This window comes from Natrix helvetica, assembly GCF_964273705.1.
Source record: "Natrix helvetica genome assembly, chromosome: 3".
Taxonomy (NCBI): Eukaryota; Metazoa; Chordata; class Lepidosauria; order Squamata; family Natricidae; genus Natrix; species Natrix helvetica.
Window position 1 is genome coordinate 37,355,209 of NC_138549.1, and position 576,716 is coordinate 37,931,924.

Here is a 576,716-nt window from a genome sequence, read left to right on the forward strand (position 1 = left end):
CTAATATATCTTTTACCCAATCTTTGTATCCAATGCTAGTTGTTCAAATGGCAATTCGCCCCTCTACCCCGTTTAGCACCCTGAATGAAAAGGGTCAAACCTTTTGCAGAAACTGACTTGGCCAGCTGGTTCACTCACCCCTGGAAGCTTCAGCTCTGCCCTCCGGGAAGTGGCCACAAAGAGACCTGAGGCTGAGCAAGGGGGCAGAGTTGTGCTGTTTGAATGTGGGAGATTTTGCTGAGCTCTCGGCTATGAGCATATCCGCTGGACTCCTGCAACAGTCGGAGGAAGAGGAAGGAAGGAGGGCTTAAAGAACCGGAGAGCGATAAGAGAGGGAAGGAAGGCTCTGCGATTCCCCCCTTGTTCCGCCTTGCGCTTCCGTTGGATGCTGTCCGTGGCCACTGGTGCTGAACCGCTTCGGAGCCGAGCCCCCAAACTGGAACAAGAGACCGGCCGTTTGCTCCCTTTTGCTGCTAAAAGATAGCAGGGAGGAGCGAGTTTCCAGAACAGCAAATTGAAGCTTTGCTCTTAAAAGGAATTGCCTGAAAGGGGAGAGGAGCAGGAGTGGAAGATTGTGAGTCTGGAAAGATTCGCCTCGGGATAGATCCAGGATTGCGCTCCTTTAGGGCGAGTCTGAAGGCTGCCCTCGGATTATCGCTGGCTTTTTCCTGCTTTTTCTTTTGCTTCGTTTTCCGTCTTACCTCCATTGTTGCGAGAGGCTAAGCCATGCTGTGCCTGCTGTTAGCATCCATTGGATCAGAGCAGGTAGGAAACTTGCTGACAACTCCAGCAAAGTATTTACATTTACGAAGGAGAATCTAAGAAATGGGACATACCCACCAACCTACAAGGCCTTAAAAAAAAATCAAAACAAGGTCTCTCAGCTGCCTTGCACACATACAGCTACAAAGAAGTATCCGCACACTGTTCAGTTACAAAGGGAAATATGACCCAGGTAGTAATTATTATTAGTGGAAAGTTCTCACTATTTGGGCTGAGATCTGGGATGTCTGGAATGAGGGAAAATATTCCTCTAAGCATGTGCCAACTGTTCTTGAGTTCATTGATAAATGGATACATTGAGATAGGTTTATAGGAATAATGTGGAAGGGCTTCTGTGGCATGATTCCCATGGGGTCTGATATTCTCTCTAAAATATACACACAGAGAGGCAACCTCCCTACAGAGAAAACTCATATACAAGCCTCTCAAATCACACCAAAATTTCTTCAGGCATTTAAACCTATTGTTTTGAGGTAGCTAGAAATGCACTCAGAGCTCATGGCTTGACTGTTTGATCCTTGCAAAGTCCTTAATGAGATAGTCAAAGCCAAAAGCTGCTTTTCCTTTTAGCTGGTTTTAACCCATCTCTTTCTCTCTCTTCCTCTTCCTCTTCCTCTCTCTCTCTCTCTCTCTCTCTCTCTCTCTCCCTCTCCCTCCCTCTCCCCTTTTTCTCTTTCTTTCTTTTTCTCTCTCCATAATGGGAGAATCAGAGAGGTTCTTCTGCAGAATTCAGAGCTCCCTGACTTCCACACCCTCTCCAGGTAAGGGAGCTCCATTGGAATCTCCTCTATTTTCTCACTTGTCAGCTGCAATGTTTTGATTTGCCTTTTCCTTCTGAACCCAGTTCTGACAATCCCCCCAATATCTATGCCCCAAATGAAAAAATTAATTGCATGTGTGATCTTGTCTGAAAAGTGGTACATGATTCTGAGCCATGTTTAATTTTTCATAGGTGGGAACAGGGTAACAACTAAAACTGGTAGATGCTTCAAACTTTCTTTTTTAAAAATCTGGCACATAAAACCATATGACCAAGACCAATGACAGTGTATCAGGTAGTTATTCTGCGATTGACAGCTTTCCCTCTCCCCTCAGTAATGGTTTCTTCATACTTATTTAGGATCACTTTTAGATGCATGGTCAAAATCCTAATTTGAGAAGAGTCTCTGACTTCTGCTTTATTTTACATAATGTAAAGAAATGGAACCCAAACTGAGATTATTCCAACAAAGGGATGGAGTTGTACTAAGTACTGACCTTATTCAAAATAATCTATTCTTAATTATAAAGAACTGTGAATTCTTTGGCACATCCATCCAGAGTGAGAACATTTCACAGGAACTTAAATAAAGGCCAGGTGCATCAGAGTAGGACCAGTCTCGCTATAAATGAACAGGTTGCATCTAAGGAGTGGAATTAGCTATTCCATACTCAATTTAACAAAGTTTCTGGCAATATGTAAATCAGTGATCTCTGCTTATGACACATTGATCAGTTTTCTATCCTCATTAGCATGTTTCCTTTAGGATGCTACACACTATAATAATAATAATAATAATAATAATAATAATAATAATAATAATAATAATAATAATAATAATAATAATTTTATTTGATTAGCCGCAACCCTCTCCCGCCGAAGGACTCGCGGCATACAATCAAAACGGATAAAAATACACATAAGACAAACATATATACAAAAAGAACAGAGATATATACATATGTGCATGGAGGAGAGTTGACTTATAAGTGAAAGACAATTAAAAACACAATTTAAAATCCCCTTAAATAAAATTACTAAATTAAAAAACCCATCAGGAGCGATACGAAGTTATGGTTGAGCCAGGCCAGCTATTTGGAAAAGGTGGGTCTTGAGCTTGACACGGAAGGAACTATGTTGTAATGACAGTAAAAGCCCTACTATTGCCTTCTCCTGTCAGGATCTAAAACTACAAATGGGCCAGTTTTTCTCACAGAAGTGTTTCTGCTCAGAGATCCAATCACCTAAACATGCCCTTTTCAAGGATACACCATTTCATTTCTCTCTAATGCCTCTTAATAAATATTTAAAGGATATGCCTGATTTTCATTTAGTTCTTCAGATTTTGCCCTCTTATCTCTCTCTCTTTTTTTTTTCCTCACTCTCTATAGTTCTGGTGTCCTAATAGATCCTCTCCTACCAAAATCAAATAAACACTGAGTGAGAGAAAAGGAAGAAAAGCTCCTGGACAAAGGAACATCAAACATAATATCAAATGAAGCACATGGAGGTTAGTCAGTGTATAAGAGTAAAATTCATCTCCCTTATTTGTTTTTTAATCATGAGAAAGTGGCAGTTTCAAAAACCACTACCAAATTCCTATGAAGCATTCCTGGATTAGGACAGAGTAGAAGATGGCTATAAAAGTTGAGTAAGTGGGACTCATATGCAGTTGGGACCCTGCATGGATTGCCAACTTATATTAAAGAAATGTCTATATGTTAATGGGATTTTCAAAGATTTGTGTACACCTTGAAGACAATAAGAGAGACAGTGATGCACAGAAAGTTCTTTGAGATCATTTTTCACTGATGCATGGAGGGCTTATTATTGGTCTTTTCAATATTATAATGTGAACTTTTACTTCGAAAGGGGATACTGTAAAAGGTACTGTTTCCACTTCCACTTTTATTTGATAAATTTGGGGTCCTTGTACTAATTAATATTGCCTTAAATTTGCTTCACTTTGCTTGCAAACTCATAAAGCTGCTGAGTCTATATTGGCCCTGCAAAATGTATTTAGGTTGTAAAATTGACTCCTTTGGTAAGTTGCAATTACTTTGTTAAAAGAAACAACTGGTTTGGCCTATCCAAAGAGTTGCTTCAAAGTAAAGATATCCCACCCACCCACCCCCGCCTACAACAAGAATAATCTACTTCTTCAAATCTGGAATGGTTCAAATAATAAGTGGTTTGATTTACATTTCTTATTTAGGGAGAACAAAAATTTCTTTTTCACCCAGACTGGATGATAATTTCCAGATCCTGCTACAGATTTCATACTTACTCGTCAATTCTGATTGGTCCACAGAGCTGTCAAAACTCTTTGAATAGGGTTGTCATAAAAATAGATCAGATCTTCTATTTGGCTGCTCAGTGGCAACGTTTAACTCCTGACACTGAATGTATTGATAAAAGTAACCGTCTCTTTGACTCATCTCTTACAAATTTCCATAGCTCATATTCTCCATTCCCCCATCCATTCTTCCATATGGCTCAGATCCAACTAAAGCTTTTCTTTTTTCTGTTGTTTCTCTTATTCTATTCTAAAGTTCATGCTTTTCATGCTACTACCTTTATTGCTCTATTGCTGTGATGGCAAACCTATGGCATGCGTGCCAGAGGTGGTACACCATGCCCTTTCTGATGGCATGCGAGCCGTTGCCCCAGTTCATCTCTGCTGAGCATGTGTGCACACCTCCCGCCAGCCTACTAGCCTTCAGATTTCTGCCATGCATGCACGGGAGGTGAAGCACATGCGGGGGGTTGTACGCACCTGCATGCAGGAGCCAGGTGTACATGTGAGGATGATGCACACATGCATGAGAGTGGGGAGCATGCAGGGGTCATGCATACATGCACAGGGGGTGGGGGAGGTCATTCATGCAGGGGGGAGGTCATGCCTGCATGCACAGGGGCGCATTGCAATTTGGGGATTTGGGTGTGCGCGCATTCATGTGAGGGTATGCATGCACTTTGGGCACTCAGTGCAGAAAAGGTTAGCCATCACTGCTCTATTCTATTCATTTATCTCGTGTCTTTGTAGTAGTCTTCTCTCTAATCTGTCAGAATGTTATATTAACTCCTCCTGATCTTCAGCCATATAGGTAAAAGGGATCCCTGCAGATTTTACTCTGCTAGTGGTTGCTGAAAAGCCAGGGGGAGTTTGCTCATCTTCATTTCAAGGCCATTGAGCCACCGTTGTCTGAAGCCATTTCCATGGACATGTGGCCAGCATGATGTCATGGGGGGCTGTTACCTTCCTACCTATTATCTGATCGCATTTGCATACTGTTGAACTGCTAGTGGGCAGGAGCCAGGGTGAGGACAGGAGCTTATATCATCGTGTGGAGCTCAGGTCTTGAACCTGGGCTGCTGACCTTCCAGCTGACAAGCCCAGCTTGTCAAGTAAGCCATGTCTTATTTCAGTTTTCTTCCTCTGTCCCTTTTCTCAAGCTTCATTAGCCCTTTTCTCTTCCTTCAAATTTCCTCATCTCATTCTCTATTCATGGATGCGTAGATGGAAATGCATCCATTTCATTTTCTATTTCGTGTGAGTAAGATAAGATTTGAAAGGATTTTTAAAAAGGGAATAATTCATAAAAGTGTCTTCTTTTTATTTAATTACATGTGCTTCTCGAGATAAAATCTCCGATAAACCTCGGATTATATTCTTTATTACAGTCAGTAAAAATTATATCCAGATTATAGTAACTCACTTCTCCCCAATCCAATACCTTTTGGAAATTGTGGATGTTATATGTCGATGCATTTGGAAGACAGGAGATTATGAAGGTAGCACTCTATTCTTGACAATGTCTCTTTAAACTGACTCCCAATTTTTAAAAGATTGCAATGAAAATCCATCAAGCCCCTGGAGTCCACCACCAGGACCATTTCTGATCAGGGATGAAAGAATATCATAACCATTTGAGACATGTTAATCTGTTTCTCATTCCATAGCTTTAGATTGACTCAGTCATGCGAAAACCAGCATTTCTGATACATGCTGAGCTAAACACCTTTGTGCACACCATTGCTGTGGTGGGATGTTGTCCAGAGTTGCAGGAGGGAGGGGCTCTTTTCCAGAGAGCAAAGAGACATTGTAGCTTGGAATATCTGGTGGGCAGGAATAGGTCAAGGAGGACCCTTCTCAACAATTCACAGAGCATATCTGTAGTTATTGCAGGTGAGAGCTGTGATGGCGCAGTGATTAGAATCAGTGGTGGGATCCTGACAGTTTAACAATTGGTTCGGTGATTGTGTGCTTCATGGGCATGCACGCTCTGCTTGCGTGCAGTTTTAACAAAACTTACCTTCCGCGTTACTTCTGAGGAGTAACACAGCTGAGGTGCAGCAATCTGCTCTGCCAAAGTGCAGGGGAGGATGGGTGGGACCACCTGATCATTGGACTGAACCAGCTTGTTACCCAGCTGATCATCGGAGCTACCGGTTAGCCCGGACCGGTCAAAACTGGCTGAATCCCACCCCTGGTTAAAATGCAGTATTGCAGGCTGACTCTGGTCACTGCCAGCAGGTTGATCCTGACGGGCTCAAGTTTGGCTCAGCCTTCCATCCTTCTGAGGTTGGTAAAGTGAGGACCCAGATTGTTGGGGGCAATATGCTAACTCTGTAAACCACTTAGAGAGGCACTGTGAAGTGGTATATAAGTCTAAGTGCCATTGCTAAAGCTATTGCTAGCTCTAATTGCTTTATTCTGGCAAGATTTCTATTTGTAGATGAACAGTAATAAAAGAACTATTCAGAAGTAACTCCATGTATCATTTTTCTTAGTTCTTTCGGCCTGACAATTGCAGACATTTTATGAAAGCCTGAATGTAAGTGGCTGCAGTTGAGATGTTTGAACAAGACATAGGAAAGAACAGAAGTTATCTAAGGTGATTCCAGGTTCTATTGAGAAGGCCTGAACATTTTTGGTGCCACGTCTGCTTTTTTTGGGGTGGAATTAAGAGTTCCAGCCAAGAATTTTAAAAACATGAAGTTGTTGTAAAAAAGGATTGACTATGTAAGGCTCAAGTGACAAGGTATGAAAAACTTTGAAGAGATTTAATGGGCCAGGACTAAGCTAGGAACCAGATTATTGTGGAAGGATTTGGCTCCTGTTACTGACATTTTCAAGTTGTCCTCTTCATCTCTCTTCATAGAACATAATCCTTTCATGGATTCTGTGCCTTACCTCTGTCTTCATAACAGATCAGCTTTAATAGTTACTCCTCATGTGGTCCAAAGGCAAGTGCAAACTGCTTACTTTTGTGCCATTGTTAATCCTAGGAGTGACTGTGCTGAATAGAACTGAGATTTCTGCTCAGCTCGTCATTTAAGCATATTCATTACCTCGTGACCAGCTCTTTGAAGGATAACATTGTTATGCAAAGGGATTTGCACCCATCCTCCACAGTTTTCACTAAGCTAAACACCCATTGGCTTTAAAGCAAAGAATGGACGGTTATGGGCTGCCTCCATTCAGTCAGTGATTATTTCTGACTGTTTCTAAGTATAGTCTTTGCAGCTTGCTTTCATTTTTCTCCACAGTGGGAAGCATTACAAGTGTTTTCTGGCTAAATGGACATTGTTTTAGAATCATAGATTTGGTAAAGACCCTGAAAGGCATCTAAGTTCAATTCCTTTCTCTGCTACACAGGGGGCAATTGAAATGACTCTGGCAGATGGTCAAAGCAGTCTCTGCTAAATGCCTTCAGTGAATCACTGGGGGGGGGAGGGATATTTCAGTGTGAAACATCCCCCCCCACACACACAACACTCCCTCCCCCAGGTCCTGCAGTTTGAGCTTGGCTTAAGTGACAGCATTTTTGAGCTGGAAAAAGAACAACTGATTTTATATTTCTAAAAAGCCTTCCAATTCTTTCTCAAACTAATCACTATTTATCACTTCGATGCACATCACATATGCATCTCAACATAGGCTCAACAATATTTCCATACCTCAAACTACCACTCCTCAAATTATCAAGATTTGGTGAATTTCAGCCTAACTTTAAAAATTGTGCGTGTGTGAATGTGTGTGTGTGTGTGTGTGTGTGTGTGTGTGTGTGCGTGGTCTATTCACAGATGAAATTGTGAGAGATGAAATATGTGTAGGAAGTTCCAGGTGCAAATATCAGGGATATTTGCACCTGGAACTTCCTACACATATTTCATCTCTCACAATTTCATACTTGTGCACAGGTTAAAGGTTTGCTAAGCACACTTTGGTTTAATGCATGTAGGGAATGCTTTTTATGGAAAGAAAAACAAAATGAATATTAAGAAGCATACTTATGTGTTTTTAACATACTTGTTAGGAATGTGATTATTTTATGCATTTGCCCTCTTTCCACTTAATATTTTGTAGCACTGGGTAGTACTAGGTAGCCTTGATGATATTACCTAGTTTGATAATGAAACGTCCGCAAGAAAACAGACAAGCTCAGAGAGTACTTGCAAACAACCACATAATATCTTATAGCATGTGATTTGCAAGTACAGACTAGGACAGCGATGACAAACCTTTTTTGGCTCGCGTGCCACAAGGGGGGGGAGCTCAGGGGGGTCATGTGCAGGCGTGCCGCACCCATAATGCAACGCGTGACCCCCCCAGTGTGCATGTGCGCACAACGCGTGACCCCCCCCATTTTTACATGCTTTTTTCGCCCTCCCCAGGCTCCAGAGGCTTTATAGGAGCCTGGGGAGGGCGAAAAGAGCCTCCCCCGCCCCCCAGAGGCCCTCCGGAGGCTTCAGGGACCATCCGGAGGCTTCCCTGAAGCCTTCGGAATGCTTACAACCACCCTCCAAGCAAACCGGAAGTGACTTCCGGGTTGTTCGGAGGGTCGTTTTAAGCATTCCGAAGGCTTCAGGGACCGTCCAGAGGCTTCCCTGACGCATTCGGAGCGCTTAAAATGACCCTCTGAGCAAACCGGAAGTCACTGCCGGTTTGCTCGGAGGGTGGTTTTAAGCGTTCCGAAGGCTTCAGGGAAGCCTCCGGACAGTCCCTGAAGCCTCCGGAGGGGGAGGGGGAGGCTCTTTTCACCCTCCCCAGGTTCCTATAAAGCCTCTGGAGCCTGGGGAAGGCGAAAAATAGCTTTTAAAAAGGTGAACTCAGCTGGCCAGCGCGCGCATGCGTGCTGGCCAGCTGACAGGGCAGCGCCTCGCGTGCCGTGACAAATGGCTCCGCGTGCCACTTGTGACACGCGTGCCATATGTTTGCCATCACTGGACTAGGACATGGAAGTACAGTGACCCACTTATTCTATATTTGTGTTTATGTTTGTGTTTTTGCAATGTCAAATTCTTATAGGCAATCTCCCCACCACTATAATTTTTAATCTATGTCTTGACAAAGGAAATCTGTTAGTCAAAGATGAATGCAGCCATATTTTCAGTATTGATCCAGCCTATTATTTTCTTCTCTTGCTCCTGTTTAATTTGTGTATGTCACAGTGGGAACATAAAATGCTATAGTGGATAATTGGCTAAGCCTTAGGTAATAAAATGTTCATACACTTCTAACACTTTTGTTCCAATAAATATATTATTCTATATTTCATAAGTAAACGAAAACTGAAAATAAAAAAAAATAATTGCAATCCTACAACATAATCATTATGTGCCACTCCTGCTTTATCTATAGACTGTGAAATGTTGAATATTTATTTGGCCTATAAACAATTCCTGGCAAACTAAAATATACTGCAGATTGAGAGAAACAGTGTTGACTAGGTATATTTAAGAACATTAAGTGTAGTTATAAATGATAGTCTTTTCCTCCATGAAATTGGAATAATCTTTTAAGCCATTCAAGTTGGAGATTCTTGCAGAAGCAAATGTTACAGACTGGATGCACTGTGTTTGAAATTCTTCGTTGTCTTTATTCAGTTCACTGGATAGTCAAAGTTCTAATACTGTGAAAACAGAAACAATTTATTTATTTCCTACTACGCATAATTCTATCTACCTTATTTATGGAGTTCCCATCCAAGATGATCAGAAATCAAAGCTGTGAGATTTGCAACCCAACAATACTTAAGGTAAGGGTGTCCAATCTTGGCAACTTTAAGATCTGTTGATGTCAAGTGTTAGAATTGCTGGGTGGGGAATTCTGGGAGTCCACAAGCTTTAAAGGTGCCAAGGTTGGACACACCTGTCTTAAAGGATCTGTTTCTGCCTGTTGCCATCTCAAGCACTTGCACTTACCCAGAAGAAAGTTTCACTGAATTCAATAAAATTTACTTTTGAGAAAACTTCTAAAGAATTGAACAGTAAATATCTTTGAATTAAATACAATGGATTTCTAAGAAAACATTCTTGGGAAGTTTCTTTTCCTCTTTTTTTTTTTAAAAAAAGTCATTTTATCCTACATAGTTTCTAATATTTTCTCCTTGTATCACAGGTATAATTTGGTGGCTGATACATTAAGCAAAATGGCTAAAGTTAACACTTATCATTCCCACCCTGCTGCCCATAGATCTTCTGGGAAGACTTTTAGTGATGACCCTGGTAGACTTGAAAATGGAATTAAGAGGTAATGGATTCAACCCATCACCATCACCACCATCATAAGAAAAGTTTCATTATTGTTCACCGCCCAACTGTCACTTGTTCGAGATGGGTGGCTATAGCAATTAAATAGATGAATAAATCAGTAAATAAATATTTTTTCTTTAAGAAGAGGAGAGGAATTTTATGGAAACGGGAAGGCAAAGAATGCAAAAAAAGAAATTCGGTTCTTAAAACACATATCCATAAGTACAGTTTGCCGGCTACTGAAATTTAAATGTGCAATCTTATTATTTACTTTCTCAGAAGCAACCTCATAAAGTTTAACAGCAAATTCCTATCTTGCAAAGGGATTTATCATTTGGAGTTTCCTTTCCTCAGGTCTCGGCTGTCTTGTTGCCTTCTGTCTTTCTTCTACATTTGTAGGCAACAGATAATTTCCCTTTTTATTATCAACAGGAATTAAAGGAGGCTAACTTTGAGAGGACCGCTCCCATTTACTTCTATATCTCTCTCCTTTATTTAGAAGACCAGAGATTGTGCTTTCAAATAGGGTGACCTTTTCAAGTAGTCACTTGATGGAACTGTTCTATTGTAAAGAATTAGAAACATTAGCGGGGCTTTCCTTATGCAGAGAAGCAGTTAGATAGCTTCCCTACCAAATTATAAAGCTATCCATTCATCTGTGAACTTGCACAAAATCATACCAGCGTAACATTTGCCATCATCATTGTCACTAACCCTACATTGTCTCTGTTCTGTTCTTGTTAATCACCTGATCTCCTTCCAAGGTAATGAAAAGGTTATGTTTGACAGATTCGGCACATCTTGAAACTGCCCTTGGACAATATCAGGAAAAAATGGGGGAAAACATTGATTTCATTAAGCTTGTCTCATTCATGGACTGGGCATGAGGTAAAAGCAATGTCATGGAGGTAAATGCAGAGAGAAGTTATTTCATGCACGTGAAAATGGAAGGTAATGGTAATGGCCATTAGACTTGACTCTTTTCGTGCCCCCTCTGGCTGCCATGATGAGAGCTATTAAAGCTATCATTTGGAAGTGACGACAGTGAGAATTTAAAGAATATTTATTGAATGTCAGAATAAATATGATCAATCTCACTTCTCTTGAACAAATCCTAATTTTGTTACATTTTTTCAATTATATAGTATTTGCTACTTAAACATGCATCTGTATTGCTATCAAGCTATTGTGCTAGGCGGTTCCCTTTGTCTTCTGGGGATAGTTCTAATCAGTTTTTATGGGGGTAGACACATCTAGGGTTACCCAAGTATGTAGAAATGGGCCTTAGGGTTCAAAATTCTGGTGACTCTTATTTGACATCTATATCAGGGGTGTCCAAACTTGGGAACTTTAAGACTTGTGGACTTCAACCCCTGATCTATATGAAGCTACTGGATGAGGTTACATGCGAACGTGGGATTAAGTATTATCAATAGTATGCTATTGGTATCCATGTAGTTCTCAACTTACAACCATTCATTTGGTGACTGGCTGAAGTTACAATGGCACTAAAAGAAGTGACTTATGACAAGTCCTTGTGCTTATGGCTGTCACACTATCCGCATGGTCAAGTAATCAAAATTTGGGAGCTTGGCAACTGGCCAAATACATGTATTTATGATTGTTGCAGCATCTCAAATGTGATCTCTATCTGTGACCTTTCCATATGGCTTCCAACAAACAAAGTCAATGGGAAAAGCTGGATTTGCTTAATGGCAACACGAGTCACTTCATAACTTCCGTGATTTGCTTACCAACGATGGCACAAAAGTCACTCAACAACTGCCTTGTTAGCCACAAAAATTCTGCTCCCATTTGTGATCATAAGGTGAAGGCCACCTGTATTTGTATGTGGGCTGACCAAGTGATAGTGATAAGGTTTACTCTCAGTGTCTGGAAGCTGTGAGAGTTTGGAACAAGACAAAAAATCCCCGGGAAGCTTCAAACACCCCCGGAAAAACAAAGTGGCTATGGATTTGTAGGCCACCTGGCCCTAGATATTTTTCATTGTTAGTTCAGGATGGGCTTGAACTACCACAGACAGGACTGGTATCCAATTTGGGATTGCGAATGGTTCATGGCTCCTGCTTGTCTAGCAAATAGTAGCTACTGTATGCCTAGGATGGTATGTGCACATATTCTTCTTGTGTATCAATTGTGTCAGTTCCTGGATTGCTAGGGAGGCAATCGCTTACAGTTGATCCAGAATGCAGAGGCATAAGTCGATATAGGTACATAACCTCTTTCCCAAATTAGTTAGATCCTATCCTCTTCCCTCTTTAAAAAGTGGCTGAAGGCTGGTTCTTAGCCCAGGTACTGGACAGGAGCTGGTTGGATCCACATAGGAATGTTTTCTGGAGCTACACAATATATGAAGTGTATTTTATTTTACTATTAATTATTTTAATGATTAACATGTTCCTGATGATTTTTAATGCTGGCTAGCCATCCAGAGAGAGAGTCAGTTTGGTATAGGGGTTAAGGCATCAGACTAGAAACCAAAACACCATGAGTTCTAGTCTTGCCTTAAGCACAAAGACAAGTGAGTGACCTTAGCCAGTTACTCTCTCTCAGCCCTGGCAAGGAGGCAATGGCAAACCATTTTTGAAATCTTGCAAAGAAACTGGAGGGACTTGTCCAGGCAGTTGCCAGGAATCAATGCTGATTCAAAGGCACAAATAAATAAAAAATAACCATCCCAAGTTACTCAGTAAGTGTTCAATAATAGATAAATAAATGCTATGCCTCGTTCAGAAATAGGCTTTTATTTATTTTGTTATTTTCTTGTAATGTTCACCCCTTCCAATGGATATATTTAGAGTTGTTAAGTAAGACATAAAACCTGTTTGTTAAGGAATCCAGTACAATACAACAGCAGAGTTGGAAGGGACCTTGGAGGTCTTCAAGTCCAACCCCCTGCCTAGGCAGGAAACTGTTTCAGACAAATGGCTATCCAACATCTTCTTAAAGACTTCCAGTGTTGGGGCATTCACAACTTCTGGAGGCAAGCTCTTCCACTGATTAATTGTTCTAACTGTCAGGAAATTTCTCCTCAGTTCTAAGTTGCTTCTCTCCTTGATTAGTTTCCACCCATTGCTTCTTGTTCTACCCTCAGGTGCTTTGGGGAATAATTTGACTCCCTCTTCTTTGTGGCAACCCCTGAGATATTGGAACACTGCTATCACGTCTCCCCTAGTCCTTCTTTCCATTAAACTAGACATACCCAGTTCCTGCAACCGTTCTTCATATGTTTTAGTCTCCAGTCCCCTAATCATCTTTGTTGCCTTACTTTGTTATACTTTGTCTTACTTTGTTATCAAGAAAGAAAAAAACCCAATGGATTTTCAGTTTTTAGAACAGGGGCTTTGCATGAACACTGTTGGAACTACATACATTTCTATGCACCATTAGCTTTGTCCACATACAAAGCAATTCACATTTAAGAATATGATGTATTAACTCTAATGTTTTTATATAATAAATTCATCCTCTATTTAAAGTGGGATCTATTTGCATGCATGTGCACTTTTAGGAATAAATGTAGCAAAGTTGTTTTTTTGTTGAAGATACCAAAATAATAATGGCTAACATTTATCTAGATAAGCTTTTCTTTTTCCTAGGCATATAACCTAGTCAAAAACTTTTTCTAGACTCATAATCTGCCACAATTCTGAAATGTCAGCAAGTTAATGTCTATTCCAGAAAAGAGATAATCTGAGTAGATATACTCTTCAAGCTTCTTTTTCATTTCACATACGTATTCATTCACCCACCCTATTTCAACAAAAAGGGTGTAAAACAAGTATAGTCCTAAAGATGTTACCAGTATGATACAGGGGGTTGTAAAAGTCCCATATAACAGCAGGTTTCAATTCACTGAATGACTTTTCAATCACTGAAATGAAATTTAATTGTTTGGACTGAGGAATGCAAAAGAGGAAACCAGAATATAACAATAAGTAGGCAGGAAAAAATAATATGGGAAAGCTAGAAAGTATTTGACACTTTAAATTAAGCCATTCCATTTTGCCACATTACTTTGCTCTCACAGCAAATTACAAAGAGAGACACCTACCATCACTCTGTTATAGATGAACCTGATCTAATGAAGAAGATAAAACTGAAACAACTGAAAATATGGTAAAAGAAATGTCTGTTTCAATTTATATTTGAAACTTATATTTAACTTATATAAACGTCTGACATAAATGTCACTTGGAAGTGCAACATTTCCTTCCCTCATCTTAGAGTGAATGATAGCCATCTGTTGAGTTTTTGATTCCTCTCAGAATTTCTTTCCTTGTGGCTTTTTTCTACTGTGATCACCTGAAATGGGACAAATGGGGAAAAAATCAGACAAATACAAAGATTGTAATGTTTTTCTGGAAAGGCTTTAGGCCCGGAGAAATATTGAACTAGGGTAAAATGATTAATATATTGTCTATTCTCCCTCACACTCACTTATGACAGTAATATATTGGTGATTGATCAAGGAATGCACATTCTTTCACTGGTGGCTGACTGGAAAGGCTTGAAGCAAGCACACCGTGACTAAATGTCTTTCTGCTTGATTTTGAAGGACCCCCTCCCCGGGTGAGGATAGATCTTCAAAATTAGAGAGTGTCATTTCCATGGCGGAAGCAGGAGGGGACACATCCGCAGAAGGAGCAACGAACAGGTAAGCTTCACTTATCCTATGTCTGGATAGTGGCCTTGTAAAAGGCTATCAGGACCTTGTTTGGAAGCAAAGGAATGAAATAAAGGTAGATATCAGTATTGTTAATGAAATGAATTTTGTCTTCACAAAGCCGGAAATGGAAGGGATGAACAGAAGAATAAGTTGATCTTGGTTTAAGCTATTAAGTCAGTCTGGACCAATGTTTCTCAGCTTCAGGTATTTTGTAATTTATAAGTTACTGGGAAAACTTTCTTTAGCTTTTCATCAGAACCAGACTATCACATGTGACATTAAGGATGATCAAACTCCCATTTCCCAATCTTTCTAGGAAGTGATGAGTCATGATCATGAGAATGATCAAAGTTTAATGAATGTCTCATTGCTGAATAAAGTGTGGCTGGGTGAAGCTTCACTAACTTTTTATAGAGCATAAAATTCTCAACACTTTGTGTATTTTGGTGAAAGTACTCTATATCTGGGTACAGTTTTGTTATCTGAAATGTGCAAAGTTTCTGATACATGCACATTCAATGCATCAAATGACTATATCAGGGGGAAATCGCTCCACGTGCATCATCAGTCCAGTTTACAGATTTGTTCCAACTTCCATCATCCACATCTGCTCTTGGCTGGGGTGATTTGACACATTTGGAGGCCCCCAGGCTGGGAAAGCCATTCTAGTTATCAATGCTAGTTAGCAAATGTTAGATTGCAAATGGCAAAGATGAAGTTGTTAATCTTGGCCCTTTGCACTGCTGGCCTGTCCCCTTTTTCCTTTCAGTTCCTCGGGGTTTTTCTCATCGGTGAGAGCCTGGTTCAGAAAGCGCTTCCGTCGAGATGGCCAAACATCTGATTCTTCAGTTGAGGCTCCAGGGGGAGAAAACAAAGACAACAAAGATGAGCCAAAGAAGGATGGGAAAGACGATCCGAAAAAGTAAGAGGATGCTGCTTCAGTGAAAATAAATACACTTTTAACGGGGCTAACCTGCAGAAAAAGGAATAGATTTGTTTCTAGAAGAATTAGATTTCGTGCAGAAATCCAATATATAAACCATTTATTTACATGCACATATATACACGTAGATTTGAATACTAGGTGATTGACTTATTCTGTTAGAATAAGAGCAACATTCTATTGTCCTAAATCAGCCAAGTAACCAGTCCCTGTTCTCCTGGTTTTTATGCTAAATGCATTATTAACAAATGTTAATAATTGTTTATCTGTTCAGAAGATTTCTGATTGATTAATTACATAAATCAGTTTTCTTAAGTTAATTTATACCTAACATGGAAATAATGAATGTTAGTCTGGATGAAAGTTCCTACTTCAAGTTATACAAGTTCTCATTTCATATTTTCCATGGACCCCCCCCCCTTCCCCCCCTATTTTGAACATATATATATATATATATATATATATATATATATATATATATATATATATATATATATATATATATATATATATATATATATATATATATATATATATATATATATATATATATATAGTGTTTGAGTACGTGATGTTTTCTCCCCCTCACCCCCGGAGTTAAATATTTTTATTGGTGTTAGATATTATGAGAGTTAGATATATGCTTCTTATCTCCAATGGGTTTGCAGAAGGAGTGGATATTTCTGCTGCTGTCCAGCAGAATTCATAATTCAACTGTGACGATGAGACTTCTTGAGTGTCCCCAGCCAAATGCTTTCTATAAATAGCCAGATCTTCAACACAAAAATGTTTGGCAACATGTGACTAAGGTGATGTCCTGGATAATTCTGTAATGGGGCTTAACCTTGTTATTAGAGTTGTCTTCTTTATTTTTCAACATTATGAGGCATGTGTATGTGTGTGTGTGTGTGTGTGTGTGTGTGTGTGTGTGTGTGAGAGAGAGAGAGAGAGAGAGGGAGGGAGAGGGAGAGGGAGAGATGCATGCTTATACATACAGTGGCCAGGAGGATTTACTGGTTTTGCTCATTTTTTTTTCACGTGTATGTGTATTTATTGATATACTCATCCATTTGGCCAGATTTAATATCAACTGCTTCAACACCAGCAGAGAGCAGATACAACATGGACAATTTTGTCTAGACTTGCCTAGTTTTCACTGTGTAAATACAATTGTAAGGCAGTTCCTTTGTTCCTTACTTCTGAAAACCCTGATTCAGATAAAATTATCATAATGGACAAGTGGCCCTTGTAGTAACAAACTAGCCTTTTCCTTCTTAGAGGTTGCTAATAATGCAAATTTGAAAGTTGTCACAGATTTGATTAAAAAATCCTTCTCTTCATTAATGCTTGTTTTAAGACTTGGGCTTCCTATGCTAAGTAGATTTTGTGAAGGTTTGCCCAGATGTCTGTTCATGTTTAAATATAATGAATATTATCATATATAATGCATTCACTTTAAAGTTGTTTGCTCCTACTCTCTCTCCTCACATTATTCATCTCATTTCTATATAATTTGCACTGTCATTTCCCCCCCTGAAGCATAAAGCAACAACAAAAGCACACCATACATCTGGGCAATGTTTTGGGGGAGACTGTAGAACATATTCAGCCTTGTGGAATAGGTGAGGGCCATCTATTCAAAAAATGGATATAGTCAGGAAAAAAAGTCAGTGGCACATTAAGAGGGGTTGCAATAGGTTAGATTAATGCTTCCTAGGGGACCTTTAGACCTGTGAGCATCTGGTTGACACAGACCATGTATTTTTGATCTTGCATAACAATATAAAGTTAGATGGGTGATGTCAGGATAAGATTCTGAAACTCTGGCAGGTGAAGATCAGAAGAGACATCTGGAGTAACTGGAAAAAAAGATAAGATGGGAGTCTGACCAAGTGTAGTTGTGAATTCATGTTTGATCCTATACTATGACAATAAGAATAATAAATGATTATAATATTCCTCTGACTGCATTGGGAGGGCGGGGTTACCAGTTAGTGACCTTATTTAGGCTGGCCAACTTCCTTTTTTGGCGGAGGCCGTAAGTTTTTGTTCCTGCCTGGCCTCTGTGATCAGTTGGCGCACAGCTTTGTGGATCTGACTGCTCAAGTTCTTGACTGTGATGTGGTGACTGGGGAAATGCTTTGTCATGTCATCCTGGCCCACCTGGCCCTGTGTCTTTGAAGAAGAGGATAAGATGGTCTTTGAGAGAATCTCAGCCACTTATGGCCTGGATCCATGCTTCTCCTGGCTCCTTTGTGGTGCCAGGAAAGAGGTGGGTTCCTACCGGTTCGGACCAGGTCGTCCAAGCAGGTAGTAACTTGGCCGGCCAAGCCCCCAAACTGGTTCTATTGGCGGTGCCGTAGGCGCCACCATCTTGTTTTTTTTCTTCTGCGCATGCGCAGGAGCAATTATTTTACGACTGTGCACCAGGGGTGGGTTCCTCCCAGTTCTAACCTTTTCTATAGAATAAGTTCCACAAATCTACTGTGCCTTTTAGAACATGTTCCAGCTAACTCCTGCCACCCGTCCGCACCACGCTTGCCCCGTCCACTGCTCACTGATTGGCTGGCTCACCAATCGCCCTGCCCGCCTCTAAGAGTCCTATCTAAATCTTAAAGTCTTAAAGCTGTCAAGTTTGAACAACCCTGGGGTTTTTTTTCTAAAGGGTTAGGGGTGCAAGGGTCTTGTAACTTGACAGCTTTAAGACTTGCGTGCTTCAATGCCAGAGTTCCTGAGCCAACATGACTGGAGGAGGAATTCTGTGAGTTGAAGTCCACAAGTCTTAAAGTTGTCAAGTTTGAACATCCCTGGGTTTTTTTTCTAAAGGGTTAGGGGTGCAAGGGTCTTGTAACTTGACAGCTTTAAGACTTACGTGCTTCAAATGCCAGAGTTTCTGAGCCAACATCTTGGTTGCTAAGCAAGAGCGTTGTGAAGTGAGTTTCACCACATTTTACAAGTTGGCCATGCCCACCCAGTCACATGGCTGGCAAGCCACTCCCACCTGGTCACATGGCTGGCAAGCCACTCCCACAAAGCAGGCCACACCTACAGAAGAGGTTCTAAAAATTTTTGAAACCCCCCACTGCTGCGCATGCACACATAGTGCGCATCCAGAGCGTGTGCGAAGCGTGCATGCAAAGCGTGCCTCTGAGCGAACCGGCAGGAAGAGAAGCCGGAACCCACCCCTGGGCAAGGATGTATCTCTAGTTTGAGAGATAGAGCCTCATAGGGTAGAAGTACTGGCTGCCTTGAAAGAAGCTTTAATGCTCTGTCTGTTTATACAATAATAATACAACAGCAGAGTTGGAAGGGACCTTGGAGGTCTTCTAGTCCAACCCCCTGCCTAGGCAGGAAACCCTATACCGTTTCAGACAAATGGCTATCCAACATCTTCTTAAAGACTTCCAGTGTTGGGGCATTCACAACTTCTGGAGGCAAGCTGTTCCACTGATTAATTGTTCTAACTGTCAGGAAGTTTCTCCTCAGTTCTAAGTTGCTTCTCTACTTGATGGAGAGGCCTGTTTAGCAGGCCTTTCCTGGATCCAGTGGTTCTTGTTCACTAACATTCGATCTCTAAGCTACTCTTGTGAGGGAATGTTTTTGAACTTTCAGTCAGTGGACAATTCAGAAGCATCCAAAGATGAAATGGATTATCAAGTGCCTCTTACTGAGTTTTGGGATAAAGCCAGCACTTGTTATGCTTAAAATAACTGTATTAAATTAAACCCCTCTGGTTTCAGTTGTATATTAATCTTTAAAATCTTCTGAATTAATGGATGCATATGAATCCAAACCGTTTTGGCTTTTTTACATATCCACCAACCATGGTACAAAGTCCACTTTTCCTTTATACCTTTTAGACATTTTTTTTTTCTGATGACAAATACATCATTTTATTTAAAATTCTCTGTAATGTTATAACAATGTAAATTAAAAACCTTTCACCCAAATCTTTCACTGTTTAATTTTTAGTAAAAGTTTACAAATTTCATCAATAACACACACACACACACACACACACACACACACACACACACACAAACACACACACGTATGTATGTAAAATTACTGGGTGTGTATGTATATGTGTGTGTTTGTGTGTATGTGTATGTGTATGCGTGGGTATGATTAATTAACATTTGTCTTGTTGGAACTTGGCTGATTCTCCACCTCTCTGCAATTGCTTCTGGCTCTGAAATTTAATCTGTCTGTCTCTCTCTCACAAAACATTTATTTTCCATCAGCTCCTTTTTAGGCAATCACGTAATGAAACAATACTATAGCAAGTGAGGTTGTGTATGCTTTAAAAATAGTTTGAAAGCGATACTGTGGGCTTTCTGAGAACACAACATTTCTCACTAAAACCTGCCTAATGTAGGATTGAAACAAGGGGATGTGAGTGAGTTGCACTAAAGATAGGCTACTTTAATGATTATTCTCTTATATAAAATTACTGGACAGATTTAAAATAGAGGAATTTTGATTCTGAACATTGTAAGACAGAAATTTGAAGCAGAATTATGTACGTATGCATGCATGTATGTATGTATGTATGTATGTATGTATGTATGTATGTATTTATTTATTTATTTGTGTTACAACGCCTGGTATGCCCAAATATGGTAGGGAGCTCATTACTCCCCCTTTCTGTCATTCGGCTCATCACAGAGGACCATCCAGGCAGAAAACCACATTTTTATTTTTAATGTTGCCTTTTTATATTTGGGTTGTATTTGTGCTGATAATTAAATAAAGGGAGACTAGTATAGATCTATTTCAAGCTATTTACCTCTCATCAGCTAGCCATGAGATTGTCTTGGCAACGTTTCAGCGAGGTCTCACTCGCCCATCTTCAGGCTGGGTTTTAGGTTTAAAGCATGGTCGGAACTGCCATCTTTCTATAAATATTGGTGTGTGTGTGTGGAGTGCTGGCTTTGTTTCAGTAAGTGGAATGATTGATTGTGTGGTTGTATCATGATTGGTAGATTGGTTTTGGATTTGGATTTGTCCCAGAGTGCTGGGTGGATTTTGTTGCTGAGGTGAAGAGTGAGTAACCAGCCCTAGTCAACAAATGAGCCCCACCCACCACCTAGGCTGTTACAACACGAAACAACAACGGACACACAGCGAGCACCAATCAGCACCAATCTACCAATCATGTACATATATATATATATATGTTTTCGTAGATTTTCACGGGTGTAGGTATGCTGGTTTTGTTGTATTCGGGTCTTTTCCCATGTAAGGTTGAGATTGTCTTTGCAACGTTTCGGCAGGATCACACCTGCCATCTTCAAGATGGCAGATGTGATCCTGCCGAAACGTTGCAAAGACAATCTCAACCTTACACGGGAAAAGACCCGAATACAACAAAACCAGCATATATATATATATATATATATATATATATATATATATATATATATATATATATATATATATATATATATATATATATATATATATATATATATATATATATATATATATATATACATACATAGTAATGTATATATAGTATATATGTATATATAGTACACACACACATATATGCACGTACACAGTGTGTGTGTGTGTGTGTGTATGTGTGTGTGTGTGATTGACATTTCTCTTGTTGGAACTTGGCTGGAGATAGCCTGAACCATTTTTGTTGGCTTTTGATAGCACTGATCATAATACGTTTTTGAACCTCTGGTGAAGGTTGAATATTGGAGGTACATCCTAAGGGAGTGGTTCCAGTAAGTAGAGGCATGTAGAGTGATTAAGCAAGCAGTTGAATGAAGGATTCACTATTTTCCCTCTTGCCTTTTAATAACTGCAATGAAACTGCAGGGACAAGCCATCATTCATTGGTTTGGGGTGGACAGTGTCATGTATGCTGATGATACTCAGTTGTTCATCATCATCACAGGCTGAATAGGAGGTCTTATCAACACCTTGTCCTGTTGGGTAGAGACTGTTAGGGTATGAATAAGAAAAAATGGCTGAGAATGACTCCCTGCATGATAGAGTTGCAATTTGTCCACTCAGGTGTCTTAATGTTGACTGTCAAAAAGCAGGTCTAAGATTCGGAGGGCTTTAATGGCCAAGTAGAGACCAATGTCTTTGCTCACTCAATTCACCTTTGGTTTGAGGCCTGTAATGACTTCATTTTAGCTTTCAGATGCAATTCAAAGTGCTGGTCATTATAGGTAATCTTCTACTTACAACAGCTTGTTTAGTGACCATTTGAAGTTACAATGTCACTGAAAAATGCAGCTTATGACCATTTTTCACACTTATGACCATTGCAGCATCCCCATGGTCATATCATCAAAATTCAGATGCTTGGCAACCGGTCCATATTTGTGATGGTTGCAGTGTCCCAGGGTCATGTGAAGCCAGATTCACTTAACAGCCATGTTACTAAATTAACAACTGCAGTGATTCACCTAACAATAGTGACCAGGAAGATCATAAAATGGACCAAAGCTCACTTAACAACTGTCTTGCTTAGCAACAGAAATTTGGGGGTGAATTGTAATTATAAGTCGAGGACTACCTGTATCTAGAAAACCTTACCTGGCTTGGCACTGAGACACTTGCAGGAGTCCTTCCACCCATTGGAATTGACCTGCTGTCAGCGTTTCAAATACCATGCAGGAATAAATCAGAGTCCAAGGCAGAATCATCCTTAAAGTTCCAATTTAATAATACAGGTATGTTGGCACATCTGTGGAATTCCAACTCTGATTTACATCCTGGAATTTCACCCAGTTGAAAGTTCATGATCTATCCCCACGCCCATAAATCAATCACATGGCCCAATCTTCTTCTTCCACGCTGACATCTCCACCCAGCCTCTTCCGGTCAAGTGTCGAGGTGCGGAGACAAAAGATGACCTTGGCTTCTAGAAAGGAATGACAACACACATTCCACAATTCTACTCCTTTCTATTCCCCCCTCCCAATTACTACACTAATCAAACAGCATAGGAAATTATAAGAAAGTGTGGCAGGCCAAAGATTCTTAAAGGAACCTCTGCAGGCCTGCCTGCATTCTGTATCCTGAGAGAAGCTGCTACAGATTTTCTTTCTGTGATACTGATAGTGCTGACATCTGTAATTGCTGCTTTATGGTGACACTGTCTTATGATACTTGTTGTGGCTCACCAGTGGCCAGCAGAGCTGGCAGGAGAATCAGACAATGAGGAGGTTTGGGAGGAACATGGGCCAATCCTGGGGGCTGAGGAAAGTTCAGATGAGGGCTCTATGTCAGAGGCAGAGAGGGAGCTAGACAGCAGTGAGGCAGAGGAACAGCTAGAGCCTGTTCCCAGTGTGCACATGCACAGAGTTGCCAGAAGACAACTAAGAAAGCAGGGTCGACTTAGGAGTAAAGCCACACCTTGGAGGTGATTGGCCCCTCCTATAGGAAACAAAAGAGGAGCAAATGGGGAGTGGGCTTTTGCGGGAAATAATTAGTTCATTTGGTCATTTCAAGAGTGGAAAGTTCTGTTTGTGACTATAAGAGATTCTGTGCCACGTTTTGTCTTGCCCTGTATTTGGAAACTAGTTATCTGGCAGCTCTCCAAATGAGATAAGGTTCATGTTGATAAACATTCCTCAGAAAGACTGTTTGCCAAGCCTTGCTGACTGTGAATGAAAGGAATTTACAGTTGTGTAAATAAAAGTTTTGCCAGGACCAAGACTCTGCTTCTTGCTTTTTAAGGAAGAACACTACTATGAGGTCACCCCCTCAGTGAAAATCAGGCTGGTGAAAATGATTTTCTCTTCCCAGGAATTGTTGAAGGCTTATAATGAGTCATAGGATTCTTAAGATTTTATCTTGACAGTTTTGTCTTTTAATGCTTTTTTTACATTTCATTTTCTTATTGGGGATGGCCTGATTTTTCACTATGTCGTCCTTTGTTTACTCTTAATTACTATGAGCTGTCAAGAGTCTGAGAGATTTCAGTGGGTGAAAATATGATTCATAAGTGAGTGAATGAACAAATGGATGCTGCAATGAAACTAGCATCAAAAAAAGAATGTATTTATTACAGTTTGTCTCTTGTTTGTATAAAGCATTTTTGCAGGGAACATGCTAGAATATTAGATGAAAAGTTTGAGAGGACTGTCCTCAAGTCAGAGTGATCCCTCAGACCATCAGTATTTGTCCTAATAACTGCTTTTTAGATGGGATAGCAAAATCATGGAAGCAGGGCATTTGGGTCTATGCTGGGCCAAGAAGGGCAGGAGACCAACCAAGGTAGTTCTATCATGGATGAGGAAGGACTCAGTCAACTGGAATTCAAGGCTGTTACATACATTATTGAAGCCCTTGTTCTACTGATTGAAAAGATAAACTTGCCACTTTCAATTGAAGAATGTTTATTGATTGAATGGTCAATATCAGCTATAAAGGATTTCTCTCCTAGCTGCAGACATCTGCCTTTGGTGCTCTCCTAGCTTGATTGTTTTCTTGTCTCTATTTCATTATCCAGACTAAGTAACTAACACCAGCACTAGTGACAGTGTTACCTACTGTAGCTTGAGTAATGAAATGTAATGAAACCGCCCCCCAACCATAAAGGCTGGCATCTGTGGTTAGTGTTAGACGAAGCGGCTCCTATGTCTCAGACCCCAGTCTTAGGGCTGGAGACAATCATCATCACAGGGACAGAATAACTTGTGGAGAAACATGCACCAATGCCGCCGATGTGCTGGTACCCTGTTTCTGGAATGGAATCAGGGCCCATTACAAGGTTCTGGAATGTAAGTGGGCCCAAGGCACGATGCCTATGCAAGAAATCATTTTTCCTAGGAGGCTGGACAGTGCGAATACAGACACTGACTGGGCCCGACGTACCTGGCGTATTAGTTGGACAAGGCTGTCCCATCGATCCAGTGACAGAAATACCTGTCCCTGCACAGTGTCTGCTAAAATCAATTTCAATGATGACATCTTGAATCAAGAAAACAACCAAAGTCAGAGAGTACCCAGATCCTCTCATTTTAATCCTGAGCTACAAATATTCTCCTTTATTGGTAAAATATACTTCTTTGATGAAAGTTCTTCATGAGCTCATAAACCTCCTTTTTTTTCCATTTCCAGGGAAAAGAAAGAAATCTTTGTGATAGATCCTTCAAGCAACTTGTATTATAGGTGGTTGACAATCATTGCAGCACCAGTATTCTATAACTTCTGTCTATTGGTATGTAGGTAAGGATGATTTTTAATGCATCCCTGTGCTGTTACTGGTATTTTTGTCACTGGCATCTGGGGTGATGGTGGTGATTAAAAACAAAATCAAGATTGTGGCTAGAAATCAAAGCTTTGCAGTTATTTACACGTGTTACATATATGATTCACATGAAAAGAGAAGGAGCTTGTACAGTCCCCGCCAGCATCCTGATTCTCCACCTCTCTGCAATTGCTTCTGGTTCTGAAACTTAATCTGTCTGTCTGTCCCTCACAAAACGTTTATTTGCACCAGTTCCTTTTTAGGCAATCACAATACTACAGCAAGTGTATGCTTTAAAAATAGCTTGAAAGAGATACTGTGGACTTTCTGAGAACACAACATTTCTCACTAAAACCTGCATAATATAGAATTGAAAGAAGGGGATGTGAGTGAGTTGCACTGAAGATAGGCTGCTTTAATGATTATTTAATGCTTCAGTAATCAGTTAAAGACAATCTTTGATTAGACTCACACAAACAGCTCTGTGGTTTGTTTTCACTGTGTTTAGCTGAATAAGCCCCAATTGACTCAATTCTCACAAACTAAAGCAAGAAATTAAGAACTGCAAAAACACAACAGTCAGATTCACACAGCACACTTAGCAAACCAACCAAATAATATACAAATCTCTGTCTAGCTAACTATTCATTCTGAGCACAAGAAGACAATGGCTTGGATTCCTTGTTCTATTATGTGGATGTATCAGGCTGTTTTGATCCATACACAGGGAATCAAAAAATGCCATGTTTGAAGCAGCCTGTGGGCGCCACCTGGTGGAGTCATTTGTCAACCAGGAACAGCTACATTCCTTATATGGGCTAACATTCTGCCTTGGTCTTTTCATTCAGTAACAGGACTGCAGTGTTTGTTCACTGCCCGGAGTCTCTGGGTTGAGGGGCAGCCATACAAATGCAAATAAATAAATAAATAAGTGTCACCCGGAGTCATTTAGAAGCAAATCAGCAAATACATCCATAAAGATAGAGAGAAATAGCAGCTTGCTTTTTTTAAAAAAATGGCCATCTTGTTGGCAATGCCAAACATTTGTAAACTGATGTCTATTCAGATTCTCAGCCATCCAGGCCATAGTTGTCCCCCAAGGTGCTTTTCAAAGGGTAACTGGACTTCACAGCTGCCTGAAGATGTTTTGCTTTTCATCCAAGAAGCTTCTTCAGTTCTGAAGCTTCTTGGATGAGGAGTGAAATATCTTCGAGCAAAAACAAACAAAGTCCAGTGACTTTTTGAAAAAGCACCTTTGGGATTTGCAAACGGATATTTTCAATAAAAATATTAACATTGTCAGCTGAAGGCATGGAAGCCAATGATTCTGTGGTTACAGGACTTGGTGCTTACTTAAGTTTTCAATCCTGCTAGGCTTTATTGTTTTTTAAAAGAGTGTTTTATTTATAAATACTGTAAGCAAATGAGAGGGTGTTCTGCTGCAAAATCAGCTACTGGCTTGGAGGCCTGTTATTAAGAACCATTAATTGTGGGGAGATGCATTCCAGTAAATTGTTTAAAAGTGTGCACCAGCAGAGAAAATAGAGTGATAGGGAATATATTTGAGGCGGCTAAATGGAGAGATAGGAAACTATCTCATCAGTTGTTCTTTGCTAAACAAACATTTTGTGATTGGCCACATCTATCACAAAAGTTATTTTCTAATTAGGCAAATCCTATTGTGAGAATACCCAATCACATCATGTTCTAAAAATTCTAACTGTGCTCCAGTCCTCCAAATTTGCCTATTACTTGCAAGACACATGTGATTATTGTATCGTATTTCTTTCTTTCTATTCTAACTCTAACCAACTAACTCATGTGGTTTATCTAGGGCCTGCTTTGATGAGCTTCAGATGAACCATCTTGTACTTTGGCTGTTCTTGGATTATTCCTCTGATGTTATCTACCTCATGGACACATTTGTCAAGTTCAGGACAGGTGCGCAATTGCCTACCAGGGGGGGGGTACACCCATTAATTAACTTCTTAAGAACATTGACCATATGGCGTGAAGTGACCAGGTTGATAAGAAACCCTCCTCTCCATTAGTTTGACTTGAGAATCTCTCACCTCCAAAATTGCAATACTGCATGGTAGATTTTGGAGAAATGGTTACTACAAGGCAAAGCCTATGAGTAATTCTCTTTTCCTTACTCCCCCCCTTGCAAATGTAGCCTTTAGTCCAGGTTTAGTATCAATAATGCCAATAGGGATAACAGGATCAAATCTCTGTTGTAGGGAGGTAGACCAAATAGTTGAATATATTGTATACAGTACATTGAAAGGCTGCTTAAATCAGGGGTGTGCTTCAAAATGTTAGCAAGGGGTTCTCTGCTCAGATGCTGGGAGGGTGTGGCCATGATAGGCATGACTAGACAGCATCCTGCATGATGGGGGGGAGTTTTTGCCCTCCCTGGGCTCTGGAGGCTTTCCTTGAGCCTCCGGGAGGGTGAAAATGGCCTCCCCAGGCTCTGGAGGCCCCCTGGAGGCCAGAAATGGGCCCATTCCCGTCCTTCCCAAACTTCCGTTAGGCCCGTTTTTCATCCTCCCTGCACTTACCTGCATCCAAAACGGGCCGTGTGGGGGTTCCTGGGAGGGGTGGGCGGGGCAAGCCAGGAGTGGGATTTGGGAGTTCTCCAAACTGCACAGAATCTTAGCTAGAGTTTCTCCCGAATCCCTGCAAACCCCCAGCAGCCCACCCCTGGCTTCAATGATTAACATTTAATCAATGCTATCACCTTCACTGTAAGAGGAAGATGATGGTACACTTTAGAAACATTTGTGAACTTGCTTCTGAGAGGGGAATCACTCTAAAGTCCCTCTAACAACCCATATTGGGTGGCACAGCTTAAAGCTTTGGTTTTCAGGCAGATCAGAAAGAGGGGAAATTAATTTTGCAGTCTTCCCCGTTTTCCATGAAGTCCTGGAAGCATTATCGATCCCTTCTCCTCAATGAATGAAAGCACAGACAAGCCCTTCTTTCTCTGATCCATTATCACGTCTTATCTATTATTAAGCCTTTCTTCGATTCCCTACCAGATCTCTCTATTACCTATAGGCTGGCTTTTCAACCCCCCCTTTTTTTCCTTTTCTCTCCTCCCACTTAATTTCTGCCTCCCTATGATTTTGTTCCCTAAGTCTATTTTATGGAACGGGGAATTCAAAGGGCAAAATGGGTAATTTTAGGTGTTGTATTAATTTAAGACTTTTCACCCCTTAAAACACTTGAACCCCATTCTTCACAAAGTTTCTGTCTCCAATTTAAACAGCAGCCTTGGCACACTAGATTATTGCCTGGTGTCACCCTCCAGATAACAAAATGTGTGTATTTGGGGGTTAGAGCAAACAAATCTATTATTAGGAAACTATTTTTTAAAAGGGGAGAGATTTTAGATTGATTGGTAGATTGCAGTCTGTTTCTCCTGAGAGCCACAACTCATAAAATAAAGATTAAACTAATAATGTAATAAAAAGAGAAAAGTAGCAGCTTCTATGTCTGTAGAGATTCTCAGTCGTCCAGATCATGGTTATCCTAAAAGTGCTTTTTTCAGGAGGCAACTGGACTTCTGTTTTTTTTTCTTTTTTTTCCTTTGAACATAGAACTTTTTTTTCCCTTTTGAACATTGAACTTTGAATTTTTTTTCTTTGAACCACCTGAAAGGTGACTTTGAGGACACAGATAAACCTCCAAGTGCTTCAAGGACCTTCCAAAAAGATGCAGATTACCAGCTGTCTGCAAGGAATATAAATTCTTCCATTCCCCACTATCCTGTCAGAGCTGAAGAAGCTTCTTGGATGAGAAGTGAAATGTCTTTTTAAAAAAACCCCACAAGGTACAGTTGCCTCCTGAAAAAAGCATCTTTAGGATAGCAGCTTTTACACAAATTGAAAACTGTTCAACATAGAGGTACAACAGACAGCAAAAGCCGACAACAGCACAGGTCATAAACAGGGCGAAAGTATGTATGAATTTGAAAAAAAAAGAGTTTGCTTTCTTTGATGATATCCTTTGGAAGGCAAAGCCCTTTATGCTCTTTTCAGCATATAAATGTGTAAAAGAAGGAGGGTATCTAAGAGGAGATGAAGTGATTGGTCACTGCAACATATTTTGCACTTGCAAATTAGTATGGGAATCTTTATGATTTAGGCATTTCTGCTCAAGACATTTTTTGTCCTTTTGTCTTTATTCTACTTTAAGGTTTCCTTGAACAAGGACTACTAGTTCAGGATGAAAAGAAATTAAAAGAATTTTATAAATCAACTTTTCAGTTCAAGCTGGACTTGTTGTCTCTTTTCCCAACTGATTTGGGGTTTTTGCACTTTGGACTGAACTATCCTGAGCTGCGATTTAACAGGTTGCTGAGACTTCCCCGGCTCTTTGAATTTTTTGATCGTACAGAAACAAGAACCAATTATCCAAATATATTCCGTATTGGAAACCTTGTCTTGTACATCCTCATTATTATTCACTGGAATGCATGTATATATTTTGCCATTTCCAAACTGATTGGATTTGGAACTGACACCTGGGTTTATCCCAATATCTCCCATCCAGAACACGGACGACTGTCCAGAAAGTATATTTACTGTTTGTACTGGTCAACTTTGACATTAACAACCATCGGGGAAACTCCACCTCCAGTCAAAGATGAAGAGTATCTGTTTGTGGTCATGGACTTTTTAGTGGGTGTGCTTATCTTTGCTACCATCGTGGGTAATGTAGGCTCTATGATTTCTAACATGAATGCCTCTAGGACAGAGTTTCAGGCCAAGGTTGATTCCATTAAGCAATACCTGCAGTTTCGAAAGGTCACTAAAGATTTGGAAGCAAGAGTCATTAAATGGTTTGATTACCTGTGGACCAATAAGAAGACAGTAGAAGAAACCAAAGTCCTGAGATACCTCCCTGATAAGCTGAAGGCTGAGATTGCCATCAATGTCCATATGGATACACTAAGGAAAGTACGCATCTTCCAAGATTGTGAAGCTGGACTCCTGATTGAATTGGTGCTGAAATTAAAACCTACCGTTTTCAGTCCTGGAGACTATATATGCAAAAAAGGGGATATTGGAAGAGAGATGTATATTATTAAAGAAGGGAAACTGGCTGTCGTGGCAGATGATGGGGTGACGCAGTTTGTGGTGCTAAGCGATGGCAGTTACTTTGGGGAAATCAGTATCTTGAACATCAAAGGCAGCAAAGCTGGCAACAGGAGAACTGCAAATATCAGAAGCATAGGTTACTCTGATCTATTCTGCTTGTCTAAGGATGACCTGATGGAAGCTCTCACTGAATATCCTGACGCCAAAAAGGCACTGGAAGAAAAAGGAAGGCAAATTTTGCTGAAAGATAACTTGATCGACGAGGAGGCAGCTAAAGCAGGAGCTGACTCGAAAGACCTGGAAGAGAAAGTAATTAAACTTGAAGCAGCTATGGATATTCTTCAGACAAGGTTTGCTAGACTTTTAGCAGAGTACACTGCCTCACAGTCTAAACTCAAGCAGAGACTTGCAGAAGTTGAGACCAACGTGAAGACGTCTGGAAAGGATGCTTTGTTAGATGTACCAGCCGAAGCTGGAAAACCAGAAGAACAGAAAAAGAATTAAGTATGTATGGTCATCTTCATATAGCACAGAACTAACTACTGCACCCTAATATTGCAAATATGTGAACCACATTGGAACTGAAACCAGCAAGTTTGTATAGTTTTTAATTGAAGCAATTGTCTTCTAAATAGTAAATGCGGAACTTTTTTGATCTTTTTAGGAATAGATTTCCACATTTCTTTTATTTATTTTGTATCGGGGGAAGATTTTTTCTATGAGTGATGATGATCACATCTTATTATTAGGTGTTTGTATGGACTTCATCACATTTATCATTATATAACTTTGCAACAAACACCTGCGGCAAAGAGACACTTCTCTGAATGGAACAGACTGTATTATATGGATGCATAAATGTAACAACATGACTTGTCCATTTCCTGTCTTGAAATAGCACTTTTTCCATTAATACAATGCATCCATTTCACATTACGTCTTTTTTCTTTGTTCATTAAAAAAAACCCTTAATGTATAGGAGAATATGTTGTCTAGAATGTGTGTGGTGGAAAACAGAGAGTGGATTTGTCCAAATGCAAACATGTGCAACAGCAAACTATCTACATTTCTCTGTCGTATTGCATCAGCAGAAAAATTCATCCAGCAACCCTATTTGTGGCTCACATCGTGATGGGTTTCACGCTCAACATTTTCCTGACAGAGGCATTCATGTTTGCTCAGAGCTGGATGCCACTCTGACAAATACAAAAGAACCAAGTAGGTTAACATGAGTTATGCTACCTGTGGGCTATGAGGGAGTGAGTTCAAGTGTCAGCGTTCCAAATAACATCCAAAATTAAATCAGAGTCCAAAGCAAAGTATTGCTCAAAGATATCAAGAGGTGATTAATGCCTCTTTGAGGGAGGAAATGGCACCTTCTGCCCCAACCTGATAGAGTAGACACATCTTGAAAGGACCCACTCTCAACCCTACATTTTCACCCTCCCCAAGCTCTGGAGGCTTTCCTTGAACCTCTGGGAGGAGGACAATGGCCTCCCCTGGGCTCTGGAGACCCTGCAGAGGCTGGAAACGCAGCCATTTCTGGACTTCCGGTACTTCCAGTAGACCCATCTTTCTCCTTCCCAGAGCCTCCATGCGGGCCCTGCACTTACCTGGCATCCAAAACGGGCCGCCTGGAGACTCCTGGGAGGGGAAAGGTGGGGTGGGTAAGATCAGCCAGTCAATTCAACTACCAGTTTGGCAAACCAGATTAAAATTATCATCTGGTTCGCCTGAACTGGTCCGAACCAGCTGAATCTCACCCCTGCTTATAATCATGGTTCAGTTCTGAGCATGGACAGCAGGGTCATGAAAGAACCCCCTAAGACAGTGATGGCAAACCTTTTTCGTGTGCCAAAAGCGGGGGGAGTACAGGGCAGTTGTGCACGGCCATGCCACACCCATAATGCTACGTGCACGACCCCAACATGCATGCTCACATGACCAGCGTTCCCACCATTTTTGGCATGCTTTTTTTCACCCTCCCCAAGCTCCAGAGGCTTTATAGGAGCCTGGGGAGGATGAAAACAGGCTCTCCCACTGACCCGGAGGCCCTCCGTAGGCTCCAGGAGCTTTCCTGAAGCCTCCTGAGCGTGAAAAACCAGCCCCACGGGCAAACCAGAAGTTCAGGAATGGACTTCCAGTTTGATTGTAGGGCCATTTTTAGCCCTCTGGAGACTTCAGGAGGCTTCCCTGAAGGCTCCAGAGGGCAAAAAACGACCCTACTAGCAAACCGGAAGTGACTTCAGGGAAGCCTCCTGAAGGCCCCTGAATGCTCTGGAGGAAGAAAACTGGCCCTACGGACAAACCGAAAGTCACTTCTGGTTTGCTCGTAGGGTCGTTTTTTGCCCTCCAGAGCCTTCAGGGAAGCCTCCTGAAGGCTCCAGATGGCTAAAACTGGTCCTACAAGCAAACTAGAAGTCCATTCCCAAACTTCCAGTTTGCCTGTAGGGTCTGTTTTTCGCGCTCCAGAGACTTCAGGGAAGCATCCGGAGGGGAAAAAATGGCCTTAAAAGAATGCTGAAGTCAGATGGCCAACGTGCACATGCTAATAGGGCAACACCTCGTGTGTCCTGACAAATGGCTCTGTGTGCCACCTGTGGCACGCGTGCCATAGGTTTGACATCAAGGCCCTAAGAGGTCCCCTTGGCAATGGTGATGTCACCAGATAATCCTTTCAAACCAGAAGTGCCGTGGTAGGTACTTCCAACACAAATGCTCTCATGGATGACCTCTATTGGAATCTGGATAATGTAAGGGCAGCTCTTCAGTGTTTCTGATGGCATGAATTATTTTATCTTTCCAGACCAGGGGTGTCAAACTCATATTGTCAAGGTAGTGTCACATGATGTATTGGGACTCCCACCCCTTCATTAAACTGGGTGTGGAACAGGGGTGAAATTCAGCAGGTTCTGACAGGTTCTGGAGAACCAGTAGCGGAAATTTTGAGTAGTTCGGAGAATCAGCAAACACCACCTCTGGCTGACCCCAGAGTGGGGTGGGAATGGGAATTTGCAGCATCCTTCCCTTGGAGTGGGGTGGGAATGGAGATATGAAAATTGGCTTCTTACAATAGCAGAGTTGGAAGGGACCTTGGAGGTCTTCTAGTCCAACCCCCTGCCTAAGCAGGAAACCCTATACCGTTTCAGACAAATGGCTATCCAACATCTTAAAGCTCCCAGTGTTGGGGCACTCACAACTTCTGGAGGCAAGCTGTTCCACTGATTAATTGTTCTAAGTGTCAGGAAATTTCTCCTCAGTTCCAAGTTGCTTCTCTCCTTGATTAGTTTCCACCCATTGCTTCTTGTTCTACCCTCAGGTGCCTTGGAAAATAGTTTGACTCCCTCTTGTGGAAACCCCTGAGATATTGGAACACTGCTATCATGTCTCCCCTAGTCCTTCTTTCTCTTAAGCTAAACATACCCAGTTCCTGCAACTGTTCTTCATATGTTTTGGTCTCCAGTCCCCTAATCATCTTTGTTGCTCTTCTCTGCACTCTTGCTAGAGACTTCACATCTTTTCTACATTGTGGCTTTCCTTACTTCATCTTTACAGGCTCGGGCTATTTGCTAATATTCTGCCTTAGTTATGTCCCCATCTTTCAACTTTTTATACTTAACTTTTTTGTTTTTCAATTTGTCAGAGAGTTCTTTATGCAGCCATGCTGGTTTCTTTTGGGAGCTGTTATTTTTCTTCTTCATTGGTATTGTGCTAGACTGAGCTTTTGTAATCTCATTTTTCAAAATTTCATAAGCTTCTTTAGTTTCCCCCTTGAGGATTCTCATCCAGGGAATTCTTCCCAAGCTCTCTCTAAGTTTATTGAAATTAGCTGTCTTAAAATCCAAGACTCTAGTTGGACTTTGTTCTACTACTTGTGTTTGCATAATGTTGAATTCCAATATTGCATGGTCACTTGCCCCCAGGGTTTCTGTGGCTTCAACACCTTCTATCATTTCCTCTCAGTGAGAATTAAGTCTAATATGGCCGATCTCCTTGTTCCCTTCTCTACTTTTTGGGAAACAAAGTTGTCTGCTAGGTTCGTTAGGAACCTGTTGGATCTTCCACTTGGTGCAGAGTTTGTTTCCCAGTTGATGTCAGGGTAGTTAAAATCCCCCATTACTATTGTGGTGTGCTTCCTATACCTTAGTTAGCTGACTAGCAAAAAGTTCATCTACTTCCTCTGCTTGGTTGGGTGGCCTGTAGTATAGACCCATGGCAGTCATTTCCCCCACAACCTTTAATATTGACCCAAATGCATTCAAGATAGTTCTCATCATTGTGGTGCTCTATTTCTGTAGAGATGTAGTTATTTCTTATATATAGTGCAACTCCACCTCCTCTTTTATTTGGTCTATTTCTTTTAAATAATTTAAATCCTTCTAGCTATATGTTCCATTTGTGGGTTTCATCTCATCAAGTTTCTGTAATGGCAACAATATCGTATCTGTCCTCATTTACGTGAATTTCTAATTCACTCTGTTTATTCCTCATACTCTGTGCATTGGTATATAGACATTTGAGTCCATTTTGATTGACCCTGTGTTTACTGTCTACATTAACCTGTGTTATGCCTGACTGCCCCTATTTTCTTGCCACTTGTATGAGTCATGCACATGGTATGGCACTCACTATTAAATGCTTGGTTTTGCTTGACAGCAGGAGTGATAACCTTACCTGCACAAACATCTATGCTACATGCACTAATAACCCTATGGGTTTTAGATTGCTGGGGACAGAAATGTTCTGTATCAATTAATTCTCTGTCCCCGCTGTTCAATTTAAATGTTTACCCAGAAAATCTGTGAATTTCATGCCAAGTAACTCAGTCCCTTTCTTGGATGGGTGCAAACCATCACTTTTGTACAGTTTTTCATTGGACCAGCTGCAGGCATCATGACTAATAAAACCAAAACCTTCCCTTTTACACCACTCCTTTAGCCACACATTAAACTCTGCTACACACTGGCCCTTCTCTTTTTGTTCCTTATATACTGGTAAAACCTCTGAAAAGATAAGCCTACAACCTACACTACTAAATTCATACCCCAAGCTCTGGAAATCATTCTTCACAGAAAGTACATCTTTTTGGAACAGATCATTTGTGCCAAGATGTATAATAGCATTAACGTCACAGTCCTTACTTGCATTCTTGACTATCTTAAGAATACGCCTCTTGTCTCTGCTGGCAGTAGCACCTGGCAGACACCTGACCTCTTTTAAAATCTCCATATCCTTTCCTAAATTTACATCCCTTACAATTGAATCACCAACCAAAAGGTGTCTTATCTTTTTACATACCTTGATCTTCTTGTGCGACTGATGTGTAATACCTGGGTCCCCATTTCGCCTTACCAAAGAAAGGTCTTCATTTTGGACCACCATCCCCTGCTTATTTGAGTCATCGTTATCACAACTACCTTGACCTGTCTCTTTAGTGTCCCCATTAAGGTCAGCAAGGGTGCTATATCTGTTATGCTGGGTCACAGCAAAAGCTTTGTGTTTATGGTTCACAGCTCTCACCCTGCCAGATCTCACATTTGTCCAGACTGCTCTTCTCCTGCAGGATCTTTGCAGTAGAAGGGGCTGATAGCGTGACATCTCCATAATGTGGAATGGCCAAATTGGGCACCTAATTTCTGCTTGGAGAGCACAGATTAGATATTCTAGATAGGTAATCTGTCTATGTAAACTAGTAATTTGTTTACAAATGGGACAGTATCGAAATTTGAAAAGAGTACTGCGAAAGATAGATGCAAAACAGCTATTACATTGAACTAAGCCGTTCATTTTGAAATAAAATAAAATCACACTCTCAAACTCACTAATCCAGAATGTATTATTGCTATTTTGGTTTATAGATATATGATTTGCGGGCTACTATCTAGTCCTCTTTGTCTCTCTGACTCCCCCCCCCCTTGTAGCCAGCAGCTCCAATACCAGCCTCAGGAAAGTTCAAATGAAATGGAGTTAAAGGGCCCCTACCTTTGTCTCTCTGACTCCCCCCTTGTAGAAAACAACTCCAATCACCAGCCTCAGGGAAGTTCAAATCAATCTATCAGATTTTGCAGTATCCTTCCCTTGCTGTGCCTACCAAGTCACGCCCACCAAGCCAAGCCTACAGAACGGATAGTAAAAAAATTTGAATTTCACCAATGGTGTGGACGTGACCAGTTACTGCCCTAGGTCATGAAGCTGGATTTGTGTTTAAGGCAGGATTAGAGAACACAAGTATCCTGGCTTTTAGCCTGGTGCCTTAATCACTATCCCAGATGGCTATTTTATGACTGCCTGATCCCTAATATTCTAGACAGTCTGTCCACTCTACCTAGGAAAAATCTTACAGAACATTTCAATTTGGGAGGCAAGGGAACCTGGAAATCATGTTTTACTACTTCTGCCCTGACCCTCTGGAATTTCTATTCACCCAAGATCTACACGAGACCCAACCTTGCTATCTTCATGAGAGTGTTAAATCTGGCTTTTCAGACAATTTTTTTTGGAGATAAGCATCCAGGATGTGTATTCCTTATTTATTAAATTAGCAATATTTATGGTGTACCTCAATCTCTCTAAAGACTGAGTAGTCCACTACAATCCCATAATAAAAATATTAAAAATACTATGAAACAACAATGTTCATAAATACCAGATAAGTATTATTATAAGAAAAGAGGCAAAAAAATTAAGGGACAAAACTGGCTGCAGGGTTGAGCTATCTGTGCAGCTCTGTGGGGAGAGTATTCGGGGGGGGGGGGGGGGGAATTCTATTGCGTGAACTTCCTACAGAAAAGGTGTGGCCTGATGTAACCTATACCATAAAAGGCTTTCAAAGCGATGACCAGACCACTGAATTGGATTTGGAAGCCTATTGGAGGCAGCGCAGGGACTTCAGGATAAGGGTTATTCTTTACCTTTTAGGGTTGTTCCAGGAGGAATCTAACACAATGGCTTGCACAGCTGTACCTTCTAGATCAGGGGTGTCCAAACTTGGGAACTTTAAGACTTGTGGACTTCAACTCCCAGAATATGGCTGGCTGGGGAATTCTGGGAGTTGAAGTCCACAAGTCTTAAAGTTCCCAAGTTTGGACATCCCTGTTCTAGATTATCTGGGTAGGCTCAAACTTGAGCTTTTTCCAATGCTCAATGGTGCTCCACCTTTGACTTTTCATGATCTTTGACATCACTGCATGAGATCAGTGAATGGACAAAGGAATTGCTAGAGTGATCTTATCCAGTGCTTTGGCTTTTTCCTCATTTTCCCCATTCAAACAGGCCAAAGATGGAGCGGCCCGCAAGTTGTAGGGACATTACATATACAAATTGTAGAGTCGTTCCCCCAGTGTCTTTGGGAAACCTTCTGACTTGATTAGGTGCGTAGGGATGTTGTGATCCAAGCTGACAAGGAAATGATCTTGAAGGACAGATATTAAAATTCTCCATTTTTGGACCAAGTCTCATCTGTGCTGAAATAAAGACCAGACAGAGCACGGGCCCAACATATCAGATTGGGCCTGTGCTTGCATGAGAGAACGTCTAGGGCAGGGGTGTCCAAACTTGGGAACTTTAAGACTTGTGGACTTCAACTCCCAGAATTCCCCAGCCAGCATAGCTGATCTCATGCATAGCTGGCTGGGGAATTCTGGGAGTTGAAGTCCACAAGTCTTAAAGTTCCCAAGTTTGGACACCCCTGTTCTAGGGCATGAAGGTCAAAATCATTCAAGATTTAAAGCCTTGGGAACTCAACTGCAAACTTCTGAGATTCGGGAAATCATGGAAGGTCATGTTTTATTTTAGGAATGTGTAGTATTTTATATACTTTGGTATGTCTGAATGTGGTTTTATTATGTTCTTATTAGTATGTTTTGAAAACTACTTACTTTTTTTTATAGTTCAGCATTATATAATAATTGCAATAAACAAACAAACAAACAAATAAATATCACACAGAGGCCTGAACAATGAATATGTGTGTGTTTATCTCAAAAATGAACTTTTTCCCTGTTGATACTCTCATCCCAGTGAAAAGGCCTGATGAAATGCCAAGTTTTTGTTTGTTTTTTGTAGAATGTAGATCTATAAATATACATGAGTTGAGCAGTGGTGAGTAGCTGTGGAAGTGTTTTTGCTGATTTTTGGGAGGACATTTATTCTGTTCCCACTCACCAGATATCAGGCTCAAAGGCAACTGGAGCTGATTTTAATGCTTTGGGGAGGGGTACTTCTGTGTGCTTTGCACAACCCTAAGATTACTAAGGACAGCTGGAACTGTCGGCTCTTTACAGCAGCATCTCTAATTTGTTCTGGCCTTCAATTCCCAAATTCCCAGCTAACAAGACCATGAATTATGCTGGCTGGGAGTTGAATTCTGGCACATTTGGAAGTTGCCAGTGGCTGGAGCGTTGGCTTTAATTGATATCTCTTGGTGCTCGTGGTGTGCAAACTAAAATTAATACAATTCTTCCAGTTAAACAATGCAAAATAAAATTGCAGACAGAAGTGAAGATGATCTAGAATGGTTTAAAAAGGAAGAAAGGGAGTGAGTGAGCAATCATAAATCACCCTTTAGAAAGAAATCAGTTTACCCCATCACCAAGAATTCTGTTTCTGACCAAACTCACCTCATCCTCATTCAGTATTTTTTCCCCCATTTTTGAAAAAAATGTTGGTAAAGGTTCGTTTAAAACTGGCTACATCTCAAAAATAAACCACTTTCTGTACTGGCTAAAAAGAGTTAGAAATCAGAATATCTGTTTGAATCTTACTTCTGACTCAACTCAGAAGCTGGGCTTAACTAAACCTCTGTTATTCTCAACCAGTCTCAATCCATCCTCCAGTTGTAACATAAGAAATAAATAAGATAACTATTTTATTCATTTAATTTATATATATCCTCCGCTGCTTCTGGCGACTCCATGAAGCTAATACTACGTTATTAGCTTAGTTGATTTTTGTAAAATTGAAATTCAATAATTCAGGATCTGAATCTAGCACTTTAAGTATGTATTAAAATTATTGTCTAAACTATGTGAAAATATGTATCCATAAACAGTCTGCTTTTTGAAAACAAAATGTGTTTTTAACAGTCTATTCTAATGCTTGTGTTAAAATGCCTGTTGTTTTTGTATATATGTTTCCTCTATATGCATACTATCATTTAAACAGAAGTGACATAGGAAATCTATGGCTGTTTACAACTGATGGTAGAAAAATAAAGCATAGGATTTGATTATATTTTCCATATACTTGCAGAAGGGTGAAAGAATTTGCATCTTTCTCATTGAAGTGAACTGGAATTGCTTTAATAAACAGTACCCAGCTGGATCAGTCCACCTAGTCCAGGGAGGATCTGTTCTCAGACTGAATGACCAACTACACAAGGAGGTCACTAGTGTCACACCCAATGGCTTTAGAGGCAGTCAAACCATCACCTAGAACAATAGATTAACACTGGCTAGATTATGTTAATTTGTTCAACACCCTGATTTTTTTCTTTCCATTAAACCCTGTACAGAGAATAGTTTTCATGCAAGGAAAGGTGAAAAAAACCTTATGATCAAGTAGTTTTCTTAGTAACAGAGACATTTGCAGGGGTGGGGTGGGTAGTAAAAAAAATCAAGATGGTAGCTACAATTATGTGACCAAGATTACATACTTATTCCCCTTTTTCCATACCCCTGCCCCATGGACACCTCTGATGGAAGTTTGCTTTTTCCTTCTTTCAGGATTTTTTTGAAGCTTCCCCCCCCCCCCCCAAATATACAATAATGTGTACATTGAGTTCCAAAAGATCAGGAACAGAAAACATTGTGAAGAATCTCTGAATGGAATTGAATTGTTACACATTTTTATTTTAGGTGGTTCTAATTATGGCATCTTTCATCCATTTTTATTTTAGAAAAAGCCATTTCTCTTGATTTTGGTGCTTGAAGCTGATTTTCATATTCCTTTCTTTAGATTGTATAAGAGTAACAAATATAATATCCATTCAGAATCAAGAGCTTCTCCTATTGATTCTGATGAGTGAAGGGGTTGCATGAGATAGATAATCTGATCCTTATGGACCTCTACGCATAAGTAAGCCTCATAGAACTCAACAATGAGAAGGCTCTGTTAAGTGGAAGCTTAAAGTTTCCAAGGTTTGATAAAATACTCTTTTTAGTCTAGTTTTAGTTCTGTAAAGTTTACCAAACCCACAGTGACTGGTCTTATGGATGACCTGTGAGGTATTCAAGGTAATCACTTGTATTTCCTGCTAGAACACTTCATGGCTTTGGATATTTTTGATCAAAGTATCCTAATGGACCATTATGTTCTGACTGAGGTTCCCCCAGAGCATGAGCAGACTCCTTGTCCTGACAAAAAACCCTTTTATTAATTTACTGTGAATTCTGCTCATTCACAGTCAGCAAAGTCTTTCAAGGGAGTATTTACAGTCACAGACCTTATCTGGCTTGAAGAGCTGACAGGCCGATATCTGCAAAACTTGGCAAGGAGTCTCAGCGAATGATGAACCAATTAAGCAAACTAATAGTCTCTGGCAAACTCCACATCCCTTTTGCTCTTCTTTTATTTCCTCTGGGAGGTGCCATTCATCATCTACCTGTGGCTTTTCTCCCAAGTCAATCCCTGTTCTTTAGCTGCTCCTTTCATCTGGCAACTCTGTGCATGCGCACACTGGGAACAGGCTCCAGCTGTTCATCTACCTCACTGAAGTCTGACTTTGAAGGCAGCTGATAACTGGCATATGGCTCTGGCTCCCCTCTCTGCCTCTGACAAAGAGCCCACATCAGAGCCTTACCCCGACTCCAGGACTGGCCCATGTTCTTCCACAACCTCCTCACTGTCTGAATCTGCTGCCAGTTCCACTGGCGGGCACCAACACATTCTTCTTCTTTTCCCTAAAAGTTCCAATCAATGGAGACAGTGGTGGGAAAACATTATATCCTCCAGCCCTCTCTTAGAGGCACCATCAAGGGCCAATGCTAGCATCCTTACTATTTAACATACAGTATATATGAAATAGTTGGGTGAGCTTATCTGTTGACAAGGCAGTCAGGTTTTAAAAGCATACTGATGATACCCAGATATTTAAGCAGAGGCTGTGATAGTACCCTATTCTGATGTCTGAAGATTGTTGAGTCTGGATGAGGAAGAACAAGCTCAGTTTGAATTCAGCAAAATAGATTTGCTGTGGATACAGAGGTCCTCTGACTCCAGAGACCCAACATCTTTGGTTCTGAACTCAAAGGTCCTACATGAAGAACAAGTGGCAGCAGTGGCCAAATTTAGCACTCATAGTATTACATTTAGTCAGAACCTTTTGCCTCCATATGGTACACTAGAAGGAGAGAAAACGGAAAAGTGGTAATCAGCCATACAGAATGGAGGATTGTTCCATTTAGAAGGAAGTAAGACTTTCAAAGGTTTACATTTATGTTTAAAGAAAAGCTGATAAATGGCCCATAATAGACATAATTGGCTTCAGGTTTGAGAAGCCTAGAGCAAGATCTGCTTAATGAGTCCTCTTTTCATTATTACAATCACTGCTTGCCTATCTTGCCCATTACACAAGGCAGATGGTGCAAGGCAAGCAGCTTTTCCATGTTTTTGCCATTATTTGCATGCTAAAGGAAGACAGATGAACCACTAGACTGGGAAACCCTTCAGTACCATGTGCCAGGAATTGGCAGTGTCTTGGCAAGTAACCACATGTCTTTAACAATAGCCCTGCTAAAGTATTGTTGGAACAGGTGTTGGCATGAAAGAAAATAAACTAAGCTTTGTTTAGGAAACTTCATTAGCAATTTCAGCCCATCTATACCTATCTGTAATCTATTCTTCTCTATAACAAAGACAGAGCAAGTCATCTGAAAACCTGAACTGCACAGAAGCAGATAGGAAAGAACTGAATTTAGAGACACAAAAGATGATAAAATCCCAGAGTGTATTAGTCCATATCAGTGTTGCTCAATCTCAGTAACTTTAAGATATGTGGATTTCAACTCCTAGAATTCCATAGCTGTATGGTTGTGAAAGCTAGAAATTGTCAGAATGCGGGGGGGGGGGGGGAGATATGCTTGTTCTGTACATTTCTTCAAAAAGTCCCTGATCAATGCAAAAGTTACAAAGGTGAAAGGCCTATTTTAATGCACACAAAGTTCTGGCAAGTAACATAATTCATAAGCAGTGCAAATTTAATTTACTTAATTTCCCATTGAAATCACCCAGAAAGTACTCTAAAAAGAAAACAAAAGGAAATTTGCAGGAAGATTATAAGTTCCTGGAACAGGAAAGAATGGGGGCCTTTTGTAGAAATAAATTAACTGAAGGGAGGTGCAAAGATAAAAGAAAGTGACTCTAAGGCTGACTTTTGTTACTATTTATTTTTCTGAAGTGAGATTAATCTACAAAATCTGTCCTAGGCAGAGCATATGAGCTGTTTTGTTTTTTTGTTTTTTTTTACAATTCTACTTAAGTCTTCAAAGTGGCGCAGTGATGGTAATTTCCTATCATATTCTCCCCAAAAAGCTTCCATGAAGGTTAATTTCTGTTTCCCTAATACCTGCTGATCAGTGGTGTGTTTCAATTTATTTTACTACCAGTTCGCTCGTGTGTATTCACCTCTTGCCGCTGCCACTACAGGTTCGCCCGATCCTGGGCGAACCAGCAGGAACCCACCTCTGCTACTGATGGACAAAAAAATATCACTTTACTGCTATTGTCATTTTTTAAATTACAAATGAATCTTCCACTTCTCTTGAAAGGTGAATTTGAATATATTGAGTCTACAAAACTTAAATTATTTCCCCTTCCCCAGATTTCTGATTTTTCAAGGGCTGAAAATTAGAATGAGTTTCAAAACAGCTTTAACATTTCTAGTTAGTCTTTTCAAAATACATTTTAGAACCTAATGCCACCCTCTTCTATTTTTTCAGTGTGGTCTTAAAGATGTCCAAAAAATACCTCTTAATAGAGTTGTTCCCAACCGTGCCATGATTTTACCTGGATCTAAAATAAAAATGGCCCTTTGGATGGGCAGAGAGAAGGGCAATTTCATGTCTTCAATGACTTTTAGTTTTCTGATTATAACTTATCATTGAAATGTTTCTAGTTGTAATTAAAGTTGAAGCATGAGCCAAATTTCAGCCCTTCTTCACCTCTGTCTTAGCCACAGATTATTCCCCTCCCCCAACAATGTACGGAAATGCAAATTATATACGTACACAGGAGCGCTCACAAAAAATCATGTTATCCTTACTTTCATATAAGCATGAAACAAATCATAGCATTGCAGACTTATTAATTTGCTCTCATTGTCAATGACCCAGGGGGACACATTTTTATGCCTTTGATTAAAATTCCCAGAGGAGGGGGAGAGATGAATATGCCCCCCATCCCATTTACTAGGTGTAAGATATTCAAGGTGATTAGTGAGTTTGTCATATCAAACTTATAAGAATCCAGGCAACCAGAGACAGTGGTGGGTTTCAAATTTTTTTAGAACCTCTTCTGTAGGTGTGGCCTGCTTTCTGGGAGTGGCTTGCTGGCCATGTGACTGGGTGGGAGTAGCTTGCCAGCCATGTGACTGGGTGGGCGTGGCCAACCTGTAAAATGTGGTGAAACTCACTTAACAACACTCTTGCTTAGCAACCAAAATGTTGGCTCAGAAACTCTGGCATTTGAAGTACGCAAGTCTTAAAGCTGTCAAGTTACAAGACCCTTGCACCCCTAACCCTTTAGAAAAAAAAACCTCAGGGGTGTTCAAACATGATAGCTTTAAGGCTTGTGGACTTCAACTCCCAGAATTCCTTCTCTCGCTCTTCATCTTGATGATGTGCGGACGGGCAGGGGGGGGGGGAGCTGGAACCGGTTCTAAATGGCACTGTAGATTTGTGAAACCTTTTCTGTAGAAGAGGTTAGAACTGGCAGGAACCCACCCCTGACCATAGATGACATTAAAAAGATACAAAAAGCTCAAAAGATATTTGCTAATGACTTACCTCCCATAAATAGGGAATTGGCTGTAACAAATATTCTTCTGATGTAAGAGAAAAATGTAGTAAACAAAGTAGTACTTTAAGAAAGTTAAGAAACAGGATTTTCCAAGCCTGCTATTCTATTGCTTAGTCTCCTGTCATACAGAGTTTCCATCTCAAGAAACTGTCTATCTGAGACAGGGGTGTCAAACTTAATTTCATTGAGGGCTGCATCAGGGTTGTGGTTGACCTCAGGGGGGGCGTGTCTGACTGGGGGTGAGTGTGGCCAACTGGGTGGGCATAGCCAGCTTGATGCCACTTCCCAAACTGCTGGCATGTTCCCTCTTCGCATTGAGGAGACTGGGCGGAAGCGATGCAGACTGGCCCTTTACATTTTCCAGGATGGCCCCGTGGGCCAGATCCGACCACATCACTGGCCGGATTTGGTCCTTGGGCCTTGAGTTTGACACTCCTGATCTGGGAAAGTAAGGATTTCAGGATTTAATACTAGTTTTTTTTCTCTGAAACTAGTGAAACAGCAGACAAACCACCTGATTGTCCTTTCAGCTAATATTTGTACGCACTCTAAGTCTGGCACATTTTTTCTCTCAAATTTCATAGGTTTCAAGAAAACAGCGGGAAAGGAAATAAATTATCTTTAAGCTACATGCACCAGATTTATAGCCTGGGTTAACAAAACAGAATATTTATGGTGTTTTTAGAAAAAAGGTCTTCTAATACCCTTCATACTTTTGTGGTAATTTTCTGAACAATCTTAATAGCTTCCCTTATACACACAGTAAGCCCAAGGCAATACATTCCCAAAACAAAAATACCACTTAATAGCTTGAAATATAGTTTCACCACCAGTATCACCACTCTCACTCCTTGTTTAGGAGAACGAAAGAATAAGATGATGCAGATAGAAGGAATTTATGCTACGAAACTTGCAAACTTAAATATGAAAGCTAAATGTTAAAAGTACATCTCACTCACAAGGCACATATAAACAAACATGGTGATCTATAGCAGCAGCCTCAAACCTTTTGGGTGTCAGGGATCGGTTCTGTGGAGGTAAGTTTTTTCCACAGACCGGAGGGGTGTGTGGCTTCGCGTGCTGCCTGCATTTCGCGGATGGGGCTTCAGTTGTTTGCACCGACCAGTTTCTGGGGTGCCGCAGACCGGTATCGATCCATGGACCAGGGGTTGGGGATCCCTGATCTATAGAACCACTCTTGCCTTGGCATGAAACAATCAGCACATCATAAAGAAATGGCTCTGAGCAAGTTGACAAAAGAACAACATGAGAAAATTCTCAATTCATTTTCTATGTCCCCCTTAATCTACAGTCCCACTTTCCTTCGCTACACCTCCCTTGCCTTCATAGGCACACAGTCAATTTTGTTCAGGACTGCTAGGCAATGGAGTGTAGCCTAACTGGCTTCCCTCACCCCTTCCAGCAATTTTATATTAAAAGGGCCGGTTTCCTATTGTGTGCAATTTGATCTGCAAGCAGGGTGCTAAGGTAGAAAGGGAATCAACGCGTAAAACTTATTTACTGAACAGTGGGGGAGAATGTCAGAGAAAGGGGACGAAATAATTTATTGCATGATGCTTATATGGCATCCTTCGCTCAATTTCTTTAAAGGGAGGTGAATAACAGAATGGGAAGTCATCTATTATATTGACTTCAAGCACATAATCCCTCAATGGAAGGACTGTTAGGTTTGTGGGTGAAGGTTTACCACTCCCTTTTTAACCACTCAGTTTTAAAATCGCAGGTTTTTGATTACGGAAACTCAGAGATCTCCAAGCAGTTTGTTTGTAGTGGGTGTGGGGAAACATTTTTAGTCAATATATTTGTTAGAAGTTGTGCTTGTTATAATCCTTTGAGTCAATATTGGCACCTGGCGATTACTTAGACAGGTGCACAGTTTTATTGGCAATCTTTTGATGTTTTTTTCCCTAAGGCAGGGGTGTCCAAACTTGGGAACTTTAAGACTTGTGGACTTCAACTCCCAGAATTCCCCAGCCTGGCTGGGGAATTCTGGGAGTTGAAGTCCACAAGTCTTAAAGTTCCCAAGTTTGGACACCCCTGCCCTAGGGCTAAGAAAGAAACTGTCCCAAGGTTATATGTAGGTTTCTGAGTCTGAAGACTATAATTCAGGCTTCCTTATTCCTAGTCCAGCACTTTAAAATACCGTACCAAAGTAGCGCTCTTCATTTTTTAAGGTCTTTGCCTTCTTCTGAATGTTTCCCACTACTTCCCCATCTAGCCTATATAATCTTGATGTTCTTTCTCTGATCTTGTTTTACTTTTCAAGTGCTGCCGAAGTCAGCCAGCAGGTCTAGGAACTACTATAACTTAAAACAAGTCTAATAGTCATTTGTTTGATTCCTACTGATGCCATGTACTATTGTTTTTTTGTTTTTTTAAAAAAAATCTCCACAAAGTCATCAGGAATGAAATAAATAGGAACTGACTTAGAATTAGAGCCAAAGGTATGGCTTCTTTACATTCCTATACTGTACATACATACATAGGTTAGTTCTTAAGTTTAGTTCTTAGTTTACAAGACTTGATCTTTGAAATTGGAGCAATTTCTTTAAAAAATGAAATCTAACGTATACCATTTAATCTAATGTTATAGAAAATGGTAGTATGCTCCTGCAAAATTTAAGTTTGTTAGCTACAGGATGTCTTTCGTGCCAGGAATCAAATACTGGTAAATCCACCACCCCAGGTATTACTTTCAAGAGGAAACTTTCATTTATGCTTCCTTAACAACAAATATAAGGAACTTGATCCGATCAACAAACCCTTGACTGTTGATGTAGCTGGTCAGGGTTTCTTGCGATTCATAATAAGTTTTGGGGGAAGTCCAAAAACATGTTGCTCACTCCAGTAACAGATATTGTTGAAATGTGATTTGCTGTGAAAAGAAGAATGAGCAGCCGTAAGATTATAAAACCTAAGGACGGGTTGTGGCTTCAGATTTAAATTTCCAGCTCCCACGATGGATGACAAAGCTAAATTCAAAGATGGAGTCAAATCCCAGCTGGCTTCCTCTTACAATGAAAAAGAAGAGATCCTGTTAAATAAGCAGCTTAGGATTCTAAACTCCCTGAAGAAACAGGCTGAAAATGCCATAATTCTTGACCAAAGGATCTTGTACAACAGATTCACCAGGAAGCTCAGGAAATCTGAAGTGGCTCATGCCAAGCTATTCGGGGATCGAGAGCTTGTCAAACAGCTCTCTCGGAGTCTCTTTCCCAATCTGCATTCTGTTGTGACTGATGATAGTAAGAAAGCGATTGGAGTTCTACTGCAGAATACAGAAGCCCTCAGAGCTATTTCAGCTCCATGTAGAATTCAGAAGCAGCAAGCTGCCGTCTCTGTCACTAACAGTCACAGCAGCTACAAAATCTGGCAAGGTAAGGAAGCTGAGATTAAAGAGCGACAGAATTCCGTTCCAGCTTCAGGGGAATTGAATGCTCAACCGCAATGTCGGAAGAGAGTCACCTCAGGTGCTAAAGGAGTTTCTGAAGGTCAGCTTGTTTTTATTCAACCTGCCAGCTCTGCTAGATGCAAAAGACCCCATACTTCCTGTCATCAAGAAAGTGGCAGATTGTCCAGTGTGAAGTATGGCTTTGCAAAAATCTACCCCCAGCCATTGCATTCGGCACATCAGGCTACAGAACCTAGTATGTCTTCATCCCCGAGATGTCCAGAAGGGGATTTCTTGATAGAAAAATGCCCAAATGCTAAGAGCAGAAGTCGTAAACAGAGACCAAATTCAAGGAGTCTTTTCTTGAATTTGGACTACATACCTTTAGAAATATGCAACAAGAAGAGTAAAAAATTTAAAGTACACAATTATGACTTTTTGAATGATAAGATCAAGCTCTTTCTTGAGAAAGTTGCCACTTTAAAACAAGAGCGACACTCCCATTTACAGGACTATTACTCTGACAGACTGCAGGAACAGATAGGGCAGAAATGTCAGATAAATCGGGATTTTGTATGGGATAACACTCAGGAGCACAGAAAATGGAATCCAGTAGGTAGAGAGATCAACCATCGAAGCATTACAATAAAGAAACTGGACATGGATTTCACCAAAAAAGACAGGCCATTAGATATTTTAATATGGGAATATTACAATAAGTTACTTACTGAAGAGAATCTCATTGAAAGACATTGGCTGAATAATAGCCCTAATCAACTGATTACAAAATAAGACTTGGACAATTTTCTTTCCAAGATTAAGAGCTCTTCCGGGATTAATATTGACTAAAACAGACTATCCTTCTTTTAGTTTTCTTAAGTGGTGCTTCATCATTGACTAGAATCTAAGTATATATTGGAAATATGTTCTGCAAATGTTTTCTATTCCTGCCCTGTGAAAAACAGGCAGGGAAAGTTAGTGATCTTAACTGTTGTATCTTAAGAGTGATCCTTACCAATCTTCTATAAATTTGATTAATAAATATGAAAAATGTGTGTAAATCATGTACTTTTAAAGTTTAAGCTTGTGGAAACAGACATTTCCTATCTTTTCTGCACCATATTCCTATTAGTTGGTTTAAATGCATGTTGATCTTCAGTGTAAGTAATCAACTTTTATTCTACACTTTGTCACCATTCAGATGGTATTGATTTGGGTAACCTGAATCATGAAAAAGTGTAGAATAATAGTTCATTACTTATACTGAAGATCAACATTCATTTAAATGCCATGATTGTAAAAAAATAATAATTGCTTCTTAAAATATGAGAGCTTAATTTGCAGCAAAAATTAAACTGGGACATTAATTATAGATTACAAAAGTATTCTTTTAATATTAAAAAAATCATATATTTAAATCAGATCCAACCATTTAGCAAAAATAACAATAATGCTAGGATCCTCTTGGTATCCTTTTCATCAAGTTGCTTTTTCTTATCATTTTTAAGAATTTGATGCTGTTAAATTCTAAAATGATTGAACATTATAGTTCAGTTTTTTGATTTTATGCAAAATTAAACTTGTGAAGCAAGGGGTTGGATGTAGTAATCAGCTCTCAGTCTCTCCATTTCTTGGAACAAGAAATTTACAATTTACCATAATTATTTTTCTGTCTCTGTTAATACGCAAGTATGTTATTTATGTAAATAAAAACAGGTTAAGAATTAATTCTTATAATAATTGAAATGGCTTTGCCTGTGAATTTTTATTTATTACATCAAATGTACTAGAACGGGGATCACTAAGAATGCAACACCATTTTTTGAATCTCAAAATTATCCTGTACTTTTGTCATTTTATTTTTGAACAGTTATAGGCCTGTGATGAAATGAAAACTGAAAACTAAGGGCACTCAGAAAATGGTACACTTTTCCTCCCTCTTAATATGAAAAGAAGACCAGGGCAGGCTGTCCCCAGAAGAAATGTCTATGGGCACATAATCCATGTATGCCATGTTGGTCCTCTATTAAAATGAAAATGGCTTTCCTAACTTGATTCCTAAGATATATTCTCTCTTTGAGTTTATCCCAGGATGAAATTTCTGGTATTGGGACTAAAATGGAAGGCTTATATTTTTAATATCCAAGATTTCATGAGCCTAGTAAGGAAAATCAATAGTTCTAGTGCATCCCAAAATAACTTCTTGGTTGTTACTGTTTAAATCAGAATTACACACAATTCATGTAATTTTAACCTATTATAATTCTTTGCCATACAATTGTCATACATGGAATCTAACATGGGTCTTATAGCTCAAGTGGAGGTCTTGGAACTTGGGAAAATTCCCAGCAATTTAAGGCAGCTGCTGGTATGATCTCTACAAGGTAGGCCAGCTCAGAAACTATCCCCACAGGAAGACTTTAGCCCAAACAATCTAGTATAATCCTAGCCTTCCTTTGGAATCAGTTTTCTAAACTGGTCTATCTCCAATAGCTGAGATCAATCTTGGAAGTCTGCTAATGTTTTACTTTTCCACGCTCATATGCCACCAATGTATCAGGCCTTAAGGCAGCGCCCCTCCGCCTCCAACCATTTGGGCACCAGGGACCAGTTCCATGGAGAGAGGTTTTTCCATGGACTGGAGGGTGTGTGGTTTTGTGTGCTGCCTTGCATTCTGCGTATGGGGCTTTGCTTGTTTCGACAGCCTGGTTTCTGGCATGCCACGGCCCAGTCTATGGAATGGGGGTTGGGACCCCTCCTTAAGGAATACTTCTGCTTGTTTTTATGCAAATTATTTCCACGGTTTTCTAAACTGAGGAGTATGACATTTAGCAATATCTAGAGATCAGCTTCCTGTAGTCGGTTTTATATTCTGATTGAATAATTATTTTTTTTATTCTGAGGATCTTTTCCTTGTTGTTCTTCTCTGCACACTTTTTAGTATCTCAACATCTTTTTTACATTGTGGTGACCAAAACTGGATGCAGTATTCCAAGTGCGCCTTTATCAAGGATTTATAAAGTGCTATTAACACTTCACATGATCTTGATTCTATCCCTGTCTTTCTATTCTATGATTTTATTCTTCTTCACCAAGAAATTCCAATGATTTTCAGACCGAATATGATACTAAGAACATGACTTTTTTTTCTTTGTCACTGGACCAGCATTGTTATTTTTATTTGACATTGTAGTAACAGAATTATCTGTTTCTATTACTATTGTTTTAAAAAATAAAGCAATCCTGAAAGACATTTTCCCCTTCCAAAGATTTCAGAGTTTAGTCTTTTTTCACTAATTCCAATTCTGCCCCAATTGCAGGAATAGCTATCACCAAGGCACAAGCTCACTTCTGCACATCAGCTGACATTTACAGTGAGAGGAACACCACCTGTATTGTCTTGATAAAGCATGTATGATCCTTTTATTCATACTGTAATAGCAGCCATGAGCAGTGTGTAGGGTTGCTCTGAAGAAAGGTAAAAGTTTTACATTCTGAGCTTATGATATGCCATGTAAAAGAGAGAAGTGAATTTAGGATTTACTTTCTATACATTGAAGGAATAACTTGGAGTATTACAATGCAAATGTGTCCTTTAAAAAATCATTTCCCCCTGTTGCTAGATGAGGAGAGAAAAAAAGCATCTCCTTGCTGCAGCACTGTTCATATGCTTTGATAAAGGAACAGCAGTACATTGTTTAAAAAAGCTTGCAGGGAAGACTGAATTGTCTATTTAAAATGTCAACGTAAGAGAAATCAATAGCTTCTTTTTAAGTGCACTTCACATGCATTTGTTTATAGACCCAACATTCTGATTTCTCCCACATTTTCCTATATTCTAAAGTTGTTTGGCTGAAATGCACTTTTCCCAGTAAATATTTTCCTGAAAAAGAAAAAAAGGTGAAATTAACTGCGCTCACATTTCTATCTGGCCAGAAATCTTGCTAGTTAAAAACCCGGTATGCTACGAGACAAGACATGTGAAAGACAACGTATATAATGAAATGACTTTTAGTTTTTGTTTAATTGTTGTGCTGTGGCTAAAAGTAAAGGTCTGAAGGCTGTAATTTAACATTCCAAGTTCTCCCTTCCATCTTTATTGATTCTAATGCTTTTCCACAAATGTCTTTGGGGGCTAGAACAGCAGTCATTGCATCACACCATTTTGTTTTCCAAGACTTCAAGTTTCAAAAGCAAAACTGTTCAAAAAGTACAGTTCCCGATTTTGATTTGATAACTGGGACAAAAATGTAGCACATACTTAAAGGTTACACAATCTACAAATGATGGCAATATTTTCCTTGGGAGAGTACAGTTTTGTTTTCTTGTAAATACTCAAAAAGGCTCAACTTCAAGCAGTAATAAAACACAAGCAAAAGTGATTTAACCCTTTAAAATAAATATTCAGGAAAACCTCTCTGTACATACAAGTGAAAGAATATGTAACACTTTCACGCTAAAAGAAAATAATTTGTTCATAGAAGCAGCTGAAATCTGCTGTTCCAGCCCAGAGTCCCCAAGTGAAGAAGGGAGGCCCAAATACAGGTGACTACGGTAGCTTGCTTGCTATAGCTTATGGCCTTTTGTGGGTTTTCTCTTATTGATTTTTGGACAGGGACACCATTGCCACCAATCGTTTTATCCCTTTTATTTAATTCATTACAGCATGCCAAATCCTTTGGCATATGTGATGGCCTTCAACAATCTCTCCTTAAGTTTCTCTTTGCTGGAGTATTCCGGAAGCAAGAGGACATTAAAGCATGTATGAGATGTAGGTAACCTGGAGAAGAAAGAAAAGAACCGAGTCTCAGAATTGTCTTGAAATACAAACAGTTCAATTAGCTTAGCATAAGAAATACTGATATTTTATCCGTGTTTTATTTTTCACTTTTTAAAGAATCGGGTTATTCAAATGCATGGGTGAATTTATGGAACCCTCATTTGGGATGAAGTTGAAAACCTATTGCTTAACTACATTTTCTACCTATTTCTGAATTTTAAAGACTTTACCTTTCAGTGTCAGGGCCATTTTTGGCTATAATCATCTTTAGTTTCCCAAGTCCTCCTACTGGTGCTCTGTCTGTCCCTGTTGTAAACTGGAGGAAGAGTCTTTTTTGCTCATCTGTAAATGAATGGACTATTTCCCAAAATTCCCTGCAGAAGTGAAAATGAAACAGAAAAAGAATCTATGCAGTACAAATAACACAAATGACTGCTTAGGGATAATCTGCATAAAACTTGCCTTTTGACATTTGTTTCAGAAGTAGCCAATACAAGATTATAATCATCCCAAAGGTGCTTTTTCAAGAGGCAATTGGATTTTCTGGTTTTTCTTTGAAGACATTTTTGTTTCTCATCTAAGAAGCTTCTTCAGCTGTGACTGGATGGTGGGGAATGGAAGGGTTTAGACTCTTTGCAGACAATCTAACGTGCTCATACTCATTTGACCAGATGTCTGCAAGGAGTATAAATCCATTCCTCAACATCCAGCTAGAGCTGAAGAAGCTTCTTGGATAAGAAATGAAACGTCTTCAAAAAAAACCCAGAAACTCCAGTTGCCTCTTGAGAAAGCACCTTGGGGACAACCATGAACTGGATGACTGAGAATCTCCATAGGCACAAGATTATAATATAATTTTTTGGTCTCGTTAAAGACATAATCTCTAAAATAACTTATACAGAAGGAAATCTGGTTACATCAGTCCAGCTAAAATATGTGGATTGCAGAAAACTTAGCATAGATTTATTTTCTTTTTAGGAATAATTGATTGGGGTATTTCAAAATTATATGAAAGTGACTTGTCAAAATTAAAATCCCCCAATGTATGGAGACTACAACAGGTCAATTATGATGCCTGCATAAGCAGAGTATCTCATATATTCCCATGGATTTTACTATGACCAGATTCCATCTTTAATAGTGGTGACTTTCTTATTACCCACTTTTGAGGGATGCAAATAGCTTGCTTACACCAATGCAGTGAAACATCTCTCAAGTTACTCAGTTGAGAGTAAGAAAGCTTTATTCACTCGTTAGAAATGAGATGTCTAATGTCTCCTTAATACAGTCCAAGAGTGTTGAAATGCTAATAAGCACATACCGCTAGCTGGTAGAAAATACAGGAATGGTGAGACAACTTGGTCTTGCCCTCTTTTTTGGAAAAGCCCAAGAGGTCTCTATGCCGACACAACAAAGTTGTATCAACCACTCAAGGCAGTTATGAAATATAAGTTATTGATACATGATACTTAAAAAATAAATTTTAAGGCGTAAAGAGACTGTGATTCCAATATATGCCTACAGAGAGTTAACTGATGCTTTATAGGATCTGGCAGTTTGAAAAACAGGAAATGGAGATCACTCCAATTTTTACTACTTTTATTTTAGCAACCATGCCCATCACCTGAAATTTCTTGTTTGAAAGTCTAGCTAAAGATCGAAGGCTTTCAAGTTTCCCCCTTTCTTTTAGAATTGTGAGACCTGTATCATATTTGGCTAATCTCGTTTGGAGATATAAGTACCACTTTCTGTAACTGTACATAGAAAAGCTTAGTCCCCATACCTAATTATAAGAGAATCTCTGGTGTAGCCACCATCATATTCTGTGGTTTCTTCTAGGGCTTGGAAGTCTAGATTCTGTAAATAGAATATACTGTATCACCATTATACAATTTAGCACCAACAGCAAAACCAATATTTTTTCCCCCCATTCAATTAAAATGCCTTACCCTACTTCCGCAAATCAGCAATTCAATCTCCTCAGGTCTAAATAAATATTTTAGGGGAGATTCGTTGGTTACCATGTGGAATCCTCTTCGAAAGGCCTTAAATTGTTTTTCCACTGATTTGTTCAGAATGTAGTCAGAATACAGATTAACAAATTCCTGTTTAATAAAAAAAGCCGACAACATCAAGCTTCTTTACTAGGTCAGGTATGAGCCTTTGTCCCAAATAAAGAGAACTAGGCTTTCCCCACCATCCTCTCAAAAACTAGATATGAACTTCCTCTCGTTTAGTAGCTCTAAGACTTACACATCTATAAGATTTTACGAATTCTACAAACTTCAAATTATTTCAAAAACAAGAACTATATGTTTTCTTTATTTACCATTCACCTCTTCAAGGCTGAAATATAATGAAGTTATTAAGTTGCTAATGAACAGTGGCTTTCGATTTCTTAACAAAGGAGTCCCTATCTAACACAAGATACATTTTTATTCATTTAGTCAATGTTACTGATGTGCTTTCCTGACTTGCTTTTACATTATTTGTCATTCTCTTATTTTAAAAATATTAGCTTTAAAAAAATCCTTATTTTACATCAAAGCACAGGCTGCACTCATGGTTCTTTTCCTTATATACTATTCTTCGATGATAAAGAATATATGTAGCTGAGGGCTGAAGGTTTGGGTGACGGATTCTCTGGGCTTAGTTTTTCATTGGCAGAGGTTTAATTACCCCCCCCCCCCCTTTCCCATAACATCTTCAGGACTAAAGATGGATTTAAGTAGGTAATGAAATATCTATAAATGAAAATCCAAGCTTAGAGAACATATCCATTACCATCTTTCCTCAACTTAGTGCATTCTAGGTAATGACTAGGAATTCTGAAAGCTGTAATCTCAATGCCTGTAAAGGAAGCCAAATAGATGTATATCATGATTACCAAGGTGCATCAGAAACGCAGCTAGAAACATCAGAGAAATTCAGCTCCTAGTCAGGCACAAACTTCACTTATCTGAAGCAAAATTCTAGCTCTTATGAAGCTCTAGTTGAAAGTTTATGGCAATACTTTGAATGGTTAAAGAAAGGTTGGGAGCAGACTTTAGTGCTCTATATACTTTTTATCCCTACTGTGGCATGGGTCATTATAGTATTCAAAAATGCAAATCATACAAGCAAAGATCCTGAAAAAAATAATTTGCATAATATAAACAGGTTGCAGAATATATTTACTCAATATGCTATCTTTGCAGTTTTAGAATACCACTTACTTAGATAATCACTGTATAATTGGTGGCAGCCATATTATATTACCTTTCTGTTTTCATTTGTAATAGGGATTGTATCTCCATTTTCCTTTAAATCATGCATCATTGGATTACCAAAGAGATCTGTATGAGATATCTGGAAGGTTATCATCATATCGTCTTCCACACTTCCCTCATACTGCAACAAGTCTCTTAAGCTCTGGTAGAGAACCTAAAACAGTAAATATATTTCATGTAGCCTTAAAAAGCACTACAAGAAGCCTGACACATAGAATGTGTACAAACATTAGGAACCAAGCTAGATGTAGGCATCTCTTGTAACAGTTATTTGAATATTAAAAGCAACTGTTGGAGATTGAGAATTGGATGAGAAAAAGAAGGAAGTGCCTTAATTTGTTTCTTTCCCCCAAGGAAGCCTTGTTTTAACGAACTACACTTTAAAAGCTGTTTTTCATATCCTGGAAAAATATTGCTTCCAGTAGCTGGAAAAAAGATAGCAAATTTGGCTGAAAAAGTCACAAAATTTAAATCACTCATCACCATTCCTCTAATCAGATACACAGTTTTTCCACATTTAAAAACCTATGCAATATTGGGAGCATACTGATAACTTGATTACAAGTAATTATGCTTCAGAAGCTAATGAACCTGGGAGCTGTTCTTTCCTCAAAATGTGGCTTTGCTATGTCATCCTCTGCTAACGTCTATCACCTGGAACAAGCTAGTATGCAATGTTAAGATTTCACAGCTATTTAAAAAGAAATAACAAAGAACCTTCGTCAGTTAAGGCATCCACATTATACATTTCATAGTCACATCACTGCAGGTCATGGCAGTGTTTTTATAAATTAAGTCTGTAGATACTGAATTCTGTTTCAGACAAATAATGGTGTGTGGCCATCTTTTTCAAGATTAGCAGAGAGTTCTAGAGTATATTTATTAGATGTGTACAAATCTTATTTTATACTAACATTCTTAAAATCCACATTAGCAGTTATATGATTGATAGCTTGTATAAATGCAGTGTCAGATACAATCTCAGCAAATTATTATTACTTCTTTATGGAATTCTGAGACAATATTGATCCTCATTTCCCAAGTTTTCTAAATTAAAAATAAGAGATGTACACACCCATACAAAGGTGAATAATCAGAATATACTATAGTGTCACCAGGTTTAAAATATAACAACACTGAAGTGCGGACTTCCAAACAGTAGGACATCTTTAAAGGACTTACAGGATGAGAGTCTGCCAGATCACGGAAAGTTCCTTTTTTGCCCATTAATTTCCTGTAGACAACCATTGGAAAATGGACATCCAGAATACAATTATTGTAAATAGCCAGGCCCAATACAATCCCAATCAGTGTAAACTGTCCCTCAGTTTCAAAAGAGGATGGATTAAACCAAAACAATTTTGTGGATTCATCGTAAGTGAACATTCCTATATAAAAAAAGTTACAGGATTTCAGATTTAATGAGGTTAGGTTCAGTAACTAGACATTTTCTGATTATGAATTTTTTACTTTTAAATTCCATGTGGTATGTAGTCATTTTAATTCACAATATACTACTGTTCAGCACATTAAATAGACATCTGCACTTTATATGAAGGGCTCAAAATGATAAAGCCACCATTGTTTCCTAATATTCATTTCAAATGAACAGAACTTTAAAAGCTCAGCAGTGAGAGAAAACAACCAAGAGTTCAGGCTTTTATCAAGAATAATAAATGACTTTTGTGTGTATCTTTAACACTTTATCGATTCAGAAAAAAGATATAGTAGAAATGTTCCAAACTTTTGCATACATATGCAAAGCACAATGGAAGAGAGCATGAAATAAAATTCCTTATTAAATACCTATGTCAAAAACAACTTGCCCACTTTTTCTAACATTTCAGGGAAATATTAAACTGTAACCACCTTTGAATGTGCAAGATATTTCTGCTAAAGGAGACGTTTTATGTGCATTTTTACAGGCAAAAATCGTATGTATCTTTTTAAGAAGGATATTAGGCAATTTTACTGAAGTAGATTTTTAAAAAAAACCTGAACAAAACCCAATCATCACTGATGATTGACTTTTCTGAGATGAGACAATGAATAATTTCCATCTTCTGTATTAAATAGATTCAAAGCAAAAGCATTCAATCACAGCAGGAATCAACGATCAGTTTAGGTAGTAATCAGGACCATGTGATTTCACAGTAGGTGTGTTTGTATTAATATAAATATTTAAACGTCTAAACAAATAGTGGTGCCAAACTCATAAAATAATATAAAAACTTAAAGGTATTTCAATAATTTGAGTATTGCATGAAACTATGTCAATTTCATTTTTATTTTAGGTCAGCAGATTCCACCCAATGATGTCCTGGATAAATGCTTTATTTACTTGGTAGATTTTTATCTCATTTCCTTGCCCCAAATCAGCTCAAAGTAGCTTACAAGGAGATCTTCATTCACTTTTTCCTCAGAACAGCAAGGTTGGGCTGGTGAGCGTAGCCCTCATCCAGCAAATTTCCATGAGAGGGGATGAACTTGAGGTTGGGCATCCTCAGTCTTGGCACAATACTTTAATCACAGAACATGCAGTGAAAAAATAGTGAGGAGTGCAATTAACCACACACTAACCATGAAAATTACTTACTTACCAATATCGGGGTTGAAGATTTCTTCTACAACTAGTTGAAAAAATTCTTTGGAAACTCCTCCTTCATCAACCCCTTGTTCTCCTTCGAATTCTACATACAACTGCTTTTTCAAATCAGCTGGATTTTCCATTGCAATCATTTCTAACTACAGGGTGAGAAATAATCTTTCAGTAAGTGCATATCATTGAACATGCATGTAATTTTAAAATCATCAAAAGATACAATGCCAAAGCTTAAAAACATCTTTTTAAAGTCCATACTGAGAACATTGTGACTTCATTTTGGGGGAATAGCTACAAGGGGTTTTTATAATATACTTTTACTCTGCCACAGAGAATAGGGTCATAATGAATTTACAAGGGAAGGGATATGCAAGGAACCTGTTTTTGGCTTACCTTGTTGAGAAGCATGCAATTAAATTAACTGGGTTGAAACCTAAGGGTTAGAAGCATGGTAGAAATACACCACATGGGTGACCTTTCAGTGAGGTTGGTGTGGAACAAGGACATATAAAATAGTAAGTTGCTTTGTAAATTGTTTTTCAGATAACTGCCAAAGAGTAAGAATCGAATTGTGGTATCACTATTTGCACTAATCTTCACTCTGGGGTTAGCTTTCAAGAGTCTGCATCTTCTGTCAGCTGCAACTAACTTCCCTTAAAGAGAGTCCTAGCATTGCAGTCTTCTGTACTTTTCCACTGTGCCCTCTCAGAGGGAGAGAGAGAGGGGGGGAGGGAGGGAGGGAGGGAGAGGGATTGATTGATTTCTGCATTCATTACCACCATGAAAGTCTCCAATGTACAGAATGACCTTTTCCCCCTCATCCCCCTACTCAATGATTCACTCTGGGCTGAGGAGTAGTTCAGGAAAGTACGTGTAATCCTTTCCTGAACTTTTTATGCCCCATTTTATTACTTTTCTTGCCACGATTGGTAAGTGAATTGCTGTGCTTGGTAAGTTAGTAACCCAGTTGTTAAGTGAATCTGGTTTCCCCATTGACTTTGATTGTCATAAGGTTGCAAAAGATGATCAGATGACATTGGGGCACAGCACTGGTCATAAATATGAACCAGTTGCCAATCATCTGAATTTTGGTCACATGATCATGGGGATGCTGTAAAAGTTGTAACTGTGAAAAAGAGTCATAAGTCACATTTTGCTGTTGTAATTTGAACCATCACTAAATGAAGTGTTGTAAATCGAGGATTACCTATAAGCTGCAAGAAACACAATGAATTTCAGGATATACCCAATTAGTCTGAAGCATCTGGGACCAATCATGTATTAAAATACCAATAAGCAAATACTTCTTTTGTTTTGCATATTCTACTATTGGTGTCTTTCTCCTTTTCCACGAATGCACCATTTGAAAGGAATGTAAAGTTTTCCCTGGGAAAAGGAATTCTCTTGAGAATCTTGATTTCAACATATTCTAATGACTAATAGCTAGATATGACTTAGATGTGGATCAACATAATATGTGACCCTAAACAATTTAGCCTAAGTTAAGGTTAAACAAGCAATTGCTTAACACAGTATCAGCAATTTATGTTTTAACCTATTAAATCCATATTTTCAGAGAATTAACTGTATTACTGCATTGCAAAATGGAAAAAAATGTTTTTTAAACATATAGGAATTAATTAACAAAGGAAAATCAGCTAAGTCAAATATCATGTACTTAAACAATTAAAATTTAAGGACTCCATCAGAGCTATTAACTGGAAATATTCATGACTTAACAAAACTATAGCACTTACTCAATATAAAAAAGGCAATAGCTGGGGAAAAAAACACTGAAAAAAAGGACAATAACTTCCTGAACTAAAAAATACATTTTCCAAAAAATCTGCTTTTCAGATCCATATTAAAACAAAGATAGTAGTGTTTTCTTCTTCTTCTTTTTACTCTTTGTATCGTTGTCCATGGATACATCAATATGATGGGGTTATCATGATATGTTAATCCATAGCTACTATTGTATATATTCCAAACTTATCTTTCAAAAAAAATGCATGTAGTGCAATTATTTCATCCTTGTAAAGTTAACTTCAAAATGTTTAAATTTTGTTTGAATAATTATATTTGGAATGAAAACTGAAACAAAATACTCTAGAAACGTTCATAGCTAATTGCTTTGGTCTTCATCAAAGAAAAGCTATCAACATTTTTTTCCAGTTAAATTTGAATACTGTTTTATACTTAAAGAAACCAAGCAGATTATGGAATGGTTTTTATTCTACCGCACCAAAACTTTTGTTCTTTGGTCAGATCTAGTGTGTAAATAATTTTTAAGGTACATTTTGAATATGTCCAGAAGACCCCAAAGAATATTAACAAAACATTAAGGCTCCTATTTTTTTTAAACAGCAATAGATGTTTTATATATCAAGTCACTCACCCGAACAAGCGCATCATCTATGATGTGATCACGTCTGACTTTGAGTCGCAAATATGGGTTTAACTGCTGGCCTTGAACTAAACTGTAAAGGACAGTTATACGACGTTCACTGTACATACGGATTCTGTTGTCATAATACAATCCCAGGTTCTTGGTAACGGCATTCAGTATAAAGGGGCATGTCATAAAGGAGAATTTATTTTCTGTTTCTACCTTGAAAAATGTATAATCTTTGTCCATTTCTAGAACATCATTCAGTGGTTCATTGATAAACTCTTCGAAGAGGATAAGTGGCTTTCGGCAATCTATAGTTTTTACGCCAAGTTCAGTTTCCAGAGGGTCTACCCGAGGTCCTTTTTTATTTCTTCTTTCCTCACCCAGGAGTTCTTGTAGAGTTAATTCACTAGATTCTGGGATAGGCTCTTCATCCTCCTCTTCATTGTGATCTGTGTCTATATCTCCTCCGACTACATTTGCATAGTAAACCATTTTTAAGCACTTTGAAGCAGCAACAATTGCATCATCATCATTCACTAAGTTACGACTATTGAATTCATTGCTTATGACTTTGTAGGTTATAAGCTGCTGAAAAGTTTCCATCATTCGTCGAATCTGGTCTGCGCTGTACTTTGACCACAGTCTGACCAATTTTGCTTGAGCTGCAAGGGGTAGCTTACTCATTGCTTTGCAAAACAACGGTAGTGCCATTTCCAGGTACTCAGGACTATGAAGATTACCATTTTCCATAACAATAATAAACAAGTTGAGATAGTTAGGATCTCGAGAGTACACATTATGGTAAGTCAAGTCACATTCAACATTGGGTGACAAGTACACAAGTGCATTTAAAAAGGCAGTTTCTATCTTTTCATTAGAAAGTAATCTATTGTAGACCCGTCTGATTGCATCGATATCTACAGATACTTCATCTGGGCCTAATTTTTGCAGGTTGTTATCCCCCTGTGCACTGTCACCCATTCTTGATGACGACGAGGATGATGATGATGGTGCAACTAAATCTTCTTCCATGGCAGAAGAACATGCAGCCTTTTCTTTTTCATCTTCATCTTTATCTTCATCTTTTCCTTGTAAAGACTTCAATTCTTCCTTAGTATGCTGCTTGGCTTTTCGAAAACTCTGTACCAAGGCCTCAGCACTAGAAAATACTCTCCCAACGACACGGATTAAGGGAGAATAGTCTTCTTTTTCTCTACATAGTTCAAGAATTTCATATACTTTTTCTTCTGTTAAAAAAGTCACATCTAGATATTTAAAAACAGAACCAAAAGTATTATTGAAGTCAAGTTAAATACATTTACATAAAAGGCATAAAAAGAATGGCTATTTACAACTTTCAGCAGCAATTAACAGTTTCTGCAATCAGAACACACAACTTATATTCCTACTTACAAAAACTCTATACCTTACATCTGTTAATTAAGTTCACCCTTTACAAACTATTATGCCAGAGTGAGAGGTGGGGTTTTTTTTTGTTAACATAAAAAACATAATCAACATCTCTAATGGTTAGTTTCCAGTTACATGTAATTTTTGATTTATGATTATAATTGAGCCGGAAATTATGGTAATTAATTGTGGTGATTGTAGAGTGCGTTGGCATGTGATCTGACCCAACTTTAGAACTGCATCCTGACTTTCTTCGTAATACTATCTTCTTCAACCTAGCGCTACAGTTCTTCTGCCCGCTGGCCAGACTTCATCCTATACAGCAGTGTTTCTCAAACTTGGCGACTTTAAGTCCTGTGGACTTCAACTCCCAGAATCCCCCAGCCAGCAGCTGGCTGGGGAATTCTGGGAGTTGAAGTCCACAGGACTTAAAGTCGCCAAGTTTGAGAAACACTGCTATACAGGATGAAATCAATCCGTTAGGCTGTGCTTTTGCTCTCAAAGAAGCTGGGTAAAAAACCCTCCATTCTTATTCAGCCTCCTTGACAGCAAAAATGCTATTTGCCAGAAACATTCTACCCTGTTTGGGGCGAAGTTTCTCCAGAGGACAGTATTTTTGTTCTCAAAAAAGGCTGGATGAAAATGGAATTTCTCCCCCAAGCTACTTTTAAGAGCAAAAATGCTAATGAAGGGACCCGAGTCTGTCAAGCAATGCTTTTGCTCTCAAAGAGGCAGCAAAACCAATATTTGCTGGAGACTGGAGTCTGTTAAGTAGCCTTTTTGGACTTAAAGAGGCTGGCTGAAAAAGGTTTATCCAGAAAGCCAATCTTGGATTTCCGGACAGTTTTTTTTCAGCAAGCCTATAAATGGCAGTATGCTGTGACCAGGGGTGGCATTCACTTACTTTCCCTACTGGTTTTCAAATGTGACTGCACGCTCGCTCGCTGCACTTGCACCCCGCCCGCACATGCACTTTGATTCTGCGTGTAGCTAGCACGCATGCGCATGGCTTGAAAACAAGGCATAGGACATTTTGGAGCCGGAGCAGGCCCACCCATGATTTCCACTACTGGTTCAGGCAAGCCAGTCTGAACCGGCTGAATACCATCTCTGGTTGTGATCTTCCCTGTTGACTTTCTGGGAAAGCCGCAAGAAAGATTACAAATGGTGATCACATGATCACAGGATACCTGGTGACCTGTCATAAGTGCAAACACATCCATCGCCAAGCATCCAGATCATAATCATGTGACTGCAGAATCCACAGATTTGAATGGAGGTTGTGAGTTCCTTTGTTCAGCGCCATTGCAATGTCGAACAGTTGCTGAATGAATGATCATCGAGTGAGGACTATCTGTATTACGATATATACTCGGGATAATAAGTTGCTCTGTTGTCTGATACAATGCAGACTGTACAAAGTCGTATCCAATGTTGCATCCTTGCTGAACATTCTGTAATGCTTACCTTTAAAGTCATCTCTTGGACCTTGCATTTCCTTCTTGTTCATTTTTCTGTCAGAGCAGGCGTTGTTGTGGGCACCTTTGGAATTATTTTCTAAGTAAACCGAGCTTGTTCCTTTCTTGGAGGGATGAGGATCACAGAGTTTCGCATTAATCTTATAAAGGTCGAGGGCTTTAATGGCTGCTGCATTGTTATCCATACGCAGAAAAGTTGGACAGGAAGCACAAAATTCATTCGTGCAGGCTTCATTTCCACAACCCTCAGTTAACTGATGGTAATAGCGTTCTATTAGATGCTTTGCAGCTGCTCGCTTCCTGTACCAAACATTCAAACAGTAAGTACACGGATTAGTATGGCTTGCATATACAACCTCATTCAATTGGTCAGCAAAGCAGATTAGTAAAGCTCTCAAGTAATCTCTCTCAGTTTAAGAGATCTAGACTTATAAGATGCATCTATTAAATAAAATAAAATGAAATTTTATGTTTTATTTTGTATAACTTGATCTAATTTTTTTTTAAAAATGAAGTGTTTAAGAAAGCAGTATTTCTTAGCCAAAGCTTAATTAAACATTAACTTTCAATTCATTTCAACAACAAAAATCCAAGAAAGAAATCCTTAAACTAAGGCCTAAGCACCATGACAGGAAAGTTAACGGTCTTCATCGTATGGAATTTTAGTTAAAACCATGTAAAAATGAAATGAAATATTTCTTTTTGGAATCAGTTCATAGCAGTTTATTTCTGCAAGCTGCCTTGACTATTGAAAAACAGATAGGCTGGACAGAAATTCGATCCATCAATCAGTGCAAGTTAAGTGCAACCTCTAGGCAGAGAACAACACATATCCTTGGTACAATTGAGCCCAAAATTAATGTTGCAAAGTGAGATAATTGTTAAGTTAATTCTGTCTGATTTTATGACCGTTCTTGCCACAATTAAGTGAATCACTGCAGCTGTTAAATTAGTAACACGGTTGTTAAATGAATCTGGGTTTCCCCATTGACTTTGCTTGTCAGAAGGTCACACAAGGGAATCAGGCAACCCTGCAACCATCATAAATATGAGTCAGTTGCCAATTTTGATCACCTGACCATGGGGTTGCTTTAATGGTCGTTAAGCGTGAAAAATGGTCATAAGGCATTTTACAGTGAGGTTGTAACTTCGGACAGTCATTAAATGAACTATTGCAAGTCGAGGATTACCTGTATAAGGTATATATATATAAAAAAGTAACAGGCATAGTCAATTCCTTTTCTGGAGTTATGATCAAGCTCAGGATAAAACTGACATATTTTGTTCTATATGTTGTTTCTCCAATGTTCCATTTCCCCATAATTGGTTTACAAAAATATTCTAAGCCAGACCTAGGCATTTTACCAGCTCCAGGTCACAATCCAGTCCTTTGGTTGTCCCCGTCCGGTTGACGTTACATCAATTGGAAATTAAAAATAGAATATAAATAATGTGCACAATACAACTGCGTTGCTTTTACTTTGAAGGCAATTACTATTCCTTCCCCAATTTATCTAGGTGCATGCGTACCTTACATGTGTGCCTATTCACCTTCACAGCCCTATTGGTTAAACCGCCCACAACTGTTTCAGTTTCTCATGCGACCCCTTCCAATTGATCTTAGTTATGTGCCCACTCCTGGTTTCAATCCATGGAAATTTGAAGAATGCATTTACCACTAAAACAGCAGGCACAAGTTTGATTTCTGCTGTCTGTGGATGAAGCCTCTTACTCTGGCATAAATTGGAAATCGCAGCCGGACCTGAACATTTAGATTCATTGTTAACTATTTCCTACCAAGGCAATAGTTCTTCTACCTTAATATTTGTAATTATTATTCTTGGCCACTCATTAAAGTAATGTAGAGTGCAGCCTGGGGTCAGGTAAAAAGAATTTGAAGTAATCTAAAATTGCATAAAAGATAACTCTTGCTCACCATTTACCGTATGTGTGCATTGTACATAAGCTTGCTATGGTGCTGAGCTGTCATGTTGTTAAATACAAGTGCACACTACACATTTACATTATAAAGAAGCCTCAAGCCCGTATGCATAATTTTACTATTGTAATGGGCTATGCCGAGGTGACTCAATTATTGCTGCTTCATTACTGTAATGCAGTGTTTCTCAATCTTGGCAACTTGAAGATGTCTGGACTTCAACTCCCAGAATTCCCCAGCCAGCATTCGCTGGCTGGGGAATTCTGGGAGTTGAAGTCCAGACATCTTCAAGTTGCCAAGATTGAGAAACATTGCTGTAATGGAATGTAGTAAAGAGGTGGATTCCCAGAAGGGAAGGAGTGCATTCCAGAGAAGTAAGAGACAACTCAGTGCGAATATTGTGTATGAGAGAAAGAGGATAGACAGTCCCTCCCTAATAGTTCATAGGGTATATTGTAGATGTGGACAGTAGAATCTTGAGTCTGGCAAGATTTTGTCTATTGGTGTAAAAACAATAAAGAACTCAGCTGGCAAAAAAACCCACGTCATTCTTGGTTTTGGGCCTGACAAAGTAGTGGACTCAAACTTGTGGACTTTTTGTGCAGGTCTGCATACCAAAAAAAATAAAAACAAAACTCAACCTACCCACCCCACTTAGCATTTACTGTCACTGCTTGCTATGAGGATATTAATTTTGCATAAACATACATTGTCTTGGACAAATGTCTGTAGGTTGGGTGAGAGTTAGCAGTCAGGAATTTACTTTAGTGGTCTAGGATGAACAATAAAGAAGTGTGTTTTCCATCCCCATTATTCTCCATGTCAGAACACTGGAAAGATTTTTAACATTTGTTCTAGCAGTCTTTGTTCTAACAAAACACTTAAAAGATTGCAGTAGAAAGTTCCAAGTATCTCTTCTGTTCTAAGTTCAGAATAAAACTTAAAAAAGAAGCCCTGTTCAAACATTGTCTGAGATACAAGAAATTAGATCCATAGTAGCACAAGGAAAAAAAAATCTGCAAACTGCTGCAGGCAGAAAAGGGATCCCTTCTTTCCACAGCAACCCTTTTAGGCTTTCAAAAATCTGCTGGAACAACATGGAGGTAACTGGGAGCTGCAAGCAGAGAGGGGGAACGAACTAAAAGTGCTCTCTTTTTAGCAACTAATTATCTGAACGACAGATTCTACTGAACTAAATTCATTTCCATAAGCAGAAGGAATCTCCCATTTGTGCAATACCTGGACTTAATCCATTATAAAGAGATGCACAGTATGTATGATAAATAAACAAACAAACATATTAGTACATGGTTGTGATTTAAAATCTACTGATTCAACTATGCAAGACTCTGTAAAAGCAGTACATTAATTTTAATTTTATAATAATTTGCATATTTGGCAAAGAACAAGAGAGGGCGTGCAGCCCTCATGGGCTTCGTTTTAGGCTGCGACAGCTTCCTGCAATCCTTTGCTAGTGAAAATGGAGTTCGGTGGGGGGGGGGGGGGGCGTGCAGCGCTCCTGAGCTCTGTTTTCACTGGCAGAGGGCTGCAGGAGGCTGTTGGAGCCCAAAATGGAGCCTTGATGAGTGATATCAAGCTGGCCATGCCCTCCCCCCGAGGTCAAACACAAACCTGATGCAGCCCTCAATGGAACTGAGTTTGACACCCCTGCATTAGACCAATCTGACTGTCAATTAACAAATGTAATCACAGTAAACTAACCTTATACCTTGTAAATGACCATCAAAACATGGTTTTGATACTGCTTTGTAATTGTGGCTTCTTAAAACCTCTAAACTACTCATTTTGAATTTAAATTTAATTTTAAATTAAAGTAGACAAGAAGCAGACTTACGCCTTTAAAAGCAATTTAAATATTCCCCAGTCATATACAATATTAACTAAGGAACATTTGATTTTAAGAGTATAAGTAATTGTTGGATATAAGGACTAATCCTCTCGTGATATACGTGATCACTTGGTACTCCCCCAAATGCATTAATGCAGCTGCTTGTCCCAGGATAAAGATACTGGCAGGAGATTGGGGGGGGGGGGATGAAGCTAGGGACAGTAGGAGTATGTAAAGACAACTGTCTGATGTATATTCAGATTTTTAGTACTGTATTTTACTTAAAATGACAGAGAGGTTAGTATGTAGCAAGATTGGTATTGAGGGACTGGGATACAAGAATAATTAAAATGCTTTGTTTTAAGTAGCTTTTTTACCTTAATCAAATAACTATAGAAGATTCTGGTGGGCTTTTCTTAGCTAGTATGTTACTACCTCAGCTTAATAGGATACTATGCAGGGGAGAAAGTTTTAAATTTTGCCTATAATTAGACACATTTCTTAAATAAAACAAAAATACTATTTAGATCAGGGGTAGTCAACCTTTTTATACCTACCGCCCACTTTTGTATCTCTTTTAGTAGTAAAATTTTCTAACCGCCCACTGGTTCCACAGTAATGGTGATTTATAAAGTAGGGAAGTAACTTTACGTTATAAAATTTATAAAGCAGAGTTACAGCAAACCCCTACTGCCCCCCCATGAAAGCTGGAACGCCCACTAGTGAGCGGTAGGGACCAGGTTGACTACCACTGATTTAGATTGATCCAATTCAACTTTCAAGAAGAAAAGAATTGTAAATCCCTTAAACAGGAGAGGTTCAAATATTTATAAAAAATAATTTCTCAATATGCAAAATATATTACCCTGTTTCCCCCCAAATAAGACCTCCCTGGATAATAAGCCCAATCGGGCTTTTGAGCGCATGCGCTAAAGTAAGCCCTCCCCAGAAAATATTGCAACAGCAGCAGCCAAGAGGTGACCACGCTCACTGCCTCCGGCACCTCAAAAACAATAAGACCTCCTCAAAAATAAGGCCAAGCACTTTTTCAGGGGTCAAAAGAAAATAAGACCTTGTCTTATTTTCGGGGAAACACGGTAATACTTTCAAATCAGTTTCATTGACTAAAGAAATATTTCAGAACAACTTCATGCAGAGCTTTATACAATGAGATTTTACATGCGAGGAAATACTAAAGAAGAATATTAGGTAATTTATAGCATGCCGTAAGTTGATATGGTAAATAAAAAAGAGAATCATCAATCTTTAAGACTGGCAAGACCTTTCACAATTTTTTGTGGCATTGAGACTATAGATTTCCCCCAAAAAACAAAGAATTAAATTGGATTTAGATCAGTTACAGTTCTTGGATAGATTTATTTATTTATACTATTTTTATGCTTTCTGCCTCAATCATGACAGTTTACATAAAGTATAAAAATATTGAAATAGCAGAATAACATAGAACGAAAACAAAAAATGAAAACAAAATAACATAAGCAAGGAAACAATCTAAGTCACAGAGAATTTGGTTAGCTTTGTTTATTTTATATTAATTTTTGCTATTATGGTTGCAGCTCTAAGGGCAAACAGGTATCATTTTACAATAACAATATTACAGTTAAGTTTGTTTCCAGACAGAATTCAAAGGCAAAGCTGGAATTTGGAATTCATTCAGGTAAAGAATTTAGACTTTCTGCAAAAATCTGGATCAAATCTGAGGTCTTCTGTTCAGGTTTTACTAGGGGTGATTTCTCTTTTACGTATATATGAGATACACCTACATGTTTTTCTTTTTTCTACTATGGCCTAGTCACACTTATGAAATGTGTTTGTATGTGTGCACACCCCTTCAAGTCACTGACTCCTAGCAACTTCCTGGACCCTGCACTTTTCTTGGAAAGATTTCAGAGATCTGACACAGGGTCTTTCCTAGGGCTATAAGTAACTGGCCCAAGGTCATAGAGCTGGCTTTGTGCCTAAGTAGGGGGTAGGAACTACGGTAGAACTCAATCTCCCAGTTTGTAACCCAGTACTTTATCCACTACATTAAACTGGGTTTTGTAAAGCTTGATCATATTTGTAGACCACCTTCTTTGTTCACCTTCAGATGCCATAAACAAACAAACTAACAAATATCTTTAATGAACTTTATTTTTGGTGATATTGAAGCAGTATTTATTTCTTGGTTTCCTTTCTTGATTTCTAAACTTGGATTCATTTTAAGGATTTACTGGGATATGTCATTTTATGTTAGGATGTAAGAAGTACAGTGGTTCGCATAGTTAGGATGCTGGATTGACAAGTAGCCTTTGAGATCCAAGTCCTTCCAAGGAACGGGATGGGCTCCTGTCCTTTACTCCAGCTCCTGCAAGGGACATTAAAGGAGCCCTCCAATGGGTGTTCCCTGGGCAAAGATGAAGTCTCTGCAACCTGGAAGCACCTCGGTGCTTCTGACACAAGTTGATGTGATGCTACGATGTATAAAACATTTTGTGAATGAGCCATTTCATGCACAGAATAGCTGTTTTTAGGTGATTCATGCCTGCATTCATGGCATATGCTCCTGTGATGCTGTGATGTGTTCCTATGGTGATATAAGGCAGGAAATGGGGAAAAGACAAAGCCAAGGAATAGCCCGTGAAGACATCAGCAATGGTAGTGACAATAGGGAAATAAGGCCTGGAGGGGTCTAGGAAGAATGAGGAGGCAAAAGAACTGATGCACAGACCATGCCGACGAGGAAGGGTCAGCTGTGGTTAGGAAGCATATGCCTATTTTGCCCTACTTGTCATGAAAATTCACTATCATTCCTTCATATTTTGTTTGGCTAAAACCTGGAATGATCAGAATATTTGGGGTTTCATTTCTGTCAAATCACAACCAACTCAAAAGGAACAGCACACAATGGTTTGTATCAGGTTTGAACCAAAGCTCATTTTTCATTTCATACAGGCTCCTACGTTTCAGCCACCTTGGAAATCTTTACTGGATTCTAAATTCCTCTCAAAGTGGCATTCTTTAGCATCGAGTCTAAGTCCCAAAATGCCTCTGGGTCCTGGGTTCTGAGGGAAAAAAATCACAGAGTTTCTAAAATCTAAGCAGGCCAGTAACAGAAACCAAATGAACTCGTGATGGTAGAGAGTAATCTAAAGACAGAAAATGAAAGCAATTTTACCAGCATGTGATCTAAAAGATGTTTAATGACTAGTAGTCATTAATATTCCAAATGGGTAAATTAGCACAAAACATTGCCCTCGTCTTCTTTGTACTATGAACAACTAAAATATTTATTTTGTTTCAAGAGAAATTATGATAGAGGCAATACAAGATGAGATAAAATTATGAGACTGAAAATCAATTTAACATTATAGTTTGAAATAACTAATGAAGTAAATCTTGCTTATCTGAATATCAGAAAGAAAAAAAGCAATAAAGTAACTGACAATCTAGTGTTGAAAACAAACATTTTAATACAGTAATTTGGGGTTATGTTTGCTTCTCATTCAAGAAGCTGAAATCAGAACTGAACTGAAGAAACTTTTTGGATGAGAAACAAAATGTTTTCCTAGAAAAAAAAACCAAGAAGTCCACTTGCCTTTTGAAAATGTACCTTGGGTATATGAAGTGTCTTCTTTATGTAGTTTTAGGATGGAACAACAAAGCGATGCAGTCCCTTTCTAAACATTGGCAAATGTTTACCTAAGTTTAACAAAGCTTGTAGAAAGCTTGGTTTGGAAAGATGTATGTAAATGAAATAACATGCAACACATTTTACAATACATGATGCTACCACAAGTGAAAAACCTAATAAAGAAAATACCCTAAAATTTTGGAAGACCTTGTGGAAAAAGAACAAAAAGCACAATGGGAATGCAAAAATGGTCAAGCAGGTTGAAAGCACTGTAAAAGCGACTAGAATGGGAGATGTTCATATAACAACAGAAATGGTGCAAAATCAAGCAAAGAAGGTCAAGAACTGATGTGCCCATGGTTTAGATGAGCTGCATGGTTTCTGGTTGAAATTATTAACAGGTTTGCATGCAAGATTAGCAAACCAGATGAATCAGATTCTGGAAACACCAGAAAGCTAACAATTGGAAGAACTTTTTGATTCAAAAGTATAAAGAAAAGGGAAATAAACCTGAAAATTACAGGCCAATAACTTGCCTGCCAACAACATACACATTATTTACAGGCATTATTGCAAATCAAATGTATGGATTTTGGAAAAAATAAATTGGAAAACAAGATTTGCTGCCTGTAGAACAGAAAGGGTGCTGCAAAAATTCAAGAGGAACCAAAGACGAACTGATAATTGATAAACTGGTTTTGAAGAATTCAAAGAAAAGGCAAACAAATTTATTCGTGGCTTGGATTGGTTATGAGAAAGCATTCTGATTCTGTTCCACACAGCTGGATTGAGAAATGCTTAGACATTTTTGGAATTAGCGGCAACATCCAGAAATTCCTGAAGACTTGCATGAAGCTATGGCAAACTAAGTTGATGGCCTGTGGAGAAGAACTTGGTGAAGTTGAAATCAAACAAGGAATCTTCCAAGTTGCCTCATTGTCACCTCTGTTATTTGTACCTTCAATGGAGCCACTAACAAGCATTTTGAACAAGACAAACTGTGGCTATGAATTGGCTAAACAGGGTTTGAAAATTTCCCACTTGCTCTACATGGATGATTTAAAATTCACTGGAAAAACAAAAGCTGAATTGAACTCACTGCTCAAAAGCACGGAGGAGTTTAGCAGAGACACTGAAATACAATGGCATTGACAAATGTGCAACGATACATGGAAATTTATCAGATCCAACTTACTAGATCTGAATATTCTGACTTTGCAACAAAAAAAAATATCTTACTGGAACTGCCTATCTACTCAGATGTTACCTTAACAGCTCTTAAAGGGTACTTAGCTAGGACTTGAACTGTAAAGTTTTGAACCTATAAAGGACTTGAACTGTAAAGTCAGAATCAAATTTAAGATTAAATCATCAACAACAGGTACCATACCCAAAAAATCTTGAATGGCACTTGGAAAATATGTGCATTGACAAAATTTCCTTCTGACAATTACAAAATGCCACATTGCTTGGGTCTGCACATACAGTAAATTACGGTGATATATTGCAACATCCCAAGTTCTTGAGAAGAACAGGATGTGCAGAAAGGCCAACAAAAGCTAAAGAACTGGCAGCTATAATTTCACATTTTGTGCATATAACAATAAAGACAAAATCACCACCAGTCAATTGCAAAAGACATCTTTACTTGGAAGAGCTTATATTCTTTAACACCATCAAACAACATCTACCTATCCCAGGTGCTTGGAAACAATAAAAATGCCAAATGCCAAGATTAATGAAAAGAAGGACTAGGGGAGACATGATAGCAATGTTCCAATATCTCAGGGGTTACCACAAAGAAGAGGGAGTCAAACTATTCTCCAGGGCACCTGAGTGTAGAACAAGAAGCAATGGGTGGAAACTAATCAAGGACAGAAGGAACTTAGAACTGAGGAGAAATTTCCTGACAGTTAGAACAATTAATCAGTGGAAGAGCTTCCCTCTTGTGAAGTTGTGAATGTCCCAACACTGGAAGTCTTTAAGAAGATGTTGGATAGCCATTTGTCTGAAACTGACCATTGGCTTACCTGAAGGGTCGTTCTTGGTGCACTGCAGGAGTGTCCAAGCAAGGGTTAAATTCTGTCCCACTGCCCAAGGACTGGATTGAAAATCTTTGGCCACACCCTCTGGCTCCTTCCATGCTCAGTTTTTCAATGAAGGCATGGTCCATCTGAGACGGATGTCCGTCAGGCAAAGCATCCTCACATGGAAAAGCAGGACATCCTGGAAATAATACCCCCGTGTGGGGTTGGACACTCCTGCAGTGTACCGAGAATGACCCTTCAGGTAAGCCAATGGTCATTCTCCGGTGCACTGCTTGGAGTGTCCAAGCAAGGGAGATGCCCAAACAAAATGTCACTAGGGCGGGTGCCTCCAATGAGGTCCACAATCCACATCAAGATTCGGCAGAAACCACGATCTGCAAGACACGTCTCCTGAAGGCAGCATCCGCAGAGGCATATTTGTCCAGTTTGTAGTGCCTAACAAATAAGGATGGCATCGCCCAGGTCGCGGCTTTGCAGATCTCCTCAATCGAGGCCTGGGTAGCCCAGGCCATGGTAGTCGCTGCACTTTGGGTCAAGTGCGCTGTCAGTCTGGGAGGTGTAGACCTACCCTGGTATTCGTAGGCGAGGGAAATACAAGCCTTGAGCCAGCGACTGATGGTGGAAGATGAAACCTTCCGGCCCATGGCCGCTGGTTGAAATGATACAAATAAGACCTCCGAGCATCGGAAAGAGGATGTACGCTTGATGTACCGCTTCAATGCTCTCCGCACGTCGAGGATATGCCAGTGGTGTTCTCTAGGATGCGAGGGCCTCAGGCAAAAGCTCAGCACGAGCTCCTGGGCCCTGTGAAAGTAGGAATTGATCTTCGGGATAAACGATGGGTCCAGCTAGAGAATGATCCTGTCTCTGTGGATGAGGCACAAATCCTCCCTGATTGACAGGGCTGCCAGTTCAGACACTCTCCTCGCCAAGATAATGGTGATGAGGAAGGCTGTCTTGAAGGAAAGGTGCCTGATGGAAGAGCGGAGAGGGTCAAAGGGTGGTTCTGATAGAGCCTTGAGGACAACAGCAAGGTCCCAGGACAGATATCGATGGATCACCTGCGGCTGCAGGTTCAATGCGCCCTTAAGGAAGGCCCGTACGCTGGGGTGACGGCTGAGCGGTTGGGAAGAGTCAACAGATATTACAGTGGCTAGTGCAATGACTTGGTGTCATAAAATGTTTGGAGCTAGTCCTTTATCAAATTCCTCTTGGAGGAAGTCCAGTATTTGAGGGAGAGATGCAGACAGTGGCTCTAGGTGATGTGAGCCACACCAGGTGGAGAAGGCAGACCACGTGGCCCCATAGATTTTGGTGGTGGAAGGGCGCCCGGCCGCCTGGATGGTATGAATGACCTTCCTCAAGAAGTTGGCTTGAGCTAGGAGATCCCCCTCAAGTGCCAGGCAGTTAGATTGAGCCATTGGTGCTCTGGGTGTTGTATGACCTCCTGACTGAGGGAGACCAATTCTTGGGGAATTCTCCAAGGCTGGCTTACCGAGAGGTTGGTGAGATCGGCAACCCAAATTCTTCGTGGCCAGTAAGGGGCCACCAGCAGCAGTTCCGCTTGTTCCAGCAGAATCTTCCTCATGACTTGAGGAAGCAGAGGTAATCGTGGGAAGGCGTAAAGCAGGCCCTTGGGCCAAGGGCAGTTGAGCGCGTCTACCCCTTCCACCTGAGGCGAGCTGTACCTGGTGTAAAAGCGGGGAAGTTGGGCGTTCTCCGGGGTGGCGAAGAGGTCGACTAGAGGAGTGCTGAACCTGAGACACAGTTGACGAAACAGGTTTGGGTGTAGGCGCTACTCCGGCTGGTCCAGAGTGGACCTGCTTAACCAATCCGGCCAAACATTGTTTATTCGGCTGCTGCCATTATTTTGTTAATATCTTGGTGGAACTTGGTATTCCCTTGGGGAATACGGGTTAGCAGTTGGCGTAACCAGGCAATGGAAGCCCTGCTAAAGAAGGAGGCTGAGGTGGAAGCCCTAATGGCCCACGCCACAGCCTGGTGGGTCTTAGGACAGGCCCTTTCTGTTCTCTTATCTTCCACCTTGAGCCCTGACAAGAGATCTGGGGGAAGAATAGAATTAGAAGTCAGGGCCGCCACCGGAGCATCAACCTCTGGCAATTTGAGAAGATCTTCATGCCAGACTCTACGGCATAAAGCCGCTTGTCATTACCCCCCGGGGTCACCCAGGTCCCTGGCTGAACCCACTGACGTTGCACAACGTCCTTGAATAACTTGGGCGCAGGCATCAGGTCCTGAGTTTGAATGGTCTCATCAAACAACCCGCCACTGGGGTCAGCAGGGTTTGTAGACTCCTGAGTAACGGTGGGGATCACCTCCTGGTGAGTAATGACCTTTGCCTTATATAATATAGACTTAAATAAGAAAGGTTTGAACAGGCCAGTAAAGGCGGGCTTATCAGTTACTAGACCCTTATCAGTTACTAGATCTCGTTCAGCTAGATCCTCCCCCCCGAGACTGATTCAGCACTAACCACAGAGGGTGGAGGTGAGGAAGGTCTGGGAGTCTTAGACTTGCTCTTGTGACCCTGGCCTGATTTTTCAGCACATTCCTTAAGGCCCTGGGCAATGCCCTGGAATATCGCAGAAGCAATCACTTCCCTCATTTCGGCTGAGATGGTCCCTGGTCTTCCATTGGGTGGGTCCCTGCCCTGGAAGTAGAACTTGAGGCGGCCTACAGGGCACAGAAGGAGGGGGAGGGGGAGAATCCTCCTCCTCATCCCCTACCCCACAGTCAAACAGATCTGCACCCCACCAATAGAAGGGGAAGGGGACCTGGACCCTCCATATGATTGATCTGAGGAGAACTCCCGTGGTTTCCCCCTGCAGGAGGATGGGGAAGGGGCAGGTTAGGAAAGGCCCTGGCTCCCCAGAGACTGAGGTGGATCCGCATGATGGACTTGAGCCACCATGGTGGTTTGCCTCTGCATCCTCTCAAATTGCCTCTCTGGCTTTTTGGCGCCTGGCATCCACTTTATCCTGTCCAGCCGACTCTTTCCTGGAGTAAGGACGCCTGCCAAGCCCCCTTATAGCTTCCCTGGCCGCCCTGCCTGCCCTTCTATTATAGGGTCTATCTACCCCGGTGCAGGGCCCTTGTTCAGGAGCTTCAACAATGGAATCTGTGTCCATGCTGTCCAAGCTGCCGACAGCCGAGCCTGAGGAGATCTTGGGCCTGGAGGCAGATGCTGATTCCACCCACACACTCGCAGAGGCTGAGGCGTTGTGGTCAGGAGAAGGGGCAGAGTTCTGTTCGGCCGCAGATAGAACTTGCTACTGGCAGGGGAAAAGGGCCGTGGAGATGGCAGCTGCCAAGGCCTCTGAACACCCAAGCACTTGCCCGAAACTGCTGCAGGGAGGAGTGGATCCGCTGGGTCCTGGAGCTCCGGCAGCAATGGGCAGCAATTTGGCTTTTTGGTGGAAAAAAAACCACATCCAAAATGGCCACCGCTTTCCAAGATGGCCACGCCCAGTGAGAACACATGGCGCGGTTCCGGCAGAGAAATGCCGCTTCTGGTCAATCCTTTGTTGCGTGGCCTCTGGAAATACCTCCCGAATGCTGGACGGGCCACCGAAGCTTCGGACAGTCCCACTGGTGAAGATCAGCTGCAGCACCGTGGAGGTGACGGGCCGCCCAGGAGGCTGAGAAGTGCGCCGCTCCGTCCAGAGCGAATCCGGCTTCTCAGGGCAAGGCAAACAAAGCTACAGTAAGGAAGGCTAGCTAACTGGGAAAAAAGGAAGGTAAAACAATAAAAATCTAAGCTAAGGAAAATGGTGATTGAACTTTTGTCAACTAAGGCTGTTAAATACATCCGATGGGCTTTGGACTGAATTGAAAAACTGGGGATGGAAGGAGCCAGAGGGCATGGCCAAAGATTTTCAATCCAGTCCTTGGGCAGTGGGACAGAATTTAACCCCTGCTTGGACACTCCAAGCAGTGCACCGGAGAAGGTATAGGTTTCCTGCCTAGGCAGGGGGTTGGACTAGAAGAGCTCCAAGGTCCCTTCCAACTCTGCTATTGTATTATTATTGCAGTGCTTCTCAATTATTTTCTGTCATGCCCCCCCTAGGAAGAAGAAAACATTTCGCGCCCCCCCGCGCGACTGTAAATAGTATCATTTGTCTATAAAATTGTTATAAGTACACCTCTGCATAACACTGTATCCTTATTAACGTATAAGAGAATAAAAAAAGAAAGAAATGTGGATCAATTTACAACAAAGAATAGCTTTATTAACTGTAGCAGAAAAGATTTAAAGGAGCACAGGATTTAAAGGAACACAATATTAAAAAAAACTTTAACCTGCAAAACAAAAATATATAAAATAATTTGAGCTGAGCCCCCTTTACGGAGCCTCGCGCCCCCCCTGGGGGGCCCGCCCCACTATTTGAGAAGCACTGTATTATTGTAAGTAGGCCTCTGTTAATTATGGTAACTGGAATCAGAATTTCTATCATTAAGTGATGCAGTGATGCCATTTTACCACACTGCTTAGCGATTGCTGTCATTAACCTAAATAAGGTAAGAGATTGCATCCTCCTCAACATCTCCCACCATCTATCTTCCCCCATTTCTGCCTTTTTGGTTGCCCTACCCTCTGCCACCTACTGCCTCTGGCTCTTCTTGCCTTGCCATCCTAACGGACTTTCACCATTTTCTTCCTCCAGTTGCTGCCAAGGCATGCCTAGTTTGGCCCTGCCACACTTGTCCAAATGGCAGGCTGCCTTCTTGCAAGACTTTGGAAGGTTTTGAAGCCCTGTAAGAAGGCCAGATGTCTTGGACAAGGCTACCCAGGGCTCTGGGAAGATTTGGCACAGCCAGCAGGATCTTGTGAAGGGCCAGGCTAGGTGTGCCTGATCAGCAGCAGGAAAAAGAAAATAAAGTGTAGTCCTCAATGGAACTGCATCTACATGGAGGGAAGTATGCAGTGGAGTACCCCAAGGCTCTGTTTTAGGCCCAGTACTCTTCAACATCTTCATCAATGATTTGGATGAGGGAATAAATGGAGAACTCATCAAATTTGCAGATGACACCAAGCTGGCAGGAATAGCCAACACTCCAGAAGATAGGCTTAAGATACAGAAGGATCTTGACAAACTTGAACATTGGGCACTATCTAATAAAATGAAATTCAATGGTGAAAAGAGTAAGGTTCTACATTTAGGCAACAAAAACGGAATGCACAGGTACAGTATAGATGATACCTTGCTCAGTAGTAGTAACTGTGAAAGGGATCTTGGAGTCCTAGTGGACAACCATTTAAATATGAGTGTGCAGCACCTGCCAAAAAAGCCAACACAGTTCTAGGCTGCATAAACAGAGGGATAGAATCAAGATCACGTGAAGTGTTAATACCACTTTATAATGCCTTGGTAAGGCCACACTTGGAATACTGCATTCAGTTCTGGTCGCCACAATGTAAAAAAGATATTGAGACTCTAGAAAGAGTGCAGAGAAGAGCAACAAAGACGATTAGGGGACTGGAGACTAAAACATATGAAGAACGGTTGCAGGAACTGGGTATGTTTAGCTTAAGAGAAAGAAGGATTAGGGGAGACATGATAGCAGTGTTCCAATATCTCAGGGGTTGCCACAAAGAAGAGGGAGTCAAACTATTCTCCAAGGCACCTGAGGGTAGAACAAGAAGCAATGGGTGGAAACTAATCAAGGAGAGAAGCAACTTAGAACTGAGGAGAAATTTCCTGACAGTTAGAACAATTAATCAGTGGAACAGCTTGCCTCCAGAAGTTGTGAATGCCCCAACACTGGAAGTCCTTAAGAAGATGTTGGATAGCCATCTGTCTGAAACGGTATAGAGTTTCCTGTCTGGGCAGGGGGTTGGACTAGAAGACCAAGATCCCTTCCAACTCTACTATTGTATTGTATTGTATTGTATTGTATTGTATGGTATTGTATTGTATTCCCAAGTCAGTGGTTTTATTAAAACTATGGTAGAAGAGTTCTGAATCAAATTCGTCCAGACCCGAGTCAAATTATATTCTATGATTTGAAATATTATGTGATTTTTAGTGTTCTAACAGTCATTCCCACTATGAATTAGCTTTCTTTTATTCTATGGAGGAAATATATTTTTCCTGGAATTTCATTTTTTAGTATATAAAGTGTGACACATTAAAATTAAAACATGCTATTGTTTCTAACCATGTATCAATGAAACTGATTTTATTTGATAGCTATTTAGAATATAAATAGATTATAACTGAATCTCAGTTAAACAATAAACCATTTATTAAGCTAATGAAATAGGAGATAGTCCATTATTTTGTACTAACAGAAAACTGCTTTTGGCACGAGACAGCCAAAGGATTTATTCATTGGCATATTATTTATGCTTCTTAAAGAAGAAACTTTTAAAGTTAAATCTCTGGATGAGAAAATTAAAGTACTGGCAATGTTTTAGGCATGCTCCTGAAGGATACTGATCTTTAATTTCTGCTAATTATAACTTAGGAAGTTCAATGGCTCTGAAATAGAATTTTTATTGCATTTTATCATGCAACAATATTTAGAAAAGGAAGAGAAGTTCAGTAATTTTTAGACAATTAAGCTATGTAGTTCTCTATTAGATTCACTTTAGCAAATAAAACAGGTATTAGATCAACTGAAATACATTCTAAATTATGTAGTTATACATTTTTAAGGGCAGATGATGAAAAAGATGCTTTTGTACAACAGCTGAGATGTTCTGTCTCAGGAACTATGATTGTAATTAAGGTTATAAAATTTGGTAGTGTATTGATGATACACAAAACAAGCTTGGTTTATCCTTTTCAAAGACAGTCCCATGCTTTACCTTCAATGAGGGTACTATTAGAGCTTACCTTAAGCTTGACAAGAATCCAACCATGTAGTGCAATTATATAATTTTTTTCTAGTCTATGTGAATGCTATAATTTTAATAGCAACCTTAATTGTTGGTTACAGCTTGTTTTTCTGACAAATCTGTATAAACTGGATTTGTTAAGCCATGAAGCTTCTGATAATATTAGGTTCATAATTAAGTTATTTTAAACTACAAATAGTGAAAATCCAGCAGCCATTATTTTATTGGATATTGAGAAGCTTTTGATGGAAGACAAAATATCAATTGTATCATTTACATACACATGAATTAAAGAGGCACTGGCATTTAATGGACCCCTTTCTCCCAAAACAGTCAGTTAAATCAAGGTTAAATTGTACAACACCTTAAATTTAACTTTATACTTTTAAGACTAAACCTATATTGCTGCTAAATGTGCAGCAATGGATGTCTGAAATATGTTCTATTTCAGTTACTCTTTTTTGGATAAAAAAATTTCAGTCATTTTTTAAAAAACTATTTTCTTTATGATGCAGTTTACCATGATCTTTTCTTCATTTAATTTTAAGGGCGCGTTGTTAATAGTTTTATGTATGACATTACTAAAATGTTCCTCAAGCTTCAAAAGTTTAGAAATATCCAGGTTATGGTTTAAAAACCAGAACATGGCTCAATTGTAGTTGCACATAATGAGTAGTAGGAAACTATGGCTGTTTAGAAACAGCTTCCCTTTACTGGTTTGAAGGTGGAAAATTAACAGTACCAAAACTACCATAGGCTTCATCTGGAGCTATCCCTGTTGTATTCCAAAGATTGCAGCAGCAGCTGCTACAAAATGCAGTGGTTAGGCTTCCAAGTGGGTGCCTGACTATCAATATCTTATTCCACTTATGAAGTAACTGTAATGGCCGCCTATTTAACTACATGTACATCATTTTGAAACAATCTGATGTAGGAAACTGTACACAAATATTTCAAATATGTATAAATTGTAGGACTGTGCAGAACCTTTAAAAGGAGATCTGCGCCTGTTTAGAAGGACTTGTATAAGCCCTAATAAGTTATATACTTTAATTTTACTTAATAGGGTTCAATGGGACATTGAATATTACTCAAGCACTAAACTATGGTGTTGTATTTGAAAATATAACTTTCTGAAAGCTGGATATCCTTATTATCCATACTAATCCTTAATTATTATGGGCATTATTTCTGTTCTTCTGCTGGGAGAAACAAGCTTTCCAATTAGAAGAAGAGGGTGAATTTATACCCACTCCTCCATTTATCAAATCTTGTCCAGCATCATGGGGACTCTCTGGAATAAATTTTGGAGCACAGACAGAGAAGACAGTGGGAGGAAATTCAAGGAAAGTTCTGTTGCATAAACAGCACCCCATTAGATAAAGTTGAATATAGTCCTATAAGGTTTCAGTGTTGAATTAATTTCTCTGAAGTACAATTTAAAGGTAGCTGCTACAAAACTGCCATAATACAACCCTGATGTTGCATCTGGCTTAAACACACAATATACCAAATGCATTCTTTAATAATGCTACTTATACTTACATTCGGCTAGTTTCAATGTTTTCAGAGTGAGGTTCTCCTGGTGATCTGAAATGTTTAAATAAAAACTTAAGCAACTTTGCATGTAGGTAAGAAGAACGTGATATGGCTCTTTATTATGTGATGTTAATGCTTCACTAATACCTAGTTTTCAAAGGAAAGATCCTTACAAATAAGGATGCCTATAGCCAGGAGAAGCATAAATACAAACTCTGGTCATATTGCTTACAATTAACTGCTTTAAATATCATTTTATAAGGCAAATAAAACTTGTAAAAAAAAGAGCTAGTGAAAACCTCTAAATATGGAGATTAAATTTCAGAATATATCAATTATCCTCTTCTCAACTGCAAAGCTTGATCCATGAACGTTAGTTGATTATACAAATATTATGTCATTATTTGAGGCAAAGTTCAGCCGAACTGTTTATTTGAATAGTACTACAGCTGACGCAATGACATTTGTTACATAGGAATATACAAAATGTTTTGAATGTGGGACAGCTGTTTCAAGTGCAAATCAAGATAAAAACAGCCAATTTCACATGCGAGGTGTTTCACATTTAAAACATTTTGTTTATTGCTCTTGTTGTCTATTTGGGTTCCTCTTTTTGCCTTGCCTTTAATGTTTTTAGGGGCTAGAACTAGAAATAACATATTCTTTAGCAAAGAGAATCATGTTAAATAACTTCTTTGAATATACTTTTGCCTACGGTTTTATTCAATGGTAGATAGCTCCAGCTTGCCAAAAGTATTGCGTATCACACGATAAAAATTGTTAATATCTATATAATGGAAACTAGGATCTATTTGGTTAACTGTAGTAAAACTTTGAAACGTTTGTTAAATTTAACACTAAAAATGAGAACGAAAAGTCATCCAGAAGCATTCTGAACAGAATAAAAAAATGTTGAGATTTCTGAAATAATATGATGATGTATATGTGACTGGTATTTTTTTTGGATAAAATGAGCTCCAAAATTCCAACAATTTGATTTGATGTTTAAAATTAATTTTTAATAGTTATAAAAACTAACCTTTCATTCTCATTGATCTGGTTAGTGTCTCCTAAATAACAATTTCGGTCCAGCTGTAAACAACAAACAATGGTTTGCCATAAACCAGGGCTCAATTTCAATGCTGAAGGGAAGATGAAATGTAAAACCCTTGAGGTCCTTCCTAGATAACTCACTAGGCATTAAATGTGACTTTGGGTCATGTTTGAGTAAATGACTTAGCATACCAATATGATTTTATTTTACTGGACATTCCAAATTCAAAACTGGGGTGGATTTGGATGACCTATAAAATTAATAAATAAATCTTAATTTCTAGCTTTTTAAACATCACCAGCAGATTCTTATTTAAGTATTCAGTCTTCCAAACTTAAGTCAAATATGGTTTATTGTCCGGAATGTTTCCTTTTTCCTGCTTTAACACTTAGTTTGATGAAGAGTCCTGGAGAACACAAAAGTTTAGCAACTATTTTGTGTTATTTATGTTGGCCTAATAAGGGTATTGTAAAAAAAAAAAAAGATTACATGACATTTTATGTTTATATCCAAAATGCTTTTTCAAAACCACTTTCCACGGAGCATCAAATATACCCTTGATTCAAAAATGTATTTATTTTTCTTGTTAGTCCGTATCAACTGAGATGAAAAATAATTTCCATGGTTCAAAACAAGTGTTTTGTTTTGTTTGTCTTTTTACATTTTTCAGAAACAACAGCGGACCTGGTTTTCATAAAATTATTGATTTTATAAAAAACTGTTTAAATTAATGCTGATCAGCTTCAATGTGTCCTTCAGTATGTTCAATGTGTAGGCCATTTGTATGAAAGTTTTGAAATTCTAAAAATTTCGTTATATTAAGTCAGGGGTGTCCAAACTTGGCAACTTTAAGACTTGTGGACTTCAACTCCCAGAATTCCCCAGCCAGCTGCTGGCTGGGGAATTCTGCGAGTTGAAGTCCACAAGTCTTAAAGTTGCCAAGTTTGGACACCCCTGTATTAAGTAATCCAGAAAGAACTACAGAGTAATCAAATGCTCAGCATAAAGCACTTGCAAACCTTTTTAGTTATTATGTACTTCATATAATTTTATCACAAATGCTTTAAATTTTCAGCCCTGAATTAGACTGCAGAAAATGTGATCACAACACCCACCCACTAATCTGAACACTGCAGCATGAACTAGCAATTTGAAATGGTGGCTCACTTCCAAAAACCCTCGGAGCAACTTCTCCATTCTGCAAGCCACTCCTTTTACCTCCACTGTAACTCCCTAGGAAAGAAAAAGCAAAGGTATGCAAGTTTGCTGCATTTAGCAAGATTACCAAGTTTCCTAACAAAACAAAAATTTAAACCAAAAGATAAAATGTGTTTGTTATATGAAGGATTTTTCTCTTTAAATAAGTTCAAACAGATTTAGACAGTGGTGGGTTCCACCAACTATATGGTGGACCAAGGTAAGTATCTTCCAATGGTAATTCTGAAATGATAATATTTTAAATATTATCACAAACATTCAAAATTATACAAAAAGGGATTGTCATCTCTAATTTACTTGCCTTGATAGTGTCCTCCTGAAGTTTAATAATTAAATAGTTATGAATGCAGTTGATTTGTATTTAAAATATTTGTTTTATAAAAGTTTTGCTTTCTCTTGACATTTACCTTTTACAAGCTGTGGCCATTCGGTGACATTGGGGTGATCACAATTTTGTGTCGTTGATTAAAAATACGTTCTCGCCAGTCCTCTTGTACTGAGCCAAGCATAGGCTTAACAGTGCTAAATAAATAAACATATGGTAATTAATTTATATACTCTACATCCATGTTTTCCACAATAGTTCAGCTTTTAAGAGCTATTTTGACTTCTACAATCAACTCTGAAATTGTTCAAGAATATTTGTCAGGTCAGTAAAAAGCCAGAAGTCATTTTGAAAACATGATTAATTCAACATTTCACATCTGTAAAATTCGATAAAGATCTGAAGCCGGCTCCTTTTTGGTACACAAATATGTAAAAGAGACCCAGTCGTTGCTATAATCCAGTACGCCCTCTAAATCATTTGTAAGTTGACACCATATAAGGAGGTCCAAATACATGACAATTAACTTTTGCTTTCCCTGAAAGCTTTTCCTGCATAACCCCCTTTGTACAGCAATATAACTGCGGAAATCAGTTTGCTTCCAGTTTGTACCAAAGATTAAGATGAGTTTAGTCATCAACTGATTTGTGATTTTCTGGCTAGAGATGAACATTTTCCTTGACTATGCAATAAAGCTTAAAGAGGCTAGCTTCGTGTTCTATAAAACAGAATAGTACTCAGAAGATGAAGGATTAAGAGAGTTTGCCTATCAACATCTGAATAGTAAACTCAAATGACTTATTTCAATGCAAACTCCTTGAGAAGAATTCTGGAAACACACTAAAACCCAGAACCTTCTGCAACTAACTGATTTAGCTAAAATGAATGAACTGATCCCTTGTGGAAATCACTGAGTGCGAATTATCTCATTTTTTTTTCTTTATTTCTCAGCGCAAGAAATTCCTCCTTATATCTAAAGAATTAGCTTCTTAGCTTCATTGGTGTAATAAGACTATCTATATCTATATCTAATCTATATCTATATCTATCTATCTATCTATCTATCATCTATCTATCTATCTATCTATCTATCTATCTATCTATCATCTATCTATCTATCATCTATCTATCTATCTATCTATCTATCTATCTATCTATCTATCTATCTATCTATCTATCTATCTATCTATCTATCTATCTATCTATCATCTATTTGTGTTACAACCCCTGGTATAGCTTCTTAGCTTCATTGGTGTAATAAGACCATCTATATCTATATCTAATCTATATCTATATCTATCTATCTATCATCTATCTATCATCTATCTATCTATCATCTATCTATCTATCATCTATCTATCTATCTATCATCTATCTATCTATCTATCTATCTATCTATCTATCTATCTATCTATCTATCATCTATCTATCTATCTATCATCTATCTATCTATCTATCTATCTATCTATCTATCTATCTATCTATATCTATCTATCTATCTATCTATCTATCTATCTATCTATCATCTATCTATCTATCTATCATCTATCTATCTATCTATCTATCTATCTATCTATCTATCTATCTATCTATCTATCTATCATCTATTTGTGTTACAACCCCTGGTATGCCCAAATATGGGAGGAAGCTCACTACTCCCTCTTTCTGTCCTTCGGCTCATTACAGAAACCATCCAGGCAGAAAACCATATTTTTATTTTTAATGTTGCCTTTTTATATTTGTGTTGTATTTGTTATGATGAAAAAGAGTAATAGTTAAAGAGCTGTCTTTAGAGTTTCAGGATAGGCACTTTCTTAAGTTTTGTATATTTTGGCTTTGGGCAGGAGGATCAAAAAAGCATCTTTTTATTTTGTTAGAATTGAGCTGAACCCTATTTTTACTGGAGAAGTTATCATAATGTCCACAATTTGGGCACTGGCAACTGGTTTGCAATTATGATTGCAGCATGCTGTGATCACATGATTGCCATTTGCAACCTTTGCTTCTGGCTTTCCACCAGCAAAGTCAATCAGGAAACTGGCAGGAGGTTGCAAATAATGATCATATGACATCACACCTAAAGACCAAGTAGGATTTGCTTAATGACAGCAACCAGAACTGTTGCAACTACTATTGTATGTCAATATGGTGACATGACATTGTGCGTTAATGATCACGTCACTGAGCGACAGTGTTACCGGCCCTAATGACTTGTTAAGCAAGGAACATCTGTATAAGTCAACCTAGAAGGGCAGCAGAGCACAAGATTGTTCTTCATGCTACAATGGAATATTTTTTAGCCTCAAAATCACTATAAGTGAGTGAAAGATGGATTTTGATGGGTAAAATCAGACTGACATAAAGTATTTATCTGCAAAGGCTGTTTTCAATATTTATCCTAAGCTTAATAGATGAATAAATTACAAATAACACACATATATTTTCAAATTTTGATCATCATTTGTGAATATTCCATCAACCCAACTGGGATGATTAAAGATTACAGATAATAGTAGTTGTAGTCAGGCTTCTAGAGATTATCTGCCTCTAATCTAGAATCACAGTTTTTCTAATAACACGAGACAGAGCTTAAGGCCCAATCATGGGATTGGCATGAATTTTCTATCCTTTTTCAGACTTGTCTTTTAAAATATTGAATTGATTTACATGGCAACCCATCTCACAAATGTGAGCTGGCTAACAAGGATTAAATTTTATGAGTGCACTAGCAGATAAAATGCAAACCCATTAATCATAATGACATTAATTGTCAATGAACTGCATCCCCACTGATATAAAATGTTACATTGAAGGAATATATAAAAATTAGGTACATAATAAAAATCATAAGCATATGAATTCAGCAACTGCATACTTGGCAATATGTAGTTCAATGCAACGCTGAGTCTTCATTCACAAGATATGCAGCATTCTTATTACCCTACGGTAAAGTTTGATAACCATTGTTTCATATTGTTCTATTACTTACAAAAAATATTAAAAGAGGGCAATACAGTTTGACATGCTTTGACTCTTCCCACATATTTGCAGTAGTTTCAAGCTTACTTGTCAATTGTTTCCTGCAGTTTGGCTTCACTGATATCAAACGTAAGGCTGATCTTCTACTCTGTCATGTCGCTATCAGCCAGTGATTATTCAGCAATACTCGTACCCACAGTACCCTGAGGCCTCCCATTGGCTTTCTTCTCTCCAACTGAAGACATCCATTGCTGAAACAGAACCAGACGATGTCTTATACGTTTCTATTACCTTACCTTATTGCTTTTAATATATAATTGCTAATGGTTGGTTTTAAATTGTTTTAACAATTTAAAACATTTTCTAAGCTAGAATACTATAAACTAGCTAAAAAGTGGGATTATCAAAAAGCAGAGATAAAAAAATTGTGAAGTATTGCCTGTTCAGGCTATCAAACTCTACACAGTTACAGAATAAAACAGCTCAATTGTGACAACATTGTAAAATGGAGTAAAGTGGCCTGATCTGTCCTTTGATAATACTATTTAATTTTTCTTAAATTAAAAATTAAGTTGGCTCGAATCCCAAGAATTTTCTTAAGGCATTCACAAATTATGGCTGTACAATAAAAGAGATGCATCACAATACACTGAAGTGCAAACAAAGCAACGATCTTCAGGATTTTGCATGGATGAAGGAAAGTGACTATGCATTTGAAGTCATGAGGAGACAGTTGGGTTTGAGTTGGGAGCAATTTCTGAACAGTTGTGTAAGCCTTGTAAGACATTGCTGCTTTAATCATTTAAATGGAGAAGCTTTGTTTTTATACTGTAGATTATGGAGAATGTTATAAATACATATGCTCCTGGTTGGGTACCTATATAGATAGAATGCCAGGTTCTTGCATTTTGCTATACATATGGGAATCCAATTGGAAAGACTACAACTTTACTTATTTGCATTCGGTTGGAAACAGCAGTTGCATGCACAGACTTTTTCAATATACAGGCTGCATTTAGAATCCAAACTTTTGGTCAGAGAAGAGAGTTATAATTGAATTAGTTGTATTATATCTTTTGCCTCAGGTATAATAAGTCTTTAGTGAAAAATAAATTGCTAGCAATATAGAAATATTAGTAGAAAATATGATACTCATAAGAACCATATGCTCTTATGTAGAAAAATAGACTAAATGATTCTTTAAAACTGTGTATTAAAAACTTCCCTTCAGCAAACATCGTGTTTCAGTTTCAGCATACATTTTTTTCAGATATAACAAATTGAACTACAAAGAAGCTTGATGGCTTTTTATTGTTGTAAAAGTAGACCAAAACTCATTTAATTAGAGCTAATAGCCATAAAATTAGTTTTAGCATTATTCTAAGGAAACAACCAGGAATATTTTAGTATACAAATAAATTATTGTAACAAAAAGCATAACAGATGGATGACCATACATTTTAGACATGCAAAATATATGAAATCCACTTTTTGTTTTATGAAAGTTCATTGAACAGTTAAACTAAAATAAAAGTGGCTCAATTTGTATTCTATCCACAAACAATTGGCCTAACAGCCAAGTAGAGCTGCTATCAAACAATATCATTCCCTTCTTACAATTATTACAGGCAAATATTTACATTCTATAGACACTTGAATATTACATGATAATTGATATTTAGCAACTGAAGATCATAAATACCTGTGTAAATATTTCTATAAATTAGATTTAGTAAGTGCAGTTATTTTTGCTACTAGGAATACAATAATCAAGATATAACTATTCTACTTACCATGTTTTTCAACCACTTTAGCAGAATGTTCTTGCAGAGTTGCCAAATAGCCTTTGGTGAGTTGCAGACCTAGAATATATTATCTTATTTAATTTTTGAAATAGTGATATATAATTTAAAATACATAAACTCAATGCTAGCCTCTTAATAAACTCACTTTGGAAATACTGATCCTTCACTCAAAATATATTTTTTAAAGCTGTGAATTACAAGTTATATTCCAATCTTTTTTAAAAAAAAAGTTTCTCACAGTAGTATGTAAAATAAATAGATTTCATTTTACAAAAATAAAAATGTACAGCTTATAATAAAATTTAAATCCAATATCCCATAATCACATTGTTATTATCTCAAAAGCTAAATAATCCTTGTATAAAAGTACACAAAACCTTGGGTTTCCGGACTGAAATTACAGCAGCAATTGGGGTAACAACTTGAAAAAAATGTATCTTTTGTAGTAGATTTTTTAAAATATACAACTAACATTTGTATGCATTTAAGCATTAAGTTAGCATTCAGCATGATTTAGGAAATATTTGAATCACCAATGAGAAACCATTGATTAATGCAACTGTATGTACTGTAGCAATACTTAATTGGGTAGTATTTCCTTTGAATAAACTGATTCACAGTTTGGGTGAATTAATCCTTAATCTGCCTGCCCAAATTTTGGTGATAGCCAACAATCTGCTTCCACAGCTAAGCCTAATGCCTAAATATAAGTCTCTTTTTTTCTTAAATATATGTTCCTTTGTTCTTTGAGAAGCTATATCAACCTACGTTTCACTTAAAGTATTTGAAAGGAAGCAAATTAATATTTAAAAGGTTTGAAAACTTTTAGTTAATCCAGAATATGCTAATCATTTAGTGATCGGTTTCAATTTCCTTGCTACAACAAATTCATCAGTTGCTGATCACTTCTAAGAATGACTATAAATATTGATTATAAACAATAAAATCAAGAGTAGCAATCCTGTGCCATTCTTATCAATTTCAGTCAGCATGACCAATGGTGATTGTTGCTGATAGCTTTAGTTTGGAACTCCGCATATTGCCCATGCTTGTCTTATGAAGCTTTTAAAAGATCACACATTTTCATGAATATTTAGGCATTGGATTCTTTGGAATGAGTCTTCTTACTGTTTACTATTATCAGAGGCATAATTAATAGCAATATGAAAGGAGAATTTATCCTTAAAATTGTTAAGGGGTGTTAAGAAACAACCTATTACAGCATCCTTTATTCAAACTTGTGTTTGCTATCCAAGCACAAAAAAGTTTTAATCCAGGATTTGCTTTTTCTCTCGTGATGTGATTTTATTAGATGGCCTTATAAAAGTTTGAAATAAACACACCGGAAGCTCTCATTTATTGTTGGCTGTGTGAAACCTTACATTTAATGAAAATGCACATATTTTGAGAAGCAATAAAATATAGGGATTGGAAGCCTGGCCTTTTAAAAATAATAATTCCTTGAATGCTGATCCTATGGGGTCTGATAACCTGTATTTTAAAAATATGGCTACCATGCCCCTCAAAGTGTTTCCTTACAATTTTAAAAACTGTATGGAAAACTATTGTACTGTTTGAAAACTGTTCCCAATTGCTGGTTGCTTTTAAATTCATTTAATTCGTGGGGTAGTAATATGTATCTCCTTTTATGTAAAATAAAGCTAGAACGTCTTATTTTTAATTATTATAAGTCGAAATTCTCTATTCAAAATTCAACAAGCAACAACAATAAAACTTTCCATAGCATTCAAGGCTTTATAATTCATTCACTACATTAAGGAAAATATAACAAAAATACTTCTACTATGATAGACTAGAGTTGTTGTTTTTTCTGTTTTCAGAGGCTAAAGAATGTAAGGCAACCATCAGCAATAACTGTAGCCCTTTAAAGTATTAAATATATGTTTACAGTAAAAAAGTATCCCATGCTCACAAGGGATTCAAAGACCTTTTATCTAATTATTTTCCAAGTGTGCCCAGCCATTATATATAACTAATCACACACCAATGTGTCATACACAAATCTAAACAGTTCTTCACAATCAGATATATTTAATATGGAAAAACAAATATAACTCATCCTAAAACTTGTAATGATAAACAATTACATGGTATCATTCTATTATTTAATAATCATATTCGCTCAAAATGTTAAGGTCATCAATTTATACGGTTTAGCTTTCCACTCTCATCTATGTATCTTTTTCCATTAAAAAAAACAGCATTAACTATAGTTTGATATCACAAACCACCTTTCTCGGAAAGTGATGGGGGGAAGTAATTTTTCCTAAATTTTTGAGCATTTGAACTAAGCCATAATGAGCCTAAGTAAACCTCCAAATCTGAAAGTCCGTTTCACCAATATCATGATATTATAACACCAATCACTGCAGTTGTTGCAAGTTTAGTAGTGAATCTGACTTGGTTCTCCTAATGGATGACTGTTGTTGGACAGTCTAAAATTTCTGCTAGTTCAAGCCAACATACTAATAGTGACAAGATTATGAAGGTTTTGGATAGAAGCATCTGGAGAGCAAGAGTGAACAAAAATACTACTGTCCTCCAGAGAAACCTTAGCCATTTTGAGTTGAACTAGGGATTTCACTGACTTCAAACCAATCAAATAAGTTAAGATGTCATACACTTAAGCTTGCTTCTCTCTGTTACAAAGTTTTATAGTTGTCCTGCTTTCTTTATCCTAGCAGCAAAATCTTCAAACATACTGTCTGGTGGAAGCTTCTGTAAAAACCACTGAAGTATATATGCACTACATGTATTCTATTCAATTTTTGTAAACTACATAGAGTAAACTATGTAGATGTAAACTAGAGTAACGCAAAAACAATTTTTGCAAATTTATTTATTTAGAAAATATATATTGCCACTGCCGACTCTCTTTCAATAGGTCACATTACAGTTATCTTCTGAAGACTTTCTGTACGTAAAAAAGTCAGCAGCGTTTATAGAATTAAGATTTTCATGGCATAGAAATAATTTTATAAGGGAACATAGAAATGAAAGAATTATCTAAAATGTGCACCAAACCTTTCTGCATATAAAAGACAATTTTACTTTTCTCTCCAGGTTACATATTTATCATACTGCAGTTTACTACAGTTTCTGATGAAGTCAGAATAAAATAGGGATGGATGTAGGTCAATATTTCTCATTCCCCACTGACATGTCCATTTCTTAGATATGTTCCCCACTTCAGTGACTAATTGGGTACTCCAGTCAACTTGGTTACTTGAGAACACTTTCCCACTGCCTAAGAATAATTCAGTTCCACATATATGCTGTCTTAAACCTATAGATGGTTGTGAGAACAGAATGGCTTCTGGCTGTTTAAAGACACAGATATAACAATAAAAATATCATACACTGAAAGATATCTAATTATATTGACAATGTAGTCCTAATCTGCTTTATATATTGATCAAATCTATTTCATTGCTCATCTCACAGGAAGTGACTCTGGGCAGCACACAATTTAAAAAAATAACAAATATATGAGAACAATTATTATACAATTTAAAAAAACATTATTAAAGATTAAATATTGTAAAGATTAAAAACATACAAACAAATATGCAAACTGCAAGGCATGGACACAGTAAATAAAATGTGTCTGATTTCCTGAGGCCCCTGGGCATGGTGTCATAATCAGTCTTGAGGGACTTCTGAAACATTTACAGAGATGTAGCCTAATCTGACTTAGGGTGGGGAGGGAAGAATGTTTCATAAAATGGGTGTCACAGCTGAGAAAGCTAGCCTCTTGGGTCTCACCAAATTTAAGTCTAAATGTGATGGATTATAGTAACCAGCAGGTTCCCAGGAAGAAGGGAGCATATTTGAAGGATGGGGATGATCTGCACTATCTGGAGCTGGATCATGCGAAGAGGTAGAAATTTAGGATAGACTCTCTAGAACTCCCAGAGAATATCTATTAGATTATGGTAGTATAGTTTACATTGGCAAGATTCAGTCTATATGATGTAAGCAAATAAAGAACTGAATTTTGGCAGCATTATGTCATGTCATTGTTGGGTTAGGCCTGACAGTAGCAGATGGTATCTGCAACATGCCTTCTCTGTCAGATCTAATGGGGCAAGATGATGTAATTGGGAGAGGCAATCTTCTACATAACCCAGTCCCATGCCATGAGCTACTGTTTCTCTCTGATTACAATTTTCAAAGTAAATCTAAGCTTTACAAAACACAAGAGGTCTATTATAAAAATTAAAAGATGTGGAGGGACTCTGTCGCAAATAATTCTTGTGATATCATTATGCAATATACCTTATATATTTGCATTGGACATTGGAACACAAATATGTAATGGTAGGTTTCCTGTGTCATCCTGGTTTGTTGAAATTGTCAAACTGAAAAATGTGTGAGATGCTGGGAAGAGTCTGTTTTTAGTTTAATCTAGAGTTATGCAATCTGGGCTACAAAAATCCAGACCACCAATAGAAGATATGAGCAGAGAGATATAGTCAACTTTAAATATCTACTGACTGTCAAGGTCCCAACTGACGAACCCAACCAAGCAAGCATTGTTGAGAGCACACTTTGAAGTTGACACTGATAGCTAGTGGATTTTTGTAGTTCAGATCCAGGAACCACAAGTAATGTCTGCTCAATAACCACCTTAATATCCTTCAACAGCCAATGCAGTGGACTGTAGCAACTTTTGTCCAAACCATTTGGAGAATAAGATATCCAAAACCTTTTAATCATAGATCTATAATGTCTTGTTGCAAGAATTCCTAGCTTTGAATAAATTCCCGTGATTGGCTTTGGATTTTAAAATGTTTCCAACATAGCCAGTTATATACAGAAACCAGAGTAGTTCCATCCCCATTTCTCAGAGAAAAGGGGATGAGAACCAGTAGCCATTTATTTAAGCATATGCTTAGAAGACTATATTGCTGATGGGCTCCAGTCACTCACTCACCTGGATCAGACAGGATGTTGTATCTGCATTCACTAGAGATTTAAGTTAACTAATCCAAATGTAGGAACTGATGAAAATTACTCTTGGTTGCACATCTGCCAGCTAACTAAGTTAACTACTGTTTTCAATAAAGTCATTGCTTTATTGCTAGGCAAGACGGGGAGCATACAAGTTGAATGAATGCCTGAATGTATGCATATATGTACCTGGTTTTGAGAGGTCACCTTTTGAAGTCAGCCATTATACAGAATGGTACATGTATTTATATATATTATATAAACTTAGTTAATACTACTGAGGTTTTCAGTTATGAATGGAAATACTACATTGCTATCTGCCAAACTTTGGTGTGTATAGGGAGAACATTATGTGGATATTCTTGCTGGTTAGAGCTTTTAGAGCATTCTAAAAAAATATATATACAAGATTTAAATGAGATGCTTGTCTATTTTATGCAGATATCTACTGGAGGATAATGTGTCACTACCATCCAAACAAACCATATACTTTTTTGTTGATGTTTACTTCTAGCTATGTTAGTGAAGCAATGGTTAGGTTGACAAATACTGTAGTTTGGGTTTAGTATAAGTTTGAATAATATGACACAGGCTTTGGTGAATCAAGAATTGAAGCTAATATTCTGAACTTTTTTTACTGCAAATAAAGGGAAGGAGAGAATCAGACTTAGTTATGCTTACTGTGTAATGCTTTAATATTACATTTAAATCAGCACATAAACCATTTGATGGTGGTATGTAGCAGATTCTGACTGAACTCAAAAAGCTAATCAAGGATGGACCTGGTTAATACTTAGAGTAGGAAACTACGTATCTGGAAATATCAGCTAAGTTGATAAGTAAATATAGGGTTTTTGTATGAAAATACGTTTGTATTGTTACTTATAAAACTACATGGATCTGAATATGAAGTCATCAACAATCAAGCTCAGCTCAAAGGAGACTACTTCTTACCATTTGACATCAGAGCTTGTCAGGTTAGTATACTCACTACATGTCAATAACTATCCAAATTGGCATCCCATTAACCAAACAAAACAAGATATGCATCTCATTCATAATTTTACTAAATTCAGGACAATCGCCTTCATTAAGCTCACAGATCACCTTTTCTGGCTCAAACTACTCACCCTCTAGAAAACATTTTACATATTATTTTAGAACTGTAGCGACAATGGTATTGCACAATTAAATCACATCTCAAAATTTGTCAGTGCTTTAAGCAAAGACTACCTAGGAACTCCAAAGAAGTTATTTTGAATACTTGAGGATAGAGAGGTCAATAGGACAAAAATTAAATATTTCTGCAATAAACAATTACTCCAAATTTGCACATTAAAATTTGAAGAAGAAATTGCCTGAGGTCCATTCTCATTCTGCAAATTCTTGAAATTGTCAATATTTAAAATCAGAACTTGAATCACCATATTGAACAATCTATTTTTTAAAAAATTTCTGCTCTTTGGTATCTCCTGATGATGAAAAGATGTATTCCCCCCAAAAAGAATACAGCATTAATTATTGTTCAGTTGCTAAGGTGTGTTCAACTCTTTGCAATCTGTGGACCACAAAATACCAGGCTCCCCTGTCCCCCACATTTTCTGGAGTTTGCCCATTCATGTTCATTGCTTTGATGACACTATTTAATCTCATCCTCTGCCATCCCCTTTCCCTTTTGCCTTCAAACTTTTCCAAACATCAGGGTCTTTTCCAGTAAGTACTCTCTTTTCATTAAGTGGTCAAAGTATTGGATCTTTGTACAATGTTGATATTTTCTATCCTTAACAAATTTTTCTCTTAAGCCAGCTGATTTTGCTAGTAAAAGAATGCATGTTCCTTTTTAATCTAGTTATGAAAAATAATGTGGTATAAACTAAACTTGCAGGAAAACTGGCTTTTCTACTTTCACTTTTATTTCGCTGAACTAAAGGATCTGGATTCTGTTTGGTGGTTGTAGTAACTTAATTTAAATAAAATTAATATTTTTATGGCATTCATCAAGCAACTTCACAGGTGTCCAAATTATAAAAAAAACTAAACAGGAATGTTTTTCTGCTTGGAATCCTAATTTACATAGTTTTTTTTAAACTTCACAAAGATACCTCAAGTTCAGTTTTATTCTTTTTGCTCAGACAAACATTTGGAGTGTTGACCTGAGGTAAGGAAAAGAAATAATACATTTCATAGAGTCCTCATATTACGGCTCAATCTTGCTACAACCCCACCCCCCCACATTGTTTTTGTGTGGAAACAGCTCAACCTACAGAGACCTGTAATTCAGGAATCGCTACATACAAGTTTCTAATTTCACAAAAGACACTTATATGCATATATAGAATAGGTTCCATTTCTTCAACAATTCAACCCCAAGTTGTAGTGGGTGGCAGAGCCTAACCACTGGGACCACAATGGGGCAGCAGAGGATACAAGCATATTCCTTTTCCCCCTACACTTAAAACAGCCACTTAAGTCTAGTGATTAAAGGCCCATGATACAACGCTGGGTGACTGTGGGCCAATTGCTCTTTTAGCTGAATCCACCTCACAGTGTTGTTGTTGTAGAGAAAAGGAAGGAAGGAAGGAGCACAGGTAGTCCTCGACCACAATAGAGCTTCAAATTTCTGTTGCTAAGTGAGACGGTTAAGTGTGTTTGCCCCATTATATGACCTTTTTGTCACATATATTAAATGAGTCACTGCAGTTGTTAAGTTAGAAACATGGCTGTCAAACGAATCTGGCTTTCCCATCGACTTTGCTTGTCAGAAGGTCATAAAAGAGGATCACACGATGCCGGAATTCTGCAACTGTCATAAATATGTGTCAGTTACCAGGCATCTGAATTGTGATTACCTGGGGATGATGGGGATGCATGACCATGGGGATGCAACAACGTAAGTAATTCTTTTCAGCACTGTTGTAACTTTGAATGAACGGTAGTAAGTCGAGGACTACCAGTATTAGGTACTGTTTGTTGCTTAGAGCTACTTACAAAAATAATAAAGGAAAGATAAAAAATAAGTGCAGTTGAAGTTTGTTAGAACTTGAGTATTGACTTTAAACTTTAAAAACCACAAGATTAACTAGGACTAATGAACTGTTGATATTATGTTGTCTGAAAGTAAAGACTGGTATGTCCCCTGAGGTGAAGAATTAAATGTAGTTTACATGTCAGTTACCTGAATATTGGTGATTTCGGTTTGGCAAAAATCAACAAACAAGGAAGGCAAAACAAAACATACTGAATTCAGAGAAAGGTAAAAATAACATCAACACTGACCATCTAAATAGTTCAGAATAAGGATTACCCAGTTATCTTACTTGTTCTATGGGAGAAAAATCAAGCATAATAAAAATTCCATGAATATTTCTCTTAAGCAGTTGTTACATTACAAGACACAAGAATCTGGTAGATTGACTCTAAACACAGTCTTCCTTTTACGTTTATGTTTTAAGCTATGCTTCTTTTGGCATTACTTATCACAGTGCCAGCTGCACTGATTTATGTTATTTTATATTGGATGTCAAATAAAGCCTAGGATAACTTTTTTAAAAATGACAAAAAAGCACAAGCGTACAGGATCTACACCACACAGTGAAAAATTTAAAGTTGATTTCTCTGCTTTATACTATAATGAACCATCTTAACCCTCGTGTGATGCAGGCATTTATATACTTCAGCCCAATTTCAGGACTGCACTGGAGCCGAGTCCAGGGGCAAATTGTTTCTAATTCTCAGATACAGTAACTCCCCACAGAGTTCTCACTACAGTGTGCGGATGGTGGCTGGCAGCGAGTGAGTTGGAGGCCATGGAGGAAAAAGGAGGCCTGAACTGACAAGCAAAATACCCAGATTTTCAACGCAGACTCCAAATCGGCATCGGGAGTCTGCGTTTTGATGGGGTTGCAACAGTCCTTTAATCCGATTCAAGAAGGCCATTTCCTCGCTTTTTTACAGCATCACCCTACCCTTCGCGAGGCGAAGTTGCATTGTGTCCAGTCGCGCTAATACTCTCCAAGAACGGGTGTGCGGGACAGCGGCCTAACGTTGCCCAAACGTTACCATCTCGACGTTTTATTTCTCGGCACCTGGCGGGCACTGCGCCGCCGAGAAAAGGAGCTGGCCCCGAAGGAACTTCCAGCGGCTCAGCCCCGGATGGCAGCGCCTCCCCAGGGAGAAGAGCGACCTCCCCTTCCTCGCTTGCCGGGGACAGGCGCCGCCGTCTACCCTTTAAAAGCACGAGCAGGTCCGAGGGGCTCTGACGGGCAGGGAGGCCTGACGAGGCCGGCGGAGGTCCATCTCGAGCGGGAAGGGCAGCGTGCACAACGAGCATGGAGCGCGACTTTGCCTTACCTGTCGTTTTTTCCGCTGTAAGCCGGCAGGCTCTGGCGAAACCGGCCAGCTCCGGACGCTGGGCAGGCGGATGGTTGCTCCTTCAAGCCGACGCCTAGGCTAGGCCGTGCGGCCAATGGCAAAGGACGTGAAGCGCGCGGGGAGCCGCCGAAAGCGAAGGCGGGGACGGAGCTAGGCCGGGCCAGGCGAGGCCTGGGAATGGGGAAGACCGTCGGCGCTCTAGGCGTGCGCGTGGCTGTCGAGATGGTGGCGGCTGAATAAGGGCCGCGCTGCGCCTCCGCCTTTTCCTCTTGGATCAACCAGAACGCTGCACCACCATCTTGGAGGAGGAGGAGAGGGGAGGGGGGGGTTGCTGAAGAAGGGAAAAGAAAAAAAAAGGCAGCAGAGACGGATGTCAGCGCGACGCAGCCTCGGAGGACTGACGAGAAGGGAAGCTGCGGCCCGGCGTGCATTGCGCGCGGGCAGCCGCGTGGGGTGAACAGAGCGGCGCGCGCTTTGGTATGCCCTCGCCGCTCTAGGAGCATCATAGAGTCTTAGAAGAGAAAGAGGCTTGGAGTTGACATGTGCTTCTTTCGCGCTCCTGGGGCGCTCGGGCAGCTGAGTGGGTGGTCATTCCCCGGCCGTGTCAGACGCTTGGATGGCGGAAGCAATTAACCGGAGGAGGGTGGTGGTGGGGAGTGTCAATTCTCTAGAACAGGGGTCTCCAACTTTGGCAACTTTAAACCTGGAGGACTTCAATTCCCAGAATTCCCCAGCCAGCTTTACTTTGCGTTGCTGGCTGGGGAATTCTGGGAATTGAAGTCCTCCAGGCTTAAAAGTTGCCAAGGTTAGAGACCCCTGCTCTAGATAGCCAACTATCCGAGACCAGTTTAAGAGGATTCCCGCGTTGAACAGGAGACACAGCCATCCCAGCCTTTCGATGGTATCCCCCCCCCCCCCCGGCCCTTGAACTTGGGAGCACGAGAGCACAGTTCCTCCCTTCGAAGTCGGCTGGGCCAGGAGAGCCAGCGACGCGAAGAACGAGGGAGATGGTGTTGCAAGAGGAGAATCCAAGGATCGATTGGGGGGGGGGGGGGGGGAGCCCGAGGGTTAACTAAGTGCAAATCCAGGAGAGGAACAGGAGTAAGCACGTGAAACACTGACTAACAGCAGAATAACAGAGTTGGAAGGGGCTTTGGAGGTTTTCTAGTCCAACCCCCTGCTCAGGAAGGAAACCTTACACCCCTTAGACAAATGGTTATCCAATCTCTTCTTAAAAACTTCCAGTGTTGGAGCATTCACAACTTCTGGGGGAGAATAGTTCCACTGATTAATTGTTCCAATTGTCAGGAAAGTTCTCCTTAGTTCTAAGTTTCTTCTCTTGTTGATTCATTTCCATCCATTGCTGCTGCTTCTACCGTCAGGTGCTTTAAAGAATAGCTTGACTCCCTCTTCTTTGTGGCAGCCCCTTAGATATTGGAACATTGCTATCATGTCACTCCTGGTCCTTTTTTTCATCAAACTAGACATATCCCATTCCCAGCACTATCAAATTCCAGTTGATAATGCAGAACTCCAAACTGTCCCAAGAACTCCTTACAGGAAGAAAAATCAATCTGAAGCCCCCAGTCCTCATGCTACACCATCATGAAAGATCTGCCATTGCCTTTGTTGCAGGAAAAAAATATCAATGTGCCAGTTGTCAAGAGTTACTCTTCTTTTGTGGTAAGAGAAACATGGGTGTTGGAATAGAGCTGGAAGAGACTAGCGGTTCCCAACCTTTTCTATACACTGCACCCCTAGAACGGTTCTGATATATTGCACCCCTTACAAAAGTAATACCTGATTTGAATTATGCATATACACTATCATTCTGAAACTTCTAAACCCAAATTTTTACACACCTGGAATATTGTCTCGCACCCCCGGTTGGGAATCTAGTCCAACCCCCTGCTCAAGCGGGAGACCATGTACCATTTCAGACAAGTGATTGTCCAGTCTTCTTTAAAAAACTGCAGCGATGAAGCACATACAACTTCTGAAGGCAAGCTGTTCCACTGGCTAGTTGTCCTCACTATTACGAAGTTTCTCCTTAATTCCAGGTAGCTTCTCTCCTTGATTAGTTTCCATCCATAAAGCACGTGTCTGATGGATAAGTCTAGCTGCAAGAATGCGATTTTTAGATTACTTACTATGATGTAGAAACAAGAGCAGTCAAGTGCCTTGCAATATTAATTGAAAGCCTTGCTGAACTAGGATGTGAATTTTCATGGGCTACAGGCCAGTGCTTTAGGATGAATTATACTTAGGAGAAAGGAGCACGAATTGAACAGTTATATAGATACGGGTTATCCTTATTAACTATCCCAAATTTTGGATATAGATTAGAATAAATATAACATTAACCAAGAAGGTCAGTAACTGGTTGTCTAGTGCAGTGGTCGGCAAGCCGCGGCTCGCGAGCCACATGTGGCTCTTTACACATTTTAATGTGGCTCTTCTGTGTGCCGGGCGCCCGCTCCCCTCCCTCCTCTCAGGAACTTCAAAACAAGCGCCTCTTTCCCTTTTTTCTTTTCGACCCACAATGATTAGGGAGGATCCTGAAGTTGGGCGGGGACGAGAAGCGAGGAGGCAGAAAAAGAAACGGAGGCTAAGGAGCTTCCCCCCCCGCCTCCTCCCAGCAAAAATCTAACCGGGGAGCCAGGCGGGCAGTAGCAAATTAGCCGATCACGCCGCGTGATCAGCTAATTTGCTACTGCCCGCCGGCTCCCTGATAAGATTTTTGCGGGGGGGGGGAGAAGCTCCTTGCCTCCGTCTCTTTTTCTCCCTCCTCGCTTCTTGGGGCTCCACCAATGGGGGAGCAAGGCCCGCCCAGCGCCAGGCTTTGGGCTAACACAGAGGTCTGCAAAGGTGGCTGTTTTAAGACTGGTGAACTTCAATTCTCAGAATTCTGGGAGTTGAAATCCACCAGTCTTAAGAGCCAATTTTGCAGATCCCTGCCTGGGCTAATATGATTGATGCCCTTGGTGGACTTCAATTCTCAGAATTCTGGGAGTTGAAGTCCACAAGTCTTCAAGCTGTCAGGTTTGAAGACCCTGGTTTTTTTTCTAAAGGGTTAGGGGTGCAAGGGTCTTGCAACTTGACAGCTTTAAGGCTTGCATGCTTCAATGCCAGAGTTTCTGAGCCAACATGACTGGAGGAGGAATTCTGGGAGTTGAAGTCCACAAGTCTTCAAGCTGTCAGACCCTTGGGGTTTTTTTCCTAAAGGGTTAGGGATGCAAGGATCTTGTAACTTGACAGCTTTAAGACTTGCGTGCTTCAAATGCCAGAGTTTATTGAAACTAAAAACAGTGTATCATCCTATGTATTTTCGGTTTTAAAAGTGTGGCTCTCAAAATAAATTTCAATTGTGGTTTTGGCGAGATTTGGCTCAGTTGAAAAAAAAGGTTGCCCACCACTGGTCTAGTGTATAAAGTTATAAATTTTCTGTACAGGGTGGGATATCCGTGGGAGACAGGATGCAGTACTTAATTTGTGTTTCCTGATTTGGTGGTGTGGGAAAGGACTGTATTGAGATCATAACTAAACTTCCCTCAAGATATTGTCTATTGTAATGATAGAATTATCTAGCCTAGTGATAGTGAATTTTTGGGGTTTGGTGTGTCGAAAATTTGGAAAATGCCTAACTTTACTCTGCTGGCATGTCACTCTCTCTCTCTCACCCACCCACACGCACATATTGAACAAAAGAAAAACAAATTCTCTACCTCCCCCCAGACATAAGCCACTCTGAAATAGAGACCTGGGTTTTGACTTCAGACCTAATGCTGCTGCTTCCTCTCAAAAAGGCCACCTTGCGCTGTTCCCAAGGTGTGTGAGCCTTGGGGAATGGCACAATTATTCCTGCAACTCAATGCTCTCTAGGATCTGCGTTTAGGCAGTGTTCTCTTTCTGTCGACAAGCCCCTGCACCCTATCCAAGGTTACTCCCGTTCGCACAAGGCATTTGTTTTCGAAGTGGCTTCGGAGAATGCTCCTTTGCCGCCTCTGAAAACCTTGCAAAAGCAAGCCCCATTCTCAAAACGATTTTTAGAGGCACCAGAGGCTGCACGAGTCAATATATAATCTATTGCACCAAGAAATATTCTATACATATTCTCCTTGTTTTCCTTGGGCTTCTTGCATGGCCTCCACAGCTTCAGAAAATCACATAGAATAGGGCCGTGATGGCGAACCTATGGCACGTGTGCCACAAGTGGCACGTGGAGCCATTTGTCAGGGCACGCAAAGCGCTGCCCTGTCAGCTGGCCAGCGTGCATGCGCGCGCTGGCCAGCTGAGTTCACCTTTTTAAAAGCTATTTTTCACCTTCCCCAGGCTCCAGAGCCTTTATAGGAGCCTGGGGCGGGCGAAAAGAGCCCCCCCCGCCCCCTCCGGAGGCTTCAGGGACCGTCCCTGAAGCCTTCGGAATGCTTAAAACGACCCTCTGACTTCTGGTTTGCTCGGAGGGTGGTTTTAAGGGCTCCGAAGGCTTCAGGGACCGTCCGAGGCTTCCCTGATGCCTTCGGAGCGCTTAAAACGACCCTCCGAGCAACCTGGAAGTCACTTCCGGTTTGCTCGGAGGGTGGTTTTAAGCGCTCCGAAGGCTTCAGGGAAGCCTCCGGACAGTCCCTGAAGCCTCCGGAGGGCCTCCGGGGGGTTGGGGGAGGCTCTTTTCGCCCTCCCCAGGCTCCTATAAAGCCCCTGGACCCTGGGGAGGGCGAAAAAAATGTAAAAATGGGGGGGGTCACGCGTTGTGTGCGCATGCGCACTGGGGGGGGTCGCGCGTTGCATTATGGGTGCGGCATGCCCGCACTCTACCCCCCTGTGCTCCCCCCCACTTGTGGCACGCGAGCCAAAAAAGGTTCGCCATCACTGGAATAGGGCATGCTTTGGAGAATAGTTGTTGCTAACACTGATGTGTCACCCAAAATGTTATGGTGCATCACCTTTGACACATGTGTCATAGTTTTGCTATCACTGATTTAGGTAGTATGTAATGGTTGGGAAAATTTGCTTCAGTTTTTTTTAATATTGTTGATAAAAAAAATTATATCAGACATCTAATAAAACATTATGGAAATAAAATATGACTCGTGTGAAAAAGATCTGCCATTATAGTTAATTGCAAACTGAGCATGAGCTGGTGATATAATGTGTTAAAGTCACAGAAGTAATTGTTCCACTTCTTATTGCTTGGGCAAAGTTCACCTCACTTACTGAGTCCACTTTTAGGTATTATACTTGAAGGATTTACAGAAACTGCATTAGTTTCTGAAAAAAGAACAATCAGATTAGAAATGAAATCCTACAAAAAGAGATTGAAGGAGACGGATATGTTTAACCTTGAGAAAAGACTGAAAAGGGTTGTGATAACAATCTTGGGTTATCTTCTGAAAGAAAGACTTGCTGCTTAGATTGGAGGATGTGGAAGAATAGATTCTAGTTATAGAAAGATAGACTTTGATTGCATTTTGAAAAATGTCCTAACATAAGAGAGTGAATATAGATAGAAGAGCTAATTAAAAATACTGAACTCCCTTCAGTGGTTGTGTTTAAGCAGAATCTGGGCAGCTGTATGGAATGGCTTAATTTGACTTTCTGTGCTTAGCAGGGGATTTGACGGCTCAAATGGCCAATAGTATTTCCAAGATTTTATATCCTTAGATTCTCAAGTACTGAAAGTGTAATTATGATAGTCTTTACATATCTTCCATATTGCATTCCTGCGGTAAAATTTAATAAAATTGCAATGGAATAATCATCATTATAAACAAAACTTAATCAAGAGGCATTTTTTCCATAGTCACCCTAATCACTCCATTATTGTTGCACAGTCAACGTTCATGTCATTTCTTTCAAATAATCCAAAATAAAATTGTACCCAAGAAATGTTTGCATTTGATATTCCATGTACACATAGCCCTCGGCTAACAGCAGGTTATTTAGTGACTGGTCAAAGTTACAACAGCCCTGAAAATAGTGACTTATGACTGTTTTTCATAGTTACGACTGTTGAAGCAGCCCCAGGGTCACATGATCAGAATTCAGATGCTTGGCAACTGACTCATATTTACGACGAATGCAGTATCCTGCATGTGATCCCCTTTTGCGACCTTCTGACAAGCAAAGTCAATGGGGAAGCCAGATTCATTGAATAACCGTGTTACTAACTTAACAACTGCAGTGATTCACTTAAGAACTGTAGCGAGAAAGATCGTAAACTCACAAATGTCTCCCTTAACAACAACAATTTGGGGCTCAATTGTGATTGTAAGTTGTGGACTACCTGTACTCTGTAGAAAGAGAAGAGAAGAGTTAAAGAAACAAGAAGAAATGTGGAAGTCAGGATAAAACAAACAAGAACCAATTCAGTTATGTGTCCTTGGACCTTGTTTAATTGGGAACGAAAACCATTGATTTCCTAACCCTATGCCCTTGTAATACATTGAAATTCAACTACTCAGAGGTGCAGGTAGCATTATGTAACCTCAGCATTTTAAAATAGCAAATACAATACAAAGGCATGGCAAGGTGTTCGTATTTATTTCATGGACTTATAATAGGGCCATCTAACTCAAACCAAGTGATTCTTAGGTAGTGTGCAGCTAACAAAAATATAACGCTAAAAAAGAACAACCCAATATATAAAATATAATATGGCAGCCAAATAGGATAATTAGATAACCAAAAGGGGACTCACTCAACTTGATTCATTCCTCTCCATGCCTTCCTAGTGTTTTCTCACAAGCGCAGGGTTAGATTATTTTTCAGATCAACTGAATATTGATCCTCTGGCAACAGGGACTGATTGCCAGCTTGTTGCTTAAACTTGACATTGTGGGCTCAGTGAAAATGATTGGTCCAAGGTCACCCAGCTGGCCTTGATGCTTAAGGTGGGACTAGAACTCCCAGTCTCCTGATTTCTAGCCTGGTGTTTTAAAAACTCATAGACCAATCTGATTCTGCACTTAACTGGATCCAAATATCTGGGGAAAATGCCAGGAGTTAACAGCTTTTCTATATGCAAATAGAATTGGGCACTGGTTTCATATTGGGCGGAGATTCCAGAAATCAGGCAAGCACAAAACAGCATACTTCCTAGGTCCCATATGATGGCAATGTTTAAAAGAGAGAGAAAAGGAGGATGCTACTGTGTGGGGTGGGGCAGATGTTCTTGGGAGAAAGTGGCCCTATTCTATCCCATGTACGACTTTAAGGGTGACAACCAACACCTTGAACTGCACCCAGAAGCCTGTTAGGAGGCAGTGCCGCTTACACAATCGAGGTTTCATATGGGCATAAGGAGGTGAACATATAACTAACTACCCATGCAATAACTGCCTACTGCATTCTGCACTGACTGAAGCTTCTGAGTGGTCTTCAAGGGCAGCCCTGTGTAGAGGGTGTTGCAATGCCATATCAATTGTGAAGTAAATAAAAGTGTGAATGACTGTGAGGAACACCTTCCAGTTCAGTAATGGATGCAACTGGCGCTTGTTATACAAAGGACCCCATGATCACAGCTGCTGTTGCTCTCACATCACACACTGAGTCTAAAAGGGAAAGTGCCACTCTGTGCAGATTTAAAGATGGAACTGCTTCAGTTCCTGGATATGTGGGACCCAGGATTCACAGCCATTTAATCTTGCTGTGTTTGCCCATCCAAACCTTCAAAGCCTTCAGACATTGGGAAAGAATCTTGATGGCTTCCTATATGACTGGGGGCAGAGATGTATCACTGGGTATTATTTACATTTGTGCAGTACTCCACCTTGTTCAATATAGCCCAGGCTTGGTGTACATGTTAAAAGGTAGGGAAGATAGCGTACTGTCCATAGACACAAAGCAAGCTTTTCCAACAAACACTGACTTGAAACAGTCACAGAGGTGTTCCTCTTTCCTAGCCCCCAAAGTAGGTGCAGAAGGGTACCATGGTTGATGGCATCTGGAGCCATCAAGAGATCAAAGAGCTACGATGGATGTACATCCCCATCCCATGCAAACCACAGGTAATTGACAAGCAGGACCAAACCCATCTCATTTGGATCTGAATCCTGACTGAAAAGTGTCCAGGTAACGCACTAAAATCAGGGTCTTCTGAATTTGGAGGCCAACCTCTTTACAACCACCTTCCCTAAAAAGGGAATGCTGGAGACTGGATAAAAATTGTCTAGATCAGCTCTTGGTGTGTGTGTGCGCGCATGCGCGCGCATGCGCACATCACCTCCTCTTTCAGAGCCATAGCAAAAACAAGTAAAAGCATTAAAAGTAATTAAAAAACATGAAAAACAAAATCTATGGGAGAGCGTAATCAGCTCCCCTAGCAAGAAAGCTATTTTTCCTGCCCCATGGCCACATTACCTGATCCCCAGGTCAGATGACAAAGCCACATCTTCAGGCCCTTCTGGGGAGTCCAATAAGGCTATGGCCAATCTGATTAACAAATATAGCTCAGGAAAAGAGTACTTCTCAGTTAAACACTTCATATTCAGAACACTGAAATGACAGGGTATATTCTGATGCTGTTCCAATCATTTTGGAATAATTTTAGAAGACTTAGTTAGATTAGAGCCATCTGTTTTGAGTTTACATTGTTTTATTTTGAATTATTTTTGCTCATTCTTAATTTACTCTCACACCCCATCTCTCCATTACTATTTCATATGCACGCATGCATTCGTTTATTCATTTATATTGGCTTTTTGAGACTGATTTTGATGTGTTTTGTTCATCCCAGATTTACTTTCTCATCTGTTTTCATATTCCACCTGTACATTATTGCTTCAGCTCACTCACTCTTTCATTGGGACATTCTTTTGGGAGACATTTGCTCCCACATTTCTAGTTATGTGAAGGTTTATAGTCCTAGCCAGATTCACATGAACCTGGTATCAGTGGTGAAAGGAGCAGGGAGGCCCTACATTTAGCCTTACCTTGAAAGTTATATTCTGCTTCTCATTTCCTCTGTGCTCTTATAACTGCTGAAAAAAGGAGAGAGATTTTCCATATTTGCATATTCTCCACAAAAGGTGGCTCTAAATTGTGTGAGGACTCTCCGCAGTAGAGGAGACTCCTTGCTGAGAAACAATGTTGAAACATAATGACAGCAGGAGCTGGAAAAAATGCTCCATTTTGCTTTTTGTGCAATTTGTTCATCTGTCTTTGAGGCTTATTATGAATATTGAAATATTAATGTGGAATAGAAGAAGCCGTGCCCATTCTTTCCTTTTCTTTTTCCTATTACCTAAATTTATTTGCTGGCGATGTGACATAATTCTGGCTAACAGTTATGTTCTAATTTCAATGTTTGGGAATCCCATTCTTTGGCCTTCAATGACTTTTCCTCCCAGGTAAATGGAAATAGAATTGATGCTTTAGATCAGTGGGCTATCATTGTTTGTTACACTCCAGACAGCAAAATACACACTTCTGATACCAGCAAGAATGCGTAGCAGAATGAATGGCCTATTTAAAGTGGCTTTGAAAGTAATCCAAAGGAAAATCCATAGGCTTCTATCCTGCTATAACCAGCAAGATAACTTGCAGGAACTGAAGTTTACAAGGTGTTTGCAAAATGTTATTTATTGTATGAAAAAAAGGAACAGCACATAAGGAAATCATTCATCTGAATTATTACTAAGGTACTAAAAAAATCCTCAAAAATCATGTTGTTGAGTGAATATAAGTATCGTATTTTTCAGAGTATAAGATGCACCTTTTTCCCTCAAAAAAGAAGTTGAAAATATGGGTGCGTCTTATACACTGAATAACCCCGCCCCTTTCACCAAAATGGCCATGCATAGTGTTTAGGAGGCTTTCAGACTGCTCCTGGGGGCTGGGGAGGGCAGAAATGAGCGAAAATGGGCCGTTTTTTGCACTGTTTTGACCTCCCCCAGAGTACTCTACAAGCCTCCTAAAGGCTATTCATGCCTTTTTAAAAAAACAGGCCAGTTTTCACAAAAAACGGGCTGTTTTGGGGAGGTTTGCAGAGTGTAAAAACTTTTTTTTTCAATTTGCCTCTTCCAACCCTTGGTGCGTCTTATACTCCGGTGCGTCTTATACTCTGAAAAATATGGTATATTGTAAGAGATGACCAGGCTAAGCCCAAGGGAAAAGTCGGGTGCTTCATCAGTCTCAAGTCCCTTTCTGACCATAAGAGATCTAAGTCCAGCTTACGTTGAATTCTGTTGACTCTTATCTACCACCAATTTGCTTTGGCCATTGGTAGTTCAAATACGTGTAGGGAGTGTTAGCAAGCTGTTGGAAGAAAATTATTTCCTGAGTTTGTTCCCAGGTTGTAGCTTTGCTACTACAATATTAATTATAATATAGCCAGGGTAACTTAAATGGATCTTTATTTCTTGAGAAAGTTGTCAAGTAATTCTGCTAACATATAGATAGTCCTCGACATTTCCATTCATTTAGTGACTGTTTGAAGCTACAATGAGACTAAAAAAAAGTGACTTGTGACCATTTTTCACACTTCGTCCGTTGCAGCATCCCCATGCCAGAGGATCAAAATCCAGATGCTTGGCACCTGGCCTGTATTTATGATGGTTGCAGTTTCTCAGGTGATTCCCTTTTGCGACCTTCGGACAAGCACAATCAATGAGGAAGCCAGATTCAGCTGTGTTACTAAATTAACAACTGCAAGCGATTCACTTAACAACTGTGGCAAGAAAGGTCGTAAACTGGGGCAAAACTCACTCAACAACTGCCTTACTTATTAACAGAAATTTGGGGCTCAGTTGTGTTCGTAAGTTGAAGGACTACCTAGAGGGGTGGGCTGCTGGGGGGTTCAAATGGGTTTGGGTGATCCTCTCGCTAGGATTCTGCCCAGTTCGGCAAACCCCCAAATGCCATCCTTGGCTGGCCACAATTGCCCTGCCCCTGCTCCTCCCCTCCCCTCCCCTCCCTGGAGTCTCCATGCAGCCCATTCATCATGCTAGGGATCAAGGCACGGGGAGGGTGGAAAATGGAGGTTCTGAAAGTCCAGAAATTCACCCTCCCAGAGGCTCAAGGAAAGCCTCCGGAGCCTGGGGAGGGCAAAACCCCCTCGCTGTGATTCAGGAGACCGACTAGGCCACGCCCACCATGGCCACACCAGGCCAGCAACAGGGCAGCCAATCCATTGCTGCAATTTTTGAAGCCCTCCCCTGACTATAAATATAATAGACACAGAATGTGTGGGCTTTATTTTTTAATCCCGCTTATTTATTTTCAGTTCAGTTTGTTGAAGAACAGGTAAGGGATAAGCTATCTGTCCCCTGAGTTGCAATGTGTCTTTGATATTGAATGCCTTGTCCCCATTTCAAAGCCTAGCAGTTTTCATAACGCCACTTTACGCGGCTTCCTTCTCCCATGCCGTGAGGGGGCAACGAGAGCCCAGCTGGTAGAAGAGTAACAGGAGTGGGCTTGCTCTGGCAGCAGCTCTAAAAATGATCTTAATGTGTGGCTGTTCTGATAGCATGAATTACACCATTTGAACACAAATTAGCAAGGTAATTAAAATGGGAGTTCAGAAGCATGAGCTCATGTTTTCCAGTGCGTCTACATGAGTCAGTATTCTTATTTCTTCTTATTCTATAAATACAGCAAAATACAACAAGGGTGTCTTTTTAAATGCAAGTAATGCTTGTAACTCCATATTCAAATACAACAGCTTGACTGAATCACTTCAGGCAAGGCAAAATGTTACATTCTGGACAGAAGCCAGAATTCATGATAGATTAAACATTTGCTGAGGTAAGGTTTTCTAGTGCGGAATTTTAAAAATCAGAGTGGAAACAAGGAAACTTTATTGGTTTATGTACTTCTGTCTGCCATATGCAGTATTGAGACTTTTACTTGTCAAGAATGCAATCTTCCGTATTGATTGGCTTCATTAATGGAGAGCATGATTTAAAATGAATTTTATTCCTCTTATTATTATGTTTTTCAAAGTGCATAAAATATGCCCTTAAGAAGCTGAGATAACACTTTTTTTTTAAAAAAGAAAGAAATTAGATAATGTAAAAATTATTGAATGTTTCAATCAATACAAGTGACAGTAAAAGTATAGTGAACAATAATAATTGTTCACAAAGTTAATGCATTTCCTTTCATTTAAATTTTATTAAGAAACCTACCTACCTCAAAAGTAAAGTATAACATAAAAACTAAAACAGAAAATAAAAAAGTAACAGGAAAAATTGGAATAGCAAAGAAAATATCTAAAAAATTTAAAATTACAAGAAAAAAATTCTGCAATACGGTAAAATATTGTCGCTTTGAGTTTTGTTTAATATTTGACTAGTTTTGTGTGATATCAAAGTAATGTATAGGTCACCTAGAAATAATGTTTTTAAATAAGTTACACATATACTATCAGGACTCATTGTTAAAAAATAAATCCTACATTGTAAATACAGTATATAGAGTTTTCTCCCTGCAATCTCTAGGCAACCACCATGTGGCAACAAGGGGATTAATTTCTATAATTCTTTGCTGCCATCTTGTGGTCTTCTGCATTTCTGCAATCCAGATGTAATAGCTGCTTAATGACCAACAGAGAAATGTTTCCTTGTTCTTGTTGTTTGAATTATGAATACAATAAAAGAGTTCTGACTCCTAACTAATTTAGCCAAATGAGTCCCTTCTTCATAACCTCCTAAAGTAGTAGAAGGGAGGAAAAAACAAAAGTTAAGGCAGCTGGATCTGCTATAGTCCTCTATAATTTGAGTACCATTCATGAATCAAATAATACCATATGTTCCTGATATTTCTTTCAATTACTTTGCATGCCTCCCATTGATCATGTTTTCTCCTGTGCTGAACCCATTAAATTTATTTTCACCGAAAATGAGATAAAATATAAATATACAACATGGAAAATAAAACATAGAATCATAATAAACTCATCCTTGTACAATATAATTTATTACTCTTATTAACAATATATGGTGCCTATTAGGCCTATATTACTTTGTCTTTCCCATATTACTTTAACAGCAGACTGGAGTAATAAATCATTCTATATTAGAATTAATATAGACTATAAAATAAGACTAATGTATTGATAATTATTTTTACTTAGTACGGTGTTTTTCAAACTTGGCAATTTAAAGATGTGTGGACTTCAACTCACAAAATTTCCCAGCTAGCATGCACATGATACAGTATGTGTTACTGGCAGCAAGATAAACAATTGCAACAACTTGAATCAAAACAACTGACAGAGAAAATTATGTTAACAAAAAGTAACATGAACAAAATTAATTATAAACATACAATTAATGACACCTTAGAACAGTTTCTGTATTTTTCTGTTTTCATTTCCCCCCTGTTTTTCTCTGTCATTATTCCAGAGGTGGGTTCCTGCCAGTTCTAACCTCTTCTATAGAAGAGGTTCCACAAATCTACAGTGCCATTTAGAACCGGTTCCAGCTCCCACCCTTCACCCATCCGCACATCATCAAGATGAAGAGCGAGAGGAGGAATTCTGGGAGTTGAAGTCCACAAGTCGTAAAGCTGTCAAGTTTGAACACCCCTGTTTTTTTTTCCTAAAGTGTTAGGGGTGCAAGGGTCTTGTAACTTGACAGCTTTAAGACTTGCGTGCTTCAAATGCCAGAGTTTCTGAGCCAACATTTTGGTTGTTAAGCAAGAGCGTTGTTAAGTGAGTTTCACCACATTTTATAAGTTGGCCACGCCCACCCAGTCATATGACTGCCAGGCCACTCCCACTTGGTCACATGGCTGGCAAGCCACTCCCACAAAGCAGGGCACACCTACAGAAGAGGTTCTAAAAAAATTTGAAACCCACCACTGCATTATTCCCTCATAAGAAGCAAGAAAAAAGGGTTATAATCTAGTTATTCTTTATTTTTCTCTTCCAAGACCAAGCAGGAGAAGAAGATGAAAGCAAGGTTTTTTAGGCATTTCGGCATTTGCATCCTTTGCCATGTTCATTATTTTCCCATACAAGTGAGAATTCCAATTTGAGCAGGTTTGTGTCTCTACTACTTCCATAAACAGAAGCCTCAAATAATGGGATCTTGTGGGAATTTAAAGCCTTTTTGATCTCTCATTCAGCGCTCTTTTTGCCCAACCAAAACTTACTATTCAGAGCCAATCTAGGGAACAAACACCTTTCTTACTCTATCTTTACTCTTACCTAAACAGTCTTCAGCTTTTAATATGTGTGAGGGCAGTATATATTTAGTATGGATCAATTTCTTTTAAAGAAAAAGAAATGTTGTCTTCGCTATTCAAAATCAGAGAATATTCATATAGATATTATGTAGTGTTAGAAAGGTGGATCATAAATGACAGGTGCTAATTTGAAGCTAGAATTGTGCAGCTTACCCACCCAATATCTGACCTTCATGGAGGGTCAAGAAAACCTTTCTGACTTGAGATCACTTCTGGTTCCTGTAGGTAACGGACATGTTGTCCGCTGCTCGTCTCCCTGGTGGGCTCTGTTCAGGAGGGGTCTTCTGCTGCAGGGCGCCTTGCTGGAATCCCCCAGACTTGGAGGCAGCCGGCGGGGGTGTTTCCAGCCTCGCCCCAGGTGCCAGGGAGCGGAGGGGGGCATGAGACAGCTGCGGGCTGTCTGTCCTTTCACTGAATGGGCTCTGGGAGGAAAGAGCTAAGCGAAAGAAGACCGGCTGAAAGGCCGGTGGGGAGAGATCCACCCTAATCTCCTTAATCATCGTTAACAGATAAGCAGCAGACTATTGTAAGTTTTTGTTCACTCTATTTGAAACTGGAGGATTAGAGGGGGGTGTTTCTTTCTCTTTACCCCCCCCCCTCGGACAAAGCGGCATTTGAACTATCTCTCTATATATTGGAAGGGAGAGAGAATAAAGGCTGACTTGCCACTTGTACTAACCATCTGAGAATGATTGATATCAGAGCTGCAAGAGGTGATCGATGAGCTGTTTTCTTAAAAGGAAAAAACTTTATGGAACTCCTTGTTCTTCTCCCTGCGAAAGGAGGAGCCAAGATGGTGCCCCTCCATCTTTGTTTTTATACCTATAAATGAAGCCTGCCTTTTGAAATTACCTTTGGAAAAAAAAACTCTAGTAATTGTCTTAATCCCCCCTCTGAAGGTGCTCTGGACCGCTCCTGTTACGTGGTCTTCGTGATTAATTCTGACTATTTGACTTTTCCTCTTTCTGGTGTACCTTCGTGCCTTGGAACTGTGAAGGAGAACTAACTTTTTACTTTTGGATTTGCCTGCTGCCTGTGACCGACACAGCTGTGTGCTCCACTGACGCCATTCTCTTTGTAAAAGACTTATAATCTCTGAATGCAGATAAATGGGGCCCAAAAAACCTCCAACGGGCAAGTCATTCTCGGCTCCTCCCTCTGCCACCTCCAGTCCAAGCATGCAGCAGACGAAGATTACTTCATTGTTACAAGAAGGGACTGGAGAGAGCTCAAAAGAACTATCTGTTAACCAAATGTTTCAGGAAATTATGAGGGGTCAAAATGAGTTGAAAAAAGAGGTGGCAGATCTTAAAGATGAACTCAGAGGTGTACAACAACATTTAACAGAAAACAAACAAAGAATTGGGGTTTTGGAGGAGGGGGCAGCTGGATTGGGGGAGGAGGTTAAGGCAGTCTGGAAGGGAAATTTAGAATTGGAAAATTTTATGACAAAAATAGAACTTGAAAGAATGTCCTTTTTTCTCAGATTCCAGAACCTACCAGAGACAGAAAATGAAGATCTTAAGGATATTATGAGTACAATTTTAGCAGAATATATTAAGAGAAATAAAGAACAGTTCTGGTGGGATATGGATCTGGATTACAGGATTAATTCAACATATGCTAGAACACATAATGTTCCAAGGGAGGTACATGTTAAGTTTATTAGGAGGACCATGAGGGATGAGGTGCTAGGGGCCCAAAGGGAGGGACCATTAAAATATAAAGATAAAGAAATCACCATTCTAAAGCAAATTCTGAAAAAAATAAGGGAAAAAGGAGGAAATATTCCTCCTTATCAAAGAAATTATACAATAACGGAGTTTGGTTTAGATGGTTATTGCCAGAGGGAATGTTGATTTTTTTGGGAGGGAAACAGAATCAGAATTAATACAGTGGAGGAGGCTGAAGCCTTCATTAAAAAACATAGTTCCCTCCTAGAGGACAAAAATAGGGGAGGTGGTGAAAAAGGTAGTAATGTGAAAGATATGAAGGAGGGGGGGGCTGTGGCTCCACCTGGGAACAGGGAGGAGGGAGCAATATCGAAAAGGCTCAGGTCACAAAAATAAATGTATTTGAAATACTATGATAATTGTTGATATACTAGAAAGTGACAAAGAAAGAGATGATTGAACACATGGATGATATAATGTAAAACAAGATTCTGTTTATGCTTATCTTTTATACGTTGTTTTTAACATTGTAAAAATTGTGAGATTTGGGGGGATTTCTACCACTAGCACTGGAGCTGCCAAAATTTTCTTTGTACCCTTTTTACCTTTCCCTATAAATGTTCAAAAACCAATAAAATTCTTTAAAAAAGAAAAGAAAACCTTTCTGACTTGAAACAGCAAACTTTTAATGCAGATCTAGAGGAAAAAGTAAGCTATAGTTATGTCCATTTAAAATTGGATTTGTTCAGAAGACACTTGGTATCATTTTGTGTTCTACTCACTAGACTAGAGAGTCTTTCTTTTAGCTAATATTTTACCAACATCACAATTGGAAGATTTAATAATATTCCTGTTCAATATTCCAGTATTGTAGTGCTGCTTGATGGAGAAAGTAGAATCCATTATCTGTGTCTTTCCTCCCTGCCAAGTTTATATATATTTGTACAAGGATTTAAACATGCTCTTATTAATTAATTCCATGAGGATTCAGAAAAGGAAATTATTGTTTTCCTCTTATTTGACAGTTCGATGATGACAAATTCTGTTAAATTAACCACTACCCTCTGTCATATAATATTAGAGCTCTTATTGCTCATTATTTTTTTTTACCTACTTTCAATCTACGTAATACAAAAGTACATGGTCCATCTGCCATGCAGGCAGATTTTATAGAAAATGTTGTTGTAGAATTGAACGTATTGTCTATTGTTACATATTAATTATTGATGATTACAAATGAATACAATAGTTTACTGTTCCATTTATATTATATTGTTCTTTAGAAAGATCAACATCATTGTTTCTTTTTCTCCATTTTTCCTCCTTGAAGATGTGAGGCTGAAAAATAGTCATTGACTCAAGATTTCCAAGTGAAGTTAAGTAGGGATTTAATTTAGAACTGCTGAATAGTGTATTTCTGTTGTTAGATGTAAAGTCATTTGTTGTTAGATACATAACCAGACTGTCCTTGTACAATAATTGAAACAGAACAGTAAATATCTAACCAAGGAATGAAAACAAATCATTTCCTAGATTAAAGGAATGTCCCTAATCTGCTGGATATTTATTTTTTATTTCCCATGGTTTAATTATGGAGCACAATTGGGAAAGTGAAAAGAGATACAATATTTTGTCTGGATAAGTCAAGAGAGACAAGATCATTGGAAATAAATTGGAGTAAATCTGGCAGACAAACAAAGAAATAAGGACCATGGAGGGGAGAGATGATGTTAATCCAATTGTTTGATTGAACAATGCAGTTGTGATAGTCATATATAATTCTTCCATGTGAGTACAAACAGCAGTAAAATCACATTAAAACATGGCACTGATTAGATGTTTAGAGTGTGTTGGGTTGAATTTCAAAATTTAAAAAAAGTCCTCTTGAATAAGACCAAAAAATTATCTAGTTTAGGTTTCTTTTTTATACTCTCCAGACAAAAGTGACCTATCTGGGCGGAAATTATTCAGGGAACAGACTGGAACAGTAAATTGGCCTGAGTAAGTTGTGTCCTAATGTATTATGTTATAGTATTCCTATATTATTATACAATTGTACTCTGCTTAGTTTATTGTGATTAAAGCACTATTTAATAAACAAATCTATATTGATATTACAAAGAAAACATTCTTATTAAGGACAAAAATATAATTTACAGTTTTTAGGATTGCATTTCACTAGGGATAACATTTGAACTTGGGGAATGGGAGGAATTCAAAACAGATGTTTACTTAGCAAGGCTAAATGAACAGCTCTAAGAAGTCCTGTTCCAGTTCAACATTTCTTTAAATATCTACCCTTTATTTGTTGTTCTAACCCATTGCTTTGTTGGAAAATAATAGTGCAAGGCAGTCATATGATCCTGCGTTTTACAATTGCATTACTTAGCATGGAATTCTGGTCCCAATTTCCATGTAAATCAAGGACTACCTGTAGACCAGAGGTGTCAAACTCGATTTAATTGAGGGCTGCATCAGGGTTGTGTTTGACCTCAGGGGGGCCGAATGGGCCTGTCTGGATGGGGGTGGCCAGGGTGGGCATGGCCGGCTCAATGTCACTCAAGTTGCGGGCACCTGTGGCGGCCTGGGTATGGCTGGGGGCATCCCTTGTCTCTAGTGGAGGAAGGCGAGACCAGGGAGAGCACCAAACCCTTGTCCTCCAGAGAAGCCTTGCTGTCCCTCTCAGGCCATGTAGACAGCGGTGCAGACTGTCCAGAGCCCTAGGCAGTGGAGGGCAAGCACCCAGTCCGCTTCCCTGATGGAGTGCCCGGCTGCAGTTACCTCCTCCTCTTGTTTTTTTGCTGGGGATGATCAAGCCTGAGGACCATCGGTTGAGCTGCTGTGAGTAATATTCAAGGCAATTGGTAGATAAAGATGCTTGGATTAGTTGGATTTGGAATCTGACTGGGCTAGTCCGTTTGAGGTGTTGGAGGTACAGCCTTGTTTGGTTGTCTGGGAAGAATTCAGCCCATGACTCCTAAAGAAACAGATAGGATTCTTGTGTTGTTAACTTGATCACCTGAGTATTTAACTCATATCCTTCCTTGAAGGGATCCCTGAATAATGGTTTCTGCCTGTGGCTGTAAGATCAGATAGAATTGGCTTTCTTTTTGTTTTGTCAATTAAGTAATGCCATCTAGGACAACCCAGAAGGTAGATCTTCTCTGTTATAGCACTTAATCTCTGACTAGCATGTCCCTGGAGATTTGCATAGCCCCCACATTAAAAAAAACCCTTTTTACAACCCTGTAATCCCTTAATTTGGGATAGAATTGGGGCAACTGGACGGAGCTGAGCATTTACTGGCTGGATGCGCTTCCTGATTTCATATGGAATTCACAACAGATATTTTTTCTTTGCACCCTAGGAGAGAAACATCTACCACTACCTAGGATTGAACCCTCAACCTTCGGAGTGGGAGATGAGCATCTTCACCACTAGGCCACCACACTTCTTGCACAACCCTCACATTATTAGCCTTTAAAACAGCATTAAAAACATAGGTATTTTCCCAAGTCTTAGATTAGAGTGATGGAAGCGTTATATCTGTTTTTAGCACTGTGGGCCCCTCCAAATGTTTTTAGGCTTTGTTACATTTTTGTTTTACTCTTTTCATACTCTATGTTAACTGCTCAGGTTGGGGATGGGTGGCCTAGAAATTTGAAATATAAAACAAATAAACAAATCCTGGTGTCCAGAGGAACCATATTAGATCTCTGGCCTAACAGCTATTGTGCTGCTGCTTCATAAATATACTGAAATTGCTAGTGTTAGAGAACTGAAAACCAACTCTGTGTGACAGATAAAAGTTGCTAGGATAAAATTTTACAAAACTGTACATCAGAAATGAAATCCAAAGTCTATTATTGATTTATGCTTTTTCGAACTCTTAAAAATGAGAAAATAAGAGGAAGGCATATTAGGCATGTTGCCTACTTGAGTTATTTATAAAAATCATAACGGTGAGATAAAAATAAACAAATAAAATGAATTTAATTCTTTGATCATTTGGTTTTGGCAGCTTAAATAATGCTGTATCAAAATTGAGGCCATGTTGTTTGAGGTAAGAAAATAATGTTGCACACTTTATGATCAAACAGATAGCAATAACATTATAAACCAGGCTGTTATGTTGCAGAAAAGAGACTAAACCAGTTATATCCTGTGAAATGATTGCAGTTTCTGAAAAAAGATCGCCTTCTGGGCATAACAGCGTTTACAGCAATTGGATTGCAAGCTTGAGATGGGTTGTAGGCTAAATGTGTCATATTAATGTGTTTTCACATTTTCAGTTGAAGCTCGGAGAAATGCATACAATATTTCATATTTCTTCGAGGCTCTTATGTATCTTTGGAATTTTGTTTTAAGGTACATTGTGGAAGGGAAATGGGCGGAAAGTTGGGTACCTGAAATTTTTTGCTTGTGTTCTCATTGAAAATCAGTACACCAGGTAAGTAGTCAAACAAGGGTCATCGAGGGTCAGAGGAACATCTTGAATAAGATGCCTCCAGTGGTGGGATGCAAATAATTTAACAACCGGTTCTCTGCCCCAATGATTTCTTCCAACAGCCAGTTCACCAAACTGCTCAGAAACTTAAAAACCTCTTCTCCCAAAGTAGTGCAAACTGGCTAAATCCAGAGGTGAAATTCAGCATGTTCTGACAGGTTCTGGAGAACCAGTAGTGGAAATTTTGAGTAGTTCAGAGAACTGGCAAATACCACCTCTGGCTGGCCCCAGAGTAGGGTGGGAATGGAGATTTTGCAATATCATTCCCCTGCTACTCCCACCAAGCCATGCTCACAGAACCAGTGGTAAAAAAAAATTGTATTTCACCACTGGCTAAATCCCACCACTGGCCTCTCAATAACATAGATATTATGTCCTCAGTCTTGTTATAAAAAGCTTTCTTGTTCCAATGTGGATAGAAATTAAGAATATCAGTGCCAGGAAACAAAAACTGGTGCTCATTAGGAAAGTTAGAGAGCAGGGCAATCCGTGGTAGGAAGAAAAAGGCAATATTTGAAGTCCCATTTTACAGTGGAAGGTTAGGACTGTCTATGCAGCGAGGTTAGATTAAAGCTGTGACCCTTATCTGCATTATTAAAAATGAATAAGATTGTGTGTATTGGTATGTGTGCATGTGCCCAGAGAAAGAACATAAGTCTTGCTCATCTAAGATTATTTAAGTGCTAAATTTCACATTTGTACTACTGCAATTCATTTCATTTAATTGAGTTTATTAGCAGTAGTACTCCTGCAATTCATTTCATTTAATAGAGTTTATTAGCAGTAGTACTGTTTTTTTTAAAATAAACTAACTCTTACAATAGTATAAAAAAGACACACTTTCAGAATTTATCAACTGTGGTGAAGCAACAGAATTTTTCTTTCTAGCAGAAATAAATTAATCAATAAGTAGAAATAAGTTAATCAAGAAGACCAAGTGCTGTGATGTAGACCATCTATTCTGGATCTGCACAAGCTTGCTACAGCCTTTTATGGGTAAAAGGAAATGTCAAGCTGCCCTCCCCATCACTTGTGCTGCAGCCTGCCACAATCCTGAGAGGGAGCGGGATGGGAGGGGATAAGAGTACTTGTTGAAAAAGGGGAAACTGAGGGAGGGGGGGAGGGAGACCAGGACAAACAGGAAGCAGAGGTGGGAGCCCATGTCACCTGGTCACTTCAAGCACTTTGGGGCACCCAGGACCTGGGAATGAAATCTTAACTGCTTCTCAAAGTGTCCTGTTCTCATAACAGCCAGCTACCATCCTACCATGATGGACTGGTAAAGGGGGGAGCACTAAGGGTTTGAAACAGGGTTTGAGGTAATAGTTTCCGTGGATTTTCTTCAGATCTGGCTTTGCTTTTGCTGTATCCAGTTGTTTCTAGTAAAAAGATCCTTGTAACCTTCAGGTGGGGTCAAGCGTGTTTCTTTCCTAGAGAGCCAGCTGGGACAAGGCTGACATTATGCCTAATGTCTACAAAACTGGTCAACCTGGAGCCACTAAGCTACCACATCACAGATATTATCTCATGAGAGTGACAAAGAGGAGGCTGATGCCTGGAGAGAGGAGGCTCCCAGACTCCAAGGCCAGGCAGAGCCCCTGGAGCAAGGGTGGGCTCTGAAGGCCTTTGGGGGGGGGCGTTTCCCCCCTTCCCGAGCCTCCTTATGGGCCCTGCACTTACCTTGCACCCAAAATGGACTGTGTGGAGACTCCTGGGAGGGGCAGGGTGGGTGTGGCCAGCCAGGGGTGGTTTTTGGAGGTTCCAAACCGGCCATAATGTTATCTACAAGTTCTCCCAAACACAGGCAAATCCGTAGCAGACCACCCCTGCCCTGGAGTAGGCAGGAGAGGTGGAGGTTATCAATTGAGACCTAGGTGGTAGATGGGCATCAGCTGGAAAGAAGAATGGAATGAAAGGATTCTCTGGAGTAACCCTCATCCTTTCTTTACTAGAGAGCCAGCTTGGATAGGGCTGACAGGAAAACAGTCTGCACACACTGAGAAGAATATGTTTTCTTGTCTTTCATAAGACAAGTACTTAAAGAGAAGGATTGGTTGGTACTTTGCTCTCCAGCTGCAAGTGAAGAGCTTCCAAGTGAAGGGTTAATTCAAAAGCTACATTTGAAGGCTAGAAATGTGGTCGATTCCATCTCTCCCTGCCCAGCCTTCCCTAAATGGTCCCCCTACAGTTTTAATTGGGAACAGTGAGGTTCCCAGTCTTATCCACACAAGAGGAACCAGGTTAGTAAGTGTGTATTATACAGCCTAAGCAGGACTTCACTTATCCAGCGGAATAAAATCGTACTACTTGTGAGTCACATTCCTATTTTTTGAATTCATTCCCATCCAGGCCAACTCACTCAATGCATCAGGTGGGAAGGCTAAGCCCCAAACATGTGCTGGCTTGGCTTGAACTATGCTTATCTTCATTAGCTACAATATTCAAGCACAGTAAAACATGTGCAATGCTGCGTAAATCCTTTCTTATGTAAAGGCAAACACACGTTTGCACAATAGGATCTTCCAGGCAGTAATTTTCAAATTTCTTTGGAGAAGCATTTCTGGTTTGGCTTGGTTACCGTACTGAATCCCCACAAGCCTAGCAGGAAACTATGTGAATTCAGGACAAAGAAAGGATAATATATTATAGGGCATCTCTCTCTTCCCAATTTCCTGTGAAAAAAACTGAGCAGAATGACTTAAATATTCTGTGGCTAGAACATCCTCCTCCATTGTTTTGGAATGCAAAAAAGCTTACCTAGAACACGAGGCCTATGCTCCCCTGAACCTGCTCGTCTGAAGCAGCTGCTTCAAGCTGTAACCATTTTGTGGACACCGGTTGACTGGTAGGCCAGTATGACATATATGGGCAGATCGAGTATCTGCAGCCACTTGTTGTTTTAACAAAATAACAAAAGCACTATTGTGGCTTCACACCATAAGCTCTCCCCCGTTTGTCTCCGTGTGAAATGTCATAAAGTAGCTACAAAAGAGGCAGATTTTTTATTCCCCCCCTCCCCATTTGCAGACATCACTGTGGGTGGGGCTTGTTTTGCAGCAAATTTTGAGATCTGTTTTCAGTTTCCAACCCGAGCTGCCTGTCCTCATATTTCAGCCTCAGGGAAGACATTCTCATAAAAGAAGGAAAAGTTCAAGTGTCAGTTCATTTCGTTTACAGCTGAAGTCACTCAAGTGGAGAGCGACAGAGTCCTCAGCTTTATTTATCACTTGACAGCTTTTGGCTTATCTCAAAGAGAAAACTTTTGAACCCCCTCTGAAGCCAAACACTCTGCTCCCCCAAACTGGACTGGAGCCCAGCCACTGTGATCTTAAGCAGGCAGAAGCCCATCAAGGTCCTCTATTAAATTAAAACTTGCGATTCAGCTCCTAGGAAGTTGCTGTCCTTACAAGAGTTAAACCAAACCAAAGTTGCCTATTTACTGGGCCCCTCAAATGGTCTTGTTGGGATAGGTTTCTGTTGTGGCCCAGCAGGATCCGGTTGAGCTGCTGATGGACTCGGATAGCGAGGAACCATATGAGTCTGCCCTGGATGATGTGGAGGACCCTGTGCAGAGTTCACACTCAGAGTAGGGACCAGAGAGGATGGTTGGCCACCAGGAGGCGCCTGAGGCATGGAGCAGTGGGGAGGATCAAAGGCAGTTTGTCCCTGATGCTAGATTGAGAAGGGCTGAGAAACGGAAGCAGCAACTCTGTAGGCAGACTCACAGAAAATGATTAAGCACAGGTGGTTGTGGATTGGCTCCTCCCAAGAGAGATTATAGGTGAGGCGTTGGGAGGGGACATTTGCAGGAAACAACCGTTCAAATTAGTAGTTAATAAAAACTATCTGTGTATTCTAGCCGTGTCTGTTTGTTTGGACTATCTGCGTTGTTTCATTTGAATTATCTGGGTTGCTCTATTGAACGTGAGTTGTCTGGGCCCTCAGCCAAAGGATTTGTTATCTCAGTAATTAAACAGTGGCAAACAGCCAAGCATGTGTTCTGGTATATTCACAGGCGTGGGGTGGTGGTGGTGTCAGAACAGGTTTCCTAACCTGGAAGAGACAGGTGGGTTCACTTGCACAACTGGCTCTTGGATCAGTCCTTTGAACCGGTCTTAGACCACAGCTCCAGAAGTACCATGGTTTCGGGAGATCAGGAAATGAATAAAAACCAGAAAATAATCCAGATCAATAACTCATTTGTGACAGCTGTCTATGAAAATCTTGTGGCTGCAATTCTATATTTGTTTAATAGAATTGATTGGCTATGTGTCATCAAATCATTTTCAGCTCCTAGAAATCATAGATAAACATTCCCTATGATGGTCTGTCCTTAACCTGGGTCTTCCAATGTTGCATTCATCACTACTGTAACCAACCAAGTCCATCTACCTTGTTGCTGGTTTTTCTTTCCATCTTTCACCAAATTGCAGCATTTTCCATAGAGCTAAGTCTCTACATAATATAATTCGTTTAATAAAGCATGATATATTTCCAAACAAATACAGTATATGCATTTCTCTCTCTCTCTTCCCTCTGTCCCTCTCTCTCCAGCAATACAGCCTTGTCATTTTTGTAAAATTAATCCATTACATTAACTTCAGTAGGGCGACTGAATCTGGGCTAGAAAAATCCACATGACAACTGGATGTCAACAAAGTTACATAGAAAACTAGAGTAGTTCTTTTCTGCCATCTAATAGTTATTAGGATTTTTCCAGCCTAGATCGTCTAATAATCAGCTAAATGACATTATTATCCTAAACTGCATTTTATTATTTTATATTCACAAACACTAGATAGGAAGATCTAGAAAGAACTGCAGATCTTTGACCAAATTATGGATTTAATGCTTCATTTCCATAATCAGATACCACACCTAGAAAGCATTTTGTTTTGTTGTTCATTAATATTGGGCTCTTTGTATAGATAACTACAGAAAAAGAGTTGGTTTTTTTACTCAGAAAAATGTTGATAGGCAAACTGATGTATTTTTCCTCTCTTTTCTGTCTTGGGTACAGCAAAATAATTAGCAGACGGTAACTTCAAGTTACCCAACTGAGGTTCAAGTTGCTGCTTGAGTTACTGGCCATAGGCAATTCAAAGATAACTCACATAACCAGTTTTGTGAAATTCCCAGCCAATTTGAATTCTGCTTGTGTCTCTTAATGCATAAATGTAAGACTTTTCCTCCTTGTCTTCCTTGTTACATTCTATTCTCAAATAACAAAAAAAGAATAGAATGAAAATATGGGTTTTATCTTCCTTTTCCAACTCTTACAATTTCCTAACTGACTTAAATATCACTTAAAGATGCCAATGCAAAGAATCCGTTTCCCAAATAAAGATATCACAGATGGCCCCCAGATGAGGTACAATTCTCCTTGACTCATTTAGATAACCCAATCAGACTCCAAGCATTGTCATGTAACATTTATAACCTAGCTAAGTTTCCAAAAGATGACCTAATTAATTTACGAGACTCGAGACAAAGTTCAAAAGAAATCCAGTCATTTATTAGGATCAACATTTTGGCATGTTCTTCTGTGGAGCCGAAACTGATTTCTGGTTAATGGTCTTTGCACTTTACCCCTAACTCTCCCCTCCCTTAGTCTGTGTCATAAATCATATCCACTAACGAGGTTGTAGAAATATGAGATCCGACTCTGGCTGAAGGTATGCATGGAAAACTTGATAATAGTCATGGTAACACTTTACAAGTTGACAGCTATGTTTTCTATTTTCCACCTTCCTTCCTTTTCTTACCATTAAAAGAAAAACCCCTTCCATGCTGTGTTGGTTTGGCAGAGGTAGGGATGGTCTGTTTGAAAGCATTCTTGGCAATTGAGAATCAGCAGACCTAAACTGAATGAGCATTCAGATGATATTTTTGAGCGGAGATTGTTTAAAAATTGGTGGTGCTGCATTGTGTGAAGAGATTCTTTAAATACTCCAGTGTTTCTTAACCTGGAAAAAGGCTGGTTGGGGAATTCTGGTTGTTGAAGTTCACACTTCATAAAGTTACTGAGGTTGAGAAACACTGAGATATTCCCTTAGGCTGCAGGAGAAGATACCTACTCTGAAGTCAGTTGCTGCAATGGTTATTTGAAAAGAGCAATTTCTTTTAAATTCACCACCCGTTTGCCACCTGGAAATACTGAAAATATTCATGGTGGAAGGCAAGGTATTTTCTTTTACATGACACTGGATAAACTCCTTTAAGGAGATGACATGTGATAGTCTCTACTGCAGGAATTCTTGGCATGGTAATAGGATTTGGAGGATCCTATGTCAGCCATGTGAATACTATAAAATAGCTGCAAGAGAAACGGATGTCACTTTTGTAGGCAAAAGGTGGGAGAGTTCCATAGCCCATAATTATGTAGGAAGTTAGCACCCACCCCTCTCCTAGAACATTGAAATATCCTAGGAAATATTGAAAAGGCAGAATATTATATTTCCCTGGATAAGAAATGGAGAAACATGTTTTAGGCAGGAAACAGACTCATTCTTAATAGCCCCAACCTTTGTCAATGGGCCATTAAAATGTCTGAACCAGTCTATTCTATATAACACAGATCTCCTCCTTCAGCTCCAGGGTGATGGGATTAAGGCATGATAGTATTAGTCCTTTACCCATCTCACCACAGGGCACCTGGGAAGAAGCAATGCTCAATCAAGCTTGGGACTCAAAAGACACACAACCTACAAAGTTAGCTAAGCCCCTGGGAGTCTGACAACCAATCAGGATACATTTCTTACACAGGAACAGGATACAGAGAGGTGGGACTGAACAGAGAGTATAAAAAACTCAGGAACTCTCAGCAAGCCCCTTTTTCTCTCCTTTCTTCTTCGCCCAACATTTGGAAGCACGTGGTTCCCCATTTTCTGTTCAGGAGCTCAAGCCATGTGATCCTGTCCACCATTAAACCATCTTTCCAATCAGCCTCCATGTCTCCAGTGTCTTTTTCCACACTTGGAACTGAACCCAGAAGGACATTTTTTCCCAAAATTACAAATAGGTTTACACCAGCAGCTCCATGCGTCTCCTGCACCAATGCTGGTCCTTTATGCTTCACAGTGGAGAACTGCAAAGAGAGTATCTACAGATAGGCTGCTGTCAGGGGTGGGTTCCGGATCCTGTTCCAACAGGTACGATTGGAATAGGCCTGGCATCGCCCACATGGACGCGCGTGGTGCGCGCATGCATCGTACCTTCCTGCGACGCCCCCGCAAGCCTCCACGACGCTCCAACTGCTCAGCGGAGCATCGCGCAGGTGCTGTATGCGCCATGCGTGTGCATCTAAGCGCCAAAGGCTTAAAGGACAGGTAAGGAGCTCGGACGAGTGGGCAGGCCCTCCGGAGCACTGTACCGGAACGGTACGCGGTGCTCCCAGCAGGCTCCGGTATGCACGTACCGGGGTGCACTGCCTGCAACCCACCACTGGCTGCTATTTATGTAGACAATTTTATACCAATAGATATGGCTATTCAAGGAATGTCTGATATTCCGGGGGGGGAGGGGGGTCAGGCATATGTGAAGAGAATATACGTATATGTTGTGGCCCAGCAGGAGCCGTTGGAGCTGCCACCAGACTCCGACAGCGAGGGTCCCTATGCGTCGGCTCTGGAGGATGTGGAGGACCCTGGACAGGGTTCCAACTCTGAGCAGGGATCAGAGAGGCCAGTTGGCCACCAGGAGGCGCCTGAGGCATGGAGCAGTGGTGAAAGCCAAAGGGAGTGTGCTCCTGATGTCATGCCTTGGAGCAGTGGGGAGGAGACAAGGGAGTGGTGGTTTCTGGATGCCAGGCAAGGGAGAGCTGATAGACGGAGAGAACAGCTACGCATTTACAAGAGATGAGTGGATGCAGGTGCTCGTAATCAGGCTCCTCTCAAGGCTATTTAAGGAGGGACTTTCCAACAGTTGTTTTGCAGGAATCAACTGATCATTAGAGTTGGAGACGCTCTCAGATCTGTGTCGTACCTCGGCAGGCAGGATTGCTGTTAAGGTGGTATCTAGATCTCGGCAGACTGGATTGCTGCCAATGTGCTATCTGGACCTCGGCAGGCTGGATTGCTGCCAAGGTTTTAACTGTCTGTAATAAAACATATTGCAGAGACCTTGTTTCGGAGTGATTTGGTATATGAGAAGGGGGAAGTCAGAACATGTATATATATAAAAAAGTCAAGATGACAGCCATCACTCTACAGGTGGTCCTTGACTAACAGCCATTCATTTAGTGACTGTTCAAAGTTACAACATCATTTTAAAAAGTGACTGGTGACTCTTTCTCATACCTATGACAGTTGTAGCATTCCCATAGTCATGTGATAAAAATTCAGATGCTTGGCCACTGGCATGTATTTTGGGGTTGCAGTGTCCTGGGGGTCATTTGATCACCTTTTGTGACCTTCTGACAAGCAAAGTCACTGGGGAAGCCCGATTCACGTAACCACATTACTAACTCAACCACAGCAGTGATTCACTTAACAACTGTGGCAAGAAGGGTCACAAAATGGAACAAAACACACCTAACAACTTAGCAATGGAAATTCTGAGCTCAATTGTGGTCATAAGCGATGGACTAATTCAGTGGGGGTTTCCTACTGGTTCGGACTGGTTCAGCCGAACCGGTAGTAGCTTGGTGGCCTGGGTCGCTGCAACCGGAAGCAACCCAGGTCTGCAATGCCCCAAACTGGTTCTCCTGGTGGCGCCGTAGGCACCGCCATCTTGGTTTTTTGCTTCTGCGCATGCGCAGAGCAATTTTAGTTGTACTGCGCATGCGCGCATGGCGTGCCCCTGAGCAAACCGGCAGAATCCACCACTAGACTAACTGAGCAATTAAAGCCCAATTCCATTTTTGCATTTTAAAAAAGGGTGGGACTTCGATCACGTGGTTGTAGTCAGTATGTTGACTTTACTTACTCTCCCATCACACATGCTACTTCTTAAACCATAAGCATCCCAGCCCTCCCCAGCATATGAGACTCATTTAATATCACTAAGGCTTGAGGGAACACAAGCAGCTTCTTCTTATGTGGCCTTAGATTTAGGTAAGTAACTTGTGCCTCACTTTCATTTTTTCCTCCCAATATCACATGCTCCTCTGCCTTTCTAATGAAATGATCATTTAAGGCAGTTGGCAGAATTAAAAACATAATCCTAAAGATTAAAAAAAAACCTGAATGCTAGTATAAGTTAACCATTGAATATCTGGCAAACCGATGTTCCTTTGTAGATTTTGAGCAAGTAGGTCTTAAAGGTATTCGTGAATATATTTGAGCTAAAAGTATGTGTGATTCCACAGCTTTGGAGCAATGAACTAGGTTTCCCTTGTGCTTTTTCCAGCTTAAGAGAAAAAAAAAGTTAATTACTTGATGCTTGCACTTTCTTTGATTATTAAGGGCACTATTTTTATCTGTATAATACAGTAATTGCTACCTTGGGCATAAGAGGAACTTTTCCACTGTGAAGAGAAGCATTTACATATGTATCAATTGACTTTGACAGTTGACTACACTATTTTTGTATGTTGTGCTACACGCAAAGTACACTTTTTATGCCTAAGTAAAAAACCCCAAACATCCAAATCTTGACTAAAGCAACTCCATTTTAATTTTTCCTGAACTGTGGGAATCAGCAGATGGGCATCAGTGAAAATTAAACTAATAGGCAAGTGAAAAAAGGAACAACAGCAATAACGTTATCACCGTATGAGAATGGGGTCCAGAATAGGGTTCATACGAGGTCATGCCTTGATTCATAGAACTGAGAAGTCGTTCATCAAGATCAGTCAGGGACCAGAGAACAGCAATCAGAGATTTTAAAAAGTTAATAGCAAACTGCTATGCAATAAGTCACATTTGACCAGGAACATAGCAGATCAATAATAGGCTGAGGTGATGTGGAAAGTTATTCGTGAGGGATACAAGAATCATTTCTACAGATCTCTGCTGTAAGATTCCATTAGCTGGACTCTCCACTGTGCTATGTAGCTAGCTTTCCCAACAACATGCTTAGAGCTTCCCCAAATTCAGTTGTAAGGCAGGTATACAAGCTGCTGGAAGAGAGTAAATATATGCATGAGAGTCTTTTTATGTAACCAGCATTAGACTTGATGAAGACTTATTGTTGCTGAACCTCAATGTCTTGTTTTGCTCCCTGTATAAGATTAGGCTACCTTTCCAGAGATTGGCAGCTACCTCCGCTGCAAGGTGCAAGCCATTCACCTGTTTGTATGAGAAAGCAAGGGACATATCCTTGGAGCTAATTTTCCAAGTATGAAGCACTGCTTTCTGAATCATTAATGCAGCTGCATCTGTTTTTAGGTTTAAGTGGTTGAAAGATGCTCTTGGCCTGTCTCCGAATGCATGCGCAATCACAGTTATTTGGCTGAAGATATTTCTTGGCAGAAATTCAGATTACAAGGGATTTTGAAATGAAGCATGCATCCCAAGAACTGGACGGCTAAGACAAGCACAGTTGTTTTATCTGATGACAAACTTAGAATTTTTTTCGGCATTTTTGTACTAACTTGTCATTCATGATAGACTTACCCAGACATAAAGAGGAGCAATTATCTCCTAAGACAAATATTTATTTTGGAAACTCAAATATACAGTATACGATTTTGAACATTCTGGCTGAAAAGTGGAATACCCATGTAATGAATTGGCATTTGCAACATTTCGGTAATCAGGTCATACTAATGATAATGACAAATGCCTGATGTCAAATGATATGCTGTATCCAAGGGGAAGATTAGCTGAGCTGCATTATTTGGTGAGACACTAGATTGGATAAAAATTAGATCCATAGATTGAATCCATTTTTATTGGTAGAAGAAAAATTCCTGCAATTGTGGCTCCAATTTGCTTGGGAATATTTTAAATATTTTAAAGTGTGGTTTTACTATTGCAGTATAAAGCAGTAGTATCACTTTACATGATTTTGGTACAGTCCCTCTGTTGATGCAGCCTAGGACTGCATTCGACTGTTTCAAAGTCAAATTCATTCATTCAAATACATTCATCTTGCGCATGTTCCACTTTGAAGCACTTCACAAAGTGTTGATTTTTTTACAACCTCACTCCTACATACGCATGTGAGGAAGTTGCTATGGTGCTAAAGGAAGATGCAGAGAAAGATTAATTCTTCATAGAATGTTATGTTGCTAACATAACAGGCATTTCTGAATAGGGACAAGAAAGAAATACTATTGAAAATTACTATAGTGTCATTTTCAAATGTCAGCCGGCAGATGTCGCTGTATACATAATAAATAAAAATCCAATGCTGTTTCCTAGTAAATTCATCTTAATGGCTATTATTCCTAAACCGGTTCTCCAAATTCAGTGAGTGTTTCTTTCCTATAACTAGTGATACGTAACCATTCTAAATTATGGAAATATATCTTAAATGAATTAGATGTAGATTTGGGATGAATGCACCTTTAAAATGGAATTGTAACTGCTTATATTCAGATGTTCCCCATTTCAGTATGTCAATACTTGTAGGATTGAAATTTGGCTGAGTTATTCCATTGCGATATAAGTAGGAGAATAATGCAGTTTTTCAGCATCCACTTCTGTGGTCCAGCTTCTTTGAGAGCCAGCAACAGAAGAGCAACAAAAACAGACTGACCAGTGCCTGGAGGGGAGGGAATGCAATCACCTCAGACTGAAATGACCAATAAGACCTTCTCTGAACCCACCAAGTGTTGTTCCTTTGTTGTTAGCACTAACAAAATGGATGGCAAAATGTCACGAATTGTTCTTATCTATGGCTGCTATTCTGGGTGTACCCATTACACTAATACTTTATGGAGTGCCTGCTTGGCAGTAATGGGTTTCAAATTTTTTAAGAACCTCTTCTATAGGTGTTTTGTCCTGCTTTGTGGGAGTGGCTTGCTGGCCATGTGACTGGGTGGGCATGGCCAACTTGTAAAATGTGGTGAAACTCACTTCACAACACTCTTGTTTAGCAACCAAAATGTTGGCTCAGAAACTCTGGCATTTGAAGCACGCAAGTCTTAAAGCTGTCAAGTTACAAGACCCTTGCACCCTAACACTTTAGAAATAAAATCCCAGGGGTGTTGAACAGCTTTAAAACTTGTGGACTTCAACTCCCAGAATTCCTCTTCCAGTCATGTTGGCTCAGGAACTCTGGCATTGAAGTGTGCAAGTCTTAAAGCTGTCAAGTTACAAGATCCTTGCACCCCTAACTCTTTAGAAATAAAACCCCAGGAGTGTTCAAACTTGACAGCTTTAAGACTTGTGGACTTCAACTCCCAGAATTCCTCCTTTCGCTCTTCATCTTGATGATGTGCAGACGGGCAGGGGGAGGGAGCTGGAACCGGTTCTAAATGGCACTGTAGATTTGTGGAACCTCTTCTATAGAAGAGGTTAGAACTGGCAGGAACCCACCCCTGCTGCTTGGACACAAACAGATGTGGCAAATTGGCCTATCTGGCTTTTCCAAGCAGCAGTTCCTAATCCCTTCCATCATGACTGAGTTGTCAAACTTCTGGCTCATGGGCCAGATGCATCACACACTGGCCACATCCATGCCTGGTTTAGCGAACGGGAAAAAAGTCCCGATAAATCATGTAACGCCACCATGACGCCATGAGTTTGACACCCTGCATCACAACCTTGATTGTTATAAAAAGGTAAAGGTACCTCTCACACATAGGTGCTAGTCATTGCCCAACTCTGGGGGCAGTGCTCATCTCCATTTCAAAGGGGAAGAGCCAGCGTTGTCCAAAGACGTCTCCGTGGTCATGTCGCCGGCATGACTAAACACTAAAGGCGCACACAGCGTTGTTACCTTCCCACCAAAGGTGGTTCCTATTTTTCTACTTGCATTTTTACATGCTTTCAAACTGTTAGGATGGCAGAAGCTGGGACAAGTAACAGAAGCTCACTCAGTTACATTGTGCTAGGGATTCGAACCGCCGAACTGCCGACCTTTCAGATCGACAAGCTCAGCGACTTAGCCACTGAGACACCGCATCCCTTTTTATATTTTATATTGTTATACCTTTCCAAAAATCTGAAGAACTGCCTATATAATTGCTTCTATCTTTTACTGTTTTCTTTTTTTTGCTAGTAATAATAATAATAATAATAATAATAATAATAATAATAATAATAATAATAATAATAATAATAATAATAATCCTTGCAACTTTATTCAGGAGAGAGAATGGGGGGAAAAACCTCTTTTTCTCAGCTTTGCTTGGTGTGTGTGTATGTGTGTGTGTGTGTGTGTGTGTGTGTGTGTATGTAACTGGATGAATAGCCAGCATTCATAGATTAAATTCCCAGAATGAGACTACAAATTTCAGAAGAAATGACAAATTATTAAGTAGATTAAGGATAGTGACTGAACTGAAGACAATACAGGATAGAGGAAAAGAAATATCTTGAATGTTTCAGGTTTTAACTCAGAATTAATGTTCCATGGAGAAATCAACATCCGGGCTTGTACTAAGTGCAGGTAGACTAAAGAGGCATAAAAATACAAAGAAAACAGCTCAGATGGAATTAAATTTAAATAACCTAAAAAAATCCCAGTTTGCCGCTAGTTCCATGTTTAATTAGATGGCTGCTTCCTTATGATTCTCCAATGTACTTTTGTTTTGGGGCATTTTTTTCCCCTTAGCCTGGTATGGATCAATCTTTCTGAGGAGAGAGGCCCACTTATGTAAGGTTGGGAAACTAAGATGGTTCCTTCTCCTTCCCCCCTTCCTCTCTGCGTAGAATAGACTGCAGTTTTCTTGGCAGGATTTTGGGTTTACCATTATCTGCTTCTTAGGGTGGAGAGAGATTGACTATGCCTTGGTAGGATTAGAATTCCTGGTCTGTAGCCAAGTGCCTAAACTAGCAATAGCAACAGCAATAACACAGTATATAGACTTATATACCGCTTCAGAGTGCTTTTACAGCCCTCTCTAAGTGGTTTACAGAGTCAGCATATTTATCCCCCAACAATCTGGGTTTTACCCACCTTGGAAGGATGGAAGGCTGAGTCAACCTTGAGCCTGGTGAGATCTGAGCTGCCGAACTGCAGCTAGCAGTCAGCTGAAGTAGCCTGCAGTACTGCAGTCTAACCATTTTCCCACCTCGGCTCTATGACATCAATCTGGTTCTTTTCTTTCAATAGAGCTCTTCAAGCTGATCGGATGATCAACTGTCAGAGATGCTGCAGTGACCTTAAAATCCCTTTATACTCTAGGACAGGGGTGTCAAACTCAAGGCCCGTGGGCTGAATCCAGCCCGCGGGGTGCTTAGATCTGGCCCGCAGGGCTGCCCTGGAAACACAGCCCTCCTGAGCTCCATTTTCACTGGCTGAGGATTGCAGAAGGCTGTTGCAGCAGAAAATATTTTCGCTGGCAGAGGGTTGCAGGAGGCGGTCGCAGCTGAAAATGGAGCTCGGGAGTCCATTTTCACTGGCAGAACACTCGGGCCACCACAGGTGCCCCCGACACAAGTGATGTCGAGCTGGCCATGCCCATCCTGGACACCTGAGGTCAAACACAACCCTGATGCGGCCCTCAACGAAATTGAGTTTGACACCTCTGCTCTAGGGCTCTGATTTTAAAAGACACATTGAATGAGTACTGCTATGATGAATCACAACTGGGCTATTGTAACATGTTGGTATGAAACTACTCTCATGGAAGGGGATCTTAGGGTACAGAATGAGTCATGCTCCAAGTGTGCAATTGGATGGATCATTTATGGTAGAATGATAATGGGTGAGAGATTGCTCAATATACTAGGGAAAATGAGGAGAAAGGTAATATAGACGTTAAAACAAGAATTTCAGATGGTGGTCCCCCCCCCCCCCCATATGTTCATGTCCTTTCGAGTCAGTGTTGACTTCTGGTTAGCTGCTTGGACAAACTTTATCCAGACAGCTTTGGAAGACAGTTTTTGCATAAAAAAACATTTGTATGGATTCTCCTGAAAAGTCCTGAAAAACCATTGCAGATAGATTTGTTACTTTAATTTTATTATTATTCATTGGGTGTCTCACACTTTAATTTATGAATGGACAACCCTGAAATATTATGTTTGAGATACAAGCAATCTAAATGTACTCTTGAATCTGTGGCAAGGTACCAGGTCACCGATAGCAGTCACGTAGGCATCAAATGATAAATTGCATACATAGAAAAATATGTTCTTAGACTTCAGATGAAAGCAAAAAGAAGAAAACAAATGGAAAAGGTTCTTAAGGGATACGATGGTTTTGGAACTGTCGACATTTTTTAAAACTGATATGATTAATACACATATAAATGCTGTTTTATAAAAGATACGCTGCAGATTTTTGTTCATTTCTGCAATGTGCTTACAATCCATTATGAAGGTTATAGGAATACTGCACAGGTATTCAAAAAGCTGTAATTGTTTTTGGGGTGGGGGGAGAAATGCTGCTACTTTGAGAAATCTTTTTTTTTAAATGCACTGTAATGAGTTTTGCGAATAAATTAATGAACAAGTCAACATACCATCAGTATCGTGCATCATTTTCATTGCTTCAAAGAATCACTCATCTAATAATGTAGGTGGCTTGCCATCTCTTGACTAAGGCTCACTCTTTGATATATGCCCAGTGTTCTCAACCGCGCTGAAGGTTAATATATAGTGCCATTTGTGCTTTGCAAAAAGCTTGTCGACATACTCAAAGGGAATACTTTTGATCCGAGGGTTTCACTGTAATTATAATATTACCGCAGTGAATAAATTTAACTTGAGGAAGACAGTGGTTTGAAGGATGTATTTATGTTTGGATCAGATACAGAAGTCAAGCCTACCGTAATTTTTCATTTTCTTTGGATTGCATACATTTCTATGAACACATTTTGGAATTCAGTCCTACACTCAATCATAAAAGTTAAGGTGTTTGACTTTAGTAGATCTAAGCCCAAGATTATTAACTCAACTTCTCAATTATTAACATTAGAATTTCTTTTTCTTTTCTTTTTAGGAGCTGTGAAGCTTGAGAGCTGTACCTGCAGCTAGAAACGGTCACATCCCAATTTACTGGCTCTTTTAAGTGGATCTTGCATTTTGGAACTGAATTTATTTGTACCTATTAGAAAAGGAGAAAAAAAACATTGGTACCATTCTTCCGATTCAGCTCTGCTGCTGTTTATTAATGATCTTTGCAACTGTTGGGAAAAAAAATAGGTAACGGATAAAAAGCCATGTAATCTAAAATTCACTGCAGATTATTTGGGTTCTTTTTAAACAATGTTGGCAAACCACAAGTATGACCATATTTATGTCTCTCACCAATATATCTGTAATGTCACCAGGAGCATTAAGCAACCAAGGTGACATCCGCAACTTTGTCCTCCTTTGCTCAGTGTTTACCTGTTCAATTACAGTTCCATTATTCACACATATGCTTTAATTTCATAATATAGTACTTTGAGCCAGAAGGTGAATCGGTAGGAATGCTTCTTCAGTACCCAGAGATAGGTTTTCAATTTTTTTTTACTAGCGGTTCGCGCACACACGACAGTTCTGCGCATGTATCTGGGTGGGTGTGTCACGATGTTAAAAAGTTTGCTAAGCCTGAACTGCCTAAACTGACATTCAAGAGTTAAACTAAGAAAGCTTTATTGCGCAGGTCATAAAACAAAATGTTATCTGAAAGTGATTTATTGCGCACGCGTTACACATTCCAAAATTCCTCTCTTCTTTGTTCGGCAGCCAACTTTGGCAAACGTAGCTTTCATTATCAAAATGTAACCAATTAGTTATTTCTGTTTCATTTACTTTTATTATTTTATTATTAAAGTTTGTTTATTAATTAGAATATTTTAAAAGACTTATTTTTTCTCAATATCTCAAAAGATATGCGGAAGGGAATCAGCCACGGTCCATTGATCTCAGATATCAGGCGTTTTTCCCCTGACAGGGTGGGCGGATCCTCTCGCCACCGCTACTACTGGTTCGCCCGATCCGAGCCAAACCACCTCTGCTTATGACCTACTGACCACAATGCCCTATGTAGAAATTTAAGGATTTATTCTTTGCTTCCTTCTTCTCTGTTACTAAGCCTGTACTTTGTTTGTTTGTTTGTTTTATTGGATTTATATGCCGCCCTTCTCCCAAAGGACTTGTCTACGAGATTGCTAATATCAGATCACTTTTTTTGCCCTGGTTCCCAGACTTACCTGTAAGGAAAATGTGGCCTCTTTTCTTTCCCTTCGCTTTCCCCAATATTATAGTCTGTTGAGAACTAAGTCTTCACATAATGTGTCAAAAGTAGGATAATTTGTGCCTAGTCATTTGTGCTTTGAATAAGAGCTCTGCATTGAAATTATTTGATGATCTATTTGTTTGTTTTCTTGGCTATCCAGGGTATTTTCAGGAGTCTTCAACCCCAATGTTCAAATTAAAAGCATCAATACTCCTTCTGTCCTGCTTCTTCAAGGTCCAGTTCAAAGTCCAGTTTTTCATCTTCAAAGTCCAGTTTTTCACTTCTAAAGAATGACATGGAAAACTTTTGCCAGCACAATTTTGTTACTTGTAGATATGAACATATCACAATATGTGTATAACTTTTCTAAGGCATTCATTGCTACTCTACCAAGTGCTATTTACAATGTGTTTCTGGGCGGCTGGTTCCTTTACTGTTAATAGTCAATGCTAAAATGGAAAATCCATTGGCATAATATTTTAGGGCTATTTAATGTCTTCTTAGGCATGCTCTTTATTCTGTGGAATCATTTTGAGGATACCTGTGTAAAGTTCAGTCACAACAGAATTTCAGATAAAAGTTATAGTACTAAAACACCTGATCAAACAAGATCATTTTGAATCTAACTGCTCTGCTAGTACTTGTTACCCTTTGATTTGATGGTAGCATTCTGTTATCTACCATTTCTAATATTAACACCCTTAATTTCAGAAATGCAAATGGAGATTTTGGAAATGAAAGAAATCAAAATATAATTAATCTACTGAAAAGTCAAGATGCCATAATATTGAGCAAAAGGCAGCCTAGGTAGTTGGCAAGTTAGGACCTGCTAAGAAGTTTAGTTTAGAAGGGTGAAGCTAAGTCAAGCGGAAAAGTAAAGATTGAGTATGGCAAATATAGGCATCTGATCTTTATTGTAGTTCTGAAAAAGGATTTCAGCAGATCTCCTGCAAGCTTAACTCGTTGAAGATTCCATTCTGTAGAATTATGACAATGTGACACATTTGTCCTTTTTTCCAAGTAGTCATTCTAAATATTGCACAGACATGTCCAATCAGAAAAAGAAATGTTTTCATGCAAGCAGGTCAGATGAAATTTGCTTTGTTGGGTGGAATTTGAAATTCTACTGTGTCCTTGAAGCAATTCAACCCTTTGCTCTTATATTCACATGATTAATGTATACAGGAAGTAAGCTATATGTTGGGAATACCTATAAGGAAAGGGCAAGTCACTTTGATTTTTTTTTTTGCATCTGCCATTAGTCATTGTATTTAACCAATGAGATCATCTTCCTCAAAATCTTGTCATTAAGAACCATGCTTTTTTAAAAGTACAATATAATAGTTTAAAATTATATTTGGGACATTTTAATATTTAGGAAAACATTAACAATGGCATAGAGGGTTAAAACAAATGGCTTTAAAGACATGAAACATAATTATATCAATAGTAAATTAATTTTAATTAACTTTAAAATAGTTATTTTTCTGGCTTTACCTATTCATTTGACTTGGGCTCACCTACAGGTACCTTGTCACAGAGTACTTGATATTTTCATCCACTTCTTCACCATATGGAAAAAGATTTAGTTCTGAGTCTAATAGCGCTCTTCTGTAACTTCATTCATGATTTACAGTAGATAAAGAACTTGAGAAAATAGCTATCAGATGTTCAGATGGCACAATCTTGGTTTGAATTGTTCATTTTTGAAAGTACAATAATCTTGATAGGTTGAAAATAATAACAATATAATTAAGATAAATGCTTAATTGGTCATTTAGGACAAAAACAATCAAATGAACAGGTATAGAATGGAGGATGGTAGACTTGCATTGTGTGAATAAATGAATAATCTCAAACTAAATATGAGTCAGTGGAATGATGTGATAGCTAAAAAGCCAAATGTACAATTGTTTATTGAGAAGGAACATGACATCACTTCAATTATCTAATTGGAGGTCAAACAAATTGTGTATTCTTTATTATTGGGTAATTGGGTGGATTGGTGGGTGGAACTGGGCGGGGTAATGTTACGTTTGTTAGAACTGACTTAGATTTGCTTACCTTTGTATCATAGTCATTTAGTCCTGGTTATCACGTAGTTTCGTGATAACCAGAGATAAAGTTTTTCACCAAACAAACTGACTCTCTGTTTATTTTCAATGTGAACGCCGGAATGTGACAGTAAGTCAGTTCTAACAAACTTAACCCCATTACCATATATATACCATTATCCCACCCAATTCCACCCACCAATCCACCTAGTTACCCATATGATACCCCTAATCACCAGTACCAGTCACCATGACCCTAGCCACACACCCACTCAGTGACACCATTGCCTCCTTCCTTGTTGGCTGCACTCGGCTGCATCCAAGTAGGAGCGTTACTTCAGAATAGGCAGCTGCACCCGAGTAGAAGAGTTACTTCAGAATAGGCGGCTGCACCTGAGTAGAAGAGTTACCTCATTAGTGCAGCTGCTGTCCAGGAGTTGTGCCGCTGATGACATGGGCGGCGTGCCTGCAGAGTTGTGAGGAAGCCATGTGGAGCTGCTCTGCATTGCCATGTGGCCCTGAAGAGTTCGTTCTGGAGGAGACAGCCCAGGAGCTGCGCTGCCCGCATGCAGCCACAGGCTCCGCCAACATCAGAGAGAGGAGAGGAAGGGCTTTGGCAGCGGCCCCAGCAGTGTTAGCATTGTTGTTGGGCAGTGTGTAAGCATGGCCAAGCAAATGTGGCATTGGCGGCGGCTGGGCAGGTATGTCGTTGGCATTGGCGATGGCGTGGAAGCCCTTGGCGAGGTTGAGAGGTAGCAGCCCCATGGAAAAACTGCTGACAGCTGCCCTACGAATGTCAGCATGAAGGATGACACCATGGGGCAGAAGGACATGAAATATGTATTTGAAATCAGACAAACAGATTCTATTGCATGTTATAAAAACTTTCTAATGATCGCTATTCAGTAGTATACAGTAACCGAGATGATGAAGTCCCTTTATTGGATATAAATATTGATGCTTTTATTTGGATTCTTCACAAAGCCAAAAATTGGACTTGATGGCCTAAACAGGTTCTCCAAATTCTGAATTCTATTATCTTTGGAATATAGCTTTCAACTTGTCATTCAAGGATCAGGTGTGACTCTCAGCTGTCCCTGACTACTTTGCCTCACAATTAGACTGATTATTTTCTTATTTTAAATATTTATACCAGGACGTTGTACTTGAAGTTACTTGATTTCTTAGCTTTTAAATGCTGATCTATGGATGACTTGTAGTTGAATGTCTGCAGTAAATATATTAAATCTATATATTAAATGATTTGGGGACATTGGATGATCCCAAAGTCTCATTTTTGTTATTGCTCACGAATGTCCCACTTCACTCGTGTAAGCAAGTATCTATGGAATATAGTAATTATCAAGAGCTAAACATGCATATTAGACTACCAAACTTATACTAAATCTACTCTCAGTTACAAAGTGCTATATTTTCACAGAATTTTCCTTAGCTGGATTTATTGAAAAGGAAAAGGGAATTGTTTATAGAAATCATAGCACCCACTTTATCTCTACAATTATTAGGATGGAATGTTCTTGATCCTGAACAAGAGGGAAATTAGCTTTTAAACTTCTTTTCAAAGGAAGAATGGGCAGAAGCTCTGAAGTTACAGTCTTTAAAAGTCTGACATATTCCTGGTCTCCTAGGAAAGGAGCCTACTACATGAGGTGTAGTCAGGTGAGGAATGTAAAATGGATGGATTTCTTCTAGGGATACAGTTTTACTAATGTGAGAATCATGCCTCTCTCTTTTGCTTTCAGCTTCCTGCCAAATCCTCATTGCATGCTTGCATAATTTTTCCATCCTTCTTTTGTAAAAGGATTACTCTGATCATTAATTGGACAGTGATTATAAAAAGTAAAAAAAAAAAACCACAACAATTATTTCAGACAACTTCTAAATGGAACCAAAGTGTTTGTCCCGATGGATTTGGAATTTGTTGCCTATAATCGGGCTTTTAAGAAGCATTTCACTCAGCTTTAACACATACCTCAAATAAATAGCTGACAAGTCTAATCAGCTGCCCGTACCCAAAGTCGTTCTGTTTAGGATGCTTCTTACTTGGATTGTGCTTTCAATATTGTCTGTCCATCCACACATACTTCCTTTGCAGCTTCTAGATCAGTGATGGCGAACCTTTTCAGCATGCTCATCTAGGCCACAACCCGGAAGAGGAGCTGCTTAGGGAGCATGTGCGCACTGGAAAATGAACTTCGTGTTTCTGGCGTGTGCATGCGTGATAGCAAGCTAGTCTTCTGATTACTGGTGCACATGCATGCACGACGATCAGCTATCCAGCAGGCATGTTCACACTGGAAAATGGAAGACCAGCTCTTCCAGTTTTTGGCACTGCCACAGGCAAGAAGGCCAGCTGATCATCACATGCACATGCACGCCAGAAACCCAGAAGAGGAATGGGTGATGCTGCGCATGTCAGGCGAAATGGCTCCATATGCCACACGTGCCCCTAGGTTCGCCATCTTGGTTCTACATAGTACCATTTTGACTGTACTTTAACCATGATAAAAAGGGGTTCCCCTCTAGCCTTGTTATTAACCGATCAACTGAAGCGCCGCACCATTTTGTAAAAATTAGATGGTGGGAAGCATTCTACTTCATGCTCTAATTATTGATGTTTTTTGGTTTCTGACTTTGTGTGGTCATTTTACCAGGATTGTGTGTCAATAATGGAAGGTCATTTTTATTGATATTAATGGAAGATCATTTTATTGACAGATTGAATCCCGCAATTATTATCAGTGATACTTTTGTACATTATCTTTTATCAGCCTCCTTTTCAGCTGATTTCCATTTTTTCAACCATCAGGGTCTTCTCCAGCATCCTTTGCATTTGCACTGTGTGTTCAAAATATTAAGTTTTAGTTTTGTGATTAGGGATTTCAATGATATCTATGCTTTTCCTCCTCTTGCAATCCAAGGCATTTTCCACAATTTATTCAGTATCACTGTATCGTACCTTTACCTACCACTACATCGTAAGATACTTATAGATTTAGGAATAGACAGCATACAAAGATGTGTAAAAATGCATACATTTTACATACACGAATACAGAAACACATTAAGGAAACTTAGATGTGTCAATGTCTCTTAATACATTTGTTCTGACACACCAGTTTCCCCGGGAAAACCATGACCTTGATAATTTGCAATCTATACAAAGAAACTAGACTGGGGCAAGGATGAAGCAGTAAAAATGTATTTCTAGTCAAAAGGAAGGGGAGGAACATGAGGTGGTGAGAGATGGAAAAAAACTTTACCATTACTACTTAATTGAGGCAGATCAGCCTGTTTCTTTCTCTCAGTAAAAATAAAATAAAATCTCCGCCCAATATTTACTATTGTAGAGGAGTATATAATACAATACAATAGCAGAGTTGGAAGGGACCTTGGCAGTCTTCTAGTCCAGCCCCCTGCCTAGGCAGGAAACCCTATACCGTTCCAGACAAATGGCTATCCAACATCTTCTTAAAGACTTCCAGTGTTGGGGCATTCACAACTTCTGGAGGCAAGCTGTTCCACTGATTAATTGTTCTGTCAGGAAATTTCTCCTCAGTTCTAAGTTGCTTCTCTCCTTAATTAGTTTCCATCCATTGCTTCTTGTTCTACCCTCAGATGTCTTGAAGAATAGTTTGATTCCCTCTTCTTTGTGGCAACCCCTGAGATATTGGAACACTGCTATCATGTCTCCCCTAGTCCTTCTTTTCATTAAACTAGACATACCCAGTTTCTGCAACTGTTCTTCATATGTTTTAGTCTCCAGTCCCCTAATCATCTTTGTTGCTGTTCTCTGCACTCTTTTTAGAGTCTCCACATCTTTTCTACATCATGGCGACCAAAACTGAATGCAGTATTCCAAGTGTGGCCTTACCAAGGCATTATAAAGTGATATTAACACTTCACGTGATCTTGATTCTATCCCTCTATTTATGTAGCCTAGAACATATAAATGACTTTGAAGACACTCCAGCTATTAGAAAAACATGAACTTGGCCTTGGAAAATAGGAGGAAATGAAAGACAAACTAAAGATTCTCCCACCTTGAGTGGTATAAGAAGGAAAGGAAAAATGCTGTCAGATTCTGTTATCATAGCCTCTACCAATAGAGTTTCAGTATTGCTTCTTTTCTGACTTGGTTTAGCTTGAAGGGTTGACATCTGTTGAGCCAAATTTAAGCTGCTTTGCACATGGCTAATAAATATATTATTAGATGAGACATGGGAAAAACATAAGCTAACCAAAAAAAAAAAGCATTGAGATTTTTAAGCAAAGACAGAGGGAAAGAAGGAATTAATGTTCTTTACATTTCAAATCAGAGTGTGTGGTATATGGGAAATAACAAAAAGTAGTGTGAAAAGGGAAAACCTTACAAGGAAAGAAAAATAGTTATGTGGACAATAAAAGACCTTTGTAGAGAAAATGATGGAGTAATGGAGAACATAAGAAATTAAACTGATTAAGATTTAGACTTATGGAAATATAAAAAGCTAGGGAAATTCCAGAAGCAACAATTAAAAATGGACATTTGTAATATACATAAATGAAGCTCTACTTTTATAGACTAGAATAGAGAAAAAGAGAATAGACTTCCAAAAACCTAAGGATGAATAATAGTGATTTGTGTTAATACTATGCAAAAATAGAGAAATATTGAATGACACTTTCTGCTTGTATGAGTTAAGAAAGGGGTCCCTTCAGATTGATAAACATATCAGTAATTTTATTATTGTAATTCCATACATAGGATTCAATATTGTTCTGTCAAACTTTTTAGAAATCAGAAAAATATTAGAAATGACAAAATGTCTCAGCTTTAGGAAATTCAGTTTAGTGGAATGTTTAATACTTGTCCTCTTTGAACAGAATGGATAAACATCATCATAATACTTGTATATATTTATAACCATGAGTTTCTTTAATATAACTAAAAAGAAAACAGTACAGTATTATTTCTAAAAGGAAGGATTAAAGAAATATGTTGTGATAATTTGAAGGCAATTATAAATATATATGAAGTGCTCAGTATTTGATTTAAGAACTTATGCAGAAATTACCCTTTCTAATGCTATTCTAACATTCATGTAGAGTTCTCTTCTATCATCATCATCTTCATTATCAAATTTATTGTTCAGGTTGTAGGTCATAACAATTTCCTTTCTACAAAAGTAGCCAGTGTAAAAATATATGAACTTGTGAGAAAAAATGGAGCATGGAGATAAAATACCAGTCTGTATTTTATGTTTTGTGTTTTAACTGTTTTAATTGTTTTTGTAATTGTTTCCTGCCTAGAGTCACTGATTTGAGCTGCCTGGCTACACAAAATAAATAAATAAATAAATGAGTTATGATGTGTATAATTTTGTGACCAGTCATCACATTTATGACCATTATAGTGTCCCCACAGACACCTGATTGCCATTTGTGTGCTTACTTGTGTGACAAGCAAAATTAATACAAAAGGTGGAAATAAAATTGTAAGATGCAGTTGCGTGATGTTAAACAACTGCAGTGCTTTGCTTAACAGCTGAAGCAGAAGTGAGGCTGTAAGCCAAAACTAGATATGTGAAATTATGCTTACTGACTGTGGCATCTAGCAATCAAGTTGCTGATCCCAATTATGGTTGCTAAGCAAGGATTACCTGTAAACAGAACCAGGAGCAAAGATTCAAAAGACAATACAAAATAGATTTATCCAAACAGAGAAGGAGGTTTTGCAAAATGGAATAGCATGCATTGTCACCTGGCACTGTTATCATACCTCCTAAATAAAAAAAGGCCATGCTATCTGGACTGCTAACACAGAGATTAGTTTCTTTAGGTATTAACTATCTTGTTTATCTATCTTGTTTAAAGGCAATGCAATTTATCACACTACTCAGATACATAGGTTACCACCAGAAGGATGCAGTTTCTGCCCTGCCACGGGAGTACGCAGGCAAGGCATATTTAATTCAACAAGCTGCCATTCATTAGTGTCCAAATAGGAGAGCAAGAAAGAATGGCCTGCATATAAAGTAATAAAGATGATCTTATGTTCATCTTCCAGGGAATAATTTAGGATCATTACATACCCATTAATGTATCTTGACAAGCCTAAGAAATATGTAACTCAGTTATACTACTTTGGTATGAAGAGTTGGAAAGCTTAATATTACAGTTACCAAAAAGGAAGATGAATTTGAATTTAACACTTCACTGTTGTCATATGAAGAGTTGGGGAAAATGTTAAAAACACAAATATTCTGAACAATGCCCTGTTTCCCGACTTGGTCAATTCAAGCTTGTCAGCTTCAGTTGAAAATTGTTCTTGGAATTGTCTCCCACCCTGTTTAAATATGGGTGTCCAGGTGTATATAAGCTTCAATATTATCTACCTCAAGCCACAGTACAAAAAAGACAAGACCAGGACAAAAACCTTTGGTTATATAAAATGAATGAATCGCCTCTAATTAAAATTAATCACTATAAAATAAAATATCTGCCTATAAAATGAATGGGCTCTGCACCCACAGTCCTTCCTCTCACACGCAAATTACTCTTTTCAACAAAAACAAACATTCACTCACTTTCCCCCCCCCCCCAAAAAAATAGCCAGGAAGAATGAAAGAATGGAAAAGGGTGTAGGAAATTAGCACCCACCCATCTCCTGGAAGAATGAAATATTCTGGGAAATATTAAAAAGGCAGAATATTATATTCCCCTGGATGAGAAAAGGAGAAACCTATTTTAAAGACAAATCAGCTCCCTGCAGCTCTCTGCCCCCCACCTCAGCTCCAGGGTGATGGGATTAAGACATGGCCCTCAGAACACGATAGGATTAGCCCTCTACCCGTCTCACTACATGGCACCTGGGAAGATTACATCTGGGAGACAGACAGCCTACAAAGTTACCTAAAACCCCAAACCCATTGGAGTCTGACCACCAATCAGAATACATTTCTTACACAGGAACAGGAAGCTCTAAGGTGGGGCCCAGGAGAGGGTATCTCTCTCTCTCTCTCTCTCTCTCTCTCTCTCTCTCTCTCTCTCTCTCTCTCTCTCTCTCTCTCTCTCTCTCTCTCTCTCTCTCTCTCTCTCTCTCTCTCTCTCTCTCTCTCTCTCTCTCTCTCTCTCTCCCCCCCCCCCATGTGCCTTTTCTCTCAGGACCTCAAACCATGTGGTCTTGTCCACCATTAAAAACCATCTTTCCAAGCAACTTCCATGAATCCAGTGTCTTATTACCCACTTGGAACTCAATCCATTCTTCCAATAATTAAGGGTAAAGGAAAAAGAAAAGGAGGGGGGGGGAAAGATGTATTGGAAAGTGAAGGAAAGAAGAAAGTAGTGGAAGATGTTCGCGATGAAGTAAGGGAAAGATGTAATTGGACAAGAAAGATAAGCCCCCCCTCCTTCTTTCCTGCAATAGCACATCTGGCTTCAATGGCCGGAAAAAGATGTAATCGATGCAGTCAGTTGATATGTGGCTGCCTGAGTAGTCAACAGATCTAGAAGTGCAGGACTTTGCCAGGGAAATCACTTTGACGTGATGGACAAAGCTCTTCTGGGTCCCCATAGGCATGACGGAGGAGGGGAAAATTGTCACAGCCTCATACTAGGACCCAGGCAAGATGACACCATCAGTAGGTCTGTAGTTAGTTTGTGAATAAGATGATAACATTTTGCCATCACCGAGAAGATTATTATGAAGTCTCCCAGCTGAAGGTTCAATCTGGATAATTAGATGAAGTAAGATTCTCTGTTGATCATATAATGCCATGAAATGTGCAACCAAGAGCAACATTCTTATGCCATCTGTGGAGGGAGAAAATTCTGTTTCCAGGCAGTGGCTGCTGTTTCACAGAAGACAACATAATGCTGCCTTGTGTTGGAAGGAGCAATCTGTGCTTCTATTGGAGAAGATATTTGGCTATTCCACCTCTCAATTCCTGATTTTTAAAAAAAATCACAGCAGCATGTTAGGGTAGGAAGAGGATGCAAAATGCTGGTCTGCCAGCATTTGTAACTTGGAGCACAACAGAAGTTTGTTGCCATGCATCTAAAAAAGGTTTTGATTTTTTGTTTAAAATGCATCCACTTATATGTTGTAACAACCCTCTTACCCTCCTTCCTTCCATTTAAGCTGCTGCTTGGCTTTCAGTGCCGAACAAAGGATAAATGTTCACAAATACATACAAAGCAAAAGAATCACCTAGGAAAGGGAGAAAGAAATGCTAGCAGATTATTTTCCTTTCTGCTTATGAAGAAGGGATTTATTTAAAGGCATCAATCAGGTGAAAGCTGAGCGGGAAGAGACAAGGTCTTCATTTATTTGCAACTTGAATGGATGGCAAGGAAGGACTGATTGGTTGGCAATTCATAGAGAGGGCAAATAGTGATTGGCTGACAGCTATTTGCAATTTCTACCCTTGTAAACATAGCAACATGACCTTGTCCCTCCTTGCTATCTAAAGGAAAAATGTAAATATAGCCATAGTAGCTTGGCATAATCTTGGGTGCAAGATTAGAAGGGTTAGAACTGGATTGAGAAGGGTTGGAAGATAGAAAGGCCAACCCTCTGGAAAAGCTCTGTTGTTTCTATGGAAAATCAGTTTTCTTTAAAATGAATCTTATTTTTAGTACCATAATATAAACACTTGGATCACGGAACTTGGCAAGAATATGTATATTGTATATGCTCTGGCAGAAAGCTTTTACAGGGTAAATTAATTATTTTAAGCACCCTGGGAAGAAGGCAGTCCCTGTTTATATCACTTTCTATTTTTAACATTGTTTCATTAGCTTATACTGCATTATGTCTAATTAATTTAGCTGCTTGTACAAATTCTGGCTTCACAAGGCAGAGTTGAATTGTTGGGGAAAAAAATTAAAAAATAAAACACTGGAAAGCACGAGATTAAGACACATAACTCAAATGTGCAATATTGTTATGCTATCTTGCATAGAGCTTTATTAAATTAGTTTACCTACACATTTTCTCAAAAGCCTTCCTTAAAATTAATGTGAATTTTGGAAAAAAGATTAACTTTTTAACTTTAACTTTTATTTAATTTATAAACCGCGCCCTCTCCCAGAAGGGACTCGGGGCGGTGTACAGTCATATTAAAACACAATATAAATACATACAGATATAGATAAATATAGATAAATATAGATGGAGGAGGTAACATATAAACTGTACAATAATAATTAAAATTAAAATTAGAGATACATTAAAAACTACCCCTAAAAAGCTACCCCAGAATAAAATGTTTGCCAGGAGGTAAAAATGGGACTATAAATGGGCTAGGCCAGCTAATTGGAACAGGTGGGTCTTGAGTTTCTGTCGGAAGGAGCGGAGGTCGGTAGTGGTTCTGATATCGGGGGGGAGGTCGTTCCAGAGGGTTGGGCCCATCACAGAGAAGGCTCTACTCCTGGGCGCCGCCCGTTGGCATTGCTTAGTGGACGGCACCTGGAGGAGTCCCTCCCTGTGGGAGCGAATTGGTCGCAGGGATGTATGAGGTAAGATGCGATCCCGCAGGTAACTAGATTAAATGTGGGGAATAGTGTTTCCCTCTTATATTTCATTTGCTAGCTTTTATTTTTTTAAAAAATTATACCATGATATTTTACTACAAACCAGGGTGATGCCCCAGTTGGAAAATAGTTCTTTCTATGTGTGTGTGGCTCAGTGGCTAAGACACTAAGCTTGTCGATCAGAAAGGTTGATAGTTTGGTGTTTGAATCCCTAGCGCCGTGTAACAGAGTGAGCTCCCGTTACTTGTCCCAGCTTCTACCAACCTAGCAGTTCGAAGGCACGTAAAAATGCAAGTCGAAAAATAGGGGTCACCTTTGGTGGGAAGGTAACAGTGTTCCATGTGCCTTCGGCATTTAGTCATGCTGGCCACATGACCATGGAGACGTCTTTGGACCACGCTGGCTCTTCAGCTTTGAAATGGAGATGAGTACCGCCCCCTAGAGTCGGGAACGAACACATATGTGCGAGGGGAACCTTTACCTTTATGTGTGTGTATATGTAACAAAGTCACTGTGGTTTTGAAGTTTTACCAGACTGCTCTGAGGAGGACATAATCCAATCAAACTCAGACTGGAACATTTTAGTTGTTCTGAATCTTTCCCAATAAAATTTCAGAGAGTTCTTCCAAGCAAGTTGGGCAAGGGTAGTGTCTCCCTGCTATCTCTCACCTTCTCTCCATGGGGCCACCACTCAGACCTTCGCAATGCCTTATTTCTGCAACACTGTTGCTGTGCTTGAATTCAAGCTTGGTCTATCTAGCTGGCCCACTGTTGTCCATCAGTCTCTGCCCAGAACTCTGGAGCATGTTGAGATGAAACATACATATTCTGTGTTTCTTCTGTGCATGGGATAGTCAATGCACAAAACACTTTGCCTATCCCTACTCTCATGGCATTATTAAATTGATTTTTTTTTACCATTTCATGTAATATCATTTTCCAGACAATCTGCTTCTGAAGAGGGATTCTCTAAAATATTTTACTCTGGCCTACACTGGATTAATGAAATCCAGATGAACCTCATTCAACAGTAACCTTAATGTCACTCTCAGCATCTTTTCATTCCTATTTAAGTATATGTAATAGTATAATAGAAGTGAACTTTATTTTTATTTGCTGATGCAGCTTGTTGGAGGCCTCCCAACTCCTAATGAATCTGACAGTTGTCATATGAATGCTCACCTGGCTGCTGGATGAAGAACTTGTTGAAAACTCTGGATAATGACTGAAATTAGAATTAGAAAAAGGTTGTTGGCTCACATTTTGGATTGTGGGCATAATCTTAAAGGTTTCTGAATTTTCTGAATCATTCCCAAAGTCCTCTCCATTTATCTCCCTATTTTTTTAATACATATATTTGTAATCTAAATGTTTCCTCTGATTTTGGAACTCTCAGGATAGCTAACAGCAAATATAAAAGAAAAAACTATGCACTGTTAGGACCACTGGGCCAAAAGAAATATATTTTTAGTTAATTAGGAAGCTGAGGAATCTTGGGAGAACAGGATGAATCTTGAAAGGCTCTTGATACACTAAATGAAAGCACCAGATGGACATTCTTTAGGAAAAATGTCTACATTTTATGTGTCAGCATGGAAAAAAACTTTTTCCTAGTAGCCACACATACCAGACTTCAGATGGCGTGTAGAGTTGGGCTGATTTAAAGCAGACAGGTGCAGTTTAGAAGGCCTTTCATTTGTGGAAATCCTGAAAAAAAATCCATAACTATTGTTCATGTATTAGTGAATACAAGTGCAAAATATGCTATGCATGCAATGTAACTAATCCCACAAATGGAAAGGTCACAGATGAGATATCATTCATGGTACTAACGAAAGCACATTCTGTATACAACTATAATAGGAAAAAATTATCATGGGCTTTTCTAAGAATCTCTACTTACCTCAAATCAAAGAAGATTAAACTGAAAACATTATAAATTTGATTTGGGGGCTTTGAAGACATTCTTGGTGGCAAAGACTGTAATACTACTTAATTAGAAAACACAGAAAACTGCCGTAAACCTAAACAACTCTATCCCACTAAGCATCTCATGCAAATGATGGGAAATGTCTGTACTTTAACCAAATCACAAACAAAAGACAAGAAGGGATGAAGCAGAAAAGTGGTTTGGCAAAGATTTCAAGGATCACTAAAACAGCAATGAAATGCTTTCTTATAAGAATTTCTGTTCACTTCCACCTTATATAGGTCAATAAGGCAAACAGTGTCTCAAGACAGCAGTTCTCAGAGGTTTTTTGGCCAAAGCTAGCTACAACAGGTACCTGAATCCTTTCTCAACTGCTGTGAACACGAAGAGAACACAACATGTGATATTAGAAGAAAATCCAATCTCCATCTTTTCCTATTGTGACTCTCTTTCAGGAAATTGTTTCCTTTCTAGTCATAAATTCTCCTCAGGCTTTTTGTCTTATCTGCAACTGTTGATGCAGGTGTTCTATCAAAGTCTGGATGAAATTATGGAGCAAAAGAAACTAGAAAATAACTATTTGATGTCTCATGGAAGATAGTTTGGTGTAATGGTTAGGATGTTGGACTAGGATTAGATTCAAGTCTATCCTCAACTGTGGAAGAAGTTCATTGGGTGATTTGTGATCCATCACAGTCTCTTAACAAAACTTTCTTTAGAGGGTAATGGCTGTGGGAATATAATTGTGGAAGTCATGGAAGAAAGGTAAGATACAAATCTAAAAAAAATAAATGCGTGGGGAACAAACTATTTCTGAATTCAAATGTTTTTATTTTATTTTATTTTCGGTAACGCTGCTGCACTCTGGGATGTGTTGCAATATTTCTTTTTCTTCAGAAATAAAGCATATCATCCTCTTAAAGTGGAGATTGATTTTTCAAGGTTAAAACAAATCCAGCCAGATGTTTACTGAGTATTTTTTACAATGGCCATGCATCACTACTCCTGTTATAACTCTCCTTTCCTTCCCATCTGATTGAGTTTAGGATTGATTGCTCAAGTTCCCACATTGTCCTCTGAGAGACATGAATGATTATACCCTGTTTTTCTTGTGGGTGGGGGAATATCTAGCTCAGCATTAATGCTCACCATTTCTAGGTGATGTCATGCCCTTCTTATGATGCTTTTATTGAAGAGCAGCAGAAGGACAGAAAAACCAAATGGGTCATGGGTAACTTATGGTAAATCAGGATCTGAGAATTCATTGGAGGAAAAGCTAGTCATCAGAACTAAAAACAAAACAAAACCCCCAAACAAACCCAAAAGCCAAACCCAAGCCAGAATATCTCTAGTATATAGAATCAAGAAACAAAGTAGAAATCAGGGCCACAGATAAAAGAACAAACTATTCAAGCAAAACTTAAAGCAAGTGATCTTTCTGGGAAAGAAGGTTACTAGCTATTTACCTAGGAAGGTTACTAACTTAGTGTTACTTAGACCAGAAATCTAGATGTATAATTATCAACTTCAGGAATTTATAAGAATGGGTGCACTAGATAAGGAATCTTGAGAGTTTGCCGCAAATGTCTAGGGGGCATCAGATTGGGAAAGTTTGCTTAAGTGGCAATAGTTCCTAAGACTTGCATTTGGAAGATGGATAGATGGAAAGGTAAGGCAGTGGGGAACACAACATGGGAAGACACATTTAGTCTGATACTGAAATGTGACAGAATAAGAAAAAAAACTGTTAAAGTGACTCTTCCTCAGAGATGGATTGTCAGAAATGCTTATGGCAGAGTGCAAAACTCAAGGCCTAAGGCTTGTGGTGAAGTGACTAGAGAAGGTTAAAAATAAACTACTGGTACTGATATTGAATTCTGATGAGGAAGTCAAAAAGCCTAAATAGGAAATGAATCAAAATCAGTGCCAAACAACTTCCAATGACAGAGGAACATATCAAAGTGTGGGAAGCCCACTGGATAAAAACTTAACTGAAGCAGAAATACTTTGCTCCATTTTTCTTCTCCAGAACAATCCACTAGTTAGCTTGGATGATCAGTCTATATCTAAGATTACCAAACTATTTGAAACATGTTTTCAGGAAATTGCCATATCAGGTAGATCATGTAAATTGGAGGGAACTCAAAATCCTGACAATTTAGCTATCTGTATGTACTGGGAAAATTTTGTTTCTTTTTATCAAATTTTTAGAAAGATTTTAGAAATGTAAGGAAACATATCCCTTTCATCCCCAATTTTATAAAATGTTGACCCTCCTCATTACGGTTAGTCAAAATGCATGTAATATTTCTTAAGATATTATTTTAATTTTAAAGGAAACTGCTATGCTGAAAAGCCGACCAGCAATGGCCAAAATCTCCTTTATTTACAAGAACGAATCCCATGTAGGCATTCAGAATAGAAATGAGGAATTGCTGAAGTTCTTTGCTTTCTGTATAAATGTGCTCCCCTTCCCAAGAAAGAAAAAGGCAAAAACAGGTTTCATGGCCAGTATTCTAGGTGGGTAAAAACATGGCAGTGAAACTCATTAATTTGCCTTTGAAGAAACTGATGTTTTGTGACTGTCCACACTCCTGTTAGGAATTTTGTGAATAAGCACATTCCTTAATAGCAGTCTTTTTATGAATGCACCAATGTCACACTCTCAAAATATAAATTGCTCCCTTTGGACCAAAAAGATTAGGCACCTCCATAACTGATTATCACTGGAAGTTTTTTTTGCATTGAGATCTCCAGCCATGGATTTTGTAGAAACAGCTGATGCAGAGGTGGATCTAATCCATTTGTAAATATGTCTATTAGAATCATGCCAGCTATGGTTTTCCTTGGAATGGTGGGGAAATGAAAGTTTGAAGAAGCAGGATGGAAAAAGTATTGAGACACTATTGTTCTTAAAGAAGATTCCTGAAATTACTATGGATAACCAAGAAAACAAGCAAATAGATCATAGAACAAATCAATCCAGAATGTGACGTTATGTGAAGATCCAGGTAAGGTGGATCTTCTACTACTCCTCTACATAAACACAGCAAATTGTATATTTTGGGATGTATTTAATGCAACTGAATGACTGCTAGAGACCAGAAAAGAGTTACAACAAACCTGAAGCCTTTCCTGCCATCAAATAGTCAGTCCGGATTTTTACAGTACAATTTTGATGGCAACTAATTCAGTTGAGACTACTACTGCTCTGGACATCTGCTGCAGACAGGGATTAACTGAATGCTTTAAAGGAGGTTGTTTCCCCGGTGCCAATTAAATACTTGTGATTTAGACAGAGAACAAGCTCTTTGGCTTAAAAATTATAGTTCTGGCACATAAAGTGTTAGATACCAGAACTCATCAGAAGATGTGCTCCTGAAAGATAAGTAGCTTTAGCATAATTGCAACCAGCAGCACAGTGACTTCTGGATTGTGTTGCTCTTTTTCATTTATCCTGGCATTCTAAATATGAAAGATTTTCAAGAAGGAACTGGTTTTTGTTTTTATTTTCTCTTCACTGACTATCATTCAGAGATTCCTAATTTTAAGAGTTTGTTCATACAATACACACATTCTCTCTCTCTCTCTCTCTCTCTCTCTCCCCCTCCCTCCCTCCCTCCCTCCCTCCCTCCCTCCCTCTCTCTCTCTCTCTCTCTCTCTCTCTCTCTCTCTCCTCTTGTCAGGATTATTGTTCAGTTAGATTACTAGATACACATGATAGTGCCTTGCTCCATTTTGGAGTAGTCTTAGTTTCTTGCCTTGATTGTAGAAAAAGATAAGGCAGGGCCTGGAATCAAGAGAGGAATCAGTCTGGAATCCTTACGTTCCCACAAGTGATCCAAGTCCAGCCTTGAATCCCATAACTCTTGTTTAGGCACAATTTAGTGCTGACAGTTAGTTGATTAGATTCTTGGGTATAGGCATGAGCAATAAATCAGGTTAGCTGAAACTTAATGTGTGGTTCTGATTCTTCACACCTGAAAGATGGGTGGATAATGTGTCAATTCTAGGATTACATTGGACTTGATGGATTGCCCAACATTGTCCAATCTGACTTTCACCAACTTGAAGCCCTTGATTTCAACTTTCATATGGTAGACTTGTAAAGGCTACCTGGGAATTCTGGGAGTTATAATCGAAGTCATTTAAGTGACATCTGATTTGAAAACACTGGTCTAATTCAGTTGGTGGTTATTAATGTGAATCTTTTCCATTTCTCGGTACTTAATCATTTAATTTAAATATACCATGGCAGATACTAAACCTGAGATATTTTATCAGTGAGAATTGAATTCTCTTGGCCCAATGACAAGCTATGAACTACTACAAGCCAGCAGTTGCTGCATTATGAATAAAAATAGAAAATTCTGGGCAGGATACAGGAAGAGAGTTGTATCAACTGTTATAGTAAATATACTTATGACACCAAACTTGAATGCAATAAACATGTGTGGAACAGGGCTATCATATCAATACATTTAGGCAAAAGGTCTAGTTACAGCTCATTGCTAACAGTGGGTCAACAGGGAAAGCTGCTGGAGCAACATAAAAGGTCTTAGAATGGGGACTGAGATTTAAGGAGATGCTGTGAGGAAGGGCATTTGTCGGGAACGAATGCTGAATTGGTAGAATTTGGTGTGTGGGTACAGAGACATTTTGAGTTTGCAGGACTGCTTGCTTCTTCCTTACTTTGTGGACTCATTGTTTGTTCCTTGTTTTGTGGACTCATTTCCCTGTTCCTTTGTTTTGCTGGAATGGGTGCAGCCAGAAGCTGCCCTGTGTGCATGCGTGTGTGCTTTGTTCTGGGACTTGCCAAGAACATGGGAGCATTTGAGAGGAAATCTGGAGCATTAAAAAAGAGTTTGAACTCTCAGCCGGCTGTGTGACCTTCGTGCCTTGTCCTTGGTCATCACAGATATGAAACCAGGTAGGAAATGCCTGCATAACTTAAACACTGTGAGACTATCATTCTTAGAAAGCACAGAAATTGAGTGTGATATGGTGGAAGCGCATTTTTACACCTGAAAAGGGCATCTTTGGTGTTGAGCTGAGTGTCTGATTTTGCTGCGGCTTGTCACTTCGCCCAATTTACCGTAGCTCAATGAGATTAGAGAAAGTGCTGCTTCCCCCACCCCACCCCCCTTTCTTGGTGAGGATAAAGTGATATCTTTATCTCATAAAGGTAGCACTAAACTAATAATATTTTACTCAAAGCTGATTCTGAAACCTTCTTAGCCTGGTGATTAATGATCATTTCATTTTTAGGCTGTAATCACCTCCATGGCAACTGATTATTCTGCCTCTCCTGCGTAGATTATGTGAGCTCCAGTGGGAAATAAGCAGGATGAGCTGTGAAATTTTAGAAACGGATCCTGTCCCCATGAAAATGACTGTAGTAATAAAAATTTTTAAAAAAGAGGGAATTATGTGTGGGTAAGGAAGTGATGAATTTCCACTGAGACCATTCCCCCCCCCACCTCCTAAAAGAGTTCCTTAGAAACAGCAAGTGGATAGGTTCTACTAATTGGAAGCTCATATGTGATAGGCTTGCTTAGTATCGCCTAGTGGCTCTGTTTCCATGGTTGCATAATTGCCTGCGATGATGAGTTGCTGTGGTGTGCTAAGTCCTGCACACACTGGTTACTAAGTGATAACTGAACTAATCATAGGTGTAAAGTTGCCTTCAAGAGCATTGCTGCCTTTCCGCCTTACATATCAGATGCTTTGTGAAAAAAGAAGTGTGCAGGCTTTGTCGAAGAAACATGATATATGCCCTGTGGTTTGTGTAACCAGCTTGTTAGCACTTAGAAGCTCGACTTCCATGAACCATTGTACAAAAGGGTCATGCACAAAACTGACAGCTGAGGGCTTGCCTGAACAGACTCCTCAAACTTCTTATGAGAACTTAAATTTAGGAAGTCTATCCAGAGTAAGTCATGCCCTGAAAATAAGTATCTTATGCTAAAGATCAAAAGATCTCCAAGATTTCTTGAGCATATGTTGCACAGGTCTGCTCCCCAACCAGGAAAACCTAACACAACCACACAGTTTAATCTGGGCCAGTTCAGAGGTGGTATTCAGCCAGTTCTGACTGGTTCTGGTGAACCGGTAGTGAACAGTTTTGAGTAGTTCGGAAAACTGGCAAATACCACCTTTGACTGGCTCCGCCCCCATCTATTTGCTGCCTCCCGAGTCCCAGCTGATCGGCATCACAGCTAATCAGCTGACTCTTCTTCTGTTGCCCTGCACAGAAGAACAGAGATAGAAAGCAGGTTAGTGGGGTGAGGACGGAATGGGAATTTTACAGTATCCTTGCCCTAGAGTGGAGTGGAAAGGGAGATCTGACAGTATTTGCCCTGGAGTGGGGAGGGATTGGGGATTTTGCAGTATCCTTCTCCTGCCACGCCCACCAAGCCACACCCACCAAGCCACACCCACCAAGCCACACCAAGCCCACAGAACCAGTAGTAATTTTTTTTTTGAATCCCACCACTGGGCCAGTCACTTTCAGAGCATGATAGGAAGAATCCATGGCAATGCTTTATTTCACCCATGTCTCACTGATGGTGTTACCCAGCACACATTTGAGAGGATGACTCTGGTTTGTGGTCTATAAATCATCCATGACAGAAATTAGCCTGTCGGTGCTTCTGTGGCTGATTGAAAATAGCCTTGTTTGCAGGTGTTACAAAGGGTCATTGCAGCTCCATACTAGAGCAATTTCTCCCAGTTCCCACAAAACCCACTTCAGGGTGGGCCTGTACATCAAGAGCTACAATGTGAAGATTTTCTATGGCCTTGGCACCATTCATTTGGTTATAAATGGTTATATTCATTTCTATTCATTCATTATTGGTTATAAGCCAATAATGTGAATAATGTGCGCTGAAGCCCAAAGTCGTCAATAATCTTAACACAAGCTAATACGAGCTAAGCTTGTATTCCAATAGAAAATAATAGCTGTAGAATAGAATAGATGTAGATCTGAAGAGAATAGTATGGGGAACAGAAGAGAATGCACGTATTCTGCCTCTTGTTTTGAAATGTGACCAATTGTATTGAAGTTTGTTCCTGCTCCTGATTTCCTTTGGCATTTGTTCTTCTTCTCTACCCAAACTTGCTTCCATGTTTTCCCCCACCCAAATATCAGCTGTCATTTGTGGTTTTTCTGTTAGCCATTGAAAACAGAAAGGAAGGAAGGTGTGTACTCTTCGGGGCCCTCCAGATTGTAGTTTTCAAGAGGAGGCCAATCCTAGCTGTATTTAATGCTGTAAACCAGGGCTGTGTCAGGCCTGTAGTTATGTTTCTTTTAGGATCTTTGGCCTGCCACACTTTCTTATAATTTCCTATGTGTTTCATTAGTGTAGCAGTTGGGAGGGGGGAATAGAAAGGAGTAGAATTGTGGCATGTATTTTTGTCATTCTTTTATAGAAACTCAAGGTCATCTTTTGTCTCCGCACCTCGACACCTGACTGGAAACAGAGGGGTAGAGATGCCAGCATGGAAGATGATGATTGGAACATGTGATGGATTATGGGGTGTGGGGATAGATCATGAACTTTCAACTGGGTGGAATTCCAGGAAGAAGATCAGAGTTGGAATTCGATAGCACAGTGCCAACATGCCTGTATGATTAAATTGGAACTTTAAGGATGATTCTGCCTTGGTCTCTGATTGATTTCATGCATGGTATTTGAAACGCTGACAGGCTTTCAACCAGGGCTGGCCGGATGCATCACATGCTTGCCATGCCCAGGCCCGGTTAGCAAAGGGGAGATAAGACATCACATGATGACGACATGACGACATGAGTTTGACACCCCTGCTGTAAACCTTATCAGCAATGTTCTATCATATATATATATGTTGTATAACAAACCAAAGCCAGAAAATAATATGGACCCATGCTCTCCTTATTTTTTTTTTTAATTCTGCCTTCAGCTGATACCTGGGGAAAAAAATGCCATTGGGTGTAATCCCATATGGAGGCATCGTTTTGTAACAGGAGAATATTGCTGAACTAGTACAAATTAAGGTTGCAGTCTTAGATTACAGCCGATTATATTAGTAACTTTATAGCTCAAGAGCAGAACATATTAAAAAAAAAACCTTTATTACGGTCATAGGCCAGCATAATAAAAATAAAATGCAAACAATTAATATCAAAAGCTGAAAAGTATAAAACATACAAGGTTAAAAACATGGCTTTCTGATGCAGAAAGTGGCCGACGCAATTTGTCTCCAGTTAACAGAGGAACTCCAGAAGCTGAACTGGGAATAGGTTTATCCTGAAACATCCAGAACACTGTGATCAGTCAAAGTAACACCCCCCCAAACAACTTAGACAAATTAGTGCCTGTGCATCAGATCAATTCCAAAGATATAGCACTACTAGATTCTTTCTCAGGACATGCATTCCATAAATCAGGCAGACGATGTAACCGTTCTTGTCTCAGACCAGTAATATTGTTTTAGCTGAAACAGGAGACTCCCTTGGAGGCAGAAGGGAGATCTGAGTGAGCTTCAGCTGTGTTTTGTTTTTGTCCCTGTCTTTGGGTTATCCAATACTTTAACATCTAATGTTTTAGTAATAAACACATTTGCACGCATACTGGCCTGAAGCTCCTATCACCTTTCCTAATATTTACATTTCTTGATATTGCTCCAGCTTTCTTTCTTTCTTTTTCTTTTTCTTTCCTTTTAGCTGACTCAAGTCCTTTAAAAGAGGAAAACAATATCAGAATTTTCCTTCGGGGGACCTGAGTCAAGTGGAATGTGTAATTATTTCGGGAGCTGGGGAAAAATGCTGATGTCAGAAGCAGTCAATGTGCTCCTCAGGTCCTGCTGCCTTGCAGACCCAAGCCGCACATTGTCAGCTAGTGCCCCAGGTTGAAAGCGCACGGAGGAAAACCAGTTAGTTTTCCCTCTGAGACATCATTGTGCAGCAGGCTGCTGCGTTTCAGCAAAGTTGTGTAAGTTTCTGCAAATGGCACATTTAAGAATCTCAGGGAGCCTCAGCCTCCCCAAATAATTTCTTCGTGTCAAAAGCTGTCAACGTTTGCTTATTTGTTGGTTTATTCATTTGTTTGGCTGCAAGTTGCACACCTTGCCCAAAGGCCCCCAAGGTGAATAAATATTAAACATGACAATATGCAGCTTACTTTGGAAAATGATAAAAGAAAAAAATTGCCAGGCCGAGCCGAACAAACCGATGAGGGCCAATCTGAATTTCCTTTGTCACCTCTAGAGAACGGAACCCTGACTTCTGAAAGGATCTTTGAGTCAAGCCGCTCTCTTGCCTTCCATCAGCTTTTCCTGATATCAAAAAAATTCAGCATCACAAAAAGGGATCATGGTGGGCGGTGGCAGTTTGGTTGAGACCTATGTTGAAAGGGAGCATAATTCATGGCTCAGGATGCTGTAACTTATTCAACAAAACACCATTAAACAAACTATGGCTCAGTGAGATGTTTGAAACCATCTCTCCACAAAAGCCAGAGAAATGGAAAGTATAAATCTCTTAGCATTGTTAATATTTGTTGCCAAAACTTCAGGTGAGCAAGAACCAAAGTAATCTTTCATTGGGAAAATAAAGAGAAAAATAGAGAGCATATAAAAAGATTGTATTAAAATAAAGAACAAATAAGGAACAATGGTCTTATCACTAGGCTCTCAGATAGGGAAGAAATGGAGATAGTGACAGATTTTATTTTCCTGGGCTCTAAGATCACTGCTGATGGGGACTGCAGCCAAGAAATTAAAAGATGCTTGCTCCTGGGAAGGAAAGCTATGGCAAATCTAGACAGCATTCTAAAAGCAAAGACATCACCCTGTCAACAAAGATGCATATAGTCAAGGCTATGGTTTTCTCAGTTGCAATGTATGGCTGTAAAAGTTGGACCATAGGAAAGGCTGAGTGCCAAAGAATTGAGGCCTTTGAACTCTGGTGCTGGAGAAGACTCCTGCGAGTCCCTTGGACTGCAAGATGATCAAACCGATCAGCCCGAGAAGAGATCAAGAATTGAGGCCTTTGAACTCTGGTGCTGGAGAAGACTCCTGCGAGTTCCTTGGACTGCAAGATGATCAAACCGATCAGCCCAAGAAGAGATCAACCTTGACTGCTCTTTAGAAGACCAGATTCTGAAGATGAAACTCAAATACTCTGGCCACCTAATGAGAAGGAAGGACTCACTGGAGAAGAGCCTAATGTTGAGAACGACTGAGGGCAAAAGAAGAAGGGGGTGTCAGAGAATGAGGTGGCTGGATGGAGTCACTGAAGCAGTAGGCGTGAGCTTAAATGAATTCTAGAGGATGGTAGAGGACAGGAAGGCCTGGAGGAACTTTGCCCATCAGGTTGCATTGGGTTGGACATGACATTGCAACTAACAACAATAGGCTGTCAAGCTTCTGCTAATAGCTTAATCCTATAGTTGCAAACTATTCTGAGTGCAAAAAGAGCCCTCCTTTGTTTTCATCATCCATTGCCATTGATTTATTAGTGTCACAGCAATCCATATGCTTTTAATCGCACCAGTGCATTTTAGCAGCTGTGCAGCAATTCCACACTGATTAGTCAAATCCTCACAATTAGGAGGGCCTGCATTCTTGAATGCAAACTGCCAGTCTACCCTTTCATTATTAAGTGCTTTGCAGTTGTCAGGTTGATAGGCTGCATTTCCTTGGCACTCCCTTCAAAGTGATCCTGTTCTAGCTTGAAGAGCAGCTGGAGGAAGATTGGTTTGTGAGGGCATGGAACACACAGGAGTCCTTCACTTCATGATGTTTTAGCTTGTGGCTCAATGGTATGGTTGAAAGAAACAATAAAACCCGTTAGTGGGAAGTGGCCTCTTGGATTATCTGATAATTCTCATTATTCCCGGTTGCTAGTTTTCAGTCTTTCAATTTCAGGTTGATTTGGGAAGCAATTAGAGTTAATCCTATTAAGCATGCTACATGGAACATTTGGGGGGATTCAGGGATTTTGTTTAACCAATCTGTTTCACTTGCAGTGATCTACTGTGTTTCTTACCTGCTTTTATACTGTAATACCGAGCTTATTTGTCTGCTGAGACTCTTCTTAAAAGAAGCAATGCAAATTTTATTGATATCAGTGTATATTTTCCCCTTCAAATAAGAACAGTGAAATTATTTATAGGAGCAATCATGAGTCACTGATCCACTCACAAGATATACGTGTATAATTGCCTTTTATAATTGCCTGTGTTTATAAGGCCTGATTTTCTCAAGCAAGCTCCTCCTTCAATACCCCATGTTGATCAAAATTGTAATGTAGAAAACACATCTCTTGGACTTCGATTAGTTGTGATAAGTAGTTTCAATATATACATCTTTTAACATCCCCCCATCTCTCTGGTGGTTTTGCATTCAGAATTGACTTCTGGCAATTGTCAAGACCCTGGGTCCCCAAACTTGGGAACTTTAAGGCTTGTGGACTTGAACTCCCAGAATTCTCCAGCCAGATATGCTATGACGTCCACTAGTCTTAAAGTTCCCAAGTTTGAAGATCTCTGGCCTAGACTAATCCCTGTAGTTTTCTTGGCAAGGTTTTTCACAACTGGTTTGCCATTTCTTCCTTTCCCAAGCTGAGAGAGCGCAACTGGCCCTAAGTCACCCACTTGGCTTCATGCCAAAGGCAGGATTAGAACACCTGGCCTCCCAGTTTCTAGCCTGATTCCTTAACCACTCCACTAAACTGACTCACTTAATATCTTGGCAATCTCATAAGACAAATTGCACTTATGAAATCTCTTCAGCACTAGAAGCTACAAGAAGCATGTGTATCTTCTTTGTGTTGAAATAATGTGCGTTTCATCTCTGTACTTTATCTGCAGGGACTAATCAGTAGGCGTGCATATGTGTTGACTCTGTCAGGTAGGTGTGTTCCTGCTTGTTCCTTGTTTTGCACCTGTGAACATGTGATAGCGTGTATCCGTGATTGGAAAACACAAGGTGGGTATGCCCTGTTGTTGACCTTGTGATCAGGACGGAGGAGGAAAATGGCTTAGAATGCAGCAGTTGGTAATATTCTAATGGCAGGATCCAATCTGGGTTGGTCACCAGAGTTTGTCTGTATCACATTGCTATTCTAGGATCCATCTCTATTTTCTTCCTGTGATGCATTTCCTGTTCCTGTTCCTGTTGTATTTTTACACTCTATAAAAGATGGCTTCTGCACAATGATGGCTTGTATAGCATTTTAATTACACCACATGAAACAACCGAGACCAAAGGTTTTGTCTTCCGAGCTTTTGGATTCGTGTGGGAGCCCATTTTTAGGGAATTTCTAAATGCAGAGTGTGTCACAGATGGGCTCCAGCAAGAGTCTGAAGGCTCAGAAGACAAAATCTCTAGTCCTGGAGACCGACCCCGATTGGACTTTGCAACAATATCCTGGGACACGTATATTTGCCTTTATTCATGAATATTCTAATATTTGGCCCGATTATTGTCCCCCTCTGCTTTGGTTTCCTGCAGCCCCTGGCTACATCTGATGATTCTGTGCATTTCATATTTTATTGGCTTCCTTGGCCACACCAAACTTGATGCTATTTTTAGCATCAAGGTTCGTAAAGCGATCCTGCTAAAGGGTGGATGGATGGGCAGAATTTTATACAATTTCTTATGCCAACATTTTGAAACTGGATTGGAAAACAAAAAGAAATGAGGGAGGGAGAGAGAGGAAAAAATAATAACTTTTGAGCACTAGTTCTTTGATCAAAACATTACGCTTATCTGGATTCTTCCTTGCAGTTCTGCAGTTCTCTTGACTTCCTTCAATTTGAGATATGTGTCTGTGTAATGAGTGCTGCAGAAATAAATCTCTGTTAAACAGCTAGGCAATGCACACAGACAAAAAAGATCAGCATTTTGGATTGTGGTCACCCTTTTCCTTTGTCAAATTCACAGTACCCTAAAGCCAGTTGCATGAAGGAAAGCCCATGTAAAAAGGAAGCCTTATTTTTTTTCTGTTTCTCCTGAGATGCTGCTGACTCTAAACAGAACAGTGAGGAGGAACAAAATGAAACAATTATATTAGTGGCAGAGATGGGTTTTTGATTTATTATTCAATTGCACAAAAGAAGAATGCTGAAGCAGAAGGGAATATTTTTTGAAATACATTGACAACATTAAATGTATCCAAATTTGGCCCAGAAACTTTAATTCATTTCAAATAGTCATGAGCTGTAATCTGAACAGCTATTCCCCACCACATTTTAGCAAACTCCAAAGGAAGGACTAGATGTACGCAAGCTCTCAGGCTGATATCAACATTTCTTCAATTATCTGTGGGAGAGGTATCAACATCTATCAACCTGTCTCTTGCACACCTCCATCAAGGTTTTTTTTGCTTAGTCAGGTATGTTCTAAATTTGCAAACTTCTGCAGATCTTGTCAGCAAAACTGGAGGAAATCTATGCTTTCTAAATGAGAGTTCTGCTTCTGATCTTGGCATGGAAAAATGTAGTGGTTGAAAGCCTTCAGGGAAATTTCTCAAGGCTTAGAGAACCCTACAAGTTCACCCTTTTCTCCCCCCTAACAGTAACGTAAACATGCCCAATATGCACTGGTTTTATGCCATGTCTTAATGAAGTTGCCTCCACCCCTTCTCTTGACAAGGATGTTTAAAATAAACTTTAGCTATTGTATTTTTATAGTTTTGTAGGCCTCAAGCTAGAAAGCAAGAAACTGTGATTTTTAGCCATGAAAGTCAGCTGGGTGACTTTGGTCAAGTCACTCTCTCTCTCTCTCAGCTCAATTCAACAAGAGGCCACACTGTGAGTAGAATGGGTCTTTTTACTGGAGTCTCAGCTTGGCACGTGGTGATCAAGAGTAAAAGAGTTTCTAGCCAGCATTACTGGCTTCTGCTATTCAGCTGACTATATGGGCTCAGCACACTCCTCCTTCCTGTTCCTGGTTGCTCCCGGCTGGTCCAGCAAGTACTCTTCAGGCCTGGATGTCTTCCAAACCAACTGCAGCTGGCTTGCCTTCCTGGTTCCTCTCTCAGCATGAGTCCCATCACCCATCTGTGGCCCCATGCATCCCCCTCCCCCTACACGTGTGTGGCAACTTCAAAACAGCGCATTGTGTCCACTTTGAACGGCACACTGACAATAGGGTTGTTTTGGGGAAAATAGAAGGATAGCAAATAAATAATGTTTTCTATCTTCTCTTGGTGCAATATTGGTAATGGATATTGTTAGAACATCGAGAAGCAGCAGGCGAGAGGCGGGAATGAGTTTCAGCACTTTTTCTTACAAGAGTAAGTGACTGCGCTCTGCTGGCTGGGCTGCTGGAGCTTGCCTTTTAAGGAGCTCCGGCAGCCCAGCCAGCCAATGACAGTAGTTTAAACTTCCCGGGGTTTGGGCAACCAATCCCTGGTGAGCATGTGAAAACATGTAAATTTAACAACGTCCGTCCGTCTGTAATACTTATGATCTATCATGCTTCACTGATTAAATGGTGTCTGACTTGAAGGCTGCTGACATTACATCCCATCTTCTCCAGGTGCTGAAATTCCCCTCCACCATCATTTGGCATCTAGCTTCCACAGAGGGATTTCATCTGACAAATAGTTCCAAAGCATTTTCCAGGTCTTATAAAGCATTTTTCTGATTCCTTAGAAAGACAGATTTAGTGGTTCTGTATTTAAAAAAAGGGGATCCAGACTTCAGGCAGAATTCTGCTGTACAGAAACAAGACTGTCAAGAAGAAAAAAAAGAATTTGATTCCGGCAGCTGTGTGTTTGTTTCCATCAGAATGGAAGTTTTTTCAATCTTTTGCAAGGGCTCTTTTGCATGGAGGTAGTTTTCCTTGGGGGTGCCAATATCATTTTGTCTGCTCTTGTTGGCTCCATGTCTATCTATGGGCTGTATCTGCTGGTCACATGGAGAGAATGGACTCACTGTCAGCACTGCCCTTTCTTTGCAGCAGTGAGGGTGGAGCTTGTTTGTTATCAATTATTCCATCCTACTGCAGCTTTCCTCCAGACCTGTAGCTTGTGAGATTGGTCCTTATTGCATATGTGTGTAGGACTCTTCTTGAAGATTGCTAGACCATCATGAGAAATAGTTTGATTGAGAGTCACAAGTGTGGTGTAACACTGTGCCTGCTAGAATTCAGTTAGGCAACCAGACAGGGTGATACCTCATCCAAAGCATCATCCCATCCTATATTAGAGACAATGACTGGCAATTGTTTTCCTGCCAATAGGGGGAAGGAAAACAAAGCTGGGAGATTTCACCAAATGATCTCCTTAAATTGTCCTGCATTAGTATAGCAATAGCATTTATATAAAACACCCCATAGTGCTTTGGATGGTTTACAGTGTAAGCATTATTTGCATAATGTTTCCAATAATCTGGTCCTCATTTTGCTGACCTTGGAAGCCGCGTCTACCTTGAACCCCATCAAAGGCTGTGGGCAGAGTTTGCCTGCAATACTGCACTTTAACCACTGCACCACCATGGCTCTTAAAACAGTAAGAACAGCTTTGGTTACAAACCTCTTACTATGGCAGAAGACAGCTGTCAAAATATATTTTACTACTTCTATAGCCATGTATGAGCTGCTGCATAACATTTTAAGAAAGTTGTTAATGTCTACATGAAGTCCAACTTGTTAAGAAATACCGTTAATGTATTAAATCTGACTATAACAAGTGTTGTTTACTCTGATCCTAAATTAACATCTTAAATTGATTTATTGCCTTTGAAATTGATTTGGAAAATCTTCCGGTATGTAATATTTCTTCCAGTAGGATATATAAGAAAAAACATGAGTGGGAAGAAAAACATCACATTTGTGGAGGATTTCTATCTGCTAAGCAGATGTGAGAAGGATTGCTTAATAACTACATCATGTGCAAGTGGCTTTTTGACATTTTCCATCCAATTTGGGTGTGATGGCTCAGCAGTTAAAGATACTGAGCTTGTTAGCTGGAAAGCTGGCAATCCAGGTTCAAGATCAAGTACTGCACAGCGGTGTGAGCTCCTGTTACTCATCCCAGCTCCTGCCCAGCTAGTAATTCAAAAGCATGCAAATGTGAGTAGATAAATAGGCACCACTTTTAATAGGAAGTAACAACTTTCTCTGTGTCTTGGCATATAGTCATGCTGACCACATGACCATAGAAATGTCTCTGGACAATGCTGGTTCCCTTGGCTAAAAAAATGGAGATAAGCACCACCTCCTAGAGTCAGACATGATTGGACAGGGGAAACCTTTACCTTTACTTTTATCCAATTTATGTCAGCGTTCTAAATACCATGCATGAAATCAATCAGAGACCAAGGCAGAATCATCCTTAAAGTTCCAATTTATTCATACAGGCAAGTTAGCACGTCTATGGAATTCCAACTCTAATGTTCTTCCTGGAATTCCACCCAGTTGAAAGATCATGATCTATCCCCACACCCCATAATCCATCACATGTTCCAATCATCATCTTCCACGCTGGCATCTACACCCCTCTGCTTCCAGTCAGGTGTCGAGGTGCGGAGACAAAAGATGACCCTGAGCTTCTATAAAAGAATGACAACAATACATTCCACAATTCTACTCCTTTCTATTCCCCCCTCCCAACTGCTACACTAATGAAACACATAGGAAATTATAAGAAAGTGTGGCAGGCCAAAGATCCTAAAAGAAACATAACTATAGGCCTGACAATTTGTCCTCAGAGGAAGGACAAAGGGAAGTGAGATTTCCCAACATTTTTTTGAAGTGGCAATAGTATCATTGATTTTTTTTCTTAAGTGTTTTTGTGTGTCTATCTGTGTGTGTTTACTATCAATGTAGTATCAACTGAGTCAGTCATCTGGCAATCATTCTCCTTCATCTTCCATGTTATAACCTGCCATTTATAGGAAAATATTGCTCTGCTACTGAAATAAAAAAAAGTTGGAGAATATCCAATGAGACTTGTATCAAGTGGCTAACTTTTCTAGATGGGAAATATCATGAATAAGAAATAGTTCAAATGATCAAAAAAAAAAAAGAATTATTAGAGCTTTATATTTCAGCTAAGTTCTCAAAAGGTATGTTTAGAAAAGGTATGTGGCTGTTATATATGCTTAACCATCTCCATTTTGCTGTCCTTGTAAAATGAACTAGCAAAGAGAAAGTTACATTATTCAATCTATTATTACTCTTCCATAGGTGACCTAAAGTTCTTGGCTGCTTTTTATGAAATCAGCAGAAATGTAGTCCATTAAGGACCATGAGTTTTACTGTTTTCTATTACTGGCCTTTGGGCTTTATTGTTCCCAGCTATATTCCTGGGATCTGCTCAATAGCAATATTCTCTGGCTGGGTTATTCTTGATTTCCAGATAAACCAGTTAAGCCATCCAATTTCTTTCAAGAATTGCATAAGATACTTCTAGACAGGACCTTCTGGGTCAACCTGGCTTTTGATGATCTGATCATTGGTTAGGTGAAGAGCTGAATTTGTCTTGGTATAGCTTTGAGTCAATTTAGAACCGAAGCTAACTTGGAACAAAGTGAAAGGTTTTCCTCTGGAGTCAGATGATTTCCGAATCCAGATTCACTCCATTTTTCTGGGATTGAGGCTAAACTTGTTTCTGCCCCCTTTAGAAACTGGGTCTTGACTGCCACCTCAGTCAAATGGCCTATTAAATCTAGAGCTGACACGTAGCTTATGTGTTTTGTCTTCATGTTGATGATTTCTGATGTTCTAATGATGAAATGATAAGCCCAGAGGGGACCTCATAATAGAAGACCCTTGGAAGCGATCTCTTTCCCACTAGCACCAACAACTGGAATAACTTCTCTAGTAATCCTGAAAATAATAAAAAATTCATGGGAATTTTAGGACCTTGAAAAGAAAGTGTAGGCAATTTATGTTTGATACGAGAATGCAAAACATTGATATATAATAATTAACAGAAAATTCAAAAAGTCAAAAAGATCATTTTAAACCTAAATTTCATCAGAAAAGTTCTCTACTTCACGACTTACAAAATGTAAAGGTGTGTCATCTGCTATTCTAAGCTGAAAATAGTGCAGTGTGTTAAAACTTGGCCTTTGTCATACACGTAACTGTTTTTAAAACTGAAAAAAGTTACCATCTGGCCTACTCCCTTTCATCCCAACCCACCACGTAGGCATATTGTTTAGGGAAAAACTAAAGGATAACAAAGGAGCACCTTCTATGTGCTTTGAGGTCATGCATGAAGGTGGGATATAAATCAGTCAGTTTGGGCAGTGTCCTTGACAAAATAATTTTCCAAAACACGCTGGGCTTTCACACAATCCTTTCTTTAATGATTGAAACATACTTTTGAAGCACTTGAGATGTTCTTTTTCCCCTGAGCTCAAATGAGGCTTAACTCTCATTCTTTCCTCGAAGACTCACATTCCTGGCGCCTGAAACAAGCATTTATCCTTCCCCATTTCAACCACCGGCAACCTCATGAGAAATATAGGAAATGATATAAAATTGATGATATATTCATTAGGACTTTTAAATATGAAAAACAAATGTCAAGGCGGATTGGCTATTTTCTTCTTTAGCACAGCACTATACCTTTCTTACCTTGCATTCTAAATGAAGGGGGTGCCATGTGTTTTCCCCTGCCCCTTTGTTATAAAATGGGAAAAACAAGTGGCTGGATGTCTATGGAGATTCTCAGTTATCCAGGTCATGGTTCTTTTTCAAGAGGCAACTGGACTTCCTTTGTTTTTCCTTGACGTTTTGCTTCTCCTCCAAGAAGCTTCTTCAGTTCTGACTGAAGAATGTTTGTTTCAGTCAGAATTGAAGAAGCTTCTTGGAAGAGAATCGAAACATCTTCAAGGAAAAACAAGTCCAGTTTCCTTTTGAAAAAGCACCTTTGAGACAACAGGTTGTTGGGTTTTTGTTTTTTGTTTGCTATGCCATGTTGTGACCGTGATTGTCATGTTGTGCGGCATGTATGCAGAATGATGGTTTTGGGTCTTCCTTGTTGATCAACAGAGGAAATATTGATTAGATCCTCATGATCTCTCAGCTTTCAGAGGTATTCAGGGATTATGCCAGGACTGGTTTTTAAATGGGTGGGGAGGATTGGAAAGGGGAATTAGTGTTTATGAATTTGTCTTTGCTTGCACTGCTCAGGAGATTATGATGGATTGAATCATCTTGGAAGAGATGCTGTTGCTTCCGCTTACAGTGGCTTCAGAAGCAATGGTTAATTACTGAAGAGAGAGGAAACTTCCAGCTGCAGAATTATTCAGTTAGTGTTGTTGTAACAAGTATAAATGTATGCACAAAATTTCAAGTGAGTGACATCTATGACCAACAGGAAAAATAGAGATTACTGAACCTCTATGTGTTAACATCAATTTTTCTGTATCCCTCTTCTCCACAGCAAATCAAAACTTGGTAACCTTTACCAAAACTATAAAGTGCACGTTATAAAAATCCTGTATAGCAATATTTCCAGATGATTAAAAATTTCAAATGTACCCACAATCATCATTACATTATCTTTATAATATTACCAAGGCATGGGGGTATCATAGTTCCACATTTTTGCTAAAGTAATCCAGAAATCAATACTGTACACACATATAGTGTCTTGTGCATTGGAAGTTGCATGTGCTAATTTTTTTAGCACTTCAAGTAATTCTCAGTGGCTCATTTTAATTTTACAACAAACTTGTGAAGTAATTAAGGCGAAGATATAACAACTGACCCAATACAGTGACCTTCATGGTGAAATGTAGATTTGAACAGAGAGTTCCCCAGTTCAACTCAGACATTATCAGTATCATAAAGTGCATAATATAAATAATACATTTCTAAATAAATAGGATTAATTATCAAATTAATACTGGACATTGATGCAATTCATTTCAGATCAAGCAGAAACATTTGATTGGATTGATCAATCTCAGGCCTGCTTTGGAAAAATATATACTTTAGAGCAGTGGTTCTCAACCTGTGGGTCGGGACCCCTTTGGGGGTCGAATGACTCTCTCACCTAAGACCATTGGAAAGCACATATTTTCAAAAAAATATGGAAAACATAAAATAATGTTATGGTTGGGGGTCACCACAACATGAGGAACTGTATTAAAGGGTCGCGGCATTAGGAAGGTTGAGACCCACTGCTTTAGAGGCATCTGGTCTGAGTAAAAAAATTAAGCTGATTTTTTTACATTTTATTCAGTAAATCAAGTTGATTTAAGATTGGATTAAACTTCCTCCAGATGTCCATAAATTATCCCCCTCTCCCAAACTTCACTTTGGCATTCTGGAAAATACATATTTTATTGATTATAAAATGAGTCCAGTAGAAAACTACAGATACAGTGCTGCCTCTTTTTATCATACATTCTTCAAAAAGACTAGAATGCTTTTTTTATAACACTAATTTCCATATATGTCTATAAAGACCCTTAAATCAGATTTCTCTGGAAACAAAAGCAAAACAAAACAGTGTTGTCAAGGCAGACATCTAGTATTTTTCCCCCATAAGCAAGCCTCTTTTCCACCACAATTTCAGATTTTTGTCATAAGAAATGCATTGCATTGTTGTAGCTTTCAGCAAAAAGGGCAACAATCTGTTTTCCCCTTCATCTTCTTGCTGAGTGCTGTGAAAAAGGCTTTATCCTTCATCAGAGGTTAGAAAAATACTGTTTTTAGAACACGCAGGTCAGATAAGACATGCCATACATCTGCTCTTCTTGTTTATAACAACAGCAACGACACAGAGAAGATGCTTGAGGCATTGGAAATAACTTGATGCAAAAGCCTAGTAAAAAATCCCAACACAGTACTGTACTTTAGGATAATTTAATAATTGGCTAACAAGAAAAAGAAAAGTAGTAATGCAAGTCATATATTACTTACTCATATTAGACTATGTCATTCTTATTAGGATCCATGCCAAATGAGTGTATTATGATTGTGTAAAAGGTTTAGGTTTCTGCACATTGCTTTCATCTCCCTCCATTCCACAATCGGAGTTTTGATGAACACAAACATGGGACCCTAAACAAGGTTCATAAGAAAATAGCCACATACGTAAGTTGCTACTTATTTTCTTAATTACTTAGATTTATATCCCATTTTTCTTAAAGTATCTCAAGACAATATACATTCCCTTCTCAATTCTTTTTTTTTAAAAACAAAGTTTTATTGGTTTTTTTTTAAATTTACAAGGGAAAAGGTAGTGGAAAAGGTGTACAAATTTTGGCAGTTGCAAAGTGTGGTAGGCGCCCCCTCCCTCCAAACTCATAGTATACATCTAGGTAAAAGTCATTAATACATAGTCATATATGGTCAGCATATTAGTTCCATTGATACTTTCAATCAGTTTGATACATAGTAGTATATAATCCACATATTAATTCCATTGGTACTTTCGATCAGTTTATGTCAAAAAGATTTTCTTATTCATTTTTGTGATCTGAGCTTTCTTGGTATTGCCCCATCTCCCCCCGCTGACAGAGCTCCGGCCCCTCCCATGTCCTGCATATCTGTTGTAGGATCTTCTGTTTTTTCTAGGTGTGTTTTGTTTTTTTCCATAAAGGCCTGTGCCTCTATGGGTGTATTGATTCTAATTCTTGTCTCCTCCCAGAATATTAACATACCTTCAGGCATCAGCCATCTGAACCACACCCACTTCTGGTATAATTTATTTGCTAATTGCGAATAATTTTTTCTTTTTTCCCTCACTTTCTTGGGGATCTGCTTCAGGATGGTTATTTCCCTATCATGGTATGTCAAGGCTTGCCCCTTTGTGCACATTCCCTTCTCAATTCTTTACCACCACCACAACATCCTGTGATGAAGGTTGAGCTGAGTGATTATGACTAACTCAAATCCTTACTGAATATCCATGGCTGAGGGTTAACTTGAAACTAGGTTCTAGCCTAAGACTTAAATCACTATATCCCAAGAAATGAACAGGGAATAAATCCATGAGTAGAGAGGATTAATAGCCTTGTGAAGAATTGCATCTGCTCAGCCCAATAGAAAAAAAAACCCAAATTTCATGTGACAGATCTCTCAGCCAAGAGATCTGGACATGGAGCTGTTATTTCACCTGACAGGCAACTAAAGCTGTATAAGCCCATGTTGCTATATGCAACAATGACTTATAAATGTCCACAGACCTTGAGAATAAATTATGCTCAAGCATTACCTTTTCACCTTGCCATTAAAAACAGCACTCAAGATGTCTCTCAGCAAAGTAAAAATACAATGAGAGTTATATTTAGAACAATAATACACTCCATATGAAAGCATGTGGGATTCTCATTGTAAAAAGAAAATCCCATTACTCTTTCCCACTCAGACCATTTGGCCCCAGGACACTTTTATAAATCAATAAGGGAACAGACAAGTACACTTGTAGTAAGCCTCCTCACTCCAGAGAGCACTCTCCAGTCACAGGCTTGAAAAGGATATATTCTAGTTCATCAAGCAGGCCAGTCAAAGTTTCAGTAGCCAAGGCTACAGTATATCAAACATGGCATTCATGCCGCTACAGATATAAGCAGTTTTACTGAACTTTGTTTACAATGGGCTTTAAATACTTTACATTTTTCTTCCCTGGAGCATATTTGATTGACTAGTGGGAAAAACAAGTCTGTTAGACAACTCTGAGAAGATGCAGCAGTAATGGCAAATGTCTATGGAGATTCTAAGTCAGCGATGGCGAACCTTTTTTGGCTCGCGTGCCACAAGTGGGGGGAGTGCAGGGGGGTCGTGTACGGGCGTGCCACACCCATAATGCAACGCACGACCCCCCAGTGTGCATGCATGCACAACACATGAACCCCCCATTTTTACATGCTTTTTTCGCACTCCCCAGGCTCCAGAGGCTTCATAGGAGCCTGGGGAGGGCGAAAAGAGCCTCCCCCGCTCCCCCGGAGGCCCTCCGGAGGCTTCAACGACCATCCCGAGGCTTCCCTGAAGGCTTCAGAACGCTTAAAACCACCCTCCGAGCAAACCGGAAGTGACTTCCGGTTTGCTCGGAGGGTGATTTTAAGCGTTCCAAAGGCTTCAGGGAAGCCTCGGGACGGTCGTTGAAGCCTCCAGGGGGGGGGGAAAGGCTCTTTTCGCCCTCCCCAGGCTCCTATAAAGCCTCTGGAGCCTGGGGAAGGCGAAAAATAGCTTTTAAAAAGGTGAATTCAGCAGGCCAGCGCGCGCATGCGCGCTGGCCAGCTGACAGGGAGCGCCTCGCGTGCCGTGACAAATGGCTCCGCGTGCCACTTGTGGCACGCGTGCCATAGGTTCGCCATCACTGTTCTAAGTCATCCAGGTGAAGGTTGTCCCAAAAGTGCTTTTTCCCAAAAGGCAACTGAACTTTGTTTTTTCTTTGAAGGCATTTCTTTTTTTTATTGAAGAAGCTTCTTCATTCTTCATGTCTTCAAAGAAAAAAAAATAGTGCAGTTGCCTTTTGGAAGAAACCACTTTTGCAACAACAGTAATGGCAACGAAATATTTCTTTGCAATTAACACTATTTTAGTGCATGTCCCATTGTTGCTTTAACTATCTTCCTGTTTTTGATATTCCACTTCAGCTTTGAAAATTGGGCAGTCTACATTCAAAGGGAGAAAGAGGGTATGCATTTGTTAGATATTTACATAAACTGCTGTAGTCTCCACTCAGGTCCGCCACTAGGTTGGGAACAAGGGGTTGTTCTGATTGGACGGGAGGTCTGCCAGCTCCCTATAAAAGGGGAGCTGAACGACCCCATATCAAGCTGGATCACTACCACATAATAAATAAAGAGCTGTTTGTCACGATTGTCTGAAGTCTGTTCTCTCGTTGCCCGAATCTAACAGTATTCATTCTAGAAAGTCGAGAAGAGTTTTGACAGAGTGACCTGTAATGGTGACATAAAAACCAGCCCAAAGTGCCATAGAACTATTTGGATCCACCAAATTCTTGGAGTTGGTCAACCTGCCACCAGACATGATGAGTCTCAGTTAATCTCAACTCCACTAGGCAGTGATCTATCGTAACTGAGTTAAGTCTTCCTCTCACAGATTATTACCATCTCCCCCAACTGAGAAAACCAGATCTAAACACTACCAAGAAAGTGGAGGCAGGATGAAATTTTAGTAAGAAGAGTCCAGCAACCCTTCAGAAGCAAATACTATTGGAAATGGATGAATTGCAGAATCACTATAAAATGATATAGTGATATCATTAAAAAGTGATATAACATTTCCCCCCCCAGAAATAAGCTACTGGTAAAAAGATGTTTCTTTAAAAAGGTGTCTGATACATGCTCCCATGCAATGTCAAGTAGTTCCTTCAAATGTTTTGCACAATCTTAATAATCTAAAATAGGGGAGTCAAACTCAAGTCACCACGGCGTCGTCACATGATGTATCTGGACTCCCCCCCCCTTGCTAAACCAGGCATGGGTGTGGCCAATGAGTGATGCCTCTGGCCTGTGGGCCGGACGTTTGACAGCCCTGGTCTCAAAGATTTAGAGATAGAAACATTAATTGGAGCAAATATTTTACATTAAATATCCAGACCTGCTAAGCTTTCCTGTAGCCAGTAGATGGCAGAAACTCCTTCCAATAGCTACTACATCAACTATTTCATTATCTCTAAAAGCAACCGGGAAGGGTTCCTTCCAGCTGTCATTTTGATATTACGTGTGCTGGAGAGGTGTCAGTCTGTAAGAGCAAATCAAGATGAACCAGAACAGCAAATATTGACTGAAATTAAGGTTGTTCGCATACTGGTCATATTTTCAGATGACATTCTTCTGTTTATTTCTAAACCTCACCTTAATATTCCTAGGTTGATGCAAGTGAAATCTGCCTTTTATAAAACAGCAGGATACCTTATTAACTGGTACAAATCAGAGTTGATTTCAATAGGTGATCATTTCGTAATCCATCTATTTAAGGCATATCCATTCTGTATTTGTACCAAATTCATTAAACGTTTAGATATGTGTATACAAAAATATATAAACTCAGTATCAGGCCTGCTGTTATATTCTTTTTAGGATCTTTGGCCTGCCACACTCTCTATTATTTTACGATGCTGCTTCATTAGTGTAGTAATTGGGAGGGGGGTATAGTAAGGAATAGAATTGTAGAATGTGTTGTTGTCATAATATAACATTCCTTTCTAGAAGCCCAAGGTCATTCTTTGTCTCTGCACCTCTGCACCTGACCGGAACTAGATGGGTGGAAATGCCAGCATGGCAGAGGAAGAATGGACCATGTGATGAACTTGTGGGTGTGGGGGCAAGATATTGAACTTTCAACTGGGTGGAAACCTAGGAAGTTTTCAGATTCGGGATTGCCACAGATATACCAACATGTCTCTCTTATTAAATTGGAAATTTAAGGATAGTTCTGCCTTGGACTCTGATTTATTTCTGGATGATATTTGGAACGCTGACACTCAGCTAGTAACATATTATAAATAAACATATATAAAGGGGTATCTTCAGAGAGATAATAGTCATTAAGCCTCATCTTTGGGGAAAAGTTAAATTTTCTCAAAATGAATATTATTCCCAGATTATTTTATATTCTGAGAGGAATATCTGGAAAATATTTTCAGAAAATAAACTGGAAAATTTTTATAGGGTTCTTTGATTCTGAGAATATTATTACAGAAAATGCAATTAGCAATTAATGAAGAAGGGTTTAATTTTCCAGATCTGGAGCTGTATCACCAAGCTTACCTATTGTTAAAAAATTGTTGGAAGCCAACAATTGGTATTAATTTCCTGATTTGGACAACTTTGTAATGTTCATATATAGGTAGTCCTCAAATTACAACTACAATTAAGCTCCAAATTTCTGTTGTTAAGTGAGACATTTGTTGAGTGAGTTTTCCCGCATTTTACAATGTTTTCTTGCCACAGTTCTTAAGTGAAACACTGCAGTTGATAAGTTAGTAACCTGGTTGTTAAGTGAATCTGCCTTCCCCATTGACTTTGCTTGTCGAAGGTTGCAAAAAGTGATCACATGACCCCAGGATACTGCAATGGCCATAAGTATGAACCGGTTGCCAAGCATCTGAATTTTGATCACATGACCATGGGGATGCTTCAAAGGTTGTAATGGTGAAAAATGGTCATAAGTCACTTTTTTCAGGTCTGTAACTTTGAATGGTCACTAAATAAACTGTTGTAAGTTGAAGGCTGTGTAGCACCAACTTTAGTTGGAGGGAGAGTATTAGCATATAAATACATTTAAATTTTCATATTTCGGAAAACAATTATGTCATTTTGGAAGCTATGGAATGCAATGTCTAATAAAAACAGATTCAATCCTCTTCCCCATGCTAAACTGATTTTATAAGGAATTATAACAGAGGTGGTATTAAGCAGGTTCTGACCAGTTTGGGAGAACCAGTAGCGGAAATTTTGAGTAGTTTGAAGAACTGGTAAATACTGCCTCTGACTGGCCCCGCCCACATCTATTATCTGCCTCCTGAGCCCCAGCTGATCAGGTGGAAATGGGGATTTTGCAGTAACCTTCCCCTGGAGTGGGATGGGAATGGAGATTTACAGTACCCTTCCCTTACCACGCTCACCAAGCCATGCCCACCAAGCCATGTCACACCCACCAAGCCACACCACACCCACCAAGCCATGCCCGCAGAACTGGTAGTAAAAAAAAATTTGAATCCCACCACTGGATTATAACATTATCAATTGGTCAAAGATGGTGATGTGGAAAATTGGATGAAAGTGGGGATATTGATTTTCAACCAATTGATAGATGATGAACATTAATTGTATAATGAAGAGAAAAGCTAGAATGACATGCTAGCAGTCTATCAATATTTGAGGGCTGTCATAGAGAAATGGAGATCCATCTATTTGCCAAAGCACCTGAGGGCAGGACAAAGAGTAAAGGGTGAAAGATTATTAAAGAGAGATCGAACTTAGAATTAAGGAGACATTTCCTGAAGTGAGAACAATTAATCAATGGAATGGCTTGTCTGCTGAACTTCTGGTTGCTCAGTCACTGGAGGTTTTCAGGAAGAGATTGGAAAACAATTTCCCCAAAATGGTATAGGGTCTCTTACCCAAACAGGGGGTTGGACTAGAAGACCTCCAAGGTCCTTTCCAATCCTGCTATTTTATGTTAAGATGAATTTTTAATATATGCTGTCCTGAGAGATAGTTACGATCTATGAGATATACTTCAGTCGCAATATTTACAGTGATAACATTTGTTTACAACATTGTTTAAATAGCAGTACTTTCAGCTTCCGAACCTGAGATACTAGAACAACTGTTTAAATCTTTGAAAACTAAAAAGCCTGCTATTAGTTTTTATAGATAACTAGCTGATAACTTGGTGTTGCTCAGGTATTTATTTATAGGGGGGAAATGTCTGGACCAAATGTAATTTCTAATGTTGGATTTTTCCTCCCTTACCAGAGGGAGCCCCCTTGTGGAGTACTGTGAAGTAGTTACCATGGCAACTCCACTGCGCTCTATAGTAGAAGACATTCTACGGCAGTACAGTAGAAGCCATTTTAAGGCACAACAGGCTGTATCCTAACAGAAGACACACCCCGAGGGGTGTTAGGGGTGTCTTACCTCAACAGTTTTTTTTCCCAGAGAGTAAGTCATCTGTGTACCAAGTTTGGTTGAAATTGCTCAAGGCATTCCAGAGTTATGCTGGAACACACACACACACACACACACACACACACACACACACACACATTTTTATACATATAAATTTGTTATCAATAAATCTATTTGGCATACAAAAGTTAAGAGAATAGTGGAATAAAGATTTAAGGATCCTATCCTGCTTTGTCTAGAAAATGGGAAGCGTGTCTTAATTACTATAGCAAGACTGTCAATAGGCCTTAAACTACCAGTTATATAACAGAAGAATATTTAGAATTTATTGGATTCTATTACCTTTGTATAGAAAAAGTTTGTCTAGGATAGCATTTTATTAGAGATGGACAGTGCTTCTTTAAAATGCATGTTTTCACAATGTCCTACACTTACTAAGTTTGGGGAGAAAGTAGTGGACTATATAAATGTGTGTGACAAATGCTAAACTTTTCAAAGGATAATATTCTGCAGGACCCAATCTGGGTCAGTCACGAGAACCAGAGATTTAGTCTTCTAAGCTTTTGGACTCATGTTGGAGCCCATCCTCAGGGAATTTTTTTCTGGTGTGTATGTGAGAGAAGTTTCCTAAGGATGGGCTCCAGCACGAGTCCGAAAGCTTGGAAGACAAACCTCTGGTCCTGTTCACCGATAGGATCCTGCAACATTATCCTGGCACTTGTATATTTGTCTTCATTCGTGGATAATAGTCTCTTGAATTGCATTCAATGGACTGAAGGCCTGATTACACTTGCTATTTATGAACGGATTATCTACAGATGTAGACTTTGATGGATAATGAAATATGAGACTCATTTATACAAAATATAGTAAAATAAAAAAAAAACCATGATAGTTACATATGTGTATTATATGGTAGAGGACCCGAGATTGAGAATGACACATAGCACCCACAAGGGTGATAAAGAAATCTTTTATGTATGTATGTACATGCATAATGTACTCATTACATAATTATAATAAAATTGTAACTATTTACTGCGACATATTATATTTTATATTTATTTTTTCTACTGTATCTTTGTTTGCTTACTTTTTAATCACTTGTTATGTTTTTTATAATACATGCATCTATGTATTTTGTTCCTTTCATTTTTTTCTTTTTCTGTTACTATTTTATAAGCGATAACAACTTTATATATAAAAAACTGTTTGTATCATGGTAAGCTGGCCAAATCAGCACACAGAAGCTTAGAACGTAATGCATGAATGATCATACCTGAATGGTACCATATGAGAAGGAAACCTCATTGATACTTCCTGACCCATCCAACAACATTGATAACCATGTAATTATAAGGAAAGTTAAAGAGGTGAAGAGTGGGAATAAATGGCAGGTCATTGCATCTTTCCTTGCTCTACAACTGTAAGATATTATTAGTGACTATACTGGGTTTCTAGAGCTCTGAGCAAGAAGTCGTATCCTATCAACTTGCCATGCCATTCCTCTTTCTGGCTCCATATTGCCCGTTCTGATTGTTCTTTTATCAGCTCTTAATCAAGATGCCCTCTTTGTTCTTTCAGCATTTTTAAAAGCATTGTTTCTTTCCACTGTTCTACCTAGCCTGTGACAATCTTGGTAAATGTCTCAGAAAATTGAAACAAAAATGATCGCTTGCCCTCTTTCCTTGTACCTGGACAGTATCTGGTTCCCCCTCTTGACCAAATGAACGTTCAACTTTGGAAAAGAGAATGCTCTCTTCTCACAAGAGATGGGGAAAAAGTGTTTGTTTTTTTAAAAAAAACTTCTGGAATGTCTGAGAAAGACTGTCAGGCTGTTACATCCTCCCACAAACATTTCCAGAAGAATGGGAGAATAAAAAGCACTTGGGACCTTTGTGTGTATATTTGTGTAACAGGAATTGAGAGTTATAAGAAGAAATTTTTTTGACTGATTTGAAATACAATACAATACAATACAATACAATACAATACAATACAATACAATACAATACAATACAATAGCAGAGTTGGAAGGGACCTTGGAGGTCTTCTAATCCAACCCCCTGCCTAGGCAGGAAACCCTATACCGTTTCAGAGAAATGGCTATCCAACATCTTCTTAAAGACTTCCAGTGTTGGGGCATTCACAACTTCTGGAGGCAAGCTGTTCCACTGATTAATTGTTCTAACTGTCAGGAAATTTATCCTCAGTTCTAAGTTGCTTCTCTCCTTGATTAGTTTCCACACATTGCTTTTTGTTCTGCCCTCAGGTGCTTTGGGGAATAGTTTGACTCCCTCTTCTTTGTGGCAACCCCTGAGATATTGGAACACTGCTATCATGTCTCCCCTAGTCCTTCTTTTCATTAAACTAGACATACCCACTTTCTGCAACTGTTCTTCATATGTTTTAGTCTCCAGTCCCCTAATCATCTTTGTTGCTCTTCTCTGCACTCTTTCCAGAGTCTCCACATCTTTTCTACATCATGGAGACCAAAACTGAATGCAGTATTCCAAGTGTGGCCTTACCAAGGCATTATAAAGTGTATTAACACTTCATGTGATCTTGATTCATGTGAAGTGATACTGTTTTTAAAGAGTTATTGAGGATATATTTACCTAATTTAATAAATACTTGTCTGCAAAACAAAAGTCCAATTGAAGTTTTAAAATGAAAATTTGAAAAATATTTTGTCGGGCAGTTCTGTACAGTATCAATTATACATGTCAATTTCTTCATTACTGTGAACTGGATTGTAAAATAAATCTAAATAATTCTGCATCTTTGGGCAATAGTAATTGTTTAACACTTCAAATTTAAAAACAGCTAACAAATCATAGAGTTTGCTTGGTTAACCTGAGTAGTAAAGACACATATTTATCAATAGACATTCTATGGTTTGAACAAAAAGTCATTGGAAGTGTGTTACTGTGTCAATAAAGGAGGCACGTTTTAAGTTTATCTGCCTTACAGGCCAGAAAATCATGTATTTTCAGCACCTTGGAGAGCAGCCATATAAAGTGGCTACTGTTTTACACAATATTGCATTTTTCTATCAAAGCAAATAAATAAGCAAAGCAGATTTGCATGCAAGTGAGGGTAGTTGAGGGTAGTTTACAAATTTGCCATGGAAGCAAGGAGAAAGACAAGCTGCTTTAATGACTTTCCCTTCCTCCCTCCCCTCCACATCTGGATTTTATTTGTCAATTTTTCTTGTTTAAAGGATAGTATAATAATAATTAACAACAGTACATATTTTTACTTCGGCAAAAAGCCAATGCACTATTAGTACCACCACTTTAGTCATTAAAAGCAACTCTCTAAAAATGTCTGTGATAGATTAGAAAGAAATGTGTGGAAGCTGAAAGTTACTGAAATCAAGGCCATGGTACTTTAAAAAGAAATAGGCATGTCTCAGAAACACACATTAATAGTTTTAGGTATCATACAGTAGGACTTTACTTATGGATTTTATTTATGACCTCTAATTAGCATTAATTTATTTCCTGACCTTCATAACAATCTTGTTTATTCCCTTCCCAAACTCCTTCTCTATCCCTCTGCAACTATATGTACATATAAAAATCTCATTCAGACATCACTTCTCCATCCATTAGATGAAGTGGACAAGATCTGCAAAAGCTTCAACCTTAACAAAATTAAATCGGTTAGCATTTAAACATCCATAACATTATTTTTAAGGGCATCCATATGTTCTTGGGCTTTGGCTCCAAGTCAGTTGGGGTAATAGCAATGATAAGAGGTGAAGTCTAGAACACTGGCTTGATAATCATTGGAGACTCAAGAGTTCTTATGCAACTAGTAAGTTTTGATGTACGAATAACAAACTGTTTCTGAAACAAAGGTCCCCCCCCCGCTTGCTCAAGGGAATAAACCTGATCCTATCTTGTTTTCGATATCACCTAAGGCTTAGCTTATGTGCTGATAGGAAAATAGCTTGCCAATGCAAGAAGCTTTTGACTTTGGAAGCCAGCTGCAGAATAGTGCTTAAGCACTGAAGTTATATAAACTATTCAATGACCCACAGTTTTTAAAGTATTTTTGAGGTTATGGTTGAAAACTGCATAATGCAGCTGTTTGAGATGTTTGTTTCTTAGGCTTTCATTTATTTTTGTTGTTATCAGCTGCATATGTGTCCTGGGGTGGGGAGAGTTGAGAGAAAGAGAGAAGAAAGACATCCTTTCCCCCACCATTGTTATTTTGCTTACAGGGACAGTTTTACAGATATACTTATGAAATTGTCTGAGAAACAAATCCAGTAACCTTGTTCTATTTATACAGTTAAGGGATAACAAATATGCAGTGATATGAGCAAGCAGCAGGATTCATTTTTCAAGGCAATGTGCATATCACAGCTTCTGGTTGAGATTCATCCATCCTTGGAAACAAAGAGCTGGCTATAAATATTGGCTGAACATTTTATGTAAGTCTACCTCTCCCAGGTTTTGCAGTGTTCTGTTTGTCTCCCCACCCCCACCCCCCAGTCATTAGATATTGCTGGAATATTGGACCAGAACTAAACTCTCTGGTTAGGAAGATCAGAAAAATAATGAGCAATAGGTCATGTCCTTCATCCATGCAGCAATGTTGACAGAATACCTACCAAGAAGATCACATAGACTGAGACATGATAAAGTAGCAACAATGGTGAATTGAAAGAGCTGCAAGAAATACCATTTGCCTGGAAGCAAGAACTGGTGGGACTATAAAATAGGCAAAGTAATAGAAAATGAAACAACAACATCTACCCTTATAGGAGCTATGGTGATGCAGTTTTTAGAATGCAGTATTCCAGACCAACTCTGCCCAAAGTTTGGAGTTTGATCCTCATTGGCTCAAGGTTGATTCAGCCTTCCATTCTTCCAAGGTTGCTAAAACGAGGAGCCAGATTTCTGGGGGAAAATATGATGACTCTGTAAACTGCAGAGACAGTGTTGTAAAGCACTATGGGGTGGTATATGTCTAAGAGCTATAGCTATTGCTATCCAAGGTCTTTGGGTACGTGAATAAAAATGATATTTGGGAAAGGTGGATAAAAATTCCAGAGCAGTCTAAATATTTAGTGGACTGTAAGTGAAATGAACAACAACAACAACAACAGCAGCAGCAGCAGCAGCAGCAGCAAAACTAACTGTAAGTAATACCATTTTCTGCAACCAAGAACTGGTGGGATAATGTAATAGAAAAAGTAATAGAAGATGAAGGAGTTAAATTGCTCTGGGATTAACAGATAGGCATCTGCTGCACAATACTCAAGATTTTCAGGGGATACAAAAATACCCCTATACCCCAGACTTACAGTGGATATCCCTATACCTCTATATCAGTGGTTCTCAACCTGTGGGTCGGGACCCCTTTGGGGGTCAAATGACCCTTTCACAGGGGTCACCTAAGACCATCGGAAAACACATATTTTAGATGGTCTTAGGAACCGAGACACCAATTTTATGGTTGGGGATCCCCACAACATGAGGAACTGTATTAAAGGGTCGCGGCATTGGGAAGGTTGAGAACCACTAGGCTATATCCCTATTAAAATGCCAAGATTTTCAGAGGTAAAAAAATCAGACCAAAGTGTGACACACACCTGACCTACCCACAAGATTCATCCCCTGACTTGACTTCTCTATCACAAGACCTTATGATCACACGAAGCCTTTATAGGCAGAACGCAGACACTGACAACCCCTAAATTCTGCTGAAGACATTACGTAGTCTGGTAATGAGATGTTCAGAAACCAATCCACAAGCTCAGAGAATGAACTTCCACTCATTTTAGTCTTTTGGGGGTAGGATGCCTACCAGCATGGCACACCTTGCCTTGGGAATCTTTGCCCATTCTTCCTTGTGAACACACTCCAAAGCTCAGATTGCAGGTGCGTCTCCTGTGCACCGCCTTCTTAAGTTTTTCAGTTGGATTCAGGTAGTACTTGTTCTCCCTAACACATTTGATTAAAATGCATAAGCTACGTGTATTTTAATGAACTGAACTTTATTTTTAAGTTCATACTAAAATCTATACGTATTTGATGCACAACAACATTTTTCAAATGACTTCTGTTTTCTTATGATTGCGATTTGTATAATATGTATATATACGTGTGTTTGTGAGTGGGTGAATTTGTTGCTCAGTGAAGTCTGTTTGAGATTTAGCCAAGTTGCAGATTTTATACAGACTAAAGCTTTGGCTTGTAACACCAAAGGATTAAACAGTTGCTTCAGATCAATATCAGTACTTTGGAGAAATATTCAGTGCATGTTTTTCTCCATGTAATGCATTTTCCTCTTTCTCTCTCTGCCTTTGAGTCACTCTTGATTCCTGGTGACTGTTTAGATAAGCCTCAGCAATTTTCTTGACAACATTTTTCCCCCCAGGAATGGTTTGCCTTCTTTTTAAGGCTGAGAGAAAGTGACCAGCCCAAAGTCACCCAATTTGTTTGATGTCTAAAGTAGGACAACAATTTACATCTCAGTTTCTAGGCTGGTACCTTAAGCATTACGTTAAACATGTGCTCTGCATCTCTCTCTTTTTTGGGGGGCGGAAAGCATCTTCTTTAACTAACCCACCACCAAATGTCAGCTTCGAAAGTAGTGCTAATAATTAAAAGAAAATATGAAAGCTAAAAGTTTTCCTTTCATTTCAAAAGGAATGTAAGGAATATATTACATATAAGTAGATGTGTACTATAATACATCGAAGCAGGTTGAACAACAACAAAAAAAAGATCTTCCAAATACTTGGCTTTGAATCTTTTCCCCTTGAAAGCTTTGGGAAAGTTTTTTTTTAAAATACAACCTGTAATTATATTTATATGATGGTCATATAAAAACAGTGAGGGAAAATAAAAACCTTCTAATGAAGACTTCTTGAAATCATATTAAGCACAGGGGAAAAAACAGTTTCTACAATTAAGAAGTGATTATCCTATGCAATGCAGTAAAGAAGGATTATTATTCCATGAAATTCCTGCCACAACGTTGCAGGCTATGCACTTTAATTTCTTGCAGTGCAAAGAAGTGGTAGTGCAAATCTGACATCTCTGGTTTAAAAATGATTGGTGAGAAAGTTATAATTCAGAAGATGAGAGAACTAGGATAACAAGAGTGGATAACATTCTCCTGGGCAATATAAAGTATGCTACTTGGAATGAATTCCTGGTGGAATTTGCATTACATCTGTTGAAAATAATTCTTCAGAAAGGCTCCTCAGTGGCAACATATTTACTAAATCAGGAATGAGGACAGGATAAAATGTGGAGTTCTTATGCCAACATTATCTGTACGCAACAATATTTTCAAGGTGACACTACCAAGAACATGCTCTCCTACTATAATAGAGGAGAACCTCTCTTCCTATCCTTTTAGCCTTCTGGAGGGCTATGAAAACCTGGTTCTTCCTCAGGAATTGGGCTTGAATGGAGGTTTTGCTGAGAGGTTGTTTGGCCTGGTACTTGGCAGGAACGGGGTACCTTTGTTCTTAACTATGGTTTATGGATTGTGGTGAGCTGAGCCACTTAGAGCCATTATATGAACCAGATGGCCATATAGGTTCTGTAAACAAAAAGAAAATACTGAATTCTGTCTCCTGACTCCTTAATAAAGCTAGGTATATGTACCTGACATTAGAAGAAATGGTTTTGCACAAGTGTGCACAAATATGTTCAAAAGGAACCCACCAGAGGTGGTATTCAGCCTGTTCTGACAGGTTCTGGAGAACCAGTAGCGGAAATTTTGAGTAGTTTGGAGAACCAGCAAATAGGCTGGCCCCACCCCCACTGCCTCCCTGCCTCCTTGCCTCCCAGCCTCCCAGCTGATCTTCTTTTGTTGCCCTGAACAGGAGAATGGAGCGGGAAAGCAGGTTAGTGAGATGGGGAGGGAATGGGGATTTTGTAGTAACCTTCCCCCAGGAGTGGGAAGGGAATGGGGTTTTTGCAAAAAGAGCCACGCCCACAAAGCCACACCATGCCTACAAAGCCACACCCACAGAAACGGTAGTAAATTTTTTTGAATCCCACCACTGAACCCAGCTGTCCACTTTCAGAAGAACATGTTTCTTAGAATCTAGATTCCAAAGGTTTAGCTCAATTTCAGAGAGCACAAAACCTGTGTTCATGAGGTAGCAGCCGATATTGGGCTTTCCTTTGAACAGAGGTTTACTACTTTGTGAGATGAATGCTAAGCCTCTGTTTCAAAGTGATCAAAATGTTTCCTACAGAGATGGTTAGATTAGCTCTTTCTCTCTGCTTCGCCAAGTCTCTGAACTGGAGTCAGCTTGGACACCAGGCAGGCAGAGAGAAAGAGACCGGTCTAAAAGAATTGGACTCTCCCCCTCCCAAACGGTAGGGCCTTGGAGAAGAGCAACTGGTAAATAAAAGGAGCATGTCCTTGGACATTGGCACTAGCTGATTCCACCTTCTAAGACTTACCTGACTGCATAACAAAAGAGTGGTTGGCGAAGCACATCAGATTTGTCAGAGAATTCATGACTGGCAGAGACATGGTAACAAGGTCAGCCAATGAATAGGGCTTAGTAACAAGTTCAGCCAATGGGAACTGAAACAGCTTGGAGCCTGGGTGATTTAGCCCTGCAGCTCTTGAATGCTGTGCTGAGAATTGAAACTGAAACTAGTCTGGTATTATTCTGCTCTGAACTCTGAACTGAAACTCAACTGTTCTCTCCTCTGCCTGTGAACCAGCTGTTGGTGTTGTACATTTATTCATGTGTTGTTATGTATATAAAGAAGTTAATGAATCCTGCTGAATCAGTTATCTGTGTGTGCTTTCTGGATTTGATTTCGGGCAACAAACTCTAACAAGGTTGTATTTGATTCAAACTCTGTCTCAGGATAAAAAGAGAAACAATTAAAGATTTTTAAAGGCTGCCTCAGTTATGGGCTGGCAATTGGGATGAAGGCTATGCAGAACACAGAGGTGGCTGTGGTGGTTTAGCCCCACAGTTACGGTAGATAGATGTAAGTAAGTAAACAAAGGTTGTTAGACCATCTTTATTCAGAGTGCTAAGGAAGATTCTGGTCTCAAATCCTCACCTGGTGTTATGGAATATTTCTTTTTTTCTTTGTAAAATAAAATGTTCTTCATAATATGCTAGTTTCCCTTTACTTCTCAGTCTTTTTCTCTGAAGATTGGATGTAAAACCTTTCCTATTGCCAGTTTTCTTATGGTGCAAACCATTTATCTGCTATGGGTATTAGCCAAGAAAATCCATGACGAAAAGGCTCTCAGCCTCTTGAGGATACAGCACATTTTGGAGAGTGATTGCCTGCCTGCCAACTACATCAAAAACTGCCACCAAGATCACATTTTCTCTTTAATTTGAGCATTAGTGTGAAAACTCTTTGGGGAATTCTTGTAAATTTGATTACATCTTGAAATGAACATTTTGCATCAGGGGAATTAGCAGCATAGATTTCTTCATTCCCTTCATTTTGTCTCATGTAGCCCTTACATATGTATTCATCGTGCTATTCCCCATCAGAATAAGCAACATTATGCAGACATTGAAAATATTAAGAAATAGAAAGCAAAATAAAGGCAGGAGATAAGAAAAAGAAACATAGCTAAAACCTTGACATTTCTTTCTATTTTTGTAAACCATTCTTGGTTCTTCTTTTTTTAAAGTTTTATTGGTTTTTTCAAGTATTTTGGGGAAAAGGGTACATAAATGTGGAGAAAAATTTTGACAGCTACATCATACGGAGTCTTACATCTCTCTCTTATTTTATATATATCAAAATATCATTATTACATACATATTAGCATTTTAACTTCAAATTCTTTAACATCTTCAACCATACTTTATATCACTTCTAACCATTTCATTGTATTAACAATTGCAATGCGTTTTTAAATCATTTCTGTGACCTAAGTTTCATTGCTGTCTCTTCTCCCCTGTCTGTTGGCTGAGCCATGGCTCCTCCCCCGCTTCATGTCTTGTGCACTGTCTCTTGTTTCATCTAGGAGGTTCTTGTGTTTTTCCATGAAGGCTTCTGCCTCCATTACTGTATTAATTCTCACTCTACCCCTCTCCCAGAAAATCAACAAGCCTTCTGGAATTAGCCACCTAAACCAGATATTTTTTTCATATAATTTTTTAGTTAGAAAGAAGAATTTCTTCCTCTTATCTCTTATTCTTTTTGGTATCTGTTTCAGAATGGTTATTTCTTTGTCCTTATATCTTAAAGGTTCCCCCTTTGAACTCCTAGAATCTTAAACCATTCTTGGTTCTATTTTACCACCTCTATATACCAATTCAAACACTGCTTTTTGTTTTTTTAGGTTTTTTTACTTTTCTCTACTTGAGGATCTAATCAACTGAATCCAACCAGGACTCTTAAAGTCTTCCTTTTCCTCTTAACCTGGTCACTTTGCTTTCATATGCTCGTAGTTGTGGTTTGAACCTCAATCATTTTCTCCATTTGACCAAGCAACCTCAATGTATTTCCTTTATATTGGTTGCTCAGTTTTCAATCCACATTCATTCAGCCCACAACTTCAACTCCTTTTTATTCATAACTCACATACTTCTTAAATCATCAATTCACCTTGCCTTTATATTCTCTGAACATACCCACTCCATGCTCCCATAAAACAAAACAGATGGAACCATGCTTTGTTAATAAAAAAAAATATTCCTTGAAGAAGATTGCTTATGAACTATTATCTTTCTATAAATGTTTTCCCATGTTGCAAATTCTCCATCCATTTCCCCATCTTTAGAAAACATCCCACCAAAATATACCAATTCACCTATTGGCTCTGTTTTCAGATCCATAATTCATATTGCTCCACACAGTCTACCTAACTTTTTCTAGAAATCACAAGGGTTCCCATGGTATCATCTGTGGAAAACAATGTACAATACTCACTGATAGTGTTCTCTAAACATTTTCTTGCTTATTTTAATTTTAATATTTAGATTGTCTTCTATGGTTAGATTTTTGGTAGATTGGGCTATAGTTTGTTTGTTTTTTGTGCATGAAGACTGAGAAGGAGTTAAGCAGTTCCACTTTCTCTCTGCTCCCTGTTACTTCCTTGCCATCTTCTCTTATTAGTGGATCAACTGTTTTCTTGATTTTTCCCCTTATTATTTATATGTTGAAAGAAACGTTTAAAAAAAAATATCTTTGTCTTCGTTGCAAGTCTCTGTTCATTCAGAGCCTTTGCTTTCCTGACTTCATCTTTACAGATTTGGGCTGTCTGCTGATATTCTGATTTAGTTATTTGTCTCTCTTTCTACTTTTTGGACCTCTCCTTTTTGTCTTTCAGTTTATCAGAGAGATCTTAGTGAAACCATGTTGGTTTCTTCTTGGATTTCTTACTTTTCTTTTTCAGAGGTATTATGCTGGACTGGGCTCTTATGATCATATTTTTCAGAGTTTCCCATGCTTCTTGAGTTGCTTTTCCTTTTAGGATTTTCATCCATGGAATCTTTCTTAGAATCTACCTGAGTTTGTTAAAATCAGCTTTTTAAAAGTTTAAGACATTGGTTGGATTATATTCTATTGCTTGGGTTTGTATTATATTGAATTTCAATATGACATGGTCACTCTTGTCCAAAGTTCTGGCAACTTTAATTCCTCTATCGCTTCTTATTATTACTGGTAGTAAGAATTAGGTCCAGTAGTTCCCTCCTCTACTGTTTGGATGACAAAGTGGTCAGCTAATTTGCCCCAGCTCCTGCCCACCAAGCAATTTGAAAGCATCCAAGTGTGAGTAGATAAATAGGTACCATTCAGTGGGAAAGTAATTGTTCCGTGCACCTCAGCTGGCCACATGACTATAGAAGCGTCTTTAAACAACATTGGTTCCCTCAGCTAAGAAATGGAATGGAGGACCACCCCCTTGAGTCAGACATGACTGGACAGGAAAAACCTCTACCTTTATTCTTATTGCATTCAACAATCAACATTCAATTTTATACTTGTGCAAACATTTTATAAATCAATCTAGTCACTGTATCTTGCACTTTGGCTAAATCAATCATAATTTTGAATTTCTATATTCATACACTACTCAATGAGCCACTAACAATCAAAAATAATTTCTGCACACATTCTGTTTGGCCCTTCACTTTCTGCTCACTCTCATTGGGCATTCATGGGAGGGGCAAGAGAGATCATGTGATCACAGACGTGGTGATATCATCACACAATACAATGATTTATATATTTGAGCTAGGTGTTGGAATCAGGTATATGAGGGTAGATGACATGTCATTCTATATATACCCACAATTTGACAACTTCACCTTTTGTCACAAATGCATTCCTTGCTCTCCATTGATCAGAATTCTGCAAAGGACCAGACACTTTGTAAAATGACAAACTAAAATCCAATAAAATAGTTTTGCCTGAATTTTAGTGGATAGATGCCTGCCTGCTGTGAGACAACCCTGACCTTGCTAAATATGTCTTCCAAAGACAATAGATAAATTATAAGGTCAGTCTTCATGTGTGCATGCACAAGTGCGTAATGACTATTGCACAAGTGTATAATGCACAAGTGTGTAATGACTATTACCACATGATAAGAAACAATGAAATGATGCACTTCTGAATATTAGGGGTGTTGGTTACTGACTAAGTTTAAGAAGCTAACATTTCTGTCTCTGGATTATTTGCATTGTTGATTGTGTCAGAAAGATTCCTGTTGAGGTTCCATTTTTGCAAATCTTTCTTCTGGGTTCAGACTCAGTGCTGATGGAGTAGTTCATTGTCTGCTTTTCTTACATTCAGCACTTGCAAGATCGATTCAGGGCTGCTTTAAGAGTCCCTGTTGAGGTGGCTGAATTTGAATATGAACTCCACCTTTGAAATCTACCAGCAATAAAAGTGCATCTACAGCCAGAAGTGGCGGTGTAAAAAAAAAAAAAACTTCTTTCAGGTTTATTTTCTTTTTTCTTCCCTCTTACCACAGTTATTTTTTAATATAAAAATAGAATACTTTATGCATATTCAATGGCGTCTGAGGGAGGAATTTGTGTGGCCTAAGGACTGTCTTTCTGCTGTTTTCAGATACAGTTTCAGTTATTTGCAACCTCCAAACGAGTCTGTCACCAGTTTAACTCCGTCATCCTGTTTTTAAAAAAGTTGCTCTATTATTCCTACAAACAGAAAAAGTCACAAATGATGCTCCTGCTGGGGTTTTAAATGAAAGCGTTCTTGTTGCTAGAGGCACTCATCTCTCTTCTACTTTTGCAAGGCACTTTTTGAGCTCTGACTCATTAGTTTATCCTCAGAAGAGTTGATTACCAACTGCTAGTAGGTTGACTATAAGGAAGTCTGGCTGTTCTGAAGAAATTTCAGACTGCAACTGATGGACCTTAGGCATTTCTTCTCTTTCTTTTCATATGGGGATCCTTTAATTAAAGCAGAAACAAGCAATTCACGTGCAGTGGCTAATTTTGGTATAAAGCATTTGGATGGAGAACAAGGGTGTCTGTATTACCTTACAAATCAAAACAGTGTGTGAACAGGTGTGCACTTTCAGGATTATTAACTTCCATTAGATACGTCCCCAAATTTGCCAGAACCCTTTCTCAGCTCAAAAAATGAGAATTTGAGTATTTTAAGAGAATGTGTGAAAATGCATTTTTTAAGGGAAATACATATATAAGCACATTTTAGAATAAATGGAACACAATTCCAATGCACTATATAAGCATGATGTACATTTTTTCATTTCTCAGTCTAAAATTTGGGATTAAATACATATGAAACTGACGTAGATTGTAAATAGACTGTTGCTTTCTCAGTACAAGAACTTCGCTGTCTAGTTTAGTTCTTTGGGGTTTCTCCTTGATGAAAAATTATTGATGACTGCGTAAAAGCTATCTTCTTATAACTATGTAAGAAGAGTCTCCTATTGGAAGGAAGGGTGTTTTTTTTTAAAAAAAATCAGGATCTCAATTAGTACGGAGCAATACCTTCAGTCTGACATGCAATAAATTACAGTTTTATCACAGTTGCTGAAAACTCTTTAACTTATTCTCTCTTCAAATGGTTCCATATATATGTACAGTGAACATTTATACTGGGTAGGCAGGGAAGGAATGACAAACCCCAACCACATTTCTTATGTTGGTTTGCCCTTTAGTAAAGTCTCTGTTTTATGTACTTCCAAACCAGTGTTGGATCCATGAAATGACATTCTTCAGATAATACAAGATTTCCTGCCTGGCAGTGGCGTTTGTGGAGGATAAATGAAAAGGGAGTCCAGATCAAAGAAAGGTGGACTGGTGAATTAACATGCAAGCCCCATCCCTTTTATGGGCATTGCATCATTGTACATATGTCCCCCCCAAAAGGTGGAGCTTGTACTGGAAAGCTGTCACTTCACTTTCTGCTCATTCTCACTTTTTTTTTATTCCTGGGCATCCATAAGCCCTCCCCCCAAAGAGATCAGGTGATGACACAGACATGGTGACATCATTACACAAATGCAATGGCATGTATTTGTGCTAGGTGTGGAACCAGAAACAGGAGTAGAGTTCAAAGCAGTGAAAGTTTATTTCATGGTACCCAGTGACGTGCAGTCAGGGGAGGCAGGGGAGGCAGAGCCTCACCGCTCTCATGAAAAGAAAAAAAAATGTAAAAGGGAAAAGGCGAGTGCTGCGGTGAGGTTTCAAAAAGCCTCTGAAAAAGGGAGGACTGTGACAACTTTGATCTTTGCAAGCGTGCAAGCAAAATACCCCAGGATCATGGTGGCGGGGACAGCAACTCCTTCCGATGCACTGCAGAGAAGAGCCACGCTGTGCAGGAGGCTCCTCAGCGCTAGCCTCAGATCAGCGTGAGCCGCAGTCCCCTTCATGTTGGCTCAGGAAGGAGGTGAGTGGTACCGCGTGTGCAGGAGGCTCCTCAGTGCTAGCCTCAAATCAGTGCAAGCCGCGGTCCCCTTCATGTTGGCTCAGGAAGGAGGGGAATGGGACCGTGGCTCGTGCTGATCTGAGGCTAGCGCTGAGGAGCCTCCTGCACAGGCGGTCCCATTCCCCTCCTTCCTGAGCCAACATGAAGGGGGCCGCGGCTCGCGCTGATCTGAGGCTAGCGCTGAGGAGCCTCCTGCACAGGCGGTCCCATTCCCCTCCTTCCTGAGCCAACATGAAGGGGGCCGCGGCTCGCGCTGATCTGAGGCTAGTGCTGAGGAGCCTCCTGCACAGCGTGGCTCTTCTCCACAGTGCAGCGGAAGGAGTTGCTGTCCCCGCCACTGTGATCCTGGGGTATTTTGCTTGCACGCTTGCAAAGATCAAAGTTGTCACAGTCCTCCCTTCATGATGATCATTTGATGATGTGAGTGCCTCAGCAGCCATAAACCTCACCGCACGTCACTGATGGTACCTATGCACAAGAATCTGATCTACTAACAGTCAAGCCAAATTGGCACCAGAGAAGGGATAATGAAATCCATGGGCGGTTGGATTTTGGTCTTTTGTAGGAATGTAAGGACTCTCAACTGATGACATATTTAACCCTGCCTTTGGGTTTCACCAGTTCATCTCCTACAGAAGCCACTTTCATTAAACCAACCAGCAAAGTAGCAAAAGCCTGCAGTTGCTGCTACTTAGGAAAGGCCTTAGAGCAGGGGTGGGTTCCTGCCAGTTCTAACCTCTTCTATATAAGAAGTTCCACAAATCTACAGTGCTGTTTAGAACCAGTTCCAGCTCCCTCTCCCCGCCCATCCGCACATCATCAAGATGAAGAGCGAGAGGAGGAGTTCTGGGAGTTGAAGTCCACAAGTCTTAAAGCTGTCAAGTTTGAACACCCCTGGGGTTTTTTTCCTAAAGGGTTAGGGGTGCAAGGGTCTTGTAACTTGACAGCTTTAAGACTTGCACACTTCAAATGCCAGAGTTTCTGAGCCAACATTTTGGTTGCTAAGCAAGAGCGTTGTTAAGTGAGTTTCACCACATTTTACAAGTTGGCCACACCCACCCAGTCACATGGCTGGCAAGCCACTCCCACCCAGTCACATGGCTGGCAAGCCACTCCCACCCAGTCACATGGCTAGCAAGCCACTCCCACAAAGCAGGCCACACCTACAGAAGAGGTTCTAAAAAAATTTGAAACCCACCACTGCCTTAGAGAGGCAGGCAGAAGCAATGAAATAAATTGGAAGGGGTGGCTGAAGAAAGAATCTTAAAGAATTACTAGAAAACCAAGGGAGGTGAAGCAGCCTCGATCGTACATATTGGTTTCAAATATTCAGCCAGCTATTGAATTGGAAGTCAAGAAGTAGAGTCAAGCATGTATAAGAGAGCAACACTGAACCACTGGCAAATTTCTAATCTTGACATCGCTGCTTTTCTTACTCATAATTCAGGTGCTTCTGTCATTTAACTGGCTTATCCTTGTGCAGGAGGCTATTAGTAGCCATGGTTTTAGCTGGAGGGGAAACTGGCAGGCAATGAGCAAGACATGGCATTAATTTGATATTGGTTCCCTTTCTCATCCTAGAAGCCAGAAAGGGCGAAATCAATTTCTCTCCTTTTCTGTCACTATTTCTTTCTCCTCCAGACTAATGTGTACTACTACTGCTTCAATGCAGCAGATGATAAAATCTCCCTGGTTGTCACATTAAGAATTCATAATTGGAAACGAGAAGAATGTTATTAAAAATGATTGTTGTAAGGTCGCTGTTTGTGTAGGAGTTGGGAAAATGCAATGTAAATAAGAAGTACAGGCTCACGAAATTGACTAACAGTTTATGCCACGCGTATTTCAATTAACATGAGGATCAGGAGAAGCCACTTTTTATAGCTGGCTTTCATTTAAAGAAATTGGGCGATGTGAAATTCTAACAGTTGTTTATTTCAGCTCTTCTTAAAAGCTTTTTTTTTTTTAGAAAAGATAAATTTAAAGCGATTTTTCTGCAACAAAACCAAAACAAAGCAATACAAACTGCTAGAGAATTAATTACTTTATGTGAACATTTGATGCTGTAAATGTTGTGTTTTACTTCTACTGAACTCTTTTATGTTTGTATTTATGTTTGTATTTTCTATCTATTGATGTGTTTTATCTGACTGTACACCGCCCCGAGTCCCTTTGGGGAGAGGGGGCGGTATAAAAGTCTAAATAAAAGTAAAGTAAAGTAAGTAAAGAACTCATTCTGGGTATTTTTGCGTCCTTACAAATGGCTACCTTGCTTTGATGGGGATTCCCATTTACACAGCAGCAAGAATATATCATGTTATTCTTTTTTTTAAACCTCGAAGAAGTCCAGACACCACCATCACCACCATCACCACCACCACCACCACCACAACAACAACAATAATAATAACAATAATAATAGGGGGTAAATAGCGAAAACGGAAGGAATCAAGATACCTTTAGAAATAACATGAAGAATCAATGAAGGCAATCATTGCAAATACCTTGGCAACCTTCAAGCTGACATCAAGTATGCTGATTCAAAAGAAGGTTAGAAGTGAATGTATCACGAGACTGAAACAGGTCTTAAATTCAAACTCAGTGAAGGAAATACCATCAGAGCAATTAACACCAAGCCGGTTCCTGTCGTTAGATACATAATTGGAATAATGGATAATCAGGCCCTTCTTCTGTGCAGCAACATTCATAGACCCTACTTCAGAGGTGGTTCCTCCCAGTTCGGACGAATAGGTAGCAACTCAGCCTGCCATGCCCCTGAACTGATTCTCTCAGTGGCACCATTGGCGCCGCCATCTTATTTTTTGCTTCTGCACATGCGCAGAAGCATTTTTTAAGTACTGTGCATGCACACAAAATGCACATCAAGAGCATGTGTGCGCGAAGCACGTCCCTGAGCAAATCGGCAGGAGCAGCTACTTACCAAGGAAAATAGGTGGGCTTGGAATGTTGCAAGTACAACAGACAGTCGAAGAGGAAAAAAGGATATTGGAAGACTATCTGAAAGACAAAGAGGAAGATGCATTGAAGTATGCTATGAAGTGTGCCATGAGGACTTATTGAGTACTAGAGAAATTAAACTGACCTACAAGAAAAAAAACACCAAATGAATAGTGTTAGATAGGGCAATGAGAAGGCAGACTCAGGATTGACGTAACAACAGCTCTTTATTCAACAGTCAAGTATGTACAATCCAGCAACTGTTAGGTCTGACAGCTCTCCTTTTATAGGGAGCTGTCAGACCTCTCAACCAATCAGATTCTACCTCTGTTCCCACCTAAACAGAGGACTGGAGTGGAAACCACAGCAGCTTATGTGGATATCTAACAAATAGAAAAGAGACATGGCAAGGGAAAGTATTAGATGGTCAGTACATAGCAGTAAAGAGCAAAAAGTTATTGTTTCCTCACATCTCTTACCTTTATTTTTTTATTTTATTTATATCTAACTAATTCTGAGAGTTCAATGCATAGGAGTTTTCCCACATTTTATTTTCACTATAGCAAAGAGGAGGACAGCTTTATGAAAAAAAATAAACAAACTTTCAACTTTTGCACCTCTAGTAACGTTGTGCTTCTAATTTTAAAAAAGGCGCAGAGGTAAAACATCGCAGGGATCTAAGTACACCTTTATAAGCACACGAGTTTTAGAATGCTTACTTCCTTATGTGTATGTTACAGAGCAGTATCTAACTGACTATTGCAGGAAATATGATAAAGTAAGGTATGGGAGGCTATATTACCTACAATTCCTCATTATTGACCATGCAATTTCTGCCTGTCAGAAATTCAAGAAAACGGAAATGTTACTGACTCCTGTGAAAGGACATTGTTCTAACAGAATAGAAGACTTCTTTTATTCTTTTATAAGTCTATGAGTACACTAGCAGATGTAAGGCTAGCTTTTACATATTTCTGTCGAAAAAATGTAGCCTGTGGAGCTAAATGTATGACTTACTTGATGGGAGAAGAACGTTTTTTGTTCTTTTTCTAATTAATGACCTCTGGGTGGTGAATGCGAAGTACCTTGATGACCCCAAATCAAATCAAATTTTTAGTTGATTTGTTGATATCAATAATTATTGGTAGCATGCATACATCATTGAAAGAAATAGGGCTTCAGTTTTGATTGGATATTATGTAAATGGGTAACGGAAAAGAATATGAGTTAGACTTGAAAGTGTAATGCATGAAAGGAATCATCTGGTCTTGTATCCTCTGAAGGCAGCAGAAATTTCCTAAAACGCATGTCAATGGAGAAAAAAGAGCAATGAAGGGCAGCTAACTAGGAAGCCATTGTTCTGCAATTGAACTGTTCTGTAGGATCTGAAATTTGTTGAAAACTGTTCTGAGTTCTTCTGCATTTAACTGCTAGGTTACAGAATCATTTGTCTGACTATGTTTCCTTCTTTAGCAGAGCCAGACCTGAAGTTCATATTTCTAGGATGGGATGTATACAAGAGTGTTAAAAAGCTATTAATTTTCTCAGTACAGTGGTATCTCAGTATTGATCCTTGATTGGTTCAGGGATGCATGATGAGTACTAAAAATGATAAGTACCAAGCCAACATGGGACTCATCACATGACTCTTTCAGTTAGGAAGGACTTCCTATCTGTTCCTTTTCCTATGCCAGTGACTTCCCAGCATGGCCTACTTCCTGTCTGCCCTCTGCAGCTGTCCCCCACTTCTTTTTACAATACATCAAGTACCAGACAAATGAGTACCAGGACATTTTTGTGTCAAAAATGTCAATTTGGTCAACTACCAAATGCAACGTGTTTTAAAGTAATTGAGTACCAAGGTACCATCTTATTTCCCACATCTTTGAGATAGATCACCTGATTTCAATTCTGATAATGCTTTAAAATGCATACATGAAAGTTTGTATATAACAACTCAAAAACAGTGATCAGTTGGATTTGAGAATTCTCACTGTGTTCATTTTTACATATTGTCAGGGCCGAAAATGTCTCTATTGATGTCAATGGGACTAAAATCGGATAGGATTTTTCTTTTCCTCTTATAAGGACAAATAATTGGGAAGTAGAAGGAAGAGTGTGAGCCAACACATATACACTGTTAGCACCTGTTTTGCAGTCTACCTTTTTATATTACTATCAATTAGTAACCCCTCTAGTCTGTAATGTCTAGTGCCCGCTATCAGAAGTGTTGGCCTTTTTACAATAATGCGCTAATTGGTCTTAACCAGATGGGGAACCACAACAACAAAGAGATTTGGATGTTATTAGATAGACTCATTACCTCTCATTATGTACATGCAGTTCTCTTCTGTCCTGCTCTTTTTCCATAACATATTTCTTAGACTTTTGAGTTAGTCCAGTGTGAGGCCTAGCTTGAGCAACTTGAAAAGAAATTGAATGTTTAGATCTACTCTTAAATATGAAATAAATAAATAGATGCCATGACTACCTGTTCCCAGGTCTTTATTTTAGGGGATTTTTAAAAACAGATTAAAATAATGACTTTCTTTGATTTTCACATGATGTATATTGACAAAATTGCAGATTACTTCTCTTTATGAAAGGTGCCAAGGACATTTCTTCATAATATTTGCCAGGCTTCTGGAAATGGCAAGCTAGCAGGGCAGAGGTGGGTTGCTGCTGGTTCGGCCCGGATTAGGTGAACTGGTAGTAGCAGCAGTGGGAGGCTCTGCCCACCTGCCTGGACGCTCCTGCACATCCACAAGCAAACCGGTAGTAAAAATAATAGAAGCCCACCACTGTAGCAGGGCACATTCTAATTCATTGTTTTTCAAAGTGAGCAACTTTAAAGTGAATGGACTTCAACTCCCAGAATTCTCCAATCACCAATTCTATTTAACATCAGATAAGAGCAGTCCCAGATGGCTAGGTCTCAACTCCATCCTGCCTGTCTTTCTTTGACTAAAGTCAAGCTTAGGAAAAAAAGTCAATCTTCAACTACTAGGGTCCAGTCCCATTTAGGTGATCTGACATACTTGCTCTGATTGCGTTTGGCTCACCTCAATAGATAACACAGTCAAAGTGAATCACTTTTAGATGGAACCAAAATGTTGCCGCTTGCTTTTTTTCCTGGATTTTTTTTTTTTTTTAGGAATTGGGAGCACGTAATAAACAAAACACGAGACTTATGGCACCCACTGAAATCTTTAGAAACCACTTCAAGTTTCCCTAAATTGGCCCAAACATTTCTTTTTAAAATTATTTTAAAGGGAACAATGATACTTTTGCAAAGCTGAAATAATCTATTTAGTCCATTAAAACTGCAGTCCTGCCTCCCCCAAAAATGTCAAAAGAATAAAAGAAAGAGGGGAAGGAACTTTGATCCTACTTTATTTGGAAATCTCTTGTTCTTCCGTTGAAAAGAGGAGAGATAGCCCTTGGTGTTTTCTCTTGATCAGTAGAGGGAGATATAACATTAAATAAAAAAATTCACTGCTGTGCATCCAGTTTGGAGATGGTAGTCAATGCGGGAAGGATAAAAGATAATTTCTCTCATCAGTGCTTTTTTATTACAAAATTTATATCAGAACAGAACAGGTAATGTAGACCTGAATTTCCAGTCTCTTTTGTTCAATTAAGAGTTTTAGCCTATTCTCATCTTATTTATACTATGTTTTATATGTTTTTATGATTCTACTTTCTACTCTATTTTACTTCCTACATTATCCAAGATGTTATTTTATTCATTATTTACACTGAAGGCCTCTTAGCGTAGATGGCTACAAAATAAGGATACAAGAACAAAATAAGAAATGCAGGAAATAGGAATACATAAAATAGATACCCTTCTTCAAATTAGCCAGGAGCTGGTGGCTCACTGGAACATTGAAGCTTCAACTTGCTTGCAGGCTATTAACAGAAGAGAGCTGCATATGTTTTCACGGGGGAGAGTTCCATGAAGTGGGTATTACCACAGAAAAGGCCAATTGTATAACCCAACTATACAATTTACCCAGTGGTGGGATTCAATTGTTTTTTCCTACTGATTCTGTGGGCGTGGCTTGGTAGCAGGGACGTGCGGTCAGGGGAGGCAGGGGAGGCAGAGCCTCACCACTCTCATAATGAAAAGAAAAAAAAGGGAAAAGGCACACGTGGTCTGATTCCATGCCTTCCTGAGTCAACATGAAGGGGACGCTCTGCCGGCTTGCGCTCCGCGGTCCCGCAGCTTGCGCTCCACAGTCCCGCAGCTTGCACTTCACGGTCCCCTTCATGTTGACTCAGGAAGGCGGGGAATGGGACCACGTGTGCAGGAGGCTGAGGCTGCCTCAGCCTCCTGCACACGTGGTCCCATTCCCCGCCTTCCTGATGATGTCACCAGCCTCATCAGCCATAAAGCTCACCGCACGTCACTGCTTGGTAGATATGTCAGGGGAAAGATACTGTAAAATCTCCATTCCCACTCCACTCCAGGAGAAGGTTACTGAAAATTTCCCATTTCCTCCTAATCAGCTGCGACTTGGGACCAGTCAGAGGCAGCTTTTATCAGTTCTCTGAACTACTCAAAATTTCTGCTACCGATGCTCCAGAACTGGTCAGAACTTGCCGACTACCACCTCTGAACCTACCTCTACTTTGGTTTAATATTTTGTTTCAGCCTTGCCCAACCAAACCAGCCAAAGCCAGCCCAAGGTCATGTGTGTGCACAGCTGGAGTTTTGTTTTTAAGCATAGATTCTATATTGAAGATGCTGCTTAGGTCTTTAAGTCCTACCAGCATTTGAAGATGCCTTGCATACTTGTCAGCACTCTTGGCTTTCTCATGCAATTGACAACATATTGTTCTTTGTTATAATTACCCAGCACTCAGAATCTCAATGTTGTTTTTACAGGATAGGAATGCTAGTGCTTTGGGCCTTTTTGTGGCCAGTTCACTGCTCTTTGCCATACTGCCAAGTCAATAATCAGCAGAATTCTGGAAATCTTTTGGATTTCTCTGTTCCTGCTATTGTTCCCTTTTGCTGCAGCATGGCTGCAGTTTCCCTCTGACATCTTCAGAAGAAAGCCCTTCATGCTACCATCAAGCACCTTATAGCTTTCACTCTGCTTTTCTCTCTCTCTTCCTCTTTCTTCTTCTGCTCTTCTTTGATTAATTTCCATTTTCTCCCAGAGGGACTGGCATTATTCTACAGGATTGGTACCCTGGGATCCTTGGGCAGGAACCTACAAAAGGTGACAAGGAAGGAGAGTGTGATAGCTTTCACCACAGTCTAACATTTTCCCCCACATACTATCGATGAAAAGAAGTTCAAGCTTATATTCAGGGTGGGATTTGTGATTATCGAAACTGTTGTAAACATAATTTAGTTTAAATAATGAATAAAAATATTGTATAATAAATTAAGGGAAAAAGTGGTCTCACTCACTTTTGAAGGATGCCCTTCAACAAGCCATTCAAAGTCCAGGCATCCTCTTGAGCCAAAAGAAACCCCAAGCATTTCACCTTTATAGCATCCCCCCTTGTCTTAAAAGAAGAAAATGAATTATGAATTGAAGGAACAACCAAACTGTAGGAAGAAGAAAGTAAATTCCTTATCCTCGCTGGATAAGGAAGCCATAAACACTGAATCAGAACATTGGTTACTCTTATAGTTGCTGTCGCTAGTTTTCTGAGTTTGGGACAGGAATATTCTAATTAGATGGTCACATGATTCATAAAGATTCTGGGTTCACATTTTAAGAAGGAAATTGATTTGGTGCATGTTCTGAGGAACAACCAAGATTATAAGGAGCTGGGAAGGAGGGAAAAAAAGAGGATTGGTTGAACGCACTGTGTTTGCCTGGAAAAGGGAACACAGCTAGGAGATATGTCAAATGTCGTCATGTACTGTATATGAAGAGCTGTCATGTAAAATATGGTACATAATTATTCAAAATTATTTAATAGCACAGGAAAAGAAATGATGAATTTAAATGACAAGGAAATAGGTTTTACTTGGATATCATATTAAATGTCAAGATGATTAGGGGACTGGAAGACTAAAGCATATGAAGAATGGTTACAGGAACTGGGCCTGGCTAGTCTAGCGAAGAGAAGGACCAGGGGAGAAATAAAATAATCATGAAATAAAATGTGTTAAATAAAAAGATAAACATGCAGAATGAAGGTGGCAAATAACACCAAAGATTTGTATAAAATTTGCGTGTGCTGATTTAGAAGGAATGTCTTTTAACAGAATAACAGAGTTGGAAGACATCTTGGAGGTCTTCTTGTCTAACCCTCTATTCAAGCAGTAAACCCCATACCCTTTTAGACATATGCTTGTCCAATCTCTTCTTTAAAACCACCAGTGCAAAAGCTGGAAAAGGATTCTACGTAGACAACTGTAAATATCTGAAATCAGTTGCTCAAGCCTTTCTCAAAACAAAGTCTACTAAAGGCCACATAGTCCTATTGGTGATTCCCCAATGTCTCCAACTGCCGCTTTTAATATAGCTTTTTAGCTTAAAGCATAATTTGGACTGGACACTCCTTCAAGCAGAATATGTCTTCAAATAGTAGTTTAGTGTCTGCATACCATAATACTTGGTTATTCCCCAAAACTTTAACCTGGAGTCTAATTTGTCTCTAGCTCTGCCTCCATTTTCTTCTCACGTAAACTGTGCAAATAGGCCTTGCAAAGCAGGATAAATATACAAAACATGAGCTGTTAGAATCTTTCATGGCTGTCTGGCCAAATGCATCCCTACACAGGCTGTGAATAAAAGTTTCAGCAGAACTGCTGGACAGAAAACCTGGAAATAGATGTCTTGAAAAAGATACAGTAAATTTCAACCCATGACTTTGTGCCATGAACTTGGAAGCCTGAAATAAATCTTAGCCAGCATTTAACATTTGCTAGGCGACCAGTTTGCTGTATATCACTGGAAGAGAGTAAGGCAATAATTAAAGGACATACATAACACAAACTACGTGTGATAAAAGAACAGGGGCTGACAGGTGTACAAAGACAAATTAATGCAGAAAAGAACAGGAATATGAAAGCAGTGGGGTCCTTCTATTCATGTTATATTATGGAACTCTGCAGGTTTTTCATGGATTTGGGCAGCTACTTAGAGGAATAAAAGAAATAAGCAAGGCACAAATGTCCTTTGAAAATTGACTGCATTTGTGATGTGAGTAGAGAAATCGAGTGCATGATTTCTTAGAGGAAAGAGAAAAGCAATGATTTATACAAAACTCTTTGCAGTAACAGTAGCATTTTTACTTTAAAAACTCAGGACAATTTGGTGGTATTTAACTAAAGTACGTTTGGAGACAGTGGCAGAGATAATTGAATAATGAGGGGTGGACATTCATATAAATGTTCCTTGGTCAACTTGTAACTAAGCAAGTGAAAGAGCAGCACCGTAAAGTCTGCCATCTTTGGCTTGGCGCCTTGCTGGCATCCTGCCATAAAAGGCTAGGAGGGAGGGGGCAAGGGGGGGAGGACAAATAGGCAATAAACATGTATGGGGATGTGATGGGAAATAGGGAGGGAGGCTTGACAAAGACCAGGGAAGCACAAAACCAGTTTGTGCCAGCTCTCAAGGCCACCCACCCTGAGATTGGAATATAGACTACTCCAAACATCTCAGCATTCTCAAAACACCTATGTGGCTCTTCATTGGCTGAGGATGAATTGGTTATTGGGGGAAGGCTGGGATGAAGAGAAAAATTGTAATCTTTTTCATATGGGAAATTTAGTTCTAGATTGACTTTACTGCAGCCAGCAGCCTTTAGTAAAAGAACTTTTCACTTCACCCAAATGGAGTCAAGGGTCTTTCTTTCCTAAGGGACCTGACTGGGGCAGGTTTGACAAGCAGCCTTGGGAATATCTTCCAAGTTGACTTCTCCCTTTAAAAATTCTAAAGCAATTTCAGGAACATTTAATTGAGTGAACTTTGGGCAGAAAAGAAATCAAGTTGGTTTGTGAGAACATCTCTATTTTATTGCAGCATTTATAGCACACCTCTATTTACAGCAATATTCAGAGGTAGGTTGAGCTGAGAAAGTGTGAAGGATTAATTTGAAATCATCCACGACTTTCCTTGATTCAAGGCATAGCTGAACCTAGGTCCTAGTTCAACACCTTAACCGTTATATCATGTTGGAAAATTTCTAGCCATATTTAGAATTTGAAAGCAAGAACTTTAAATCAGTCAGCTTTTTAAATCTTGTGAATTTGGATTCTTCTGACAAAGCTGCTTAGGAAACCAATGATAAACACTGAAATACAGGAGTACATCTTGAAAATGCATACAAATACATAAAGATACCCCTTCCTCCATGACACTGATTTCTTTGACTGAAATATTAAGGCACATTGAGTTTTAAAGATTATCTTCAGTCACCTGAAATGCCACCTTTTATTTTTTTTAAAAAGTTTGAATGACAAACCATTTTACAAAAGGGTGTTGCCACTTTAAACCATAGCATAAAACAGGAACAAAAAGAAGGTGTATCCAATCGCTGGCTGCATAATTATATCCTCTGTTCTTTGACTTCTCTATGTTAATCTGACACTGACAATCATTTGTCTTGAAAGCCTGTTATCTATTCATTTACTTTCCCAGAGCAAGTAAATGCTTGCCAGATAACTTGGCATCACTCACCTCCACTTTACTTCTAGGGGTTTCATATCATGGATCTACTTGCTGTCAAGATGAAAGAAGGAACTGGACATGGCTGCTATTTTCTTGCTAATAGTTTCCTCCCATTTTCTTCATATCCAGAACATTTTCCTGCTAAAAGTAATATTACTGTAGTACCCCTGTTCCAATTCTGTGTTTGTTGCTATTGCCCATCTGAAGAATTAGAAGGCAAAGAATTCACTATGTGAATGCTTGAAGCAGGGTGAAAAGAGGTCAGTTTCTATCACACCACTCACCAGAGTCTCATGGCGAAGATTTCCTCTCCTTTCTATAAATGAAACAGCTGCTTAGGTGGTTTCATACCTTGCTAAGGACTTGCTGAAGGGTCAAGACTCCTGAATAGCCTTTTGATGATTCCTCCAACCTGGAGCCAGAATTAAATAGCAGGCAGTCTAAGCCTTCAAAGATAACTATATTGAGAACCAACAAACCTATCTTTGTCTGTTCGGTTTCATTCACATGCACTCCTTTCACACAGACACATTGATGAGGAGGGCTTGCCTAGCAGAAAGTTAACCCTGCTTTTCCTTTAGAAGTGCCATTCTTCTCAAGCAAATAATAGTTTCCCCGGCGATTGAAAACAGGTAGGCCATGGCAATGGGGAATGGCTTACTTGGGAAGGCTGGTATATCAGGAAGGTTATCTTCCTTATCTTCCTTTTTCATTTTGTGGTCCCTTCAGGCCATAAAACAGCTGAATGGTGAGCTTGGTTTTGAGTGAAAGGACAAACCCATCATTTTCAGTTCTTTTGTAAATGGAAGGTGATGATTGCATAGCTCGGAAAGCCAAATAACTGCAATCTGAGACATCTGCACTGCAATTGCAAAATTTACTTTTTGGTAAGGAAAAAATGATTCGCTTTAGGGAATGAAAGAGAAGGAAACAGAGGAACTTATTTTATGTTCTTATGGGGACATGAAGGTTGTTTTTTTTTTACTTTAGTGCAGAAAAGTTGAAAAAGACCAGATCATTAGAAGGCAAAGAATTAAGCGCAGTGGGAAAATTTATCACTCCCAGCCTTGGGAAGCACCCAAAACCTTTTATAATCAGCAGAAAAATTATGAAGTAAAACCACGGGGATAATCTAAAGCAGAACAGAACCAGTGATGCTCTTCCTTCCTGCACTATTTTGAATCGTGGCAATTGTTGTTTGGCAACAACAGCAAATCACACAGACAAAACCATGCAGTTGACCATTTAAGTGAGCATACCAGGGGCATTTGCTTACACAATGGAAAACCTGCCCTTTTGTTACTTTTGTTGCATGCATCACAAATGGGAAATACGTTCTTTGCCTTCCAGAGGTCTCCTGCTCCGTATTTAAAATATTAAAAAATAGAAATAAAATAAAATCATTATCAATCAGGATACCTGGCCAATCAAATATTGTCCAACTCTAACTTAAGTCATCCAATCTGACTCCTTGTTCAATGGATAAATCCAAATAAAAGCATCTCCAATAATATATATATATATAACCTATGTAGGAAGACAATTAATATATGGTGAAAAAAGTAAGGTTCTAAATTTAGGCAAGAAAAACTAAATGCACAGGTATAGTGTAGGTGGCACCTTGCTCAATCATAGTAACTGTGAGAGGAATCCTAGTGTACAATCAATTAAACTTTAGCCAACCTTGTGCTGCAGCTGCCAAAAAAGCCGACACAGTTCTAGCAGGGACGTGCGGTCAGGGGAGGCAGGGGAGGCAGAGCCTCACCTCTCTTCATGAAATAATAGTATATAATATTATATAAAAAGGCAACATTAAAAAAAAATGGGTTTCTGCCTGGATGGTTTTCTGTGATGAGCCGAAAGGACAGAAAGAGGGAGGAGTGAGCTCCCTCCCATATTTGGGCATACCAGGGGTTGTAACACAAATATATATATATATATATATATATATATATATATATATATATATATATATATATATATATATATATATATATATATATATATATATATATATATATATATATATATATATATATATATATATATATATATATATATATATATATATATATATATATATATATATATATATATATATATATATATATATATATATATATATATATATATATATATATATAATATTATAATATTATATGCATCCGTCCGGCCGCGCCCGGGAGCTGCGGAGGCAGAAATGTTGTCGGGGCTCCCGGATGACGAAGCCACGAAAGCGACTGGGGGAAGGTTCTCGTCGTTCCCCAGTCGCTTTCGTGGCTTCGTCATCCGGGAGCGCCGACAACATTTCTGCCTCCGCAGCTCCCTGGCGCGGTCAGACGGATGTAGCCAGAGTGACGCCGAGGCAGTCCGGGTGGACGAAAGAGCGAGCGAGGCAGCCTGATCCTCAGTCACTCGCCCGCCGGACTGCCTCGGCGCCACTCTGGCTACCTCCGTCCGTCAGCGCCTGGGAGCTGCGGAGGCAGAAATGTTGTCGGCGCTCCCGGATGACGAAGCCACGAAAGCGACTGGGGAACAATGAGAACCTTCCTGCCTCTGCTGGATTTTGCGCGCTCCTTGCGAGCGTGTAAAGTCCAGCAGAGGCAGGAACGTTCTCGTCATTCCCCAGTCGCTTTCGAGGACTGCGGAGTGCGAGCCGGCAGAGCACGCTCAGGAAGGCGGGGAATGGGATCACGTGTGCTGGAGGCTGAGGCAGCCTCAGCCTCCAGCACACGTGGTCCCATTCCCCGCCTTCCTGATGACGTCACCAGCCTCACCAGCCATAAACGTCACCGCACGTCACTGAGTTCTAGGCTGCATTAACAGACAGATAGAATCAAGATCATGTGAAGTATTAATACCACTTTATAATGCCTTGGTAAGACCACACTTAGACTACTGCGTTCAGTTTTGGTCACCATGATGTAAAAAAAGATGTGATGCTAAAAAGAGTGCAGAGAAGAACAACAAAGATGATTAGGGACTGGAGGCTAAAACATATAAAGAACAGTTGCTGGAAGTGGGTATATCTAGTTTGACGAGAAGAAGGACTAGGAGAGACATGATAGAAATGTTCCAATATCTCAGGATTGCCACAAAGAAGAGGGAGTCAAGCTATTCTCCAAAGCACCTAAAGGCAGGACAAATACAATGGATGGAAACTAATCAAGGAGAAAACCAACCTAGAACTAAGAAGAAATTTCCTGATAGTTAGAACAATTAATTAGTGGGACAACTTGTCTCCAGAAGTTGTGAATGCTCCTACACTGGAAGTTTTTAAGAAGATGTTGGGCAACCATTTGTCTAAAATGGTGTAGGGTTTCCTGCCTGAGCAGAGGTTGGACTAGGAGACTTCTAAGGTCCCTTCCAACTCTGTTATTCTATTCTAACAAAGGGGAACATCATAACTACAGGTATTTGAGTTTGTTGTTGAGGTGGTTAAATTTTTCAATTTCTGTAGATAACTTCTATCACAACATTTATTCAAATTATGTTTCATGGTGACTAAAATTGGTAAATCAAATCCACATAACTTAAAAAATACATAAAGGATCTCCCCCAATCAATAATATATCCCAATTACAGGCTATTTCCTTGATAAATATGGATGCCATGATTTTACCTTGGCCCCCAGCTTGTTTTTCTGACTATTGTGCATCCAGTCTAGGCAAGATTTACTGTATATGGGGCCGTCAAGGTTCTCATAATATTAGATTTTTGATTGATGCACTTGCTTTTACTCATAGAATCCAGCAGCCATTATTTGTTTAGATGTTGAAGCTTTTGATATGTTTTCTTTAAAGTTTCTGAAAGAAATTTTGACTTGGGATTTCCTTAAATTTATATTTTGGGCTAATGCTTTTAATTCCACCTTTGTTTCATCTGATTACTAAATGGGTTCTTCCTTTGTTGAATTCCTGTTCTGATACATGTCAAGAGTACCTTTGTCTTCTTTTTGAACTTTAAACACTCTGAAAATATCAAAGTGATTACAATAGGGGAGGTAAAATATATGCATGTTTTAGAATAAAAATTAACTCTCCAGGTTTCAGATACAATGGACAAAATTTTACTTTGAGCTTCAACCTCAAAACATGGACAATTGACATCATTGTTGTAATGATATAATTGACAATTCTTTTACCATTTGTTTCAGCACAAATGACATATCATCAATTATAGGATAGCATTAATCATTTAAATTGCATCTATTTGGATTTATAGAACAGTAGAATTTAACTTTGCTGTTGTTTTTTTCTTCTGTAAATTGGAAGAAAGGAGGCTTATTGCTATTGGTCTTTTGCATTATTTTGACATTTATGATTATTAAGGTTTAAATTCTTTGTGTTTTGATTCTCTTGCCCATCTTGGTGTGAAAACTCCTAGGAAGATCTTCTAACTGGTAAATTTAAAATTATGTTCTATTTTATTTGTTTTTTGATAAAAAAATTATAGACAGATGGTTTAAATTTCCTTTCAGATTTGGGATCTGGAAATACTACTTCATCTCTGGAGTTACAGCCTATATTATCTCTGTTCTTACTTGCGCACCTCTATTAATGTGGTTTTACATTCCCAGCAAACAATTTCTTGTTCTAGCTCCAACTGATTACTGCTTAGGCCTATTTTTTTCGGGATCAAAATGCCCTGAGATCTGACAACTGTTTAACAACAATTTCTTCCTGTAGAAAAAATATATAAACTGCTTCAGTCCGTAATCTGCTGTTTCTAGTAGGAACTTCATTTCCCACCTGACCTGCATCTATTATTTTGGGGTTCCTACTTCTTCTATTCTGTAACAAGGATAACTTTCACTATGGACACTTCTAAAAAAGGTAATTTCATTTTGGTGCTGTTTCTAGAATGGGGAAATGGGAGGGGGATAGTAAGGAGTAGGATGTGATGTAACCAAAATAAAATTCCTTTTAGATTGCCAAGGTCATCTTTTGTCTTGGTACTTCTGCACCTGACCAGAACTAGATGGGTGGAACTGCCAGCATGGCAGTGGAAGATTGGACCATGTGATGGACTGTTGGTGTGGGGGCAAGATCTTGAACTTTCAACTCCGTGTGGAAAACCAAGAAGCTTTCAGATTTGGGTTTTCACAGATGTGCCAACATGGCTCTCTTAATAAATTGGAACTTTGAGCAATACTTTGCCTTGGACTCTGATTTACTTTTGGATGCTATTTGGAACCCTGACACAATAGCTTTTCTCATTCTTATATGAAAGTGACAGTAAGCAGCTTGTGATGTATTCAGGAATCAATTTTGAATTGAATTGAATACATCCATCTAAATCAGAAGTGTCCAATCTTGACACCTTTTAAGACCTGTGGACTCCAATTTCCAGAATTCCCCAGTTGCCAAGGTTGGACAACCCTGATCTACATTCAAGCAGTTATTTTCTGAGTGGGAGTTTACAAGATCACTTATAAGACACATTTGGGAGGAAATCCAAGTATCTTGGTATTATTAAGAAGATGCTGAACAGCTCAACCTCTTCTCCTATTGTTCTGCACCAGAAAGAGCTCAAAACTATATGTGCAGCATGATTGCAACAGGATTTTTAGCCAAGTAAGCAAGCTTAATTTTAAACGACAGAAGAAATCGATGAGAAGAAATTAGAAGAACTAACTTTTTGCAGGATTGTGCTAGTGTGAGGTGTTGAATATAGTGGTGTGGCTGGATTGATTACAATAAACAAACAAATCTGCCAAAAGCTTGGACATTATTCCTAGCTTTGATCAAGAAGATTGCTTTTTACTAGATAGGCCAGTGCAGAATTCTTCAGATTACACAAAGAATTGATCCATTCTGGTGAACTGCAAGAAATGTCAAAAGAGCAAGGGAAGAGTTACTTATATTGTTTCACTAATACAGTATCTCAAGGGAATGGATATATAATAGGAAAAAAGCATGGTCTATCTATTTGAGAGTTAATTTTCCTAAATGAACAAGGTCAATCTCTAAAATGTCCGTATTCTTTCCATTGAATTTACAGCTCATTACCAAAGGAAGGTATGATCTTAATATTAAGAAAAGAAACCAATAGGAAAATACATAATAAAGAAAGGTGAGGCATGTAATATAACAATTGACATACAGTAGATCAGGGATCCCCAACTCCTAGTCGATGGACTGGCACCTGTCCTTGGCATGCAGAAACTGGGCCGTGAAAACAAGTGAAGCCCCATCTGTGGCATGCAGGCAGCATGTTAAACCAGGCCCCCTCTGGTCCATGGAAAAATCTATCTCCACGGAACCATTTCCTGGTGCCCAAAAGGTTAGCAGCCACTGCAGTAGATTATAACATTAATCTATGAAAACTAAAATACAAAGAAAGGGGGATAATTATACTGATACTTTTAAAGAATGGAATTAATCAGTGGAACAATTTGCCTCTAGAGGTTTTGAATGCTCCAATAGTAAAAACTTTTAAGAAGAGATTGGACAACCATTTGTATGAAATAGTATAGGGCTTCCTGCCTGAGCAAGGGGTTGGAGTAGAAGAACTCCAAGGTTCCTTCTAACTCTGTCATTCTGTCATTCTATTATACAATAAAGGGAGTCAACTTTTGATAGCAAGACAAGTTGATTAGGAAGTGTAGATATTGATTGCAGTGCCTGGATGTTAATGCAAAATAGATCAGGATGGTTTGGTTTTTCTGTTTAGAGAAGGGCGGAGAGGTGGAATTTTCATTTTCATATAATAGTGCTAAGCCTAGGTTAAGGCTTTCTACTATGGAAGCCATGGTACATCCCAATACGCTAGATCTATCAGAAATGGTTAGATATAATGAAATTTTAGACAGTCAAGGGAATTTGTAAACAAATCAAGAACTAAAGGAGAACAATATAAATATAGATTGGTGGACATATCTCCAACTACAATCAAGGTACAAAAAAGATGTAAAAGAATGTGGAATATATACAGAATTACAACAAATAGATAAAATCTTAATTGGCCCGGAAAATAAATTCATAACAAAAATGTATAAATATTTACTAGAAGTAACATTAGAAGAAGAAAAAGTTAAAGGTTGTATGATAGCGTGGGCCAAAAATTTTGGTTATAACATAGATCTAGCAGATTGGGAAAGAATTTGGAACATAAATTACAAATTAACACGATCAGCAACACTTAAAGAAAATACGTACAAAATGTTTTATCGCTGGCATCTACCACCAACAAGACTGGCTAAAATGTACCCAAATGTGAAGCCGACCTGCTGGAAATGTAAAAAAATACAAGGGACTGTTTACCATATATGGTGGACCTGCCCGGAAACTCAAAAATATTGGACAAAAATCTGGAAATGGGTGCAAGAAATTACAGGAGAACAAATAAAATACAAACCCGAAATCTTTCTGCTGGGAATAATCAAAGGGAAATATACAAAGAAAATTAAATATTTATTAACACATCTTTTAACTACAGCTAGAATAGCATTTGCCCAATGCTGGAAACAAAATAACACCCCCTCGGACGAATTAGTGATAAAAAAAACTTTGGACTGCGCAGAGATGGATAAATTAACACTGAAATTAAAGGATAAAGAAGAATCGGAATATTATGAAATTTGGAACAATTGGTATAAATGGCTGCAAAACAAGAAAAATAATTAAGCCGAAAAACAATATATATAAATATTTATAGAACTGTGTATAAAAGTATGTAAATATAGAAGCGGGATGTTATATACATGTACAGTTATGATGATATAACAATGTAAACAATGTTGATATAATGATTGTAATGTGTGATAGAAGGAGAAAAACAATAAAAAATCTACTGCAAAAAAAAAAAAAAGACTTAAAATCTTACCTTACCTTGAAACCATGGCACTGATTTTTGGCAATCTCCTGAATGATAAAGTATTTAGCAGTGTAGTCAAGGAAGCTCCAGGTGCATTGACAAATGATATGTTTCAACTGTGGGGTGGTGATGACAGTGATAAAAGAATAGTGTGAAGGCAGGAGAGACAGAACTTAACCTTAAGAAAGATCCTTCAAAGTCCACACAATCAACTATCAACAGCTATGCAAGACAGCAAAACAAAACAAGAGAAAAACCAGCACCCTAAAATTATATAGCCACCAGTCAAACTACTCCTAAATGACATCCCCATTTGCCAAACTCAAGGGCACATTTTTTTTAAAAAAATGTAGTAATATTAGATAAAGGCACCAAACTAGAAACTGAGACACTTTGAGTTCTAGTCCTGCCTTAACTATGAATCCATCTGAGTGACTTTGCACCAGTCATTTTCTCTCAGCTACAGGAGCCCCATCAGGGCAAACCACTTCCAAAGTTCTTGCCAAGAAAAGTGCAGGGACTTATCCAGGCAGTCACCAGGAGTCAAGAGTGACCTAAAGACAGACTTTTCATTTGATTTAATTGACACCCTTGACAATGGGGGAAAAGGAACGAGGAGGAGGCAGTCGGACCGTTTCTTTAATCAAATTATTTTCTCTCATTACTCTCAGTAACAAAATCGTTCTGTTTGAAATTGTTGCCTTGCAGCAATTTCTAGATGCTATTTCTAAGACTATTTCAGGCTGATTTATAATTATTTGGGGAATAATGACATTACATTTCAACTGTAATCCATTTTAGCTGCTATCTGTTGTTAGTATACAGAGAAAAAAATGGTTTGTTCGTTTTTATTTAAATATTTGAGTACCATCTCAGTCAGAAAGATAGCTCTAGCTCAGGGGTGTCCAAACTTGGGAACTTTAAGACTTGTGGACTTCAACTCCCAGAATTCCCCAGCCAGCCTGGGAATTCTGGGAGTTGAAGTCCACAAGTCTTAAAGTTCCCAAGTTTGGACACCCCTGCTCTAGGTGGATGACATTAGGAAATTAACATTAGAGGGAAAAGGGGTAAACACTTTAATGCACTGACTGGCCCCTAAACCAGTGGTTCTTAACCTTTTCTTCATCATGGACCACCTTTAAATACCTTTTGTGGCATAGACCATGGCCATGGACTCCCAAGATTTAACTCAAGATTTATAACATAGAATAATAATAGGATTAGAAGGGAGCTTGGAGGTCTTCTAGTTCAAACCCCAGCTTGAGCAGGAGACCCTATATCATTTCAGACACATGGTTATCCAGTTTCTTTTTGAAAGCCTTCAGTGATGGCACACCCAAAACTTCTGAAGGCAAGCTGCTCCATCGGTTAATTGTTCTCTCTCTTAGGAAATTTCTCCTTAGTTCGAGGTTGATTCTCTCCTTGGTTAGTTTCCAGTCATTGTTTGTTGTCTTCCTTTTTGGTGCTTTGGAAAATTGTTTAAATTGCTTAAACTATGATTTAAATTGTTTAAATGTTACGATGTAAATTTTTCTTCAAGCCTTTACAGACCTCATGTGAGGACATGGCGTCCCCCCCCCCCAGAGGTCCATGGCCCACAGGTTGAGAACCACTGACATAAACTGTGTTTTTGACTAGGCTCATAAACATGCTAAACAGTAAACACACTAACCACATTGCTTTAATGCAGTAATTAGAACTTGGTTGTCATTTCAATGTACTGTTTTAAAAAATATAAGTGCAGATCACTGGGTATGAAAACATCAAAGGAAATATACATTGCACTCCTTGGAGAAACCAGTTTTCTTTGCTAGAAATAGTAACCAGTATTTGAGACAAACAAATAAACAAATATACTTGTGCACAATCCTGCTAAGGCTAAGCATCTTAACATGCATTATTTACCTAGAAGTAACTTCCACTGGACTTGGTAGAAATTTCTTATTAGTAGACCTGAACAGAGTTGCCTATTAAAATGCCATTGCCTTGAAATAGAATTATGCCGAAATTAGTGGAAGTGTCTTATTTTGCTTGATTCTGGGAGCAGGTTTGCTAATGCCAAAATATGAAAGAAAGAAAATTCTCAATTTTGCCATATCACACTTGAGTTGAAAGGGCAGCAAGACAGGGTTAGAACATTTGTGCCAATCCAGATATTGCTAAACGATGTTTCTGATATTTTTTAATTATTATCCATACTTTTTAACACTGCTAAAAGTTGCAGTCCAACAACATCTGAAGATGCAGAGATAAAATAAGACATAGGTCCACTTCTTTAATGAAACATAAAAATGGATAGTTGACTATTTAGAAATTTAAATTTCTCCTTCAAATCAAACTGAATTGCTCTTACCTGTTACAGGTAGTCTTAGACTAATGACCACAACCGAGTCCAAAATTTCTGTTATTAAGTGAGACATTTGTTAAGTGAGTTTTGCCCCATTTTACAATCTTACTAGCTAGAGTTGTTAAGTAAATCACCTCAGTTGATAAGTTAGTAACCCGTTTTTTAATCTGGCATCCCCATTGATTTTGCTTATCAGGAGGGCACAAAAGGTGATCACACGACCTTGGGACACAGTAACGGTCATAAATATGAACCAGTTGTCAAGCATCTGAATTTTGATCACATAATCATGGGAATGCTGCGAAGGTCATGAATATGAAAAACTATCATAAGTCACATTTTTCAGTGCCGTTGTAACTTTGAACTGTCACTAAATGAACTGTTGTACGTCGAGAACTATTTATATTTCTACATGAGATTTCATGTTACCACAATACGGATATCTGCATAAAAAATATCAAAGGATACGAGGGAAATAATACCCTCAGCAAATGCAGTCACCACAGATACTAGAGCCAAATGGATTTTAAAAGCTGTGCTGCCTAAAGAGCTGGCAAATTGTCATTGACAACTAAATAAATGATGAGTTTGAATCTCCTTTGCCTTGTTCTTAGAGTACATGAGTGTAATGTAGCCTTAGCCCGGCCAAGCGAGAATAACATAGTTTGTCAGCCGTTTTACAGAGCTGTAAACAAGTATGTCAGAAGGGAGCCAAGGCATAACTTATCAAACCACTGATTCTGTTACATCAACATGTTTTCCCTTCTGCATGGTGATTCTAAACTGATTACTGCAATATTTATGGGTATATATATTTATGGGCATTTCAGCAGGTGGCAGCATGGAATTGATTGTATCAGTCGGTATCTTGTTTTAGCTGATGACCTCAAACACTGTAAGAATGGGGCTGTGATAATCCTTGCTTGAATGTCCACTTGAACATTCCAAGGCTGTAGGCCAAGAGTCTCCAAATTTGGCAATTTTAAGACTTGTGGACTTCAACTTCCAGAATTCCTCAGCTAGCTATTATTTTGTTGGGCCATATTAATAGTTGTCCAGGGCTTCATGTGGCCTATGGTCCATAGATTACAATACAATACAATAGTAGAGTTGGAAAGGACCTTGGAGGTCTTCTAGTCCAACCCCCTGCCTAGGCAGGAAACCCTATACCATTTCAGACAGATGGCTATCCAACATCTTCTTAAAGACTTCCAGTGTTGGGGCATTCACAACTTCTGGAGGCAAGCTGTTCCACTAATTAATTGTTCTAACTGTCAGGAAATTTCTCCTCAGTTCTAAGTTGCTTCTCTCCTTGATTAGTTTCCACCCATTGCTTCTTGTTCTACCCTCAGGTGCCTTGGAGAATAGTTTGACTCCCTCTTCTTTGTGGCAACCCCTGAGATATTGGAACACTGCTATCATGTCTCCCTTAGTCCTTCTTTCTCTTAAGCTAAACATACCCAGTTCCTGCAACCGTTCTTCATATGTTTTAGTCTCCAGTCCCCTAATCATCTGTGTTGCTCTTCTCTGCACTCTTTCTAGAGTCTACACATCTTTTTTACATCGTGGTGACCAGAACTGAATGCAGTATTCCAAGTGTGGCCTTAACCAAGGCATTATAAAGTGGTATTAACACTTCACGTGATCTTGATTCTATCCCTCTATTTATGCAGCCTAGAACTGTGTTGGCTTTTTTGGCAGCTGCTGCACACTGCTGGCTCATATTTAAGTGGTTGTCCACTAGGACTCCAAGATCCCTTTCACAGTTACTACTACTGAGCAAGGTATCATCTATACTGTACCTGTGCATTCGGTTTTTGTTACCTAAATGTAGAACCTTACTCTTTTCACCATTGAATTTCATTTTATTAGATAGTGCCCAATGTTCAAGTTTGTCAAGATCCTTCTGTATCTTTAGCCTATTTTCTGGAGTGTTGGCTACTCCTGCCAGATTGGTGTCATCTGCAAATTTGATGAGTTCCCCATTTATTCCCTCATCCAAATCATTGATGAAGATGTACTGGGCCTAAAACAGAGCCTTGGGGTACTCCACTGCATACTTCCCTCCATGTAGATGCAGTTCCATTGAGGACTAGTTGTCCAGGGCCCCATCTGGCCTATGGTCCATAGGTTGTACATGCCTGTTATAGAGTTTTTTTGGGTAACAATGTATGCATTCACATTTATATTTACTTATAAATATTATAGAAGTTATTTCCCAGGGCTATCTTAGAAGGGACTTCCAACGTCTTGGTTTAGCTTATAGCACAGGTCTCTAAACTTGGCAACTTTAAGTCTGGTGGACTTCAACTCCCAGGAATCCTCAATTCTGGGAGTTGAAGTCCACCAGTCTTAAAATTGCCAAGTTTGGAGACCCGTGCTATAAGCTAAACCAAGACGTTGGAAGTCCCTTCTAAGATAGCCCTGGGAAATAACTTCTATAATATTTATAAGTAAATACAGATATGCATGCATACGTTGTTACCAAAAAACTCTATAACAGACATGTACAGCCTATGGACCATAGGCCAGATGGGTCCCTGGACAACTAGTAATACTACCCCCCAAATAAAAAATATATTAGAACATAAAGTTTATTAATATACATTGTATTATACATTTTTACATGTATCCCAAGACAATTCTTCTTTATTCTCAGCGCAGGCAAACCAAAAGGTTGCCCAACTATGCTGTTGGTGAGGGTGTCTTTACCCTCTTTAAAATATTTACACGGAGAAAAGAAACAATTACATTTTTGAAATACAGTAATCAGGGTAAATGAGTTTAAAATTAATGTGATATTTTTTCCCTTGTACCTTTACCATCCCTATTTTTCTTTTTGTGTGGTTAATTTTTCTTCTTGTAGATGTTAATCTAATGGGCAGAGTCTGTTTTGATTACTGTGTTCAAGCATCTCAGGAGCTTTTTAACTGAAGCTCCAGGTATTATAAGCAAACAGATGTAGGGATCCTAAAACACAGAGATAATTGGTGTTAAATTCGATTGAAATGAATATGATTTAAATTGGATGTGGCTAATTTTTTTTTTACCCTTTAATTTGAATGGGATAATTGGTGAGGTTTATTATGTTTGTTTTATTTCTGACAGCTTGTTTATATGATGCATGTATCCAGTCTCAACTGGATACAGTCTCTTAATTGCCCTGCATTTATTTTAAGTCACAGAGTGGTATATTTTGATAAATAAATGTCCCACTTTGTTGATATGTTTGGGCTCTGGAAAGGTGTGGTATAATGATAAAGGTTTTGGACTGATCTTGGGAAGACTCGGGTTTTAGACCACTCCCGCACCGAGCTGTCAGGATGATTTGGGGTCAGTCATTCTTTCTCAGCCCAAACTCCCTGCGATGGGAAGAAAGAAACAGGGAACCTTGAGGAACAGAAGGAAGAGCCACTCTCAAGGCAACAGTCAGATAAAATAAATCTGAGTCTGGGGCAAAAGTGTAATATGAGAAAGCATCTCAGGCATGAACCTCCTCACACAAAAAATGAAAGAGGGAGGGAGAAATGTATGCAGACTTACCGTATTTTTCACTAAGATGCACTCCCCCCCTCCCCAATGTCTGTGCGTCTTATGGTATGAATATTGTGTCACAGACAGGGCCGGATTTAGATGAAAAGAGGCCCTAGGCCAGGGGTGTCCAAACTTGGGAACTTTAAGACTTGTGAACTTCAACTCCCAGAATTCCCCAGCCAGCATGGCTGGCTGGGGAATTCTGGGAGTTGAAGTTCACAAGTCTTAAAGTTCCCAAGTTTGGACACCCCTGCCCTAGGCTATTCCACTTATGGGGCCCTTTCACCTCCCATTTTTAAGTTTGTAAATTGCATGAGAGATAATAAAATACATCATTACTGTGATATATATCAATATATTAAATGAAACATGTTGTAATTGCTACTAACCTTTATAAAAAATGTGGCACGGATAATAAATAAAAATAAAAGGGCCCTCTTGATCTTGAGGCCCTAGGCTGAAGCCTAGTTAGCCTATAGGAAAATCCGGCCCTGGTCACAGACCGTGAAGTATATTACCTCAGCGGTCCCCAACAATGGACCAGTGCTGGTCCTTTGGTGAACAGCAGCCGGGCCACGTTAGTGGAGTCCTTTTACAGAACTGAACCCTGCCTATTCTGTGTTTGTTATTGCCCACCTCTCCTGTCTGTTTTCCGCAGTGCAGGAGTCAACAGGCAGAGTTGGCACACGAGAGGACACCTATCTGTGGTCCCCTCAGGCTCCACCTGATTTTTTTTTCTTGTTTTCCTCCTCTAAACCTAGATGCGTCATATCCATTATTCCCAAGAGGTCCGTCGTTAATAAGGCCCCCCTCATCTACGATCTAATTTTGGAGGGGGAGCCGGACCTCGTGGGAATAACGGAGACCTGGTTGGGCCACGAGGAAGGTTTACCCCTCGTGGAAATGTGCCCACCAGGCTACCTAGCATTTCACCAGCCCCGGGCCCAGGGAAGGGGTGGTGGGGTAGCAGCGATTATCCGGGAGGATTTAGAGCCTAGGGAGTCCACTGTGCCACAGACGTCTGGGTGTGAATCCCTTGTTGTGAAATGGGGCCCTGGGAGACAGTTGGGCCTGCTGATAGTATACCTGGCTCCTCGCTATACATCAGCGGCCCTGCCTGAACTCCTCGAGCTGATCGCATCGGTGGCGGTTGAGACCCCCAAACTCTTAGTGATGGGGGATTTTAACCTACCATCGGTGGGAGAAGCATCCGAGGGGGTTCGGGAGTTCATGGCTTCCATGACAGCCATGGACCTGACTCAATTGATTCAGGGCCCGACACACGAGGGAGGACACACCCTGGACCTTGTTTTTGTCTCTGGCCAGTGGTTGAGTGATCTGGGAGGAGGGGACTTAACCATCACTCCCCTGTCATGGTCAGATCACTCACTCCTCCGACTCGACTTCCCTGGTGCTACCCCCCGCTGCGGGGAGGCGGAACCTGAAAACACTAGATGGTTCTGCCCCAGGCGCCTGATGGAACCAGATAGGTTCCAGACGGAGCTTGGGCCACCTCCTGCAACCCTGACCCGCCCCCGGGTAGAGGACCTGGTGGTCGCGTGGAATAATGCGACTACCGGGGCCTTGAACCGGGTGGCGCCTTTGCGGCCTCTCCGGCGGCAACGATCCACCCTGGCTCCTTGGTTTACCGAGGAGCTAAGGGTGATGAAGCACCGCAAGAGATGCCTAGAGAGTCGTTGGAGATCCTCCCGATCCGAATTTGACCGAGCACAGGTACGAGCCCATTTAAGGACGTACCTAGTGGCATTGAGAACGGCCAAACACCAATATTGTGCCGCTCTCATTGCATCCGCAGAGAACCGCCCTGCCGCCCTGTTTCGGGTGTCCCGCTCCCTTCTGTTTCAGAGGCCGCGGGAGGCCCCTTTACAGGGTAGGGCAGAGGAATTTGGGAAATATCTGCAGGATAAAATCGCTCAAATCCGGAAGGATTGGGTCCCCTTCAGTGGCCCAGTCGAGATGCCAGTGGCGAGTCTTGAGAAACCTTTTTGGGAGGAGTTTGACTTGGTTGTCATCGAGGATTTGGACAGATTGCGTGGACGACTGCGACCTACCACATGTTTACTGGACCCGTGTCCCTCCTGGCTTGTACTGGCATCCTGGGAGGTTACACGCGACTGGCTCCTGGGCCTAGTGAACGCTTCGTTGGGTGAGGGGTCTCTTCCGGCCGCCTTGAAAGAGGCGGTGGTGAGACCCTTGCTCAAGAAGCCTTCCCTGGACCCTACGGAGCTGGCCAATTATCGTCCTGTCTCCAACCTTCCCTTTTTGGCAAAGGTTGTAGAGAGTGTGGTGGCTTCTCAGTTCCCACGACATCTGGAGGAGAAAGATTATCTAGACCCGCGCCAGTCCGGCTTTCGCCTCGGGCACAGCACAGAGACGGCCTTGGTCGCGTTGGTAGATGATCTCTGGAGGGCCAGAGATAGGGGTTGTTCCTCTATCCTGGTCCTATTAGACCTCTCGGCGGCTTTTGATACCATCGACCATGGTATCCTGTTGCACCGACTGGAGGGGTTAGGGGTCCGGGGCACCGTTTTGCTCCTACCTCTCTGGCCGGCTCCTACCTCTCTGGCCGGACGCAACGTGTGTTGGCAGGGGAGCAGAGGTCTACCCTAAGCCCCCTTACCTGTGGGGTGCCACAGGGGTCGGTCCTCTCGCCACTCCTGTTCAACACATACATGAAGCCACTGGGTGAGATCCTCCGTGGTTTCGGGGTGGGATATCATCTGTACGCTGATGATACTCAGCTGTACATTTCCACCCCGAACCACCCCAACGAGGCCGTCAAAGTGATGTCCCGGTGTGTGGAAGCCGTACGGGTCTGGATGGATGACAACCGACTCAGGCTCAACCCTTCCAAGACGGAGTGGCTGTGGGTTCCGGCCCCCCGGTTCAACCAGTTAATTCCATCTCTGGCCATTGGGGGCATTCAACTTGCCCCCGTGGAGCGGGCGCGCAATTTGGGCGTCCTCCTGGATGCCAGGCTGTCCATGGATGACCATGTGACAGCCGTGGCCAGGGGGGCGTTCCACCAGGTTCGCCTGGTGCGCCAATTGCGCCCCCTATTGGACTGGGACGCCCTACGCACAGTCACCCATGCGCTGGTGACGTCTCGCCTGGACTACTGTAACGCTCTCTACATGGGGCTCCCCTTGAAATGCACTCGGAGACTGCAGTTGGTCCAGAATGCGGCCGCGCGGGTGATTATGGGGAGTACGAAGTACTCCCATGTGACACCTCTCCTGCGTGAGCTGCACTGGCTTCCTGTGGTCTATCGGGTGCGTTTCAAGGTTTTGATAACTATCTTTAAAGCGCTCCATGGCTCAGGACCTAGTTACTTGCAGGATCGTATTCTGCCCCATACATCCCTGTGACCAATTCGCTCGCACAGAGAGGGACTCCTCCAGGTGCCGTCCACCAGACAGTGTCGAGGGGTGGCGCCTAGGAGTAGAGCCTTCTCTGTGGCGGGCCCAGCCCTGTGGAATGACCTCCCTCCGGATATTAGGACTACGTCTGACCTCCGTTCCTTCAGAGTTAAGCTCAAGACCCACCTATTCCAAGTAGCTGGCCTGGCTCAACCATGATCTAACTATATCGCTCCTGACGGGTTTTTTATTAATGTAATTCAATTGAATTTATTTATTGGGGTTTTTAAATATTGTGACTTTTTAATTGTTTTAATTGTTAATTGTTTAATTGTTTTTTAGCTATCAGCCTACCTCCTCCTGTATACGTCCTATATACGTCCTTGTTATATGTATGTCCTGTCCAGATTTGTATTGTATTGTATTGTACTTTGTATTTTATTTGTTTTATTGTACGCCGCCCCGAGTCCTTCGGGAGAGGGTGCGGCTTAGAAATAAATATTGATTGATTGATTGATATGGTCAGGTGCGTCTCATAGTGCGAAAAATACAGTAACAGAATTCTGTTATTGTAATTTTATAATAAAAGTAATGTTAGCATTCATAATTTTGGTTTCCTAATCTGGTCTATCTTGAAGGACTGTCACTCCCACATTAGGAAAAGGAAAGGCAGGATCACCTTAACTTCCTATAGGAGAGTTAGGCTGTAAATGTAACAAATATAAGTACATATAGATATGCATGCCTACATACATACACAGAGTGCCACGTAAAGGTTTGAAAGAGTATCGAAGACAAAATAGCTCACTCAATTTCACTGTCTTTTGGGATGTTAATGAAGCAAGCAGGCCTCATCGCTATTCGCAATAAAGAAACAGAGGTGAGGGATTGAATATTTAAAAGTATATTCTGGATAGAAGTTCAAGAAGGAGACCTTGTGTTAGATCGGGTAATGGAAAGGCACACATAGGCTAACGGTAACAACAGCTCTTTATTAACTCAGTAGCAACTATGTACAATCCAGCAAAGGTTGAGTCTGACAGCAGCCATTTTATAGGGAGCTGTCAGATCCTTCGACCAATGAGATTAAACCTCTGTTCCCGCCGGAACAAAGGACCTTGGTGGAAACCATTATAGCTGAAGCTAGTATCTTAACACCTTGTTTCTTGTCTTGGGAAAGTCATGAATTACAACATAATAGACCCAAATATGGCACATTTTTATACTATAACTAAGAGATGACTCCTAACACCACAGCCCTTCTGTAACTTGTTGCAGTTGTAATGTTGGGTTGTTTTTGTTTTTTGTTTTAAAGCTGGCTGTGAAATTTAAAGAATTAAACCACAGTATCCGGGGATCAGTGTAGATTGTGGGGAAAGATGGAAGTAAAGATGGATGGAAATGGCCAGAAGGGCATGTGCCCAACCAGTGAGAACATCTCTTAAAGGCCTGCTAAGCGTTCTACTTCCATCTAAGTTTAAGGGGACATGGACAAAATGACAGGCCTTCTCTGTGGTGGCCCTACTTCTTGGAATTCAAAATTCCTAGAAGTTTGTAAAGTTCCTCTGGGCATTTCAAAAATACCTTCAGGTGATTTCGTTAGAACAGGGGTCCCCAACCTCTGGGCTGCGGCCCACTAGTGAGCCATGAGGTGTTTGCAACTGAGCTACAGAAATGGTGGGTGACGCATGCACATAGTTAGCCACTTGTGTGAGCAGTGTGCATGTGTGCTTCATTTGTGTGAATGGTAGGTACACATGCACACCACTTGCGCAAATGAAGCTGTGTATGTCTTGTTCTATGTATCTATTTATTCTGATTTAGTGCTAAATCAAAAGGATATGTTATGTATTAAAGCTCTTGAATTATTATTTGGCCCCCATTGAGATTTTACTAGATGTTTTCCACAGGTATTTCAGTAGTTTTTTCCCCCAAGTAGAAGGGCTAAATACTTCATCTCTAAACATGGAGAGAAACAAAACTGACATTTCAGAAAGCTGCCATTTACCACCCAATATTTTCAATGTACTTTCCGTGATCCTCCAAGAGCCTGCTATTAACCCAGAGTAATTCTTCAAATCCCACTTCCAATCAACAATGTACCTTCTGCTGCTTTCATTTCTTTTGTCATTGCATGGATTTTAAGATTAATGACTTGACAGTTTTTGTAATCGCTTGTAGAATTCTTGCTAATGGCAGAGCCATAAACCAACACAAAATGAGAACTCATCATTGCTGAAGCCCATGGGAGCTTTACCACTGATTTCTACTAATCTAGAATTTTATTTCCAGTTAATTATTATGGCTATAGGAAGCAAAGAACAAAGGTGGAATGAGGTCTCATGCATTTACAAGTCATTTGGAAGAGCAAAGCTTGTTGTTGAAAACATAAAATTGTTAAAACTAATTGGATAATCTCATCCTCATTTAATATCTACCTGATTGACATAATTAAATGGCAGATATAGTTCAGCTATTAGCGTTAAAAGACTTGATTTTCTTATGCAGTCATAAATGAATGAATGAATAAATAAATATTTCATAAATACATGACATGGTATAGGATCTCCTGCTTGAGCAGGGGACTGGACTAGAAGCCTTCCAGCTTTATTCTGATCAAAAATATTTTCCTATTGGCCTTTGGATTAAATTTTAGATACCTAAGGGGAAAAGGCAAATCTTCAAATTTGGTTTGCCGTAGACTATGGCATTGCTCCTCAGCATTTACTAAATCTCAGGCTTTTTTTCCAAGACACGAAGCACCCTATCTGGAAATGGGGTAACATGTGTGTGTAAACAATTGCTTTACATCAGCAATGAGAAGGTGGCTTCTCTGACTACTTGTTAGATCTTTACCTGAATGTTGCTGCTAGTATACCTTATGAGGCTTCCCAGAAGGGGAAGACCAAAATGTTCGCTTTTTCATATATGGGGGAAATCCCCCATTTTGCCCTCTATAGATATACAATACAATACAATAGCAGAGTTGGAAGGGACCTTTGAGGTCTTCTAGTCCAACCCTCTGCCTAGGCAGGAGACAAATGGTTATCCAACATCTTCTTAAAGACTTCCAGTGTTGGGGCATTCACAACTTCTGGAGGCAAGCTCTTCCACTGATTAATTGTTCTGTCAGGAATTTTCTCCTCAGTTCTAAGTTGCTTCTCTCCTTGATTAGTTTCCACCCATTGCTTCTTGTTCTACCCTCAGGTGCCTTGGAAAATAGTTTGACTCCCTCTTCTTTGTGGCAACCCCTGAGATATTGGAACACTGCTATCATGTCTCCCCTAGTCCTTCTTTCTATTAAACTAGACATAGTTCCTGCAACCGTTCTTCATGTTTTAGTCTCCAGTCCCCTAACCATCTTTGTTGCTGTTCTCTGCACTATTTCTAGAGTCTACACATCTTTTCTACATCGTGGTGACTAAAACTGAATGCAGTATTCCAAGTGTGGCCTTACTAAGGCATTATAAAGTGGTATTAACACTTCACGTGATCTTGATTCTATCCCTCTGTTGATGCAGTCTAGAACTGTGTTGGCTTTTTTGGCAGCTGCTGCACACTGGTGGCTCATATTTAAATGGTTGTCCACTAGGACTCCAAGATCCCTTTCACAGTTACTACTACTGAGCAAGGTATCGATACTGTACCTGTGCATTTCGTTTTTGTTGCCTAAATGTAGAACTTTACTCTTTTCACCATTGAATTTCATTTTATTAGATAGTGCCCAATGTTCAAGTTTGTCAAGATCCTTCTGTATCTTAAGCCTATCTTCTGGAGTGTTGGCTATTCCTGCCAGCTTGGTGTCATCTGCAAATTTGATGAGTTCCCCATTTATTCCTTCATCCAAATCATTGATGAAGATGTTGAAGAGTACTGGGCCCAAAACAGAGCCTTGGGGTACTCCACTGCATACCACCCTCCATGTAGATGCAGTTCCATTGAGGACTACACGTTGAGTGCGGTTGGTCAGCCAGTTACGAATCCATCTGGTGGTGATGCTGTCCAACCCACATTCTTCTACTTTATCTAGTAGTAGGTTATGGTCTACCTTATCAAATGCCTTACTGAAGTCCAAGTAAACTATATTGACGGCATTCCTCTGGTCCATTAATTTTGTCACTTTGTCAAAGCTGAACTAAGACGTTGGCATTATGACATCACCAGCTCTACAGGAATGAAGAAAGAAGAAAAACCTTTCTAACTATTCTTTTGGCTCTAGTTTAAATCTATAGCATCCACTTATATTTACATGTTTGGCTAGTTTTCAGTTATCTTCAACATTGGCTAGTTTTAAAAGTTTGTAAATTAACCAAACAAGCAGGACTATCAAGAGAGCAGATGGTTGAAAGAATCAAATTGGTCTGTGTGCCCACATGATTAAAGCCATGCCTTGATGTCTTGACCCTCCTCTCTAGACACCCCAGTTGATAGGGCACACAGGAACCAATGAGACCAGTTATCTCATGATAGAATCATGATCTACATTGTTAGCAATCAGTCACATCTTCATTCATATCAACCTAATGTAGCAGGTTATCTGGGATTGCCAAATGCCAGATAACATGAGAGTGATATATTTTATAAAGCTGTTTGGAATCAAAGGAGTTTTGAAACATTTGTAGAGGTATTGGCTCATCTAGCCAGGAAATATGGCAAGACATTACTAGAGAAAACCTACTGTTCAATTCTTTCTATCCCCTGCCCATTTCAAGTTTTTAAAAAATCTTTAAATGCTCTATAATTTCTGATTCTTTTAAAAAAAACATTCAATGCATATTATACCCTGTGGTTTTTAGTATTTGCTTCTCTATATAATTGGCAGTGCAATATGTATACAAGGAGTATCACCCAAGAAAATAGTGGGGCACTTTAGAATTTTTTTTTAAAAATGTAAAAGCTAAAACTTTTAAGTCATAATAATGGCTAAACACATTCGTGATTTACTAATAGTGAATTATGTATGTTGTGAAACTCTCTTGCAATTTGGACAACAAATCATGGTAAAGTAAGATCTAATTTAGACAATTTGAATATTAATATAGAAAACCCTTGTATGGTTTCATGAAAAGAGTAGGCGAACATGACTTGCAAAAATCTGATTTTTTCCCTTCTCCCTGTGATATATTTTAACAGTTTCTAATGTGCAAAGAAAGATCTACCTATTTGTGGACATTGAAAATCACAATAGATCCCCAGTTTCATATAAGACTGCTGAAGACTGTTGGAATTATTTTTAATTAGTTAAAACAAACCACTGCAGACAACTCTGTTGCTAATAGCATTTCAACCTGTGGGATTTCTGCACAAATGTGTGGGAGGAAAAAAATAAAATGAGTAACCAGAGAATTTAAGACCGATAGCAGGCAAGGTTATTGAAGGACTAGATATTTAACTACTGTTTATTTGCTTGATCAGTACTTAAGCCAACATTTCAATAGCCCTGGTCAGATTTTTCTGTGCGGGAGTGGGATGTTCAGCATTAGTACTCCTGTAAGTCATTTTTGCCACTTACCAAGCTGGTTCTAGCTGCAGAAAAAAACCCTTTGCACATGGAATTACATACACAAAGACTTTACCCCTGCAGATCTCTTAAAGAGTTCTTGTGGTGGGATTGGAGAAGTGAGTCTTAAGTGGAAGAGTCAGGGCATCTCTCTCTCTGTCTCTCTCTGTCTCCCTCTGTATTTGTTATTATTTAAATATTGATCTTACATATTTGTTATTTTGACAAAACAATAAATGGTTTTGATAATTTAAAAAGCTGCTTGGGAGACCTAAAAGGGAGAAAGGATATACCATTGCCTAGTCATACCTTTGGTGATAATAACTTCAGCAGGCTACTGGAATGAACAGCCAAAATTTTATATGGTTAGATTTTGTTCACCCAACTGAAGACCTTGTTGAATAAATACACCCATTGAGGGCTAAAGTATATCATAATATAAAGGTTAATGACTGAATGAAAGGGGGCTATACTGGAACAGAAGGCAATAAGAATTTGGTAATGTTATACTTTCTGTTATACTTTCCAGATCTGTGTTCTCCAATGTGGTTGTCTCTATCTGGGTCATACCGAAAGTCCTATCATCTCCTAGAGAAAGAATCTGATGGAAGCATTTTCATTCATCCATAAACCAGAGGTGATTTTACTTAATTAGGATGTTACACGAAAACACATTTGCAACCTGACAGCAGCTATCATTCTCCTGATATCTCAATTCAGAAAAGTGTGAAGCTGGCTGTGTTCCCATTTCTTTCCTCTTCAGTATTTATGTTGACTCAATAATCACCACCTGCACCTAAGCACCACTTTCTGCAATACAACCGCAATAGAGAGTTGTCTGTGCTACTTTGTAAAATCATGTTTTCCTTAATCCAATCTGGCCTTGGAAGAAATCTATAGGTACAGGAATCTACAGCTATGATTTTCTCAAAGGAACATAGATATTACAAACTTCAGTGGCAGAAAAGCCATTGTAATGTAGACCAGATTTCATCCTTGAAATATTTTTGCATAGTACTCCAACCCTCTGAAATCTGTGATGAACAAATTACATTTATTTCTGACCAAGCCAGGAATATTGTAGTCTTAAAGCCACATACTGGGCTTTTTTTCAAAATAAAGGAGGCAAGGACATACCTGCAGCCACAAACTCTTTAAAGCCAAATCCATCTCTTAGACATTGCATAATTCTCAGCTGTCTGCATATAATAATTTAAAGCCCGTAAATATAATCCATTTCTCTTCTCCAGCCCTCCACCTAGAAACTTGGTTGATCCTGCTAGAATTTAGAGTCCCCAGCGTTCCTCTATGTCTGACTCAAACTTTACTTTTCCAACTCCTAGGCTGCCACAAATATTCTTGATAAGTTTTTCTCTTCCTGGAAAACCAAAATTGAGAATGATTTCTGCCAGTGCAGCTTCCTATATAAAGTCCCCTGGCCATGGGTATCACCAAGAGCCAGAGTGACAATCTTATCCTTAACCCAGGAATTTCCACGTTATTGCCCAGAGCATATTTGTGCTTTTTCTCAGCACACTTCAATGGGCTAATCAGTGATACAATTATGAGAAGGAAGGACTAAAAATACAATACCCTTTTTACAGAGTAAACTGCCTTGTGACATGGAGGAATTTGGAGCACTAGGCCATGTATTCCTTTGATGTCTTTTTATAGCAACTTGCATCCTGTCACATAACTCTGTTTACTAATAGAAGTTTCACTTTGAAGATATTCTCAGTTGCTTTTTATTATTGGACCAGAACTCAAACTCCGGGAGAGTTGCAAAATTTCTTTCAGCTATCATTCCTTTACATGGGGAAACATGAAATTTTAGGATATACAAAATATAAATAAATCAATATGCAAAATATAAATACAAATAAAGCAGTAATATACATTTTTGTCATGCTTTCTATGTCGTTTCATATTGTTGTCTTTCTGTTACATTTCGCTGGTCCCTGCTCACAATCAAGATAGATAGAGTGAGAAACAAACCCACACGTTTACTTTATAGTTAAGTAATTTACAATTTAGGAATTTATTTTCAAAATAGTTCTGTAATTTTGTCATTTTGTATTTATATTTGTTGTATTTTCCTGCTAGTATTTAAAATATTTTGTAGTTTGAATGTTTTATTTAATTTTGTTAATTATCTAGAAAATCTTCATGTATCTAGCAATAGCACTTAGACTTATATACTGCTTTACAGTGCTTTACAGCTCTCTCTAAGTGGTTTACAGAGTCAGCATATCACCCCCAACAATTTGGGTCATTTTACCAACCTCAGAAGGATGGAAGGCTGAGTCAAACTTGAGACTGGTGAGATTTGAATTGCCAAATTGCATGCAGCCGGCAGTTAGCAGAAGTAGCCTGCAGTACTGCACTCTAACCCAGTGGTGGGTTGCTAACCAGTTTACTACTGGTTTGCTCGTACTCGTGTGCACGCAACGCTGCATGCGAGTTTTGCAGAAGCATCTGGGCGGGTGGGCGGAGCCTCCCGCCACCACCACTACGGGTTTTGCTAAACCGGGCTGAATCAGGAGCAAGCCACCTCTGCTCTAACCACTGCACCACTGTGGCTCTTCTAAATCTGAGCTCAGCATCCTTTTTACAAAAATTACAGAAAAGCTTTCCAGTGACCACAATAAAGATATCATACTAGTATAAATTAATTAATAAAACTTCATATGTAATTAATCTTTCATTTTCTATTGCATTATTAATTGTAGTTTAGTAGCAAATTTTAGAAGGGCTTTGGGAGTTACAGCCAAGGTTGAAGAGATGTTGCAACCCCATCCAAACGTAATCTCTTTTGATAGTGTGAAATGTGGTCTTCTCATTCTAGACCAAGGTGGGCAACTATGGCCCCTTTACGACTTGTGGACTTGTGAAGTCCACAGGTCATAAAGCAGCCCTTGTTGCCCACCCATTCTAGACCCAAACATTCTATGTGACATTTCTGAACCGTTATTTTCTGAACAGGTCATAAACATTTTCTCGCCATTTCCCAAACATGATACTACTTATTTCACTGAAAGCAGTTCGCTAACATTAAAATGTCTCAGCAACTGGCTTAAGTGCATACTTTTCTTCCCCCTTCCCAACTCCTTTCACTTGGATAAATCTAACAAGCACTGTCTTTATCAAATCAGTGTGCATTTGATTTAATCTCCCCAATTCAATCAAAATTGATCCAATGGTTGGGACCTAGTTAATGAGATCATGAAAGGACCAATGCAGGTACTCTTTGAGGTATGACCAAATTGACTCCAAAATTTATGTTGCTAAGTGAGACACTTGTTAAGTGAGTTTTACCCCATTTTACGACCTTTCTAACCATAATTGTTAAGTAAATCATTGCAGTTGAGTTAGTAGTATCACAGTTGTTAAGTGAATTTGGGTTCTCCGTTTGACTCTGTTTGTCAGAAGGTCTCAAAAGCCATTCACATGACCTCAGGACACTGCAACTATCATAAATGGGAACCAGTTGCCAAGCATCAAAATTCTGATTACAGGCCACAGGAATGCTGCAAGGGTCATAAGTGTGAAAAATGGTCATGTCACTTTTTTCAATCCCATTGTAATTTTGAGAGTCACTAAACAAACTGTTGTAAGTCGAGAACTACTATTAGAAATAAAATTATTGCATTTGTACAAAATGAGATGAAAAATAAATACATAGGTATAATATATATATATATATATATTCATATACATATACATATGTGTGTGTGTGTGTGTGTGTGTGTGTGTGTATTTGTGTTACAACCCCTGGTATGCCCAAATATGGGAGGGAGCTCACTACTCCCTCTTTCTATCATTCGGCTCATCACAGAAGACCATCTAGGCAGAAAACCATATTTTTATTTTTAATGTTGCCTTTTTATATTTGCGTTGTATTTGTATTTATTTATTTATCAGCACAAATACAACACACACACACACACACATATATATGTATACAGTTTTTATTTTCAACATACTTGCTTAGATTTTCTTCCATAATAAAAATGTGTACCTTGAATGCCCTTTTCATCCTTAGAAAAACAACACACTAGCCTTTTTGTGCAAATAAAAAATATATGTTCTGCAATGCCAATGTCATAAAATGGTTGTTTCAAGAGATTCCGTTTTCAAGCAGTCCCCTGAAGAAGTTTTTGCCTGTTCCTGAAAACAGGAAGAGTTCTGCTCTGTCAAGCCTTTGAAATCCTGAGAATGACAGCTACACAAAGTCATACTGTCGTGCCTTCTGTTCCGTAAACTGCCTGAAAACGATGGCAGATCACTTCTGATGCTCTTGAACAGCATAGTTGATGAAAGCCAGTTGAACAAGCTGAAATCTGACCCATCTACTCTTGAACTCCATTGTACTGTGTCATCAACATTCATCAAAGTTGGCTCTAGATCAAAAGCACTTTTTTGAAAACTTTGAAAAGATGGTTCATCATTATCATCAGCTACTGAAAGATGTCCATTTTCATCACACAATTGAGCAGCAAGAGGAGAAACAATAGTATTTAAATCCATTGAACCTCCTGGTTTTGGCATCTGAGATAGCTCCTCTTTTTGTGGAGATAATTCTGTTGGGTTATTGTGGTTACAGGTCCTTGAAAAGTCACTAGTAATGAAATATGGGCTTTCGGGAAAATAACCAGTATTTTGATAAATTTGGGAATTGGTGTCCCTTTTGGTGGCCCACATGTTTAAAAGCTGGTTGTGGGAGCCTGGAGGCAGTCTGGACAACTGGCGTCCAAGTTGAAGCTGGGTTGGGAAAAGTGTGCCTTGAAATATTCTGTACAGAAATCTGATGGAGAGAAGTGAAAGAATTAAAGATGAATGCATCAAAAGAACACTGTATCAATTTCAACCTGAATAATATAACAGGGATGATAGCTGTCAGTGCCATTAGGTACAGCAGCCTAGGAAATCAACTCTACCTAAAGGCTTTATTAAACTTGGTTATAACAATAACATCTTTCAAGTTCAATTCCACTGTACTTCTTCTGCTTCTTACATTTCAGTGAACTGGGGAGGGATCTGTCTAAACTACTTCCAAATGTTGTTGTTCTGGACTTAAAAAATGCTTCACGTTCCTCAGGTCCCTGAATATCTTCATCGAGGTAATTTTCCTTACTCTATACACCCGTCCCCAGTTAATTTTGGTCTTACCCTCTCAGTGTGTTAGAAAATTATAGTCCAGATTCATGGGAATGGACTGCAAATTCACTGCTCTCTTCTGCTGGCAACTCCCCTGGATCTGTAGATAAGTCCTGTAATGAGGCTGTACAAGGAGACTTTCACTTGTCAGCATATCTTTTTGCTGTGCTTTACTTGATGTTCACTTTCCATATTTATTATGGCCAGTGGCAGGAAAAATAAAGTCACTGATTTATTTGGCTTTGTCACCTCTGCATTCTGATTATTGCAGCATATGCACATTCTCCCTCCATAGGAATATTGCTCTCAAACAATATGTAGAAAAGAAAAAAAATGCTGTAAAGTTAACTCTCTAAGTGATGCCCACAAGAAAAAAAAAGAGAGATACCTGGGAAGCAAAGCCACAACAGGTGAAATAAGACAAGTCAGATAAAACACTGGTTCTCCCATCAGCTTCTCCATAGTCCAGTAGGGATTTGATGGAGGATAGCATATTGGGCAAGAAATATTATAAATGAGTGCCACAATGAAGAATAAAGCAATGCTGAAGGTGCATGATGACAAATGTAGCCAGGTCTGGAAAAAAAAAACATATTCAAAATTATTTTGCAATTCTGTACCTTACTGGCATTGTGTGTTCAGAACCACAGCTTGAGTGGCAGAGTGTAAAATTCTAGGTCACACCTTTGAAGGTAACTTACCCAGGTTTTGGTTTCTATAGCCAAATGGAGTATTATGGTAAAGAGAGCTGCTGTGGTGATAGGAGTTCCCCATGAAAATATATCCACGTCTGAATCATAATATATCTAAATAAAGTTAAATGAGAATTACGCACATTTGACAATATAAAACTTGTATATTATCCCATAACATCCAAGAACTATAAAACTTTAGGAATAATCTGCATGTTAGACAGAGTAATGCATATACCTTTTGAGTCTAAACTCAAAAGTTTATCATATGCTTCAAAAGACATTTGTTCCATATGCATTTGACATTTTTATGTTCCAACAAAAAGCATCTCTAATATGAACCTACAAAATGTACCATTTGAATTAGTCCAGCTATGATTAGAGCAGAAATATTGGCTCCTCTGACTCAGAAATTGTGTCAGAGAATACATGCTTAGAAAATCTTGACAGACTTGAACATTGGGCCCTATCTAACAGAATGAAATTCAACCTAGACAAAAGTAAGATTTTATACTTTTATAAAATATATACTTTATCAACAGTATAGGTACAGCAGTGGTGGGTTCCTGCTGGATCGCACCGGATCGCGCGCGCTCCCTTTCAGCGCTCCACCTGGCTTGCGCGCTCCCTTTCAGCGCTCCACCTGGCTTACGCGCTCCCTTTCAGCGCTCCACCTGGCTCTCGCGCTCCCTTCCGGCGCTGAAACCGGAAGTACAGTTTTGCCCCGCCCCTGGCGAAGCAACGACGCCTGCCTGCGCTCCACCAGCTCGGCTGGGAACGGAGATGTTTCCTCAGCGGAGCGGAGCGCGCTCCGCTGAGGAAACATCTCCGTTCCCAGCCGAGCTGGTGGAGCGCAGACAGGCGTCGTTGCTTCGCCAGGGCCGGGCAAAACTGTACTTCCGGTTTCAGCGCCGGAATGGAGCGCGAGAGCCAGGTGGAGCGCTGAAAGGGAGCGCGCAAGCCAGGTGGAGTGCTGAAAGGGAGCGCGCAAGCCAGGTGGAGCGCTGAAAGGGAGCGCGCAAGCCAGGTGGAGCGCTGAAAGGGAGTGCGCAAGCCAGGTGGAGCGCTGAAAGGGAGCGCGCGCGATCCGGTGCGATCCGGGAGGAACCCACCACTGAGGTACAGGCTAGATGAAACTTGGCTTAATGCCAGTAATTGTGTGAAGGATCTTGGAGTCCTAGTGGACAATTACTTAAATATGAGCCAACAGTATGTGGCAATAGCCAAAAAAGCCAATACAATCCTATAGGGATAGAACATGAAGTTCTAGTATTGCTTTACAAAACCTTAGTAAGACCTTAGTAAGCCCCTTATTTGAGGGGCTCCTACAAAGATGAGAGGGTCAAACTATTTTCCAAAGCATCAAAAGGCAAGATGAGAAACAATGGATTGAAACTAACTAAAGAGAAAAGCATCCTAAGGAGAAATTTCCTAACAGTGAGAGCAATGGAATAATTTGCCTTCAGAAATTGGAGGTGCATCATTGGAAGCTTTCAAAAAGAGATTGGGCAATCATTTATCTGAAATGGAATAGGATCTTCTGCTCAAACAGAGAGTTGGATTAGAAGACCTCCAAGGTCCCTTCCGACTCTAATATTCTATGTTCTAAGATAATTAATACCATGGCTGCATTCCACTTAGTAAGATATAATTGTTTAGACCCTAATTTGGAAGATACTAATTACTATGACTATCATAATAAAATTGTTATAACTAGAAACAAATGCTGAGAACATTAGTGATATTTTTGTTCTTTCTGTCTCATCACTCTAGAAAAAACCACTTTGTAGAGGTCTTTCCAATTACTCTCCAAGCAATTATTATCCTTGATAATAGCAATAATTTTCTTATGATTTCAATAAATTATGCGGTGTGAGGCAAAATGACCTGACTGCCAACTCCCCACTGCTCCTCTCAAACAATATTAGGGGAAAAAAAGAAAGCGATGATACTCCCACTGCTAATCCCACTCTTGAAAATTGTTGGAAAAAGGTTCTTATTCCTGGAAAAAACTGATAAATGGGGTAATATTTCATAGTTTTTGTTCCTGACACCATCTCTTCCTGTTCTAGCTGTATGACATTTGGATCTTTGCTGAATGGTACAGGGTATATACAAGTTTTACTGTCAGATGCAAAAAATCAGGACTATTCATAAAGTTGCAGTATAGAAGATTTATTCAATCCTATGCACAGGAATCTGGTCAATTAAAGTTCAACACTAAATTGGCATCAGGTAAGGGTCAACGGAATTTGGGAGGAGGTGGACTTGGAATACTTGAGGAAACACAATGATGCTAAACTGATGGCACACATAATTGTGCCCCCAGCTCTGCCAGCGTTTCTCCTATATTCATTGGATGTGCACATAAAGCCATTTTCCAATTGCTGGTCCTTATCTCCCTTATGGTCCTTATTGATACAGATAACCCAAATCGTAACAGCGATTTGGGTTATCTGTATCCATAACCCATCATTCTGAATGTCTTTTTGCCTCCACAGCTTCAATAATCCAAGTCATAAATACCAAACTGACCCTCCCAGCACACTTAATTTCACTTGCATACATTTGCCACGCCTGGCTTCTTTCCCCCATGATTCAAGAACGGAAGGATTGGAGCATGTTTACCACTGATAACTTACAAAGTAAGGGATGAAGAAACAAACCAAGCTTTGATAGAGAGCATCAATCATGTTCATCCAAAACATATGCGGCTGGTACTCCTGTAATGGGGGAGGCAGAGTGAGAGCTTTACCTCTAATGAACCATTTCTTGTTCAAAAAGGAGAAAAAGCTCAGTGATTAAAAGAAGCAAAAGAGTTCATGTAGGGATTTCATCTAGAAAAACTGCTTTAATACAAATAATATTCTGAGCCAAAGAAGCATTCCCATCCAACCTATTCCGCAATTTGACCTGCTCCAACCCAGTCCAACATTTTCCAAAAACCTTTCCCTTTCAAACTTAGTTGAGTGGACCACACATTTAGCCTCCTCTTCTTCTTCCTCTACTATCCTACCAAGGGCTACTGAAGGTCCTGACTAAAAATAAATTTTCTAAAGGCCACCTGATCAGCCTATTTTTCCTGAGGCTCATACTCAGGACATGCTGCCCTCCTACCTGGGATAGTAATGGAGCTGATATTAAAGAGCTGGAACAGTAAGTCAGGGATTATTTGGAGGATCAAAGACATTTGAACAAGATAAATAGGTTTGGGATGACTGGCTCAGAAATATTAGATAGGCTTAGTTTGTGTATAAGGCTATTGCCATTTTCTGTGTGGAAGCAGCTCAGATTTCTTTCTTTATTTTTCTAAGCCAGTCTGTCATGAAAAAGAAAAAGGATTATCCATCTCCTGTACCATGGACATTACAACCCCACTTCAGTCCTGACACGACATTACAGGTCAAACTCTGAAATGATCTGCAATGTATCTGGATTCCAGAATGTGACTGAGAGTGACAATAATATGGCAAAGATATTAAATCCAAAGAAGTTAGCTGCATTTAGTTCAGGCAGGCAAATGAGTTAGGGTCTAGCTTCTGTTAATTTCAATAAATATAAAATGCAATTAAACACTATGGATTTAATGGATCATTTTTAATTATGGTGATTATACATGATATCCCTAGTAGCAGTAGCCATATGCCTCTCAATAAAATTTTATTTTATTTTCATACAGAACTGATTTTATCATCCAGCTATTTGTGCCATTTGACAGTGAGGGATAGAAACACAAAACGTAACAGAAATTATTAGAACACATCCCCTTGGAGGCAACTCACATCAAACATATTAAAAAGGGGTCACATACCACCCTGACCCAGGTCAAAGTATTTCTAAATGATGACAGGATCAAGGCCATCTGAATCTTCCCAAAGGCCTCTTTCTGGCTACTCTGGGCAACATTTTTAGTAACTACTCAGGGACTTGGAAAATTCTTATTTTCTTGTGAAATCATTTAGCTATCTGCGCAGAATAAGAGCACATGCATAATTCATTGATTGGTATTATCATCTATTTCCAATGTGAAAATCTAGAAATGTATTCCAGCTTCAGGTTTCACTGTATTCTGCTGTCAAAATATACAGTCCTGGGAAGAAGAGGGTAGGAATTCTTTTCTACCTTGTAGAATTATTTTACTTTTTGGCTACCTGTTAAAAGTTAGAATGTCGGTATGCCTAATGGTAATACAATACCCAAATTCTTTATTGATACATATAAGTATGCTTAATTTGAACAAGGTTTGCATTACTTCTCTAGCCATGTTGCATCTTCAGTTAGCCAACTGGCAGCCCTCCTGGGGCTCTCAGTGGCTGTCAATGCCACCAATCATGATATCCTTCTGGACTGGCTTTGGATGGTAGTAGTGATAAACACTGTTATAATAGTTACCCACTTTGCTCTGTGGCCAGTTCCAGTAGTGGAGATGTTGAATCTTAGGCCCCTGCAATGTAAGGTGCCCAAGGGCTTGAGCTTTTGCCCACCCTGTTTAACACTACATGAAACTTCCAGGGGAGGTCATCCATCAGTATCAGCTCTCATATCACCAGTATGTTGCTGATACTTAATTACCATATTTTTCGGAGTATATGACGCACCCTTTTTCCTCAAAAAAGAGGCTGAAAATCTGGATGCGTCTTATACATCAAATACAGCATTTTTTTGCCTCCCGAAGCCCCGCCCCCTTCACCAAAATGGCTATGCATACACTTATGGAGGTTTTCAGAGAGCTCCTGGGGGCTGGGGAGGGCAGAAATGAGCAAACAATATGGGCCATTTTTTTGCCTCCCACCCCCCAGCAACACTCCATAAGCCTCCATAAGGTATGCATGCAATTTTTCCGTGAAAACGAGCCGTTTTGGGGAGGTTTGCAGAGTGCAAAAACTTTTTTTTCTCCTTTTGGAAAGCTTTTTAATTGATTGATGAGAATTACATTGATCAAGTGCTGTGCCAGCAGAAACAAAGTCTTAGGTGCTGCAGATTGTCAGCGATTTCCTTCTCCAGCACATGGATAAATACACTTGGAAACATCTACCTACCTACCTACTCTCTCTCTCTCCCTCCCTCCCTACCTACTGTATTTCTCTCTCCCTCTACCTACCTACCTACCTACCTACCTACCTACCTACCTACCTACCTACCTACCTACTCTCTCTCTCTCCTACCTATCTACTGTATTTTTTTCTCTCTCTCTTTCTATTTCTCTCTCTCTATCCCTCTACCTACCTACACACTAATAATAATAATAATAATAATAATAATTTATTAAATTTCTAGACCGCCCCCTCTCCCCCTACTTACTGTATTTCTCTATCTCTCTATCTTAATTTCTCTCTCTCTCTATCCCTTTTACCTACCTACCTACCTACCTACCTACCTACCTACCCCCCCTTTCTCTACCTACCTACCTACTGTATTTCTCTCTCTTTCTCTCCCTCTCTATCCGTCTATCTACCTACCTACTATTTTTTTTTTAAAAAAATGCCTCTTCAAAACCTTGGTGCATCTTGTACTCTGAAAAATACGATATATATCTCCACCCCTAGCTGGACAGGGTTGGCCAAGTGCTTAGAATTTGTAAGGATCTGCATGGCAAGGAATCGGTTTTGACTCAACCCTGGCAAGACACAGTGGCTATGGATTTATTTTTGCTCCCCAGGTCCAGATGATATGTCATCATTAACTCTGGATGGGGTGCACTTCCCTGGACTGAACTGCGGCACAATCTGGATCCATGGCCCTTGCTTGAGGGCCAGGAGGCAGCCATGGTTAGGGCACTTTTGCCCAGATTCATCTTCTGCATCCTTTTCTGGACCAGGAGACCTTGGTCACAGTCACTCATGCTCTAGTCTCATCCCATTTGGATTACTGCATTGTCCTCTACCTAGACCTGCTCTTGAAGACTATCTGAAAACTTCAAGTAGTCCAAAATGCAGAAGCGCACACTGTGATAGGGGCCCCTAGGTCTAGGTTCCCCTTTTAACAACTCTGTGTCCTGAGCTGCACTGGCTTCCCGTTTCTTTCAGAGTACAATTCAAGGCACTGCTCATCATCTGTAAAGCCCTACATGGCACAGGGCCAGATTATTTTCAGGTCTGTCTTTCTCTAAGGTAATCTATCCATCCTACCTGGCTAGATAGTGTGAGTATGCTTCTAGTTCCTTTCTTAACAGATTGTTATCTGATGGGAGCTAGGAAGTGTGCCTTTTCCATGGTAGTCTGATGGGAGCTAGGAAGTGTGCCTTTTCCATGGTAGTCCCTGCCCTATGGAATATCTTTCCCCCCCGAAGTCTTTGTGTATGTAATTCCATGTGCCACTACCCTACCAGCCTTCCATAAAGCACTAAAGACTTGGCATTTCCCCTAAGTACAGGAATAAGGTAAGGTGACTACACATCAGAATCTGATTTGGCACTAGATTTTGTTTTTATGCCTTTGGTTTTAATAGCTTTAATATGGTTTGGTGTTATTTTAATTTTTGATTGGGAGACACCCAGAGTTTGTGATAAGATGAGTGGCTATATAAATATTGTACAAAAATAAGTAACAATTATATTGCATATCATTATACATTACAGGGGAATTTTAGATGGGCCTGAACGTGATCCTTTTCAAGAATCCCGAGGCTCTAGTGGTTTTGCTAAAATTAAACAACAACAACAACAACAACAACAACAACAACAACAACAACAACAAGAGTGAGCTTCATGTGACATTTTGGGACCTGAAAAATGCAGAAATGAACACATTTTTACCTCCATCTTCTGGCCACTTGTGTAGAGCTGAGGCATAGCAATTAATGTCTCAGCAGGTACATCTTTATCAAGAACTCCAACAATCAATTGAGGAAGAGATGAGAACAATAAGTTAAAGAAGATCAGGTACCACTGATCAATCATTGATGACCCTGAAAATCCACAGTAAAACTGGTACCAGAAAAGAAGGGCGACAAACATCTTTAAAAGAAAAAGAGCAAAACATGAATCTTTAATATTTGCAGGCAGCATGTTTATGTATAAAATTGTAATAGGATGTCTCCTTTTTTTCACAAACATATTGCATTTAATAAAATAAGTCTAAGTTCTTTATCTGACTCAACACATACTGTCAACTTACAGGTAGTCCTTGAATTATGACCACAACTGAGCCCAAACTTTCTGTTGCAAAGTGAGACATTTGTTAAGTGATTTTGCCCCATTTTATGACTTTTCTTTCCATAGTTGTTAATTGATTGGCTTGAGGGCTACAATGTTAAAGGCGTTTCGATCTTGACTTATTTGTCAGCTCTCCACCTAAATCTTTACTCAGGCTTCCTTATTATTTGAGGGATTCAATCTCTATGGACACTGATTTTGAAATGCCCTTTAGACCAGAGGTGAGAACAATGACCTCTTTATGACTTGTGGACTTCAACTCCCATGGCTGGCTCAGGAATTCTGGGAACTGAAATTCACAAGTCATAAAAGGGCCATCATTCCCCACCCCTGTTCTAGACCACTAGAATGAGCTTTAGTAACCTCTAGGATGATTTTGGAGCATCTTTCATTTACTTCTTTTTCCTCTGGCTTTCTCAATTTAACTGATGTTTTATTCTGCTTATTTCACGATTTTGTAACATCATTTATATTATCTATTTTTACTCTATGCAGGGCAAACCAAAGCCTCATATCAAATTGGTCCACTTTTCTGATGATTTTATGCATTAGATTTTATACTATAGGAAAAGAAGGCAGTTTTGGTTTGACTGTATCAAATTGGCTTTGGAACAAGGATTTATCTCTTCACTCTCATCACACAGCATTTTGTGATGTATCCGTGTTTCATGCAAGGTAGTTTGAAATGTATAGATCTGTGGTCATTTCATAATAAGTACTCCAATTAAATGACTAATAGATTATGAGGATCGAAAAAGCCATCCTAACTACAAAGCAGCCATGCATATCTTGTAGCTCTTGAAAGGCTTGTTTTTAACTCTGGTTTTTTTAAATTGTTGTATTTTCCTGGTGCATGGTTAGCTTCATATGATTATAAGATTATAAAATATATTTGTATTCATTTGCAGTTGGGTCATTCCAGTGTATCCTTCCAATTTTGCTGCAGAAAATTAAGTCTGATTTTGTTGTGGCAAAGCCCCATTTTGAAGTTGATATTGCTTTCAAATGCAGTGTGATAAATTCTGGCTGATTGGAGTGTTAAAAATAATATGGTGGATCCTGTAAAGTTGAAATCTGTCAAATGTGCTCCATAAAGTGTTTCTAAATTGCACATCTTATTCTTGTGATCAAATTTACACATTTTGTTTCTTCTGCATGTGATTCCCTGTCACACAGCAGGGTCTGCTATTCTTGTAAATGCCAGCCATCTGCATTTTAACAAGCCCTGCCAGGCCAAAAACTTTTAAAACAAGGGATAATGTGTAATTATAGCATTTGTTCCTTAGAATGATATGGAATGGGACACTTGAAATTAGAGTATCTACTACAGCAGGGGTGTCAAACTCATGTCGTTACAGCGCCGTCATGTGACGTATCGGGACTTTCCCCCACTAAACGACAAGGGCGTGGCCAGTGTGTGACGCATCCAGCCCATGGGCCGGGAGTTTGACAGCCCTGTACTACAACATCTAGAACCCTGACTCGCTGCAACCTCTACTTACGTATCACTGGTTCCATCCTCCATGTTACCTTTTACCCCTTCTCCTGGCTTTGTTTCCCAATTCAATTGTTTTCCACTTTTCATCACAAGCTCCTAATCTTCTGCCACATTCTTTCCCTAACATTTATGAACTAACTAACTTCCTTCCTCCCTTCCTTCCTTCCTTCCTTCCCAAGAAAATGGCCTTGATGATAGGAGAAAGTGTCACTACCAGGCTACAGTCAGATAAAAGGAAACCCTAATCTGGGGCAGAACTGTAACTTGAAAAATGTCTCAGAAAAGACTCTCTCTAGGTCTCACAGAGATAAAGGGAGGGGGGGAGCACAATCAGACTTCCAAGATTCTGTTACTAAAGCAGTTAAAATAAAACTCCTGACTTATATGGCATTGGTTTCTTAGTTTGTTCTAACCTGATCCACCTTTCTCTTTTCTTTAATGAATGCTGATGTCACTTAAAAACCACCAGTTCCTTTGCTTTTAACATTATATTGGAAAAAGTTCTAAAAGAAAGTGAAATATTGTCAAAAGAAACTTACATAAATTATTAGCCACTAATCACCACAGGAACTATAAAGGACTAACTTTACCAGGAGTACAGAGTAAGTCTTCTTTTAGACTTACAGTTTCTTGCATCTTATGGAACAAATCAGATGGATCCCATTGCTTTAACTTCTATTTTCCTTGCCTAAGCCTCTTTCCCCTTCTAGTTTCATAAATATGATTGTAACAGGAAGGATTATTGAAAAAGTGGTAAAATGTTACAGTATTCCCCATGAATGAAGTTATTATTGGACTAATAAGAATGATTATTTTGGTGCTCTGGAGTTTGTGCTAGTTTTCAGTAGCCGCCTAGAACAAATTCACATTGGTGGCACTGAACTAGAACTTCCTATAACATCCAGACCTCAAATGGCCAAGATATGTTAACAACGTGTCTACAGTGAACAATTGTCCCATATTGATAGAACACCATTTTGATTAAAGTTATAGGATAGTTTTCTGGGTACGTAAAATGGTTTAATTATTAAACTCGTAAGTTTTCAGAAAAAGTGATTGCAGCTGAGATGAATGATATGTTGCATGCAGCTGAGATCAGTGCCAGGTAAAAATCATACCCATGCAACACGTTTGTTCCTTAAGGAGAGTGTGACCTTTTCCGAATGGACATGTATCTCATATCCAAATTACTGTTCTACTGTAGTCTAGAACAGTAATTTGGATATGAGATACATGTCCATTCGGAAAAGTTCTAGTTCAGTGCCACCAATGTGAATTTGTTCTAGGCGGCTACTGAAAACTAGCACAAACTCCAGAGCACCAAAGTAATCTAGATTTGGTTGCCTTTCATGCTAGGATATTGCAATCTCTTTCAAATTCTTCTTCTTCTTCTGAGATGTCTTGACTGGAATGCATCCTGGATATTTAAAGTTCTGAAGACGCACTATGTAATTACTAATTGAGATCAAAGGGAAAGCATCACAGGCAGGCTTTTCAGCTTGTTGCAATCCAGGAACAAGATATAGGAACAAAGATCACTGCAAACTATTATACTTACTGCATTTTTGTAGAAAAAATACAGCACCATGTTGGCAAGTCGGGAGTAACACCAGTGGCCATGCACAAGAAGGAGTTTCTCTAAATATCGGAACTTTGGGACTGCAAAGTCACTCGCCATCACAGCCTTCAATGCAAGAACAATTAAAAGTGACATTATTTATGAATGTTTTTTGAACTATAGAAATGACATAGCACAGTTTAGATGGCAGTTAGAAAACCACTGATATCACTGGTTTACAATGATAGAAACGAGAGTCAATAGTGTTTATAAAAAGAAAGAATGTCATTTAACTTGCTTATCAATGTTGTCTATTAAGAGATAATTTTACACGAACCTAGAAAGGAATCTGGAGTTAAAGAGGAGAAAAATTTCAGTGTGCAAAAGCTCTCTTATTAGCTAGATGAATGTAACTGGTGTAGAAAAGAGATTGCTACAAAACAGATTACTAGATAAATTAGCAAATTACTTTAACAAGTGTGTCTCATCAGTCATGAAGCAGAAAGTAAGACCCCTGAAATTTGCAGTGTCTGCTTCAATCAGCCTGTTGCTGCTAACAAACAAGATGAGTATTTTTAGACATACAGAAACATATGGACTTAACTCTGCCCTGCACTTGTCAGTAAACATAAATTACCTGCATGCCTTCTGGACCAGAAATCCCTACACCAATATCGGCCACCTGGATCATACTGACGTCATTAGCTCCATCACCTGGTGACAAATGGAAAACATATTATTTGTCATAAGCTGAAATAGTGATTATTAAGGACAGGTAACAACACAAAGGGCAATCAAGAGAATTGTGAGAGGGATAAGCTATCCATGAAAGAAATGTCTGCAATTTAGACTAACTATAATTTCAAAGCCTAATCTGTCTCATTTATATAGATGGGATTCATGCCAAGTTAAATCATCTTAAAACAATGTATAGTCATTAAATGGCATATAAAATACAGCTTGCGCTTGCTCTTCAGAGCAAAATTGTCACCCATTCAAAAGAGAGAATGAATGAACCAACACCCAAACAGTAAATTCCTTGGAAACCTTATTGGCATACAGTGATTGGGCGATTAGAAGTATTTTTTTTAATGAAAAATGACAAATATATGTTCTAGAAGATGCGGATAAGAAAGGTGATGCTAAATATTGCAAGTTTAGTTGGGATTTACTTTGAAGAAGTAGCAAGTTTAATTCTGGGAACAAAACAAGCTGAGCCTACAGAACAGGACACGGATAAGCTGTTTTTTGTTTGTTTGCATGCTTACAATTAATATTGTATCCAATTACCCAGTTACAGAGAAAATGGATGCTTCTCAAGATGTACCTCATACCTATGATTGTACTTCATACCTATGATTGTGGCCAGTAACATTGAAGTCTAACTTCTAAGGCCTTTCAGGGTCATTCAGAACCCATATAAATTGCCTCAGGATTTACTGGAAATAGATTGTCAGATCAGCTGTCCTGTCTTTTCTTGTTATTCTAAAATGCTGGTTATGATATTATAGTATAGTTATAAAACAATGCATATTCACTAAACATCTTAGTTTTCTTTGTTTATCATCATAGAAAAAGATGCATTTGATTTAAGGTGTTTCTGACAGATACCATGCACATACAGTGGGGCAAAAAAGTATTTAGTCAACTACTAATTGTGCAAGTTCTCCCACTTAAAAAGATGAGAGAGGCCTGTAATTGGCATCATAGGTAGACCTCAACTATATGAGACAAAATATATAAAAAAAAAGACCAAACAATCACATTGGCTGATTTGGAAAGAATTTATTTGTAAATTATGGTGGAAAATAAGTATTTGGTCACCTACAAACAAGCAAGATTTCTGGCTCTCACAGACCTGTACCTTCTTCTTTAGGAGGCTCCTCTGTCCTGCACTCATTACCTGTATCAATGGCAACTGTTTGAACTTGTTATCAGTATAAAAGACACCTGTCCACAACCTCAAACAGTCACACTCCAAACTCCACTATGGTGAAGACCAAAGAGCTGTCAAAGGACACCAGAAACAAAATTGTAGACCTGCACCAGGCTGGGAAGACTGAATCTGCAATAGGCAAGCAGCTTTGTGTGAACAAATCAACTGTGGGAGCAATAATTAGAAAATGGAAGACATACAAGACCACTGATAATCTCCCTCGATCTGGGGCTCCACGCAAGATCTCACCCCGTGGGGTCAAAATGATCCCAAGAACGGTGAGCAAAAATCCCAGGATCACACGGGGGGACCTAGTGAATGACCTGCAGAGAGCTGGGACCAATGTAACAAAGGCTACCATCAGTAACAAACTACGCCGCCAGGGTCTCAGATCCTGCAGTGCCAGAAGTGTCCCCCTGCTTAAGCCAGTCTATGTCCAGGCCCATCTGAAGTTTGCTAGAGAGCATTTGGATGATCCAGAAGAGGATTGGGAGAATGTCATATGATCAGATGAAACTAAAATAGAACTGTTTGGTAGAAACACAACTCGTCGTGTTTGGAGGAGAGAGAATGCTGAGTTGCATCCAAAGAACACCATACCTACTGTGAAGCATGGGAGTGGCAACATCATGCTTTGGGGCTGTTTCTCTGCAAAGGGACCAGGACGACTGATCCGTGTACAGGACAGAATGAATGGGGCCATGTATCATGAGATTTTGAGTGCAAACCTCCTTCCATCAGCAAGGGCATTGAAGATGAAACGTGGCTGGGTCTTTCAACATGACAATGATTCCAAACATACCGCCCGGGCAACGAAGGAGTGGCTTCGTAAGAAGCATTTCAAGGTCCTGGAGTGGCCTAGCCAGTCTCCAGATCTCAACCCCATAGAAAACCTTTGGAGGGAGTTGAAAGTCCGTGTTGCCCAGCGACAGCCCCAAAACATCACTGTCCTAGAGGAGATCTGCATGGAGGAATGGGCCAACATACCAGCAACAGTGTGTGCCAACCTTGTGAAGACTTACAGAAAACGTTTGACCTCTGTCATTGCCAACAAAGGATATATAACGAAATATTGAGATGAACTTTTGATATTGACCAAATAATTATTTTCCACCATAATTTACAAATAAATTATTTCCAAATCAGCCAATGTGATAGTTTGGGTTTTTTTTTACATTTTGTCTCTCATGGTTGAGGTCTACCTATGATGCCAATTACAGGCCTCTCTCATCTTTTTAAGTGGGAGAACTTGCACAATTGGTCGCTGACTAAATACTTTTTTGCCCCACTGTACTCTTGCTTTCTGAATCCAGATCTCTGCAGAGCTCTAAACTCTACACCCCACCCCCAAATAATTTCTCCATGGGGAAATGGTAGAAAAACTGTCATTTTCCCTGCCTTTTTCTCTCTCTCTGCAAAGGTCAGCTTTGAAAGGGAGTGTCATTGTCATTTAGAAATCCATTTCTATTATTTTCAGATCCCTGCTTATAAAGTGAAAGTGCAGCTTTTGTAAATGGCAGTTGCTAATGACTGTTCTTGTATTTGCTACAAATATTACATAAAAATATCCAGGATATGATATATTCCACTTTAGTAATCCTTTAATATTACTTTAAACTAGTTGTCCCACAACCAGAACCTCTCCAGATGCGTTTTCCTACCAATTCCAGAATTCTCTTCCAATTATGGCAACATTACCTTTGAATGACAATTTTATGGGAATTTTAGTCCAACATATCTGGAGATATCATGGTGGGAAGGCGGCGTTAGATGACAATTAAATATAGGGAAAGGGAAATCATGTAAAAATGTTCAGTGCTATACTATACACTGAGATTCCTGCTTCCTGTTCAGATAACAGTCCATATGTACCTAAGAACAATTTTCCATTTTTTCCCATGAAAAACAATGCCAAAAATCAAATGATTATCTACACTTGAAATTGATGAGACAACATAGATTGACAATGTCTCTTTCACTCTAAATCCAAATAAATCTGAATATAATCCATTACTTTCCCTTGAGATTTAACAAGGAAAGACTGCCTTCTTAGAACAAATTGGGTACTGAGTATACCAAGCATACGTTTATAGCATGCAAATGCTTGGTATAAACTTATTTTCTCCAATTCCAAAAGTGAGCCTGTAGCTGAGTATTTCTTCTGAACACAGAGCTGGAATGATAAAATAGCAGATGCACTCAAGGAAATGCAATGTTTTGGATTTTTCTTCTACTTGACTAGTTACAAAGGTATGCAAGCAGTAACGTGCAGGACATGAGATGCTGGGATTAGACATCTACAAAGAAGCTAAAGTTTGAATGCAAACACTTAGAAACTAAGTTAAACGAGTAAGAAGTTGATGTCTATTGAAGTTAAGCATCCATTCCCTTTCATTGCTATCCACAAATAGGAAGGGGGAGGGTGGAAGAGGAGAAGAAAGCAAATACAACAGCAATCCAGCTCCTATTTTACTCCAGTGTTTTTATTGTGCATGCAGAGTCTTTTGTCTCTACCTGCACTGGATGCAAGAAAAGAGTTCAGTTCAGTTCATAAAGCTCCTTCCTCACAACCAGCTGCATTGCAGGAATAATCTGATAACTGATAATGAAAATGTCTGGATTTAGCCTGAGCACTGATTTCCTTAGTTAATGGTGAACTGATAGATGCTTACTGGGAATGAAGCTTACATAACTATTATCTTTGCACAAACTGCATAGTCCTTCAAGAGATATTTACGTTATATACTTTTCTCTCTCTCTTGATAGCCATTTCCAGGAACAAGTGAGCTTAGCTGGGAAATACAGCATAGACCTTATTAGCCATGATAAAAGATTTCACCTTTCAGTTGTACATGGTATTATCCATTGAAAGGGAAATAGAGCACCAGTCTTTTGTTATAAAAAGCTTTTTTCATTATAAAAAGCATAAATCAGCAGACAAATAAAACTGCTGCTGGATTGAGGCTTCTTCAACCTCTTTCTTTCTCTCATAAGTATCTGGTTTCTTCCTTTTATAACTGCTCTCTACTGCTAGTACAGTCCCTGAGCAGTTAGCAAATTAGCAAGCCCATACCTTCCGTGACATTATGACATCTGCCACAGAGGTGTAATACCAAAATTTAATTTCTACGAAGAGAAATGAGGATGTTCACACCTCTAACCATTAAACTATGGTGTCCTCAGAACAAATCAGGCAATAGCTGTGGAGGATTTAAATAAGACAGTCCTGTGCAATTTAATTTCCTCTGTTTAGTTTCGCACACCTGTTATTATTTGATAAAGGTCATTTCCCCTCACAATTCAGAGTTATGTGTCTCTCTGTCATCTTTTCCTTATCCCCTTGACCACAGTAAACACATCATTTTTTTTTCATGTTTTGCACATTTCAAATGGCTTTGAAATATAATTACATTCAAACTTCAGAAACCACATTAAAAAACCTATACCAATGCAGAAACTAATATTAGACATTCATATATTTTTTACAAATACATTTAAAAATCTAATCGTGCAAGGTTAGCCATTTACACAACCTAAAGAACAAAATGCAAACAATGTAAGCATAAGACTTATGAATATATTGGCTTGAATAAAAAACAGGGCTCGTATCCAAATAAAAGGGAATGTTTGCACCGATGCTTACGCAAACCAATGCTCATTAAGTCAGGATACTTGCCTATGGCCAAAGTCATTGTCTTGAGTTTATCTCTGATCAGTTTTACAACCATCCCTTTTTGAATGGGAGTAGAACGGCAGCATAACACAGAGCGGCATCTTCTGGCTAATGAAAGAAATTTGTCTTCCAGGCCTTTGTCCAGAGCATAAGCCAGGGTCTTCCCATCTATGACTAAGCCTAGGCTGGGTTGGCTCAGTGAGGACGACACCGAGAAGGGGGTAAAATCTCCTTTTGTTTTCTGAAGAAAGTTCTCCATTGTTTCACTGTGAAATTTAGACTCGACACAACTCAAGTGTTGTTCCAGCATCGCAGCACACATTTCCTAAATTAGAAAAACAACAAAAACAATTAGGATAGTAAAGTAGACCAACGGCAATGACAGGATGGCTGCAGCACTGTTTTTAAAATTATGCTTTCATTTTGTGGAAGACATTAATGTAATTTATAAATTAGAATTAACTAACACAATTTCTGGCACAAAGAACAGCAGAACGACTTCTTTCTTCCATTAGTGGAAATGCTTAAATTGTTTCACAAGTGGTATGTACAATGTGTGTATGCGTGTGATAGATTGATAGCTAGATGGATGATAGGTTTTTCAAACGTGGGTTTGTCTTTGCCTCCTTCCTAGGTCTGAGACAAACTGACTGGCCTGAGGTCACCCAGCTTTTGGGCTTATGTACACAGAATACTCTAGGACTGCTTTTGCCAATCCTATGTCCTCCAAACATGTTGAATAGCATGGCCATATTAGATGTGCCAGCTGAAAATTGCGAAGAAAGTTGATATAGCAATAGCAATAGTACTTAGACTTATATAACGCTTCACAATGTTTTACAGTCCTCTCTAAGCGGTTTACAGAGTCAGCATATTCCCCCCCCCCCGCAATCTGGCTCCTCATTTTACCGACCTTGGAAGGATGAAAGGCGGAGTCAACCTTGATTTGCTGAGAATTGAGCTGCCAAACTGCTGGCAGCTGTCAATCAGCAAAAGTAGCCTACAATACTGCATTCTAACTACTGTGGCTCTTCATATACTTAGAGGATACCAGATACGATGGCCACTTTAGCAGTTTTGTTCAAAATTAAAAATAAAAAAGTAATCTTTGGCACAATAATAGACACTGGTCACCCTGTTCACAGTTGCATAATACCGAATGTATTGACTATATCTGAACTAAATTTGCCTACCCCAGTGGTGGGATTCAAATTTTTTTACTACCTGTTCTATGGGTGTGACTTGGTGGGCATGGGATGGCTTGGTGGGCATGGCAGGGGAAGGATACTGCAAAATCTCCATTCCCTCCCGATCAGCTGGGACTTAGAAGATAGAGAATAGATGGGGGCAGGGGCAGTCAGAGGTGGTATCTCTGAACTACCCAAAATTTCTGCTACCGGTTCTCCAGAACTGGTGAGAACCTGCTGAATACCACCTCTGGCCTACCCTATCAAACTAAACGATGCTAACTAAACCTAGCCGACCAGACACATTTTGCAGCCTAATGAACACTGAGTTGATTTTCTCTCTTCTCGTTTTTCTAAAGCAGGCTAGGAAAAAAAAGAATTATATCAATTCTCTCTCTAGTGTCATACAGTGTATACTTGATGAGAATACAGCTGTAGCTGATTTGGTGAGACCCAGAATAAGAGGCATGGTTCAGCTTTAAGCACCTTGCAGTATATGGATAACTGTAGAGAGCCGTGGATATAGCCTTGAAGGAATATTCAGAAGCCATGACAGAAACAAGGGCAGAAGCATCTGAGAAAGGAGATATTATTAGGAGGAAGACCATGCTGGCTCCTTCCTGACTCAGGAAGGGGTATAAAAAGATGGAAAAGTAAAACACAAGCAGAGTTGCAATACAGGCAGATCTCGACTTACGACCACAATTGAGCCCAACACTTCCGTTGCTAAGCAAGACCATTGTTAGATGATTTTTGCCTCATTTTACAACTTTCTTGCCACAGTTATTCAGTGAATTAGTGCAGTTTTTAATTTAGTAACATGGTTGTTAAATGAATCAGGCTTCCATATTGACTTTGCTTGTCAGAAAGTTGCAAAAGGAAATCATATGGCCCTGGTACAGTGCAACTCTCCTAAATACATGAGTGTTGCCAAGCATCTGATTTTGATCATATGTCCACGAAGATGCTGCAACGATTGTAAATGTAAAATAAGTCACTTTTTTGGTGCTGTTGTAACTTTGAACTGTCACCAAATGAATGATTGTAAGTTGAGAGCAACCTATATTCCTATATTAGTTAAACTATATTAGTTAAAAATATCTCAATAAATTATGCAGTCTTCTTGTTGAGTTGGTTTCTTCATCTGATCTATCTCAAACAGTTTGTCATAACCTACTATATATTGCTCAGAGTTCACCAGATTAGAATTGCATGATAATGTCTTCATACCACTGAATCGGCATTCAGAGTAATGATCTCTTCATCATGATCCAATAACTTGCAGGCATAAGCAATATTAATGGCAGTTTCTTGTTTATCTCCTGTTAGAACCCATATCTGAAGGCCAGCCTTGCGCAGATTTGTGATGGTTTCTGGGACCCCATCCTGCAAACGGTCTTCAATGCCAGTTGCACCTGAGGCATAAGCAAAAGAAAATAGAAGTCATGCTTCAAACATATGGTTTAAAAAGAAAGACAAAATGCCAGTTGCACAAATGGAAAGAAATCATTTAAAATATCATTTAATTGTCACTGTTGCAAAGGAGATGGTTTTGTTGCAATTTTAAGGTTAATGAACATAATGTAATCAGAAACATGTCATGTTAGTAATCACGATCTTATAGAAGAAGTATTTTATAAGGCTTATAAAGCAAAAGACATTAGACATCTGTAAATTTGTAACACAAATTGTTTATTGTGGAATCCATCATCTCAGAGGATGTGGAAACTCTATTGCTCAATTTTAAAGTGAATTTTAGTGTTTTAAATTCATGAGTGCCCTGGGGAGGTGACAAGGGACGTTATAAGCATCATGATGATGACATTATATTCATTGCATATATTGGGGAACTGGCATGATGATATTATAAGATGTGTAACATATAAGACATGGCTGGTACTAGACATACAGTATATGCACCAGCTGTTTGGGATAGGACAGTTGATCAACCTGAATCTTTGCAACACTTATACAGCCCAGCTTCTAGTAAGTTCTCTTACCTTTATAAAAGCTGCTCTAGACTTAGTTAAATTAAGATGGCTTAATTTAAACATCAGCCTGGTTTCATTAATTCAGCTGAGTGCAGTTACATTTTCATTTATCAAAGTTACTGTTACGAAGTTATTTGAAATGTCATTTTATTCTATATTTTTTTGTAAATGTTAGAAGATTCTAATTGTTTGGTTCAACACAAGTAACAGCTCAACAAGAAATCAGTGGTGGGTTGCAGGTGGTACGCCCCGGTACGGTTGTACCGGAGCCTGCCCGGAGCACTGGGTACCGTTCTGGTACGGTGCTCCGGAGGGCCCACCCGCCCGCCTGAGCACCTTACCTGTCCTTTAAAGCCTTCGGCGCTTCCGCGCACATGCATGGCGCATACAGCGCCTGTGTGACGCTCCAACAAGCAGCTGGAGTGTCTCGAAGGCTTGTGGAAGCGTCGCTGGAAGCTACAACATATACGCACACTGCATGCGTGTTTGTGCATGCTGCGCGCGGCCATGTGGGCAACGCTGGGTCTGTTCCAACTGTACCGGTTGGAACAGGATCCGGAACCCACCACTGCAAGAAATGATATTTTTGACTTTACTGAAACGGCGGAGGGTATGTAAGCGAATGATTAATATATGCCTTAGATGCCAAGATACCTAGCAGGTGAAGATTCGTCTCTATACGGGTGGCAGACTGGAACAGCAGCTCCTCACGGTTTTCAATAGAGGCTTCTGCTTCAATATGACTTTTTAACCAGCAAGAATAGTCCTCCTTGCTCAGCACCTTTTGGAAAAATCAAAATCAAAATGCAAACATTTACAGAATGTATAGATCTTAAGCCAATCTAAAGCGAACACTATCAACCATTTCCTAGTGTTCTTTTGGATTGTGACCATAAATCCATTACCCACCCCACCACCCCCGGCCGGTAAAAAAAAGTACCATAAAATATACACTTCAGGATTTTTTTCCCCTGAATCAAATGCTTTCCAGATGTCTTGGGCTTGATCTCAAAAAGTCTTCAAGCGTTGGCCAAGCCATCTGGGATGCAGGGCAACAGGGTGGAAAAATTTACATTAGGAAGGAGTGGCCGGGTGGGGTGGGGGTGGGCTTACTTTCTTTGCAATGCACAATGTCCTCAGACCATCAGCAGCATACAAGTTAAGAAACCTTTGAGTTTTGCTTCGGATTTTCTTTTGATGCCTGTTTCGAGTGTCATCTGGAAACAACAAAAGAACAGTTAAATTAGTACTAATCCAGTCGTTTAAACATGACTAGCCTCTTCCCTTTGGTTTCCAGAATTGCTAACTCCTTCTATGAAGTCCCAGGTTTGTATTGTTCAAAGGAATTGTTTTAAGTATATGGCATAGCTTTTTTCTGAGATTTTCTATGACATTTTTACTATGTATCATTCAGCTGGTCAGATTAATGTAAAATTAGGAGAGCACTATATTTGCCAGCCACTCAGTCAGCCAGAGGCTTATATACGCTGTCAAAGCATACAGAGTGAAGGCCTCACTAGTTGTGATTAACTGCAATAGCTGCCTTTTTGGAAATGTAATACTTATGTTGAAAACAAGTTTTAAAACTCCAGGTGAGAAACTTAGAGACTGTGAGTTCTAGACCTACCTTAGGAACAAAGCTAGGTGAATAATTTTGGGCCAGTCACTCTTTCTCAGTCCCAGGAAAAAGAAAGAGGAAAATCACTTTTGAAATCTTGCCAAGAATATAGAAGGAACCTGTGCAGGTAATTGCTAGGAATCAGTCCTGACTTGACCATACAGAAGAAACCCTTGATTATGTTTTCATTTTTTTTTAAAAAAATGGGTTCTTTCTAACAAGCCAAAAAAAAAGTAAAAAAAAAGTAAAAGCCATTTTAATAAACTTTTAAAAGCACCATCTAGTATAACACTGAAAAATGTTAAGGTCTATGCCAGCTAAAATATTAAGTGTTAATATGATGAATGCACAGGGGTGCCTAATAAATCTTTCAAACACTCCTTCATGATAAGCTTTAATTATTGAGCTGTTTTGCAGGAGCAAAACTCTCATGGTCAGAAAAACAAGCATCCAGACAGATGTTTTCACACAGAATACAAATAGCCTCATCAGAAAAGTTTACTTCAACTGGATTTCTTAATCCTGTAACTTTTTTCTAGTTTTGTTTCTAAAAGGCAAAAAAGATTCATGCTTTTTCCTTTGACATTTCATTACAGAAAATCTTTGAAGTAATTTTCTCTAGCTTTTCCATAAATATTAAAGTAATTATGGCAAGATATTTGTGCTGAAACAAGCATCTGTCAAAAATTGAAGATTGAATTTCATGCAAACATACCATGCAAATTTGTCACAGGAAACAATCCAATCTGACTACATAATAATAATAATAATAATAATAATAATAATAATAATAATAATAATAATAATAATAATAATAATAAAAATAATAATTTTTATTTGATTAGCCGCAACCCTCTCCCGAAGGACTCGGGGCGGCGTACAATCAAAACGAATAAAAATACACATAAGACAAACATATATACAAAGAGAACAGAGACATATACATATGTGCATGGAGGAGAGTTGACTTATAAGTGAAAGACAATTAAAAACACAATTTAAAATCCCAAAAATTGTTTTCATTTCAGTGTCTTGTTTCATTAGCAGCAGAAAAGCCCATAGAATATATTTTATTCATTAATAGTAATTTGCAAATACTATTAATTTTAAAATTGCAAAAGACACTATCGTGTTTCGCATAGCCGCTACAATTGTGAAAGCTGTAAAAACTAGACAGGAGGAAAATCGACTCATTCAAATTGTTGTGTTTGAGAAGGAAATCTTGATATTTGCAGGGTAATTGTTTTTTTAAAAATTTCAATTTGAACAAAATTAATGTGAAGTGGACGTGCTACAAAACAAGTGCAGACCTCTAGCAATAATGTTGCATTCAACAATGCATCACTGCCCCAATTTTGTAGAAAATAAATATGCTGTCCAACAATGGAAGAGTAGATTGTAAAAAGGTTGGAACTGGCAGAAATGACACAACTGTCCTGTTTGATCAGGATGAATACAGCTATGGCATTTTTAAAAGGCTGCAAAGCTTTATGGATTTTTGTTAAAAGAAAAAAAAGTGAAATGATAATTTATGAATTTAATGATTGAAAAGATGAGGATTAAATAATGGATTGAAGGAATTTCTGGAGTAATTAAGAAGGAGGAAATAAAAAATTATTATATTTCATAATCAATCCTTCTTTCTTCCCTCCCTCCTATCCTATCCTATCCTATCCTATCCTATCCTATCCTATCCTATCCTATCCTATGCTATCCAACCCTACCCTACCTACACTATACTATACTATCCTTCTTTCATCTTTCTCTGTTCTATTTTTTTCCCTTTGGATTTGACTTTTACTGTATGTAAAATTCTTAATAAATATAAATAAATAACAATAAAGAAAATAAACATGGCGGGTATAGAAATAGTCTAGAGGATAATGGCAGGAAATCTCATTAGCATGGTTTCAGCTAAATAGTACTTTGTGATTGGCTATGCCATATCACTTGGCCATTTCAAACATCTCTTTGCCCCAGAATCTCTGTTTATCTCTAGAGTAACCTTGTGTAGGTGTTCAAGAATGAAAATTAAAAGGAGCTTCCTAATATCTGGAAGAGAAGTAAGGACTATCTCTTTATATTGTGCACAAGTGGATTCCCCTACTAACTTTTCCATAATGTACTGAAAGAATAAAGTATGAATTTAAGTACATTTTGCTTATAATTTAGAGCCCTGCCTTATCAGTTTAGGAAGGTCAGAGTAAGGGCAAGCTGAAATACTGGAAGAAGTTATGATAGCTTCAGTAGTCAGTAAAAATATGCCCACACACATTCTTTAGATGTCTGTGCACAACTATGAGTAACATTTAAACCAAATGAAAAATGAATCCTGGATATGATCCAAAATTCAATTTTCAAAACCTTTCTCAAAGAATTCTCAGCATGGAATTAGGAGATTCTTAACACAATGACACTTGAAGATTCAAATAATTCTTCCTAATGCTAACAAGAAAGGAAAATACTATTATGCTTTACTGTAATCACATGAACAAACTAGTTCCAAGGAGGGTTTATCATAAGTAAATAGCAAAATTCTACTAGCTTAAGTTCAGTTAAAGCTAGTGGTGGCTCTGAATATTAGCTGTAATCAAGTTATTTCCAGCAGTTGCCTTGTTCTGGCATTTATTTCAAGAACTCAACATGTACAAAGAATAAGGCCACACATCAAGATTTCCACTGCTTCTCTATAACCTCCTGGAACAGAAATACAACTGTCAAGTGCAATCTATGTGCTAACTTTATTAGGGTCCCAGTTTATGAGAAGCAGGGCTGTTGGCATGGCTTCATTTTTACGTCAGGTTTAAGCTTTCCACACTTTCAGGTGAATGTCCAACAGATTTAAGAGTCATGATCAATTTTAAAAGCATGGTGATCTGTGAATGGAAGGTGTTGTCTGAATTAACTAGGATAAAATACACAGCCACAAAATGAAGGAAGACAGGAGCTACAATGAAAAATGTATAGTGCTCCTGGAATTAAAATATATGGACAGAAAATACCTAGTAATAAAATATATTGAGTGCATGGACAGGTGGATGACTGTAGGGGTAGGCCGAAACATGCATTATGATGCTAATTTTACCACTTTGTGATATGTATGTTGTGCAAATATGTAGGGGAGAGCATGTGTTGCAATATTATAGTGCACATTTTATTCTTTTGGTGAAACATTTGATTTTGGTCTGCATGGGAAAATGCATGTAAGTGAAACCCATGTTCTTTTTTCTTCCTGTTGGATATTTCTTTTGAAGAGCTCATAAAAGAAAGTGCAATTAATGTAATTTCTGAACATTTACAAAGCTCTTCCAACTCCCCAAGCCCGCCAGCACTATGGCAGGATGAGTCATTCTTAGATTATTGTATATTTCACTCTAAAAATAATTTTTACCTGATGAACAGGGCAGAAGGAGGTCCATGATTACAGAATCTGCTCCTTTAGTGTAAACATTTATTTCATTTGTAAGAGGGTGTCTGACAACTACTGACATTCTTTTCCGGATGGAGTCAAATCCCAGGATGTGTAGAACTTCAAAGGTGAGTCTTCCCAGGTGAGGTAGCTCGATTGATACTTGGTCAGGCAGCCTGCCAACTAAAGCACACTCATATGCCCTGGATGCATAGACAAGGGCAGCTTCATCAGGGCTCTCAGCTTCGTAGCGCAGTTCTCCCTCTTCCACCCCAGTTTCTGAGGTCCAGGTGGCTTGTTGGGAACTGTAGCCATTGTTATTCAGCTGGGAAGAGTTGGAGAACTTTTCTAGTTTTAATAAAGTGCATTCTGCAGATCCTGGGGAAAGAACACCTGAGCTACCCCGTTGGCTTGATTTGCTGACAGCTAGGCTTGAAGAGCTACTACTGTTTGAACCAGAGGTTAGTCGGCTGGGGGTGAATCTCCGAATAAAATCTTCAATTGTCTTTACTGGAGATTTCATTTCAAATCTGATTCTGACCTTCAAGAAAAAAGACAAATAAGTGGTATGAGATATTTTTGGTTTCTTTGTTTATGGTTGTGCTCACATTTGACCTGTTGGTTTTAAACAGAGCAGAAAAAAATGAAAAACCATCCAGAGTCTATAACATATCAAGGTTTAACAGCAAAATAACAATAGCTTGCCTATCCAATTTTGGGTTTATCTTCCTTCCTTTCTTAGTGTTTTTTGCATTAAATTAGACAGGCCTGAGTGGGGAACACAAATAGATGGTGGAATAAGAAGCAAGATAAAACCATACCATATGTTCCCCTTCACACACATACTAAGGCACAAGTGCAATAAATAAGGTTACAATAAACTACTTTAACTCTGGGGTTTACTATTCCAAACAACTATAATTTATTCAACACCTGATGCTCAGCCATCAAACGATGCCAAGCACAAACTATTTTATGTCAGATGTGAACCCAACAACAGAGTGAATGTTTACAAATATTTTCTTCAGTTCAGAGAAGATGCTTAACAGTTCACAACTGGGGAACTGGAACAGAACAAAGATTGTTAGAGAGGATAAATCCCTGAAATCCAGAGTACCACATACTGATGTAGCTTATACACTGATATTCAATGAGAATTTTCAAATATAACTTTGTGTGGAAAATAAATGGAGAATTAACTTCTAGGTTTAATTTTTCTTCACTGGTTCACATTTAACAGATTAACTGCTGAACCAGATCAATAAAAAGAAAAATTCTGTAACTGATTATTATTTCCCTAAAATGTCCTTTGGAATTCATGTTCTTGGGTCCAAATATATACTTACATTTTTAAAAATCTTCTTCTTGCAAAAGATTAATAAAATAAAACAAATAAAATGAACACAAAACAATAATGAAGCAAGAGGTTTTATCAGGATAGAGCAACAGTAGGGAATTCATAATTCTGTTGTGATTATAGTACGAAGATTAATTGCTCCCTACATCAGTCTTTCTGTATCTTTCCTTGCTCTGTTTGCTTTGGATTTGTTTGGAGCCTTTCATGGATTGTACTTTTACATTCATAATAAAATGGATTGCAAATAAAATATCTCTCTCTCCTGTCTGTATAAAATTCTCCTGATGTGGCCTGGAAATAACAACAGCAGGAAAAAACATTTGCTTCAAATGTCTCTGGTTTTGAGCATTATAACTTAAAAAGAATATCAACAAAATGAAATGTATTCAAAAGGGGGTAATTAATATGATTGATGCTAGGAAACAGAATTCTAAAAGGAAGAATGAAGGAGCTTAAGGCAATATGGAAGCTCCCTTCAAAGAACCATTGCAGATAATTTCCTTACTATTGTTCCAGGACTTATATATATATTTATATTCAGAAGAGTTTTCCTAACCTTCAGTCTAAGAATACAAGCTCTTTGACAGTGGAACAAACATTCTCAGGAGATAGGTATTCTTTTGGGTTGACTGAGGAGTTTAAATAGATGTTGTATAATTATCTTTATGATTTGTAAGCCACTCAGAGTTGCCTTATAAGTGAGAGACAGTGGTGGGATTCAATTTTTTTTTATTACCAGTTCTGTAGGTGTGGTTTGGTGGCATGGCAGGGAAAGGATACTGTAAAATCTCAATTCCCACCCGACTCCAGGGGAAGGTTTCTGCAAAATCTTCATTCCCTCCCAATCAGCTGGGACTTGGGAGGCAGAGAATAGATAGGGGTGGGGCCAGTCACAGGTGATATTTACTGGTTCTCCGAACTACTCAAAATTTCCGCTAACGGTTCTACAGAACTGGTCAGAACCTGCTGAATCCTACCTCTGGTGGGCCAGGCAGTTTGTTATATAGGGCAGGAAGGAGAGTGGAAGTAATGATAAAAAGAATTTATTTTTTTCTATGTATAAGACTTGAAACACAGCATTCATGGGAATATTTTTAATATGGCTTATTCACTTTTCTTCAATAGTAGTTAATTGTCAGAACGTCTTGTGAACTTGTCTAATTGACTCCAATCCTGCCTGTTGGGTAGAGGTTGATAGACTGAATTGAATGATTTCTGAAATCCTTTAACTCGTATGATTTTGACTTAAGTTGTTGCAATCAAATTAATGAGGTGAACCATCTTCTCTGCATGCACTCATGGAAACAATAGGACATTATAAAAATTTCTGGAATGCATATACAGGGTGTGGTTTTATAATAATTTAGGAATAACTCTAGCTAAATTAAGATTTACTCCTAATTTAGGATATAGAGTCATGCTGCATATATAATCAGTTCCAATAAAGGATAATATTTGTAACTCAGGATTGAAATCAGGAGTTCTTGGTGTTCTCTGAGCTTGGTTGTTTTCTTGCAGATATTTCATTACCCAAACTACTGTATTTTTCGGAGTATAAGACACTCTGAAGTGTAAGACACACCTAGCTTTTGGGGAGGAAAACAAGAGAAGAAAAATCTGCCTCTGCCTCCCAGCAATTTACCTCCTTGCACCAAACAGTAAATAGTACAGAAGATATACACTGTTTGCGGTGTTACATTTCAGACTATACTTGTACAGATGCTGTTAAAATTCATGTGGCTTTCTGGAAGTATACATTATTCTCTGCTATTTAAAAGAAGATACAATAGCACTGGGCCGCTTCAGATCAAGCATTTATTTATAAAAAGCTTCTTCATTTGGTTAAGTTGTCTAGAACAATAATAAAGCAGTCTTAAAAAAATAAGTTCAATAATTTGAACATTCTATAGGCATTTATAGTTATTGATTTACCTCCTTGCAGCAAACAGCCTGTTTCAGTTTAGTCTGATTAGAAGGGAAAAAAATCTGCCTCTGCCTCCCAGCAATTTGTAGCAAACATCAAGTTTCACTTTCAATTTCAGTTTTAGCATGGGGCTCCCGATGATCAGCTGTTTCAGGCTGCAGGGATTGACATAGCCTACTGCCGCCTCCGCAAGCCCCATTTTCTCCATTTGCTACAAGGAGGTAAATTGCTGGGAGGCAGAGGCCAAAGGGCGGGGCTACATTCGGTGTATAAGACACACCCAAATTTTCACACTCTTTTAGGGGGGGGGAAGGTGTGTGTTATACTCCAAAAAATACTGTAAGTAACATCATCAATTCTAGTAAAGGAGTGGGGTTGGATCTCAGTTTATATTCTAGTGCCTTGCCAATCAACACCTAACTGAGCATAGGTTACTGGAAAGTCCAAGGTTAACATCAAACCAACAATCAAGTAAATGATACTTCAATCAAGTAACTGCCAAATATGCCAACAGTAAACAACTCAACCAAAAAATTCTAACCAACACCCCACCAACACTGATAGGGCAAGCCACTAGAACATAAATTGAGAGCAAACTCCACTCCTTACTAGCACTGAAGATGTTACCAAGTTTGTATAATGAAATGCCTGCAAGAAAACAACCAAGCTCAGAGAGCACCAAGGACTCCTTATAATGATCAGTTCAACAGCAGGTCTAACTTACCTTTTGTCGTGGTTGATTTGGAGATGTAACCACCACTGTATTGCAGATTGTCAAAGCTATGAAAAAGTCAAAGATGTCTGAAAGTTCAGGGGACAGTTGGGATAATGGTTGATCGTGATTTCGCAGGTACTTTGCACATTCTTTTACTTTTTGTAGCAAATTAGGATCAGGCGTGATATCTTTTTCCTGGAATAAAAAAAAGGGGCAGAGTGAACAATCTGCATGTTGCTGGTTGTTTGTTATACCTTCCCAAATCTCTAGAATGCGCTTGTTTTGCAAATGGGCTCTAACTTCAATAATTCCATTTGTCTTTGAGCAAATCCTTTCTTTCTTATACAGAGGATGTTGTGATCCAACTTCTGTCTTAATACTTAAGGGTTATTGGTTTTTTGGGTTGTCCATTGAAAGGATAATTTTTTATAAGGGTACAAAATCAATTTTAAGCAATGTAAAAACTACTCCTTATGATTTCACTTCTATGAAACAAACTAATATTTATTCATTGGAAATCTGTTTCAGTGCAATTGACTATAGGCATGCAACTTGCTATAACATGGTTTATAAACGAAATTGTTCCCATTGTGCATCTTATCGTATTGGCAATGGGGTGTGCGTGGGACCATGTGCATGCATGAATTCATTTATTAATTAAATTTGTTTGATGCCTATCTCACTCCAAGGCAACTTTCAACATCAAAGATTAGGAAAAGTTAAAAAAAAATGTGCACTTCGGTGAATGGTTAAAGGATCTTAGAATGTTTAACTTACAAAACAGATGATTAAAAGGATATGATAGTAGTCTTCAAATATCTGATGGGTTGTCAAACATAAGAAGAAAAGCACTTATTCTCTATTGCCCAGAGGACAGGACTAGCTAGAATCAATGGCTTAAAATGACAAAGATGTCCAGTTTGGACTGTCACATACATAAAATGGTGAATTCTTTATTAAAGGTCTCAAAACAGTCTTTGGCTGGAATAGATGAATTCCAACGGTCTATGATATTTGATTGAAATAAATTAATTTGACATAAGAACACAAAAAATCCAATAATTACAGGTCACCCTTTTTCTACTATTTTATTAAAGATTAAAAAAAAAGATATTGTAGAAGACTAATACTAACATAAATAAGACAAAGAAATGAAAGAGAAAGTAAAAAACGCAAGAAATGAAAACAAGTAAAACAGAAAAAAGGCTAAAAGATAGAAGTAGCTTTATATCCATTATAAATATAAATATAAATTTATCTCTTACTGTATGGTTACAATTTAACTCTCTTCTTTCTATAATCTATTCTATCTAATCATCAAAACCATAAATCATAAATTCGTTTTTTTTCTTGTTTCACAGAAAGGCCTATATGAGGTTAAAGCACACCCTTTATTAAAGTGGGGTCTAGGAGTGCTACTGCTTTCCATAAGAGAAAATGAATCAATGCTACTGGTTGACCAAGGTCAACTGAAAGTCTCATATGCAAAATCAATGTAGGAAGAAGTAGTTATGTAGTCCATGAGTTACGGACACGTTGCTTCTTTTATTGTTGGCTTGTCTTCCCCATTCTACCTGGTACTACAATATAGAATATACTGTAAGTTGCCAGCTGTATTGTGACTAGCTGGCAAGTTACGTTGCTCAGCTTCTGCATTCCTACAAAGACAACAAAGCTAGAAGGTTGGTTTGGTGAACTGGTAACATGTCTCATGGGTTTCTCTGGTCTGGAAAGTCATGTTGTAGAGGTTTAGTAAAACAAAGTTGGATTGGGTGTAATTAGGTTAAGGGGAACAATTAGAATAAAATATCATTTTTATTTTTAAAATATCACTTTGTATCCTTACTTACCATTGGGCTACTGAAAGCTGTATGCTTTGAAAGAATGCTTGCTCTTTTGGCTTCTACTCTGCTTCCTGTTCGTCTATGAGATTTTACGCTCTGGTTCCTGTAGGGGGCTTTGACGCTCTGATGGCTGCTAATACTATCCCGCTGAGACAATGACCCCACTTTAGGTGAGGTTTCTTCATCTTCTGAATCAGCTTCCTGGTACATAGCTAAACGCTTTGCTGTTTTTTTAATGGATGGGAAGAAAATGAATATAAAAAATGGAAACAGGTGGTTAAACAGGCAGCTATCAGATAAAAACCCCTTAAGACTCTTAGCACAATCACTAATTGAGATCCAAGGAAGAAATACCGTAATATTCCAATTTGCAAAACATTTCAGAGATTAGAACTTAAAAAGATAGTAGACTTACACTATTGAAATATTTTTTGACCTCAGGAACACAGTCCTAGTAATTATTTCTTTAGTTATTTTTCTCATTTGCCAGGAATAGATCCTGGCATTGGATTACTTTGTCTCAACAAAATTCATAAAACTTTATTCTAGCCCTCTAAAATCTGTTACATTGCTGAATTAGGTAGTGCTTTTTTTCTGATGAAACAGCTCCACAAATTATTTGTTATAACTGTAGTAGAAGTTGGCATACAATGGTCCTAAATAGCACCCTCCAAAACCCCAATAATAAAATATTAATCAAAGTTAAAAGGCTGAAATAATGCAATACTAAATCTTGCTAACTTTCAGGATGCTTGGATAGGGCCTTGGGGCTGAGATCACTGAAAGGTCATGGGGTTTTGTGAGATCAAAAGATTTTAAGACATATTAAAATGTTTTAATATTCATGCTATCACAACAGATTTATGCAATGGTGCCTGAATACTTGTTGGACTCTGAAATAAAATTACTTTCCTATCCATAAAAAGCACCAAAAATTGCCACCATCTCTTGCATTGTCATCTTGCATTACCACCACAGCCTCTGTGCTTTTGAAAGTCCCTCTTGTCCACAAGCACCCCTCTGCACTAGATTATACAGAACAAATTTATTGATAAAATGAGTGTGTGTGTATTAATATGTACCCAGATGTTACTAGTTTCCAGGAAAGTTAACATTAGAGCAGTGGTGGCTTCCGGATCCCGTTCCAACTGGTATGGTTGGAACGGGCCCGGCGTCACCCACATGGACGTGCATGGTGCATGCATGCGTTGTACCTGCCTATGATGCCTCAGCAAGCCTCTGTGACACTCCAGCTGCTCGGTGGAGCGTTGCGCAAGCACTGTATGCACCATTCATGTGCGCGGAAGTCCAAAGGCTTAAAGGACAAGTAAGGAGGTCGGGCGGGTGGGTGCCCCCCCCCCCGGAGCACCATACCGGAATGGTACCCAGTGCTCCGGGCAGGCTCCGGTACGCACATACCAGGGCGTACTGCCTGCAAACCACCACTGCATTATAGTCATTGCATATTTTACTAAGCAATAATTGCAAAATGACAAAACAACCAAAAATCTCAACAAAACAAAAATACAGGGATCTGGAGCTAGTGAGAACTTTGAACTATTATAATCATTAGAACCAATGATTAATATATGGAGGATAAATGTCAGTGCAAATCACCACGTAGTTGTGAGTTTGCACTAGTGACTTAAGGATGATGCCAGTGGCTTAGAGTAAGTTCCAATTCCATTCTGGCTGTTTATCTAATCCTTATTTTAAAGGAATTTAAGTAACAGGGCTTATATAAAGCCAGAAATCAGTGACTCATCAGCATACTGGCTATATGGATGAATGACCTGCTGAGTCAATCCAGAATTCAATTTAAAAAGACTATATATGATACAGAAAAATCTTACTCCGTTATTGCACTTAGTTTTAGAAAGTCCTACACATACTGCTGAAGAAAAGACATATCATTAGACAAAGTGGGTAGCCAGGCCCAATCTCTTGAACTACATCATTGTTGGAAGACACACCTGTGTGTCCTTGAAGCTCAGTCTATGTCGCCTGCTGACCTAAGGTAAGTTGGAAGCAGTGGTGGGTTTCAAATTTTTTTAGAACCTCTTCTGTAGATGTGGCCTGCTTTGTGGGAGTGGCTTGCCGGCAATGTGACTCGATGGGAGTGGCTTGCTGGCCATGTGACCGAGTGGGAGTGGCTTGGTGGTCATGTGACCGGGTGAGCATGGCCAACTTGTAAAATGTGGTGAAACTCACTTAACAACGCTTTTGCTTAGTAACCAAATGTTGGCTCAGAAGTTCTGGCATTTGAAGAACGCAAGTCTTAAAGCTGTCAAGTTACAAGATCCTTGCACCCCTAACCCTTTAGGAACCCCCCCCCCGGGGTATTCAAACTTGACAGCTTTAAGACTTGTGGACTTCAGCTCCCAGAATTCCTCCTCTCGGTCTTCATCTTGATGATGTGCGGACGGGCGGGGGGAGGGAGCTGGAACTAGTTCTAAACGGCACTGTAGATTTGTGGAACCTCTTCTATAGAAGAGGTTAGAACTGGCAGGAACCCACCCCTGGTTGGAAGCCACTAATGTTACTGATACCAAAGTAGGATTCTTGCTATCATGAAGAGAATGATATTTCCCACCCTGATGATGTTCCTTTAAAAACAAATATTTAAAAATTGGGCTGTCCTCCCAGGCTTTGGAGTGGGGTGTTTGTTTGCAGAATCCTCTTGGTGTTGTTTTTTGCCCAAAGAAGTGTGTTTATCCTGATGTATGGGATTTTCTTGTTTTCTTTTCTATTTTTAAATACACACCACTAATTCTGAGCTTGAATGGTCTTCAAAACTTATATTGCAAGTAAATAAATCAAAAAGTTGTACTTCAACTTTCAAAGCTGTGGGTTCTCCAAGACTGGAGGTTTTTTAAGAAGAGATTGGACAACAATTTGTCTGAAATGGTGTAAGGTTTCCTGCCAGAGCAGGGGGGTGGACTACAACACCTCCAAGGTCCCTTCCAATTCTGTTATCCTGAAACATAAGAGAGCAAAATGTCTTAAACAGACCACAGTAATAATGGGATTTTTATCACTGGTTGTTATATATCAGTACTGAGACTCTGCCATGGGCTAAATTTAGGATATATTTGAGTTACAAACGTAAGCCAGAAGCCAAGAATAGACTGGGGACTGATAGGCCTAAGACAGTAGTGGGTTCCGGGTCCCGTTGCAACCGGTATGCTGCAACGGAGCCAGGCGTCCACCATGTGCATACACGCAGCACCGCATGCGTACCCACTGCCTGCGATGCTCCAGCTACTTGGTGGAGTGTCGCGCAGGCGCCGTACGCTCCGTGCGCGTGAGCAAATGCCCTGGTCGGCTCAAATACAGGTAAGGAGAGCGGGTGGGCCCTCTGAAGCACCGTACCGGCACCTGGTGCTCCCAGCAGGCACCGGTATGCCTGTACCAGGGCGTACTGGTCGTATCCCACCACTGGCCTAAGATTCAGAGTTAAGGGAGGGGACCTCAGGAAGATCATTCAAGGAGAGCTGCTTGTAGCAACAGATTATATCAAGAATGGGAATATGTGGCTTAGTGGATGTTCCTGAACAACCATCATCATCAGCCAACAGTGAGGGATGCTGGAAGGTATAGTTCACTTAAATCCAGACCAGATCAGATGACCATCCCTGTTTCCAATTTCATTGTCATCCCACTTCAGCTGCATGGGGAACTGTCCTGATGAGTAATGAACACAAATATTTTCTGCATCATCCATATTTGTTTTATGATATTATACTGAAGGGAGAATGAACAATTAGGACATTACTGCATAACACAGATGGGTTTTAATTGAGCATCAAGTTAAAATGACTAATTGAGTAAAATAATTAGTTGTTTAATTCAGTACACAGCTTCCCCCATTTCCTGGCTCAATGTGACAAGGCTATTTCATTTGGAAATAGCTCATAAAACCTAGTAGAACCCATGAGAAAAATATCTTTGCAGTGTACTTCTTCCTAAGCTAAGTGGTATCATCTTGCAGTTTTATTTGCACGTAATCAAGAGTAAAAATAAGTCTGTAGGGATTATTGAAAATAAACAGTGCATAAGGAAAAGGTAGAAACTTTGTCAAATATTTTGTATACAGGATACTAAATTAAAATTAGCAATAAACAGGAAATGGTAGATTGTAGGTCACTATAAACTAAACTCCAAATAGCTATGAATAATTAGTTTGAAAAACATCACCAAACACTCTTATAAAAGTTCATTAGGGACTAAAATAGCCTCAAGTCTGCTAGTTATCTATTTTTGGATTGACAAACCAAGTAGGCAGAGTGTTGTTAGAATCTTCTCATCCAGATACTTGGAAATCTAATTTTGTCAATTATTGTGTAGCTCAAAGTGTTCCAGATAGCATTTGCGTTAATTTCATTCATCTTGAGACATGCCAAAGTTTTATATTAATCTTATACAAGTTAGAACTTGGTAGCAACAGTTAGAACTTAATTGTTGGGTATGGGTAAGCCTGCCTAAAAGTAAGTGCATCTTATTTGCAGAAACAAGACACATACTAGGCCAGAGATGTCAAACGTAAGGCCTGGGGGCCAGATTTGGCCTGCGGGATGCTTAGATCTGGCCCATGGGGCTGCCCTGAAAACAGCAAAGGAGCGGCCTGCGGTGCCTTTGTCAGTGAAAACGGAGCCTCATGTGGCTCTTCTGAGTTCTGTTTTCGGCAGAGAGTTGCAGGAGGCCAAAAATGGAACTCGGGAGCCCATTTTCGCAGGCAGATCACTCGGTCTGCCATAGGTGCCCCGGACATGAGTGACGTTGAGCTGGCCATACCCACCCCAGGCCCCCAAGGTCAAACACAATGTTGATGCGGCCCCCAATGAAATCAAGGTTGACACCCCTCTACTAGGCGATATTGTAGTTAAGATAAAGGAGATAAAGAGCCTTTAGCATCAAGGCTGCCATTATTAACAAACATAAGAAGATGGATTTGTACATCACAGAAAATAAAAATTTTAACTATGTTGAATAATCTACTATGGCTGGTTCACACACTGTAAACCCTGGGATGCAAGCCACAATGTCTAGATTCACACACTGCATAAAGCCTAACCTAATCCAGTTCAGCCCAATTCAGCATGGTTTAACAATCTGTGGAAACCATTGACCAATAATGTTACAGAAAGATGGAATTAAAATAGGCTTATTGAATGCTTCAATTCTTTGATTTGTTTGACTATCTTCATGGGGAACAGCCAGGACAGATGGAAGTCACAAGGGAAGTTAAAAGGGAAATAAATATATCAGAATTGGCTTTCAAGAACTTTCCATTAACCAGAAGCTAATAACTAACTAGAGTTAAATTAAAGAGTTTCAAATCCAGGTCCTTTTCTGTGAATCAGAACTGAATTCAGTGTCAGCTTATAGTTAGGTATCCATTTTACTAATTGGGAGAAAACTATTTTGTCATTGTTAATAACAGTTCCATAATGTTAATGGTATACATGTACCAGTAAATAGATAGATTCTGTTCACTCCAGATGCAAAAAACAGAAGAAAATACTGAACAGAGAAGACAAAGACCATAACAGGTAAACTATTTCCTTTCCAATATTGTGTTCTGATTAGTCTTTATATTTTCCCTTGTGTTACTTGAACATTGGCTGATTATTTACTCGCCATTTACAACCAGTTGCTCCTATTCAACTATCCTTACACTCATGTGATGAGATTATCTTTTATTTTGGGGGGACTACCTTACCTCTATCCCTCGTGTACTAGAGGGCAAGTGTTGATATGAGAAATTTGCTATAATTGCAGCTTTTCTGCATCCTTTAGTTCTTGATTTGCAAAGAGCCTACCTGCATTCAGGCTCCTTGCTACATTTGTCTGCTACAGAGGGAGAAGCTAATTAGCACATCTTGACTCTCCCTTTCATTATATAAAGGGAAGAACTTCTGATTATATTATAATTAAAATTTCCATGTTGATCTCTGTAATTAAGTAGACCAGGAAGAAAGAAAAGGCAAGTAAGGTTTCCAGCTGCCTGACAAAACTGCGCAAACTGTACAAAAAGGAAACTGTGCATGCTGTATAATTGAAATGACTGAATACCGATTTCTTTATTACCAGCAAATTGACATAAGACTGAAAGGGCATCAAAATGCAAATACGTGTGAATATAATCAATGTAAAGTTTGACACTATGATGGATAACTATGCAGGAGCGCCTATCCCTTGAGGGACGATGGTTGAAACATATGATTGTGACTTTACCTGTGTGATCAAAGCCCTGCATCTTTGTGCTGTTGTGGTCTTGACTAGTTTAAACCTCCTTTATTCTTCCTCGCTTATTGTAAGCAACACACTTCACAACAAACAAGCACTTCTTTTTAGGCATATAACCCTCCTAAAGACTCGCATCACGTGAGATCTGTGACTGAATTCTCCCTTAACATTTAAAAACAGCTATTACATTATTGTGATGGTGCTATAGTGTTGACTCAGAGCTGTGTCTCTGGAAGAAAATGCAGGCATAATACAGACATCTGTTTCCTTAACTAACATTTTCAAAGACTCTGTGGGACAGTTTCTTTTGGAAAAAAGAGGGAAGCAAACGTTTCCTACAACCATGGCCTTGTGTGTATTATTTATTTTATTTATTCGATTTATCAGTCGCACCCTCTCCACGAAGGGACTCGGGGCGACGTACAATCAAATATATAGGCGTGTGGCATGGAGGAGGTAAATACATCAACATTAACAATTCAAATAGAAATAAAAGCCACAAAGTTAAGTGTAGTTACAAACTTTCTGGTTTGTAACTTGGTAACCCAGACATCGCTTTCTCGAGTCAATAATAACTAGCCTTTATGGAACATGTCAGGACTTTTCTGTTATGTAGCATAGCAGCCTTCTATAGACTTCTCTTGCCTGTGTCAAGATGAGTAAGCAGTACAATACCAGAATACTGATGCCAGCTGGGAATCCTAGGAATTGCAGTCTAAAATTTCTAAATAGCATGCTTGAGAAAGGCTGCTTTAGGTACCTAATAATCAGAAGGCTGCTCAAAAGCATGGTTGCTTCTACTTTGTGGTTGACCTCATTTTTATTTTTTGTGCCTTTGAATCAATTTTTGGCTCCTAGCAACTGCATGGACTAGACACTGCAGTATTCTTTGCAAGGTTTTTCGGAAGTGGTTTGCCATTGCTTCCTTCCTTGGGCTGAAAGATAGAGTGACTTGCCCTAGGTCAACCAGCTGGCTTTGTGCCTAAAGTGGCTCAACAGTTTCCCAGTTTCTATCCTGATGTCTTAACCACTACACCATATGTGTAGCACCTATGTTGGCTAGCAACACAAATATGAACTTATTTATTTATTTGCAAATGAGAACAAAGTGAACTCAATTTTTGGTGCAGTATCTTTTCTTAGAATAAAAAACAACCTTATCGTGGATGAATGAGATTTTTAAGAAATGATGAAAGGCCACCCAATTTGCATTGTAAGGCATTCTACTTGGGACAGCACGTTCTCTCTTCTTCTACCACAAATATTTTTTTCTGAAACATCTGCCATCTATGGAAGGTGGGATTGTTGCCAATGTCAATATTCTTTACCTTGACTTCTCATGCTCTTGGACTTCTCCCATACAGAAGCTTCTTTATTAAGAGCAAAATATCAAATTGCATCTTTCAAAACCACAAAAGGTACCTATTGAATAAAACTCATGAGAAGACTGCTTCTGCAGAACTGAAGAGAGGACTACTGTGGACATGCATGTGTTTATATGTGTTAATAGGGAGGGATATTAACTTTGGCTTGGATTCTCAAAGAGGTTAATTGATTTAAGAAAGCTCACGGAAAGAGTATTCCTGTCCTTATTCACCACTAGAACCGGTGATAGAAAAAAGGCAGCGTGGTGAAATCTTGGGAGCTACTAGGGATAAGAAAATCCTCACTGAAATTTATGTTTGCTTCCTTGCTTCTTAATTTATAAAGTTGCCTATATTGCATTTGCTACTTTGAGTGGCAAACACAAGATTAAAAACAAGACATAAAATTAATAATAATATATAAAAATATATAAACACAGTAATAGCACAATATCATCCCAGGACAATCTAATGCAATCCTATAACAAGTCACAATAATGGGCTCACCCAGCAGTCAAACACCATGCCTATATTGAATTAGGCAGGAGTCTGCCTGCACCTTTTTTAAAATACTATCTCATTTTCTGGAATTAATGAATGGTTCAGCCCTCTTTGTTTATATAACAGTTGTAGCAAATTTCCCCCAAGTCTCCTTGATAACAGGTAACATCCTCTAGGTAACATCCAGGTCTTTAAGGAACTTTGAAATGCAAGTAGGTTTGGGTTAAATGAAATACATAGGGCCTATGATGCAAGCTTAGAAAAGATTCTGTAAGACAGTCCTGAATGCTTTTTTAAAAATTAAATTAGTTATATGCTAGTTATATTGTGACAACACATTATTAAAACATTTGTTGATAATTAACTGGAGGTAAGATTGAGCTGTGTCATTTTAAATGGTTTGGAAATAAGCTTTGAAAAAATTAACATGAGATTTTGAGGGGCAATTTCATTGCTCATTTAGCCTCCTGTAAAATGGAGCAGGCAAACCTGCACAGAATTCATTGAGTCTATACAGAGGGAAAGTCCAAGGAGATTTTGTTTTGTTTTGTTAGGCCTCCAGGCTATTTTTAAGTAACATCAGAACCCTGCACACAACTATAAAATAAACCAAGACTATTTTTGGTGGTGCATTTATTTCTCTTTCTTAGTCACATTAATTAAGATCTAAAATAGATAAGTTGAAATATCTGGAATCAACAAATATTCCCAAATAAGAGGGGAAAATGGCATAACGTTCAGTCCTACTCTTTCTGCTAATATTAGAGCATCACTCTGCCCTGAATCAGCACCATCTTCACCAACAGTGATGTACCCCTCAACTGAAAGAGTTATGTATTACTAGCTTAGTGCAACATGTGAACCCTTTAAGTCAGCAGTGTTACATTATTTTTGATGGTGTTGGTGTCAACTCTTAGAAACCACATAGTTTTTCCCAGAAGAAACTGTCCCCAACATAGGTTCTATGGGCCTTCCAATGGTATACCCAACTGCTGATGTAATTGTGTCCATCTATCTTGGTGGTGTCCATAATTTTCTTCCTTTTCCTAGCACTTTTCCCAGCAACATTATGCAAAGCTAGGTATTTGCATAATATGGCTGAAAGGATAATCTGAGTTTGGCCATCCATGCCTCAAGTAAGAACATTGGATTGAACTGTTTGATGATCAATTTGTGGTTTTTTGGCTATCCAAGCTATTCTCAGGAATCTTTTTCGACACCAAAATCCTGCTTCAACTAGGTTTCCTAAGTCATGTAGTCTAAGTATATTTTCCTCCTTAATATTTTCAACTTCAGATTTTGATTCCCAATCAAAATGCACATTTTGTTTTAAAGTTTCATCCATTTCAATTTGAAGATAATCATAAAACTCAACAACTCCTCTTCTTCTGCATTGGTATTTGGAACATAAATTTGGATAATTGTCATGTTAAAGGGCTGCTTCTAAATCATTGCATTATAACCAAAGCAATGTTCTTGCCTCACCCTTAATTATGAAAAACCCATTCCTTGTTTACTTTTCATACTCTTAGTACTAAACAGTGTGATCTTCTGATTAAAAATATCCAGTTCCAGTTCATCTCAGGTCATGGAGGCCTACAAGGTCAATGTGTAGTTGATTCATTTTTCACTGTGCTTGAGCTTTCCCATGTTCACATTTCTTACATTCCATGTTCCCACTATTATTCTCTGTTTGCAACTTCAGTTTTTCTTTTCCTGCATGGCATCATCAGCAACATGACTTCTCAAAGGCTTTAATCTTGGCACATCATAAACATACCGCATTAGTACACTGAAAAATCCTTGAGTAGCAATGTGAGTGTCATCTGACTTGAGGGGCCCATCGTCCATCTCTATATAATCATCATATGTTTTCTTGTTAATAGTAGTTTAGTATTGCCTTCTTCTGTGTAGCATGAAATTATTCCTTTGCTATTATCATTAAAGTGATCTTCCACTTCCAGCATTTTCCTATCACTGCTGCCAATTATAGGTGCCTGTTTCTTTATCTGGGCAATTGGGAAACTTTTACAGTTTTACAGAATTAGGTATTGTTGGCACGCACTCCCAACTTTTTTTTTTTACACAACTCTCCCAGGAAGAGCCTATACAGCAGAAAATGAAGAGGGTGGTTGGGTGGGTGGTATGTGTCTTAGATTATTATTGATTACTTTCCACAATTTTAATAAAAGTGTCTTGCCCATCCTCTATTAGCTTAGGTCCTTTTAGCTAAAGATGTCACAAATGAAAACTATAATCATACATATGAAAAGCAGGGAAACTGTCCTCAAGCAAACAAACACTGAGACTTACCCTTGAAATCATTTGCATGAGGCTGATTTCAAACTGGGCTTTATTTTTATATGCTATTTTCTTAAAACCATCTTTACAATTTTCCATGCTGATTGTTTACACATCTAAAACCAGGCACTTGATTTTTATGATGAATACAAATCCATGCGGGTTAAAATTAAATGAAAAGTTATTACACCTACCATTAGCATCATGGGAATATTCTATGCCAGAAACTGTACACCTCCGGAAAACCATTTTATTCTCAGTGAGGGTTCCAGTCTTGTCAGAAAATATATATTGAATCTGCCCTAAATCTTCTGTGATATTCAAAGCTCGACACTGTAGCTGAAAGTCGGTCTCTTCATCAAATAAATCTTTATCTTGATGAATAAAATAAACCTGGCATATTTTAACAATTTCAATCGAGACATATAAGGAAATTGGAATGAGAACCTGCAACGCATAAAAATAGAGAGTCATTAACAGAAGAAACAACGAAGGTGGAAGAAAAGATGCATAATTGAATCAACTGGTTATGAATAGTGCAATATCGTACTGTACCTTTTTTTGGAACTTATATATTCTGACTTAAAGCCAGTATTGTAAAGTTATTAGAGTGTCTGCAAAGGTTTACTGTGACAGATTAGGAAAGCATATGGAGCAGCTGCAGAGATGATATCCATAATTAGGTCTGGTGGTATTATTATCAAAAGCTTCAAAAGAAGTAAATACTTTCAGGGTAATAAGATGAGCTTGAAAGAAGCTAGGGAAAGAAGGAAAAGATTGTAGGGGTGGAGGGAGGGGGAGGGAGGAAAGAGAGACTGCAGTCAGAATCATGCCAGCATAAAAGAGCTTGCAAAAGAAAAAAAAAACATTAATTAATAGTCCTAACATTTTGTCGATAAGCACAACAGGTTTTCAAATGAGCTTTCCAGCATAACTTGAAACGAGGAACATAGCGTGGGTCTATGTGCAAAAGAAATTGCTTCAACAGTTGCTTTTGTGGAAATGAGCAACATGTTCTGTAATTACTAAGCAAAGTGTTATATTTTTTCCCCCAGATATTTTTTTAGTAGTTTTTCACATACTTTCTGAAACCTCATAAAAGCCTTGATTTGCAACAGAACATTACTTTCCTTCTAAGGTATGTTTAAAGTGGTCTACACAGCAGTCTCTTCTCCAAGTTTTTTCTACAACAACCCTGCAAAATAAAGTGGGCCCAGGAATGTGTTGGAAAAGTTCAGAACCTTTCAATGGTGTCAAATTCCCAGCTCAGCAAGGACCTGGAAAATCATGGTGGCTAGTAAAGTACCGTATTTTTTCGGAGTATAAGACACAGTGGAGTATAAGACGCACCAAGATTTTGAAGAGGCAAATTAAAAAAAATGTTTTTTGCACTCTGCAGACCGCCAAAAATGGCCTGCTTTTCACGAAAACGGGCCCGTTATTTTTTTCAAAAAAGGGCATGAATAGCCTTTAGGAGGCTTGTAGAGTGCTCCCGTGGGGTAGCCCTCCCAAAAACGAGCAAAAACAGCCTGTTTTTTTTGCAAAAACGAGCCCGTTTTTTGTCAAAAAAAGAGGCATGCATAGCCTTTAGGAGGCTTATAGATTGATTCTGGGGGCTGGGGGGGGGCTGTGTTTTGTTCATTTTTGCCCTTCCCAGCCCCCAGGAGCACTTTATAAGCCTCCTAAAGGCTCTGCATGGCCATTTTGGTGAACGGGGCGGGGTTTTGGGAGGCAAAAAATGCCGTATTCAGTGTATAAGACGCACCCAGATTTTCAGCCTCTTTTTTGAGGGAAAATGGTGGTTCTTATACTCCAAAAACTACGGGTAATCAGAAATGGATGAAATTCCAGCTAATGCCTTTGCTAGCCACCAAGACTCCCTGAGCACCCTGTGTCTTTAACAGCCCATGCATGCTAACCACTTGCCTCCTGAATATTTAATTATGTTTAATAATGTATTCGAAGTGCAGAGATCTGTAGAGATTTCTTAGTTTCTGCAAGATAATTATAACTACTGTAGTATAATTCTCCATCATGTACTGCCATTGCATTAACTACAAAGAAGAGCATGTAGAAGAGAGATTCTACATGCTGGTTTGAGTCTTTTTCTAAGAAACAAATAAATTGAAAGTTAATGTGACTTGACCAATTAATTGGTTAAACATGTAAATTATCTTGGAACCAACTGAGTCCATTGCATTCAACTCTCCAGCCTCAAAAGTAAGCTGATAAGGAAGCCTGGAACAGGACAAGTCAAGCAGTCCCAGGTTAACAATGTCCAATTTACAGACAGCTTGTACTTACGAACAGACAGCTATCGAAAGCTTTTTATATTAAACAATTAAGCTAAAGCAATGGTTCGAAATAATGAATTTGCACACTACTTTGTGATGTTCATGAAAACACTTCATAGCTTCAACAATTCATTGGCTTGAATACTATCCACCATTTTAAAGTGAATCATGTCAACACTATGTTGAGTATGTAATTTTGTATTTCTTTACTTATTAACCCTTGTAACCATGCCTCCGAAGCGTAAATCCGATGCAAGTGCTGATGATGCATCAAAGAAAAGGAAAATAATTTTGAAAATAAAGTGGAAATAATAAAGCAATCAGAGCAGCAGACAATAGCATTGGAGAAAGAAGTCTTGGACCTAAAAAGTCCAGAACTGAAAAAGTTTTTGAGGAAAGACTTAGCTGAAGCCTTTCATCTCATTGAAGCAGGAATGGTAAAGTTAGTAAGATTCACTGAGAGGTTCACTGCAGTTTACTACAGTTACTGAGGGCCCCAGCTATTCCGAGGCCATTTATGACCTCCCATGATGCCTATTTCCTCCCCCTTGGGAATGACCTCCCCCCAGACATTCGAACTACCACCGACCTCCGTTCCTTCCGGCAAAAGTTAAAGACTCACCTATTTCAATCAGCTGGCCTGGCACTTTCTTAGTTTTACCTCCCGGGGATTTATTTTATTTTAATTGGGTTTGGGGTTTTAATTGTGATGTTTTTAGGATTAGAATATATTTATTTCTTAGTACAGCTTATCTCCCCCTCCAAATGTATCTTAAATGTATTTTATTATTATGACCGATTTTATTTGTATTGACTGTACACCGCCCCGAGTCCCTTTCTGGGAGAGGGGTGGTCTAAAAATCTAAGAAATAAATAAAAAATAAATATTTCAAGAAAAGGTAAAATATATACTATATACTATATACCGAGACAAACAATTGACACACACACACACATATATATATATATGTGTGTGTGTGTGTGTGTGTGTGTGTATGGTGTATGTATGTATGTATGTATGTATGTATGTATGTATGTATGTATGTGTGTATGTATATATGTTGTATTTGTACTGATAAATAAATAAAGGGAGACTAGTATAGATCTATTTCGAGCTAATTAGCTCTCATCAGGTAGCCATACCCTTACTGGGATTTGAACCTGGGCTGTATTATATCTTAGGCAGGAGTCTTAGCCACTAAGTCACAGGCTCGCCTCCTTATCAGTTGAGCCAGGGAAATAGGTATGTAACACAAATACATATACATATAAATCCCAGTAAGGGTATGGCTAGCTGATGAGAGCTAATTAGCTCGAAATAGATCTATACTAGTCTCCCTTTATTTATTTATCAGTACAAATACAACATATATATATATATATATGTTGTATTTGTACTGATAAATATATATATATATATATATATATATAAATGGCTCTTTCTGTGTGTGTGTGTGTGTGTGTGTGTGTGTGTGTGTGTGTGTGTTCCAGCAGAACTTTGAAACGCGTCGAGCAATTTCAATCAAACTTGGTACACAGATGACTTACTCTCTGGAAACAAATACTGTGGAGGTAAGACACCCCAACACCCTTCGGGAGGGTGTTCTGTTAAGATACAGCCTGTTGTGCCTTAAAATAGCTTTTACTGTACTGCCTAAAAATGGCTTCTACTGTACAGCACAAAGGAGTTGCCATGGTAATGGCTTCACAGTACTCCACAAGGGAGCTCCCTCTGGGAAGGGGGAAAATCCACCATTAGAAATCACGCTTCTGGGGGCACATTTTTATCTAATTTAATTGTTGCCGACATCAGGGTTTAGGGAGAAGTTGCTCTTGCAGGCTTCACAGTACTCCACAAGGGGGCTCCCCCTGGTAAGGGGGAAAATCCAACATTAGAAATGATGTTTGGTCCAGACATTTTCCCCCTATAAATAAATACCCTGGCAATGCCCGGTTATCGGCTAGTTGATGCTAAATAAGAACTCTATGTACCTGTTCCACTTCCTACTTACCTACAAACTCAATTTAAAGACAGACTTAAGTACAGATCCTAACCCAGGACTGCCTGTAATCAAACAATGCTAAGATACCTTTATGCCCCATGCAAGTTTCAGCTCTTAATACAAGGGCATGGCAAAGAGGATATTCATTGACTGAAAACAAAGGCCAACAGTTTCTTTCATGAATTGTAAGCACTGTTTTGATGATGTACAGACTAAAAAAAGCTATAATAGCCAATTATACATTACCTAATTACCCCACATTTCCCTAACGCCTTTGTTCTTAGGAAAAGTAAGTCTAAACATTTGATAAGGATGAAAAATAATAATGCTTTAAGAAAGATTGAGAATATTTAGTCATAGTTACTAGATAAAGAAATTTGTGGGTTTTGAGGGTATCTGACAGCAGTTTACATGATAGTTGATCCATTACAATAGTGTTCAATATTCATGGTTACCTAGGATATATATTTCTTTCTTTTTTTGAAATTTTATTTATTTATTCTTGTAAAAATAAAATCATACAAACTTAATTTTAAACATATTGCCATCACCGCGCAAGAAATCATAGCGTTTAAATAACCAAACTTAACGTTACTGTCCTAATAGTAGGCCTAATATTTAACACCAACATTTACACTATATGCCGCCCATCTAGTCAGCGTACCTACTTCATCAATTCTTATTCGTCCTTTAATTTCTGATTAATATTATTTGCCAGTATCTGATTTAAACATATATTATTGCTTCAGTTGTTATTATTCGGTCGTTCCCGTACCCAATTATACCACCTCTTCCACTAGTTATAGAATTCTGAGTCCTTTTTTCCTTTAATTATATTTCTGCACCATTTTTGTTGCTAACTTTAGGTTTATATTGATACATTACCACATTGGCTTTTGTTATGGCCTCTGAAATTAATTACACAACTGAAATTTAGAAGAACATCTAGTGGATACATAGATAGATATGTCATTTCACTTAAAATCATATGGCCAACATCCTTAAAAGATGGGGGTTCCACTTTTGTTATATGTAAGATAAAAAGACTGCTGATAGCTAACTGATTGGCTTGCTAAGCATGATTGTCAAAATGTGAGCTGGTCATTTAAATTGGAAATGATCAGAGATTGGGAAGACCCTCTTAAAGGAAGAATGGACAGTAGTTTTTTAGGGAAGGAGAAGGTACTCTTTGCCAATGCCCAAATCGTACGGAATCACATAATCTTACAGATGGAGCTTTAGTATCAACACTTATCCATTTTAAGTCTTGCTATCTTGAAATGTAATTTGAAGCAAATATGTGCCTTTTCATTCAACAGCTATACAGTAATGCATATTCCGAGGTTAAGTGCAATCTTCAGTACCAACTGTTCAGAGGAATTCCTGTCCCAAATAGTCCTTTATTGTTCATTTTTTATTTAAATGTGTTACTCAAGAATCATAACTATTATTTCCCTATGCTACAGTATCTGATAATTATCGCTACTTATCTTGCACCATTTGGTCATTGTTGGGTATTGCAACTCTGAACAGCTGCTGATAAAACAAGAAAAATCAAAGCTATAGCTTTCTAACGAAAATCAGAAAAATGTCATAGACAAAAGGTTGTAGAGTGTAACAAAATGTTGTAGACAAAAGGTCTTCTGAATAAGTGAGCTTTTTAAGTACTTAGAAGGCACATGAAATATAAATAAAATTTTAGTGTAATCACAGAATTGTGGCCATTGTCTCTAGATTCTACTGGAGAAGACATGACCAACATTTCTTTGCTGCTTCAAAGGTTTTTGAAGCAAATATGCTATTGTAGCTGGCTATTGTGCCTATTCATAAGAAAGAACCAAAGAGTATCCATTTGCTCAAATGCCCATCATCCTTTTGGGTGTAATCACTAAGCTTTTATGCCAGATACCTGGACCAGATATTACACAACAGGCTAAACTGCGGGAGAAAAAACCAATTAGAATGGAACAGGTGGGATTTCAGGCAGGGAGCTTGATGGTGGATCTCATTTTTATGTCGTACCATCCAATAAACACATTTTTTTTTGCAATAACACAATTCAATCTATAAAAATAAAACTCCTTTTTATATGCTCTTCCTTGATTTTAAACCTGCATTTAATTTGATATCTTGAACTTTATTATGGGAAAAGATCACAGAACACTACTATCAATAGGCATCTGGTGTTTTTAACCATTGCTCCAAGTGAGACCCCCCCCCCCCCACAAGGTGCTCAAAAAGAGTGTGCCAATTGCAAAAGAGGTGCATTATAGCCTGGCCTTGTCCATATTCTATATTAATGATATGGTAGGAGTCTTAGAATGCTTGGAAGTCCATGTTCCTAAAATCGCCAGTGCACGATGTCTCTACTCCTTTATGCCAATGATGTGGGGGTTATCTCTGATACGTTGATTGAAGAGCATTGAAGGCTATTACTCACTTCTGTGAGTTCCAAAAATTGATCATAAACTGCCAGAAGTCCAAATAAATGGCATTTCTAGCAGCTGAAACAGCACAGAGCGATTGTGGGTGGAAATAGCATAAAATCACTCTCTCATTCTTTCAATGCCTTAGAACAATATTTTATGCCACGAGATCCAGGAAAAGTCATTACAAATACATCAAGCAAGCAGCATCTAAATGACTATCTTAATTTTTTTTAAGCTAGAGGATGGTTTTTTTAAAAAAAAAAATCTGTGGCCCTTAAATTTTTTGAGGCCAAAACCCCATTCCAGATTTTGTATAGCACTTTGTTTTTAAGGAACATCCCAAGAGGTTCTAAAGCCTAAATTTCTCAGCTCCATCCTCTCTGCTTCTAAAAGAATCCCCGAGGCAGTTCTCAGACTTCAGGCAGGATTTCTTTGATTTGGATAAAGAGGGCTGAAAGCTTCATAATGCAGTACTGGCCGAAATTAAATTTTCCTCATTGGGCCTGGTATTATTGGTTCTAGCACAGTGTTTCTCAACCTTGATGACTTTAGATCCTGTGGACTTCAACTCTCAGAAAGTCCACAGGACTTAAAGTCGCCAAGGTTGAGAAACACTAGTAGATTATTATTTTTCACTGTGGGCTTCATAAGGGCAAAATAAATTAAATCCCATTGGATTAGACAAAGATTATCTTACTTCTGTTGGCTATGATCAGGCTAAAAGGATTATCTATCACAGGCCATAGGACATGTGGGACATACACCCTGAAGCTGAAATTGGCTCCTTAATACAGAAGCTTATAATACATATTGGTAAGAATATATGGGAAACAGTAAAACTACCCAAGCACATTAATCTCCCTCTAGTGTAAGAATTTCTTTTGATTCAGGAATACTCTCAAACCTTTTAAATGGTAGATATAAATAACATTCCCGTGTCTAAACATGTATGCTTGTGATTTTGGAAGGGTTAAAACTACCAAGTGTGTACTTCTCTTCTGAATTTTTTATAGAGATTATTGTGGATTTTATTTAGCATTTGTTTTGATTCCCTGGGAGACAGGAAGAGTTTTATACTAAATTTAGTTCATATTTTATTAATGTGTACTTTCCTGATGGATTGTGATACATTTGCCTTTTTTGTTTGTTTGTTTGTTTGTTGTTTGTTTTGGATGGTAGTCTGATCTTGCTCAAATATCAGTGAATGTTATATAAATAAATATTACCTTAGCTGCTTTATGGAATTCTGGTTACGTGCTACATATTCTAAAAATAGCAAAATCAAAATTTTTATTCTATCTTTGCAGTCCATAGTTTTATCTACAAGAAGCAATGGGTGGAAACTAATCAAGCAATGGGTGGAAACTAATCAAGGAGAGAAGCAACTTAGAACTGAGGAGAAACTTCCTGACAGTTAGAACAATTAATCAGTGGAACAGCTTGCCTCCAGACGTTGTGAATGCCCCAACACTGGAAGTCTTTAAGAAGATGTTGGATAGCCATTTGTCTGGAACGGTATAGGGTTTCCTGCCTAGGCAGGGGGTTGGACTAGAAGACCTCCAAGGTCTCTTCCAACTCTACTATTGTATTATTATTGTATTATTGTATTATCTCTAGCACAGTAATTTAATGACAGTTCCTTTCAAAAGAGTTCCAATGAGTTACTTTACATCAGTGCTTCTCAATTATTTTCTGTCATGCCCCCCCTAGGAAGAAGAAAACATTTCGCGCCCCCCTCCCCGCGCGACTGTAAATAGTATCATTTGTCTATAAAATTGTTATAAGTACACCTCTGCATAACATAGCACACCGGTCTTTCCTCGTCTCACACCGTAGTCACATGCTTTCTTTCCTCTTTCCCTCTTACTTGTCTATCCTTCCTTCCACCCTCCCTTCCTCCTTCCCTTCCTTCCTGCCTCCCTTCCAGTTCCCTCCTTCCTCTTTCCCCCTGCCTGCCTGCCTTCTTTCCCTCCTGCTTATCTATGCTTCCTTCCTTCCTTGCACCTCCCTCCCTTCTGCCTGCCTGCCTTCTTTCCTCTTTCCCTATCCTCCTATCCTTCCTTTCTCCCTCCCTCCTTCCCTGCCTCCCTTCCAGTTCCATTCTTCCCTCCTTCCTTCTGCCTCCTTCCTGCCTGCTTGCCTTCTTTCCTCTTTCCCTCCGGCGTGTCTGCTTTTCTTTCCTTCCTTCCACCTCCCTTCTGCCCTCCTCCCCTTCTTCCCTCCCTCCTTGCCAGCAGCTCCTCCAGCATCCCAGCTGGAAGCAGCAGCACAACAGTCGCCGTTACCAGGGGCGAAGGGGTGGCGGTGGCAAGATCGGGTGACCGCCGCCCCTTTGTCCCTTCCCCAACAGCGGCTGTTGCGCTTCCCGGCTTGAAGTGGCAGCGCTGGGGACTGCTCAGAGACTCATCAGAGCCGCGGGCTGGAGCTGTGCAAAAAGTCTGCTTGGGCTGGGGGGGGGAAAGGGAGGGAAGCCTGGGACAGCCCGTCCTCGCCATCGCCACCCCTTCGCCCCTGGTAGCAGCGGCTGTTGTCCTGCTTCTTCCAGCCGGGATATATTCTGCCAGGCCCTTGGCGGCATCCCGGTACGAGGGGCGAAGGAGAGGCGGTGGCGAAGACGGGCGGTCCCATGCTTCCCTCCCTCCCACCCCCGCCCGAGCAGGCTTCTTGCACAGCTCCAGCCCGCGGCTCCAATGAAAATCCACAGTCCGAAGTGCTGCCACTTCCAGGCGGGATATATTATGCCTCGCCCACGCCTTCATCGCCGTTGCACCCAGATGGAAAGGGAGCCTTCGCGCCCCCCTTTACGGAGCCTCGCGCCCCCCCAGGGGGGCGCGCCCCACTATTTGAGAACCGCTGCTTTACATTAACCTATTATAAACAGGTAGTTCTTTGCTTGTGATCACAATTGGGTTTGGAATCTTGGTAGCTGAGCAGTTGTTAAGCAAGACATCATGGGACTGCTTCACTCAATGACCGTAATCCTGGGATTCTAGCCTGATGCCTTAACCAATACACTCTGTATTTATATTAGGTCTTGAAAATGCTAGCAGTTATATCAAACAATGAAGCCTACCAAAACTGTCTCCCCGTCATTTCTACATAGAAGTCTAAAAGAACAGATTTATTGTCATCTTTCTTCTTTCAAACACTAGCAAGGAAATATTGCTGAATTCTTATATTTGGCCTAAGTAAAAAATTATTTAGGAGTATTATTATATTATAATACCGCATATTTATTCTATGGATCTCAGAATGTGAAATCAAATGCACATGTTCTTTTACAGTCTTCCTTTTACAGAGATAGTCAGAGTTTGGTTGCAATTGAGTTATGAGGCCTGCAAGGACTTAACACTAAGGTTTTCAATAGTGAGCTTAGGCTTTGCACTATCACTTGTTCCATGGGTTGGAGGCTGGTAAAGGAAAATTGGTATAGTCTAATTTGTAGTGAACTGGTTTTTAGGATTTTAGAGATAAGACTTGGATATTGTGGATAGTATTTATAAGAAATAATTTTACCTTTTCTTGGAAGCAACCATACTATGCATTTATGACTGTAATGAATCTATTTAAGTCAAAATGCTATCTATTGGGCGGATTAAGTTGGTTAATGTTTCTAGCACAACCGCTGAGAATTATTTTTCTGTACAGTAAGATCTGGGCTGAAATTCAGTAGGAGAAACTGTTCCTTTAATGCCATACACCATAAATGTTTTTGTGAAGTGGAAACTGACTTGAGTTCTATGAAGTATGTAGTAGTATAGGAATATATCAGTATAGCTGCATGTTAAATAACAATTCTATTACACTCTATCCAAAAATGAGCTTCATAATGTTCAGTGATACTTAATCCCAGGCAAGTGTACATTAGAATGAAACATTATTCATCTACACTAATTAATTTAATCAATGACTTGTCACAAATGACAAGAAACATCTATGTTATTTCAGTATTATGCTCCATTGTTACCTGAAGAACAATAATCATTGTCAAAAATAAATAAAACGCAGCTTGAGCTGGAGGCCAATAGTTTCCATCAGGACCTGGGACATCAAAGGCAGGTTTCTTTTTGTCATCATACTGCCAGACCCAGATTCCATGCCCTGCAGGAGGTGAGGGAGAGATTAAAACACAGATTAAACAATGGAAAAGTAAACACGTATAACAGATACGTTTTCTGTCTTCTGAGATAACACTTTCATGATTGTTTTCCTAATTTGTAAGACTAGATTATTTTAGAAATTATACATTCAAGGTCACCTAGGAATATAATGGTTCTGTGACAGCCATACATTTTTTGTGCAGATGGCCAAATGATTTATCATTGACATTTTCAGATAATAAAAAGGAAAGACTCTTTTCTGAAACTCAAGCTAGTCAGTGTTAACCAAGTTCAGATAACTTGGTGCCCTTCACCAACTTTCACAGGTTCAGTCATGGCCAAGGGATCCAGATTTTACACACCTGATATAAACATTTGTAAACTAGATGGATTAATGCTCTGATATAATACAGATAGCCTTCGACTTATAACCACAATTGATGGATGCTTCAAAGGTTGTAACTGTGAAAAATGTTCATAAACCACATTTTTCAGTACTGTTGTAACTTTGAACGGTCATTAAATGAACTGTTGTAAGTAGAGGACTACTCGTATATGATAATTTCCTTATTAGAGATAAAACATGTGTTGTGTGTACAAGGATCATAGAATCTAGAACCGTGATGGCGAACCGTGATGGGACCGTCCGAGGCTTCCCTGATGCCTTCGGAGCACTTAAAACCACCCTCCGAGCAACCCGAAAGTTTGCTCGGCGGGTCGTTTTAAGCATTCCGAAGGCTTCAGGGACCGTCCGAGGCTTCCCTGACGCCTTCGGAGCGCTTAAAACAACCCTCCGAGCAACCCGGAAGTCACTTCCGATTTGCTTGGAGGGTCATTTTAAGCGCTCCGAAGGCTTCTGGGAAGCCTCCGGACAGTCCCTGAAGCCTCCGGAGGGCCTCCGGGGGGTCGGGGGAGGCTCTTTTCGCCCTCCCCAGGCTCCTATAAAGCCCCTGGAGCCTGGGTAGGGCAAAAAAAACATGTAAAAATGGGGGGGGGGTGTCGCACGTTGTGCGCGCATGCGCACTGGGGGGGTCGCGCGTTGCATTATGGGTGCGGCACACCCGCACTCGACCCCCCTGCGTTCCCCCCACTTATGGCACGGGAGCAAAAAAAGGTTCGCCATCACTGATCTAGAAGAATGCAGAAACCTACTGCTTGTAGCTGGTATGGACAATACTGAGTCAGAAGAACCTTATTATTGATCATACATAATTGGTATCAGGTTGCACAAGCATCCGTGTGAGTGGGTTTGGGGGAGAAATGATGAAATATATGTTTTAAAATCCAGTGGCAAGCTAAATGTACTATTGTGAGCAATTGCAGACATTCCACTATTCTCCTGCTTAATTTGTGTGGCTGTTTTTACTACGTTTGAATTATTCTGGTAGTGTTTGAAAGACTGGAGTTCCTGGGAATGATATGTGCATTGTATACATGTACGACGAGATCTTGGGATTCTTCCAGCTCAGATTTTAATCTAAACCAGAAAAAAACCTGAATGCATTAATTTGCAAAAACCTCTGATACTTGTATTCAACCTTTCTTCAGATGTCAGAACATTACTAACATCTCTTTTTAAGAGATAATTTTGTATGGCTAATTTAGGAGATTGATCCTAATTCTGTCTTCTCTCTATTGCTTTGTAGTTATGTTTCAATTTATGCTTCATAAAGCAGGATTGGTTGGTTTACAAAATATAACAAGACTGGGATTGTACTGTTGCTATTTAATATGCCATACATTACTTTTGGTACTTTCTAAGTGGCTAAGAATATGGGATATATATTTGAAAGAAAGAAGAAATCTTCCTTCTTGGCCAACTAATTCAGTCCATCAGAAGTAGGCCTTCAACATTTAATTAAGCCCAAAGAGGTTGTTTTAAAATATTCATTTATCTGTATTTTAATTTTAATTTTTCTGACTTCAATGTTTTATGGTCCATAAATAAAAGTTAAAAGAACTTACCAATAGCAGTAAATAAACACATTGCGAAAAGTATGAGGACACACCAAAGAACATCACAATTCATTTGTCTTTCAAGCTTACTGCGTTTGTAACGTGGTCCACTGTTATTTAACAAGGCTTTTGTCTCATGACCTGAAAAAAACAACTTGATTACATGATAGCATCTATAAATGGAACTAAAAATGAAAAGAGGGGAAAATATATAATAAGTACAAAGATAACAGCTACAGTTTACCTGCATAGATCACAATTCCAGAGACTTCTTCTGTATTTCTAACAGTGCATCCTCGTAACAAAAGATTTTCTTTATACAGTGGAACTTTTTTCCCATTCTTATGCACACTGCCAACAAGGAAGATGGAAGGAGATAATAATTTATTTATAAATAATGTGTATTAATTAAAAAGAGGGAGGACAAAGATATATTACATTTAAGCAATTTCTAAGGAAGCTAGAAAGGCTGAATTTGTCAGTTTTATATTTAGCCACATTGGCTTCTCATAATGGAAGACTTATTTCAGAGTATTATATCATGGTATTTCACAAAACATCAGTGCAATATTTTCTCTTTCAGAATTGTGAAACAAATAGATTATTTGGGTAATTTATCAAACTACAGGATTTTAAATGCATGAGAAAAAGAAATATTTAAGGGTTTTATGTACTACAGGTAATCCTTGACTTACAACCACAATTAAGCCCAAAATTTATGTTGCTAAGGGAGACAGTGAATTTTGCTCCATTTTTATGACATTTCTTGCCACAATTATTAAGTGAATCACTGCAGCTGTTGTTAGTAACAAAATTGTTAAGTGATTCCAGCTTCCCCATTGACTTTACTTGTCAGAAGGTTGCAAAAGGGGATCACATCACCCCAGGACATTGGAACTGTCACAAATATGAACCAGTTACCAAGCATCCAAATTTTAATAACATGACCATGAGAACGCTGTAATGGTGAAAAATGGTTATAAGTGTGAAAAATGGTCGTAAGTCACATTTTTCAGTGATGTTTTAAATTTAAACGGTCAGTAAACAAACAGTTGTAAGTCAAGTGCTACCTATGTTGTATCCATGACCACACTATTTCAGACGTCATTAGGAAATATGATTTATTTATGTATTGCTCTAAATAATATTTAAATATTTGAAATACCATGTATATATATAAGATGCAGCCTGTTGTGCCTTTAAATGGCTTCTACTGTACTGCTGTAAAATGGTTTCTACTGTACACTGCAGTGGAGTCACCATGGTAACAGCTTGACAATACTCCACAAGGGGGCTCCCTATGGTAAGGGGGAAAATCCAATACAGAAATTACGTTGGGTCTGGACATTTTCCCCCTATAAATAAATACCCGGGCAACGCTGGGCTATCGACTAGTGTAAGATAAAGAAAAAGGAAGCTCAAAGCAATGTAAAGAGTTAACTCCTAACAAATACAGACTAATGCAAACTAAAAATTAGGACTTTGGGGGGCTGCAATTCTTCTCTGTTCATTAAAACAGAGTGCCTTTTTGAGACTTCTGTATCAATCTGAAAATATAAAAAGATGTGGCTGTTTTTGTGGCTAAGAATTGCTGAGTTAGAAGGAGATCCTTCTGAATCAAATCCAAGTCTCTATCGTTAACAAAATCACAATCAACATTTACAGAATGTTGGCTAGCTGTAGTAGAGTTTGGAAGCAACCAGCATAGCTAGAGAAGCACTGACTTCTTTTGAACTGACAGAGACACTTTTTTGCTGAGGTTTTGCGAGGACACTTTCACAGTACTTTTTGGGAAACCAGCAAAATGTGAACCACTGAAAATCTGTGTTTTCTGCTGAAATTTGGTAAAGACTTTTAGAAAGGACCCTTTGAGAGCTATACGAGGCCACAGAACAGAGCTTAGAACAAAGTGACCTGAAAGAGGGCGATAGTTTTCTGACAATCATATGGATCAAGGAAAGTGATAGAAAGCCACTCTGATGCTAGAGAAGTCAGCTTTATTTATTAAGATATCATCTCGGGAACAACAGCCAAACTGATGATGCATCACCTATTGCAGCAGCTCATAATTCATTTAGTTTTTAAGAATTCAATGTACTGCTGCTTAAAAAAAAACAATTCCCCCCACAGTATTGCATGTACTTATAAAGTTCCCAAAAGGTGCAATCATAAAAATATAATGGTAAGAAAAAGAAAGAAAAAAAAAGGATAAGATGACCAATTCTCTTACAAACTAGTTCTTATATTGGTCTGCTAAAGGCTTTTTAATCTCACACAATGGTTGCAAGGTTGAATAATCTTTGAAGTTCATAGGTACCGGAACAATTTAGCACTCAAAACAATGTTTACAGAAGCCTAAATCATCACGGTAGCTTGTGAAACTGAAGAAACAGGCTGCTGGTTGTGACCTTTATCTTAAATGCTTGACTGGCATAGGATGGGTTATGCCCCTATACTTTTTGTTACTCTGTTCAGAGATGGCAGATACTATAGCATTGTGTTCACGGGACGTGCTTTTTTAAAAAAAAAACCATGAAAGTTATATAAGCAAGAGAGTGAGAAAAGTAGGAGAAAAAAGGAGTCATTAAAACAGAAAACTGATTATCAATCAGAATAGAGCTGGAAGGGACGTTGGAGATCTTCTAGTCCAACCCCTTGCTCAAGCCGCAAACCCTATACCATTTCAGACAAGTGACTCCAGTGATGAAGCACTTACAACTTCTGAAGGCAAGCTGTTCCACTGGTTAATTGTTCTGTTATGTCACTGCGTTAATTGTTTGCTAGCCGAACTGATGAGTTACTGCGCAGGTCATAGGCCCTTATCAGCAATGATTTACTGCGCATGCTTCTTAACATGTTTTCATATACATCACACATTCCAGAGACTTCTTTCTTTTGATCTTCTGTTCGTCTGCCAAGAAGGTGGACGATAATTTGCTCTTGCCAAAATGTAACAATTAGATAGATTTGTTTATTTTCTTATTTCTTATTTTCATATTAAAAGTTTGTTTTAATTAGAACTTGTTATTGGATCTTACTTTCGCTTTTCTGAAGATATGCTGTTTGGAAAGCCGTCGGTCTAAGACCTCATTAGCTCAGGGTAAAATTTCCCCTGACATGTTTCTCCTTACAATCCCAGATTGCTTCTCTCTTTGATTAGTTTCCCTCCACTGTTTCTTGTCCTGTCCTCTGGTGCTTTGGAAAATAATTGACCCCTTTTCTTTGTGGCAGTCCTTCAAATACTGGTATGTTGCTATCATGTCACCCCTAGTCCTTCTTTTCTCTAGACTAGCCAAACCCAAATCATTCCTCCTATTTACAGATATTTAAAAGTATTCAGCCGATCATTATTAAGCAATTACATTACTGCTATCACTCAGAATAGCAGTGTCTCAATATCTATGAGGCTGCTACAAAGAAGAAGGGGCGGGGGGGGGGATCAACCTTTCCTCCAAAGCACCTGAAGACAAGACAAGAAGCAAGGGATGGAAACTAATCAAGGAGAAAAGCAACCTAAAACTAAGGAGAAATGTCCTGACAGTTAGAACAATTAATCAGTAGAACAACTTGCTTCCAGAAGTTGTGGGTGCCCCAACATTGGAAGTCTTTAAGAAGAGATTGAATAATTAATTGTCTGAAATGGTATAGGGTTTCCTGCCTGAGCAGGGCGTGGACCAGAAGACCTCCAAGATCCCTACCAACTCTGTCATTCTGTATTATTATTTGGATCCTTTCCTAGCAACGAAACAATAAGATACATTATAAGTGGAGGGGGGGGGATTGTAAAAATGTAAGTATTTCATTTAAATTAGCAAACAGGTTTTAATAGATATTTTAAAGAATATCCAACGCTGTGTTATCGTAGGGAAATTCCACCTTAAAGTAAATCAAAAACTACAGGTGACATTGTAAATTATACTCACATGAAGCCTCTAAACCTACGTATGTCATTATTGGGTTCTTCACATTCAATGATGCTGGCAAATTTCATGGGGTCAAATTCAGAATCCTGCAATAAAATTAAATAATGAGGATTATTTTATACGTCAGTGTCATCCACAGATAACAAGTGGGATTGCTAGTCTGAGGAATCTATTTCTCTATTTGTCATACTGCGGAGCCCAGTTGAGATTCCCAAAAAGAATAAGCAATGTCGACTTTGGTATCCAGTTATATCACTGGGAGCTTAAAAGAATATGAGAACCTTATCTGTAGCCTCTTTGCTACACTCTGTGTGCTTTCTAGTATAGTAGTGGCGGCTAAGCAAGATGAATTATTCTAGAGCAGATAAAGGTCAAGGTTCCCCTCGCACATATGTGGTAGGTGTTCCCAACTCTAGGGGGCGGTACTCATCTCCGTTTTAAAGCCAATGAGCCAGCGCTGTCCAAAGACGTCTCCATGGTCATGTGGCCGACATGACTAAATGCCGAAGGCGCATGGAACGCTGTTACCTTCCCACCAATGTGGTCCCTATTTTTTCTATTTGCATTTGTACATGCTTTCAAACTGCTTGGCTGGCACAAGCTGGCACAAGTAATGGGAGCTCACTCTCTTATGCAGCACTAGGGATTCGAACTGCCGAACTGCTGACCTTTCGATCAACAAGCTCAGCATCTCAGCTACTGAGCCACCGCATCCCCAGATACTAGAGCAGATTCTGTAGGCTTATCTGAGACTCGAAAAAATAGTTGTAGATATGCCCAAGCTGTACTTTCAAAATGGTGATCTCCTTTATGTATTTATTTATTAAGTAGATGGCAACAGATCAAAAAGAGATCACAATGAGCAAAAAAAGAAGTGCAATAATTCAGAGGGGAAAAAAGCAGGCAATACTGGCTTCCAAGTATTAATTTCTGCTCCTGCCTCACCTTTCCAACCAAAGCAAAATATGGGTGTTTTTTTTTTTAAAAAAAAAATCAGGTTTATCGGGGAAGTTTAAGAAAAGGCTTCTGCTCTATATACTGGCTGCCCAAAGAAGATTAATTAATTAGCAATCAATTTGGGACTAGATTATTTATTCCACTGTTAGCAAGATGAATTGGCTGAGGATGGGGTTCAATTCATTATTAACTCTGCTCCTTCCTTCACTTAGGAGGCAAACCTGTGCAGAAACCCTCCAAAATAAAGGTGCATTTGAAGTGGCTTTGCTACTGATCAAACAAAAGGCAATTGTGGAAGGGCAGGCTTGCTTCACTAATACGTCTAGAGGTCCAGATGCTACATGAATTGCAATATATACAGGCAGCCCAAGGTAACTGAACAACAATATAATATCAAAGGCATGTTTAATCAGCCTATAAGAGCAAGAGCTCAGTGACTATCACCTCCCAAAATTCAACAGGATTTTGAACTGTAAGTATTTTCCCTGCACACCTATAATTATTTAAAGATGCCTAGCCCCTCAATGTGGGTCACCAAAAATAAAAACATATCAGATAATATTAGTTATAATAAAACGCCTATGAATTTAAAACATTCCTCTCTCCTTCCATATAAATAAATATACATACTTAAAATTACTCAAAAAATAAGCAGTCTCGCAATATCTGATAATGGATCCATCGTGCACAGTTCTCTTTTTTTGATTCCACCCTGTTAGATCAGTAAAAAAAAATCACATTCTTGTGTCTCACTATTACCTAACAGAAGTGGAGGTATAAAGCTTGAAAAAAAAAAGCTTTAAAACAAGATTGCTATGGTGGTGCAGTGGTTAGAATGCAGTACTGTAGGCTAAGTTTTTGACTGCTGGCTGCCTGCAATTTGGCAGTTTGAATCTCACCAGGCTCAAAGTTGACTCAAACCTCCATCCTTCTGAGGTGGGTTAAATGAGGACCCAGAATGTTGGGGGCAATATGCTGACTCTGTAAACTTCTTAGAGAGGGCTGTAAAGCACTGTGAAACGGTATATAAGTCTATGTGCTATTGCTATTACTACTACTACCTACTATTATAGGGAATAGTCCATTAGCGGCGATATTAGCCACAATAGCTTTATTATTATTGGTACAATGCTGTTATTACTAGCTCCAATTATTATTGTGATATTTCAATATATTCTGGAGTTCAAATTCACGGGAGATACAATGTATATGCATAACAGCAATCAGGGGCATGTTTAGGCTTTTACTATCAAGGTCTGTTTGTCAGCCTCCTGGGGACAAATTGGTGGATTCAACAGGTCTGCAGCCAGAGCCAGCACTGCTGTTTTCCCATGCTTTTCCATGAAAAACAAGCTATGTGAAAAACAGAGTAAAACTACTAACTATCTTGGGAATGAAGTTTGTTTAGGATTATCTATAAAGTTCGTTGACTTTCCTAGGCTAGCCTTTGCATTAGAGGTACACATTTGTTAAACATCTAGTACTGACTTGCTAAGACATTTTGCAACATGGGATCCCAGGGGAGGAGGCCTAGTAGTAAATCATCTTGCCTTTTACACGGAGGAAGTATACAATTCTAATAAACACATAAATAATTTATTTTTCCCCCAAAAGTACCCTAGTAGAACACCACATGCAGCCATTTTATACACTAAAGGGACTCAGTACTGTATATTTTTCAAAGGATGCACCTGCTCTGAAAGAAATTTTGTTTAACATCTTTGAAATCACTCTCAAACTAAAACTGGACTGCCAAAGAAAACAATGAGGAAGACTGAAAATACTAACATTTGGCAATAATAGCTTCCAAACATTTAAATTCAAAGGAATCTGCAATGGAATCTGCAGATATATCAATGCACCATTAATTCAAAGAATGCTAACAGAAGCTTTCTGGGGGGAAAAAAACCATAATTAGTACTTCCCAACTGCTTTGTGCTAACTCAGGTACATTAACTTTATATTGTAAGTTATACATATATTATAGAATGATTCTTTCCCAATTAACATTTAAAATTCTTCTTTATTCCCTAGTTAATTAGGCTCAACCTGGGACTTGCCTTGTATGTCTATGACAAACATTTACTTCCTATTTTCAGGCTTTCTTAGCATGCCTTCACAAGAAACTAAATATCACTTTCGTTTAGAGGTGTACATTTAAATATCAACATAATAACACCAATTATGAATCTTCAGCAAATCAGTTTGTGTGTGGGTGTATGTTTATTTTAAAATGCTTACGATGTGAAATTGTTTTGCACTCGCTTTGTATAGTACACAATTTTGCAAGACAAACACTGCAAGACAATAGTCTGAATTTCACCAATCAATGTCCAGGTGTTTTTCTGTACGGATTCTATCACTATTACTGTCTATGCATCAGACTAGAAAGTGGGAGACCACGAGTTCTAGTCTTGCCTTAGCCATGGAATCAAATGTCTGTGGTTGAAGGAGGACTGGAATTCCTTTTCTCCAATGATTTTGGCAATTGAATTTGCTCATTTGGAAAGCAGCTGGTTGATGTGTTCTAGAGTAACAAATATATCATAGCCAAAACTGGAGAAAAGTGTTGCTTTTTGTTGCAAATAACTAAATAAATAACAATTATAGATTTCTTTTTTTAAAATGAAAAGTACATTCTGTCCTGCTGCTAAGTGAAATGGTGAAATTCCTGATACTTTTCTGCCTCTCTGCATATCAAACTAATATAGATGTAAAAGATATATATTCTTGGTCAGTTTTTGTTCCTGGGTGAAATAAAATATGCTCATAAATTTACAATTGGTCCAGAATTTAATATAGCTACTCTGAGCTGGGATCAGTTTGCTGAGTTCAGCAGCTACAAGGTGTTTTCTCTAATTAGCCTGCCCTTTAGCAGAGGATTTCTTCCTAAACATTTGTCAAAGCTATTAAGACATTACATTTTTGTTCCTTAAAAATCTACTGCATGAAAACTGAGAAGAAATAACACAACCACTAATGTTATGTCTTGTCCTATCTTTTGATAGGGATAAAACCTTCATAAAATTGTAAATTGTGAACTTGGAAGGTACCCAAAATGTAATCTACTCCATCTTCCAACTCTGGATCTGCAGGAACTGTAGGATAGTCATTCATTCACTAGATAAATAATTCAGATAGAGGCATTAGCCATCACCTGTTTCCCTACACACTTCCTACTATCTTCTTTCCCACTTGGCTTAAAACAATCCGCATTTGGAAAACACAGACTTTCTCCCATGGATACCAAGTCAAAGCTGGACCGTATGTCTGTGCCATGTTATGTTCTATGGTAGACAAAGAATAAGCTCTACTATGATTGGAGAGATAATATAAATGCAATACAGTCTTAATTTATGCACAACTTATTCAAAATTCTTCTAATACTGCGAAGAGCTATGGTAGCGCAGGGTTAGAATGCAGTACTTCAGACTACTTCTGCTGACTACCGGTTGCCTGCAATTTGGTTGACTCAGCCTTCCCTCCTTCAGAGGTTGATAAAATGAGAACCCAGATTGTTGGGGGCAATATGCTGACTCTGTAAACTGCTCAGAGATAGCTGTAAAAGCACTGTGAAGCGTTATACAAGTCTAAGTGCTATTGCTAATACATACATTCTAGGCCACTGATGGTTAACTCTTTTGGTGCTGAGTGGCCAAAGCGCACGCACGAATGCACGTGTGCATGCCCTAATCCCCAAAATGCAATGTGATCACCCCGCGCATGCACCCTGCATGCGTTTCCTGCACATGCACCTGCCATGCATGCACCCCAGCCCCCAATTTGGCTTCCAGGTTGGTGCAGGAGGCTTTTCAGGCCCAAAATGGGGCGTAGGGGGGCTCGCGATCTTCACAGTTTCTCCCCCCCCCAGCCCGCCCAGGCTTTCTCTTCCATTCCTGCCGCCCATGCCTTCCCCAATCTAAGCAGCAGTTCTCCCCTGCGCTCACATGTTTTCTCCTATATTCCTGCCACCCTTGCCTTCCCTGATCTGCAAAGATCGGTGAAGGCTCCGCCTCCGCACATGCGCATGACCTGAAGACCAGCCGGCTGATGGGTGGCGTGCGCACATGTGCGGTGGAGCTGGGCTGATGGAGAGGGCTCTGCGTGCCACCCGTGGCATGCATTTCACAGGTTTGCCATCACAGTTCTAGGTGGTTCAGGATCAGATCTTTAGCTACCATTACAGTTTCTAAAATGGGAAAATGAATGAATGAATGAAAGAAAGAAAGAAAGAAAGAAAGAAAGAAAGAAAGAAAGAAAGAAAGATGATAGATGATAGATAGATAGATAGATAGATAGATAGATAGATAGATAGATAGATAGATAGATAGATAGATAGATAGATAGATAGATTTGTTCAGTTTTATGTTGAGTGTTTCCAGAGTGGAGTGTATTTCAAATTTTTTAAAAATGCTAATTGATCATGGATACAAGTGTATTTTTCCATTGCCATGTAACCATTTGCCTAGATCCAAAGTATTGTAATTACCAATTTGGACAAAACATTACAGGACTTTTTAACAATTTATTTTGATCCTCTAAAATCTTATTTGATAGTACAGAATAATGATCATGCAACTATGAATTTGTGAGTTCCCATATTTGATGAGCCACAGAGATGACCTTGGGAGAAATTATGCAGACAACATGGGTTTTAAGAAAAATGTTTAAAATAACCCCTCAGATGTACTCTGCCTTAACTCCTTGGAGTATAAGAAGCAGGGAAAGGAAAATACAATCAGGTTTTCAAGATTCTTTTACTTTAGCCTATATCAATAAAGTAGAATTCTAGCATCCTTTTGGCATGAGTTCACTGAGGGGCTAAACGGTTAACACCCACAATTTTAATGACTCTTTAGGATAGGGGTGTGGAACTATGGTCCCTTTATGACTGTGGACTTCAACTCTCAGAACTCCTGAACCAGCAAACTTCTCAGTGGACTCATGCCAGCTCAGGAATTCTGGGAGTTGAAGTCTACAAATCATAAAGAAGCTATGGCTCCCTATTTCTGCTTTAGGAGAAGACAACCACTTGTAACATAATATGAAAAGAATTCTGTGAGACAAGCTTAAGAAAAATAGAAGATAGTGAATCCACAGATTTAGCTCTTTCCACAAGAGATCGATTTACCAGATGTTTGGGTGGTATTTTTGTGTCATGTCAAAGACAGAAATTAATTCCAGATGGTAAGAAGAAGTAAAACACTTGTTTGGAACCAAAAGGAGAGCAAAGTCAGAGTAAGACAGACTTTTCTAAAGCAACATTTCATAACAGGTTGAACTGGCAGGCGGCAGATATAAAAATATCTCTCTTTTACATCAGCAAAATGATAAATTAATTTTATTTGTTCCTTTGTATCTGACCTTTATTATTTTTAAAAAATAACTCAGGACACCAAACATATCCAGTACACCATCATCCTATTTTTTTCCACAACAACAACCCTGTTAGGTGGGTTAGACTGAGAATGACTGGCCCAAAGTTATCCAATTGGTTTTCATCTTTGTGAAAGGGAAAAGCTGCAGCGTGCCATTTACTTACAGACTCTGACACTGTTGATGGGAATTCTTACTCATCAGTGAGTGAGCAAATGCACAAAGAAGGGCTTTTTGCAACTGTTCTGCAAGCATGAAGATAAGTTCACGGAGATCAAATTGCTTCTGCGCTTCTGATTTGCTATCACAGATCAGCAACCAAAAGTTTAACTCACTCAATGATCTTGTTCAATAACTGAAGGAACTGAAGTTTGTAAGATTTTACTAAAGAGAAGGTGGCTAAGACTAAGAGAATAAAATAACATCAGGTTTACAGCCCCACAGGTCCCACTTCAAACAAATAATTACTCTGAAATGATTTAGTATCTTTTTTCTTTCTTCCATCACACATTTATCTGCCTCTCAACTCAGCCTTCTTGACTTATGACCACACTTGAGCCCGGAATTTATGTTGCTAAGTGAGAAATTTGTTAAGTGTATCCCATTTTACACACCTGTTAAGTAATCCCTGCAGTTGTTAAATTAGTAACACAATCCCTGCAGTTGTTAAATTAGTAACACAGTTGATAAGTGAATCTGGCATCCTCATAGACCTTGCTTGTAAGGAGATAGTAAAAGATGATTACATAACCCTGGGACACTGCAACTATCATAAATATGAACCAGTTGTCAAGAATCCAAATATAAATCACATGATCATAGGAATACTGCAATGATCATAAATGTGGAAAACGGCCACGTCACTTTTTTCAGTGCCATTATAACTTCAAATAGTCACTAAATTAGCTCTTGTAAGTCAAGGATTACCTCTGTTTTATTTATTTATGGCCAGAGACCAAAAATCAAACTAAAAACCATTTTTAGTTTTTCTGATGAAAAAGGTCCCTCCTATTACCCACCTACTTTTCAAGGGACATGTTCGACTCCAGTTTTGGGGCCCACAACATTAAGTTCTCTGGTAAAGAAAGCAGGGGTCACTCTATTTTACAGGAACTGACAGCTGCTTCTTAAAACACCAAAAGTGGAGAAGATGGTTTCCAAAGATTTGGTCCTATGAACTGATATTTCAAAAAAGGTGGCACGTGAGATCAGATAATGGTACAGTTAAAGAAACAGGGGGAAAAGATCAAACAAGGAAAAAAGAGGAGAGTGAAACTGAAGATCCCTGACAACCTCTAAAGTGAAATCCATGATACATTTACATTCTTCTTTGAATTGCAGAATACATGGGAAGTCCCCTTCTTGTCTGCAGTAAAAAAAATTATGCCCCCTGAAAATTTTCTGACAGGTAAGCACATGCCCACCTAAGAGAAATCAAATGGTGTACAAATTGAATAAATAAATAAATACAAAGAAGAGATAAAATGTTTGACAGCTGAGCTTTACAACCAGGTTTTGGTGTGAAGCCTGACAATTATTACCTTTAACTTCAATACTTGCATCATAACACAGAAGAAAGATCAGCTAATCTATGAGGTCCAGGAAAATACAACCTTATCCTGAGGAAGTAATGCTACATTATTATTCCCAGTGCTGGTTCTTGACAGATCTTTTTTTGATTACAACTTCCAGAATTTCCAACCAACAAAGCATCAGCTTTGAGGAGGCTAATCTAAATTTCTTTTTGACTCCAAAAAACAATAAATGCGTAGAATTGGCCAGAATGTCTTCCTTGGCAATGTATTCAAACAAGTAATAAGAATTCCAGGATCTGCTGAACACAATTGATTATATGCTGGAAAAAGCATTCCTGACTAATGTATTAAAAAATCCAAACATACTGAACTAATTCCATTTCTGCAGCTGTCTCTGAGAAGAAACAGATAAACAAAGGCAGTAGTTCTCATTCCAGAGGTGGGTTCCTGCCAGTTCTAACCTCTTCTATAGAAGAAGTTCCACAAATCTACAGTGCCGTTTAGAACCGGTTCCAGCTCCCTCCCCCCGCCTGTCCGCACATCATCAAGATGAAGAGTGAGAGGTGGAATTCTGGGAGTTGAAGTCCACAAGTCTTAAAGCTGTCAAGTTTGAATACCCCGGGTTTTTTTTTTCTAAAGGGTTAGGGGTACAAGGGTCTTGTAACTTGACAGCTTTAAGACTTGCACGCTTCAATGCCAGAGTTTCTGAGCCAACATTTTGGTTGCTAAGCAAGAGCGTTGTTAAATGAGTTTCACCACATTTTACAAGTTGGCCATGCCCACCCAGTCACATGGCCGGCAAGCCACTCCCACCCAGTCACATGGCCAGCAAGCCACTCCCACAAAGCAGGCCACACCTACAGAAGAGGTTCTAAAAAAAATTGAAACCCACCACTGTCTCATTCCTACTTAAAGGGAAAAGGAGGAAAGCAGTAATGAAAACAGTAAGTGGAACTTCATGAGATAAGTGAACATATGTCCAGTTATGCCCCCTCTTTCTTGGTAAACTATTTCATTTTTGGAAGAAGTCTCAAAACTGACCTTCAGCAATTGCCCTGATGTAATCATCAGATTGAAAACGTTCTCGCATGATATGGACCTATGTAATTATTTCCTAGTTTGTATAAGTGAATGGGTCCCCTTCAGCGGACCAGGGGGGACGTCAGAAGCGAGTCTTGAGGGACCACTCTGGGAGGAGTTTGACTCTGTTGCCACCGATGATATGGACAGGTTGCGTGGGCGGCTGCGACCCACTACATGTTTATTGGACCCGTGTCCCTCCTGGCTTGTACTGGCATCCTGGGAGGTCACACGAGGCTGGCTCCTGGGGCTAGTGAACGCTTCATTGGGTGAGGGGTCCTTACCGGCCGCCTTGAAAGAGGTGGTGGTGAGGCCCTTACTCAAGAAGCCTTCTCTGGACCCGGCGGAGCTAGCTAATTACCGTCCCGTCTCCAACCTTCCCTTTTTAGCGAAGGTTGTAGAGAGTGTAGTGGCACAACAGTTCCCACGTCACCTGGAGGAAATCAATTATCTAGACCCACGCCAGTCCAGTTTCCGGCCCGGTCACAGCACGGAGACGGCCTTGGTCGCGTTGGTGGATGATCTCTGGAGGGCCAGAGATAGGGGTTGTTCCTCTATCCTGGTCCTATTAGACCTATCAGTGGCTTTTGATACCATCGACCATGGTATCCTATTGCGCCGGCTGGAGGGGGTGGGGGTGGGGGGCACCGTTCTGCGGTGGTTCTGCTCCTACCTCTCCGAACGGACGCAATGTGTGTTGGCAGGGGAGCAGAGGTCGACCCTGAGGCCGCTCACTTGTGGGGTGCCGCAGGGGTCGGTCCTCTCGCCCCTCCTGTTCAACACATATATGAAGCCACTGGGTGAGATCATTCGTGGTTTTGGGGTCGGATACCATCTGTACGCTGATGATACGCAGCTGTACATCTCCACCCCGAACCACCCCAATGAGGCCGTCGAAATGATGTCCCGGTGCTTGGAAGCTGTTCAGGTCTGGATGGGGGACAACAGACTCAAGCTCATCCCCTCCAAGACGGAGTGGCTGTGGCTACTGGCGCCCCGGTTCAACCAGTGGATTCCATCTCTGGCCATTGGGGGCGAGCAACTGGCCCCCGTGGAGCGGGCGCGCAATTTGGGCGTCCTAGATGCCCGGCTGTCAATGGATGACCATGTAGCAGCCGTGGCGAGGGGGGCGTTCCACCAGGTCTGCCTGGTGCGCCAATTGCGCCCCTTATTGGACCGGGACGTGCTTCGCACAGTCACTCATGCGCTGGTGACGTCCCGTCTGGACTACTGCAACACTCTCTACATGGGGCTCCCCTTGAGATGCACCCGAAGACTGCAACTGGTCCAGAATGCGGCCGCGCGGGCTATCATGGGGAGTACTAGATACTCCCACATAACACCTCTCCTGCGCGAGCTGCACTGGCTACCTGTGGTTTTTCGGGTGCGTTTCAAGGTGTTGATTACCATCTTTAAAGCGCTCCATGGCACAGGACCTAGTTACTTGCGGGATTGCATCCTACCCCATACATCCCTGTGACCAATTCGCTCTCACAGGGAGGGACTCCTCCGGGTGCCATCCACCAAGCAATGCCAACAGGCGGCGCCCAGGAGTAGGGCCTTCTCTGTGATGGGCCCAACCCTCTGGAATGACCTCCCCCCCGATATTAGAACCATCACTGATCTCCGCTCCTTCCGTAAGAAACTCAAGACCCACCTGTTCCAATTAGCTGGCCTGGCCCATTCATAGCTCTATTCCTTATCCTCCTGGCAGTTATTTTAATTTTGGGGTAGTTTTAGGGGTAGTTTTTAATGTTGTTTTTAATTTTATTACTATTGTACAGTTTGTATACCGCCTCCTCTATGTATATGTATGTATATCGTGTTTTTTACTCCGACTGTACACGGCCCCGAGTCCCTTCGGGGAGAGGGAGCGGTTTATAAATCTAAATAAATAAATAAATAAATAAATTTGTACAGACATAAATGCAAAGCCCTAAATTATGCAACTCAGAGGTTGCTTTTTCCGTCCTTTTTTTTTTTTTTTTAGTAATTCATGTTTTTTTTTCCTCTGTACGAGCACTCACTAATCATGGGATCAGGTGTTGGCATTAATGCTTTGGCTCCAACATTCATCTTTTTAACATACCACACAATTTGGCTTCTTCACACAAAAACATTCCAAGAGAAGGGGAGGGGTTGGCGTTCCTTCTTTGTCACCTAAGATGCCCTCTACACATGATCTGCTCTCCTTGTGCTCATCTTGCAGTAAATATTTCTAAAATTCTCTGAGAAGAGGGCTCATGAAAGAAGAATCAGTCTGTTTTTTTGGAAATATTGGCAGGCTTTCTGGCCATCCCACCCACAGTAATTGCTCATGGAATGTCTTCGACGAGCTGGAAATATTTTGTCAGCCATGCTGCAAAGAACGGCAAGGTTGGTCGATTCTTTACTTGCTCCAGTCAAGTATCATAAGAATGATTTATAGTGTTTTGAAAACTTTAACTGAGACTGGTGGAAAATATTTATACCCTCAGTTCTCTACAGTATATAAAAATAAAAGCATCACCACAATTTTTTAGAAGAGCAAAAACAAACAAACAAAACTACCTACCCACAAAAAAAAATATCCTTATTAAGCTTCTTGGCTTTTTACTTCATCATGCTTCTTGTGCTGAGTGGACACAACCGGCTTTAGAGTTACAATGCTGTAACAATGTTTGTGAAGCCTAACTAGGGAGCATCTTTTCTAGCTATATCCTGTTCTAGAAGTATATGAGGAAAAGATGAATGCAGAAAAATGATATCCTCACACTTAAAAATCTTTTTGGTAGTCATCCAGATCCCATTAAAATAGGAAATAGCAACTAAATCATTCCACTTTGTCTTGATGTTTATTAGCATTATAGGGTTCTGCTTAATTAAAAATTTCCCCTTTGTTAAGAAACTGCAAAAAAGAGAGGACATCAAAAAGATAGAATTCTATTATTTTGGGCCATAGAGATGCCTCTGTATCCAGGATACTCCAATCACAAGGCAAAAAGCAGCTACACACTGCAAAAAATAATAGGAAGTTCCTTTCATTGCTGAAATAATAAATGAAAGATTCTGGGCTCTGTAATACTGCCATTAAAATATTTAGTGGGAAGTTTTTACCACTCATGTTTTCAGGAATGGGATATGAAGAAGCTGAACTCAGAAAACAGTTCACTGATATAGATAATCTGTCAAGGCGGCCTCCCTCAGCAACCAAGAAAGAAACCACTTAACTCCATTTTGCAGAATTAAGAGTACTTTTACTGGTTATGAAAAGATAACAGCTAAGTAAAGCAAGGTCTGAGGCAAAAGCGTGCGAAATCATACATATCAATATAGTCTGACCCCTTCCCCCTGCTAACCCCCATCCCATTGTCCAATCTGCAAATCCCTTAGGTGTCATGTGGGTTTCATCTCCAAGGAGCATCATCAGGTTGGTGTGCAGGACGGTTGGCCTTGACCAACTCTAAACACCAGTCTTCAGCATGCACAGTAGATGGTGAGAACAAAACTCCCCTTGAACAATCTCTCCTGTACCAAATCTTCCCCTCCCAAATACCACCACCCCCTGTTTCAATGGCAGCCGAAAACAAATAGCAAAGCAGAGTCTGACATCGTCACTCCAGAAAATGGTTCAATACATATACAGTACAGCATCAGAGAATTGGATCAATTGTAATTATGACTAGTTGAAATAAGTCAACTTGACACTGTAGTTTTAAAAATTGCCCTGCTCCACTAAGCAAATATAGTTCATAGATTAGGATCAGACAGAAAGGATTACTGCTAGATTACTTCTCTGCCCTAATCCTCAAAGCCACTATATTTAATGTCTCACAATCTTGTATGACAGAGATCGGAGGTGCTAAGGAAAAAGAAGATGAAACCTACACAGTCTATGGTTTTAGAATTCAAACTGGATATATGGTAAAGTTCCACTACAAATAAACAATAAATAATGAATAGTTTTCTAGCCCCTAGAAGTTGAGGACTTGTAGATATATCTATCTACTACTTGTAGATAGATGATGCTCTGAAATCCTAGGTACAATGTGGTGTAGACATATTTCTTTCTTTCTCACAAGATAAGCAATGCTAAACTTAGAAAATGCCTATGTTATTATTTTTAGCTGCTACAGTTGTAACATTTGAATTTTTGACACCACATTTAAATTTTATATGCAACCATTGTCTCAGGAAAAGGCTTCTAAAACAATGGAGTATAATTTGTAAAATGAATTATGCTAGAGACTCATAATTATCTGGTCTGTTCTTGACAAAATCATGCAAAGGCTACATTTTGCTTATATAATATTATGTCCAACGTGGCAGCTCATATTAGTCCTACTTATTCCTTGATGAAAGCTAAATATTTAACACCCGATAGTATAGAGAAATGGACTAGCTCCAATGCCTAACATGAATCCAAGACTCCTTCATTTCATATACAGATAATGTCTGACATAGGCAATACAGTGTTTATTTGGATAAGAATTGGCTTCAACTGCATCAGTTAAGATCAATACTTCCACCAACCACAATACTTAAAGAATACATTTTGCCCCATGTTTTGGTGCGAGTTCTCTAAACTGCATATACTAGAATCTTTCTCATTCTTTCCAGCCAAAAGTATGCTGGAAAGACATCATGTAGGAAAATTTAGGACTACTTGGCCCATCAATCCATCTGCTTGTCAGCAAAACAATTATCCAAAACCAAGCTAGGTCAAATTTGGTATGGAGGACAAAGAAATTGGAGAAAGAAACCCAAGATCAAGTTATAAAAAGCAGAAAAAACTTTCCAGGAAAAAAAAAAATCTCCCTCCCAAATTCCTATGGGAAGGGTAGCTTAGAATGCTTCCATCTGCTCCATACAATACATGCATGTATTATGTACATACTAACAAGGTTTCTAGGTTGCCTCAACTCTGACCATTGTAAAACACTGCAATGTGTAATATGTAACTGGGAATAACATCATACAATCAGTTAAGAACCGTGCCCAGAACTAATGCTATGGAACATAGAGTTCTGACCAAACACATTAACAGTAATGAAAAGAAATCCAATTTCCCAGCCAAGAGGCTGTAACAGAAATCCAGCTTCCCTGGATTAATGGCATAACCAGGTTTTCACCTTCTTTTTAAAAGTGGGAAGGAAAGAGGGCAATCACACATCAGGCAGAGATCTATTGAATAGGCTCCTAAAATGACAGTCTCTAATTGAGGAGACATAGTGATTCTACCTTATTAAATATTATTAGGCAAATAGAGGCTATAGGAAGAAGGAAGCCCTGCAAATTTCCAGGTTCGCTTCTTAAACCCCCTTCTCTTCTGGTCACAGAATCTATAGTGGATCTGTTACTGAGGGCTTGAAAAAAATGCCAAAGCCATGATCTGCATGCTTTCTTTATCTTGTTATTCCTTCCACCCCAAGAGATTTTTTTCCAATTCAACCCATGTTATTCTTTCCAACCCAGCCCTGACATGGCCCAGATAAGAGCATGAGGGATGCTCTATACTGCCCAAAACACACATACTTCCAAAACTATACAGAAGCAGTTCAACAGAAGGACAGAAGCACATGTACATAGAGGTCACGCCTAAATACCTGACACATCTGTCACCTGTCATACGTACATAGAAGGCACACCTAAAACACCTGACACCTTTGTTCCTGGATGGGGGAGTCCACACCCACACCCATGATTTGTTATTACAGAGCATAAAATAAGGCATCTTTGCTAAAGAGACTAGAAAGAATGCCTATCAGCTTAGTAGTATAAGCAGATCCCACTTGTAAATCAGTCAATGGCCATACCTCAGGGCTCAAATACATAAAGAACTAATAGCCTGATCAAAGTCTCTTTCAGACATGGAATAAAGAACCTGTCTTGTGAAGGACGCTCTCAGAAATATTTCTCTTTCCATTAAACTCTTAATCATTTCACTCTGTTGCCTCATTAGGGCTATATTCTGTCTCCTCCACTAAACACAGAAGCAGTACACCAATGGTGGGCTGCATGCGGTACGTCCTGGTACGGGGATACCGGAGCCTGCCTGGAGCACTGGATACCGGTACGGTACGGTGCTCTGGAGGGTTAATCCGCCCGCCCAAGCTCCTTACCGGTCTTTTAAGTCTTTGGCGCTTCCGTGCACGTACATGGTGCGTATAGCGCCTGTGTGATGCTCCGCTAAGCAGCTGGAGCATCGCGGAAGCTCGTGGAGGTGCTAAGACGCATGCTGTGCATGTATGCGTGTGTGCTGCGCGTGTATGCATGTGCGCTGCGTGCATCCATGTAGATGCCGCTGGGCCCGTTCCAACCGTACCGGTTGGAACGGGATCCAGAACTGACCACTGCAGTACACATAACACTTGACTTACAACCATTTGTTTAGTGACCATTCTAAGTTACAATGGCACTGAAAAAAGTGACTTGTAACCATTTTTCACACACAGCATCCCCATGATCACATGATCAAAAGTCAAATGCTTGGCAACTGGTTCATACTTATGACGGTTGCAGTGGGGATCATGTGATGATCTTTTGTGACTTTCTGGCAAGCAAAGTCAATGGGGAAATCAGATTTATTTAACAATGTTGTTACTAACTGAACCACTGCAGTGATTCACTTAATAACTCTGACTAGAAAATGGGGTGAAACTCACTTAACAACTTGTTTTAGTTAGCAACATAAATTTTTGGTTCAATTGTAATCTGAAGTTAAAGACTGCCTTTAAAAATGCATAGTTATTTATTTGGCTTATTTTTTTAAAAAAATGTTCCTCATATTTTTAAAATAAGTTTCAAAACTATCAAGAACTGATTTTTGTCCTTGAAATGAAAGGAAATCAATTTTTATCCTCAACTGCTATGTGGTGATAGCATAGCAAGAAATGCTACTTGACCTCACAGTGATAATTCAATCTTTCCTTTATATTTCTTTTTCCCCTTGCATAGAATGTTTGATCTGTTATGAAAAGTAAACTCAACCTCCCAGCCAAAGAACCCTTCAAAATGTTCTGGGATTGAGAAGATGAGCAACAAGCATAATCCTCCTCTAAAAATCATGGTGCTTCCTCTCATTTTAAAATCCACAGCATAAAAGTTGTACAAAATATTTATACATTAATGTGAGATTTTTCAAAGCCTGGAGAATATGCAATACAATTTAAGAAATTAAAACTCTGCAGTGCCACATGAGTAACCTCTTTCACAAGGTTAAAGGTCAACATGGGAGTAGCAAATAAAACAGCAAATGTTACTGTAAAAATCAAGTATGGTTCTGACAAAGAAACTATATTAAAATTTCAGCAATTCAGTATCTCAGTGTCTATAAATTAATCAACAAAATCAAGACAGTAAATTAATCAACAAAATCAAGACAGACCCCGAACTAAAACAGCTTCACATCATTAAGGAATACTTTATTTACATAAGACTTTTTTTCACCAAAAAATTATTATGGTTATTTGTTCTGACTGGCTCTTGGTGAATAATAAAGAATCTTTATTTCAAAAAAACTCTTGCTATGACAAGTTCCTCCCTTTTGTACATGTCTCATAATATGTAATGGTAAGTAGACAAGTGCTGGAGTTTGCATCACAATGTTTCAATTCATATTTTGTCACTTGATCTTCATTGATACCAATGGTTCACCATGCATCTTGGAAGGATGTCAATCATCCGTGTATATGTGAAAATCTTTCAGGAAAAAAAAAACTTTGATGAGTCTTTCCTTATACTTTCAAACAAATGGAATGGCATTATCCCAACAATTTTTAAATAGCCTTTTAATTCAAATCAGTATTATTTTATAGAGTACATGTTGCAAATGGTAATGTAAAGGCTAAGTTAAAGCAACTGGCTGAAAGATCTGTTTGATTGCAGACTGTAACTTACAGCACAGCTGAAATTATTTTTATCAAGAAGCCCAGCAACACTGATTCCAAAGTCAAAAGGAACTCAATGTCTATATTGGAAGACATCATATAGCAATGATGGAGACATGTAGCTTTGAAGTTCCACAGTTGAAAGCAAATAACGATGCCAAGAGTAGGGTAATACCATGAGTGACACGTACAAGATATTCTACCACCTTGTATGTCTTCTATTAAAAGTATTGGATCCTTCTTTGTCATTATTTGGTGGTATTTTGTTTTATGTCTCCTCTGAATCAGTTTCAAGTTTCATCAATCATTTATTATGATTGACCTTATTTCTAAAAGTCCTCAGTAAACCCTGAACATTGTTCAAAAAAAAAATCCAGATTCAAAAACATACCAAAAAAGAGGAGGAGTTGAGGAAGGAAAAAAAAACCTGCACAAGTTCAGAGAAAATTAAATGAAAAAACAGCCAAAGAACATAATAATTAATCCAGGGAAACCATGAAATATCAATATACAGAAAAGGAGAGGTTACAGATATTTTCTTTCTTTATTTTTTTCTGAACAGATACAAAGATGAAGCCAGGAAATATTTTTAGGGAAGGAAAATTAATTATTAAAAAGGTCCATTTTTTAAAAAAAAGCACAGCCAATTAGTGTTTTTCGATGACAAGGGCCATAGTGCAAAGGGAATGATCCAATGTGAATTAAACTATATCAAATACATGGAGGAGGCAAGGATTTTCTGATTGTTTGGAAGTTTTTATTTTTATTTTTCATGTGTGATCTAAGGCTGTTTTATACAGATTTACACTATTATATAGTATATACTCTTCTTGTGGGTTCATAGTTGTTGAATGACACCATTTACACTTCTTTTGCTCTTGAATGCTGCCCCTTGATTTTTAAATAATCTTGCAAAAAGAATTTTATCTACATATAGCCCCACGTTTCTCTAAGCGCATATAGCTTTGAAAACTCTATCGTTGCTCAAATTATATGCACCTGGTTATTTCTAATCCCTCTACTCTCCAATTACATCCTGTTTTAGAGATAAGGATTAAATATATCTTTACTGTACCACCTTTCTCTCTCAGACTGGCGCAAGATTCTTTCCCAGTTTTTTCAGCTCTTCGGCAAGCCATCTTCTGAATTTCACCCAACACTTCTCTTCAGCTGTTTTCTTCGAGATTTGCTCACAAAAAAGCATACTGTAATATAACACTGCTAAATCCAATTTAGAATTGCCAGCTAATGTTACTGTTTACCAAAACAATGCCCTTTCAGTAGTGTAACATTATCTTTCATTGTGCCAACCATTATATCTTCTCTGTCCAAGTTTTCTCTCCAGTTTTTCCTCCCAGAGGTCTCTCTTCTTTTTCCAAGATTCCACCTCTGATTAATTCTTATTAGCCTCTAATAGTCTCTCTGATGGGAACTAAGCTATCTGTTCTACCCCCCCCCCCACACACACATTTTATGTGTGTGGGGTATCTGTGTAGATATATATGAACACCCAGCAGGAAGCCATGGCTGAATGCAGGCTAATCACAGGGGTATTTTATCATCAATTTTCAGACAGGGCTTGGGGAATTGCAAAAAGAATGAATAAATGCTTAAATTCAGAAAACCTCCGGATGTACGTGTATGTATGTATGTATGTATGTATGTATGTATGTGTGTTACAACCCCTGATATGCCCAAATACATGTCCTCACAATATAGCCATGCCACATTTTTATGGTAGGAAAAAATATAAGCCCCCCCCCGCATATAAGTCCCCTGGACAACACCCACCTCCAGCCAGGCAGAGCGCCGCTCACCAACCTAGCAGTATCTCAAAGGTGCCAAGCCACGGGAACCTGGGGGGAGGCAAAGGTGATCACTTTGCTTGGTGCCTTTGGGATACCGCTAGGTTGGTGAACAGCGCTGTGCCCCGCTGAAGAGGGGGTTGCTGGGCAGCTGCTCTCTTGGGAGCGGGCTCCCAAAGAGCTGGGCACAGCCTCATGGGTGAATGGCTGTGTTGCGCAGTCACAGCAGCGCAACACAACAGCCACAAAGTGACCATGCTCACGAGCAGCCACCCGGCAAACCCCCTTTGCAGCCAGGCACAGCGCCATTCACTGACCTAGGGGTATCGCTAAGCTGCCCGGCTCCTGTGGCTTGGCGACTTCCAAATGCCAGTGAATGGCCCTCTGCGTGGCTGGAGAGGGGGGGGTTGCATGAGTGGCTGTTCCGCTCTCGCTCACCCACCTCCCAATGCATGGCCCAGCTCTCATTACGGAGCCAGGGCACCTCTGCCGCTGCCGCCATCCCAGCCTGGATTTTTCCGTGGCTTCCAACCCGAGTCTTTCGGCAGTGGCCACTCTGGGCACACTCTCTATGGTTGTACGCTCTGCAGGCAGGTGGCCAACAACTATAAAGCGTGCACCCAGAGCGGCCACTGCCGAAAGACTTGGGTTGGAAGGCGCAGAAAAAGCCAGGCTGGGATGGCAGCGGCGGCGGAGGTGCCCTGGCTCCATAATGAGAGCTGGGCCATGCATCGTGAGGCTGGGAGGCGGGTGTACAAGAGCGGAACAGCCACTCATGCAATCCCCCTCTCCAGCCATGCAGAGCACCATTCACTGGCATTTGGAAGGTGCCAAGCTGTGGGAGCCAGCGGCGGCGAACAGGCGCTCACACGGCTTGGCGATACCCCTAGGTCATTGAATAGCGCTGTGCCCGGCTGCAAAGAGGGTTTGCCAGGCTGCTGCGACAGCGCAACACAGCCATTCGCCCATGAGGCTGTGCCCAGCTCTTTGGGAGCCCGCTCACAAGAAAGCAGCCACCTGGCAACCCCAAAAACAATAAACCCTCCCCCCATAGTTAAAAGAAAATAAGACCCTGTTGTATTTTCGGGGAAACACGGTACTATATTTGCTTTCGTAGATTTTCACAGGTGTAGATATGCTGGTCTTGTTGCATTTGGGTCTTTTCCCGTGTAAGATTGAGATTGTCTTGGCAATGTTTCAGCGAGGTCTCACTCGCCATCTGAAGATGTATAAATCAGATTACTGCAGCTAATTTAGCAAATTATGGTTAAATAAACCATATTTTGGAATATGTGAATCCAATATACAGTATATTTCACTGCAAAGAAAATAAAATTCTGCTATTGGATACATTTTTTTCCAAAGAAAATGCATTATGGTAAATTAGATTACTTTCCTCACTAGAATTCAATTTTTATACTACATTGTAAATTATAGAGAATAAATGATGAGTTTTTATTTCCAGTAATTTTTCTTAATCAATGTTTGCTCAGTAACTTTCGAATAGCTGGTTACTTTTTTATTGATGACTGTATGTGGTAACAGAATATTTAGTTGCTTTTAAATGATTAATTCATTATTTCTCCAAGGCCACAAATGCATATTATTTATTAATGTCAAACCTTTAAAGATAATTTATTCCAAAGTACAATCTAAGACTACATTTTAAAAAAAAGAATTTTAAAAAGATTAGCTGTATTATTATGGGTTCCATGTATGTTTTGGTAGATGAGTAACATTATTTTCTGATGAGACTTTCTCAAAATCTGTATCAATCAAATGTCTAGGTTTTCATGACTTGTGATAGATCATATGAAGTATGAGAAGCATGCTTGCTCCAAATTGAGAGGATTATTACAGAGTTTCTTTTTGTTTTCTTCACAGACTATGATCCCTGTTTAACAACTGGCGCCATATGGTTACAAGCCACAAGACAGGAATAGCTTTCCTAATGCTACCCCAGTTTTTAGATACTGATTTTAATGACACATTAATTTTAACAGATCATTTATTTTAAAGCAGCAAAAATCCTCATACTAAACAAAATTAGCAGAATTATCATTTTGTAGCTTAGATTTTCACCTAAAAAGTGTTATCACAAGCTAAAGTGTTTCATGATCAGATAATAAATATTAAGGCCACATATATTTGGGACCAGAATATGCCCGTTCGTATTTTGTAACTATTACATTTTGCCTTGCATTTTGATAGCTAGATTTTCTGAATCTCCATTTCAAAATACCTTGATATCATGCACATTAATCATTCAAGGGACATGAATGACAATTGTTTCTTGCACACTGCACATTTTGCGTGTTTACTGTGGAAGATATTGTTAGAATTTGAATGCTAATTTAGGATTCATTTGTCTATTGCAGCAACTCCCAAACCATAGGCCATAAGAGCAGATAATTGCTCTGAAAAACTAATTCATGAAATAAATGATCCCATGATTTTCAAAATTTCCGTCTCTAGAGGAGATGCTTACTGCATCTAGTCTTTCCTCTCAGGGAACATGCTTGTTTGCAATCTGGAATGAGTTTCTGTAAGGCAGTATTTGGCTGGCGAATTCTGGGAATTGAAGTCCATATATCTTACAACTGTCAAAGTGGAGAAACATTAATGAGCCGCGGTGGCACAATGATTAGAATGCTGTACTGCAGGCTACTTCTGCTGATCACCGGCTGCCTGCAGTTTGGCAGTTCAAATCTCACCAGGCTCAAGGTTGACTCAGCCTCCCATCCTTCCGAGGTCAGTAAAATGAGGACCCAGATTGTTGGGGGCAATATGTTGACTCTGTAAACCACTTAGAGAGGGCTGTAAAGCACTTTGAAGCGGTATATAAATCGAAATGCTATTGCTATTGCTAAACAAGTAAACATGGCTATGAGCAGAGAAAATTTGTACTCCCCTGTGTGCTGGCTGACCAACCGCACTCAACGTGTAGTCTTCAATGGAACTGCATCTTCATGGAGGGAAGTATGCAGTGGAGTACCCAAGGCTCTGTTTTAGGCCCAGTACTCTTCAACATCTTCATCAATGATTTGGATGAGGGAATAAATGGGGAACTCATCAAATTTGCAGATGACACCAAGCTGGCAGGAATAGCCAACACTCCAGAAGATAGGCTTAAGATACAGAAGGATCTTGACAAACTTGAACATTGGGCACTATTTAATAAAATGAAATTCAATGATGAAAAGAGTAAGGTTCTACATTTAGGCAACAAAAATGAAATGCACAGATACAGTATAGGTGGTACCTTGCTCAGTAGTAGTAACTGTGAAAGGGATCTTGGAGTCCTAGTGGACAAACATTTAAATATGAGCCAGCAGTGTGCAGCAGCTGCCAAAAAAGCCAACACAGTTATAGGCTGCATAAACAGAGGGATAGAATCAAGATCACGTGAAGTGTTAATACCACTTTATAATGCCTTAGTAAGGCCACACTTGGAATACTGCATTCAGTTTTGGTCACCACGATGTAGAAAAGATGTGTAGACTCTAGAAAGAGTGCAGAGAGGATTAGGGGACTGGAGACTAAAACATATGAAGAACGGTTGCAGGAACTGGGTATGTCTAGTTTAATAGAAAGAAGGACTAGGGGAGACATGATAGCGGTGTTCCAATATCTCAGGGGTTGCCACAAAGAAGAGGGAGTCAAACTATTTTCCAAGGCACCTGAGGGCAGAACAAGAAGCAATGGGTGGAAACTAATCAAGGAGAGAAGCAACTTAGAACTGAGGAGAAATTTCCTGACAGTTAGAACAATTAATCAGTGGAACAGCTTGCCTCCAGAAGTTGTGAATGCCCCAACACTGGAAGTCTTTAAGAAGATGTTGGATAGCCATTTGTCTGAAACGGTATAGGGTTTCCTGCCTAGGCAGGGGGTTGGACTAGAAGACCTCCAAGGTCCCTTCCAACTCTGGTATTGTATTGTATTGTATTGTATTGTATTGTATTGTATTGTATTGTATTGTATTGTATTGTATTGCATTGCATTGCATTGCATTGCATTGCATTGCATTGTATTGTTGCATTGCATTGCATTGCATTGTGCCTCCAGTTCCCATCAAGGCCAGATAGCATGGCAGTCATCAGGTTTAGTAGGAGTCAAAGTTCAACCATTCTTGTGGGTTACAGCTGACTACTCTTGCATAATAGCAAAAAGATACCTCCTTCTTCCTACAGTATTCCCACAAGTACAGGGTTTGTTACAATTATACAAAGTTACACCAGTCTCAAAGAAAAATTAAAACTATCATCCAATGTAGATTCCTTGGGAGTAATCCCCGTTTCATTTACTGAGATCTTGTTCTCAATAAATAGAAACAAAGTAGCACTCCTCAGGATTATGTTAATAGTTGCAACACTAATGACTGACAGATGACAGATTTAGAAAAGACACACATTATTAAATTTCATGCCTGAAATGCAAGTTTCCACCCCTTGCCATCTCTTGTGGAAGAGATGTGAGAATTGTTGGGCCAATTCTTCAGTTGTTTTAATGGGAGTAATGTTTTGTGATATCTGTTTTATTTCTCCTGCCCTGGGTTGAATGGATGATCAAGGCTCCATCTGGTCCCTGGACTGATTTTTAAAAAGATTTCTGCAGGCAGGTGAAAGAGAAGAAATTTTAGAAAAGAAAACAGATGGCGTCATAAGAAAGAAAGAAAGAAAGATTCAGACTGCACCCATTGCTTGCTTCACATTCCCCAAATAGGATGCAGTCTCAAATATTATTTCCAGGGGAATGTTGCTCCAAATAGACAAAAAAAGTTCCCCAGCTTATCTGCAGCATATTTTCACTGTGTGTGTGTGTGTGTGTGTGTGTGTGTGTGTGTGCATTGATTTCTTTACTTATTGTCATTTTAAGATTGCTTTTTACTAAACATAATCTCAAAACTGCAGGAAAAAATATAAACCAATAATGCACTCCAAAATTGGAAATTTACAAGAAAACAAATAACATTTTTATATGATGTAGTACTTGGTTTTAATTGATTTTATGATTGTTCAGTAGACAGAGTCACTTGTTTGAGATGGGCAGCTATAGAAATTGACTACAATAAAAAGAAACATTTTTATTGCACACTGCCCAGAGTCACATTTTGTGGGATGGATGACTATATAATTATGATAAATAAAGCCATCCAAACCATCCAATGTTAACATCTTAAAATTGGAGTCTGGCAATCACAAGGGAAAGGCACAGTCTCATTGATTTTAGTTTGAGGTTTAGGGAACAATTGGGCTGTGTTCAGATTGAAAACTCAGCTGATTCATTGAACAGCATGATTGGGATGACCATATTACAACCACCATCCCTTGGATGCCCTGTAACAAATATATGTTAAATGCATACACAGACTTTCATTCTCCCCATGCAAGATAAAAATGTAAGGCACAAGGCACTCCATGAAATATCCAACGTCCAAACTATATGGGTCTTTATGTGTTAAACTCAGTGGTTAGAGTGCAGTACTGCAGGCTACTTCTTTTTTAAAAAATATATATTTATTATTTTTACATTTAAAACAATGCAATACCACGGAGTCGAAGTGACTGTACATTCACATTATATACAGCTAGTTTCAACCATTAACAATTAATCTACTTAGTACATTGTCTGTCCTTCTGTCCAATCACAATATATACATTTGTTCCAGTCTTGTCATCTTGTCTTATACCAAATCATAAAATCTATTCCATACTTCAAAATATTCTGATTCCCCTTTATTTTTAAGTTCAAGAGTGAGCCTATCTGCTTCTGCACAGGCCAACACTTTTCTGATTATATCAAGCTCTGATGGTGTATTTTCTTTTTTCCAATACTGTGCATAGGTTATGCGCGCTGCAGTTAGTATATGTATAATTAGATAAAGTGTATCTTTCTTAAACCCCTCCGGTATTATGCCTAGGAGAAAAGTTTCTGGTTTAAACATAATTTGTTCTCCCACCATTTGTTCTATCCATGATTGAATCATTTTCCAATATTTTTTTGCCTCATTGCACGTCCACCACATATGATAGAAAGTGCCTGGTGTTTTTTTACACTTCCAACAGTTTGGAGCCAGATTTTTGAACATTTTGGAAAGCTGTGCTGGGGGGAGATGTGTACTGCAGGCTACTTCTGCTGCCTGCGGGCTGCCTGCAATTTGGAAGTTCAAATCTCACCAGGCGGGTGACTCAGTCTTCCATCCTTCCAAGGTGGGTAAAATGAGGGCCCAGATTGTTGGGGCAATTTGTTGACTCTAAACCACTTAGAGAGCACTGTAAAGCACTGTAAAGCGCTTTAGTCTAAGTCTAAGTGCTATTGCTATTAATTCAGGCCCACCGAATCTGGCCCAATAGCTCACTTACAATACCACCCAGAATCCCATTGGTTAAATGGGAGACCCTGTAAAGTTGATAGATAAATAAAATAGATATAATGTGCATAGTGTTGACAGCACCCTGTTTCTTCATTAATCTTCCCATGCCTTCTGTATCAGCGGTACACTTCTAAATTGAATTCAAAGGAGTCTCTTTTGTGTACTAGTCATGCCATTTTGTGCACTGGTCACTGCAATTGGTGCTATAATCTTTAAACTTTATGATATGTTCCACACTTAGCAGCCATCAAAACCTTCATGAAAATCAAAATCTGGAGCATTCATGGTTTTACTGTTCAGAACGAACACAAGTTCTCTCTTAACAATAAGATTAATGAACAGCTGACCTACCTGAAACTTTAAAACAAGTATAGTAAACATGCTAACTTACCAGTTCCAAAAATCCTCTCACAACTTGTCTCTGTTTTAGGTTGGTTTCTCCATCCAGATTAGCAGTTTCTATATGACACAAGCCATCAGGATCACTTGAAGAAAGCAGCAATATATCTGCAGGTATGATTTCATTGCAGCGAAGCTGGATGAAATCTCCAACTTTTACTTCTTTCCAGTATCTTGTGGTGTATTTTCTTTCGTTCCTGTAAGAAATGTTTAGGATAAAAACATGTCATGACTTCTGAGAACATCAGTTTAAAAAAATACAATAGCAGGATAAGTTAATATATGTATTTCATGATGTTTGCGGCAATTAATCTCTTGACACCTATGGGTTCACAAAAACTTGCATTCAAAGAATAAAGTTCTCAGAAGAAACTATTCACCAACAGCAGTTTTTGTGAGAAACAGCTATCATTATCCCACGATCAAAACTTAACAATTACTATGAAGGTAATTTCAAAGGATCAGAGGCACAAAATATACAGTAACGTCTATGAGAAGGAAACTTAAGATATGTGCTGCCCATATATTTATTTTCAGAAAAGAGTATCTTCAAAATGCTGATTATTACCTTTACAGTTCTACAGTGCACAAGGCCAGGTTATACATAGGACCAGTTTTTCTTGAGGGATCTGTCTGGTCAGATAGGGTAGGTGCATTGCAGGTTTCTTCCCTTAAATGTTGCCACTAGCTAGGATCTTTGAGTTATGCCTTCTTAGTGGCTACTACAGCCTTTTGGAATAGCCTACCACCTGAGATCCTTTAGCCTTATGAAAGACTCTTGCCCCAACTGTTGGAGTAGTACGGGAGTGAACTGGGAAGCTGTTTGGTTAAGTGCTTGTGACGAGGGGTACTTTTCTTTCTACCCATGTTTTTATGGATTAATGTGAGCAGTCTAGATTCACTATATGAGGTAAGAAACCTGTTAATAAATACATACATACATAAATAAAAGGTTATATAGCCCCGCAGGGAAAAAGAAATAGAAAGTGAAATGTAGGATTAAGGAAGAATGGCAGTAAAGGGGAAATCCAGATTCTTGTAGATTGGAATCTACTTCATCACTTGCATGAATATTATCCGACATTATCAAATATGGAAGGTGATGTACAAATGTTTGTTAATGAAATAAAATACAGAATAGACTATCTGAGAATTACATGACCACTAAAGCACAACCACTAAATCTCAAGTAGATTTGTTCTTGTTTTGCCTTACTCAACAAAGCAGAAACACTTTTTAAAATTCGAATAGCTTTAATTACAGTGCTTGTTTGTTGAAATGGTAACTGAAAACAAGTATGCAAAGCAGTTGATTATTGTATTGACAGTAAATAAAGAAATTACTTATTTAATTTCTATGTCAAATTTAGAAACCACCCATCTCCCTCACAGAGCAACTCTGGTATTGAAAACAAATAAAGAGAGACACTGTGGCGCAGTGGTTAAGATGCTGGCCTAGAAACCAAGGGACTATAAGTTCTAGTCTCATCCTAGATATGAAAGCTGGCTTGGGTGACTTTGAGCTAGTCACTCTCAAACCAATCCACCTCATAGGGTTATTCCTGTGGAAAAAATTAGGAGGAGAAAGAAATATTATTTATGTTCACCAGAAGTGGTATTCAGCAGGTTCTGACCAGTTCTGGAGAACCGGTAGTGGAAATTTTGAGTAGAGAACCAGTAAATACCACCTCTGACTGGCTCCGCCCCCATCTATTCTCTGCCTCCCGAGTCCCAGGTGATCAGGAAGAAATGGAGATTTTGCAGTAACCTTCCCCTGCCATGCCCACTAAGACATGCCCACCAAGACATGCCATGCCCACTAAGCCAGGCCCAGAGAAACGGTAGTAAAAAATTTTGAATCCCACCACTGATGTTCACCATCTTGAATTACTTATAAAACAATAAAGGTGGGATAAAATCAAATCAAATCAATCAATCAATATCCTTAGTACTTAGAAAAAATCAATAACTGGGCTGTGCCAGTCCAGATTGACAATATTTGTCTACTGTGAGGTTAAAATTACATGTCTCACCAAATGGGCAGTGTGTATCAGTTCCTAGGCCAATCATTTAATCTGTTACCCAAGGCGACCCATTTAATCAACTATTTCCCTCACTTTTTTAATGAATAGTTCAAAGCTGCTCAGAGTTACCTTAAACTGCCAGATGGGTGGCAAATAAGTTAGATTGATAGAAAGATATACAGACAGACAGGCAGACAGACTCTGAAAGATTCCAAAGTCTTTTTTGATTCCTTTTGCATTCAAATAGCAGATGGGTTGGAAAAAATTAAAGAAGTATTGCTGATATATTATTGGGTTTGAATAAGCTCTGTGTTTCTTACATATTTCTAAGTTAAAACATTCTTTTATTAAATAAATTAAATCATATCCAAACTGTGAAATACGTGATAAAAACAGGAGGATATAAAGTGAAGTGTTGCAGTGATTGAAATACTAAAGATTATAAACCACGATGAATATTAATCTCTGTGGGAAAATTTCACTTTCAAGTTAGGTTATGCCATTTCATTTTAACCTCAACCATCGTATTTTCTTAAAACACAGCTAGGATTCAAGAAGTCACTTTTGTCTCAGAAAAGAAATTTCTAATGTTAGCATTAGTTCTTGGACAGTAAGAGGAGGGAGCAGAGTCCCAGGGTATATTTAACTGTTCATGTTTCTGTGGAAGTATATAGTTTATTTATGAATCAGTTATGAAGCATGACAAAATAAGTTCCAGCAATTGCTTCTAGTCTTTTTCCCAATAACAAATAGAAGTCACACATTTCAGACTTAGGCATATTCTGCTGTTCTCAATGAAAAGAACAGAACAGAACAGAAAAGAGAAAAGGAAAGAGAAGGGGGGAAAAAAAGAAAGGAAGGAAGGGGATGGTATATGACACTGAGAATAGGATTCAATTTGTTTGGAATTGCAGTTTTCAAGCTATCATTATCATTGTCTCATGATGATGATGATTTTAGTCCTTACAACTGAGAAATAGATTTGCTATTTTTAAGACACTGTAGCTGAATCTCAAAAATAGGAAAAGTAGCTAGATAAGATTTCAATCAATCATAGATATTTACAAAAGCTGTTGCGTGATAGCAGAATTGTGCAAAAACAGGGAAAACCTCTAATGTTATTAAGAGATATATACATGATTATTTTATGCAGAATTCATTTATGTGGGGAGAAAACCTGAATTAGTTTAAAAATTCAATGTATTTGTAATATTTGAAGAATAACATATACCACTCAGCTTTAAATTACCGTCTATATATTTTGCATATATTTTGCTATTTCACTACTTATATTTTGAATCTCTCTCTCGTTATACAATGAATAAATGTAACCCTATACCAAAGATAGAAGCTTTCATGTACTGGAACATTTTCTGTTGTTTCTGCTCCAGTATTTGAATATGACTGTCAATTGTTATCACAACAATCTCCCAAACTCTCAGAAGAACCACCACACATCAGCAGGATTGTCAGTATCAGATTATTATCACTTGCAAATTACGATAAATACAATTACTGCCAATAGTTTGATCTTTAGGCTGATCCAACATAGATAGGATCAGAGAAATTTAGATCAAAGTTCTAACAACTGTGCCACACATTTTTTTTTTAAAAAAGAGAAGAACTTCATAAGAAGTTCCTTTCATATGAAAGGAACAGACCCACGAGAACAGAATTTTCCTGAGAGTTATTTTAAAGTCCTAGCATAAAATAGTTGCATTCCTACTCTTTCTTCAACAACTTTGAATTAATATCATTCCTTGTAAGGACAATGTGGAAATAGTCCTGAATATGAAATAGAGATGATTGAGCTAAAAATATATTGTCAAAAATGCCCTTGGGCATAAGTCACAAAGCTGGAGTCACCATGGGCATTCTGCTAAAAATGCAGACAAAGTTCTCTTATAGAAAAATGATATTCTTAGGACTTTTATGTTCCCTTCAAATTTGCTAAGTAATTCATTTCTTCTATAGAACCTTTGCAGATTTTGTACTTTAAGAGTGTTAATGCATTATCAAATATCATTGAATTTACAGAGCCTTGGATGCCTAGGACATATTTTTCTCTTGGTTGAAATAGGAAATACCTTTTAGTCTTAAGATTGCAAAAATATGTTTGCTCTAGTTTTTGTTACTGGCGAAGATCACTTCCCCCCCCCCCCCCCCAGAAGTTAGAACTTGGCAGAATAAATAAAAGTTATGATTATGTTCTTATCCTCCATAGTCAGGCAAGAACTTTTTACATAATATGAATTTACCCTAATGCTAACTAATAAAACTATAAATGTTTTATACACTAACATCCACTTTTCTGAATTTTGAAATCCAGTCCATAACTCGAAGCACGTTTAGAAAATTGTACCAAAAAGAAATTTTATGTTAATTTTTTTTAGTCAGGCAATAAAAATACCAGAAAAAAATAGTATAAAAGATATATTTTAAGAAAAACACACATGGAAGCACCTAAGCACATGCGTGCAAATGAATTTTAAAATGGAAATGAGATGGAACAAAATGATGGTTAAGAAAAATAAGAAAATGCAAATGTATCCTAGAAAGAGAAAAACAGTTAAAAACAATTTCCACAGGAAACTCTTAAAGCATTCTGCCACACATGTTATTTTGCAATATGGATAAATATATATGTATATATAATATGCTTTCAGCAGCTACATCAAGACCTTGAATCAGAGGTGGTATTTAGCAGGTTCTGACCGGTTCTGGAGAACCGGTAGCAGAAATTTTGAGTAGTTCAGAGAACCAGTAGATACCACCTCTGACTGCCCCTGCCCCCATCTATTCTCTGCCTCCCAAGTCCCAGCTGATCAGGAAGAAATGGAGATTTTACAGTATTGTTCCCCTGCCACGCCCACCAAGCCACATCATGCCCACCAAGCCATGCCCACAGAACTGGTAGTAAAAAAATTTGAATCCCACCACTGCCTTGAATGTTTAGTTGTTTTCAATATTGCAAGCATTGGGGACTTTCTATATTCAACATGATCCATGTTGGACTAAATGAGCAATATGTGAAAGCACAATCAGTCATTTTTATACTTCTGCCTAATGTTGGGATGAAAGTCTAAAACGGCAGGGTTGCATGGTGATATTTCTACACACCTTTCACCTTTCCTTTTGCCATGGTTAGCAACAGATGCCTACGTATCTACTCTGGGTTAACTTTCTATATTTCTATGCTCAATAGCAGTCCAGCCAGCTTTTACAACAGGAAGGTGTTTACACAAAATGAAAATGTACAGATTTTACAAGGCGACATGTCAAAGCACTGCATTTCATAAGCAATTTTTTAAAAAAAACCAATTCTTGTTTCCTATTCATATTCGTGTAGTGCTAAACATAAGGCTATACTAGAAGTGTGGAGATTCAACCCAGGATACACATTACAGAGTTTCTCCCTCATAAACAGCAAAGGAATATTGGGCTGGTCCAGATTTATCCACTTTTTTGGATGTAAAGCTAAATTTCAGAGAACCTAGTGTGGAAGGAGATGTTCCCACAATTCACTAGAGAAAGAGTGACAACAAAATCATTAACCACTGTTTAATTGGTTAGAACCAGTCAATGTATAGACATAGTACCAATTCATCACACATACACATATAGAGCAATTGTATATTCTACAACTGAGTGCAACATTCTTCATAATTAAAAACAAATGCTTTGTCTGAAAGCTTTCCTGGCAATTAAATCTTTGCTTCTTTTCAGGAAACCATTCTAACACTGAATTATTTATTAGTGTCCCTGATATTACTTATTACTGCTACAATTGAAGAACGACTAATTCATGGTTGCTATATGCAGTTTTCTGTTGACAAAGAAAGGTCTTTACATTCCAATTAAATATGTTTGCAAATGTTTATATGATTATGATTATGTGCCATTAGGTTGGTGTTGATTCTTAGCCACTATACAAAGAGAATTTTTCCAGGATGATCTCTCCCAACAGTGCACAAATTGCTACTGTAAATAAGTCCATCCACCTCACTCCTGCTTATCATCTTTTCCCCCTGCTGTCTTTCTTCAATATTATCCTAGTGGGCAATCACTTAAATATGAGCCAGTGGTGTGCTGCAGCTGCCAAAAAAAGCCAATGTAGTCTTAGGCTGCATTAACCGAGGGACAGAATCAAGATCACATGAAGTTCTAGCATGCTTTATAATGCTTTAGTAAGACCACACTTGGAATATTGCATCCAGTTTTGCTCACCATGATATAAAAAAGGATATTGAGACTCTAGAAACAGCAGAGAAGAGCAACAAAGATGATTAGAGATGACTGGAGGCCAAAACATTTGAAGAACAGTTGCTGGACATTGAGTGTCTCTAGTTTAATGAAAAGAAGGACTAGAATGAAAGCAGTGCTTCAATATCTAAGGGGTGCCACAAAGATGAGGGAATCCACCTATTCTCCAAACCTGAAGGCAGGACAAGAAGCAATGGATGGAAACTAATTAAGGAAAGAAGCAACCTAGAACGAAGGAGATATTTCCTGACAGCTAGAACATTTAATCAGTGGAACGACTTGCCTCCAGAAGTTGTAGATCTCCAAACACTGGTTTTTAAGAAGAGTATACGAGTGCACCCACCTTTGCGAACCAGTAGGGAAGGTAAGTGAATCCCACCTCTGCCCTGCTGGGAATGGAATGGGACAACTTGCCACAGCCACCTCACCATAGCCAACTTGCCATGGGAAAACTCCCCACAGGACAATTCAATAATACAATTTAATTATTTAAACTATTTTAAAAATGTTTACATTTTTGTCATTCCCATTTCATTTTGTCCCTCCTTTGGCATCCTTTCTTTAATGGTTCTATTCCACAATTTCTTCCATGTTAATGTAATTCTTGTTACGTGGCAAGATGTCCCGCGGTGAGCTGGCCATGGTGAGATGTTTTGCAGTGAATTGGCCATGGCAAGTTGGCCACTGCGAGTTGAATGTGGCAAGTTGACTGTGTGTGGCAAGTTGACTATGGCAAGTTGTCCACAGCGAATTGTCCTAGGAATACATACCTCAGACCAGGGGTAATGTGGATTTACAGACGGCTGTTACATATAAAGTGGGTTGACAAAATCAGAAATGGGGAGGTGCTAAGCCGCCTGGGAAAGCCAAGGGAAATCATCAAAGCCATTGAAAAGCGAAAGTTAGAATATTTTGGACATGTGATGCGACACCCAGAAAAATAGGGCATCCTTAACTTAATCCCCGTCCAGGGGAAGATTGAAGGCAAACGGGGTCCAGGCAGAAGATAAGAACATCATGGCTTCAAAACCTAAGGAACTGGTTTGGACAAAACTCAACAGCATTTTGTCATGTGGCTGTTGACAAAAATAGGATTGCCAACATGATCACCAACGTCCGATGATGGATATGGCAGAAGAAGACGACGACCAGGGGTGTCAAACTGGCAGCCCACGGGCCGGATGCGTCATGCATAGGCCACACCCACCCCAGTTCTGTTAAGGGGAAAAACACCACAATATCATGTGACAGCAACATGCCTTAAACATACCCCAACAGTGTTCTTTGCTTCTCCCTCCCAGAAAAACCACCACCACCATAATGAGGCAGGTCTTGGGTGTCAGTGGATAGAATAAAAATCATATCCATTTTGTATTACTGGTTGATATTCCCCTTAAGTGACATTAAAAAAAATGTTTGACACTATTCAAAATAAGAACGGAAATGAGCTGCTTAACCCACCCATGCACTGCCTGTTTGAGGGGTTTTGAAACAAAATAGCCTTTATTTCAAAAGAGGCCAAAATGCTTTGTTCTTCTTCCTAAAGGAAGTAAATCGTGATAATGGCCTTCAAAATAAAAACAGAAGCCCCAAAATCAAGTTGCAAGAAACACAACGGGGAAGGGTGTGATTGTGAAAAACAATAAGGGCATTACTTGAAAGACTTTATATCTTGGATTTAAATCAGATCCCTTTAAATAATATAGGAAAGAGTCAGAAACAAGGACACACCATCAAGTGTACAACTCAAAGCACACTTAATTGGAAGTCTGCTTCCTGTAATAAATGGGACTTTCTTTCAAGAAAATGTCATTAGACTGTAAGTATTAATTCAGGAAAATTCACTCAAAATTATTAGAAATTAATTTGAAGGTAAATAAAAATATAATTATTAATCAAACAGTGAAAAATCCTGGTTAGTACTAGGGCAGCTCACATAAAGCTCAGTCCCTATCAGTTAGCTTTATTCAAATCATAATTCAAGTTTATTTATTTTTTAAAAAAATTGAAGGTACGTTTTAGGATCTATGCATTCAGTCAGTTATATTCAGTAGTCCTCGACTTGCAACCACAATTGAGCCCAAAATCTCTGTTGCTAAGTGAGACGTTTGTTAAGTGGATTTTGTCCAGTTTGCAGTCTTTCTTGATACATTTGTTAAGCGAATCCCTGCAGCTGATATGTTAGTAATATGGTTGTTCAGTCAATCCAGGCTTCCCCATTGACTTTGCTTGTCAGAAGGTCACATGACCCAAGGACGCTGCAGCCATCATAAATTTGAACCAGTAGTCAAGCATTTGAATTTTGATCATGTGACCATTGGGATGACACAACAGTCCTAAGTGTGAAAAATGGTCGTAAGTCATTTTTTTTCAGTGCCGTTGTAATTTCAAAAGGTCACTAAATGAAGTAAGTTGATGACTACCTTTAATTGACATGATTGCACAATACAACACTCACTTTGCTTTTTAGACATTTTCTTATAAAACAGAAACGGTTTAAGAGAGGAAAGAAAAAAAAACAACCCTTATTTTCTAAATATACATTTCTGGCTGCAGTCACAGCCTTCCTCTTAATAAGTTCTTTATTTCTTCCCAAAAGCTGCAGGGGATGAGTGAATTTGCTTGTACTGACTCAGACACCCCTCCGAATAAGCCAAGCTATTACTATTCTGAAATCAGGAAATAGCTGGAATAATTTCCAGGGCAATCTGAATTCAACATGAGCTTTCCACTTTTCTATACAACCATCCTCTAAAACTCATCCATTGCTCCGGAATCAACTTGGATGTTCCAGATAGGAGGACAAATCACAGCCAACCAAAAGAAGGTTGATTTTTGCCTCATTTTTCAAGCTGGGAAATTTTCTGTTTTTATTTGCATTTATTATTGAATTTGTTTGCCGCCTATCCTGTATCCAACGATGCTGATCCACTGTTGTCAGTAATCTGTAGAAAAATGATATTTCATTTTTTTTAAAAATCTCCTATTTCTCTTCTTTCTTTCTGTTTGTCTTCATTATCAGAGTCCCAGAAGGAGAGAAACTGGGAGGATGGGATGGGATGCAATGGTTGGGGGAGAATATTGAGAACCAGATACAAAGGGAATCCTTCTCCAAATTGAATTAAACTCTGAGCTGGGGTATAACGCTCATCTCAAATTTGAGGCAGCTAGTTCTGGTCGCCATGATGTAGAAAAGATGTGGAGACTCTAGAAAGAGTGCAGAGAAGAGCAACAAAGATGATTAGGGGACTGGAGACCAAAACATATGAAGAACAGTTGCAGGAACTGGGGATGTTTAGTTCAATGAAAAGAAGGACTAGGGGAGACATGATAGCATTGTTCCAATATCTCAGGGGTTGCCACAAAGAAGAGGGAGTCAAACTATTCTCCAAAGCACCTGAGGGGAGAACAAGAAGCAATAGGTGGAAACTAATCAAGGAGAGAAACAACTTAGAACTGAGGAGAAATTTCCTGACAGTTAGAACAATTAATCAGTGGAACAGCTTGCCTCCAGAAGTTGTGAATGCCCCAACACTGGAAGTCTTTAAGAAGATGTTGGATAGCCATTTGTCTGAAACGGAATAGGGTTTCCTGCCTAGGCAGGGGGTTGGACTAGAAGACCTCCAAGGTCCCTTCCAACTCTGCTATTGTATTGTTTCCTGGTAATGCCTGCAAACACAAAAAGCATTTTTTCCATGTGACATATAGATCTGCTAGCTGGATCTTATAGTTATGTTAAATAAGCAGTTATTTTGTATACCTTTTTTCCCTAATCTTTCCTAATTACCCCACTACATTCATTTAGTGGTGGTCTGAAGTTGCCACGGCGCTGAAAAAAATGACTTAGGACCATGTTTCACACTTATGACCGTTGCAGCATCCCCAATAGTGACGTGATCAAAATTCAGACACTTGGCAACTGGAATGTATATACAGTATGAGGGTTGCAGCGTCTGGAGTCATGTGATCATTCTTTGTGTGCTGACAAAGTCAATAGGGAAGCCAGATTTATTGAACAACAGTGTTACTAACTTAACAACTGATATGATTCACTTAACAACTGTGGCAAGAAAAGTCATCAAATGGAGCAGGAGTCACTTAAAGGCTGTCTTGCTTAACAACGGAAATTTTGATTGTAAATCGTGGACTAACTGTATTGTATTCCAAACCCAGGTTAATTATGAATACCGCAGTGGTGAAATTCATTTTTTTTACTACCGGTTTTGTGAGTGTGGCTTGGTGGGTGTGGCAAGGGAAGGATACTGCAAAATCTCCATTCCCACCCCACTCTGGGGCCAGCCAGGGGTGGCATTTGCGGGTTCTCCGAACTACTCAAAATTTCTGCTACCGGTTCTCCAGAACCAGTCAGAACTGCTGGATTTCACTCCTGGAATACAGTAAATCAGTGGTGGGTTTCAAATTTTTTTAGAACCTCTTCTGTAGGTGTGGCCTGCTTTGTGGGAGTGGCTTGTCGGCCATGTGACTGGATGGGAGTGGTTTACCAGCCATGTGACTGAGTGGGCATGGCTAACTTGTAAAATGTGGTGAAACTCACTTAACAATGCTCTTGCTTAGCAACCAAAATGTTGGCTCAGAAACTCTGGCATTTGAAGCACGCAAGTCTTAAAGCTGTCAAGTTACAGTTTGCACCCCTAACCCTTTAGAAAAAAAACCCCAGGGGTGTTCAAACTTGACAGCTTTAAAACTTGTGGACTTCAACTTCCAGAATTCCTCCTCCAGTCATCTTGGCTCAGGAACTCTGGCATTGAAGTGTGCAAGTCTAAAAGCTGTCAAGTTACAAGACCCTTGCACCCCTAACCCTTTAGAAAAAAAACCCAGGGGTGTTCAAACTTGACAGCTTTAAGATTTGTGGACTTCAACTCCCAGAATTCCTCCTCTCACTCTTCATCTTGATGACTGCAGTAAATGCAATAAATAGAGGGGAGCCTTTGTTACACTTAGACATATATATTATTATTATTTTTTAAAAAAAATATTTTTCATAACTGAAATCTGTTTAAAGAACATCTTTGACCTCTAAGCCAAAAGAATATCTTTGGAACATTCCAACTGATGCCGCAATGATCCCTATCACCCTAATAGTCTATTCTAGCGAGGAAAGCAAAAAGTAGGCTTGAATAAACTGAGAAGAGGCTATAATATAATCAAACTATGGATCTAAATGTTCTAAAATAAATTCTGGGGCTGTGGGGAAAAGAGGGAAGTTGGGCAAATAAAAGATGCGTGTGGCATGTTTAAGGAAGGGTTGGATAAAGGAAACGACAATCTAAGCAATTTATGAAATGTCTACATTTCTTCATCTCTTTTTCCTTTTCATGGGAATTGCTTCTGTTCACTCTTTCAGTATTGCATTTACACAATCCCTCTTGGGCTTGCTTATCATTTATGACTTCAAGTGATTACTTTGAGTGATTGCATGCTGCCCACCCTTTTGGTGGGTGCATGAAAAACCTACATTCCAAGCAAAGAGACTTGAAAAAGTCCAAGCTGACACTTCTCAGCTTTTCCCTGTCATCGCTATCTTTAACTTCAGTATGACATGGTTACTTTTCCCTAAGATGCCTGACATCTTTAATCCATCAATCAGTTCCTCTAAGATGGACAGAATTAGGTCCAGGAAAATGAATGGACTTGTTTCTTCTGGAGTCCCGAAAAATTAAATTGCACCAAGAGAGAATAGAAATCGGATGCCCCCGTTCTTTCACTCTTGAGTTACTTTTCCTGTAGCATCAGGGCAGTTAACAATAACAGATTTGGAAGGGACTTTGGAGGTCATCTAGTCCAACCCCATGCTCACATAGGAGGCCTATACTAGGTATTCGAACCCCCGAACTGCCAACCTTTCTGATTGACAAGCTCAGTGTCTTCTTGATAACCTGCTGAATTGATTTAGAAAGCCTTTATTTTTGTAAAGGCAAAGTTAGGAGAAAATACGTATAAGCAAATCCATTTTCATTTACATTTTAACCTATCAAGCCAATTTGATATAAGTCAGGGGTGTCCAAACATGGGAACTTTAAGACTTGTGGACTTCAACTCCCAGAATTCCCCAGCCAGCATGCTGGCTGGCTGGGGAATTCTGGGAGTTGAAGTCCACAAGTCTTAAAGTTCCCAAGTTTGGACACCCCTGATATAAGTAGAATAACATGCCTCTTTCCGATGGCTTTCTGAGTCTCTGAAATTTTCGTTTCCTAAAGCCAGCTGATTTCACTGTGCTCAAAAAACCCTTATCCTGAAAAGCTAGTTGACTTTTTTTTTTAAAGTAAAGCTTTGTTGTCTATTGTAATGATGGTACAATTTACAAAACTATTGGGTTTTGGATGAGCCATTATAGTTGTTCACTCATAGAAAACACTGGAATTCTGGAATGATATTTTGTGGGGAGGGGGGGGGACGTGGGTTTGCTAAGAATTTATTTCATTTGGGCTAAAGCGGACACTGACTTGAGCAGAGAGGCGGGGAGAGGATAAAAAGGAGAGGGGGGAAAAGAAAAAAAACAAGAACACGTGATTGGAAAATAACCTTCAGTATTTTATGCTATAGAAGTAAAAGGTAAAGGTAAAAGTTCCCCCACACATATGTGCTAGTTGTTCCCGACTCTAGGGGGCAGTGCTCATCTCCATTTCAAAGCCGAAGAGCCAGCGCTGTCCGAAGACGTCTCTGTGGTCATGTGGCCAGCATGACTAAACACCAAAGGTGCACTGAGCACTGTTACCTTCCTACCAAATGTGGTTCCATTTTTCTACTTGCATTGTTACGTCCTTTCGAACTGCTTGGCTGGCAGAAGCTGGGAGAAGTAACGGGCGCTCACTCCGTTAGGCAGCACTAGGGATTCGAACCACTGAACTGCCGACCTTGCAGATCGACAAGCTCAGCGTCTTAGTCACTAAGCTACTGCGTCCCTCTTATGCTCCAGAACATTACCATAATTTTAATTCAGTCCTTGAATATATTTTTTTTTGCAAAAAAAAAAAACTCCAAGCGGAATAATTCTGAATTCTGCCCTTATAGGTATTGCAGGCTGTTAAGAAGCTAATTGAAAGCAATAGGAAATGTTACCTATCCTAAGAAACAATCATGGTATTAGTAGACCTCTAGCTTTGGAAATATCAAATATGAGGGTTCTTTGGTGCTTTGAGCTGGGTTGAAGTCTTGCAGACTTTACATTACCTAAACTACATAACATTAGCCGTGTTAGTGCACTAATCACTAGCATTGATCATGTTACCTAGTTTGGGTAATGAAATGTCAAGCCTGACTTACAAATATTACCTTTTATAGAAGAAGGACTAGGGGAGACATGATAGCAGTGTTCCAATATCTCAGGGGTTGCCACAAAGAAGAGAGCGTCAAACTATTCTCCAAAGCACCTGAGGGCAGAACAAGAAGCAATGCGTGGAAACTAATCAAGGACAGAAACAACTTAGAACTGAGGAGAAATTTCCTGACAGTTAGAACAATTAATCAGTGGAACAGCTTGCCTCCAGAAGTTGTGAATGCCCCAACACTGGAAGTCTTTAAGAAGATGTTGGATAGCCGGTATAGGGTTTCTTGCCTAGGCAGGGGGTTGGACTAGAAGATCTCCAAGGTCCCTTCCCACTCTGCTATTGTATTATAAATTTCCTGTATTATAACAGGGATGGAGAACTATGGCCCTTTTATGACCCGTGAACTCCAAGAACTCTTAACAGTTGAAGTCCACAAGTCATAAAAGGCCATAGTTCCCCATCTCTGCTTTATAAGATCAAATGGGCTTTGTCACTGACTTTTGTTTGTGATTTTGAGCTTTTCTGGTGTGAAGAAAATGTTTTGGGTTTAGACACACCGGCCATTTTTGGACTAGGTCAGCATTTGTACTTTCTCTATAAGCATGACCACTTCTGTAATTATCCCATATAGCTACAGATAATGAAATCAAGAATATTTTCAAAATAGTCTTTCACACTAATAATTCCCCAACATACAGTATCCTATCATTAGTAAACAGATCCTCAAAGTAAAGGGAAGTTGGTGGCGCCCCTTGTCTTGAAAGTTCACATTTGAGTTTGTATTGAGAAGTTAAATGCAATTTGGTTCAATGTTTATTTCTCCCCTTTCCAGTAGAAAATGCTACTTCTATAGGTCATATAAAACTGGAACTGATCGAGGCATGATTTCAACATCTTCCTTCCTTCTTTCGTTCCTTCCTTCCTTCCAACATATAACCTACTGAAGAGTTTCTGAAATTCCTTAACATGCAATATTTTGTATTTCTTTATTTGGCATAATTATCTCAACGTAGATTCTTCTCAGAACTGAACTTGATTTTTAAAATATAGGACTGTCTATCCACAATACACAAACATATTCTGCATTCAGCAATGAATGAATGGAAGTCAAAGCTGCGCTTTTGAACTTCCTCATATATACAGTTCATATAATGGGGCAGAATGGTAGCAATCTCTTTGAATTCAGTAATAATCATCTTGGTCATTCCAGTATTAATATGTTGTTGTTGTTTTTTTACTGATGGCAACACACAATACAGGAATGGCAGAAACCTTAACAAGTAAGGTCTAGTTTCCTGTTGCTATTCTGTAAACTCATTCTCCCTCATCTTCTCTGTTCACTGCAACCACTTTCATCCCTGTTTCCTCATTGGAATCTTACGCCTGCTATCCATTTAGATGAATAGGCCGCATGCCATTTCTCCATAATTTGTGAGAAGCTGTTGCTTCCTTTGTGGTACTGTGTATCTCATCCTTTTCCAAAACTCTACAGCAAATCGTGAATACATGACCTTGAGGCTGCCAAGAAGGCATTGTTCATTTCCAGTAAGCAAGCAAGGGAGTTATAGGGACACCAAGCAGACTAATAAGACGTTGCCGGGAGCTGGAAATAATATATTTTGTACATTTTGTACACAGCCTACAAAAATTCTCAGCCAGGACACTTTTGACAGTTGTCCAATTTGTAAGAGTTGTAGTTCGTTCGTTCTCTCTCTCTCTCCCTCTCTCCCTCTCTCTCTCTCTCTCTCTCTCTCTCTCTCTCTCCCCAAAGCCATCATTCCTTTATATAATAAAGGCAATATACCTTTAACAAGCCCATCATATAATAAATTCTTAAATTAGTCCAAGAATTAAAAAAAAAAAAACCTCCAACAACCCTGTACTGTACCCATTGTAAGCATCCACATTAGTGGATTGTTTGTTTGTTTTGTTTGTTTTTGTTTGTTTTTATTGGATTTATATGCCGCCCTTCTCCCAAAGGACTCAGGATTGAACAATAATAATAGCAATAGCGCTTAGACTTATATACTGCTTTGCAGTGCTTTTTACAGCCCTCTCTAAGCGGTTTACAGAGTCAGCCTATTGCCCTCAATAATCTGAGTCCTCATTTTACCGACCTCAGAAGGATGGAAGGCAGAGTCAACCTTGAGCCTGGTGAGATTTGAACTGCCAAATTGCAAGGAGCTGGCAGGCAGCAGAAGTAGCCTGCAGTACTGCACTCTAACCACTGCATCACCATGGCTCATAATGCCATCAGATTTTTAGAACTGTTGATGTATTTGGGGAATATAAATCTATTTATTGGAGGTTAAGTATCCTTAAGATTAATAGAACTTCTAAGTCAACATAAAATTCAGCCTAAATCATTATTTATTATTTTCATGAGCTGTGATTTAAAACCAAAGAGAGCAAATAGTTTTTACCCTTCTTTGCAGCTAAAAGGGGGAAAAAGACAGAAGCACAACTCTTCAAGATTTAGTTCAAATCATCTAGCATGAAATAGCAGGGAATTATAAACCTGGACATTTTAATATACCTCCCAAATGGATTATTGTAACATGCTCTACATTGCCCTTGAAGAATTCCAGGAAGCTTCAGCTGGTGCAAAATGTGGTGGAGTAGAGTGTTGGGTGTTACTGGAATTGCACATATTACCCCTCTGCTTCACAAGCTGGATTGATTGCCAGAGTGTTTTTGGGTTCAATTCAAGATTCTGGTTTTGACTTTTAAAGCCCTACATGGCTCAGGGCCAGGTTATTTGAGGAAAAACCTCTATTATAGGGGTGTCAAACTCCATCTGGCCCACAGGATGTTTAAATCCGGTTTGCAGGGCCGGGCTGGAAATATCAAAAGACTCGACCGTGGTACTTCTCTAGCTAAGATGGGCTGCATACGGGCCTCCCACACCTCTTTTTCACCCTTCATGGCCTTCTGTAGCGCTTTTCCAGCTGAAAATGGGCCAAAAGGGCCAAAAACAGGCTGAAAATGATCTGAAAACATCTGGCAGAGTACTGAAGGCCATGGAGGGTGAAAACGAGGCTCAGGGGGCCCACTTGCAACCCCCAGTGCCCAATTTTGGCTGGCAGGGTGCTGCAGGAGGCATCTGTCCTCCCATCCCCCACTCCCAAACCCCCGCTGGCCCATGGACGAGAACTACAATGCTGATCCAGCCCTCAAAGAAATCAGTTTGACACCCATGATCTATTTGATTACATCTATTTATGCTATCACATTCAGCAGGAGGGGCAAGTTACAGGTTCCTTATTCTAAAGAATTCCTTCTGATGGGATTGAGGAGGTGACCTCCCCATCTGGTGGAACATTATCCCTCAACCAAAGACTGGCCCCAACCCAATTGATTTTTCAGAAAACCTGGTTTTGCTCATAGGCTTGGGAATCCCATGGGAGCAAGGAGCCTGGGAAATATCTACATTGAATGTAAGTTCTTGAAGGTACTTTCCTGTGGTTTCAGTTATATCTAGGCTTAATGGTTTAGTGGTTTTCAGAATTTTATTTTAAATTGTTCTAATTATTTGCCACCCAAAGCCACACATATGATTTGGGTGGCGCTTCAAATCTGATAAATAAATAAATAAATAAATAAATAAATAAATAAATAAATAAATAATAAATAAATAATAAATAAATAAATAAATAAATAAATAAATAAATAAAATGCAATCTATTTTATTCATATTTAACAGATGTCATAGGATTGCAGTGTTAATTTTTAATTTTATGGATCACCACTTGAACAGCTTGCCTCCAGAAGTTGTGAATGCCCCAACACTGGAAGTCTTTAAGAAGATGTTGGATAGCCATCTGTCTGAAACGGTATAGGGTTTCCTGCCTAGGCAGGGGGTTGGACTAGAAGACCTCCAAGGTCCCTTCCAACTCTGCTATTGTATTGTATTATATTGTATTGTATTTTCACAATGCCATAGGAATACGAATGCACAGTGAAATAAATAGCCTTGAGCCACAGGAAATCTAAAGGTGCTTTTCACACCCAAATATTTTTAATGGGAAAAAGACAAGGACTTTGTTAGAATAAGATGGAATTATAGGTATATTCCAGTTCAAATTGAACTTTCCGGGTCAAGGCTTACACTGAACAGCCATGGAGGATCATCTTCAGGAAGAGACATCACAGGTTCAACGTTGTGGAATGGGGGAGCTAAGTTATCTCTAGTTTCCCTATTTTCACAAGCATCACTTAGGGGCAAAGGAAGCACCATTGATGTGGTGTTGCTTCATTGGTCAAATACATTTTCAACACAGGAGTTAAAAATATATCTGAACAGTATATTATATACAGGTGGTTCTTACTTTACGACTGGTCACTTTGTGGCCATTCAAAGTTACAATGGACCTCCCCAAAAGTATTTACAACTCAGTTCCAATAGATGCGCCCTTTTGGGGCTTCACAACTGGCCAGCATGCATGACTATTTGCAGCATTCTGTGGTCATGTGACCATGAAGTATGACATTTATGCCAAAAAGAGATATTTAGTGTACTTCCAGTTCTCAGCAGAAACAGCCCATAGTGAACAATGGGTTTGCTTAACAACCACAACATTTGCTTAACAATTGTCCTAAAGAAGTTTGTAAAATCAGGTTAGTCACATGGGTGACTGACTATTATGACTTACAAACATAATGGGTAGATTCCATTACAGTCATAATCAAAGATTATCTGTATTTCAAACTATAATTTCAATATTCTAAACCAGTGATGGCGAACCTTTTCGGCAGCGAGTGCCCAAACCAGAACGCCTGTGGGTGCGCGCATCGCGGAGCCCCAGAAACTCAAAGACCAGCTGTCTGGTGCACATGCATGCATTGGCCACTTGGAGTTATGGTTTCCTGCACGCACATGCACGCCAACCAGCTGGTCTTCGGGGCTCCAGCCAAGGCAAAGATCAGCTGGCCGGTGCGCATGCGCACACTGGAAACCAGAAAGCAGCTGGCAACGGCGCATGTGCCCATAGAGAGGGCTCTGCATGCCCCCTCTGGCACGTGTGCCATAGGTTCTCCATCACAGTTCTAAACTTTTGTTGCTTTGGACATTCAGGCTTTGGGATTGTTCACTAAAAAAACCAAATAAACTGCCTTATAACAAATTAAATCATTGAGCTATCTGTAGCTTGACATTGTTTAACCAAATCCTCTTGAGTCACACTAATCAGATTAGCTAATAGTGACAGGAGAGCTGAATATGTCATTCCTAGGTTTACTTTATCTCTCCAGAATTTCAAGCAGAGACCATTCTCAGCTAGAGATATCAGAGATCTGACTTGCAGTTCTTTGCAGGCAAGCATAAATTGTTTGTTCAGCTACAAAAGAGCTATACGGCTCTTCCACTAGATGGCAGTCAAGATCCCTTCATGACTCCATCTTCTTCCCTTCTCTATTTTAGTGCTTTTTCTGTTTTATTTTCACATTTCAATGCTACCCAATCTGCCCTACTTTTTGCACACATTAGGTAGCTGGTTAAAAAGTGCTAATTTTCACACCAAGGGTTTGTTAATTCCTTACTTACAAAGTCTCTCAGTTAGTTCCACTTCGCTAGTACAACCTTAAGAATCCACACACGTGACTTTTCGTGCTGGTTCCTCTTTTAGAACTAAAGCTCTTCTTCTCCAGTGTTTTCACTGAGACTTCGTGACTTATCCAGGAGAATGCATCACAACATTTAGAGCTATGTGTATAACACATTTTTAAACATTAAAAGTTTGAACCATTTCTTTTCTCTATAATGTCATTGACATTTTTTCCCCATTGGTGTATCTTTGATCTTGCTGCATCATGTATGTAGGATAAAGTCATATTTATGTGTGCATTATGCTATTTCTTTTCCACTTCCTTATTACTAATTTCCAAGCTGTTAAATATGGAAAATGAAAGTTTCAAATCTGTTCTCAAAAATCACCGAAACTAGTAGTCATCAGCACATCTGTGGTACTGAATCCTGTAAATTAGTTAAACATTCCGTTAAGAAGCACATCCTTCTGTTAACCTGAATCTGTTGCAAATCAACTTAGTTGCCCAATTTAATATTACTCCATTTAATATTATATGACTCATTACATGAACCCTTCTGGTAAGCCCACCCACTTCCTCAATGTAACTGAAAATTGTTTCAGTTCCTGCAATCATACGCATAGTTAATATGCAAGACAAAATCTTTCTTACATCAAAATGAAGTTTATTTTCCAGACAGTTTAAAATTTGTATTTTGAAACTCTTTTCTTGAATCAGATTCATCATGTTACCACAGAATAGTGTTTGTGAAGGCTGATGGCTTTTGAATTGTCAGTGGGAGATGACAATTGTTACGGATGAAGGGCAATATATATCTCTTTCCTCAAAACTCTTTATGCCATTTTGATTTTTAATCAAGACTGGTCCCATCCTGCAAATGTCACTATGGATTTCCTGTTATCAAGGAATAGCAGTAAGAAAACAATGTTTTTGCATTTGAATTCAATGATTATGTTAACCCTGGACAGTTAAGTTTTAACTGTTCAATTCCCAGCATTACTTCTAAATCCTTTAACAAACCCAAAGAAGATAATGCCATATTTGGATAAGGTCATTATAACTGATATCGCTCTCCCCCGCCCCTCTCTCATACACATACATTCAGTATATAAATGACAAAAAAAACCCCTTTGCATTTTAGTTTTCCTTTTATCAGTTAAAATAAAAAATGTATTCTGAGGTCAGCTAGTATATTTTGGGAGTATTTGCTTTCAAGGTCAGTTTTTCCATTATTAACTTTTGTTTAACTTGTGTTGAAATAGGAAACTTTGGTTTGACAGAATTTGGCTCTCTGCATTTTTTTTAAAAAAAAATCTCATTCAACAACTTTGTGGTTTTTTAAAATAAGAGCACTTAAGAGCAAAGGAGACATACATCTAAGCCAAAATTTACAGTCCTAAGTTTCAACTGTGAGCTGTACTCGTATGTTTGAAAGATTCATGTTCTCAGCATTTAGAAAATTATTTGATTTAGTAATGGAGAATTCATGCATATTTTTAACATGACAATAAGGTGATCCAACACAGCAGCTGGATTAACAGAGCAGACCAAAAATTATCATATATTTGTAATCTTCTGCAAAATGCTTTGAATTTTTAATAAAAAATTCCAGTGTCTTTTTAGATTTCTTCAAGTCTATACAGACCAATTCCTCTTCTAAAACTAAGCACAAAATGTGCATTTGTACCTTAAACCCTCAAATATTATCAATAAACATATCCAGAATTGATTTTGAAGAAAATTTGGTGATTGCATAGCAAGAGCAGGCTTTGAACTTCAGACCTCATATCCCATCAGAAACTATAAGCTCCTACACAAATAGGACAGCAACATGTGCAAATATTGTGCATATTACAGTTTTCAGGTTTTCTTGAGAAAAGAACTTCTGGGATTCCTGACAACCACATCCACTGGAAAGTATCAAGTTAAGGAGTGTGAGGATGGGTGGATGGATGGATGGATGGATGGATGGATAGATGATAGATAGATAGATAGATGATAGATAGATAGATAGATAGATAGATAGATAGATAGATAGATAGATGATAGATAGATAGATGATAGACAGACAGACGGACAGACAGACAAGCAGGCAGATCTCAATTACCACTGCATTGAATATATGAACTAATCTGTAAACACAGAAAAAACAAAAATAAGCATCCCTGCAGTTATGTAATCTTATACTTTTTATCATGCATTTCAGTTCAAAAGGACAGCTGCTGCTTTGGAGTGAGAAGAGATGTTCTCACGGATAAGCTATCATTAAGAGTTAGGCCAAACACCTAACAATAATAGATGATTTTCATGAGCAGACCAGTGTCTGTGACATTTCTATTCCATACAATTTCTGGCCTCTGAGCCCCTTACGAAATTGTAAAACATGGCATTAAGAAATTGAATTACACAAAACGCTGCCTACCAACAGCTTAGCATGCACATATGCAATAATTTAAACTAGATGTCTTCCCGTACTTTTTAGACAAGTTTTAATGGTCCTTGGAAAGCCCAATACAGTGGAGGTAGACCAGATGCTGAAGCACATGCTGTTCCATAAAAGTGAGACCATTACCAATAAAGGCTCATTCCTGAACTCTGTAGATGACATTTCCTCAAAGAAGGTACCATTAGCAAGCCTTTTCTTCTTGATTTCACTGGGTGAGCAGATTCAACCTGGGGAACGTTTCATAATATTCAGGCATATAGGTTCTTAAACTGACCACCAGCCACTTGAATTGTATTTGGAACCTGGCTGGCAACCACAGCTAGCAACTGCCAACCACAAAGCGTTAGGCAAATTTCAATCTGCCCACAAGTACTTGTGCAGCTGCATGCTGTACCCGTTGAAACTTCCAGATGTTCTTCTGAGAAAGCCCTGACTATAGAACAGATTTTAATAAAGCAGCCATAAGGTGAACAAAGCTTCCCAAATCAAAATGGCCAATATTCATACACAAAGGATCTTTGTTACTCTTTGGAAGTTTCAGAATGAGATGTGAGTCCTGAGAACCCCCAGATTTTAAGGCAACTCCATTTAGGGAAATATGACCCCCATCTAGAGATAAAGAACGTATAGTCTGCAAATCAAATCTGTCTTTCTATGATTCATCTTAAATCTGTGTTTTCCTATTTGCAGCCTTCAGGTACCAATGGCTATGTGGGCAGAGTCCTGGAGACTTCCCATGGCACAATGCCATATGAAGACAGGTAAGCCATGTTCCAGGCCTAATGACACCCACCAGGTATTCTTCCTAAAGTGCAACTAGAACTTATGGTCTTCCTGTTTCCAGACTGGAAGTTTCTAGGAAGGAAGGAAGGAAGGAAAGAAGGAAGGAAGGAAGGAAGGAAGGAAGGAAGGAAGGAAGGAAGGAAGGAGAAAGAAAGAAAAAGAAAAAAGAGAAAGAAAGAAAGTTTATACACATTATGTGGCATGATGCGTGATGTTTCAGACCTTCATTCTTTTTTTCAGAAATACATCCCAAATTTTTCCTATGGAGTAATTCTGCATTTTGCCATAAGTGAGATGATCTCTTAACTGCTGTGCATACCTAGAAGAGTTTTTTGGTTTATTTTGAAGCTTCATTCTACTTTGTTTAGAGGAAAAAATATTTTGCCTGTGGAAAATTCCTGTTAATGTCTACTTCTTTGGAAGGAATCATTCCCATTAAGCAAACTGAACCATTCTATTAATAGGAGCGGACAGAATTTCCCCCTGTGGAAAAGCAAATGCTTACTTTGTTTTGCTTTGATCAGTCTCATATTTCTCTCCTGGAGGAATCCATAAAAGAATCTGAAGTAACTAAAGACAGTTGAGCATGCTGATTAAAAACTAAGCTTCAAATACACAGGTAGTGTAAATTTTCACTAGCTATCTTTCTTGTGGAATGATTTGCAGTCCTTCTGTGCAAAGCTTAAAACATGCTTTCCTTGTAACAGTATGTAGCAGGAGCTCCCTATTTCACATTTACAAATAATAAAATAATGAAGACCTTCCTTTCTCCCCCCTCCTCCTGGAGGGTATTCTGTACATAATAAAAAAGTGAGCCATCCAAGGTGGAGTGTCTCACCAAAGACCTTAACTGTAGACAATTGCCTTGGGACATGCCAAGGTACGTTGGATTCAACCAGAGTTCTTATTGCTTACGGCCATTCTCTTAAGGAAGAATGACATTTTGGCATTCAAATGATGTCCCAGATGTCTCACAATCCCTTGGAATGAGCTTTTAGGAGAATTAATGAGTTAATGAGTGTTTTTAATTTATGAACTTTAACTTAACTTTAACTTTTATTTGATTTCTAGACTGCCCCTCTCCCAGAAGGGACTCGGGGCGGTGTACAGTCATATTAAAACAATAAATATACATAATATAAATATAAATAAATATAGGTGTGGCTGGAGGAGGTAGCAGTAGTTTACTGTACAATAGTTAAAGTTAGGTTTAAAATTTAAGAATTTAAAAATACATTAAAAACACCCCTAAAAACTTTCCCAGAATAAAAAATATTTGCCAGGAGGTATAAATGGGACTATAAGTGGGCCAGGCCAGCTAATTGGAACAGATGGGTGAACATCACAGCCATTTATGCACTTGAAGAAGTGTAAGGTTTCCTCCTAACACTTTTTCTTTTTAAAGAAAAGGAAGAAAATGTCTTGGTCCCAAACAGGGTGAGAACGGAAAACGTAGCTTGACATGTAATAAAACAGTTGTTAAATAAATCATCTTATAATAATATCCTCTTTTCAGAAATGGTTGCTGACTTTTTTATTCTCTCCATATAGATTATTTCCAAAAGCTTACAAAGCTTACTGGTATCATGTCAAAGAGTAATACATAACTATTATAAATTAATACCTATATATGCTTTATTTGTTATGTGGTAATTTCTGATCAAGTACAAGAGACCAAAGACTGAATAATATGTAACGTAACATACAAAGGAAAATAATTGTTATATAAAATATCCATATATCTGCAATTGAAAACAACGAAGACTATCAGATCACATATCATCTGCAATGCTAACATATACATGCAAAAACACACTTCATATAAAATATGTTAATGTGTGTAAACGTAAAAAAAATCAGATGATCTCACTTCATAATTTGTTTACTGCTTGCATGATTTGCTATTCAGAAATATATCGCAAGACCAATATTTGATAACTACAGTGAGGAGGAGGATTAAATGTGTTCACATTGGCATTAAGTTGCAATATGGCTTATTTCATTTCGGCGCAATGCCTTGTGCAAATCCAACAGTAGGCATTTGTTAATGTTTGGCTATGACTTTGTATGCCCCATAAAGCAAAGTATGCTTTATCTAATAAATCATGATTAAATGTGGGTCAGCATAATATGCAAGGTACCCTCCCAGTTGACAGAGTCAAAGGTATGGAAAGAAAAGATGTTAAGTTACCAGATTATGCCCCATTCCACTGATATGAAGAGATGCACTACAGCAGTGTTTTTTAACCACTGTTCCGCGGCACACTAGTGTGCCGCAAGATGTTGCCTGGTGTGCCGTGGGAAAAATTGAAAAATTCGAAAGATTTTTTTTTAAAAATGTCAAATTTTCGCCCACTAAGCAGGCGCCGGACTGTGTCCTGGGTATGGGGGGGTGGGGTTTTTGACCCCACCCTCGGCCAGCAGGGGCGCCGATTGGCGCTCCTCAGGGGGACACCCTCCACTTTTCTGATGTCCGGGCTGTGATTGGTCCAGACTCCAGCCTGGACCTATCACAGTAGGACATCATCTTCCGACTTCCTTCCCGCCCGAGCACAGTGTGCGCAGCAGCGGAGAGAAGAAGACGTCGCGACTCGAGTCACCAGGAGGACCGGAGCAGGAGGAGACGGACGGAGACCAGGACTCGGCGGGAGTCGGCACTGTCTGCTGACACCCGCTGCCATCCGCATCCGATCCTGTCCGTGAAATCCGGACGGATGGAAACCCTATTTTCCATCCGTCCTGGGTGGGGATCAGATCGGATGGGATCGGATGACAGCAGACAGAATCTCATCCGATTCCCCATAGAGAGCAGCGGGGCTCTGACATCTCCCTCTCCACACACAGTGCAGAGACAGAGCTGTCATCCGCCGGCTCAGCGGGGATCAGCGGATCGATCCCCGCTGAGCAGAGAACGGTCTGCAACGTTTTTGTTTGCCATTAAAGAAAAAAATATTAAACCATGCTTGAATGTCGGAACTGGTTACTAAAATTTTTGAATCCCACCACTGATGTTAAGGAGTAATTATAAAATACTTTCTTTGTGTTTATTTGATTCCTATTCAAGAGAATTACTTTATATATAGTCAATATAGGCACAGAGTTAAATTTTTTAACATTTTCTAATGGTGGTGTGCCTCGTGATTTTTTTCATGAAACAAGTGTGCCTTTGCCCAAAAAAGGTTGAAAAACACTGCACTACAGTATTTAAACTAACAATGTATCAATATGGTTATTTATACATCATCCTTCTCCAAAGAAATGCATTACCCAAACTAGGATAAAGAGCTTCTCTCCAAGGGAGATGGGCAGTTAAGATGTCAGCCCTTGGGTAGACGGCTGGTCTGGGGCTCCCATTCAGGTGGAGAAGGTGAGCTGCCAGCTGGGATGTGCATGCAAGCCCGCCCTTGACCACATCCGCCAAATGCTTGCATAGCACCCAGCTGAACCGTACAGAAGGCAGACACACAGTGGGCCCGCTGCAGAGAGGACAGGCATATCTACAAGAAGTCTGCTGCATTTTTTGAGCCCTCAGACAGACAGCTGATGCGCAGCAGGACTGATGGGTGGCGGAGCGCGCACGGGGGCAGGGAGCCTGGAGTGCTGGAAAAGAACATGGCGTGCAGGATGAGACCCTCTGACACTGCAAAGATGTGAGATAATTTTTTTAAAAATTTAAATCTGTAGATACATACCTTATACGTGTTGTGATGGAACAAAACACATTTTTTGCTTCATGGTCATGTCTACATCTTAACCAGAAGGTAAGTTCCAGTTACTTCAGTTACTATTACATGGCCTCAACCTTCTCTACAAAAGATAGAAAAAGCAGAGGAGATGCAATGCTCAGACTACCTGCACAGATTCTATGCCAGAACTAGGTATAAGAGCAGTGGTGGCACAGTGGTTAGAATGCAGTATTGCAGGCTAACTCTGCTGACTGCAAGCAGTTTGATGCTGACTGGCTCAAGTAGACTCAGCCTTCCATCCTTCTTGAGTTTTTAATTCTGTATGCAACTGTATTTTATTCAGCTAAAATTAACTGTCATGGTTCATGTAATCTCCTCTCATTTATTTATTTTTTCTATTAAATTCTCCTGCTAAAATATTCCCGTTTAGCATCTTCTTTTTCTTGTAAAAGACAGCAATTACTACGTGAATCACTTAATGTACTGCTCATTAGAAAGAGGAATAACTCTTTTGTGTATCTCAAGCTCAACATAACCTTTATTTTCACAAAGACTGCCATGGCATCATTATGAGTGGAAGAAGAGAAGGTACTTCTAGAAATTTCCCTCTGGAGTTGTGGATTTTGAGGATGTCAAGCTAGACCCTGGACGTAAGGCAGGTCCTGTTATATGACTCAGGTCGTCAAGGCAAGGCAGGTCTCTAGAGTGTCCTTTATTGATCTAGGGTTATTGATCAAGGTCCAGGATCCCAAGTCCAGTCCACTCGGTTAAGCGAGTCCACAAGGCAAGCTGTAGTCCACAAGGCAAATACAAAAGGCAATCCTCAAGGCTAGACAACTGCCTGTCAGCAGCCTATCCTTCCCTGTAGACACAGGGAAGGTAGGAAACACTGCATCCGGTCGACCAACTCCTCTAATGCCTGAGGGGGCTTGGACAACATTATCCTCAGCCCCTGGCTTCCCCAAATTTTCTAAAAGAGAGGTGCCATCCCCATTGGATGGTCCAGATTCCAACTCCTCCTATGAACCAGGCTCTGATGGGGCCCTGGCAGGTCCCATATAATTGACTGCGCCTTAATCTTTTCTAGTAACTGGAAAAAGTTTAATTTTGTTAGTCCCAAGGGACCCTGGGCAAGGTTTTTGAGCTGTAACCTTGGACACCTGTGTAAATTCAAATCCTTCTTGGTTTGCTACAACTCCTTAGGAAATGATACGTGGTTAGGACCTGGGGGTGGTGAATTCATTAGTATTGCTGATGGTTCAGGAGATGGTGGATTCTCTCTTCATTAAGAACTCATTGCTGGATCTGAGCATACTGGACAATTTTCATCCTATTGCCAACATCTCCTTTTTTTATGGAAGTTTATTGAAAAGGACATCTTGCTAAAGCTTCAGAAAGCCCTACAGGATGTAGATTATCTAGAGCCCTTTCAGTCATAGCTTCAGGGGCAGCTATGAGATGAAACAGCATTGATTGAACTTCTGATAACTTCTGGTGCAGGTAGAATTGGATAAGTGCCCCATCCTCGTTTTCCATAATTATTCAGTGGTTTTTGCTATCAATATTCTGGACAGGTTTTGGGATTTAGAAGTGGGGGTACAATCTTGCACTAGTTCTCCTCCTCCTTTAGGGATTGGCTCCAGCTAGTGTTGATAGAGGGAAAGCTCCAATTCAGCACTCCTTCTTTTTGGGGCCCTCAAAGCATGATGCTCTCCCCATTACTGTTTAACATGAATATTAAACCACTGAGCTCATTTAATGCCACAATGTACCATCAATATGCTGATTATAGTTATATACATCTGCTGCAGGCTTTCCAAGCGATGCTGTTAAGGTCCCTTCTTTGTTTCTGGAGTTCTGGATGGGGAAGAACAGTCTTCAGCTCAACTCTAGCAAGCCTGAATGGCCTTGAATTATTAAAGACTCTCTGGATACACTAGTATCTTTACTTCTGGATGGATGACAGAAGCATTTGGGCATCTTCCTGGACATTTATTATTTGAGGAGTACATGGTCAGGAGGGCTTGCACAACTTTGTTTCAAGTCTCAATTGTATCATTTCCTGGATTAATGAGAACTGGACAGTCAGGTTATCTTCTGAGTGAATTACTGCACAACATTCTACATGGGGTTGATGTTGAAGAACATCAAGTTACAACTAGTAGAGAATATGATGGTGTGGAGTTATAGGCATACCTTTGTATAGCCATTTTACAACTGTGCTCTGTGAGCTTCTCTGGCTTCCATTACACTACTGGGCAGAATTCAATATGCTGCTTCTTACCTATAAAGCCATTTCTGGCCTCATGCTATATTATTTTTGGGACCGTCTTTCTCCAATTCTACTTGTCCCATTAGTCAAACAGTAGAGGCATCCTCTAGGTGTCATCTATTCAAGAATACCACTTAACGGGATCCAGGAAGCAGGCATTTTACTATCATAGATCCTGCTCTTTAGAACACTATACCCCTGAGATTGAGTTGGCCCCAACTCAATCTTCTTGGCTTTTCGGAAAGCTATAAATATCCAAATTTTCCTGAGGCATGGAGTTGGGTTTTTAATTTATGAAATATGTAATATTCATACCTATTCTCTCAGCTGGAGTTTTTGGTCACTTCAGCTGACAGCTAGTAAGTATGTAAAACTTATTTATTCCTATAAATGAACCTTATTTTTAATTTATTTGATAACACTATTTAAACTGACCAATTCCCAGGTTGCCTACTATCTAATTTTGTTAGCAATATTAGGGAAGATTTTGCTGGTCAAATAACTCTATTTATGCTACTTGAACCATTATTGACTTTAGATGCATTGGAGCTATTGGATTCTTTTAATTACCCTATTTGTCTCCAGAAATGCTAAATTCATTAAAAGCATTCATGACTTTATAAATGGTTTTGGATATAGAAGATTTAGTTCTCCAGGCAGTCTGGCAACTGTGAGTCTTAGTTACAATTTTCAGACATTGTTCCTAGTGTGTTTGCTCCTTACACTCATTAGCAGTGACGATGTTACCTAGTTGGCTAATATAGGCAAACAACCAAGTTCAAAGAGCACCAAGAATTCCACGGTTCAATCCTGAGATACATATTTCCCTTCTTTTGGGGACATAGTTTAGCCATAAGGTACAATATTAGTAACAGTTGTACCTATTCTAATTGTATGTTATCAAAATACTTGTAATTAGCAGAACATGAAAACCATTTATTTATTAAATGCATATGTTGCCCATAAGGTGACTCTTTCAAACCTGATCAAGCAGTTTTGGAATTACATGCACGCGCATATACAATTCTGTATTTCTCTCCTTGACAATGAAAATAGCTATGAAGATTAAGGAACAAATGAACCAAGGAGGAGTTGCTATAAATACAGATTTGTGCAAAGTTTTGTAAAACCTTCAATGAAGTTTCAATTGAATCAACCCTTCACAACCAATTCTTTAATTCTAACAGAAAATTGTTTTGAAGTTTTGAAGAATGGCTTTGAGGCATATCACAGGGTGTGAGACTTGAGTAACTTGATGGCTTTCCTGACATGAATGGCCTCTCAATGAGACATAGTGCCCTATTATGCTATATGCATAGCAGTGGCTAACTTTATATTGGGGCACCATTCACTTTTCAATCTTTTCAAATGTGGTCAGGCACAAGCCTTAACTTGATGTCTCTTGTGATAATGAACAGACTTCTGAGCTGATCCTGCCAATGACATTAGGAGCTCAGTTCAAAGCAAATCAATCTAACATGTCTTTCTCTGCATGACTGGGATAGATTAATGAACAATGACAACATAAATGCCAGAAAAACATGGGTGCTGGCTTCAACTTTTGCTGTTTTTAAGACCAGGGAGTGGAAAGGTTATGAATGCATACTGTTTGGTCCCAGCCTCTAGCTCTATAACCTGCCTATCTACCTGGCACTGCATCTCATTGTTCAAGCTGTTTCTACTGCCTCTGCTAATTAAATAACACAATAAGCCATAATCCTTACGCAAATGAGTCCTGCTATTGGAAAGAAAGTTCTTTCCAGAAGGGTATTTGATTGCCCTTATTTTCATGTTCAGTTTAGTTTATTTATTCTTGCAGTCAAAGAGCGAAAACTCCTTTCTATGGCTGACAGCACATATTTCATAAAACTGGTTCAGGCAGAATAGTCTTACAGAAATAATTGCCTAAATAATATATGAAATAAATGGAAAAGGATACAACTAACTGGGATCAAAAAGCTATTCACCTGGGTCTTGAGCAGGATTGACAGTGATATAGAGATATACTGTATGTCCTCATGAACCAGCACTGGGTTTTCTTTACCAATGACCTCAAGAAATGGCAAGCTTCCCTTTACATTGCGGGTGTCAAACTCGCCATGCTGTCACATTGCTGTCAAGTGATGTTTTTCCCATTCGCGGAACAGAGATGGGCGTGGCCTGTGCATATCGCATCTGGCCTACAGGCCACTAGTTTGACATCCTTGGTTTACATGATGTACTTTAGAGGAGGTAAGACAGCCCTTCGGTGTCCTAAGTGTTTCTTCCGATTGTATGATTTTACAAAACGATTAAATCAGGAAATGCAGATATTTCTCTATACTTGCAAATAGTAGCAGTAAAAGCCGAAACTGTTATAATTACTTTAAGTGCCTAGTAGGCAGCCCTGTCACAATTAATGCTACACATGTATCTAGTATAAGAACAAATTTGCAAGAAACTCAAAAAAGCTCCAACTAATCACATGCAGTTGCAATGCTAATTTGAAGTCCCTTGTAGTCAAAGACTTCAATTTCCAGAAATAAAGGCTAATGTTGAAATTGCAAAATACTTCCACACCAACTATTTTGCAGCAACTGTACTGAAGAAAAAGAGGAAGTAAATTAGCTCTCACACAAGAGATCTGATGGAATTCATGAGTGGATTGCTTTGAACATTATATCTAGAAGTAGCCTATTCTGATGGCAGTTTGTGAACTAAATGATGAAAAACAAATCTGCAAAGTCAAAATTATTCACTGTATATTGGTCTAAAGAGAAGAACTGAATATAAGCTGACTTTCCCAAAGCTTATTTTCATAGCCTTGAAGAAACTGTGGTGGGTGAGGTAAAGATGCTTTATTCCTGATCCTATTGAAATTTCGACTGAGACCTTGAAAAGAAATATGTATGATGTCATGCGTTGAATTACAGGTATTAAAAAGGGGGAAAGTTACGGGAAACATTTAACTACAAAAGAAGAAGAGTTGCTATGGTGTGGGTATGTATAAGTCAGCGATGGCGATCCTTTTTTGGCTCGCGTCCCATAAGTGGGGGGAGCGCAGGGTGGTGGTGTGCGGGCGTGCCACACCCACAATACAATGTGTGACCCTCTCCCAGAGTGCATGCGTGCACTACAGGCGCTCCCCCCATTTTGTGCATGCTTTTTTTGCCCTCCCAGGCTCCAGAGGCTTTATAGAGCCTGGGGAGGGCAAAAAGATCCTCCCCCCCCCCCGGAGGCTTCGGGGACCTTCAGGAGGCTTCCCTGAAGCCTCCGGAGCAGTCAAAACAACCTTCCAAGCAAATCGGAAGTCACTTCCGGTTTGCTTGGAGGGTCATTTTAAGCACTCCGAAGGCTTCAGGGACCTTCAGGAAACTTCCCTGAAGCCTTCGGAGCACTCAAAACGACCCTCCGAGCAAACTGGAAGTCCGTTCCCGAACTTCTGGTTTGCCCATTGGGCCAGTTTTTTGCGTTCCTGAGGCTCAGGGAAGCTCATGAAGCCTCTGGAGGGCCTCCGGGGGGGAGGCTCTTTTCGCCCTCCCCAGGCTCCTATAAAGCCTCTGGAGCCTGGGGAGGGCGAAAAATGGCTTTTAAAAAGGATGAACTCAGCTGGCCAGCACACGCATGCGCACTGGCTAGCTGACAGGGCAGCGCCTCGTGTGACCTGACAAATGGCTCCGTGTGCCACCTGTGACACGCGTGCCATAGGTTCCCCATCCCAGGTATAAGTTTTCCCCACAGATTTCTTTTGCTCAGAAGATCAAGAAATTACGCACAGTGTTTCCTCTACCCATTGTTTCCCACAACAACTCTGTGACATGGTTAAACAGAATGAAATGACTCATATCTGTGTTTCTCAATCTTGACATGTGTGGACTTCCATTACCAGAATACTCGAGGATTCTGGGAGTTGAAGTTCATACAACTTAAATGGGCCAAGATTGAGAAACATTTACATTGTTAGGCTGAAGGTTATCACTATATAATACGAATTTACTTATTTTCAGAAACAAGTATGTTCAAGAAACATGTTTGCTGGTGAACATGTTAAAGAAATCACATAAATGACCTAGTGGTAATCACTTCCTTAGTGAAGCATGCAAACCAGCACCTTCATTTCCTGAATCAGACGAAGAGAGCACATCTTTCTCCTTCTGCCCTGGCCACTTTTTACAGAAGCACAATTGAGGGTGTTTTAACAAACCGCATAACTGTTTGGTTTGGTGGCTGCAGTGTCTCAGATAGAAAGTCCATACAGAAAGTGGTAAGGACAGCAGAGAAGATTTTAGGACGCTCACTTCTTGTTATTGAGGATATTGCTTATAAGCGCTTACATAGTTGTAGACCCCACACACCCACTTTACTATTTTTTGTTTTGCTCCCCTCTGGGAGGAGGTTTCAAAGTATTTCTAGCAGGACTACCAAATTCTGTAACAAGCTTTGATCCTTATGCCATCCATCTGATAAACTTTCAAGATTTGTTTTTCTCGCCGTATACATGTATACATCTGAACTAGACTGTGTTATTTCTCTGGGTGGGTTTCAAAATTTTTTAGAACCTCTTCTGTAGGTGTGGCCTGCTTTGTGGGAGTGGCTTGCTGGCTATGTGACCGAGTGGGAGTGGCTTCGCAGTCATGTGATTGGGTGGGCATGGCCAACTTGTAAAATGTGGTGAAGTTCACTTAACAACGTTCTTGCTTAGCAACCAAAATGTTGGCTCAGAAACTCTGGCATTTGAAGCACGCAAGTCTAAAAGCTGTCAAGTTACAAGACCCTTGCGCCCCTAACCCTTTAGAAAAAACCCCCAGGGGTGTTCAAACTTGACAGCTTTAAGACTTGTGGACTTCAACTCCCAGAATTCCTCCTCTTGCTCTTCATCTTGATGATGTGCGGACGGGCGGGGGGAGGCAGCTGGAACCAGTTCTAAACGGCACAGTAGATTTGTGGAACCTCTTCTATAGAAGAGGTTAGAACTGGCAGGAACCCACTCCTAGTCATAAAATATATGTGGGTATATGCATATTTTTGTATTAATTTTTTGTCATGTTTATGTAGTGTATATTGGAGGTGCAACGAAATTTCATTCTAATGCATGCCGGTTAGTGTACATTCAAAGTGACAATAATGTTTTTCTAAGTTCTCTCTATTTGAATTTCAAGACCACTGACGTGGTATCATCCACCTTTTAGCTGTAATAATCTCTTATTGCAGGTATGGATACATCCACTCTAATTTAACAAATAATTAGGGACCGGAAAAGGCAGAAAAGTTTGCATGTCTTTTTGCAAAGAGCAAAAAAAAAAAAAAAAAAAAAACAGTAACAAGGCAAAAGTGAAGATAGAAAAAAACTGACAGTGTCAGCCAACTGAAATATCCAACCTATTTTTAAAGGTCACATCTATAAGGAAGAAATGCATGTGCCAGTTGGTTGGCCCAACACGTTGCTGAAAGAAAACATTAACTCTGATGGACATGTAATTTTTTGTAATTTTGACATGTATTACTGTCAGTGCCTGAGGTAGGCCAGATCAGGAAATAGACACCGCAATAAGTATTAGAACTCTTATTGTAAAAGGGTATAATAAATAATCTTGAAAATCTCTCCCCCTTTCCCCCTTCTATCAAAGAAAATCAGGACAATCTTCAATTTTGATCTTATTTCATATTCCCTTTCAGATCTAAGCTGGTGTTGTTGTTGAATACCTTCTTCATGGACATCTTTATATTCCCCCACATTTATTGCAACAACAAATTTCGCTTGTCAATAACAGCCTTGGTTCTCCTGGCAGCAAAATAGCTTTATATTATTATAATAGAATTTATATTCCTCCACAATTAATGCAACGGAAATTGGTTTATATTAGGGGTGTCAAATTGATGGCCTGTGGATCAGATACATTACGTGGAGGCCACGCCCACCCCAGCTCTGTGAAGGGGAAAAACATCATGAAATGTCACATGACAGCAACATGACGCTGCAAATTTGACACCCGTGGTTTATATCCTACTGATTTCATAAAATGTATCAGGTTACTGAACAAAATGACCAAATATTCCAGGGTTTAAGGTGATTTGAAAAAAGCCTTGTTAATCATGGGCTTCTTAAGAACAAATTCCCACATCTGAGAAGTGATGACTAGGTATGACACTTATTTTGGCCCAAACTGCACTTTGGGTTTTTGTCCTAGTGTATCCACAACTTTTTGGAATCTGATTTTGGATCAATCTTTATGGCAATGTGACAGTTATGACTCCTCTATTATTCTAAACTGAATAGTTACTTTAGATATGCAGAAACGTATTGCATTGGTTTGCTCCCACATATCCACCAAAGTTACATAAATTGGAAAGTTTATAAATTATGTTAACTGAATGCATTTCATTGCATGGAATGTGGCCTTGGTTGTGCTGCATACACCTTTGTATTGAAAACGTCATGGATCTCAGATTTAATTCAAATCTATTCTAATTTTGTATACAACCGTTTTTAATTAAAACCAGTCAAACTCCACTACATATCTCAGTAAGAGTTAAATGAAGCAATCCTACACTAGATTATGCACAGTAATACTATCATCAAAGGACTTTGTCAAACCTACCTTACACAAAAACAGGAAATCAAATAGCCATCAAGTCAGCAATGGTATCAAGATTTATATCTAATCTATTTTAACAAAGTTATGTTTACGGACATCAGAATAAAAACGTAGCAGATATTTTATAATCATATGGGAGGAAACCATGCTAAAAATGAACAATTTTGGCACGGTAAAAGAACCTTTGCAAAGCTCCCACCCAAAATGCTTGTCTTCCAAGTACATTCAAAATGGTTAGATCAGTAACTAATGCCAATAACATCAAAGCCATTTAATTTGTTAGAGCAAGTCTGACAGTTTCTTTTTAAGATTACGTTGAAAATACTTATTTTGCAGGTAGGAAAGAACATCAGAGCAATAAAATATTGGGTGCAGCCATTGTGCAAACTTGACGTTTGGAAGGCAGGAACATAGGGAGGATTCCCTTTTCACACAGAAATTCTAGAGCAGTGTTTCTCAAACTTGGCAACTTTAAGTCCTGTGGACTTCAACTCCCAGAATTCCCTAGCCAGCTATGCTGGCTGGGGGATGCTGGGAGTTGAAGTCCACAGGACTTAAAGTTGCCAAGTTTGAGAAACACTGTTCTAGAGTGAAACATGTGGGATGATAATAGATTTCCTTGCCTTGTTTCCTCTTCTTTGAAGGCTTTTGTGGCATGCTGGAAGTTATTGCCAGCTTCTTTAACTTTTGCACAGAACTAATTTTAGGCTATTTGATTCCCACTCCCACTTGCCTATAGCTGTCAAATTTTGTTTTGGTTGAAAAGTAACCCAAAATTTTCATGAGTTAGTTATTTGGGATCTCATCTTGGGGAAAATAGTAGCTACATATTTTAAGGTTCATTACAGTAGCAGTAGAACTATATTTCTGGAAAACTATACCTAGTTTGAACTCCAAGAGAGAAGAGACTTCCGCAAACCTTTTCCCCCTCATGAAAAATGGCACTCTATTTTGGAGATCCTTTGAGAGAGAGGACATCAATAGGGATAACGTTTCTGAAGGTTAAAAAGAAAGTACCGTATTTTTCGGACTATAAAACGCACCAGAGTATAAGACACACCATGATTTTGAAGCGGTAAATTTTTAAAAAAACGTTTTTGCATTCTGCATGCCTCCCAAACCATCTGCAAGCTTCGTTTAAATAAAAAAAGGCATGCAGAGCTTTGGGAGGCTTCTAGAGTACACCTGGAGGTTGGGGGGGGGGGGCAAAAAATGAGCAAAACCCAGCCTGCTTTTTGCTCATTTTTGCCCTCCCCAGCCCCCCAGGAGCTCTTTTTCCCCTCACAAACCCTTTGCGCATCCATTTTTGCAAAGGGAGTTCTAGTAGTGCAAAAATTCTGTATTCAGTGTATAAGACACATCCAGTTTTTCACCCTCTGTTTGGGGGGGTGGGTGGGGAAGGTGCGTCTTATACTCTGAAAAATACAGTAAGTATTGTGGCAATACTCCCACAATACTCCCTCCTTTCCATATTACAGTGTGAGAATGTTTTACTGCTTCTTAGTGCAAAGTGCAGCATGACAAGTAATTTACCTGACCTCTACAGTTTACGAATATCTTTCTAGTGAGATTGGCAACAATTATAAAGCTGTAATTTTGGAATGTCATTTCATTCGATTCTAGTTAGACAAGTGCCATATTGGCTACACTTTTACAAGCGGGGTAATTTCTTTCTAAGAATAGCCAAACAATTATACACTGCAATACAATGCTAAAATTCATAGGTTTTGCATGGTTGTTCTTTTCTCTATTTTCATTTTTATTTATTAGATTTTTGTCCCAACATTATTACCTTAGGAAGTGGTGAACATAACTAATGGTCCTGCCCAGAGGTGGTATTTGGCTGGTTCTCTCCGGTTTGAGCGAACCAGTAGCGTTGGCTGAGGGAGGCTCCGACCACTCACCCCCGATGTAATGCACGAGCACTGCGCATGTGCAGAAAGCAGTGCATGCACTCACATTTGCGAACCAGTAGGGAAGGTAAGTGAATTCCACCGCTGGTCCTGTCCCTCCTATTTTCCCTACAAGATCAACCCTGGGAGGTGGATTGCGCTGGGACACTGGTGGCCATGTAAGTATGTTCTCCTTGGATTTCATATCAAATGTTCCAAAGTTAAGGTGTGGGATTAAAAAAAGGTTTAAGAGCTGAGCAGCTCTTAACAACCGTGGCAAGAAAGGTCATAAAATAGAGTAAAACTCATTTAACAAATGTCTTACTTAGCAACATAAATGTTGGGCTCAATTGTGGTCATAAGTTGAGGACTACCTGTATAGTAGTCAGACCAGTGGTGGGATTCAATTTTTTTTTACTACCGGTTCTGTGGGCGTGGCTTGATGGGTGTGGCATGGCTTAGTGGGCATGGCTTGATGGGTGTGGCATTGCTTGGTGGGTGTAGCTTGGTGGCCATGGCAGGGGAAGGTTACTGCAAAATCCCCATTTCCTCCAGATCAGCTGGGACTCGGGAGGCAGAGAATAGATGGGGGTGGGGCCAATCAGAGGTGGTATTTACTGGTTCTCCAAACTACTCAAAATTTCGGCTTCTGGTTCTCCAGAACTGGTCAGAATCTGCTGAATACCACCTCTGAATCAGACATAGCATAAGCTAAAAAAACAAAAAGGGATAGGATACCAGAATCTTTATGTTTATTTCTAGGAACAGTAATCCCTTATTCTACAGAGAGCCTAATATCCTTATTTTTACAAATGAAACCCTGATATCTGCATGAGCTTGTTCTAAGTTCTATTGAACGCAGCAGGAAGTTTTCCCAAAGAAACACACAGGTCATTCGAAAGCTTATTTTATGGTGTTGAGCAGGAGTGCATGGTGATCACAAGTTTCAATTTAGACTCTGATTGAACAAATATCTCACTTTACTCAGGACTGAATCCAGTTGAAAAAACAAATCCTTTTTTTCACCTGCAATGCTTTGAACTAGCCTCCGAAGATGTCAGTACATGTATTTTTAAATACAGGTGAAGACTATTTTAGCTGACTTCCAGACCAAGCACATTTTAAAGAATAATTGCAGGGGATAAAGTTTTCAAGTATTTGTATGTTTGCAGATGTGTGAACGTAAAGATATAGATGTGCTTCATTCCAGATGGGAAAACACAGGAGAGCAAGGAATAATTACCAGGATCTGTTCCAGCACTTCTGACTAGGTCACATAAAGGTATATTTATAATCAATAAATATTATCTATTAAATGTATATAGCCACCTGTTACAAATATGATTCTTCATAGTGTACAATAAAACAGAACAATTAAAAAAAACTAAAAAAAAAAATTACAATATTAAAACATAAATGATTTGGGGCCAGGCACTCTCTCTCAGCCCAATACACCTCACAGGGTTGTTGTGAAGAAAATAGGAGGAAGGTGTGTTGGATGTGTTTAATGGCTTGAGTTATTTGTAAAAATAATAATGGAAATCTACAATCCCCCTCCCCCAAATAAAAAAAATATGGGAAATTGCCTTTAAGACCCTTGATAAAATATAGCTATAAGATCCTCAATTCAAATTCAATGTTCAATGTTGATAAATTCAAATGTTAAGAGATTTCCAGGAAATTAGTACGTCAGGGCCAATCTTACCTAGGGAAATGGGGATTGAAATGATATTCTGTAGAGCCAGTAGCTTGGAAGATAAGGCTCCTGGATCCTATCAGGTGGAACTCTTTAGCAAATGGGACCCATAACAAGTTCCTCATGTCAAATATAATGGGAAGGGTAAACCAGAGAGGCAGTCCCTCCAATGATCCAGCCCCATTCTATGTAGGGCTTTGTACATCATTACCAGCACCTTGTAAGTCATTACTAGACCTGCCATCTGACGGAAATAGCATAGGGTCTCCTGCTTGGGTGGGGAGTTGGACTAGATCAGCGATGGCGAACCTTTTTTGGCTCGCGTGCCACAAGTGGGGGGAGTGCAGGGGGGTCATGTGCGGGTGTGCCGCACCCATAATGCAACGCGTGACCCCCCAGTGCGCATGCGTGCACAACGCACAACCCCCCCATTTTTACATGCTTTTTTCGCCCTCCCCAGGCTCCAGAGGCTTTATAGGAGCCTGGCGAGGGCGAAAAGAGCCTCCCCCGCCCCCGCGGAGGCCCCCCCGGAGGCTTCAGGGACCGTCCTGAGGCTTCCCTGAAGCCTCCGGAATGCTTAAAACCACCCTTCGAGCAAACCGGAAGTGACTTCGGAACGCTTAAAACCACCCTCCGAGCAAACCAGAAGAAGCCTCCGGACGGTCCCTGAAGCCTCCGCGGGGGGGGGGGGGGGCTCTTTTCGCCCTCTCCAGGCTGCTATAAAGCCTCTGGAGCCTGGGGAAGGTGAAAAATAGCTTTTAAAAAGGTGAACTCAGCTGGCCAATTCAGCTGGCCAGCTGGCCTCGCGTGCCCTGACAAATGGCTCCCCGTGCCACTTGTGGCATGTGTACCATAGGTTCGCCATCACTGGACTAGATGATCTACAAGGTCCCTTCCAACTGTGTTAATCTGTGCACATCCATACACAGAGATAACACACTGCGAAAAAACTTTGAATTGAACTGAAGCAAACTGATAACCAATGCAGCCTGTGAAGCAGGGATGTGCAATTCTAGGAGCACACAAAATTGTCTCTGCTACTGCATGTTGCACCAACTAAAGCTTCCAGATACTATTCAAGAGCAGCCCTAGGAAACATGTGTTACGGAAATCCATTTGAGAGGTAACCAACTACTGTATATATATATACTATACCACTGTAGTTCTTGGGAAGAACTTGTTGTGTATGAAGGCCAACACTAGCTAAAAAATAGGTAGCTGTGATTTCACTTTGTTGGGTATATAAGAATAAATTATTAACTAATACAACTTATTATTTAAAAAACAAAACAAATACCATGACATCCAAATATATCTCTCCAAATGAGGAAAAATTAGGGGGAAAAAGGGGTTAAAATTCAAAAATATCTGATAAATCGTATTACTTAGCATCTGGACAGTAGATGTCTACATTTTCCAAAAGTGAAAAGAAATTTGGGAGATGGGGAAAGGAAGAGGAATTGATTTGGCTTTCAGTTATAATAACCGTTATTTATAATTTTATGAGGGTTTTTTTTAAATGATGTGTATGTGCATGCTGAAGTATAAGAAAAGATATTAAAAGAAAACTATCTGCAGTATCTAAATATGAACTGCAAAATAGGTTTTGCAATGCATTCTCCTCGGGAAGTGTTTCTCCTTTAGAAAATAATGAAAAAAGCTGAGCTGAAATGATGGCCCAAATTTCTACCTTTACCAGCCTTTACTGTACCACCTTAAACAAATTTAAGATAATTTAGGCAATGACTTGCCGTTTCTCCCTTGAATTATTATGAGTGTTTTTTTGCTCCAGTTCCTTCCTCAAATAATTGTTTTCAAAGGGCCAGGTGCCTTTTTGTATGAGTCACTCTTAATAAGGCATGATTCCAGAATGAGGTTCAAAATTGAAAGTAATTCTTCTATTGTTCTATCTTAGGAAACGTCTGTTCCACATTGATCAATTGATCTAATCCAGGAATACATAGAAATTCTCACCATCAGCAAAGGTTGGGTAGAAAGAGATAATCCAATCAATATGTTCCATGAGTAACTTCACAAATATTAATTAGTCGGAGTTAAAATATTTCCTTATTTGTTGATTTTGCAAGGAAAATAGGACCTGTTACTGGTTAAGGAATCAAGATGCCAATAAAATAACACCTATAGATAAAATGTTAAGGAAATTCTATTTGCAAATTCTAATATGCTACTCTATCATATAGATCACAGATTTCAGACTCATGGTGTCACGTTGCCATCACATGATGTTTCACTATGTTTTTCCTTCACGGAGCTGGGGTGAGCGTGGCCCCTGGTATAGATTGTGTACATGTACCTACCATGTGATCCTTGCAGTAATTTACACAGCCTCCCAACATTTGCTTTTAAGAGGTTTCAAATAAAGCCAGGCACTGGGACAAGAATGCTTAGACTCTATTAGATATTTTCCTGTCCCACATTACAGTGAAACATTATGGGTAGTCTTCAACTTACAATCACTCATTTAGAGTCTGTTCAAAATTACAATGGCACTGAAAAATAAATAAATCCTGGGGTCATGTGATCACCATTTATGACTTTTCCAGCCAGCTTTGGACAAGCATGGGGAAAGCTGAATTCACTTAAGAACTCACACAGCAACCATGGTAAAAAAAATGGTCATAAAATCGGGCATCACTCACTTTGTTAGAAATGGAAATTCTGATCCAAATTGTGGTTGTAAATTGAGCGTCATCTGTAAATGGTTTCCTTTTAGAAATCGTAGGGGGAAAACACATTCAGGTGAGCGAGAGGATCCCCTGAGGATGGGCTCCAGCATGAGTCACAAAGCTTGGAAGACTAAACCTCTGGTCCTGGTGACCAACGCAGATTAGATCCTGCAACATTATCCTGGCACATGTATATTTGCCTTCATTTGTGAAAAACCATTTAAGTAAAAATATAATTATTATCCCATCTTTTGATATCTTTATATATTTTAAAGTAGTTTGCAGAAAAACAATAAAGCATGCAAGGAAGATAAACCAGCAAACTTTACAGTATGAAATTGTCCTGTCCAGTACGCCAACCAAACAACCATGTAGTTTTATAAGACACTTTATTCCCCCCTTTTCCTTTCAGTTCTATGGCTTCTTCTCTTTCCAACCCTTCGAACGTCAGTTGCTAATAAATATCCATCACCAAATGTTATCTTTTTAAAATGGCTTTGTTCTTTTAAAGATTTATTGTACTTGGAAATCTTGGGAAATCTTCAAATTCCCCCCAAGGTTACTGGTATCTTGTGTATGGCAACATTTTGTTGACCCAACTAACATAAGATTCTGCAATTACAAAACGGTCTCACTAGTAATATATATGATTCTGCTTTGTAAAGTGAGGCTGAATTCTAAATTTCATCTTCAAAATAAAATAGAACACAAACCTTGGGTCCAAAGTGCAATAGCTATTAAATTTAAATTGCAAAAATCTGATATTCGAAACTGAAGAAGATAACTGAGACCTATGTTTTAAGATGCCCTGCAATACATTTTATGAAAAATAGCAGGAAAATAACGAAGAAGGAAAATTTCAAAGATTTAAAATTTAGTACCGACAGCACTTACAAAGTACAATTCAAAGTGTTAACAAATACTGTTCTTATTCTAATTCTTCTGTTGAAAAGTAGCTGTAACTCCTTTAGGAGGCATGGTTTGGCATACTTTGCGTGGTGACTCTCAGTTGGTACTAGTGGTAGTTTTTGGACAGGTTCATGCAAGGGGACAAAAGGAGATATATTTTACATTATCAGCTATTTTAATTTTAGCAAAGTGTTCATAATGTTAAAAGCCAATTGTTTGAAACCTCCTGTCAAGGTCTGTTATTTTTACCCTCTTTTATGCGTTCATAGCTTTCTGCATTAAAAAATATATATCAGATCGTATTGTTCCATTCAATGCAGAAAAAAAAATACAAACAGTTGCCTTCCAGATCACACAGGCATTGCACTTAGTTATAACCTAAAAAATTGCTACATATATTTCCCCCAAACATATCTGATATTATATCTCCACAAAGGGATTGGTAGGAGGCTTCTAATCAGGGACATGCGGTCAGGGGAGGCAGAAGGAAAAGGGAAAAGGAACACATGGTCCGATTCCCTGCCTTCCTGAGTCAACATGAAGGGGACCGCGGAGCGCGCTCCACCGGCTCGCGCTCCGCAGTCCCCTTCATGTTGACTCAGGAAGGCAGAGAATGGGACCACGTGTGCAGGAGGCTGAGGCTGCCTGATGACGTCACCAGCCTCACCAGCCATAAACCTCACCACACGTCGCTGCTTCTAATGGTCTGCATTTTTACTTGGAACATAGAGCAATCTTCTTGGGTACTTGTGATTCACCAAATTAGGCTCTAGGCTTATAATAATTCTGACATCACTTCCTTATTTAAATAAGTATTATGCGAGATCACTTTTGGTAAATTATGCTCTGGCAAGCCCTTCTCTAAATTCTTCCTTTCCAGAAAGCTAATTTTCTGGGAATGTAGAAACCTCTTTGGAATTTTAAAAAAGAAATTTGGACAGTAATAAAAACTTTCAAGACATCAACAATTAGCAAGACATCAACAATTAGCAGAGCCAGGAAAAATAATAATAATAATAAATTTAAATTTATTAGCCGCTCCCTTTCCAGACAGGACTTGGGGCGGCGTACAATGGAGTATATAAAACATAAACATGTATACAAACACATAAACCTACATATATACAGAACATACATGCACGGAGTAAAAACAGTCTTCCTGCTTCCTGAGTGACAGGTGATAAAACAGGCACAAAATTTAAACAGCTAGCTTACAGGAGTGCCAGATTTAGAAAAGAAAAAAAAACTTTCCAGCTTTGAAACCACAGAATTAGGACAGGATGTAATTATTTGTGGAACAGTGATAAATTAGTACTTCAAAAGCTAGAAAAATAGGTGTAAAAAGACATCTAGGAACTAGGAACTGAGCAATATTTTTCCAATTGCTAAGAAAAAAATACCAAAACCTACTCTATATTTAAGGAATGTCATTGAACTTATTTCTGAAAAGACATGCAGGTTTATTCTTTTATGAATGTCACTTGTAGATAGAACATGTGTGTAAATAGTTTCTTTGAATCTGCAAATTGATGGTGACTCTTCAAACTGATGGTGCAAATAACATTTAGCACATATAAAGGACTTGAAAAAAATGTACCATGATCCTTATCATGACTTAAGTTCAAGGGAGCATATGTTGCATTCAATTGTCTCATTAAAAGCACATGGCAACACCTCTCTAAAATACACCTTCTCATTATATAAAAAAAACTCTATCAAACTTAATGAAAAACAACAATAGGCACTATTTCAATAAATACAACCAATTATATGTAAGATTGGGTGACAAATGGCTATAAAGAAGTTAAAACAATTTAAGTGCCATTAACAGTACCTATTACTTCTCCATTTTACCCACCCTAAGCAAATACAACTATGGAAACAGAATTAATGTCATCTTGATTGTTTCTTATCTGTTCAAAATGATACAGGCTCATAATGGTTCTTAAGTATTTTTCCAGTCCAGCACAGTTCAGCATTTCAAATAATTTTCATGAAATCAAAGCTTTACCCTATAGATCTAAATTATCTCCCAATGCAGCATTCCCTAAAGTATTTTATACCAGCTGGAATTTCCATATATTCCATTTTACCGAAGCACAATGAAATAACCAGTATTTTATTTAAATATTGGAAAAACACAGTTCTTTCCTTATCAATCTATGCCCAAAGCTTTTAGAGTATAATTAGAAAGAATACAAATTGGCAAAAATGATAAAATAGACAATAGAGTTACTAGATTAATACTGGAAAAAAAGGAAGATGCAACATGCATTCAAAAAATGAAACATGGAAATGTTCTGAAGCACAGGTTCGATTGAATGCTTGAATGCACCATTCCATAATTATATTGGTACTCTTATTGGCTAGATGCAGGGGTGGGATTCTACCAGTTCGGCAAACCGGTTGCGCCGATGATCAGCTGGGAGTGAACCGGTTCGCTCTCAGCTGATCAGGTTGGCCCTCCCTCTCTCCCCTGCACTATACTGATCTATATCTTCTCAGCTGATTCACGTGTTACTCCCCAGCAGTAACACAGAAGTTAAGTATTCTTAAAACTGTGCACACACGTGGAGCGAGCGAACACCAAGCCGGTTATTAAACAGGCAGGATCCCACCACTGGCTAGATGGGCTTTTGTGTGTTGTGTTTTGGTTTCAAAGTGTTTGGTGCTTGGTATGCACATTGGAGCTGAACTTTCTAGATTCCAAGGGTACCCGTGTTAAAGTACAAATTGTATTAATAGAACATGTTACATCAAATTTGGTTACTATACTATTTTTCAGAGCCTGGGTAAATGAACCATCCGCTTTTCCAGAGTAATATGTATTATTATTACTCCCCAAAGTAAATTCTGTTCTGCTGATACCTGTTTGAAATAGAGTACAAATTGATTCCATATTTAAAACTATACTCTAAAAGAAGCCTTTCAAGCTGGCATCTGTCTGTCCTGTTTCAAATTCCAACAGAAATGAAGATAACGGCAAGAGGTTTTCCAGTTTCTCTGGAATGCTACGATATGGGAATTGACATAGAACTAACAAAACATAGGCTTTATGGAAACCATAGTAAATGTTACCGAAGTAGAAAAATCGCACACAGCTGAAGATGGCATAGAAGTGATCTGGCCTAACCACTGCTCAGTGAAACAATTTAAGATCAAGAGAATCTACAACAGATGATGTGTTGTGCAGCCTCTATCAGAAGATTTTTATGTTAAGGAAGAACTTGCAGTTTTTAAAGCAGTTGCTTTCAGTGACATTTTACAGTTAGCCAAATTCTGCCCTTCTACCCTTTTACAGTGATTTATAGCTAATCATACCTTCTGGAACAGCAACAAACAGATCTTTGCATTTTGTTCTCATTAAAGAAAATTGTCATACCTGAATCTACTCTTAGTTAAGTTAAACTGCATGATAAAGGCTGGAAATGCAAAAATAATTAAAGAGCAGGAGTGCAGTGGTTCACGTTAGGACACTGGGCTGATGACAGGCTAGCTCATGTTCAAGTCCCAGTTGCTGCCCTGTGGTGGGGTGAGCTCCCATCACTTGCTCAGGCTCCTACCAACCCGCAGTTCAAAAGCAGGTAACCACGGGTAGATAGGTGGGTAACACTTTAGTAGGCTCTTTAATACATGATAGGAGTCTCAAACTGGGCATTCCCTGGACCAGAGTGATGTCACTGACTGAATGTTTCACCACAAAAGGACTTTGGTACTTCTGACACGAAAGTATAGTATAGTACCAATATAGTACAGTACAGTAGTGTTAGCATAGTATCAGTATACTATCATATAGTTAAACTTGGTGGTTGAAAACCTCTTCACATAGGATTACTTAATTATGCTCCCCTGTAGCCTTTCTAATCTATCAACATTCCTTGGGCAACCAGCACAGACCTATGGAAAAATTCTGATGAATGTAAGATAAAGTGTTCCATCCATAGACAAGAAACTTGTATTGCTACTGCTTCTAAGGTAAATTCAGATCGTAGTTCATTCAAACCCTGAGATCATTTTCACACACTCTAAAAACCAGATACTTCACACATCTATTTTACCAAGTGTTATATCCTGTTTCTGTTTATCATATTCTATTATTAAATATTTGAATTTTGCATCTCCCATCCTTTCCTTATATGCAGGGAATTTCCTTATATGCAAGGAACCAATTCACTCCCCAGTTCCTTTGTCTTGGCCATGGTTCATTGGCTCCACTTTCTTAAAGCCATATTCAGTTCACTAAAGCTGGAAGTCCCTCTAGATACTCTTTTTATGATGCTACCTCTATTTTACTCCATTCCCCTCTCTACTCTGAGGGACTTAGTCAGATTGTTCTCAAGAAGACAATTGTTTTGGCCTTGCTTTTTAGATAAAGAAAAAGCTAACCCTACACTGTTGATTCCATCTATCCTACAGCTGATAATATTGATGCTTTATAGCTATTTATAGCTATAACAAAATGATCTGACCTGAAAGTTTAAGGTGTCATTGTTGGAAGGGAAGTCTTAACCTGTAATGTTTAGTCCCAGGCTGATACATTTTCATATGTATTTAAAATGATAACTGCTTTGTAACAATATTTTCTGGCCCTGTGTGAAACTGCTAAAAGGAGGAAATAATTAAAGATCTTTCAGCAGGAGAAAAGTGATTGATAAACATCTTGAAATAAGATCTATGCTATTAATGAAACCATGGTAAGAAGGCATACAAATAAACCCATCTGGAAGTGCAAATTTATAGAATGAGTTAACATGAAATGAAGTCTGGCTACTGCACCTATAGCTTGATCCAAGGGAAGAACTGCAACAAGGAAAGTCATCCAAGCAGCACAGTAATATTATTCAAGGTTTGCAGAGGAACACTCTTCTTTCCCATCTATAGTAGCTATTATTAAATTGCTTGTATTTTGACTACTATTTATAAAGAGTGCTTTTAGCATGCCAACATGTCTATAGTTTGCATCTACTTTGACTTAACCCCAAAAAATTAGTGCCAGCATCTAATTACCTTGAGAAGATACTTATGCCCAAACTAGTTGCAAGTGGGCCTTTATGGAAAGGTCAGTTTTGATTATTTTATCTTACACTAACTGATAACCCGGTGTTACCCGGGTATTTATTTATAGGGGGAAAATCTCTGGCCCAAAGATAATGTCTAATGTTGGATTTTCCCCCTTACCAGAGGGAGCCCCCTTGTGGAGTACAGTGAAGCTGTTACCATGGCAACTCCATTGCGCTATACAGTAGAAACCATTTTAAGGCACAACAGGCTGTATCTTAAAAGAACACATACACTGAGGGGTGTTAGGGATGTCTTACCCCCACATTATAATATATACATGGGGCTTCCCTTGGGACGCGCCCGAAGACTGCAGCTGTCCAGAACGCAGCCGCGCGGGTAGTCATGGGGAGTACTCGGTACTCCCACGTAACACCTCTCCTGCGCGAGCTGCACTGGCTGCCTGTGGTCTTTCGGATGCGTTTCAAGGTTCTGATCACCATCTTTAAAGCGCTCCATGGCATAGGGCCTAGTTACCTGCGGGATCGCATCCTCCCACATACATCCCTGCGGCCAATCCGCTCTCACAGGGAGGGCCTTCTCCTGGTGCCGTCCACGAGGCAATGCCAACGGGCGACACCGAGGAGTAGGGCCTTCTCTGTGATGGGCCCAACCCTCTGGAATGACCTCCCCCCCGACATTAGAACCACTACTGACCTCCGCTCCTTCCAACAGAAACTGAAGACACACCTGTTCCGACTGGCTGGTTTGGCATAATTTATAACGTCTACCTCCTGGCATACACATTCGTACTGGTTTTTAGAGGGATAATGTTTTAAATTTAACCTGATATTTTAAACTTTTGTATTGATTTATTTATTTAGCTGTACAGTTTGGTATATTTTATCCTCCTCTCATACATGTATTTATGTAACTATTTCTATGTTTTATCTGTTGTATTTGGATACGGACTGTACACCGCCCCGGGTCCCTTTCGGGAGAGGGGGCGGTATATAAACGCTAATAAATAATAATAATAATAATATATATATATATATATATATATATATATATATATATATATATATATATATATATATATATATATATATATATATATATATATATATATATATATATATATATATATATATATATATATAAAGTATTTGTGTTACAACCCCTGGTATGACGAAATATATATATATATTCGGTGTATTCGGGTCTTTTCCCGTGTAAGATTGACAGTATCTTGGTGACATTTCGATGAGGTCACACTCGTCATCTTCAGGCTGGTGCTTGTGCAAGCAAAGCCGATTTTCTATAAATATAGGTGGGGTGTGTGTGGAATGTTGGCTTTGTTGCTTTAAATGGATTGGTTGGCTGTGTTGTCACATCTTGATTGGTTGATGGAATTGATGTTTGGTGAGGGTGATTGGTGATGGTGTCCTGTGTTGTTCTGGGTCCTGTGTCTGTTTTTTGTGGCTGGGACTTTTTTATTGACTAGGGCTAGTTTCCAGATGTCTGGTAGGCGGGAGGTATCATCATGTTTATTCGTGTGTGTGTGTGTGTGTGTCTGTGTGTGTGTGTGTGTGTATTAAAGTGAGCTCCCAAAGCTTTTTGTTACTTGTACTTGAGACAATGAACCTTGCTGTACTCTTGGCTGGTACAATGTAAATGTACCTTGGAATTGATCTATCCACAAGATCTCAGCTCCATATTTTCTGCTGATAGTTTGACGCAGGGATGTCTACATCTATAGCCTTCTTTTGGGTCTATGGCAAGTGAAACGCTCCTGCTATTTAAATAGTTCTTTGATTACAAAGTTTTAAAATCACCTTAAAATAATGCTTAAAATACTTCTTCTAAAAATAGTGGGAATAATGGAGAAAACTGAAACCTTCTCCTTTTTTGGAATGCAGCTTCACTCCCTTATAGCCTGAGGGCTGAAGGAAAAAAGAAAACAGAAAAAAAATGCAGCTGTTGGTCATGGAAAAAATTGCTCATTTCAGACAAAAAGGCTGGCTTTTTGTCTGAAAAAAGGTAAGGTTTACATGGCTTTGATCAAAATCAATTCTTTTTATGTCCATTATAAGGAAAAATTTACAGAGAAAGGAAGAAGTAGATGGGAAAACCACTTCTTTCTGCTAACTTCTGTTCTGATGTAAACTACAATTTCAAAAGTATTCTTGGCTTTCTTAACACAACCACCCACAAAACACAACCACAACCTTTGTACTGTTGTGATGGCCACGTTTGTATTTTTGATCGTACGCTAAGGATAACACTACTGCAATTTTTGAAAGACTCCTGGCTTTTTTTTAAATCTATACCCTGAAACAACACATTTATTAAAAAAATGAACAAATAATTTTCTGAGAGTTTTTTTCTGAGTTGGATGGATGTCTCTATCTTTGACAGTGCCATTTCCTCTTCCCACTCAGAGTTCTCAGGTTGCCCTGATGCTCCCGCGCTGCCTCCTCATCTGATTCAGCTGCTGGAGGGGTTACTGCGTCACATAAAGTTGTTAAAATGTAATGTCTCAGAAATTAAAGTGATAACACTTATTCGTCGGCTCAGAAAACAGAAAAATAGAGTGTCCACCACAAGAACAATGTGGGAGCCTTCGCACCCCAGAGCCACACGAATCAATAGATGGTAGCAGGATGCTGGTGTATGTGTTTGTGTATGTGTGCTTCTGTGTTGTTCTCTAGTTAATTAGAGAAAAGGAAATCTGAAACAGCGTGACCATGCTTATCTGCACAGCAGCAGGGGAAAAGATACTTTCAACCTATGCTGTTTCTATTACAATGAGATCTAAAACACCTACGGTATTTCCCAAAGTAAACAAAACAAAGATAGTGGAAAAAGTTCCAAGGACGTACAATGTGCATTTTGTTTTCCCAGGATGACTGGACTTATTTAAGATTTAATGTTGAAATTAAATTGGGAAATTTATTTAGGAAAAGAAGCTTAATTCCCCTTCCTGAAGCTTCACAACTGCATAAGGTGTCTCAACTTTAAAACTCCATGGAAATCTGAAAAAAAAAAACCTCTGAAAATACATTGATTTCAATCAAAAATCAGTATGGGCTCCTGATATTTGGATGAAATATTGTGAAAAATAACCTCGTAGCAAAGGTGGCGTTAACAGCAATAGAGAGATACAGATGAGGGGTCCTTGGTGCTCTCTGAGCTTGCTTGTTTTTTGGCGGATATTCCATTAACCAAACTAGGTAACATCATCAATGCTGCGGATATTTCCAAACAAAATTGGTGTTCTTTTATTAAGTTTTTCCTCTGCCCTACTGACAATTTATTCCATTTCCAGTTGCTATTAAATTACTGTAAAATGAACAATAAATAACAGTTCATTGGCCATATGTTGCAGCAAACAGCTCCCTTCTTACAAGATTCTATATCGGTTTAATGGCCACAGATTGAGCCAGGATTGCTATGAAAGTAACAGTTATCCAGCAATATGGCTGTTCCTCCATGTGAGATTTAATATTTTACCCAAGAGAAAAAAATACCCCATCTTCCGGGAAACTCATAAACCATTACTGTATGTCTCGATTTGCTAAGCCAAAATGAACAAACGTCATGGACTTGCACAAATCCTATTTACAGTATTTATCAAATTTAGAAATCACCCAACAATCATTCGCTGGTTTTAATATAGTGGGAAATAATTGCTAAGAGAATCTCTCTGTATTTTAGGCTGTGGTTCCCCCCCCCCCCCAGTTGTACAAAGGAAGTCACCCTGTGCCCTTTCCTATTTTATGCAATTTGGGGAATAAACGAATAAAATATTATTTAGAATGAAAATAAAAATAAAAAATCCACAGCCAGACAGGAACAGAGTGTGCTATGTAAAGTAAATAAAATCTGAATTCTTTTCTAACTCTACTCATCTCAGGCTCTGAAATGCTGAGTTGGCAAGACTCCAATTACGCTGAAAATTTTCTTCTTGAGAGGAAATCACTTCCCTAGCATCCTTTCTTTATACATTTTGAGATATTTATACGATAGATAGCAATGGATCTACGTGGCTGCAACTCAAACCACTTGTTTAAAATGAAAGATATGTTTATCTGTTTGTGTTGCATTCTGCTTGCAACTATTGTCAGTGAACTTGAGAAACTCCAGAGCACAAACCTAACTCAGACAAGCCTGCAATAAAAAGAAAAAACCTTTTCTAGGCAATATCCAATGCAACTTAACATATTCAAAATTACACTACCCTGCCAGAGGGAATGTAACTGCTTTAGAATTCAGGAAGAAACAGCTTCCTTAAATAATTGTCTTCAACTTACAGCTATTTGTTTAATGACCATTCAAAATTACAACAGCATTGTAAAAAGTGACCTATACCCAGTTATCACACTTATGACCAGTGGTGGGATTCAGCCAGTTCATACCTGTTCGGGAGAACTGGTTGTTAACTTTCTAAGCAGTTCAGAGAACTGGTTGTTGGAAGAAATCTCTTTTTTTTTCCCACTTTACAAGGCTAATCCTGTAAGGAAGGCAGGAAGGCAACATTCTGTTGTTGTTTCTAGCCTAATCTTTATTGCCCTGCTTACAGAAACTGCCTCTCTAGTTAACCCTTATTACATTATAACAGCTACGGCGAAGCGCCCATTGATGTGAGTGACATTGAGTTGGCCACGGCCACGAAGTCACATGACAACTGAGCCACGCCTACCCAGCTGGTCATTAGGGCAGAGAACCGGTTGTTAAATTATTTGAATCCCACCACTGCTCATGACCATTGCAGCACACACACCCCACAATCACGTGATCAAATGTGGCAACCGGCATGTATGTATGCCAGTTGTCACGTCACAGGCTCCGGGTTGTCATTTTACAACTTTTGGGGGAGCTTCTGACAAGCAAAGACAAAGGGGAAGCCAGATTTGATTAATGGCTGCATATTTCACTTAATAACAGTAGTGATTTGCTTAACAACTGATTGGCTCACTTAACAACTGCCTTGCTTAGCTACAGATATTTTGGGGTCAATTGTGGCCCTAAGTCAAGGACCGTTTATATACCAATAGAATAAACAGACATGTCCACATCCCAACATTATAAGAACTTTAAGAGTCCTCTTTTTTCCCTAATAGGGATTATTAGAAATTTAAACTGAGCTTTAACTTTCTCATTTGTTCCGGTGTTAACTCAAATGTAGTATAACAATTCATGCTGAATGGTTCAGTGCTTTACAATAAACGGACAGATTTTGAGAGAAATTAATTTTTAAAATATCCCACAAGCAAACAGCAGAAATGAGTGAAAGAACCTATTAACCTTAGCAAGACCCAATACAGAATGTTACCTTTTTTTCTGCCAACGTTCTTGACATAGGCAATGTCTTGACCCATAGGAATACACTGCACCATATTTACATTATGAACGGGCCTTCTTGCAACATCTCTTAAAGCAACACTGGAAAATTACATCCAGGAGAAAACACCAAGAACTTAAGGAACACTTCACGTGCTTTTCCGTTTGTCAGAGTCAGCCTCCCCAAATTTAGCACATACAGCAGCACAATAATCTAGTGCAACTTAAAAAAATTAAAAAGACATGAACTTAGGATATAAGATCCCATTTGGGTTTGAATATAGGCAAAACACTCAAAACACAGGAATTGCATTCCAAGCTTGGAACACTCAATTATGCAAACACAGAACATATTGTGTATTCTTGCTCAGGTTTGGCATTAGCAACTGGCATCCTAGAATCTGCCCGACTCCTGGCAGGGCCCACCTTGACCCTTATTTTCAGCATCCCTTACGTCTTCTGAAGCCAGTCAGTGGAAGAACATCAAGTGACAAAAGACAGGCCCTACCAGAGTGCCCTGCCAAGCTTCAGCTACCCCGAAATCTAGCCAATTCACAAAAGCCACACTTGTGAATAGCCTCCAAGTGCGACGGCCAAGAAAAGTCTTTGAAAAGAAAGGAAAATGGAAGCTGCAAAGGACTAACATCTGTTGCCCTTATTTCAACTGCTATTGCTGCTGCATTGCATCATCTTTCATAGCACTGTCATTGTGATACTCCTCCCAGGTTTCAGCCCATCTGAACTGATGCGGCAGAAGTACTTAATTTTTTTTTTCAAATGTTCAATTAATCTCTAGCTCAAATGTTCTGATTAATCTATTTTCAATGCACAGAACCATCAACATCAAAAAGTTATACCCCCCCCCCCAAAAAAAATCATCTCTCACTACAGATTATACAGTATTGATGCAATGTCTCTGCAAGAAGGCATTAAAACTGCCAGCCTTATATATCTGCTCCAGCTCAAACTTCTGATTAGACACATAGGTAATCTTAGCTAGAAGTTCAAGTTCTTTTTCTTCTGAATGAGAATTGGCATTTTTATAGCAGCTGGTGAGTAAAAGCAATCAACTTCTATAGGTAAGGTAAAGGTTCCCCTCACACAAATGTGATAGTCGTTCCTGACTCTAGGGGGCAGTGCTCATCTCCCTTTCAAAGCCGAAGAGCCAGCGCTGTCCAAAGACGTCTCCATGGTCATGTTGCCAGCATGACTAAATGCTGAAAGTGCACGGAATGCTGTTACCTTCCCACCAAAGCATTTTTACGAACTGCTAGGTTGGCAGAAGCTGGGACAAGTAACGGGAGCTCTCTCCATTACACAGCGCTAGGTATTTGAACCGCCGACGTTTCTGATTGACAAGCTCAGCATCTTAGCCACTGAGCCACCCCGTCCCTTTTATACTTCTATACGTGCATATAAATGATTTGATCCATTTCTAGATTGTGTTAATTGCACAGATCAATATTGTATGTACAATACATGATTTATCAATACTATGAAGCACAATTGTTCTCTATGATGCTCTGAAGCAATACATTGAAAGCCATTTTCCCCTTGCAAATTCTAAAGCACTTATCTTTGGTAGGAAATTTAGATTTCTGTGCTTCAACATTTGATCTGCTTAAACCTAGATCCAGGTTACCATTTGTGGTTTGCTAAGTATGTTAGAATGCTTCTTGATTTTTATAGGCCCAGGAATTATAATGCAAGTGGCATTCAACACAGGTAGGCCCTGACTTACAACAGTTCATTTAGTGACTGTTCAAAGTTATAATGGCACTGATGATTTATGACCAGGGGTGACTTATGACCAGGGGTGGGATTCAGCCAGTTTGGACCAGTTCGAGAGAACTGGATGTTAGTTTTAATCTGGTTCTCTGAACCGGTAATTGCAAGGATCGGCTGACCCCACCCCGCCCCTCCCAGGAGTCTCCATGCAGCCTGTTTTGGATGCCAGGTAAGTGCAGGGCCTGCACAGAGGCTCTGAGAGGGTGAAAAATGGGCCTACCAGAAGTTCTGGAAGTCTGGAAATGGGTTTCTGGAGGGCCCAGAGGAGACCATTTTTGTCCTCATGTATGGGCGCACACACGCGCAGCATGTGCATGCATCTTAGCGCCTCCATGACACCCCAGCTGCTCCACAGAGCATCGCGAAGGCGCTGTATGTGCCATGCACTTGCGTGGAAGCGCAGAAGCCTTTAAACACCGGTAAGGAGTGCGGGCGGGCAAGTGGGCCCTCTGGAGCACCGTACTGGAATGGTATCAGGTGCTCGTACCGCCTGCATCCCACCACTGGCCTGATCCTATTCATGTCAGGCCTCTTCGAGCCTTGGCCTGCCATACTTTCTAATATTCTACTATGTCTTTTCTACTGTGGGAAGATGGGAGGGGGGATTGTATGGAGTAGATGCTATGTAGCCAAAACAAAATTCCTTTTTAGAAAGCCATCCTTTCTCTCTACACCTCTGCACCTGACCAGAACTGGAGTGTGGAACTGCCAGCATGGTAGTGGAAGATTGGACCATGTGATGGGCTGGTGGGTGTGGAGCAAGATCTTGAACTGGGTGGGGAAACCCGGGAAGCTTTCAGATTCGGGTTTTCCCAGATGTGCCAACATAGCTTTCTAAATAAGTTGGAACTTTGAGCAATGTTTTGCCTTGGACTCTGATTTAATTTTGGATGCTATTTGGAACCCTGAAAATTCACCATCTGACTGTAATTGCCTCATTTCTGGTTCATGAATCTTGTGATGTTAAATTGAAATTTTCTAACAGTTGTACATGAATCCAAATATAACACATTCTAAGCCTTAAAAGAACGATACTTATTGAAAATAATAATAATAATAGAAAACATCATGGAGTATCAAGCATTTAGTGCAATGGGATTAGCTTGTCCCCCTTGCTCCAGCAGAAGGGACTTGCTGCAGACCCTGTTTGTCAAGGAATTTCGGCTGGCACAATCCAGGAGAAAAAAAAAGCTCTTGGAATATCATGCTGCCGGTGGTGAGGTCGTCCCCCATCCTCTTGGCTTTCCAGAAGGGCTTTAAAACATGTCTCTGCCAGTTAGCTTGGGCCCCCAATGGGGACACTCTATGCTGAAGATGATTGAGGGGGTAAGAGAGAAGACCCCATCGCTTGTACCATCCTCTTGATTTTTAATCTCTACTTAATTTTTACTAATTTTAATTGTTTTTAACTGATTTACTATTTGGAAAACCACCCAGAACCATGAGATGGGTGGCCCATACAATAAATAAATAAATTAAACAAATAAATAAAATTTCTCACAGGGCAACCAAGATATTTTGACACTTTCACAACTTAACCAAAAATGCTACTTACACAGAGGTTATTCAAATTCAGGGTTATATGTAGGTCACACAATGTGCTCAGATAACAAGATGTTTCAGATAGCTGGATGAAACTAATGAGGGCTGTTCTGTGTTTTAAACTAATTATTCGTTCTTTATCTGAATCTGTAGAGACAATCATAACACTTTTTTTTTTTTGTTATTATGGTCACATTTTCCATTTTAAAAAAATGGCACGGTGCATTTACCCAGCTTACAATGCTTAAAAAACTGAACAGACAGCAAAATCATTGTTACTCTTACATACAACCCCAGATTTCTTGAGTGAATCAAAAGACAACACTTTAGATATAAAGGAAAATATTTATTCAACATATACAAATCAGCCCAATTTGATTCCACTTCAACACCTTAAGGTGGCAAGATTAAATTTCAGTTTGAGATCTGGAGGCAACAAGATTTAACCAATCAAAATACATACATTATAATAAGGAAGTACCAAAACAGCAATAAAGATGGTAGATTCTTTAGAAGGCATTACCGGTAAATCTTATAAATGTGAAGAGTTTAAATATATTTTTGAAATAGTTCATCTGTTCGTTTTTTAAGTGCAAAAAAATGCCCCCACAAAATAAGGGTAAGGAAAGCAGTGGTGGGTTGCCATTTTTTTTACTACTCATTTGCTCGTGCACATGTACATGCTCACGCAACACTTCTGTGCATGCACAGAAGCGTCTGAGTGGGTGGGCAGAGTCTCCTGCCACCGTTACTACAGGGCCGAACTGGGAGCAACCCACCTCTGAAGAAACACAACTCAACGGTCTCTAAATTACTCAACTAAAAGCTTCAGAGAAGTGTCCACACCTCCATTTAAAATACAAATTTCTAGAAAATGTTCTAAGTATCAAAGTATCCACTAGTTCTCTGATCACTTACTTTTAATAGTCTAGCAAGGTTAGCTTCTTCCAGCTAGCATATGGGAAAATACCAAATGCCTGCTATGTAGCGGCAATGTGGAAGACCACTGTTATTTCAAGGAGTTTAGTGGCACAGTTTGATTTTTTTCTTCACGTTCAGAAAAGTCTAGAAGTTTAGAGCTCCTTGTGAGCTAACCTTCCTGGTTATTTTGCTTATTGAAGGTAGAGGGGGAGGAAATTTTCAATTCTCATCCCAAGTCATGTGCCACCCATGATTTCTCCATGACCAAACCAGGACCATGAAGTCATGGTGCCACGTTTTGATAAATACCTTGGGATTGTTGTTATTTGTTGGAAGCTTCTGCACAAAACTTAGGATAGGCTACTAAGGAAACTAGGCATCCATTGCTGTCATTATTAAGGAACTCCTGACTTGTAAGAGATCTGGGTGTCATTCTACTTGATGTCTTTGCTTTTTATGTTGTTTTTAAATCTTTCGTCTGAGCTAATAATAAAGCGTAAAATCCAGTTATTTACTGTTAATCTTATTATCTCTGGATCCAAAAAAAAACAATTGCCCAGACATCTGATCACTGTCCTAACAACTTGCCAAAACACCCTAATGCCCACATATTTCATAAGCAGTTGTAAAGAAACAACACCACAACTAGCCATAGGCAGTCATAAACACAGAACGTATAACTGACCAGATTTACTCCACACTTATAATTTAGGTAACTAATTATAGTACTAGTAGCTTTGTATCAAGTAGACTGCTCTTTAGCAACAGCCACTGTCTGTTATTATATTGTTAGCTATACATCAGGGGTGTCCAAACTTGGGAACTTTAAGACTTGTGGACTTCAACTCCCAGAATTCCCCAGCCAGCATGGCTGGCTGGGGAATTCTGGGAGTTGAAGTCCACAAGTCTTAAAGTTCCCAAGTTTGGACACCCCTGCTATACATGATATAAGTCTATCATAAAATTCTTCCATCACGCATGCTAGAGAAATGGATTCAAACCATTATCTCTATAAACATATAAACAATAGGCAGTGATATAACCAGAACAGAAAGCTAAAGTGTCAAAATGTCTGCCTATAGTGGACACTTTTTTCCTGGGGCAAATTGGACTGGGGTTGCTTTTGAGCAGTGTATACATTTATTTATGCTTAACTTATTTAATTAAATTTAAATTAAATAGTATTATTTGTAAGTAATCATAATTTCTCCATTTGGTCATTAAAAAGATTACATAATTCAATTTAGCCGGCCTGGCCTAATTCCCAATTCTAGTCCCTCAAGCCTGCATTTTTAAGTTTTTTAGGGGTATGCTTTTTAGTTGTTTTTAATTTTTACTTTTCTGTACAGCTGTATTAGGTTTAATTCGTTTTTAAGGGTATAGGATATTTATCTTTTGTATTTGTTTTAATGAGACACCTGTACACCGCCCCGAATCCTGAAAAATAAATAAAATAAATAAATAATTATCCCATATGGTCATTTAAATTCTGTCAAGAACTGGGAGGGCTCTGAAGACTGCATCTAAGCTTTTGAGGGACCAGAAAAACAACTTAGAATTTGTCCTCTAAGTCTTCACATTAACCTCTAACCTGCCACATCCATTGTGTTAGGCAACTGATTATCTAATACAAGACCCACTCTTTCTCTTTTTTAAGTTGAAAGAAGTTTTAAAAAATGTGGTGACATTTGTCTGTAGTTATAAATGCAAATCCAGATGTTCAGAGAGAAAAAAATGGGGAAAGTTAGGGTAGAGATGTATTTGCATATAGCAACCACAATAATGCTTAGACTTACATGCTACTTCATAGTGCTTTATAGCCCTCTCTAAGTGGTTACAGAGTCAGTATATTGCCCCCAACAATCTGGGCCCTCACTTTGCTGATCTTGGAAGGATGGAAAGCTGAGTCCACCTTGAGCCGGTCAGGATCGAACTGCTGACAGTTGGCAGAATTAGTATGCAATTCTGCATTCTAATCACTGCGCTGCCATGTTTCCTCATGTGTAGAAACATTGGTTAATTTTAGCAGTAGGATCTCTTTCTACTTCTTGTCTTTATTAGAGGATGCTCCCTGAATATAAAAAACTCAGAACGTCCTTGATACAGCAAGGAGCATGCCACCGAAAAACTAAATGTTATTTTTTTGAAAAATGTTTTTGTTTAACTTATCTTGTGGGTATTTATTCTTATTTTTAAAGAGTTGTAGGAATTAGGTTTTGGAGGGGGGTTGTTTGTTTGTTTTGCAATAGCAAACAACAGCATTAAGCAGCTATGGTGACCTTAGCATCACTGACAATATTCCAGAAGTGTGAAAAATGCAGAGCAGCCATTAGCATTATGTTTCAAAAATCTCTATATTTGTTGCTGTGCATTTTGGAAAGATTACGTGGCAGCTACCCAACATTTGGGGAATGTAAACATATTTGCCATTGGAAATAAACTACTGGCACTCATATACAATGTCTTCCATAGAAGTCACAGACAACTCAAAACAACCTTTGACCATAAGGAAATATAGTGATGTCATTCCCAATCATTTCTGAGACTCTCCATCATCTGAATTCACCTTTCAGCTAGTTTTTTTCCTAAACAAATGGACCTTTTTGAAATAAAACACCAGTCTGCAAATGCACATTCCTGTTTTCCCCCCGCAAATGTCCTATGTGAAACAGAGAACGGTTCATAGAAGTAAGAGGTTGATCCCTTGGTACAGTGGCACAGTGGTTAGAATGTAGTACTGCAGGCTACTTCTGCTGACTGCCAGCTGATTGCACAGTTGGTGTATGGAGCTTGGCATGTGAGCAAGGAAGATCACCGATGATACTAAAATTCACAAGGGCACCAGGCTGAAAAAACAGCACTGCTATTATCACCCCCTTCCAACAATAAGTTCACTTACAACTTTTAAATGGATGTACTAGAATGCAAAAATCACCTGATGAGGTCCAAGAGACTTTGAATCGTCTATCACAAATTAATAAAACACTTAATTTCAAAAAACCAATAAAAGGAAGACTTGGCTCACTTAAGACTCTTCTTCACAAGCCACAAATCATACCTCTGTTTTATAAATTGATTGTGGAGCTTATGAGATAGACAGAATGGATTCTGATTCTCTATTTGCTTGAAATGTTTGGAGATATGACAATATTTACACATTCATGTATCATACATACCTACATATTTACTCTTCGGATTAAAGTCAGGACAAAAAAAGATCAAATAAAAGCACTATTCAGAGAAACATTATTTAAGTTCATGTTTTAATATCAGTGACCTAGAACTTAGTCGCAGAGCTGATAGTGTTAGAATCAGGATGTAAAAACTTTTTATAAGAAAGGTATTTGTCCTGGACACAGTTACAAAAGAGGAAATAAGAGGAATAAAATAAATAAATAAATATGACTCCATTTATACCTATAAAAATTACACTACCCCAAAACATGGAATATAGTTTCAATCACCCACATTCTAATTTAAGATTATCTCATGGGGTGGGAACTAGGTGAGGCTTCCTTGTGCTGACTTCCACCCTATGCAATATCCTTTCCTTGGTGTTATAAGGGGACCAATCTTCCTTAAATTCTGCTAACATTGATATGTGCTTTCAGCCTTTATGGAACTGGGGTATCTAACATAAGCACAAAGACATGGCTGTTTTACTTTCCTTGTAGTTTTGTGTTCAAATTTTGCTGTTTATGTTTTGCTGTTTACCGCTAGAGTAACTCTGGATTTGAACAAGTTATAAATATTGCTCAATAAATAGAAGACTGCTGGAGATGAATGAATGAATGAAACTTGAATGATTCCACTAAATAATAGGACATGCCAATGTTACATTTCAGTTACTGCTGTGATTCCTATTTTTTGTAAAACAAAGATATGCTATAGGATTCATTCTATAGTCAGGATTGCAAATTGAAAATTATTGTATATGATGTCACATAACAGTCACTAATTACCCATTTTTAGAAGCAATGCAAAGGTCAGAGGTGAGCCCTCCAACGAAAAGGTTAAAGTGTTACATTAACTACAGATCTAAGTTCATCACCGTACGTTCATATCCTTTTCTTTTTTAAAATTCATTAACAGCAAATGTTCATCTAAAGCTGTGATATTGATTAAGGGATTTGTTAAGAATTAAGAATTCAGTCACTAATGAAAAGCTTTATACAGGTAGTTCTGGACTTACAACCACAATTGACTCCAAAATTTATGTTGCTAAGCAAGACAGTTGTTAAGTGAGTTTTGTTCCATTTTATTACTTTTCTTGTAAGTTATTAAGTGAATCACTACAGTTGTTAAGTTAGTAAAACAGTTGTTAAGAATCTGGCTTCCCATTGATTTTGCTTGTCAGAAGATTGCAAAAGGATATGACCCCGGGACAGTGCAACCGTCATAAATATGAATCAGTTGCCAAGCGCCTGAATTTTGATCATGTGACCATGGGGATGTTGCAACAATCATAAGCAGGGGTGGGTTCCTGCCAGTTCTAACCTCTTCTATAGAAGAGGTTCCACAAATCTACTGTGCCGTTTAGAACCGGTTCCAGCCCCATCCCCCCACCCGTCCGCACATCATCAAGATGAAGAGCGAGAGGAGGAATTCTGGGAGTTGAAGTCCACAAGTCTTAAAGCTGTCAAGTTTGACCACCCCTGGGTGGGGGTTCTAAAGAGTTAGGTGTGCAAGGGTCTTGTAACCTGACAGCTTTAAGACTTGCGTGCTTCAAATGCCAGAGTTTCTGAGCCAACATTTTGGTTGCTAAGCAAGAGCGTTGTTAACGTTTTACAAGTTGGCCATGCCCACCCAGTCACATGACCGCCAAGCCACTCTCACCCGGTCACATGGCTGGCAAGCCACTCCCACAAAGCAGGCCACACCTACAGAAGAGGTTCTAAAAAAATTTGAAACGCACCACTGGTCATAAGTGTGAAAACCTGTCACAACTCACTTTTTTAATGCCGTTGTAACTTTGAATGGTCACTAAATGAACAGTTATAAGTCAAGGACTAGCTGTACTCATTTGGATTCCAACTTGTATCATTAAACATGGAACTGTTTTATACTGCTAGACAGAGATATAAACAATATTAGAAAAAGAAATTATGAAAAGTTGTGTACTTTGTCACACAAATATGTTGATATTACAGTCTTTGGCCACAATTCCAAAACTATTACAGCTCCTACAGTGATACTTATAACACTGCAGTTTGCTGTACTACCCAGATTTTCAAAACTCAAAGAATAGATTTTTTTTTTTTCCAACTAAAAGATAACAGCAAGTTATTTTACCTTTCACGACTTTACCACTATCTCACATTTCTGGTAAAATTCAACATATTCTCTGTTATCTGCTGGCACACTAAAGAATATCAGCTAGAAGATGAAGCAACTCATAACAATCTGTTACCGGATTTGCATAAACAAATATACAGCTAAGATCTGGAAAGACTTCTAAAGCTCTTCCAGTATATCTTGCTTCTAATTCACTTAATATTCTATTTTTAAATAATGTCTCAATATTCTGCGGAATATATTTTTCATAGCTCTGCTTTGTGAAACTTTATCCTCCATCTACCAACTTCAAAAAAAGTCTTTATTGCTCTCTATTGCCCAATAACAAATCCCACTTGCAACCATTCATTTAGTCATCATTAAAAGTTACAATGGCACTAAAAAAGTGCCTTAAGTCATAGTTTTCATGCTTATGTCTGTTGTAGAACAATTACTTGATCAAACTTTGGATGCTTGGCAACGAGCATGTATTTACAATTGTCACATGGTCCTATTCATTTGCAATCATCTGACCTCAATACCAGGAAAGATTCTGGAAAAAATAATCAAGCAACGAATTTGCGAACACCTAGAAGCAAACAAAGTAAAAGCCAAAAGCCAACATGGATTTGTCAAAAACAGATCATGCCAGACTAATCTTACTGCATTCTTTGATAATGTGACAAAATTAGTGGACCAGAGGAATGCCGTTGATATAGTTTACTTGGACTTCAGTAAGGCTTTTGATAAGGTAGACCATAACCTACTACTAGATAAAGTAGAAGAATGTGGGTTAGACAGCATCACCACCAGATGGATACGTAACTGGCTGACCAACCGCACTCAACGTGTAGTCCTCAATGGAACTGCATCTACATGGAGGGAAGTATGCAGTGGAGTACCCCCAAGGCTCTGTTTTAGGCCCAGTACTCTTCAACATCTTCATCAATGATTTGGATGAGGGAATAAATGGGGAACTCATCAAATTTGCAGATGACACCAAGCTGGCAGGAATAGCCAACACTCCAGAAGATAGGCTTAAGATACAGAAGGATCTTGACAAACTTGAACATTGGGCACTATCTAATAAAATGAAATTCAATGGTGAAAAGAGTAAGGTTCTACATTTAGGCAACAAAAATGGAATGCACAGGTACAGTAGGTGATACCTTGCTCAGTAGTAGTAACTGTGAAAGGGATCTTGGAGTCCTAGTGGACAACCATTTAAATATAAGCCAGCAGTGTGCAGCAGCTGCCAAAAAAGCCAACACAGTCCTAGGCTGCATCAACAGAGGGATAGAATCAAGATCACGTGAAGTGTTAATACCACTTTATAATGCCTTGGTAAGGCCACACTTGGAATACTGCATTCAGTTCTGGTCGCCACAATGTAGGAAAGATGTGGAGACTCTAGAAAGAGTGCAGAGAAGAGCAACAAAGATGATTAGGGGACTGGAGACTAAAACATAAGAAGAACGGTTGCAGGAACTGGGTATGTCTAGTTTAATGAAAAGAAGGACTAGGGGAGACATGATAACAGTGTTCCAATATCTCAGGGATTGCCACAAAGAAGAGGTAGTCAAACTATTCTCCAAGGCACCTGAGGGTAGAACAAGAAGCAATGGGTGGAAACTAATCAAGGAGAAAAGCAACTTAGAACTGAGGACAAATTTCCTGACAGTTAGAACAATTGATCAGTGGAACAGAAGTTGCCTCCAGAAGTTGTGAATGTCCCAACACTGGAAGTCTTTAAGAAGATGTTGGATAGCCCTTTGTCTGAAATGGTATAGGGTTTCCTGCTTAGGCAGGGGGTTGGACTAGAAGACCTCCAAGGTCCCTTCTAACTCTAGTATTGTATTGTATTGTATTGTATTGTATCTTTCGTTGCTTCTAACAAGTAAAGTCAAAGGGAAAGAAGCCAGATTCACTTAACAGCTGCATGATTCACTTAACAACTTCAGTGATTTGCTTAACAATTTCAGTGACTCACTTAAAAGCCATGGCACAAGGGTCATAAAATGGGACATGGCTCACTTAACAACTGTCTTGCTTAGCAATATAAATTTTGTGCTATTGTGGTTGTAGGTTGTGGCACGTACCTATTGGAGCTGGTATTCTACCAGTTCGGACCGGTTCGCTCGAATCGGTAGCGGAAATCTCGGGTGGCCCTGCTTACCCACTCCGGCTCTATGGCCTCCCATTTAGGCTCTTTTTTAGTGAAAAACGCATGCGAAGATGGCTTAGCATTTGAAAACCGGTAGGGAAGGTAAATAAATACCACCCCTGGTAGCTATCCAAATAAGTAAAAGAAATAAATCTTTAGAATACTATTGTTCTATCCCTATGCTTTTACTGCTCACAACTCCAGCAGTTTTCTAGAACATAGATACAGTAAAATAGAACATAGATATAGCAGTTTTCTAGAAGATAGGTGTAGTAAAAATGTTCAGAAAGGAATCAGCACAAGCGGGGAGGGAGCCTAATCAACTTGTCAAACTTCAATTTATTATGAATGTTTATGATCACCATTCAAAGACAAAGGGAGGCTGCTCTGAACTTTTAAAACTCAAAAAAATAATATTTACACGGCCACTCATTCCAAATGCATGACTTTGAGGGGTTAACAATAATTAAAAACAGAATAAACAATGAAAGAAAACATAGATTTAATCCACGACCAAAGTTTTAAAAAAACATAACACAGATTAGTACAGCCTTCGCACAGGCTCAAGATACACACCCAGGTCTCCTGATGACAAACCACATCCTTAAAGCCTTGGGAAAGGCAACGGGGTTGGGTCCAAGTATTCTCTGGAGGACTGATATTCACAAGAGCAGGCACCACAACAGAAAAGGCTTAAGAGTATCAACTGATATTTTAAGCCAGATCACTGAGTTTGACAGTCCAGATATAATGGTCACAGTTAAAAAGTCAAATCAAATCAAATCAACTCCTAATGACACCCATGTAACCTTCTTGGCTGAATATGGGAAGGGTTTGCCATTGCTTTCTTCCAAACTGCCAGTCTAGTCTAACCAGGTACAACTGATCCTAATCATTTTTGAACCCAGACTCATCAGTCAGGCACTGTCTCTTCCTGAGATATAACATACAGGAAGGTGACTATAATTGATTGCACCTTAAACTATTTGCGTTAATTGTTTCTGGTACAATATTGACTGTTGTGCTTTTTAGGTCAATTGAACTATGTCTAATAAGGTGTAAGAAAGATCCATTTGCGCCTTACGTTTTAACTATAGAGATCCGCAGAGGAGAAAGATCACAGAAACTAGAATTTGTGGCGAAGTTTCATTAAAGACCATCAGTCTTGTGCGTTGACCTGATCCCAAAGCAAAAGGCATTTGGCCCTTCAAGCCTCTGTAGATTAAATCAATGTTTTTCAACCTTAGCAACCTTTAACATGTGTAGACTTCAACTATCAGAGTCCCCCAGCCAGCAGGGGGAATGCTGGGTGTTAAAGCCCATATGACTTATGGTTGCTGAGGCTGAGAACCGCTGAGATAGAAGATTGGCATGCAGTTAAAAAAAATAATGGTGTTTATTAAAAGAATATTTACACAATACTACATATCTCACTATACAAGTCAAATATGACAAGACTTTACACTTTAAACAATGTTTTTTTAATGCAGGCTTGCATGGCACGATTAAACCTTAGCTCTTTAGCTAAGACACTGTAACCAGACAGGTTTTCCATTAACGTAGGCATGAAAATGAAGACAAATGCCAACAAGAACACAATTATTTTTATAGTCTGTGACCAGTGAATGGAAGCATGCAGGTACAGGTCATCCTCAACCTATGATCACAATTGACCCCAAAATTTCTGTTGCTAAGCAAGACAGTTATTAGGTTAATTTTGCCCCATTTTATGACTTTTCTGGCCACCGTTATTAAGTGAATCAATGCAGCTATTAAGGTAAGTAATCTGATTTTTAAGTGAATCTAACTTCTCTGTTGACTTTGCTTGTAAGAAGGTCGCAAAAGATAACCACCTGGCAAACTGCAACTGTCATAAATATGAGTCAGTTAACAAGTGCCTGAATTTTGTTGATGTGACCAGGGGGATGCTGCAATGGTTGTACATGTGAAAAATGGTCATAAGTCTCCTGTTTCCCTGCTGTTGTAACTTTGAATGATCACTAAATGGGCTATTGTAGGGCCAGAACTATGTATCTAATGTGGACATGCTCTAGATCAGGAATTTGGCAATAAAGCTTGTCTTTTCACCAATTCATTTTATAAACAAGAAAGTGACAAGATGGTATTAAGTGAATACACAAATCAGACCCTGGAGATGCACAGACCAAAAAAAGTTAACTATTTCATGTGTTGCTATCACATGTACCATACTATCTTTTTCTGTTGGATCAGCAAAGGTTTAACTGTACATGAATATAACAAGATTTAAAATTATTAGGAGAGGATTACTGTATCCTATAGCTATAAATATAGCCCCCTTTTTGCTGTTAAATAATCTCAAAGATGGATTAATGAAATAAGGCATTTTAGAATTCAGTCATTTCACACTACATGAAACTTAACTGACAACAGATTTTATACTGCTCCACACATTCCAGTAATTTAAGTACTGTAGCCACTCATTTGTAATTTAATATTTACCAAACAGTGTTATGGGAACAGTACACAAACATTTAAGTTCATATTGGATGAGAAAAATATTTTTCCCATGCTTAAAATTAACAGAAAAAATATTTCACAAGCATTAGCAGTATCAATTAAATTGGAAGAAATTGAGTGAAGGTACATAATTTAAAAAGGCAGTCAAGTATTCTTTTGGGGAAAAGAATATAACACTGCAAGACTAATGAAGAGTAAAGACTAATACATGGAGTCAATGAGACTTGCACAAACATTGCTAAGTCCCAAATTTTCATTACATTGTGGTAATTATAAGCAGGTTTATTCAAAAGTTTGATTTCCACGTGATTCTCTCAGGGTCCCAATTATTTCAGTGCAGTTTATAGATAATTAAATATGATATGCTGGATCGAAGGCCTATTAAAAGCTGCACAGCACCTCAAATTAAAACCCGGAGTTGGACATAGTGCATACAGTATGGAAATGATTGACATAGTACCTATGTACTATGTCAGAGACTAAAACATATGAAGAACGGTTGCAGGAACTGGGTATGTCTAGCTTAAGAGAAAGAAGGACTAGGGGAGACATGATAGCAGTGTTCCAATATCTCAGGGGTTGCCACAAAGAAGAGGGAGTCAAACTATTCTCCAAGGCACCTGAGGGTAAACAAGAAGCAATGGGTGGAAACTAATCAAGGAGAGAAGCAACTTAGAACTGAGGAGAAATTTCCTGACAGTTAAAACAATTAATCAGTGGAACAGCTTGCCTCCAGAAGTTGTGAATGCCCCAACACTGGAAGTCTTTAAGAAGATGTTGGATAGCCATCTGTCTGAAACGGTATAGGGTTTCCTGCCTAAGCAGGGGGTTGGACTAGAAGACCTCCAAGGTCCCTTCCAACTCTACTATTGTATTGTATTGTATTGTACCTGTTTGAATCACCTTAAGGCAGCCCTGCTTTTTCCTTTTTCCTAGAATTGAAAAGAAAAATTCCTTTTCAATTCTAAAGCTGGGATGTCTGTGATCAACCAAAGATCATCAGGAGACAGCCAATATGGCATGATCACACTTCCCCACAAATCTACAGAAAAAAACTTCTGCGAATCCACTAGCCAATTTCTTGAGGCGCCTTTTTTTTTTCTCCTCCAAGCAAAAAATAAATAAATGCATAGAATAGAGCCTTTGTGGCATGATTTCACACAAACAAAGCCCCTACAGAGAAATGTGCAGAGGGAAGTAGTGAAATGAAAATGAAATATATTGCCAGAAAAAAAAGAAATTAACCTGTGGGCTGCAGTTTAGATGAGAACCATATTAATATAGTAACATAACATTGTTTCCTAATATTCTTGGGAAAGCGAAGAAAGGAAAAGGCGAATGGAGGATCCAAAGTCTATAGTGGACAATTAGTATGACACTTAGGGAGCCGTCAAAGTAGGGAACGTGTGTCCCATCAAGGTAGGAAATAGCATGAACCCTGCAAAGACAGGGGGGTTATGCACTATGTTTTCAAGTAAGTGAAATGCGCTCATACATTTCAAATGGTACAAACACATTGATGCCTGAAATCTACCATTACTTAACTATGTCACTGGAGGTCATTGTATTTGCTTAAAATGGGGAAATCAGTAAAAAGTTAGCAAGAGTTAGTTAGACTTTTCAAAAGCTGTCCTATTCATCTAAGTCCCTATCCCATTCTGTTCACCAAGCATCACATCCTCTACATATGGGTCCGCTTTTCAACTTTCCACACCACTCTCTTGCCCCCATTACCTGCAGTAGACCAAACATTCCATATGGTTGATCTCTTGGTCTGACCGGTATCTGCTATAGTCTTCCCACAAGTCCTTGACTGCTGTAACTGCCAAGATGAAGAGCACTGGGGCCAACGCCAGCTCTGGTTGGAAGGCATTGACCGCAGGCACAAAATTGAGTAAAGCAATGAAAACAAAGTAGACGTTGGCAAAGCGATGGAACTGTTCAAAGAGATTCTTGGGCAAAAAAGACACCGCCGTGTATTTGGTGCTCTTCAGTCTATTGTTAGCTGGCTGCCTGGAGGTCTCCGTATCAGGCCAGGCAGACAACAGGTTGGAAGCTACAATCCACACCTTCCTGACATCTTTCTTCTTCCTCCTTTTCTTCCTCTTCCTTTCTTTGTCTTGCTTCTGCTCCTGAGAAGATGAGTCCCCCACGGCATCTGTGCTTTCAGTCATCGCCTTTCCCCCAAAACAGGCACAAAGCAAGGGCAGGAAATCAGTGCTGGAAGAAAGTTCTCCGGCAGCTTCCAGCACATGGAGAACCCTCCTTCTCCCCCTCCTTCTCCTCCACGACTTTATGTGATCATCTCTGGGAACTTAGTCATGCCCTTACACTTTTCCGCGAGGTGAAGGAGGAGTCGGATGCTTTTTCCACTCTGCTGCCCCAGCAGTACATAGCTAGGGTAGGAATTAAGAACTGTCTCCTTTAAGAAACTATCTCCTGGGAAATGTAGGCAGAGATTGCTTTATGGGAAATGTAGTTCCATGACATGTGATCACGTCTGTGTTTCTGGTTGGCCAGTGGAGCATTCTGCTTGCGTGCAGAGATTATAGCCGGTTATTTTAAATACTTTTGTGAATCAGAGAAGCAATGTTTGTATCTCTGCTCAGCATGGGAGTGAAATCATTATCTTTTTACACCATGTGATGGAAGAGATTATGGAAAGTCAGAAGTATCTTAACACTGAACTGTAAGTTTTGCTATTAAGAATGCCTGATAATAAACTTGATCTGAATGAGATTCCTAAACGTGGAGTTAACTGCATGCCCCAAGCAAGCCTACAATGCTTGAGGCAGAAGAGTAAAAAGATGATGTTACTATGAGCTTCCCTGGAGTAAAAAGGACCTTGAAGTTTTATCCCAAACTCTGTTTGCATTTTAACTGAGAACAGCTGCCGGGATTTCCCCCACCCCCTCTTGGAGCACAGAGAAACATCCCGTTTCAGTGAGAAAGGCTGATTAACTCTCCTGAGATGATTAAGAAAATGTCCTAAAAGGGGCCAAGAGTTGCTTGAGAAAAGCAGCCTCTACAACCTAGCTGGCTCAATCTGCTCTGAAAAGCCTGTTTTTGTTTGTGGAAGAATGCTTACAGGCTAGACTCTTGTTTCTCCTCTGATATACTGAGAAAGCAGATCCTGCAGAGTTAGAAAAGTGTGTTTCCTCTTTCTCCCTGTTTGAAAGCAAGATCGACTTTGTTTCTGTTTAATTGAGCTCCAGGGGAGGGGACCCAGGAATCGCATGATAAAGCAGACCGCCCCCCCCCCACTCCCCAACCTATCCAGTCCCATCTGCTGCTGTTAAAAGCCAAAGGCATGTGGAAGCAAGCAGCAGCCTAACAAAGAAAGAAACACCTGTTTCAGTAAGTCAAAGCAAATTCCAAGCCTTACTCCTTAAATCAGGGGTGTCCAAACTTGGGAACTTTAAGACTTGTGGACTTCAACTCCCAGAATTCCCCAGCTGGCTGGGGAATTCTGGGAGTTGAAGTCCACAAGTCTTAAAGTTCCCAAGTTTGGACACCCCTGACTTAAGTGGTTGTAAAAGCCTCATGGAAAGATCTCCATGGAAATGGAATTTGAATAAGTAAGAGGTCAGCTAGCCCAAATGCGACCTCCCAAGTCCTTTGAACTTTATTGATAAGTTGTCCTGGCAATGAGGGGCAATAAAGAGACCCCAACCATCCCAACATCAGTTTATTTTGTGTGTGCAGAGCCATCTGCCAGTCAAATGGCCACAAGGCAGATGCAATCCAGCTGAAGGGCCTACAAGTTATGATCTTGCTTATGAATTATTGGAAAAAGGCAAACTCCTTAGGAGGTACCAAGCTAGCAGGGTCCAAGACTGGTTCCGAGTCTGGGTAAAGACCCTTAGGAATTTCAAAACTGTAGAGTTACTTTTACAACCCTCAACAAGGGAAAAAGCTCCATTACCAGTTACTCCAAACATTAGCCACAAACAGCACCCCCTTGTGGCTTTTCTACAAACTGCAGTCCAGTATTTCAAGCCAATACATGCAACACACCCTAGTGGCCGACAAGTGAACTGCACCTGCATCTACAAAGTTTTGCAATGCACCCTAGTGGCCAACAAGTGGACTGCGCCTGCATCTACATAGTCTTGCAACGCATCCTATTGGCTGACAAGTGGACTGCACTTGCGTCTCCAAAGTCTTGCAACGCACCCTAGTGGCCAAAAAATGAATTGAACTCAAAAATTCACAATACATTCAGGAAATTTCCTGTGCTAATACTTGTTATAGAATCCTCCCTAGCCGTGGCAGAAGGGTCAGACATGCCAATTTCATGCCTGAACCCGACACAGAACCAGAATTGGTCATCCAACTCTCAAAAAAGGCAGAGGCACCTAAGAAGACCCACGACTTTAGGCAGAGTAGAAAGCCTACTGATGCCAAGATGCATAACCTGAGGGAGGAATGGGACAAGCAATATTGATGCTATAAAATATCCTGGGAAGAGTTGCTGAATCTCTGCAACATACCCCTAGATAATATATCCCCCAAGTGCATCCACTCAATGATAGATTAAATGGATGAACTTTTCTTACAATGGAAGGGTTGTGAAGACCATCTCGTCGACATTCAGTCACTGCTAGGAGACCCAGAGCTTGTAGAGGACATAAAATGCCTAGAAAAGATGAGCATAGCCATATCTTCCACAGCAGTACAAGCCGTTTCCACACTGCCTTACAGGCCAAGGACAGACAGCAGGCCAAGGACAGACAGCATGAGGAGGCGTGCACCATCTCAGTGGTTACATGCAGCTTCCTCTCATGCTTCTAATAAAGCATCCTCATCTACTCCCAAGGATTCACCAGGGGAGAAGGCTGCATCTGAGGTATCCTATCGTTCACATGCACCATCTCAGCAGTCACACACAACTTCCTTCCACGTCTCCAAAAAGGCCTCATCCTTCCGTCCAAAACCAACCCGATCTTGAGCGGGCACCAACATTTCACAGCAATCTTCCTGTTACCGCCAGATGTCACGGGCATCTAGAGCTCCAGTAGCAGAAATGGAAGCTGAGATAGCCCAGGCAGATCTAGAGATAGCAAGGGAAGAGCAGCTGCTGAAGGAAGAGATGGCCATTGTGGAAGCAGAGAAAGCTCTATGCAAAGCCAAAGCTCAGGCAGAGAGGGCAGCTGCGAAAGACAAATTTTGGGAAGAGGAAGCAGCTGCAAACTTCTGTAATGCCAATTCTTCTCTTTGACATCCAAAGCAAAGAGATGGAATTCATGATATCAACGTGCACTGGGTCCCAGTGCACGGCGGGGAGGAAAGTCAATAGACTGCATAGAAGCGTTAGATGGGAGTGCATGGTTCCCATTGCCACCATTACTAGAATGGGGCGCCCTACCAAATGATCACAGTCAGATTGCAATTCCAGAGTTAGCAAACACTATACCTCACCTGAGGCATATGGGTAATCACTTTACCGCCCTGGATCCTAAAGCTGAAATCATGCTCTTGTTAAGAGCAGATGCCTTTGAAGCTTTCATTCTGCAGAGAGTGGTCAAAGGCCCAATGGGCTCCCTATTCATCAAGAAGGTAGGACTTGGTTGGGTCATCTTTGGAACAGTGTGTGTCAATCAGCTGCAGGTCCCAACCCAGATGAACATCTTCATGACTTCCATTCCCAGTAATGAGAGAACATCCCACTTGAAACCATGCCAAGAACACTTCACTACTTCATAAATCAAACCAATTTTAGGAGCAACAGTATTCCAGACCAGCAAAGAAGACAATGACTTGGCCTTGTGAATAGAGGACAAAGAATTTCTGAGGCTCATGGACAAGGAATATCAACAAGATGCTATCAAGAGTTGGGTGGCTCCACTACCTTTTTGCATACCAAGGCAATGGCTTCCAAACAACCATGAGCAAGCTCTCTCTCGCCTCTTCAGTCTGACACGACTCATGAACAGGAATCCTGCAATGAAATCTCATCTAGTAGAGTTCATGGACAAGATGGTCCAGAATGGTCACACAGAACTTGCTCTACCTCTGAGAAACAGTGAGGGATTCTGGTACCTGCCATTCTTTGGAAGCTAGGTCAGATCCGAGTAGTCTTCGATGCCAGTGTGCAATTCCAAGGCCTCCCTGAACAAAGTCTTTCTCACAGGACCTGACCTCACCAACAGTCTTCTCCCCATGCTCATCCACTTTTAAATGCCTTTGTGAACCAGAGAAGTAATGTTTGTATCTGCTCAGCATGGGAGTTAAATTATCATCTTTTTACACCATGTGATGGAACAGATTATGGAAAGTCGGAAGTATCTTAATACTGAACTGTAAGTTTTGCTATTAAGAATGCCTGATAATAAACTTGACCTGAATGAGATTCCTAAGTGTGGAGTTAACTGCCTGCCCTTAGCAAGCCTACAATGCTTGAGGCAGAACACCCACCTCTGCTCTAACAAACTTTGCCCCGATTGGGAAGGTCTCTCTTTCTCTCTCACGCTTGCTTTCGTTGTTTTCTTCTGCACCTCACCATCCAAGCTTTCTCTTTAGCTCTTCTGCCTTCCACCAGCGAGACCATTGAATGACTGGCCTGTTGTCTGGAGGGCGGGAATCATACAAAGTCACTCTTGTTTTCACACGTCATTCCTCATCAACCCACTAACCAGTTTCCATTCCACCATCAAGAAGGTTGGAAATTAAAGTGGAGGAAAACAACCACCGTGGCAGACTGTTGAACAAAATTACATTCCCCTCGTGGCAGGCGGCGCTTGGAAAGGGAAACTCTCAAAGCCAAAAAGGGTGGGCTGTGGGGAGGAGAGTGATGAAAGGACAAGCAGGAAGCTGCTATTTTTAAATTTAAAGAAACATAGAAAACATAAAGGGGTTTGTGTGGTTTTTTTTTTAAAGCAGTATATGATGGCTTATGGTACCAGTTTTACAGAAGTGTGCTGATTCGCAATGCACGGTTGTTGGGGCTAAAACCTTTAGTCCTGTGACATCTTTGGGGAGGGTGTTTTTTCTCACAAAATCAACAGGTATCAAGAAGTTTTGAAACAAGAGGAAGAGATGGTGTTGCAGGATATCCTGGAGGGAGGAAGATTCTCAGGTCAACCGGCTGATTATTTTTGGTGGAACTGCTGGATACTTCGGAGGAGATCATAGAAGTGTGAAGTTTAACAGAGTTGGAAGGGACCTTGTAGGTCATCTAGTCCAACCCCCCCGCCCAAACAGGGGACTCTACACCAGTGGTTCTCAAGGGGTTGAACGACCCTTTCACAGGGGTCGCCTAAGACCATTGGAAAACATATATTTTCAAAGAAAATACGGAAAACAAAATAATTTTATGGTTGGGGGTCATCACAACATGAGGAACTGTATTAAAGGGTCACGGCATTAGGAAGGTTGAGACCCTCTGCTCTACACCATTTCTGACAAATGGTAGTCCAGTCTCTTCTTGAAAGCCTTCAGTGATGAAGCTCCAACTTCTGAAGGCAACGTCTGTTCCATTGATTGATTGCTCTCACTGTCGGAAAATTTCTCCTTATTTCCAGGTTGAATGTCTCCTTGGTCAGTTTCCATCCATTATTCTTTGTCTGGCCTTCAGATACTTTGGAGAATACCTTGACCCCCCTTCTCTCAGTGGCAGCCCCTCAAATATTGAAACACTGCTATCATGTCTCTCCTGCTCCTCCTTTTCCATGCCCAGTCCCTGCATAAAGACTTAGTTTATACTTTCGCAAAGAGATGCTGAGGTTTAAACTCAGAATCTGCTATTGACTGGCAGAATGCATTCCATGAACACCAACTAGTAGTCATCTTCATTGTTCTTAGGAACCCATGGGAGTGGGGAAACTCCTCTTCCCCCTCGCAAGGAGAGTTTAAACCATAGATTCAGTCATGGGTTGGATTTTTTTGGTATTTAAATGTCACCAGGTGAGAGAAATTGCCCCACTTAAGTAGATGCTGCTAAGAGCATTTTGAGGAAGAAAGCCAGGAAGGTTAGAATTATGAATCTGGCTTAATTTTGGCAATTAATTAGGGCAGATTTCACCTTTCTTTATTCATTAGGAAGAGGAGGGTTTCCTCCTTTCTGTTCAATCCTGTCCCATTCTCAAACTGAGTAGTCAACTCTGCAGTTTTCTTGGGCAAGGTTTTCAAAAGTGATTTGCCATTGACTCCTTCCTAGGGTTGAGAGAAAGTGACAAGCTCAGGGCAACTGGCTTTGTGCTTATGGTGGCACTAGAACTCACAGTCACTGGTTTGTAACCCTGTGCCTTAACCACTACACCAAACTGACTCTTAGGATAGAGACTTTGAAAAGTTCTTCTCCCCCATCTCCCCCAAATATATATATCTGATGAGCGGTCAGAGCAAGGAGATAATTGAAGCTTAGAATTCAATTTAAATCAGATTTAAATAAACAAATTCTACCTCTTTATGCACTATCCTTCTCCTATCTAGAGTAAAATGTAGGGATAAATCATTCACTGCTCCTCAGAGAGCCCAGAATATCCTATAAGTCCTTTACTGTTAAAAGTTTTCTTTAAAATTAAAGGTGTTTCAAAGGAAAGGATGCAAGCCATGTCCTCTGCTGGATAAAGGGAATAGATGATGGAGAATTGGAGATATCTAGTCTTTATACAGTTGCAGTGTAGGAATTTTCCCAACATCTATCAGTGGGCAAGGCTAGTCTGAGTTCAAGCCAGAATCAGGTCTCTTAAATTAGGAAAGAGTCCCCACCCATTACTAAAGAAACATTCAGTCCACAGATATGAGGCAGATAACATAGTTACCAGGGTCTTAATCATTAGTTTCCATTAAGCTGCCTGGAGTTACAATCCAGTGCTTACTGAACTGTGTACAAAAGCTTCTATGATTTTCTTATCTCACTATGGCCAATCATGAGATGAGAGATCCTTTGGAAGGCTGTATTGTAGTTCACCCATGTCGCCTTCCATCCCCGAGCTACCTTTTCACTGGCAGAGGGTTCCAGGAGGCCGTGGCCTTGGGAAAATGGAGCTTGGGAGCCCGTTTTCACTGGCAGACACTCAAGCCACCACAGGTATCTGACCTGAGTGATGTGGAGCTGGCCACGCCCACCCCAGTCCCCCAAGGTCAAACACAACCCTGATGCGGCCCTCAATGAAATTGAGTTTGACACCCTTGATCTAGAATATATAGAACAAACAAGTCATGTTCAAACACATATTTTGCTCAAACAGCACTTGAGAGAATTTAGGGAACTACAGATATGTTTACTATAATATGCCAGAAACAAAACTGGAATAGTCACAAGTTCTTCCACATATAGATTACATCATGTATTTGCATTGTTAAGTTAATGTGTGACACATTTAGTTTCCATATATAAACAAAGCACAAAAGGATGTTTTTCTGCAAAGCTAAAAAGATTAGTTGCATGCTATATTTGCAAATAAAAACTCCACTGGGAAATAACCTAGCGAAAACGTCACTATGGCCCCAAGTAGTTTTATCAACAGTTATTCCTTAAGGCTCAGAGAGTTATTAATGCCTTTTATTTTCTAGTTTTGTGTTGCGGCTACAAACTGGGATTATTAGGCGTAACGTTTAAAATGTGGCTGTTTGACCTCTTCAGTATCCTTCCGTCTTGCTGGTGAATAAGGCAAGGGACAATTCCACTTGTTTAGGCCACAGGAAAACTACTGTTCACTAGGCAAGTGACAATGGAGTTTATGCTTCACTTTTTTATGTTTACACTCTGGGGAAGGAGACTAGAATAATCTGAACATATCACAAGGGTATGCCATAAATTCAGATGTATATTGTATGGCATTTACTGATTCCTGCAGATAAAAGTATTCTCTCTTCATATTTCTTATGGGTATTAAATGTGTGACATTAAATTTAGCATACATTACATACATAAAATGGATATAATATATTAAGGTACAGGTAGTCCTCGACTTACAACACTTCATTTAGTGAGCATCCAAAGTTATAATGGCACTGAAAAAAGTGGCTTAAGATCCTTATCTCACACTTAGAACCATTGTAACATTTCCATATGTGGTTAACATGTGTGCTTAAACATGTGGAAATTGCTTTAAGAAGCTTCTGAAGTGGCCATGAGAACTTTAGAAATAATCTCCCTGCTTTAACAATTTGAAAAAGGTACATTCTGACATTCTTTTGAATGCCCAAGGAGCTGCTGATAATAGAGGATTATTGAGTCTATCAATTATTCTCTTTCTCATCTTTCCTATTACATACTCCTATCGGTACCTTAAGACTATGACTTTGTTGGTTGTATCTTATGATTTATGATTGTATCTTATGATGTATGAGTCATCACTTTGTTGCTTGTATGTACATTGAGAGCTTATGCACTGGAGACAAATGCTTTGTGTCAAATCACACTTGGCCAATAAAGAATATTCCATTTCATTCCATTCTGTTCTATGACTGTTTGAACATTCAGGCCAGATTATTATCCCTTGAACTGTCTGGGAGGTTTGAAGCCTGGAGTTCTCCAGATATATCACCATCAAACATACAAATATAAGAGATTACATACAAAAAAATATAAGACTTTATTGAAGCGCTTTGCGTCAGTGGTTCTTAAACTTTTAATTCCTAAATTACCCCTTATTACAGAAGCTTCTTTCTTGGATCCCACCAAGAGAGAAACAAGGAGAACATTGATAAGGTTGCATACTGGCAATCCGTGTAGTTCACAGAGCAGAGTTGTAACATGCTAATTGCAATAGTGCACATTATTGTTTCTGCTGCTGTATTTTCTACCTGCTTTAATCATCACCATGAAGTCCCCAATTTCCTCTCAAGCTTATCTCCCTCAGAGAGATTGCTTCAGTCCTCAAATCACAGTTTGAGCAGTGGTTCTCAAACTGGTCCGTGGATCCCAGGGGGAGCCATGATGTTGCCACAGGGGATTCGCGAAGGCTTGAAGAAAGGTTATGATTTAAATCTTGAGGGGTCCATGGCCCTAAATGGGGAACTCTGGCAGTGGTGGGATTCAATTTTTTTACCGGTTCTGTGGGTGTGGCTTGTTGGGCATGGCATGGCTTCTTGTGTGTGGCTTGTTGGGCATGGCAGGGGAAGGATGCTGTAAAATCTCCATTCCCACTGCACTCCAGGGACAGGTTACTGCAAATTTCCCATTTGCTCCCAATTGGCTGGGACTCGGGAGGCAGAATAGATGGGGGTGGGGCCAGTCAGAGGTGGTATCTACCGGTTCTCTGAACTACTCAAAGTTTCTGCTACCGGTTCTCCAGAACTGGTCAGAACCTGCTGAATACCACCTCTGGTCTGTGGTAAAGGGAAGGTTGATAACCACTGTTCTACAGGCTGAATTGTGTTACTTTTACTTAAGCAAGTAAAATACCTCCATATTCTGTTGCCTTCTTTCTGCTTAAATCCCAAAACAAGAATAGAACAAGGCTGCCTTTGGCTTGTCTTCCCCTTAACATTTCACCAAAAGTGAGTTTCACACTCCCAAAACAATTAATATATACAGTTGATGCTGATGAAGCAGCTATCTCTTCTACTGCACAAATTCCTGAGCCAGGAGATTCTTCAAACCTTAGCAACCTATTGAGATAAGGAAAAGCAACTCCAAAATTATGATTGCATTTCCCCCCTCATTTTTCTCCAAAGGGAGTCCTGTGCCATAAATCTGTTGGCAAATGAATAAAAATTTAATGGAGCAAGGCAGATCTTCAAAATAACTTTCCATTCCTCTAGTTCATGGAGGGAACAAATTAGGACAGCCATTGAAAAGCTGACAGAAACTCATAGATTGTACCCAAGAAGGCTATTAGGGACTATTAAGATCTTCAAATGTGAAATAATTTCCGAGATGCTACAGAGGTCCCAGTGTGCATCTTCAAAAACCTAAATTCAATGGCAACCACCCAATCCTGTAAGAGCTTTATTTAAGTCCCATGCTGTGTCTCTACACATCTGCCCAACTGGAATCCGGGTTAGTCTGCCTTGCAGTTTGTGCTTGTATTTGCTAATTCAATAAATTGGCACAAATTGTTTTATAAGAAATTTTGCTTGCTCTACTACACTGTAATAATTTGATTTCAACCTGGAAGGTCCAACTACAGGATAGAAGTCGATTTCACTTTCCAAAGCAAAATGGTTCTTGACTTGGAACTTGTTAGGGCAAAGCTGATTTTTTTTAAAAAAAAAGTGATCTAGATATAGATCTCCCCAAAATATCAGGGAGCCTTTATTAAACTCTGTGAATTGGGAATTAACTGAAAGCTGCTTATGCTAACGAATTTCCTATTTGATATTATGTATTTAAGCCACTGCAGAACTTTCTTCCTAGTTCATTTTAATGCTCTACATCAGTGATGCTAGAAGGAAAATGCAACAATATCCTCTTCTTAGAGCTATGTGAAATTGAAGTCTCTAATCTATGAACCTTTGTATGTCCTCTCTATGGGATTCTCACTTTGCAACCTGTCTCCTATTTAATGGCCCTTCCAGAACAGAAGAGCTTTGCATTCACCTTCAGTACCTTTCCACTGAGACTTTTGAGGTAAATAATAATCCTGTCTTTAGAGGAAAAATATTTGTTATTATATACTTTCTAATCTTCAGTAAAGTTTGGTTTTTTTATGAGATAGATCTGTCTCCCCAAGGCAGGCCTACCTCTTTTAGCCGCACATTTCTACATTATGTAGCCACATTATGCAGCATTGGAGAAATAGGTTCACTATTATTATTTTGTGAAGTGTTAATACCACTTTATATTGTCTTGGTAAGGCCACACTTGGAATACTGCATCCAGTTTTAGTAAAAAAAAGATGTTGAGACTCTAGAAAGAGTGCAGAGAAGAGCAACAAAGATGATTAGGGGACTGGAGGCTAAAACATATGAAGAACGGTTGCAGGAACTGGGTATGTTTAGTTTAATGAAATAAGGACTAGAGGGTGACATAATAGCAGTGTTCAGATATCTCAGAGGTTGCCACAAAGAAGAGGAAGTCAAACTATGCTCCAAAAAACCTGAGGGCAGAACAAGAAGCAACGGGTGGAAACTAATCAAGGAGAGAAGCAACTTAGAACTGTGGGGAAATTTCCTGACAGTTAGAACAATTAATCAGTAGAACAACTTGCCTCCAGAAGTTGTGAATGCTCTAACACTGGAAGTTTTTAAGAAGATGGTGGATTACCATTTATCTGAAGTGGTGTAGGGTTTCCTGCCTAAGCAGGGGGTTGGACTAGAAGACCTCCAAGGTCCCTTCCAACTCTGTTATTCTATTCTATTCTATTCTATTTTTTCCTTTTTCAATCAATAACAAGGCAATAAGGTTGCAAGGTCCCTTTCCCCCTCACATACTGGAGTTAGAAAAGAAATTACTGGGTGAAGTACTGTATAGAAGATGCTAGCAGAAATATGTATAGAAGATGCTGCTATTGTTAAGCATAAGCCAGAGCCAAGATGGCGGTTTGTGGGAGAAAAGACTTCAGATTTCCACTTTTTCAGATCTTCAGTAAAAGAAAAAGAGAGACACTTCTAGTCCTCATTAGGCTGTTGACAGAATAACAGAACAGAATAGAATAACAGAGTTGGAAGGGACCTTCAAGGTCTTTTAATCCAACTCCCTGCTCAGAAAACCCAGTGCTCAGGAAACCTGCTATCCCACAGCTCAGGAAACCCTATACCATTTCAGACAAATGGTTGTCCAATCTCTTCTTAAAGACTTCCAGTGTTGGAGCATTCACAACTTCTGGAGGCAAGTTGTTCCACTGATTAGTTGTTCTAATTGCAGGAAATTTCTTCTTAGTTCTAGGTTGCTTGATTAGTTTCCATCCATTGCTTCTTGTCCTGTCTTTGGGTGCTTTGGAGAATAGGTTGACTCTCTCTTCTTTGTGGCAATTCCTGAGATGTCAAATGAATGTGTGCTAAATTTTAAAAAAATGAACAATGGCTATTGGAGACATACTTTGAGATCATTGTGTCCTATAGGAGGAGGAGCCCTGATGCAGGATAACTCTGCACATAGCCAGGAGTTCGATCCTGACCGGCTCAAGCTTTCTATCCTTCCAAAGTTTTTAAAATGCAGACCCAGATTGTTATGGGAAATATGCTCACATCTGTAAACTGCTCATATTGTGCTGTAAAGCCCTATGGAGCGATACAGAATAGCTGCTGCCATTGAGAGAATAAGGATGGGTGTCTCAAAATTTGTTTGTATATGACGGAAGAATCAGTGGGTTGAGAGGAAAAGAAAATCTGAGGCTTCCGGTTCCGGCTGCGGTTCGCGTCGGGCAGGCTCTGCTCGCCCCATGCACTCCTGGTGGGCTCCCCTTTGATCGGGGGAGCCCTGGAGGGGCTCCTGCCGAGGGGGCAGCATAGCGGGGGATCTCCTGTGTCGGCGGCGGCCGGGGGGGCCTCCGCATCGCCCTAGGCACCAGGAGGCAAGAGGGGAGGCGCCGTGGCGTCTTCGCGTTGAGGCAGCCGGATGAAACCTAAGATTCGAAGGACGCAGTTGCTGTGTGGTGAGATGGAGATTCCCCCCCCCCCCGTTCCCTTTGATGACTGAATGAAAATAAACAGACTGTCAGCTATTTGGAAAGATCTTCAATTCGTGGCTGGGAAGTGTGATTGGAGGGAGGGGGATTTCTCCCCCCCCCTTGGACAAGCGGCTTGAAACTTTTGCTCCCTGTCCCCGGAAGAGGAGAGGGGGAGCCTTGGAATGGAATCACCCTCGTAGGAAAAAGCAGATTTCCTTTACTGCAATTGTGAAATGAGGTGATGATCTGTTTTATTTTGAAAACTTTAAAAACTTTTGCCTTTGGACCCCGGAGCTGGCAGGGCAAGATGGCACGCTTCCGTTGTCTTTATGTATTTTGAAATTTGACTCCACCTACAGAAGTTGCTGGCATTTTGTCTTTGTCTCCGTGGCACTCAGAGAAGTCTCTTGTTACATCTTAACCTGGACTTGGAACAAAGGACTTTACTGCTTTATTACCTAGGTCCCTATTTGTCTGGGCTCCCTGCCTCGTGATCTCTCTCGGCTACCCACCTCCCCAGTTGCTTCTTCTCTGTATTGACATTTTCATCTCTGAGCTTTGAATACCACAATGCCACCCAAAAGACCACCACTGGGGAAGCCGGGATTTGCGGGCTCCGCCGCAACATCCTCAACGTCCAGCCCCAATGGACAACAGACACTAACCTCTTTGTTCCAGCCCAAGCCCTCTGAGGTGGACTTCCAACAGATGTTTGAACAACTCTTAAAGGGGCAGGAGGAATTAAAAAATCAATTGAAAGAAATGAATGAACAGATCAGAGAGAATAAAGACAATGTGACCCAAAACTCACAGAGACTGGAACTTTTGGAGGAGGGGACGGCTGAGATGAGAAGAGAGGTGAAGGGAGTGCAGAAAGGAAACCAAGAATTGGAGAACCACCAGATAAAAACGGAATTTGAACGAATGTCCTTCTTTCTTAGGTTCCAAAATGTAATTGAGGCTGATGATGAAAATTTGAGGGATATTATGGCAAATTTATTGGCTGAATTTATTGGAAAAGACAGACAACAGATGGGGTGGGACATGGACCTGGTTTATAGAGTAAATTCAACATATGCTAGAACACACAACGTTCCAAGGGAGGTACACATCAAATTTCTTCTAAAGACCACAAGAGACGAGATTCTGGGTGCACAAAGGGGGCAAACATTAAAATATAAGGAAAGAGAAATAGCCATTTTGAAACAGATCCCAATGAAAGTTAGAGATGAAAGAAAAAAAATATTCACTCTTAGCGAATAAATTATACCAGAAGGGGGTGTGGTTTCGATGGCTGTTGCCAGAAGATATGCTAATATTCTGGGAGGACACGAGAGTTAGAATCAACACGACCACTGAGGCTGAGGCCTTTATGGAAAAAAATTTAGTCCTCCTAGATAAACCTAATGACACTACACCGGACATACAGGACACGGGAGGTGCCGGAGCCCTGCCGGGGTGGGGGGTGGGGGAGAAGAGGCAACATTGAAAAAACTCAGATCACAAAAATGAACTTGAAAATCTGTGTGATATAAAATGATTGAAACTATCTTAAGATAAAAGTTTATTGCTGACAAAATAGTACCAAGTAATAACAAACCTATGTATTAGTAAATGAAAGTTATGAGAATGGGGGGGGGAGGGCCATTTCCTGCATAATGTAGCTGTTAAAATTTGTACTTCATCCATTACCCTTTTCCTTGAATATTTTGTTTTAAAAACCAATAAAATTTTGTTTTAAAAGAAAAAAGAGAGGAAAAGAAAATCTGAGAAAGTTGTGGTTGGAAAAGATTTTTTAATCTTCATAGCAGTGATGATATGGAATAAATGGCAATGTATGAAGCACCATGTGGATGTGGTAAACGTAAAGATGGTAGCAAAGATTGAAAGGCTTGGAGACACATAGTGAAAACTGTTAGCATTCTGTAATATAACACTTTCCTTACTTCCTTGTTCTGATTTCGAGCTATTTCTCCCCCCCCACGCATGCTCTGAATAATATGACTTACCCCAAAAAAGAACAGTGTAATGGTCTGTATGTATGTATTTATCAGTCCACTAGATTTATATTTGCCACGGCCACAATGTACTGCAGCACTGTTTCTTTCAGCACAAAAGGAAGTTCTACTTAACTATATTAATTGATAGCCATACCCTCTTAAGCCACTTACACTACTAGCTATAAATTTATCTGTATAAATTAGCTTTCGCGGACCTCTCAGATTCAATCAATATTTTAAAATGGTAAAAAAGGAGTCAGAATTGGCCAGATTCTCGCTGCAGAGAAGACTCTCTCCTTGGGCAGGGTGATCCAAAAACTCTTGTGGCCAGAACAAAACCTAACTCTGACTAAATCTATTTTATAATTAAATAAAATGCAATATAGTAAATATAAATACTCTTACTAATTCAATCCACATTTTTTTTAAAAAAATAATGTGGCGACTTCCTGAAGAAGATGCAGAACTTTTCATAAACTTGAAATTCTGTGGTTTTCTCCGTTAGGTAGTCCCAACCAGTTTTGTAATCCAACTTTATGACAGTTCCAGATATTTGAAGCTTTTAGGTTTTTTTTAAAATTCCATCTTTATCAATTCTATAAATAACTCAAGATTATGAAGAAAGGTGAAAAGGCTCAGCCTCCCCCCCCCCTTCCTCTTTTAAAACAGCTGATAAAGCCGAAGCACATAAAAGGCAGATCTGCAAGTCGTCAGAAGACGGGAGGTGACGAAGAGAGAGTTTGAGTGGACGTGGGAAAAAATAAAGGGGGGGACGAGACCGCTGCCGTTGCACAGGCTCGGGGACGGGCTGGGATGTCGTAAGACGGGGAGTAGAGAAAGAGTATCGCTCGCAACATCGAGAGCCCAGGAAGGGACAGAAAGGCGCGAGCAGGGAAAAGTGCCAGCGGGTCAGAGCAGGACAGGGACGGAAGAGGAATAAGTAGCAACAGCGGCACTTTCCATCTCCAGCAACAGTCGCTGCGACAAAGCCACCCCTTTGTCGCATCCGTTCCTATCCACCCCCATTGCTAATGCCAGAAAGACTTGGCTGAAAATGTCTGAGGCGGCAAAAAGTATGATCCCTCCCCCCTCCATCTCCAAAGAAGTTTTGTTGAGTCAGCAAAAGATTGCGGGGTGGGGAGAAAAGGGATGACAATCAGAGCTATCCCCCCCCCCCAAAAAAAAACCAGTCCTTGCTTATGGAACGATCCTACAAGTAATTGGTGTCTGTTTTACAGTGTTTTTTGAACTTGAAGATGGGTGGACCTCTTTAAGAATTCTGGGAATTGGACTTCCGATGGCGCCAGCCCCGAGATTGAGTAACCAGCTGGACTGGAGAAGATGAATTGATTATATTCAAAACAAATACCAGACTAAAAAACTTCAATTAGCTTATGAATGAAGCTAATTTATTCAAAGTTAGTTTGAGAAAGGGGGAGTTAAAGCACAAGAATGGTTGAATGTTAAAATTAGTTAACTTATGTTAGGTATGATTGTTAAATGATTATACCCTGTACTTTGCTCTGGGAGGTGGGGGGGAGGGAGGGATGGAAGAGGGGTAGGGTTGGGGGGAGAGGGAGGGAAGGGAGAAAACAATTGTAAAACTTATTAAAACTCTAATAAAAAAAAAGAATTCTGGGAATTGATGTCTCCCTATCTTCAAGATGCCAAAGTTTGGAAAACACTGGGCATGGCACTGCCAAAACAATTCCAAAGATTTATAAAAGAAGAAAAAAAGATATGTAGGAAGAGCTCTGTAGAATAAGATTTCCCAGATGGATGAGATATGAATAGAGTAATGGATTGAGTAGAAAATGCAGGAGAACAAATAACACATTGAAAACATATAACAGTTTATAGAAAACACCCACGTAACAAGCAAATGTGTTCTATAAAGAAACACTTATTTGGGTATTTAAGTAATAAAACTCAGAGTCAAAAGTATTTCTACATTCTCTTGGGGGAGTACTGCCATTCCCTGAAAGCTTGTATAATAAGTTGTAATTTCTAAGATATGCCAATTCTGGAGTAGGGATCCATTGCTTTCTGTCCCACTGTTGCAGCACAAATAATTTCTCCCTTTTAGTTACTACTGGTCCTACAAGATTCCAGTTTTTTACATTTCCCATTTATTATGAAAATACTCAGAAGGGACACATTTGTATAGGATGCAGAGTGATGCGGTGGCTCAGTAGCTAAGATGCTGGGCATGTCGATCAGAAAGGTTGACAATTTGGCAGTTTGAATCCCTAGCTGTGTAATGGAGTGAGCTCCCGTTACTTGTCCCAGCTTCTGCCAATCTAGCAGTTCAAAAGCACGTAAAAATGCACGTAGAAAAATAGGAACCACCTTTGGAGGGAAGGTAACAGTGTTCCGTGCGACTTCGGGGTTTAGTCATGCCAGCCATTTGACCACAGAGATGGCTTCGGCAGCGCTGGCTCTTCGGCTTTGAAATGGAGATAAGCACTGCCCCCTAGAGTCGGGAATGACTAGCATATATGTGCAAAGGGGACTTTACCTTTACAGAGTTATTTTTAAACAGTGAAACTTGTAAGCAGAGCCTCAGCGTGCTTGATAGTGGCATAGAAATTTAATAATAAATAAAAAACAATGCCAAAAGCTCTTGCATCACCACACACTTTGTACATAATAACCTTTGCCATAATAATGTCTAATATGTCTTGGATTTCAATATCCATAGTCCTCCGTTTAAAAATGTCAGATTTGTGCTTTTAATACGACTGGCACATGGAGCTTGCTTATTCTGATAAAAGTCTGTGGTTCTGGGTGTGGCCTATCAAAAATATCCCATTTATTAGCAAATTCATTTTTGTTCCTTGCTGCTTCTTTCTGGGATCAAGGCAGATGATAAGGAGTTGAGCAACTGCCAAGAAAGGTGTCTGGGATTAGTATCAGTATCAGGCTGCCATCCCCTGACTTAGCTTAACGTATCAATCCAAGCCAACCATTATTGCTTAGTGTTCTGTACTAATGAGCATTTACAGCTTGTTCAGTAACCATGGTGAACATCAGTGTTGGCAGGCTTAATGCATTAGCGCTTTCTTTGGTTGCAGAAACACTGTGGCTCTGCTAGAGACACGATCCTTGTTATATCAGTTGCAGTTCATCACTATTCATTCATGAACTAAGGCATCTTTTGTTTATGCCAAGTTCTTTTTATCACTATGATTGGTGAAGGCATTAATATTAATTACAATGATAGTGCACTAGCACTTAAGCTTATATACTGCCCCATAGTGCTTTACAACACTCTGAGTGGTTTACAATGTCAGTAGCATATTGCCCCCAACAATCAGGATCCTCATTTTACTGATCTTGGAAGGATGAAAGGCTGAGTCAACCATGAGCTGGTCAGGATTGAACTCCTGGTTTTGGGCTGTTAGCATGCATTCGAACCATGCTCTACCCATACTCTTTGAGTGATTTAAAGATATTCTTGAGTGAGCATGTTTATGTGTATATGTATGTACGTGCACATGCAAGCACTCTTCTCTTGCCCTCAAATACAAATTTGGGAATTTTCAAAACTAGTTTGGAGGATTAAGAGAATCTCTGGGACAGACTTGGGGAAAGTGAGAAAACTACTGAACATTACTTTTAAAAAATCTTCATAGATGAAAGATTTCCCCCCAGTTTACAGTATGTAGTATAGCCTTTATTGTCATTGTACAAAATAAATACAACAAAATTGGTTGTATAAAGAATACAGGACTTATTTTTAAAAACCATATACCAATCACATGAAACTAAGGATGCATTCTGAATATATATTACATGCATCTATCATCTTAGGGGGGGTTGTTGTTATTTAGAAATCTTAATATTCAGGTGCTGATTAGTTCTATAGAGAGCTGTTGCTGCAGTAACACGGGGATGAATTCACACAGTCTCCAGTTTGTTAACCATTTCATTAATTTGAGGGCTTTATGCTCTTTCCAGTACAAGATTATTGTTTTTTTAAAATTCATGTACATCAATAAATGTCAAAGGCCTCACCGGGAACACCTCCCCACCCACCCACACCAGCAATTTAGATCCCAATACTACAAGCTTTACAGCTTAGAAGAATGATCCTGGATTTGATGTCACTGATATTTTCCTTTAATTAATTGTATCCAGCCATTCCTTTCATACTTATCATTCTTACTTCAAAGCAAATGGATGAAAGAAACATCCTTTTGAAGCTGTCGATTTGTACAAAAGGGCTGCTTTAATTTCCTTTCAAGGGAGTATGTATCTAAACTATTGTAATAGCATCAAATGATAAAAACTTAAAACTATACGAAATTGAACCCAAATTAATCTATCTGACATTAATGAAGAGAACTCTACTAGCACTTGTGAGGGAAGGCAGAAACCTATTAATTTTTTTTCTAATCAACCTTTTGCATTTTAATATGACTAGGTAGTGGACATAGGGTCAAAAGACAAGTAGGTACTAATGACTGACCAATGTTCTACTTGTTGTTTTTTAAATGAAGTATAAGAAATCATGGGGAAAACTGAGGCATGAGCAAGGAGACAAACCGAAAAATGAATAGAAGACTACGTAATAATAGCTCAAGAGAAATAAATATGTGATGTTGGACTGAAAAAAAATCAGTGTTGCTTGGAATTAAAAAAAAAATAACCACATAGAGAAAACCCTTTTCCCCGTCCCCTAAAGAAAAGAGAAGAAAAATCCTGGCTAACAATGAATTGTGATTTCAGTGACTACAATTTTGTATATGTCACTTATTTGTTTCCATTCTCTTTCATCTTTCCGTACTATTTTGCTACTAGTTCAAATGGCTGTAATAGAGACTAATCATAAGAATACTCTGATTTTAGTACAGTCCTATTGATCCCTGAATTCAGTATTCCCTGTTCCAAAATATGCCAAAAGATGATGCCAAAAAGCCTTCCTTAAAAACATGATCAAAAAGTCAATTTAGTTTACAATTTAATCATTTAATTAGTTTTTCTTTAAGTTTTTTTTAAAATTACAAGTTGGTAAGATACGATAGTCAGTCCTCTATGTCCTGGGCTGGAGTTCATTTTATTTTATACTAAGAAAAAAAAAGATAATGTTTTAATGCTGTTGTAACCTTTGGCAATGGATAATAGAACTACTACTCATTTAGGATAGTTAATTGGCTCGATATTCTTGTCCATAGTGAAATGGATGGTATATACAGTATTAATTGTAAACTAAAATCTGCATCCTTGTTTCCTAAATGTGTTTTTCCTGGGAAAGATAATAGGTTTTTAAATCTCATTCTCAGAGTGCTTCAGAAGGTTTAGTCCCTGTGTCTTTCTGCATCCCCCAAGCTGCTCATTCTTTGTCTATTAAAAAGGCCTTGAAATATAAGTCCCCTAATTAGTAATTTAATTGGAAACTGCAGACAAGTGAGATGATATTACAGTAGAAGACAATTACAGTAGAAGAGAATTACAGTAGATATTACCGAGACAATTCCACCCACTTGGACTACTCTCTGAGTGCTAGAATTCTGCTTTCAGCCAATATAATTTTATTTGGAGGGTAAAAAAAAAAGAATCTAGAAATGTTTTCTCTAATAAATTAAACCAAAATGGTTGAAAATAAATGCAAAAGATATTTTGGGCATCTATAGCTATATCACCTACTATATGTATCTCTTTTATTAGTTGCCACCTTTTTACCTAAAAATAAGTGCTGTGGTTCAGATTTGCAGATGATACCACTCTAATGGCAGAAAGGGAAGAGGAACCAAAGAGCCTCTTGAGGAGGGTGAAAGAGAAGTTGGCTTGAGACACAATATTATAAAACTAAGATCATGGTATCCAATCCTATCAATTCCTGGCAAGTAGAAGAGGAAGAAATGAAAGCTGTGACAGATTTTATTTTCTTGGGCTCCAAGATCTTTGCAGATAGTTACTGCAGCCATGAAGTTAAAAGATGATTTCTCTTTGGAGGAAAGCTATGAGAAACTTAGACAGCATAGTAAAAAGCAGCAACATAACCTTGCCAACAAAGGTTCATACAGCCAAAGCTATGGTTTTCCCAGGAGAGTTGAACCATAAGAAAGGCTGAGCTCGGAACAAGTGTTGCTTTCAAATTGTGGTACTGAATAAGACTCTTGAGAATCCCTTGGATTGCAAGAAGGTCAAATCAATGTATCCTAGAGGAAATCAATCCTAACTGTTCTTTGGAAGCACAGATACTGAAGATGAAGCTCAAATACATTGGCCATCTAATGAGAAGAGAGGACTCACTGGAAAAGACCTAGGTGTTAGGAAAGACTGAAGGCAAAAAGAGAAGGGGGTGGCAGAGGATGATATGGTTAGTGTTATTGATGATGAATTTGGGCAAACTCTGGGACACAGTGATGGACAGGCGATGGGGGGGGGTGTTCTAGTAGTCCTTGGGGTTGTGGAGTGTTGGACATGCCTTAGTGACTAAACAACAACCAGTATTGTAGTGGTTTTCAATGGGGTTGACATTCTCATGGTCAATTTTCCACCCCACAGTACAGCCATGCTATTTTGTTAAATTTAGTTTACTTGTTAACTTGTGTTAAACCATGAAAAATTGCTGTGGACATAAATTGGCTTGCCCTTTAAAAACAAACAATTCTCATGCAAAAAATATATATTCTTCTTTAAAGTGAGAGTAGTTAAGAACAAAACATGCATACCTCTGAGCTAAAGGTTTATAGTCCTAAATTATGTAAGGCTTACAAAACTACTTATCTGGTTTAGCAGTGGAGAATTTATGTGTATTTGTAACCTGTCAGTACAATGTCCAACATGACTCCTAGATTAACAAAGCAATTTAAAGATGTCAGATGTTCTATTGCAAGATGCTTTACATTTTAACCAAAGACTTCACTGAGTAACTTTTCAGGTCTCTTAGATCTATGCATATAATTTGCAACTGTCCTTCATGGCATGAAGCTGGGCTACATATGGAACCATCTTCATCCCATTACATCAGCCCATCACAACTGGTCAGGCAGGGAATGTTGCAGACCCCATCAATTAAAGAATTCTGACTGGTGGAGCCTAGGAAGAGAGCCTTGTCTGCTGTGACTCCCACTTTATGAAATATTCTTTTTCCAGAGGTGAGACAGGCCTCCACTCTTCTGGACTCTCCGTGCCCTAAAAGGGGAGCCCAGGGCAGCAGACAACTGTGGGTCTGTTTAGCCCTAAGAGAGTCCTCCCTTTGCTTTTTAACTAATTTGCTTGATTGATTGAGCAAGCTTCTATGCCAGCGATGGCGAACCTTTTTTGGCTCACGTGCCACAAGTGGGGGGAGAACAGGGGGGTCGTGTGTGGGCGTGCCGCACCCATAATGCAATGCACGACACCCCCCCCAGTGCGCATGCATGCACTATAGCCACTCCCCCCCATTTTTACATGCTTTTTTCGCCCTCCCCAGGCTCCAGAGGCTTTATAGGAGCCTGGGGAGGGTGAAAAGAGCCTCCCCCGCCCTCCCGGGGCCCCTCCGGAGGCTTCAAGGATCGTCCGAAGGCGTCCCTGAAACCTTCGGAATGCTTAAAACGACCCTCCGAACAAACCGAAAGTGACTTCCGGTTTGCTCGGAGGGTCATTTTAAGCGTTCCAAAGGCCTCAGGGAAGCCTCCCGACGGTCCCTGAAGATTCCGGAGGGCCTCCGGGGGGGCGGGGGAGGCTCTTTTCACCCTCCCCTGGCTCCTATAAAGTCTCTGGAGCCTGGGGAGGGTGAAAAATGGCTTTTAAAAATGGTGAACTCAGCTGGCCAGCGCACGCATGCGTGCTGGCCAGCTGACAGGGCAGCGCCTCGCGTGCCCTGACAAATGGCTCCGCGTGCCACCTGTGGCACATGTGCCATAGGTTCGCCATCACTGTTCTATGCTGCCCCTCTTGCCCAAGGTAATGCTAGGTGGCTTAATTTTAATCTCTTGCCACCTCCTAATTTTTTAAATTTTTACAAATACTTTTTATATTTGATTTTATTGTACACTGGCCAGTGACCTGAGACCTTCTTTAAAGGAGACTGGTGGTACAGAAATGTGAAAAATAAAATAAAAATAATAAAAAATAAATTAAAATAAAATGCATCAGTTATTTACCTAGATGAAGCCTAAAATAGAGTCAACACATCCAAAATGTTCTGTGAGTTGCATAGCAAGACTTGGTTTGAGCTTCTGCCTTCTACCTTGAAGTGATTTGCATGTCATTTACATTTATACCAATAGAAGAGAATATTTGTAGTTCAGGGTTGAACTGTGGGTCCTTGGTGCCCTCTGAGCTTGGATATTTTCTTGCAAATGTTTTATTACCAAACTATGTAACATCATCTGTGCTAGAAGGGAATGGGATATGCTCTTACTGTCATATGCTAGTGGCTTAGTATATAAGCCATTGAATATGTTACATTACTTTTATTAATATATTAATATGCAATATGATGTTTGGTAATGCAATGTCTGTAAGAAAACTTCCAAGCTCAGAGAACACTTAGGACACTACAATTATGCTCATTTGAAGAACTGGGAAACTGTCAACATTACAGCTTTTGATATCTCATTTCATCATCTTATATGAAACTCAGTACCATTTTTCAGAGGCATTTTCTAGATTCTTAAATTTAGACCTGTTGGGGTGATCTGCAGTCATATGCATCATACTTTATAAACTCAACGTTAACTTTCTTAGCTGGCTAAACCACTGCTTCCACATGTATAAAACTAAAGACTATTGTTGCATACCAATAAGAAAAATCTAATAATGTTAAGGGGAAAATACAAGAGAACACTTCTAAGGAGGTTTGCGATAATTAGCTTTCGCTAGCATTGATCACAAATTGATCACTTTACTTTGTGATCTATTTGGCAATTTGGAGATTAGCCCATTTCCTAGGAAATTAAATGCTAAATTAATAACTTAGATTTTAGTTTAGTTTTGGAACAGCTTGCCTCCAGTTGTGAATGCCCCAACACTGGAAGTCTTTAAGAAGATGTTGGATAGCTATTTGTCTGAAACGGTATAGGGTTTCCTGCCTAGGCAGGGGGTTGGATTAGAAGACCTCCAAGGTCCCTTCCAACTCTACTATTGTATTGTATTGTATAGTTATCATATATTGCATGAATAAAGAAGAATTCTTCAGTGACAATCCCTCCACCCTCAAAATCAGCATTAGATCAATGCAAACAGTATGCAGATCAGGTAGGGCCATCTATAGGCTTTTGCTACAGCAAAATTCTATAAAAATGATGTTTTGGTGCTCATGATTTATATATTGATTATATTATGATTGAATGCATTCATTAAATAAAACATATCAAATTGATGTATCCTGAATCTTTCTCAACTACCTTATATGAAAGCCTTTTAGACATAGTCTGTATTTTTATTTATTATAATATTTATTATATATACTTTATTCATTAAACATGAAACTCAGCCAACTGAACATTCAAAAATGCATTACAAATGCCAGTGACTGGTGCTAATGGTTGATACAGTTTGCTGTAAGCGTCCTAGGTATCAACCAAGGACCTTCTTAAAATATAAGATGTTCCGAGTAGCACAGTTTTTATTTTTATTTATTAATTATTGTTATTATTGTTATTATTGTTATTATTGTTATTATTGTTATTATTGTTATTGTTATTGTTATTATTATTATTATTATTATACAATTGTATCACAGCGGCCAGTTGTTTCGCCGGATTTGGCATTGATTACTAGTCGGGCTCCACCCAGGGACCTAGGACGTTGTAACGTATTTTTGTAATATACGCGTGGAGTATTGTTGTTGTTGTTGTTGTTGTTGTTGTTGTTATTATTATTATTATTATTATTATTATTATTATTATTATTATTATTGTTATTATTATTATTATTATTATTATTATTGCCAGAAGATAAATCTCCAATATATTTCCTGACAGTTAGAACAATTTATAAGTGGAACAACTTGCCTCCACAAGTTGTGAATGCTCCAACACTGGGAGTTTTTAAGAAGATGCTGGATAACCATTTGTCTGAAGTGGTGTAAGGTTTCTAGCTTAGGCAGGGGGTTGGATTAGAAGACCTCCAAGGTCCCTTCCAACTCTGTTATTGTAGTCTATATGTATTTTCATTCATATCATACTATTTTTTAGTCCATTGTTAGCTAATTTCAATAAAATGTGTAGAAATAAAGGCAAAGTGGAATAACTGCAATAATATGTTGATGGTTATGGACCCCAAATTCTGATTACAGCATTCAAGTAATGATTAGTCATTTTGATAACCACTGTTCCAAGCTATATAATTTTGGTTATAATCTTTCATTTAGATCAGGGGTGGTTGCTGCCAGTTTTACTACCGGTTCGCAATCCGCGCATGTGCACTTTTCAATGTAAATTGTTCTTCGCACATGCGCAGAACAATTTACAGTGAACTGTGCACATGCAGTCACTAAAATCCAAAATGGCGGTGGCCCAGTGGCAGCGAGGGAACTGGTTCCGGGGCATGGCAGGCCTGGGTCACTGCCGGTTCTGTGACCCAGGCCTCAATTCCACTACCAGTTCACCCAAACCGGGCCGAACTGGGAGCAATCCATCTCTGATTTAGACTGCAAGAGATATGTATTTGTATAGGCCGTTTAAAACCTTATTCTACAACAGGGGTGTCAAACTGGCAGCCCACAGGCTGGATGCATCACATGCAAGCCATGCCCACCCCAGCTCGGCAAAGGGGAAAAATGTTGCGATACATCACGTGATGGCAACGTGATATGGCAAGTTTGCCACCCATGTACTAGAACCTCTTAATCAGGCTTTCCCTGTAAAGATTCCATGCCAAGATAGGTTGCTTAAAAGTCCTCTTAATAAATGTAAATGCCTACCACAAGCTAGGATACTTTCTTGAAGGTTCTTTCTCCTTTATGTCTGCTTTAATGCCATTCAGATGCTTAAAAATGAGCCATTGCTCTCCATAGGAAACAGGCAATTTCTTTTGGATACAGCTTTCTAAAAGGTTACAGCACTTTTAAAGTTGAACTGTTCTGTTAATACCACCTTTAATTAAAGAACAGAAAGTACATATTGTTCAGCATCTTAATAGGGGTATCTCTTACTCTAAAGAGAAATAAATGGAATCCAGACTTCATCAGAAAAGATTGCAAGGGGAAATCCAGTTTCATATCTTTAAGTAAGCAGTTTGATTCTTTTCAGGCTGCAAATATGTTTTAATCTGCTATGCTTCCATTCTTTCCATTTTTGGCAAGATTAATTCTGGCAAACGGGGGCTAGTGAATACATTTCCCTGCTAATGTAAACATTTGTTAGAGCTGTCCTATATATACATATTCCAGCAACAACATAATATTTAGTAGGCATTTTTCAGCCCCTGTGTATTAAGTTGAGCCAAAGTCATTTAACTGAGTTAGAATACCACCAATGTAGAAAGTCTACTCTAGAAGAGTCATGGATAAAGCAATTATTTGTTTAAACAAATTTTATTTATAAGATGTTGCAAATTAAGTGTTCTGTATACTTTTTTTTACAGAAATTCCCATTCCTCTAATTGTGATTACACAAATTAATCCATATTAAAGCAAAATTAAAAAGCAAAACTATTCTTTCAAACCTTTTTTTTTCCAGTTAAATTTTAATCTGCAGCTAATAACTTAGAAACAGTGGATAAGAAAGTGTCTGTCTTAAATAAAATAAAAAATCCTTAGGAGATAAATCAGTATACTTGAATTGTTGAGGATCAAGCAAATAAATCAATACTTTTGTAGGAAGTTATCACCCAGCCCTCTCCTAGAAAAATGAAATATCCTAGGAAATATTGAGAAGGCAGAATATTTCTCTGGATGTGAAAAGGAAGAAACATATTATAAAGACAGAATAGCTCCCTGTAGTTTCCTACCCATCCCCCTTTGTCAATAAGCGCACAGTCACTCACGCGCTGGTGATGTCTCGCCTGGACTACTGTAATGCTCTCTACATGGGGCTCCCCTTGAGGTGCACCCGGAGACTGCAGTTGGTCCAGAATGCAGCCGCGCGGGTAATTATGGGGAGATCGAGGTTCTCCCATATAACACCTATCCTGCGCGAGCTGCACTGGCTTCCTGTGGCCTACCGGGTGCGCTTCAAGGTGCTGGTTACCACCTTCAAAGCGCTCCATGGCACAGGGCCTAGTTACCTGCGGGATCGCGTCCTGCCCAATACATCCCTGCGACCCGTCCACTCACACAGAGAGGGACTACTCCGGGTGCCGTCCTCCAGAGAGTGCCAGAGGGCAGCGCCCAGGAGTAGGGCCTTCTCTGTAGTGGGCCCCACCCTTTGGAATGACCTCCCCCCAGACATCAGGACAACAACCGACCTTCGCTCCTTCCGTATGAAGCTGAAAACCTACCTGTTTCGACTAGCTGACCTGGCATAATTCTACAACCTCTCCAGCTCAGGGCATTTTTAATTGGTAATTTTAGTTTTTAAGGGTTAATTTCACTGGGGTTTTAACTTTTTTAGGTATTGTAACTTATTTATTTATTCTTACCTCCTCTGTACGCTATATAATACTTTTGTACGTCGCCCCGAGTCCCTGTGGGGAGAGGGGGCGACTAATAAGTTCAAGTAATAAATAAATAAAATAAATAAATAAGCCATTAAAGCCTGACCTAGTTCACTTTACATAATAAAGAGTTCTCCCCTTCAGCTCCAGAGTGATGGGATTAAGGCATGATAATATTGGCCTTTTACCCAACTCCCCACATGGCATCTGAGAACTCAACCAAACCTGGATTCAAAATGCAGTCTAGAGAGTTGCCCCTGCATGGCTCCATGGGAGTCTGACAACCAATCAGAATACAAGATCAAGATCAAAGGCCAGAGAGGGCATAAAACCAGGGACTCAGCTTCTCTTCTCTTCCCTTCTCTTCTTCTCCACCAACATTGAAGCATGTGATCACCTTTTCTGTTCAGGACTCAAACCATGTGGTCCTGTCCACCATTAAAACCATCTTTCCAAGCAGCCTCCATGTCTCCAGTGTCTTTTTTCCCCACTTGGAGCCGAACCCAGAAGGACATTTCTTTCAACACTTTGAAAGTTTTTCTATAGATTCCATGACAAAATAGTTGTATTACCTCTCTAAGAAGGCAAGACAGCAAATGAAGGAAGCTGTTAATTTATTATAACTTTTCATAAACGAGATAATAGTGTTGCTGAAATTCTCGAGAAACTTAGCAAATCTGCAAAAGTGAATTCTTATGATAATATTATTATCTTCAATTATGCCAGGATAATAAATACACCATGTGGAGCATTTTCTATAGAATTGAAAATACATGCTGTGATGTTTCTGGAAGGATAATTTTGATTAGTCATCTTTCAATGTTTGCTTCACACATGCTCATCAGCTGCTATTGCCTTCAAAATCAGTTTAATGAGAAAGTTAGTAAAAAAAAAATCATGGAATATGAAAACCAAATTTGATCACATTTAATTTGCCATCTGTTTCTGTGAAACCATCTGTTCAGTGTAATCTTAAAATAAGATCATATTTGTGCTTTGCATTGGTCCTAGAAGTTATGATTCTGCTCCCACGTTCATTTCCCCCCCTCAGTGCTCAGAGACTACCTGGAGAAATCCCTGCAGTTTAGTTCAAGGTAAATAAGAGTATTTTAAAGAGTATTCCACATGAAGCTTTCTAAGAAGTCAGACAAATCTAGTGCCAACCCCCCCCACCACCACCATCCAAATATAGGAAAAATATTGCAGCCCTACTTTGTAATAATTGGACTCAATGGCAATAGTAACAGGTAGTCGTCATTCAATGACCACAATTAAATATAGAACTATAAGGTAGAGGTGTCAAACTCACATTGTTAAGGCGGAATCATATGACGTATCGGGACTTTCTCCCCCCTTCGCTAAATCAGGTGTGGGTGTGGCCAGTGCTTGACGCATCCAGCCCTTGGGCTGGAAATTTGTCAGCCCTGCAATTAGGCAATCACTAGGTTAATGCATTGTGTTAGATCGGGTAATGGATAGGCACACACAGGCTAACGGTAACAACAGCTCTTTATTAAATACAACAAGTAAGAACAATCCAGCGAAGGTTGAGTCTGACAGCAGCCCTTTTATAGGGAGCTGTCAGACCTTTCGACCAATGAGATTAAACCTCTGTTCCCGCCGGAACAGAGGACCTTGTGGAAACCACTATAACTGAAGCTAGTATCTAACACATGGGATTAAACCAGTGGTGGGTTCCTGCCGGATCGCACCGGATCGCGCGCTCCCTTTCGGCGCTGAACCCGGAAGTACGTTCTGACCCCGCCCCTGGCAACGGGACGATGCTTGCCTGCGCTCCACCAGCTCGGCTGGGACCGGAGACGTTTCTCTGCTCAGCAATGTCTTCAGTGGAGCGGTGGCAGCCTGGCAGGCTGAGCCTGCGTCCCTTTCAGGCGCTCCGCTGAGGAAACATCTCTGGTCCCAGCCGAGCTGGTGGAGCGCAGGCAAGCGTCGTCCCATCGCCAGGGGCGGGGCCAGAACGTACTTCCGGGTTCAGCGCCGAAAGGGAGCGCGCGATCTGGTGCGATCCGGCAGGAACCCACCACTGGATTAAACCTTCCAGTCTATGAGTAAATATAAATTAGATTACATGTGAAAGTTAGGCCCCAATTCAAAGTTCACTGTTAAGTACAGTATATGTTAATATGTATTCCATGTGTTATTCTGTATTCCCTGTATTGCTGACCTTTACTTGATAAGGAAATTCAAGACATATGATAGACTTTAAAAGTCAAAGTGAATATCCCACAAACTTCACCTGTATTCTCTAACCTAACAAAAAAAAAATATCAGAGTTTTTGTGATTAAATAACCTTTCGTCCGAGGCAGAATTTCCGCTCAACTTTCTCCAAACCACCATATGAATAGAAGATTATATCTGTTACCAGCATTATAAACTAAGTGTAATATCTTTCACTAATACAAGCTATTTTCACATTCCGAAATAATTACGCCACTAAGGTTTTTCAATTGTCCTTCACTTGGTATTTCATTACTTAAAGTTCGGAGAATCGGTAAATGCCACCTCTGTCTGGCCCCGCCCCCATCTATTCTCTGTCTCCCGAGTCCCAGCTGATCAGGAAGAAATGGGGATTTTGCAGTAACCTTCCCCTGGAGTGGGGAGGGAATGGAGATTTTACAGTATCCTTCCCTGCCATGCCCACCAAGCCACGCCCACAGAACCGGTAGTAAAAAAAATTCAATTTCACCACTGCCAGGAATCCTCATACTATTTTCGGCAAATGGCTGGCACTCACAACTTCAGTAGTAGGCCTGGTCTATTTTTTAATAGCTATCACAATTGGGACATTCATCTTTAGTTTAAGTTTGGATCTCTCACTCTAAAGCTTTCCCCCATTAATTCTTTTTTTAAAAAAATCTGTAGTGCAAGAGAGAATAAATCTACTTCTTTGTTAAATCCTTTCATGTATGCGGAGACTTGTTTTGTGTATGCTCTCTTGCTTTTCTTTAGCCTTCTTAAATCCAAGATTGTCAGTGTGGCTGAAAGATCTGTTTATGCATTAAAAAATCTATTGCAAAAAGGAGGGCGGGAGCTATTTGTAAATATTTGTGATTACAATTTTATACATTTAAAAAACCCATTAGAGAGAGAGATTTATTTTGAAGTGGTTTGAACCATGCATATTTGTGTTTGTATGTTTCTTAGTGTCTTCTGTTTTTGTAATAGATTAGAATGTTGCTTCATTTTCAAATCCCCAAATTGCCAAAATGTGCAAAACTCTTGAAAGAATTAGAACGTTTCAAAAATTAAAATGTGGGAGACAAATAGATTTATTCATCCATAAGGATGGATAATAACACAGTTCTTGGCTTTGAATCCATTTGAATTTAGTGCTCTGGGTCACATTTTTAAAATATATATATTAATAGAATAGAAGAATAGAATAGAATAGAATAGAATAGAATAGAATAGAATAGAATTCTTTATTGGCCAACTGTGATTGGCACACAAGGAATTTGACTTTGGTGCATATGTTCTCAGTGTACAAAAGATACATTTGTCAAGTATTATAAGGTACAACACTTAATGATAGTCATTGGGTACAAATAAGCAATCAAATCATATTAGGAAACAATCAATATAGATCGTAAAGATACAAGCAACAAAGTTGTAATCATACAGTCATAAGTGGGAGGAGATGGGTGATAGGAACGATGAGAAGATTAATAATAGTGCGAACTTAGTAAATAGGTTGACAGTGTTGCGGGAATTATTTGTTTAGCAGAGTGATGGCATTCAAGAAAAAACTGTTCTTGTCTCTAGTTCTGTGCAGTGCTCTATAGCATCGTTTTGAGGGTAGGAGTTGAAACAGTTTATGTCCAGGATGTGAGGGGTCGGTAAATATTTTCACAGACCTCTTTTTGACTTGTGCAGTATGCAGGTCTTTGATGGAAGGCAGGTTGGTAGTAATTGTTTTTTCTGCAGTTCTAATTATCTTCTGAAGTCTGGCGCTCTCTTGTTGGGTTGCAGAACCAAACCAGGCAGTTACAGAGGTACAGATGACAGACTCAGTCATTTCTCTGTAGAATATGTATGTATGTATTATGTATGTATGTATGTATGTATGTATGTATGTATGTATGTATGTATGTGTATATATGCATATATAGATAGATAGATAGATAGATAGATAGATAGATAGATAGATAGATAGATAGATATAGATATAGATATAGATATAGATATTATACATGTGATATTCAGATAAGAGCAAAACAAGTGTAAAACTTTTGCTTGTGGAGAAGATAATAATTGAATCTTTTTAAGCAATGCTTAGTCATAAGGTGACTTAATTCAGGCAAAGCACCTCAATATACCACCATCTAGTGGCAGCACAAAGTTGTTACATCCAAGTCATCAAAAGTGTATATTACACAGAAAGTCCTCTCTAAGTGATCAACAGAAGGTAAAGATAGATAATACCTGAACATTGTGCCAGGTCTGCCCATTAAACACATTTGATTTCTGTTTGTCTCACTGACTCTTCTATTGATGAGGTTTTGGCAACTTGGGGTGACCATTGCATTCTACCAGCAGGAAAATCTGAGCTGCCTGTGGGAATATTTGTATGCATAAGTACATAGGTGCAAAGCAGTGACGTGCAGTCAGGGGAGGCAGGGGAGGCAGAGGCTCACCGCTCTCATGATGAAAAGAAAAAAAAATGTAAAAGGGAAAAGGCGAGTGCTGAGGTGAGGCTTTAAAAAGCCTCTAAAAAAGGGAGGACTGTGACAACTTTGATCTTTGCAAGTGTGCAAACAAAATACCCCAGGATCATGGTGGCGGGGACAGCAACTCCTTCAGCTGCGCTGCGGAGAAGAGCCACGCTGTGCAGCAGGCTCCTCAGTGCTAGCCTCAGATCAGCGCGAGCCGCGGTCCCATTCTCCTCCTTCCTGAGCCAACATGAAGGGGAACGCGGCTTGCGCTGATCTGAGGCTAGCTCTGAGGAGCCTCCTGCACATGCGGTCCCATTCCCCTCCTTCCTGAGCCAACACGAAGGGGACCGCGGCTTGCGCTGATCTGAGGCTAGCACTGAGAAGCCTCCTGCACAGCGTGGCTCTTCTCCGCAGCGCAACGGAAGGAGTTGCTGTCCCCGCCACCGTGATCCTGGGGTATTTTGCTTGCACGCTTGCAAAGATCAAAGTTGTCACAGTCCTCCCTTCATGATGATCATTTGATGACGTCAGTGCCTCACCAGCCATAAACCTCACCATACATCACTGCTTCAATCGCTGTTTCCAAAAAGATGCATCTTCATCAGGCTGAGTCATTTTTTAGGAGGAAAACTGAGGGAGATCATCACAATGCCTTGACCGAAAGAAAACATGGTGCTGATCAAATAATCAAGCTCAGTGCTGGCCTTCTGCTGGAGAAAAATACAATAGCAATTTAGGGCTGGGGAACAAAGTATTTATTAAAATTAAATTAAATTGTTGTTTATTTTTGTGCTCACTTCTTTGCAGCAAAGAACCATTCCATATTCCTGCAAAATCAATGTCATGTCATGGGGTAATTAGAAAGAACTTAATGGAATATGGTAGGCTCCGATCGTATTCCTATTCAGCTGTAAAAGATCCCAATACATGAGTTGGGCTTACATGTTCATTCATATAGTCATATAAATTCCTTCCCAATAGACTCTAATGTACACTGAGACTCTTACGCTGTCCTACCAATGATAAATTAGCACATCCTCCGTAATTCATCTCATATCATCTCCCTTTGTTTCTTACCTTCCCTTTTGTGTGTATTTATTTGTATCATGAATATGCAGCAATGTTTTGCCCAGATGGTCATTCAGATGATTATGAAGAAAGGCTTTAGAGAACATACAGATAATCTATCATTTGTTTCGTTTGGGCCAGGACTGCATTGAGCAATTCTATGATGTAGTAGATTAGAAACACAATTACTATAAATGGAGGGGAGAAATGTAGAAAAAGATCGGCATTTTTGGCGACCTTGTTTATTAACATTCTATGACAGTCTCTAATTTCACATTGGATTTCCATAAATTCTCACATTTTTCTACAGCTCTGGCTATAAAGCTAAACAAATCTACCAGAGAAAGACATAAGTTTGGAAGCTATTAATTTCTTCATTCTTCTTCCCAAGTGAGTAAATTAGTAGCAAGTAAATTAATTAGGTCACTAAAAATATCAGAAGGAGTGCGTAGGAGGATTTGGCAAAATAGAACTCCATTTCAGCAGTAACCAGCCAGCTGCATAAAAAACTACAAGCAGGACAGAAAGATTTTGTTACCCCCAATTGTTTCTATACAATAGTTCTGATCTTTAATGTCAGTATATAAAAAAGTTCCATTTTTTATTATTGTAGCTAGTATCTCCTGCTCCTGAATTGATCTATTAATTCTAACATTATAATTTACCTCTTAGAAAATGAATGCAACCGATTTGCTCAAAATAGCAAGTAATTTTTTTTTTATTTGTAAAACGTAGAAGCTGGTTCTCATTTATCTCTAAAGAATGTAATTAAAAACCAAAGAACACAGTGAAATTCCATTGGTTCCAAAGAAATCCAGAAAGAGAAACAGAAGGCTAGGAGAGCAAATGCAGATTCATCTAAGGCATTTGTTTTATGCCCAGTGCTCTTCATCTTACAAGAGTTGGCATTAAGCATAATGGAGGCGGGAAGGAGAATTCCAGTCAAAGTGACATATTTAGAAAGTCTCAATGAGTGATATTGGCGGCTGTTACAACGTGTCCATTTGTCACTTTGTTTGGTTTATTACAACTAAGTTTAATTCATTAAATCTGCATTAAATTGGTAGGGAGGTCATCAGCTTTCTGAGAACTATTTGTTAAATTCAGTGGAGACCTCCTTCTGCATGATTTAGAAGCTATGAAATATATGTCTTTTCAAATTGTAATGTATCCCCTGATTTTCCTCTTGAAAATAGAGTTTCATCCAGCTTTTGAGTTGCCTTAATAATATTCTGTTTTCATTCATTATATTTCACGTTCCAGTCTTACTCGCTTTGATTTCTATGTGGGTGAGAAAATTGGCTGGTAACTAAGATTCATAATTTGGCTTAGTCTTATTGATTGATAATGCATACTAATTAGTCAATTTAGTTGTGGGTGTTTTTTTTAAAAAAAATTGGAATGTCAACACTGGCCAATAATTATTTTTAGCAATAGAAGTTAATGCTGACATCACAAACCATTATTTTTCAACCTTGACCATTTAAAGATGTTTAGTCTTCAACTCTCAGAATTCCCCAGCTATTGAGAGTTAAAGTCCACATATCTTCAAGTGGTCAAGGTTGAAAAAGACTGTCCCAAACAGACCTGCAGGGCTCTCCTTGTATTGGGGTGAACTCTTATTTTCACTATTGGATGGAATATGATCTAGGATTTTAGGACCACCTTTGCAGCTCCAATCCTATTTCTGAGATAGGTAGAATTGTCATGACTTGTATACAGTAATTTTGCTCATCCAGAACTCCCAAGAAAGAGTGGCATTGCTAGCAAGGAATTGGCCCTTGCTCTGGACAATTTCCTGTCCTTTAGGAACTCCATATCCCAGAGTCTGAATTGATTCTAGGGAGATGGATAATTAGCACAGGCTTTAGATGTCTATCAGAATCTATAGATTATTCTACCAAGCTCTAGCTCTTTTGGGGAATAAATGGCATTGAAATGATCCGAGGATATTTTTTGCCTTCACACTCATCTCCTAAAGCACAAATGGAGAAAAAAAATGTGAGAAAAGGGAAAATAAAGCAATATCAGTGGAAAATCGTTGTGGCATTTTGAGGGCTAATCAGGGAAGATACAGGTTCAAAGAGATGAGGAATCAAAAGCAGTGTTTAGCAGCGCAGTAAAATAGGGCTGCTTTATTTCTTTTCCATTTGGTTCTGTATCAGCTGTCTCCCAAGTTTCAGATAAATGAATTAAATTTGAGAAAAATATAATTTGTTCCATATTAAATGAATGGAGATGTTTGCCAACTACAGGCCTTTTCCACAACCTCATACAATTCGGTGCTGCAGGCTGTATGTGTTTATAAAAATAATGCTAGAAAAGGCCTGTCGGTAAAAATATTCAAGAATGAAGAAAAGTTGCAAACTTTATAGTCTGTTCAACAATTCTTCCAACCTTTAAATTTTCTGTTTTTCCACTGAGTGAAGTGTGCATAATCAAACATAGTGATGTATTCATCTGTACTGTGCCACTCGCAAACTCCAGAGTGCTTTGCAAAATTGCAAACTATATACACTTCATTTATAATGGAAATTCAAGGACCTCTGGGTTAGAATCTGACAACCATGTAATAGTGCTAGCAGCCCAATCTATCAGGCTTAGATGATGGAGGGATGAGGAATACATTATCTGGAGATTTTTAACCAATGCAGGAAAAAAAATGTAATTGTCAATGCTGGCAAGCGGCCAGAATACTTGGTTTAGTATCTTATTAGAAAAAAAAAGAAAAAGAAATTTAGTTCTTTCAGTGAATGCAATTAATAAGCCTTCATAAAGGCTAGCTTAATATAGTTGCTCCAATCTAAGCCCTTTGGGTGAGACAACCTTGATGCAGTAAATGATCACATCCAGAACTAACTGAAAAAATGACCTTCTAAAGATTGCAATTCTTTAAAAGCAAAAGGTGAAAAGGAAGAAGCCAAGGAAGAAATTAATGGTGTTTAGAACTGCAACTTAAATGAGAAAGGCCTATTTGAATTAAGGAAGAAGCAGCTCCATTAAATTTGATGGCACCTGTGTAAGTAGACAGGAATGGATGCTATTTGGAAAGGTCTTAACTGAAAAATAAATTACAGAAACAGAATGATGAGGTCCAGACTGCAAGATATGAGAAAGATTGCCTGAAAAAAAAAACTCATTGGGTTTAATAAGAGGCTCACAAAAACACAGCTTTGCATAGATGCCATTATTTTGCGAACCTGGGTTGAAGAAAAAAAATACTCAAACATTTTATCTTTTTCTAAAGATGTACTGACTCATTTTTGGAAATTGGATCATTTAAAGCCTTGCAGATATCTATATCTAAGCCAGAACTTTTAATGAACTATGGATTCATTAAACTTACACAATCAAAGCAAGTACACCCAATTTGGCTTGGCCTGCAGAAAAACAACCATTGTCACTAGTCCTTCAAAACTTCGGCATCTGCAATAGAATTTCTGATTCTACATGAATCATTAACCTGAATACTTCTGTGGATGAAAAATTAAACAGCATAGTGCCATCCCCATTGTTGAAAATCTATTTATAGCATATGTTTCTTTCTAGTCTCCTTGGTTTTATTCACTATTACAAAGCGCTGGAAGGAACATGCTTATCCTACCAGATTACACAATTCGTAGGCGGAATCTCTGACCCTTTTCAAGAACCTCAAGGCTGCTACAAGTTAAGAAATTGCAGAAAATGAGTCCTCAGTATGGTAGCTCATAAAACAATGTTGTATTTCTCCCCACACTCATTCTTTGATGGCTGTTGTGTTTACCTGATGCATCTACCTGGAAGAAAGAATATTATAAGGGTAGTCCTTGAAATGATATTTTAAATAGCACATAGATTTTGCATGGTGTGTGGATGGTGTTTTGTAGTCATTTAATATATGCCATGGCATCAAGATCCACTCCCAAAGATATACCCCAAGTGGCACTGCTTAGACCAGTGGTTCTCAACCTGTGGGTCAGGACCCCTTTGGGGGCCGAACGACCCTTTCACAGGGGTCGCCTAAGACCATTGGAAAACACATATTTTTGATGGTCTTAGGAACCGAGACACCAATTTTATGGTTGGGGGTCACTACAACATGAGGAACTGTATTAAAGGGTCACGGTATTGGGAAGGTTGAGAACCGCTGGCTTAGACTGTGCTCAACTGAGTAGCCAGGTCTTGATAGTGTAACTTATGTAAGTAGTGTAATTTTGCAAAACAGAACACTTTTTCTGTTTGGATATTTCCTCTGAAAATTTGCTACCTTGACATGCTTTAGGCAAGGGGGAGCAACCATAGTCCATAGCAAATGCCTCTCACCCCATTTTCCACTCAGAGTGGGTCTGGCTGAGAATTAGTGCCAGATTGTTTTTAAGGGGCAGGGGACTTCAGGGGATAAAATGTATGCATTGTGCCTCTCAGTTTTAAAGCATGCATTCTATTCCCTAAGCACTTCCAAATGTACATATAAAGCCCATATATTTTAAGGGAAAAAAAAGTTGTGTCAATCCTAGTGCTGAATATATTTTTTAAAAAATAGTTCTAATAATTAATTGCCATTCCCTTTCAGGAAATGTGGCGAAAAAGGGCTACTGCCCTAAGATAAAGGCAGTTCCAGGCGATATGGAACAGACAAAGTGACCATATCATATGTTGTTATGTATGCATGCATTTATTTATATTTTCTAAACCACCCATCTCCCTCAAAGTGGGACTCTGTATTAGTTATTAATCTCAAGGTGTTGTGCATAATGCTCCCTTCTCCTATTTTCTCTACTCAACAACCAGGGAGTTGCACTGACAGAGAGAGAAAGAGAGACTGGCTCAAAATCACCCAGCTGGCTTTCATAACTAAGAGATGACTAGAACTCTCAGTCTCCTAGTTTCTAGGCCAGCATTCTAGCTTTTACAGGAAAGCAGCATTTGTGGTGAGATTTGTTCAGCTGTTCTTAAATTTGGTGTTCCATAACTAGTGTCTAAATGAGTTCCCTCCTAGTCAGGTCAGCATCTGCAGATGGAAAGCATTGAGGGGGGGGGGGGGGGAAGTGCCATCTTGCAAATATATACAATATTGGCTTTTGTCCAGTGGGGCTAAGATGAGGGCTGAGCCAGTACCTGCAGTCTTGAGTATTACTGTACAGCAGCATTTCTTAACTCAGCAACGTTAAGGTGTAGGCATTAAGGCCCATAATTCCCCATCAGCATGCTTCTTAAAGTTGCAGAGATTGAGAAACACTGCTTCTGGAGAGTCAGTTGTCAAGACGTTTGTTTCAGACTAGGGACAAGCAAGCTGAAATTCACTAACTTTACAGGATTGCTGTTATAAGGCAATGAAGGTTAACCTTTTTATCATCGCATGCCGAAAGCGCCACCCCCATAATGCAATGTGTGCCCAACATCCCCCCTACATCCCACTCCCCGTGCGCATGCATGGGTGACACTCCCTTGCTCCCCCCACACCATGCCTCCCACCCCCATGCATGTGGGCATTACCCCTGCACCTCATTTGGGGCCTAGTAGGCATCCCTGCAGCCTCGCGGGACCAAAAAGTAGGCTGGGGAGTGCACCGTTCTCCCCGTGCTCCCCAATCCCTGTGCATGCATGTCTGACACCCCCCCCCGTGCATATGCACGTGTCTCCTGCATGCATCCCACCCCAGCGCATGCACAGCAGAGACCTGAAAATCAGCTGGCCGGTGGGAGGTGCACGCACATGCACAGTGGAGCTGAGCTGGGGTGACAGCTCACATGCCTGCAGAGAGGGATCTGCATGCCACAGGTTTACCATCATGGTTATAGGGAGGAAAAATAATAGAGGCCTGCTGCCTTATTTCTTTGAAGAAAGAGGGCATAGCAATGCAGCATATAAAGAAACCAGGAAGAATTAATGGTCTGAGAGGAAAATAAAACCATGGAACTGAAAGGACACTAGCAATCCTTTATTTTGATAAATTGGGCATGGCAGTGTAGCTGATTAGCTGCAGGTGTAAATGATAGATTTGCCCAAGGTAGGATCCTTCTTCATGAATTCCAAATTAGGAAGGAAAAAAGTAGAGGAAAAGTGGGAAAATATGTTCAAAGATGGCTGCTGTTAAGTGGGAAGGTATAGCATTTTTTCTAAATGCATACAGAATGATCTTCCTTACTGACCGGGAAATTGTGGGAGCTGAAGTGTTGAAGTTGAGAAGCACTGCAGCATCTCATATAAGTATTACTGTTTCCATCTGTTCCAAATATTTTTGCCAGGAGAAATGTTGTGTGGCTGGAAAGAAGTTACAGAGCCAGGAAAAGACTAACCTATTAATGCAAACCAAATTCTGTTACAAGAGAAATGATACACATTTATTTGCATTAAGTTCAAATCATGGTGAGTCCATACCAGTGTAGTTTTCTTTGGCAATAAAGAGGTGCTTTGCCATTCCCTTCTTTGTTGGTGGTCTTCCCCCCCCCCCCCCCAACATCCCAATATAATCTATAATCTGCCTTGGTGATCCTCCATCCAAGCCAAGTTCAGATGAGGGCTACTATAAAAGTTTGTGAAACCTTTTAAATTTTCAGTATTTCTGCATCAACATGATCTAAGAAGTGATTTATTCTCCAAGTTCTAAAACTAGATACTGAAAAACTCAATTACATAAATGAATCAAAAACACATTGCGTTGCTTCCTTTCAAGATGGCTGTTGCTTGGTAAGATTTTCTTTTTTCTCTTACCGATGATCTGCTGATATCTCTGCTAAAGCTGGTTGTTTGGCAATGCTTCTGCCTGGTTTTGAATAGGAGCAGTTAGGAGTGACGCAAGATGACTTTTGGAAGATCATGGACCCAGTGGGGAAGGGGGGAATCTTTAAGATTCCAATTCCTTCTGGAAATGATTGAAAAGTCACTGGGTATATTCACCTTCCTGTCAAGCAGTTTCATTTCTAAGCATGCTGGAATTTTAACTTTCACTTTTTTACTTATTGTTTTAGTTTTTGCATGAAAATTTGAAGAGCAGCTGATTTATTCCAATCCCTTGCTGGGCTCTAATTGCTTTTTCTCTTTTTTTCTTCTGATATATGTTGTATTGGATAACCTCTGTCCTTTCCATATGGAAAGCATGGCAACGTTTGGGGTGGTGGTGAAGAGACATTAGACTCTCAACATTTTATAAATTTTTGAATTTATAAATTACCCGGAGTTTATTTCTACTGAATTTTTGTTATAAGTTTGGATTGAAATTTAGAGGAAATTATGTTTTTTTGTATTTTGTTTCCTGATTAAGTTCCACAGATTAAAATGGCTGAACAGTGTCTGAAATCTAAGAAAGAAAGGTGAGAAAATGTCCAGCTTCTAGCTGGTTTTCTCTTACATAAACTTAATCGAACTTTAATGATTCTTCAAAGAATGTTACAACCTGCAGCTTATCTTTGGATAAAAATACACAAAAGGATTTTGGCCCAGTTCCAAATCAAAGAGATAGAGGCTGAAGAACCAGTGAAGTGGATTTCATTTGTTGTTCAGAAGTTTAAGTTTCAGTCTGTATATTTTGGTCTCAGCTAGAAAAAAGGGAGACAAATTGGATTGGATTGGATTTATTGGATTTATATGCCGCCCTTTTTCTAAAGGACTCAGGGCAGCGTAAAACATTAAAAAACACATATCAAAAAAGTTAAAAGGAAATTAGATAAGTATCCAACCCCCCCCAAACCCAATTAATATAACAATAACATTTTAAAAATTAGATAAAATTAACAGGCCAGGCCGGCTTGCTGGAAATGCCAACTTTTTAGGGCGCGTCGGAAGGACCGGAGGTCGGGGATTATGCGAAGTTCCGGGGGCAGCTCATTCCAGAGAGAAGGCGCTCCCACAGAGAAAGCTCTCCCCCTGGGGTAGCCAGCCGACACTATGAAGGAATCCCTTTTATGTCTTCTTGGATTTTTATTGAGTTTTTCTATTTTTATTTTATTGAAATTTTCTATTTTAACTTTGTTCTGAGTGAAATAAAATAAAAAATATTTTTTAAAAACCTGTTGGGTTGATCTCTTCCATTTCCTAGAGTTCTTGTTTTCACAGTTTTCACACTATCCTGCCAAACATAAAGCAAAGTTGTGTGGGCTTAAGCTGAAGCTGGCTCTGGTACTTTATACATGGGCTAAAAAAGACATGGCATTGTAAGGCAGAGCTGCTCTACCACAGCTGGACTACAACTGGACAGAACCAAGCAAAACACTTGGGTGAAGCTAGTTTTGCCTGGCCTGTTCCAATCATTTTTCAGATATCATAGGATATCTGAAAAACATCTTCCTCCCTTAAAAGGGATGGGCTGCTTTGATTGGTACCTTTGAAGCTGTCATCTCTTTAGCCTACTGAACCCTTGACTCACATACAGCAATATTCCTCTCTCATCCAAGGCTTGCCAAACTGGGCTCCACAGCTATGCATTCACTATTTACAGATGCATCAGCCAGCTGTGGCTGATCTTGCTTTAGCTGGAAAATCACTGTGAGTCATATTCAGTTTATTTTTCCCCAGTCCATTCCTGTATCCGTATCAGAGCAAGAACACACACCAGCTAACAAAAATATAGCTTGATTATGTTTATTAAGGATTAGCAAACCTCAAAAGCTTTTAAGTGGGGAAAAATCAAGACAAAAGGCAGGCAAATCAGAAAAAGCAACTATTTACATATCTTTTTAAATATAAAAAATGTTCCAGTGTCACTGGAAACAATACTGTGGGTAAGTAAAGAGAGTGGCTTTTATTATTCCAGTTTTAACCCTTCATGTATATAACTGCAGCCGAAAAGGGATGTAAAGTAGCATGCCAAGTGATCTATCCTGTTTTCTGCAGGCATGGAGAAAACAGTGTAGAGGTTGGAGATGAGGTCAAAACTTCTGATAATGGACATTTAAATCCCTGCTGCCTAGAACAGATGACCAGCGGTATTCCGGGAGGACAATGTAAATGCCAATCAGTTGCTCGGCAGCGGAGACTCCAGTGTTCCCTGGTGGTGACAGCAGCAGCTCAACTCAGTTCACTGATAGTGAGCGCAATGAGTGGAGCCCTGACGAGTCATGTGCTCGGGCTGCAATAAAGGGTTGAAGTTGAGCAGGTCGTTTGTTGTTTGCTTCAAGGACGCTAAACAGATGAATACCGGATGGATGCTGGGAGGGAGAGGCAGATTTTTCTCCTTGTTTTCCTCCTCTAAAGCTAACGTGCGTCTTATGGTCCAGTGGTGTCTTATAGTGTGAAAAATACGGTAATTTATCTTATAACCAACCTACCTGCTGGCCAGTAAAGAAATCAAAAGATGTTTCTCTCAATTGCCAAATTGTTTCTATAGAATTGTTCTTCTGAAACTAACCATTTACTGTTTTTCTCTGATTGAGCATTTAATATTTAAACATACATTTAAAAATAAACCCACATCTGGGAAGGTGCTGCTATATTCTAGCTAGATTTTACCTAGCAGGTTAATTGAGCTGCCCATGGTTTTGGTCAACAGTCCTGCAGATCATCCTGAAACTTTATTAATGCTCCTGCTGCTGTTCCATTAAACAAAAGCTTTTTGTGGCTGCAGGATCCAAGCAGACATACAACGTGTGCTGCTGCCCTTCCCTATTAAAATAGTCCTCAGCACAGTATGTTCTTTTTCAATAGAGCACTGCTCATTTGTTGCTCTGACTTCAGAAAAGACTTTAAAACAACGAAGCTACTCCTGGTTTTTAAGATGGTTTGCTTCTCCCTCCCTAGGCAAACATAGTCAGGTCATTGCCTTGTGCTCTTCTTTTAACCAAGGTGTCTTAATTCACCTTCAAGGTACAAAAACAACCCAAAAGCTAGTGAAGTAAGATGTGACACCATTTGTACAGATCCCTTACTCTTTTTAACAAGAACATCAGTCAATCACACAATATCTTGTTTCAAGGGACTGAAAGTGAAAAGCGATCAGTTTAGAAACTTAGAAGTTCTTTTATTTATAGTGAATTATACTTTTGTTTCCTGTCTTCCTTCTATGATCTCAAACTGCAAAACACGTGAAGATCACAAAGTCCAGAATGGAGTGGAAAAGAATAAGGACACTACATCTCCCTGGCATGGTATTACCGCGGTTGATAATGATTCAGATCACATTGAGAAACAGTTAAATATCAATATATTTGTTCACTGATGCCAATGTATCTTATTCATTGATCATAGAAAATAAATTTAGAAGTTGACTTCAAAAGATGCATTTAACTTTAAGCTGCCAATCATTGCTTGAGAGAAGGGGAAGGTAAATTGCATGCAGATCTGATGTTTTCCAACCATACATGCAATTTTCTACTAAACTCAAGAGATAAAAATAGGACTATATAAATGCTGCTATTTGGAGGAAAAGAAACATACTGGTTAACTAACAGAAGCCATGATTGGTGTTAGAAGTTAGCTACTTTGCCTTGGGAACATTGCAGTAGCAGTTTTAATGGGAAGGCCATTCTATAATTTTGCTACCAATTATGTCATCCGTTGACTTGTTTTCCCCCTTCTTTTTGCTTTCTAGTTCTTATACTTTTATTATAGTAATAATAATGTACGTAATTTATGAATTATATACACAAAATTGTAATATCACAGCTGCCACTTCTTTAGGTGGTGTTGGTCTTCATACACACTGAGTTCTGCCCAAGAACCTACATGTATTAACATAGTACTATATCCCATATGTGAATCCAAGCAATCTGGCCTTTTGTAATTGACATATGGACAATTCCATCAATGTGGAAATTTTCTAAGTGCTATTTTTTTGTATGGTACCCTGTTGCAGACAACCACTGGGTCCATCATGGCTGGTTTATGCCATAATCTTTCAATTTCAATTTTCAGATCTTGACATGTTGTGATCTTCTCCAATTCTACGGTATTATTATTACTATTATTTCAGGACCATGATGGCAAAACTATGGCACGCATGCCAGAGGTGGCATGCAGAGTCTTCACTGTGGGCATTCGTGCCTTCGGCCCAGTTCAGCCAGCTTGACATCAGATTTCTGAGGTGTGCATGTGTGCCGGCCAGCTGGTCGTTGGGTAGTATCACAGGTAATATTCATCAGGTGCTGACCAGTTCTGGGGAACCGGTAGCAGAAATTTTGAGTAATCCAGAGAATTGGAAAATGCCACCTCTGACTATTCTCTCATCTATTCTCTGCCTCTTGAGTCCCAGCTGATCAGGAGGAAATGGGGATTTTGCAGTATCCTACCCCTGCCACGCCCACCAAGCCACACCCACAGAACCGGTAGTAAAAAAAAAGTTGAATCCCACCACTGGACGGGTTTCTAGTGTTCTGGTGCACTCATGCCTTCCACTTTGGGCACTCTGTGCCTAAAGGTTCACCATCCCTGTTCTAGGACAAACTAAAGCAAGCTAAAGGGTGAAAATGCTTCTTCATCCACTGGGATTTTGATTAACATTTCTTTGGCCTAGCATCCTATTCCCCATATTCCTGGCTAATCAGGTCAATTTGAAATCCTTCATCTCCAAGCTTTCTTTTCTGGAGACAGTCGGCTGGCTGACTTGCTTATGTGTTCTTTTTTTTTTTTTTTTAGCAAACATTGATAAATAAGAATTTTCTTTTTAGATACATTTAATCCTGCAACACGTCTGATTAACATGTGGAACTAAGAGAAAGGGAGCTCGGAACAGTTCAGGTAATCTAAGTTTCTCATGTCATACTTCTTAATCTAAGAAATCTCAGGGTTTTTATTCTGCAATAATGCTTAGCTCCTTTTTATGGCCAAGATTTAACACTTGCAGCTGTACTATAAACATTAGAGAGTTGGGCCCTTTGTTAGAAATTAATCAACTGTTATCCAATTTCTATTGGTTGAAATGTATTTCCCTCCCTCCCTCCCTCCCTTTTGACTAAAATTACAGGAGGTAATTTTATTCTTACAGTATACCCTGGTTTTATAGTTGATACTACCTCTCCTGACGCCCCTCCATCTCATGCTCTCTGCAGTTGTGCCCCAAACATTTCAGAATCTCATCTTTTCGGATTAACATGATTTTGGGCCAGGCACTTTGTTATGGAGAAAATAGAAGAAATAGTAAATATTAGGTATGTTTGCTACCTAGGGTCATTTATCATTTATAATAATCAATTTATATAGTATATAATTTATATTATAAATGTAATTTATAAATTTAAATTACAAATATCTAATTTATAATATTAATTGATTGAATAAAGGCACGATAAAAATAAGTAAGTAATGTCTTCTTAAAGACATAAGCTTCATGAAGTATGTCCACCAATGGGAAGCCCAGAAGGAAACTTTTCACATTCTCACCTTCAAATGATTGTCACTTCTGGTAGTTTTCTATTCAATTCCTCTGATTTACTAGTAGACGATTTATCATAAAATAACCTTAAATATACCCCAAGCATTCTGACTTCTGGATAGAACCCAATCTCACAGATTAAAACTGTAGATGTATCATAGATCTCCAGCAGCTCTAGAAATTATAATTATGAATTATCCCTTCTCTTAATATTCAGAGCCTGCGAGAATCTTTGGTTATTTACAACTGAGATACAGCATCACTGAGTTTTCAATTTTTTTTTAAAAAAATACTCATTTTTGCATCAGTCACCCATGCATGGTCATTCGGATTTATCCGTGAATGCTTTAAAGAAGGCTGGCTGTTTCATATTCAATAACCATTCTAAATGGTTTTAATTAATATGTTGATTACTTCAGTGATGCTGCTGTAGGCACTACAGATTCTTCTTGTCCTGACTCAAAGTGAAGAATGGAATAGGGCAGAGAGCTGGGAAATGGGGAGCCATTGAATTTATACCAATGATGGTGTCAAAGCTTTTGGCTATTACCTTAAACCAAACTTAATTCCTCTTCCAAGCTTGGGTCTCAGCAAAATGTATTAAGAAGAAATGAATGAAGTTAAAACGATTCTGGCAAATGAACCATTTTCCAATATTCACCAATTAATCTATGACATATATTAGGAAGAATCTTTCTTATTGTCCTTTTTACTGCTTGGTAGGTCTCTTCACTGATCATACAAGGGTTTGATAGTTTATAAAAATACCTTCTGAATCATTAACCTGGGACCTGGCAAAAGATATGAGCCATTGATGCAAATCCCATCAGAACTGATATCTTACTTCTAGGAAGTAAGAGCAATCTCACTATTTCAGGATTTGTAAGTCAAAAAGAAGATACTGTAGTTGCAAATACTGTGATTCCAGGAAGAAGAGACAATACAATATTTTTCTTAAGATAAATCTTTTAACAGAGAATTATTAGATCATTGAAACCAATGCTCTGGTTTCTGAGTCCCAGTGCAATAATTAGTGATTAATCTGTAAGAGGTCTCTTCTTTTAAAATCCAGAAGTAGTAGTCAAATTAGAAAACTTTAGACCAGCCGAGAGTTATGCCAACTTTTATCATCTATGCAACAGGAGAGGACTAACAGGAGATAGCTTATCATGATATGCATACATATTTTTGGCAATGTTCATTCATTCGCTCATTCATAGCAATAGCAATAGCAGTACTCTATGTGTTGTTTACAATGTCAGAATATTACCCGCAACAATTTATATGGCCACTATCTGATCATGGTGACTTTGAGTAGCTAAAATCAGTGACAAATGAAAACAACAGCAAAAAGTAGTAAACAGCAATGAAAATGATATCTTTATCTTATGCATTCAGATAACTTTGGGGAAAGCTATCAGAATCAAAGCCAATCCAGGGCAATGATGCACCAAAGAATAGATGCCATAACAGAAAAGGCTCAGTTCCAAGGTCCTGTAAGATGATACTCCTAATAATAATAATTTGAATTTATTAGCCGCTCCCTTTCCAGACAGGACTCGGGGCGGTGTACAATGGAGCATATAGAACATAAAACATGAGTACAAACACATAAACATACATATATACAAAGACACACATGCACGGAGGAGGTAACAAATTACAACATTTAGACAGTTAAAAATCACCATTAAAATACCCCAATTGTAAGAAACCCAATGTACAATTAAAATTTAAAATTTAAAAAGACAGTCAGGAGGAGTAAGAAAAATTACGGTTGAGCCAGGCCAGATAATTGAAAGAGGTGGGTCTTCAGCTGTACACGGAAGGAGCGGAGATCGGAAGTAATCCTGATGTCACGGGGGAGGTCATTCCACAGGGCTGGGCCCATCACAGAGAAGGCTCTGCTCCTGGGTGTCGCCCCCCGACACTGTTTGGCGGACGGCACCCGGAGAAGTCCCTCTCTGTGTGAGTGAATTGGTCGTAGGGATGTGTGGGGCAGGATGCGATCCTGCATGTAACTAGGTCCTGTGCCATGAAGCGCTTTAAAGATCATAATCAAAACCTTGAAACGCACTCGGTAGACCACAGGAAGCCAGTGCAGCTCGCGGAGGAGAGGTGTTACAGGGGAGTATCTAGTCCTCCCCATAATCACCCGCGCGGCCGCGTTCTGGACCAACTGTAGTCTCCGAGTGCATCTCAAGGGAAGCCCCATGTAGAGAGCATTGCAGTAGTCCAGGCGAGACGTCACTAGCGCATGGGTGACTGTGCGTAGGGCATCCCGGTCCAATAAGGGGCGCAATTGGCGCATCAGGCGAACCTGATGGAACGCCCCCCTTGCCACGGCTGTTACATGGTCATCCATGGACAGCCGGGCATCTAGGAGGACGCCCAAATTGCGCACCTGTTCCATGGGGGCTAGTTGCACGCCCCCGATGGCCAGAGATGGAAGCAACTGGTTGAACCGGGAGGCCGGAAGCCACAGCCACTCCGTCTTGGAAGGGTTGAGTTTTAGTCGGTTGCCATCCATCCAGACCCGTACGGCCTCCAAACACCGGGACATCATTTCGACGGCCTCATTGGGGTGGTTCGGGGTGGAAATGTATAGCTGAGTATCATCAGCATACAGATGATATCCCACCCCAAAACCACGGATGATCTCGCCCAGCGGTTTCATATATGTGTTGAACAGGAGAGGCGAGAGCACCGATCCCTGTGGCACTCCACATGTGAGTGACCTCCGGGTCGATCTCTGCTCCCCTGCCAACACACGTTGCGTCCGGTCAGAGAGGTAGGAGCCAAACCACCGTAAAACGGTGCCCCTGACTCCCAGCCCCTCTAGCCGGTGCAACAGGATACCATGGTCGATGGTATCGAACGCCGCCGAGAGATCTAATAGGACCAGGATAGAGGAACAACCCCTATCTCTGGCCCTCCAGAGATCATCAACCAATGCGACCAAGGCCGTCTCCGTGCTGTGCCCGGGTCGGAAGCCGGACTGGCACGGGTCTAGATAATCATTTTCCTCCAGGTGACGTGGGAACTGCTGTGCCACCACACTCTCTACAACCTTCACTAGAAAAGGAGGGTTGGAGACTGGACGATAATTGACTAGGTCCGTTGGGTCCAGGGAAGGCTTCTTGAGCAGGGGCCTCACCACCGCCTCTTTCAAGGCGGCCGGTAGAAACCCCTCACCCAACGAGGCGTTCACTAGGCCCAGGAGCCAGTCGCGGGTAACCTCCCAGGATGCCAGTATAAGCCAGGAGGGACACAGGTCCAATAAACATGTGGTGGGTTGCAGACGTCCACGCAACCTGTCCAAATCCTCGATGGCAACCGAGTCAAACTCCTCCCAAAGCGGTCCCTCAAGACTCGCCACGGGCGTCTCTACTGGACCACTGAAAGGGGCCCATCCCATCCGGATTTGAGCGACTTTGTCCTGTAGATATTTCCCAAACTCCTCTGCTCTGCCCTGTAAAGGGGCTTCCCGCGGTCTCTCAAACAAGAGGGAGCGAGTCACCTGAAACAGGGCGGCAGGGCGGTTATCTGCGGACGCAATAAGAGCGGCGCAATGTTGACGTTTGGCCGCTCTTAATGCCACAAGGTACGTCCTCAAATAGGCTCGTGCCTGTGCTCGGTCAAATTCGGAACGGGAGGATCTCCAACGACTCTCTAGGCGTCTCTTGTGGCGTTTCATCACCCTTAGCTCCTCGGTAAACCAAGGGGCCAGGGTGGTTCGTCGCCGCAGGAGAGGCCGCAAAGGCGCCACCCGGTCTAGGGCCCCGGTAGTCGCACTATTCCATGCGTCCACCAGGTCCTCCACTCGGGGGCGGGTCAGGTCCACAGGAGGTGGCCCAAGCTCCGTCTGGAACCTATCTGGTTCCATCAGGCGCTTGGGGCGGAACCATCTAATACCTTCCGGTTCCGCCTCCTCGCGGTGGGGGGTAGCACCAGGGAAGTCAAGCCGGAGAAGTGAGTGATCCGACCATGACAGGGGAATAATGGCTGGATCCCCTATTCCCAGATCACTCATCCACTGGCCAGAGACAAAGACAAGGTCCAGCGTGTGGCCTCCCTCGTGAGTAGGGCCCTGAATTAACTGGGTCAGGTCCATGGCTGTCATGGAAGCCATGAACTCCCGAACCCCCTCAGACGCTTCTCCCATCGACGGCAGATTAAAATCCCCCATCACTAAAAGTTGATGGGGGATTTTAAAAGTCCTGATGGGATCCTGTCTGCTTCAGGAACACATACCCTTTCTGCAACAGAAAAGTTTGCCAAATGTGTGTAAAGATCAGTGAAATCATTCTGTTCATGTAATAGTAGGCAAGAATGACCTTGTAAGAGGGAAGAAGGAGGAATACCAGTGGTAACAGTCTAGGCCCGTGATGGTGAAACTATGGCATGCATGCTAGAAGTGACACACAGAGCCATCTCTCCGGGCACACCAGCCATTGCCTGTTGCTCTTCCGGGTTCCGGCACGCCGGCCATCTGGTCTTCATATGCATAGGATCACTGGAAATTGGAAGAGCAGCTGGCCGGTGTGCAAGCGCATGCTGGGAAGATGATCTTCGGGTTTCCAGTGCATGCATGAACACCAGCCAGCTGGTCTTAGCATGTGCATGCATGGCAAAAACTGGAAGACCAGTTGGCTGGTGCACATGTGCAAGCCAGATTTTGGATGATCATCTTCCCGGCGTGTGTGTGCACACAATGGGCGGCTGCTCTTCTGGTTTCCAGCATGTGCTCATGCATGTGAGCCCCCATTTCAGCACTCGGTAACGAAAAGGTTTGCCAACACAGGTCTAGGCAATAGCCATATAAGAGGCATCTTAGCCTACAGGAAAAATGGGGACATGGTAAACATTTCACAAGGAACCCCATTTCTTGAAAATTAAAGATGGGGGAGGAGAGATGTAGTTTGGGCTTCTTATCTTGGCTACTTCTAAGGGCTGAGAATCCATCTGTTTTTCACAGAAGAAATATAGGGAAGAAGACTGCTTTTATCTCTGATGTCTTAGGCATCTCCTGTCACCAGCATACCATCCCCAGTGATTGCATTAACTGGTCAACCTCAGTGTCTTAACAATGAGGCGTTTCCTACCAAGTCATTTTTTTTTATTTTTCAACCATCTGTTCCTGCTAGATTAAAATGTCTCCAAAGTCCTTGACAAACCCTAAATCACTACTGCAAATATTTTTTTTCCTGCTGAGACTTTACTATTAATAACCTAGCTGTCTTATTGGGAAGCAGCTGAAAAAGCACAATAACAATATTTTACTGCCATAGTCTGCCTCACCCTTTGAAACTAAGACAGATAGATGATAGATAGATAGATAGATAGACAGACAGACAGATAGATAGATGATAGATAGATAGATAGATAGATGATAGATAGATAGATAGATAGATAGATAGATGATAGATAGATAGATAGATAGATGATAGATAGATAGATAGATAGATAGATGATAGATAGATAGATAGATAGATAGATAGATAGATAGATAGATAGATAGATAGATAGATAGATAGATAGATAGATGGAATTCTTTATTGGCCAAGTGTGGGAATTTGTCTTTGGTGCATATGCTCTCAGTGTACATAACAAGACAAGATACATTCGTCAAGAATCATAATGATAGTCATTGAGTACAAATAAACAAGCAGGAAACAATATCAATATAAATCTAAGGATACAAGCAACAAAGTTACAGTCCTGCAGTCATAAGTGAGAGGAGATGGGTGATAGGAACAAAGAGAAGACTAGTACTAATAGTACTGCAGCCATAGTGAATGGTTTGAGAGTGGTGGAGGAATTATTTGTTCAGCAAAGTGATGGCGTTCAGGAAAATAATGTAGATTTCTAAGGTTTTTACAGGATAAATTCTTCCTCAACTCATTTTTCATGGCAAATAGCAACCTGCTTACACATTAAAAATGTATTTCTGATTATGAACAGCATATTTTGGTATCATACATCAAGTTCACCTAAACCAGTGATGGCAACTCTTTTTTGGCTCGTGTGCCGAAAGCGGGGTGAGCGTAGGAGGGTCGTGCGCAGGCGTGCCACACATGTGCATGCTTTCCCCCTCTGCATGCATGCGCCCACGACCAGTGCTACCCCCCACTTTGGCGCTCTTTTTTCACCCTCCCCAGGCTCCAGAGGCTTTCTAGGAGCCTGGGGAGGACGAATACAGCCTCCCCCACCCTGGAGGCCCTCTGGCGGCTTCAGCAGCTTTCCTGAAGCCTCCAGAGTGCGAAAAACCTGCCCTACGTGCAAACCGGAAGTTTGCGAACAGATTTCCGGTTTGCTCGTAGGGCCGTTATTCACCTTCAGGAGCCTTCAGGAGGCTTCCCTGAAGACTCCGGCGGGCAAAAAATGGCCTTATGGCCAAACTGAAAGTCACTTCCTTTTGCTCAAAGGGCCATTTTTTTCCTTCGAAGCCTTCAGGGAAGCCTCCTAAAGCCTCTGGAGGGCAAAAAATGGCACTACGGCCAAACCGGAAGTGACTTCCGGTTTGGCTGTCAGACTGTTTTTTGCCCTTCGAGCCTCCTGAAGGCTCCGGAGGGCAAAAGATGGCCCTACAAGCAAACCGGAAGTCTGTTCCCGAACTTCCAGTTTGCCCATAGGGCTGGTTTTTTGCGCGAAAAATGGCCTCAAAAGAAGGCCGAAATCAGCTGCCCAGCGCACACATGCACGCTGGAGCTGACAGGACAATGCCTTGCATGCCCTGACAAATGGCTCCATGTGCCACCTGTGGCATGCGTGCCATAGGTTTGCCATCACGGACCTAAACTGATTGGGCGAACTGGTCCGAACCAGCAGAATACCAGCTCTGGTCCTGCTTGGATCAAGAACTACAATGTAATAGTTGATTTCTTATTGACACAGGAGACCATTGTTTGTGCCAACAGCTGTAAGCGCCTCCATTTTCAGGGGCACCTGCCACTTCACAGCACGGCAATTATAAAAAAAATAAAGAGTCTTGGTCCTAATACATTTTGAAATATATTTCAGAAGCAAATCAATAATTCAGTTGCAGAATATTTGGAAACCCAGTTCTTCTCAGTAATTCTGAATAAAGAGATAATATAATATATGCTTGGGGGGGGGGGGAATCACTTTGGGTAAAGAGCCTCGCATGTAGGGCCATCTTCAATATTACAGGTTCATCTCCTCCAGAAAGATCTAAACCATGCAGTTCTCAGATGAAAGAAATGGTGCTTTTTACTGGAGTCTCCCCTCCTACCCCAACCCCCAAGTTATCCCTGCTGGTACCAACTTTTGCATCTCAGAAAATTATCATGACAGAGTTGTTCTTTTGAAATTAGTCTGTTAAGGGATGAGTTAATGCAATAGTTGTTTGTAATGATGGTTTTTTTAAAAAATTATCTTACTTATTTTATTGCTATTTTCTTCCTGCATTCATGACTTAATGGACAGTGACATAAGTCACCAGCTTGGCTGATCTATGCACATAAAGAATTAATCCCTAAATTTAAAATTTCAATTCAGAATAGAGCGGGAAGGGACCTTGAAGGTCTTCTATCTAGTCCAGGGGTGTCCAAACTTGGCAACTTTAAGACTTGTGGACTTCAACTCCCAGAATTCCCCAGCCAGCAGAGCAGAGCTGGCTGGGGAATTCTGGGAGTTGAAGTCCACAAGTCTTAAAGTTGCCAAGTTTAGACACCCCTGATCTAGTCCAACCCTCTGCTCAAGCAGGAGCCCTATATGTGGACAAGTGGCTGTCCATCTTCTCTTACAACCGCCAGTGATGAAGCACCCACAACTTCTGAAGACAAGCTGCTTCACTAGTTAATTGGTCCTCACTGTTAGGAAGTTTAATCTTAATACCAGGCTGCTTCTCTCCTTGATTAATTTCCATCCATTGTTTCTTGTCTTGCCCTCTGGTGCTTTGGAAAGTAAGTTGACCCCGTCTTCTTTGTGGCAGCCCCTCAAATATTGGAATACTACTAGCATGTCATCCCAGTCCTTCTTTTCTCTAGACTAGCCATACCCAAAACCTGCAACCATTCTTCCTATGTTTTTAGTCTCCAGGCCTTTAATCATCTTAATTTCTCTTCTCTGAACTTTTTTTCAAAGCCACAGCAATAAATACCTATTGTACGCTGTTATTGTATTTTTCTTTTATTCTTGTTCTCATTTTTTGACAAATTCTAACAAAATAAATACATAAATAATTACATATTTATTAAATATTGTATTGATATGGGGCAGGAATTCTTTGGTACAGCAGGAAGTAGAGACCCAATAAAGTTAGGGCACATTTAATACTCAGTTCTTTTTCTAATGACTCTTCTATGTTCTTCTACAGGTTCAGCCATTGGTTTAAAACAACAATAGCATTTAGTATTCTTCAGTTTTACTTCAGTTTTCCAGAGTAAAAGGAAACTAGGCAATCTTCTCAATCCAACTTCCAACTATTGTCCTGCATCTAAAGGGGCCGTGATTATGGTCTTGGTGGTGTCTTTAAAAATTACATTTAAAAAAAAAATTAAAATTATTTTTAAAAGTAAGTATAGCTAATAAGACTAGATTCAAGAAAAGGGGCTAGAAAAAAGGGATTATATGAGGATTAATAAAATATGGCTTTGTCCAATTCACCACGCTCCAAAAAGTTGGACTATGATTCCCAATATTTCCTGCCGTAGAACTCATTTCCAAGGGGAAAAAAGTTATTTCATTACCAATTGTTACTGTTTATATAACCATTTTTACACAGGTAATGTACTTTTACATACAGTTCAAAATGTAGTTAATAATGTTAAGTCTGGTATTTTTCCATTCTTTTTATAAAATAATTTTTATTTGTTTTTTAAAACAAGGACAAACAAACATAAAAATAAAAATAAAAAACTCTTATCTTCCATTACAAATTGTAGTAAGTGTGTCAGTTGGTTACAGTATTTCCATGCATCTCTTCCATAGTCACCACCTGCTTTTCATATCAAATCGCATATTTTAAGTTCGCCTATATTCATGTAAATCACAATTATTATATCTCAACCTTAATTTGACTATAATTGTTTTTACGTCCTTTTATATATAATATTCAAAATCTAAAATAGGATTATATGATAACATTCCATTAAATCATCCTAAAATCATCCAATCACAATGCATCTTTATAACATATTCTAGATAAAGCTTTTAAACCCCCTCTCATAATCTCCATATATTGTTTATATAAAATTTCATATTATCAAACTTATATATCTATATGTATTGTTATCATTATTAATCATTATTTAACTATAGCTATTGTCACTTCATTTTATACATACTACTAGTAAACTAAATTTAGCTTAATTTTTATCATACATTTTCATTGCATCAACCTGTATCCCTCCAACAATAGTATAAACAACTTGTGCTCTTCCTACTATCACTGTCAGTAAACAAGCTGAAAGAACCTTGAATCTCAAGTGATCAAAGAGAAAGAAGAAAAAAACAATGTATCCAGCCTCCAGCCTCTAAGTGGCAGTGTAACTGCTTTTCCTCCTGTTGTTACAATCCTATTTATAATCCTTCTTATTTTCTTCTTTATATTCCAAGCTTAAGAAAGAAAGAAAAACCTTAAATGGAGATCAAAAATAGTCCAATCAATCCAATCAAGCATTATAACAAAAGGAGAATTTTAATTCATAGGTATAAGCAAAAGTGAAAAAAGAAGAAGAAAGAATTAATCTATTCAGTTTAAAAAATAGGGAGCCCCTGCAAAAGTTCCATCTGTAAAAAAAAGAAAAAGAAATTAGAAACTGGATAACACACTAAGTTCAATGCAGATCAATCTCGCTGCCTACAGTCTTTTGTCTTCAATCTTAACTTTTTTTTTTCTTGGGTAGTCTCTTTCTCTAATAATAAAATTTCCTCACCAATTCAACACACTTTCTCTTTCTGCTTTCTTCCCATTCCAGAGCTGTCCCAACTTCAGCAGCTTCATTAGCTGTATTTCTGTCACTGGGAAAAAAGGCTATTCCTGGATCTTTCAGGAACTTTGCGGTGTCCATGAGATCAGCAGGTAGTGCCCTTCTCAATCACCATCTCTGTGAGACGGTTTAGGTCCAAATGGACCATCCAGCGGCAGGAATTCGACTGCAATCTCGGAGTACCAAGATCGCACGTCGTGCCATCACGACGTCAGCTCTCTTCTTCCGTATTCTGAAAGACCCAAATGACTTAATTTTTCAGCAACCAATTTATGTAGGAAGCTGATATCTGAATTTCACCCATCTCTTTCTACAATTTTGTAATATTTTCTTCTTTTAAATAAGTTTCCAGAACTGGGAATTGCATTTGGAGATTAAAAGAAATTATACTGTTGTATATCATCACAGTGTTTTGCCAGAGGACTCATCTTAGGGATCGATGAAACTATTAATTTAGCTTTAATCAGACTCTCATTTTAACAAAGGTTCATTTTATTTTCTGTACATTTTTTCTAAAATTCACTTTAATGCATTCTTCATCGTCTCTATTAATGCTCATCTCCATATAAACCATGTGTCTGCATTTTTGGGTACATGTTTAACTACAGACCATAAAACCTACAAACTACAAAACCCATCTCTTGTAGAGTTCTCAAATAAGAAAGCATTTTGTTTATGTCAGTTACTGTTTGGAACCTATGAATTGATTCCTATTATTTCTATATGGTATTACATCCCTGCACAAGTCCTATCATAGGTCAAGTGAATCATTCACTAATTTTGTTGTAATTTTATATAGCTGCAAGAACTAAGACTGGAATCAAATTACTCAACTGAAGTTTATCATTTCTGGAAGCAAATCTCCAATAGGCTTTTGTTTTTGCTTAAACTCTGTAATGTTTTATCATAAAGGGTTATGCAAAATCCATGAATATATTTTTGTTTCTCCATTAGCCCAGATCAGGGAAATGTTAACAGGCAAAGACCCTATCTAATTTTCACCAGTTTTATAAAGGATACTTCAGTGGTGGGTTACGACTGGTACTCCCCGGAACGGGTATACTGGTGCCTGGTGGGAGCAGCAGGTACCATTCCGGTACGGTGCTCCGGAGGGCCCACATGCCCGCCCATGTTCCTTACTGGTATTTGAAGTTTTGGGGGCTTCTGTGCAGGCGCATGGAGAGCATGGTGCCTGTGCGACGCTCCGTCAAGCAGCTGGAGTGTTGCAGAGGTGTCGCAGAGCATTGCGGGTGGTAAGTACGCAGGGGTGCGCTGTGCACGTTTGCGTATGCACTGCGCACGTTCATGTGATGGGTGCCTGGCCCTGTTGCACTGTACCAGTTGCAACGGGATCTGGAATCCACCATTGGGATACTTGTACAGTGATCCAAGTGATTAGAAGAGAACAATGATGATGATGATAATTCTCACCATGTAGTTTTAAGAAGTTCTACCATTTTATTATTGCTGTCATATTTATTCCATACATTTATGAGGTCTCCATATTTTATGAATAAGGTTTCATTCTCTCTATTAAGGTAAAGGTTCCACCTGCCAGAGGTGGGTTCCTACTGGTTCGGACCAGTTCGGCCGAATAGGTAATAACTGGGCCGGGCACGCCCCCGTAATGGTTCTATATTGTTTTTTGCTTCTGCGCATGCGCAAAAGCAATTTTTTTACTACTGCGCATGCGCGCCAAGCGCATCCCTGAGTGAACCGGTAGTAATAGAAACCAGAACCCACCCGTGTCCCTCGCACATATGTGCTAGTCATTCCCAAATCTAGGGGGTGGTGCTCATCTCCGTTTCAAAGCCGAAGAGCCAACGCTGTCCGAAGACATCTCTGTGCTCATGTGGCCAGCATGACTAAATGCCAAAGGCACACGGAACACTGTTACCTTCCCACCAAAGATGGTTCCTATATTTTCTACATGTATTTTTACGTGCTTTCAAACTTTTAGGTTGGCAGAAGCTGGGACAAGTAATGGGAGCTCACTCTGTTACATGGCACTAGGGATTCGAACAGCCGACCTTTCTGATCCACAGGCTCAGCATCTTAGCCACTGAGCCACCACGTCCCTTATTCTCTCTATTAAAGTACACCAAAATACAGATCATGAATGTAGGGTTTTAGCATTCTTAATGTAGTTAGTCTTCTCTCCCTCCCTCCCTCCCTCCCTCCCTCCCTCTCTCTGTCTCCCTCCCTCCCCACTGCCCCTCCCCCTGCCTCCCTCCCCTTCTCCCTTTTCAGTAACAGAAAAGAATGTGAAAATTAATCTGCTGTAAAGGGTATCACTGCAGGAATAACCTTGTAAGTAAAGATCACTTGGCCCAATTAATGACCAGACTTCATTTTGCAGCACTTTTTTTTTCTGCTTTAAGTGCAGAAAAATGCTACTTGTTATAGCCAGTGTGAAATCATACACCTCGGGAATGCTTCTTGCAGTTTTCATTGTTGTTAGCTTTATCTTTTAAAACAAAGTTCAGCTAAATGTTTCAGGATAATTTCCATCATCCTCCAGACATAACAATAGGTCACATTCCCTGAACAACCTTAAACAACCTTGAAGAGTCTTTCTTTTATCTTAACTAACTAAGCTTGTGAAATTTCTTTCAGAGAACAATGAAGCTTGCAATTCAAATTAGCCTGCCTTAACTTACAAACCAGCATATATAACAAAGATCACTGTCGTGCAGATCAAACAAGATAAAAGTTTGCAAAAGCAAGGAATCTGTCTTCCCTCTGCCTTTTCTCTTGAGTAGGAAAAAAGGCATTACATACAATACACACAGTGGTGGGGATTCAGCTGGTTCACACCAGTTTGGGTGAGCCGGTTCTTAAATATCCATCAAAGTGGATCCTGGGCGCTGCACTGCAATGGAGAAATGGGCAATGGAACGGCTGGTGCGAGGGAAGGAGAAGCTGATTTCACTTTTTATTCTCCCTGCTCTTCCTTCTTTCTTTGTGTCGGCCGCTTAATTGCCCATTTCTCCCTTGCAGCACAGCCCCAAGATCCATATTGATAGTCTCTCTCTCTCTCTCTTTCTCTCTCTCTCTCCCTCCCTCTCTCTCTCTCTCTCTGTGTGTGTGTGTGTGTGTGTGTAATTTAACAACTGGTTCACCCAGGGTCAGGTTGGCTGTCGCAAGAGGCTCATCCCGCATGTATGGTAGAGCTGGAGGATGGGGATGGGCCATGCCTCCCAGAACAGCCATCCTGACCCTGAGTGGTTGTTAAATTATTTGAATCCCACCACTGAATGTACACAATGTTGTGGCCCAAACAGTTTAGATCTAATGTCTTCCACTTGAAGAGGAGGCCTGTGATTTCTGAAGAAAGGTCACAGTTTACCTGCATGGCAACTTTGTTCTCTTTCCATAGCAAATCCAGGCCTGCTCACTAGATTAAGGACGTAGTTCTGAAGATGTTGTCCCAGAAATCTCAGATCCTTTTACTTGGTGTGCATCTCCAATGAACACACATTTGCAAATAAGAAACTGCCCAGAAGCAAATTCCAACCTTTGGTTGAAGTGGATCCCTTTTGTACAATTTCATTGAACCCATCATGGAAATACACACCATTATAAACCAATCATTAAGACCAACAACCTGCATTTGTCTTCAGGTGTCATAATAACACTGTTGAGCCAAAGGTTACAAGTTAAATATTACAATAGCTAAGGTAGGCTAAGCTCTTTATCTTATCAGTAACATTCCTTATTCTTACTAAAAACCTTCCTAAGCAATTTGGTAACATGGTCTTGCCCAGCACTATTATGGTCAGGCATTCCTAAGCAGTAGACAGGTGATCTACTCAAATTGGTGTCATTTCTACTTAACAAAGCAGTTCAAACAATGACTAACCACACCAACAGATGCAAAGTAACACCTCCAAAGGCTATTGCTATATACTAAATAATAATGTGCTGAATAATAAGCAATAGCTAAAAACATGAATGACAAATAGTTTATCAATACCTAAATACAATTGGGTGAAGGCTAAATGTATTGGGTGTCTTGTGTTAGTGGTATTCCATCCTAAGGGGCCAGTTACTGGCTGTCAGCTGTATACTACCCCAAAAAGAAGACCTTACTGAAAATAAGCCGTACCTTTATTTTGGAATTTTTACACATGCACCAATATAAACCCACACCCAAAATAAGCCCTTTGTGCACCTGGTTGCACGAAGTGGGGCACGCCGCACAGGTAAAAATCAAACTAGGGCAGGGATGGGTGGTGGAGCTGCCCCATGTGCCCCACACCTGCTTACCTTATGACAGTTGCAGCCAGGCCTCCCATGCCCCGACACCTGCCTTCCCTTGCCAGCTCACTTCATCTGTGGTGCAGGTGGTGCCCCTGGCCTCCATTTTGTCATCAGAGACCTTTAGGAAAGGTTCTGCAGCCAAGAAACAAGCTGCAGGTTGACATGTGCATACGCGCTCACTCCCTTTACCATCAGGGGCACTGCACACATCAATCCAGAACTCATTTCTCAGAGGCCTTTCCGTCTGCAAGCGTAGGCAAGCGGCTGCAGAAGAGGTGGGCTGGCAGCAGCTAAACAGGCTCCTGCTGGGTGGGGCTGTCAGTGCCACCGTTGCAAGGAGAGACAGTGGAAAAGACACCCCCGAAAATAATGCCTGTTTTGGAGGGGAAAAAAGGTCTTATTTTCAGGTAAAAACACAGAAATTACTTGGCCATTCTCTGCATCAGTTGGACAGCAGTCCCCAACATCCTGTTCTCAAAATCCCAATTTCCCAAAAGTCTGAAAATGGTTAGAACAACTTGGAACAATATCTAGTACGGTATTATTTGGAATCAGAAGGGTTTTGGAATGGCAAAGTTCCTTGTCTGACAGTTCAGCTGTCCTTCTAGAGACCAAAACTTCAGGAGAAGCATCTAGTCTTAATGGGATATATATTGCACAAAAATCAGAAGCTAAACAATTTTTGTGGAAAAATTGCTTTTCAAAATTTATGAGTGGCGGAAAATTTGATTTCAAAATTGTTTAAAATTTCTGATTTTTGCATTTTTAAAAAGTACATACATACATGTGTTCCAATACATGCATTAATGCAGCATACAGCATATAATATAGTTTTCTCTTTTACATTTTTGCACTATGTATCCTTTATTTTAATTGATGTGTTCTTTATGAATATAGTCATATAATTCTACTTAGAGGTTGTCTGTAATTTTGTATTAAAATGCAAACTGAAAGAATTATTACATTCACTTCAACTGTTTTTATTGATCTTACTCTTTTCTTAGCATTCTACTTTGCAATACTTAGCACAAAATGATATTTAATTATCACTGCTAGTAATTAATGCTCTACTCCTGCATGAAAGTATGCTAAATTAGCACTAATTTTCATTTAATGTTTCTAAATGATAGTTGAATATTATCATCTCATCTATCTTGCTTGTCTTCTTCCACTACTATAAATTTAAATGTTTAACTGAACACTAAAGGCAAATTGATTTCTATGGAATGTAAGCATACCCAGAAATCTATAACGGATATAATAATTAGAAACTTGACCTAGGATTGGGGAAATCATCCATGACTAAACCTGTGACTGGATATCTAGATCATTTAGTCATAGGAGAGCAACGCCCTCAAGATGATATATTTCATGCAGGAATCCAGGAAACCTTCTTATGGGCATTCTGTTGCAATACAATGTAAAGTTTGTGGACATTCCCACAAATTGTTGCAGTTAGGATTATCAATCAAACTCCAATTAAACTGATTTGTTGCTAAACGGACTATGTACAGGATTCTTCTCAGCTAATGGTAGGCACCTGCTTGGAATTGGATAAGGGCACAAGAATTCAAGAGAGACTGGACTTAGTCCACTTGTGGCTATGTAGGGATTCTAGGCTGATCCCTCTTTTAACTCTGGCCCCAGATTCTGCCTCTCCTTATCCTACAGTTTGGATTTTAAAGCTAAGCTAGCTCAGTTTGAACTTCCTAACCACAGAATCACTGGTTTAGTGTGGTTCCACATCCCTGCAATCTATGAAGGTTGCCTCCATCTTTACATCCTCATAAACTTTAAAGTTTTCCCGTTCTTAAACTGAAAAGACACTCACTTAAGGAAAATATTCTTGCTAGTTTATCTTTGCTGATTTATTTCATCTCCACTGGGGCGTGACTCTGATACCACTGAACAAGTGTGTCCTCGTTGCTTAGATTCTGAAGCCGCATTTCCCATAAATCTTCCTGTTGTGACTTGCATTTAATAGTTCATCAGAAGAGGGACAAGTTATGTCCCACCGAGCACAATTTGCTGTTTTTGGAAGCAGGCTAACTAATCATACAATTCATCACTGACTTCCCCACTTCTGTAAAATGGCTTCCTATTCTTTCAATGAATAATTCTATTACAATGGCAATTTATCATTTGGACACTTTGGCTAACAGGAGGGCTGTGCAGTTTAGAAGCAAAGGTACTTACCACAATATGACACAATTTTAAAAGTAGACACTGAATGGCTAGAATAATAGCAGATGTCTCAAACAGACTACTTAGCTTATTATTATTATTTTGCAAGATACCATCTACCTTCTACAGGTAAGAGCATCATAGCCCATCCAGATTGAACCAGAGGTCCAATCAAATATTTCTAACTAATATATTTGATAAGCGTAATGAAACATGAGCAATCTTTCAGTGAACAATGGTTGCATTTTTGCAATCATCATCATCACCACCATCACCACCACCATCCTCAATAGCTTAGGGATTTCTGTGAGCAGGGCAATGATGGCACCAGAGGAAATGAACACAGCATTTCCATGTGGGTGGTTTTGTTGTTGTTTGTAGATACCAAGAATGTTGAGAATCTGATTGATTGATTGATTGATTATGTGTCAGCAAGTTTTTGACCCCTAGTAGCCACATAGATAAACGTTCCCTGTGAAGAGCTCTCCCTAAGCTGTGCATTCGTCTCTACTATAAATGAGTCTATCCATCTTGCTGCTGGTTATCCCCTTCTTCTCTTTCCTTCCACCTTTCCCACCTTTATAGCCTTGTCCAAAATAGAATAATTTGAGCCTGATCATTTATGCCTTGAGTGAGAACATTGAGTTGATTTGTTCAATGATTCCTTGGTTTGTTTCCTTGGCTATCCATGATATTCTCAATGGTCTTCTCCAACACCAGAGAGTTCAAAGGTATCAATACTCTTTCAGCTTTCATTTACATAGTGTGTCACAGGAAATACCATAAAAATCTACTTTTGACTTATTCACCAACCACTATATTTTTGTAGGATGTGAGGCACTGGGGTTTTGTTTGGGGGGGGGGAGCTGGTCCTTTGAAATTTATAAGGTCTTTTCCAGACTGGTGTCCTGTAAGTCTCTTAGGCCTTTAGTTCCCATATTTCTTAGGCAGCACAGCTGACACCCAAAGTGCATGGGGTTTGGGGAAATTATGTTTGCTGCATCTGGAATGGAATAGGGATAGACTAAGAATATGAATGGCTGCATATTATACAGAAAAAAAATCCATGCAAAAGCAACCTTAATACATGTTTTCAACTAATGGCACGATGATATTAGTCTGTTGCTCTTTAGCCTGAAATTAAAGTCTTGGTTTGGCCCACCAGTAGTCCTTTGATCTTTTGTGATATAAATTATAATCAGCTGCAACGGAGAGGCTTTTTATACTGCTGACTATATTTAGCCTACACTTTTTTTTTCTTGTAAAGCTATTGGGGTTTAACACAGATCTATTTTAATTTAGCCAGAGTCTCACATACTTGCTGGAGACCTTTTAATATTTCAGGTAGTCCTTGACTTGTTACTATTTGTTTAATGATAATTTGAAATTACAACGGAGCTGAACAAATGGCTTCATTAACTCATCTTTGAAGTGTAAGATTTGACTTCCGGTTTCTGAGGACGACGGACATGTCGTCTGCCATTCACCGTCTTGGTGGGCTCCCCTTGATCTAGGGGGGAGTACAGGGTGCCTCGTAGGGGCGTCCTGCTGAAGGGGCTGCTTGCTGGAGCCCCCTGGAGCGGCAGCAGCTGCAGGGGGGGGGGTTCCAGCCTTGCGCTAGGAGCCAGGAGGCGTAGGGGGTGCGCAGCGGAGCTATCATGCCCGTGCGCGCCTTCGTCCTGAGGAGATTGGAAGAAACATTACACGTGAAGGCTACAGCTGAAGTGCGGTGAGGGGGGAGTTCCCCTGGGCTCTCTTTTTTTTCTGAATAAATAAGTAAATAAGGATTAGCAGCTTTCTCAAGATTCTTCAATCTTGGGAAAGTGTTAAGATTGGAGAGGGTTTTTTTCCCCCCCTCTCGGAAAAGCGGCTTTATACGATCTCACTCTCGGAGGAGAGAGAGAGAATTGGAAAAAAAAACCTTTTGATATTCACTTCTTTCAAGCAATGGGACAATGACTTTCTAGAACAATTGCGAAAGAAAGAATGTGAGCTGACTTTATAAACTATGTATGGAAACTTTTGGAACGGTTTTTCTCTGATCCTCTGGGATGGCTGAGCCAAAATGGCTTTTCTTCCCCCTTTTCTACTGCCTTTATAAATGAACTGTCTCTTTTGAAAATTTTTCTGGCTTGGAATTATTATACCCCAGTGAATCCTAGAGGCATCTCTTATTATACTCTTCTTTGGACTGGAAAAAATTGATTTCAGCTGGCGTGGAGCTGTTTTGAAAGATTAATATGCCACATTGGATTTTGCCTGCCTGTTGATCTCGTCTGACGGTGCATTCCTACAGACACCATTTCTCTGTCTAGACTTATAACCTTCTTGGAGTCTCGTGATGCCTGCTAAGAAGCCCCCCACCAAACCGGCGTCGGCCCCAACATCTTCTGTCTCAAGCCCTGTTCCCCAACAAACACAAATATCTTCTTTTTTACAACCTAAAAATTCTGAGGGGGAACAGCTGTCTCAAGAAATGTTCCAACAAATGTTCCAGACGATCATAAAGGGACAGGACGAAATTAAAAAGCAGTTGGCGGACTTAAATGAACAACTTAGAGAAAACCAACAACAAACTTCACAAAATAGACAGAAGATAGACGTTCTGGAGGAGAGTGCTGTGGGGATGAGAGAGGAGGTGAAGGCATTACAAAAAGAAAATGTTGGAGTTGAAAATTATATGGAAAAAATGGAATTTGAAAGGATGTCTTTCTTTCTTAGATTTCAAAATATACCTGAAACGGATGGTGAAGATTTGAGGGAGACTATGATAACAATGTTAGCAGACTATCTTAAAAGAGATAAACAACAGCTAGGGTGGGACATTGATCTGATATATAGAATTAATTCAGCATATGCTAGAACACACAATGTTCCAAGGGAAGTTCATGTTAAATTTTTTAGAAAGACTACAAGAGATGAGATTCTGAGGGTTCAAAGGGGGGAATCTTTAAGATATAAGGATAAAGAAATAGCCATCTTGAAACAGATACCAAAAAAAAGTAAGAGATAAGAGGAAAAAAATTTCCTCTTTAGCTAAAAAATTGTATGAAAAAAATATCTGGTTCAGATGGCTATTACCAGAAGGGCTGTTGATTTTCTGGGAGGGTGGTAGAGTGAGAATTAACACAGTGATGGAGGCGGAAGCCTTCATGGACAAACACAAGACTCTCCTAGACGGAACAAGAGACAGTACGCAAGATATGAAAGAGGGAGGGGCCATGGCTCTGCCAGCAGACAGCGGAGAGCAGGCAGCAATGAGACTCAGGTCACAGAAGTGAATTGAAACTACATTGCAATTGTTGATACAATGAAATGGTTAGAAGTGATACAAAGTAAATGATTGAAGATGTTAAAGAATTTGAGGTAATTTTTTACTGCTAATATGTATGTAATAATGATATTTTGATATATAAAAGTAAAAGAGAGATATGAGATCAGGGGGGAGCACCACCTTCCGTATGATGTAGCTGTCAAAATTTTTCTCCATACTTACGTACCCTTTTCCCCAAAATATTTGTAAAAATCAATAAAAACTTTTTTCAAAAAAACAACAACAACCTCATCCTTGAAGCGTATTGGCCATTGTACCACTCATTCACTCACAATTGTGATTTGGGCAGCTGGCAACTGGCTTGCATTTATGATAGATGCAGCATCCTGGGGTCATGTGATCAAAATTGCCACCTTCCCAGCTGGTTTCTGGCAACGATTCAATGGGAGAAGCCAGTTTCCCACTTAATGACTACATAATTCACGTAATGTCTGTGGCAAAAAAAGGTAATCAAATTGGGTATTATTTATTTATTTATTTATTATTTATATTTCGTATTTCTTAATGGCCCATCTCCCTCAGAAAGGGCCTCTGGGCAGTGGTCATACAATGCCTCACTTAACAACCACATTACTTAACAATGAATATTCTGATCCAAATTGTGGTCATAAGTTGAGGACTGTACTGAGATACAATCAGCAACTATCCTATTAGTAAGTGTACCATGACTTGAAATAATGTTTTAGTACATTTTGATCAAGGGCAATATTTATCATAGCTATTGGAAAAGAAAAAGAGCACACATTTAACTTTTGTAGCTCCCTCAAGATTCGAGTCTTATCTGTTAAGTGTTACAAATAGTTCTGGGAGAGTTGTTATGAAAGTCTCATAGCTTTAAAAGAAATATTTGTGTTCCCTAACATGCACTTTTTCCTTTATATTTTCCAATCTCTTCCTTTTTCTCATTTCAGAACAATTTATTTCATAGAAGTTGTTTCCCTGATGGGGAACTTTGGTATTGTAATGGCATGGCTGTTTCCAGCAAACCAGATGTTATGTCCTCAACATACGATCTGGCAGCCGGCAACAGCCAAGCCGCGCCTGATTGGCTAAGACGCAGCTCGGCTAAACGTGGGCTGCTTAGGTCGTTCCTATTGGCTGCCCTGCTTGACAGCTTCGTATAAATAGCTGTCAAGCAGGGAAGGTGCTGAATCGCCTGGCCATGCAAGGCATCCATCATGCGCCCACCATCCCCAACCACCCTGCATGCAATGGCCGGGCGGAACGAGCCGTCCGCTCGGCCAAAGAGGCATTAGGTAGAATGGAACAGGGCGACTGGCCGACAAGGGTGGCCACTTACCTCCTAGGTCAGCACTCCACCCCTTGCCCCATCAACAACAAAAGCCCCGCTGAGCTGCTGATGGACCGGCACCTGCGAACCCCCCTGGACAGATTACACCCACTCTATTCAGGGGGACAGCCTTGCAACCTAGGGGTTCCTCCCCACATTTTCAGGGTGGGGGCTTTAGTCTGAGCTAGGAGCTTCACAGGGGATCTGAAGTGGGTGCCTGCCACCGTCATGTCAGTAACTGGTCCCTGTTCTTACAGGGTCGCCCTCACTGATGGCACCGAGTGAAGGCGCCATGTGGATCAGTTGAGGCATCGACTACCACCAAAGGCATGCACTCCAACCGACCCTCAGAGCCAGGCCATCGTCGCTCAGCAGCCGGCCCTTGCAACGCCATTGCCCATTTGGCCACCAACAAATATGCTTCCGTTTGAGGCCATCACCCAGCCAGGCCTCTTCTACCCTGCTGCTGCCTGCCGGCAACCTTCCCCAGTTGCTCCTCAAGCAGTAGACATTTTCCCCGGATTTTCCCACCTTCAAGCCTCCCTGGTCTGGCCGCCGCCTACCAGCAGCCAGGCCCTGTTCCGCCTTTTGTGGACGTGACCCCTCGCCCCGACCTACCTGGTTCATTGGTTCTGCCTTTGGGGGTAGGCCAAGATGGCATCACCTGGAGCTCCACTCCCTTCAGGGAGGAGCTTCCACGGACACCTCTTCCTCCGCCGACTCCTATACAACTAAGGCGTTCTGGGCGGGTCCGACGCCACCCCGCCTACCTAAGCGAGTACGCATGTGCAACTTATGCGCCTGCGTCCTCGCTGGGGGGGAAGGAGTGTTATGTCCTTGACATACGACCTGGCAGCCGGCAACAGCAAGCCATGCCTGATTGGCTAAGATGTGGCTCGACTAAATGCGGGCTGCTTAGGTCGTTCCTATTGGCTGCCCTGCTTGACAGCTCTGTATAAATAGCTGTCAAGCAGGGAAGATGCTGAATCGCCTGTATATATTTTCTTACTGCTGCTGTTGTTGCAAGAAAAGCTGTTCAATTGCCTCATCACTTCGTCTCATCTCCTAAACCAGAAACAGGATCGAAATGAAGCTTCCTAATCACAGGCCCCCAATATAGGTAGACCTCAACTTACAACAGTTCATTTGGTGACTGTTCAAAGTTATAACGGCACTGAAAAAAGTGACTTATGGCCATTTTTCACAGTTACAACCTTTGTAGCATTCCTGTGATCATGAGATCAAAATTCAAATGCTTGACAGCAACGGTCATTAGTATAAGCCAATTGTGCTCCAAGGCCATGTACTTTCTGCAATCTTTTGTCAGGCAAAGTCAATGGGGAAGCCAGATTAACTTAACAACCGGGTTACTAACTTATCAATGGCAGTGATTCACTTAGTAACTGCAGCAAGAAAAATCATAAAATGGAACAAAACTCACTTAACAAATGTGTCACTTAAGAAGAGAGATTCTGGGCTCAATTGTGTTCCTGAGTCGAGGCTACCCGGAGCAACATACAGTATATTCTAATATTCAACAATATTTTGGCTGATTTAAAAAAAAAAACAATAAAATTGTACTACGTGTATCTCAAGCAAATTCCATTCAGCAGAATCCTTTCAAATGTTAATCAAAAGCTTCCTATTTTGAACTTCAATCCTGTTTACTGGTTACCCGCTCAGCCTGCTGAGGGAGCTGTGTTGATTGAATAGTCCTTTAATTGCAGCTAATAAGCTTTTTGCCCTTCTTGATTAGAACAGTTTTGGGTCAATGGAAAGAAAGTAATATTTAACCCCTTGCCGCTTGGGACTTAGCAGCAGACAAAAGTGCAATTCAGCACACCTCCCAGCTTCTCGGAGTCTGAAATTAAGCAGAGTCTCCTTTCCCCAATAGCTTTTAGTTTAAAGAAACATTCAACCTAAAAATAGCACTTTGCGTCTTCAGATAATGTCAGAATTGGATTCTCAAAGCTGCAGAAAAAATGAGGATAAAGAAACACAATTGGCTGCAACTGACCTGTGAGAGTCTTGCATAAAAGGTGATGGTATTGTGAGCGCAAGAGACTCAGCTGGAGATAACTGAAATCTTTCCAGAAATAGCTTCTCTTCACACTATCAGGCCATTTTCTGTCATCTCATTTCTCTCACTTTTTGTTTGCCATTTTCAATTCCAGATCATTTCCCCCCCCCCTCTGTGATATGCTGATTGTAAGCCCTTTGGACCGAGAATCTTGTACTGTTTTCTAAAACCCTTAGTGGCTTTATGTAAAGCTGTTGTGCCTGCAGCATTTATCCAAAGCCCCATAGACGTATAAAACTTAATCATGCGGCTTCTGAATCCTATATCAAAGGCATATTTTATGTGAGTCTTTTTCTGGTTGAGTTTTTCCTCCAGACAAAACTGAAAATAATCAATGTTTAATAGGGCACAACCTTGCTAATTTACACTAATGATCTATTGCAAACTATGACATGAAATAGATAAACAGTAATGAATCTAGAGAGCCTCCAGAGATATTTCGAGCATTTATTTTATCCCGTTCAAATCACAGTAGCCTAGACTGTAGATGATATTCAGATGAATGGCTTAATGTCTTTTTTGTATATAAAAAAAGAATTCTTCCTTTTGGTATAAAAAAGAAATCTGTAAAAAAGGACAAAATATATGCCCTCTGTTATTGAACAAGTCATGAAACTTCAGTGAATGTGCGTCTAAACCTTTTCAACCAAAATAAATTTAAAATCTTTTTGTGCATTTCTACTTTTCTCCTGTGGTTTTAATGGGAAGTATTAAGCTGTTCTGATTTCAACATTTAGTATTAAATTGAAGAATTAAGAATTCTTTTATTTAATATTAAAATGCATTATAAAAGGCATAATTGACCAAGTCCATATTGCATGTTATAAATAGCGATTGCATAATATTTTTAATACAGAAATTATCCTTTGAAAACAACAAATCATTACGTTTCAGCAAAGGTTAAAATACATAAAGACAAAAAAGGAGGAGTTAGGAAAAAGGCATGTCAATAAAGAAACAAAATCAGGAGTACAACAGCAAAGAAAAAAATAAGAGAGAGAAAGAGAATAACTTTCAGTTTTCTTCATTGCGGACATAAAATAACTCTTACTCTAAAATCAACAATAATATGCATTCTGTCTACTATCATATGCAGTTCTAATCCAGAAATTATTTTTTCATTTAATCCTAATTTAACATGGTCAGGTTTTATGCCAAAGTAATAAAATAAAAGATAGGAATAACTCTTAACTGTATCAAATTGCAGAAAGATGTTTTATAAAATGTTCCTTTAAATTATCATGTCCCTTTTCAGGTGGTTATCGAAAGTTGAAAAGAGACAGGCTATTAAAAATACACTTAGTTTAGATTTTGGTGAACAAAGTAGGAAAAGTCAATTTTGTGCATACAGAAACTTCCAATTCCATTAAAAATTAAGTGTTTGTTATAGCAGCTTTAGAAATAAGAATTAGCTAGGTCATATTAATTTATTTTCTCTCCTTTACATTAGATTTGAAATACAGGCTCCTGTGTGTTTATTCCGATGAAATGCTTTTCTATGAATGAAGAATGGGACAATGAGGAACCTATGTGTTCTGTCCCAAAACTCTAATATATACTGACGCAGACTTGGCTGTCTGCCACAACTAAGGAGGGATATAAGCAACCCCTTGGTTAGGAGCCCAGAAAATTATCTCTATGAAAACAAGGCTTGAACTCACGAAATTCTCCCAATCTTTCACTATGCCTGGATTAGTAAACTCCCCCTCCCGTTGTCCCACCTATAAACACTCCGGGAGGGGCCAATCAGTAGCCATCTGTTCCTATTTCCTTCTGTGAGCCTTTTTCTAAAGCTGCTCCCTCCTCCTCTCAGCCCTACACATATGTATATCAGGGACAGCCTCCCTCTGTTCTTCTTCACTGCTCCCTGAGTCAGACGCCATCTGTTGGCCAACAGGCCTCTCTAGTCTCTGCTCTGACTCTGAACACCCCCCAGAGTCTTCCTCAGCCTCCAGGGCAGTCCCATAGTGTTCATCGCTGTCAGATTCCAGCAACAGCTCAGTCGGCTGCTGTTGGGCCACAAAACTATGAGTTGTTTGTGTATTAGAGAAACACATTTGTAAACATTCCTTACGATGATGGGTTTGATATTCATCCATTTCATGCTATTGTCTCATTGCTTATACAGATAGTCCTCACCTTAATTGAGTCCAAAATTTATGTTGCTAAGTGAGGAATTTGTTAGTGAGTTTTGCTCCACTTTACGATTTTTTTGCCACATTTGTTCAGTTCTTAAATTAGTAACACAGTTTAACAACTGAATCTGATTTCCCCATTACTTTGCTTGTCAGAAGGTCACAAATGAAATGGGATCACATGATTCCAAGACATTGCAACCATCGTAAATGTGAGTCAGTTATCAAGCAACCAATTGTAAATCACACAACCATGGGGGTGCTGCAATTGTCCTAAGTGTGAAAAATGGTCATACGCCCCTTTTTTCAGTGGTGACTTTGTGACTTGGAACACTTACTGAATGAATTGTTATAAATTGAGGAGTACCTATACATGCTGCAGGCAACAGTGTCAGACAAAAGGACTATGAAGCACAAGTACAACCAATGATACATGGATACATGATGGAACCACATTAGGATAATTTAAATCATCTCTGGTCATCTGGGCCTTGAGTGAGAACTCTTGAGTTGACTTGATCAATGATCTATCACTTGGTTTTCTTACTGTCCACAATATTCTCAGGAGACTAACATGCACGCACACACACACACAGTGTGTGTGTGTGAGAGAGAGAGAGAGAGAGAGAGAGAAAGAGAAAGAGAGAGAGATAAGACTAACTACATTCAAGTTTTTAAAAACAGTGCTATGTTAAGCATGCTATAATCCTACATTCATGATCTGTATTTTTGGTGTATATTAATAGAGAGAATAAGGGATGCGGTGGCTCAGTGGCTAAGATGCTGAGCTTCTCGATCAGAAAGGTTGGCAGTTCAAATCCCTAGTGCCACATAACAGAGTGAACTCCCATTTCTTGTCCTAGCTAATGTCAACCTAGCAGTTTGAAAGCACGTAAAAATGCAAGTAGAAAATATAGGAACCACCTTCGGTGGGAAGGTAACCCTGTTCCATGCACCTTTGGCGAAGAAAGAGAGAGGGGGGGGGAACACTCAGTACATAATTTTAATATATTTGTATATAAATAACGATTCATCAACATAGAAAACTCTGGATATGGATGGCATTTGTGTTCTGGAATGTTGGCTTCTCAGCAAAAGATATTCTTAATTTTATGTTGCTAAATATTGCATGGTGATTGTAGGCCCTCTTTCTCTGTTGCCCCTACTGGTAGCTATTGGTGCATTCTAATTCAAACATATTAAATTAAGGGCTTCAAATTACTCATGGCAAGTTGAGGGCAATAGAGGTAGCTGATAATCTCCTCTCATTTCTGGTACCATATTGGTTTCATATTTCACTGTGTAACCCTGTAATCTTTTTGTACTGGATTATAGAGTTGGCCATTAAAAGTAGCCAAATGATTTGTTGTTTTTAATTACATCTTCATACATTTATCAACACTTCCGTTTAGACTAGGTTTTTTTTTTGTCTTGTTTAAAAAATGGTGAAGGCTTCTGTAATACTACAACTGAATCCTCTAGAGTTTTCCAGCAGCAAAAGCCAAAGGGATTTCAAGTTAACAGATTTATTCTTAAAGTTGAGATGGAGATCTTTTCATGTGAAAGCTAAAGTTTTGAGGTTGTCCCTTTATGAGACATTGAAACTATTATGCTTAGGTATTTATGGAAGATAGTATCTCCACAAAACGTTCTCTGCAATATATGGAAAGCATTCTGAGAGTTATGTTTTTTTTATTCTCTAGGAATTTCTGTTCTGCTTGTCTTTTCCAACTGATGTATCATTTAAATTAACTCTAGTTTGTGAACACATCTTGTAAAAAGCTTAGAAAAGCCACTAAGCAGGATTCTTGGTTAATTTCTGGAAAGTGCCCCTGCTTATATTTAACTATTGCATCGTTTTTCTTCTGTGTATGGATTAGAGTTCAGAAAGAACTTTAAAATCAAATCAGAAAAAAACCAAGAAATGTGTCTGCATCAACTCATATGTCACAATAAACCCAAAACAACAATATTATGGATCTGTGGACCAAAGAGAATCCTATTCTTTTTTTTTTCCACTACTCTTCTTTGCCAAAGGGGTGGGGTGGGGGATTCCTATAAATTTTCCTTTAAGGCAAGAAATAGATTTGAGATGAACTTTACATTTTCAGAAATTGGGAAATTGCTTCTTGGTTCAGCATGCTAAATGTCATTTGAGAGCTGTGACTTTCTGCAGAGTCCAACCCATCTTGGCCACAGTCCATGTAATCTGAGATTTTAGTCCCAATTAGGAATGCAATGTATCTGCCTGATCTGCAATCGCCATCTTCAAACCAAGTTTGTCAAGTCCACATAACTGCAACCTCTGGCTTAAATTAAATTCTAAAATTCTACTTCTAGCAATTCTTTCTTTCATAAAGCCTTACACATGGGTTAGGTCAGTGATGGCTAACCTTTTTGGTGCCGAGTGCCCAAAGCACGCATGCAAAACCCCAAATTGCAATGTGAGTGTCCCCCGTGCATGCGCCCTGCCTCCTTCACCCATTTCTGGCTTCCAGGTTGGTGCAGGAGGCCTTCCAGACTCAAAACGGGATGTGCCCCCCTCAAAATGCAATGTGAGTGCTCCTTCCACATGTGTGGCAGAGACCCAATGACCAGCTGGCCAGGAGGCACACACGCATGCGTGGTGCATCTGGGTTGGGGCAACGGATGGCGTGCCCACCAAGAGGGCTCTGCGTGCCACCTGTGGTACACATGCCACAGGTTTGCCATCACGGGGTTAGGTAATTTGAAGGATCCAACTCCTGATTATATCTATCCATCCCATCAGGTCCAGTAGAACAGGCATTCTATGGGCTCTATCTACGAAAGGGGAGGAGGAGTCTTTTCTACTGCAGCAACATCCACAAAATATTATTACACACATACACACACCGGAGGTTAGATTGGGCCTAATCTTGCTGGCTTTTCAAAAGGGCTTTCTTGTAGTGGTGGCGTGGAGCCTGCTAAATGTCTGGAAGGTGAGTCATGGCAATTGGATTTATTTTGTATTTGGTTTGAAACATTTCACTGCTTATCCAAGTAGTTTCTTCAATCAATTCTTAAGTTTCTTCTATTTGGATAAACAGCAAAATGTTTCAAACCAAATAGAAAAAATTAAGTCCAGTTGCTATGACTCAACTTCCAAACAACTCTATCTCAGAACAGAATATCTCAGAACATAATAATAGAGTTGGAAGGGACCTTGGAGGTCTTCTAGCCTAACCCCCCGCTCAAGGCAGTAGAGTTACCTGAATGACCGAGAGTCTTCATCAATGCACATCCTGCTCCAGTGACGTGCGGTGAGGTTTATGACTGGTGAGGCACAGTGCTGACACAGTGCTGAGTTTCAAATATTTTTAGATTTGTGGACTTCAACTCCCAGAATTCCACAGCCAGGCATGCTCAGTTCCAATTTAAAGCGACAGCATTTGTTTTTCTCCTTTGCTCCTTCTTTCTTTTTCTTTTTCTTCTCCTTCCCCTCCTTCCTCCCTCTCTCCCTCCCCCCCTCTCTCAAACACACACACACACACACACACACACACACACACACACACACGGAAGTTGGATTGGACTATCTCTCCTACCCCTTCCCTCTCTCACTCACTCTCAAACAAACCCCCCCACACACAAAAGTTGGATTGGATATCTTTTCCAGTGGCTTGAAAGCAGCTCCTCTGCCATCCCCCCCCATTCAATACAATACAATACAATACAATACAATACAATACAATACAATACAATACAATACAATACAATACAATACAATAGTAGAGTTGGAAGGGACCTTGGAGGTCTTCTAGTAGAACCCCCTGCCTAGGCAGGAAACCCTATACCGTTCCAGACAAATGGCTATCCAACATCTTCTTAAAGACTTCCAGTGTTGGGGCATTCACAACTTCTGGAGGCAAGCTGTTCCACTGATTAATTGTTCTAACTGTCAGGAAGTTTCTCCTCAGTTCTAAGTTGCTTCTCTCCTTGATTAGTTTCCACCCATTGCTTCTTGTTCTGTCCTCAGGTGCCTTGGAGAAGCTGCCCCTGCTGCCTTTCCCAAACACCTCCACCATTGCAAATGCAGCCTGCTGTCTGGGTGGGAAATGCCTGGAACACAATAAAGCCCACCCACCACCTCCTGCTGGCAGGCTTGGGTGAGAGGAGAGGCAGAGAAGCCGGAGGGGAGCCGAGCCTTCCAAAAGAAAGAGGCTGGGGGGAAGTGTGTGTACTACAGCATGGCTCTTTGCCTGGCTTCCTGCCTCCTCCTGTGGTCTCCTCAGTGCTCGCTTGTGCTCTCCCTCCCCAAGTGTAGTTTGATTGCAGGTGGAGCCATGTTGCCTTTTCAAACTTGTAATCAGTGAAGCTGGGCTAGATTTTTATATAGTTTTATCCAGCTGTGTGTGTGAGAGAGAGAAATGAATGGGGGCCTGGGGAGGAAGTCACTACACTTGGGGAGGGAGAGCACCAGTGAGGTTAAGCAGCGTCATCCACGGTGAGGTAGCAACTAGCTCAGCTTTTTCCTTTTACTTTTTTTTTTCATGATGAGAGTGGTGAGGCTATGCCTCACTTGCCTCACCTGACTGCACGTCACTGTCCTGCTCAATGGTTATAGTGTTAGCATGTTGGATTGCAATCATGCAGGATATGTTTTCCATTTTTTCAATATTTTTTGTGACAGCCCCTGGAGTCAGGTGAGATGGGTGGTTGTATAAATCGAACAAACAAGTGAATATGAATGATTCTGTGGAATTCAAAAAACTCGTGTGACTTCTTGATTGGTTTCATTAATATATTGCTTACCTACAATTTTGATTCTATTGGTACCTAACCTTTCTAGTCAAATGAGTAGGCAAAGTGAATAACAATAATTAAAATATAGAACAAAAAGGTGTTTTTTTAAAAAAAATCAAAATGCTAATATATTAATTTTGAATTTTGAAAGAGTGTTGCTGAAAAATAACAGCTACTCCCATCATGCAAAGCCCTGTTGTTGCACTAGTAACTTGCAAGAATAAACACAGAGTGAACATGTATACTGCATTAGCAATTTTAAATGACTTAGTGTGATCATTTTTATGGGCAGAAATATCTACGGTATATAAAAAGTGGCCCTTAGGTAGGCTAATATTGTATGCAATGTAATTGGGCCATGGTTAAAAGCTTCATTTATAAGGACCCCGAGTTGTTCTTTTATTCTTTTAGAAGAGGTCAAATATGCTTTATTGTTACAAAATATAGGGTATAACTCAGGGGTGGGTTCCTGCCAGTTCTAACCTCTTCTATAGAAGAGGTTCCACAAATCTACAGTGCCATTTAGAACCGGTTCCAGCTCCCTCCCCTTGCCCGTCTGCACATCATCAAGATGAAGAGCGAGAAGAGGAATTCTGGGAGTTGAAGTCCACAAGTCTTAAAGCTGTCAAGTTTGAACACCCCTGGGTTTTTTTTTCTAAAGAGTTAGTGGTGCAAGGGTCTTATAACATGACAGTTTTAAGACTTGTGTGCTTCAAATGCCAGTGTCTGAGCCAACATTTTGGTTGCTAAGCAAGTGCATTGTTAAGTGAGTTTCACCACATTTTATAAGTTGGCCACGCCCACCCAGCCACATGGCTGGTAAGCCACTCCAACCTGGTCACATGGCCGGTAAGCCACTCCTACAAAGCAGGCCATACCTACAGAAGAGGTTCTAAAAAAATTTGTAACCCACTACTGGTATAACTATTACTTTTAATTGTTAAGTAATCACAGTGATTTATTAAAAAGAAAACAATAACAACCTGCAGGAAGCAGAAAAACTACGAGTAATCAATTCCTACTAATGGAATAAGAAGTGGAAAATAGGAATAAAAAGTGGAAACTTTTTTTAACTCCCCCCTCCCCCTCCAGCAGCAACTTACTCCTCACCTCTCATACCTGAATGACACAGGACACCTTTTCAGGCAGGCTTTTCTTGCACAGAGCATCTAATTGTAATCTCACTTTATCTCACTTAAATCCACAGTAGGTATAACAAAAACCAGGGGGAAGCTGGAAAATATTTATCCTTTTTGTGTTTCTGCTTCAGTGTCAAAGTGGAAATTGTCAGACATTTCTCAGAGCACTGCAGTTTTGAAAGATCTATATTTTTCACTATCCAACTCCCAGATCTTTCCAGTCTGAAAAAGATTAATGTAACCTGTGCAAGACCAAGGGTTTCTGCACTTTGTACTGATGCTCAAAAAAAGAAACAAGAAACCCTTAAAGTGTAAATTATGATTCTTAGCTGATGCAATATTGCAATATGCCTACATTTTAAAAAAAATGTAAACATTTGGGACTGACCTAGTCTCTCTAGTCAGAGTCCAGTATATTAGCCACTACAGAACACTGGTTCTGATAAGTTGATTAAATTATTTTCAGTAGAAAGATAGTCTCCTCTGGATGATATATAAATCAGTTTAACAATATTTTATGAAAAAAGATGAAAGAGCAAATAAAATGAGCCAAAATGTCAATAATACATGCAACATTAAGATAAAAAAAAAATAATGTTTCTAGAATGTTGTACAATTACAACATTGATTTTCTTAAATTCCTAGAAAAATAGGCTCACCTGATACTAAAAAGCCCTGTGTATAGACACTGGATGGGAAGAGTATTTCACAGTGTCACTATCTAAAAAGATATGCCATCTTTCATTTTTGCCGTTCATCTTACCACCATGTTTCTTTCTTGTTTATTTTGAATTATTATGCTACAAGTCCAGAATTTTTCACTAGAGTATCCATTCTGCTACGAATCGCAGAAACTGTGATCTCCACTGAAAATGAAGCTCCATCTAGAACATTGACACAGAAGCTTTCCATGAAATCAATAAGTAGGTACACCATTTTGGCTAAGAAAGTTGTGGATTGTATTTACATGATAGTTCAGGAAAAAAAACTAGAGAAGAAGTACACTGATAAAGAATCATCTAAAATGATTTTTTGGCAGTGTGCAGCAGCTGCCAAAAAAGCCAACACAATTCTAGGCTGCATCAACAGAGGGATAGAATCAAGATCACGTGAAGTGTTAATACCACTTTATAATGCCTTGGTAAGGCGACACTTGGAATACTGCATTCAGTTCTGGTCGCCACGATGTAAAAAAAATGTGGAGACTCTAGAAAGAGTGCAGAGAAGAGCAACAAAGATGATTAGGGGACTGGAGACTAAAACATATGAAGAACAGTTGCAGGAACTGGGTATGTCTAGCTTAAGAGAAAGAAGGACTAGGGGAGACATGATAGCAGTGTTCCAATATCTCAGGGGTTGCCACAGAGAAGAGGGAGTCAAACTATTCTCCAAGGCACCTGAGGGTAGAACAAGAAGCAATGGGTGGAAACTAATACTGGAGAGAAGCTGTGGAGACTGTAGAAGAAAGCCAGGGGGTCGCCGGAGGTTTTGGGCGACCTCCAGAAGATCAATAGGCCGAGCAGCTGGCCTTGGCACCCCGCCTACCCCCCCACCCCCCCGCTGAGGTGCGATCCCTCTATACTCTAAGAACTACCTAAGAACTACCTCTCGGTCTCTGGGCCTTAAGAACTACCTCTGGGCCTCGCTGGTGGACTGTAGATTACTGTGGATTGCGAGGTCTGCTTCCTCTCCCATCTTATCTGCCTGTCAAATACTCATTGCTCTATTTTACATCAAGTTACATCTTGGACCTGCTGCAAAGAAAAACCCCGCCACAGCCATAGTCATGGATTGATTAACATTTTTATCTATTCAAGGTCTGACATTCTTCGACTGCGAGGGTCCCCCCTCTCGCAGGCATGCCCCCTTGCCCTGATGAGGGCCCACCTCGATGAGGGGTTTATTAACCCAGAGAGGTGGAGGAAGCGGGGGATTAGGGGTTTTTTAGTAAAATGTTTTTTAAAGGTTTTAAGGGGTTCCAGGGAGGGGGGAGGGTTACTTGGCCTTGGGGTATGGACATAGCCAGGTCAACAGGTGGGGTCAGGACGGAGGGGAGCGGAGTGGGGGTGGGTGGGAGGAAACACCATTCCTACAAGGGGAATTCCAATTGCGATGGTCGTAGGGAGGGGCGGGCGCGAGGAGACTAGAAGAACATACAGTCGGTTGGGAGACCGGGGCCGCTGGATACGCCCGGTCGCTTGTACCAACCCCCGCAGGCTAGGTGGACAGGATCGGCAGAGCCTGGGCCTTAGGCTGATGTTATGTAATGCGAGGTCCGTGATTAATAAGGCCCCCCTCATCAGTGACTTGATCACAGAGGGGGAGCCGGACCTCGCAGGAATAACGGAAACCTGGCTGGGCCCGGAGGGGGGGTTGCCCCTCAGGGAAATGTGCCCTCCAGGTTACCGTGTATTCCACCAGCCACGGGCCCAAGGTAGGGGTGGTGGGGTAGCAATAATCATCCGGGAAGATTTGGCACCGAGAGAATTCACTGTGTCGCAGATATCTGGTTGTGAGTCTCTGGGCGTGAAATGGGGCCCAGGGAGTCAGCTGGGCCTGTTGATAGTATACCTGGCTCCCCGCCATACATCAACGGCTCCTCGAGCGGATCGCGGAGATGGCGGTTGAAACCCCCAAGCTATTAGTGATGGGGGATTTCAACCTGCCATCGACGGGAGAGGCATCCGGGGCAGCCCGGGAATTCATGGCTTCCATGACAGCCATGGATCTGACTCAAGTAGTTCAGGACCCCACGCACGAGGGAGGCCACATACTGGATCTTGTGTTTGTCTCCGACCAGTGGACGAGTGATCTGGGAAGAGGGAATTTAGTCATCACGCCCCTGTCATGGTCAGATCACTCACTTCTCCAGCTGGACTTCCCTGGCGCTGCTCCCCACCGCGGGGAGGCAGAACCAGACTATCCCAGATGGTTCCGCCCCAGGCATCTGATGGAACCAGATAGGTTCCAGGCGGAGCTTGGGCCACCTCCTGCAGACCTGCCCCGCCCCCGGGCAGAGGACCTGGTAGCCGCGTGGAATAATGCGGCCGCCGGTGCCTTGGACCGGGTGGCGCCTTTGCGGCCTCTCCGACGGCCACGATCGACCTGGGCCCCCTGGTTTAACGGGGAGCTAAGGGCGATGAAACGCCTTAGGAGATGCCTAGAGAGCAAGTGGAGGTCCTCCCGCTCCGAATCCGACCGAGCACAGGTAAGAGCCTATGTAAGGACTTACCTTGTGGCAATAAGAGTGGCCAAACGTCAATATTGTGCCACCCTTATAGCGTCCGCAGAGAACCGCCCTGCCGCCCTGTTTCGGGTGACCCGCTCCCTTTTGTCACAGGGGCAGCGGGACCTCCCATTGCTGGGCCGGGCAGAGGAATTTGGAGAGTTCCTGCAGGATAAAATCGATCGGATCCGAAGGGATGGACCCACCTCAGTGCTCCAGTGGGGACGTCCGAGGCTAGTCTTGAGAGACCATGCTGGGAGGAGTTTGACCCTGTTGTCACCGAAGATTTGGACAGGTTGCGCGGGCGACTGCGAGCCACCACATGTTTATTGGACCCATGTCCCTCCTGGTTGGTACTGGCCTCCTGGGAGGGCTCACGAGTCTGGCTACTGGGGCTGGTGAACGCTTCGCTGGGTGAGGGCCTTTTACCAACCGCCTTGAAAGAGGCGGTGGTGAGGCCCCTGCTCAAGAAGCCTTCTCTGGACCCAACGGAGCTAGCAAATTACCGTCCTGTCTCCAACCTTCCTTTCTTAGCGAAGGTTGTTGAGAGTGTGGTGGCTCAGCAGTTTCCGCGCCACCTGGAGGAAGCTGATTATCTAGACCCACGCCAGTCCGGCTTCCGACCCGGTCACAGCACGGAGACAGCCTTGGTCGCGTTGGTGGATGATCTCTGGAGGGCAAAGGATGGGGGTTGTTCCTCCATCCTTGTCCTATTAGACCTCTCAGCGGCCTTCGATACCATCGACCATGGTATCCTATTGCGCCGTCTGGAGGGGTTGGGGGTCGGGGGCACCGTATTACGATGGTTCCGCTCCTACCTCTCTGGCCGGACGCAATGTGTGTTGGCAGGAGAGGAGAGGCCGACTGCGAGGCCCCTTATCTGTGGGGTCCCACAGGGGTCGATCCTCTCGCCTCTCCTGTTCAACATATATATGAAGCCGCTGGGCGAGATCATCCGTGGTTTTGGGGTGGGATACCATCTGTACGCTGATGACACTCAGCTGTACATTTCCACCCCAAACCACCCCAACGAGGCTGTTGAACTGATGTCCCGGTGTCTGGAAGCCGTACGGGTCTGGATGGATGACAACAGGCTCAGGCTCAACCCCTCCAAGACAGAGTGGCTGTGGCTTCCGGCTTCCCGGTTCAGCCAGCATATGCCATCGCTGGCCATCGGGGACGATCAATTAGCCCCGGTGGAAGGGGCGCGCAATTTGGGCGTCCTCCTTGATGCCCGGCTGTCTATGGAAGATCACGTGGCAGCCGTGGCGAGGGGGGCGTTCCACCAGGTTCGCCTGGTGCGCCAATTGTGGCCCCTTTTGGACCGGGAGGCCTTGCGCACAGTCACTCACGCGCTGGTGACATCTCGCCTGGACTACTGTAACGCTCTCTACATGGGGCTCCCCTTGAGGTGCACCCGGAGACTGCAGTTGGTCCAGAATGCAGCCGCGCGGGTAATTATGGGGAGATCGAGGTTCTCCCATATAACACCCATCCTGCGCGAGCTGCACTGGCTTCCTGTGGCCTACCGGGTGCGCTTCAAGGTGCTGGTTACCACCTTCAAAGCGCTCCATGGCACAGGGCCTAGTTACCTGCGGGATCGCGTCCTGCCCCATACATCCCTGCGACCCGTCCGCTCACACAGAGAGGGCGACGCCCAGGAGTAGGGCCTTCTCTGTAGTGGGCCCCACCCTTTGGAATGACCTCCCCCCAGACATCAGGACAACAACCGACCTTCGCTCCTTCCGTATGAAGCTGAAAACCTACCTGTTTCGACTAGCTGACCTGGCATAATACTACAATCTCTCCAGCCCAGGGCATTTTTAATTGGTAATTTTAGTTTTTAAGGGTTAATTTCACTGGGGTTTTAACTTTTTTAGGTATTGTAACTTATTTATTTATTCTTACCTCCTCTGTACGCTATATAATACTTTTGTACGTCGCCCCGAGTCCCTGTGGGGAGAGGGGGCGACTAATAAGTTCAAGTAATAAATAATAAATAAATAATCAAGGAGAGAAGCAACTTAGAACTAAGGAGAAATTTCCTGACAGTTAGAACAATTAATCAGTGGAACAGCTTGCCTCCAGAAGTTGTGAATGCCCCAACACTGGAAGTCTTTAAGAAGATGTTGGATAGCTATTTGTCTGAAACGGTATAGGGTTTCCTGCCTAGGCAGGGGGTTGGACTAGAAGACCTCCAAGGTACCTTCCAACTCTATTATTGTATTATTATTATATTATTAAAATAATTATTGCTCAAGGAATGTGATTATAAATGACTGAAGTTACATTCAGATGAAGGTGCGGTGGCAATGTCAGTCATACTTCCCTATTCATGTATATCTGGCAGCATTGTAGACTTTCATGTTTAATGTTACATTGCCATTTGGTTTGCTTTCTCTAAAAAAACAAACCCATTCTGAAAAAAAAGCTCTGATCAAGGCTCTATGACTTCCCCAAACACTTGATGGGGCAGTCTGCTATTTTGAATGCCTTTTATTCAAGCAAATTAGCCTTAATTTATGCCCAGGTAGTCCTTTTTTTCCGAAAAACTTTCTGAGCCAGCTCTGTGGATCAATAGGACTATCCTAAGAGAAGCACAAGAAATATTTTTCTTAATGCAATAGACATCTTCCTCCATATTATTCATACAGTATTAAAAAAGTATGTTTACGTCCAGGATGTGAGGGCTCTGTAGATATTTTCTCAGTCCTCTTTCTAACCCATGCAATATACAGGCCCTCAAAGGAAGAAAGGGTGGTTGCATTTTTTTTTTGGTAATTGTAACTATCCATTGAAGTCTGTATCTGTCCTATTTGATTGCTGTACCAAACCAAACAATTATAGAAGTACAAATAATTCCTCTGTAGAACTATATTGACTGGGGAAATCTGAGTTGATGAAGGAAGAACATTGCTTGTTGTGCCTTTTAATGATGGTCCTGATGTTAGGTGTCCATTTCAAAATCTGGGACAATCTAAAAACTTGAAAGACTCTACTATTGATACTGTGTTGTTTAATATAGTTAGAGGTGGTAGAATAGGTGGGCCCCTCCTAAAACCCACTCTCAACTCTATAGTTTTAAGTGTGTTAAGCTCCAGATTGTTCTGGGTACACTATAGGGCCTGCTCTTCAATCTCCTGGCTATATGCAGACTCATCACCAGCGGTGGGTTTCACATTTTGTTACCACCGGTTCTCCACTCACACACCCCTTTAATGCATGCGCCCGGCCTTTCGTGCATGCGCTTTGCTCATGTGTGTACCTTCTGTGCATGCGCCTGGCCTCAAAAACGTGCCTAAATAGGACGGAATAGAATCCGGGTGGGTGGGCAGGCCCAACTGCAATTCCCGCTTCCAGTTCAGGCGAGCCAGGCGAAACCGGCTGAATACCATCTCTGTTCATCTTAAATGAGACTAATGACTGTTGTATCATTACTTCAGTACTTTAACAGAGGAATGCAGTCATTGGTATAGAGAAAAAAGTGTGTGTGTGTTTTAGACAAAACCACACACATTGCACTCCCTTTGGAGACATTTTATTGAAGAGGCAGCTTTATATAGGTCTCCCTCTATGAGGGAGATAGGCAGTTTAAATGAATAAATAAATAATTGCAGATTCTGTCAGAAAGGGGCTTTCTAAGGCACATTTTTTTTTAAAAGCAAAACTTAAAATACAACTCAGACACTTGCTCTATTACATCATGAGTATGAAGCTGAAGCATTTTTGCAGCATACATCAACTATGGGGAATACCAGATTCTGGCCTTCCTTTATGACGAGAATATGATTTATGGGGAAAAGCAACGAAGTCCAATTTAGATTAATTTAGGATACCTTTAGGCAGCTTACTGGAGGATCCATTGATTAATGGTAATGCATCATGACTGCTAATTGGACTCTTTATATAAACAGGGAGAATCTCTCCAAATATAAATGGTTAAGAGACCGATACAGAATAGCTGTATCTTTGAGAGCTCCTCATAAGCTTCACAGAATTACCATCCTTATGACTTTCCCAAACCAGCTGGTCTCTGGGTCTAAGCATGTAGCCTCAAGCATTGAGGTTACAACTTGCATTCCAAAAATAATAATAGTAGGTGGAATGTATACATGGGTTTTAGGTCAGATTTTTGAACACAAAACTGTCTCCTTTGGGCATCACTTTATGCATCCATAGTTCATGCTTGTGTGGTTCTTTTATTATGCTCTGAACTGTGTCCTGAGCTTGAATTGAGAACAATCTGAATGCAACAAAGATGAACAAAGGACAAGTGGAAGGAGAAACATTTCTCAATAGCCCAAGGTCTTCATGACTTTTTCTTCTGTTCAACCCCCATTTTAGAGTCATTCTCTAAAATAAGTGTTTTCTGTCAGCTAAAATATCTCCAGCACCAGGCATGGCCCACCACTATGATTGCAGAGGTAGAATCTCTTGTCTCCACCAGATCTTCTCTTCTGTAGACTGGCCATTTTCATTTCCCACGATATTTTAAATACCAAAACCTGATTATATTAGTAAATTACAAAGCTGATCCTCACTTGAAAGTTGGTGTGTGTGTGTGAGAGATCATTTTAAGCTTAAATATAAGTGAATTAATGGCTTGAGTCTGGGTTACCTGAGGAACCATCTTCTCCCAGTTGTCTTTATCCATTCAATCTGGTCTGGCAGGATGGGTATGCTTCAGTCATGCTAATCAGGGGATGGCAGCTGGCAGAGACTTTCAGAAATTAGGATGGCCCGGATCTTATTGGCCTTTTGTAAGGCCTTAAGTTATGTCTTTGTATGATGCCAGGGGTGGGTTCCTGCCAGTTCTAACCTCTTCCATAGAAGAGGTTCCACAAATCTACAGTGCCGTTCAGAACCGGTTCCAGCTCCCTCTCCCTGCCCGTCCACACATCATCAAGATGAAGAGCGAGAGGAGGAATTCTGGGAGTTGAAGTCCACAAGTCTTAAAGCTGTCAAGTTTGAACACCCCTGGGTTTTTTTCCTAAAGGGTTAGGGGTGCAAGGGTCTTGTAACCTGACAGTTTTAAGACTTGCACACCTCAATGCCAGAGTTCCTGAGCCAACATGACTGGAGGAGGAATTCTGGGAGTTGAAGTCCACAAGTCTTAAAGCTGTCAAGTTTGAACACCCCTGAGGTTTTTTTTTCTAAAGGGTTAGGGGTGAAAGAGTCTTGTAACTTGACAGCTTTAAGACTTGCATGCTTCAAATCCCAGAGTTTCTGAGCAAACATTTTGGTTGCTAAGCAAGAGTATTGTTAATTGAGTTTCACCACATTTTACAAGTTGGCCACGCCCACCCAGTCACATGGCCGGCAAGACACTCCCACCCAGTCACATGGCCAGCAAGACATTCCTACCCAGTCACATGGCCAGCAAGACACTCCCACAAAGCAGGTCACACCTACAGAAGAGGAACCCACCACTGTATGATGCCCTCATTTGCATCAATTGACACCTTTTGCCTAGAGTGAGCTTTTCATTGTTTAAACAAATGGAGATGAATGGAACTGGTCAGAAGAATATATTCAGAGCAATAGTAAGCTTGGGAAAGACTAAAAATCCCATTTTTTTTTCCAGTTGCAAGTTTTTTTTCTTAGCCTACCTTTCTTGCTACTTCTATCAGTTTCATCTCCTACCTTATTCATTTTCACCTGGAGATAAGGCATCTGAAGTTGAATAAAGGGAATGATTATACATGCAGGAAGCCTTTTCCTTTCTTAGATGTTTTCCAAACTATAAACAAGATCTAGTCTATGTTGATACATTTTACATTGTAGAATAGTATGATTAAGAAAGGAAACCATCATACAGCTATAGAATTGGATGGCACCATAAGAATCTACATAAGAATCTCCAACCTTTCTGGATTTCTGGACCAACGGGAGGAGAAGAGATGGTTCCTTGCAATGTGGATGAATGTGCTTGTGAGCATCTCCATTTGCAGCAGCGCCCAAGTCTCCATGGGCTGCGGCCTGGGGGTTGGGGAACCTGTGTTCCACAATGTGCAGGAAAACCAATTAAATCATGTCTGAGAGATGGTGTCCCGCCTCTCTTTAAAAATTGCCCAATCCTAGGTAGACTATTCTACTCTTTTCCATATCTTACCATCACATGAAGTGACTATTTATGTTTAAATGCAATATAGATGAGTGAAACTCTACCCACTGTTTGTTGCCATTGTTTCTGTAGGCAATGAAAATATATTTGTAATCATTTTTATGGAGTTTTCTTATATATTGAGCACTAGGTGGCACCACATGGGGATTCATGCAAGCCAGATGTAATTCAATGGGATTCAAATCCTCTGTTAGGTCTTTATGAGAAATGGATTTAAGCATTTTACTTTACTTTCTACAGTGCCTTAAGCTTTAGGAGATACCTAGGTTCAGATGTTTAGTACTTGCAAGAAGAGATTACAGAAGTTCTCAGAATAGCTGTACAGTCTTCCTTCTTTTAAGCTCTCGGAGCAGAGAGATATAGAAATTACATTAGGTTTGTTAGATTGAATAATGGATAGGCACACACAGGCATAACGGTAACAACAGCTCTTTATTAAGTACAGCAAGTGAGAACAATCCAGCGAAGGTTGAGTCTGACAGCAGCCCTTTTAGAGGGAGCTGTCAGACCCTTCAATCAATAGGACTAAACCTCTGTTCCTGCTGGAACAGAGGACCTTGGTGGAAACCACTGTATCTAACACCCTTCCTCTTTTAGACGGAACAATCCTACTGGTAACGTAGTAGGTAGGCAGGCTTTTGGGTAGCTCTTCCTGACCTATGCAGTTCAGTAGGAGGGGTTTTCTTGGACAGGTGGGACGAACCTGTTTGCTCTGCAGCTCGGCTTGGTGGAAACTCCTGGAACCTTTCACAGGACATGGCTGGAGCTTCTAGAGCCATTTCACTCGAGCTCACTGCAGGCCTGCAACATAACCAGATAAGTTTCCAGGTACCCTCGGGCTTGAGCTGGCTGTGGAAGGAGTGAGTGTTTGCTCCGTTTGGGTAGGGCTTTGGCTAACTCGTTCAGGAGTTACCTCTGGTTGTCTAAGAGTGGAGTTGGAGAGGTGGCCACGGAGTTGGTCAATATGCCTTCTCCAATTCCTACCATCCTCAAGCTCTAGGAGGTAAGAGTGAGGGCCGGTGATGCCTATCACTGTGGCAGGGATCCACAGAGTTCCCCCGGCGCAGTTGTGGGCGTATACCAAATCCCCTAGGCTAAATGTCCCAATCTTGCTTGTGGAGTCTGGGGGCAATGAGGCAGAATAATTGGGGTGTAGCCAGTCTAAGTGGAACCTTAGCCAATGACCCATGAGAAGCTTATAGGGGCTTCTCCCTGTAGTGGCACTGGGTGTGATGTGCTGAATTAGCAAATAGTGGTCAACCCGTGATTGCCAATCTCCCGGGCCCATCTTAGAGAGGGCCTCTTTTGCAGATCTCACAATTCTCTCCACCTGACCATTGGAAGCCGGATAGAATGGCACAACCAGGGCACGCCTGATTCCCTGAGCTGCTAGGAAGGTCTCAAATTGTATGGCTGTGAATTGGGGCCCATTGTCAGAGACCAAGACGTCAGGCAGGCCATGCGTGGAGAAACGTCTCCGTAGCACCTTGATGACCGCTTCTGCCATAGTGGAGGTCATCAGGACTACCTCTAACCATTTTGAGTAGGCGTCCACAACTACGAGAAATGTCTGGCCATAAACTGGGCCAGCAAAGTCAATGTGCACCCTAGACCATGGTCCTTGAGGTCGCTCCCACTCCTTAGAAGGCACCTCTGGGGGAGCTGGTGTGGACTCCTGGCACGGTGTGCAGGTAGTCACCCATTCTTCGATCTCCCTGTCCATGTTAGGCCACCACACATAACTCCTAGCCAAAAACTTAATCCTAACAATTCCAGGATGCCCTACGTGTAAAGCCTCTAATACTACAATGTACAGTTTGGGTGGAACAACAATCCGGTCCCCCCACAGTAAACAGCCATTAACAACCGATAACTCATCACATTTGGCAAAATACATTTTGAAATCAGCCCCAACAGGCCTCTTGGGCCACCCCCCCTCCACATCCAGTTCAAAATTTATTTGATGGTGGAGTCCTTTGCAGAGTGACGGGCAACATCACTGGACAAGACAGGCCCAGTCTCAGGGCAGTCAATGAGGAGGACTGGCATCTTGGGGGTAGGGTCAATGAGAAGTTCAGGCAGTGGGCAGCAGCTTAGAGTGTCAGCGTGCCCCAAAGTGGAGCCTGGTCGGTGGATGAGACAGTAGGAGTAGGCAGCTATGAAGGTGGCCCATCTGGTCATGCGGGGTGATAATGACACTGGGGTAAGTCTGTCCCCAGCTAGTAAGCCCAACAACAGCTTGTGGTCCATAACCAGTTCAAAGTCCCGGCCATATACATACTCATGGAACCTCTTTACTCTGGCCACTGCAGCCTCACGGTCCAGCTGGCTGTAGTTCCGCTCTGCGGCAGATCACGTCTTGGAGTAAAATGCAATAGGAGCTTTGGTTCCATTGGGCATGCAGTGGCTGAGGACGGCGCCGACGCCAAATGGGGAAGCATTGCAGGTCAGCACCAATGGCAGGGTCTGGCTGTATTGTACCAGAAAGAAGTCTGCCGATAGGAGTCGTTTTACCGTGGCAAATGAGGCAGCTTCTGCTCTGCTCCAGGACCACTTTGCGTTCTTAGCCAGGAGACGATGTAAGGTCTCAGCAACAGTGGCTTTCTGTTTAAGAAAGACGCTGTAGAATTAAAGAGCCCAAGGAACGCCTGCAGCTCGGTTTGATTGAGAGGTGTGGGGGAGTCCTGAATTGCTTTGATTTTTTGTGTGGTCAGGTGAATTCCAGAGCCGTCGATTAGGTACCCTAAGAATTTAACCTGTGGCACGTTAATTTGGCATTTCTCTTTTTTGAGACAGAGGCCTTTGTCTCTAATTGGAGCTAAAACTGTTCGTACACATTTTAAAAATTGCACCTCATTTGCAGCCGATACCAAGATGTTATCAAAATAGGGGACCACTCCTGGAATCCCCTGCAAAAACCATTCCATGACGCTTTGGAACAGTCCATGGGCGATACTAACTCCAAATTGCAGGTGGTGACCTTTGAATGCACCCAGGTCCCGGGCGCGCCCGGACGGAGGTAGCCAGAATGGCGCCGAGGCAGTCCGGTGGGCGAGTGACCGAGGATCAGGCTGCCTCGCTCGCTCGCCCGCTGGACTGCCTCGGCGCCATTCTGGCTACCTCCGTCCGGGCGTGCCCAGGAGCTGCGGAGGGCGGAGGCAGAAATGTTGGCACTGCTGGATGACAAAGGCATGAAAGCGCAGCCGCCTGAATGGGAAAGCAACGAAAGGGGCTGCGCTTTCACCCCGCTCAAGCCTTGCCGCCTGCATGGGAAGCCGCCTGCATGGGAAATGGGAATGGGAAGCGCAGCCGCCTGAATGGGAAAGCAACGAAAGGGGCAGCGAGGGGTGGTGGTGGCTGCAGGTGGCAAGGCTTGAGCGGGGTGAAAGCGCAGCCCCTTTCGTTGCTTTCCCATTCACGCCGCTCAAGCCTTGCCCGAGGGAGCTGGGGGTCAGGCTTTGGGTTGGTGGGAGACCTTGAAGGAGTGGGGGGGGGAAGGGACTGGCGCCGGTGGAGGAAGCAATGCTACGCGGATCAGTCCACTCCGCTGTCCCCTTAATGTTCACTCAGGAAGGCGGAGAATGGGACCACGTGTGCTGGAGGCTGAGGCTGCCTCACCCTCCTGCACACGTGGTCCCATTCCCCGCCTTCCTGATGACGTCACCAGCCTCACCAGCCATAACCCTCACCGCACGTCACTGCCTGGATTTTAGCCTTATTGGGGCTATGTTGGGGTCCAAACTAAAGGAAATTGGAGTCCCCACATACTTACCCAGATCGATGCTGAAGACGTTCTCAAACTCCTTAAAGATGGCTTCAGCGCCATAGTCTTTCAAGTCGTTGATACCCCTCACCTCTAGGCCCAGGGCTTGGAACCAATCTAGCCCTAGGAGGCTCTTCAAGTTGCCGCTGACCACTGTCACTGGGAGTTTCTGGCTGAACTGCTTGAACTTCACCTGGAAGATGCCTTGGCCCATGATGGGGACCCGGTTTCCCTGGTAATTGCGTAGGCGGATGTCAGGGGTGCGAAGATGCTGCTTCTTTAGGCTAGGGATAGTCTGCTTTAGGGTAGACCATGGCATGATGGTCAGTGATGACCTGGTGTCAATCTCCATCTCACATGGAGAGTCCTCGATGAGGACCATGACCTTCAGCTTTTTTAGCCACCTGGTGTGGACTTGGCCGATTGACTTGTGGTAGGTGACTCTATTGTCGCCCTCTGAGCGCTGTGGTGGCTTCTGCCAGGCCCCTTGGTTGGGACTCTGTTGGCGGTTTGGTGCGCTTCTAGGCTGCCAGGCAGTGGCAGGGAATTCGCTCCAGCACACCTTGGCAATGTGCCCCTTTCGCTCGTAGCACTGGCAGGTTGCATCGTGGAAATGGCAAGCTGATCTGGCATGGTCTCCTCCGCAGCTAGCACAAGGCGGGAGATGTGGTTTGAATTTGCGCGCCGGCTGGGTGCGGCTACTGCGCATGCGGCAGTTGTCATCTTCCTCACCTTCTGAGCTCTCGCCCTCACGATGTACGCGTGTACTCTTCTGCATGTCTTGTGAAGCGCTATGGCGCTGCAGATTCTCAGTAGAATTGATGGCTGATTCGGACGCCCTGGCCTCATCCAGTGCGATCTGCAGAGTGAGGTTAGATTTAGCGAGTAACCTGCTCTGTAGGTTAATGTCCCGCACGCTGCAAATTACATGGTCCAGAATCAGGTTGTCCAGGTCTCGGAATTCGCACTATGCTGCGGCCTTGCAGAGCGTCGCAACATACTCATTAATTGACTCGCCCTCTTTCTGGTTTCTGATGTTAAACTCATGCCAGCGAACATGCTTGGGCGGCTTGGGTACATAGTGGGTCCTCAGCGTCTGCTGAAGCACGGACCAGGTGACTGATTGTAGTGGTGTCGTCTCAGAGAGGTCTTTCGCCATCTCAAACACTTCCCGGCCACAGTATCTGAGGAACATGTTCTTCTTGCGGCCTTCAGAAAGGCCCATGAGGTAGTTTGCCTCGAGGAAGCAGTCAAATCATAACATGTACGAGTCCCAGTGCTTGGTGACTGGGTCATATGGAGTCGGTGGGGCGTGCATGGCCATTTTGTATTCAGAGGGCGTTTTGAGTTTGCTGCTCAAAAATGGCTGCTCGAAGCCGCGCTGAGCTCCGGGCTGGATGTACTTGCTGGATTGCTATGCTCTTTTGGTTCACCTAGTTGCCTTCCAATCCCACCTTCGTCACCAGTGTTAGATTGGGTAATGGATAGGCACACACAGGCTTAACGGTAACAACAGCTCTTTATTAAGTACAAGTGAGAACAATCCAGCAAAGGTTGAGTCTGACAGCAGCCCTTTTATAGGGAGCTCTCAGACCCTTTGACCAATAGGATTAAACCTCTGTTCCTGCCAAAACAGAGGACCTTGGTGGAAACAACTGAAGTTAGAGCAAGTATCTAACAAGGTTTATCCACAAATATGGGTCATATGGTATCTTCTAGTGGTCAATCTAGCAAAAACACTGCACATTTTATATAATATGATGTGCACTGTATAAAACTAAAGAAATTTACCATCACCACCACTTTAAGAAGGGAGGCTGAAACTCTAGTGTGGTTTGTGAGAACTGATTGTTAAGTTTTGTGAAATGTTGTAAACTAGAGGAGCGCAGAGCTGAGCCATAATGGCTGGGGTGCCGATCCATTATTTGGTAACATGCTGTGCCTGCAATGGCTCCAGCAGCGTCAGTGACAGAGGAGGTATTCAGCAGGTTCTGATCAGTCCTGGAGAATGGGAAGCGGAAATTTTGAATAGTTCGGAAACCGGTAAATACCACCTCTGACTGGCCCCAACCCCATCTATTCTCTGCCTCCCGAGTCCCAGCTGATTGGGAGGAAATGTGGATTGGGGAGTGGGGAGGGAATGGGGATTTTACAATATCCTTCCCCTGCCACGCCCACCAAGCCACACCCACCAAGCCATGCCACACCCACCAAGCCATGCCACACCCACCAAGCCATGCCCACAGAACTGGTAGTTTTTTGAATCCACCACTGGTCAGTGAGGAAACTATTTGGGGAAGGGTGGGGAGAGCTGGTTGTTAAGCATTTACCAGTGCACCACTGAGTGAAGGTCATGTAAAATCCCAAACATGACGGAGAGTATCAGAAATTAGGAATTGAAAGTATGGATTAGAAGTCTGCAGCAGATTTCAAAAAGCAATCCGTGATCAATGCCAGTTTCTTTTGTGTGGCAGGGGCATTATTTAGTTGGACATCTGATATTAACTGTTAAATGCTCTTAACATAAGAGGGAGAGAAAAAAACCACCCAAATCTTTCAACCAGGAATTCCGAAAACAAAAGCCTGAACATTCTTTTTCATTTCAAAGTACTCAAGTTTTATAAGCTCTTTATATTTTTTTAATGAGAGAAAGAGTGGGAGAAACATGTAGGCTTCAATGTTCTCTCATACTGTTATTTCTTTTGGGTGTTTTTTTTTTGTTCCAAATTAAAATAGCAGACATTAAAATTTCATGATTCACTTCGAAGAAAAGTGGAATAATTAAAAGCCTGCATGATTGATGCAGCAAGAAGCTGTGGAAACTGGAAGTAGGAATTAGTTAGGAAAAATTGTTTGCCTTCTCAACCAGTTGGGATCCTCACTCAAGAGACTTGCTGAAATTTTGTATTCGGAAGAATTGGCAACTATTCCACCTGGTCAAACTCTATGAGGACTTTTACTATAAGCTATTGCGGAAGCAGAGAACTGCCATAAATGAGCTACAAGGCTGGTTTTAAATTCAAATGAAATAAAGCTTGTTTTTCATATTCTAGAGGTACCTATTTTAAAGAAGCCGCACCAAGGAACGTAGTTTTCATAATAATAGGATTCCTTTCACACAATGTCACCACTACCTTCTCATAAACTCATTCCTAATAAATATGTCCAGGGACATCATGAGTATGGGGGAAGATACAGGTTGGGAAAAGCTAATGTATATAAAAGGATTATCTACAAAGTCCTATTCAGCTAGGCATTGAAGTATCTTCAAGGGTTTGCCATTAATTCCACATTCTTCCACTAGGGCCATGATGGTGAACCTATGGCACATGTGCCACAGGTGGCATGCAGAGCCCTCTCTGTGGACATGCAAGCTGTCACCCTAGCTCAGCTCCACCATGCATGCACATGGACGTCCCACCAGCCAGCTGGTTTTTTGGTCTCTGCCAAAAAAGGGGGGCAGGGTGCATGCAGGAGAAGCACATGAGTGCTTGGGATGTGGGGTGCATGTGGTGTGTGTGCACATATCCGTAGGGGTTGTGCATGCATGCGTGGGTGCGGGGAGCATGGGGGGGGGTTACACACACATGCATGGGAGGCATCACGCATGCATTGCATTATATGCACACACACTTTTGGCACGCAACAACAAAAAGGTTAGCCATCACTGAACTAGGGTCTACCTCCAATGTTCACTTTATAGCTAGGGATATTGGGGTGGTCCAGGCCTTATGAGACTCAGGAAGGAAGTTGGGGACTGTATTTTTCATCCTTATGAAACACATTAACACTAGAATCCAGATTTTATCACAAAAAAAATCAGATGTATTGATTTTATATTTTTATCCTGCCTTTACTTTATAAATAAGTCGAGGAGATGAACATATATAATATTCCTTTCTCTTCCTATTTTCCCCACAACAAAAAACCCAGTGAAGTGTGTTGGGTTGAGAGTGGTTCAAAGTCACCCAGGCAGCTTTCATGCTTAAGGTACGTCTCTGATGACCATATAAAACTATTGCAAAGAGCAATTTGGTTTTTAAGTTGGATTAAAAAGATATTCTTTTTAGTATAGATTTAGCTCAATAGTTAAAGCCATTTTTACTAAGGAATAAACTGATCAGGAGTGCTGAAGCTACTACATTGCCTTGAAATAAATCAAAATAGTAACTAAATGTGACTGTTAGCCCCTAATTTTAAATACATAGTGAAATATTCAACCATGATGGTGCAAAAATTTATTCTAGACTTTTTTAGGAGGAGGAGGCCCAGGAAAATGGGATTTATTCTGCAATTTGATTTTTAAGAAATTGCCTTGCATTTTTTCTTCCTCAAAATATTTTAGCAACATCATTTTGGATGGGGCAGTTTCCTTGTAAATATGGCATTCTTGCACTTAGGTGCAAGAGGGAAAAGAGTATGTCTTCCCTGGCTTAAGCATACATTATTTTCAATTGGGAAAATAATTTTGCTGAATTTTCCAAAATGTTGGAAAAGTGGAGATCATATTTTCGATGGAGTATTTGGCCTGGAATAGATGACAAAATCAATATAGTTGCTAAGTTAATGGCCAGTCATCTGTCTGTCTGTCTGTCTAATGCAGTGGTGGGTTGCAGGCGGTACGCCCCAGTACGGGCGTACCAGAGCCTGCCTGGAGGACCCTGTACCACTCCGGTACGGTGCTCTGGAGGGCCCACCTGCCTGCCCGCGCACCTTATCATGTTTTAAAGCTGTCGGCGCTTCCGCACATGTGCATGGCACTTACAGCACCTGTGTGATGCTCCGCTGAGCAGCTGGAGCATCGCAGAGGCTTGCAGAAGCATCATTTGAAGCTACAAGGCATGCATGCACTGTGTGCATACATGTGGGGGACGCCGGGGCCATCACCCACATGCCCCGGTATACCCACCTGCCCCGGTGTCACCCACATGCCCCAGCGTTGGAATGGCATCTGGAACCCACCACTGGTCTAATGTACGTATTTCATTAGTTCAGGTTGGGATATGTAAAACTCACTTGTATTGAAGAGAAACACCAGTGAAGAAGATGCCCAGATTGCCTAAACAGAAGAGGAAATCCTAAGACACCAGGCTGGTTGAAGGTCCGGTAGTCTAGATCAAAACCAGAATGGCGGGAGACATTTTTGAAGAGGAATCTGAAGAAAAAGGTACGGTGGTTAGCTGGCTGGCAGGTGATAGGGCAAAAGGCCTTGTTCAGTTTAGCATGTGGCTGTTCAAACATTTCTATAAGCACAGCAGTCTTCTGAAGCCTCATTGAAAGAGTGCCTTTTTACTCTCACCTGGATTCTGCTCATGTAAGTTGCTTACCTGCAACTTACACACTTAAGTAAAGTGGCTTCCCTGAGTCAAGGCTTATAAGTAATACTTATATGTTGAGTACTGTCTCTTTAATACAGGATACACCAAGCTCTGTTTCTAAAATGAACATACTTTATTTATATTTGCACAAATATGCAATCAATTCATATTGGGAAACAATCAATATAAATAATAAGGATACAAGCACAAAGTTACAGTCATAAAGTCATAAGCGGGAGGAAATGAGTGATAGGAATGATGAGAAGATTAATACTAGTGCAGACTTAGTAAATAGTTTGACAGTGTTGAGGGAATTATTTGTTGACAAGAGTGATGGCAAAAAACTTTTCTTGTGTTTAGTTGTTCTGGTGTGCAGTACCCTATAGCATCGTTTTGAGGGTAGGAGTTGAAACAATTTATGTCCAGGATGTGAGGGGTCTGTAGTTATTTTCACAGCTCTCTTTTTTGACTCGTGCAGTATACAGGTCTTTGATGGAAGGCAGGTTGGTAGCAATTGTTTTTTCTGCAGTTCTAATTATCCTCTGAAGTCTGGGTCTGTCTTGTTGGGTTGCAGAACCAAACCAGGCAGTTATAGAGGTGCAGATGACAGACTCAATAATTCTTCTGTAGAATTGTATCAACAGCTCCTTGGGCAGTTTTTAGAGAAGTCTTGTTTCTACAGCTTAAACAGCACTTAGGGCAGTGGTGCTTCCCACATCACTAATGTTTGTTCCCTCTCCATTTCATGCAGCAGCTATTCCCAGGTTAGTTCAGTAGTTTGTCAGAAGTCAGTCTTCTAATTGGAAATAGCTTAAGGTGTCCAGGACGTGGGGTTATGGGCACCACTGAGAGGAAGTTTGGGAGAGAGAACAGAATATTCCAGAATTCTTTAGAACAATCAGTTCCTGAAGCAATGAAATTTTATACATGTCTGCTATAGAGAGAAAAAAGAGTACAGTTGTACAGATCCCTTCCTATACACAAAAACTTTGATAAAGCATTTTTTTTAATTTCTAAAGAAACCAGATTTTTTTTCTATTTTCAGGGGCACTTAGCGGCTTTTGGCTGTCTCTGCATGCATATGCCTGCACAGCTTGCTTTCAAATACATACACCTGAAAACAGTTGGGGGCAGTTTCCAAGGAAGCTGAATCAGCCAGGACAAAGGCACAGTTACTGTAATTATTTGAAAGGAGAGGTTCTACATGTATTACTTTGCATTCTAAAGAATTACGCATCCTGAAATCTTCTAAATGTGTTCTAATTCTGAGTCAGCTTAGCCAAAAAAATTGTAGTAGTAAAGCTCAAGGAAGGCACCCAGTTAGGGAAGGCCACTAAGTCAAGAACCAGGCATGTGATACACTTGAAGTTCTTGAACAGAGTATCCTTCTGACAAATTTAATTGTAAACTATATGGACCAATGGGTTTCTCTTCTTAATGAATCTTACAAGTTCTCTGAATCAACAGAAGAAATTACTGAAATATTAAAGAGACATAACAGATATGGAATCTATTTTGTGGATAACAACAGCTACACAGGATAGTGACATAATTCATATGAACATGAATGACTTAATTCTCTTCAATTGGAGAGAGAAATACATTGAGAGTAACAATATAATGTTACAAAATTCAATTAGAGGATGAGTTGCATACTTGAGAGGTTTTTCTGATTAATTGGGGGATTTATTATGTTCCTACTGCCTCTAGTTGTGGCAATTAGCCTGTGTCATTATGACTTAGTATTGTAATGCAAATTTGATTGACATTATTACACTCTACATAAGGATATATTGTAATTCAATAGGGTTTTTCTAGTACCCTATTCATGTCAAAATATGTTAACAATGTATACATTAATTAATGAACCATGTATCAGTATACTGTATTAATGACAGTATATTATAACCAGCATATTTAATGCAAATCATATGCTAATCATAATGTTAATCACGGTACTATGATAATATGTAGTTCTACGAGATACTTCAAAATGGGCCTCAAAGAAAGAAATGTTTGTCTGGGAAGCTCTTATGCAGCATATGGAAAATGATCCCTTCAAAGAATTTGCAACAAGATCCAGGAGATGCAGTTTACATCTCCTGAAAAGCCTGCTTCCTAAAGCACCAGGTGATTCCCATGTGATCAGAATGAGGCAAAGGTGGAAAAGTAGCAAGAACTGTGAGGAAAGTGTCAAGGTAGGACTATGAAAGTGTGATGGATTGGACAAATCTTCTTCAACAGTTGTATACAGTTGAATGTAGTCCTTGACTTACAACCACAACTGAGCCCAAAATTTCTGTGGTTAAGTGAAACTTTTGTTAAGCGAGTTGAGGACTACCTGTATTGGATAGAATGAGATACCCTGTATATCCTTCAAGAATTTAAAGTAATCTTAGCAACTAGATTTTGGGTTGGGTGGGTATGCCCAGGAATATGAAGAAATGGGCCTCATACGTCAGAAAGCAAACAATAAAAGTTGCCTATCTTACATTTAGGTGATGCGGAGGCTCAGTGGCTAAGGCGCTGGGCTTGTCGATCAGAATGGTCATCAATTCGGCAGTTCGAATCCCTAGTGCCATGTAACAGAGTGAGCTCCCATTACTTGTCCCAGCTTCTGCCAACCTAGCAGTTCAAAAGCATGTAAACATGCAAGTAGAAAACTAGGAATCACCTTGGTGGGAAGGTAACAGTGTTCCGTGCGCCTTCGGCATTTAGTCATGCCAGCCACATGAGGAGATGTCTTCTGACAGCGCTGGCTCTTTGGCTTTGAAACAGAGATGCGCACCACCCCCTAGAGTCGGGAACAACTAGCACATATGTGCGAGGGAAACCTTTACCTTTTCTTGCATTTGTTTCCATGTGTCTATGTAAAGCAACAAGAACTACCATGGGTCAGGCTAGAAACTGGGAGGCCTGCCTTAGGCAAATGGCTAGTCACTTCTCTCAGTACTAGAAAGAAGGCAATGGCAAACCATTTTCAAAATCTTGCTTAGAAAATTGGCAGAGAATTACTAGGAGTAAACACTAATGTAAAGCATATATGCATATGCATATACACAGGCCTGAGACAGACATGATTGGGCAGTGATATAGATAGATCTAAAAAGTGAAGAGTAAAAATTATAGTGGCCTTCCACCTACTCACCTCAGAAGTATATAGTAGTCTTTGTATGAAAAAAGAAGAAAAGCAAGCAGGCAGATGTTTTATTATGAGCAATCCATCAACCTTTTTTTTTAAATATGCAAGATTACTAATCAAATTTTTTAAAAATCAATTATTTGGGTTTTTTTAGATCAGAATTTAAAAACATTGATTGAAAACCAGCCATCCCTACTGATGTTGGTAGAGAAATCTGTACAAAAGTAGTTAATCATTAAAATTCAGTAAGTTATGTCTGCTTTCTTGTATAATTGCAAATGGTAATATATGTGCCATTTGAACAGAACCTTAAGTTTTTTTTTTTCCCGTGGAAAATTTATCACTGACACTTGCTGCATAATTGCCAGAAGCAGTCCCCTATGTAACTGGAAGATCTGCATCTTCTCTTGAAATATATTGAAATAATTTATGGCCGATTTATTTATATCTCACTTGAGGGAAATGTAATTGATAAACTATTTCCAATACTTAAAAACGGAAGTGTCTTATTAAGCGCCTGACTAGGAAAGATCTTTTGTTATTTCTTGATATTATCCATTCCTTCCAAGCTGTTGTACGACTCCTATAAGAAAAAAAATACAGAGATGTAAGTTTTTCTGCAAATTATTGTTCCATTGAGAATACTTCAACAAATTGTTCCAAATTAGCTCCCAGATATAAATATCTATGCAAAAGTGTCCCTCCCAATCTATCCCCCTTAAGTCCTTCAACTATTAGATACACTAAATATCCAGTTAAAATGAAAGAGATTCGTATGGGCTTAAGTTTTCTAATTATATTTACCTAATGATGGGTTGGCAAATGCAACCCATTGACTTAGAGCTCTGATAAGACAACCTCCTCCTTCTCCAAAATCCTGTTGCTGGAAAGAAAGAGAGAGAGAGAGAGAGAGAGAGGAAAAAACTGGTTTCAGAAAAAAACATTCAGAGAAAGAAAGGGTCAAATGCCTGAGAGGAAAAACATGCTCCATTGCCACATTAATGTTAATGCAATATTGTGAAAGTTACAGAATATAAATCTTATGTATGTAGAGCTGCTTTCTACTATTTTTGACCATCTAATTTGCAGATGAAGCATCAGCAGCTACATTCATTACCAAGAAGCCTTTAAGGAACAATTTGTTTGGAAGAATGAGCTTTCTTCCCCGGAATTGTCTTCTAGGTGGAAAGAGACATTGTCAGGGAGAAAAGGAACAAAGAAAGTGGATAGAAAAAAAGGGACAGAAGCATTCGGTCTATTTACCAGACTGCCTGAATTTCCAATTCAGTCTTTGAAGATGAAATTTGGGATCTTGCACATGTCATACCCTCTCGATCTACAGTTTCATCCATAATAATCAAAATTCTTTCTTAGAAGACTGGTATGACATAAGTAAATTTCACAGAAAACACTCAAACTCCTTTTGAGTTACCGGTAGTACTTGAAGATATAACATGGGAAATTTCAAAGGGAGAAATAATTTGTAGGCTGCAAAGGTAAGATTCTTATTCTGAGGCAAATTTTATTTTATTATTCTTTAAATTACCCATTTATCTACTTTGATCACGAGAAGCACTCAGCTTTTGATTATCTGACTGGGGTATGATTGAAGGGGTGGGTGGGAAAGAACTAAATTATCCAAATATCATTAAAGTGAAAAATTTAATCTTTGATTGGCAAGCCAGAGAAACTTGCTGATACTTTTTAGGCACTAATGCTCTACTCGTATTTCTCTAATTGTTCCGTTATATAAAATTAAGCCACTGAAATTCATGTTAAATTATATCAAGGATTTTAATTCAAACCATCAAGACTTTATCATTACTTAGGGCACAAATATATCCATGTGTTAACTATGTTGCAGTGTGACAGAGAAAATCAAGAGGTGAAAGCTGCAAGATGATCATCATTAACTGCTTCATATTTTCTCCAATCACCACAAATTCAGTTGACACTATATAGATTGTGTGTCCAATAATCCATTATCACTACTGTGAGAACAATCATAAGCACTATGAGACCAGGTTGCCATCATATTGACAAGCAGGTGTGGCTATGGAGAAAGCAAGTGCAGCAAAAAATATGGGAAAAGAAGGTGGCCTGTAAGACCTGTCAAATGTAGAAAAGCATCAAAACCTGGCAAAATTCATCATTGCAAGAAGAGTGCAAAGAAAGCTGTTGCAGAGTCCAAGGAAAATCACTATTGGAACTTATAGCAACAACTGGACACAAAAGGTGAAAAAGAAAGGAAGAAAGGAAGCAAGAGAGAGAGAGAGAGAGAGAGAGAGAGAAGAAAGAAAGAAAGAAAGAAAGAAAGAAAGAAAGAAGTCATGACATCTGGATTTTCTCAGTCATCCAGATCACAGCTGTCCCAAAGTTGCTTTTTCAGAAGGCAACTGGACTTTCTTGTTTTTTCTTTTGAAGGCGTTTCGCTTCTCATCCAAAAATCTTCTTCAGCTCTGACTGGAAGGCAGGGAAGGGAAGGATTTATATTCCTTGCGGACAGCTTTCTGCCCTATGTCCCATTCTGAAGCCAAGAAGTTTCCACACCCATTTGCACTACTCAGGCGACCCTGAGGACACAGATAAATCTCCAAGTGGCAACAACTCTCTAAAAAGGATGCAAATGACCAGCTGTCTGCAAGGAACATAAAGAAAAAAGACAAAAGTGTAGTTGCCTCCTGAAAAAGCACCTAGAAAAAAGCTCTTGACTATCTCTTGCATCAACTGATAAGGCAAGCAATGCATGACCTTGGAATGAGAGGTCTTTGGTGTTCTCTGAGCTAGCTTGTTTTCTTGAAGTTTCATTACCCAAACTAGGTAAGATCATCAGAATTAGCACTGATGATGTTAGCTAGTTTGGGTAATGAAATGTCTGCAAGAAAACCAGCAAACTCAGAGAGCACCAAGGACCTTGTGTTAACCCTGAGTTAGAAATATTCTTCTTTATCAGTGAGTTTAGAATGGCCGAGCTACACATAAAATGGAACCAGATGCTCTACTATAATACTGTGTAAAGCTGAGTAAGATGTGGTGCTGGCCCTTCTAACAGCTTTTGTGTGAAAATAGGTATGCCCTAAGGCAGGAGTCTCCAACCTTTCGGACCTCAGGGAGCACTAAATTCATAATTTTAAATCCCGCGGACCACCAATATGATTTTTTTAAAAAAAGGTAAATAGTATTTAGTGCAATATAAAAATGCAAATATTTTTTCTGTGGACCACCAAAATTTTCTCGCAGACCACCAGTGATCCACAGACCACTGGTTGGTGACCGCTGCCCTAAGGCATAGCATTTTTACCACTGCTGTTCATTCTCATCATGGATACCATCATGTGAGAGCATCCCAGTGTCCCTTGGGCTTTGTTCTATGCAGATGATGGCCTACCACCAGGGAAGAACTGCAGTGCTGTGTTCAGACAAGGAACAACTATATCAGCCAATTTGGTTTGTAGCGCAATATCAAGAAAACCGCTATCTAGAAGCCAGCTGGGCATTTTCACTATCCAGTCAATGGTGAAGACCTAGTGAAGACAAAGTCCATCCATTACTTAGGATCCGTTTGCAAAGTGATGGCAACATTAATGGAAAATGCGCATGAGGATGAATACAACATGGCTGCGGTAAAAAATTACTGGAGTACTGGGCATCAACACATGTCAATTCACTTAAAATCAGAAGTGTGCAGCATAAGGGTTCACTCCATAGCACTGCATTGTGTTGGTTCTGGCCAACCACCCAAAGTGCTGAAGGCCTTCTACATGGAGATGCATATGATCATTAGACCTCTCTATTTTTGACCCACATCAACAATGAAACAGTTTGGCAGCAGATAGATATTGCACCGATAAGAGATAACATGTGGGAAAATTGTCTACACTATATGGCCATGTCACTCCACACGGTCATCTTCATTACCTATCACTTTTACACCAATAGTTGCACAGAAGACCAAAGCAAAGTTGGTAGAACACAATTGACACAAACGCAAAGTGCGCACAGTTGCACCTGGTTGCTGAATTTCATATGAAATTGTGTTTATTGATCTGAAAAGCAGAACCTGCTAGGAAGAAGACCAATTATGATTATTATAGCCAGCAGAAGCAGTAGTGAACTGAATTGACATGTGTGGAACATTGTCATCAGGTAAATGCTGTCATTAAGTTTCTTGCATCTCAATGTTTGACCTAAGCAATGAAATTTATATGATGCTTTCATTATGCAATGACCTGATGACAGCTCAAGTCAAATGGTTCCTAACTTTTCAAATCTTAGTTCCCTTAAATCATCATATGAAAGAACTTGGGTCCTTTCAGAATAGGAAAAACACACACACATGCATGTATATTTGTTTTTAGGCAGTTTGTATTACCTGTATCTATTGCAATAGTTTTAAGGATGTAAGAGACCTTTAAAAAATTAATCCTGTTAATAATTTTTATTGCTACAACTAAAATAATGATTGAGAAGTATCATTCTCTCCTATTGTCAAACTGAAGAATATAACCAGGAGTAGGGCCTTCTCTGTGATGGGCCCAACCCTCTGGAATGACCTCCCCCCCGATATCAGAACCACCACCGACTTCCCCTCCTTTCGACGAAAACTGAAGACTCACCTGTTCCGTTTAGCCGGCCTGGACCATTCGTAACCTTATTATACCTCCTGGCAGATATATTTTAACTGGGTTATTTTAATTGGGTATTTTTAGGATTGTTGAAATATTGTTTTTATCTACTTTACTTTGTACAGTGTCGTATTGCCTCCTCTTCTATGTTTTTATGATGTATGTTTGCATTCCATTTTATCTGTTTTATTTGACTGTACACCGCCCCGAGTCCCTTTGGGGAGAGGGGGCGGTATAAAAATCGAAATAAATCGAAATCGAATCGAAACCAATGAAAATATTGGAGCAAAAAAAAGCTACTTTATTTAACCTCCAAAATCCAAATCTTTCAGAAGTGCTTCAATTACGGATTCCAGAAAACATTTTGTCTATGTGTATGACCAGTAATACTTGTTCAGCTGGTTTGGTCAATCACCTTTCCTAAAAGTCATTTCTGAAGCTGGAATAGAAATGCTGACAACGGCAAAATAGGTTTTCAGGTATCTAGTGATCCTATTTTGAAAAGTATTACTGCTGTAGCTTTTCCCACACCTTACAAATGTCCATTTCTTTTTCTAGTTCTTTTCCCCCCCAGCGGATTCCTGTGTCTTACAGCAGTAGGAGGAGTACATAGGAGTCTTATGTTTTACAGCACTAGGACCAAGGGAACAATAGTCAGAGGGAAAATAAAGCTGCCTCATGTCATATAAAAGTGAATAAATACAAAGCTCCAACCTTGGAGCTCTGACAAGCAAATGTTGATGGCTCACCAGAGCAAAACAAGATGTCCTCCAAGTACACCTCACTGCATCCTATAGTTGAATTCTGAACACCAAAGAGCAATAGCCATAAACTATAATCAAAACTTTGATTTGTGAACTTAGAAAGAGAATCAAAGCCCATCGAAACCAGTGGGATTTACCTACAAGTATCTCTGCAAAGGCTCTTCTTTTTATTATTATTATTATTAATTAGATTTCTAGACCGCCCCCTCTCCCCGGAGGGACTCGGGGCGGTGTACAAGTATAAATTTAAAAAACCCATCCAAACAATAATATACATAGTTAAAAGTAGATTAAATAACCCCTGTACAATTTATAAAAATTAAAACTAACCCATAAAACCAATCATAAAATTTGAAAACCAAAGCCGAGGTGGGAAGGCTGGAATCAGGCCAAGCCGGCTAGTTGGAACAGGTGGGTTTTAAGTTTCTGATGGAAGGAGTGGAGATCCGTAGTCAATCTAATGTCAGGGGGAAGGTCATTCCAGAGGGTCGGGCCCATCACAGAGAAGGCTCTTCCCCTAGGCGTCGCCCGCTGGCACAGCCTAGTGGACGGCACCCGGAGGAATCCCTCTCTGTGTGAGCAGATAGGCCGAAGGGATGTATGGGGCAGGATACGATCCCGCAAATAACTAGGTCCTGTGCCATGGAGCGCCTTGAAAATGATGGTCAACACCTTGAAACGCACCCGAAAAGCCACAGGCAGCCAGTGTAGCCCGCGCAGGAGAGGTGTTATGTGGGAGTAGCTAAAAACTCCCGAAATTGCCTGTGCTGCCGCATTCTGAACCAGCTGTAGCCTTCGGGTGCATCTCAAGGGGAGCCCCATGTACAGAGCGTTGCAGTAGTCTAGCCGGGACGTCACAAGCGCATGAGTGACTGTGCGAAGGGCGCCCCTTGTTTTAGTGCATCCCAATGTGAAAAGGAACAAATATGTCTTCAAACATAAAGATTATCAAATCCATTTTGTTATTATTTATTACACTATTTCTTATGGGCAACATGATTGAGACCCTGAAATGTACATTTTAAAGTAGAAAATGGATTTTAAAAGGTAAAGGTTCCCCTTGCACATATGTGCTAGTCATTCCCGATTCTAGGGGGCGGTGCTCATTTCTGTTCCAAAGCTGAAGAGCCAGCGTTGTCCGAAGATGTTTCTGTGGTCATGTAGCTGACATGACTAAATGCTGAAGGCACATGGAACACTGTTACTTTCCTACCAAAGGTGGTCTCCATTTTTTTATTTGCATTTTTTACATGCTTTCAAACTGCTAGGTTGGCAGAAGCTGGGACAAGTAAGAGGCACTCACTCCGTTACATGGCACTAGGGATTCGAACTGGCAAACTGCCAACCTTTCTGATCAACAAGCTCAGTATCTTAGCCACTGAGCCACCACGTCCCTTAAATGTATTTCATGTCTATCCTATCTGGGCTGCCAAACTCCAGGTGACCATAAAATGGTCCTAAAGAGATACAGGAAACTCTGTCCTGCAATCTACTGGATGTACAACTTCCTTGAGCAGATGTATACACTATTGATGTACTCACCTCAGTATCCAATGACAGTGTTCCAAGTTAACTTTGAAACATTTTCCCTCTTTTTCCTTCCCCTTTTGTGCATTTCTAAGTTGTCCTTAAAAGGAAAAAACATCCCCGTTATTTATTAATTTCACAATCTAAATTTTAGCTTTTTTTAAAAAAGCTAAACAATTTACAAGGCATGCACAACCCTTGGCTGCAGTCATCTTTCAAAAAGTTGTCTCTTTTGTAAATGTCTTTTGATTAATATCAACATCAATTTGCAAACAAAGAACAGGTTAGATTTCATACACATTTTTCCTAGCATGCATTTTTTGCAAGCTTTTATATCAATTTCTATGGATTTGTCTATTTCCATATCTAATTTTCTTTAATAGGCATGTTTTAATTACACATTTTGAGCTGTGAATGTTATCACAAAAGCCTTAAAAATTGAAGCTTAGGAGACAGAAATATTGTGGTTAGACAGGTAAACTTGGGTAAATTAAGTTCTAAACCAGTATCTTTTTTGTTCTTAGTTATCAGTATGGTTTTGAATAGATACCACTTGTTACCTTTTGCCTGTTACAAAATGGTTTCTAGAGTGGAGTTGAGTCAAATTCCTGATAGGCAGGCAGTTACCTTAAGCATAGATGCCATTCCTTGTTTCTATGCTCCAGTCTTTAACAAACAAGATCCAATTCCATTATCTTTACCCTTTTTCTTGTTCCTCTTGACATTCTGCTTGAAAGACAGAAAGCAGTTCCCAGTGTGCATTACAAACTTCCATTCTACTCAAGAGAGATGCTGGCTTTAATATTCTGTTTTGTTTCTCTTTGAAAAATGAATACAAGGAATAGAGGGGAAAGGATTAAGTCTGCATTTGATCTTAAAATACAGCATGTTGCCCTGAGCACATGGACCAATTTTTATTCTGATATCTTGAAGCTTGATGGAGTTATAATGCTACCAATTAGCTCCTGAATAAACTTAGAAATTAAATTCTCCTCAATGGACAGTTAATGCAAAGGCCAAGTATGCTCTCCAGCAATACTCAAAATATCCCCATTAAGTAGGTCAGTTTCAATCCTATTTTAGAGGTGGGAAACTGATTTTTGGAGACAGTTACTTGCCAGAACCATCCAATTCATATTAATTTGGCCCTTGAAGGAACATATCTGGTGGTTCAACAAGAAGAACGTGTACAAAAATATAGAAGAGCATTTACGTTTGACTTGCCTCTGTCTTTATACTGTCTCTATAAAAAAATAATCAACTTGCTTAAGAGAATTATAAGAAAATATTTCTAGAGATTTTTTGCAAAAATTTATTTATTTTATTTATTATTTATTTATTTATTATTCATATTTATAGACCGCCCCCTCTCCCGGAAGGGACTCGGGGCGGTGTACAGTCACTAAAATACGTTATAAAATACATACAAAACAGTTAAATAATTAAATACGTAGGTGGAGGAGGTTGCAAGACTGAATAAATGAATAAATCACAAGAATGTTCTGCTCTTATTGCATTTTGGATTGAATTAGGAACATGGGTAAGTCTGTGAGCAATTAATGTTAATTTGAACTGAAATTAGAATGATAGAAAAAGATATAAAGTGCCATCTATTCCAAAAGACAGATCATCCTCCATAATCCAGACCAGGACTCTCAAACTCCCAGCCTGCAGGTCGGATGCATCATGCGCTGGCCATGCCCACGCCCGGTTTAGTGAAGGGGGGGGAGTCTGGATATGTCACGTGATGCCGCCATGATGACGTGAGTTTGACACCCCTGATCTAGACCAAAGGATGACGTAAGAGACAGAAAATCTGCTGCAGATTATATTATTTTCTATTGAATTCTAAAAAAACTAATCACGCTTCCTATGCAAAAAAGATCCAAAAACATATTACAGAAATATTACAATTACTGTGTTAACCTTTTAGCAAAGAAAGAAAGGGAGATCTCCCTGTACTTTTCTTTGTTCTTTTAGATATTGATGAAGCAGCAGAAACGTTCATTTATTTGGTATTCCTGTCTCCTTATCTCATAAGATATTCTTGAAAACCCATTTTTGTATAGCTATGTGCCTCGTGTTTCCAAAGGATTCTGGATTGAATTCTATGAAGCTATGTCAGGGCATTATTTCAACAAACTCTGCATTCCCTACACTTCCCCCCCCCCCCTCTTCTTCCTAGCAAATACAGAATCCACTTGTTTTGGATCAGATCCATTTGTTGTGACAAGAATTTAATTTAAATTTAATTGATGTGTCATTTTTAGGGGTTTTAAAGCCATATTTATATTCTTTAGCTGTACAGTTCTTTTAATTCTCTTTTTAACCTCCTCCATACCTATTTATCTATCTATTTAATTAATTTTAACCGTGTATGACGTATTTGCTGTGTGGACTGTACACCGCCCCGAGTCCCTTTTGGGAGAGGGGGCGGTCTAGAAGTGCAAAGAATAAATAAATAAATAAATAAATAAATAAATAAATAAATAAAATTGACCAACTGGCTTGTTGTCCCAGCTGACATTGTGGACAGAGAGAAAGTAACTGTCCCAAAGTCACCTAGCTGGCTTTCATGCCTAAGGTGGGACTAGAATTCACAGTCTCCTGATTTCTAGCCTTAACCACTAGAGCAAAAAGTTTAGCAGACACTTGGAAATGGTAAGACAGAGATAAAAAGACAACTATGATTTCTATAACTATCTTTTCAAGAAACCCCCCCTCTCCTCCTCCTCCTCCTCCTCCTCCTCCCATTAATAAAATTCATCCACTCAAACAACATATTTTGTTCCATTTCCAGATGATTGCCTATTATTATGATTGGTTGTATATTCAGCCAGATGTTAATTAATTGTTTATTTAAAACATTATTTTTATTTATCCCACCTTTATTATTTTTATAAATAACCCAAGGCAGTGAACATATCCAATTCTCCTTCTTCCTTATATTTTCCTCACAACAACAATTCTATAAGATGAGTTGGGCTGATACGGAGCAACTAATCCAACCTCATCCACCCAGCTTTCAGAGTAGTCCATTTTATAACCAGCTCTGGTGTCAGGCCTGCAGTCATATTCCTTTTAGGATCTTTGGCCTGCCACATTCTCTCTCTTTCTTTACTATGCTGTTCCATTAGTGGGGAATTGGGAGGAGGAATAGTAAGGAGTAGAATTGTAGAATGTGTTGTTGTCAAAATAAACATTCCTTTCTAGAAGCCCAACATCATCCTTTGTCTCCGCACCTCTGCATCTGACCGGAACTAGGTGGGTGGAAATGCCAGTGTGGCAGAGGAAGATTGGACCATGTGATGGACTTGTGAGTGTGGGGACAAGATCATGAACTTTCAACTGGGTGGGAACCCCAGGAAGCTTTCAGATTCGGGTTTCCCACAGATGTATCAATATGTCTCTCTTATTAAATTGGAACTTTGATGAAACCTATGCCTTGGACTCTGATTTAATTCTGGATGATATTTGGAACGCTGACATTTGGGCAACTCCCAATCAAAAGTTAAAGCCACATTAAAACTGTAAAACTAAGCACATTTAAAAATAACAAAAAGCTTAGCACTGTCAAATCTCTGTTGTGCAGTCACTTAATCTTATCCTAGGTCAGGTCTTCAGTGTTTTACAGAAGGGTAGAGGGTAGAGGCCTGCCAAACTTCAGGATGCCAATTGTTTTATAGGGAAGGGAATGCCACGGAAAAAGCCTATGGAAACATTTAGACTGGATTTGCATTTTTCTCTCCCTATGGCAGCGATGGCGAACCTTTTTTGGCTCGCGTGCCATAAGTGGGGGGAGCGCAGGGGGGTCGTGTGCAGGCGTGCTGCACCCATAATGCAATTACGCGACCCCCCAGTGTGCATGCGCACACTACAGGCACAACCCCCCAGTGCGCATGCGCACACTACAGGCACGACCCTCCATTTTTTGCATGCTTTTTTCGCCCTTGCCAGGCTCCAGAGGCTTTATAGGAGCCTGGGGAGGGCGAAAACAGCCTCCCCCACCCCCCCAGAAGCCCACCGGAGGCTTCAGGGACCTTCAGGACGCTTCCCTGAAGCCTCTGGAGCAGTCAAAATGAACCTCCGAGCAAACCAGAAGTCACTTCCGGTTTGCTCAGAGGGTCATTTTGAGCACTCCAAAGGCTTCATGGACCTTCAGGACGCTTCCCTGAAGCCTCCAGAGCAGTCAAAATGAACCTCCGAGCAAACCAGGGGTCCGTTCCCGAACTTCCAGTTTGCCCATATGGCTGTTTTTTTTGCACTCCGGAGGCTTCAGGGAAGCTCATGAAACCTCCAGAGTGGCGGGGGATGCTCTTTTCACCCTCCCCAGGCTCCTGTAAAGCCTCTGGAGCCTGGGGAGGGTGAAAAATGGCTTTAAAAAGGGTGAACTCAGCTGGCCAGCGTGCGCATGCCCACTACCCAGCTGACAGGGCAGCGCCTCATGTGCCCTGACAAATGGCTCCGCATGCCACCTGTGGCACGCGTGCCATAGGTTCACCATCACTGCCCTGGAGTGGGCAGATGTTATTTGGTGGTATTGTGACAGGATTTAACCTGGTTTAACCCACTTTGCTCTGTCTGGATGATATTGAACAGAATTAGATGTGATGCTAGAAGAAGTACTTCTGCCCTGCATCACTGGGGATGGAAAACTTCCCCTTGTTGTGATTGGGCTGCTAATATGCAAACTATTAAAATTATTGTGTATGATTGCCCATGATGGCCGCTCTCTGGTTCCCTAGAAAATTTGCACAGAGAAATGCCAGAGGTGACCACCTAGATAGCTGAATTGAGCATCCAGGTCACTGTCATACAGTTTTGTATATAATTATGTGGATTTTCTGTCAAGTTTTCATAAAATGCTAAATAAATAATACTTTCAGCAGGATGTAAATTATAATGATTATTATATAATCAAAGATGGTATTCAGCTGATTCTTTCTGGTTTGGGCAAACTGGTAGTGGTGGCTGTGGGAAGCTCCGCCCACCCGCCTCAACGTAATGCGTGAGCGCTGCACATGTGCAAAAGGTGGTGTGCATTCACAGACATGGCACGTGTGAGTGCACTCACTTTTGAGAACCAGAAGGGAAGGGAAGTGAATCCCACCACTGTATACTGGTCAATACATTTATGTTGAATCACTTCAGACTAGGTTTCCATCTATATTTGGAATTAGGATGTTTGAAAGTTTGGGTTTTTGTAAATTCTGGCTTGAATTGCCCTAATCTGCACTCCTGGCCTGCTGGATCCCTTAAACCAGGTTTTTCCAAATTGTATTGCATGAGATGTTAGAATGGGAATGTGCAAGAGACCAGGAGGGGAGAGTTCATTGAGCTTTTCCTCTCAGTTAGGAGCTCCGAGAAATATTTTTAGCTAAGGGGCTCTGCAGCCTGAAATAGTAAAATGTAACAATCCTTCAGATTTTACTTTTTTTCCAAATTTTGCCAAGCAGTTCTCAGTGACTTACTGCTGTTTTTTGTTGCTGGCAGTAATTTGGGCAGCAGCTTAAGTGCTTGTAAAGTCCCTAAATCTTTGGTAAAAGCCATTTCGCTGCTGCAAAAGTGAGATGGGAGTGAAAGTAAGAAACGTGAATACTTTACAATTATTAAGGAAAAACAAGGGGAGGGGAGGAATTACCCTTTTCAAGTGAAGTAAAATTAAATGATCATTGGAACAGATATACATATTTATATATAATATATTAACTTTGCTTTTTTAATTTTCACATGACTGGATGATGCCAATGGATGTTCTTCCTTTTTTTTAAATCAATCATCTTGAAGAAAGTTTGGGGAGGACAAGCTTGTCTTGAACTGCTATCCACATCTTTACCTAAAGTTCTATATCAGCTTTGCTAGGCTGGAGAGTAGATTGACGACAGAGGGTAATAAATAAAACCTGAAAGAAAAGAGAGGAGATCTCAGACTTTGCACATCTTGTCCCTTGTAGTTCCTTGACTGTGAACTTCTAGATAAATAATCAATTAATTACAGCTGATTGCTGCTGGCAATGGACAGTTGTTTGCAAGAAAGACAGCCAGTTTTGGAAACCTTTAAATCAAAGTTTTTCTAATAACGTTGCCAGGAAAAGTGCAAAATGAAAATGTATTCTGGGGGACTAACCAATTCCTAACTAAGTCTCCATAGAGGTCTGGATTGTAAGGCTATGGGAACAACTCTTCTCTTACATGTACAATAAAAGTACAGCTTAGAAGCATACTTTCACACATACACATAATAAACCTCCCATGGTTGCTTGCATATGCGAAACAACCATCAGAGAGCAATATCATGGAGAAACCTCCAATCCTACCTAAATCACTGCAGTAAAGTATTTTTCAAAGGAAGAAATTCATGTAATAATGAATGAACATTTAATGCTCATTAAATGATATTTACGTTACTATGAATCTGCTTGCATTTGTTTTCTCCCTGTTCTGCTTGCCTGTTTAAGGTGAATATTTATTTGCTTATTTATACCCCACATGAGACTTTTGCTAATTTTGCCCATTTTATGACTTTTTAATGACTCCCACAGTTGTTAAGTGAATCACTGCAGTTGTTAAGTTAGTAACACGGTGGTTAAGTGAATCTGGCTTCCCCCCTTGACTTTGCTTGTCAGAAAGTTGCAAAAAGTGATCACATGAGCTCGGGACACTGCAACTGTCATAAGCAGTGGTGGGATTCATCCGGTTCAAACTGGTTCGCGAGAACTGGTTGCTAACTTTTTGTGCAGTTTGGCAAACCAGCTGAATGCCATGCCTGGTCCCTCCCCTCCCAGCCACTCCTTGCCTGGGCTGCTGGCTGCTTACCTGGCTTGAGAAGGTAAGGTTCCTAGCCCTTTCTTTGTAAATCTGCCTAAAAGAGGGAGGGAAGGAAGCTGCAGAGTTCTTTCTTGCCAGGGATGACATGGGGCTGGGGGTGATTGTTCCTTTGCACACAGTTCCTGGGGGACTGCCCAGGAATGCCTGTGGGCTTGGGCTAGGCCAGGGGTGTCCAAACTTGGCAACTTTAAGACTTGTGGACTTCAACTCCCAGAATTCCCCAGCCACAAGTCTTAAAGTTCCCAAGTTTGGACACCCCTGGGCTAGGCTGACTGGTTTGCAAGGTGACAGTGCCAGGCTGGGATCGCCGCTTGGGGGATGCAGCCAGGCCTGGATGTGGCGGGCTGCCCTTGGCCAAGTGGCTCCAAAGTTAAATGCTTCCTTTTCTTGCAAGTACATCCAAACATCATTAAAGAGAGAAATGATGAATGAAGGAGAAGAGCATACTTTTCACTGTTCTGTAACCAGAAAAACTGAGAATGAAAACAATGTATTCCAGTTAAATTAGAAGTGGTTCTTTGTGAAGGATCTGTGAAAGTTTTGGAATATTGCAACAAAGCTCAAGGAAAAAAAATAAAGCAAAAAAATTAATTAAAAGAGAAGAGAAAGAATGGTAAGACATCCACTGTCTGCTTTGAAAATGCCTTTCAAATGTGTTTTCATTTATAAAGAATTGGACATATTTGCTTGACTATGTGCTTTCATGTTCAAAAAGGACAATCTCTATCAGTATAAGCAGAGATGTATTCTTCAAGCTTTAGTGCATTTTGCAAAAAATCATTGTAGTAAACTGAATTGTTTACTGTAGTAAACAGTAAGTATGTGGTATTGTAGTAAACTGTAGAACATAATTTCTCATCAAAAATGCAGTCACCCTCTGGCCCTCAGAAGAAGAGCAGACTTCCTGGGAGAAAGAGCTCTGTTGCAGAAACAAACAGTATGCTCTTGCTGAATATCATCCATTGATTTCCTGTTGGTAGTAGCTGATGGAAGACACTAGAATAGGGCATCCTATGAAATGGGAGCAGTTAACCTGGACACATTTGTGCCAAAATAATTTTGTTTTCCTTGTGATAGGCTTCATCTGAAGTCATCTGTTCTATAAACTTGAAGATGGCACATGGAAAAATTCAAACATGACCTGGCAGCACCACAAATGTTAGAATTACAATACAATACAATACAATACAATACAATACAATACAATACAATACAATACAATAGTAGAGTTGGAAGGGACCTTGGAGGTCTTCTAGTCCAAGCCCCTGCCTAGGCAGGAAACCCTACACTATTTCAGACAAATGGCTATCCAACATCTTCTTAAAGACTTCCAGTGTTGGGGCATTCACAACTTCTGGAGGCAAGCTGTTCCACTGATTAATTGTTCTAACTGTAGACGCATTTCCATTTAGTACTACACGTTGAGTGCGGTTGGTCAGCCAGTTACGAATCCATCTGGTGGTGATGCCATCTAACCCATATTCTTCTATTTTATCTAGTAGTAGGTTATGGTCTACCTTATCAAAAGCCTTACTGAAGTCCAAGTAAACTATATCAACGGCATTCCTCTGGTCCACTAATGTTGTCACATTATCAAAGAATGCAATAAGATTAGTCTGGCATGATCTGTTTTTGACAAATCCATGTTGGCTTTTGGCTATTACTTTGTTTGCTTCTAGGTGTTCGCAAATTCGTTGCTTGATTATTTTTTCCAGAATCTTTCCTGGTATTGAGGTCAGGCTGATAGGTCTGTAGTTTCCTGGATCTGTTTTTTCCCCTTTTTTGAAGATGGGAACCACATCAGCTCTTTTCCAGTCCTCTGGCAGTTCCCCGGTGCTCCAGGATCTCTGAAAGATATTCTCTCTAAGGTTTTGCTTGCATTCAAGTTGGTAGCCATTTGACATGGTAGGCATTTGACACGGCAATCAAATTCTTTATAAGAGATTGTCTGGGTTCATTTCTTATGTTGAGCACTGTGGATGAAAAAGAGAATGTCATATGGGTAGTAAATATACTAATTAATACTTTATTTACAGTCACAGACCAAAACACGACCACTACAAAAGAGACACAGAAGCCAGTCGCCAAAAGCCCAACTAAGGGAGGTTACAGCTCTCTCCTCTAATGGTCACAGCTCTCAAGAAAAACCTGGAAACCTGAGAGGTGATGTACGAGGAGACATCCCAAGGCAATGCACAAACAAATCACAGTCATCAGGACCAGAAGGGACGATTTCAGGAAGAGACAGTAACCTATACATAGGGCAAAATAGAAGGACATGATCCGCTGTCTCAACCTCGGCTCTGTCACAAGGGCACAGCCGCTTATTAATCGGGAGCCTCTGAAACGACCATCCAGAAGTGCTGAGGGCAAGACATTGAAGCGAGCTAGGGAAAAAGCTCTTCTAGGTAGTAAATATAATGAATTCCTCTTATTTAAATAAAATATTCATTCATTTATTTCAGGGTTTAACAAAGAACCAAATTCTGCCCAGTTTCTTTGAATATGTAAGAGTTGCTAACCTTAATTGATTTTTAAAACATTTCTGACTGGAGGGTATAATATATGTGACGATATATATGGGCCTTCACTTATTTTATAGCTGCCAATGCAAATATACATAATTCATGTGTTCCAGCACTATCAAAGAAAATAAACAAGTGACATGCAGGAGCAAATAGTGCGTAGCATGTTTCCCATTTATTAGTCACAACAGGCCATGTGGGAAATGACACCGCATTCTCCAAACATAACAGAACGAACGGCATAACAATGGTGCAGAGACCATATTTACATCTTAGGTGAAACTTTATAAGAATAATATATTTAGAAAAAAAATGCTTTCAAAACTCTTTTTTATTACTGTTTGTAATGTTCAGGTGCTGGAAAAAAAATTCCTACAAAAGCCCTTTCTGAAGTTTTAACTAAAGTTTTAAAAGGCTCCGTTATAAACATAAAACCTCTGGTAGGCTTTTCAAAATAGCATAATTATAGACCTATCAGGCAGAAGACCACCTCAAAATTTAATACATTGTAAACTCCAGATACTCAGAACTCTGTAGCACCTGCACTGCTAATAAGGCCTTATGGGGCAACAGGAAGGAAAATCACTGGGTTATATACCCATAGTATTCAAGGAATAGGTGTGATAAATACAATGCAGTTATATAATATATGCAATTCCTAACTGCAGCCTGCAAATACCTCCAATGGATCTATTTAGGACATGGGTCCTTAAACTTTTTAAACAGGGGGCCAATTTATGGTTCCTCAGACTGTTGGGGGGTCAGACAAGCTGAGTGGGCATGGCTAGGAGGACATGTGACTGGGTGGGTGTGGTTAGGTCATGTGACTAGGTGGGCATGGCCAATTTAACAGTCCATTGAACAATGCACACAAATTTGTTTTGCTCTTGGGGGTGTTTTATTTGCTTTTGTTTTTACATTGCTCTTTTGGTTGCCTTTTCTTTTTACTAGATCATTTTTTCAGTTGTTTAGGAGTCTAGTGGTCCACTTCAGAAACTCAGTTTCCCAGCAATTCTTCTCAGCCCCAAGAAGCTTGAGAAATCTCTTTCTGTCTGTCTATCTGTCTGTCTATCTGTCTCTCTCCCTCTCTCTGTCTCACTCTTTCTGTCTCTCCCTCCCTCTGTCTCTCTTTATCTTCTGGAGGCAGGGAAGGTGAAAAACAGACCATTTTCGCCAGATTTTTGGTGTCCTGGGGCACCCCATTTTTTAACCTCCCCTCCCTCCAGAACATCTCTTCAGGCCACAATTGTTGGCCTTACCTTTCAGTTCCAGCCCATGGGGCTTGCGAAGGTAAGTCCTGCACTCGGCTGAAGGGTGAACAGGGTGATGCGGGCGGTGCAGCCTCGGGGTCCTGCGTGGGCCGGATTAATGGCATGTGGCCTGTGGGCCATAGTTTGAGGACCCATGATTAAGGATTACATTGATATCTTGCTACTCAACTGCTTCAAATCTCATCTAATTTGGTATTCAATGCATTTTGACATTAAAATTTTTTTCTGGTACTCTTAGTTTGGTACTCAAATTCTAGCAAAATGCAACTTCCTTAAAACTGGATTTCTTGATTCATTTCTATGGATAATTTAATAACAAAGTTTTATTGGTTTTTTTAATATTTTACAAAGGGAAAAGGTAGGGGAAAGGTTACAAATTTTGGCAACTGCAGTGTGCGGTAGGTGCGCCCCCCCTCCATACTCATAGTATTAAGGTGACCAACTTTTTTACAATGAAAAGGAGGACAAAACACGTTCTATTGTCCAAAATGGTATACATTTGCACATAATTCATTATTAAGTAGTAACATAATAACATATAGTCAGCATATAAATTCAGTTAATGATTTCGATCAATTTATGTCAGGTGAATTTTCTTACTCATTTTTGTGATCTGAGCTTTCTCAATGTTGCCCCATCTCCCCCCGCCGACAGGGCTCCAGCCCCTCCTGTGTCCTGTGTATCTGGTGAAGGATCATCAGGTTTTTCTGGGAGTAATTTGTTTTTTTCCATAAAGGCCTGCGCGTCTATGGGTGTATTAATTCTAACTCTTGTCTCCTCCCAGAATATTAGCATACCTTCAGGCATCAACCATCTAAACCACACCCCCTTCTGGTATAATTTATTCGCTAATTGCGAATAATTTTTTCTTTTTTCCCTCACTTTCTTGGGGATCTGTTTCAGAATGGTTATCTCCTTATCCTTGTATGTCAGGGCTTGCCCCCTTTGTGCACTCAGAATTTCATCTCTTGTACTTTTTCTGAGGAATTTAATGTGTACCTCCCTGGGAACATTGTGTATCCTAGCATAGGCTGAGTTCACTCTATAAACCAGGTCTATTTCCCACCCCATCTGTTGCTTCTCTTTCTGGATATAGTCAGCCAAAATGTTTGTCATAATGTCCCTTATATTTTCATCATCTGTCTCTATCACATTTTGAAATCTAAGATAGAGAGACATTCTCTCAAACTCTATTTTCATCTGCTGGGAGTCAAGTTCTTTGTTTCCCTTCTGCATCCCTTCCATCCCTTCCCTCATCTCAGCCGCCCCACCCTCCAAAAGGTCCAATCTCTGTGAGTTCTTATTAATTTTGGCCTGGTTCCCTTTAATTTCTTCTTTCATCTCCTGCAGCTGTTTCTTTATTTCCTCGTGTCCCTGTAAAAGTTTCTGAAACATTTGTTGAAACTCCATCTCCAGGAATTTAGGTTGCATCAAAGCTGTTATTGTCGATTGTGTGCTAGGACTGGAGGTTGCAGATGTCGGGGCAGAGGCAGCAAAGCCAGGCTTTCCAGGAGGTGGTTTTTTAGGTGGCATTCTTTGTACCATAAAAGGTTCAGTCAGTATAGAGAATGGTCAGTCAGAAGGGCAAGGCAGCTAAGAGAGTCCAAGAGACAGAAGGTCCAGGCAGAAGAGAGTTTTTGTTTCCACTGGCACTGGCAATAGAGCAAAATTTCCACTCCAGGGAGTTCAAAGAACAGCAATCCACAAGAGATTTATCTGAGTAGCACGGAGACAAAGACCGGAAGCCTGAAATTTTAAAGGTGGAGTCAGATTTCACATTTCATAAAGACAACGGAAGTGTGCCATCTTGCCCTGCCAGCTTCGGGTTTAATGGCAACAAATAAAGTTTTCAAAGTTCAATGTTCAAAGTTTCCAGATCATCATTGTTTTAAGGTTTAAGTCCGAAAATTCACTTAGTAGGGGCGTGACATCATTGGTTGGCTCTCCCCCTCCTCCTCCTTTCCCTGGGGCTAAGAGCTGAATTGTTTCCAGCCGCCTGTCCAAGGGAGGGGGGGAAATCCCCCTCCCTCCAGCCGTGCCTCTCCGATTCACGCCGAAAGTAAAGTTAAAACAGCTGACTTTTTTGTTAAAGTTATTGAAGTTGTTAAAGGGAATGGAGGAAGTTCACGCCTCACCGCACAGCAGCCGCATCCTTCTATTTTCTTTTTCTCCAATCGGCATCACAGGAAAGACGCCGGAGCGTCTCCCCATCGTGCTCCCCAGTGCCTGGAGCGAGGCGGGGTGCCCCCCGCCGGCCGCCGCCGATCCAGGGATCCCCCACAGTGCCGCCCCTTCAGCAGGACGCCTCTACGGGGCGTCCTGTGCCCCCCAAGGAGTGGGAAGCCCACCGGGGATGCGGGGGGCGAGCAAGACTTGCCCGTTGCCGTCGGCCACTGGAACCGGAAGCCTCTATGGATAATTTTCATTTTAGCTTCATTGAGACTGTTCTTTTCTGTACAGTTCTTTTATGTGAAACAAAGGGGAAAGACAACCACTAGAAAAACCAGGAACATTGCTAATTATGGGATAGTAGGGGACACAACCCCCGAGTTCCCTGCCAGAAGTGGTATCTTTTTTATGTGACCACAAAAGAAGTACTTGCAAAAGGAATACATTTTGAGGCTGATACTTGGCAGGTTACACTAGCTAATATTAAGAGACGCTTTATTTTAATGGATTATTTATCAGCTCCTTTCAAATGAGAAACTCAGGCATTCTGTAATAGTGAAAAGATGCCACATTTTTTCATAGTATAGTTCATATTGCAAATGACATACTTGAATCAGGAAAAATGCTTCTGCTCTGACAGTGAAATGGCAATGCAAATTCCTTGAAGCATAAAAAATATGATTTGGATGCCTCTCAGTGAGACAAACTTAATTATTTATATTTAAACCCGGGGAAAATATTTATATTTAAATTATTATTTATATTTCAATTATTTATATTTAAACCTGGGGAAAAAAGACAATACATAAATGGAATAAGTGTAATGGAAATACTGCTTTTCCACAATTTTAAACTCTAGAAATAAGCCTTAATCAAGCACTTAATAAAATTGGAGATCTGTTCAAAAGGTGCCCATGCTATATTCTTGAAAAAAAATCCTTATCATAGGTGATTCCTAATTTCTTGCTGCTTTTTATCAAACATCCTTATTCATATTATATAAGGAGGCATTCAAAACTCTGAAAGACATCACGTTGTATTCCCAAAACTCAAAAACCTAGAGGTCTTCAACATTTGCAAATAAAGTGGGATTGGTTAATGCCATAACAGCCCTCCTTTTGCCTTTCTCAACCAATTTTTAACAGAGTTAATTATTCTTGCCTTCAAGTATGTATGTTTGTGCGCACACACTCACATGAACAAAGAAGATGAATAAAATAGGGCTTGAAGGGACCTTGGATGTCTTCTAGTCCAATCCCCAGCTCAAGCAGGAGACCTATACCATTTCAAATAATTTACTGTCCAGTCTCTTCTTAAAAATCTCCAGTCTGTATGTATAAACATGTATGTTTATACACAGCATATATGAAGTTTCTTTCATTTATCTATATATGAAAGTCTAATCTTATTGTACATGACATGATGAAAGTATTCCATCAAGCAATAATATGATTTGTACCAGATGTGAAAGAGGCCACAAAATAATTACTAACAATGAGTGGCAACAGAGTGAAAAAAATAACCTCTGTTTTTACCACTCGATATCAGTTCCCACAGGCAGAGATGGAAGAGTGGCTAGAAAGAGAAGTTAATTTTTAAGTCCCATTATGGAGTTTCTCTTGCACAAATTATAGGCTTTAAAAGTGCAGCTTGTTTTTGTATGTATGTTTTAAGGCACAAATATATGCATATTTGTTATCTGATTAATATTTATCTTGGTACGTTTAGAAGCATTATAAATATTTATTTGAATTTCATAGAAACATGTCTTCTAGCCTTATGTTGCAATTGTCAAATATTTAGCTTTTTCACACTACAGCTAGTATCCTAAATGCCAACAATACCTAGACTTCATCCAGATATGAACATTATAATCATATATAAAACAGTCCTTCCAGTAGGGGGACGTAGAATGCTAATTTCAAATGTTGCAGAAGCTTTCTTGCATGGAAAAAAGAAAGAAAGAAATTCAGTCACTTAATATGCCCAAAGACAAGGCGGGTGAGAGAAGAACAGACAATGTGAAGAATTACATTGCCGGTGTGGCTGTAAAATGGTTTCTCTGCTTGCAGCCTGAATAAATCAGGGCACTGGAGACTGTGAAGCTAAATGGCTGATGAATGCCCAGAAAACATTCTAGAAAAGATTCCATGAATCTATTTAAATAAAAATTTCATGCAATTAAAATTGACTTTGGAAAGGATGGGACAATATTTTGCCCTAAGTCATCAAGAATCAGTTTCTGCATACCATGCTCTGTAGCTTCTGATTATCAGAAGTTTATCCCAAATGCAAAAAGCATTTGATTGAAGCTAGCATGCTTCAACATAATGAAATTAGAACTCCAGCACATTTAAATCTGTGTTGGTTTGTGGCCACTTAGCCGTGCTTTCAAAAGCCGATCACAGCACAAAGAGAAATGCTGATCTATCAGAGAGCTGCTGATTAGAAGGGATTCTTTTGAAGAACTAAATCTGCCTTTCTCCCTCAATCCCTCCCAAAAATACCATAAAAACAAGAATCAGATTTTGCTCACTGGGAGGGGAACACTGCCTGACAATTCAAAATGAAAACTTGATGTTTTCCTCTAATAAGGATGGTTTTGTCATTGTTACAATCATTGAATCAAATCACCAATTTCTCTTTCTTCCCACTCTCTTAAAGGGGAGAGATACAAGATCATGTGAAATGTTAATGCCTTGGTAAGACCATACTTAGAATATTGCATCTATTTGGTCCTCATGATATAAAAAAAGATGTTGAGACTCTACAAAGAGTACAGAGAAGAGCAACAAAGATGATTAGGGGACTGGAGGCTAAAACATATAAGGAACAGTTGCTGGAATTGGGTATGTCTAGTTAAATGAAAAGAAGGACTAGGGGTGACATAACAGCAGTGTTCCAATATCTAAGGGGTTGCCACAAAGAAGAGGGAATCGACCTATTCTCCAAAGCACCGGAAGGCAAGACAAGAAACAATTGATAGAAACTAATCAAAGAGAGAAGCAACCTAGGAGAAATTTCCTGAAAGTGAGAACAATTAACCAATGGAACAGCTGCCTCCAGATGTTGTGGGTACTCCAACACTGGACATTTATAAGAAGAGCTTGGACAACAATTTGTCTGAAATGGTATAGAGTTTCCTGCCTGAACAAGGGATTGGACTAGAAAACCTCCAAGGTCCCTTCCAACTCTTATTATTCTGTTATTCTTTCAGGAAACTCCAGTAAAATTGGCCCCAAATGTACAGTATGTGTGTAAGTTTGCATGATTGCTAAATGCTTCATGGTGAGATGGCCAGCAAACAAATTTAATAAATAAAAATAAATGTTGCCATAATGCCTTAAATTCTGGTGAAGTCACTTCCAGATCCAGATTTGACTACATGCCATGCTGGAAGGAGAATCAAACAGAAAGATGAAGATTAAAGAATTCCACTCTCTTGCAAGCATGCCTGATCCAAAGCTGCTTCATATGACCGAGAACTGCCACAAAATTAAGATGCTTTGATTTCTTGTCTTCTCTAACAGAGTTATCTGTTCAGTATTCACCTTTGTCTTCAGGCTAGTAGGAGTTATTTCCTGCAGTCACTTATTAGTCTTCCGTGAGTATTAAGGCAACCCAGCGGTGCTGACTTCTAACTGATCCAACACAACTGCTGGATGTAAGGCTACACAGAATCTCCTTAACTAGTTCTGTGTGGCTTTGAGGAGTCTCATCTTTTCAAAGCCTTCTTTTATTTTCTTAGCAGGAGCTTTGCCTCTCAATATTACATCCTTTTTCAGTCTTTTGTAGGTACTCTTATCTTGTGCCAGATTCAGGAAGTGAGAGCAGATGCTATCATTGCACTAAAAGACACCTAAAAATGCTGATACTTTGATCATAAAAAAGCTGTAATAAGAAGTGGCACTCATCATTAGAGGTCCTTAAGCTGCTTTTCCTGGTGTTTCAAATGAAAAGATATTAACTCTGAACATCCTGAAATAACAGAAGAACCAGACAAGAAGAGAGAGTTTGTTGTACCTCAAAACCAAACAATTAAGGCATGGTATCTATCTTTAAGGGACTAAGGATGCCTGATCAGCCTGTTCTTACAGATGGCTCACAACATGTTTCTGCCTAACTGTGCTACAACAGACAAGTCCTGATTAGCTCAGTGGTGGGATTCATTTTTTTTTTACTACCAGTTCTGTGGGCATGGCTTGTGGGCATGGTGTGGCTTTGTGGGCATGGCAGGGGAAGGATACTGCAAAATCCCCATTCCCTCCCCACTTCCTGGGGGAAAGTTACTGCAAAATACCCATTCCCTCCCCACCCTATTAACTTGCTTTCCAGCTCAGTTCTCCTGTTCAGGGCAACAAAAGATCAGCTGGGAGGCAGCGGGGGCGGGGCCAGCCTATTTGCTGGTTCTCCAAACTATTCAAAATTTCAGCTATTGGTTCTCCAGAACCTGTCAGAACTGGCTGAATACCACCTCTATTTTAGTTGCATGGCTGCCAGCCTGTCCTATTGTTTGTATGCTCATTCTTCCTCTTATGCAGAGATGTCAAACTCATGGTGTCATATTGCTGTCACATGACATATCATGATGTTTTCCTCTTTCCGGAGCTGGGGTGGGCATGGCTTGCATGTGATGCATACAGCCTGCAGGCTGGCAGTTTGATACCCCTGTTCTTATGCCTCAAGAGCTGCATTGCCAGGAATTAGATGTAGATTCTCTGTTCAGTTACCTTTTCAGCTATAAAGCCTCTTCTGGATTACGGTAGAATTCTTACCTCTCACATTATTGGGTAGCTAAAACATATTCTTACATTTGGGAAACAAATGAAAGGACTCCATTAAGAGTTGACCACCTTTGTGGTCTGGAGTCTGCAAAAGGTCACAGTTCAAACTTACTTATGCACACATGTGAGCTCTCTTATGCATTCCCAACATTTGTGATGCAGCTGAGATTGGTTGACTTAGAAGAAACAAGACCTTCTAAAAAAAGCAATCAGCTCCAAGTCTGATAAGCTTGGAAAATTAGGATGTCTCAACAAGAGTTGCACCAAATTTCTCCACAAATTGGAACTTTTCTTTAGCTTGCTATTTGCACTGAAGGCAGTGATGAAATTCCTGTTATTTCAGTTCATAATATGCTATCTACCTGTTCAGTATTAATAATATTAACAATTATTTTCCACCAAATAAATACATTCAATTTAAAAGTTTATAAGCTATATCAAAATAGTTACTGGTTAATAAAAATTATCAGAAGATTATGTTTCAAAAATCTGCTTCTATGGCCATCATTGTTTAAAGAACAGCCAAATGATAGGCAATGCTATCCTGGATCAATGAAGAGAGCTGTGGAGAGCAGGTTAGCAGAAAAGGATGTCCTAGTTTATAAATTAAGGTATAGCCTTATGACTTAATTGTCCATTGAGTTACATCATAAGATGTTTTATTGATTTCAACAAGGTTCCTGGGACTGGAAATTACTCTTTTGAGGTCTGAGTTTCCTTGGAAACCAGGAACACATTAATTGTTGGTAGGGGAGTGTGAATAATGGGTCAGCAGTATCCCTACAAAACGTACCTTCACAAGGATGTTTCCACATTTGCTTTCAAAGCTCTCTAGTATTTAATTTGTATCTAGGTTAGGTTACTTCAGTTCCCTGTGCCACCCTATTATAAGTTATCTAGAACACCCATTGGTGGGGGGGAAAAGTCTCATAATCTTTCAAAGCCCTTTCCTTCAATAAATTTATAATGAATTCTTCATAGCGATGCTAGAGTGTGCTTGTGTTTTAATATATAGGTGCTTTTGTATGCAGGGATGCCATGCTGAGGCTTAGAATCTGAAGTGCTGCACTGCACGATTAACCTACTATCCAAGTGTGCTGTGATCTACAAATTTGATAGCCTAAAGGATGGAAAAGAAGGAATGCTTATTAATAAAGTTGTTGAATAGCACTGTTCTAAAAGCCAAGCCTCAGAGGACCCCACAAAATCAGGTTGTAGTGACATCTAGCCCACATTTATCTTTCTTAGTCACAAACATACCATGAGAAACCTTGACAAATGTATAACAAAGAACATTTTTCTTTGTTTCTTCTAAAAAGAAAGGTATACTACAGTGGAGCATTCCCTTGATCTATCAAACTAGTCATTCTATCATTAAAATGTACGTTGGTATTAGACTTGTACAAATAAGTTCTGATTTGATTCATAATTGGTGACCTGAGTTCTGACGAGGCATAATTTCTGATGTTTGAGAACAATCCTATTGATTTATGCTGCTTTGAGATTTGAAATTCTATTGAAAACAAATATCCATCCATATGTCAAGTTCTTAATTGTCCATCTCTACAGAAAGCAAGATTTTTCTTTTCACAATTACTTTAACAAGATTTAGGAAAAGGTGAAGTTATGGAAATTTCAGAAACTGAATTGTTTTTCCTTTGGTGTTCTGTTTATTTCCTAATGCAGAGATGTTCTCAATTGCTTACTCACAATGCTTGTGCGAACCGGTGAGGAGGTTATTTGTTTATTTCACTAGATTTTAGATGCTGCCCAACTCCAAAGCAACTCTAAGTGGCCCACAATTTAAAACAAAAACAATATGCAAAATATAACGGAGTATAAAATATGTTTTAAAAAAAGAGTAGTACAATGGTCTAGAGGTGAAGCACACCATTGTGCCTACCATCCCTGTCTTACTGTCCCCATGTATTCGTTCCCATTGCATTCATACTCATGCTTATTCTTATACCTGTTATCTTGTAAACAATTGACAAATCAAATAAATAAATAAATAAATAAGCAAGTAAATAAATAAAGAAATGTTTACCTCCCACTCAGAAAGTTGAGAGTTTAAGCCTAGGCAGCAACACACATTTCTCCATCAGGGCACAAAGAGAAACATATATTGTGACCTCTGCATAAGTGTCAGGAAGGGTATCTGGCCAGTAAATGCTCAGCTCCATTCACTCACCCCCGGCTCCACCCTGCAGCAAGGAATTACAGGGTCATAAAAAGAAAAAAAAACATCCATTTGGACAATATAATCTGAATAAAAACAACAAACATAAAGCAATTTAGCAAAAGGACCACCATATCCCAACACTTGGAAGAACAACCAGGTTTTCAAGGCCTTCTGCAATACCCTTAGGATAGGAGCAACACCAATCTCTGGATAACAATAACAACAACAACAACAAAGGCATACTTCCCAAGTCAATACAATACAATACAATACAATACAATACAATACAATACAATAGCAGAGTTGGAAGGGACCTTGGAGGTCTTCTAGTCCAACCCCCTGCCTAAGCAGGAAACCCTGTACCGTTTCAGACAAATGGCTATCCAACATCTTCTTAAAGACTTCCAGTGTTGGGGCATTCACAACTTCTGGAGGCAAGCTGTTCCACTGATTAATTGTTCTAACTGTCGGGAAATTTCTCCTCAATTCTACGTGGCTTCTCTCCTTGATTAGTTTCCACCCATTGCTTCGTGTTCTGCCCTCAGGTGCTTTGGAGAATAGTTTGACTCCCTCTTCTTTGTGGCAACCCCTGAGATATTGGAACACTGATATCATGTCTCCGAAGATGCTATTGTTAAATTTAAAGGATCTATATTATGTCAACACTGTCAGTTCCACTTCTAGCCATAGAAACTCATTACGTGACTTTGGCTTACCCCTCAGCTCAACAGGATTGCTGTCTTGGGAAAATATTGAAAAGACATTCCATATATGCTACCTTGAGTTATTGGAAGGAAAATAGGGTAGAAATCTTAACAATTAAATTAAGTTTGTAAACACTTGACATGAGTACGAAATGCTTCAGAGCCACCTGACATTTCTGGAGTAGGAAACCTTATCAAACAGAAGCACTACTTTATACTAGAGCTACACATGTGTACAATACCTATAATTGTACAGAAATGTGGTAATCCTTCAGGTTTGAAGAAGACATGCTGTTATGCAGTTGATTTGTAGACATGGAGGTGTCTCTGCAGTATTTATGGTAGCACAGAATCTAGCACCTTGGGGGACACTGGAAATCCATTGTTACAATAATTATGAATGTTATTCTGTGATGCTGCTCACAGTTTTCTATGAGTTTTTGGCACCATCTGTCTTCAAAGCTGGTGGAAATGTCATAGCACAGCTCTTGCCTTTGGACAATTTCTTTGTCCAAAGATCCATTGCTTGAGATAACACTTGCCAAGTTTTTGAAGCTGTTTACATTTGTCACTGGATGTCGTAAACAGTGGTTTTTGGTTCTGCAGATTTTGTATGTGGCCTGGGCCTGGTAAAGTACTTCAGTCTTTTTCAGACTGATAGGCCAAAGAGCAGAGCAGCATCTGAGAATTTGTTCACTATCTGCATGCCAGCAGCACACATTAATCAGCAAAGAGGGTTTCTTGAATGACTGATGGGGACACTTTGTTTGGGTGTGGAAGTGGTGAAGGTCAAAGAGAGAGCCATTTAATTGGAACCTGAGTACACTTTCTCCTTCAGACCTTGGGCAGCTGAGACAACATGCAAGCGAAAAACAGATTGAGTAAGACTAGGACTAGCACACAACTCTGTTTTACCCTATTGGGAATGGCAAATGAAGCTAGTAACGTATTAATGTTGTAAAGAACCTGTCCTATCATTCTGTCATGAGGTAGCTGAAGCAATTTCATACATTTCTTTGGGGATCCATAATGTCTCAGGATGATCCAGAGAGTCTCTCTATTTATAATGTCAAATCCTTTGTTGGGTCAATGTAAAGAGATTTGTTCTGTCCTATGCACTTCTCCTTGACTTGACTCATAGGGAACATCATATCTGCTTTACTTTGTTTTGTCCAAAAACCACACTGTGCCTCTTTTCAAGACAGTGATAAGTCTATTCAGGGAAAAGTGGGCAAAGGTCTTATCTGCAGTGGATAGCAGTATGATATGTCTGTAAGTTTCTGCAATCTGATTTGCTTTCCTAGTTTTATAGAGTCTGTGGGCCAATATCTTCCAAGACGTCTTGGAACAGCTGCAGTATGTTTGGAAGTTTGTAGATTTCTACACTGCCCTGTTACTTTATTTATCTGTGACATCACTTTCTTGATCTCATTAGTAGAGGGTGGAAGGTTGAAAGCAACCAAGGCAGCTGATGAATCTGCTGTAAGATATCAACCATGGACAGCTTATTGAGTAGGTTGGAAAAGTGTTCATCCCAGAGGGTTTTCAGTCTGTCTTGACTTTGAACAGGTTTGACCCATCAGATAATAGCAAGCGAGAACATTCTGATTTAGAAAGACCATACTGACTTTATGGCACTGAAAAACTCTCTGATAGCATGCATGTCTACATAGTGTTCCACCTGCTTATCCTTCCTCTGCCGCTGCTCATCCTGGATTTCTCGCATTCCATCTGTGTTTTGGACTGCAGGTGCTTAAACTTGTCTTTCTTTGTGATAGATGATAGATTGTTCTGCCAGTCTGCATAGGCTTTATTCTTATCCTGGAGTGCTACTGAAATGGTCTTGTGGTTTTGATCAACCAATACAGATAGACAGATAAGGACAGTTTATGTCACACATATTCCGTAGTGATTAACTATTTTTATAGCCTAGCCAGAACAGATGCCCTAGGAATTCTACCTCCTCAAGGATTGCATGATACTTTTCAAAGGAACTCTCGCTTTAGTAAAATTTAATTTTTTGTGGAAAGTTGGACATTTAGTTGGGAATGTTCCCTAAAATCTTACTGGAATAAAACTAAACAAAAGAGAAACCTGAAATATAAAGCAATCTCAAGTAGCTTGCTGGTGTCAAGAGGTGGGATATGATTAAGGCTAACTGATGGCCTAAGAACAACGCAACAGGGGTTGCCCTTGATGGAAATGAAACTCTCACTTCATGATATGGAAACAAATGTGATATCTGACCAAACTTTACTTATTTCATCATTTCAAAGGAATCATTTAAAAAATAATGCAGTTTTAAATTGAATGCGACAGATAAGAACATTGAAAAAAATAAAATAACTCTTTAACTGCAACACTCAGCTTTGGTTAAGTGTATGGGAAAAAGCTCTTTTGAATCCCCTTACACTTTTTTTTACTTAATGGACACTCTAAGACAATCAGGAGGTGATGCTCCTTCAGTATTCAGTGAATAGGGCTTGGGATCCAAGATAAAAGATCCTCGTTGACAAGAATCATAAAGAATTGTGACCTTCAAATTCATTCCTGCACCCATTCATGGTTAAGAGGAGATTTTTCCCAAGACCTTCCAAGTTTAGTCTGGATTATATTTTTTATATGTGAATATGTTGATTAGTTAGTTGTGAGTTAGAACTTCAAGGATGGTTCACTTCAGTGTATACATATAAAGTAGAATTTTACACAATATATGATACTGGGAATATTTTCCAAACTCATGTCCAATTCTCAGAGACTGTCTGGACAAATCCCTGCAGTTTCCTTGGCAATATTTTTCAAAAGTATTTTGCCCTTGCCTCCTTTCAAAAGCTGCTAGAAAGTGACTAGCCCAAAGTCAACCATCTGGCTTTGTGCCTAAAATAGGACTAGAACTCAGTCTTCTGGTTTCTAGCCTAACATAGTAATCACTACATCAAATTGGCTCTAGCATCCAATTATCATTGTCCTAATGTGTGGAATAGAATTGTGTTGTTTGTTGTATATAGAGATAATTTACAGTTTGTAATATTTTTGGCAAGGCATGCCTTATTGGCAATAGCAAACTATGTGATTTTTTCCTAGTGTTTAGCTTTGCACAAAACCAGGTGCAAGCATACTTTCATATTGCATCTGGAAGAATTCCTCAATAAAATCATTTTACAATTAGAAAAAAAAAAACCTGTTTACCTTACAATCTTCCAGTGGCAAAATATATTTAGGAATGTTGCTTTTTTTTCAAATTCTTGAAAGGACACAGATAATACTCAACGAATCCCAGAAACTAAACAGTGTTTGAAGACATTACGTTATATGTGTACATTGGGTTTGTGTGTAATTTTTGGAGCTTAACTAGTTTTTGGGCCATCCTCTGTGGCTATCAGAAGTGCCTAAGTAAGTAAGTACCCACTTTTCAGTCTCACTTAATTCTTGGACTGTCTTTACTTTTGTACATTAACTCCTCTTCAACATTTAAGTGAATAACATTTTATGTAAAATACATAATTCCTTTGTAATTCAAACTGTCATTAAGCCTGATGATTCCACTACATTATTAGCTTAGTCAGACGTAGAAAGGAAAAACACATTGTCCTTGACAAGAAAGGGAGAGAGAGGGAGTGAAGAAAAGATTGCATAAGAAAAGGCAATATTAATTTCACTTCTGCTTGTCTGTATTTATTATTGTCATGTCTTGCACTTTATCGAAGTTACTCTCACTATTGTTTCTGCAACTAAGGGCATGATACAGCCTACTCCTCTGTGCAGCCAATCTGCATCGATGTTGTTATAGCAACTATAGCTTGCACAGGGAGGCAAAGAAAAGGCAGGAACTGTTGCATCTATCAGGTTTGAAGAAATGAAAATGCATTCAGTAGTCTCTCATGGTCACAGGTTCAATTGGGGATGACGAGTTTGGAAATTTAGCCTTTTTGCTACATCTTTGACATTTGGATATTTACTCCAGAGGGTAAATAGCAGGACTGAGTTGATCATCTCTCCTGATTCAAGATGGGATGGAAAGATTGGTTCTCTTGACTGGTCAATGGCCAATTTTATGATTTTTTGTCCTTATTTTTAGTCTATGACATTTCATAGGGTGATGACAGCAGGTGGATTGTAATAGAGCCCCATCTGTTTCTTTATCTAAGGCAGCAGTCCTATGCACATTTGTCTGGGAACACACCTCTTTTAATATAATGAATTACTTTGGAGTAAACATGCATAAGGCATGACCTTTCTTCCTCCCTCCCTCTTTTTCTTCTAGCACAACTGCCTTCCACGCAAATAAACCATTATGTTTAACACATAATGGACTAAGAGAGACATGATAGCAGTGTTCCATTATCTCAGGGGTTGCCACAAAGAAGAGGGAGTCAAGCTATTCTCCAAGGCACCTGAGGACAGAACAAGAAGCAATGGGTGGAAACTAATCAAGGAGAGAAGCAACTTAGAACTGAGGAGAAACTTCTTGACAGTTAGAACAATTAATCAGTGGAACAGCTTGCCTCCAGAAGTTGTGAATGCCCCAACACTGGAAGTCTTTAAGAAGATGTTGGATAGCCATTTGTCTGGAACGGTATAGGGTTTCCTGCCTAGGCAGGGGGTTGGACTAGAAGACCTCCAAGGTCCCTTCCAACTCTACTATTGTATTGATTGTAACACAAATGACAAAAATAAAAGTAGATATCTAAAAACTTCACTATCATTCACTATTGTGGATAACCCACCTTTTTATTAGTTTTCAAGGCTATCCAGATATTGGAAGGTTTTTTTCCCCTCCTTCCCATGAAAGCCCTCTGCTGTCTGAATCTGAACTTCTTATGTATTTACAAAGCTGAGGGGCAGAACATCAAAATAAATTACATATTCAATTTGCCTGTGATGGATTTTCTGAGGTAGGCATAGCTAGCATTTGGCAGTAATTACACCGCTATAGGCTGTCTGAATGAAGGATCCAGCAAGCATAAAGATGATAATCTTTGGCTGAGTGACTCAGATTCAAGTCTTTGCCCTGAAGAATGGAGCTAAGATTTTGATTTTGATCTAATCTTTGGTCTAAGATTTTGATCTTAGAACTTACTCTTGCACCAGACTGCTTAGTATGGCATGTGACAGATTGCATTTGTACATGACATTCTTACAGAAAAATGAGGAAAATGACAGGAATAGCAGGGTTTTATTTCTGCCAGGACTTGCTAGAGCCAATTCCTGCCATCTGCTTTCATTGCCAAGACTTGTCTTCATAAAAAATGAAGTAAGAATGGATGAAAGGACCTCTGAGCAATTAAGGATACTTTTTTTTTTACATTTACCATTGAGTAAAGAACAGAATTTCTTTAGAAGAATTTAATGGAAGATTTGGACCTGAAAAGATAAATGTGAAAGTAGGAGATAAATATTGTAATGTGGTATTTGTTAGGAATATGGATCTGCACCATCAGAAATCTAGACTGCAGATACCTAGTCTGCTGCTCTCAATTGGATATGAATATATCCAATGCAATTTACATAGTTCTTTCTTCAGAGCCCTTAGCAAAACTTCAGGACCTATGACCATCAATTCTCCTTCGATAGTTAGGCCTGTTTGTAAAACGTCAACTTTCTGATTACCAGGAACATTGCATTCTACTGCTTTTTGAGTGAAACAATCAATGTGCAGATTAGGAGCTTCTTCCCAGATATAATATATGGATAAACATTAAAGTACTAATGTAATTCTTGGATAAGCTTTCCTAACACTAGATTAGTAATAACTAGTTGAAGATTTTCTCCTGTATTTTCTAGAAATGTGTATCAGCCCAAGTTATCATTCTTTGAAATTCAGTTAATCAGCTTTTGAACATTGCCCTAAAATGGTACCACTTAGTATAAAGAATACAATTGAATTATACATGTGATATTTCACAGCAAGAACCACTTCAGTTTCTGATTTCATCAACCAATTATGGGCAGAGATGAGAAGCTGGCAGTTTTTACTTATTGAATAATGCTTTTTCATTTGACTCCTACAAAGCAATTATTAGATTGATAGACTAAGAATGTCACAGCTTTTAGTGGGGCTGTAAGCTATATCTATCCCGACTTGGAATTAAATTCATTTATGGTTTACTTCTGAGTAAGCAAATGTTGGATCCTGCTACAACTATTTAATATTTTGTCTGTGAGGGACTGGTTTTGTGGAGGGTGGTTTTTCTGCAAATTTCTATGGGGAGGGGGGGCAGTGTTTTGTGCACTGCCTGGTTCTTGCATGTGTGTAGATGGAGCTTCAATCATTTGCACAGCCTGGCTCCTGGTGGTCTACAGATCATTGCTGGTTTGCAGGCCTAGGGTTGGGGACCCCTGGCCTGAAATATCAGTTTCCAACCTGAGTTATTGGTGGTCCATAAAGGAGGTACTGTAGATTAAGCAGTGGTGGGTTTCCATTTATTTTACTGGTTCGCGTGTGCAATGCTTCTGCGCATGTGCAGAAGCATCCGGGGAAATGGGCGGAGCCTCCTGCTGCCACCAATACCAGTTCACCCGATCCGGTATATATGGGCTGTAAAAATACAGATAATGTTTTTGTATTTGTCTCCCATCACCTAACAGTCTTTGAAAGATGTGCTAGTCCTAATGTAATGTAATAATAGTATTATGTAAATCTACATACTACTTAGGCATTATATTTTAGGTTACATTAGTATTTGCAGTCATTTGCTTCACAAACCTTATTGTAGTATAAGCGTCCAGAATGATTCAGATGTTCTTAAATCCATGTAAATAAATAAATATATCATATCCTCCTGGTGTACTTTCTGTAGGTAAATGAATTGTGACAAGTGCAATATGTTTGTGAATGCGAAAAAGTGATTAGATGCAGTTGCATTTTTAATTTTCCTTGATATATGTGCTTGACTCTCATAAGACAAACTGTGTCAAAAATTGTAGTAGCTTATTTACATAGAAATGCGCAGAAGCTTTTAATAATGATTTAAATAAAGGAAAATGTTGGAAATTTCAACCCTAAAATCACAGTTCAAGGCAAAATTCTTTAAATAAAGCTGTAGAGGAATTTGGACAAAGAATTTGAAGGGGATTTACCTATTAAAGGAATAGGTAATAGGAAAGACGGGAAGGATAATAGTAATACAGCCCTTTAGGTACTTTGACAGTGTTGTGGAAATTAGTTAGCAGAGAGATAGCATTGGGAGGAAAACTGCCCTTGTGTCTAGTTGTTTTGCCATGCAATGCCTTATTCTAGTTTAATGAAAAGAAGGACTAGGGGATAGCAGTGTTCCAATATCTCCGGGGCTGCCACAAAGAAGAGGGAGTCAAGCTATTCTCCAAACACCTGAGGGTAGAACAAGAAGCAATGGGTGGAAACTAATCAAGGAGAGAAGCAACTTAGAACTGAGGAGAAATTTCCTGACAATTTAGAACAATTAATCAGTGGAACAACTTGCCTCCAGAACTTGTGAATGCTCCAACACTGGAAGTCTTTAAGAAGATGTTGGATAACCGTTTGTCTGAAGTGGTGTAGGGTTCCCTGGCTAAGCAGGAGTTTGGACTAGAAGACCTCCAAGATCTCTCCCAACTGTTATTGTATTCTATTCTTTTGATGGACAGAAGCTACCCTAGCTTCTGTCCCCACAGGGCTTCCTCGCTCAGTTGAAGGCTTCGTTCAGCCTTCAAACAGTAAGGCCGGCTGTGGAATCTGAATCAGCCAGGTGCAGGAACCAACGCCGTCTGTGGTCCTGGTATTCTGCTCGCTTATGTGTGCTGGCCTTACTGTTTGAAGGCTGAATGGAGAACTGGGCTCCACAACATATTCAGCCCCAGTGCCCTCTTACAAACTCCAAGGGGAACTTCAGCAGTAGGGAGTTCTGGTCTTCCAGGGATCTAGAAAGATACTAACAGTTGTTATACAGTCAGAAGTTGTAACAAATCAAATTCAACCATTATATATAACTTATACAATTCATAGAAGGAAGAAACAAAGGACCATTTCCTGAGACAGAGTAGAATTTATCTTCATCCATCCCTGAATATAGGTGGATGAACAACGGAGCTCCTCTATGTCTACATCTGTATGGAAATAAAAGGTGAGAAAAATTGAAAGAAAGAGATACTGAAATTTGATCTGTTTGCTACACAGGAGAAAAACAATACAATACAATACAATAGTAGAGTTGGAAGGGACCTTGGAGGCCTTCTAGTCCAACCCCCTGCCTAGGCAGGAAACCCTATACCGTTTCAGGCAAATGGCTATCCAACATCTTCTTAAAGACTTCCAGTGTTGGGGCATTCACAACTTCTGGAGGCAAGCTGTTCCACTGATTAATTGTTCTAACTGTCAGGAAATTTCTCCTCAGTTCTAAGTTGCTTCTCTCCTTGATTAGTTTCCACCCATTGCTTCTTGTTCTGCCCTCAGGTGCTTTGGAGAATAGTTTGACTCCCTCTTCTTTGTGGCAACCCCTGAGATATTGGAACACTGCTATCATGTCTCCCCTAGTCCTTCTTTCTCTTAAGCTAAACATACCCAGTTCCTGCAACTGGTCTTCTTATGTTTTAGTCTCCAGTCCCCTAATCATCTTTGTTGCTCTTCTCTGCACTCTTTCTAGAGTCTCCACATCTTTTTTACATCGTGGCGACCAGAACTGAATGCAGTATTCCAAGTGTGGCCTCACCAAGGCATTATAAAGCGGCATCAACACTTCACGTGATCTTGATTCTATCCCTCTGTTGATGCAGCCTAGGACTGCATTGGCTTTTTTGGCAGCTGCTGCACACTGCTGGCTCATATTTAAATGGTTGTCCACTAGGACTCCAAGATCCCTTTCACAGTTACTACTACTGAGCAAGGTACCACCTATACTGAAAACCTACTTACATCTTCGAAAACGTCTTCACTCTTCTCAGTGACAACTGGCAGTTGGTGACCCTGGGTGGATGAAGCCATATAGCCAATAGGATTCTCACAGAGGTGAAGGCATCCTTTGGGACCTACCAAAGGTGACCTGCTCCACGTTTGTGTGTTTGAACTCGTTTGAACTCTAGTGGGTCTAGACTCTAGAGCAGTGGTTCTCAACCTGTGGGTCGGGACCCCTTTGGGGATCGAACAACCCTTTCACAGGAGTTGCCTAAGACCATTGGAAAACACATATTTTTGAAAAAAATACAGAAAACATAAAATAATCTTATGGTTGGGGGTCACCACAACATGAGGAACTGTATTAGGTCACGGCATTAGGAAGCGGCATTAGGAAGGTTGAGACCCACTGCTCTAGAGTGAGCTCCCTCTGTTTTTTCTGCTTAGGTGCAGATACCTTTTTGTGCAAGCCAAACTACTGTTAATCAGGGATGTGCGGTCAGGGGAGGCAGGGGAGGCAGAGCCTCACCGCTCTCATCATGAAAAAAAAAAGGGAAAAGGGAAAAGGCACTGAGGAGCCTCGAGGAATGTGACTGCATGAGCCGCGGTCCCCTTCATGTTGACTCAGGAAGGCGGGAAATGGGACCACGTGTGCAGGACAGAGGGAGGTGCAGGAGGCTCCTCTAGCCTCAGCCTCCCTCCTGCACATGTGGTCCCATTCCCCGCCTTCTGTCAGGTTCTGAGGCCGGAGCTCATGGTTCCAGGGCGAATGCGCATGCGCGAGTGGCTCCCTTCCTCGCACTGAGCAACGGCAGGTTTACGGGAAGTTGCTCATGAAAGGACAGACTTTTCGGACTGCCGGCTACCGTTTCCCTGCCAGCTCGCTCGCGAAAGGACCCTGGAAACCGAGTTGTGGCCGGCGCCTTGCTAAGAATTCCCCACCTTCCTGATGACGTCACCAGCCTCACCAGACATAAACCGCACCGCACGTCACTGCTGTTAATTAGTCTGAGTTTAAGGAGAGAGAAAGAAAGCAGGGAAATTCTCTCCTGAGCTTTATAACTTCAGAATCATTTCTCATACAGCAATTCAGGCCAGAAAGAAAATGGATTGATAGAAAAGATTCTACCCAAAACTTAACGATGCTGGGCCGCAAATCACATTACTCTCTTTTAGAATACTTCCAACATTGAGGGATCCAGCTCTTAAGAAAGCCAAAGGATCAGATTTTTCCTTTTTATCCAACAGGCCAATAGACTGCCCCTTAGTATGGAAGCTCTATTAAACCATTATGATCGCTCTCTGCCAGTAGTTTGTGTACTTTGGTGCACCTCTCAATTCTTTGTGTTTGCATAAAGACACCTTCATTTTTCTTCTGCACAACAAAGTTCAAGTCCAAGAGAGTGAGAGAAAGAGAATATCTTTCCCCAATCAAATCCCTCCCTCAAGCTAGGCAGAACCCTGTGAATTGTACGTAGCTAGGAGCTAGGATCAGAGACCTTTGCTATGCTAGAAACCAGCCATAACCAGAATTTACAGATATGATAGTTACTCTAGAAACAATCCCTAGGAACTAGGATCATAAAAGGAAACCCGTAAATAAGGGCAGAGGGAGATAAAATTAGATAGTGTGAGATGTAATTGGAGGCAGAGATAATGTATTCATTTTAGACACTTTGGATAAGTTGTGACATCATTATTACTAAGCCAATGAAGAAGAGGTGGAAGATAAATTGTAATGGTACTAGGGAATACAAGACAAATATATTATTGATTGCATGTGCGTGATCCCATTAAGTAATCTTTGACAGTCCTAACTGATATCTCCATTTCTACCATCCTGGTTATCAGGACTAGATGCTATAGTCCCGTGATGGCGAACCTATGGCCCACATGCCAGAGGTGGTACGCAGAGCACTCTCTGCTGGCACGCATGCCGTCGTCCCACATCAGATCTCCATGGCGTTTCTTTTGTGAGCTTAGGTTTCCCTGCAAACGACGAAACAGAAGCTCATGAAAGAAAAAGATCTAACCTCTTGCCGCACCAGTGTTGGGATACGCTGCCTCCTGCTGGCCAACTGATCCTTGGGTCTTTTGTTTGTGCATGCACACATTTACGCATGTCTGTGCATGTATGCATTTGCATCTGCATCTGTGCATGCATGCATTTGCACACGCACATTTTTATGTTTGGGCATGTGCACAGCACTCGGTGTCTAAAAAGTTCACTATCACTGCTATAGTCATATCACCCTTTCATCCAGTTCCACAGGCTGATTAAACTCCATTTGAACATAAAAACATTATACATGTAGTTCTCATTTAGTGATCGCCTGGTTGATCAATTGTTCACATTTATGAGGCTGATGAAAAAGTAATTTTATGACCAATCCTCACATTTATGACTTTCACAGGTCTGTAAAGCAAAAGAAAGAAGCACACTCCTGGTTTCACTTAGTGATCACTTAATCACTGAATTGTTGGTTCCAATTGTAGTTGCTAAATAAGAACTATTTATACTAATGTATATTTCCAATGAAGGTTGTGTTGTATACTCAAATGTTTCTTACTTTATCTTCCCAATTTTTTTATGATTCAGGTTGATTTATCTTTTTTTTTGTCAGAAAGGCAAACATCTAGTCATAAAAATATGCCCACACAAATTTTTCACATTTGCAAAAGATGTGTTTTGGAAAACAGCAGCCGCCTGAAACACTTGTTTCATCTCCTTTATAAAATGTAAGCCACTTAATATTTAAATACCATCTTGGAATAACAGTATTTTCCCATTAAAATAAATGATAATGGAAGGGAATAGTGCATGGGCACAGCCTGTAAAATTACAATCAATTCAAAATTGGACACCTAATTTGTGATTTCTGAAATCCCCAAGAACTGGGATGAATATAAAATCTGGAAAGTTCTCAGACAGAAAGGGTTTCCTGAATTATAAGACAGAAGAGTAGGAGGTAAATGACAATATCAGAATAACATAATTGAAAGGGATCTTGGAGGTCTTCTAGTCCAGCCTCCTACTCAGGCAGGAAGCCCTGTACCACTTTAGACAAGTGGCTGTCCAAACTCTTCTTAAAAACCTCCAATGTTGGAACATCTACAACCTCTGGAGGCAGTTGTTCTATTGATTAATTGTTCTCACTTTCAGGAAATTTCTCCTTAGTTCTAGGTTGGTTCTCTCCTTGATTAGTTTCCATCCATTGTTTCTTGTATTGCCTTGTGGTGCTTTGGAGAATAGCATGACTCCTTCTTCTTTGTGACAACCTTCTAGATATTGGAATACTGCTATCATGTCACTGCTAGTCCTTGTTTTCATTAAATTGGGCAATTCCTTCAACCATTCTTTATATGTTTTAACCTCCAGTCCCCTAATCATCTTTGTTGTTCTTCTCTGCAATATTTCTCGAGTCCCAACATCTTTTTTTAATATTGTGGCAACCAAAACTGGATGTGTCTTAGGATCCATATGTCACTACAGCAGTTGAGAAGTCAAAATAAATAAAGTTATATATTTGTCTAATGCAATAGTCTAAAATTAGGAGAAAACTTCAAAAACTGAAGAAGGAACTGTAGAACCATTTCTCATTACCATGAAAAACTGAAATGCAGAATGGCATCAGATATGAGCAGTGGTTGTTTGCGAGATCAAAAACAGGGGAGACAGTTGAATGTACAAAAAAAGCATTGGTCTGGAGTTAGTTCTTTAGTCATTTACAACACCAAGTATTGGAAAAGGTAGGGGATGCTAAAAGTACAGAAAGATAAAACAGATATTTCTCTCAAGGGGATTGAGAATCAATATCGTATAAAGCAGTTCCTGTCCTGCCACAATCACTACTGATTCAATATTGATTAATCACAGATAACTGTCTTACTGATTATAATGGCTTGATAAGTAACTGTTGGCTCGATTCAGCCCTTTATTTTATCTTCTTCAACAAACTTTTCATGAATCTTTTTAGAGAGGATGGGAAATTGGCATGATTGTAGTTCATGCAATATCCCTTCTTCTCTTGAGACTAATTAACTATATACTATACAAGTTTGTGCATTTCAGTATCAATGAACTGATGTGTGAATGGGTTGATCATGACAGGTGCTGGGAAATGTATGGACTTAGAAAACAATATTCCACAAAGTTAAGGCTTGCTTGATATGATCTTGAACTTTCATGGACTAATTTGGTAGCCTCTCACCACAAAGATAGATATTGGAAACAAAATCTGATTTTTTTTCTTTTTCTTGAGCTTTTTCTTAACCATCACATTACAGTTAATTTTTCACATTTCCTAGTGCATTAAAAAGTAAATTCTAATAATCCTTCCTTAATTTGATACACATCAATTAGATTTCATGATGTATCATGAAAGCATTCTGGACCAACACTGAAATGAATGAATGAATATTTATTTCTTAGCCGCACCCTCTCCCGAAGGACTCGGGGCGGCGTACAATAAAACATATAAAATACATATCTGGACAAGACATACATATAACAAAGATGTGTACTAAGACGTGTACAAGGAGGAGGTGGGCTGATGGATAAAAACAATTAAAATCACAATATTTAAAAACCCCTAAATAAATAGATACAATTAAATTACACAAATAAAAAACCCGTCAGGAGCGATATAGTTAGATCATGGTTGAGCCAGGCCAGCTACTTGGAATAGGTGGGTCTTGAGCTTTACACGGAAGGAGCGGAGGACAGAGGTAGTCCTAATATCCGGAGGGAGGTCATTCCACAGGGCTGGGCCTGCCACAGAGAAGGCTCTACTCCTAGGCGCCGCCCCTCGGCACTGTCTGGTGGACGGCACCTGGAGGAGTCCCTCTCTGTGCGAGCGAATTGGTTGCAGGGATGTATGGGGCAGGATACGATCCCGCAAGTAACTAGGTCCTGAGCCATGGAGCGCTTTAAAGATCGTTATCAAAACCTTGAAACGCACCCGATAGACCACAGGCAGCCAGTGCAGCTCGCGCAGGAAAGGTGTCACATGGGAGTATCTAGTACTCCCCATAATTACCCGCGCGGCTGCATTCTGGACCAACTGTAGCCTCCGAGTGCATTTCAAGGGAAGCCCCATGTAGAGAGCGTTACAGTAGTCCAGGCGAGACGTCACCAGTGCATGAGTGACTGTGCGTAAGGCGTCCCGGTCCAGTAGGGGGCGCAATTGGCACACCAGGCGGACCTGGTGGAACGCCCCCCTTGCCACGGCTGTCACATGGTCATCCATGGACAGCCGGGCATCCAGGAGGATGCCCAAATTGCGCGCCCGCTCCACGGGGGCAAGTTGAACGCCCCCGATGGCCAAAGATGGCATTAATTGGCTGAACCGGGGAGCCGGTACCCACAGCCACTCCGTCTTGGAGGGGTTGAGTTTGAGTCGGTTGTCATCCATCCAGACCCGTACGGCTTCCACACACCGGGACATCACTTCGTAATAAGTAAGCCCTATCATAATGGTCAAGTTTATATGAGTTTGTTTCAGCAGAACGCTTGAAGCAAATCTTAATAGTGGACAAGACACCAGGGATCTGATATAATAAGGCTGTTCTTACTGATTGGTTGGATTATTTAAACTAAGGCAAATCCAGGAATCAGACATCACAAAAACTGCAATTTTTGGCAATATGGCAAGACAAAAAAAATCCCCGTTTGAGTAAAAGATTTCTTATCAACAGTTTAGAACTGAAAGAAATAAACACTATATTCATATTCTGAGTATGAAATATGTATGCAGCATGTATTTAAGGATGCATTCCTAAGACGTATCATTTAAAAGAAACTTTCTTGCATTCTTTGGGTAGATTGAGACTATAATTGTCTGCAGCAAAATTCCCACCAAAAATAAAGATATTAGCCCTGCAGGCTGGTAATACTGTCATCCAGTAAATCTAGAAGCCATTTCTCAGGCAGGCTGGTATTTCAAGACTACCAGATGCAGTATGCAATAAATTCATGGTCTGTATTTCCATGCTTTTGAACATATGGGATGGAAGGTTGATATCCAAGAAATCTAAAGGACCCCATATTGAGCAGTGCTCACCTAAATTTTAATATAGGGCTTGGTTTTGCAGGGATAAATATTTGTGTTCTTCATTTAGATATGAGTAAGAGGTCTGGATAGATATCAGAAAAGTGGCCCTTATAAAATAAAACCTAACTTTTGTATTTTTCAAATATAGCCAAAGAAACCCATACAATGGAAACCCAGAGAAATACATCATTTGTTAAAATGTAACACTTAACTCATTGTCAGCCTACTACTGAAAGCTTCAAGGTCTTTTATATAAAATGTCAGAGTCGATACTTCAATTGTTCTTTCATCCATTTTCTGATTTGGATTCTCTTTAACAAATGCTTTTGTGAATGCTCCAGTGGTACTCTAAGGTACCCACACTATGTCAGTGGAACAGCTTGCCTCCAGAAGTTGTGAATGCCCCAACACTGGAAGTCTTTAAGAAGATGTTGGATAGCTATTTGTCTGAAACGGTATAGGGTTTCCTGCCTAGGCAGGGGGTTGGACTAGAAGACCTCCAAGGTCCCTTCCAACTCTACTATTGTATTGTATTGTATTGTATGTATATAATGCCATATGTATTGTCCATTGCATTGCCTTTCTAATTGCTATTTCATACAATGACTGGTGTCTAACCTCAGGACGCCTATTGAATGACACAGGAATAACATATTATTGTCATGTATGAATTCAAGTAATATTTTCCTACAGTGAAATTACAGTTCAAGGCTTATCAAGAAGACTATCCATTTAAACCATCACTTAGACAGTCTCCCTGCTCTTCCCTGCTCAGGACAGTTCAGTTAATTTAATTTTGAAGACTATTGTGAAATGTTTCCATCCACAAATCATTCAGATCCTTTGCTCTGAGCATGTATCTCTATGAGATTAGAATGTTAAACTGGCTGTTTCACCATTTTTTAAAAACAGCAACTTGATATGTAGGAAAAATATATGTACAAATTTCTATGGAAATAATTAGCATTCTAGCAAGAATGCACCCTGAAATTTTAGTATTTATTTCCAGGACTGAAATGTATGTATGTATGTATGTATGTATGTATGTATGTATGTATGTATGTATATATATATATTTATATTCAGGAAAATTTCAAGGGGGACACTGCCACCAAAGAGACTGAAGAAATATGAGAGAAGGAGAATTGGAGTCACTGATTGATAATTATATAATACTAAAGATTCCTTAGTGAGATCCAAACCTAAGTGTCAGTGCAAATATTGAGGCCTTGATACCATATGTGAAATTCATACACACAAAGTGTTTCATTGTCTTTTTTTTTAGCATGGTTTCCTCTAAGCACAGATCAGAAGGCCTTGTGACATTCTTGTGATAATTTTCAATCACATGAAACCTTGAAAATCCGTTCAGTGCTCGATAAGCAAAAAGGCTGATGAATTCTCCAAAGGCTTTCCCACAAAAACCATTTATTCTTATAGTGGAAATAAAAATTAGCCCTTTCTCAAGCTTTTCATTGACCCATTTGAAGGTTATGGTGTTTAATTAGAAACATCAATACTTTTCTCAGCAGGGAGCATGCTTACACCTTGTCTCTTTGATGCTACTTGTGGCAAAGAGAAAGTGCCAATATCATTAAGGTTAATAACCTAGCAGTTTACCAGAGGAGCTCTGTGTCTTAATTTGAATTGATTATCTGAGTAGATTCATTTGGGAAAGGAGGCTAACTGCACCCAACTCATTGGTTTACCATGTCTAAGACTAATGTATTTCCTGCTCATTGCTGATCATGCACATACTTACAAACTAGTTCTCAATTACTAGAGTAGAATCAGGCTTTCCCCATAAATCCTCTTATTACTAAGTATCTACAGATTCCTCATCATGCAACATTTGATGATAAATTTTTGTATTCAAAAATATTTGTTGTGCAAGCAATCCAAGGAAAACAACCTTTTTCCTAAGAGGATGCTTTTGTTGCAGTTGGTAACTCAAGAGTCATTCCCATTTCGATAAATATTGGGTTGAAATCTGTCTTCTAGTTCCCACAAAGTTTTCTTTCTCTGGAAAAAAAAACGCATTTGCTTTTCATCATTCCCAGAATGCTTCTGAATCTTTTCCTTTTCCCACTTTCCTAATCATCCTGCTTCCTAAAGTGTAGGCTGTTAGAGCTGACACCTGGTGCTCCCCACCACCTTTTATAGTTACTTGGGAATTAGGCTAAACCCCACCCCCATGTGCGTGCATACCTATCACCTAGTGATCCAGAGTGAAAACCACCCGGCAATTAATCATGGATTGTTTTCAGTCAGTTATCAGTTCTGGAATGTTCTCAGTGGAAACTTCCCAGCAGTCAGTCATGAAGAGCTTTGAAGAGTTCTCAGCTGGACTTGCTTGTGGAGGAGGGAAATCTCCATCTGGTAAGCACAAGCCTTGGCAGCTGACCCAGTCTCCCCCCCCCCAAAAAAAGGCAGCTCTGGGCCTCTGGTCTCGCCGGAGCTTTCATAGGAAAACAAGGAAGCTACAGACAATGAATTAATAATTGTTGGGTGAAAGACAGGGCAGTCTTAGTCACCTTGTAATAAACAAGAGCAAGAACTGCCAAATGAGGATTAAACTGAAATTGTTTCCTCTTTTGGAAAAAAAAATCCTCCCAAATTCATGTAAATTGTTGAAAAATGCTAATCAACATTTCCACCCCGTCTTCATTTTAATCACATACTTCTAACCCTTGGAGCAGAAGCCTTGTTCTGTAGGTGTTACCACAAGATGATGCTTATCTCCAAGTTGTGAATATATTTCATCAGATAATTTCTACAATAATATAGTGCTAAAAGCCTGCCAAATTTGTCCACCCTCATCCAATCTGCTGACATGTCCATGCAGTGACAGATTTTTTAAAAAACAACAACAGTAAAAGGGTGCTAGACTTATTTTAAAGATGTATTAATATTTGGAAAGCGGGACAGCCTACATCGGAAAACAACTTTGTAACTCAGAGAAAAAGATTCAATTAAAAGAGTGGGCATTTTTCTTTTTTTATGAAACAGGAGCATAATAGGATTATTAGAGAGTCACAAAGGAAACAACTCAGTTTTAAAACCAGCATTTGATTTGAGATTACTGCCTTGAGAATCCTTTGCCTTTAGCCAAGCGGCTGGGTCTCATGGAAATGTTCAGTGCTGGTGTGAATCACTCATTGAATATTATGATCTGGCAAGTTCATTTTCAATCTCAGATAAAGAGTCTATCTCTCAACTCAGGTAGTTCAAAGCCTGTCTCTATCACTGAACTCTGGCCTATGGATTTCTTAAGAGTTTCCATATTTTTTGCTATCTTTCCCAGCAATATATTATGTTCTCTGGTGTAATCTTCCTTATCTCCTATTTAGAAGACAGTAAAAAATCATCGGGCTGATTTTGGACATCCCAGAACAAATGAGAATTGTAATTATCTGTTGAAAAGGGTATTGGAACTCATTTATATATTCTTTAATGTGAGCATTTTTTCTCCTTTTTTTCTTTTGTGTGCTTCTTTCTTTCTTTCTTTCTTTCTTTCTTTCTTTCTTTCTTTCTTTCTTTCTTTCTTTTCATTTATCTTTTATTCTATGGAAAAGTTCTTAATAAATATAAATAATAAAAACCCAAAATCAAAACAAATGAGAAATATCAAGAGATAGAAAAATAGATAATCACCTATGCTGCCCTGAGCAACTTGAGGGAAGACCAAGATAAACATATAAAATATTATTGTTATAGAATTTGAAAAACGTAGCCTACCAGAGCCTCACTTTTATTGGATATCATATGTGCTTAATAATAATCTTTTCTAAGCTTCCAATTGCTTTGGTGCGGTTTAAAAGGCTGCTCAGTGACTTGCTTTTTATGAAATGTAAATTATACCAATTAAAATGCCCCACTTACTGGATAAAGTCCTGTGATGTTGCAGCTCTTAATATTATTCCTGAGATTTACAAGGTACCTGCCATTATCATTGGCCCCTAATTATCGAAGAAAAGGTGTGGGTGGTGCTAAGGCAACTCTTGCTGTTTTTCCAGTAGATTGTTTCCATGTAATATCTTTTTAAAATAAGTTAAAATTCAATTTTAATACTTCATGATTTGATGCATATTTGGGGCGGGGGGGGGGGGTTTACACCATGCATTTGAATGTTCTTCCTTCTAAGTTTACATCTGGAGTGAAATGGCCAATTAAGCATTGCCGCATAATATGAGAGCTTTTTATCCAATTTTAGACCGACACATTTTTTTTGCATTCTATTTGTACACATCCTCAAACTAGTCATATATTGAATAATTTTATACTGGCCTTCCACAATCCAGAAGCTTTTTAAAAGCCTGGGTACACATTATTGGATATCAAATTATGTAAAAGAATAAACAAGTCCTTGCTTTTAGCTTAATACAGTTTCAAGTACAAAATAAATATGTCTTGGAAGAAATGTCCACCTGGGTTCTGTTCCAAGGGGGGGAGAAAGACACTGGAAACATGGAGGCTGTTTGGAAAGATGGCTTTATGGTGGATAGGACCCCATGGTTTGAGGTCCTGGGCAATCGAGCCCACGTGTGTGTGTGTGAGAGAGAGAGATTTATACCCTCTCTTGGACCCCACCTTGGAGCTTCCTGTTCCTGTGTAAGAAATGTATTCTAATTGGTTGTCAGACTTCCATAGGGCCATGCAGGGGTAACTTTGTAAGTTGTCTTAAGTCCCAGGCTTGGTTGAATCTTGTTGGGTGATGTAATGAAGGGGCTTTGGGCAATTCCTATTATGACTTAATAGCTTTGTTCTGGTTTGGATCTTGAGTGAGGGCTAATGCTATCACCCTGGAGCTGAAGGTCTTTTGTAGATAAGATGGCCCAGTCTTTTGTTTTGTAGATAGGTTGTCATCAATCTTTCTGGGGCTATTAACGAAGGTGGGGGCTGCTTTCCAAGAGCATGTTTCTCCTTTTCTCATCTAGGGAGGTTTAATATTCTGCCTTTTTAATATTTCCTAGAATATTTCATTCCTCTAGGACAGGGGTGGGTGCTAATTTCCTACATATGCGACTACTATTTCAAAGGAATACACACAATTTTGACAGCAAAATTTACTGGAATAATCCATTGCACAAAACCTATTGAAATGAATGGAAGTTATGCCAGCACATTTCCAGTAAACTGGTGCTTTAGCCTATTCTCATTCATTTCAATGGGATTTTACAGATTCTCTTTAATATAATTTATGAATGTTAGGAAAAGAGATCTGTGGGAGAACCAATCAGTTTAAATAACAGTAACTGGTAAGAGTGAATGGAAGAAGAGGGATTTAGTGGTAAACATTAGAAGATAGAAGGATACTCAAGGGCTGGCTATTTTTGATTTGCTGTTATAGCTAAAACTTAATTAATAAATAAGAAATTTATTTATATATTATTCATGTATCTATATATCTATTGAACTATTATCTATCTATCTATCCATCTATCTCTGTCAAATTTATATAGCCTCCCATCTTCCTCAAAGGGACTCTGTTTTGTGTATAACAATGAATAAAACAGTCAATATAAAACTGATAAAAAAGACAGAGCATTAATAGCATTAAAACAAAAATACTAACTCTGGGAAAAAGGAAGATTAAAATGTCTTCCGTAGCAATGGAGCCATTAGGACAGAAATAACAGGAATGTGGGGGAAAGTGAGCATGTAATGGAGGTTTAGGGTTTAAGGCAGTGGTGGGTTGCAGGCGGTATGCCCTGGTACGGGCGTACCGTGTCTGCCCAGAGCACTGGGTACCTTTCCGGTACGGTGCTCCAGAGGGCCCACCTGCCCGCCCACTGTCTTTACCTGTCTTTAAACTCTTGGGTGCTTCCATGTATGCACATGTTGGCTACAGCACCTGCGCGATGCTCGCCGAGCAGCTGGAGCGTCACGGAGGCATCGCTGGAGGGTAGGACGCATGTGCCTTCTGTGCACGTTCATGTGGAGGACGTCGTGCCCCATTGATCCAGAACCCACCACTGCTTTAAGGGATCTAAAACTGAATCAAATACATACCTTGGTATTCAAGAAAGTTGATCTGAGGAAACTCAGAGCAATGGCAGTTGTATTTCATGTCAACAGACATCCTAAGAATGAAGATCAAGAAGGGTGGAAAATCATTTTTTTAAAAATAGCTACCAAAAATATAACTGCAACATTTCTAATAACGATAAAGAAATGAAACAGCAAAAACAGCCCTTTTGGTTATTCAAACAGCATCCTGGAAATCTGAAAAAAATATCTGTAGAGGCTACAAACGAGGGTAGGTTCTTAAGGAAAGATAGCCCAGAACTAAAGAGATGATTAAAGATAAAGATAAAGACAAAGGTTTCCCTGTCCAGTTGGTCCAACTCTAGAGTGCAGTGCTCATCTCCATTTATTGGTCAGGGAGCCAGCATTGTCTGAAGACATTTTCTATGGTCATATGGCCAGTATGGCTACATGCCAAACAATACTCAATGACATTACCTTTCCACCAACATGGTACCTATTAATCTACTCGCATTACATGCTTTTGAACTGCACTGTGAGCAGAACCTGGGGCAAGAAATGGGAGCTCCTCCCATTGTGCAGCACTTGGGTCTTGAACACGGGCCATCAGCTTTACAAGCTCAACATCTTTAACTGCTGAGCCATCACACACCCCTTAAAGAGATGATCACAGAAAGGCTAGCAATACTCAGAATGAACTAACTATTCTTTGGGAACAAAGAAAAGGTGGAAATATTCAACAATGTGTTTTGACAGATTCATTTTCAACAGTAAAGTTCCACTAGATTTATGTGAAGAGCAAACTGGTAAAACTAGACCATACTTCAGATTGATCGAAACTTGGTCAGGGCACACCTAGTTTCTCTAAGAGAGTTTCGATCTGTAGAGCCAGATGAACTGCCTTTAAGAATATTGAAGACATTTGCTGAGTTTTTGTCTGGGTTACCTCTATCGATTAAAGAAACCTGGAGAACAGGTAAAATGACATTCGTCTCTATCACATCGTTTTCCTATGACTAGGCAAGAAACTACAAGCATAAATTTCCATGAATATGGAAATTCGGGTAAAATACTTCATTTTAGCCCTGCTAAAAAAACATTAATAAAAATATTCCGGTTCCTGTTCTACATAAATGATGAATTTACAGTGGAATCAACATTAAAATTCTTGTGTCCCTTTCTCCCATTCATGTAATAAAATGAACTAGAAGCCTATATGTTTGGAGTGGGGGAATTTCCACCTGTGACTTATTTTGGTAGTAGTCTTATCTGGTATCAGGCTGTTTCCCTGTGAGTGCCAAATAAGTGTCTTCCTACACAAAAGCATCTTTTTTCTCATTCAATAAGAATTGGGGGAAATCACAGACTGGACTGTTCAGATCATAACCCAACAAGGTCAGTCTATAATTCCTTCTAAACAAAATTGCAATTATTAAAAGTCAGTATTGCATCTTCAAGAACAAATCTTTGGACTAATTGTTGGACTAATTTTATATCAAGTTTTAGTTGAATAATTTATTTAATAGGTATAGCAATGCTGTGGACATAAGATAACTTGATCTTACTATAGCAATGCATCCCAAGACATTCTGGACAGCAAGAAGTGCATTGCATGGCATGACCATTGAATGGATTCAGAGCTGCTTCAAAAATCATACTAAAAGTATTTATCAATAGATTGCCCCCAAACCACAATGTTGAATACAATTTCCAGCTTTTGTCCTGGGGTCACATATTCTTAAGCATTTTCATAATGATTTAGATGAAAAGGTGATTTTCAACTCTTCAGATAACATAGAATAAAGTAGAATATAAAAAAACAATCCCTAAAGGTCAAAGAAATAACAGAATGAAATGCTATGAGGTAAATACTAAATTGGTCAATAAGGAAATATAAAACAAATGCACAAGTATAGAATAGGGATCACTTGTATTGGTAGCATTTATGAAGAGCCCAGAACTATAACTGATCACAAATAAACATGAGTCAGCACTGTGATTTAAATTAAAAAACAGTTTTATGATACGTCAAAGAAGTATAATTTCCACATGATTGGAAGTAATAATTATCCTGCTTATGGTCTCTGCCAGCAATAAACACTAATACCCACTGTCTGCAAGATAGTAGGAAGTCCAGCGGTCACTGAAGCCAAGAAATTAAACACAAGTCCAATTCTTAAAGTCAAGTTCAGGAAAATAGACTCCTTAAATAAAAAGAACTGGCCAATGGAGAGATCAATTCTATGCGGCATTAAACAGCTGTAAAGGCTTATCTGCTGAGATCTGAAGCATTTTTCACACTGACACATCTAACTCCAATTTATGACAATGTTGGCTGATTTCTGGGTCTCAAAGTTTCTGCTTTTAGTGAGCAGTGTGCTCTGTTAGATTGCAAAGAGTGCACCTTTAGGAGTATTCCTAAGGCAAGTGAATTCAACATCAGTAGCTATATTTTTCTATAACACTTCTTGGCCTGGGGGATTACAGATTCCTCCTGGGCTGGATTTTTTGCCCCTGCTCCTTTAGATAAGGCACAGTGGTCTTTATCTCTTCTGCATTGCTCAATTCCTCTCCTCAAACCTTGCATTCTAGGCTCTAGCAACAAGGAGATAATAAAGAAAGTTCACCAATGACATTTGTAATTTCATTTGTAAAATTTGTAAGAACTGAACAACCATGTGTCAGGCATATTTTAATTTGGAGTCCTGCTTTAAATGGGATTGAGAAGAACAGACTTCATGTCTCTTACCTATTTACCGTGTAATTGTATGAACTTTGGCCATATGGAGAATAAAGTGTTGGGCTTAGATACTTGGAGATTGGCAGGAACCAAGTATTAGATAAGAATGTTTAGAGCAGCTTGGGGTACTGGGTGCCCCAAGACACTATTTTGCCCAGTTAGCAATAGCAACAGCAATAGCACTTAGATTTATATACCACTTCACAGTGCTTTACATCCTTGTCTAAGAGGTTTACAGAGTCAGCATATTGCCCCCAACAATCTGTGTCCTCATCTTATGACCTTGGAAGGCTGAGTCAACCTTGAGCTGAACTGCTGGCAGTCGGCAGTCAGAAGAATTAGCCTGCAATACTGCATTCTAACTATTTCCCCATTGCTCTTTGACTTGCACAACAATTAGAATAAGTTACAGTCACCAACTAGCAATCTATGTGACTCATCCCTATTTCAGAACGTGCATTGGGAGACTTAATTAACCAAACACAGCTTGGATTGTAAACAATTAAACTGCTCTCACTTCCATTCCAGAGCTATATTTTTAGTATTCCGCTGAAAAAACATCCTGGGAAAACCAAAGGCCTCCTTTGCAAAGGAAGAGAATGGGATTCAGAGATTGCAAATCTGAGTTCTCTAGATAGAAGACTGTAATGGGTGTGTGTATGTACATAACAGAGCTTGAAGACAGGCTTGGAATGCAGCTGTTAAGTATGTTAATAGTCTTATTTAAAAAATAAGATAAAAGTAGAGTCAAAAATTCCTCTGAGCTTTCTGATGACACTTTTTTTGTTTGTTTAAGTCATCTTTGTAGCTTAAAATCTCTTCTTGACGTGGGCTTGATGTTATTTGCCCTGGCCAAATAACTGTTGTGCAAGTGAATGTTTTAAGTGATTTAGAAAGGTCTAGCTTTAGCCCAAGCTTTTGCAGGTTTACTGGGAATTCTGGAAATTGCATAAGTCATAGTTGCAAGAAGCGTGCAGAATACTTAAAGGAAGAAGGCTTGTCTATAGCTACTGCACCTTACCTATTGCATGCTCCTGGCCATTCAGACAGGAGCATTAACTTTTATGGCATCTCTACTTCTTATAATGTATTAATTATTCAATCAACTGGAATCTATTGAATGAAGGATATGTATAAACATTTCAATCATCATTGCACATGCATGCTGCTTTCACACAACTCAGCAATGCTCAAAATCTATATTCAGTGAAATATAAAAATAACATCAAGAACACAACCCAGGAATTTGTCAGCTTTAAGATAATCTGTCATGAATCACTGATATAAACATTACCTAAAAAGTAGAATGAGAAGGTTGACTCAAGAGAAGGGACTGATCCAAATCTTCTATTTTTTATGCATCAAGCAGAAAAAAGTGTCATTTAAGCATTTCTATGCAGTTTGGTGATTAAGGTTGCAGTCCTATGTAGAAACTAGGAGTAAATCCTAATGAATAAACACTGTGGGATGTATTCCTCCGTATTTTCCAAGGCACCTAAGGGCAGAACAAGAAGCAATGGGTGGAAACTAATCAAGGAGAGAAGCAACTTAGAACTGAGGAGAAATTTCCTGACAGTTAGAACAATTAATTAGTGGAACAGCTTGCCTCCAGAAGTTGTGAATGCCCCAACACTGGAAGTCTTTAAGAAGATGTTGGATAGCCATCTGTCTGAAACGGTATAGGGTTTCCTGCCTAGGCAGGGGGTTGGACTAGAAGACCTCCAAGGTCCCTTCCAACTCTACTATTGTATTGTATTGTAAATGTGCATATAGTTGCATGGTAGCTGGAAGTCTCACCAAACTCAGCCAAATCTCATTGTAGGAGTCTGCTTCTAATTGTATAATTTTTGCTTGTCCTTTACTGTATGCAGACAAACCTAAAATCTAATAATATGAAAAATAATGTATACCTAAATCCTACACTGGTAGGCATCTGTTTAAATTGATGAGAATCAAGGTAGGGGGTGTCCATAAGGTGTGATTTTTTAAAAAAATCAAGATGGTGGCGTGTTGGTACGTCAACCAAAGCTCCCCTGTTTTTTTAATGTATAGGCGAACAGAAAATAATACATCACCCCCCTTTCAGAGAGAGAGAGAGAGAGAGAGAGAGAGAGAGAGAGAGAGAGAGAGAGACTCTTAACTCTTTGCTGCCATCTATTGGTATCACAGGTAACACATTCGTTCAAGCATTCCAAGAAAGTCATAAATAGCCAGCACCCAGCAAATACCAATTGATGGTAGATTGAAACCCATTGTGAAAGGACGGCAGGCAATCCATTTCTTTTTTCCCCCGGTCTGCCTTTACAATAGCCTAGGTTTTCAATTTGCTGTAAGCTTGCCAGGCTGCTATGTTTGCATTTTCTTTATTCCTAGAGCCGTTGCGCACAGGGCTTTAGAGAGAAGAAGAGAGCAGAAATATTCCATCTAAAATTCAACACAGAAAATTACAGGGAATTTATCTAGTGCCTGGATTATGTTAGAGGGCTCTAAAAGAAAATGGGTTTGTTCTACCAGGACATTTATAGAAGTGAGGATTTGAGCTAGTACAACTTAACAAGCATGCTGTTAAGTTGCATTGAGATATATTTGTTAAAATTAGCTCTTCTTTCTTGTATGAAAGAAGAAAGAAAGAAGCCCCTTGCTGTAGACATCTTCCTTCTAATGTTGGTCAGAATTTTCAAAGCTCAATTTACACTGCTCACATGTTTCAAATTGTTCGGTACTAATTGCACACTGCAGATTTTTCTTCACTAAGGTAGCATATGAATAAACAGTGACAGGTAAATAAGTACTATTGCACAGTTTTTTTATTTCCTGAGCATGCTTCATGATTCAAAGAAAAACTTTGGATACACCATTATATACTTGGAAGCATATTAATAATTTTGGTAACCTGAACATGGTCAGACTTACTTGGCTGTGCAGTTAAGTGAGTATTTTTCATTTTTTTGGAGTATACAGTTGCAACAGGGGGATGGACAATGCTGGAGAAATGTATGCTGGCATAATTTCTTATGAAGCTCCTGTTATTAGTAATAGTCATAGAAGATTGTGATATTTAGCTGTCCCTAACAAAACTGAGAAAAGCTGAAGTGGCTTAGACCAGTAGTGTGATTTAATTTTTTTTACTACTGGTTCTGTGGGTGTGGCTTGGTGGGCTTTGCTTGGTGGGCATGGCTTGATGGGCATGGCAAGGGAAGGATATTGTAAAATCTCCATTCCCTCCCAATCAGCTGGGACTCAGCAGGCAGAGAATAGATGGGGGCAGGGGCAGTCAGAAGTAGTATTTACTGGTTTTCCAAACTACTCAAAATTTTTGCTACCGTTTTTTCCAGAACTGGTCAGAGCCTGCTGAATATCACTGGCTTAGACCTTGTTAGTTCTTAAAGATTCTTAGGAAATCTTAGGAAATTTCATATTGTTGCTAAGAAATTTCATTTCATTTTCATTTCATTTCATTCAAATTTCATTTCTTAGCAACAATATGAAATACCTACGTCTAACTTATGATCTAAAATTGGGCACAGCATTTCATATTGTTGCTATGAAATGACATGGATGTCACCATGGAGTCACCAGGAGCTGAGCCTTTATCTTCTATTACAATTCTAAGTTGGCTCTTTAACTAGCTCACCATATCCAGAATGTAATATCGTCTACATTGTAGAATGTAAATTCAATCCAATAAAGGTTGCATTGGTTCTGTCTTTAAAAGTTACAGAAAAGAGCTGTACTATTTGTTGAAATGGAGGCCTTGTGATTTGAGAAAGCAATGAAAAAGTAAATAATGAGGACAGAGTTTTACAAGGTATAGTGAAGTTCATGTAAAAAGGGTTCAGTGCTCCTTTGTTAAAAAAATCATTTCCATCTATGAATTTCTAAAAGAAATATTCATGGAAATATACCAAAAAGTAAGGGAGTAACAAACGCCTGAACCAAGACCTTCAAAATATCAAGGCCACCAAACTAAAGCAACCTTCCTTAATAGCTTGTTTAGAACCTTGCTGGTGCTGGGTCATGAATTATTTTAAATCAGCACATGTAATTTTAAATGGAGACTAGGAAGTAACTAACACAAAATGTGACTCTTGCTGACCTCCATTTTATTTACTGTCTCTTTTCACTATAAGCAGAAAAGCTATCCCATGTTATCAAAAAATAAGGTGATTGGCATTTGACATTAAATGCTAATCAGCATTTAATATGCAACTATATAAAGCTTGTTTGTACCCTTCTTAAGTGTCAGAACCTTGTGATCTGTTTCCCAGCGCTATTCAAGTAAACTTGATTCACGCAGATGGTGTAGTTCCCACTTGTAAATTGGGTCATGGGAAATTTTCCCCTTCAAAAGGAAAGACTACATTCTATGATCAGGAAATTTAAAAACTCAGAAGATTAAAAAAAAAACACCTCGCATTAGTTGAGCATTGTAGATATTTACATTTCTATCAAAACTGAGAAAAGAATTTCTTTTTTTAAAAAATCCCAAAGTTAAAGCCACCATTAGGTCTACAAAATGAGGAAGGTAGGTGACATTTTACACATGCATTTATGTGTCAATGGACAGCTGCTTGTCTGAAAAATAATGTTTAAAATCAGCTAATTCACAAACTGTTATACTGCTTAATCCCTGAGATGTGATTCTAGGTGTTGCTGAGAAATTGTAAAATATTTGGGATCAGAAGGATCTCATTCTAAAAAGTTGCTATTGGGCACAATTTCTTGCAGGGTCTCTTGCATGTTTATATTTGTATATCTCATAATTAGGTTTTATTTTTCAGGGGGAACTAAAACTAGGGGTTTAAGTGTTATGTATTCATCCAAACTACATGGAGGAAATTATGGATGTGTAGCTCTCCATATCTGATGACTCCAGGTTGGGGAATATACAATACAATAATACAATAATACAATAGTAGAGTTGGAAGGGACCTTGGAGGTCTTCTAGTCCAACCCCCTGCCTAGGCAGGAAACCCTATACCATTTCAGACAAATAGCTATCCAACATCTTCTTAAAGACTTTCAGTGTTGGGGCATTCACAACTTCTGGAGGCAAGCTGTTCCACTGATTAATTGTTCTAACTGTCAGGAAATTTCTCCTCAGTTCTAAGTTGCTTCTCTCCTTGATTAGTTTCCACCCATTGCTTCTTGTTCTACCCTCAGGTGCCTTGGAGAATAGTTTGACTCCCTCTTCTTTGTGGCAACCCCTGAGATATTGGAACAATGCTATCATGTCTCCCCTACTCCTTCTTTCTCTTAACCTAAACATACCCAGTTCCTGCAACCGTTCTTCATATGTTTTAGTCTCCAGTCCCCTAATCATCTTTGTTGCTCTTCTCTGCACTCTTTCTAGAGTCTCCACATCTTTTTTACATCATGGCGACCAGAACAGTGTTATGGAGAACAGTGTTATTTATGAGAATATAGATTCTGGCCATCCTGCTTTATAATGCTCATGGGAACAGCTAATGTTGTATAGCATCTGCAGTATTTGCATCTTTTTAAAAAATATTAGGACATTTATTAGAATGCTTGGAAAACAAAATTATACTAAGACAACACAGCTGCCAGTTTTCATTCCTAGCCAGCAGTGTCTCTGGTGAGGAATTTTAGAAGTTAAATCTCGATAATATTATGGAACCGAATGTCCTTTATCCTCATCCATACTGATTGTTTCTCTTTTTTCACAGTTTCAAACAAGAGTTTCCTTGCCAAATACTGGCCCTATGGCATTTCTACTCACCAAGCATGAGATTCAGCTCATCTTCATTTTATATAACTTGTCTGACAGCGCTGGTATTTTCTGAATATATTTCAGATGCAGCAAAGTTCATTAAGGAAATTACATGTAATGATGAAAAAAAAAAAAGACAAAACATGTTGTACATCAGGACAGAAACCTGGTCTTTGGTACTCATGTTCCGACTTCAGAAACTGGTATGTGAGCCATGTGGCTTGTGATAAAGCCTTAAGATATTTGTGACAAAGCCTTAAGCTTCCCGGGAGGTGACACGAGGCTGGCTCCAGGCGATTACCAACGCTTCATTGAGAGAGGGGTTCTTTCCCACCGCCTTGAAGGAGGCGGTGGTGAAGCCCCTCCTCAAGAAGGCTTCCCTGGACCCAGCTACTTTAGCCAACTATCGTCCGGTCTCCAACCTTCGCTTTGTAGCAAAGGTTGTCGAGAGTGTGGTAGCACGTCAGCTTCCCCAGTACCTGGATGAAGCTGTCTACCTGGATCCGTTTCAGTCGGGTTTCAGGCCCGGGTACAGCACGGAGACGGCATTGGTCGTCTTGGTCGATGATCACTGGTGGGCCCAGGACAGGGGCTGTTCCTCTGTCCTGGTCCTGTTAGACCTCTCGGCGGCTTTCGATACCATCGACCATGGTATCCTACTGCGACGACTCGGGGGGTTGGGAGTGGGGGGCACTGTTTTACGGTGGTTCTTCTCCTACCTGTCAGATCGGTCGCAGTTTGTGTTGACTGGAGGGCAGAGATCGACCCCCAGGCGCGTCACTTGTGGGGTGCCCCAGGGGTCGGTTCTCTCACCCCTCCTGTTCAACATATACATGAAACCGCTGGGCGAGATCATCCGTGGTTTTGGGGTACGGTATCATCAATATGCTGATGATGCCCAACTTTTCATCTCTACCCAAACCACCCAAACGATGCCCTCGACGTGATGTCCCGATGCCTGGAGGCTGTGCGGATCTGGATGGGGAGGAACAGGCTCAAGCTCAATCCCTCCAAGACTGAGTGGCTGTGGTTTCCGTCATCATGATTTGTACATCTTGTTCCATCTTTGACGATAGGGGGAGAAATTCTAGCCCCCTCAGCAAAGGCTCGCAATCTGGGAGTCCTCCTGGATACGCGGCTTAGTTTAGAAGAACACCTGACTGCCGAGACCAGGGGGGCCTTTTACCAGGTTCGCCTGGTACGTCAGTTGCGCCCCTTCCTGGATCAGGATGCTCTGTGCACAGTCACTCATGCCCTCGTCCTTTCTCGCCTGGACTACTGCAATGCTCTCTACATGGGGCTGCCCTTGAAGAGCACCCGGAGGCTTCAGCTGGTCCAGAATGCAGCCGCGCGGGTTGTCATGGGGGTACCTAGGTGCTCCCATGTTACACCCCTTTTAGGCGGCCTGCACTGGTTGCCGGTTGTTTTCTGGGTGTGATTCAAGGTATTAATTATGACCTTTAAAGCACTCCATGGCTTAGGCCCAGGGTACCTGCGAGACCACCTACTGCCACCAGTAGCCTCCCACCGTCCAGTACGATCCCACAGAGTTGGCCTCCTCAGGGTGCCGTCGGCCATACAGTGTCGGCTGGTGACCCCCAGGGGGAGAGCCTTCTCTGTGGGAGCGCCTTCCCTCTGGAATGAGCTGCCCCCAGAGCTTTGCATAATCCCTGACCTCCGGTCCTTCCGACGCGCCCTAAAAAGTTGGCTTTTCCAGCAAGCCGGCCTGGCCTGTTAATTTTAACTTATTTTAAATGTATTGCCTTTTAAATTCGGTTTGTTTTTTTGGATATGGGTTTATTTTTTTTTAACTTTTGGGATGTGTGTTTTTTAATGTTGTACGCCGCCCTGAGTCCTTTTGGCGAAGGGCAGCATATAAATCCAAATTAAAAAAAAAATGAGCTCATTATTTTCCCCACTTTTCTTGGCTGCCACCTTGTGATTATCTGGGTTTTAGAAGCCAAGGGCTGATTGTTATAGTATAATTTTCTTCCTCCATAGCTGTTCTAATAATGGAGGTATACATTTAAAAAAAGGGGGGGGGGAGCGGAATCCTAAGGTAATTCTTCTAAATAGATTAAATAATATTCTAAACACATGCTCCTGATAGAGAAATTGGGAGGAAGAAATCCCAATACTGTTTTGTAGCTGTTGTTGTAGAGAATGCTTTTAGAAGGTAGCCTGGTTTTTCTCTGTGTGTGTGTGTGTTAAACACTCCTTATATAGCCTGGGGGTTAATTGTAATAGGCTAGAGATAGCATTTACATCCCGCTAGAGAGTCATGATTATCACAGCAGCAAGAAAGAACCAGCAATAGCTGTCTTATATAAGAACTGAACTTTTATCTATCAAACCACATCTTTTTAAAAGTCTTTCTGTACTTTTATTATTTCTCCATTTTGATGAATGCAAACATTTTTTGGTACATATTATAACACAGGCAATTGTTAACTTGGAACTGCATTCATTTTACAAGGGGACTCTTCAAGTAAAGACGTGTTTACTACGGGGCAAAGGTTAATTGGAGGATTTCATGTAGTTGATCATGTAATTATACCAATCAAAGGCACTGCATGGTTTTTCAAAGGAGACTAGAAAATGAAGAATTGCCAATAAACATACGCTGACAATACCTTTGCATTTCGAGCTTATTTTTTTATGACTGGACAATTATATACGGCACTGTATATAAAGAAATAGGAAGTGTAGCAGCCTCTTGTAGAATTAAAGTGATTATTACTGTGTTTCTTCTTTCTGAATCACGACTAGGGATTCTCACATTTTGTGGTGCCTTGATCCCTTGAATAATCAATGAGATTATGTGATATTTCCATTAGCCATTAATACAACTATCAGCCCATATTCAGAATAGGCTGCTTCTCTTCTTGGACAACCTACCTGTTTGTGTAATCTGGTTCTGAAACCCCTTATTGGCCAATTGTTCTCCTGCAGGACAGAGAATTAGAGTGACATGGGACACGAAGGCTGAGTGGGACATGAACCCTGAATGCCAAGTTCAGTCTCCCAGGGAGAAGCCCAGGAACAGCTGCCCTCTGAAGAGTCGAAGACGATAGCAGGCAACTGTACCTCAATCTTTGCTAGAATCATATTGGATAATGGTCACAAGTGTTGAAATAGCCACTGCTTTGAATACACAGGTTGTTGTCCTAAAGAGCATCTGGATTTAAATGGGTAGGAGTGAATGTGACCCCATCACATTTGTGATCACCACTCACAATTTGTGATCTCTTGTCCTATAGTTGTTATGCACATAATGAGGATGCCAGATGCAAGTCCCAGCCCTCCCCAATTATTATTATTATTATTATTATTACTTGAACTTATTAGTCGCCCCCTCTCCCCACAGGGACTCGGGGCGACGTACAAAAGTATTATATAGCGTACAGAGGAGGTAAGAATAAATAAATAAGTTACAATACCTAAAAAAGTTAAAACCCCAGTGAAATTAACCCTTAAAAACTAAAATTACCAATTAAAAATGCCCTGGGCTGGAGAGATTGTAGTATTATGCCAGGTCAGCTAGTCGAAACAGGTAGGTTTTCAGCTTCATACGGAAGGAGCGAAGGTCGGTTGTTGTCCTGATGTCTGGGGGGAGGTCATTGCAAAGGGTGGGGCCCACTACAGAGAAGGCCCTACTCCTGGGTGTCGCCCTCTGGCACTCTCTGGAGGACGGCACCCGGAGTAGTCCCTCTATGTGTGAGCGGACGGGTCGCAGGGATGTATGGGGCAGGACGCGATCCCGCAGGTAACTAGGCCCTGTGCCATGGAGCGCTTTGAAGGTGGTAACCAGCACCTTGAAGCGCACCCGGTAGGCCACAGGAAGCCAGTGCAGCTCGCACAGGATGGGTGCTATATGGGAGAACCTCGATCTCCCCATAATTACCCACGCGGCTGCATTCTGGACCAACTGCAGTCTCCGGGTGCACCTCAAGGGGAGCCCCATATAGAGAGCGTTACAGTAGTCCAGGCGAGACGTCACTAGCGTGTGAGTGACTGTGCGCAAGGCCTCCCGGTCCAAAAGGGGCTGCAATTGGCGCACCAGGCGAACCTGGTGGAACGCCCCCCTCGCCACGGCTGCCACGTGATCTTCCATAGACAGCCGGGCATCAAGGAGGACGCCCAAATTGCGCACCCCTTCCACCGGGGCTAATTGATCGTCCCCAATGGCCAGCGATGGCATATGCTGGTTGAACCGGGAAGCCGGAAGCCACAGCCACTCTGTCTTAGAGGGGTTGAGCCTGAGCCTGTTGTCATCCATCCAGACCCGTACGGCTTCCAGACACCGGGACATCACTTCAACAGCCTCGTTGGGGTGGTTTGGGGTGGAAATGTACAGCTGAGTGTCATCAGCGTACAGATGGTATCCCACCCCAAAAACCACGGATGATCTCGCCCAGCGGCTTCATATATATGTTGAACAGGAGAGGCGAGAGGATCGACCCCTGTGGGACCCCACAGATAAGGGGCCTCGCGGTCGACCTCTCCTCTCCTGTCAACACACATTGCGTCTGGCCAGAGAGGTAGGAGCGGAACCATCGTAATACGGTGCCCCCGACCCCCAACCTCTCCAGACGGCGCAATAGGATACCACGGTCGATGGTATTGAAGGCCGCCGAGAGGTCTAATAGGACAAGGATGGAGGAACAACCCCCATCCTTTGCCCTCCAGAGATCATCCACTAACGCGACCAAGGCTGTCTCCGTGCTGTGACCGGGTCGGAAGCCGGACTGGCGCGGGTCTAGATAATCAGCTTCCTCCAGGTGGCGCGGAAACTGCTGAGCCACCACACTCTCAACAACCTTCGCTAAGAAAGGAAGGTTGGAGACAGGACGGTAATTTGCTAGCTCCGTTGGGTCCAGAGAAGGCTTCTTGGACAGGGGCCTCACCACCGCCTCTTTCAAGGCGGTTGGTAAAAGGCCCTCACCCAGCGAAGCGTTCACCAGCCCCAGTAGCCAGCCTCGTGAGCCCTCCCAGGAGGCCAGTACCAACCAGGAGGGACACGGGTCCAATAAACATGTGGTGGCTCGCAGTCGCGCGCGCAACATGTCCAAATCTTCGGTGACAACAGGGTCAAACTCCTCCCAGCATGATCTCTCAAGACTAGCCTCGGACGTCCCCACTGGAGCACTGAGGTGGGTCCATCCCCTTCGGATCCGATCGATTTTATCCTGCAGGAACTCTCCAAATTCCTCTGCCCGGCCCAGCAATGGGGGGTCCCGCTGCCCCTGTGACAAAAGGGAGCGGGTCACCCAAAACAGGGCGGCAGGGCGGTTCTCTGCGGACGCTATAAGGGTGGCACAATACTGACGTTTGGCCACTCTTATTGCCACAAGGTAAGTCCTTACATAGGCTCTTACCTGTGCTCGGTCGGATTCGGAGCGGGAGGACCTCCACTTGCTCTCTAGGCGTCTCCTAAGGCGTTTCATCGCCCTTAGCTCCCTGTTAAACCAGGGGGCCCGGGTCGATCGTGGCCGTCGGAGAGGCCGCAAAGGCGCCACCCGGTCCAAGGCACCGGCGGCCGCATTATTCCACGCGGCTACCAGGTCCTCTGCCCGGGGGCGGGGCAGGTCTGCAGGAGGTGGCCCAAGCTCCGCCTGGAACCTATCTGGTTCCATCAGACGCCTGGGGCGGAACCATCTGGGATAGTCTGGTTCCGCCTCCCCGCGGTGGGGAGCAGCGCCAGGGAAGTCCAGCTGGAGAAGTGAGTGATCTGACCATGACAGGGGCGTGATGACTAAATTCCCTCTTCCCAGATCATTCGTCCACTGGTCGGAGACAAACACAAGATCCAGTATGTGGCCTCCCTCGTGCGTGGGGTCCTGAACTACTTGAGTCAGATCCATGGCTGTCATGGAAGCCATGAATTCCCGGGCTGCCCCGGATGCCTCTCCCGTCGATGGCAGGTTGAAATCCCCCCATCACTAATAGCTTGGGGGTTTCAACCGCCATCTCCGCGATCCGCTCGAGGAGCCCGGGCAGGGCCGTTGATGTATGGCGGGGAGCCAGGTATACTATCAACAGGCCCAGCTGACTCCCTGGGCCCCATTTCACGCCCAGAGACTCACAACCAGATATCTGCGACACAGTGAATTCTCTCGGTGCCAAATCTTCCCGGATGATTATCGCTACCCCACCACCCCTACCTTGGGCCCGTGGCTGGTGGAATACACGGTAACCTGGAGGGCACATTTCCCTGAGGGGCAACCCCCCCTCCGGGCCCAGCCAGGTTTCCGTTATTCCTGCGAGGTCCGGCTCCCCCTCTGTGATCAAGTCACTGATGAGGGGGGCCTTATTAATCATGGACCTCGCATTACATAACATCAGCCTAAGGCCCAGGCTCTGCCGATCCTGTCCACCTAGCCTGCGGGGGTTGGTACAAGCGACCGGGCATATCCAGCGGCCCCGGTCTCCCAACCGACTGTATGTTCTTCTAGTGTCCTCGCGCCCGCCCCTCCCTACGACCGTCGCAATTGGAATTCCCCTTGTAGGAATGGTGTTTCCTCCCACCCCCCCACTCCGCTCCCCTCCGTCCTGATCCCACCTGTTGACCTGGCTATGTCCATACCCCAAGGCCAAGTAACCCTCCCCCCCCTCCCTGGAACCCCTTAAAACCTTTAAAAAACATTTTACTAAAAAACCCCTAATCCCCCGCTTCCTCCACCTCTCTGGGTTAATAAACCCCTCATCGAGGTGGGCCTTCATCAGGGCAAGGGGGCATGCCTGCGAGAGGGGGGACCCTCGCAGTCGAAGAATGTCAGACCTTGAATAGATAAAAATGTTAATCAATCCATGACTATGGCTGTGGCAGGGTTTTTCTTTGCAGCAGGTCCAAGATGTAACTTGATGTAAAATAGAGCAATGAGTATTTGACAGGCAGATAAGATGGGAGAGGAAGCAGACCTCGCAATCCACAGTAATCTACAGTCCACCAGCGAGGCCCAGAGGTAGTTCTTAAGGCCCAGAGACCGAGAGGTAGTTCTTAGGTAGTTCTTAGAGTATACAGGGATCGCACCTCAGCGGGGGTGCGGGGGGGTGGGTGGGCGGGGGGGTGGGTGGGCGGGGGGGGGGGGTAGGCGGGGTGCCAAGGCCAGCTGCTCGGCCTATTGATCTTCTGGAGGTCGCCCAAAACCTCCGGCGACCCCCTGGCTTTCTTCTACAGTCTCCACAGTTTCTCTCCAGCCCCACCGGCCCCACTGGCCTCTTAGCCAGGCTGCGGTCAGAGAGATAGATGAGAAATAGGGCGCCCGATATTCCAGCGCCATTTCTGCCGCCCCGTCGCCACCGCCGGTCGGATCCAAACGCCGCCCCCGCACAGCAGGATATATAGAATGTTGCTGGAGTGGGGCTGGATACTTTCATGGGGAACCCCCCCCCCCAAATACTAGTATTTACAAGATGACTCTGAAAAATGGAGAGTGGTGAAAAGTGGATCTGTGGGAAATGCTCTACAAAAGGTTCCAGTAATTATAATTTTGTATCTGTCTGCTAATCAGTAACTATTTCACATCCTTGAAGTTTACTTATGCTTCAAAAATTAGACAACAGCCTCCTGTTGAGGGAGAGGGAGGGAGGGAGAGAGGGAGGGAGAGAGGGAGGGAGAGAGAGAGAGAGTATTTCGGGGGCACATGACTTTTTGATATGAGAGGCACAGCACACTTTCTGTGGCATAGGAAAAGCAACATTCCAAAAATAAGCAGACCCATTTCTGATTTTCAGGAATTTAAAGACAGGAATGATTTCTTGCACATTTGCAAGATGTAAGACAGTAATTTGGTTCCTATAAATAGCTCAAACTATGGTGTCCACAAGATCTCATTGCTTTCATCAGAATAACAGAAGAAGCACCATGGCATCAGCTCCGCCTCCTTGGGGCAGCGTGCATGCCATGTCATGCTACATGCAAAAAAGGAGTGGGACTAAGCATTGCAGTGCAACAACATTGTGTTCATTGGCCTGATACTACTTCGCCTTCTTGGATGCTATTGTACCCACATTCCTCTAATAATGTTTTTTAACTTTAATTGCTCACATTTTAGACCAAATCCAGACAAAAATCCAATCCCGCAACATTACCTTTGCTTGCGTCTCACAATGGATTTACTAAATTGATATTTAACACATCCTTCCACAAATATAATCACAGTAAGATTCTGGAATTTTTGATATAGACAACTCAACTAAATGGGAGAGGGAAATGCTGAGGGGTGAGTTCTTGCTAGTTCTAACCTCTTCCATAGAAGAGGTTTCACAAATCTACCATGCCATTTAGAACCAGTTCCAGCTCCCTCCCCCTGCTCGTCCGCACCATACTTGCCCCGCCCGCCACTCACTGATTGGCTGGCTCACCAATTGCCCTGCCCACCTCTAAGAGTCCTATCTAAACCTTAAAGTCTTAAAGCTGTCAAGTTTGAACACCCCTGGGGTTTTTTTTCTAAAGGGTTAGGGGTGCAAGGGTCTTGTAACTTGACAGCTTTAAGACTTGACACTTCAATCCTGAGCCAACATTACTGGAGGAGGAATTCTGGGAGTTGAAGTCCACAAGTCTTAAAGCTGTCAAGTTTGAACACCCCTGGGGTTTTTTCTAAAGGGTTAGGGGTGCAAGGGTCTTGTAACTTGACAGCTTTAAGACTTGCGTGCTTCAAATGCCAGAGTTTCTGAGTCAACATTTTGGTTGCTAAGCAAGAGTGTTGTTAAGTGAGTTTCACCACATTTTACAAGTTGGTTATGCCCACCCAGTCACCTGACTGCCAAGCCACTCCCACTCAGTCACATGGCTGGCAAGCCACTCCCACAAAGCAAGCCACACCTACAGAAGAGGTTCTAAAAAAATTTGAAACCCACCACTGGAAATACTAGTATACAGTGATCTCTCTGGTGTCAGTGCAACATGAGTAATGCCACACTAAAGCCACAATTAGTATAATTGCATTCATGAATATTTAACACAGGCTTGAACAAAGAGTTTCTTGAAGCGAAAAGTAAGATGTGGTTAATTATACTAATTAATAATCTAATTCCAAATGACACTTGCTTGAAGTATTGTCCACTTATCTATTAGTCTGAAGTGCTTGTGCTAAAAATAACAGATGCTTTTAACTTGCCATGCTTTGCTCAATTACCAGTATATAGGCCAACTTCAAATTCTGAAAACACGTCTAAAGGGGGTGGGTGGGAGAGAATCAAAGGCAGATTACTGTTGGCACGAGGGTGAGATTAATTTTGCCCTGTAACACTGACAACAGTGTTTCTAAATGCAATTACTGGAACGAAAGAAAGATAGGCAGATTTCCTAAGGGTGTTTTCTATATGCTGCTGAACTACATCTCCCAGATTTCCCTGCCAAAATGGCCTGACTAAGGGCGGCAAATTCTGGGAGTTACACTCCCAAGCCTGGAAGGCACCAGCTAAAGGATGCTTTTTGCATCTGGCCTTAATACAGGTAGTCCTCGATTTACCACAATTGAGCCCAACATTTCTGTTGTTAAGTAAGTCATTTGTTAAGTGAATTTTGCCCCATTTTACGACCTTTCTTGTAATAATTGTTAAGTGAATTACTGCAGTTGATAAGTTAGTAACCTGGTTGTAGAGTGAATCTGGGTTCATTGACTTTGCTGTCAGAAGGTCGCAAAAGGTGATCACCTGATCGTGGGACCCAGCAACTGTCATAAACATAAACCAGTTGCCAGGCATCTGAATTTTGACATGATATGATCATGAGGGTGCTTGCAAAGCTCGTAACTTTGAAAATGGTCACGAGTCACATTTTTTACTGCTGTTGTAACTTTGAAGGCTCATCAAATGAATTGTTGAAAGTCGAGGATTATCTGTAACAGGTTCATAGATGAGCCATCCTTTGCCGCTTCAAAAGAGATGCTACAATTCCTTCGCACCTAATTTTTTAAAATCTATTCTAGCTGAAAGTATGCATTCCTTTTTGAGATGAGCACTATTTTAATACCATTAAAATTAGATGAAAATTCAGGCACTCCTGAATTTATTACTGTAATTGAGCCCAGAATTACAGTCGTAAGTTGTGCTGGTCATTAAGCGGGTCACCCATGTGGACTATTCCTGATTTTACAAACTTTTTTGTGGTCGTCATTAACTGAATCACCCCTGTCATTAATTAAATACCATGTTTGTTAAGTGAATATATTGTTTGCAATGGGTATAAACAGAAAGGAAACACTGGTTTCTGGAAAATAAATAAAAAAAATTGCAGCCATGTGATCACCAGACACTGTAAACAGCATTTCTGAGTTCCTGAATGTTCTAAATGTGATTATGGGCGAGGCCATCATAACTTTAAACAGTCATTAAGCAACCAATTATAAGAAGGTTTACCTGTATCATTAGTGTTTATAAATATGGTAAATTGTTCATTGTCGTTAATAATTTTCTTTCTGTCACATTTAGAGGCACTTCTGGAAGCTTTGCTGGGCAACACATAGAGTCTTGGATGCAAAGTTTCATACCTCTACTTCAGCAATTGGCTGAAACTGCATGATTCACCAAAATGAAATTCACAGCAGCGTGAATCAGCTCAGAATCTTTCTTGCAACAGTTTTCTGCATGTGAATGGCATCTTTTGCATAGAAAAATATGCCAAATGAAACAAAGCTAAGTAGAAACTCACATACATTGCGGAAAATCAGACACAGCAATGATTACACATTGATTTATTTTTATCCTTGGAGAATTTGATGTAAGGATTAATATTTGCTGTACTAATATGACTGATCTGGCTTTCCATACAGTATATGTGGTACCTTGCTCAATAGTAGTAACTGTGAGAGGGATCTTGGAGTCCTAGTGGACAACCATTTAAATATGAGCCAGAAGTATGCAGCAGCTGCCAAAAAAGCCAACACAGTTCTAGGCTACATAAACAGAGGGATAGAATCAAGATCATGTGAAGTGTTAATAACACTTTATAATGCCTTGGTAAGGCCACACTTAGAGTACTGCATTCAGTTTTGGTTGCAACGATGTAAAAAAGATGTTGAGACTCTAGAAAAAGTACAGAGAAGAGCAACAACAATGATTGGGGGACTGGAAGCTAAAACATATGAAGAACAGTTGCAGGAACTGGGTATATCTAGGAACTAGTTTAATGAAAAGAAGGACTAGGGGAGACATGATAGCAGTGTTCTGATATCTCAGGGGTTGCCACAAAGAAGAGGGAGTCAAACTATTCTCCAAGGCACCTGAGAATAGAACAAGAAGCAATGGGTGGAAACTAATCAAGGAGAGAAGCAACTTAGAACTGAGGAGAAATTTCCTGACAGTTAGAACAATTAATCAGTGGAACAAATTGCCTCCAGAACCTGTGGTTGCTCCAACACTGGAAGTTTTTAAGAAGATGTTGGATAACCATTTGTCTGAAGTGGTGTAGAGTTTCCTGCCTAAACAGGGGGTTGTACTAGGTCACTTCCAACTCGGTTATTCTATTCTATTCTATTCCATCATGCATCACGAGTATTTGAATAAACTCCAACAGTGGCTCTCTTTGCCAACGAAGTTTTGAAAACTGTATTCCTCTACTAAGGCACAATTAAGCTCTATATGTTATGATGGAGTCGTGGATGAAGTGATCAGATGCAGCTTGATGCTTCTGCATGAAATGGCAACCAGATAGTCTCCATCCAATCTTATCTTGAATTTGGGGGATGGAAATCTTTGAAGGGGATTTGAACATTGTTAGGTTATGATGGCAAAGCTATGACATAGTTTTATGCCTGGAACATGAATTATGAAAAAGTGTTAGACTGGATGACTAAGAAACCCAATGCTACCTATCAATTTAATTGTCTTGGGGCCAGTCACTTTCTCTCAACCCTAGGAAGGAGGCAATGGAAAACCATTCCTGAAAAACCTTGCCAAGAAAACTGCAGGAACTTCTCCAATGAAGTCTCCAGGAAGTGGACATGCTTGAATGGAAAAAATATTTTATCAAAAGTTTTGATTATGGTAGTAAGATCTAATTCAAAATAAACGTAAATAAAGCATTAAAAATGGAAAGGATTTTTTAAAAAAAAAAGGAGAACAGAAACAATTCTGAAGAAGTTCTGAACAGCCAGTCTACTTACGAGCTCTTCATTCTTTGCTGTGGTTATTGCCTCCACTTTCATGGAGATGTTTTTAATTAACCATTCCACCGTTGGAAGCCATGAGCTGGCCATTGAATCCTATCAGAAATGTGATATCAGACTGCACATTTTTCTCCTTCTGTGAATGGGTCATTCCAATACTTGGGCTTACATGGAAAACATTTCCAGGATTTTTTTTCAAGAATCTTTATCTTTGATCACTGGTGTATAGGGAGAAGAGAAATAATCTGGACCTCAAGGACAAATGTTGTGCATCTCTGAAAAGAAAATAGTTGAATGGAACCAGCTGAAGACAGGGCTGGTCTTTGTTTATCAGCCATTGCTTATTATTTATCATCCCTTCTAATTTTGGCCTAAGTGGCTTTTGAAAATACTACATTGTTCTCTGGTCTTTAATTCTTTTTTTGTAAGCATTCATATTTAGATGCATATGTCATTCAGAATGACTGGAAGCCATTAAATGATATTAGCGGTAACGCTAATAGCAGCAGTGTTAGCTTCACGTAACTATGGCATATTGATTAATTTTACATTAACCTCACTGATTTTTTTTTTACTCTCTCATTAAACTCCACCCTGAACTTCTTTGATTCACTTCAATGGACAAAAAGGTGCTGTACACGTAACCTAAGAAATGGATAGTCCTTTTTTTGGAAGAATGAATAAGGTCCATGCATGAATTTAACAAGGCTCTGAATCAGGAAAAGATGAGATGGAAATTTTAAGAAATATTGGGGAAATGAACTGTATATCCACGTTCTCCTGATCTCAAAAGGGCAGTAAGCTCATCTATATATCTAACATACAATGATGGGTAGGACTGCATTGGACATTTTCAATCTAAATGTATTGAAAAGAACCAGAATAGAAGATCCTTTTCTACACGGGATGACATCTCTTTTTCAAGGCACTGATTCATATATTTTAATGAACATTATTGGCTCTGTATCTTTTTGTCCTATTGCCAGGTTTCTTAATGTGCTGGAAACACTCTCTCTGTCACTGTGATTTTCTATAACAGAAAGTCAGAAGCTTCCAGAGTATAAAATTGACTATTTCTTTCTCATTTGCACTTCCCAGAACTTGGCAGCCACATTTTTCTTCCATATTTAGATAGTATGAAGTTTGCTGAGTTGAATTCCTCCTCCTCTTCTTCCTCCTCCTCCTCTTCCTCTTCCTCCTCCTCTTCCACCTTCTCCTCCCCCCCCTCGGTGCATGTTTGTGGATATATAAGTCTTTTATTAGCGCATGCATTAATTGCAAATGGAGTGCTTATTAAGTTTAATTTTAGAAATTCCTGTCTAGGCCACAATGTTCCTTCCTGCATCTATGGTGCCTCCAGGGCCAGTTTGTCAAGAGGTGTAACTGTGCTTCAGTTTTATTTGTAAGCAAAACACACATGGATTTCAGAGTCCTCCATTCCCACTGATGTCAGATGGTCTTATCCTTATAGTGATTATTCTCTGGAGAGAAATCTTTCAGGCAACAGAAAGAGTCTACATTAGGGCATGCAAATGCTTACATTATAATGCAGATCAATGACAAGAAAAAGACCATCTATTTCTGGAAACTTGGGAAAGATTTATTGTTATTAACCAAGACCAATGCAAGGTGAAGTCTCCCTTTATGAGCCTCTCCACAAATACATTCATCTGTGAATGTAAAAATCAACTTCCAGGCAGTTAGGGAACAACAAGCTGGCTTCATCCTTCAAAATGCATTCCAGTTTTATTGCAGAACAATATTTTGTTAACTTTTCAAGAATGTTTTGTTCCATCACCACTAGTGATTATTAAACCATTTAATTATTTTCAGTATAGTTGGCTAATGTTGCTTTAGACCTTGTCCTCTCCCCCCCTTCATGGAGTAGAGGAACAAGGTATTTGCGTCCATTTCCTCTGTAAATTATTTTTAAAAACCACAATGATTCCTTTTAGGCAGGGGATATTTTCTCTACAACACATCTGCTCATCCACACAGAGACAAATTTCTGTTAGGTTTCAGATTAGGCTTTACGAGGTGTTACTCATATCAGCTCATCAGTATGCTACCACATCATTTAACTCCAGCCTGCTGGTTTCCAGGTGGATCGGACTGTAAATTTCATCATATTTCTTTTCAGTAGCATTGTGCCTTAAGTCCCCTTTCTCTAAGAAAAGCGCTGGCTAAATATTATCCCAGGATATTTATTTATTTATGTATTAAATTTCTATGCCACCTGCCTCACTAACATAGACTCTGGGTGACTTACAATATAATAATAATAAAGTTAAAAAATACTAAAAAATAAATAAAAATGAAAAAAAAATTGCATTAGAAATTGTAAAGTAAAAAGTTAGGATGTATTAAGTTCTGCATGAAACCATGGTTCCATTCATGCAAGCAAACTACGTTTAGGGCTTTCCCGTTGTCAGTCTTCAGCTGTTAGTACCCCTTGCATAAAAGACCTAGAAATGGGTTTGCCTGAACAAACTCCTTTCTGGATTTCAAATCCTTCCTTCACTATGGCTTTCCCATAGTCAGCATCTCACCACTTTGCTGAGGAACACATTAAAAACAAATGGCCAACATTTTGCAATTGCTGAAACTGGGTTTTTTTTTTAAAAGCCTCTGTTCAAACTGGCAGATGTTCCACTCCTTCACTCAGGAGCGGCCTGGGGCTCCTTACAGTACTGAATGTCGGTACCTCACCAAAATGTCTACGTCTTCCACCTATGGAACTGCTTCCAGACTCAAGGCGGCGGGAGCAATATTCCCTTATGTGTTTCAATCACCAAACACCACTGAGACAATGAATTGTGAACCGAATTTCTCCTGCATAGCCCAATCACATCGGAATGGGACTGTTGTCCTCCTACCCTTCGCTGCCCCTTTTTCGGCCCCAGGGTTTCTCCCCCAGTCATTCACCTCTACCATTTTGCTTCCACTGTTAGGGTACTAGCTGTTCGTCCTGGGTAATGGGACTCAGCCTCTTCTATCCCAGGCCTTTCCTTATGGACCTTTGGGAGAAATACTGGTCACCTCGGCCTTTTGGGCTCAAAAGACAGTTAGCCGCCAGCCAATCGGAGGAAGGGAAGGGAGAAAGACAGAGGGAGGGAGGGAGAAAGAGAGAGAGAGGGAGGGAGAAAGTGTTTTGTGTCAAGTTTCCAGGTGCCTCGGGTCAGAGCTACAAACTCCTTTAGTCCTAGACCCAGCAAAGCACAGGTATCCAGCTAGTAAATACATAAAAAGCAAAGGGTGAGGAGAGTCCTGACCAGCCAATTGTAACAGAGACATTTGTGTAGGATCTAGTGAAGCATAGTTGGTAGATTGCTTGCACCAGTGGGAAAACTACATTTGATAAAAGCTGGAAAATTCAGATGGAGATTGGTGAGAGAATGGTGTCATTTTTTCCTGTCCTCCCCAAAATGATAGATAAGGAGGAAGTAATCAGCCCTTATTAACATCTGCATTACCTTACCAATTAATAGGACAGGGCAATGTTATTTAGGTTTTCAGGGTCTGCCTTTGGAAAAGGTGGCTACTCAGGTTGCTTTAGGTTAAAAACTGATAATAAGGAAAAGAAATCTGTAACTTGTTAGTATTACATACACAAAAGCACAAATAGCTTTCTTGCTTAAAAGGCCTGTATTTCCCAAACAACATGGCCATTCATCAGCATAATGAACAGTTATAGTTCAATTCATTTTGAAGTTTCAAGATGGGAAAGGCAGCTCTGTAAAAAACTGGGCCTACTTCAGAATTAATTTTGTAAGTAGATCACTAAATGCAATGCATCTAAGAATTACCCAGTGGTAAGATGGGCGGCCAATAAATTTTACAAATAAATAAAATATAAATTAGAAATATCTTTTGTAATTGAAAGGACACTACATCACCATGTAAAACTTTGTTCACTCATATACCCTTGTTATTTTTCTCTAATGATGATATTTGCCATCCCCTATGAAAGAGTGCTGTTTGTTCCTCAGCTGTTAGGTTAATGTCTTAGTACCTTTTTGCTGACTTTTCATTCCAGGGTCTTGGGTTCAGCATTTTCAGGGAAAACGTGCCGTCGGGCACAAAGTGCTGATGCCCAGAATTCTCTAATTAATGATTCAAGACTCTCCTGAGTTGTCTCTGTGGCAGCCAACATCTTCCCCAAGACAACAAGCGAGAGAGAAAAAGGAATTCTGAAATCAGACCTAGACAATGATAGGTTATATGCTGAGCATTTCCTAAGCGGAGTCTGAATCGTCTGGCACAGGACTGCTACATCACAATTTTCAGCCCCAAAACATTTGGAAGCAGCTGAAGGTGATTTGTGATAGACTTCATGCCTGCCTGCTAATGTAAAATGCTGAAGAAAAGAAGGGAAACACTTTGCCTGCCTGCTTGCTTGCCTGCCTGCTTGCCTGCCCTTAACAGTGCTCCTTAAATCTATTCAGAATGGAAAGGACAGAAAAAAGCACCACCTAGCACATTGGCTCCTGGTGTGTTTCATGCCAGTGAGACAAACTGCCTAGAGTATGGTAGCATAGGGTAGGGTAGGGTAGGGTAAGGTAGGGTAGGGTAAGGTAGAATAGAGTAGAGTAGGGTAGGGTAAAGTAGAGTAGAATAGAATAGAATAGAATAGAATAGAACAGAACAGAATAGAATAGAATAGAATTCTTTATTGGCCAAGTATGATTTGACAGACAAGGAATTTGTCTCTGGTGCTGAAGTTCTCAGTTTACATACAAACAACAAAGTGATAGGTCATAAATCATAGTTATAATCATAAGATACAAATAACAAGCAATAAATTATAACCTAACAATAGGACAAAGTAGTATGAAAGATGAGAAAAAGAGAGAGAGGAGAAAATGGGAAGGATAATAGTAATACAGTCTACTACATGGGTAAATTGCTTTAGGCCTAAGACAGTGCTGTCAGAATTAGTTGTTCAGCAGAGTGATGGCATGGGGGGAAAAGGTTTTTTTGTGTCTAGTTGTTTTGGCATACACAATGCCATATAGCGGCATCCTGAAGGGAGAAATTCAACAGTTTACTTTACTTTAACTTTATTGTTATTGTACGTATATACATAGTCTACACATACAATGAAATTCACATAACACCCAGAGACCAGACCCAAAACACATAACAATCCCCAAACATCCACCCACACACCAAAAAAATTCCCACCCCTAAACCACCCAAACATCCAAACAACAGACCAAGTAGTGCTGTTCAATAGCTCACTGATGGTGACCCTTTAGTTCATTGTTGAGTGCAATTATAGCTCTGGGATAAAAGCTATTCAGAAGATGTGTGGTCCTAGTTTTAATTGTTCTGTATCTTCTGCCAGAAGGCAACAGTCTAAAAAGATTGTAAGCAGGATGGGAAGAGTCTCCGAGAATGTTATGCAACTTCCTTAAACAGCGAGATGCGAAGATGTCATCCAGGACTGGTAGCTGGAGCCCGGTGACATTCTGGGCAGTTTTAATGATTCTCTGTAGAGCTTTTTTGTCAGCTGTAGAGCTGCTCCCATACCATGCAAAAATGCCATATATCAGGACACTCTCAATAGTGCTGCAGTAGTTGGACAGAAGTAGATGCTGAGATAGATTTATCTTCCTTAGCATTCTCAGGAAGTACAGCCTCTTCTGTGCCTTCTTCACAAGCATGTTAGCATTCATGGTCCATGAGAGGTAATATCCAGGTTGTGAGGAATCTGTAGACATTTTCTCAGCCCTCTTTCTGGCTTGTGCAGTAAACAGATTGTTAATGGAAAGTGTGCTGATTGCAATGTTTTTTTTTTCTGCATTCCTAACAGTAGTTGAGAGATGGAGATCCTAGTGGAAGTATAAGAGACCCATCTCTCAAACCTGCTCAGCTAGGTCTTCTTCTCCCTTCCCTTCCCTTTCCATTGTAATGACAAAAGATGTGTTGCAGTGTCACAATGAAAGCATTGCTTTTTTGCAACTCAGGTACCAAATTAAGGGCTGTAATTTGCATGGTGATGCATATTATTTTATTTGATGGTTTATTTATTCAATTTGTAGAGCTGTTGACTCAGCCCACAATTGCTAAAGCACTTGTTAATTTTATTCCTACCTCTGGGCTATGGAGGGGGAATTGCAAAGCCATTATACTAGCATTTCCTTTTCAGAACCTAAAAATTAGGAGCTGGAACAGTATTGAGTCAGAGGTTGTTTCTAAGTATAAATAGAATTATACTATCTGAACAAACACCTAGCTTTTCAGAAGTATTAATCCCAGCATAGCACCGAACTGGAAATAAATCAATTTGTTCTTCAACACAGCTAACGTCATGAGATAGAGAAGAGTTGGGATTGCTTTCTCTTTCATGAAGAATCCAGTGGTGGTAGTTATGGAATCCATAGTAGGCCTGCCTTTGTCTGGCATTGCTTCTGCAGATAGAATTCTTTCATGATACCTAAATCAATTCTCATTCAGACTAGCTATGAGCATCTGAGAAAAGAGACAACTTTCAATTTACAGTAAAGGAAACGTCCCAAAAGGCCTATTTCAAAAGGCAACTAGACTTTCTTTGTTTTTTCTTGAAGATGTTTGGGTTCTTATCCAAGAAGATGTTTCAGTTCTCCTTAGACAGTAAAAGAAATGCTCAAAAATATACTGAACTATTTGGGAAAATGGATGTCCTCCGAATTATCCAAGTCAAATAGATTCTGGTTTTACTTTGGCAAATGTGCTTTGGACAGGAAATTCAAAAGCTAATTATTATCAGGGCTGTCCTTTTTCTTCTAGCCATGTAGCTTTCAGAAGACAAGTAGAAGGAATTTATGAGTTTATTTCAAATTTGTAAGGTTAAAAATAAATTTATTCAAAATAAAGTTATAAACTGTTCAATCTCAAAGCCCTGGGCCACTTGCAAAAGCATAGTAATATAGTACAATGGTAAAATTAAGAAAACATGAAAGCTTGACTGAAAAGCTATTTTTTGAGCCCATTCCTAACCCATAATTAGTAGAGGGAGATAAAGGCTCCTTCTCTCAGGCTTAACTTGAGGTAATTACAGGATCACATCAACCAGGTTTTCTTGGAAATGAAATTTTATTAAGATACAGGAAGACTATGTATCCAGAGATAAACTGTTCCATCACCGAGAATGCTCATTCCATAGTTGCACTACATGGCATTGACTCAGGAAAGAACCATCAGTAAGCCTTCTCTTGCTAATTTCAGTTGGTCATCAGATTCAATCCAGAGAGAGAAATATGTGTAGGTTATTTGTCATTACCTTTACTATTTTAACTTTCTAGCCTACAGTTCGGGAACTTCTTGGCCCATTCATAGAATCACGGGGCTGGAATTACCTCAAATGTCTTCTAGTCCACTGCCTTGCTCAAGGCAGGAGCCTCATACTATCCTAGTCAATCTTTGTTTAGTCTATTTTAGAAAAAAAAACTCAGTGATGGAGCACCTACAACCAGGGTGCAAGCTATTCCATTGATTAATTATTCTACTGTCAGAAAATATCTCCTTACTTTTAGGTTGGACTGACTTAATGAACTGTCTTGTTCTCTACGGCCCTATAGGGCAGGGCAAAAAATTCTTCTCCTGCCTTATAGTGCCCTAGAGAATAAGCCAATCGTCTCTGATAGGCTAGTCATACCTAGATCCCTCAACTGTTCATCATACTATTTCACCTCTAGACTCTTTATCACCTTTGTTGTTCTTCTCTGCACAATTTCCAGAGTCTCAACTCTTTTTGTATCAGAGTGTACAGTGGATGTCTAAATTCCACCAATACTTTGATCCTTAATATAGGTTCCAATGGAAAAAAATAGGATTAATTATATTTTGTTAGAATGTTTGTGTTGTAGGACCAGCAAAAAGGTGGTCCATTAAGCATGCACCATGGAGCTGTTAAGTGGTCCTGCAGGAACTTCAGACAAAGTTTCCTAAAGCTTTGAAAAGCAGAGGAAGAATTTTGAATTGTGATCAGAGAGCAATTGGCAATTAATATTGCTATTTCAGCAATGAAGCCATCACTCTCATGACATCCCTAATCTCTGAGCCAAATATAATATCTAGATCACCTTTTTACAATATGCTTCACTGATATACAGTGAAGTTTTTCTCCCTCAAAAAGGACTCTGCCCCATCCAGGAAAATTCTCAAGACTATAAACTGATCCTTCAAGTAAAACACAATCCCACATAGGACAGGTCAGTTTTCTGGTCTCTTAAATCCAGCCCACAGAATGAGTAATAATTTTATTTTCTCTAGATTTAGTATTAGATTTTCTCTGAATCCAATTTATTGTATCCATTCTTTGTAGCCGAGAGGTACTTATCGGCGCTTGTGATGTCCCAGCCTGGGATTGCAAAAAAAGGAAAAACAATCTATTTGAAGATTACAGAGAAGGAAACTGAAGATCATCAGCAACTCATTTCAAACCTATGGAAAAGTGAACATGGAAATCAGGATGGAGCATTGCAAGATCCCCCAAGGGCATTCCCAAAGATCCAAGCAATAGTTTACCATTACCATTTACCATTACCATTTTATAGGTAATCTCCCTGAAGACAGATGTGGAATTATTACATATTCCCAAATCCTTCAAGTATTGCAACAAAATACAGTGATCAATCTAAGGGCACAGGAAACTGCCACGTCAACAGGATCACACATAGTTTAGTGCTTAAAGTGCTAAACTGAGCTCCAGAGGATTCTGTTAAAATCTGCAGAATCTGTCACTAAATCAGCTACAGAAGCTGATTTGGTGACTTTGAGCTAGTTGAACTCTCTCTGCCTGTTCTACCTGACAGAGTTGTTTTTGTAAGGAAAAATCAGAGAGAACAAAAATCAGGATATAAATCTAACAAATAAATAAATGCAGATCCTTTATCAGGACCATCATAATTATTTCCATCTGAAATGCAGACCTGATCTTTGCATTGGTTAGATATATCAATAATTTGTTTCCTTACAGACTATGATTTAAACCAGAATCCTCTCATATTGGCTAGATATGAATATTGGAGAGGGCCAATAGTTTACTTGCACCAATATTTCTTAGACATCAGTATGAGGAATGTTATTTCCTTAAAAGCTAGCCTCCATGCCATATTTCCCCTTCTTCTCTCAAAATAACATCTCTGCCTAACAGAAACATCCATGCATTTCTGTCTGAACAATTGGTTTCATTTATACAATATGGTCCATTTCCATATAAATGTCTAGAAATGTTTGTAACTTTAAAAAGTACGCTTACCTTTCAGGTTTGCATGTGCCAAGCACCAATCTCTCAAAACTAGGTTTTCAAAAGTGGGAAGCAAATATAATTATGCTACCCAAACTCTCCAAGAACAGGATATAAAAATGCCAGCATTTTTCTGTAATTTCCACCTGCTGGCTTGCATCTGGTAGGCCACTGAAGAGTGTTGCTTGTGAAAATGACTATGGGCATCTTCGTAATAATGTTCACACATACTATTTTTTTTTTACTACAAAACCAAAAAAATGGAGTTTGTTGTGTAGGATTTGTTTTGCTCTTGTTTTATTTGAATGGAATTTCTTCCATATTCTGTAACAGAATCAGTTTTTATGTCTTATTAATCCAGATAGCATATCTTTGGGCATTCAATTTCCAATTATATTTTCCCATCTCCTATAATTGAAAGAGAGTTAACATCCAAATCTCATTCATATTTTTAACCTTAGATGGAAACACTATTTGTCTGTTTGTTTGTTTGTTTTTGCAAAGTCTAGCTTTGATTTTATTGAATTGCAAAGATATGTCCTGGTCCCTCTGAGCTAGGGAACTCAGTGCAGCTAGTTGTCTTCCATATCTTCTAGAAGCCACTGACCAAAGAAGGCTAGGTGGACTGGTGCAGTATCTAGACACTTACTCATAGGGTCAGGAGCTGGACTCGCACATATCTAAGCAATAAGCAATATGATTTGGGCAAACACAGAACTGGCTCATGTAGTACTTTACATTCAAAGGTAACAAGTGTAGTGTATATTTTATATCAAAATATATTTTATTCTTTATACTGTTTCCATCTTCCTTTAAAATAGTAACAGAATCCACGTTGGACTGAAAATCAGTGTCTTCACTACAGTTGATAATTGATAGTCAAGCCAAAACTAAATTAAAGTAAAAAAAAGTAAACAGGGGAAAATCTTTTATTCAAACTTCCTCTAAACCCCAAATAATCAAAGGATAAGGTCTGTAAATACAAACAGAGTTAATTAAATTAGTCCTCCCAGTGGAACTGCATGTTCACAAGAATAACCACTATAGACATACCTACAAACAAACACACACACACACACACCTCAAGTATCATGCTTGAATCAGTATGTAGACATTTCCACAAGTTCATTTAATTGGATTGCTGTGCCCCATTTCTCTGCAGATGCCCATAAAAGCAAACTTCTTACTTTTAGGAATTAAATATTTCTTATTTCCCCATAGCTGTCTGGATCTCATTTTTATTTGTTCTTAGAATAGAATAGAATAGAATAGAATAGAATAACAGAGATGGAAGGGACCTTGGAGGTCTTCTAGTCCAACCCACTGATTAGGCAGGAAACCCTACATCACTTCAAATGGTTATCCAACATCTTCTTAAAAACTTCCAGTGTTGGAGCACTCACATCTTCTGGAGGCAAGTTGTTCCACTGATTAATTGTTCTAACTGTTTTGTGCAAACCCAGCTCGAGTTGGAACCCCACATTATTCTTCTGACTGTGTTATATTGAAAGCAGATGAGGTGTGTATCCTGATGATGTGTATCCAGATCCCTAGAGGATTGGGTCCAATATTTCATGCTGGATGGGGGTCTACTAATTCACTGTACTAATGTTGGAACATTAGGCAATGGGTTAACAGTAAATCTCAAGATGGAAAGATTCATATCAAATCCTTGCCTTTCCCAGATACCTGGACTTTAAATCTCAGTATTTCCCATCCAGTGGTTGAAAATCCTGGGAGAAGGTAGGCATATAGGGGCACACCCAAGTAAGGGAAGAATGCCGGATGCCAGGCTAAACTTTCTGTTTGGTATCATCAAGAAACATTGTGCATTATCTCAGTTAGAGTCGGAGTGGAATTAGTTTCCTCTTTTCCCTGTGCATTCAATACCTTTCTTTAGTGCCATTGCTGAAAGTTAATTTTGTTCCTATTGTTATTGCTGTTTGCCCTGAGCCTTTTAGATGGGCATATAAATCAAGCTAAGTAGATAAGACTTCCTCTTTTCTTACAAAGGAAAGGCCCAGGAACTGTGCTACAACTGAAAAATCCACTCAGTGCAATCTATTCATTGCTTTCAACATACAACAATGCACACGGAGCTAAATGATTCTCATTGCCTGGTGGTAAATATGCTAGCAATGTTCCCTCTTCCTTAGTCTCGGATCAGAATGTGAGCAGTGGAGTAGCAATGAAACACAAGATGCACAGGAGAAATCTTGACAGCTTTTAAAAATTCAGAATGAAATTGAGCTGAAACTATTGGCTCACTATTTCTTAATAAATATTCATGCTTCAGTAGCAGGCTATTACAATTTTCCCATAAATGCATCATGCCCACGACTTAGCTTTAGTGTGTCTTTTTTTTTTTCCAGAAATGCTCAACGTCCATTTTAGCCATAAGGCACATAAATATTTAACATGCATTTATTTAATAACAACAGAGAAGAGAGAGACAGAGAGAATGCAATATCAATACGGCGATGGGGAGGGCAGGAGAGAGGGAGGAGGAAAGCATGAAGTTAATCAGACCAATAAATAAAACTGGGGAACATAACATGTTCTATAAATTGGTTTGCAATGGGCAGCTATTGCACTATTCTATTATAAATATTCTCTTCGTTTGCAGCTAGGCCAGTTCTGTACCATGTGGCAACTCCAGCCCTAGTTTGAAGTATGGATACTAGCTTCAAGCTTAAGACATTTATTATCAGATTAAATTGTTGCTTACAGAATTGTGGCTAGTTTAAAGGTTTGAGAATAACCAGCTGTGGTAGCAAAAGCTCAGAATGACAATACAGATTATGTTGCATTAGCATAGCCAACTACAAAATTATTGCTTCAGCTTCAACTACTGAATAAAGCATAAATGTAAAATGGTGATGAATGATAAAGAAGAAGAAAAGGAGGAGTAAGATGTGAAGATTTATCAGCTGCCATAAGATAAAACAAAGAATTTAGGAGAGCTTCCCTTGTTCTTCTGGCTCAAAATTCCTCTTAAAGAATATGTGATGGGGTGTGGCAGGAAGAATCAATCAAAATTGGGATTATTTATTTATTTATTTATCAAATGTATAAAGCTGCCCATCTCACGAAAAGTAACTCTTGGCTGCATACCAATAGTTAATAAAAAATCAATACATACATACATACATACATACATACATACATACATACATACACACACACACACACACACACACACACACACACACTCTAAATCAGTCTCCAATTCCCCAGGCTAGATGGCATAACCAGGTGTTAAGAATCTTCTGGAAAATCAGAATGGATGGACTTAACCTAATGTCCAGAGGGAGAATGTTTGATAAGGTGGGCACCACAGCAAACCAAGTCCACCATTTGAGATATGCCAAATGTTACCCTGAAGATGATATCCGTAACATGTCCTCTCTGCTGGCTCTAATGGGCTGGGTTAATGGAACAATTGGCCCTTAACCCATGCCATGAAGGGCTTTAAAGATTAAAACCAGCACTCTGAATCTTGTAATGAACTGAAAAATGCATAACATGGTAATAGATGGATGAATGTATACTAGGCACACAAACTGAAACATACAATTTGGAGCGTGCAACACACATATGCTGTTTTATCATATTCATAGCAAGGAATTATGCATAAAGTGCATTTTAAATAAATAAAAAGCATATATTTTTGTGAGTTTATGTGTACTGAATGAGCAATAGTTCCAGCAGAGTATATTGGGGGGGGGGGGGGAATCATAAATGGAATAGGCCTGAATAATTCAGTAATAATGCCAGTATATTGAAATTCCAATTAAATAAAAATAATGGAATCATCCCATCTGTTCATCATACGATTCTTGCAGACTCACATATTGATTTCCAGGTGTAAACATGCTCATCACAAATACTGGATGAAAGGCAATTTTTGGCACCATGACCAGAATTAGCAAAAGGAATATACAACCAATTAAGAAATCAGTAATAAAATTTCCCAAGAACAATTTTGGTTTATGTATAAAAAAATGTGCACTTTACATAATTGGGATCTTAATTTCAGAAGCTAGGCAGGGATTATAGAATGCTCAGATGTAGAGAAATCAAATGAGATACATAGATGAGTCAGTCAGGTTTTGGCTTGTTCAGGAATTCTATTTCTATCCATGCACTATTCAAAAAATTGTACATATAATGTTGCTCTTGATAGGCATTAGAACATAAAAATACTTCATTCAACAGATGTCTCCTTGAACATATGCAGGATCAACAAACTAAAAAAGGTGCTTGAGGTGTGATATTTACCAGGAAGATCCGCACCATCAGGAATCAGAATGAGTTCAGGCAAATGATTTTTATTATCAAGAAAAAGTGACAAATTAAAATTTAGTACATTTGGGATTAGTAGACTTGATGTAACCCAGATGTTCCATTTGAGATTTGTTTAATTTCTATTTCAAGTTTAGTTCTAGGACAACAGTTAGGAAGAAATGATTTTTAAAGCAGTGGAGAGTTTTAGATGTTCTTACTTTTAATAACAGAATAACAGAGTTGAAGGGACCTTGGAGGTCTTCTAGTCTGACCTCCTGCTCAATCAAGAAACCCTATATCAGTGATGATGAACCTTTTCGGCACCGACTAATAAAAAGGGAGAGAGTGTGTGCACTTGTCTGGGCCACAACCCAGAAAAGGAGCCGCTCAGGGGCTATGCGCTTGCCAGAAAATAAACTCATGCATACCAGCCAGCAAGTCTTCCAGTTACTGCCATGCATGTGCACATGGTGATCTGCTGGCCGGCACGCATGTTCACACTGGAAAATGGAAGACCAGCTCTTCCAGTTTCTGGCACTGCTGCACGCACAAATGCCAGCTGATTGTTGTGTGAGCTTGCGCGCCAAAAACCTGGAAGAGGAATGGGCGATGCTATGCGTGCCAAGCAACAGAGCTCCATGTGCCACTTTGGGCCCGTGCACCATAGGTTCGCTATCACAGCCTTATACCATTCCAGACACATGACTGTCTAATCTCTTCTTAAAAACTTGCAGTGTTGGGAGGATTCACAACTTCTGGAGGCAACTTCTGGAGTTTGGCACCTTTCAACAGTGATTTCTTTCTAAAACTTTCCTCACATGAACTAATTACACTAAGATGTTATAATATTAAGGTGACCAACCGTCCTCCTTTAGGGAGGACAGTCCTTCTTTTGTAAGTTCTGTCCTCCCTCAAAAAGTGTCCTCCTACATGTCCTCCTTTTCGATATTTGAAGGCTAATCTGTTGTGCGTTATGTGACGTATTTTATTAAACAGTTTTTAATGGTGTTTTTTTTACTTCATCGCAAGTATATTGAACAGATATTGAATCTTCTGTTGAATTTTTATCTAAAGAAATGCTAGACATTAAAATAGATGACAATTGTCTCTTTGAAGAAATTAGAAGACTGAATGTATATTTAAATTCTGAAAAATTAATACAATGGGAAAATCAACACGTTGAAATTGATAAAAGATGGGTGGATATTTTCAGCCATTTCAAAAATGAACATATTCCATGTGAACATTTATTTATACTTGTTCAATTTACGTTGTGCTGCCCTGGAACTAATGCAGCAGTTGAAAGAGTTTTTTTCAATTGCCAATGATTTTTGGACAAGTGAGAAATCGAGATTGAATGTTGATACTCTAGCTGCAGCACTTGCCGTAAAATTCAATATGAAGGATATTTCTTGTTCAGATATTTCCAATATATTGTTAGAAGATGATACATTGACATTATTAATTCAATGGAAAAGTACTCATTTAAATAATAATTAACAGGCGTGTAAGCATAATTACAATATAAAATGTTGCAAATGTTTTTATTATGCATATATCATATTTTAGTGTATTATTGTTGCAATGAATAAAATATTTCTTTTATTTACGATATATTTTTTCCAATTTATTTGTCCTCCTTTTCATTGTAAAAAAGTTGGTCACCTTAATAATATACAATTGACAGCTGGAAATTAAAAATATTATGATGGATAGTGAAATATCATAGATACAAAAAAACTAGAAAATCAACTGATGCTCATGAAGGCTACATCCCTTGGCTAAGAGAAAGGCTCTTTGCCAACTATTATAAGATGACATAATGTTGAACAGCTTCTTACTTCAAATGTAACGAGCATAGCATCAATTAATCACGTACAATGTATTCTATAAGAATATCAACATTCAAAATTGGAGATTAAAAAAAAAAACCAACCACCACTACCCGTCACCACTACAAATCCAGAAGGGCTTCTAAAAGGAACAAGAATGTCTTTGTAACTGAGTAACATGTAAGACCCACCAAAGTAGGAGTAGGCCAGCAAAGTAGGAGTAGCCCTGATTGTCTTCATTACATTGGGGGGGGGGGGGCTACTCTTGGATTTTGCTGCAAAAAATAAGGGCAGGGATATTTTAAGTCCCTGCTGGGAAGCTGCAATGCTGACATTTGTAAGCTGAATCATTCTACCTGCTGTTTTCTAAGCACAATAATGTGGCTGAGCATTCAATTAATACCATATTGCTGACTTACAAGGAACTATGTAAGAGAGCAGAGTTCTAAGTACTGAAATATTTTTTTCTTTTTCCTGGTTTATTCTATTAGTATGTTTAGCACAGTGTGCAGAGCTTAGGGCTTGGTTTTATTTACTCTTCAGTCAATTTGAAGTCAATCTCATTAATGATCTAATTAGAAAAATGTACCATTTTTGGATGGTAAATCTCAAGATTTATTCACATTTGAGGACTAATCAACTTTTTATTGTACTGTGTTGGATGCAGTTACTTGCACTATGCACACAGTCCTATGCTTCTGTTTGTCATAGATCAGTGATAGATCAAAGTTAATGCACCAGAAACTTTATTATTACACAGCCTTTCTTTTCTTGTATTGGCTTGTATTTTATGACATTTATTATGCACTGGGCATATGTTGTATCTCCTGACATTTTTAAGCACCTTTGTTTTGTGTAATGTATCTTGAGAAGTAAGCTGTCTAATTTTAATCTTATCAACAATAAAGATCCTGACAATCTACTGTATATACCAGGGGTGTCCAAACTTGGGAACTTTAAGATTTGTGGACTTCAACTCCCAGAATTCCCCAGCCAGCATAGCTTAAAATTCCCAAGTTTGGACACCCCTGGTATATACCAAGATCTTACACTCAGTACTGAATAACTCCCCTGTTCTCTTGCTACAAATGTTGACATAAATTTTATCAACAATATGCATTGGGACGACTCCTTTAGACTGAATCCTAAAATCTGTAGTACAGTTTTAAAAAAGGAAACCCTGTTTATGAGCAAACTCATGCATTTTTACTGAGGAGTAAGCTCAACTGATGAGTGCATAGTGATATGTCTTCCTAGAATCAAGTCCCAATGAATTCAGTGGAACTTACTCCTGGGTAGGAATTTGAGCACTTTATCTTATTAAGTGCCCATCAACTGTGGGCCATAAACTTCAACGCTAGCAACTAGATATGAATACAGTATGCATTTGCTGAAGGTTGATATACATAATCAATATGCATCATGTTTATTAAAGTTGGATCATTAACAATAAAATTTAACCAAAGTTTTTTATCTTGCATGCAAAGTGATATTTATATTCTTCCGCTAAAGTCATAAAAGATCAACAGACAACATATATTGTGGCTATGTATGCTGTCTTTCAATCAAGACCCCAAACCAGCCAGATGTAGCAAGACTAGGGCTTGTATTTCCAACAAGATTTCATCCCAGTTCTATCATTGCATGTCTATAGATACTAACATACCAATCTCAGCAACCAACTACAACAGTGTGTTGTATTTTTAAATAAATATGGAGACCAACAGCACATACATGGACATGTTTATAATCATAATATATAATTCAAGAGATCCAACAAAATTTTAGAAGTTAAAACAGCAGGAGAACCTCACCTTCTATCAGGAAAATGCCATTCACTATTGGCAGTGGAAGTTACTCTGCCCTTGTTCTCCTTTCTCTACTATGCTGTGTTGTATAGCTTCAGCATACCATGCAGCCCAGAGTAGTGTCTATGTCCCAGCATCATCAATCTTGCCATATGCAACTGGGAGTCAGGAAGGCAGAGTTGCAAAAACAAAAAGAACCCCCCCCCCACCAGCATAGCATTATATTCTGTAATAAGGATGGAAACTGAGAGAAAATCTCCATTTCCTCCTATGAATGTATTATGTGTCTTAGGTGTCATTAAACATGTCTCCAAAATTGCTTCTTCTTTGGACAGACTCTTTCAGGTTGGGGTCAAATGGTCTCTAGATATTCCTGCTCAAGAATCATATGATATGGAGGATTTGGAGGTGGACAACTGAGAGTCCATGATTCACAGTTGTGCTTTTAACAGACCCTCCATCATTCAATCTTTCTGTGGTTGAAAAAAGCCAATATGCCTTCCAGTATACTTGGTCTTAGCTAGAAGCATAGCTAAGACATTCTCATGGTACATCAGCTTTATTTGCAGGTGTATAATAAAACCTTATAATTCCAATAGAAGATATGGAGTTTTTGGTGCTGTCACACATTTTATTATCCAACTAGGTAACATTATTACTACTAGCATTTTGATGTTATCTATTTGGGCAATGAAATAAATAAGCTCAGAAAGCACCAAGAACTCCACAATCTTGTAATAGTTTTCTGAAAAAGGAACACTGAGTATTCTGAGTTCCTTAAAACAAGATCAGTCCATGGGAACCATCTGAGAGTGCCAGGTAACAACTCAATTGCTGTCCTGGTTCTTTTTGCTGATTAAAATCATACTGTGTTAATCAACAAGTATCTACAGTATATACTCAGTGATTCCTTGTGGCTGAGGGGATCCCTTTGGTTTCAGAGGTCAAAGAAAGATCCCATGAATATGTAAATTATTTTGTTCCTGATCAACATGATTACTACCTTCTCAGATCTTCTGACATCCTTGCTATGTCTTTGAAGAACTGATGCCATCTTTGGGAGCTTCACTTCTTTCTCTTCCTGCTGCTTTTCCAGTTTCTGCTTCGGGGTACTAGAAAATGGATTAGAAATCAGTCCCTTAAATTCAGCTGTGTCCCAATTGCATGAGTAAAGTTAAAGGGCTAGTTGTTCAAAACAGATCAAAGTGCTTTCTATCTACCACCAAAATCATATGCGTCTTTGGCAAGTTACAATAATAAAAACAATGGAATCCAATGTGAAGTTGACCTACATCAGAGGTGGGTTTCGGCAGGTTCTCCCTGGATCGGGCGAACCGATAGTGGTGGTGCCCATGCGCAGAAGCATCGCGCGAGCAGCGCATGAGCAAACCGGTAGTAAAATAAATTGAAACCCACCACTGACCTACGTGTTTTATGTCTAGAATTTATTAAGGATATGATTATTTTGCAAATAGAGAGCTTCATATACAAATCCAGAAACCACACAATGAATACATATGGCTGTAAACAATTAAATGGGCTATGCATTAAAAATGCATGTGAAAAGCAGAAAACCCATTTTCACATTTAGAATGAGCAAATATAAATGTCACAGCATACTTGTGAGCCACTCCTCTATTCTTTCTTGTTAGTCATTTATATTAATACTTAAGTTGTGTGAAACATTAGGTGCAAAAGCAGAATATATCACTTACTGTGAAACAGAGGAAAAATCAATTTGCATGGAACTGACCTCTTTTTTCCCCTCCAAATCAGAAACTCATTTCTCATAACCAGTGTCATTTGTTTCTATTATTAGCAAGATTAAAGTACATTTTGGTGAGCTGCAGCCCAGCTATTAGATGCAGATAAACATTCTAGGTGGTGTCATACTTATTATGCAGAACTAATTAAAAAATGAAGTGATGAATTACCATGGCACCACATTCTTCCCCAAATAATATTAATCTATTATTTCACGACTGATTTCAAGTTGGAGATGGGTGACTAGGTGTTTTAAATTTGATTGGATTATGCTTACTTATTCTGTTAAATATACACTAAGGAAATAACTGCATTATAATTCACTTTTATTATTTTTTTCAAAGTACAAATAGATTCTAAGCAATAAATGTCTTGGGGGTAAAGTGTCCTTTGATTTAGACATTGGTTCTAAGCAGCGGTGCAATTCAGCCAATTCTATCTGGTTCGGGCAAACCATAGCAGAGCAGCAGGAGGGTCTACCCACCCGCCCAGACGTCATCACATCCTGTTTTTGACGCTTTGTGCATGCACAGAAGGTCATGCACGTGCTCACATTTGCAAACAGGTAGTGAAGGTAAATTGATTTCACTCCTGCTGAAAAGATATGCAGATTAATGTAGCTTAAGCTATATCAATTCTGCGTTTGCTCATATATTCAACATTCTATCCAACTTTTCAGCAAATATTTAATAAATAACTGAAAAATCTGCAGTTCCTGTTGTAGTATTTTTAATATATCTTTCTGCAGTGAACAAGTTTTTCTATCATATTCCTAACTATTAGAGAGAGGGACAGAAAGGGGGAGGGGGAGAGAGGGGGGAGGGAGGGAGGGGTAGAGGGGGGTTATATGACATGAGATCTTAGTATCACTGAAGATACATCCCCCAGGTACATTTGGTCCTTCCAATCTGGGCAAAAGATTTGGAACAGAGTCTTCAAACTTGGCAAGTTTAAGACTTGTGGACTTCAACTCCCAGAATTCTTCAGCCAATGGTGCTCACTGGGGAATTCTGGGATTAAAGTCTACAAGTCTTAAAATTGCCAAGTTTGAAGACCCCTGATTTAGAATGTTCTATTGGGGAATGGCTTATCTCAAAAAACAAAGGCAGCTATTAATCTCATGGTGTTCTGGAGATAAAATTTATTTGTAGAGATTGAACAGTGATTAAGCTATTATTATTATTGTTACCCTCCTTATCCTGTTGGTGTCAGACAATGAGACAGGACTTTGACAGCATTAGTAAGATGGCTCAAGACTGGGATATAAATTTGCTTAGTCCTTATGGAAGTAAAGTATGTGTGTATATACACACTCATATACAGTATATATGAGTGAAAGAGAGAACTAGAATGTTTCCATGCAGATTACTGCTATATACATTTTTTTCTAAATAATAATAATAATAATAATATTTAATGCTTCTAGACCGCCCCCTCTCCCGCAAGGGACTCGGGGCGGTGTACAGTTCATACAAAATATAACAGGATACAATAAAATTAAATTAAATATGTACAGTTGACAATTGACATGGAGGAGGTTAAAATGTAGTTAAAAGAACTGTACAAAGCAGATATAAAATAAATTCAAACCCCTAAAAACAAATACAGTAAATAGTCTTTAACAACTTCAAATTACTACTGATTTTAATGTAATTTTATTAACGACATACCAGTTTTCATATATCACTGATAGACACTGATTTACATAAATATGCCCAGAATGGTGAACATCCATTCTATGACGGAGACTCATTTTATAGATCAATATATTTTATAGATAAAATAAATTCATGATGGATTTCATTTGTAGCCTCAGTTAGAAGCCAAGCTTTTATGCATGGATTGTTTGCATTCTTTTGGAGCAAATTTGCAGAGTGCAACATTCCGGGAATACTGTAAAACCACAGACGAATCAGAGGCCTTATTCTTTATCTGTAGATGCTTAATAGGCTTCTGCAAATGCCAATACTATAAGATATTTACATACCGCGTTATAAGACAATCATATATAGCACTTAAAAACTACAGTCCCAAAAGTACTTCCGGCTAATGGTGAACCACCATGCTGGCTACAAGGAAAAAAATTAGATCAACGCAATCAGAAAATACTGCCATTCAAGAAACGAGCAGTTCCATATTCACAAATATTGTAATATTTGCTGAATCTTTTATTCAGTGAGTATCTCATCCGATGTCATTAAAGTGTTACAGCTGCACCTTATTTTAAGATTCTTTTATTAACTTTTACTATAACTACAAGGAGAAATAAGCCTTTGGGAAATATCTGTCCACATGCACAAATGAAGCAATTGAATTACTAACTTGTTCTTTGTTTTTTTTTCCTGAACCATCAACCACTTCTTCCATCCTCACTCTATAGACCCTTTTGCACTGATTTTCTCTCCCTCCCTCCCTCCCTCCCTCCCTCCCTCCCTCCCTCCCTCCTTCCCTCCCTGTCTCTCATCTTTATCTTTATCTAAATCTAAATCTAAATCTAAATCTAAATATAAATATAAATATAAATATGTGTGTGTGTGTGTGTGTGTGTGTTGCATTTCTGCTGATAAATAAATAAATGCAACACAAATGTAACAAAGGCAACATAAAAAAGATGGTTTTCTGCCTGGATGGTCTCCTAGAGCAGTGTTTTTCAACCTTGGCAACTTGAAGATGTCCGGACTTCAACTCCCAGAATTCCCCAGCCAGCGAATGCTGGCTGGGGAATTCTGGGAGTTGAAGTCCAGACATCTTCAAGTTGCCAAGGTTGAAAAACACTGTCCTAGAGTGAGCCGAAAGACACAAAAAGGGAAGCAGTTTGCTCCCTCCCATATTTGGGCATACCAGGGGTTGTGACACAATACATACATACATACATACATACATACATACATACATACATACATACATACATACATCTCTCTCTCTTTCTCTGAATCTATATCTATCTATCTATCTCTTTATTTCTCTCTCTCTTTATCTATCTATAGAAAAAAATGATAGATGATAGATAGATAAATTCAGATAGATAGATAGATGGATGGATGGATGGATGGATGGATGGATGGATGGATAGATAGATAGATAGATAGATAGATAGATAGATAGATAGATAGATAGATAGATTCAGATAGATAGACAGACAGACATACAGAATGAATGAATTTCTAAAATTATATGGGAATGTAGCTTCAAGATCATGGCCTTTGCTTTCCTTTGCTACCAGAATTATAGCTTGCACCTTGCCATATGGGGGTGAACATGACTACCAGTCTCTGGAAAGATAGCTTAATCTTATGCAGTGAGCAGCATAAGAATTGAGATTCAGCAACAATAAAGATTGATTGATTTCAATGTTTTTTTTAAAACAAATATACCTAACTCACTCCTACCCTTTCCTGCTGAGAGTTGAACTCAGCCTGAGTTCAGGGAAGACAACTGTGCGAGGGTCCAAATGTCTCTTCCAAAAGAGACATTGTACATATGTTGTCTTTACCAGCACTGCCTATTGCATATTCCATTCCACATCATCTTTTGTTGAGCCACTAGGTTACTGTTATTTACTGGGTCAAATATGACTTGCTACGTTCCTCTACTCAGTCTTTGATATTGATGAATCATCCATAGTTTCTGGCAGTTCCCGTCAGACAGAGGCAATGATATCTCCAGTATGGCTCCCACTAACGCTATTTAAACAAGACGTAAAACCTGATTGTTACCCCAGGCTTTAGGCTTAGGTGAGTGGTATACTCCTTGTGGGATTATGTAGTTGTTAGAACTTTTGCTATTTTTCCAGACATCTGCTTCCTGGGGGTGGTGAAGGTGGTGGTATTGTTTTTGTATTTCATTATTTTAAATTATGTCATATTGTATGCTGCCCAGAATCATAATGAGTTAGATGGTTATTAAATGAATAAGATGTAAATAAATAGCTTTCAGGTCTCATGCATGATCTCAGCAGTTATTCTTCCATTTCAAGGCAGTTGCTAAAGTTGTTTTCTTCTCACAACCCACCTGCCTATTAGCTTTAAGTATCAGTAGTGACTGGTTGCTTGTTATCACTCAACATTTAGAAAAAGGTCAAATGAAGTTGTTTTCTACAAATGTATAGTGCCAACTAAATATATTCTCAAGGGTTTTAAGCAAAATGCAACTGTAATAATAATCTTATTTACATTTCAGGATAAGTTCATCATCTTCCCTTCCTGCCATTTTGTTTTGAACAACAATCTCAATTATTTGAGCATTGCCACAGAAAAGATTTTGGAGCTGAGGAGCTGGATTAGAATTTCTCAACTTTGGCTATTTTAAGTGGAATGGACTGATTCTCCATGGCTTGCTGGAGAATTCTGAGAAATAAAGTCTACATATCATGTGGCTGAATTGAGAAGAAATGATCTAGACCTATGAATGTTTCACACTTTTCTAATTCTCCCACCATTAAACTATTTGTACCTAGAACATAAATGGACACAGTGGCTCAGTGACTAAGACACTGAGCTTGTCGATCAGAAGGTCGGCAGTTCGGGGGTTGGAATCCCTAGCACCACATAACGGAGTGAGCTCCCGTTATTTGTCCCAGCTTCTGCCAACTTAGCAGTTCGAAAGCATGTAAAAATGCAAGTAGAGAAATAGGGACCACTTTGGTGGGAAGGTAACAGCATTCCATGTGCCTTCAGCGTTTACTCATGCTGGCCACATGACCACGGATATGTCTTTGGACAGTGCAGGCTCTTCAACTTAGAAATGGAGATGAGCACCGCCCCTAGACCTGGAAATGATTAACACGCATGTGCAGGGGAATCTTTACCTTTACCTAGAACATTTTATGTGGCTCGCCTGGCTGGGAATAAACCCCATTGAACAGCATTTGTTTGACTTCCCAGTAAAATAGTCAAAGGATTGTACAGTAAAACCTGAACTGATATTTGAGCATCCAGAGATTCTGGACAACAATTTAACAAAGCAATGCACGTAGGAGGTTGTGGGGGGGAGGGTGAGAAAAGATTTGTCACTATTCCTTGAAATCATTAAGATACTTGATCACAGGCATTAACAAAGGAAAGATGAGTTTGCCTCCTGCTTGGCCATCTGGATAGGGATGAAAAAGTAGTAAATCAAAAAAGTGAAAATTCTAGGAGATGAGGGTCATCAATTTTCAGAGTGCTAATAACAGAAATAAATTTAGATGCCAGAATGAAATCTTGCTTGCAATCTATACCACTCTTTCTCTCTCTCCAAACTGTTAGTGCATTTGAGAAAATGCTTTTAAACCTGAGTTCAAAAGCTCTGAAATCTAATACTGGTGTAGCTATGTATTCTCCATTAATGAATTAGTAGAGTTTTATTTTTTATTCTGCAGACTAAAATAATGCCTAGGCTTCAGAAACTGTTTGTACAGGCCCAAAATAAGGATGGAACACAGCTAAATCTTATCTTTATAATTAATCATAATTACTCCAGTGTAATTTTGTTTAGGAATGAACTCTTCAGCTATCCACTTGTTGATTAAAAATAGGGGAGTAATACTTTTCAAGATATACTGCTATAAAGTTAATCAAGGTTAATCAATGAGTTTAATCCAGTCTTTGTCAATTTGGTGCCTCAGAGGTGCTGGACTATAAATTCAATACCATAGCTTGCAAAGGGCTCATCAGGAATCATGGGAATTTTGCTTTACTTAAAGTAAGCTAACAAGTTTTGGAATGCTGTGCAATCAAGAAATGACCTACTGTTAGCAGTTCTTATTGCCTATTAATATCTACTTGTGTGACACATTGGGTTCATAGGCAATCCCTCTCTCATTTCTAAACTAAATTCAAGGGGACAGAAGACACTATGGTTAGGTCTTGTTTTTACCCAATCAATCATCTCCAGCCGACTGTTCTTCATCAGGAAATAATATTGCAAGATGTGCCCAATAGATAAGATTGTGTAAACACATAGCAGTTAGATTAATGGAGACCCCAGTAACATCAGCACAATCTGCTCATCACACAGCAGCCACCTGCTTAATATCTGTGCATCCTGCTGATTTTGATATCCCATGTCTCCTACTAGCTGATTTTGATATCCCATGTCTCCTACTGCTTAAAAAAGTAAGGAAAACAGGACAGTCCTCCTCCCCTGTAACTTGGTATCAAAATGTTTGTCTAACAGTCTCTCCTGGTTGAGCTTGCGCTTTTTTTGGCTTGTTCATTCTGTTTGCCCCAATTAATATTCAGTGCAATATAAATTCATGACTCAAAGAGCCCATTTGAGACAAGGCATACTATACAATCCTAGGGGACCTTATGAACTCAGGTAGAGTAATGGGACCTGTTTCTTCCTTGAAGCATTCATACATCATGTTGCATCTTCCAAATCAAAGAAAAAATTGTGGCCCTTCCTGAATATCTTTTATTTGCTCATTAACTGGCGATATACTATTCAATATTTCCCAACTATAGGCTGTTTGTGTGTTATTTATTGATGGTATTTTAATATGTCCAACAATGAATTAGTTTTTAGGCTGATGGCAAGAGGTATAAATCATTCAAAGAACACTTAAAACAAAGCAGTAAAAAGCAACAGAATGTATCACAGTATATAGGAAAAATGGCAAAGTAAAATATTACAAAAAGCTATTTTCACTTGTATATACTTGTCCAGTAGCCTCAAGCTTTGTTGTTGGGTTTTTTTTTTTCTGAGCAATTCCAAGTCTCTTAGTTTCAGTGAACATTTAATAAAAGAAAAACTGACCCCAGAATGTTATTGCAAAAATGAATCTGTCCTCAAATATTTGGTGCTGACCTGTAGAACAAGCAAAAGGCACAAACCCTGCCAAGTCTTCAAGTCCTAATAATTCATACAGTAAAACACTGTTAAAATTATTAAGAAAGCAAATATAACACTTCTAAAGAAAAAAATCATGTATTTATCCTCATGCATGATAAAGCTCCTGCAATTTCTTGGCTAACTTTATATTTCCACTGAATATTTCATGGCAAAAGTATGAGACCACCTACTGCCACCAGTAGCCTCCCACTGTCCAGTATGATCCCACAGAGTTGGCCGCCTCAGGGTGCCGTCGGCCAGACAGTGTCAGCTGGTGACCCCCAGGGGGAGAGCCTTCTCTGTGGGAGCGCCTTCCCTCTGGAATGAGCTTCCCCCGGAGCTTCGCATAATCCCTGACCTCCGGTCCTTCCGACGCGCCCTAAAAAGTTGGCTTTTCCAGCAAGCTGGCCTGGCCTGTTAATTTTAACTTATTTTAAATGTATTGTCTTTTAAATTCGGTTTGTTTTTTTGGATATGTATTTAATTTTTTTTTAACTTTTGGGATGTGTGTTTTTTTTAATGTTGTACGCCACCCTGAGTCCTTTTGGAGAAGGGCGGCATATAAATCCAAACAAACAAACAAACAAACAAGAAACAACAATAGTAATGAGCCTAACAAAGAGCTGTATAGTATAGGACTGTATAGGTCTGGGATGGCGAACCTATTTGTCAGGGCACGCGAGGTCAGCTGGCATGCCCGTGCTGACCAACTGAGTTCAGCCTTTTTTAAAGTCTTTTTTCACCCTCTCCAGGTTCCAGAGGCTTTATAGGAGCCTGGGGAGAGCGAAAACAGCCTCCCCTGCCCCACCCAGAGGCCCTCTGGAGGCTTCAGGAGCTTCCCTGAAGCCTTCAGAGCACAAAAAAACAGCCCTGTGGGCAAACCAGAAGTTCGGGAACGGACTTCTGGTTTGCTTGTAGGGTTAGTTTGAGCCATCCGGAGGCTTCAGAGACCTTCAGGAGGCTTCCCTAAAGCCTCCAGAGGGCTTAAACCGGTCCTATGAACAAATCGGAAGTGACTTTGCCCTCCGGAGGCTTCAGGGAAGCCTCCTGAAGGTCCATGAAGCCTCCAGAGGGCTTCCGGGGGGGGGGGGGAGGCTGTTTTCGCCGTCCCCAGGTTCCTATAAAGCCTCTGGAGCCTGGGAAGGGTGAAAATAGAATGCAAAAAATGGGGGGGAGTGCCTCTCATGCGCGCATGTGCACTGGGGGGGGTTGTGCGTTGCATAATGGGTGCAGCATACCTATGCACGACCCCTCTGCGCTTCCCTCACTTATGGCATACGAGCCAAAAAAGGTTCACCATAGCTGCTATAGGTAATATAGCTTCCATACTAACTTGCTCACTAAGTAAATGATTTACCGCACCTTAAAAATGCCATGTAAACAAAGAATCAGGTAATTCCAGGGAGATGGGGATGACATGATTTCCATCATGGGGGCACGGGGGGATGACCACTTTGAAGTCATGAGGAACAGACTCAAATGACTAACAAACATGATAGGAGCATTTAAGTGCAGAATAGAAATCAGTTTGCTTTGATTCATGTGCAGAATCAGTTAAATAGCTGATAAAACAGGAGAATATGGAACATTCAAATTGAAACTGTATCTACCGCATTAATGAATTAGCATTTTACATGACTTAGATATAGATGTGGAAGGCTCAAAATGAAATAAATTGAAATAAATTAAGTGAAATAAATTCCTAAATAAAGTATAATAATTTCCCAATATTCAAAAGAATCCAGCAACTTCCAGA

General features: G+C 39.8%; 3 protein-coding genes and 2 long non-coding RNA genes across 10 annotated transcripts; 2 read left to right on the forward strand and 3 right to left on the reverse strand.

The window, feature by feature from the left end:
• The first annotated feature begins 3,046 nt into the window (after window positions 1–3,046).
• On the forward strand, window positions 3,047–30,795 carry CNGA3 (cyclic nucleotide gated channel subunit alpha 3). Its single transcript, XM_081947612.1, has 7 exons — window positions 3,047–3,053; window positions 9,951–10,082; window positions 14,664–14,762; window positions 15,544–15,696; window positions 24,811–24,918; window positions 26,775–26,881; window positions 29,141–30,795. Exons 2-7 carry the CDS (start codon window positions 9,982–9,984, stop codon window positions 30,547–30,549), a joined length of 1,977 nt encoding a protein of 658 aa, XP_081803738.1. The 5' UTR covers window positions 3,047–3,053; window positions 9,951–9,981; the 3' UTR covers window positions 30,550–30,795.
• Window positions 30,796–51,537: 20,742 nt separating this feature from the next.
• Window positions 51,538–98,403, reverse strand: UBE3A (ubiquitin protein ligase E3A). Of its 5 annotated transcripts, none has more exons than XM_081946017.1 (15): window positions 97,981–98,403; window positions 88,645–88,713; window positions 86,939–87,102; window positions 83,955–84,069; window positions 83,497–83,562; window positions 81,282–81,326; window positions 63,394–63,704; window positions 60,520–61,781; window positions 58,120–58,264; window positions 56,702–56,907; window positions 55,509–55,673; window positions 54,200–54,355; window positions 54,034–54,107; window positions 52,481–52,624; window positions 51,538–52,250 (listed from the first exon to the last, which is right to left on the reverse strand). In XM_081946017.1, coding segments are annotated over exons 6-15 (2,586 nt in total). In that variant the 5' UTR covers window positions 81,284–81,326; window positions 83,497–83,562; window positions 83,955–84,069; window positions 86,939–87,102; window positions 88,645–88,713; window positions 97,981–98,403; the 3' UTR covers window positions 51,538–52,129. The 5 variants fall into 5 exon arrangements, with proteins under 5 accessions (XP_081802143.1, XP_081802142.1, XP_081802140.1 ...); XM_081946016.1 differs by having other exon boundaries at window positions 83,445–83,562; XM_081946014.1 differs by lacking the exon at window positions 83,497–83,562.
• ATP10A (ATPase phospholipid transporting 10A (putative)) lies at window positions 59,187–382,980 on the reverse strand. 2 transcript variants are annotated; one of them, XR_014174818.1, is made up of 22 exons: window positions 382,323–382,980; window positions 313,984–314,188; window positions 288,599–288,684; window positions 284,920–285,026; window positions 284,685–284,816; window positions 282,587–282,720; window positions 272,088–272,340; window positions 261,485–261,702; window positions 259,644–259,829; window positions 255,621–256,179; window positions 251,725–251,828; window positions 251,266–251,392; window positions 249,851–250,035; window positions 247,437–247,758; window positions 242,462–242,538; window positions 241,825–241,950; window positions 238,370–238,570; window positions 234,258–234,338; window positions 231,625–231,729; window positions 231,312–231,499; window positions 229,280–230,570; window positions 59,187–59,202 (listed from the first exon to the last, which is right to left on the reverse strand). XR_014174818.1 is itself a non-coding variant. In XM_081946012.1 (21 exons), the coding sequence occupies exons 1-21, from the start codon at window positions 382,760–382,762 to the stop codon at window positions 229,868–229,870; spliced, it is 4,539 nt and encodes a 1,512-aa protein (XP_081802138.1). In that variant the 5' UTR covers window positions 382,763–382,980; the 3' UTR covers window positions 227,504–229,867. The 2 variants fall into 2 exon arrangements, 1 of the variants encoding a protein (XP_081802138.1); XM_081946012.1 differs by lacking the exon at window positions 59,187–59,202 and having other exon boundaries at window positions 227,504–230,570.
• On the forward strand, window positions 203,478–230,058 carry LOC309388604. Its single transcript, XR_014174819.1, has 3 exons — window positions 203,478–203,819; window positions 226,296–226,403; window positions 229,944–230,058. It is a non-coding gene; the product is annotated as an uncharacterized lncRNA (long non-coding RNA).
• Window positions 382,981–480,520: 97,540 nt separating the features above from the next.
• Window positions 480,521–481,740, reverse strand: LOC309389347. The gene is made up of 3 exons (XR_014174934.1): window positions 481,634–481,740; window positions 481,175–481,253; window positions 480,521–480,953 (listed from the first exon to the last, which is right to left on the reverse strand). It is a non-coding gene; the product is annotated as an uncharacterized lncRNA (long non-coding RNA).
• Window positions 481,741–576,716: the final 94,976 nt, after the last annotated feature.

What these genes read in the sequence shown, in the direction of transcription:
- UBE3A (XM_081946015.1), bottom strand. Translation starts at nt 83,974, where the DNA reads ATGGCCACAGCTTGTAAAAG. An exon ending in TTACAAATGAAAACAGAAAG is followed by an intron (nt 54,356 to 55,508) that starts GTAATATAATAT and finishes TTTATTAAACAG; the next exon opens with GAATTTGTTAATCTGTATTC. An exon ending in AATGGCCCTGACACTGAAAG is followed by an intron (nt 52,251 to 52,480) that starts GTAAAGTCTTTA and finishes TTTCTTCTCCAG; the next exon opens with GTTACCTACATCTCATACAT.
- ATP10A (XM_081946012.1), bottom strand. Translation starts at nt 382,762, where the DNA reads ATGACTGAAAGCACAGATGCCGTGGGGGACTCATCTTCTCAGGAGCAG. An exon ending in CGTAGGTTTAGAGGCTTCAT is followed by an intron (nt 285,027 to 288,598) that starts GTGAGTATAATT and finishes CCTTGTTGGCAG; the next exon opens with TGTGCATAAGAATGGGAAAA. An exon ending in CATTGTGCATTGCAAAGAAA is followed by an intron (nt 251,393 to 251,724) that starts GTAAGCCCACCC and finishes TTTTTCCAAAAG; the next exon opens with GTGCTGAGCAAGGAGGACTA.
- CNGA3 (XM_081947612.1), top strand. Translation starts at nt 9,982, where the DNA reads ATGGCTAAAGTTAACACTTATCATTCCCACCCTGCTGCCCATAGATCT. An exon ending in GCAGAAGGAGCAACGAACAG is followed by an intron (nt 14,763 to 15,543) that starts GTAAGCTTCACT and finishes TTTTCCTTTCAG; the next exon opens with TTCCTCGGGGTTTTTCTCAT. An exon ending in GGGAAAGACGATCCGAAAAA is followed by an intron (nt 15,697 to 24,810) that starts GTAAGAGGATGC and finishes TTCCATTTCCAG; the next exon opens with GGAAAAGAAAGAAATCTTTG.